The sequence below is a fragment of the Pelodiscus sinensis genome, chromosome 4, assembly GCF_049634645.1.
Source record: "Pelodiscus sinensis isolate JC-2024 chromosome 4, ASM4963464v1, whole genome shotgun sequence".
In the NCBI taxonomy this organism is placed as follows: domain Eukaryota; kingdom Metazoa; phylum Chordata; order Testudines; family Trionychidae; genus Pelodiscus; species Pelodiscus sinensis.
In genome coordinates, this window is record NC_134714.1 from 65,452,846 (window position 1) to 66,002,692 (window position 549,847).

Genomic DNA, 549,847 nt, shown 5'->3' on the forward strand with positions numbered 1-549,847 from the left:
AGCAGAGGGATGCAGCTGCCCCACAGCCAGATGCTCAGCTGCTGTGGGGCATGAGCAGTGGTATCCTTACTCCCTACAGCAGTGGTCACCAACCAGTAAATCAGGATCTACTGGTAGATCTTGGAAACTCTGACAGGTGATGCTGACTGGTTTGGCTGGGAGGCTATCAAGTGCCTGCACTTCAGCTGCTCCTGCCCAGAGCCCCCCCCTGGAGCCTCCTGTTTGCTGTGCAGAGCGGGGTAGCCAGAGCATGGGAGCACTGACGTTACTCTGCCCCCTGCCCTATGCCCCATCTCACAGAGGGAGGCGGGTGCAGCCTCAGCGGAGGTGGGGAGCAGGGATATTTGCCTTTGAGGTAGGTCCTGGACTGACTTAAATTCAAAACGGTCTCTTGTGCTTAAAAAGGCGGGAGCCCGCTGCCCTCCAGAGCCCAGAGCAGAGCCGGGCCGTGGCCGACAGAGGCATCAGGCCCCCCCAGAGGGAGAAGTTCAGATGGCGCCTCCCTTCGGGCACGAACCCGCTCGCGCCTCTGCCAATCCCGGCCTGCTCCCGCCCCCGCTCTACTGCCCGCCAATCTCCGCTCCGGCGGGCTTCGCTGTTGCGGAGTCTCCCTGTCGCCCCCCCCCCCCCCCCCCCGGCAGTTTCAGCCTCTCGCGCCCTCTCTCGCTTTTTTTTTGAGTCCTTCAGTTTCGCGTTTTGATCCGCCTGAGCCACCGTCGCCCCTGGAAGCCGCCTGGCTGGGGCTGCGTGTGTGAGCGCTGGGGCTGCAGCAGCCGGGCGCAGCCGATCCGCGCCGGTAGGGGCGGCCGCGGGAGCCAGCCTGGAACTCGCGAGCGGAAACAGCTGAGCGCGCAAGCCCTGGAGCCAGCCCGGGCTCGGGGCAGTGTCAGCCCCGTGACAGGCTGCGGGGCACCTACCGGCGGAGCCTCCTCCCCTCCCCGCTTTTCTCCTCCCGCACTCTTAAAAACCTCCCCGAAGTGGGGACAGATTCCTGCCTCTCGCTGCAGCCGGGGGCTGGCTCCCCTGCCCGTGACACCCGCAGCGGCAGTAGGACGCTGGCTTCGGATCTGGGGTCTCTTGCAGGGAAGGTTGGCTGGATGGACAGAGCCTCGGATAAATCCCTGCTAATCGCACTTCCTAGCTGCCCCCCCGCTCCGCGCCGCAGACACCGCTCCTCCTGCACCAAGGTAAAATAGCAATCGGTCCGGGCAGCCGCCTGCCGGAAAAGTTCTTTTTGGGGGGGGGGGGTGGTGTTTTGGTTTAACTAAAACAAATCTAATCCCCCCTCCCGTCTCCACAATCTGCTTGCTGCTAAACGAGTGGGCAATACTCTCTGAAAGGGCTCGGGATCTTGCTGACTGTAACATTCTTTCACCTCCTTCCCCCCGTTTCCCCCCCACCTTGTATGAAAGCAAGGAGGATATTTTGGTGCAAACTACTTCATTTAGAAACCTGACTTGATTTCTCTTCTCCCCAGTTCGGTGGCTTGGGTGAAGGTGTAGAAGGTTTGGCCTGAGAGAGCGATAATCCTTGCCAGCGGTCACAGTTCCTTGCTGATCTTCTTTATAAATAGGTGCGTGTAATATTGTATGACTTTATATTTAGATGACATACAGTATATTAAAAAGCAGAGCTAAATTTACAGGCACCTTAAAGAGACAGCAGTCTGTCTCTTGTTTACTCTTGGTACCTTAAGGTGACTTATATTTTGTATTTGTGTTTAGTTACTTAAACATTGACATTGTGCTTTGCACCTTATAAACCCACAGAACATGAAGTGGCCCTGATTGTGCAATTGTATATGTTTGCATGAACTCTTGCTGACAGTAATGGGCTGCTCCATGCAAGTTGCAGGGGCTGCTTGCCTGGACCCAGCTGGAGGATTAAAGTATCAGTGTTTAGAAGTTAAGTCCTGAAATTTCTCTGGTCAAGTGCATCAAAATTATGTCTCTCTAGATTTGTAAATGGCTAATAAAATGCAAAAATGTCATTTGCAACTTTAACCAAACTTATTTGCCACCATGAATGAATGATACCCCATTCAGACAGAACCATCTGCATGTTTTGTTAGTCTATAAAGTGCTACCAGACAATTTGCTGTTTTTTAAGTTTATCCTGCACAGACTAACTCAGCTACCCCCTGAAGCGAGAAAGACTTGTACGTTATCTGCTTTTCACTCTGTGTTCCTTAGCAATATGAACGTACAGTCAATTGGGAATGGCTTTTTTGACCCATGCATTCTTGTTTTTGTTTTTTAAGGATATAAGTGGTCTGCAAAGGAGAAATCGGAAAATATACTCCAACCCCTTGGCCCAGAAGCTCACGAGTTCTGGTGAAGCAGAGTGGGGCATCCCCAGAAAACCGAGTTAGTGAGAGACATGTGAAGGACTGTAAGGTGGCCCTGAGCTCCTGTGTGTGCTGTCTACAAAGCTGGGCTGATTCACTGACACTTGTTTTGGAGTGGAGTGATACTCCCCCTTCACCTAGCTATGATGTCTGTTGAAGGATCGACGATAACAAGCAGGATAAAAAACCTGCTTCGCTCTCCGTCCATTAAACTGAGAAGGAGCAAGCCGAGGAACAAGCGAGAGGACATCAGCAATAAGGTGAGAGAGTGAGGTTGTTTCCTAAGGGCCTGTCTGTGCTAAAAACATGACCTATTGGGACACCTGGCCTACAATGACCATATCCCCCTAGTGCAATTACAGCATAACTTTGTTTTATATTAAACAGGGTCTTAACTGTGTCTCTTAACCTCATGGAAACTCTGTATTTGCACAGATTGAATGTAACTGAGGTAGCAGCTGCAGAATAAGTTCTGATCAGAATGTTTCTTTGAGGAGAATGTTGAAAGGGTCCAGTAGTTCCTTGTGCCCTTTGTGGGCATTTGCTGGTCATACACAGAGAGCTGCCTGATCCCGCCTTGTTTCATAAGTATTATAAATCCACAAGGAATTGCTGTAGATGCCTCAGGACTGTATGTGATTGCGAATGGCAGGGGATAGTTTGTAAGATGGCAGATTGGAAAAGAGATGTCCATAAAATTATTCTCTACTCAGCAGTGGTGCATGTTCCAGAGAAGTGTGAGAGCCCTCGAACTAACTCTCCCTATTTTGTGTGGTTTTCATAACTAACAAAAGTGGCAAGAATAGTTTTCAGGAATGTTTTAGTTTATGAACAAAGGATGAAGGGGAAGGAATTTTTCCTCTTAACCCATCCTCCTCTTGGTGTCAGTGAAGCCAGGAGGCTTAATTCATGACAGAAACATTTCTTTGGATTTGACTGTTGCAGTAAAAAGAGGATGACAACTTAATTGCATGGTCAAACTCAAGAAGAAACCAGGCTGGGAGGTATTGTGAATTGGCTGGGGCAGGGGACTATGAGTCAAGGGACTGATGTTTATTTCTGACTCTGCCACTGATTGGTGCATGACCTTGGGCAAATCACTTAAGTTCCACATGCCTCAGCTTCTCTATCTATGAAATAAGGTCAATTATTCCTCTTCCTTGTGAAACATCACTAATGAATGTGGCATTTGTTGGATGAAAGGTGTCATCATATTGCTTGTTTAAAAGTTATAATTTAAAACATGTAGCCACGGAAGCAAAAAGGCAAGTGAAATAAATTAGTTTAAATGTTCTGTCTCTGTCATGTTTGCCCCAATGTGAAATCCTGCTTTTAAAACTGTGGCTCAGGATTGGGCTTTCTCTGGCTAGCTTCTGAATACCAATATGCCCAACTCTGTTTTAATACCTGTCTCTCCCCAGTCCCTATAGGATAAACAGAACTCTGCTTCCTCTACATTATTTGGGGGAGAGTTCTCTTTGTGTATAAGGTGTACGTGCTGCATTCAGTACAACTTGACTGCAGATGAGGAGTTTTTGGCTGGTCTGCATCCACTGCTAACCTTTCAAACCATAAAAAAGGACACGTATGCTGTATCACACCAGGAGCATTGGGTTCAGTTTCAGTAAACGGAAGAGGTATCCAGGCTCAGCTGAACACTGCTTGCACCTTTTCAGAGCTGGAAACAGCTGCTAGGTAAACCCCTGGCCTTGGCTCTTGTACCATTCTAGCCCTTTCCCCAAAGTGTGTCTTTCAGACGAGCTCCGTTGTATGCTTCTGAGCTGAGTACTGGGAAGTGCTTCTGCCCGTGCACGTGCGCTGCAGGTTGTCTGATCCCTGCAGGGAGTGACAGATTCATCCCACACCATTAAATTAGGTGTTTGTATTTTATTAACAAGTGCATCAATGCACTAGATCAGTGAGATACAGAGTAACAACTGTGTGAGGCCATAGGGGCTGCTTCTTATGGCATCTCCTCTCTCTCTGTCCTTATTCTGGGGAGAAGATGGGTGGAAGCAATTTGCTATCTTGAAATGCTACACATTAGTGCACTGGGAAAATGGCTTAGGTGTGCCTGCCCTCTGGTATCAGTACTCTGACTTTTTGCTCAGTCTTTAATCTCCTTTGCCTGACTTCAGTGGGATGCTACAACAGGCAAACAGGATGTGGCCTCTTATTGGAGGTCCAATAGGAAATGCTTTCCTGTGTATGTCACTGGGGATGCCTTCTCTTGTCACGTGTGTGCTCTTATGCCTTCTTGAGGTGACAAGCAGCTTCTAGCGCCATAAAGCTGTATGCGGCACCTTGCTTCTGCAGGGAGGCACCACTGTAAATCCACTGCCATTGAATGATGGTGGTAAACATGCAGTTCCTGAATGGATCCCTTGTTTGCTCACTCTCCAGGGAGTTCCTCTCGAGAACAGGAACGTTTGCTCCCAGGAGAGGGTGAACTCTCTGCACTTGTATGTTGGGCAGTCTGGAAATTGTCGGTATGCAAAGGCTTACCTGTCAGGTGATCATGTGCATTGTTGCAAAGCCCCAGACTGTGGTGGCATATGGCTGTAATTTGCCATTTCTTTCTGGTGAATGCTGTATGCGTATGTCAGAGCAGGAGAGACCACACTTTCTGCACTAGGTGTACTATTAGTTGTACTAGGGTGGGTGGGCGGAGGTCTGTCCCTCTTGGATAAGAGAGTGGAACCACTGAGCCTTGGCTACTACAAATTTTTGGGCACAATAAAAGAGTGAGGTCAAAGGCTAATAATGGGGAATCCGGAGGGGGATATGAAGCAGAGTCCCTGACAGCGCCCTCTGCTCCTCAAAGGCATCCAAGGAGTCAGTGGATGCTGCCCAGAGGGGAGCTGCCTGGAGACACAGATTGTCAAGGAAATGGAAACAGGCCCACAGTGACAGAGCACCCCTTTATCCAGCTTCCTCATACTACAGTGATGAATGGTGAGGAAGCCTCATGAGTGGGGTGGGGGGTTCAGGGATTGGGTGTGCATAGAGCAGGAGGTTCAGGGAACTGTGCAGCCAGCACCTCATAAGAAGTTCTTGAGAAGCTGTAAGAAGGGCTGCGACCTGGGTGCTGCAGAAGGGACCATTCCAGGGGAGTTCATGAACCTGCCATGAAAATGCTCATGGTCCCATGAAAGGGCCACCAACTAATATCTCTGACAGGCTGTGGTGTACGGGAAAAGTGAGACCCCTTCAGCTCCACATCTCTCTTCAAGCCCATGTCACTTCCAGCAGCTTGCTTTCAGATCGGTAAAAATGTGCAGCAAACAGAGCCACTTGGATTTGCCTGGGCTGTGATCTGCCTGACGAAGGAAGGCCAATGCCATCAGCTAAGGGTCGCTAGGAATGTGTGAGAGGCCTTTCAGGCTGGTGTGGGACCTTCTTTGTTGCCAAGGCTTTGGAAGATGATTAGAGGGTCTGAATAGGTCAGGGGAGGAGGAGAAGTGCTGTGCCATCTGGCTCCTGTGGCACAGGCATATAATCCTGTGCTGAAAGTGGGCTGGCTGTGAGAGGACTGCTCTGCTGGACAGTGTCTTGCTCTGAAAGGAGGAGTGGGAGCAAGCACAAATACACTGTTTGCAGGAGGGATGTGAACAACGTGCAGTGTGTTCAAGGGGAGATGCATAAAGAGGAAAAACTGGATTTGTGACCTTGTTTTGAATGCCTGAAAGATGTGTGTGTATGGGGTTTGTGGGGAGGGGGGATGTCTTGAAAGGTTGCATTCACTCTCCTTACATTATGCATTTGTCTGTGCTGGTTTTTGTGGACAATTCTATGAACAGCTAGTGAACTATTGGGATTATTAAATCATAAGTACTAAGTCAAGCAAAATCTGATCTGTTAGAAAAGAATGTTAATAAAACACAAGGAACTTGATAATTTTTAAAACTCAAGTGCCTGACAAACATGTGAGAGAGAATATTTCTTTGTTACATCTGTAGCTCCTCTGCCTTTTCTGTAAGGAGGAAGTTGTGGTACTCTGGTCTGCCAAGGAGGCTTCTCATAGAAACAGGGAACATTTGATATTTCTTATATGTCTATTTTTTTTAAAGTAGTTATAAACCAACAGAAAACTCTTACAAGCAGAGCTGGTTGAAAAACGGGATGCAGATTTTTTGCAAAACTGTAAACAAAAATAAAACAAAACAGCAGCATCAATAACAAATTCTGAAAACAAAATACCAAACCCTCATTTGTCCATCATGAAGTGTACCTTTTTTTTGACTCTCTCTACTTTTAAGCCCCTCCCCCCCCCCCAATTTTCCCCTTCCCCCCACAACTTCCATTTTAGGCCTCTTCGTTGAGTTCCTTTTTTGAGATTAAAAAGCACAGACCTAGGATATGTACCAATTCATCTCTACCCTGCAATGCTATTTCGGGACATCGGAGTATCCCGAAATAGCTCTCCCATGTCTTCACAGCAAACCCGTTATTTCAGGCTCGCTTTTCCAACATCCCTGTAAACGTCATTCCTCAAGGAGTAAGGGATGTTTCAGAATAGCGCTTTATTTTGAAATTTGGCGCTGTATAGATAGTGCCTAATGGTGAAATAAACTATTTTGAAATAGCATTGAAATAAATTATGCAATTTACGTAGCTCAAATTGCATATCTTATTTTGAGTTATGGTGCAATATAGACACCCCCTAGGTTATTGAATTTAGTGACTGCAAGTCTTTACTGGCCAGCCAACAGTAATCTGAAATAAGTGTGTAGGTTTTAGTCCAGGTTCTGGCGCAGGAGCATCCAAACTTACTGACCCTCTGAGCCAAATACAACAATCTTCAGAAGATGAAAAGCTGGGTCACCCCTTCCGGGGACCAGTGCTTGGAGCTTCAGCCCTGCTCCTGCATAGGCCCTGAGCTCCAGCTGGGGTAGGACTGAATCCCAATGGCCCCTCTCTTCTTGCACAGAAACTCCTATCTCACCATCCTGCAGTAAGGGAGAGATCCTGAACTCCCATCTCCGTGGCCTGGTAGGTGGAGAATTGGGTGGTATGGGGTGGAGCTTGTGAGACGCACTGTAAAGATAAAAAAGCTGTGTGGGGTTCGCAAACCACAGTTTGGCCACCTCTGTTTTAGTGGGGGGACGGCCACGAAACTTCCCCTGCTTTTGGCACCCTGATTAAAAGTTTCAGCTGACAGGCTGAGGATTGGGCCTGGTGGTTGAACTTGTACTTGGGTCCATGGGAGATTCCTGAGAGAACCGTTGGCAGGGCAGTGAGGGACCCTGTTGGTAGAACAGAGGAGTTCATACAGCTCTTGAAGGTTGTTAAAACAGCAGCACAGTCTGTCTCTATACTCTATCCTGAGACACAGCCTTGATCCTGCAGTATTTTAGAAGGGAAGTTGGGTGCTACGAAGAGACAGTGCAGGGTCAGGCACCTCTGGGATTTGAACCAAAGATCTCCTGTTTACGATGCAGACATATTAGCCAGCTTAGCCCTGAAGTTGCATGTTGGAGTTGGTCTCCAGCGACTCTGTGGGTGGCATTATGTCTTGCAAGAGACAATCTTGAACTCTTGTTCCTGGCAGGCATTGGGAGGGACTCCAAGCCTAAGTCTAGATGTAAAATTTAGATTGGCCTAAAGACATTGCTCAGGGACGTGAAAAATTCGCTCTAGTGCTGTAGTTAAGCTAACCTAACCTCTGATGTAATTGCAGTTCCCTTGATAGAGAGAGGGTATTCCTCTGTTGATCTAAGTATTGCTGCTTGGTGAACTGGGTTTCCTACAGTGACAGAAAAATCCCGGAGGTTAAAGTATGCCCGGAGGTTATGTTTCCAGTTCCTGAAAGGAGCTCTCTGCATTGCATTCTGTCACCATCTGTAGCTTCTCTTCCCTGCCATTGGCTGTGCAGATGCTTCAGGAATGTTGTATGGATGGAATGAAGTGGAGGCTTGGAAACTAGGTTCTAGTCTGTGCTTCAGGAAGGTGAGGGTGACGTTGCTGAAATCCTGGTCCAGATTGGCCAGGGAGGATGTGGGTGAGTCCAACTCTGGGACCCCTGCTTGTTGACTGCTTCCAAAAACAGTAATAGAACATATCCGGATTCTCAAGGGTTGCTTGCTCCAAAATTTAATTTTTGCATGTAGATGTCAGGGTGATGTGATATCTGTATCTAGAATGGAAGATCCACTGAACATAGACAGCTGCTTCTAAAGCCGGGGTCTCCTGGGAGAGTGGCATGTGGCAATTCTTTGTCGTTCTTTGCTAACTCTCATAATGGCACATCTGTAGCTCTCAAGTACTGTAGAAAGGTGAGTAGGGATCACTGCCCCCACCTCACAGATGCGGAAACTGGGATTTTGTGTCTTGCCTGTGGCCACAGAGCAGATCAACAGAAAAACAGGAATAGCCCCCAGGTTTCCTGACTTCCAGGCTGGGTCTTCATCTACAGGCCCTGCAGCCTCCTTTAGGTATTAAAACCCATATGCTCATTGTGTTAACATTTTTACACCCACGTTTCTTCTATCCTTCCCTCCCCTCTCCATGCAACCTGTTATGTCATCTTGGAATTCTCAGATGGTTGAAAGCCAAACACAACATATAAGGGGGAGAGCCAGGTTAATTAACAGTCATGTTTCTTTGCTAGGGAACTCTAGCACCAGTCGCTTTCTGTTCATAAAGCAAGGAAGATACAAGACGGGAGTACAGGCTTGCATATTGTTACAGATAGAATAAGCCTGATTCTAGAGATGCTGAGCATCTGCAACTCCCATTAACTTCAAGCGGAGTCGCAGGATCTCAGCGCTTTCAAATAGATTCTGCATGGATATGGAAAAGATGTCGTACTTTGGCTCTGGGAAAATAGCTATGTAGCTCTTCCTGCATGACAGTGATGGTGTTGCTAGGATATGGTTACTCTTCTGTAACTGGGCACATGCTCTCCATGTTGGCCTTTCCCTGCAATATTCTGCCTTTGCCCTGGGAGGTAGGTCAGTAGGGCCCTTGGGCCTCTTGCAAGGGGAAGGAAGAGATGGCATGTTAACATGTGAGGTGCAGAGAGTGTGAGTAACCTACACAAACAAGGCCATCTGCTCTGTGGGTTTTAATGGCTGCTATACACCCTGGGCACTCACATGCGTCTTGCTTGGCTGATCTCTTACAGCAGTTGCACCATGTATTGTGTATGATTGTCTAGCTCCCTTATGTTAGTCAAATGGCATCGGGAGAGAGTGTGGAACTTGGAAATATGCCCTTGCTTGTGAGACTTAGACAAATTCTGCTTCATGCCCATTACCCAGCTGCTGTGTTGGCTGTTGGACTGAATCGTAGTGCTCACCAGAGTAATTGATTGGAGCCAACCAGGCCTTAATTGTAGTTTCTGTGCTATGAAAATGAGCCTGGGATGTAAAATACAGCCCCTGACTTCCTCAGCTGGTGTCCAACTGGGACACGAACAACTTTCAAAGAGATCAGAACCTTCAGTTTTGCTAGAGACCTGCTCAGAAAGTGAGACTGTTCTGTTCAAGGCCAACTGTAGGAGAGGTGGCCTTGGTCACTCGCATTTGACACCCTTTGTCATACATGGCTGTTGGTCATAGTGTAGATGCAGCCCTGTTGTATCATGGAGCAGTGACTGCACTGGAGTAGAACGAGACTGCACTAGTTTTGGGCCAAGCTGTTTCTGGAGCCAGAGGTTGGGAGTTGAGCTAAGCGGCTATCTCACTTGAAACTGATTCTACAGCTGTTGAAATGTAGCCAGTGTTCTTGGTCTTTGGGGCAGGGTTGCCATGTGTTTTATAGTAATTAGCAGAATGACACCCTGATTGCACTACAGGTTGGACCTCCCGAGTTCGGGACCTGCCCGGTCCCAAGGGAGAGAGTTTGCCAGGCCAGGAGAGGTCAGTATTGTCCCCTCTGCCGATGGATTCTGTGCTCTCTCAGGATTCATGTTAGCCTCGGTCGGTGGAGTTCTCATCATTTAAAGTGAGAAGAACAGGCCATGTCTGGGGGTAGAACTCCATGAGCAGAGTGAGGTTCTGGCAATCGGTGCTTTGCATGACCACCAGGGCTTCACCGCTCTGTTGCTCTGGGGCCACTGGGCTTCCGGCTCCACTCCCCACTGCTGGGCTCCCAGGACTCTCTGGTCCAGCAGCATCTGTGTTCCTGCTGGATGGTCCTGCCATCCTCTTCACACTTTCATTGACCCTGATTCATCTACCTCCTATGTGGCTTCTGAAGTCCTCCAGTCTTTCTGCAAAGCACTGATCACTGAAACTCCCTCTGCTCATTGAGTTCTGTCCCCAGGCATTCAAAACGAGGAGAACTCGAGCAAGGCTGGCACGCATCCTGCTGCAGCGTGGCTTAGCAAATCTCCCACTGTTACACTAGCACTTGTGAGAACAGCAGTGGGATCATCTGGAGACAGGGCTCGGAAACGCCGTTACCTCCGTGCCGAACAAGGTTCCCTCTAAGCCCCGTGGCAGCACGGCCTGCAACTGAATGAGCTCTGCCCAGACAGGGGCTCCCTGCACAGAGCTGCCTGGCTGGGGGAGGGGTGCTTCTCCCTCAGCCACAGCAGCAATTCCTATTCGAGGACTTGCTCGGTAGCTTTGCAGGAAAACTGGAGGATGTTGGAAGCCACCTAGGAGGTAGGTAAATCAGACAGTAGATGACTGGCTCTGTCCTCAGCAGGGAGCTGCTGCTGTTGCTGAGGAAGAAGTGCCCCTCCCCCAGCCAGACAACTCTGTGTGCGGAGCCCGGAGACCCTGTCTGGGTGGGGCTCTTTAAGGAACTGTGAGGCTGTGCCACCAGGCAGCTTAGAGGGAACCATAGCCAAACCTTGCCTTAAGCACCTCTGGACAGTTTAAGAGCAGGGCTGTCAATTGCCCTACCTTAACGCCTGCGATTAACGCAGGACAGGATAAACACGTTAATACTTTAAAACGCATTAATCACAGGCTTTAATGCTGTGCTGCCCCGTTGATGTGCCACTGCAGCGCTTCAAAGGAGCAGCGCAAGCAGAGCTGTGGATCAGATGGAGCTGGACCCAGCTGATCCCCAACTCCTGAAGTGCTGCCCCTTTGAAATGCTATGGAGGTATTTCAACGGGGCAGCGCTGCATGGAGCCTGGGGTCAGCTGGAGACTCCAACTGATCCCAGGCTCCATGCAGTGCTGCCCTGTTGAAGCGTGTCTATAGCGTTTCAAAGAGGAAGCATGAACGATTAATTACAATTAAATTTTTTTAATCGTTTGACAGCCCTACTTAAGAGTAAAAATGCTGAAGGTCTGTCAACACACCTGCCATTGGTACAACTGGTGGAGCTTTGCTGTGCACCAGTGAGCGATTCCGCGCTCCCCCCCTCCTCCCAGTCCAGTGCTAGTGTAGACAAAGCTTCATTAATTGCATGCAATGGTGTAATAGCTCTCTTGGTCCCAGGATATTGGCAAGACAAGGTGGATGAGGTAAAGGTGTGGTGTTTTTTTTTTTTTTTTTTAATCAGACCACTTTCTGTTAATGAGAGAAGCGTTCTAGCTTACACAGCTCTCTAAAGCTTCATTAATATTATCCTTTGCATAACAGTACCACCCCAGGGACCCCAGCTGAGTTCAGGGCCCCATTTTGCTGAGACGTATGGATTGGACACATAGTAAAAGATGGTTCCTGTCTAAAAAGGTATGCTCTGAGTAGACAAGGCAGAATTGTGAGCCCCACTTGGACACCAAGATACTTTAAGGTCCATGGTCCTTTAGGAAGTCTGTGGCAGAACTGGGAATTAAATCCAGATTTCCAGACTCCAAATCTATTGCCTTAACCACCGTCCTTTCTCTTTGAGGTCACTGATGTTTAAAAAACCCAAATTCCCACCCTGATTTGCTGATATTAACCATTAGGGAGCCCTAAATGAGCTGACTCTCTTGAGCAATATTAAGTATATCAAGGAGCATATCAAGGAGAGGGGAGTGGCAGAAGTATTCCCAGGAACCGTGTTACTGTCAGCCTTGTAATTTTGCTGTGACCTCAGCAGAAAAGGGAAGTTTTAACAGGAAATGGTGGTGTGGACAGGGCTATAGACTGCTCTTGATGCAGCATTTCTAGGCTAGGAGCTCTAAAAATCCATCCCACATGTTCCTCAAAATGCTATGAGGCCAGCATGGTAGCAAACCAATATGAAATTTCTAGCTTAGTGGAGTTTGACATTTGGCATTCTAGCTGTAATAAAAGGTATGGCTTTTGCAAGCATGACAACTATTTTTATATTAAGAAAACAATGATCTTCCTAATCTCCCTGTAAGATTATTCTGAAACCTTCCCCCCCAAATTCTTTTCTGGCAGCAGAGGACTCGAGACATTTCTGCCAAGAAGCTTCTGCCCTCTGGAAGTAAGAGGCTGAAATTTGGGTTTATCATGGAAGTCTATTCACATTAACTAATATCGTGATAACCGGCACATGTGCGTGTTTTCAATTAAAGAACCACTTGTCAGAATGAGTTCAGTCTGAGACCAAACCATTTGCTGGAGCTCTGTGATGAATAAGAGGAACCTCTCCTTGAATTTGGTTTTGATTAGACACTGTGGTGAACAATACCTCCCAACCCTTCCAAAAACTCCTCTTCGCTCTGGGGCTGGAGGAGCAGAGGGCAGCCAGCTTTGCAAGTGGCTGTGCTAAAGTGCTGGCTTCCTAGATTTCCTGTGCAGAATAGTGTTAGCATTTCAGTGTTCCCTGAAGCCTTTGAAGTTGGCACTTGATGAAGATGAATAGGGGAAGGGGCCAACTGTCTCTAAAGTTTTGTTTATAGTAGGGATCATTTGGTAAAAATTTCCAATTGTGGACACAGCAGTGCATTTAACACCATCACCCAGCCTAATTAATTAACATGATGGAAAAACGCTAGTGGCCAGTGGCAGAGGCGCCTAGTTCCCAGGAGTGCTTGATTCCCTGCAACCCCCATGCCCTGCCCCTCCCCTGCCTCTTTCCTCCTGTTTCTCCCCCCCCCCCCCAACCCTTCTCCCTCACCTCTTCCTTTCTCCACTCTTCTCCCTTCTCCTCAGGGCCTCCCGCATGGAAAGTGGAAGGTGCTGGGAAGGACCCAGATATGTTGGGCCACAGGAGGGGGAAGAGCTGATCCACAGGGCTGTCAGTGGGTAGAGCCTTGCATGGACACACAATTTTGTATGCGCATCCCTGTCTGTATCCATAGAAATGAGCTGCGGATATCTGCATTTACATCCGCAGAGTTGCAGGGCTCTGCCGGTGAGTGCTGAGAACCCACTATGTTTTTTCCATGGGTGCTCCGGGGTTAGAACATCTGTAGTTGGCACCTGCCATCAGGAGAGACTTATCTGTCCCAGCATGCCTGGGGCTGCTACCTCCAGTGGCTCTGCCTCAGGAGCTTCAGCGGGTAGCCGAGTTAGTCTGTACAGAATAAACTTAAACTACAAATGGTTTGGTAGCACTTCATAGACTAATGAAACACGTAGATGGTATCATGGGCTTTTGTGGGCACAGCCCACTTCTTCAGATGACCGGAGTTTTTTTCTGCTTCAGGGTTAGCAGTGGTCTTTTAAGCCTGGATCCTGCAAGGCTTTACACATGTGTGACTTGATGCATTGTGAGTAATCCCATTAAAGTCAATGCAGCTACTTGCACTGCACAAAGTTAAGCATCATGCACGTGAGGTATTGCAGAGTCAGGACCTTAGATTTACAATCCCTTTCCCTGGAGCTTATAGCTGGCGTGGTCATCATGGAAGTGCTAAATAATAGTGGGCACGGTTCTTTGCAGAGGGAAAATCCTGGTGTTAGTCAGGCTTGCCTCCTTATTTGGTGGCAATGATTTGTTCTCAGTGTCAAGTTTTAAGCATGCTTTGGCCTGTATTTCAGCAGTAATTTTGGAAGGGGCCATGCGCTGTGGTATAGGCATGCAATGATGGTACCAAAGTGTATGGAGTATGAGGATGACACTAGAAGGGGCTGTCTTAGACCTTATCTATACTAGAAGGGGTTTGCCTGTATGGCTATGTCGGCAAACCCTCGTAGGAGAGAGAGAGTCTATACTGGCAAATGAGTGCCTTTGCCAATCTTGTGTGTACCAGTATGAAGTAAACTCTATTGGCAAAATGACTCCTTTGCTATTATAACACTGTCTATAAAAGCTATGTTTTTATGTTGTAGCATAGATCAGGCCTAGTACTTTTGCTGGCCTATCTTATCAGTTGTAGGGGTGTTTTGTTTTGTTTTTTTTTCTTTTCACTTCCAACCGAAATATCTCTGCAGGCAAAACTAGTAAGTGCAGGCCAGACTTTAGAAACAGACATAGTCCTGTATTTTTCATAGCCCTGTGTTATTTATTAAAATGAATGTGATCACGTAAGGGGGGAAGAGTTGGTATAGTTGTTTTTTGCAAGGATGGGTTATATAGGGATGGATGTTGGGTATTCCTTTAGGCCTCTTCTTTGCTACAGTTATAACAGTCAGGAGACCTAGTTACAATATGGTAGACTTATGGTCTGTTTGCTACATAATTTCAAAATTTTACTGTCAATGGGACCTAAACATGTCCCTGAAAACTGTAAGTCCACTCTTTGCCATTGTATCTAAACAGTTTTAAGAGGTCCCCAATATGTGTTGTAGGGGCCCTGTCTAAAGTGAGATTTAAACTACAGAGGAAAACAGCATAGTCCCATGAATTAGGAAGTTTGGGGTCCCCCCCCGATCTGCCATGGGCTTGTGCCCCCATGCCTCAGTTTCCCCACCGGTAAAACAGAGATGATCCATAACCATATCTTGCAAAGTCTTTTAGGTATGGATAAAATGCTATACCAACACGCTCAGTGTTTTGTTTGATACCCAAGTTCTAAACTGGTTTACACCTTGCCCCAGACAAAGTAATTTTAAATATTGTGTCATTGGTCAGCACAGATGAAGCCAAGCTGTTTTCAAATGGGCCATCAAGAACTGTGGTTGAGCATCAGTTGGGATCACTTATTTTTGAGCCTGTATTTGCCGGAAACCCAATTAGTTGGAACCATGTCTATACAGTTTATATCATGTTTATACAGTGTTCAGTGACATTTTCAAAAAATGGTTTGGAGCCCTGTATGGATGGGGCTGGAGACACTGTTACAGAAGTGACATGTCATCTTAGAATTGTTGGGAGTAAGGACAGAATCAAATGTTTTTAATAAAATATCTTGGCAAATATTTCATTCTTATAAGCGTGTGTAATTTGCCACTGGGGGCAGTTGTTCATAAAACCCTGAGCTTCTTTTGAGAAGTGGGAATCCATCTCTTTCCAGCACTTGGAAGATAATCTTCCTATCTGATAATCCACAGATTGTGCTGCTTGGCTCTGCAGTTAAGCTGCTGAGATGTATTTTATTTGCAGTCAGCGGTGCAAATTCCTGGCACTGTGGGGCAGGGAGCAGAGAAAGGGAGCAGAGAAAGGTAAAGACAGGGCACTCCAGTCAGGCCTGGAATGGTTTTCTGGAGCTTCTTTATAGCCACCAGCTAGACTTGGGTATGTTGTGAAATGTTCAAGAGACCATGTAAAGGTGTAGAGGCTTTGGTTTATTTGTGTACTGTAGCGGTATTGCTCTGGGGGTGTGAAAACACCCATCCCCTGAACACAGCAAATTACAGCATTATAAAGTGCCAGTGCTAACAGGCTTCTAGCGCTGCTAGTTATTCCCCTTCTACGGGTGGTTTATCTGGGTCGCAGGCAGAGTTCTCTTCCATTGCTGGTGCCTTGATGGCATTACCACAGCAGCACTTTAAACTTGCAAGTGGAGATGAAGCCTCAGTTTCAGCTCACTTTCAGCACTGGGGCTGAAGAGTTTTCCCTTTTGTCTATGTTGCAAAGTAAATAATTTTCCAAATTATGCGGGGAGACTGATTGCTGACACATACAGTGAGCAAACAGGTCCATTTGAAAGTGTAGTGTAGAGAACATAGTGTTTGAGACTGTTGTCAACTGGGCCTATACAAGGTTCTCAAAATGAGTGTCTGTACTGGGGAGCATAAATGTAAACACAACTGCCAGTGGAGTGGTTTGTCTGATTTACTGTTTTATTTTCCTTGACTACTTTGGATGAATGTGAAGTCTAGTCACTGACATCACATTGAAGAGCCATGCAGCCTATCCACATATAACATGTTAGCAATACTGTAATTCCTTCCATGCTACATACTTACTAAGCATGCTTACAAACTTAATTCCTGTCTACAGGGTAAGTCCAAATCCTAGTAGGAAACTACAGGTTGATCCGCTCTGGTCTGGCAACATCCGTGGTCTGGCATGATTTAGTTAGCGGGATGTCCACTTATCAGGGGTGTGGCCAAGTTTCCTGTGGTCCCATAAAGTTTGTTTACAGCCACCAGTCCTGTGTCTCAGTGATCAATGCTGTTATTTAGCTTTAATTTAATTTCTAAAAGCCCAGTAAGCAGTGGAAATGTTGGTAATACTGCTAGACAATATATACCTCGCTTGGGCTTGCACATTCTCTGGTTTGGCACCTGTCAGATCCTGAGGTTACTAGAATAGAGAGGTTCAACCTGTACTTTATTGTAACTGGGCACCCACCATGTTGGCATCTATGGGGCATATGGGACTATAGGGGACAGTACTAGTTTTGCAAGTGGTGATTGCAAATCTCCGTTCCCAGCTGGGGTTCAGATGTCCTCGGGTACAGCAAGTATTCCAGGTGCTTTCCTCCTTGCCATTGCCGCCTGTGTTTATAAATGGAATCCTATATATTCCCTGGATTTGGGGCATTATAATCTGTTGTTGTGGAGACCGTTGTACCTTGATCAGTCTGGGACTGTGTTGTCTAAGGGGGAGGCTCAGAGGGACCATGGGGCTGTAGTGTCTCAGTGGGGGAGGATCCAGGACTTTAAGGACATGTCTGTGCTGTATGCTTCTTTCAGTGGTGTCTGGTGTGCGTTCTATGCAGCCCCCCTGCATGGCTATAATTAGTATAGGAAGTATGGCACAGCTTAGGCATGTAAAGAGACACCTGAAAGCCTCTCCAGTCGCCTGAGCCAGGCCGTCCTGTCAACCCTGATTTTTAACAGTGCAGTGTCCTACTGCTGGAGCCGTTCCCTGGAAGAGACTCAGGCAGTGAGCAAAGGCTCTGGCAGCTCCCGGCTGCCGGCCCTTCCCTGCTGCAGGGAACAGTTCCAGCAGGGAGGAGGCTCTGGCAGGCTGGGAGTCTGAACCTTTCCCCACTGCCAAGTTACCTCTTCCAGAGCCTTTCACTGAACGAGGTAGCGCGACACGGCTGTGCGGACAGATTGCTCTTCCCTCCTGCGCGCCACGGAATGTGGCCGGGGGGTGAGGTTCTTCCACAGTGGAAGTGGGAGCCGTGCCGCCACGCTGAGCTACACAGCTGGGGGATGCATGCACATGGGTCTGGTGTATTGTCATGTGATGGCCAATTAACGTGGGAGGAGGGGAGAGAGAGGTGGGTGGGGGTTAATAAGTTTGTGAAATCTAGACTGGACATACCCCAAACTCTTGTCCCAGGACATACAAAGTTGTGGTTCCCCATCACTATCCAGTAATTCCAGGTAAAAAATGTTAGTGAAAACAAGCCCCTTATTGTGCCCCTCCTTCCTTTCCTTCCTTCCTTACTCTCCAGCACATTTAGGGAGCGTCTTGTGGGGAAAACTCTTCCTGAGAGCAGGTGGCCTAACTGAAGACTGGTTGGAGAGAGAGCATCATAAAAAGAATCCTACTGGGTCAGACCAGAGTTCCATCTAGTCCAGTATCCTGTTTTCTGACAGTGGCCAGTGCCAGGTAACCCAGAGGGAATGAACAGAACTGGTAATCACCCCTTGTTGTCCATTTCCAGCTTCTGGCAAACAGAGGCTAGGGGAATACCATCCCCGCCCATCCTGGCTAATAGTCACTGATGGACCTTGACTCCCTGCATACAGGTCTTGGCATCTATTAATATACACAATGTATTAAAACGGGTTGTATATACCTTACGTATTCTATTCAGAGTATATTTTAATTTTATTGCCCCAGGTTCTGTACTGAGTAGTGTGGGAATGAGAGAGGCAGTGAGCTCAATGTCATGCTAGACAATAGCTAGCTAATTACCTTAACCATTACAAAGATAGCTTCCCCACTTATCACTCCTGATTAGCCATTCATTGACTCATAAATAGCTATTCCCTTCCACCCTCTCCTTCACCCCACATTTTGTCATTTTAATAATGTGTTCACTTTTTTCATTGTATTCCTTTGGTATATATGGTCATGCCAGTTCTCTTCCAGAATATGATCTGAGGAAGTGGGTCTGGCCCACAAAAGCTCATCACCTAATAAACCATCTTGTTAGTCTTTAAAGTGCTACATAGTTTTTCCTTTTGTTTTATGCTAGACAATGTGATTAAAATACCTGTGCTGCTCTTGCTAACAAAGGCTAAAGTTGCAGCAAAAACCCTTCTCTTCCCCCCCCCCCATTGACTAGACAGCCAAATGACTCCCTCTGTTAGGTGAAATCTTCCCTTCTTTCCAAAGGCGAGAAGGAAGTCACAGGGGATTTGCAGTCAGGGAAGGCAGGGGACTCCCAAAGGAACGTGGGGTTGGAGGGATATTACTTGACCACAGAGAATTATGGGGCATCTCAATGGAAAGAGAAGAGTTGCTCACTGCAAGGAGACTTGTGGCTTTGCTTCTGTTACTGTTTCCAGAAGATTTAAAAGAACTAGGGAAATTCCCCAGTTCATGTCTCACTTACTCCCTAAAGGTCTGCTGGCAGCCATGGGAGAGGTGTGGTTTTTTTTTTCCCCCTCCTCTGTGCATGGCTTGTTCTGACACCCGGCCCCCCATCTGACTGGGAGCGCCCGACAGGCCTTAGCCAGCCACCCTCTCCGAGGCGAAAGTTGTGTAAACAGTGCTGTGAATCTCCAGGCAGAACAGAGCTGGCATTGCCGGCCCAGGCTGCAGGGAGAGGAGCGGTGGGCCTGGAGCTTGTTATTTGTGTAGCATTTGGGGTTATTTGTGCCTGGGAGCTCTCATGCTGGGGAGATGGCAGAACTGTAAATCATCAGCAATCAGTGTAAGCCTCAGAAGCGGTTGGAGCAGAAGAAAAGAGCTTAGGAGGAAAATCCATTATAAAATGTCAAAGTGGATGGTTCTCCTCCTTGCTGGGGAGCATGGATTTTCCTGAAAACAGGAGGGTGCTGCTCTCAGAATGAGTGCTCTGCCTCCTGGGAGCAGGAAAAATGCTTATTATGATCGCCTGGAAGAAGGGATTTATTTCTAGGTCTCTAGGTCTATCTGCGTGCCTGCCTGGGTTCAGTCCCACACCCTGTTCTTGAGTGTAAGTTAATTTAGATGCCTCTAATCCAGTTCCCCAGAAAGGAAACAGCTGCAAACAGCTGCCAAGCAGGATCCTGGATTGTATAGGATATTTAAACAGTGTTTCTGTTCCAGGCCTTGGGTGTATGATTGGACCAGAGAAACACTTATTTATTTCTAAACTCAGAGGAAATAGGTGTTCTCTCCTGGCCCTGTGTTGATTCCTTTTGTTCATTTGTTCTCTTGTATATTACAGTACACACAGAGATGTGCTCTCTTTCACTACCTTGCAGTGTGGCTTATAATATTGTTGCTTGTATGTAACGTGTGCAAACTAATTTTGGCTGGTGATTCTGATCCCAGTTTAAAAAAAAAAAAAAAAAAAAAAAAACCCTGAGATGCAAACTGTGGCCCTGGTCCTGCAAACACAGATGCATGTACTTAACTTGATGTATGTGAGCAGGCCTGTTCAAATAGATGGACATAAAGTTAAGTATGTGCATAAGTGTTTGCAAGATCAAGTTCTGTAGATGAGACTAGCTCATTTAACCCACTTTGAGTATGTCTGTGTATATGTATTATAAATATCTGTCCATCTAATTCTTCTTCATGACATCTTGACCGCTTCATCTGTACTCTGCCAACTGATCCATCTTGCCTGGGACTATTGCTAACAATCTTGAACAGTCACCATTTAAAAAAAAAAAAAAAAAAAAAAAAAAAAGCAAGCCTGATATCTCTACCCTTGCAAGGTTAGACATTCATACTCCGGGATAGGGGTAGGGATGTTAAATATCGGTTAATTGAATAGTCACGTAATCTCATGAATTCTTATCGGTTAGTTGACTATTCTGTACCAGAGGCAGTAGCGTGGGGTGCCAGGCAGGAGCTGGTCCGTGAGGGCAATCAGTTAAAAAAACATCTCCCCTCACAGTTCGGCTGCCTGTCACCCTGTGCTGCTGCCTCTGATAAAGAGACAGCAGCGCGAGGTGGCAGCAGCCCCTGAGTGGGGTCTGAGCTCCCAGACCCGACATGAGCTGGAACTGAGCTGGGCTGTGTGCCTGCTCAGTTCCTAATACACTTTAAATGCAGAGCCACAGCAGGGGTAGGTTCCGAGACTGAGTTGGGCTGCTGGCCAGCTTGCTTAAAAACTGTACTGGCGGGAGGGTGGGGGAAGGGAAATGTAGTCTCTAGCATTGACCTATAGGCTTTTGCTTATCTGTTAATTGACTAGACTGTTACATCACTAGGTAGGGGAGATGTCCTGAGAGTACATGGTGATGTGGTAAAAAGACTTTGTTGCCTTCTTTTGGGATGATCTGCCTAACTGTGCCTGTCATGCTACTTGCTTCTAGCCCTGGGAAGTCTAAGATCTCTGACCCTGAGCTTGCAGCATAGTATAGAAAAGATTATTTTAAGGTAATTTTTAGAGATTTTTAAAGTGTATTTGTTTTAACTGGCCCATCTGTCCATCCATCCTTCCATCTGTCCAGCTTCAGTGGGGGAAATGCTTTCATTCCTTAAAGCTCCTCTCCAGTGCCTCCAGAACCTGGTAATAGCCTTTGTCACCTTTTGTGGGTAAAGGGTATGAGACAGTCCCTATCTAAGGTGTTTTCTGTAACCTTGTACAGAAGTTTGACTTTTAACCTTTTGCACCTGTTTTCTCCAGACAGGTTTAAAGTGAGGACTAGCCTTGCCCAAAAACCCACAGGCCCAACATGGGTGCAAGTACACACACACTTTATATAGCAACTCTAGCATTGCTGTGCTTGGCTGATGAATATTGTGCACTAGTCTGGAGGGGAAGCTCACATTTAAATCTCTGGATGTGTGGCCTGATGCCATGATGAGAATCAGACCTGGAATGGTAAAATCAACACCCATTCAATTGGTGCCCGCTCTGGCACATATAACCCTCATCCAGTATGCAGAGAGAGTGAGATCCAAGTTGAACCATGAGTGAGTACAGTCAAACCATGGCTAGCTTGAACTTACCAATTCATGAGAGCCTCCAGCCCCTTTTGAAGACATATGTGAAATATCACAAGCCTGTCTGATATCTGGCTACAGCATCTTCTCTCCATTCTGAGACCTATTGGAAAGAATTGTGGGATAAGAATAATGTCCCACCTAAACATCTGATTGCCAGCCCCACAATAGCACTTCCAGGCTTCAGCCGACCCTGGAAACCATGATTGCCTTTTAACACATTTTGGAACGTTGTATGGCAGACGCCAATTGAAGACGGAGAGACAATGCAATGTGACTGTGGACATCAACCACAAACTATGGACCACATTGCAAAGCTATGCTTGCTTCAGTCCTTTCCCCGTGGCACCTCAGACATGGATCAGCCAGTGTGTAGCTTTGGAAGTGTCTCACTAATCTGGAGTTGGGCATTTGAACTCTGCTAATTATCGCTCTTGCCATACAAAAAAAGAAAACAACTTTCCTCTTCTCTGGAGCATGTAGAGTTACTCAGGTAAACTGGCTCTTAAGGCAGAGAGATGTGCAAAACAGTACTAATAAAATCTGGAAATAGTTTCCAGAACTCTTCTGAAATACATTTTATATGCAGAGCACGTTGTGATATAGTAAAAGGGCTTCCTTGGCTTCCTTTGGGATGAGCTGCTTAACTGTGCCGTTCGTGGCTACTTCAGGCCAGCAATGCCTGGCTTGCAGACAGTTGCCCTGGAATATGCTGGGCCGTCACAGAACTGGATGTCTGGAACTGGCTTCTCCAGCTGAACCTGGGGGAGTTAGTGGGAGCTTTGCCAGTGGCATCAGCAGGAACAGGCTTAGGTCTATCCTGAGTGCTTTTGAAAAGCCTCGAGTCTTATTTATCTTCTTAGTGGAAATGTATAGCTGTGGAGCTAAATCCTGGTTCCACTGAAATAATGGTAGTTTTGTCATTGACCTCAGTAGAATCAGAATTTGGCCCATAATTAGCTGTGTAAAGCTCCTGATTTCAATGTGCCAGAGTTTTAAGTGTGTAGAAAGACTTCAAACATTGTGCACTGCAAATCTGCCTCTGTATTGATCACACAACATGGCCATCTGAACTCAGAGCTCGGCTACACTGGCAAGTTACAGCGCTATAAAATGTCCGTGTAAAGAGGCTTACAGTGCTGGGAGCCGCACTCCCGGCACTGTTAGCCGCTCCCCTTGTGCAGGTGGCTTAGCTAGAGCAGGGGTGGCCAACCTGCAGCTCGCGAGCCGCATGCTCACTCACGGCCCGCGCCGTTCCGCTCACGGCGCCGAGTGTACTACGTCATATCCTGCATGTGCAGGCCGGGTCGCACACAGTCCCAGCCTCTGTGTGATAGCAGTCGGGTGCTGAGCACAGGCAGTGGCTCCGGGTGCAGTGGTGGCGGCGGCGCCAGCGGCGGCTCCAGGACCTGGGCATAAGGTTAGTGGGGGAGGAGGATTGGGTTGGGGAAGGGAGGTGTCTGGCTCTGGGGAAGGGGAGGGAGTTGGGGTTACGTACGGCGTGCCAGCTGCTCAGTGCATGAGCCCCAAGCCTGGAGGGAGACGTGGCTTTAGTGGCGGCTCCGGGACCTGAAAATTAAGTTAGAGTGGAGGGGAGGGGGATTGGTATAGAGGGGGGCCGAAGCCTGGCTTGGGTGGTGGAGGGGGAGAGGGATTGAGTTAGTAGGGTGTGTGCCTGGCTCTGGGGAAGGGGAGGGGGATTGGTTGGGGGTGGGTGCACCTGGCTCTGGGGAGGGGGATTCAGTTGTGTGTGTGGGGGGGTGGGGTGGGCGCGGGCGCGCTCCAGGCTGTGAGGAAGAGGAAGGGGATTGGGTTAGAGCAGAAGGAGTGCCTAGGGGAGGGGAAGAGCAGCCAGCGTGCTTCCTGAGACCTGGGATCCCCAGGTACTGGCCCCAGCTGTCCCCTCCTTCTGGCCAGACCCCCCCCACGAGTCCCCTATCCCAGCACCCTGTCCACTGCCCCCACCAGCACAGTTGGGGACACAGTGAGGCTGGGGGGGTTTTGGAGGGTTTTTTTTTTTTTTTTTTGCATCTCACTTGTGTGGCCCCAACTGACTTCTGTGTGGGTCAGTGACCCCTGACACAAAACAGGTTCCCCTCCCCTCTCATAAATAAAGACAATGCTGAAACATTTTGTGTTTGACATAATATTTTCTTTAAAAATTAAGCCTGGCCACCAAGCCCCCAATTGGGGCCAAGTCCCCATCTGGCTGCAGCATCATAACACTCCTGCACCCCTCCCAGACCCCAATCCTGAGCCTATCATATACTGGAACCCCCTGTCCTGAGCCTCTCACATCCCCAAACTCCTGCACCCCCACGTCCCCAGTTTCTGACACAACACTCCTGCACTGTCCACACACTGCAAATCTGTGTCCTGAGCCCATCATACTCCCAACCTCCCTGCCCTGAGCCCCTCATACACCCCAGCCCAAACTCCCGCACCCTCATAGCCACAAGCCTGCGGCTTGCTCAGCACCCCAACCTTCCACCTGAGCCCAATACTTTCCAGCCTGAAGCCCCCTTCCTGAGTCAGCATCCTCTTCTCTACTTCCTCCTGCATCCAAATTCCCTCCCAGAACTTGCACCTCTCACCCCTTCCCAGTGCTTTTTTTTGTGAGCCACAATAGCAGTGGAGACACCATGAAGAGCTGGGTCAAAGTTGTTGAGCCTCTCTCTTCTCTCCCCCCGCCCCCAAGAAAAAAAAAAGTCGTGCCCTGGGACGGATGTACCAGCACCTATTTTCCCCCAGTGTGGCTGCTTTTTTTTTTTTTTTTTTTTTTTTTTCCCTCTCTCTCTCAACAACTTTGCCCTGGCTCTTCACACTGTCTCCACTGCTATTGTGGCTCTTCGTCTGGAACAGGTTGGCCACCCCTGAGCTAGAGCATGGGGAGTGCACTCTCCCAGTGCTGGTGCCATGACCACACAGTCCTGTTAAAGCACTGCTTTAATTTTGGAAGTGTAGACAAAGCCTTAGTTCCAAGTGACAAGAGTTGGCTGTTATCTACCGTGTTGTGAAACCATTAGGTCTGGAATGGAAATCTGTCAGTGCTGGTCAGGCAGATGACTTAGTTAACTTCTTGGTCCAGGTCTTTGCTAAAAAGTTACGTTGAGCCAGCTTTGTTGCTCAGGGTATGAAAAATCCCCTTCTCAGTGATGTAGTCAAGGTGACCTAATCCCTGGTGCAGATAGTAGGAGGCTGACAGAATTCTTCTGTTGACCTAGCTACTGCTCCTTGGGGATGTGGAATAACAATAGTGATGGGAGAACCCCTCCTGTGGCTCTAGTGAGTGTCTACACTGAAGTGCTACAGCAGTTTAAGTGTAGATAGAGCCTTGGCATGTTTGTATTTTTAACACTGCTTGGAGCTCTGCAAGGATAGAATTCACACCAGTTGTGGAAGTGCAGAATAACAGCATTTATGTGATAATCTTTCCAGTCCCTGTGGTTGAAACATATGTACACCAGCATTGGGTTACTTCTGGCTGGAAATAAACCATAGCGTCTTTTTATATATTGTAGAACGGTTGCAAGTAAATTGTTGGTATAAATAGTTCTGGCTCCTTTACTTCTTTTTACTGGGATACATGGAGGGGGTGGAAGAGCTCCTACCTCAGGCTACGTCTACACTGGCCCCTTCTCCGGAAGAGGCATGCTAATTTAGAACTTTGGAATAGGGAAATCCGCGGGGGATTTAAATGTCCCCCGCGGGATTTAAATAAACATGGCCGCCGCTTTTTTTCCGGCTTGGATCTATTCCGGAGGATCGCGCCAGTCTAGACGCTTTTTTCCAGCTTTTCCCCAAGCCGGAAAAAAACGGCGGCCATGTTTATTTAAATCCCGCCGGGGATAGTTAAATCCCCTGCGGATTTCCCTATTCCAAAGTTCTAAATTAGCATGCCTCTTCCGGAGAAGGGGCCAGTGTAGACGTAGCCTCAGTGTATTTGGGATGGGGGTGGAGGGAATCAGAGAGGGGTTAGCTCACTTCCTTTGCTAGGTACATGAAGTCCTTTAAAGCCAAATCCTCTTGTTGTCTTGGGAAGAAGGGGGAGTGTTGCTTATGGCAACACAGTTCTTTAGAATGCCAGGCTGAGCTTCAGAGAGAGCAGTGTGAAGGGTAGGCCTTCTGGGGGCTAGAGCTTTCATTCCCTGTGGAGACGGGTGAAGGTTGCACAAACCCTTTTCCCCTAAGGAGGAAGGACTTTGTCAGGAATCCTGTGAGGCTCACTGTAGAGGTGTTTTTTTTTTTTTTTTTTTTTTTAAATCCCTCAACATGTGATCTGTGCTTTTCATGGCTATCCTGGGCTCTCTAATTCTAACCTTGCAGCTGTATTATTTTTGAATTCCTCACTGTAGTCTGAAGTGTTTTCCCACTGCAGCCAGATGAATCACTAGAGCATCCTTTGGAATATAGTCACTTATAGACCAGTGATTGGAGTGCTCATCTGAGATGTCGGAGAATCAAGTTCCAAATGGTCCCACAGAGAGTGTAGGGAAGGGCTGTGACAAGGGTGAGGCAAGCATCATAATCAGGGGTGCAAAGCCACAATAAGTATAAATAAATAGTAAGCTGCAAAAGTAAAGAGCACAATGTGTGCTAACCTGGGAGGGGGCTCATAATTAATATTTTGACTGGGGCACAAAAATACCTAGTTATAGCGCTGGTGTAGGAGATTATGGAATATGCACGACACAGGGTGATCTCTAAAATTGGGGTGGATGGCCGCCTAGTCTGTCATATTAAATTGATGCAGTAGAAACATCTACCTACACAGCCTTCAGCGTGACAGCCACCCTAGAAGATACGGGCTAAGCTTGCTGTCATATGTACCTGTGATCTCTTGTACTGAGTGTAACAGAGCGAAGCTCAAAGATAAGTATCTTGATGCCAAAGGTAATGCTGGAAATAGCCCCCAGAGAGACTGCAGCATAGAGGCAGTTAATGTGCAAAGAACAGCCCTAGTTGTACTTGTGGCACATGTTTACCTAAACCTCAAGATGCAGGAACTTGGCCACCTTTTGTCAAATTTGCCCACCTTTGTCGAACTTGCTAATGAATCTTTCCAAAATTCAGTCTAGCAAAGTGTTCCTCCCTGACACTGCTCCAACACTTGCTATAAATGCAATATATAATTTATGCTGATAAATAATAAGCCATATTCCAGCCTATAATTATTCCCTGGATAATCAGATGAACTACAGAATTTATGGAAGAGCTACCTTCACACCCTCTTTTTGTTCGTGAACCAGTAAGAATAAACCCAGTATCCCACCTTATACTGTTATCTAGGCATTAAGGTACAGTGGTGAGAATAGAACCTAGACAGAGGATCTCTATACAATGTGATTCTAGAACAGAGCTGGGCAAGATGTGGACAGAGGGCCAGATCTGACCCACCTGACACTTTGATCCAGCCCGCAGATTGCATCTGGCCGCTTTCTATTTATATCCTGCTGTCCGTGCCCTGAATTTCCAGACGGTGGCTCAGGCAGCAGGATCCTATATAAATGGCTCATGGCTGCCTGTTGTGGCACTACCCTGGCAGGGGCCAAAGGCATGAGCCCTTTAAATAGCAGCAGCAACCCCAGGCTGCTGCCAGGCAACATGGGAGCTGCGAGCCTTTTGCTGGGTTCTTTATTCAAAACCTCTAGCCCCAGACAATTCTAGCCCCAGACGAGTTCCCAGCCCCGCCCCTTCCATCCCAGGCCCTGACCCTTCCATCCCATGCCCCACCCCTTCCTGGATGGAGCTGGCCCATGACCACGAACCAAAGTACATTGTGGTCCCCCCTGAAAAATTATTGCCTACCCCTGTTCTACAAATTGTGAAATACACTATAAATAGATCACCAGAGAGATGGATAGGTACAGCTTCTTAAAGATCGAGAAGTTTTAACTACAACCGTTGATTAAATGTCACAACCTAGATTTACAGTGTGTCCTGTGAAAATCTTTGCCAGTTCTATTAGCCCTTATTTTAAATGGGCAAAACAGCCCTGAGACCAGTAGGAAAAGTATTTACAAATATGTATATTGACCAGAGCATACCTTCTGGAAATCCAGATTCCCTGACAAATGTCTCTGGGACATGTATATCTAAAATATTTACTATACAGGGCATCCCCGCTATAGGTTGCCCTTGTATACATCTGTTCTGCACTAAAGTCTTTGACGGTTGTGGAACTGATGTGTTAGAAGTCCTCTCGTTCCCTGCTCTTAAGTTGTGCAAAAAAAAAAAAAAAAATTGCGCAAATGGAAGTCGGACATGGGGGGGAAAAAATCCGTGCTTTAAGTTGTTTCTCTATAAGTCAAAGTTTTTTGGAACTTATCTTGGACTTATCATGAGGACAGGACAGCCTGTATAAGAAAATCATGGTTCAGGAATGTAAATTCCTTCTAGGATTGCATTTCCTGAATCTGCCTGTTTCTGCCTTCTCAGCAAAATAATTCTGCTGTGAATTAAAAACTGAAAGCAAAAATAATGATCAGCAAAGGAGAGATGAAAATTTGGGCATATGCCCATGTTTTTATTCTTTCAGATATCTAAAGAAGGCCTGAAAGTAATGAGATTTTTCCTCTCCTTAGAAATAAGAGGAATTAGATGTTTAAAAACGAAAACTTTTTTAAAAGTCTGAAAAAAAATTGCTTCCTCTTGGTCAGGTTTCACTTCCTTGGTAATTGTGCTTCATAATCCTGCTGTTTGTCTAGTCATCCAGAGCCTGGATTCCTGGGTAGACAAGACCTGTGTTAATGCTGTTAAAAATAATACACAAAGCAAACAAGTATAGCGAAGAGGAGGGAGCCTTTTCCAGACGACTTTAATACATCACTGAGATGGGTACTAGTACATTTTTTTCCTTTGTAGGTCACCTTTTAAGTCCGCATATAAAATGGCTTGTTTGAACTATTGTGCTTTTGATTTACTTACTCATTTTAATTAAAGAGAACAAACTAAAATACATTTGCAAGAAGTCATGGAAAATTAATCTAATGCAAAGCATGTGGGGTGAAGTAGAATAATCAAGCTATTGAGCAAGTTCAGAATGATAGTTCAGGATTGACTTGTGGTTCTCTCTCTCTCTAACATGTTCTCCCTTTGTTATGTATTCTCTGTTCGCATTTGCATATCTGTGGGTAGCTTAACAAGTTATTTATTTCTGCTGATTTGTAAGGAACCACTTGGAGATGATGGATTCATTTGCCTGGCAAAAATTTAGACTGTTCAGGAAGATCCAAACCAAATTGAGCATTCCGGATCGTTGTCTTATGAGTAATGGCTGCCCTTTACTTAGGGCAAGTTTAAACCTTTGAACAAAGGAGATGGCTATGTAGCATGTATTATAAACAGAGATTCACCCATGTGATTCTCGATTCAGCAGCTATGCCTGTGTACCTGCTAAGTTTCCAACTGTATTCTTCCCTGGTCTTGAAAATTATGTTCCTCAGCATGTCTGGAAGCATGTACATAATTCTTAGACGGGGCAATTAAACAAAACCTAAATTATCTGCTCCTGGATTTTAAAAAAATTGTATTTTTCACTAGTTCTTGGTATCTGATCTGAAGTCCCACTGAAGTCAGTGAGATGATTTCTAGACCCCTGAGCAGATACAAAATTTGTATCTGTATCCACATCTGTAGCTGCATAATGATGTCTGTTGGACAAGGGGGCATGGCCTGTCTGTGAGAGATGTGCTGTTTGGGGCCCAGTAAGTGATTTTTTTTTCTATGTGCCTGGTTTGGCCTGTAGAGATTTTGTGGAATTTTCTGTGCATTGCAGGGGAGCCCTTAGGCTAGAACAATCTGAGGCAGTGGCATATAGGGAGAATGGGACAGGTGGGTAGGCAATGGGTACCTTGCCTTGGAGGAGGGGGAAAGGGAGATGCTCCAGCCAGGGGCCCTGTAAAAACAGAAAACTCCATAAAAATCTGTGCCCTACACCCCCCACCCTTGCTCCCCTGCCGGGAATGGGGGTCAGGGCAGGGGCTTGCTTCTGCCCACCTGCCTGGTGCTCCATGGGAGTGGGGTCAGGGGCTTGCCCTCCCAGCAGGGGAGGCGGGTTGGGACGTGGAACTTACAAGCCCACAGCTTTGCTCCCTGTCAGGAATGCCAGGTGGTAGAGCAGGGCAAGCCCTGGCATTCTAACCCTGTTCCCTGTCCTCACAGGGAACGTCAGTAGGTGGAGCAGGGTTAGCCCCCGACCCCACTCCTCTGGCTCACTTGGAGCACTTGGTGGAGAGGGGCAAGCCATTGTGTCCTGGTGGGAGCATAGGCAGGGCTGGGGGGTGTTTCTCTCCAGATGAGGAACTTGGTAAGCACTACTGGGCATGGTGGTAAGGGACCAATGAAAGTTCAAGTCAGAGCTTGCTCCATGCTTTTTGATGATGTTTTCTGTATCTCTCTGGTTAATGCTTTTGTTGTAGCTCACAGTCTCCTTACCAGCTGACAGAGAGCTCTTTAGTGCTCAATGTGCACATTGATTGAAAGACAGGAAGAGCTCCTTAATTCTTGGACATACAAAGAGCACTTGATTATAAGGTCTCCTTGTAAGGAGCTTATTCGGGGGGGTAAAGGGCAGAAAATGAAGGAAGGGATTGTAGAGAGCTAGGCAAAATAGATGGAGGTAAAGCTGGTGAGGGCGGTACATGCCCAGGAATATCTCCGGAGGCTGAATGTAATACTAATTGGTGGTATTTGCCTAGGACATCTGGCCTACAGCCCAAACTCTGTAATAACCATTGACTGGGATTTTCAAATCAACAATGTTCTTGGGATCCTAAATGAATGGTGTGGGTTTTTTCCCCGAAAGTACCAAACACCTTTTAAAGTCAGTGGAAGCTGCTGAGCACTGTTGAAAACCATTTGTTTAAGTACCTTTGGTGTGGGCTTAAGTGCCTAACTTTCAGCACACAGGTTTGACAGGAATGATCCAGAGATGCCTGGGGCCTCTTCATCCCTCCTCTGAAAGATGCATGGGAAAAGGAGTGGAATTAAACTCTCTTCTATTTTCCTTTGATTTTTCTTGGAAGCACTATTCTTACACTTGTCCCTGGCCTGGCTTTTGGCTTAAGGCAAGGGAAGAAGTAGTGTATGTAAAACCTGGAAGGTCATTGTTCTGCTCTAACCTATACTGAGGCATTAGCTAGCATATTGTGTCCAATTCTAGGTGTCAGACTTTTAAGAAGGATGCAGAGAAAGTGAAGAGAGCCCAGGGGACAGCAACAAAAAGGAGAAGATTGGAAAACCTGTCCTATAAGGAAAGGTTTAAAAAAACCACAAACCTGGATGGCTACGTCTACACTGGCCCCTTTTCCGGAATGGGCATGTTTATTTCACCTATCGTAGTAGGGAAATCCGCGGGGGATTTAAATATCCCCCGCGGCATTTAAATAAAAATGTCCGCCGCTTTTTTCCGGCTTTTAAAAAAGCCGGAAAAGAGCGTCTACACTGGCCCCGATCCTCCGGAAAAAGCGCCCTTTTCCGGAGGCTCTTATTCCTACTTTGAAGGGCGCTTTTTCCGGAGGATCGGGGCCAGTGTAGACGCTCTTTTCCGGCTTTTTTAAAAGCCGGAAAAAAGCGGCGGACATTTTTATTTAAATGCCGCGGGGGATATTTAAATCCCCCGCGGATTTCCCTACTACGATAGGTGAAATTAACATGCCCCTTCCGGAAAAGGGGCCAGTGTAGACGTAGCCGATGTGTTTAGCTTTGACAAATGAAGCCTGAAAGGTGACCTGGTAACAATCTTCAAATATATTGAGGGCTGTTGTAAAGAGGATGGTGATCAGTCATTTTCCATGGCTGCTGATGGCAAGACAAGAAGTAACGGGCTTAATCTGCCGGAAGAGAGATTTAGGTTAGAGAGTAGGGAATAACCTGTAAGGGTGGTTAAACTCTGGAACAGACTTCCTAGGGAGGTGGTGGATAGAGCCTTGTGTGGATACAAAATTGGTATCCACCTCTGCAAAAACGATCTGCGGGGATCCACAAATTTGTAGGACTTTAGTGGTGGGAGCCCCAGTACTGGAGGTTTTTAAGAAGAGGTTGGACAAACACCCAGTCAGGAGTGGTGCAGGTTTACTTGGTCTTATTTCAAGGCAGGGGCTTGGGCTAGCTGACTTCTCAAGGTCCCTTCCAGCCCTATATTTCTGTGATTCTAAGTACTGGAGATGTGCAGCTTGGGCCAGTGGATGAAGCATCAGACGGGGACTCGATCGCTGGCCTGCTGGGTGACCTTGGGCAAGTCAGTGCAGCTTGTCTTATACATCTGCCCTCCCACCCTTACTCAGTTCTTCAGGCAGGGGCTGTTCTTTACTATGTTCAGTGCCTCATACCAGGACCTCAATGGGGAACATCTAGGTGCTACTATAATACAAACCGTAACTAATAATTGCGCACAGTCTTTATAGAAAGATTCAATATTACCTGGAAACAAACAAACCCCCTTCCCCACATCTGGTGCTATCCATGATATATACCATTCTCCACGGCATCTTTTATTGCCTCACCTGAATTCTGACCGTTGAGCCTTGGAATTTTTATTCCAGTTTTCCCAATCCTTGAGAAACTGTGAGCTGTGACCACACTTTGAGCTATGGCTTTAAAACTGTTAGTTTTGTGTGTATCGTTACATTAAGTTGCTTCTGGAGATGTTTTAAATGGATTATTTATAGCTCCCCATTTCTCTGCAAGACCTTTTCACTTGGCTTCGTGGCAACTAAAGCACCTTGCTTTCTAGGATAGACAATAGTTTCACTTAAACCCCAAATCCTCATCCCTCTCTAAAATAATTTGCATATACCACATGTGAGAGATGAGGAGGCATGCTGGTGAGGGGTGTGGGTTTGATTGCCATGAAGTTGGGATGGCTGCATTATTTAAGCCACATATGAGTTAAGCAGGATATCTGATCATCCCATTCGCTGCAGGTGTGTATGATCTCATTCTGCCTTGTCCTTGTGCCTGCAAAGTTCCAACAGCCAATTACATCTCACCAAAAATTGGCTCATGGCAAATAGTGTCCTAGTCCTTCCATGCCTAAAATAAATGGATGGAGGAGAAGGAGGAACGGTAAGGAAAGCTCAGTTTTGAATCTTAATCTGGCTCTCTTTTCCGGGCTGGGACTTGGTTCTCTTTCCCTGATTTCACTTTGGAGTATCTCGTCTCTTGGGCCTGTGCAATTTGTTTCTTATGGATGTGGGACGGACTGTTAGGTAGTGTACTGGGTCATTCGTAATGAAAGCTTTCTGAGGACTCTTTCCAAGGATGTCCTCATTGGTAATCTCTGTGTGTGTGGAGCTTGGTGTCTTGTTATGTACAGGCAGTCCCCGGGTTACATGGATCCGACTTACATCGGATCCCTACTTACAAACGGGGTGAGGCAACCCCACACTAGCTGCTTCCTCCCAGCAGACCAGGGAGACGCGAAGCTAGCGCCTCCCTCCCCCCCCCCCCCCCATCAGCAGACCAGGGAGACGCAGAGCGGCTTTTCTCAGCAGACACCTCAGCTTGAGAATAAAGGACTGAGGGAAGTGAGGTGTGGGAGAATAAAACTGAGCTCTGGAGAAATGTTTGGCTAGAGTTTCCCCTACAATATGTACCAGTTCCGACTTACATACAAATTCAACTTAAGAACAAACCTACAGTCCCTATCTTGTACGTAACCCGGGGACTGCCTGTAATTGAGCTGTAAATCTTGCCTCACCAAGGTGTCGTGAGGAATAGATGCCTGTAGTCTTTTCCCCTTTAGATGCCTGTGTTTTAAAATCTCTCATCACAAGTGAAATAGTTGCTTCTCATTATCGTTTGCAGTTGATGTCTGTCTGTCTCCATAGCTGACTTTAAACTAGTGTCCTTCTCTGTTTAGGAGTGGGCCTGGATCTGGGACAGGAGAAGGTGCCTTTGCAGAACTGTGTTGATAGGGCCTTGCGCAGCCTTTGCTCAAATTTTTCCTGGTTGTTTTCTGTGTTCCTCACTTTTTGTAATACTAAAGTTTGTGTGAAACAAAGGAGAATGACTATGAAAAGAGTCTTTCCTTCCTGTGAAGTGATGATTAACAATGATAAGTAATACCCTCTTACGCTTTCAAAGCCTTTTGTTCTTGAATGAATTCAAATCCCTTTATGAGTAACTGAAACATTGCCCTTGGGCATCATATTTACATCCATTTCATTCTCCAAAACCACTTTCTCTGCCCCTATTTCCCCTTTTCCCTGCCATATGACAAACAACCTAAAAGGAATGTTTTTTTTTTTTAATTGAGGAACTAAAATATTCCCTGACAACAAGGGTCTCTGAATAACTATGGGACACAAGCGCTCAAGAATGGTCTCCTTTGGACCCTGCCTAAAAGGGCTTGTCTACCCCTGATTAATTCTATGCGTAGACACATGCATTCCAGCATAAAGGAGCGTAACCCACTGAATAGGTGTTCTAGAATGCCCAGGTGTAGCTAGGCCCTTAGGTTGGTCAGTGTTGCTTTTTCAGCTTCAGCATGGACAATCCTGAATCTGGAGGCCAATATGAGGGACTGACAAATCCCGCAGGAGCTCGAGACTCAGGCCTGGGCCTGCAGTTAGGCAGACAAGGAGGAGAGGGGGCAGGAAACAATCTAGCTTTCTCAGGAGCATAAAGACTGCAGGCGTGAGGAAGGGCACTTATGTTTAAAGAGAAGTTAGACCTCTGGCATTAGTGTGGGGGTGAGAAGAAGGAAAAGATGGATATTTCAGCCTTGTGTTATGGAGAAACCAGGACCTGTGGGCAGTGATTTACTGGCAGCTACACCATGCTTCAGAAACCAGTAGGGATACCTCATGTATCCTCTTTCACAGAGCAGTGGGGGCACCAGCAGCTGCTTGCTGCTACCTGCTCTGAATGTCCTCTCTGGTTCCTAACATAGGCACTTTGAAAGGGCTTTCCCTGCCCCCACCCCTTCCCCAAGGGCTGACAGACTGTGTTTATGGGATTGTTTTACTCCAGGTGCCTCTTGGGGAAGGAAAGTGCAGATTCAGCAGCGGAGCCCTAGACAGCTGGAGCTGGCAGGTCAGGAATGTGATCCTGACAGCTGAAATGGGACTGAAACGGCTAACTCTGTACGTGCGGCGAGCAGGCCAGAGAGACTGGGAGAGCACATGTAGAAAGAAAATCCATAGAGAACTAACTTGCTCACGTTTCCTGCCTGGCTTTCCCCTTCCCTCTCTGTGCTGTTCTGTAGCCTGTATGCATTCTGTGTAATGTACGCCCACTCGCAGACGTTGCCTTGGCACCTGGCAGAGCCATTACATTGAGACTCTGTCAGCGCTTCTATTAGAAGCCCACCTCCATCTCCACCCCCACCCCCGGCTTTTTGTGCAGAATTTCTAATATAATGGCTTTGAGTACTGCAGCCCTTGTCGCGGGTGATTCCAAGGTACGCCAGCCATGTGATTACACTGTGGGAGAGTGTTCCTTGTGGCTTTAAAAACAAAAAGCCATTGTGGCTATTTTGGTAGCCAAACCAATTGACCTTGCAAACCACCATTGCTGATTTGCTGAAGTCAATCTCCTGGCTGCTTTGAATCTTACACAATAAGAATTCCTATTCTGTAAGGAAACAGAAAGTGGAGAGGGACTCAGGGCTTGGAAATGGGACAAGGAGCCCTTCATCTCATGAATGCTTCTGCCTCAAACAGAGCAGAGGTAGGAAGTGTCCAAAATTTTGCAACAGGTCAGCCAGGTGGCCTGTGTGAAACAAGTTTGATGTTTCCAGTGCTACTTCTAGAGGGTTAGTGTTCACAAAGAGGCCACGACGACAATGGCAGACGACTAAGGTTTGAACAGTTGTGGAGACTGGTTAACCCCAGAAAGGGCTGATGTATATTAGTAAAACCCATTGTGGGAGCCTGTCCTGATGTTCTACCTCCTCTGGGGTAGAGGGATTTCAGTATTCAACCTTTCAAGCCAGCAACACATTTTGCTAGCACTAGACTTTGAGAGGGGAAAAACAATTAAACTGTAGTTGGGGAAGAGGAGGTAGAAGGCAAAAGATCCTCTGACTTTGTAGAGTTAAGTGTGTTTAAAATGGCTCTAAGCTGAGGCTGTTAGACACTATCAAAAAAGGGGGCGACCCGGGGAGGAGGAAATCAAGTGGAGCGGTGTGGTTTTTGTTGTTTTTCAGTCTGATAACTTGGAAACAGCTCCCTCATTAAATTGCCCCCAAAACAAACAATGAGCCCTTGAGACCAAACCAGAAACCCCAAATCCCCAGAAGCAAACAGACAAACCTGGTCTGGGGCCAAACCATTGCACGTCAAGCTTCAGCCCAAAGAGAATATTTCACAGCTGTGCTGTAAGCCCCTGAAATGAAGGCTTTACAATGGAAATGCTGACAACCCCTTGAGCAGAACAGAGCACTGTAATTAGTGTTCCACGTTTAATGTGCCAAAGGAAGCACAGCAGAGGTAAATGGAATACCTCGAGCCTTTGTTGTTTTGCAGCAGCAACAGATCAGAGCATGTGTTCAGACAGTAGATCGGAGGCTGTGTGGTATGCACCGGTTCCTGATGGTTTCTCATACTTGTGCACTGTTTGGGATGCTGGCGAGAGAGCTGGTGGGTGGTCTAAGAGCTGGGCTAGCTTTAGGGTTTGGTGCTCGCCATTTGAATAAACCCTCTATAAAGACTCTTTCAACCCACTCCTGCCTGTGCGTCCTCACATGTTGATTGTCCATGCATCATCACATGTTGATGTTGGGGGTGGGATGACACAACATCATGTCATATTTCTGTGTCTCAAATAAATTCAGGACTGTAATAGTGCAGAAAGCAACAGAATCTGAGGGAACAGTCTTGTCAACTGGGGTTTTTGTGAAATCTAGCCATGATCTTTTGTAAGGGGGAAAGAAGTTCATTATGTATTGACTTTTCGGACAAAACAGTAACGTGTTATTGACAACCACTGCGCTGTTGGTGAAGATACTCTAGTCTTTCCAAAATGCAATGACTAAGTTCCCTCCCTGATTTCTTAACACTGGGCTTTCTGTGTCTGTCTCACAGGATCGTGTGGCTGTGCCCATGCATAACTGAGGTACTCATGAAATGCTAAGTGCATTATGTGAGCATGTGATTTATTGACAGTGAAGGATGATGTTGTTAGTTAATGAAATGGATTAAAACATTAATTGTATTATACCTCTTGGCCCACAGGAGGCTTTTAACTAAGAGCTTGTCTGGTCTTGGAAATGCAGTGAAATAGATACTCTGGAATGGAATCGCTATTCCAGAATAATTTGCAGAATAATTACTCTGGACCAGCTTTTTCAGTTAATCTACAGGTATCAGCAAGCCCTTAGTGCAGTTGTAATCCTTACCCATTGTTCAGCTTTGGTCTGCCCTCTAGTAAAGGCTGAGGTGTGTAACGGACTCTGTCATCATCCTCGGGAATGGCCTTCCTACTTTGCTGTCTCCTGTAAGCTGATGGTTAATGTTGCTTTCGGGAAATTTTTTGTGTGTGTGTGCTTTAGCCTTACTGAGGTGTTTGTGCTGACTTTACAGTGTTTTTCTCTTGGGAGCAGTTTTCAATTACCAGGGTGTTTGGACAGACCTCCCCATATATCCAGCTATTTATTTCTTCACGAGAGTCACTCTGCTCTTACGGAAGATGTGTAGCTCCCTGGGCAGGGCTGGCCCTACCATGAGGTGAACTGAGGCAGCTGCCAGACTGGGAGGGTGGGGGCCACTAGGTCTCAGAGTGTAGAAGATTGTGTCTGCTGCTGGTGCATATGTATTCTCTCTGCTCTAGATGCACAGAGATGGTGGAGTGCTGTGCTGGAGGAAGAAGAGCTCAAGAGACCTTTCAAAGTTTTGGCCCAAGCGAGGGGGCATAGGGGTGTCATTTATGCTCCCTGACTCAGGTGCCAAAATGTTATGGACCAGCCCTGTCCCTGGGCTTCTGAAGATGTGGATGGCATTGAGAGGCAGGAAATGGGCTACCCTGGTAGGCTAATAGTAGTGCAGTTTAGAGATCCACTTTGTTTGGGGGGGATGGAGTGAGGTAGGCAAAATAGCACTTTGACTCTTATTAGGGATGAAATAGTGTGGTCAATTAAGTGATAAGCAAAAGCTTATGGGTTCATGCTATAGACTACATACATTTCTTCCCCCTCCCCCCACCAGTAATTTTTTTTAGCAGGTTGGCTAGCAGCCTGACTTGGTCCTGGCTTGCGCGGAGTCCGGGACCTACCCCTGCTGTTGCTCTTCATTTAAAATGTATTAGGAGCCAGGTAGGCAGGCAACCCAGCTCAGTTCTGGCTCGCACTGGGTCCGGGAGCACAAACCCTCCTCTCTCCCCAGACAGGAGCCATTGCCACCCTGCACTGCTGCTTCTGTATCTGAGGCAGCAACATGGGGTGACAGGCAGCTGATACACGAGGGGAGCTGGTTCTTAAACTGGTTCACCTCACAGACCAGCTCCCATCTGGCACCCTGCGCTGTTGCCTCTGATACAGAGGCAGCAATGCGGGGTGGCAGAGGGCTCCTTGAGAGTGGGGCGGGAGTGGGGCTGAGCCTCAGCCCCAGGAACTATAGAATAGTGGAGTAACAGATAAGAATTCATGAGGTTAATGGACTATTAAATTAACTGTTATTTAACATCCCTAACTCCTACTCAGTTCTCTGCTTCTGGGTTGGGATGAGCGATGTGACAAGCATGCCGTGTTGCTGTAGAATTTCTATCCAGTCTGGAAGCAACATCAAGGGTCCAGCCTGCAGCTGAAACCATGCTAGCAGTGTCCCTTATTGGAGAGGGTTTCTGTGACCAATGTGGACAAGGGTTCTCTTTTTCCATGGTCAAGTCATGCTGTAGAGCCCTCCTGTTGGTTGGATTGCAGTGTGCTCCTAACACACCCTTGCGCCTCATAAGCCACAGGATGGCAAGAGAAGGAGTAGCATGGCTTGACTGATAGGGGTCTTGCGGGAGGGAGGAGAAAGGACCCTGCTCACAGTGGAGAGGAAATCTGTGCAGGAATCGCACTCTACGGTTCAGCCATCATATGGCTTGGTTTCTTTGTGTAGTGTGGTGAAGGAGAGCACTGTGAGGGGAGGGCTGCCCTCAGAGGCTGCAGCATTGGTTCTCCAACACCGGCTGATGCCCTGTATAGAAGCAAGAGCACATTTTGTGCCCCTCTACCTCTGACCATAGATGTGGCAGCGTACACATGCTCAGTGGGAGCCTGCTGGGAGAGTGGGGCGGCTGGGGTTACCTTTAACATTTAAAAAATTTTCCATTCCTCGAATGCAGCAACAATTGGCTGGTGTCTCAGCATCCCCAAACCAGTAAAGAGAGCCTTAGCCAGGGGTAAAAGCCTTCACTGGGAGCTATCAGCCGCACTTGTGTGATTGTTCTTCCTGTTCAGGGCCGCTGACCGGAGGCTTGTTCAACCAGTCTTTCTGAGAGGTTTGTCAGTAATTCAGCCAGGGAGGTGGTGTGGGCGGGGGAGGGAGAGGCGGAGGCGGGAAATGCTGGAGACTGCTTGGTTTAGTTGCACACCTGGGTGTCGTATTGCTGTGTTTGGCTGTCTTCTGGTGAGGGGAACTAAGAGAACTCTGACAGAAATGTAGCCTGTTAGTCTGGTGTAGCTGAAACAAAATACAGGACTATGTAGCACTTTAAAGACTAACAAGATGGTTTATTAGATGATGAGCTTTCGTGGGCCAGACCCATTTCCTCAGATCAAATAGTGGAAGACACTATTTGATCTGAGGAAGTGGGTCTGGCCCACGAAAGCTCATAATCTAATAAACAAAATACAGGACTATGTAGCACTTTAAAGACTAACAAGATTAAGAGAACTCTGGCTGCAGTGCCCTGAGAACACCAGCTTCAGGAGCACAGCGATGGGAGTTTCCTCTCCTGGATGGCCTGCCAGGGCAGTAGTAGGATCTTCCTCGCAATGGTGCGGTGTCAGCAATCAGGTGGCGACAGTGACGCTTGCCCCCTTTCCGCACCCCTTTGCCGGCCAGAGAATCTGTGTGAACGAACCAGCCACAGGGCCTGTGCGCTCAGAGTGAGAGTGGAGCCTGAAGCTCAGGAGTGGCAGACGGTAGGGATTTAAATCCTGTTGGTGTAATTAACCAGTTACGTGTTAGGTTTAGCGGGTTAACGGTCTGATTAAATGGAAGTGGGGGGGGCCTGTGTTCCACGGCAGGGCTGGAGCGGACCCTATGCTGTGGGCAGGGGCTGCTCCAGCTTGGCTGCTTCTGGCCCCGTGCAAGGCTGCTGACGCCCAGCCCACATGGGCTGGGAGCCGGCAACCCTGTGAGGCTGGAGCAGGCCGGAGCAGGCCTCCGCTCACAGCAGGCCTCTCCTGGATAACGGTTGACTCCTCACATCTCTAGCCAGCCACAGGCCTGCTGTGACCTTGTGCAAGCCACTGGGGCAAACTTTTTTCAAACTGACAATGGCACCTAAATCTGTATTTTGGCTCCTAAAAAAAGTGGGCTAATTTCAGACGTACTGAGCTCCTGCAATTCCCCAATGAAGTGAGAAGTGCTCAGTACATCTGACAACCTGGCCACTGTTTTAAGGTGCCTAAATGTGGAGGTGGGTGCGCAATTTTAGGCACCAGACTTGAAAAAACTGTACTCTTTGTCTCTCGAGCATGCGTGTAATCTACCCTGAACTCTATGAGAACGTTGCATGTGGCTAAATTCAATAACACTTACAAAGCACTTGGCATTTCCATCCAAGGATTGCAAAGTATTATTCATAGAACTCCACAATATGACATAATGACTGAAAGGGCCAGTGTTCTAAAATGTGGCCTCTTCCCTTTGTGGCTCTTGTTTGAGGGCAGATTATTGCAGACACAGCTATGCAACTAAGTCTTGTAATTATCTGCAGGTTCAGGAATCCACTACCTGATGGTGCCCACAAGGACTAACATGTCTAAATGACACGTGGGTGCAAAATGGGAGGTCATTCAAGGACTCTTGGGAAAATTATACCCTAATTCTGCAGTCCCCCCACCACACTCTTCTACCTTAGGTTCACCTTGTGCCCACCGTGATTGGGACTTGGAGACAGGTGACTGCAGGCTTCTTTTTGGCTGAGAGAGAGTGGAGTGCTGCAATAAATGAAGCTGAAAAAGGAAAGGTTACAGCTGAGTAAAATCTGGAAGGCCCTGCTTGTTAAACGAGTTCATAAATTCTTGCCATGTAAGTCATAGTCATGGCAGCAAACATCCTAGATGCAAAGGCATTGGATCTGAGCTGGGAGGTGAGATGTGAGCAGTCAGTTTTTAAAAAGCAGCTAATTATGGAGCCTTGAAAATCTGCACAATGCTTCACAGGACGCTCCTCTTGTAGCACTAGGTCTAAATGTAATGGTGAAAAGACCCACTGTCACACCCTCAGTTTTAGTTATGCTGTCATACAGCAAGGTGCAGAGCTGTGTGTATGATCAGCTGGAGGGGAGAAGATGCTCTCCAGCAGGAAAATAATGTTATGGGCACATGTAGACTGGGCGTTCCCTTTGTGTCTGGATCTTGCTGCAGGGCAAAAGGGACGTTGATTGCCTGCAAATATTTTCAAGCCTGACACATGTTACACAGCTGCCTGCAGCACTCCACGTGGAGGAGGAAGACCTGAAGAAGTGCAGTGTGATGCTAGAGGGCTGTGTGGGAGCGAGGGTTGGTGGAGATACAGGGCAGAGTGAGAGCTGATGGTGGCCAAACAGGCCCTTTAAGTACCCCTCTTTCCTTTTTTTTTCTTTTTTTTTTTCCTTCTTCCTTCAAAGCTGGGAGTGGGAAGAGTTTTCCAGCTCCGTGCTTCCCAGACTACGAAGCTGAACATAGTTTCTTGAAGAGGTGATCAACATACTGCTCCAAAACCTGGGAAAATTACCCATTGTTGACCATCTGTGTCTGCAGAACACAAGCATAGCCGTGGATGAATAGACTATAGGCTGCCTTTTTGGAAACCATGGTTAAAAGCAGCTTGGACTGCACCTGGTGCTATGTTGGATTGCACACTTGATGTCCGTTATTAATAATGGGTAATTTTCATAACGAGACAAAGCTGGAGTGTTGGCCGGATGGGATCACTTGAGAGAGATGTAAGTGGGTTTCCAGCCATCATCTCTGGGGCTGAGAATTGTTCTGCTCAGGGATCTTAATCCCTGTTAGTGGAGGGGCAGAGAGACGGGGATCTGAGCTTCAGTGCTGGATTCCTGTGTGTGGGAGTAATTACTTTCCAGTCAGAAATTTAAAATGCATTTTGCCATGTATTTTGAAGCAACTATAAGAAATCTGAATAAAGCACAGGCATCATTTTCTTTAAAAAATAGGAAAATGGAATTGGAGCAAAGCTATTTTCTTGCTTTGCTAGTGGATTTATAGATGCATTTTTAATAATGTGCTCTTATTCAGTAACCATATTTAGTTGCAGTTTTGTAAAAGCCACATTTCCAAAGAGAGACTCATTTTCCAAGAATGGGAACAGAATGGTTGTGGGGATTGGAATATGAAATATTCCATCTTTTGGTCACCCGCTTGAACACAGGGAAAGCTGTGAGTTATTGAACTGCTCCCTTTTGGTGGCCTGTGTGAAATGAGTCGGTGGGATGTCAGTCCAGTTCTTTGTGGAAGGTGTAGCTGTATCACAAATCCCACCATTACTGTTGGCACCCTCTCTAGCAACCAGAGCAGAGAACTCAAGGATAAAGAGACCAGTCTTCTCCACCATACAGGCAATTCCTTCAGTTCTGTGTGTTGGAAAACATTGGCACTGGACAACTTGCCCTACCTCTGTTGTTGAGCACCTTGTTGTCTGGATGAGCACAAGACTTTAGTCTCTTGGGAAGCTATTAATAATCATAGCAATCGTTGCAATAATAACTTTTTATGTGGCGCCCATGCCTGAAGGCTTCTGGATATTTAACAAAATATAACTCAAACCATGTTAATCAAAACCAGAAGACAACATGACCCAACAAAGTCAAGAATTGGCAGGGCTGGCGGTGCTGGGGAAAACACGTGAATGTAACATACAATAAATAAAACCATACTGCATGAACTGTAAATGAAAGAGAATGATTTTGTGCCTCAGTCAGGAGAAAGAACACCAGGCAGGACAGCAGGCTTAAGTTTAGTGGAAGGGTTTTCTACGCCAGGTCTGTACTACCGGAGAAAGTCAACCTAAGATACGCAATTCCAGCTACAAGAATAGCGTAGCTGGAGTTGATGTACCTAAGATCAAATTTCTGTGATGTTCCCCCTGTGGGAGGTTGATGGGAGAACCTCTTCCACTGACTTCCCTTACTCTTCGTGACCCAGTAGAGTACCGGTGTCAACAGGGGTGTGATCAGCGGTTGGTTTAGAGGGTCCTTACTAGAACTGCTAAATCAACCCTCGGGAGATTGATCACTCTCTGGACTGAGAAGGCCCAGTGTCACTTTGCCCTCACAAGCATGAGGGATGTAAGAGTTTAATCAATTAACTGATAAGCTGATGCTTATTGGTTCCAGTTACCAGTTAAATGCCCATGGGCTGTTGGTACTGGGAGCCTGAGGCATCTGGCACCTACCGCCTGCAGGGCCGGGAGCCCAAAGTGCTTGCTGCTCCCAGGTCCAGCACGGCAGGCAGCATTTAATTGTGTAACCAATTGAATTGTATTTGATTACATGGATAACATTTTAAAACTGTTACTCAGGAATACAGCAGAAAGGGATCTGGGGTCTTAGTGGACCACAAACTAAATACGAATCAACAGTGTGACACTATTGCAAAAAAAGCAAACGTGATTCTGGGCTGCATTAACAGGAGTGTTGTGAGCAAGACACGAGAAGTCATTCTTCCACTCTACTCTGCGCTGGTTAGGCCTCAGTTGGAGTATTGTGTCCAGTTCTGGGCACCGCATTTCAAGAAAGATTTAGAGAAGGTCCAGAGAAGAGCAACAAAAATGATTAAAGGTCTAGAGAACATGAGCTATGAGGGAAAACTGAAAGAATTTAACTTGTTTAGTTCAGAAAAGAGAAGACTGAGAGGAACATGATAGCAGTTTTCATGATAACAGTATCTAAAAAGGGCGTCACAAGGAGGAGGGAGAAAAAATGTTCTCCTTGGCCTCTGAGGATAGGACAAGAAGCAATGGGCTCAAGTTGCAGCAAGCGAGGTTTAGTTCGGAAGTTTTTCCTAATGTCCAACCTATGGGGTGGTTAAACACTGGAATAAATTACCTAGGGAGGTTGTGGAATCTCCATCATTGTAGATATGTAAGAGCAGGTTAGACAGACACCTGTCAGGGATGGTCTGATGGTGCTTGGTCCTGCTGTGAGGGCAGGGGATTGGGCTTGATGATCTCTTGAGGTCCCTTCCAGTTCTAGTATTCTATGATTCTAATCCCTAACAAGCATGAAATTCACTTTAAAACAGATTTCTATGAGGGAAACTGTATTTAAGATCTAATATGCCATATTTCTCAACTGAGTCGTCACCACCCCCTGAGGGAGGGTTACAAAATGCAATTGTAAAGGTTACGAAGTATTGAAAAGTTCATTACAATTCTAAAGTAAAGAATATCAAATTTTCAGATTAATTCTGGGCTGTCAAAACTTCCATAGTTTGGGAGGTTAAATGCAGTAATATCAGTCAAAGGAGTTATTATGTAGAATTATCATTGTTATCATGGATACACTTTTATAGAAAAATGTAAGAAAGGATCCTATGAATGTCTGACTTCAAATAAGGGGTCACCACTGTGAGAAAGTTGAGAAATACTTGTGTAACGGTTAGGATGCAGGAATGAGGCCCGGTTGGATCCTGGGTTCTATTCTGCATGACCCATTATGACTTGGGCAAGTTGCTGTGTGCCTCAGGCAAAAACAGACCCTTAGTGAATCCCCAAGTTTGAATACCTCCTCAGGAACTTCTCGAGTCAACACCATCTGGACTGGAGACCTTTGCCAGCTTTTGTTTTAGTCCCAGTGGGGACCTGGGAGTACAAAGGCATGTGGAAATAATTAGAGGATGTGGAATGGGGAGGGGCAGAAATGCGAAAGCTCTCTGCATGCTTCAGAACCCCAAAGAGGAGGTTCTGCAAAAGGAAAAGGCTTGGTGGTGGGTTCATAAAGTCTTCAAGTGACGATTTCCTGGTCTGTCTCTTTCCTTTCCAAAAGCCAATCTCCTCATCTGGAAAAAGCAGGTATTTCAAGCTACAACTTACAGAGTGGGATGTTTGCATTTCCAAACCCATTTATGCTAGCTACAAGTCTCCCTTGGCATCCCTACAAGTGGCAGTAGTCTTCCGCTAGATGTTGCCTGAGTGACTCTTGATGTTTTCTTCACTGCCCTCTGGGAACCACATTTCTGATTGCCAGTATGAACTAATCCGTTGGTACTCATGGACGAACCCATTTGTGAGTGCCGCTCATGACTCTTTCTGTTTTCCTTCTGCACTAGGTGACTTTGGAGAAAGTGTTAGGAATAACTGTGTCCGGAGGCAGAGGATTAGCTTGCGACCCCAGGACCGGCCTTGTCGCATATCCAGCAGGGTGAGTCACTGAGCACGTCATTAAAGGCCTTAGCTTAACCCTGGCTGATGCATACTGTATCTTTACATTGATGGATCAAATATGGTCTTTGATGGGGAGGCTGTTAATTGTCGCTAAGTAGTCTCCTAACACAGAAGGATGACTCCTCTCGGCAATGTTGGTTTAATATCTTGTTAGAGGGATTGCATTTTTGCTGTCATCTTTTAATGAGATTCTTTTCAGCTCTTGCTCTTCATGCTTTCAGCTAAATGTTAAAAGCCCTGTGTTTTTTAATTAGATTTTCTGGTGTGCTGAACATGCCCATTACCCAGAGGTACATTCAATTCTGATGGTGATGCTAAGAGAGGCAACTGTAGCACAGAATAACCCTCTTGCATGTGTTCTGTGGTGGCTGGCATTGTGCTCTTCGCCCAGATGTGGAGAGAGAAATCCAGTCTGACTATTCTGGTAGCTTCAGTACAAACATCCTATGGAATACACACACACACACCCTCCTTTCTCCTTATCGCCCCTCCCCCACCTTGTAGTATTACCCTGATAAGAAGGAGGTTGTCTCTCTCAGGAGCCTACAAATGCTACTTGCAAGATTGGTTACAGTAGGTTGCTCATAAGTAATGAGACATTTTCTTCTTCTGCACCAAGGGATTGTGCATTCTGCCTTCACATCTCCTGAGAAGCTGAGCTCAGATCCCCTGGGAAGCACATTACCCAAGAGCACTGGGCTGGCCTATTTTGTTTATGAATATTTTCCCAATAAAGCAGCTTTTATCTTGTCTTACTGGTCACAAGAGGCCCAGTCAATTTAAATGGAATATAAAGTTATTGTTGTTGAGGCTGAAGAATCCAGATTAAGTATTGACTCTTAGCACTAGTAATATTGATAATTTTGCAATGGAGTACTCTGGAGCAGAGCAATGACAGACAAAATCAGCAGAGGATATCCCTGAATGTTATGCCTTGGGAACGTAGAATACTTAGTATTTTCTAGTACGAGTGGTTCCTCTGCTATATAGGTTGACCCATTAGGGCAGAACAGTAGTTACCGAATCCCTGATTCCATTGAAATTTTAGCCCATCATTTGATAATCATCCCACACGTTTCTAATGCCTCTGATCTCTGTTCGCTAGAATTTGACATATAGTTGTAGATGAGCTGTGTTTTGCATAGCTAGTCTTCTATGGCAGGCAACTGTCTGTTTTGGCTTGCTGAGATAACAGTATCTAGAAACTTGAGCCTCAGAAATAGAAGAGCCACCTGAAGTAGAGTCATGAAAGCCAAATGAAGAAAACATTTCAAGGCGGGAACGGCAAACATTGCCAGATCCCAACAGCAGTACCAAGGAGGATGAAGCCTGAGATTTAGCCAGAAAGATGTGATTGGATACTTTGAGATCAATTTGTGTGTAGAGAAGATCATGTAAGTCAGGGGAGGGGACCGAGAGTGAAGCTGATGGAAGGAACTTGGAAAAGCCGTTGTAGATGCCATGTTGGAACATTCAAAAGGCAGTCAATGAAATTTGAGTCCTCTGTCTGTCACTGTTGCTTAAAGCAGTAGGTGGAGGAAGTGGACCTGACCCGAATTTTTCTCTTTTCTGTTCTTGCCTGCTCTCAAGAGTTTCCTGTTAGGCATTGGCAACTGCATATTTAAGCTTAGGGTATGGGTGTGTAGCAGTGTAATTTGTAGGACACAATATGTTTATAGTAGGAGTTCTGATTTTTATGTATGGGCCCCATCAAGAGCCAGATGTGCTGGGGAACTGGTCTCTGCTAGATAAGATGCGTGTGATGACCACTAGCCACTGTTTTGTCATGTACTGTCTGTCATTTATACCCTTTATGGCTGGGAGCCCTTGGGGGACTGGAATTCCAGTCTGTGTTTAGCACTCATTATCTGTTGTAAAACACCTTGTAAGCATATGCTGCTATATAAACAGGCAAAATAACTTTCATAGGGGCTTTTCTTGGGTGCAAGAGGCAGCCTGAGGGCATGCACAGCTGAATGCACCTAAATTGCCTGACTTCTAATGGTGTAAAGGCCATCTTGTGAGGCAGAAGTCCTGGGGTTGCTCTGGAACCTGTTTAAGTCTTGTAATGTGTGTTTCATTTATTTAAAAGAGCTCTTTTGTTTTTAAATTGTCTGCCGTTTGAGATCTGCATCCAAGTACAGATCTGTGTTCCTCATCCGAAAGCCCCCAGAACCCAGGCAAATGGATTCCATTGCATATTTCCCGCCCCCCCAATATTCCATATTTTACTTACACACGCAGAGGGAGAGGGAGAGAGGCGCACAAGCACAGATTTTTTTTTTTGGCTCTTCTACAGCTTAAAATAAACTAATTTTGTTACTAGTGATCTGCTGTGAGAAGCTCACGCTTGCCAAGAATCTGCCTTCTCTGTTCTATCAGATGTGTAAGGACACGTGGAGATTATTCTGGGTAATTAAAAAGTTATTCAGTTTCTTAGGCCTTTGCATAGGACTCCTTGTTCTTACTTGTTAATAGCACCATAGGTCCTCAGCAAGATGCTTAGGCCAGTTGTGTGTTTAGCAACGTGAATGGTTTATTTGCATCACTGTTTGCATGCAATAGCTTGGCTGTTTTGTGATGCTGATGTGATTTGGCACTGTCAAGACAATCATTTGTTCCTAGCTTGCCCTAGGGTTTGTTATAAGTTCAAAACACACCACGGGAATAGACTGCAGACCTAATTGGGACTGCGAGTTCAGTTTTTTGTTGTTACTTTCCATTCTTGTTCCCAGGGGATTTCTCCCTTCTGGGCCATTGGCAGAGAGCCTGGCATCACTATCTTGATCTTATTTTTGCTTGGTTGAATTTGCCAAATGGTGTTGCCTTTCAAATGGACATCGATTTCACTAGCTAGAGCCATGTATGAGGCAGCTGGCTTGCACCTCCAGCACGCATTCACCTGCGCTCCAAATATTCCAGTGGTGTACTCAGCACTGTACAAATGTGCTGATATATCCCAGGTCTGAGATGCAAATTCCCTGCTCTTCCAGTAAGGGACCAATTTTTATGTAGCAGCTTTGTACTTTCATTAGAGATCAGACTGGAAGCACCACACTAACTTCTGACCAAAACAGACTGCTGAGCCCTTGACCTTCCTCCTGACAGAAGAAGCTCAATCTGCCTCAACAGGTCTCCATATCAGTTGGTTGTGTTTAGTCCTGACATTTGCTCCCCTTCCTTTGCCTGACTGCCTCTTGGTCCTTCTCACTGTGGAATCAGAATTCTCGGCCTTTTGCCTTAATCCAGCCCAGATCCTACTGAGCCTTCTTAACTTATCACTGAGCCTTCTAGCCCCAAGTGCATAGCGCATGTGTTTTGCTTTCTTTCTGGTTTGGCTCTTGTTGGCTGGGATGCTTTCATTCCATTCCAGAGGTCTGTGTGTAGGGTCTAAATGCAATTAAAGCAGTCTTGCTTGGGGAGGCCCGAATAGATGGGGGATGTACTTTATCTGGTTTCTTGGAAGGTCTCTCCTATGCCACCCTGGTCTTGTGCTGACAAGAGTGTAAGAGAAATAAGCCCGCATTAGTTTAACTTGACTTACATCTGTGCGGTTTGTTGTATGGCAAGTGGCAGTGTGAGCTGAAAGGGGAAAACGTCTTGGATTTTTTTGGCAAGCGAGAACCTGTTTTTATGTCCCCTTTTTGGTTTGTCTTCTGACAGTTTCCTCTGCCCCTCTTTCGTTCTGGCTTCTCATTTTTGCAGTAGCTAGCAGTGGTTCGGTCTCCTGGAAACAAGAAAGGAAACAAAGCTAAGAAAATCCTCTGAGATTACTGATGGCTAGTGTAAAAAAAAATGTTTTGAAAGGGGGGAATATATCTGTCCGTTTGAATTCCAGGCCAGATGCTCTGAGGACTTGAGTCAGCTCTTTGGTGTTTGTTTTCAAAAGCTTGTGAGGCTGCGTGACCAAGTGACTCGTTTTACTTCTCCTTTTTTAAAATCCACTCTTAACCCCTCTTCTTGGCTCACAGTCGGTCATGAACCTCTGCTCCATTCAGACAACTCCGTTACCTGCTTCAGGGAACAGCTGAATTGTCAGCAAGCATGGACAGCGCTTTGGTAGACTTCTGTTTTGTCCAGGGTAGCCTGTGGTAGTGGGTAGTAAAGTGCTGTGCTGTTCCAATTGCTGAGCCCTTTAAACACACCATGTCCTGATAAGTAGGAAGCACTTCTATGATCTACTCAGCTCTATTAGCTTTGATTACCAATTGGCTGCTGCTGTGACAGAGATGCGGGGCATATGGGTTAATATAATACTCCAGCCATGGGCAACCTAAGTTAGTGAGTGGGCCACATGAATGGCCCTCCTTCATCTCAGTGGGTTGCAAGATTTTCGTAACCAAGGCTGTCTCCAGGGATAAGAGATGTGTCAATGGTACTATAGCAGCACTTTGATTGGATGCAGAAGGAGCATGTGGTTCTTACAGTCAATTTTGTGTGCGGTCAGCATGCACTTCCCTACATGAACCCTGGCTTTACATGTGTCATTTAAGCATTACAGGTAGGGAAAAAACGTACACAAACAGAAACCAGTGGAATCTGGCAACCCTGTAACAATAAACAAAATGTCTTGCAGACCACACACAGAACCCCAGTGGGCTGCAGGTTGCCCATCACTGCATTATACTGTCTCTTTGGGAGAAGTTGAGTTCAAAGCTGTAGTGGGTAACAGGTGTAAGGAGTTAGCTGGTCTCAACTTGAACATTTTCTCACATCTACCACCCTCCTCACACAAAAGAGTGAACCTCCCTCACCCCATGTGTCACTTGATATGTGCGTGGCAGCTTCTGCTCAAGAAAAGATGCAGGACTGGAACAGTGAATTACTACCAAGGTGCATTGAATTCATTATCTTGTGAGCTTTCACACAATTTGTCTTGGCTAATGCAGACACAGACCCGCAGCCTTTGAGATGCACGTACAATACTAAATTCACTAAACAAATGATCCAGAAACCTCATTCGGAAGCTGTGCAGATGCTGAATTGCCCATGTTTTTTGGCACCCAGTGTCGGGTGAGATGAAGGCAGCAGGGAGACCAATAGTTTGCCAGCAGAGGAAGGCAGGGAGAGTTTTTTGTTAGTTTACAGATACTCTGCAGGGATTAACGTGAAGTGTGGGGGGGGGGGGGGGAATAAATCTCGCCAACAGCACTGTTTGTTCTTCTCTGCTTGCACTGGCGGGACCCTCGCCAAACAGTGCTCCTGCCATTGGAAGCTTCTACCTGGTCTTGACTTACTGAGAATGTGACCTGTCTGTCTTTGCTGGTGAAAGCCAGGCAGGTGTAACCACCGGGCGTGGAAGATGCCTGTAGGTTAAGTCCTTCAGGAAGCAGGTAAGCTACAGGACGAGGTGGCTCTTCTGCATAGGGCTTCATTGAAAAGATGCACGTGAAGATGTCCAGGATGGAAGAAGCTAGCCAACTATAGATAACTATGGCAGCACCAGAGAAGGAAGAACCGGTTGTTCTGTGGGTAGGAGACTGGTTGCTGTCTGAAATGGTCATTAGACATTGATTCACACCACCTGCTCCCTGGTCACCTTTCCATCAAGGTTAAGAACCAGTATGTTGTACTGGCAATAGGAGGCACAGAGCAGACCCCAGTTCCTGTGAAAGAGGAGTCCCCTACCTGCAAGACTAGGAGACTAACAGCCACCATACCCAAAAGAAGGAAACCTAGGATAGTGGTGGGCCAGGGCTTCCTCTAAGGTGGAAAGAGACTTTCATCTGCTGACCTGACCTAATGTCCTGGGAAGTGTGTTGCCTAACTGGAGCCCATATCCATGGCATTTCAGAAATATTATTGAGGCTCATTTCTCCCTTTGCCTATTACCCCACAATTCTCATTCAGAGGGGCACTAATGACACTGCCAGGCATGATCCTGAGCATATCAGCAGTGACTGTAGGGCTGTGAAAGGGAGGCTGAAGGCATCAGAGGTTTTTACCTTATCCATCCTTTCAGCTGAGGGAAGGGACCCAAGCGGTGATGGACACATCCTGGAGATGAATGCCTGGCTGCACAAATGGCATTAACAATAAAACTTTTGTTTCCTCCGTAATGGGATGTGTTCTAGTAAGGAGGCATGCTGAGATGAGCTATGGTTCGTTTGAGTAGGAGAGGTGAAGCCTAACTTCAATTTCTGGAAAGATGCTAAAACAAATGAACAATCCGTATCAATCAGTTTGTAAGCATCTACAGTATAATAGGATTAGAAGAAATAGCCAACATGGATTTGTCAAGAACAAAGCATGCCAGACCAATTTAATTTCCTTCTTTCACAGGGTTATTGGCTTAGTGGATAAAGGGGAAGCAGTAGCTATGATATAGAGACGTGTTTTTAATAAGGCTTTTGACACAATCCCACATGACAATATCATAAGGAAACCAGAATTGTGTTCTAGATTAACTATAAGGTGGATGTACAACTGGTTGAAATACGATTCTGAGAGTAGTCATCAGTGATTCCTTGTTGAACTGGGAGGATAGGTCTAGTGGGGTATTGCAGGGGTCTGTCCTGGGTCCAACACTACTCCGTATTTTCCTTAATGACTTGGATAATGAAGTGAAGAGCGTGCTTATAAAATTTGTAGCCGACACAAAGCTGGGAAGAATTGCAAGCAGTTTGAAGAACAGTGTTAGAATTCAAAATGATCTTGATAAATTGTAGAATTGGTCTGAAATCACAATGGAAAAAATAATCCCAACTATACATGCAAAATTATGGGAACTAATTTGGCTACCATCACTCAAGAGAGAGATCTTGGAGTCATTGTGGATAGTTCTCTGAAAATATCCACGCAGTATTCAGCAGCAGTCAAAAAAGCAAACAAAATGTTGGGAATGATTAAAAAAGGGATGGAGAATAAGACAGAAAATATCTTATTGCTTCTACATAAAACCGTGGTATGGCCACATCTTAAATACTGCATATAGATATGGTTGCCTCATCTCAGAAAAGATACATTGGCATTGGAAAAGGTTCAGAAAAGGGCAACAAAAAAGATTAGGGGTTTGGAATGGGTCCCATATGAAGAGAGATTAAAAAGACTTGGACTTTTCATCTTAGAAAAAAGAAGAGACTACTAAGGGGGGATATGATAGAGGTCCATAAAATCATGACTGGAGTGGAAAAAGTGAATAAGGAAAAGTTATTTACTTATTCCCTCAATATAAGAACTAGGGGTCACCAAATGAAATTAAGAGGCAGCAGGTTTAAAATGAACAAAAGGAAGCTTTTCTTCACTCAGCGCACAGTCAACCTGTGGAACTCCTTGCCAGAGGATGTGGTGAAGACTAGGTCTTTAACAGGGTTCAAAAAAGAGTTAGATAGATTCATGGAGGTTAGAGATCCATCAATAGCTATTAGCCAGAATGGGTAGGAATGGTGTCCCTTGCGTCTGTTTGTCTGGAAATGGGTGACAGGGGGAGGGATCACGTGAGGATTATCTGTTGTCACTCCCTCTGGGGCATCTGGTATTAGCCACTGTCAGCAGACAGGATACTGGGCTAGATGGACTGTTGGTTTCACTCAGTATGGCCATTATGTTCTTAACAAAATGAAATTCACTAAAGGCAAGTACAAAATACTACACATAAGAAGGAAAAATCAAATGCAGAACTACAGATCAGAGACTAGCTGGGTAGCTAGCCAACCAGTGAAGAAGACCTAGTGATTATAGTAGATTACCAATCGACTATAAGACAGCAATGTGATGCAATTGCGATTAATAGAAGTGTTTTACACATGAAGTAGGAGGTAATTATCCTGCGCTAGTCGACATTGGGTGAGGCCTTAACTGAAATAGTATGTACAGTGCTGGGCATCACACTTCAGAAAAAAGATGTGGGCAAACTAGAAAGAGTCCAGAGAAGAGCAACAAAAATGTTTCAAGGTATAGAGAACCTGACCTATGAGGAAGGGTTAAAAAATGGCCAAGTTTACTCTTGAGAAAAGAATAAGCAGGGGGATTTGATAAGTCTTTCAATATGTTAAGGGCTGTTACAAAGAGGACAATGATCAGTTATTCTCTATGTCCACTGAAGATAGGACAAGAAGAAATGGGCTGGGTCTGCAGCAAGGGAGATTTATGTTAGATAGTAAGAAACCATTTCTGACCTATCAGGCTAATTAAGCATGAGAACAGTTTACCAAGAGAGGTTGTAGAATCCCATCCTTGGAGGCTTTTCAGAAGAGGTTAGGCAAACACTTCACATTTCTTGATCTTGCCTTTCTGTAGGGGGTCTGTCCCCTCTGGACCTACATTTCTATGATTCTATGATCACAGATGGGAAGGAAATAAATGAGCAAGTCAGGAAAATATTAATACATGTCTGCTGCTGCTTTTCAGCAAGAGCTATTTAGATAGGAGCAAAGCTTCTTTTGTCTCTGCTTTTTCACCTTGGATTATGTTGCATGACAATTACTCCTTGGAGGTGGGAGCTGTGTCCCATAGTTAGCAGTGGAATGCCACATGCCCTCTTGGGTCAAATTTCATTTTGTCACTGCTGCTCCAGGCACATTGGACTCTGATGGTGCAGGATTGTCTTGCTAGATAAACTCACATGCCAGACTGGGTTGTGCAAGGAGTGAGCGGGGCAAAATCTCTCTCACTCTGGCGTGGTGTGGATTACTCAGTGCAAGCCTTTTGAACTTGGATAACCCTCTTAAATCATGGCCGTCCAGGTTCTGCTTCCCACTAATCCAGGGACAAGTTATAACCCAACAGGAAGATGACAGCAATCTGTGTCACAGCTAAGAAGAGGGAAGGGTGAGCGAATCAGCCAAAGTCAGCATTTCTCCAGCCAGAAATCTGCTCCGCACGTGTGGAGCTGTCTCAGATGACTGAGTGGTAAATCCCCCTGGAAGCTGAAAGGGTGAATTTTTTTTTTTCCCAGAAGTGGTTGGTTATTGGTTTGCTCCCAAATTCTTCTTCCTGTTGCACATAGGCTCAGCCTTATAGGTCTATCTTTCCCAGCCATCCCCATCTGGAAACCCTTGGAATATTTTAACTGTGGTTTTCTCTGGTGTATAGATAATTGTACAACGAGCAGCACACAATAGAGAATCAGTCATACAGGGAAAAATGCCCTTTAACCAAACTGAAGGCAACTATTGCTTAACCTTGATGGGGACTCTGGCATTGCCAATACAGGAGTTTTTGGATGGAGTTCATAAAGGGGTTTGAAGATTGCGCTATCCTTTCTCTCTCCTCAGGGATATGTCAGGGAGATCAGATTAGGCATCTCTGTATTCCTGGACATATGTCTCCTTTCACCCAAATCAGCTAGTAATATGGGCAGACACACTGGACATATGCCATACCTCATAGCTATTTCTGACATCCCAATATCATTGTCTTCTCCCCAGTTTGCAAGTGTAATCTGGAAACTGACCAAACTATGAGGTGACCAGCCTTCCTGTTCCACTTCAGAATAGTTTCCCTCACCTGTGCTTGGTGCTGACATTAGATGACACACTGAGAGCAGCCTTGGAAATACCTTGGGCACTAACAAGAAGCCTGATTCTCTCTGGCTCTTCACCTTGGGTAGTCATTTACACATGTGCAAAATGCCACTGTTCTGACATGGGAGTATTTTGCTCTGGTGGAAATGACAGCACAAGTTGCATGGTAAGGGAGAATTGGATTCCACATCTCAGGTAGAATCGGGGCTGTTCTTGAAGCTGCTGGGATTCGCCTGACATATAGCCTGTGTGGGCTCGTCTACACTGGCCCCTTTTCCGGAAGGGGCATGTAAATTTCATGAGTCGTAGTAGGGAAATGCGCGGGGGATTTAAATATCCCCCGCGGCATTTAAATAAAAATGTCCGCCGCTTTTCCTACTTCAAAGTAGGAATAAGATCCTCCGGAAAAGGGCACTTTTTCCGGAGGATCGGGGCCAGTGTAGACGCTCTTTTCCGGCTTTTTTAAAAGCCGGAAAAAAGCGGCGGACATTTTTATTTAAATGCCGCGGGGGATATTTAAATCCCCCGCGCATTTCCCTACTACGACTCATGAAATTTACATGCCCCTTCCGGAAAAGGGGCCAGTGTAGACGTAGCCTGTGCGCTCAGCAGTTCTTCAGGGGCTGACATCTGCAGTTGTTCTGTGCCCTTGGCCTTAGGTTGTAAGATTCCATTCTGAGCAGAACATGGTGGCTTGTAAAGACCTGATAGAAACACATTCTAAGAGGCAACAACCCTGCCTTCAGGTAGTGCAGGGTACTCCAATCGCCGTAGAGGCAGCTTTCATCCTCTTCCCTTGGGTTAGACCCGCCTGCAGGGACTCTGGTCTGCTGTGAATTAATCTATTGCTTTGGGCGGTTACGCTCCGAGACATCATCTGGGGAGACTTCTCTGCCTGGCACCATGGAAGGGTCAGGCTGCTAGCTGAGGAGGCCCCTTTATTCAGACTATAAACGCACACATTTGGAAATAAAGAGTCATTTCTGCAACTGGGCTTGGGGCTCACCTCTTTGTTTTGTTTTCTGTGCCAAGAAGGAATAACACAAGGTTTCATAGTCTGATTCTGGCCAAGAAGATGAAGAAAAATTGCCAGATTCCCCCCCGGAAAAAAATATCTGTTGGAATGAATCTGGAACATTTGTTTTCCACCTCCTCGTTTCCCCTTCCCCACCCATTTTAGTTAGACAGCAGAGAGAGGGGAGTATATTTGTGCTGAAAGAAAAGGAACTCACAATAAGTTGCCTTGCTCTACTCTCCTTTACTCTTTCAATGTTCTCTCTCTATTGCTGCCCACTAGCCAAGTTTGACCCACCTGGGATACTAGAAGAGGTCTCTCTACTCTCAGTGATCTTTCCAGAGAAATAGTTAAGAATGTTGACATTTTAAATTACAATCATTAGACTTCTGAGTAGCGGCCTTGTGCTGAGGTGCACACCCCAGATAAGGTTAATGAGGGTTGCAGAGGCCAATTAGGTCACCTGAGGAGGAGAACCAGGGTTAACCGAGAGTGAAGCTCAACTTGGGTAGGGCAAGGGTCAAGGGCCAAGAGCAGAAAGAGGCTGCAGGGGAAGGGGCTGCAGTCACTACCTAAGGTGTGAGAGGTCATTAAGGACAGGAAGGACGTCCAGGGAGAGTGTAAGCCCTTAGCTCCTGTGCTGGAGTAAGGAGTCTAGCCTAAAGAGAAGGAGGGTCAAGCAGCCAAGTGGAATAGAGTTAGCTCTAGTAGTGAACCAGAAGCAGGAAAGAGAAGATAAGGGCTCCTGGAAACCACAGCGGGGATTGAGGACTTTAATTGCTGGTTATGGGGTCCCTAGGCTGGAAGCTGGTAGTGTGGGAGCCCTGAGTTCCTTTGCTAGTTCCTGAGATGATAGCACAGAGCCTGGGCTGAGGCTGAAAACCATCTGGAAATGGCTTTTGGACTGTTGTCCTGGTGATCATTGTGGTCCTGGGAGGGGAGGACTAAATGGGGACCTGGATGGAGGACAAGTGACTAGAAGAAAGGTTATTGCAGAGTGAGGAAGGAACAGGGAGGCACATGACACAGTGCTGCCTTCCCTGACCTAGATACAAGGATAGAGCCCTCAAAAGGATCAGGTTCAGTTCCACACTTCTCTGGGCTATTATTTCATCCTGTTTGCAGATTCAGACCAATGTCTCTGCCTGGGTTTATACTTAATTTCCATTTTTAGGCTTGTCTTCAGAGCCTGAGTTATACGATCTTTTTTTTTTTTAAATTGAAGCTTAGATTCTGTATCCTCATAAGGCACCTCTTCAGAAGGAAGTACTGCTTTGCTGACCCACTGTGAATTCGTCCACTTTAACCATCGTCTCATTCAGTGTAGAGTTTGAGGCAGATGGGTAAAAGAAGCAATGGTATTCACCCCTTAATGTTGCTGGAAGAACTCATCACGTTGACTGCCAGTGGGAAAATGCATTCCAGTCTTTAAAATCAGATTCTCAGCTTTTCCCATCAATCTCTGATTGTTGGGTGTCCATTTTTCATTTCTAAAGAGCTGCTTATTTTAAAAAAGTGTAGTTAATCCAAGCACCTGAGTGCCTTAAATTGATAAATTCTAAATTACAAAAGAATAGGGTATCATAATTGCAATGTAAAGGCCAGAACATTCTCCCCCCCCCCCCCCCCCCACGCTGCACAACCGGAAAAAGGAGGAGAAAAATCAAACCATTTAGTAAACTAAACAGGGACAGTAAGAGCTTGACCAAAGAGATTGTTCCTTGCACTGGACCCTACGGCTTATGGGACCTGGCTGCTGTCACACTGCTGGAGGGAGCATGTTCTAGGGGCATGAGCCCTTCACTGAGAGTTCACTGCCACTGCCTGTATTGAGACATTTACCCCCAGGACAAAAGAGTATGAGCGGTGGAATGGAACATGACTGCTGTGGTGAGCCAGAGACAAATCTCATGCCTTTTGGGGCATGTAGGAGTATACGCAGCTCTATCTTTAGGAGGTTTGGGGCCCAGTACAGCCCACCTCTGTCCTTGTCCCACCCGTTCCCCCAAGCCCTGCCCTGCTCCTGCCGCTTCTCATCCATGCTCCACCCCCTTTCACCACTGTTACTCCTCCTCCCCCAAACAATGTGACTCGAGATTACTGGGGAATCAGGCACCAGCAACAAGGGGTTCCCCCCATACTCATTGTGACATCATGAAGTGGAATGACCTGGCTCCAGCCCACTGTGCTGCCCTGAGCCCAGCTCCCAGCTGCATCCATCTACTTCCTGTTGCTGTGATGAAAGTGGGGCGACCCAGCTGGGAGAGTCTGGGGCTGGGAAGCTCTGCCTCATGCTGCTCCTGCCAACACTAATGAATGTGCGGTCCAGACTGACCACTGCTGCCGGTGTCATGCCCCCCAGTAATCCCCCAGGCTGTGCTGGACCCTGCAAGGTCCCCGAAAGTGTGGGTCCCGGTGCAGCTGCCGCGAACTGTTCAATGGAAAGAAGGGGACCTGGATGTACATCTTGAACTTCTATATGATGTGAAAAGCTAGTCACAGCAGAGCTTCCATTGCTGGTATTTGGAACTCACAGTGCCCCACCTCACTTGAGACAAGCTTCCGTATTCTGTGCTACCTGGGGTTTCTGGATCCTTTTCAAAGGTAGCATGCAGTAATCCAGCCTGAGGTTATAAAGGCGTGGTTCACTGAGGTGAGGTCTGCATTCAAGAGGGAGTGTTGTAGCCTGAGGCCAAACATAGATGGAAAAAGGCACTACATCCCATGGTTTCTATCTGAGAATCCAACAGTAGCAATAGTTCTATTGTGACTGCTTCCCCAAAACTGCCAAGTGTGTGGTACACTTGAATGGGCACCCCCCCCCACTCCCAGTGGAAGGCATGCTGCACCAGTATACTTCTCCCAGACGCTGCTTCTACTTGTTGACCTCACTTTTGTCATACTTGGAGGGAGTCTGTGCAAGTTCACTTCCATCCTCATTGTCATCTCTGTGAGGCACTACTAGAAATTCCCATATCTAGGTGCAACAACTTGGAGCATCCTTTGTGTACTAGGCAACAATATTAGGCTGCCAAAGAGGCCATGTCTATACCACACATGCACTTCAGTATAAGTACACTTGATTGTGGTGCCTGAGGGCACATTACACTTGAGTGCCGTTCTCTTCTTTCAGTTCAGCTAATTCCTATTGCTTTCATGGAAAATATAGATAAAACTATTCAGGGTGCAGTCAAAAGTTAGGAAATGCCAGATTTACAGTTTACTGTACAACATTTGTTTGCTCTCCAGGTGTAAGGAGGCAGGGGTCTGGAGGCAAAAAATGATATGTGATCATGTAAAGCAGAGATGGGCCACCTAGGCTAGCGAGTGGGCTGCATAAGTGGCCCTCCTTCATCTCAGTGGGCCACAAAATTGTTGCAACAAAGATGGTCTCTCAGGATAGGTCATTTTGCTAATTGCACTTGCATACTTAGAATTTGTGGAGTGCCCAATTGAACCATAGCAGCAATGTTCTATGCAATCGGCACGCACCTCACTTCACGTACCCTTGCTTTAAATGCTTGTCACTTTAGTAATACTTGTAGGAAAAAAACATGTGGATGGAAACTAGCAGAATCTTGTAACTCTGTGCGTGGGCAACAGTAAACAAACTGTCTCATTGGCTGCACACAGAATCCTGATGGGCCACATGCAGTCCTCGGGCCACAGGTTACCTCTGACTGTGTAAAGAGTGTCCCATAATATATACACATAAGGGGCCGAAATCCAGCTTGTACTGTCAACTTGAATTCTTCATTTCCTGAGTGCTTGACTTTGTACCTAAGCAATATTCTTTAAATGTTGGAAGGGGGGAGGGGTAGGGTAAAGAGTTGTATGTAATTTCTTACTTTTTTCCTTTAAAAAAAAAAAAACTAAAGGCATGTAACTAGTAAGTTCCTTCACCTCCACACCACATCATGCATCATTGTCTACAGCACAAGGGGTTGAACTATAGGTTAGCTGGTAACTCAGGAAAGCTCTTATTTCAGAGTGGCACGGGTTGCTGCTACCATGTTCTAAATCTGGGGGGCAGCAGTTGCATGGGGCCTGATGTTCTCTCTGTCATTCCCACCACTCATACCCCCGCTCTGGTTGTGCTGCTGGAAGGGTGGTTGGGAAGAGTCAAGTCTTGCTTCCGCTGTCCCCTATTCCTTGTTACAGCCCTTCTGGCAACAGTTAGACATTCCCAGTACAGTTGTTGGCAGTGTGAATCTGACACTTCAATGTTTGCGTTTAGTTATAATTTTGTTCTGCTGCCCAAATGTGCTGAGGAACACAAGTGAGAGGAAAGCAAAGGGGGATTTTTCAGTTTCTTGGGACAAAGAAAAGGCACTTCTCAAGCCTGAGGGCTTTTCTCTGACCGCATTTCAAAAACCTGCTGCAAACAGCAGAGGTGTAGAGCTTCTAAAAGAAACAAGTTACACAAATATCCTATAGTGGAAAGTAGCAGGCACCCCAAATATAGAGGTTACTAACTATTCCTTCATGAACTGCTGATATTGTTTTCACGCAGCATGTGGTAGTGTATATTACACCAATCAAAATGTCAGAACTTGCACAGCTTTTAGTGTAGTCTTTTTAATTATCACTTGGACTTAAGCTCCTGTTGCTACTATCTTACTGCATTTTTTCCCTCTAACTTGTCATTAAGTAACAGGGAGAGTGGCTGTCCACTCACAGCTGCTTCCAGTGATCGAAACTGATTAAGAAAATTTGGTGGGAAGTTCTGTTACTTTTAACCCACATAATTCATTACCTGAGGCTTTGACCCAATTAGCCAATGAATGAGCTAAATGGAATGTATGCCATTTCCCTTCCCCCACCACAACCTGTATTATTTTGCTATATTTGAGTATCTGTATAAATGGATGGCAGTGAAAGAGCAAAGCACAGCTGTTTTGTTTAATGAGGCTACTAGACTCTGGAGTGAAGCAGGGCAGGTAGGAAGCATTGGTAGATTTGGAAAGCTATTGCATGTCCATGTGCTTATCCTTCCTCTGGCTGGAAGAGCAGCATTTGCAAAGCTTGGAATCTCTCTGCTATTTTGAATCAAGAGGCTTTTTCTTATAAAGCAGATGATGCTCTGCAGTGCTCAGAGTTTTCTAGTTGCTTGTGTAAGGGAGGGTGCGCGGGGGTGGAATTGAGTAGGAATGTCTAAAACTGCTCGCTTACAGGTAGTGGCCCGTTTTCGCTCCTACCTGGGAAGAATTTGGCATCTTCTGTGTATTGATGCCTCCTAGCAACCAGTGCCTGGTGCGGCAACGTGACTTGCTTTTGAGCCAAATTTTAAGCTTGCATAAGACTGAAGAGGAAAAAAACTGGTTAAGCCTGGGATAAAACTTGGAGTTGCCAACTGCCTGAGCTGAGCTGCCGCCCTCCCTCTGAACCTCATGACAAGCCCGGTGTCTTCTTGCAACATTGACATAAATGGCAAGTTTTTAACTTGATGCATAAACCTCCAATCAAATATCCCCCTCACCAAGTGTGAACAACAGTTTCTCTCCTCTTGGAAGATCTGGCACTGCAGCTGGTAGTGGGTTTTCCCTTGCTGCCAGAGGGGATGTTTGTTTTGGGAAGCCCCTTTGCTAATAAAAGTGCTAAGAAGCTGTACATTTTATTTATACTTTATCTGTATGTGACAAATACATACACACTACAGGGCAAAAGCTGTTGTTTGTTTTTGCAGAACTGAGTTTGACACAGCCGAGGCCCCTTGCTTAATGCTTGAGCCCATAATACACAAAGCTGTTGCTGCATCCAGGCTGCTCTCTGATCCTCCCCTTCCTCACGAGCCATGGGCTGTTCTTGGCCAGTGGTTCTGTGGCTGTGTGCGCTTTCGAGGAAGCTGATCCTCTGATGCTCGGGCACAGCTGCTGCAGGAATAATGCTCACGGAGGCATTCGGGGGAAGGGCTGCTCTAATTTCTTTGCTGCAGTGGGGTTTTTATCATCTGCTTCGGCGTGCGGAATAAAGAGCAAAGCTTGGTTATTGGATCCTGGAGGGGTCTGCCAGCACACATTACTCTTCCAGGGAAGATTCTGAGAGGAAGGAGGGAGACTGATTCAGTAAGGGGGCTCTAAGCCAGTCCCCCTCCCCCAGCCATTTCCCTGTGTGGGTTAATTAGATTAAATTAGAGAGAGAATTCAATTGTACACTGCTTTGTAAGTCGTCTTGTGATTGATGCCTCTTTAATATTGGCTGCATCCCTTGGTAGTGGTAAAGCAGTTACGTCCTGAGGCACCTGCTTTGGGATCTCCCCTCCACCCCACCCTCCTTACTCTGGTTTGCATAGAAAGCAGTGTCCCAGGGCTGTAAAGTCACAATGCCCTGGCCATGCCTGCTAATGGAACAGGAGAGGCGTAGGCTTGCTGTTCAGTCAGGATATGTTTTTCTTTGGAATTTCGCTGCAGGGAAAACTTGTTTAGCTTGCAGGTCCGTGCAGAGCTAAGAAACCCGCCCTGTCCTGCCTTGTAAGAGCAGAGCAGCACTAACCTGCAATCCAAAGCCAGATGTACAAAATGGGAGTCTACTCCGTGCCTCCCTTCAGTGGGGCTGGCAGGACCTCTGTTTGGTTCCCTTTGAGGAAAGGTCACTCTGACTCCCAGGGAACTCGGAGTTTGGTTGCAGCCTGGTTGGTGACTAATCGGATTTTTCTACATGGATTTATTTGTAGCTTCTACCACTCTTGCCACTGTCTCCCCTCACCTGTATTAGTCTTTCCCTTTGCTTTTTCCCCATGCTTTCACCACATCCTCTCCCCTAGCTCTGCTCACTTTCTCCTCTCCTCAGGGGGCTGAACAAAGACCCCAACTACCTTACCCATTACAAAGATAGCTTCCCCAATTATCACCTCTAATACTATTAACTCACAGACATCTCCCCTTCCCCACCTCTAATATCATTAACTCACAGGCATTTACCTTCCTTCCCCCCCCCCCCCCCCGCATCCCCCCTCTGTTCTGTAATGTGATTTGTCCTTTTCATATGTGTTCATTTTTTTAAATTGTATCCTTTGGTATATATGGTTGTGACTATTTTCTTCCACTATTTGATCTGAGGAAGTGGGTCTGGCCTACGAAAGCTCATCATCTAATAAACCATCTTGTTAGTCTTTAAAGTGCTACATAGTCCTGTATTTTGTTTCACTTTCTCCTGCTTCTCCTGGGTGCTGCCCCCACTGGAGCCTCTTTCCCCCTGAAACTGTATTTTCGGCCCTTCTGCTAAGAACATAAATTCTGATGATCATCTGCTTGCTGCTTATATACCTGTGAAAGATTTGATGGGCCAAGGAGTCAACTGCTGTTCCAAGGTCCCTGAAGCTGGTATGGTGGTAGGTCTATAAAGGCTGAGGCTCATGTGTCTGTGTCTGGATGAAATCATCAGGGAATTGAGGCAGCAGATTTCCAAATGATTCGAAAGCACAATGCTCTATCCAACCCACAGCCCTTAGAATTTCTATAGGAACCCGCCTAGAATTTAAAGGGCAGGGTGTGGGAGTCTTGGCACAGAGCTCGTCGGGGCTTTGCTTTCAGTCACATCCTTGCTGTTTGTTTCTAGTGGAACTTTTGTCCTTTTCCACAGCATCTGCATTGGTATGGGTCTGCCCGAGTCTCCCTTTCTTACCCTCCCAAGTCTCACTCTTATAAGCTTGTTGCTCACCCTCCCAACACACTGAATGCCTGGGTGGTCCTCTTTGCCTTGAAGTCACTTGTCTTTTGGTTATCCGTCATTGTGGGTCCCAACAGCGCCCCTTTCATGCTGTGCAATGGCTCCCTGGGTAGGTATTCTGACATAGCACTGAAATCCCTCAAGTGGGGAGGGAGTAAGTGTTGCAGAAATGTGTTTTCAAAACTTGGTGCAAGTTTGATTGTTGGATGTTTCCTGTACCTGTGGGCGGGGCAGGGTGTGTGATTTTTATGTGTTCGTGTGTGTGGAGAGTCATTGTCCTGTGTCCTCTGGAATTATGCAGCCGTACACATTGCCACATAGTTCCCTATTTGAAATTTAAGTAACTCTTTAACATTTGACTGTCTTTCAGAGGTGGGGTATTTGCAGGCAGACCTGCTCCAAGCTCCACCGAGGAATCATTTCTGCAGGAGGTGGGGGCCTAGCACTGGGAGAACAAACAGCAGTTGGGCTACTGAAGAGAGAATAGGGAAGGGGTGTGAGGGTAGGTGCCCTGGTGGAGGCATTTGGATCAAAGCGATTAGGCAGCATAGAGCCATTACAATTAAAACCAGATGGTTTTCCATGCTGAAAACTGTGTGTGTATAAAGTTTTCAGCTTGGTGTGAATTGTGATGACTTTCAGCTGCTGAACTGGCTTAAATTTCACTACTTTCTCCAAGCTCCTTTCTCTTTCTTGCTGGTCCACACCACCACTGCTAATCCATGTCACACACAACCCAGCCTGGTCATCTGCCTTTTGGAAAAGGTGCCGACCTATCTTGGAGTTTTGGTAGAAAGCCTCCCCTTCACTAGTCTCATGTCAGATGAGTACAAAGCGCCATAGACCGTCCTTACAGGTGTCTGGACTCAACTTCTTCTCTGCATTTGTTCTGTGAAAAATGTGGAATCTGAGTCTATTTTCCCTTTTTTGTGCATGCATGCGTATGAATGTCCCAAGGCTAGGCGGAAACCTAGCTGTGGGCTTCAAGTCTGGGGAGACGACCTCTGCTCTGAGGTTTTTCACTGACTATCTATTCTGTCTGACTTTGAAACTTCAGCGGTGGATGGGGAAAGCATGACCGCTGGTATGGCCTCTGTTTCCACTTCGTGCCCTTAGGGGTTTTCACAGCTAGGCAGTTTAAAAGTGTTGTTTCATATTTGTAACACCTAATCCAGGCAAACTCAGTGACTGAGGTTATGGTATAACCCTCCCCCCTCACTTGGCTGCTCTTGGCATAATGAAACTCTCACAACCACTTGGCGTTATTGCTTTATAGCTCTGTTACCATGACAGCATTTTTTAATTATAGGAGTTGAAGGGAGACTCTTGCACATCTGAATATCCATTACCAGTCCCACCTGGCCCAGAGGTCAGATGCATAGCTGGATGGACTTACAGAGAGCCTGTGATGTATGCATTTCATTAGGGACTGCTTAGAGTTGCTAGTGCAAGCTGTTTGCAGTACACAGAGAGAAGGTTTATTGGTCCTACAAAACCTGGGAACTGTGCTACATATTCTTAACATCATCCTCTTATCTGTAGCTAGCTATTTACATACGCACATATTTAACCTCTCCAGTAATGGGGGCAATAGTAGTGTTGATGGTCATCTTGAAGAAAAGTGCAGCTTTCATTCTGCCTGAACTTTACAGGAACATCCAGGTGAATTGGCATTCCAGAAGGAAACTCTTGTTATTTTTCATGATTCCTTGATTCTGGCTTAAATCATTTGACCAATGAGGGTAAAGGGAGCAATTTCTATAGGGAGAGGCAGCTGAGTGCTATCCCATGAGCCAGCAGAACAAGGAACATTTAACCAGTGGAGGGAAGGGGTGAAGAGAGAGAAATCATGTAGAATATTTTTCCATTACCCCCGTATTGGAAATGTCTGAGCTCTCGGTGAGAGAGGATGAGTTATGCACATTCTGCAGAAGAAGGGAGGGTGGGAAGAGGAGAGACAGCCCTTGGCTTTGCAGGGGTTCTCCCTGCAAGGCCTGTAAATCATCTCTGCTCTGCCTTCCCCTTACAAAGTATGTGTTTTTCTTTCCTTTTTCAGAAAGCTTTGCATCTACCATTGAGTCTGGAAGTGCTGCTAAGAGTAGCTCTTTGTAATAGTAGGGCTGGTGAGGGAAGGGGTAAGCATAGTCAAGGAGGTTCCCCACAAGGCTAGCGGGGCAGTCATCTGAGGTGCTTAGAGGAAAAAGGAAGGAGGTTCCCAAAGCTGCTTCCAAAAATAAACGCTGTTTTATGTAAGCTTAAAAAGTGGCGTTTCCCACTGGGGCATATTTTCTGTATCTGGTCATGCATTGCCGAGGGTGCTAGGGAATGATTGGGCCTGCCACCTTCAGTTGGATGTATCTTGTGACCATACATAGTGACGTTCTGATGGAAACCCTTCTGCCGGATAGATCCAAGTTGTTGGGGCCAAAAATGGCTGATATGGGTGAATGTTCCCTTTCCAGGTACAAGTGGGGCAAACGACTTATTTTAAATCTTATCTTCTGCTGTGTCTCTGCTTGGTCATGAGGGGTGGTCTGCAGGCCAGCTGACTTCAGCAAGAGTGGATGGTGCTGCTGTGTGGTTGCACAGCTCTTCCCTGAGCGTTCTCAAAGAGAGTTGTAGGGCAGTTGTTCCTCTTCCCCAGTAGCCTCCTACTGTGGATTTCCACTGCTTTCCATCTTGGTTTCCCCTCTTGCCAGCGTGTGGTAGGTGGTGTTAGGAGAGTTTGTGAGAAGTGTTTGGGCTTTGGTGCTGTCAATGTGCTGAAGACTCACAGCTCTAGGTCTCTACCTCAGCTGCCTTAGTTCAGTGTCTAAGGGAGATTGGAGCATGGATGGGAGTGAGTTGCTAGACGTTCAGTCCAGACAAAGCTGAGATGAGGCTGTGACAGGTTCAGAGATGCAACCAGAAGATATGGTGAAGATGGAGCAGGACCTGCTCTCTGATGTTCTCTGCTGTGCCATCTAGACTTTTAAAACAATACATTCCCTCTGGGAGCCTTACTGCCCTTTCACACAATTCTCATGCTTAACAACATGTAATCTCCAATTCATGAGCTTAGCAACTTTTAAAATACAATGAATCCCTTTGTTTTGTGCCAGCCTTCTTATTTAGCTGTTTTTTTCCTGCTAATCTATTTTGGTCTCAGAAGTGTGCAGCATGAATTTAACTGTAGCCCTTCTGTGGTGCAACCATCTTGGTGGTAGGGATTTAACATCTCTAGTTTGGCACCCACGGGACCTGTCTATTATCAATGCTTCCACTGCTTACTGGCCTCTTAGAAGATGCTTAGGTGTAAATTAGAGCTAAATAACAGCACAGAACACTGAGAGCCAGGACTTGCGGCTATAAACAGATTTTATGGGACGAGGGAAACTTGGCCACACCCATGATAATATCCAGCTAACTTGCTGGACCACAGATGTTGCTGGACCAGAGAGTGCTGGACTAGAGAGGTTCAACCTGTATTCTCCGCCAGCAAATCTCCCCGCCACTAATATGATGCAATGAGCTCCAGGGCACCTTGTGCTTATGCTGTGACTCCCATGGCTTAATCTCTCCACAGATCTGCCCTTCCCCTCCAATTCCCTTTCACTGACATAGATGAATAGGTATTTCACATGTGATGTGCGTGCACATCCTCCCCACGACACAACCCATCACAGCTAACCCCCTCACAGCTTTGGCCGTGAATTAAAGAAACTTGTTGGCAGGGAATATTGCCACATGGAAAATTATCACGGGCTTTTACTGACACCATCTTAATCTGATCAAGATTCTCCTGACACAGAGCACAGGGTGGAAAATTTGGTTCTCATCAAGGCTTTGGGATGTGTTTTTGTGAAGGAGGAAACTATTATACTTTGTTGGGGCGGGGGAAGATGGGAGTGCTCTGAAGAGCAGTGAATGAGCAAGAAGTCATAGAAGTGAACAGTGAGAAATTAATGGGGCCACTTGTTCTCTTCATTTACTCTTGCAGGAGTGTGTGAGGGCAGGGGGATAATATTCAGAAAGAGGAGCCAGGAGGAGCTAGGGTTTGAATGGTGTCTGAATAGAGCTTGCTTTCTTCTCTGCCACTTTAGTTTTCAGTTCAGATTTGGCTTTGATTGGGAGGAAGGAACTTGTGCCATGGACTCTTCCTCTAGTCTTCTGTCCTGCGAAATAAAGCAAAGCAGAGTTGATGAATAGCTTTGGAAAGAAACTCCATAATTGTCTGATTTTTTTTTTTTTTTCAGACACCCTAAGCAGGGTGGGGGTGAGTAGGCAGGAAGGGAAGGAGGAAGAAAATGGATTTCTTGCAGAAATCTGCTTTGTATTAGTTTGGGGAATAATGGGAAGAATTGGGAAAAGGGGCAGCAGCAGAGACTAGAGAGATGGCTAGGGAACAGATGTGAGGATAACGAGAAGGAAATGAAATACGGAGGGAGACTGGGATTTGGGAAGAAGAAAAAGAAGTGTGACTGGTAGGAGCAGAGTAAGAAGAAATGTGTGTATGTTTATGGGGGGAGGAGATGGTATGCGTGTGTAGGGGAATGCTGGTGACTTGGTGAGTCAGATGCTGTGTGTAAATGAGATAGTGACGTCTGGTTCCTTTCCAGTCCACTCCTAAATTTAACCTGAGGAAACGGCTTCTTTGTTTTTTCCCTTTGCCAAAGCTGCCTGTTTCTTCTCTGGAGATTTCATGATAACCCTCTTTTGCACTGATCCCCAGTACACATAGAATGTGCACAATGCAAATAGGTCTGGAGAGTTTTTTGGCAGCACGTTGGCGATAAACAGCCTCAGCCTCTCCCACTTACACACCAGCAACTCCAAAGTGGCTCCCTGCCATCTCTGCTGGTGAAAGTCCAGCGGCTCTGGAAGAGACTTCCAAGAGGGCCTGTTGGTGATGGAGATGTATCAACTCTTCTGTGCCTCAAGAACCAATTACTACCTCACATGAGGGCTCCTTTGGAAAAAAACAAGGTGTCAAAATAACACCTTTTTTATTCCAAAGCACTTTTTGATTTCTTTGTTTTAAAGCCAAAGTTCATGGTTACATGTTGCTGCTAGGAATGGTAAGGCCCTAGCCCTAGAAATAAAATCGGTTCTTAGGAACCAGTCAGCAAAGAAGCTAGATACCCAGTTGGTTGGGGCACAACGTAGGCAGCAATAATGTTGCCACTCAGCAGTAAATAGTTTCATAAATGGTTCTGACATCAAACCAGTGTTCAAACTGGGAGGAGAAGGTGATGTAGTTAATCTGTGTAAATGCCACCCACAGTTGTCGAGTGGCTGAATACTTCTGCTAAAATGATCATCAGTGAGCTAGTTAATAATGTTGACCTTTTAAACAATCATCAGACAGTGGAGTAAGTCTTCCATTGCATGGAAACAGTGCATTTCAGATCTATTGTTTGTTTTCTCTGTGTCTGTGAGCTTTCAGAGGGACACATGTAGAAAGTCTTCCTCAGAAATATAATTGTTAGGGAATTTTTTTTTTAAATGTCAGAGAGAAATATCAGCAGAAACTGATAAGGGCACTAGAAAAAGTGATGGTTTGATAGACTTGACCCAACTGAAGTGGGGATGAAGTGTGGAAAATATCAACACTATTTTTCCATCCACTGGTAGCAGAATACTGAGCAAACAGAATCTTACAAAAATGAAACATGCTGAATGCTAGATGGAAGCTTGTTGTGAACTATTGACAAAGTGAAATTCATTAGGGCAAACTTGAATGATATATCTCAGGATTAATGATGACCAGGTCATCTTATGGTGGACCAGTGATCTGTCATCGTATAGCAATTTCTATTTTCCTGTATTGACTTGAGCAATGTATTTTATTAGTAGATTGCACAGTCACTGAGTACTTTATAGGCTCTCCACAAACCCTGCTTTGGGAAGCTGTTGAAGAACATAAGAACGGCCATACTGGATCAGACCAAAAGTCCATCTAGCCCAGTATCCTGTCTGCCGACAGTGGCCAATACCAGATGCCCCAGGCCCAGAGGGAGGGAACCAGAACAGGTAATCCTCACGTGATCCCTCCCCTGTCACCGGCAGACATTTGAACACGGTCTTCAGCAAAACTGCAACATGCTGTGCTCCTAGGGTTGGAGGGACTGCAGTGTGGAGACAGAGTGAGCCAGGTAGCAGAAACTAGGTAAATGTAGCCACAGTGGCCACTTTACTCATTATTCTTTTAACTGCAACTTTTACCCTTTTGAAAGGATGCAGCAATCCAGTGTAGAGGGGGGCTAGAGAAGTTCCTAAGGCTGCAGCAAGATTCAGAATGAGAGCCAGATGAGAATGCAGGACTTTCTGGCTCCCAGGCTTGTGTTTGTAACATGCATCACTGCCATATAATGAACTTCAGTTCATTTGCATTGTTGGTTAAAACAGCCTAAAAGTTGGGTGGAGTCTTTATAACAGTGTGACAGGACTGTCATGAAATACAGCGTTTGTGCAATTCAGCCCTCTGGCAGTGTAGCACAAGATATGCCGTGTTCCTTTCTAACTGGCCGTGGGGTATGTGTGGTGGGAGTATGTGCTCACATATTTTGATGGATACACTTAGGAGTTATTTTTAAAAAATCTGCTTGTGACTGCCTATTAGGTGTTAAAACCTTGTAGGAAGGTCAGGAACAATTTGGCTGACTGTCTAGCCGGCTGGCATGATGGCGGGACTCGTTAGCAGCTGCCTCAGCATAGGAGTTTGAGCCTCTCTGAGGGAAAAGAGTTAGAAGGAGCAGCCAGGAAGTTCTGCAGAGAGAATCTCTGGGAATAGCCTCCTCTGGAGGTCTAAGACTTAAGGTTGTTCGTAAATAACTACAGGCTCAGTTGCATAGGTTAAGAATAACAGCAAAATCCAGGATCCCACCCATTTACTGGTCTATTCTCGGAAATGCTTTATTTATTGATTTGCCTGCTTGGTTCTTAGATCATGCTGTGTTCTTGCATGTCTTTAATTTTTAGATTGTTTCTTAGAGAAAACGCAAAGGACTAGTATACACTTAGAATTTCATAGCTATACCTTCAGGGGGCATGAAAAATGCACCTAGCTGAGAAATGTAGGTATGCTGGCCTAATGCCTGGTGTAAAAAGTGCTAATCTTCCATCAAACTAGCTACCATGTCTCAGGGAGATGGATTACATGTGTGAGTGGGAGAACCCTTCCTGTTGGCATAGGTGGTGTCTACACTGACACCCTGTAGCCACTGTAGTAGCTTAGGTATGAACATACCCAAAGGTCCTGTTTTCAAGTAAATGTCCTTAGCCATATAACACAAAGGAACTTAATACCTTAAAACCTGCTGCATAGAAGTGATTCTACCTGGATATCACATTTACCTTCAATTCTCCATAATGTTCTCCAAAGCGTAATGGACCCAAAATTCTCCAGGGTATAATTCTGCGTTGCACAAGGGATGACTTTGGTCCATTAAGCCTATCTTGCTTCGTACAGTGGGATTTCTCTCTTGTTTTTCTGATTGGCTGGAAGCTGAGGATTAGGTGGATTTTCCCATCTGCTTATGTACTGTTTCATGGCTCATAATATGAGGGCTTAACTGTCCCTGAATTGTTAATGGGTCACAGACCACCTACTTTCTTTACATTCTGTGGAAATCAAAGCGAGTAGATCAGACTTGAAACTGGTGTGACTGGTCAGGTTAAATTAGATCCTTCTGTGCTTTTTACTCTTAATCACTTAAAACACTTTCACTGCTGGTTGCCCAGGTTACCTGTACCATTAGAACTGCCCCACTAATAGACCAGTGAATGTTGGTGCATGCCTGTATGATCAGAACAGCAGATGTATTTTACTTGGGCATGGCTAGAATGTGTAGAAGCCACACAGGCTACCTTTGGAGGAAAACATTGAGTGGCAACTTGCACTGGAAGGAACAGAGGAAGCTGATGATTTGCAAGCTTGGTTAGTTAGAGGTTAAAGCTTCAGTGAGCTATGGTGGCGTGTGTCTGCTTTGAGGCAGTGATGTTGATTGAGTACAACAGCATCAGGCAGCAGCCATGGGCCTGTGGTGTTGGAGTGTCTGCACCTTTTGATGGTGTCTATTCCATTTCATAACTTGCACTGCTCCTGGCATGCAGCCCTGTCAGACCAAGTGAGGGGAATTCAGAGGGGGAAGAAAGAAGTGCAGTTCTCGGGAGCTGCCCTGCCGCGTCACAAGTTCTTTAAAGGTGCTGTTAGCACAGTTCCATGCAGGGAATGAATTGTTCTCCAGTTGAGAAGGAGGATCATCTTATTGCTAAGAATTGTCATATTTCCTGGACAGTAGCAAGCCTTTTGATTCTGAGAGCCTGACTTTTCACTGGGTTGGTTCCTTTGCTCCTATGTTATGTGATGAGGCCCTGGCAGAGATGTGTTCATTTCTGTCCTGTGTTGAAAATGATCCTGAGGGTTTTTCACTGGTGGAGGGTGGGGAAGGGGAAAGAATGTATCCTGGACATACCCAGTCTTGTGTGGCAGCAGTTGTCAAGACACACTAAGGGTGAGACTCCTGGCTTTGTCAGTAATCTTAGGGGGAATTTCCCCTTTCCTGCTACTCCAGATTGGTGGACCTTAAGCTAGTGGTGGAGGTGATTATATATAATGTATATTGATTATCAAGGGGAGATGGTCACCACTGTTTGTTTCTAGATATCTCCTGCTGGCTGATTTCTTGACAGCCCTAGAGGAAGCTAATTATTTTTTCATTTGTCTTCCAAGCGAGTGGGCTCTTGCACCGTGCCTCTTGTTTTCTGGCTAACATTCTTTTGGTCCAAACTGAGGCCTTTTCTGTCTTGTCTGTGCTATTAGCAAGAGCCATGCCACACAATGATTATTCCTGTCTGGGGCCATGCTGAGCTAGTCCCAGTCATTGCCCTGACATTCAGGGCCTGGGTGGAGGTACAGGGACAAGAGGAGGGCAGAATCTGAACTGCTCATGTGCCCAGAATGTAGGATCACTTGTATCTGAGGAGAAGGGACAGAATCATGGGGCAGCCGCATTGACGTTCCTAACTGACCTTCCTTTCTTTCTGGCTTGTGAGTTGTAAGAGATTCAGAGCTTCTGGAAAGGTGATTATTTATGGCATTCCACAGCGGAATGATTTGTTATGATCCCCCAACCTCCCTTTGTGTTTTCCAGCTAGTTGGGTAGGGGTGGGACAGATGTGCCAGGCTGCCCTTTCTCCTTTTGCCAAGGACGAGGGGATAGAGCACATTGTGATACCCGGAGGCTGGTCTGTCAACGTCTTTTTTTTTTGTTTTGTCCTCTCCTTTTAGGTGTGTCGTTGTGCTCTTCAACCCTAGGAAAAATAAGCAACATCACATTGTAAACAGCTCCAGGTGAGTGAAGCTCAGAGATACGCAGACAGCTGGCCTTGTGTTAATGGAGAGTTGAATTTGGGAGTCCTTTTTCTGGCTCTAGTGAACTATAAGCGCTGCTGGGGAGTGGCGCCCAGTGCTCCCTGAGTCCTAAACTCCCCCAAGCAAGAGTCACTGGCATGGGACTACTGTCTGTGCCCTAGAGGAGAAGGTTTTATCCATGATCGCTAGGGAGAATCTCATAAATACTACATTCCGTGGAGGATGTTTTACTTGAACTCTGTTGGGCTTGAATTATTCTTTCCCTGAGGTGTAGCCCTAGTTTGGACCCGGACTGACTGACTTGTCTAGTTGGCAAGCAGGTGTCAGAGTTCCATACGCCCGTAGCTGTAGAACCCTTTCTGTGCTGCAGACCCAGTGAAAGAGTTTGAGCTGCAGGGAATGCAAGTGTTCAACCTGGGGAGAAACAAAGCTATTGGCAAGTTATTGCATGTGCTATGAACCTCTTCTCAGTCATCCCACCTTCCTGCCCCAGGGTGACCAGATGGCAAGTGTGACGCATGGGAACAGGATGGAGGATAGTAGGTCCTATATAAGACAAAGCCCCTAATATTGGGACAGTTTCAAAAATATGGAGACATCTGCTCACCTTCCCCACTCATGGTAGACCAAAGTGTAATTGGATACAGGCACCACTTCAGTATTCTCCTGTCTCTTTTTTAGGAAGACGATCACAGCTCTTGCTTTCTCCCCTGATGGAAAGTACTTGGTTACTGGAGAGGTAAGTGTTGAAAATTGTTTCAAACAGGGACATGTCTGCAGGCCATCCCATTGCAGACTGGGAAGAAGTGTGGCTGCTGTAGAGAGGAAAATGGGCTGTGTGTGAGGAGAAGTGTGGCGTGGGGCCTTAGGTTTCATTAAATCGTTTATCCTTTTTGGCAGGGTTTTTGCCCAAAGGATGTCCAAAGAGAGATCTTAACTGTGCCTCTATACTGCCTGTATATGGGGAAATGTGGTTTTGGCTCTTGCTCACTGATTTATCTGAGCATCATCCTAACTCGGTACTGGTTGTCTCCTTGAGCTCATATGGGAAGATTTTCCAAACGTTTCCTCTGCACAGATTGAGGCAAGTGAATCTCCTGGAAGAGACTCCTTGTGCCAAGGACAAGATGGAGATTAGCTGAGGATATTTGACTCCGCTACACCTATTGACATAGGGGAAAGAGCAAGGAAGGGATGGGGACAGGAAGTTTCTCGTGGCTGGATTGAGTTTAGGGTTGTATCCCATAGGATTTCAGGGAGTGAACCAAGATTGTTACAATGTAGTAAAGAGTGGGAGCTTGCAGAGTAGTGATAAAGGGGCCAGTGCTTACGGGTTTGGCAGTTCATGCATTGTTGTTGGCAGCAGGTGCTCAAAGAGAGAAGAGTGATGACTGTATTGTGGGGTCTGTGCTTTGTTAGAAGTGCAAGGTACATACTGTACATGTAATGAATTTGCAGTTGTTAGATGCTAGAAACACACACAAATGTCACCCTGTCCCCTTTGGATCATGCTCAGCTTGCTCTCGTCGTCTCTGACTACTTGTCATCCAACTCCAGTGTGTTGTAACTTACTGGTGAATGTGTGTCACCAGTCCCTCTCTTGTGCCCAGTTCTTGGAGGATATGAGTAGAACTAGGCAAATTGTTTTTGTCAAACTGAAAAATGCAGGGTTGAGTCAAATTTATCTAATGGTTTCAGAGCAAAAAAAGGGAAGAAAATTCTGAAAAAGTCAGAACATTTGATTCTTTGCTTCAAAACAACATTTCATTTTGAAATGAATCTATATTTAATTAAAAAAACTACAAAAGGGTAAAACACCCTATTGTGAAATATTTCATTTCAGCTTGAATTAAATATTTTAACTTGAAATGATTCCCCTCCCTCCGAGTTTTTTTCACTTCAGTAAGAAAATCTAATGCTTGCAGTTTTGGGTGGCCCTGACAAATATGGAGGATTTTTTTTTATTATCCCTTAAACTGAAAATCAGTTATTCACCCTGCACTAGTGTGTTACAGGCTCAGCGGGAGCATTCTGGCTCAAGCTCATGCTTTTAGCTCTTGATGTCCCTGGTTCAATATCCAGTGTGTTGACCAAGTTAGCCTGGTGAAGTTAGCCTGTTAGCTGGGCTGTGACAGACTTCTCTCTTATGGATCAGACACAAAGGAGGACCTGTAACAGACACTTACCAGTGGGGTTTATACCTACAGAGCAGAGCTGGCTCAAAATTATCCTCTTGGGTTTGTTTTTGGAACAAAATAATTTTTGTTTTGGTGGAAGTTTCATTTTTAAATGAAAATTTTCAAAATGAAAATTCAGACTTTTTTTTTTTTTTTGGAAATCCTTAAAAAAATTTGGTGGGTAAAACACCAATTTTACTCCTCGCTTCCCCCTACCCTTGAGGAGTGGAAGAGCATAATTAAAAATGTAAAGATTATTTTCCTACTGACATAACACACAGCTTTTTTATCGGAAACTTTTTGCTGAAGAACAACAGTAGAAATTGCATTAAAATGATACATTTTTATTTCATGAGTTGTTTTACAGTGTGTAATTTACCTTTTTGACACACCTTACAGCTATTTCTATGTGTCTTCTCAAAAACATTAATTTTGAGTGTTTGTCTTGTCCTGTAGCGCCACCTCCTGGTAGCAGCACTAAGTCTAAACCCCCCTGCTGCCCTGGAAGTTCTGCAGTTGCCTGGTGACAGGTGACTGAAGAGTGTTTAGCTTGTGAAGTCTAAATCTTGCAGAATAAGTGCACTGATTCTGCCTAATGACTCTAAATTGGTGCATGGCTGGGTTTTCTTGCGTGAGAACAGAGTCTCATCCCTCTGTATGTGTTAGCTCTGGTCTGAGTGTCTCAAATGCTGAGGAGATGGAGGCTTTCCATATAGGAATAAATTGCTTGTCCCGTGGGAGTTGATAGAGCTCACTGCTGGTAGCATCCGTTCAATTATTTAAAGTGTATTCAATTTGTTAAAGTCTCTGGGGGCTGAAGATCTAGAGGTTGGTTACTTACCTAGTGTGAGGGTTTTGCAGGGTAACTGTATTGACTTTTGTACCATCTTGACTGTAACCTTGAGGACAGAACTCTGTCAACTGGGTGAAAGCTGAGCTTGAATAAATTAAAATCTGACCACTGTGCTTTTCCAGGCCATTTGTACTGTAGGTAAAGCTGCAAAACAAGTCCATTAAATGTGTTCATGTTTCTGAGGCTTAGATTTTCAATCAAGCATGTCATCCCTGCACATAAGCAAGTGACTTGCTTCACCCTTACTGGAAAAGATAACCACTTTGCTTTGTTGCCATGGAGATCCTATCTTGCAAGCTACTTTTTGACAGGATGTGATATCCTGAGGAAGCTGTTGAGCAGGGTTTGCCTATTAATCATGTAGTTGGCAAGGACTTCTGCCTGTCTTGTACTTGCTCTTTCACTTTTAAATAACAAAATAAATGATTTTTCAGGAACACTAAGTCCAAGTCTACACTGGCACTTGACAGTGCTGTAACTTTTTGGCTTGGGATGTGAAAAACATTCCCCCTCACCTCCGAGCGCAGCAAGTTACAGTTCTGTAACATGCCAATGTGAACCGGTCTACGGCTGGTAGTTACTCCATTTGCAGAGGTGGTTTACACAGAGCACTAGGAAAGCTCTCTCCCAGTGCTCGTGGGGTGACCATACTTTCAGTTTGAAGTGCTGCCACAGCTGCACTTTAAACTTTTAAGTGTACACAGCTTTAGTGTTGGCAAAAGATGCTGCATTGACATCTGAAGAGACTGTTTATCCACAAAACAAAAGCAGCAAGAAGAGGAGTACGTTTCCCCCAAACACAGCTCTTCCTATGCACTTCAAATCTAGTGTGGAGTGGCTACCTTTGGAAAAGGGAAGACTGCTGATTTCCTGTGGTCTTCTGTAAAGAAATTGTGAACGAATGTGACAGTGTCAAGTTTTTGTGGTGTGAACACCTAGCTATTGGGACCTCTAAGTGTCACTATGAGTTACTAGTTTCCATTGCAGAAAACAGATGTGTGGAAAATATTGATTCACTCTCTTGTCTTGGGTTTTAATTTAATATTACCCCGTTCAGTTATCTACTTAAATCAGCAAATTCATTACACTTGTTGCAAACAAGCCAAAGAACATCCAAAGGTTGAGCTGTGCTCTAGTGCTGGATTGACTTCCAAGCTATGTGTGCTTGGGGAAAATGTGTGGGGATGTTGCATATTTGAATCCATCACAACTAGCCTTATCACTGCTCTTTGTCTCTGACTCACCCCTTCAGAGTGGGCACATGCCAGCCGTTCGCGTGTGGGACGTGGCTGAACGCACCCAGGTGGCGGAGCTCCAAGAACACAAATATGGCGTGGCCTGTGTGGCATTCTCCCCCAGCTCCAAGTACATTGTTTCAGTGGGGTACCAGCATGACATGATTGTCAACGTGTGGTCATGGAAGGTAAGTGTGCAAGAAGATCAGTTTAATGGTCGGAAAAGATACATTGTGCAAGGCCCAAGATGGTCAAGCCAGAAGGGACCTCTAGGTCATCACAGGCCATTAAACTTCACCCTGTTACTCTTGTGTTGAGCCCTGTGACTTGTTTGGCTCAAGCACGTCTTCCAGAATTCTTGCCCAAAGTTACAGGGGCAGTCAGTGACGGAGTCAGGAACTGAACCCAGATCTCCCAAGTCACAGGGCAACCAAAAGGCCATCGTTTCTCAGGCATGGGGTTATAGGAATGGCTGGTGTGATATCTCCATCCTCCAGTCTGGGAGAATGACCCAGAAGTTTGGTCAAGCTGAAGCAACCAACTGTTGTCTGAGGTGCTCCCCAGTTTCCAACTGGAGAGAGGCCACAGCAGCCGCCCAGGTGTTGAGGACAGAAAGAGCTCCAGCAGCATTTCCTGTTAGTTTATTTGGGGAGAAGTTGTACAACAGGCCCCTGAGTCTGGGGCTTGAGTTGCTGCTTGCTTTCTCCAGTCCCTGGTACCTCTGACAGCGCTCTGCTGCTGATCTCCAAGAAGCCTTTTGGAATGAGCATCTGAGCTAAGTGAGATGGCTTCTGAGCCAAGGGCTGAGTAGCTTGGAGTGCTGCTGGTGGAAAGAAGGGGGAAGTGGGGCTTATGGCTTTGTGAAAGAGGAATGGGGAATGGAACCATTGATCAGAGTGAGTGGCTGGCTGACCACTGAGTACTGCAGGAAATAGATCAAGAATTTAAATCCAAGAGAAGAGAGTGGCAAGATCTTTGAATCTCCTCTCTGCTGCTAACCCATGGAAGTAACATTCCTTCCCCATGCTGATGGAAAGGGAACCCCTGCAATCTAATCATTATGCTCAGAAAATACCCCTTTCTATTCCCCCCTTCCCTTGGTTATTTCATGTGCATGAAGAGAGGAATCACAGCAGGTGTGGGTGCTCTTGTCTCTTTTCCCCGAGGCTGACCAGAAGCAGCATGTTCACCTCTTGTTTTGCCCTGTGACTTCTGTCTGCCTGGGACATGGCAGCGATTGATGGTATTTTCCTGTTGAAAGTGCCTACTGCCCATTCCAAGTGCTATGCCCATTGCTGACCGAGGACTGGAAGACCTCCAGCCAGTGTTGGCCTGCGTGTGCTTTCAGCGTTTAGAATGGGAAGTCTGTTTTGTTCTGTGTGTCCTGGGACTATGAAATAGCCAAGGTGCAGATGACCGTTTTACTCTAGGCACAAATGACACAGGAACCATTATGTGGCTGAGACAATGTAGCAGCAGGTCTGAATGTAAAAGCATGATGTCCAAACTGCCAGAGCACCATAAGTAGTGGACAGAGCTGGCTCTGGGGTTGGAGCATAGGGCCCAGGGCATCCACCCTGCCTCTTCCTGTCCCTGCTTCACTCCTTTTCTTTCCCCTTGTGCCCCCTCCCTTGAGTTATGTGACTTAGGGGATTACAGGAAGGCCTGGCGTGGGGTAGCAGCAGGGGTTGGACCCCCTGCGTTCAGCACAGCAGTGGGAAGCAGAGCACCCCAGCCTGCGTCCCTCTGCTCCCCTGAGCCCTGCATCACTTGGGAGCGGAATGGGTGGGGCCTGGGCCAGGATGTCCACTTCCCGCTACCCTGGTGAAGTGGAGCACAGCAGGCTGAGAGATGGTGGCAGGGCGGAGAGAGCTGTTGGGTTGCTCTGGCTCCCGCCACCACAGAGAGTGTGAGGGGGGCTGTGCCCCAGCTGCCGCTCCATGCCAAGTACCCCCATTTAATTCCTGAGGCTGGTCTGATCCCTGTGGGTCCCATCCACTGGATGATTGAGGCAGCCATTGCGGGGGCCCCCAAAGTACGGGTCCTGGGGTAGCCACCCCAGACCATCCTATGGATGGGACAGCTCTGGTAGCAGAAGGTTTTTAGCTGGTGGTTCATCCTCCCATCCTGTGTTCAGACAGACTTTGAATCTGTGGCTGCCATGCATAACACCAGTAGCTGAAGTGAACCTTTTTATACAAAGGTATTGGGTAAGACACCTGAGCTACTGAAACAATTGTCTTTCCAGAAAAACATTGTGGTGGCAGCCAACAAGGTGTCCAGCAAAGTGACAGCAGTGTCATTTTCAGAGGATTGCAGTTACTTCGTCACAGCTGGCAACCGCCACATCAAGTTCTGGTACCTGGATGACAGCAAAACCTCCAAGGTAAGTGCTGGGGACAGAATAAGAAGCAGTGAGCGGGGGCTGTCTTGGATTCTCTCTCTCTCTCTCTAACAGGTTATTTCTTTTGGTAGGTGAATGCCACCGTCCCCTTGCTAGGGCGCTCCGGTTTGCTGGGGGAACTGAGGAACAATTTCTTCACAGATGTTGCCTGTGGACGGGGTAAAAAAGCAGACAGCACTTTCTGCATCACCTCTTCTGGCCTCCTGTGTGAATTCAATGAAAAGAGGCTGCTGGACAAGTGGGTAGAGCTGAGGGTGAGTTCTGGGTCTGCGCTCCATGGACTTCAGTGCCCACTGACATGCAGGGAGGAACGGGAGGGGTCATTAGAGACCACAAGCTATTGTTAACCGTGAGAGTTGCTGACCTGCGAGGAGTGCTGGCAACTTCTGCTGCTTTATGATTTCTAATGTTTTCCATTAAAGCATGGCACAGAGCAGCAGTGTGTGCTAGGGACACCAGAGCCTGGGGAGTTTTTTGCTTAAAGGCCAGTTGGAAAAGAGCTTTTTGTGTAGGAGATGCTCTAATTCCTGATAAACTTCTGCCCTTCATTGTGATGTGTCCTTGTGGCTGTGCAAAGGCTGGATATGGCTTCTTTTGGGAACCCATAAATGTCACTCCCGAGTTGTCCAGGGGGAGAGAAGGGCGTAGCAGCAGAGTGTGGGAGGCATTCAGGGGCAGAGCAAGCTGCCTCTGCAGTGCCATCCACGAAACAAAATTCTGCTCTTCCCCCTTCTGGTAGTGTATCCAGGCTAGCCTGTTGGTAAAGATTTTATATTCAATTAAAGGGAGAGAACACAAACTGTAAAAAAAAAAAAATGGATCCAGGGTATTCAAACCAGGGCAAAACCTTTCCATGTTTCCTCAAGTGAAACCTGTCTTCTCTTCTTCTCTTTCTTCTCTATAATCTGCCTTTTTCACTTCTGCTCAGAACACAGACAGCTTCACAGTAAGTGAGAATGAAGCGTTTGCTCTGACCTCACCTCATTTCTCTTTCATTTCCTGCCATTTGGACAAATCTCACCAGAGAGCAGAACAATTCCACATCTCTCACCTTTGCCCCCTCTGTACCAGGAAGCATGCTCATGCACTCATGTGGAGCTAGACCCAGTCAATGGTGCTGAACGTCTCCCCTCAGGAGTCCCCTACAGGGCCAGATTTCCAGCTGGTGTAGATCCATATAGCTCCTCTGAGGTCTGTTGAGCTGCATGTGTTTACATCAGCGAGCAGAGTGGGCCCTTGTCACGGTTTTCTGACTCACTGAGTGGACCCTGCAGCAGACCTTGGCTTGGGTGCACCTCAGCAAGAAAATCCAGCTATCAGGCTTTTCCTTAAACTGGCCTCATTTCATTTCACTTCACTTCGGTCCTTGCTGGTTTCAAGTGCATTGCGTGCTGTTATTTACATGGCAGTTTTGAGAGCGAGACCCACCCACTCATCCGGGTTGATTTTTGTCATCTTCTCAGACAACTGTGGCGAACTGCATCTCTGTGAACCACGACTACATCTTCTGTGGTTGCGCTGATGGTACGGTGCGGATTTTTAACCCTTTGAACCTGCACTTTGTCACTACGTTGCCGAAGCCACACTTCCTGGGAATGGACATTGCCAGCGTCACTGAAGCCAGGTACCGTAGGAAAGGGGGGAGTGTGGATGGGGAGAGCAAGTGCAATGATGTGTGATTTGTGACCCTGCCCTTGCCTTGCGCACCAAGCAGCCTTCTACTAGCAGCCTTCCTTCTTCACTATAAAGTGACACTGATAAGAGACACATAGGCCCTCCTGGGATGTTTGGCTCCATCTTGTAGCTTTCCACATCTCTCCATGGGCACTCAAACCTCCTGCCTGCTCCCTAGTCTTTCTTTCCTTGTCTTGTGCATTTTGCCTTCTCCTATCCCTAGTGCTCCCCCATCTCCCTGATAAAAGCAGTGTCACTTTCTGAAATGCAGATGTTGGCCTTCGAGTGGAGCCTTCCTAGATAGATTATTTGATGCATGGTTGTCACTCAATCTGTGGAGGCTGAAATTGGTGAGAGCCCTTCACTCCTCCCTGCTTGGGAATGCATGAGCACAAACAGATCTTCTGTTGCTCGCTTACAGCACTACCACGAAACACACATCAGCTGGGAAAGCATGCTGGGTGCAGATAAACACACCATGCATCTCAGTTGGCTTCTTTAATTCCCATATCTGCACAGAGTAACTGAATTTTCCCCCAGCCTCTCGCTAGTCTTGGTGTGCAAATGCTTCTTAGGAATGATGAGTGATCAGTTCAAATAATGACTTGATATCTGTTGCCCAAAGGTTAGATGGGAGCAAGCTGATAACTCAGGATTGGGACTGGGAATAGATTTCCTCCAGGTTTAAAAAGCTACATGTTTTGGTAGCATTGGATCAAGAAATCCAATGTACTGGCCCTTTACAAACAGCCTCTGTTAGTTTCATGTCAGTCTTCTGAAGCAGAGACAATTATCTGACTCCCGAGCAAGCGTTCGTTGGGCTGATCACAATCACAATAGTTGTTGGTTTTTTTATTTTATAAAGGAAATTGGAAAACACAGGAATCCTTATTATACCAGTGCATACCACAGCCTCTTGGTGGGATGCCATTCTCAAGCACTTAACGTTCTCACAGCCGCATTAGTAACTTGGCTTTCAATAGATTCTGGATTGTGCTCTTCTATTCTCCGGCTTTTCAAGATTGCACTGTGGTTTGCACTAGCAAAACTAGGGATTCTGCTTGTAAATTATCCCATTCTCTTTGGCTTTTCTCCTCCAAAGCCTTCAGCCCGTCCCTTTATAGGTTGATCTAGGTCCTCTAATTCTGTAGCTGTTGCTATCTAGAGATAACAGCACAGAAGGGGAGGACAAGCTAGCCTGGTTAGGCTATAGCCAGAAGTATATTCTCACCCTTTGTTCAAAGAAGTGGATTCCATTTTCCTGGGGCTGTAGTGGGAATGTAGAGGAAGATGTGGTATTAATCACAGCTGTGTGACCCACATCTACCCAGAGAAGGGATGTTTCCATAATCCATGCACTTTTCTTTTCCAGATGGATTAGGCATGTCAGCAGATGGCTGTCTAATGAGCTGCTTTGAACTGCAGTGGGAGGGGTTCTTTCTTATTGGCCATGTAGATGTTGGAATGCATTGTTCCCTTGTGGTGATGGTGTGTGCCTTTAATTGCAGTGTGTTTCTTGGCTCATCCACTCCCCCGTGGTGTGGGAGCAGATATGTTTCTGTATTTGGGGATATCTGTGAATGACTGAGCATTGCTCTAGGGAGCCCCACTTTATTTTAGGGTTATTGTTTGACGTGGATTTTTTTTTCCCTCACCCAGTTGTGCCATTTCCCCTCTGGCACAGTTGTGTTCTGTCTCGCAGGCTCTCAGTAATACTAGTTTCTGGCTGGTCCAGCAGGGACACACGTCTCTCTGTGTTGAGGTTCTTGACCCAATCATGCTTTGCAAGGGAAAGCTGACCCTTTCCCAGTGCTACGCTGTTCTTGCACTCCCATAGGGTCCTATGTTGTCTCTTCTGCCCAAGCATGCTGTTCTAGCAGACAGTGGGTGTTCGGACACCAGCTGCTTTCTGACTTGAGCTTTCAGCATCTTTTCTTATGGTGGCTCCCAAGAGCATTGTAAGGCTTTGCAGGGCATATTTTGGACCGACAGAATGATCATGTGGTTTGTCAAAGAACCTGGACTCTGTCAGTGACTCTTGATCATGGTTCAATCACTTCAATTTGTCTGTGCCTCACCTCTCCATGTGTAAAGGTAGGACAGAGTGTGCCCGCTTTGTAAAGATGTCTGCAGCCTCCCTACACCATGCAAACGGTCTTCCCAACAGCTCTAGGAGAGCAGTGTGAGCTGCATTTTACAGATGGGGAAGATGAGGAACAGATGGGGGAAGTGTCTTGCCCTAGGCCAGATAGCAATAGGGGTTGTTTTGAGAAGAAAACCTGGTTCACTGAACTCCCTTTCTGCTGCTCTAACCACAGCATGATTATTAGTGCATTTAAAGGGACCCTCCCGCCTTAAATCTGCTCTGGTTTTTAATGAGATCTAGGCTAGTGGAGCTTAATTGTATCCTCACCTGGGTTTTAGAACTGCAACTGAGCTGAGCCTTTAGTCCAGGTTTTGCAATGTTCACAATCTTTTTTTAAAAATAATTTTTCCTAACTTCAGGCCTGGAGAATTGAAGTGAGCCTGGTTTTCATGTGCCTTCCAGCCTGAGCTGGCAGAGCAAAGAGACATGTAAAAAATAACCAAACCACTGGCACCTTGTCTGAGTCAACCATCTGAGGTTCTCTCCTCTTTAGCTGGCACCGTAACCCTCTAACTCGAGTCCCACAACATTTCTCGAGTCGTAGAAATGTGAATACATAGTACTGGAAGGGACCTCCTGGGTCCTCAGATTCAGTCTTCTGCTGAAATCCGGACAAAGGACCCTGTTCATAAACTTACAAATCGCCATTTTAAAACTAGTGAGGTTGTTTGCCCCGCTCCTCCTATGGGAAGGCTTTTTCAGAACATTCCTGAAACAGGAAATCTCTCAGGTCCTATATGCTCTGATTGTTTTGCACAGCAGTGAGATGTACCAGGACTCCCCCATCTGGGATCTTCCTCTATTTAATTTCTGCTTTTATTTTTCCCTCCAGTAGCTGGAAGAGTAGAATACAAGTAGGAGTTCTTGCTGCCTACACTGCCACCTCTTACTCCCGCTGCATGTGCCTGAGATCTCTCACTGACAGCCACACCGTTCTCTCCCTTCCTTGCTCCCAGGTGTGAGCACGAGGAGTCCAAAGACCTGAGGGCTCCCGTGTCTTGTTTACTCCTCAGCATGCTGCACAGCGAGAGTCTGCATTGAGCTGTGAATGGAGTAGCTGGAGAGTGAAGTAACAGAAACCAAGCCTGGGCAGTCAGTCCTTCTGGCCCCTCCACCTTCAGAAGTGCAGGCCCATCTTGGGACTTTTATTTTGCAGTGTGGAAAGAGGCTGCTATACTGACATGATAGACCCATTCTCCACCCCATCCATAGTTTTCACCTCCCCAACTACTCGCTCTACCTCACACCAATGTATATGTCTTTCCCCGGGTAGCACCAAACTCTTCTGGCCTAGAGGTTTTTAGCTTCAAGTCCTGTGCCCACACACTCGCCTCAGTGCTACAGAAATTAACCAGACTGTTGTCTTTTCTCTGCACAGCCGTCTCTTCTCTGGTGTGGCGGATGCCAAGTATCCAGATACAATTGCCTTGACCTTTGACCCTACCAACCAGTGGCTATCATGCGTATACAATGACCACAGCCTGTATGTGTGGGATGTCAAGGACCCGAAGAAAGTGGGCAAGGTTTACTCAGCTTTATACCACTCCTCCTGCGTGTGGAGTGTTGAGGTAATGATGGGCTAGGAATGGTGCCCATGTACGGGGGCGAGGGGTCTGCCTGTATTTCCCAGTAAGGAAATATGTTGGGGGGGGGGGGAGGGTGTTGTGTGTGTGTGAAGGGGAGTAACTCCATGGAGTTACTTACATCATGCAAGTGCACAGGTCTCATGTCAGCTCAGAAATAGAGGGAAGAGGATATGAAAAAGGAACAGGCAGGGGCTTTTCCTCTGCATTGTTATGCATCTTACTTCTAACCTCTCCTCATGGATTGAATCTTTAGTAACTCCAGCCATATTCCAGGTATTAACTGCCTGAGTCCCCTCTTATGCGCTGTGTTTGAACTTGGTTAAGTGATGAGGGCTTCTGTCTCTTCCTCCCCCCGATTATGCTAGAAAAAACCCAGAGGGTCTTGTTCACACCAAGGTGTGTCCAGGTAACTCCACTCAGCATTTGTTTGTTTGAAATGAACCTGAAACTGTGATGTGCTGGCCAGTCTGCAAGTGAATTGATTCTAGGTAGGCTGAGTTCCTGCTGTCCTCTTTTACCTATTTGTTGCAAAGGGGTAGCTTTCTGGTTTGGCCATGTTTTGGAACTTGTAGCTGGTAACTAGAATACCAGTTTCACTTGTGGATTGTTTGCTGCGTGTGTCTAGGTGTATCCTGAAGTGAAGGATAGCAACCAGTCATGCCTGCCCCCAACCTCGTTCTTCACCTGCTCGTCTGACAACACCATCCGGCTCTGGAACACAGAGAGCTCCAACATCCACGGCACAGTTCTGCACCAGAACATCCTCAGCCATGTGAGTTCCCAGATGCTGCAGTGGCCTTTGGTTCCCTTTCCCATCTTACACAGCAGTGTACACATTAGACACAATGGGTCACACAAGGGGAGACGTGTGTCTGGGAAGTTACTCAGTCCTGGGGAAATGTAAGAGCAGACCAATTGCAAAGAAAAACATGGCATTTTGTAAGCATCTTAGGCGATGATATTCCTGAACAGATCAGTGTTTCCCCAACTCTCTTCTCTTTCAGAGCCTCTCATCTAAAGTGCTTCAAAAGGAAACGTAACTGTTTCTCTCTTTGCTCCCTTATCCGTAATGCCTCTAACTGCCAAGGCTGCTGAAAGGTGTCCTATGGATTTTGGGCCTTGGGATTCACAATCATTTGGCTCTTATTTCCTTGCTATATATAAGCAGGGATGTTAAAATATAGGAAACCCTCACCCTTCATGGTGGATGTGCTCCTGGCATCACTGTGAATGGCGAAATTCATGAATATTGGAGGACGTAGCTCCCGATCCCTGCAGTGGGCTCCCTGCAGCTCCCGACCTCACCACAGCGGCTGGCAGCAGGGGGACAGCCATGGGGCGATCCTCCCAGGCCAGGCTGGGAGATGCCCACACATACGTGGACTTGTGACTAGCTATTCTGCGAATCACCAGGGTTTCCTGTGGAAGAATCTCATGCAGCAGTACAATAGTTGGTTCCACTAACTTGCTTCTGTATCAGTTACATGATGGAAGGGAACTGCTACACCAACCAGTTCTCCTTTTCTGACCAATCTGCTCTCACATAAACTCCCGCTTGTGCAATAGAGATTCCCAATGATTTGGCTCATCTCACATTATCACTAAAGAACACCTGGAGCCGTTCCCACCTCATCCCACTCTAATACCGTCTAACCCTGAGGTGTCGATCTGTGGCGCAGGAAATGCTGCTTGCTTTGAGCACCGAGGCTGCTTGCTTTATCAAGCTTTCATAGAACAGTCAGAGTGTGATGTTGCTGTGCAGACTCCCCCCCCCCCCCCCCCCCCCCCACCATCTCTGCTCTCCCTTCCTCCACTCCTGCCCCCTCCATTGAGTGGCTTGCTGCTGTGGGTCTCAGTGTCTGTTACTGCCACTAAAAGGAATACATTGGCCATTGCTTGTGTTTCGTGAGGAATCTGCCTGCCAGTGCTTGGCTTTGATGTTAACTGGCCTTTTCTCTCCTTCCTGATGAAGGACCTGATGAAAATCATCTATGTGGATGGCAACACGCAGGCTCTGCTGGACACCGATTACAACTCTGGTGGGAACACAGACAAGGCTGACGCCCAGGCCTTGGATACAAAGGTGGGGATTCGCACACTTTGTGTGAGCCCCAATGGAGAGCACCTGGCCTCAGGCGACAGGATAGGCACTCTGAGGTAACTGGAGTTTCTAGAGGAGAGTTAGATGGGAGTCAGAGGGGGAATGGGCAAAAGGACTATTTTGTGTGTCTCATTGTGTGGTTCCACTTTCACCCTGGATCCATCTCTGTCCTGTTTCAGGATCCATGAGTTGCAGTCCTTAAGGGAAATGCTGAAGGTGGAAGCCCATGACTCGGAGATCCTCTGCCTGGAGTACTCTAAATCTGACACGGGTAAGATAGAGCAGAATCTTTATTCCCATTGATGATTTATGTGCATTCCTTATGTTGTACTGGCTTGCATATGTGTTGCCGAATGGCTCTGTGCTGACCATCGTGTGTAACAGCTCTCTGCTGGTGACCTGCTTCATTCGCTCACAGAGTAGAGGCCTGTAGCATTGCCTAAAAACCCTGAGTTTGAAGCTGACTTCCTCCTCTTGCTGTCACATGGACACCGGCAGACATGGATGATTGCTTCCCCTATCACGGTTGGAAACCTTGGGAACGTTTCCTTGTGCTTATCTGTTTACTTGCACTAATCTATGATGATCTTCTGTAACCTAATTAGAGGATGTTTAAAGCCCTGACCAAGGAGCAAATTACTTCTTAGTGAAGGTTTTACCCTCCCATAATATCATTGGTAGGGTTGAAGCTCTTGGCATCAGCCAGTCGGGACAGACTGATCCATGTATTGGATGCTGGGAAGGAGTACAGCCTGCAGCAGACTCTAGATGAGCACTCATCTTCCATCACAGCTGTGAAGTTTGCAGGTAGATACAATTAACTTTTTAAGCACTGGTGCAGATCAAGCTACTTTTCCCTCCCTTTCCATAGCTAGAAATTGTGCTCAAAGTCGAGAATCACCTTATCCTTTCCTTCATATTTCTCTGGAAAGTCATGTTTCCGAAGTACCTGTAAAAAAACAGACAAGCCCTAAAAAGCTCTCATCTCAGATGCTTACATCTCACCCCTGTTCTTCTGACTGAGGGAGTTCAAGCAAAGGCTCTCTTTGAAATGTAGCAATGCCAGTATTAATTGGCCTAGAGTCTAGGCCAATTAATACTGGCATTGCTACATTTCACTATAGGGCAGATGCTCCCTGTGCAGGAATGGAGTACCTCACATTGCTCAGCCCCTGCACATTGTACTTTCACAATGCTCCTAGTTGCTGATGGCTGGAGGAGTGGTGGGCAGAGGCTGGAAACGTGTGCTTGGGTCTCTCAGATGGCAGTGTAGTACAAGCACTAACCCAGGGGTGGGCAATAATTTTTAATGGGTGGGCCACTCCAAGATGTTAGTAAGTGGTCAGAGGCCTCACTTTTCTATGGAGGGGGTACAGCATCTGGAACTGAGGTTGGGTGCAGAAGGGAGCTCGGGGTAGGGGACTGGGGTGCTGGAGAGGGCGTGGGATCTGAAAGGGAGTCGGCGTGAAGGAAAGGGTTGTGACCTGGGGCAGGAGATTGGGGTCCAGGGTCCAGGAGTGGACTTCTTCCTGGGGGAGGGATATAGAAGAGGGTGTCAGGTCTGGGGGAGAGTTGTGACCTGAGGGAGGACGGGTGCAGAAGGTTTGGGTGGTGACTTCAGGCAGGGGTTTGGGGTACAAGCTTGGGAAGGAGTTATGAGTGTAGGAGAAGATTCTGGCCTGGGGAGGGGTGTAGGAGAGGGAGCAGAGTCTGGGAGGGACTTGCGACCAGGGGCAGGGGAGAGCCAGAGGGTTTAGGTGGTGACCTGCGCCAGGAGAGGTGGTGACCTGGGGCAGGGAGTTGAGGAATATGAGTTAGTGGGGTGCCAGCAGCAGGTTTCTGGCTGGGAGTCATTTACCTTAAGTATCGGGGGGGGGGGGGGGGGGAGAAAGCCTTGTTAGTCTGAATCTGCATAAACAACGAGAAGTCCTGTGGCACCTTATAGACTGACAGATTTATTAGAGCATAAGCTTTCGTGGGCAAAGACCCACTTTGTCAGATTTACCTTAAGTGGCTCCTGGGCAACAGCTTAACAGGGACCCTGAGGCAGGCTCCCTCCCTGCGTAGCCCCACACTGCTCAAAATGGCTGAAGGCTCCTTCCATAGGCCAGGTTCAGTCCTGGTGTATGTGCTGACTCTGAAGTTATGTCCATTTTCACCAGGACTGAATTTGGTCCCTTTAACTGAATTTGAAGATTTTAATTGTATTCGCTCAGACAGGGAAGCAAGTTCTAGTTTCCGCAATTGGTTTCTAAAGAGGTTATTTTTGGTCAGTGAAGGAATGTCTGCTCTGTGAAAGGCAGAACTGGGAGTAGCAATAAGAAAGACACCAGAAATTTGGATTACTCAGAGCAGCATATGCGCTCAGCAACAGCACAGAGCTACCTTTCCCACCCACATCCGCATGGAGTGCTGTGTGTCCAGAGAACAAGGCTGTTAACATGCTGTTGAATTGTTAAGCGATGCAGCAGAATCAAATGTCTACCCCACTGTGTGATGGATTTTCTGGCTGACTGAGGCCTCTGTGGCATTCATTTGGGCACCTTCTGGACTAGTGGTGGTGGTGGAGACCGTTCCTTCTCTAGGAAAGAGAGAGCTGCTGCTGTGTGCGCCATCCCACAGAGCTGATGTATAGGAGCAGGGGGCAGGCCTAGGCAAACAGGGCTGGGGTAGCTAGAACATCTCCTCCTCCATTGCTTGTTGGGTTCCTCTTGCTCATTTACTGACCTCTCTCTGGGTTTCTCTGTCTTCCAGCCAACGATGGGAAGGTGCGAATGATCAGCTGTGGAGCGGACAAGAGTGTCTATTTCCGCACTGCACAGAAGGTAACAATTACAGCCATTGGGTACTTTTCTGTAACTTCTGCGCCTAGGAGCTACTTCAAGGATTGGTGTGAGAGCAGTGTCTGTGTGGGAGCGTGGTGCTGTTCCCCTCAGGAAGTACACAGCTGCTCCAGTCCCAGCCTCTCCCACAGCAGGAGTCACTGTAGGGATTGGTTAGTGGACTGGCTCCCAACCGTTTCGAGGCTACAGACGCCTTTTCAATCTATTAAAATGTTATGCCGCCTCTCTCCCCTCCGCAAACAATATAGCTGTGCCTGCAGCTTGCACGTCCCTCAGCCCACACTGCTTCCCGCAGGGCGTCTCCCAGCCTGTTGGGGAATCAGTGCAGGCTCAAGGATGTGTTAGCTGCTGGCATGGAGCCTCTCAGCTAAGAGGGTCCATGCCGGCAGCCAGGAAGCAGCACAGGTTGAAGGACGTGCTGGTTGCAAGAGGCTCTGGGTGGCTCCACTACAGTACCACCACAGTCTGGTAACCACTGGGTTAGTGAGCCTGTAGCAAGGTTGACTCAGTGGCACCTCCTGCTGGTCTCCTGCCCTATTAACTCCTCCAGCCCTGGAGTGCCCCCTGTTGACTGGTGTGTCGCCCTCAGTTACCTGTCTTCTGTGCTTCTTCAGGTCCCGTGTCTGTCCGGTTCACAGTGCCCTTTCCAAGTAGTACTGCTTTACAGCAGTGCCTCTGCATTCTGGAGTCCTCTCCACCCAGGGAAACTAATTCCCTATAGCCACCTTGCCTCGGTGACCACTTCTAGTCATCATCTAGCTCCTCTCTCTCAGGCAAACTGCAGTCTGAAATGGCCACTCATCAGTGGCAAGAAGTATAGACTTGCCTTCTCCTGCTCTGGCTGCTTCCCTGCAGCCCTAGTACCACTCATGCTCCTGTATCAGGCCTGCAGTCTGGGAGTTGGGTCAGAGCTCCCCAGCTCTGCCTGTCTTTCCCTAGCATTGCTCTGTCTCATGTACCCTCTGTAGGTTACCAGACAGCCAGGTCCCTCCAGCTCCACAGTTGGAGCAAGAGTGAGCTCCTTCTGGCCCATGCAGCCTTTTATAGGGCCCAGCCTGGCCCTGATTGGCTAACTGTTCTCTGCCCTAATTGGCTAGAGTTACGCAAGCCTCCTCTGGCTTGTCTGTAACCCTCTCCCTGCTGAAGTGGGCTACAGCAGCATTACAAAGCCCTTTTATCTTCTCAGCAGAAATCACAGGGGTTGGTGCAGGAGCAATGGCTGTGGAAAGGAGTTCATTGCACCTCCAGTCGCTGTCTCTCCCAACAGGAGTGATGTGGTTTGCTTGTGCAGGCTACCTGCTTAGGGGGAGTCAGGCACATGTAAGCGTTTATTACTGCTTAGCTACTTGGCCGTCACTAATTTTTTCCCTCCTGTGCTCAGACAGGTGAGGGGGTCCGGTTTACCCGGACACACCATGTCGTTAGGAAGACCACTTTGTATGACATGGATGTGGACCCCAGCTGGAAATATGCTGCCATTGGCTGTCAAGATCGTAACATTAGGTTGGTTCACATGATGTTGGATATGGGTGAGCTCTCAGGAGTTGTGCAGTGTTGGGAGGTCTGGGTTGCACCACTCTTAAATGCTCTCCTGCCCCTAAATATAACCTGCTGTAATATAACAGGAGGTCTGGGGCACTGCTGTGAGGGGTGAACCAGGGCAAATTGCTTAGAATCAAGGCTACTTACAGCCCAAGACTGGGGGGTCCTTTTATATAAGGCACCAAACCAGTCAAAGTACACTTCAACTGCTACTCTGGCCAGCAAGAAGTTACACAAGCAATCCCCTTAGACACTCCAGTTTACCTGTGCCACAGCCAGCACCACACCTTACACAGGTGAGAGAGTATGAAAACCAATCTCGCCAACTCCAAACAGGTTCTACTGATCACCAAGGGTCAATTTACACCTTAGATCTTACCCAAAAGAGCACACTGTGCCAATCCTTTAGAATCTATATCTAAAGGTTTATTAATAAAAAGAAAGAAAAGGTTGAGACACGAATTGTTAAAGAAAGCATAGGATGTACATCAATCACCAAGTTCTTGATGTAGGCTCTTAGCAAAGATGTAACAGACTGCTAGCTTAGGATGCACTCCAGAGCCTTTTATGTTAGGGTAGGTCAACAAATCCTTCTGGGCCCTCTGTCCTTAGCAAAGGTGCTTTTGGAGTGGAGAGCAGGATTGAAGACAAAGATGGAGGAACCCCAAGGATCCTTTTATAATCTTGCCCATGCAGAGGGAAATCCATTGTGCTCCTGAGTGACAGCACCTCCCAAAATGAAATTGATCGCATAATCAACTAACCTGCCCATGTCCTTTTAGGCAAGCAGCCATGAGGTACCTGCTGGTCTGCAGGTTTGCAGCAGAAATTCCTCAGGTGTTTATTGGCAACACTGAAGAGCCATTGTCCATGTAGCATAGCTATTCACTGAGTAACCACTTCTCTCACTAGGTGGTTGATGCCTGTTGCTGTCTCCCAGACAGAAAACATTTAAAATACAAGTACAGAGCCAATATTCATAACTTTACATACAAAAATCATGCATGTATATGAGTAGCATAAATAGGATCAGCATAGCATAAGTGTTCATTAGACACTGCACTTGGCCCACTTTGCACAGAATTTGGGGCGAACACACAATAGCGGGTGCAACAATGACCTTCATTTTATGATCAAAATCCATTAACAGGACACCTGCCTCTTTGTGAATGGGCCACCACAGCTGAGACAGCCGAGTGGAGCTTGGTTAGTGGTACATAAGGACATCCATTGACTATACTAACCAAACTCCACTTGGCAGTCACTCAGAATATGTGGCCAATTAACATCCTTAAGTTCCATGACGTTCCTTTTCTTCTTTCTGATGGCCCCATCAGTTACCGAGAGCTAAACATACTCATCACCGTACCAGCTTGAAAATCAATAGAGAGTGTTTGTGCAAATGCAGGTCTTTCACTTGGTACTAAATGATGTAATCTTTGGGCCCCCATGCTACCTCCCAGGCTGTTTCTTTAACCACTTGGATGATTGTGAGCTTTATGAATTATGGCCAACATTGTTCTGCTCCCCTTGAAATGGCCACTTGTCCTCCGTCCTGTCACTCCGTTCCATACAGTGACTGTGCAAAGCGACCTACCATGGAGGGAAGGGAGGGAAGCTTGTGAGAAGCAGAGAACAGAGCAGGGATGTGATGTGTGGCTTGTGACCCCCTCAGGATTTTCAACATAAGCAGTGGGAAGCAGAAGAAGCTATACAAGGGATCCCAAGGTGAAGATGGCACCCTTATTAAAGTAAGACCTCCAGAATTTCAAGCATCATATTTTTTTCTCTCCCACTCCCTGCCTCTTCTATACACTTGTTCTCTCTCTCTCTCCGCTCTTTGGAATCCAGTACTTAGGGACATGAGATCCAGGATATTTTGGTGTGTGAACTTTTCCCTCTGAAGCACTAATGTGGACATTTATTAAGGACTTTCTTGCTCTTGGCTATCAAGTGCATATTACAAACTGCTTGTCCTGGGCACTGGACACTCAAGATGTTCATTTATTAATACTGTTGTGTCCAAGACAAATAGGCAGCAGCAGTTCCTTACCCCATGTGCATAAAACAATTAACTAATGTTAAAATCCAATTCAAAGACCTCTTCCAGAACCTATCCACACATATTAACCCTTATCATGACCCACCCGCAGTCTGGGTAAACACACGTGGACTAATTCAGGGTAAATGGGATACGCGAATACAAGTTTGTTTAATCTTTCTCATTGTATTGCAAGTGATGCACTGGGCCAAATTTTCTGCTGATCTAAACTGTCCAAGATCCACTGAAATCAATGAACCTGCATCAATATAGAGGAGAATTTGACCTATGTGCTGCTTGCAAGAATCAAGGGCATTTCCTCCTGTTGGCTTTGGAGGCACTTGCCAGCAGTGTCAAACTATGTACAAGGCAGTCTTTGGGGATTCTTGCCTTGGCTTGGTTTTCCTTATAGTTTCTTGTCCAATGATGGGAAACCTGCATGTGATTGCTTTCTCCCTGAGCTCCATTTGGGAAGAGCTGATTCCAGGCCTTTGGTTTATTTGCATTAAGATTATGTGCTGCAGCTACTGGCATTCAAGGTTTATGAGAAGTGTTTGTGTTGCCAAGGAAGAGATCCTCAGGCAAGTGAGAGATTTAGGAATAGATTGAACTCCTCAAGACTCATGCTAAAACACCCTGCTGTCCTGAAGGACTTGGAGCAACTCGAGATCCCAGTGCTGAATAGGCAGGTTCTGTGCATGCTGGTCTCTGCATCTCTGCTCGGGGGTACCGTGCCCACATCTTTCCTAGCGCTACGTCTTCCTGACAAATGGGATAGCTTGGGGATGTGTCCTGAGGAACAAAGCTGAGACCATTCTTGTGATCTATTTCAGATTTGAGCTTGTCTTGAAATGCGAAAGGCCAATTCACTTAGATCTCTTAATTCGCCTTAAGACAGCATGTCGCAGGCTGCTTTTTTATAGTCAATCTTTTTTCTTCTTTTTCTTTTCAAAGGATTATTTCTAGTGGGCTAGGCAAGTGAGCCATATGTGATTTAATGGGCACAGATGTATTGTTAACAAATGAGATGCAGGCATAGTCACCTTTTTCTGCTTTTGTTCAGATAGGTAGCTATGCTTTATTTGCAATTACTATATTTTGCCCTTCCTTACACACCAAGGCACTGAAAATGGAAAATGGCTGCTCTATCTTTTTAGGTGCTCAATTCTTTATTGCCCCAAACAATTAAATATTACTGATTTTTTTTTAAACTATCTAGCAGACAGTAGCTTCTACTGACATGGAGAGAGAGTGCAGTAGTACTGAGCACTAATAAGGAACAGCAGCATAAGTATTCTTTTCCATTTTCAGCCCACTCTATTTTTTAGAGACTCACTGTATAACTGTGCAATCACTCTTGGCTCTTGAATTCAAATTTGTTTGGAATCTGGGGTCATACATAGAACTGGAATTTAAAAAGAGAACCTCATGAAAAATACATAAACTAACTCGGAAAAAACAAAATTGTTACCTCTAGTTAAACAGCCAGAGCCTTTAGGGGTTTGGAGTGGGTCCCTTATGAAGAGAGGTTAAAACGACTGGGACTTTTCAGGTTAGAAAAGAGGAGACTGAGGGGGGGATACGATAGAGGCATATAAAATCATGAGTGGTGTGGAGAGTGCGAATAAATAAAAGTTATTTATTAGTTCCCATAATAGAAGAACTAGAGGACACCAAATGAAGTTAATGGGTAGCAGGTTTAAAACTAATAAAAGAAAGTCCTTCTTCACACAGCGTGTAGTCAACCTGTGGAACTCCTTGCCAGAGAAGGCTGTGAAGGCTAGGACTATAACAGAGTTTAAAGAGAAGCTAGATAATTTCATGGAGGTTAGGTCCATAAAAGGCCAGGGGATAGGAATGGTGTCCCTGGCCTCTGTCTGTCAGAGGCTGGAGAAGGATGGCAGGAGACAAATCACTTGATCATTGTCTTCGGTCCACCCTCTCTGGGGCACCTGGTGCTGGCCACTGTTGGCAGACAGGCTACTGGGCTAGATGGACCTTTGGTCTGACCCAGTGCGGCTGTTCTTATGTTCGCCTCGTATCAAGACTTCTGTATGCATACTTCTCTAAAGTTTGTCAAAGCATGCACATAGCAACAGCTCCAGAACAGAGGGTGCAGAGGGTAGGTAACACAGCGCATATAGAAGTGAAGCAATAGACATGTAGACAAATCATATGTGTTTTTTATTGCATTGCTTTGTATTGGGCAATGTGGGATTATGGAAACAGGAGGTTTCATGACATTTGCAGCTAGTACAAGATCTCAACAGCACTAAACTCATGCCTAATTTCTATATCGAAGTCTTGGATGATTTGGTATTTCATGTAATTTTTCCAGCTATAATTTCTGAGCCTGGGATAGACTTAAGCAGAACCAAGAGCAACTGAAAATAATGGATCCCAAATCAATAATTAAAGGGGTTATTGGTGGGGGCCTTCAGAGGCAATCAACGTTAGTCTTAGATTGAATTCGGGGTGGTGTGAAGGATTTTGGCATTTGGGAAGGCAGCTAGATGTAGTTCTTGGAAGAGTTTTGACAAGTAGTTTATGAGCTTGCCCTAAGGTCGCTGGATGGTTTGGCAGCTAAGTAGGGGCATGAATAAGAATAGGGTCATAGATGTGGGTAGATGCTAGAAAGGTCTTGAGAAAAGAAGACTGAGAGAAGACCTGATAAATTTTCAAATGTGTTAAGTGCTGTTAATAAGACAATAATGATCAGTTTTTCTCCATATGGATTGAAGGTAGGGAAGGAAGTAATAGACTTAATCTGTGAGATTTAGGTTAGATATTACGAGGAACTTTCTAACTCTAAGGATAGTTAAGAACTAGTTAAACTTGGGGTTGTAGAACCACTGTCATTGGAGGTTTTAAAGAACATGTTAGCAAGCATCTGCCAGGGATGGTCTTGTTTTACCTGACCTGCCTTATTTCAGGGAACTAGATGCGAACAACCAAGCAGAGACAGGCTGTTTATATGAAACTCAAACAAAAATTGCAAACTTTCAGTGTACAGTAACTGCCCTGATATTCTTTTGCAGGGTGACCTTAAACCGTAGTTTGAGTGGTGTGTGTGCCCCTCTTTCTAGCATTCTGGGCATTTCTTGTGCATCACTCTAAGGGTATGTCTACACTACCACCCTAGTTCGAACTAAGGTGGTTAATGTAGGCAACCAAAGTTGCAAATGAAGCCCGGGATTTGAATTTCCCGGGCTTCATTTGCATCTTGCCGGGCGCCGCCATTTTTAAAGCCCCGCTAGTTTGGACTCTGTGCCCACAACTACACACGGCACGGAGTAGGTAGTTCGGATTAGGCTTCCTATTCCGAACTACCGTTACTCCTCATGGAATGAGATGTACCAGTAGTTCGGAATAGGAAGCCTAATCCGAACTACCTACTCTGTGCCGCGTGTAGCCGCGTGCACGGAGTCCGAACTAGTGGGGCTTTAAAAATGGCGGCACCCAGCAAGATGCAAATGAAGCCCGGGAAATTCAAATCCCAGGCTTCATTTGCAACTTCGGTTGCCTACATTAACCACCCTAGTTCGAACTAGGGTGGTAGTATAGACGTTACCTTAAGGTACTTTCTCACCTGCCATTTCTTCCTCCTGTACTCAACCAGGTGCAGACTGATCCCTCCGGTCTCTACATTGCAACCAGCTGCTCTGACAAGAACCTCTCCATCTTTGATTTCTACTCTGGCGAGTGTGTGGCTACAATGTATGGTCACTCTGGTGAGTCACAAAAGTTTCAGGAAATGCCTTTTCAGCTGCTGGTCAAACTTTTCTGAATTTTGCATGAAACTTTTAATTGTTAATTCAATTTTCAATTAAAGAACAATCAAACAAAAAAACCCAAACAAACAAAACCAAAAACCCCATTTTGGAAATGTTGGGGTTCCTTTGACCAGCCATGGAGATGGCAGAAATTTTGATGATTCAAAAAATGGATTGAAATTACAACTTTTTTTTGTAAATTTTGACCTAGAGGGACCACCCAGCTGAATTTGGGTATCTCAGCTTCATGGAAACATGCTGGATCTAATCAGTGTTTGAGGACAGAATGGAGCTCAATAAATCTATTTTGCCAGTGATCTGTGCTGCACAATGGCATATTTTAAGAGACATTGTTCTTGTGTTTTGATTTATACAGAGATTGTAACTGGGATGAAGTTCAGTAATGACTGCAAACACCTGATCTCTGTCTCTGGTGACAGGTAAGCATGGGGTTTGATACAGTAATATTAACTCTCTCTCCTCTATTAGTAGAGTAACGGTCTGTGGTTTTGTGCCATCTCTTGCTGGCGCAAGCACAAAAGGTTAAGGGCATCGCAATATTATGATATCTGAAACAATTTCTGTGCTTCCTGGATCCCAAATAGGTGCTGCACAATCCAGGAAATCTTAGTGGGTGGAGCTGTGCTCTAGCTTCTGTTTGAAGTAAATGGCTCACGTAGGTAAGGTGCATGCAATAGTAGCTGCCCTGTACTCGAGTGCTGGGACTACGTCTTGCTAGCACCCCTTGGAGCACAATTTCACCTAACAGAGTAAGCAGTGGCAGGGAGGAGTCAGCCATGGCTTAGCTGCTCACCAGCCATCAGAGTATAAGCGGCAGTGGAGGGCAGTATTCTACATGGTGGGGAAGCAACTGTGCTCTGCTGAAACTCTGGGAGGCACCTTACTTCTGAGGCACTGATGCCTGTTGGAGCTTCTGCAAGGGACAGAGCAATTCTGCACCATCCTCTACTTTTGTCACTGGAGATATTTAAGAGCAGGTTAGACAGACACCTGTCAGGGATGATCTAGACAGTGCTTGGTCCTGCCGTGAGGACAGGAGACTAGACTTGATGACATCTTCCAGTTTTGGATTCTATGCACATGCCTAATAAATATAATCTGACAATTAGTGAGAGAAGCACTTTGGTATAAGATGCAAACTGTGTTCTTAAGTGGCTTAATTGTACCCAAGAATATCCAACAAAGTGGTGTCATTTACTTGGGGGAGATTCAGGTTCAGGCCTTGAATCCAAATCTGGTAAAGCAAGAACCTGAGTGTCTCCTATCCCAAGTGAGAGCGCCAACTACCAGAAATTCCATTAAGGACATGAGAAACTTTTCCAATGAAATGTTAGCTGAAACCAACATGTTTTTATGAGAAGTTTTGTCAACTTTTTTTTTCAACCAGCTCTGGTCACCCCTACAATGAAGTACCAAAATTTTCTATAGATTGTATTACCCTATTAGGGTCTATATGAGGCTGCACTCTAGGACAATTTGGAAACTGCAGGTTGTGTAGAATGGGGCTCTCCACTTAGCAGTTTCCAAATTGTCCTTTGGAAAAATGTTTCTGGCATCTTTTTTTCTTATTACATCTGTGATTCATAGACGGTGTTGGCTTCAGTTCATTTCCAGGTGCACCTTAATGTGTGTTGGGAACTTGTGTAAATTCTGGGAAAGCTTGAATCTAGATCCAAACTTCGCAGGCTGGGCTCCTCTTTACAAAGTTTATACTAGTTCAATATGCATAAGAAGCTGAGAGACATAATGCTGTCACTTAAAAATATGACCAACTTGTGCCTTTAGAGAAATCATAAAGCACCAGGGTTTGCAGTGGTGATGGCAAGCTCTTCTCAGTTGAGTTAACAAGAAAAGGGTTTAAAAAATAGTAATAGTTCAGCAGTTCAAAGCAAACTCCTTTGTAGCCTGGGAAGGTTGCAACCGCCACCTTGGAATATCAGCTTGCTGACATTTGAAGTGTGGAGGCGGGGGAAGGGGGCGAGGAGAAGTCTAAGAATCCTACTGAATCCTGTTTAGGGTGAAAAGGAGTGCAGCCCTTTAGAAATGACAGTTCTACAATTCAGTTCCCTGTTTCTACCTCACTATACTTAGACCCAGCCAGATTGGTGGGGAGCTAATTGGATGTGCCTTGCAGACAGGATGCTTCTAGTGCGAGCAGACCCCATACTTTGTGTGTCTTTAAAGGATTTTTTTTTTTTTAGCCCGTACTGCTGTCACCTCTAGGTGCTATATACAAACATTAACAAATGTGCAAAACCTTACCGATGGCCCCAACAGAGGAACTTCAAAAGCATCTCTTGTTAACAGAAAAGTCTCTTCAGTTCCAGAGAGCTGGGGTGGGGCAAGAGCTTTTCTATGTCTGACTCCAAAGTGCTAATCATTCTAGTAGACTCCATTTGGCACAGTCTTTTCCCTGTAGGCTGCTTCCCAAGAACAAAAAGGCCCTGGACTGAAAGGAAATGTGTTCACTCTTTCCCCACTTCCAGCTGTATCTTTATTTGGCGCCTAAGTTCGGAGATGACCATCAGCATGCGACAGCGACTAGCTGACATGAAGCAAAGAGGGAAGCAGGTGGAGAAATCGCCACCACATAAAACAGCTGGACTCGTCAGGTAAGAGGTGAAGGGTGCAGAGAGGAAAACAGGGCTTGGTGCTACTTTGTGTGGGACACTGAAAGGTGGACTTGGGCAACCTGCTGGAAGTTGTCATCAGGAGTATTTTTTCAGCTTCTTTTCTTGTTGGTTGTTGGCATTCCACTGGTTTCTTGTGCTTCTCGTTCTGAGTCTCTGCATTTTTTGGATTTAAAACCTGACTCTGATCAAATGACAATTTACATGCAGCATTGCTTCATTCTGTGTTGTAATCTGTACTGAATGTGACAGCTCTTTCATTATTGCTGAACATGGTGTCAAAAATCTACTTTTCAAAGCAATACTGAGACAGGTACATAACATCCAGTCAAGGAGAACTTGGGTAATTTTGAGCTCTGGATCTAGGTTAAAAACCCACTCAGTCAAAAACCAGAGGCTAGATTTATGCAAAGTATATACAGAAACATACTTGACATTTATATCCTTTTTGCAGTGTGTGTGAGAGAGATAAGGATATTAAAATGCGGTTATCAGACTAATCATATAGTCGCTGCAATTTGTCATCATATAGTCAATAGGACCATTCTGCAGAGCCACAGTGGGGGTAGCTCCAGGAGCCAGCTTGAGCTGCTGGGCTCTTAATATGTTTAAAATGCAGAGGCTCAGCAATCAGCAAGAGCCAGGACTGCTGGGTCCAGCAGCCCCGTCCGCAGCAGACACCTCTATCTACCACAAATGAACTGGTGCTGGAGCAGCCTCTCTTCCTGGTGGACAAGGTTGGCTGCCATGAAGAGAAGCTGCTCCGGCACCAGCCACTGTTCACAACTGGCCATGGATGGGCTGCTGCCGCTGAGGCCAGCCCTGACTGTTACAAACAGGGACTTGCTGGGACTCCTGCAGACAGGGGCTGCTTTGCAGCAGCCTTCCCTATTCTCCCCATCCTGGACTCTTATCAGAGGCAGCAGGAGGGTAGCAGGGGGCACCCCAGAGACAGTGCTGGGGGGAACCGGCTTTGAAGCCATGTACCCCCAGCACCGGCTTCTGTCCCCCCCCTCACAGAGGCAGCAAAGGGGGGGGACACAGGAAGCACGATGTGAGTGGGGACTGAAGCAGGCCCTTGCTCATGCTGGTTTCTACTGTGGCTGCTTCAGCCCTTGAAATGTACAAGAGCCCTCTGGGGCTCTTGTGCACTTCAAAGGCTGAAGCAGCTGCAGTGAGAACCAGCACAAGTGGGAGACTGCTTCAGTCCCCGCTCACGCCATTTCCCTGCTGTGCCTCTGCTTCCCCCAGCACCAGTTCTTGCTCCCTCCTCCCCAGCTGCCTCTCTCTGATAGAGACAGCAAGCGGGGGGGAGGTGGGGGGGAGAGAAGCAACTAGTCGTCACTACTCAACTATCTGATCAGCATAAGCTTATCGGATAGCTGACTAGTTGCAGAGAGAGGGCGAGAGAGAGAGAGAGGGCGAGAGAGGGAGAGAGAGAGGGAGCGTGAGAGTGAGAACGAGAGACAACGAGAGAGAGCAAGAGAGACAGAGCGAGAGCGAGAACGAGAGAGAACGAGAACGAACACACACTGGCAGGCCCTAAGGATCTGCTGTATTCATTGTTAACTTAGCCCCAGGAGTAGAGGCTTCAGAGAGTGTCACTTTAAAAAAAGATATAATGACAAAGGAATGTCTTTTCCTGCCTAGTCAGATTTTGGGGTTTTTTTGCTCTTACAATAAACAAAAGATGTCTAAAAATAACCCCCCCCTCCCAACTGGAAACTCTGGAATAGATCTAAATATAGCCAGGGATCCTCCTCTGAAAAAGAGTACTCAAGTACTGAGCACTTCAGTTTCAAACAGAACAAACTCAGCGGGGGAGGGGGCGGGTCTGTTTGGGCTTTTGGGCCTGCTGATCTGTGCAGTGTAAAGTATGTGGCTTGATGTGCTTATGTTAATTTGACAAAGGGAGTTGGAAGGAAATACCTGCAACCCTGAGCAGGCTCACTTGGTGTCAAAATGGGAATTGGATCCCTAAAGATTTGTGGGTTTTCTCATATTCCTCCTCAAATGACTGAGTTACAGTCTGGATGTAAAAGGGCCAAAGTGATGAGGGTTTTGCCAGACAGGTTGCTGGAAAGATTTGTAAGAACCTTCCCTTGCCTTTGGAAGCAGAATGTGCAGGTGAAACGTCTGTGTGCATAATTTCCCCGAGCATGGACTAAGGTTTCCCTTCCTTGAAGTATATGTATCCTGTCTGATTTGCCTGCAATAATGATTCTGGGATGCTTCAATACTGAACCATGAAGCAGCCTTTTCTAGCCAAAATGCTAGAGCTGTAAAGCAATGTGCTTTTTATAGCAGACTCTCCTTCATTCCAGCAGCTGCAGCTTTGCCTTATTGAGGCGCAGTCTGTGACTGACACTCCCAGTTTTATTTGGCATTAGGTGATACTTGTCTGTGTCACATTCTCTTGCTGGAGGCTTGAATGGGTGCCACACCAGCACAAGCAATTTGGAAAACTTGTTTGGTGACCTCTTTGCTAGTCTGGAACACTCTTGGTTAGTCAGCTTAAAGCTTGTTTTCAGTTTTGACCTGTCAGTGTGGTCGCTGGATATTGGTAGACTGTTCCAGAGCATTTTGGACTGCTGGTTGAATTGGAAGGGCATAGCCCATTGCTCTGGAAACCCCGTGTGGAGTAGAGGATCTGAAGGTCTTGAGTAAGCGTCCTTGTTTTATAGATATGTGATATCTCCTCTTGTTTTGCCTTCAGAATCTGTATATAAGTGGCTATATATAATTGGATTGTTTCTTGAGGTGTAAAGGTATTGTCTTATATGTGGTCTAGGTACAAGGTTCACAGAAGCATTAAGCTGCTCCACCCCCTGGGATATATTTTTTTATGGGACTTCTTTCAGAGCTGTATTGTTTATACTTACTGGAGGAAACAGAAGAGATGATCTACTTCCCCGGCTAGCTGGGCCAATGCCTCCATGTTCTGAGGGTGACACAAGATGGATGAGCAAAGTAAGAGGGCTTCAGAAAGTTGGGGAATTGAGAACACTGATTAGGCAATGGGGAGTTGACGTTTATAATCTAAAATAATGCTGGGGCTCTCTAGCTGCACAGGCAGAATGTGAACTGAGCCAGCTGGCTTCTGTTACTTGTTCTGCGCCCCACCTTCTGTAATAATGAATTACTTGAACCATTTCATTTTTGTGCTGCTGTTGTTTTCTCTAGTGCATGCACTATTCTGCTGGGTTCTGCTTCTGAAATTGCTGGGCTGTTCTCTCATTGAATATGAGTTGGTTGTTGATTGAGGGGGAAATGTAGCCTGAACTCATTTCATATTGCTGATGCATCATGGGGTGGCTGTGATATTTTTGTTTTTCAGATTAGGTGCTGCATAGAGGCTTTTAATATCTTTTTTGAGGGGGAGGGTTAGTGTTTGGAAAACATTTGGTCCCCATTATTTGGAAGAGAGGTTTTATACTGATCTCTCAGTGGAACATTTCAGGAATTATAGATTCATGTGTTAACAGTGTGTACTTTTCAATCCTCTTTTTGAAAGGGGATTTTATTGAAGATGTATCTTTAATAGCAGGAGATAAACTTGATTTAATTTTGGCTAGTGCCTCTAAAACCAGTGTAAAGAGTTTATTCTGTATGTGCTCTAGAGAAGCACTGTTTGTCCTTGGATTTATTCTAAATGGATGGCCCCTTATCAAATGTTTGATGAGGCAGTGATTCCATTCCAGGAAAGCTGGGTTTTTCCCATGGCTGAGAATGAGAGAGACTTTTGATGTAAAATCAAGATCAGGGCCTGATTCACTACAGGTTTATTCCAGTATAACTCCACTGAAATCAACACCATTGTGACAATTACAAAGGGGCATTCTTCCGACCCACAGACATTTAGAGAGAAGAAGTACAGAACTCCAGTATGTTCTGCATATGTTACCTCTTGGAGTGTTAGAACTGGATTAATACCTCCTTAAGGTTGGAGGGTACAATCAGTACGGCTTCAGTGTTGGAACACTTGCAAGCGTATCTGCTACAAGAACTGTCCCTGTTCTTAGATTCCCTCTCCCCATCCTATGTCCTAAATATGAATTAACTGCCAAACACAAAGTGGCATAGTAACAATGATGTATTAATTATATAGCACTATATGGCATGACATTTTGCAGATAAAGACCATGTCTCTGCCCTGGGGAGCTTATAGTTGAAGCCCCAGTCTTGTAACTGGCCATGAGTTGGTAAAAGACATTGCAGGGTGTCATTTCCAAAGCATCTAAATGATTTGGGGGCTTATGTCTCATTTTCAAAAGCACCTGAATATCAAGTCAGTGGCACTTATGTGCTTTTGTAAATGTTACCCAGAGGGACCAGGTGTGAGAGTATATTTGAAGAACACTTGGCTGCATAAAATGGGGCACAGGGAAGGGTGTCCAGGGAATAGTCTGTTGTGTTAATAAGGACTGGGACTTGGTCGTAGATCAGACACATCAAACCTGAGAGAGTGTTTGACAGCTTGTGTGCAGTTTGCACTGACCTCTCTCTTGGTTCTAAAATTTTGTTTACATCCCATTATTCAGTTATTCTGAAAAGGCTTCAGTATGTCTTTTCTTTCCCTACTAATTTTGTTACTCTCTATTTGACAAATGGATTATCTTTTGGTGTAGCTTTCTGTGTGTAAATTACATTCATTCTGGTTGATCTGCTAGTCCTTCCCCACTCAAACCAGCTACGGTATGCTCAAGAATCTCACAAAAGGTAGCTGTGACTTGCCACACAATCTAATTGATGAAAGCTGAAATATCTGACCCATAATGTTATTAAAAAGTCTGATGAACAAAAACCAAAACCAAACCCTTGATGAACCAAACAGAAAAACCACCACTGAACCGACCAGTGCATCAAAGGTCATATTGCCTCCTGTATATTTCAAAAATTGTGCATTGTGGTATAAACCATAGGATAGCTACTTGGGGCATATCTACACTGCAGCAGAGAGCAGGTCTTCAGCCCCTATAGACAGACTCCTGCTAGTGAGGCCTGAGCTAGCATGCTAAAACTAGCAATGTGGGGGTTCTGGCACAAGCTGGATCTCAGACTCTTAAGCCCATCTAAGCCCTTAGCTTTGAGAGCCCAAACTCCCTGCCTGAGACCCAAACCCCACATTGCTATTTATTGCTATCTACCCAGGCTGGGGGAGACAGACCCAATGTGAACATACACAAAAGACATTGTAATGCATGAGCCCTGGCAGCATTCCACTGCTCGAGCACAAAGCCCTGAGAAGGACAGAATGGAAATACATGAAGAAAGATGCTGAGACTGACCGGCACAGATGGAGAAATCATAGAAGGGTAATCTGCAGTTGGACCATTTTGCTGGGAAGAATGTATTAAGTAAACTTTCAGTTCTAGTCTGCATCCTGCTCCTAAATTATTTAAAGGCATAGGTATAATCCCTTTCCATCTTCTGATAAAATAGAAATTAAAGTGCCATCATAGTATAAAGGAGAAAATACTAAAACCTTCTGTACCCCTTATCCTATTTTAGTGCTGCCTTAAATCTGTAAATTGCAGGAGAATTTTGGTCCATAGCCAGATGTTTCTGTATTTGATAGATGAGTTATTTTTGTCCCCTGAATGTCCTGCACTTGCCACCCACCCACAGCCCGCTGTAAAGTTTGCCAATTTTACACGTGGCTTTCTTGCTCAAGGTCACAGCCTGGGTGCTGTGCTGACTGATCTGTCAAAGGCTCTTACTGTATATAATTGTGATTGGTTACTGTAGCTGATTTGGTTCAGCTCTAATTTGACTGAGTGGGGAAAATGTGTCTCGTGCTGGTAAGTCCTTTGTGAATGGAAATTTATGCTTGGAGTACCTCTGGGATCCATACCAGGAATGCCTCTCTTATCCATTTTGATTACACATCTACGCAAGGTATGTTTAATATCCTTCAGTGTGCCCCAAGGCTGACATGCAGCATGGTGATGTTCTGGTGCATGGGCTGGGCACGCAAGGTCATGGGGTAATAGGTTTGCATCCAGGAGTCAAACTGGTCTCTCTTGCAACAATATCCATCTGTTCTTCAACTGTCAAACTCCAGTCGAAAGGAACACCTTGTGGTGTTTATGTTGCATAGCACACGCCACCAGAGGAAATTGTTTCTCTCTGAAATAGGTCCTGATAGTCAGCCATTTAAGGTCAGGATTATCTACTACTGTTGAACATCGGTTTCAATTGGAAGATGAAACTACAGTTGTACTTTGCTCAGCTCTAGTGGGAAATGTTTGGAGAAACGGGTACACCTTGCTCATTGTGCTGTTGATTGGGTGTAAAGAGGGAATCCCATGTTGCCTTGGAGGGGTTCCTATGATGTACTGTATGTTCTTACTGAATTGTTCATTCCAGGCACGAATCCATCTCCGTCCTATCCCCGGTGCCCGTGCTTTCATCAGACAGCGACAAAGATGGTGAAGATGAAGGGAATGATGAAGACGAGTTAAATGGGCTGCAATCTTTCCAAATTCAATCCACCTGCAACACTGAGAGAGACTTGGGTATAAATGGGAAAGGTGAGGCACATGGAAGGATAAAAGGGGACAGGGACTTGAACATGGGCAGACTTGTGAGGCTGTATAAAGGCAAAGAAGGGACATGAGGGTAGGGACGGTAACAGGCAGGCAGAGACCTACCAAGAGAATTCTTCGGGGATGGAGGAGAGGGGAGATCAGCAACCTTACTTGCCTATGCAGAGCTGGAGAGAGGTGGATTCTGACTTCCTTAATGGAAATTTCTGTTGAGAATTTTTGACAAGTTCTTACTGATTCCAGTTGGCGAAAGAGGTTTTGAATCAGATGTATGGGGACAATTAGTCTAGTGACTCCTGGGGCTTCTGATTGCTCAATAAAAGAGCCACAGAGGCCAGTAGAAATCTAAAGAAACCAGTTCCAGGCTTCTCAGTGTGTCCGCGATAAGCGCGCTCAGTATTAGAGACAGGTATCACAAGTGGAATGACTGTAGCCAGAAGAAAAAGATTTTAGAGACAAGAAAAGGCGGTAAAATATCCTTACTGGCCAGGGTGCCAATTAGATGTCGTTTTTTCTCTTTTCAGACCCAGACCTTTCTCTCTCCAGAAGCCTCTCCCATTGGGAAATGAGGAGGGTGAGTCACTAATTCTTTAACATTTTTCTTCTGATCATGAGGAGGAGTATCTGTTGAGCCCAGAGACTATGACTCCTGGCTGATGGGAGGAATACTGCAATGAGAAATCTCCCAAGGCAGGAATCCCACTGCTCTGGCCGTTCTGGGAGGAAGTATGCAGTACTACCATGTGCTGATTGGGGCTAGAGGATAAGAATGGCCATACTGAGTCAAACCAATGGTCCATCTAGCCCAGTATTCAGTCTTCTGACAGCGGCCAATGCCAGGTGCTTCCGAGTGAATGAACAAAGAACAAGGCAGTTATCAAGTGATCTGTCCCCTGTCATTCAGTCCCAGCATCTGCCAGTCAGAGTCTTATGATTTGACAGATGATGATCATCATAAAAATTAACCTTGTGATAGATCTAACTGTACTATTCATCTAGTCAGTGCAGGGATAAGCTGAGAAAGAGAGTACTAAAATGTCAGAGGTACAGTTTTTTAAACGTTAAAAGGATCTGGATGGAAATTTTATCCCATGTAATAAACCCACCTCTTTATCCATTGTTACTACTGAGTGCAGCAGAGTATTCATAATGGTCCCTTCTCACCTTAAAGTCTATGAGTCTATGATCATCTAGTCTTACCCCCTGCACAGTGCAGGCCACAGAATCTCACCCACCCCTCCCAGAATAATCCTCTCACCTGTATCTCAGATATTGAAGCCTTCAAATACTTTGAAGACCCCAAGATGCAGAGAATCCTCTAGCTGTGATCTGTGCCCCATGCTACAGAGGAAGGCGAAAAACCTCCAGGGCCTCTGCCAATCTACCCTGGAGGAAAATTCCTTCCCAACCCCAAATATGGCGATCAGCTAAACCCTGAGCATGTGGGCAAGACTCAATAGCCAGACTCCCAGAAGGTTCTCTAGTAATTCCTATCATCCCTCCATTGACCTATTTCCCATTGATAATGAATGGTCAGTTAGTTACCAAGATCATGTTATCTCATCAAACCATCCTCTTCATAAACCCATCTAGTTTAATCTTGAAGCCAGATAGATCTTTTGCCCCCACTACTTCCCTTGGGAGGCTGTTCCAGAACCTCACTCCTCTAATGGTTAGAAACCTTCGTCTAATCTCAAGTCTAAACTTCCTACTAGCCAGCTTATATCCATTTGTTCTTGTGTCCACATTGGTTTTAAGCTTAAATAATTCCTCTCCCTCCCTGGTATTTATCCCTCTAATATATTTTAAAAGTGCAATCATGTCTCCCCTCAGCCTTCTTTTGGTTAAGGTAAACAAGCCAAGCTCCTTGAGTCTCCTTTCATAAGACAGGTTTTCCATTCTTCGGATCATCCTAGTGGCCCTTCTTTGTACCTGTTCCAGTTTGAATTCATCCTTCTTAAACATGGGAGACTAGAACTGCACACAGTATTCCAAATGGAGTCTCACCAATGCCTTGTATAATGGCACTAACACCTTCTTATCCCTACTGGAAATACCTCGCCTAATACATCCCAAGATCGTATTAGCCTTTTTCACGGCCATGTCACAATGGCAGCTCATAGTCATTCTATAATCAACCAGGACTCCGAGGTCCTTCTCCTCCTCCGTTACTTCCAACTGATGTGTCCCCAGCTTATAACTAAAATTCTTGTTATTAATCCCTAAATGCATAACCTTACACTTCTCACTATTAAATTTCATCCTATTGCTATCACTCCAATTTACAAGATCATCCAGATCTTCCTGTATGATATCCCGATCCTTTTCTGAATTGGCAATAGCTCCCAACTTTGTGTCATCCGCAAATTTTATTAGGACACTTCCACTTTTGGTGCCAAGATCAGCAATAAAAAGATTAAATAAAATTGGCCCCAAAACTGATCCCTGAGGAACTCCGCTAGTAACCTTCCTCCAACCTGACAGTTCACCTTTCAATATGACCTGCTGTAGTCTCCCCTTTAACCAGTTGCTTATCCACCTCTCAACTTTCATATTAATCCCTATCATTTCCAATTTAACCAATAATTCCCCATGTGGTACTGTATCAAATGCCTTACTAAAGTCTAGGTAGATTAGATCCACTGCATTTCCTTTATCTAAAAAAATCTGTTACCTTCTCAAAAAAGGAGATCAGGTTGGTTTGGCACCGATCTACCTTTTGTAAAACCATGTTGTAATTTGTCCCAATTGCCTTTAGCCTCAATGTCTCTAACTACTTTCTCCTTCATTGGTGTCTTGGTTTTTGGTAATAGCACAAGATCCAGCACTCATGCGATTTCACGCTGTTTTACACAAATACATCTAGTAGCTGTATTGGAGGGTCTTGTGGTTTCTTGGCATCTCACGCAGGCTGGATTCTCTTCCATCTATATTTAGGACACTTTAGAGCAATTTTTTCACCTCTGGCGTCATGCCTGTAGCTCTTTCACTTGGGCCCTGAATAATGATCCTCTATCATGATATGTCGCTTGAGGTTTAAATGAACCACTTTATCTTGACATGAAAACTTTGAATTGGTTTCTTTGGTTAATTGAATCTTGTTACAATGAGGCTGCATGTGGGTCATCTTCACATTATGAGACCCTTACAACTCGAGCCGTTCAGCTTCCTGTATGACTGAGCAGATATGGGGTGTGGGAAGATGTGCAGAAAACAATTTTGATTTGATCCTCAGTTTTCTTTTCTATTTCTACATAACTAGAATTTTAGCTCCGAAGACTTTTTATCTTTTTCTTTCATCTTCCTCCAGGCGAAAGAGGATGCAGAGATTCAGCGTTCAGAGACTGCAGTGAACAAGATGCCCCGGCAGCGGGGCCGCTGGTCCCAGCCAAGCAGCAACATAGAAATGACAGTTAAATCCATGCTTGACTTGCGCCAGCTGGAGTCTTTCTCAGTCTCTCGATCCCCCAGCCGAGACTCACTGTCCCAGACCAGCAATGGGGATGACAGAGAAGAGCATGCGGATCTCTCTCTGCACATTGGCAAGGTAGCAGTGGCTGTGGATTCAACATATGGCCAATGGGAAACCCAAAGCTTTCCACAAAAGACTTTCTGGAGCTCTTTCACCGCTGCTGGCCAATGGGTGTTGAGCCTAATACAGTATAAATGCCTGGTTGATTTTCTTGCACTTTATTTCACTTCAGTCTATTACTGGTAGCTAGGTGGCCTCTGTCTAGAACACATCTCACAGGGGCATTGAGCTGCGGTTTCTCAGTTCCAAGAATGGTTGCATTGCATGCCTTTGAGACCCACAGAGTTCTAGTGCAGCCTATGACTGAGTTTGTTTTTAACACAGTACTATGGCCTGTGAAGAGTATAGGTCTAGTAAACAATGAATTATCTTGCTCCAGAGACTGCTTGGATCAGGTGTGGGGTAACCTCCAGCATGTTGCCGCCTACAGTTCAAAAGGGTTAGCTGCTGGCGGGCCACAAGATGGTTTGTTTACCTGAGCGCAGGCATGGCCACCCACAGCTTCCAGGGGCTGCAGTTCACTGTTCCCAGCCCGTGTGAGCTGCGGGAAGTGGCTCAGGCCAGGCCACTGATTCCCACAGTTTCCATTGGTCCGGAAAGGCGAACCACAGCCACCAGAAGCTGCGAGCTGCCGCGCCTGCAGAAGCTCAGGTAAACAAACTGTCTGGCGGCCTGCCAGCAGTGAACCCTGACAAACCGCATGTGGCCTGTGGGGCTGGAGGTTTCCCACTTCTGGCTTAGATCAAGAGGGACCATTCTGTGCTGGTACGCAACTTCATTGGAGTTGCGCCTGCTTTATGTTGGTATGAGAGGAGAATCCGGTTCAGGGATAGCTGGTTGACCTAGCCAAATGGGGTGTATATGTTTGTGTGTCAGAGGGGGGATGGGACGGGGTTGATGGAAAAAGAGCTGTTTTCTAATGTCAGATTACCAGTTGTACCCCTTACTGTAGTGGGCACTATAGAATTCCCATGCTTTCCAGCTGACACAAAATACTAGTAACCTCTCCTATTTCCTTTTTTCTGCACTAGGTTGGAGACTCCCTAGCTCCTCAGGAGAGCCGGCCTTGCATCCGACCCCAAATGATTCGGCTTGTGTCCTGTGAAGAGGGTGTTTTTACTCAGGAACTGGAGCCATTTGAGAGTGAGGAATGTGTAATCTACCCTGATCAAGATGAGATCCACCCCACAGACACTAGCAGGTTAAAAAAAACAAACACTCTTTTCTGTGTGTGGCTAAGTCACAGCTGAATCCTTTTACTTGTCTGCAGCTCATGAGGTAACTTGGGTGAGGGGATTAATTGTCAGCTCAATGCTAGACATATTTAGTTAAGGACTTTACTAATGAACTCCTGATTCTAAAGGGAACTGAACCCAAGGTGCAGTAAGACATTCTCTGCTTGTGAACAAGTCATGCATGTCAGCAAACTCCTCCAATTTCTCCTTGAAATAAACAACTTGGAAGAACCTCCCTTTTTCCTTCCTCCCTTATGTGGGCTGATTTTAAGGAATGGAAAATCTCATGCTGGAAATCCTCCTGACAGTGGAGGTGTATTTGGCTGTGGAGTGACCACCCAAGGGCTGTGGTGGAAACCCTATCGTTTGTTCCAGTTTGAAACTAGACTACACAATGCTAATGAACATGCATGTGATGACTGTGCAGGACGCTGGATTGTGTGAGCTAAATGGAATGAGAGACCTTTTGTCTTCCGTTTTCTCTTCTTCCTTTCTAATTTAGACCATTCCACCTTGCTTTTTGTATCCCACCCCCATTCCTCCTATTTCCTTTTCTGAATAACACTCCCTCTCTTTCCACTTATAGCTATTTAATTCCCCTACCTGCATTCCAGTACAAAATAATGATTGTGAGTTTTAGATGAGCTCTCATGGAATAGTGCATGCCAACTTTTATGTAGCTGAAACTTTTAGCTCTCCTCCCCCCATTTCTCTTTATTTATGTTTTTAATTTTCTAGTAATAATATTTAGACAGAGCAAACCCATGTGCAGCCCTAGAAGGGCTGAGTGGTTGTGGCAGTGTTGGATACAGATTGGACATGTTACAAAGTGCACACAGCATGCAAGCTGTCAGGGCTAATCTCAGAACAGTTATGTTAGAGTAAATATCCATCATAGCGACTTTCATGTTCCATGTCAAATCTTAAAGAGCAGAGGCTCCACTTGTTTCTGAATTCAAAGTATCCCATGAAATGCAGCCATGTAATCTTCCCAGATCAGGCCAAAGGTCCCTATTGGCCTTCCTCGTTGTTGTGGAGCTGGCACAAGAGCAAGGATTTGAATCTTCTAATGCTGACTCCCATACAGTATTCACTGATGAAAATCAGTCTTGCTGGCCTCCGAATCTACTTTATTTCACAACACTGGGACCTTCAAGGAAACAAGACACAACAGGACACTGGCTTCACCCCCAATTATGGAAAAACTGACTATAAAATATCTATGAATAGGAATGTAGGAATGCTTTAATGAGGGGAAATACCTCGTTCTCCTTTACTGCTGGACACCCAACCACAACAGCAGAGTTAGTGCTTGAGAGACCGAGTATAGTCAGAGAGTGAAACACACCAGTTTGATTTCCCTGTCCAAGCCAAATGAAATGCAAAAATAAACTCTATAAATGGTAGAAGTAAATGTAACTTAATTTTTTAAAATTACTTTGATTATTTGTGTAAAAAAAAAAAAAAAAAAAAGGTATTGCTAACACAGGTAAGGACTCTAAAAATTACAATCTCTAACTGGACAGTGAATTTTTTCTAGTTTGTACTCTTCCTGTCTCTCTTGTAGTGAATTCCAGGTAAAAGCACTGCTCCATGGGAAGCTAGGTAGAAGTTACCACATCAACGGATGCCCTGATAAGCACAGCCCTGACAGTGCTTGCTCTGTAGATTATAGTAGCAGTCGCCTCTCCAGCCCAGATCACCCAAATGAAGGTGAGATGTGAATACATGTCATGAGTCCATTTTCACACCACACCGAATGCTGCAGTAACTTACGGGGATCATTTACTGCCAGGCTTAGTGGCAAATTGGACTCAAAGCCGTGATCTGTGGAGAGCTGGGTTGATGCCACTTTCCTGTTAAAGATCACCTGGGTATTACCATAATGCTTTAGGTACTTCTGAATATGCACTTCCCTAAGTGCTTTGTGAAGTGTTAGAGGGTGAAGTTAATTGCTACTCCCTAGTCCTTGTGGGCAGTGTTCCCTGTAAGCTGAGTGCCTGGGTGGACACCCAGTAGAAATTCAAATGCCATTCAGCTGATTAGCAGAGCACCCACAGTTGACAGGATGTGTTTCTACTGGCGGTGCACATGCGCATCTGCCTCTGTGCAAATAACATTTATTCTGCACACAGATGGAGAAACTAAAGGGAACACTGCTTGTGGGTTGTCCTGCCTATGCAATATTGTACACCTGGGAATTGTATCCTAATGGCAGTAGCACTGATTTGCTGTTGCTCTTTCTTTAGTCCCTAATGTGCCACTTTCCTGAGTAGCTTCTTCTAAAAATGATATTCAGATGTGGCCAGGCTGTAGGCATTTATTGTGACTGTATGTTATTTCCAACACCTTCCCAGATTCTGAGAGCACAGAGCCCCTCAGTGTGGATGGTGCCTCAGACCTGGAGGAACAGGCAGATGGGGAGGATGAGGAGGATGCAGGCACGAGCATGGTGGAGGGGGAGGTCCCCAAGACACCAGATCAGGAGAAGTTCCTCAAGCAGCATTTTGAGACTCTGGCCAACAGCAGTGAAAAAGGTATACCTGCAAATCCTGTGGAAGAACTTTCTCCTTGATGAGATTTGAATAGCTCCAGACTCATCTGCTTTATAAAACCAAGGAGATCCCAAAGGTTCTGTCTTGCTGTGGCTGACACTTTACAACTGCTGGACTTTGCCTGTTGTATGTGGTGGGGAAATGGTAGAGATGAAGCAAAGTAGAAAGAGGTAAAGAAAAGCGTGTCTTTTAACTCCCATAATGTGGAGACGAGAATGTGTATAAAGGATTGTGGCTACATAAAGGAGCCTTTGTTTCTTGGATTTACTTCAGTATTTCTCAGCCTGCGGGTTTTGGGGCTCAGGCTGTCAGCCCAAGCTGGCAAAGTTGGGGCTCAGCAGTTTTAGCCCCCTAACTTTTCACGTCTTTGTAGGGGTGGGGATTACAATTTTTAAGTCCAAATTTGCCAGCACAAAAAGGCTGAGAAATATTGGGTTAATGGAAGTGTTCTTGTTGACCTGATGAAGTGCTGTCTTTGGGATCTGTTTGACCCATGCTGTTATCCCATCTGTAGCTTAGCCATGTAAATGATTAAAGGTAAGTGTGTCTATCTTTACAGTAAGATGGGGTGGCCTCTAGTGGTGCGTATTTGCATAGCAAACATCATCAAAGAGATGAGAAGTGGAACAGTGGGAGAGAATGAGAGCATCATATTGGAAAAAAGAGGTGTTTAGATTGCGTCAGTCTGTTCTGGGATCAGAGTGCCCTGCTAATGATGATCACAATTGTAGCTAGCATTGTCTCTGCATGCTGTCTTTCTCCCACAATCGAAGAGTGAGGAAAATAATCTTTGGGGAAAGGAATTAGGGAAACCCTTATTTTTGAAATACAGTTTGAGGCTGGGGAATTGTGATGTTCTGATTAAAATAGAAAAGGGCATCAGGAGATAAAATTATTTCTCTGTATTTTATCATTTCAAGCAGTTCTTGCATCTCCTCTGAAATGGAGGAGCATCTGCTAGAATACATCTGAAGAAACCTCATTTGTCCTAATGGTTGCTTCTTGTTGTATAACTTGTACATTTCCATCTGAATTCATAGGTGGATCATGTAGGACTCTGGAGAAAACCGAAAATATCAGCATTTCTTCTCGCTTTCTTTCCCAGTCCCCGTCTCTCAGGTATATCTCTGCTTTTTTTAGTAGTATGAACAGATTTCTTCCTGGGCACAGGGTAAAGCATGCCAGCAGCCTTCTGGATATGACACACGTTGGCACAATGGGCTATTCAGATGGAGACCTGGCAGGCTGGCTGCAAAATGTCACCAATCAGATTGTCCATTCTGCATCTTCCTACCTGCTGTACATCAGCCTAAAGTGACAATGCTTCTTATCTAATTTGCTTTTTACCATTTATGCTCTGTTTTATTTTTTGCATTTCATTCAGCTTGGACAATGAAAAATTTTGCTTTGGTTCACCGTCAGTTCCTAATCATTTCTGGTTTCCATTCAGTATCTAGGTTATAAACACTGCAGGGGAATTTATTTCCCCTAAAATTAACCGTTTCCATTGAAATTAAAATGAAACAAACCACAAAAGAAACAGTTCAACTGATTGGTTTTATGGACTTTTTTTTTTTTTTTTTTTTAACAAACAGCATCTACTTTGAGTTCAAATTGACTTGTCAGCATCATTTTAAACTGAGCTGGATTCACCTTTAGCATTCAGAGATTGGCCACCTTATGGATTTTAGAGAAACCTCCTGGCATTGTTCAAGTGGCAGTGCTGGTTCCCCAATAGAGGTACTGTAGACTACATGCTACCATTTTTGCAACTGTGTCGAGACTCATGTACCTCTGCTCATCAAGGGTTAGTAACCATCTCCTGGCATTTTTCCACCATGGTTATGCTAGAGCTTCCAGTGTTACTAGCTTTAGGAGAACTGTAGTGGTGCCATAGCAGACTGAGTAGGGTAAGTTGCATACACTTGTGAATATATTATGGGGTTATCAGCCCAATTACCAATCCAGCCAGGTGGAGCTAGCTTTGATGTGTGTTCTACCACGATTGATCAATCTCCAGATGTGCTGGGGGATCCTCCATGGAGCACTCTAGTGGAAGGAGAGAGGGTTTTTGGTGTTGGCAGAGTGAGCTGGGAGGGACCATTCCTGACCCAGCCCGACCCATTCCTACCCTGGCAGAATCTCTCTCCTGGCTTCCCTTCCTGCAAAGTCCCTCCATGCAACACATGAGCCAGGGTCATTGGTGGCACTTAGTGCTCATCCTATGAGCCACGATAGGATGCTTTGAGACCAGCGCTGCCTTGGGCTAAAGTGGTGACACTACAGATTGGTTTGACATGTTACTCTCCATTTGCCAGGAACGTTGCCCTGAGAAGCTTGCTTTTAATAAATTTGTACTTCTTTTTCCAACTCTGTCTATTTATTTATTTGTGATTCATTAACTGTAGCCTTGAGAGTCCTGTTTCTGCTTTATTTCTGTAGGCGTTTGTCACGCTCCTTATCAAATCCGATACTGGATCAAAAATCTATTGGAGCTTCAGCCCAGTCAAAGCAGGTTTCTCCTGATCTGCTGAAAAATGGGAACAGCCATTGTAATGCTACCTTGGAGAATGACAACCTTCTGGATGGTGTAAATTCCTACCGGTGCATTTACACCCAAAGAAAACGGAAGTCGGCAGTAGAGACCAATAGGCTAACTGTGGGACCTGGAAGAGTTATTGAACCCTTTCCAGAGGCTACGGGGAATGCTGGGATGAGGAAGTGCCAGTCAGTTCATGACCTCCTTCACGATGGTAAGGAAACAGATGGGTGTGCCGTGTAACTACGGGTATGTCTATACTACAGCACTAATTCAAACTAACTTAGTTCGAATTAGCGCATCTAGACTTAAAAACTAGTTCGAATTAGCGTTTTGCTAATTCGAACTAGCGTGTCCACACTGAGTGGACCCTGAACCGAGGTTAAGGCTGGCCGGAAGCAGTGCCGGCAGGGCATCAGGTTAGGACTTAGAGCGTGGAGCTGCTGTCTCAGGCTAGCCGAGGGCTGTGCTTAAAGGGACCCGACCCCCACCCCGGACAGACAGTTCTCAGGGGTTCCCCACTTGCAAAGCAGTCCTGGCTTGGAGTGCCCTGAGTGCCCACACTCGGCACATCACAGCACTCGGACATCAGCCCGGCTGCACTTGCCGCAGGCTGCCACCCGGGGATGGGTCAATCGGGGAGCTGCAGGAGAGCTTCCACCCCGAGGAGCCCGCAGAGCCACCCCAGTCCTCTCCATTGGGGGCTCGTACCCCATTCCTCCCTCACCTCCTTCCACTTACCCTTCCCTAGCCCCCCTTCCTGATGTACAAAATAAAGGACACGTGTGTTCAAAAATAGAAACGCTCTTTATTGAACAAAACTCGGGGAGACTGGGAAAAGGAGGTTGGAGAGGGGAAGACAGAGTGGGAGAGGGGAGGGCAACTAAAATGATCAGGGGTTTGGAACAGGTCCCATATGAAGAGAGGCTAAAGAGACTGTGACTTCTCAGCTTAGAAAAGAGGAGACTGAGGGGGGATAGGATAGAGGTCTATAAAAGCAGGAGTGATGTGGAGAGGGTGCATAAAGAAAAGTTCTTCATTAGTTCCCATAATAGAAGGACTAGAGGACACCAAATGAAATGAATGGGTAGCAGGCTTCAAACTAGTAACAGAAAGTTGTTCTTCACAAAGCAAATAGTCAACCTGTGGAACTCCTTGCTGCAGGAGGCTGTGAAGGCTAGAACTAGAACAGAGTTTCAAGAGAAGTGAGATAAAGTCATGGAAGTTGGGTCCATGGAGTGGTATTAGCCAGGGGGTAGAAATGGTGTCCCTGGCCTCTGTTTGTGGAAGGCTGGAGATGGAAGGCACGAGAAAAATGGCTTGGTCATTGTTTCGGTCCATCCCCTCCAGGGTCCCTAGTCTTGGCCACTGTTGGTAGACAGGCTATTGGGCTAGATGGACCTTTGGTCTGACCCAGTACGGCCATTCTAAGCTCAGGGCTCAGGGTCGGGGGTCTCACTGGATCACCTTGATTTTCATGCAAACCTGCTCCTGGGTGGCCAGGCTGGCAGCTATCCTGCCCTAGACGGCCACTTTCCTGTGCCTAGTGCGGAGGTCATGCATGAGGTCCACGATGTCCACACTAGACCAGGCGGGTGCCCGCCTCTTGCGGACCTGTGCAGGCTCCCGGGAGCCGGCAGCCTGGTCCCAGGAAGAGGCAGAGGGCTGGGTGGCAGCGGGTGGCTAGCTCGAGCCGTGCCAGGTGCAGAGTCTGCTGGCTGGGTGCTGGCAGGCTTGCACCTGGCACGGGCACCGTAGCCAGCCCGTGCCCCTTTAAGGGCTCCGGGGCCGGGAGTGGGGCAGACGAGTTTCCCTGGTGGTGCCCTCCCCACCAGGGAAAGCTGGGGAGGGCTAGCCTCCCACTAGTTCGAATTAAGTGGCCCCACAGCCCTTAATTCGAACTGCTTAATTCGAACTAGGCGTTAGTCCTCCTGGAACGAGGTTTTCCTAGTTCGAATTAAGTGCTCCGCTAGTTCGAATTAAGTTCGAACTAGCGGTTTGTATGTGTAGCGCCTATCAAAGTTAATTCGAACTAATGTCTGTTAGTTTGAATTAACTTTATAGTGTAGACATACCCTACAAGAGTATATGGATGGGGGCAGGGGAACTGATTTTAAGTAGAGCTAGTTCTTGTGGTAGGTCAGCTATGGGCTCTGGGATCCTTAACTCTTTGCATGCCAAGAAATATATCCTTAATTACCCAACAGACTAGTTTGTGGCTCCCATCACCTGTTGGCTCTGGGTAGGAATTGCTGGCTCAGCAGGCCTTCTAAATGAGAGGGAGGACTACAGGGGTTGGTGAGGATAGAGTTCAACTTTCATGCTGACTCTGAAATACTGGAAGTGTAACCCCTCTCCAGCCAACCAGAAAGTCAGTGGTTGCCATCGTTGTGGCACTCTGTCAAAGGGAGGGAAGTGCACTATGGCAGTGAACCAGAAATCCTGAACTAATGACTCTGTGGATTGGCAAGCTGCAGTAGCAAAGGCAGGGCATCCTGAACTTGCTAATACTCTGTGTCCAGTGTCATGTGGGTCAGCATTCTTGGCCAAGTCCTTAGTCACCATCACGTGGCCGCCATTTTTGATAACCAGTGTCGTCTGACGGTCTCAGCGGGGAGGCCACAGATGGAATAAGCCATGAACAGAAAACTCCTCTCTGGCCTGAGGTAGTCACTGCAGGGCAGGATGGAGCACATTGGCTGGACAATATGTTGGCCCTTTCCCCAGCACTAAATTCACTATTTTTGTCAAAACCACATTGCTCTATGTGAATGAGAAAGCTGAGGAGAGATGAGAAATGAGGAGTTTCTCCTGCTTCCTTTGGTTTCCTCTCTCTCTTAAAAATCCTTATTTCTAAAATCTTCTAGCCTTAGGCCTTATGGGAGGGTCGTCATCTTAAAATAAGCAACCAGGCCTCTGGGGAGTGAAGGAGGGGCAGGATTTTGAGACCTATCAACATTAATACTGTTTCTGCTTAATTTTCACAGATAAGAGTCCAGGAACAATGTCCTCTACCAAGCAACGTCCTCAGACATTAGCGGTAGTTGAGAAGGATCCAAAACCTAATAATTGCAAGCAATTGTCTGCAAGCCTGCTGAAGATGGATGGGTCCAACTCCCTGGTGGTCAAAGATAGTAAGGTCACAAAACCAAAGTCCTACATGAATCCCACAACCAGCTTCATGGCCAAGATGTCACGCAGTATCTCTGTAGGGGAAAATCTATGCGTTGGTGACCTTGCTGAAACACTGACTGAGGAAAGGACCAGCTCCCAGGGGTCTGAGAAGATACAGTTAACTCCCCCCGCAGAGACTGAGAAGAATAAGTCACCTACAAAAGAAAATGTCCCAGGAAAGCAGGCCCTTCAGCAAGTTGTAAGCTGCTCATCACCCAAGCCCTTCCACAGCAAGTTGGCATCATCAAATCGGGCACACCTGATCCTTGACATCCCAAAACCATTGCCTGACAGACCCACGTTGGCTTCTTTCTCACCCACCACCAAATCCAAAACCCCACTCGAACCAGAGTCTCCTCAATCTCCTGCTGGGTTCTGCAAAAAGAAATCTTCTCTTCTTGAAGGGCGGGTCTTCAAGAGGGAGAGCCCAGCTGCTGTATCTGTTGGACCTGCTAAAGAGAGCCCTGTGGAGAATCCAGCACTGAGGACAGAACGCCAGGATGAGCAGGGGGTTACTAATCCAAAACTGAAAGAGTTTTCAGAGGGCTTGCATCCAAGATCTCCAGAAAGCACACTGCCCAAATGCAGAGAGAGATTTTCCAGCATTGGCTGTGTGGTAGATAGCCCGCTTGGACTTTGCCCACTAGACCCCATCAGGCCACGGTCTCCCACAACAGTGGCCACCTCGGCACAGGACTCAGGTGTGCATGGATACCCATCTCTAATCTTCTTCCCCCTTCTGTCTTCTGTCTTTGTGAAACGCTTCACGATTCCATCACATTTCTTTACGTCCAGCTTCTGGCCTGTCTCGTCTTGTCTGCACCTGTCTCGTTCCATAAGTCACCCCCTCAACGGTGAGACATTTCAGTCTAGCATCCTTTTTTCTGACTTGAATTTCTGTTTCTTGTCTTGTGTCTTACATTGTCTAGTTGGATACTAGCTGAATGTTCTGTGGATCTTGTAATATCCAGCTTTCCCTATAGATGCTGTAGGGCTTCCCAGCTTGTTGGTTTGGGGGTTGAAAAGGTGTGGGGTTCATATGCTGTAACTTTTGAATTATTTATAAATGGGAGAGAGAGTGCAAGCTGGAGGACTACTCCTCAGCCTGAGAGAGAACTAATGCCATGCCCAGTCTGTTTCTGGCCTTTACCTCAGGGCACAATCTTTTGGTTAAATAGAAAATTCATGGGTAACATTAAGGCAAAGCAATTTCCGTGCTTTTCATTTGCCTTGCTGTTACCCTCCAGAAAGTAAGGATGCTCTTCTCTTGAATCCATTGCTATGTTGTATGACAAGCAGTCTTTAACCCTTTCCTGGGTGTTTTAACAGGGGGACAGTGTACAGGGCATGGGACTGTTTGAAAGGTTAGACAAACTTTTAACCCATCTTCTTTCCCAATATTGTTCACCTAGTTGTGAAGGGAAATAAGACACCTTTTATAATCTTTTGCTTCTTGGGGTCCTTCAGTAATGCCGTCTTCCTCTCTATAGTGGTGAACGGTTAGGTTACAAACCCCAGGATTGTGACCTTTCTGATGGAAACAGTGGATTGTAAAAGGAAAGCTTCATTTCTTATACACATGCAGCCTGGCCATCAAATAAATATATATATATATATATATATATATTTTTATTTGATGGCCAGGCTGCATGTGTGTGTGTATATATATATATATAAATAAATAAATAAATAAAAAAGTGTGTGCACTAGAAGCTCGTAAAGAGAATTTTTTATCTAGATATGTGTGGGGCTTGGGTTGGTTTTTTTCATTTTGTTTCTGTTTTGGGTGTGTTTGTATATGTATGTGTGTTTTGTAGTGCCTAAATGCTCTGATTGAGATTGAAACCCATTGTTGTCCTGGGCACTTGTAAATAAGACACACGGTCCTTGGGCCTGAAGAGCTTAGTTTTAATATTGTACAATATTAAAATTTAGTTTTAATATTGTACAATATTATCAGAATCTGGGCTTTTCAAGAATTGGCACCCACTTGGAGCTATGGAATCTGATTCTACAACCATAAAGTCATAGACTAGTTGTTTGCACTGGGTGTGTTTGTTTTTCTTCTTGATTTGAGTGTCTCAGCAAAGTGACCACAAAACTCATGTGAAGTTCACAGGAAGTTTCAGCCCCAGGGCTGTAGGAGACATAGGTTTGCAACTAGAAATCCATCGCCACCATGAAAATAAATAAAAATAAAAGCAAAGGGGAAATGATAAAAGTCTCTTACAGCCACAGTTTTTTATTTATATGTAATATATAGCATGCCACTTTGAAAAAGGATGTGAGTATTACAGGGTGGAGTGACTTACTGGATAGGGAATTAGAGTTAGAGACCTGAAGTTTTTATCCTTGATTGACTCACTCTGTAACAGAGGAAATTACTTGACTTCTTTGGCCCTGTTTGTCCATCTATAAATAGAATCTATAGATAAAGGTATTTACCTGTGCAAAGCTCTGTGAGCTCTAGAGATAGAAAGCATTGTAGAAGTACTAAATGTTTTCATTAGTATGTTAACTAGCCTATGTGTTTCTGTAGAGAGGTATTATCTCTGCTTCTGAGACCTGGCAGCTGAAAATGCCCATTCATCCAGGAATTTTTACTTCATTTACAACCTCTCTTTATGCTGGTGGTTCTCAGAACTGGAGGACGGCATAAGTCAACATCATGGGAGAAATCCATAAATAATACTGAACAGATTAGTAATGATCAACAACAAGAAAACTGAAACCACTGTATTAAAACTGTTGGTGATTCGGGAGGCAAAGAATGCATAGATCTGAGTAATTCCCTGGGAGTATCAGCATATGTCACTGGCTCATCTGTTCTGTATTCCCCTTCAGCCTTTCAATAGGTGGCCTCTCTTGTTCAGAAATAAGTGTTCCAGTGCTCTCATAGCCACTTTTTATTTTCTAGGTAACTGAAGGAGCTTGAGTAGCAATGTCCAGCAGTGCCGAAGTAAGGCATAGGCTGGCTAAGCTACATCTTGAAGCCTCAAAACAAAAAAAACCTGACTCCGTTTCAAATGTTATCAAAATCAGCTGATAAATAAAGCAGATATAGGGAAAAGAAGATTGTCTCTAAATATAGATATTTCTGTTCAAATATGACAAAAAATATGCACATCTGGCTACCCAAATACCCAAACCCCTTATTGATTATTGATAGGCAGAAGGCAAGGGCTGGTGTGTGTGGGGGGGAAGATAACTGTACTTACAAAATTAGTATTTCTACTAGTAAGTCTGCTATCAGTTCCCTAAGGCAGAGTTTTGCTGATCAGCTGCTATGGGTAATATTCTGACTGTACCTTCATAACTTATTTAAATAAATAATCTGCTGATGAAATCAGGAGAAATGTGAGGTTGGAGACAACAGTGTCATGAAGCAATCCTGGCAAGCTCATACTCATGTGGGATTCGTCCTAGGAGTGTTGTCATATATAGTGCCCTTCTTGGCTGGTAATAGCTGGGAGGCTGCCATCTTTTGTTCACGGTTTGGCACTTGCCTACTCAGTCTATGGCTTGAACCATTCTGGGTAGCCTCTCCTTTAAAAGTTGATTCGAACACACATTTGACCTCTAAAATAAATATTAGCAACAGTGTTGAAGAAATGGTGATTCTATAGATGGATTTTTTTAACAAATTGAGTGGGGTGGGGGTCTAGGACATTGGTATATGTTTGTGGCTAAGTTCCTTTTATTTACGTTCTCTCTTCAGAACGCTCCATCAGCATTGAGCAGTGTAAACATGTTGTATCTGAGCTCCAGGACAGCATGCGCAAGGCCGTTCACCTTTACCGCTTGGTAAGTGACCTCGAACACTGATCTACCAGTCAACTTGTTTCTTGACCTCAAGATTGAAGAACACACACATATGCACTGAATGGATTGAGGTGTTCTAACTGTGGGTTAGTGGGTTGCCTTTGAGCTTGGGACTGGTAGTCAGGAATTTCTAGATTCTAATTTTGTCTTATCCAATGGCGTGCTGCATTGAGTTGGGCAAATAATTTAATATTTGTGCCTGATTGTCCCCTCAGTAAACTGAGGATAAACATTAACTCCTGCACAGGGGCAGGGAAGGGGTTAGTTAATATTTGAGACTTCAGAGACATAAAGCACGACTGAAATACTAAGTTTTATTGTCCTCTGACTTTTCTCATAAACCCATTGATGCCCAGGGGATGGGTTAGTAAATATGATAGACAGTGGGATCTGAGCTCAATTTGTGAGCATACATACACTCTCTACAACCACTTTAAGGCAGACCCTATTGACAATTTGGAGTAGTGTGTTGTGCCCTTGGTGTAAGACTATTTTATGGCTCACAATGGCCCTCAAGAGTTGCAAATACCTTCTTTATGTCTAAATTGTACATTTTTCTTCTAGGTATCAATGGACATGGAGTCTTCTACTGACAAAGATAAGATTGCTGGCCTTCTGACAGAAACATTCTCTGTGATGAAGAAAGAATTGGACTCCCTGAAGGAAGGAGAAGGGCTCCAAAGGGCCAAGAAGGTGCTAGTGAAGCCACAAGATGCAGTTGGGTCGCTGAGTGAAGGGAGTGATGCCGGCTTGTCTAGTCCTACGCGTTTTGGGGATGAACAGACTCTGGCTTTGCTGGAACAGTACTCAGAGTTGTTGTTACAAGCTGTGGAACGGCGCATGGACAAAAAACTGTAAAGGGGTGGCGGTCAGCAAAAACACGTAAACTGATAGCTACATAGAAAGAATCCCAAGAGGACCACCACAGTGGAAGCCTCAGACAAGTGCTGTTGCCACCCTGATCTATGGAGAGAGAGACCCTTTTAAACTGATCTCCTCAGCCCCATAGAACAGGCATACCCTAGTTTTTAGCAATGTGCTGGCCACAGTTTTAATAACTTTCCCCAGTGCTCTTCAGCTTCCAGTTTGTAAAGACAGCCTGGAAAGAAGAGTGCAGAGAAGTTGCTTGGAAGTCTCTCCATAGCCAGATGTTTGGCATCTCCCATAAGAACAAAAAATAAATTGTTTGCCCAAGAAGGTCTGAACTGAACAAAAGGCGCTTGGATGAAGCCAATCCCTCCTTCCCCCGGGCTTCATCAGAATCCAAAGGCAGACTTTAAATGTTCTATTTATTAATTTATTTTTAAAAAACTTTTGCTCTAATCTTTTCACAAATCTTTGGTGGCCATTTCCTTCCCTTCTCAAACACAACCATTTTTTTTTTCTCTTTTGCTGTATCCCAGCGAGACACAATCTCTGTATTATAATAACCCCCAAGAGCTGAGGCAGGCTGGAGTGGCTTTGCAATTACTAACTAGGTCTTTTCTGCTGCAGCCTGTCTTGCTGATCTTCCTTTTCCCAGACCTGGTTTGTTTCCTGCAGTAATCTTGCTTTTGTGAGGGGTACCTGGTTGGTTTTGCCCATTGTGTTCAAAGGCTGTTTGGGATATAATTTATCTCCACTGAGAGGGAGAATTTGGACCAAACTGTAGAAATTATATAACAAGAAAATAGTGGCGTTTTAAATGAGCGTTGGTGATTAATCTGTGTTCTAATACTTCAGATTGGGTTTTCATCAGACATTAAAAAGAAAAGGGTTGAAATAATGTTGGAGAAATGAAAATACAGACTCGAAGTTCCCTTTAGCCATATTCTGAGAGTGGAATTGGATACTGATCTCTTGATGTTAGTGAGACTGTGGTGAGGGGCATGGGTTGGCTGTTGAAAGCTTTTCTTGTGAGACGTTAAGTGGGAAGCATGACCTCCATCTCTCTGGGTGAAGCCCTTAATCCGTGTGGTCACCCATGCAACTGCTGCTCTCTCCCAATTTGATGCTTTCATTGTCCTGGTCAGGAAAGTCAGTAAATAGCTTCCAGTTGCTCTACAAGGAAAACAGATTTTCTTAATGTCCCCAAGGAGCAGAGAATAACTTACCTTTTCTAAAGGACTCAGAAAATGATCGCTCAGCAGAGCTGAGCTGCCAGCATTGGATACTATGGAATGTAATTATCATCCTTCCCCTACCCTTCTATGGGTCTCTTGATGAAGAAATAGAAAATCTTTCCCCTGTGAAATTCTATGTGCAATAGCCTTCTTGCCTTATAAGACGTCTCAAAGCTGGTAGTAATAGGGTTTATCGTCATGACTTACAAGTATCCAAAGTTGCTATTGGTCAGTATCAGAAAGCTAGTAAAATAGGATGTAATATAGGTGGATCCATATCAAAGCAAGTGGCTACCCAGAGAAGATATTTCATTTTCTTTCTCTGCCTTCAGTCTTCCTCTTAAAAACCAGAGAGAGCAGTATAGTCCGAGCATGTAAAACTCTAGTTCAGCAACCAAGCTTCAGTTAGTCTAGCATTGGATGTAAATGTTGGCTGCATCAGCAAAAGTCCTTTAAAGCTGGTAGCTGGTCTGAGGCAAGTTGTCCATCATTTTGGTCTTGTAGCTCTCTGGGATGGGGCTTTTCTTTGCTGCACTTCGGAATTAGGGACCTGCAGTGCAGTCTTTGCCCTAGGGCTAGTTGACCCATCTTTTCATGGCACTCCAGGACTGAAGGATCTACGGTGCAGCCTTTACAGGCCATCTGGTCGGGAGCCAGCTGGCCCATCTGTTTGCTGCATTCCAGGGCCGGGGACTAGAACCATGGTCTGGGCAGTGCTTAGGGCCATTTCTCTGCTTGCTGGCTGGCGATTGTTTGCTGAGCTACAGAACTGACAACTTGAGGTGCAGAAAGCCTGTTCAGAGCCATTCAGCTGGTTCTTTCCATCATGTGAATCTGTTCAAACATTTCAGGTGTCCTCTCTGACCTCTGGTTCAGAAGAGTTGTACTGTTCTTCAACGGTTAGACCTCAGATTGCGATCTTGCTAGTCCCCTCCCACTATTGCACTGTGCTGAATTGAATGGTGAGCTGGAATTCTGTGGTCAGCATCTATGGCAAATGGAAAGGAGCGGATTGCATAGGCGGAAAAAAATAAATGGGAGGGAGGGAGTAGAGATGCTCACAAATGGAATGTGAGAGCAATCTCTTGGTTCTCTGATGGGTATAGTCTGGGTCAGGCTGAATCTGGGTCATCCAGCTGTTATCTCTTCACTTTCAGACTGTGAAAACTTATGTTCCAGTCCACAGGAGATTTCTTCCTGGTACTGGGACACAGACACTCAGGAAAAATAGCAGTACCTTCAACCCACACAACTTCTGGTACAGGAAATAGTGGCTTGAGGGTTCTTTAAATTCCTTTCCTTGTAGATTTTGATTCCATTTTATTGTTATTTGTATTTAAAGTATGAAGTGGTGACATGGGATTGGAAAGGATGCCTGAGAAAGGGTGGCTGTAATGAAGAGACTATGCCCCAAAGCCATTCCTGTTAGATACAGTAATCCTGTCCATTGTGTATCTTGGACTGGTATATCTGAAAATCAACAGCTATCAGGATTCACAGTATTGTCAGATAGGACTCCCTTGGATAATTTCAAAGGGAGTGAGTTTAAAAAAAAACAAAGATTTTTGTGACTGCTGAATGTGGATATTCCTTGGATTGTGGGTGTAGGTGGGAAAAGAGCAAACAAGGGGCAAGTGTCTGATTAGAATTGTAGTGGGGCAGGCTCAAGCAAGTAGATTAGGAGGGGAATCTGTGGCGTGTGTGATTTTAAAATAATTAGGAAACAGTCAGAGCTTCCAGAAGAATAGTGTTGGAAATAGAAAATCTTGGCTTCAAGACGATAGGTTGCCAATAGAGGGCTTGAAGGAGCTATGAAAGATGTAGATCAGCAGAGGCAGGGCTTTAGGGAAGTAGAACCAGGACTGAGTTTAGTGGTGTGAATTAAAGAATAGATTTGGTAGTTGTTTTATTTAATGTCTTTTTATTAAGCCCCTTTTTTCCCACCTGCTCCCATCTAAACAGTTGTTTCCTAGAAGGTGTGGGAAGGCTAAGTGTCTAATCTCAACTGTTTACCTAAGGTTTAGCATTGAAAGGAGTTTGTGCAGCTAAAAACCTATAAATCAAGCTGATATCCCCAAGTTTAGTGGTGAGAAGAGGTGAAGGGAGAAAGTGTTGCAGAGAGAACTTGATTCCATTGATATATATGGCAATTTCCTTGTGATTTCCCATTGATAGCAGTAGGAAGTGTGCTGAAAAACTCCAGTTTTGAGAGCAAAGGGAGCATAAATGTCTGTAACAAGACAGCGTAGTTGGTGGCTGCAGGCTGCACAGCTTACATTTGACCTGCCTGTTCAGCAAATGTCTTCATTGTAGTTTATTCCATAGTCTGGGGCAGAACTCCTGAACGATGATTGGTAGCTGGGAAGTGAAGAGATTGTGGGAGGAGGCAGTATTGGAGCCCAGATCCCTTATTGGTTGTGCACGTGTGTGGACAGATGTAACATATTAAAGGAAATTGTTTAGCGAAATCTTGGAATTTGGACCTACCACTCTGTGCTCTTTGTGTAAACACCATCCCTTCTACCAGAACATTCTGAAATGACAATAGTTTTCTTCTCATCTTGGTGTAGCTTGTGTTACTGTTCCTGAGGGAGCCCTTAGAGCCATAAATGAAGACCCGTGAACACACTGGTGCAGTGGAAAGTACTTGAATCTGAAAAGAGAGACAACTCTTTGCATTTTAATCCCTCTAACGCCAATTCACATTTTTTGCCAAACATGGAAACGCACAGGTGGTGCTCTTACATGAGCCTGCATTTCTTTCATTTTTCTCTCTCAGGTAATCTCCTTCCTAAGGAATCTCCCAAGTAATGTTTGGAGAGGGTCTTTTAGCACTCTCCTCGCTCGGCTGATCTCATTGAATCTCTGAGGAAGCAGTACATTTCTCCAAAGGAGTTGAAACACATGAACTTTAAATTTTAAAGTACATTTTTAAAGAAAATCAGAAGTAGAGGTATTTAAATACTGTTGGTATACTCATGCATTTGTAAGTTTTTCCACTTGGAATGCAGTATCCATGATATTAAATGATAAAATCCTCATCTAGAAAAAGGAAAAAAACATATACACAGGACTTGCAGCCCTTGAGTGCTGTTGAGCAGATGGTTCCTTCTGTAGATATGACTAGAATGTCCAGAGTTTCGGATTGCTTGCTGTAAATAATATACAGGATTGGACTGCATATTCATGTGGGTAACCTGCTGTAATGCATGGACAGAGATGCATGGGGCAGCAACTATAGGAATAAGCCATGTCCACTCTGCATGTCTTAGTTATGCCATAGGCACCAGACAAACAAATCTTTACCCGTGTTTTACAACATTACCTTTTTTTCTCCACCATTTTAAAAATACAAAAACAAATAAAAATAAACCTTTATTTATGAACGTGTGTTTTTTATACTTTGACTTTAGGTAAAAACAAATCTTTAAAATGTTTTTTTTAATTATTTGGGGGGAAAAAGTGTTTTATGTTTGTGGGTTTTTTGTTTTTTTTGCACTGTGAGGCACCCTTCTGGGGGTGTTTTTAACTCTGTATTCATTTGTACTCTGTGTCTTAAACAGTTTCAATAAAAATGTGATCATTTGTTACAAAGCAGTCTTTCATAGAGTTTATGGCCAGAAGGGACCCAGATCATCATCTAGTCTGCTCTCCTGCATAATATAGGCAATAAAATTTCACCTTCTTATTCTCACTTCTAATCCATAATTTCTGATTTGAGCTGCAACTTTGTTTAGAGCATGGGTTCCCAAACTGGGGGGGCGTGAAGAAATTCCAGGGGGGGTCGTGAGGCAACTCAGCCCTCCCATCAACCCGCCCCCCCCCCCCCAAGTTTAGCTGCTATTTGTTTTTTGGCCCCAGTCAGTTCCTTTTTTTCCCCCTCAAGTTTTGCTGCTATGAGGGGGGGGGCGGGAGGCTGGCGTGAAGGTTTCTGAAAAATCAAAAAGGGGGCGTGATGCTGAAAAGTTTGGAAGCCACTGGTTTAGAGAGATGTCCTATATTGAATTAAAGATTTCAGCTGATGGTGAATCTGCCACCATCTTTAAGACTACTTCAATAGACTGAAGTGGCCTTAAGATATATCAGTGTGCAGCACATCTGGGACCAAAGTGTGATCTGACCTAATTCCATCCATTGGCAGGAGTTTATCCAAGCAACATTGAAAGGGAAGAAGTGCTTCCTGGGTGATGTAAATGAGAGCAGTGTTCTGACTAAACCCTGACTAATGGAAAGGACAAGCCTGGAATTTTGCCTTGTCAAAATCAGATAGCTTTTCCTTAATTATATATAATTATCATGAAGCCACAGTGTTGAAGCCTCTGCCACCATATCCCCTATCTAGATAACTATGCTGTAAGTTTGTGCACCTGAAGACTTGCCAGTCTGAGCCTATTTATAAGGCCCTATCAAATTCACAGGTCGTTTTGGTCAATTTCACAGCCATGGAGTCTTAAAATGGTCGATTTCAGGATTTTCCTCTGAAATGTCATGGTGTCGTAACTGTGGGGGTCCTGATCCAAAAGGGGATTGTAGGGGATCTCAGTGTTGTTGTAGGGTGGTTGCAGGATTGCCATATTCACTTCTGTGCTGCCTGTAGAACCCAGCTCTGAAGGCAGCAGCTGTGGCAGCTGGAGGAAGAGGCTCCCAGAGGTGGAGGTAGGTGCAATCTCCCCAGTGCTGCTGGGAAGGCCCCAAATGTGCTTCTAACTGCTAATCAGACTCAGGGCGAGTGATGGATTAACATATGGGGCTAAGGGGACTGTGCCCATGGGCCCAGGACAACTTTAAAATGGGTGTCAGTTCTGGTAGGAGTGATGGGGTAGAAGCCCCAAACCCCCACAGGTGCTAAATCCCTGAGTTCAGGGTGTTCTGAGTCCCAGCAGGGGCGCCCCTAGCCCAGTGCCATCCTTAGGCATGTGCAGCCTTAAAGGGCACCTAAAAATTTGGTGGCTCCAAATTTGTGTGCCTCTACACAGCCATGAGTGCTCGTATGACTACAGATAGCCCTGATCACCATCTGCTGCTTTCTATCCGGCCCAACCCAGGCTGCTCCCTTGCTGACCAGCAGTAGAGCTACCTTCTTCCTGCCCCCTCCCTCACACCTCACCCATGTGCTCCTCTCCCGGGTGGTGGAAAGGACCACTTGGCCTCTGTGGCTTCTCCTGCCAGCCACAGGGAAGTCCTAAGTGCTGTGTGTGAGAGTGAGAGTGAGAGCAAGCGAGCGCATGAAGGGCCTCAGGTATCTTGTGTAAATTGTAAGGATGGGCCTGCCCAAGCCCCAGTTGAAGCCACCAGGAGAAGGGGGTGAAAACTGGTGCTCAGTCAGGAGTGGTGTGGAGGAGGGGGGAGCGAAAGCTCCAGGACCTGGCAGCCCCCCCTGAATCCAGGCAGGAGTCACATGGGGTGGAAGATGAGTCCCAGCTGGAGCCCAGGTGCCCCCCAACTCCAGCAGGACCTGCTTGGAGGGGACCACAGCAGAGGGGAGAGGAGGGAAGGGTGAGGTAGTAGCAATCCTGAAGCTCAGGCATTCTGAGCTTGAGCAGGGATCACAAGGTAGGGAAGGAACAGAAGCCCAGAGCCCCAGCAGGAACTGAAGGGGAGGGCAGGGTAGGCAGCAGCAAATCAGAGCTCAGGTGTCCTAAACTAGGAGGGTGGGGGCAAGGGATGAGCAGAAGGCCCGGAAGACCTAGAGCCCCAACAGGAAATGTAGAGGAGAGGGAAGGGAAGGGGGCCCAGCTGCAGCAATGCCAGAACTCAAGTCCAGAGCCCAGGCAGGAGCCATGTTGGGGGAAGGCAGCCTAGAGCTGGGCAGAAGCTACAGGGACTGGAGCTGGGGTTGCCAGATGGTTTAACAAAAAATACCAAATACCTGCCCTGCCCCGCCCCCTGGAAAAAAATCCTGGGAAAAATTATCGACGGGGGTGGGGAGAAGGAAGGGGAGACCAAAGTTAAGCAAAAGTTGCACCACTCCCTCCAGTTTGGGGCCACACACTAACCCCCAATGCACCCACCCTGCCCCCAGAGCCAGGCCCCTCTAGAATCCCCCCATCCCAATGCACTCCCCCCTCCCCATGAGCCAGGCATCCCCAGCAACGGGAGCGCCCCGTGCCCTGCAAACCCAGGCACCGGAGGAACGGGAGGGCTGGGTAAGTTAATCTTATTTTTAAAGTTGCCACTCTGGCTGCCTTGGCCAGCTCCTGGGTGTCTCTGGTCACATGGGGCAGAGCAGCGTGCACTGCGCTCCCACCCAGCCCAGCACCCCCCTAGCATGGCACCCGGTAAGTGCCCCCTCCTGGCCCCCTTTGCTATGTCTCTGCTGCGCTCTTCAATCTCCTGCCCCTGCCAGATGCGGCAGGGGAAAATTGCCCCCACTGGGCTTCCCTCCGAGGGAACCAGGAAATACTGGACATTTCACATGTCTGGTATTTCCTGGGTTTTTTGTTTTTACTGGATGGAACCCACAAATACCAAACTGTCCGGGTGAATACTGGACACCTGGCAACCTTAACTGGCGCTGCAATAGGTGGCAGTCCCCCATGGGGTCTCCAGTGGAGCATCAGCCTGGAGTCATGATGGAAGCTGTGTACGGCAGCAGTAGCCCCCAGTCTGGGTGCCCTGAGCCTGTGCAAGAGCTTGAAGTCCAGCTCCAGAGATGCTGCAGCACAGAAATGAGCGATGGGAGAGGGGGTAACTTTCCCTGGGGCCCAGCAATTCAAGGGGCTTAGGGCTCTGGGTGCCACCACTGCTGCAGTAGTGGTGGTGATGCCCAGAGCCCTGGTCCCTTTAAATTGCTGCTAGAACATGCTGCAGAGCTCTGGGTGGCCTGCTCCAGAAGGGGGTGGGACCATGGTCTGGGCAGTGCTGAGGGCCAGCTGCCCTGGCCCTGCTCCTTCCAGGAGCACAGAGCCTCCCCACACCTTGCCCAGGGGCCCAGAGATTGCACTGGCTTTCTTGTCTGATCTCCCTCCGATAACAGCTGAGCAGGGGAAGGAAAAGTCCTCTCCAGCCTGGCTGATTTCTGGGAGATCAGATTTCATGGTGCAGGGCAAATTTCACAGTCTGAGACATGTTTTTCACAACCATGAAATTGGTAGCACCCTATCTATTTGGGATACATCTCTGAGGTATAAAAGCTGAAGGATGTAACAGACAACTTGTTCAAACCTAGCAAGAGACTTCATTCCTTTCCCACCCTTTCTTCTTCTTACAAGTTATAGATGACTACTCCAACAGGCCTGCACAGGCTCTTCTCTGTCTTGTGTGGATGGCGGGCGATAGGGCAGACCCACATTGCTGTGACACGTTCTGTTTCAGATTGCTGATGCAGTAGAGCTGGAGCACCCAGGTCCTGGCCTGGCAATCTGCAAACATTAAGAGATGGGTTTTAAAGGGTGAGGTGTTTTTTTAATTTACCATGTGCATCAGCTGTAAGAAGGGAGGCCAAGGCCCCTACAAATACTATGAACTCATGGGAAGGGCAGCAGGTGGCACAGTGTTTCCCCTTGGCACTAGGAGTGGGATAAGTGACCTGTTGTTTCTGTGTGCCTTTACCCAATGGGGTGATGGTTTTTAGCTACTAGCTCTAAGCCCCATGTGTATATTTAGCATCGAAGCAGAGCTGGGGTGACTGATTTTAGGACCACCCCTTGTATTCCTCATCAAGAAAAGGGGGTGTTGAGAGATGAGGGCAAAATCCGAATGAGGGGCCTGACCATGGGGCAGGGCCAGAAAGTGACAAGCCAGTGGGTTCACCATGTGGAGGTGGGACCTGGATAAACGTATAATAGAACAGAGCCAAGGACTTTGTTGGCAGAGTAGAGCAAACACTAATTAATCCTGGGCTGGTGTAACATTTAAAACTGTTGCAGATACTGACATCATTTTTTGCTGCCTGTCACAATTTGCAGCCTCTGCTTTTCCCCATCTGATAGTCCATTTGCTTCTTCCTTCCAGGTAGAATAAATATTAAATCAAAAGAATTAGCATTTGCTTAAGCTGGAAAAGGAAATGTTTGTTGTAAAGGAAGGCCCTGACTAGCAAGGAGAAAGAAGATCTTAAAAAAAAAAAGGCTACAAAGCTAGAAAAGAGTAGGGTGACACAATGTCCTGATTTTATAGGAATAGTCAAACTATCTGGGACTTTGTCTTATATAGGCACCTGTTACTCCCATCACAGACATTTTTCATACTTGCTGTCTGGTCACCCAAGAAGGAGTGGAGTAGGGATGGTTCTGGTTCAAAGAATTACTTAAAATGAACTAAGGGGAAGTTTCTAAAAAGAAAAGCCTTGAACAATAGAGTTGGCTGCAAATGGTTTAAAAAAAAAAAGACCAAGAGAATCCTAGAAGGAGCCAAATGTACTTTCCCATCTGTTGGGCAGCAAGGAAGGGAAGAGATCAGTGGTAACTCTTACCTGGATTAAACCTGGAAATAAGGTTGAACTGACTAATTGGCAATTACTTCACTTGTTTGATAAAGGGTACAAAAATAAACTCTTAAAGAGTTCATTGCTTATACTTGTTTGACCACACTGGAGCTAATGAATATGGGTCTGAGCACCCATGTGTTTAGGCCCTTTGAAAGTATATTGATCAAGTGTTACTGTTTGTAGGACAAGGGTTTGTGGCCTTTGGCATAAGACTTCTCAGGGTAATCTGCTTGGTGGGCTGCCAATTTATTTACATTGACAATCCACGGCATGCCCCCCCCCCCCACTCAGCACCCATAGGAGGGAATCAGGAACTGCAGCCACTGGGAACTGCAGGGGGAAAGGATGTCTGCGGATGGTCAATGTAAACTAAATGTCTTGTGGCCCTCCAGCAGATTACCTTAATGTGCTGTGTGCTGAAGATTGCTGACCTCTGATGCAGTAAATTGCGTCTTATTTAGGCATTTTAGTTACGTTTTATAAGAAGCATTTGGCTTTTTGACTCAATAAAGGAATTTCTGGTTAAACTGGTGTCATGGTAATACCCTCTATAAATAAATCCAACATCTTATTTTCTGCATCTCCTGATCCGGAGGAAGCAAAGCGATGGATTTAAATTTGTAAATAAATAAAGCAGTTTTTGTAATTCAGAAAGCATTCTAAGGAACTATTGTATATAAAACCCTGAATGAAGATATTTTTCTTTATTAGTCTCTTTCCCATGTAGATTAGGTCATAGAGTTTCTACAGGAAATAGACATTTCTTGTACTTGAAACACTCAAAGCAGCATAAGCAATTGTAAACAGTATTTGAAATAGATATTTAAAAGACTTTTGGGCAGAAAATCTATCATTGTTCCTTATGCCGACTTCTCTCCATCGTCACTGTTACACACATTGAACAAGTTTTCAACACAATTTGCATTTCTGTACTTTGGCATTTATTCAGGCCTTTCCCTAGTGCTTTGTCCTCCTTTTTCTTTTAACCTTCCTTACCCAGAGGTTTAAAAAAAAATCACCTTATTTAGCAGTGAGGAAAAGGCCTAAGGGATAGAATCACAAAGGGAATTAGGCATTGGGACACTCAGTAACACAGTGCCTGATTTTTAGGCACCTGAAAAACCACAGGGACATCATGTGATTCTGGGTACCTTGAACTGGGTACGGTACCTAACAAACCTTGAACTGGGTACCAAAGATCCTTATGCAATGAATAGAGATAAGAGAGGCACTTCAGAATGCAAGCCACAAAAGCCAACAGTTTAGGTGGGGAACCACTTAAGCCAGCTAACGGCAGATGCTGCCCAGAGGGGAGTGTGCTAAATGTGCATCCCCTCATGGAGGCTGGCACCTAAATCTCCACTGCAGATAGGTGCCTGCAATCCTTGAATGGGAAGGCCTCTCCTGAAGTCAGGCAGCTTAGGTGCCTCAGCTGTTCCTTGTGAGCTAAGGAGGTGCCTAACTCTACACAAAAAAGCCAGAGGAAAAGATGCTGCTGCTGCTGCACATAGCCTACCAGTCAGAGCACTCACCTGGGATGAGGGAAACAATTCTGAAAATCATTTCTCTTACTTTGCCTGACGGGGGAATTGCTAAGGACACTATCTCTATTTCTGGAGTTTAAAATGTTGTAACTACTTTTACATGACTCCCACAAAAATCAAGGACTGAAGAGACACTCAGCTGCAAATACCTCTAAATGAGATGGTCGGAGCAATGCTAGTCACACAATCAGTATCAGTGTAGTTCATGTAATATCTAAGGGTATGTCTACACTACCACCCTAGTTCGTACTAGGGTGGTAATGTAGGCAACCAGAGTTGCAAATGAAGCCCGGGATTTGAATTTCCTGGGCTTCATTTGCATAAAGCTGGGCGCCGCCATTTTTAAATGTCCGCTAGTGCGGACTCCGTGCCCGTGGCTACATGCGGCACGGACTAGGTAGTTCGGACTAGGCTTCCTAGTCCGAACTACCGTTACTCCTCGTTTCACTCTTTCAAGTAGGAATAAGAGATTCTCCGGGAAAGGGTTTATTTTCCGGAAAATCATGTCTAGACTGGCGCTTTTCTCCGGCTTATCTCCAAGCCGGAAAAAAGTGGCAGCCATGTTAATGCAAATGCTGCGGGGGATATTTAAATCCCCCGCGGATTTGCCTATTCCAAAGTGCTACATTAGCATCCCTTTTCCGGAAGGGATGCCAGTGTAGACACAGCCGTACACTATAATAAACACAATTATATTAAACAGGAGACAAATATAACAGAACAGGGTAAAACACTATTTTTAGGGTCACCGGTGCCCAGCAACTGTAAGATCACTGTCCCGTTGGTACGCGTACTTTGTTGGGGCCCTTGATGACTGTTGACCACAAAATACTTCTCTGCAGTGGTTTAGCAGTGGGGCTGCTCTCTTCTCACTGGGATCCTCTTCAGGCAGGAACCAGGCTGCTTCGGTCCCAGAATTTCCCTTCACCGTGAAGGGGTGCAGGGCTCAAGGTGCAGGCCACACAACTGCACCAAAATTCAAACTATAACCTCCTAGCCCAGCATTCAGACCCACACAGCAGGCAGCAGCCCTGAACTCACCACTAGAGCAGAGCTGACCATGTGGTGACTCCTTGGCGCGCGCCTTCCTCCGCCGCCTCCGAGGGCTCCGATACGACCGGCAGCTCTTTTTTATTCACCCGAGGGGCCTTCCGCGAGACCTCTCAGAGCTGCCGGAATTCTACCAGGACCTCCTCCAGACCTGGAAGCTGTTCTCGGCCTCCGAGGGAGCAGACCTCCTCGTGGAGCCCCTGCTCCACAATCCAGCCTTGTGTGTGCAGGTGGCGGAGTCTCCCTCGGTGTGCCGGAGGTTGACCCTGGCAGAAACCACCAGGGTCGGAGACCTCCTGGACTACGACAGGGGGGACTGGGTGGACCCCCGAGCGCTTGCTCGGCGCATGGGGCTCTCCACCCCTTGAACCCCCCTGCGCCTACTCCAGGAGGTGAAGGCGGCTTTGCCGTGGCCCGCTCTCGATTTCCTGCAGCGGTCCTTGCGAGAGGGTACGCCCCGCCCCTCCCTTCCTGCAAAGCCTCCGTCCCTTATTATTGGGCCCCTGTTCCGCGGGCCCCCCCGGCCTCCCCATCCCTGGACCCCCAGCCAGCTGCAAAAATTGCAGCCGGTCTGTTTCCGGACCGTGCCTAGAGAACAGCTGTACATGCTCGTGCTCCACACCCTGCATTTCCCCACCCTCGTGTCCCGCCCCGACTCCAAATGGCGGGACTATTTAAGACCTATAGAGGGTGGGAGACCCCGATGGGCCAGCGTATATTCCAATCTAATTCCGCGGCCCATCGGGGACATCAGTTGGCGGCTCCTTCACGGAACCGTGAGCACGGGCATGTACTTGGCGCGGTTTACCCCCATCCCAGACACCTGCCCCTTTTGCGGTGTAAGGGAGAACCTGGCGCACATTTATCTGGAATGCGCCAGGTTGCAGCCCCTATTCCGGCTCCTCCAGAACCTCTTATTGAGGTTCTGGCTGCACTTTTCCCCCCACCTTTTCATTTATGCACATCTTATCCGTGGCCCCACAAAGTCGCGAGACCTCCTCGTCAACCTGCTCCTGGCTCTAGCAAAGGTTGCCATCTTTAATACCAGGAGTAAGATGTTGGACGAGGGGGTTCTCTGTGACTGTGGGGCCTATTTCCGTTCCTTCCTTGTTTCACGAATCCGGGCAGAGTTCCTCTGGGCGGCGTCCACTGGCTCCCTCGATAGCTTTGAGGAGCAGTGGGCGCTGTCTGGGGTTCTCTGCTCGGTATCCCCATCCGGTTCCCTAGTTATAAACCTTTAGCCTGCACTCCCTGATCCTTTTTTCATTATTTGTCCCCCGAAATTAATTGGACATGGGTCCAGTGTCCCTCCCGTAAGGCTGGGGAGGGGCTTTTAGAAGCCTCCCATGGTTTTCCAAATAGACCCAGGGAGCTGGAAAGCCAACTCAGCCTGGCTGGGGAAGCCTCCCAGCAAACTCCACAAACTGGGAATCACCAGTGGAGACATAAAACCCAGCTGAGGGATCCTGCCTTCAGGTCCCTAGAGGCTAGTTCTCAGGGAGAACCCTGCATGCAGGCCTGGGGCTTACTAGCTCCCACACAGCCAGACCTCCCCTTGCCCTGGTTGGCTCCAGACTCCCCTCAACAATGGTCTCTCCTTCCCCCTGGAAGGGGCATCTCACGCCCTATGTGTTGCCGGGCAGACTCTAGCCCTGGTAGGGAGGGGGAGCCAAGGCAAACTCAGAGTACCTCTCCCTGAGCTGCCAGCAGACAAAGCCCTGGGAATCTAAGTAATCTCCTTGGGGGTTACACAGGTTTTAACTTATGGTGCATTCGTGCGTTTACGAGGGTGGCGGCTACGTTGGAGGCTAAGGTGTGTGCTCGGCCCCTGGTCTCTAAGTCGGGGTAGAATGTTGAGGGAGAGACAGAGGCTCCTGCCTTTTTTATGCAGGCCTCCATAGCCTTAAGGGCGTGACGGGGTTGCAGCTGGATCTAGTGGCTTTTTAAGGCCTGCTAGTTTTACCTGCTTTTCCTCCAGCAATGGGAAAACGTGACTAGTGGGGTGTGTGCAGAGGACGCAACCCAATGATGGGCCATCAAGGCGTACCTCCCACTTTTGATCCCCAGTGGCAATACTCAGGTGTCCCAGTATGCCATCACTTGTGTTGGTGATTTGGTGATATTGGGCATGGAAGAGTAAATCTTCCGGGGTTAAATTAGTTATGTCTTCCCACAGGCGTCCTGTTCGTGATGCTATGTCGCGAGAATCACTGGTCCGATGATGCATACCCAAGGGGGGAAGGACAGAACCAGGTGGACTGTTTTAGTAAATTCAAGATATTTATTTATAACAGTGATGAATTTATAATATTTATTCTAAGATTTTTAATAGACCATGTTAATAATGAATTTACAGTATTTATTATATTTATTCTACGATTCCTTGTTTAAACGTGTCAGAAATATAAGGATGGGAACGGCAAGGGGAATAGTCTGTATTCTAAAGATATCCAGCTACACTAATTAAATAACAGTGATAACTACAAAAATCTATGTGCTACCAACAACTACAACATTAAGCTTATACAACAAAGAAAATCAAATCATACATACCAACTTACACAGCACACGGAACATTTCAAAGATATCAGTTTGGTTGTGAAGGCCTTGGTTATGCCTGAGAGTTGGGGGAGGTGGCTAGTCGGTTGATCAGGCCGGCAGCGCTTTGGCGTATACGGGAATGCACACACACGGTGGTACGTGTGTTGCGAAGACCTCCTCGAGCAAACTGTGGGATGGGTATTTATCCCCAAATCTGCACATCGCTTTCCTGCGCTTGCATATTACCATATATGGCCCAATGGTCACCAAGTGGAGGGGTCTGTGTCCCAGGGGTTGGGCCAAAACTGTGCAGGTTTCATGGACTAGGTAAGCCCCGCAGTTCTCACGCTATTTTCCCCTTTTCACACCTTCCCTTTTTCTAAAGGCAATGGTATGCAGGGAGGGTGCGGCTGGTTTCTCCCAAGGAGTACTGCAGCCCACTATAGCAAAAGCAGCCTGGCCAAACTTTTTACTGGGGGGGGGGGGGGGGGCAGTTTTTTCTCTAACAATGTGCACGTGACAGTATGGGGAATTACTTACTGGAATAAGGATTTTTAATATGTTTTCAATTACAAACCAAAGGAAGTGGGATTCACATGTTACTGGAAAAGTCCAAAACAAGTACTGAATGGTATAGAAATATACAACAAGTTTAGGCAGATATGGAGTATTTATTTGGGCAAGGTTACAGCAAAAGTAAGACTCTAGGGCAGTGGTCGCCAACCTTTTAAAGCACGAGATCACTTTTTTAATTTAAGTGCAATCCAAGATCTACCTCAAATATAAATACCCTTGCCCTGCCTCCTTCCCTGAAGCCCTGCCCCTGCTCACTCCATTCTCCTTCTCTTGCCCATCCTCACTTGCTTTCATCAGGCTGGAGCAGATGGTTTGGGGCGCAGGCTCTGATCTTGGATTAAGGGATCTGAAGTGCAAGAGGGGCTCTGAGCGGCTCTTAGGGCAGGCAGTTAGGATGTAGGAGGGGGTTCTAGGTGCAGGCTCTGTAAGGGCGTTTGGTTGCAGCAGTGCTCAGGCTCTGTAAGGGCGTTTGGTTGCAGCAGTGCTCAGGGCTAGGGCAGGGGCTCAGGGTACAGAAGGGGATTCATGACTGGGGTAGGGTTTCGGGATATGGACTCCAGCTGGGCAAAGGCTCACCTCTGCCCTAGCTCTGGACCACTCCCTAAATCAGCCAGCAAACTCCATCCCAAGTCCTGTTATGTCCCCTCTCTGCTCTGTGGAAACAGGATACAGAGTGGGAGCAGGGGCATCTTGACATCAGCACCCCCTTCTCTCCCTCCCCTCCCCTGCCGTGCCCAGAAAGTAGGAGGTTTCCCAGGGGGAGGGGCAGCTCCAAGGCAAAGGGCAGGTGATAAACAGCAGTGGGGAGAGGGGCAGCTGAAGTACTAGCACTTGATAGCCTTTTGGCCAAACCAGTTAGGATCACTTGTCAGAGGCTCCAAGATCTACCAGTCGATCCCGATCTACTGGTTGGTGACCACTGCTCTAGAGTGCCCTACAGTCTCAGATACAAAAAGGCAAATTAAAACACAAAATGTATTTATTATTAATTGACTTTTTGATGCATAACTTGTGATTTTTGAATTCTTGAGTTTCTTAAGCTATTTTGGGATTGCGCACCTATATTAAATAAAAATTTGTCTTTGAGAAGCATTTCATACAAGATTGCCCTCAATGAGATTTTTAAAGGTATTTAAGTAACTAGCAGGATTTTCAACAGCATGCAAGAGCCTTCAACTTTTAAAAATCAGACCTATAGTGAATATTTGGGAACCAAGCTATATGTACAAGTGGTAACATGTGAAAAAGTATTAAGATGGTTGATAAGAGAGGCAAAGTAACAACTGACAAAGGTAATTCCTATTGGCGGATCAAAGGAAACTGATGAAGTTTTGACATCAACCAAGAAAAAGTCTGCCTCAACGTCCTAGGAGCCCAAAGAATAAATGTGTGTACAAGAAAATCCCCCAGAAACATGTATTCTGAGAATTAACAACTAATTTGCCAATGTAACCAGGAAGTGTTACACTGGAAACACTACGAGCTGTCATTGCTCAAGCAAGCTGTTAGCAAGCAACTATTATTTTCGCTCATTATTTGCTATAAAAAATAGCAGTTAATTAATACAACATCTCTCTTCACAATGTTAACAAAGGTAAATGAAGTGCTAAGAGCAATAAGTAAATTTAAAATGTAAATAAAACTGTCCACATAGCAGTGTTATTAAAGTGTGTCTCAACACTACAAGCAGGGCCACACGGAGGCATGGGTGTGCCGGGCAGCTGCCCGGGGTGCCTGATGGCAGCTGTAAGGGGTGCACAGTGTGCCCAGCTCCTGCAGTGCCAGTCGCCCCTATCCCCGTGGCGCCGGCCAGCAACGCCCTTCCCCCCACGGCCGTGGAGCCCTACACGGCCCGGCGCGCATGCCAGCAGCAACAGCCAGGCTGGACTGGGCCATGCTTGCACCGTGCGCCCTATGGACGGGCCCCCGGCTGTGCGTTAGCGGCCATAGCCGGGCCGCACATGCGTGTGCCCCAGGGGTGGGCCTGCGCACCCTAGGGGGGGCAGGCCTGCTCCCCATGGGCAGGCCCGCGCATGCACTGTGCGCCTGGGGCGCCATACCTCGGGCCAGCCCTAACTACAAGCTTTTATTTTGAAATAATGTCGAGCTGGAGGACTTCTTACTCAGACTCATGGTAACCTGAGGAATAAGGGAAGTCAAAGGAAGAGTGTTCCTTCTTCCACTTCTTGCTGTGTAGACAGAAAAAGCCAAATTAAGCTATTTCAACTTAAGCTACACAATTGACTGTAGCTCAAGTTGAGCAGCTTAATTCGACTTTTGCCCTGCTGTGTAGAGTGCCCTAAGTGAATCCACTGTCTGCAGAGGATTATAGGACAAGGCAGTTCAGTTCAGGCAATCAGAACAACAGGGCAGCTTTGTGCACTGGCTGGGCCTTATGAGGCTATATATGACCTGCTGTTCTAAGACGTTTATTTTCAACTAGCCAATTAGTCCGTCATAAGGTCTCTCCTCCACGTTGGTCTTCTCTCCTAAGCCTCCGGTCTCTCGCTCCATGTCTCTCTCTCTCTCTCTCCTCCTCCTCCTCCTGTCCCCTTCTCCCCCCCCCCACAGCTCTCCTACTACTGCCCCCTCCGTGCTGACTGGGGGTGTGTGGAGCCCAAACAGTCGCTTGGCCGCTTGCTCTCACGTGGCGGTTTGGCTGAGCAGTGCAGGAGTCAGTAGAGCACCACAGTGGGAGGCGAAGTGGGAGGGGCAGCCCCCCCCCTTCTCCTTCCACCGTGGCACTCGATTGACTTCTGCACCGCTCAGCCGGGCCGCCACAGGGGAGCAAGCGGCGCACGCGACCGTTTGGGCCCCGCACTCCCCATGCAGTATGGACCACCCGGAGGGAACAGCCAGCATGTCGGCATTCCAGACTCTCAGACACTGGGCTACTGTATATATGATGCTATAGCCCATGTGTGACTAGTATGGGGGGGGGTTTGAGGGGGGGGAAGCACTCGCAGGTAAAAGCTGCGGCTCAGGCCAAGGCACCGCCCTGGGGAGGGACGCAAAGAGGCAGCTCCCTCCCCAACCACACGCCGAGAACCAACGCGCCCGGGCGGCGTAACTTGGTCCCTTCCGGCCCCGCCCCCGCGCAAGTGCGCAGCCACATCCCGCCCCCGAGCACGTGCCAGCCCAAGTCCGGGCAGACCAGAGCGAGGGCAGCGGCTTCAGCAGATGCGACTGAGCACGTGCAGGAAACGCCAAGCGGCACGTTGCGTCAGTCCGGCTGGCCGGGCATGGCGGGGGCAGGTGGGGGAGGGGAGGCGTCGGCGCTGCGGGCGGTGCGAAGGTGCCTGGCGGCGTTCCCGGCAGAGGCCCGGGGTGAGCGCGAGTGAGCGAGGCCGAAGCCCCCGGCGGGGCTGCCCCCCCCTCTGGCGCGCGCTCCCGCAAAGTGGGGGAGGCGCGTGAGCGGGGTCGGCGCGGTGGGACCGCAGGGAGCCGGCTGGGGGGAGGGGTTTAGGGCCCAGCGCTTGGCAGCGCCTCGGACGAAGCCCGTTAGTGACGGACTCGGGGTGGGTGACCGCGGTGGTCCCGTGTGACCCCCCCCCCCCCCCGCTGTACGGGCACCCGCTGGCCTGGCAGTGAGCGTGTGAGCGCCAGTAACGAACCTCTCTGAGCCGCCCCCCAAGTCTGCAGCACAATCAGGGGCAGCTCAGCTTCACTTCCCTGCTGCTAGTCCGGTACTAACCGTAGCAGACGGGGAGTGGGGTTTGGGGGCCCTTCATAGAGAAGCAAAGTGGCGCAAAACCTGCTACAGGTCAGCACTAGAGAGCCAATGACTCTGTGTGGGAAACTTTGAAAAACATCGTGTTTGGTTTCAGAGGGGTAGCTGTGTTAGTCTGCTTCAGCGAAAATAGGGAGTCTCGTAGCCCCTGCTTTCCCTGATTTGCTGTGCATTTTAAAAAAGCATAGCTAAAAGTTTGTTTGACATAAGACCATGTATTATATATTTATTTGTGTAGACATTAATGACAGGACCCAATTTGGAAAATGGCTATAAAATCTCTAAATTTACATTTTGGTACTGTACCAAAATGAAAAATTGTCTAAGTAGATGTGCTGAATGTGAGGCTGTCTCTAGGTATCTTTGTTGTATGAGTCCAAGTACTGATGCGGTTTCCCTTCAGCCTAGCATGATCTTTTTTCTGTATCAGTGTTTCTTAAACTGTGTTCCAGGAACACCATGTACCATGAGGCAGTCAGAGGTGTGCTGCAGAGAACAACAGAGTTCAAAGTGGCCACCCATTCTTAAAGGGGCAGGTGATTATTTTCCTCAATTACTTTCCACCTGACTACCACCACCACCACCACCAAAAAAAATTCTTGGTGTTCCTCATAAAAAAAATTGTTTGATGTTCCTCAGTCTTAAAAAGTTTAAGAAACACTGGTCTGCATGAAGTATTGTCATGTGGGAAATGAATCACAATAGCTGATAGGCTGAAACAAGTTGTGGCCAGTTGTGTGGATTTGCATATGCTGAGCCTGACACTGAAGACCACCTTGTAGGTAGGGTTTTGGCACTTGGAGACTACAAATTCTAGTGTACAGCATGACCAGTGCTCAGCTAGAGCCACTGCATGTAGGGATGGTCCTAGCTACACTGGAGAAACTTTCTAACTTGTTTTGAAACTCATTAGAATCAGTATAGAGATGGTTTAAAATGGCATGAAATGGTTTCAAGACTTCTGTGAGATTCATTTGTCTTTATCTGGGCAGAATTGGGACTGACGGAATCTGTGCCATACATAGACAGCCTTCTGTCTCCACTGGAATTTTATCGGGAGTGGGTTTGTCCAAACAAGCCATGTATAATTCGGAATGCCTTCAGTCACTGGCCAGCTCTGAAGAAGTGGACGTTACCTTATCTCAGGTAGGAATCAGCTTTGAAATTAGGCAGTAGCTGAACTGAACCTTCAAGCCATCAGAAGAGAGTTTCTTTTTGGTTCTCTTTTAAAAAGAATATTATTATTATCAGGGCTCGACAAATAATACAATCTACTTGCCCGTGGCGAGTAGATTGCAACCCGGAAGAGCCAGGTTCGGGCGATCTGCACAACAGTGCGTTTGGCGAGTGGGGCTCGCCATGGTTCAGCGAGCCCTGATTATTATTATTATTTAATAATAAAAATACTGGCTCAAATGAACCTGCAATCTTAGGTGAAGACTTCTATTGGGCATGCCAGCTACAGAGTCAAAATTCAGATGTTACTTTCTTCCCCAAACTACTGTACTGTACTTAGTTCCATTAATGGCTAAGGGAGATTTAATTGTGTGTGCCAAAACGTGTGTGTGGCATAGGTATGTAAAGGGTTAACCGGTTACTCGGTAAGCGTTGCTTTACTGGCATGCTTACCGGGGTAACCAGTTACGAGGCGTCCGGTTGGGTCCACCAAGCTGCCGGTGGGGTGCTACCAGCCCAGCCAATTAAAAAGCCTCACTTTGTTTTTAAAAAATCAGCTGGGAGTGCACATGAAATTCAGTAATTTAAACTTTTATGTACAAGAGAGAGTATTTCTGGGTACACCCAAAGAGCAAATTGTGGATAAAAAAATGATCTAAAGAATATGTTTGTAGATTTCTCAACTAGCTCTGAACCTCAAATATATTTTGCAGGAAGGTAACAGGTGCCAAAATGGTGAGTGTGGCAGTGACACCAAATGGTTATGCCGATGCTGTTTATCAGGACCGTTTTGTCATGCCAGAGGAGAGGCACATGCTTTTCAGCAACTTTTTGGACATTATGGAGAAGAAAGTGACCTCGTCAAGTATATTCTATGTTCAGAAGCAGTGTTCAAACCTGACTGAGGAATTCCCTGAACTTTTAGGTGATGTGGAGCCTGAGATACCATGGATGAGTGAGGCACTTGGTAAACACCCTCTGTGATCAGTGAAGACTTTTATACCACTTTAAACTTATGTGATGTTTACATGCTAAATATTTGTTAGGTATATTTCCATATATTTATCTCAGAGCCGGAAGGGACCTTGAGAGGTCATTGAATCCAGTCCCCAGCTCTCACAACAGGACCAAGTACTATCCCTGACAGATTTACCCCAAATGGCCCCTTTAAGGCATGAACTCACAACCCTGGATTTAGCAGGCCAATCCTGTCTCCTGTTATATTTCTAATTGTAACAGGTTAGTGTAGGTTTGTCAACTCAGGAAGGAGAGGTTAGTAAGATAATTTAGCCTTGCCCTTTGGATTAGAGACTCCAAACAGCTTGCTTAGTGAATTCAAAGAGTGTGAAACTGCACCATTATACTAATATATGCTCCCTCCACAACTGGCTAAAATGTTGTCAGATTCCCAGGGTTATGTTTATAACCTCTCTCTCATAGGGCTGGAAGGGACCTTGAGAGGTCATTGAATCCAGTCCCCTGCCCTCGCAGCAGGACCAAGTACCGTCCCTGACAGATTTGCCCTAGATTCCTAAATGGCCCCCTCAAGGATTGAGCTCACAACCCTGGGTTTAGCAGGCCAGTGCTCAAACCACCGTGCTATCGAAGAGCTCTGTTTGTGCTGTTGCTCCCACTTGTGAGGCTAAACTGATAGCAAAAGGGGAATTTTTTTAAAGCTCATACAGTACCCTAGGGTACTGTGTAATATTTCCTTTCTGCCCCTTGTGACGTTGAAGGTGTTTCCTTATGATAGTAAAGGATTGTCCATTACAGTTAACTTTCCTGATAGAGCATGAGTCATTCCTTCAAAATGTCCTTTTTATTGTGTGTGTCCTGATTTCTTTGGGGTTATGGTACTAGGGATGTAAGAATGTCACAACTAACTGTTTAACCGATAAGTGGATCTTTATTGGTTAATGGTGTCGGTTTACTTAGCCTCCTGGGCAGATGGCTTCGCTGTGGCAGGGCAGTGAAACTGCTCCTCAGGAGCCTGGTGGCAAGGGCTGCCAGCTCCACTCCCGGGCTAAGATTTGTACTGCAGAGCCCGCAGAGTGGGTAACCGTGTAACTGTTGAGGTTTTTTTCCAGCGGTTATGTGGTTATCCCATTACATGATTTTTATCATCCCTATATGGCACATGAACTGCTAGTTTGTGATTTGAGCTATGTGTTGTGGACTCAAGTCTCCAGAAAATGGGAGCTCAGAGTCATAAGCATAGCCTTGCGGATGAATAATGCTCCATCGGTAAGTTGGATGGGTCACTGCAACAGCCTTCAGTCTAGAAGGAGCTCATAATTATTAGCTATCCGCAGTCAAGGCTGACATATTTACTGAGGTAGGTGGGGAATGTAAACAAACTGAGTTGGCAGAAAAATCTTTATCTGTGACTCTTTAAATGTAGCATTCATATTAATTTTCTGTTGAAAATTACTTCCTTTTCTTCCTCTTGCAGGAAAGAAGCCTGATGCTGTGAATTTCTGGCTTGGCGAGTCTACTGCTGTGACATCTTGTGCGTAGCATATGATGCTGTCATGTCTTGTATGTGCCCTCAATTCAGATTTTGATATGCTTGTTTTGATGGCTAAGGGGTAGGCCTCTTTGGGGAATCCTCCAGTTATACTTATAGATAACTTCTCCTTTAAATGACATTTACAGATGTAATGATCTTTCTTTCTACCCGCCTTGTCCCAGCACTTGGTTGTTGTATTTGTATGTGCATCCAGCTTATTGTTTCAGGTGGAATATTAAACATTTCTGCCCTGTAAATCTTGGACCTTGGCTTACAGTAAAGCAATCAATTTCAGTCTCATGCTTCATAGTTCAAGCTAATTGCTAATAGGGATTAGGAAGGATTCTCCCCCTCCTTAATACTTTGCACAATTAAAATAGTATGGGTATTTTTCTCTTCTTCTGAAGTTTATTAGCAACTTCCATACAGTACTTTGGAGATTGAACTTCTTAGATCACTGGTCTGAGGCGATATGGCAGCTCCTGTTTCTCTTTTTTTGCCATGACCGTCTCCTTTCTCTGTGATTTTTGAGATAAGAGCAGAGCAGAAATGGATAATTTAGCAGTGTAGTCATCCAGTTTGAAATATATTTACTCTCTGGAATCACAGATTCAGGTCCTGGAATGGTTGACTCAAGCCTTTATTTTTCTGAGGTAGATTGAGTACCGTACAATTTGCTCTATGGGTATTTTGGATGAGACTTTAAAAGCAGAGGTAATATCTGCTGCTTGGACACTGAACATCTCAGATCATGTTCCTAACAGTAGGCACTAATCAAAATTCCTGTCTGCCAGCAAACTGTTAATCAATGTGTTTCTGAGCAGGTTGGTTGCCAGGTTCCACCTCAGAAGTGACTGTTTTTCTATGGTGCTCACTATGGGTATGTCTAGACTGCATCCCTCTGTCGGCAGAGGGGTGCAGATTAGAGAGGTTGACATCGCAAATGAAGCGGGGATTTAAATATCCCATGCTTAAGTTGCATAAAAATGGCCACTGTTTTTGCCGACTCAGCACTTTGTCATCAAAAAGGGGCAGTCTAGAGGGGGATCTGTCGAGAAAGAAACCCTTTTTCAACAGATCCCTTATGCCTCCTGCAAGGAGGTTTACAGGATCTGTTAAAGTCTTTCTTTCTTGACAGATCCCCCTCTAGACTGCCCCTTTTTGATGACAAAGTGCTGAGTCGGCAAAAACGGTGGCCATTTTTATGCAAATTAAGCACGGGATATTTAAATCCCCGCTTCATTTGCAATGTCGACCTCTCTAATCTGCACCCCTCTGCTGACAGAGGGATGTAGTCTAGACATACCCTATATGTTGTAGATGAAGTGATTTGGAGTCCTTTTGACTGAAAAGTGATGCATGCATATGAAATATTATTTTATCGTTCTTTCTTTCCCTTACAACAAGAAGCAGCAGCCTAATACTACCAAGAAGAACTATTGCTTTCAGTTTGCTACAGTTTGTTATGTGGTGCTTTTTTCTTTTTTCTCAATTTTAGTACATAAAGATCACTATGAGAATTTGTACTGTGTGATTTCTGGTGAGAAACATTTTCTGCTGCACCCACCAAGTGATCGCCCCTTCATCCCCTACGGTACATGCTTTAGAGTGTGTGTATGTGTGGAGAAGAGAAGGGGCTAAAGTAATGGAAGGGAGAGAAAGGACGAGTGTTCTATTCATTTCTGCAGTGTTACATTTTGTACTATGAATAGAAATCTATACTACTCTACATAGCAAGTATTTAGTAATAGATTTATATTCCTGGGGCTGGATCCTCAGCTGATGTAAATTATCGTCTTTACTTGAGTTACTCTGATTTATACCAGCTGAGGATCTGGCCCCGGGTCTGTACTTGAAGTATGTGATTGGCTGGAATTCCTACAGCTTTAGAATGATTAAAATATCTGCAGTGAAGTGTGCAGTTTTCTCATGCCTATTAGTTCTTGATTCCTCCTGCTAATTCTCTTTCTGGAAAAAGCAGGGAAATGAAATACAAATATGTACATTAATTAAATATTTAAGTTACAAATGTAACTGCTGAAATCTAACACAATAAGGTTATTATAGTAACATTAACTTGGCCACATTACACACAGTTTTTATTTTTGATTTCTCTGTTTCACACATGCACAATAATATTTATATTTATATTAAATGTATACAATCTGACATACAAGATGGGCAATATGAACCTTCTCACAAACTTAATTTTTTTTTTTTTTTTTTTTTACTCTGATTTCTGAGCCATTACATTTGTAACCCTGATGTGAGACTGTCAGTTTGAGTGGGAGTGTATGTGTTTATTTTTATATATTACCATTTTATTTCTTACTTTGGTATTGTTTGAAACTTACATCATTTGATCTGCCTTTTGCAAAACCTGGGTAGAGTGAGCTCTCTAGGTAGAATGACCTAAGCAGAAAGGATGAAGAGTAGAATGCTAGGTAAGATAGAGGAGAAGTTGTGGACTTGGAAAGGAAAACGGGATGGTAACTGGAACAGAGGAGGCTAAAGAAAATGTAAAGGAGTGTAGTAAGGAAAGAGGAAAAAACAACTAATTTGAAGGAAGAAAGGACAGAGCCCAAGAAAAGGGAGGCATTGGTGAATGTTGTGGAGTAAGCAGAGTGCAGAGCTGGTAATAGGGAGGGCAGAAATTGGAAGACAGGGTCACAGAATGAACAAAGCGAAGAAAGACAACTGAAAATGGTGGTTGTGTGATGTCATCTTAATATTTGCATCTATCTGTGAAAGTGTGAAATACTGTGCCACTAAGACTCTGTATTTATTATGAAGATTAATGCTGTTTAATCTTTTCCATGCTTTATACTTGCAGAGCTCTACCTACCTGCAACCTATTGTATATCAGAAGATGGTTCATTTCAGGTTGTGGATGAGAAGGCTGCAGAAAAGGTACTTACATCTTTGTATTAAAGGAACACCATCAACTTATCAATCAGTGAATTTTTAAAAAATTAGTTAGGTCATTTCAGGTAATACACCACACCCTGTGTCCTCTTGCAAGTTTTAACTGCACGCTGGGAACCATTTAAAGCAATAGCTATTAAAAGAATAGCCTTTCAAAATAATGTTTTCTGTGTGCTGAACACAAACCGATTCATTACTAGTCTTTTTAAATAATATCAAATAAAGGAATTTACTCATTAAGAGTGAATTTCACTGCTCTGCATACACTGTTTATTGTCCCTCTGCATAGGGGTGAATTTCATCCTACAAAAATATCTTTTTGTGCCATAAAATGTAGTTATTGGTATAAGCAAAGCATATTTTCTTTGTACTAGTAATTATTATTTGGTCAGAATGACCAAGAACAGGCACCATACAAAATGTATACAGATATTATCCAAAGAGGGGGAAGATAAGGTGCTGGTGTAGGACTTGGAGGGTCCAGGTTAAGGATGTTAAGGAGGGGGTATTTGTCTTATAGTGTAGTTTTTACAATTTGTATCTCTCGATAAGAGGAGGTGCTCTTCAGGAGCCACTCGCTCTGCAGCTGGCACGAGCCAGAACTGAGCAGTTCTGGCTTGTGCTGGCTCCAGGACTGCTATGGCTCTGCATTTTAAATGTAGTAAGAGTCACCTGGCTCTTACTACATTTAAAATGCAGAGCTGCAGTGTGGGTGGCTCCTGGAGCCAATGTGAACTAAGACTGAGCAGTCCCGGTACGCGCTGGCTCTAAGACCACTGTGACCCTGCCTTTTAAATTTAGTAAGAGCTGCCTGGCACTTACTACATTTAAAAGGCAGAGCTGCAGCAGGGTGAGGGAAACTTGCTTTTAAGTCAACTCCTCCCAGCACCACTTCCTGTGGGGCGCCCCCATCCCCTTCTGCCTCTGATACGGAGGCAACAAGTGTGGGGGACATGCAATTAGTCGACTAATCAAAGACTCTTTTACATCCCTAGTCTGGGTCATTTTCCTGTTCCATCACAGATATCCTGGGTGACCTTGAGCAAGTCACTCAGCCTCTCTGCACCTCAGTTCCTCAGATATAAAATGAGGCTAATACTTCAGTAATAATACATGGAGGTGCTGTGAAGGTAAATATGTTAGAGTGGAAGGTACTTAGGTACTATGGTAATGCTGGCTATTAAGTACATGGAGCTTACAGTTCATTTTTAGATGACAAAAAAACAGGATAAGGAGCAATAAAGATTTCAGTTATAACATTTTGCAGTTTATTCTGAACTCATACATTTTTAAAGCCAAAAGGGACTACTGTGACCATGTAGTCTGACCACCTTCACCACAGACCTCCACCAACCCCATCCTGTAATAGAACTATAACCTCTGCCAGAGTTAGTGACATCATGATTTAAAGACTTCAAATGATAGAGAATCCACCATTTACTTTAGTTTAAACTGCCAAGTGACCCATTTCCTATGCTGCAGAGGAAGACACAACTGCCCCCCAGGATCATTGCCTATCTGAATTGGGGAAAAATTCCTTCCCAGCCCCAAACATGGTGATCACGTGAAGCCTGTGTGTGTCTGCGAGACCCACCTGCCAATCCTTGGGAAGAATTCTCTGTAATAACTTGAGTCTTCCCCATTTGGTACCCCTTTTTCAGCCACTGGGGATTTTTCCTCGTACTAATTGCAGATGGGCCACATGCCAATGTAGGCAGTCTAATCATACCATCCCTTCCATACATGTATTAAGCTCAGTCTTGAAGCCAGTTAGATATTTCCCCCCTTATTACTCTTTGTAAGGGTGTTCCAGAACATCACTACTGATGGTTATAAACTTTCGTTTAATTTCAAGCCTAAACTTGTTCATTACCAGTTCGTCTATTTGCTTTGATGTCCTCATCGGTTCTTAAATACCAAGAAGGTAGAGAAATTATCCTTGCAATGTAGAGATCAACCAGTCACCCCGTAGCTTTTGTTTGGTTCAGCTAAACAAGTCAAGGTCTTTGATTGTCCTCTCCATAATGTAGGTTTTCTGTCTCAGATTATTTTAGTAGTCATTCTTTGCACCTGTTTCAGTTTGAAATAATCTTTCCTATACATGGAAAACCAAAATTGTGCACACAATTCCAGATAGGGTCTTACTAGTGCCTTTTATAATAACAGTACCACATCCGTGTGTCTACTGGAAATAGCTTAACTAATTCATTTTAGGATTACATCAACCTTTTTTCATGGCTGCATCACACTGGTGGCTTATTATCATCTCACGATCAACCAATACACCTGGGTCTTTTTCCTCTGTCACTTCCAACCAATACACCCCAAGCTCATAAAAATTTGTTATGGTAGACTCTAAGCACATGATCTTGCATTTATGACTGTAGGTTGAACCTCTCTTGTCCAGCACACATGGGACCTGACTGGTGCCAAACCAGAGACATTGTTCTCCCACAGGATGCCAATATTGTCTAGTAGCATTACTAATGCTGCTTACTGGGCTGTTAGAAGACATTTAGAGATAAATTAAACTAAATAGCAGCACAGAACACTGAAAGCCAGGACTAGTGGCAATAAACAAACTTTATGGGACCACAGGAAATTTGACCATACCTGTAAGTGGACATCCAGCTAACTAAAATCATGCCAGACCCAGATGTTGCCAAACTAGAATGTGCTGGACTAGAGTGGTTCAGCCTATATTGAATTTCATTCCATTTGTGTTACATCCATTTTCAAGGTCCTCCAGGTCTTCTCATATGATATTAACTCAATTTTGTGATCTCCCTTTGGACAGACAGTTCACTTTTTACTATGGCCCATTCTTGTCTCCCCTTTAACCAGTTCCTTATCTGCCTTTTAGTTCTCATATTTATCTCTGTCTTTTAATCATTTAACTAATAATTTCCCATGTAGTGCTGTATCAAATGCCATACTGAAATCCACGTAGATTAGAGCTGCATTTTCTTTGTGTGAAAAACCAGTTATCTTCTCGAAGAGATCAGGTGGATCTGGATCAGGTGGATCTGGCATGATCTATCTTTTGTAAAACCATGATGTATTTTATCCCAATTACAGTTTATCTCTGTGTTTAACTGCTGTCTTTCGAATTTTGTTCCAGGACCTTGCATTCAATTTAGGTCAAACTAATAGGCCTATAGTTTTCCAGATCACTCTTTTTTTCCTTCCTTGAAAATAAGTCATATATTACCAATTTACTAGTCACAGATTACAACCCCCACACTTACAAAAAATGTTTTTCTGCGGGATGACAGAGTGATGTCATCATGTCACTATGAATGCCTCTTACCTACTCCCTCCCTTCCTCCTCCCCGCTGCCACACCGCGGCCTCCCTGCTCCCCAAGTTCTCAGGGGGGAGGAGAGGGGGTGGGAGTTAGGACTATGGCACAGCGGCCTTGCCTTGCCTGCGCCTCCCCTCTTCCTCCCCCCCCCCCCGGGTGGCTGGAGGGAGAGCGTGGGGCATGGCCCCCCCTCGCCCCCAGCGGCCTCAGGGAGAGAGATGAGGTTCGTCCAGCCTTGGGGCAACCCCATCTCAGCAGCCAGGGCGGGGGAGAGGAGGTTGCCATGCTTCGGCTTGGCCCTCTCCAATGGCTGGGGGAGAGCTGGGGCTACCTACCCCCAGAGAGAGGGGGGTTGGTGAGCATAGCAATCAGGGGGCACAGCCCCTTAGTATTAATTACAAATGCTTGTCATTGGGCTAGCAATTTCATACGCTAGTTCCTGTAATATTTTTGACTGGTAGTTATCTGAGTCCTTTGATTTGGTACTATTAAACTGATTTAGTTTAAATTCCACCTCAGATGTAATTTCTTCTTCCAAATACTTGTTTCTATTAGCTTCCCTACTCCTACCCCTAAGCTCTTTATTTCCCTTATAAAAACTGAGAGACAGTCTCTGTTTTGGTGTTGGGCTATTCCTAAATTATCTTTAGTCTCCATCCCATCCTCAGTGTTTAGAGGTCCTATTTCTTTCCTCAATATTGGCATAAGTGTATCACACAGCAATTTGTAGGTGAACCAAGCTCACACTATTATCTGCTTTTATGGGCCTTCATACTGCCTGCCAATAGGCTAACCATGTCTTGCTTAACTAATCACTTCTTCACAAGTACCTTCTTTCCCTCTGTCTGTTTTCTATCCCAGGTCCATTTCCTGCCATGTAACCTCTGTCACAGTCAATCAGATCCCTTTTCTTGTGCCCAAAACAGTGTCCCCAGAGTCTGTTGTTGGTGATAGAGCATTCCATTTACCAAGTATTATGTCTTATTGAAAGGAGCATTTTGTAATGTGGTAAGGTGGATTTTACAGGATTTACATCTATATATTTTCTGGTTTCAAAGTACATTTTATTTACAAGCTCAATAAGTGAATGTTTTTATTTATTCACTGTTTTCTGGGAGACCCTAAAATCTTCTCTCGTTAAATGCCACATGTTCTACACTCTTCCCCGGCAGGTGCCATGGATTCCGTTGGATCCTTTAAAACCAGATCTGGAACAATATCCAGAGTATGCCCAGGCAAGGCCTTTGCGGTGTACAGTGAAAGCTGGTGAAATGTTGTACCTCCCTTCTCTCTGGTTTCATCATGTTCAGCAGTCTCATGGATGTATTGCAGGTAAGAACAGCTGTTAAGGACAAACATATATTCCGTCTATGATTGCATAGTCCGTTTTCTCTTGCAAAACATGGTTGGGTAGCAGACTTTCACAAAGTCTTTTCTTCTTCATCCCTGGTAGAGCTTGCCATCTTGGCATGTGACTGTAGTGTTACATCCTTACACAGACTTTTCTGAGGATATCTTATATAGAATTGCTTAAGAATGTAGTGAAATGGGTGAAGAAGGTAGGAAAAATCAACTAGTCCTTGAGGCTACAGAAAGAGAGCCGTTACTCAGTCACCACCATCATACTTTGTTTTGTCAGAGCTAAGCAGGTTATGTGATTGGCTGCAAATTGGCTGTCTCCACATCACAGGCAAAGAACAGGAAACTTGGAAATGGCAAAGGTGCTTAACGACGTCTTTGTTTCAGTTTTTGTCAAGAAGATCAATTATGATGGGATGCCTAACATAGTGATGCTAGAGGAAATCGGGTATGTTTAAAAGTTAAAATAAAAAAAAGTTAAAAATTACTTAGAAAAGTTAGATGTCTGCAAATCACCAGGCCCTGATGAAATGCATCCTAGACTATTGAAGGACCTGATAGAGGATGTATCTGAGTCTTTAGCTATCATGTTTGAAAAGTCATGGAAGTCGGGAGAGATACCAGAAGACTGGTAAAGGGCAAGTATAGTACCTATCTATAGAAAGAGGAAATAATAACAACCCAAGAAACTACATTCCAGTCAGTTTGACTTCTGTGCTAGGGAAGATAATGGAACAAGTAATTAAGGAATTCATCTGCAAACATCTGGAAGATAAGAACGTGATAGGTAACAGCCAGCATGGATTTGTAAAGAACAAATCATGTCAAACCAATCTTGATAGTTTTCTTTGATAGGATAAAAAGCCTTGTGGATAAGGGAGAAGTGATGGATGTGGTATACTTAAACTTTAGTAAAGCATTTGAATAGGTCTCACATGACCTTCTTATCAATAAATTAGAGAAATAAAACCTAGATGGGGCTTCTATAAGGTGGGATCATAACTATCTGGATAACTGTTCTCAGAGAGTAGTTATTAACAGTTCACAGTCATGCTGGTATATCCAGTGGGGTTCAGCAGGGGTCTGCTTTGGGGCCAGTTCTGTTCAATGTCTTCAACGATTTAGATGATGTAATAGAGAATATGCTTATTAAGTTTGCATATGATACCAAGCTGGGAGGGGTTGCAAGTGCATTGGAGACTAGTGTCATAATTCAAAATGGTCTGGACAAACTAGAGAAATGGTCTGAGGTAAATCAGATGAAGCTTACTAAGGAAAAATGCAAAGTATTCCCCTTAGGAAGGAACAATTAGTTTCACACGTAGGGTGTGTCTAGACTAGATGGTTTTTTGTTGTTTTTTTTTAAAGTGGCCTTTATTTGAAAAAATTTCCCCTGCATCTAGACTGCTGCTGCGTTCTTTCGAAAGTAAATCGAAAGAACGCGGCAGCTTTTTTGACCACAGAAAACTTCATTTTACGAGGAATAATGTCTCTTTTGGAAAATGCTCTTTTGAAAAAAGGTGCTAAGTAATGCAAACTGCTTTTTCGAAGGAGAGCATCCAGACTGCCTGGGTGCTCTCTTTCGAAAAAACAGCTTGCTTTTTCGAAAGTACTGGTTGTATTCTAGACACTCTCTTTCAAAAGAGGCTTTTTCAAAAGTATCTTTCGGAAAAGCCTCTTTCGAAAGAGTCTTGCAGTCTAGACATAGCCTAACAGAATGGGAAGCGACTGTCTAGGAAGGAGTACTGCAGAAAGGGATCTAGCGGTCATAGTGGACCACAAGCTAAATATGAGTAAACAGTGTGACATTGTTGCAAAAAAAGCAAACATGATTCTGGGATGCATTAACAGGAGTGTTGTGAACAGGACAGGAGAAGTCATTCTTCCACTCTACTCTGATTAGGCCTCAGTTGGAGTATTGTGTCCGGGTCTGGGCATCACATTTCAAGAAAGATGTGGAAAAATTGGAGCAAGTCCAGAGAAGAGCAAAAATAAAATGATTAAAGGCTTAGAAAACATGAGCTATGAGGGAAGAGTGAAATAATTGGACTTGTTTAGTTTAGAAAAGAGAAGACAGAGCAAACATATTAGCAGTTTTCAAGTATCTAAAAGAGTGTTACAAGGAGCAGGAGGGAGAAAAATTGTTCTCCTGGCCTCTGATGATAGGACAAGAAGCAATGGGAGGTTTAAGTTGGACATTAGGGAAAAACTTCCTAACTATGAGGGTGGTTAAATACTAAAACAAATTGTGAGGTTGTGGAATCACCATCACTGGAGATACTTAGATGTTTATCCAACCTACACTTATCAGGGATCATCTAGACGGTGCTTGCCATGAGGGCAGGAGACTGGATTTGATGATCTCTTGAGGTCCCTTTCAGTTCTAGTATTCTATGATCCTATGAAACTGAGCAAAGACATTTGACTTTTAAGTGTTATCAGACCAGTAAAAATGAGTGTCTAATGCATAAAAGAAAACCATCAAAAAGGTTCATAGCATTATAGAACACTAGAGCTGGAAGGGATCTTGAGAGGTCATCAAATCCAGTTCCCTGCCATCAAATCCAGGACCAAGCACTGTCTAGAGCGTGAGTTTCCAAACTGAGGGGGGTGTGAAGAAATTCCAGGGGGGTGCGCGAGGCAACCAACTGCCCCCCCTCCCCACATCAAGTTTTGCTTGCTGCCCCGGTCAGTTCCCCCCCCTTTTTTTTTCCCAACAAGTTTTGCTTTGGGGGGGCGGTGGCGCAAGGGGTTTTCAAAAATTAAAAAGGGGCATGATGTCGAAAAGTTTGCGAACCACGGGTCTAGAGTTACTCGTCAAACCCTTTAACAAAAATCTCTTCCGCTCTCCACTCATAGGCTATCATATGTTGCTTTTTCTTGGAGAGCACTAGTCTTTCAAACTTTTCTCTTTTTACACACCTACACCATTAATGTCTGTATTATGAGGGTGCAAGGAAAGACTCATAGCTAGAGCAGCAACTCCGTCCATGCAGATCAAAAACAAGTAACTAATGAGTGTTGAATAACATCAACCCAGTTATGAGATCAAATGCAAAACACTGCTTGCAGATATTGGAGACATTTATTTTAGTACTTGCCGTAGCATGATAAAAAGAATGAAAATGAATGGGTAAGTCAGAATTTAAAATGCTGTCCAACTGATGACCAAATGATGGATTAATGCACCAAATGATGGATTAATGGGAAGAGAGGTTCAAATCTACAGTAAGTCATATATTAAAATGAATTTATATCCTTGGCAGATATTTTCTGTTTCTAAACATTTTGCAAATCTACTCGGAAGAATCCAAGGACTGGTATTCTGGGGTTATTGTGGGTTAGGGATGAGGTGCTTTGGCAGATATCTGTAACAGATGGTGACTCACTGCCTGTCCGCATTATGCTTGTCTCCAGTCAGAGCTGGGGTTCTTTTAAAGTTCATGCAGTCCTGAGAAATGTGTGCCTTTATTACCATCTAAAGCAGTATATGACTATGGCCATAAGGCATTTCTAATGCTAGACTATAACAAATTTCCTTTCTCTTGTCTCCTCAGTGAATTATTGGTATGACATGGAATATGACTTGAAATACAGCTATTATCAACTTCTAGATTCTCTCTCAAAAGCTGTGACATTGGTATAGCCAGACTGGGGACACAGTCATAAACCTTTCTCTCTGGTGTGGCTGAATTACATGCATCTGTTCCTGGAGTACAAATATGCTTGAGTCAGAAGAGCTAAACATTAAATTATCCTCAACAAATTATCTGTCAGATGGAGGATATTTGTCCTGCTTGCCTTTGGAGATGGTATCATGCAGATTTTAAGTGAAATTCCAATCCAGTGTCTGTCTTATTTGGCTGGACGACAGAATTTTGCAGTTTTAATGCTTAGCCTCACTTGCCCCAGGTTTTGGAAACATCAGAAATGTTAACCACGTGTGTTCCTATCCCTTTGAAAGACTCTTTAAAGAACATACAAAGCTTGGTCTACAGATCTGGGTTTGGTAACTGCCAAAATAATGAAGCAAAAGCAGCTCTGCTATAAACAATGTAATCATCAGTGCAAGACTCCAATTCATTATGAGATGACAATACTTTCTCAGTTTTAATTCATTGTGTTCAGTGACTGTGTATAATGCTTTTTATGAAGATTCAGAATACAAACTGAGCAATAAAATATCCGTGTTTTGCAAGCTTATTTATATGCTAGCTATGGGAACCTTCAACTGTTACTGGCCAGGGGAATGATCAGGAAATCATGATCTAATAGTGATTATTTTCTATATTAAAAACATATGTCTATATTTCATTGTGCAGATTGCCAATACAGGCAGTCCCCGGGTTACGTACAAGATAGGGACTGTAGGTTTGTTCTTAAGTTGAATCTGTATGTAAGTCGGAACTGGCTCCAGATTCAGCCGCTGCTGAAACTGATCAGTTTCAACAGTGGCTGAATCTGGACACCAGTTCTGACTTACATACAGATTCAACTTAAGAACCCCAGGTGTCCCCAAGTCAGCTGCTGCTGAAACTGATCAGCAGCTGATTCCAGGAAGCCCGGGGCAGAGCAACTCTGCCTCGGGCTTCCTGTAGTCAGCCGCTGTTCAGTTTCAGCAGCGGCTAACTTGGGGACGCCTGGGGCAGAGCAGCTCGGGTGCTGTTGGGTTGCTCCAGTAGCGCGGCCGCTCCTCGGCACTACTGGACCAACCCAGCAGCACCCCAGCTGCTCTGCCCCAGGCGTCCTGATTCAGCCACTGCTGAAACTGATCAGCAGCGGCTGAATCAGGACTCCTGGGGCAGAGCAGGTGGGGTGCTGCTGGGTTGGTCCAGTAGCGCCAAGGAGCAGTGCTGCGGGACCAACCGGCAGCGCCCCACCTGCTCTACCACAGGCCCCGGGCTTTGCTCCACGTCTCCCTGGTCTGCTGGGGGGAGCACTAGCTGCGTTCCCCCCCCCCCCCCCAGCAGACCAGGGAGACGCTGAGCAATGCGGTGGAGGACCCGGGGCCGGACCCGCGGCCGCCTCCAGATCAGCTTGCAGACCAGGGAGACGCTGAGCAAAGCCGCGGAGGACCCGGCCGGACCCGCGCGCTTCCAGCTGATCTGGAAGCGGCCCCGGGTCCTCCGCCACTTTGCTTCCTGGCTCCCCCAGCAGACCAGGGAGATGGGGAGCAGCTTTTCTCGCCCCGGAGGAGGCGGGCGGCGGGACCAGGTGTCCCGCTGCTCCAGTCCTCCGGGGCGAGAAAATCCCCGTTCGTAACTGTGGATCCGACATAAGTCGGATCCACGTAACTCGGGGACTGCCTGTAGTTGTGTAGAGTTTTTTGTAGTTATACCTTCCCACTTGCTTAGTGGCATTTTAAGGGTTGCTTTTCTGGGTTCTACAACTCTGTGGCTTGTGTTTTGGAGGTTAAACTAAATAATGGCTCCTTTGTGCTTAGAATGTATGAAACACATGGTCAGCGAATTTTGAGAGTCATGGACCGGATTCTACAGCTCTTACATGAATATTTTCACTGAACTCAATTGACTAGAGAACTGTAGGATTGGCAATGCTGCTAAATGTGGCAATGCTACTAAAAAATAGCTATTACAATAGCTTTTCTCAACAGCATTGTTGTTAATACACAGAATGCCAAACTTTATTTACAGGTTGAACCTCTCTAATTCAGCACCCTTGGAACCTGACTGGTGCCAAACCAGACAATTTGTTGAACCACAGGAGGTCATTATTGTCCAGAAGCATTGCCAACACTTCCACTGCTTCTGGGCTCTTAGAAGACATTTAGGGTTAAAGTACAGCTAACTAACAGTACGAAACACTGAGAGCCAGGACTGGTAGCTGTAAACAAGCTTTATGGGACCTTGCAAAATTTGGTCACACCCATGATAAGTGGACACCCGGCTAACTAAAATCATTCTGCACCATGCACCATGAATGTTGCCAAACCAAAGAGTGCTGGACTAGAGAGGTTCAACCTATATTATTACAAATCTTCAAAGATATATACACATATTGCTCTATCAGGCTTAGTGAAAGAAACTTGTATTCCTGTATTATCAGTCAGGAAAATGCATAGAAACTTTAGACCGGTGGTTTTCAAACTATAGGTCACAACCCCGTACTAGGCGGTGGACTGTCAGGCACTGGGTCTTATTGCTGCAGGGTGATCAGATGACCAGTGGAGGTGCTAAGGTAGCACCATATATTGCACTGCACCCTAAAAGTGGTCAGCAGCAGACCTGGCTCCTAGGGAGCAGTGGGGAGAGCATACAGGGCTCCATGCGCTGCTCCTGCCTTGAGCACTAGCTCTGTACTCCCATTGGCTGGGTACTTGCTGTTGTCTGCTTCTGAGGTGCAGCATGGTCTGCAGTGCCAGGAAGCCTGCTTTAGCATCCCTGCTTCACTGCTGACCAGGAGCTGCTAGAGGTAAGTCCCACCTGCCCCAGCCATGACGACCCTCCCCCCCGAAACCCAGAGCCCCCTCCTACATGCCAGAGCTCTCCTCCTGAGCCCCACCTCAGAGCACACACTCTTAGTCAAATTATTTTGGATCACGGGCATCAACAATTTTCTTCAACTGGATCACGAGAAAAAAAAATTGAAAACCGCTGCTTTAGACAGCGGTTGTCAGAAAAATCCTTTCAAAAGAAACAAATTAATTCTGTCCCTAAGCCTGATTTTTCACATAGCCCCAGTTCCTCAGTTACCGAAAACTAGAGTTGTATTCAAGACACAGAATTTAGATTCACAACTGAATTAGAATCTGATTGGGTTATTTGGATTCAGTGTGCCTTAATAGAGCCATGAATTTCCAAATTAATTCTGTGATCAGATATAAACTTCCCAAAGCCTGGAGAGAAGATCGGGTTTAGAACTGTTTTTATTGTTTGGCCCCATATATATGAAACACTGTCAGTTTCCAAATATTTCTTATTCATTCCAGCACTGTTGGGAGTTTCTTATATCTAAAATATTAAATCACGAGTCCTGGAATGAATGAATTAATAGTTCAGTACAGTCTCTTCAAACAAAAGCTTCCCAGCTTGGAGCTGTGCAGTCCTTTTCTGATATTTTGAACTACATCTCCCAGAAACCTTTGCAACAAAGCTTCCAAGTCTGTAGTTCCTATTGACTCTGGCACTTGCAGGGATTTCAACAACAGCCTTCTGACAATTCTTGCCACACAGGTAGCTGCATTAGGCTGAACTCCTCCAACACTCGATGGCTGTGAGTGTGAAGATCTTGCCTTCTCCGAAGTGTTTGTTTGATGATCCCATTCAGATTAAAGTGGAAGGTCTCTCACCGCTGCAGGAGGTCACCCTGAGAGCATCCCTGATTGATGAGAACAAGGAACTTTACCAATCCTTTGCCTACTACAGAGCTGAGAGCAATGGAGAACTGGACCTGACATGCTCCTCAGCGCTGGCTGGCAGCTACTCTGGGGTAGAACCCATGGGACTGCTGTGGTCACTGGAATCTAAAACACCCTTCAAACGGCTGGCAAAGAAGAATGTCCTAACCCCTTTTTACGTGCACGTGGAAGTGTTTGAGGGCCACAGTATCACCAGCCAGCTCCTGGGCAAATGCATTAATGAGCGGAAATTTTTGGGAGAGGGAGTGAAGAGGATTCCAGTCAGGGAAGGTCGGCTCAAGGCAACTCTCTTCTTGCCTCCTGGTGAGTTTTAACTTCCAATTAGTTTTCCAGTTGCTTATTAGATCATGTAAGGTGCACTATAGCCCTTGGATAAACTTATTGGATCTAGCACAAGGTTTCCTCTGCCCACAGAAAGGAGTCGATCCAGTTTTTGCATTAGGAGCACAAGTGTTAGTGTTGGCTGATACTCCCTGAGAAGAGTGGGAGTAAAATATGATGTACCAGCTACTTTCTTCTTGTTGCTGCTCCATTCAAAGCAAAGAGAGCAGATGCAGGCAGCATCAGGGGTGGAGTGAGGGCCCTGGGGCAGGAACAGTTGTGGTTTTTGTTTGTTTGTTTGTTTGTTTTTTAAAAACCCTTTGTACAGGCCTAATAATGGGTTCCTGACTTTTGACTGGGTTTTTAGGTGCTACTGTAATACAAATAATAGTATAGGAGAAGATTGTCCAATGGCGAAGACATTGGTCTAGGACTCAGGTGACCTAAATTCAATTCTTGGCTCTGCCACAGTCGTTCCTAGTGACCTGGGACAGGTCACTTAATCTTCTGCGCATAAACTCTCCATCTGTAAAATGGGGAACGAAAAGGATAAATTCATTATTGTATGTGGGATACATGTATACTATGGAAATGGGGTAGGAAGACACAGAAACAGGTGTGAGAGCCTAAAGGAGGATTAAATATCTTGTTTCATGGCTGTGAACAGAGACAGTGATGAGGCTGGGATGCTGAGGAAAGCTGTTGCTAAGTTGCAGTGATTATTTGCCCAAAACTGTGTTTAAAGAGCACTCAAAGTTAAGGATGTTAAAATGCGATTATTTGGCTAATCATATAGTCAATATAACTTGTATCGACTGTACGATTAGTCGATAAGCGCCTCTGCAGAGGCATAGCAGGGGTCGCTCCAGATGAGCCGACTCGAGCTGGGACTGAGCAGCTCTGGCTCATGCTGGCTCCAGAGCCACCGGTGCTGCAGCTCTGCATTTGAAATGTGGTAAGAGCCCCTGGGCAGAGGCACAGCGATCTGCTGATTCCTGGCTTGCGCTGAGTCCAACAGTCCCTGTTCGCAGAAGCCAGGACTGGCCACAGGCAAGGGCTGCTCAGGGCTGGCTGCTGGGAACAGGAGTTGCTTGGTGGCAACAGCCTCTGTTGGGGGTGGGGGGTGGCAGCTCCTTGCTGGAACTCCTGTGGACAGGGGCTGCTTCACAGTAGTGTCCCCTATCTTCCCCTGCTGCCTCTGATAGGCTTTTAAGCTGGCACCCCCCTGCACCAGCTCCTGTCCCCGCTTTGCTGCCTCTCATAGAAGCAGCAAAGTGGGGGGTTGCCACAGAGAGCATGGGGCAAGTGGGGACTGCTCAAATCCATGCTCACCCCATGCTTCCTGCGGCACTTCTGCTTTTGAAATGTACAAGAGCCTCGAAGGGCTCTTGTGCATTTCAAAAGCAGAAACGCCAGCAGTGGGAACTGGTGTGAGAGGGGACTGAGGCAGTCCCTGCTTGTGCTGTTTACCCTTGTGCCTCTGCCTCCCCTGTCCCTTGCAGAGATGGTGCTGGGAGGGACCGGCTTTATCGGTGCAGCCATTCTTGCACACTAGTGATTAATACTGCAGGGATGCACACACCACCACCTTGTGTGGATGTGCACATCTAAATACTGCTGCTAGCAGGCGCAAGAGATAGAAGGTGATGAATGCACACACAAGTGAATGCTTGTGCAAAGCTGGGCATGCACAAGAGGCGATTTAGGGTTTCGCTTTTGTCAGGCTGGTCCCATATGTCTTGGTGTGTCATGGAGATCTTTGCAGCCACTTTAGGATGTTGTGTCTTTAGAACCCTTTCCATGTGTGACCAGAGAGAAGTCAGGCAATGCTTTACATACGTATCTTGGGGCAGGGCTCGCCTTAGGGCTGGGTAATCTGGGACCATGCCCTGGGCGCCATAGCCAAAGGGTGAGGGGCAACCAGACATGGGTGTTGCTGGGCAAAGGAGGTGGGAGGTACTAGGCAGGGGGTCAGTGTGGCAGGACATGCTGGAGGAACAGGGTAGGGTTGGGGGCACAGCTGGGAGGAAAGTGCAGGGGTTGTGAGGAAGGGGACACTGCAAAAGTTAGGGTCACAATGCAGGGTTAGTGGTAAAGGGGGCATGGGATGGGGGTGCGGGGGTTGGGGAGCCCATGGATGCAGGAATGGTGGGAGCAAGGCTGTGTGGGAGTGAGACTGGGAGTTAGTAACTGGTGGGTGACACAGTGGGACACATCCAAACAAGTGCACATTACATCAATATTGGTGCACAAGACAAAACTCACTCTGCTCATAGATGGAAAATCTTAGAGGGAGCACTGGCTGGCACTATTCTGCTTTGGTGCTGCCAGTCTATTTTTCAAGCTAGACAAGTCCTTAAACGGGGAGGAGGTAGAGGTGTCTGTGTCTGAGAGAGAGAGAATATAGTTTAAAAGTCTATTGAGTGATTTTCTGTCAAGACCTATTGTATGACTTCATGCTGAGGTAATATTGTTGATAGGCAACTGTATGACTCCTCCACAGTGAATGAGCTCTCCTCCCTTTCAGGATCTGGTCCATTCCCAGGACTTATCGACTTATATGGATCTGGAGGAGGTCTTGTTGAGTACAGAGCGAGTCTCTTGGCTAGCAGGGGCTTTGTAACCCTGGCTGTTGCTTATTTAGCCTTCGAAGATATCCCAGCTATCCCAGACATCCTTGAACTGGACTATTTTGGAGAGGCTGTGGAGTTTCTGCAGAAGCAGCAGCAGGTATGAGACAATTACAGTGTTTTTCCAGCTGGTGGCTATATCATACTTTCCTATATTGAGATGTATATGCCCATAAGTACACTTAAGTTTCTGAGAGAAGTAGAAGGAGACAGTGCTATCTGAAAGACTGAGCCAGGAACATGATTTCTAATCCCAGTTTTGATACTAATTTGGTGTGTATATCACATCTCTGGCTCTCCGTTCCCCCAGCTGGAACAAGAATGATATTTCACAGGGAGCTGGGGAGCTTAATGAATGATTCACATAGCACTTTGTGATTCCTTGGAGGAAAGTCACTATAGTGGATGAGCAAAGTAGCATTTGTTATATAAAGTTACACATTGGAAAACACAGATGGAAGTTACAGGAATGCTAAGCTGCTTGCCACAGGACATGTTATAATTCTTTGTGTCTATTATTAAGGCTTAAACGACCTTGGAATGGAAAAAAATCAGTTCACTTACTGTGTTAAATTTTCCCTCAAGTTGGAATCTTGTACAATTGTGGCCCCAAATCGAGTTTTAGAAGCCAATAATAGAGCACTCTAATATAGACTCATAAGATTGCTTCTTAAAGCTTTAGTGTCAGAGAGAACCAAATTACAGAGTACACAGAGGCCATTGTAAACAACAGTGGTTGATGGGGATTGAATGAAGAGCAATGTGACATCATACTATACACAGAAAACTGTAAAGGAAAATAAAACACTCCTCAAGCTTTAAAATAAATATGACCTTGTTTTGCAGCATTGGTTATTTCCTACCAGTCATAGGGTTACCATGTTTCCCTATGCTGAATATAGGGTACCTGGTGAAATTACACAGATTCAAGCAAGTTCAATGGCAATCAATCGTACAAACATTCAAATTAACATCAAGTGTACTGAGTCCTTGTTAAAAATAAATAGTGCACAGGTGGATTCTTTCTTTTTACCTTCTTATATTTTAGGCTTTAAGAGTCAAATTGGGAGGGGTGATACACCTGCCCATATACATGCACTTTTCATAAGGTGGATTGGTGGGGGTGACTGACTGACCCAATACTTCCTGCCTGGCACTCTCCACCCTCCATGCCTGGCTGGGCCGCCAGGAAGAGCTGCCTTGTCTGGTAGTTGGTACAACATCTTCTTGGGGTATCACATGCACTCCTCCCAGATTTCTGCCAGGGTTCACACCAGAATGTGGCCAGAAGCAGCCTTTTGGCACTGCAGGAGAGAAGGAATGGGAACGGTTTCCACCTGTAGGGAAGGAGAAGGTAGGGAAAGGCTGATTTTGCAGATCACCTCTATGCTGGTGCACATAAAACACATTCTACTCAGAGGTGGAAAATATTTGAGGAAACACTGGTGCTAAGTCCCTGCCCTAGAGGCTGCTGTGGAGCCTGCAGGTTTGGGCTGTGAACAAGCTGGAAATTGCTGTCCCTTCCCCCAATGCCCTGCCACTCCAGAGGTTAGCAGAGGGTTTCTCCATGCAGCGCTGTGTGGGGTGTGGGCACATGCTGGGCTCAGCAACTGCCAGCACCCCTGGCCAGAGGCTCTTCAGCTTTTCCAGGGCTCCGGCCCAGCCAGAGGCAGTGGGGGAGGGAAGGAGCCTGCAGCCAGCCTGTTGGTGAGCTCAGTGCTCCAGTCAGGGCTGGTTCACTGTGCAGTGCTGGAAGCAGAACGGTCCCCACTGGGGGGCTTATGAAGGGCAGCAGGATGTGTGTGGGGTGGGAGAGGTTGAAGGGCCAAAGCAGGTGGAGGACAGCAAGAGGGGGAGCATGTAAAGGGGCTGATGGGTGAATAGCAGCGGTGACAGACACATAACTAAATGCTGCCTAGCATTTGCCTGTGCTCTCTGACTGCAGCCAGTGCCAGCTAGAAACATGACGGGGCAGGGCCCTACTGGCCAAAAGCTGGCCCACAGAAGGGGCTGTGCTGACATAACAGCGGGGGGACCAGTCAACCCCAAACACTGCATCTTCACCCCACAACCAACTTTGCCTGCCCACCCCACCAACACTCACTTGCGATGGGCAGATGGCTGGCAACCAGGGATCTGGCCAGTAGTAGGACCCGCCAGTACCGATGAGGGGGAAACAAAATATAGGACAGTTTACGCATTTAAAAAAAAAAGTTGGCGCACCTGCAGGAGGGATTAAATACTGGACTGTCTCTTTAAAAATGGAACATCTGGTCACCCTAAGCAGTCAGATACAGTGAAATGACCAAAGGACTTATTCATACCATCCTACTTGGCTGAGAGTAAATATCATACAGCTTTGTAAGTGTTCGGGCCCTTTACAAGACACAACATAGGGCTGAGAGTCCTATGCTGAAGAATGAGTACTTCAGAGGTATTGTCTTCAATGGGAGAACAGGATGTTCAGTACCTTGCAAAACAGCCTATACATAGTAAATCAAAAGACAAGACAACATTTGTGGTGGTAAAAGATCGCCTTACAAAAGGGCCTCCGCGGGCTGCCAAGCGGGCTGATCTGGCCCACGGAGGCCCTGCCGCTCCCTCGCCCCCAGCCCGATTGGGCCTCAGAGTGGGGGAGCGTGTGAAACTTCCTCCCTCCCTGTGAGGAGCATGCTGCATTTCAAAGTGCTATGCGCTCCTTGCAGGGTGGGAGGAGATGTCATACGCTCACCCACCCCCAAGCCCTGATTGGCCTGGGGGTGGGAGGAACGCGCAAAGTTCCTCCGCCCTCCCCCCCCATGCGAGGAGCAAACAGCACTTCAAAGTCCTGTATGCTTGTGCAGGGCAGGGGCAGGGCGAAGAAAGCTTTGCACAGCTCCTCCACACCCAGGCCATGATTGACCTGGGGGCAGAGGAGGAGCGCCTGAAGCCTCCTCCTGCCCTCCTCCCGCCCTGGGAGGAGCACGTGGCAAGGCACAGTGGGTGCCTAGTTGGAAGGGGGGTGCAAAGGGGCTCCCCCCCCCAGACCAATCATGGTCTGTGGGTGTCGTAGCCCAGAAGCATCCTGGCCCCGCTCCTTTCAGTTTAGGCTCTGCCCCTTCTGGGCAGCCCATGGGCACTTCAACAATTTTTGAAGTGGCCCCGGGCCAAAAGTTATTGCCCACCCCTGCCCTACAAGGTGGGCTACCCATTGGAAGACCAGAGGCCTCAGGTCAGCCAGCCCTGTTCGGAGGCAAAACTCCTTTAAGAAGAGGTGTATGGGCTTAGTAGAAGGGATTATCAGACTCTGCTGAGAAGGAGTCAGGGAAGGGCCTGATGAGAACCTGATTCCTTTAAAGGCTGGAAGAGATTGATCAAGGGGGGAGTTATAGGAAGCAAGTTGGTTGTTGGAGCAGGGGATTTCCCAGGCAGAGGGTCTATAGGAAGACTGGAGAAGGGCTGCCAGAAGTTGGAAGACTGGCAAGGAAGGCCCTGGGATGGGGAAAGGGAGCTTGTTGGGTTACATTGAACTGTTTTATTTTGAGATTTACTAAAGATAGATGGTGCAACAGACAAATGGTGCCCCAAAGAAAGAGCTTTAACAGTCTCTGGGCATGGCTGCACATCCCCTCCACATCGGTTCTCCTAGACTGAGATTGGCAATCTCAAAAGAGGCTGAGAAGTCAGCAGAGAGGAGATAAGCCTAGGAAGGATTCATGGAAGAAATGGGTTTCCAGAGGAGTTTTAAAGAGGGTGGATTCTTGGCGCATAGTGAAACAGCAGAAAGACAGTGAGAGGGAAGAGAAGGGCTTAGTCCAGGGAAGGGATAGAGAGGCGCATATGGAGATGGAATAAGAAGACATGGGATCAGAAAAAGGGGGGGCCTGAGGAATTTGAGGTCAGGATACCGGAAGCCAGTAAATAGACCAAGTTAGGATTGATGTGGTGAGAGCAGTGGGGAAAGAAAGAGGTGGTAAATTTTGGTTTGGTCTGGAGCAAGAGGAGATGAGATAAGTGAGAATGCTTTGGAGAGGAGATGGTTATAGTCATCTAGGGGAAAGATGGCACGTGATGATGATTTGGTCCATAATTGTGTTTCAGGTGAAAGATTCTGGGATCGGAGTTTTGGGCTTATCTAAAGGAGCAGATCTTGCCCTTTCTCTGGCCACATTTCTGCCAAGCATCAAAGCAGCTGTCAGCATTTCTGGATGTGGTGTTAATACCTACATCCCCCTGCGTGTTAATGGTTTCACCATTCCTCACCATCCGTATGACTTGGGGAGGATGAAGATTGACGATGAATCTGGAATGGCAGATTATTCAGAAATCCTGGATGATCCTAGGGACTCAGCCACTTGGTCCAGCCGTATTCCAGTAGAGAAATCTCCCGCCAAGTTCCTCTTCTTGTCAGCACAGAATGACAGAAGCTTGAAAAGCGAGCTCTACTGCCGAGACGTTGTTCACCACCTTCGGCAGTGTGGCCGAGATGTGGAGTTTTACTGCTATCCTGGGGCAGGGCACCTCCTGGAGCCACCGTATTTTCCTTTGTGCCAGGTTTCATATCACAGGCCACTTGGGATATGGATGCTGTGGGGAGGGCAGTGGAGGGAGCATGCCAAGGCACAGGAGGATGCATGGCAGCAGATACAGGTCTTTCTCCAGCAACACTTGCTGGACTCGGATGCCATCAAGAGTAAACTATAGGGGAGAGATTGCCCAGGCATCCTAGGAGTTACATGCCAACTCCCAGTGAGAGGCAATAGGAATTGGGTCCTGGCCTTGGTAGTATTTTGAAAATAGAACTCTGAAAAAATTAATCTTTGCTCTATTACGCTTCTATTCTCTTCCCAAACTGTGCACCTGCTCTCCTGTTTTCTTTCCTGCTGCTCTGCTGATTTCATATTCCCTTGGAGTGGAATGTTAGGGTCCTCTAGACCAATGTTTCTCAACCTTTTTTTTTTTTTAATAAAGTACCCCTTTAAAAAAAATTATAAGTACCCCCCAGTACCTACAGTTTTCAGACACATTTTTTTTCTACCATACCAACACATTTGTTTCAACAACTTAATCGTAGCCGCGCGGGCAATGAATTTTTTTGGTGTAAAAAGTACAAAAATAATAAAGCGCTGTAAAACTTAAAACAAAAATTCAGTTTTCTCCAAATTTCAGTTGTGTTGATGTATCCCTCCCCCCCCCGGACTTCTCTCTAGTACCCTGGAGGGTACTCGTACCACTGGTTGAGAGAAACTTCTCTAGACTGGGCTATATTGTAGACAGTGTGTGAATTGTCCTGTTATTGCTGTGGTACCAGAGGGTGGTCCCTGAGTTGAACAGAAGGGGTGAATCACCCCACATTGGTTTTGTGGTGTAGTATGCTTGCCATGTATCACCTACATCAGTGCTTTTGTAACACCCTGAAAATCTGCTTTATAACTGTGAATATCTGTAGATCATTTTTGCAGATGCAGATACCAATTTTGTATCTGAGCAGGGCTCTAGACCTAGGATATTGTGTGTCACTTTCTCCCGTTCCATGACCAGAAGAATCCCAGTGTTCTGGTGCCGGACAGCATGCCATTGTCTGAGAGCAAGCAAATGCCTCTGCGGTGGAGTTTGGGGGAGTTGCGCTCTTGTCTCTGTCTCAGAGATGATCAGACCACGAGGAATGAAGTGTGCAGAGGTTACACAGTGAATATCAACTTCTGATTTTGGTCCGATTCACTTGGTGTGGAAGCAGTAAATGTACTGCAGTGTCTGTCCGAGGTGGACGAAATACAGCCCTGGGGCTGCATCCAGCCCATCGTACTTCTGGATCTTGCATGTGGCCCACAGGGACCCTCAGGCAGGCTCCCGGCTTGCCACAGCCCAAGGCCATTCAAAGCAGCTGGCTGCTGGGGTTATGTGCCTCTAGATGCCACTTTCTCCTTGTGGGTGGGGGGAACTTCTCACACTGCCCCTGTCCCCAGCACAGTTATCACAGCTCCCACTGGCTGACCCACCTAGGGGCATGTGGCGCAGAGAGGCATATGGCCTCAGAAGTCAGCTGCTTTGAGGGGCCTAGGGCTGTGACAGGCAGGGAGCCTGTCTGAGGGTCCTGCTTGGCTGCTGGCAGTGAGCCACCTGAGTAAGCACCTCCTGGACAGAGTCTGCATCTGGCACCCCATCCCCTCCTGCACCCTAGTTACCTGCCCCAGGACACCACCTGAAGCCTCCCCATGCCCCAGGTCATAACTCTCTCAGACCCTGCACCCCCTTAAACCCTTCTTCCTGGCCAGAATCTGCTCCTACACTCATATTCCTTCCCCAACCCGGCACCCCTCTTTTCCTTCTGCTCCAGGTCACAACTCCCTCCTTCACCCAAATTCCCTCTCAGATCTGGCACCCTCACATGTACCCCAGTCCCCCCTCCTCCCCCGAGCTCCCTTCTGTACCCATCCTCCATCCCATACCCTCCCACAGAAAAGTGTGATTTTTGACCACTTATCAAAATCTTGGAGAGTCCCTCCATCATACGCCCACTCTGCTATATGGAAAACTGAGTATGGAATGACTTCACAGAATGAAATATTTCAATGTACTCATTCATGTAAATGGGCATACAACAAGCTACCCAAAAATTCAGTTTAAACACGGAACTGGATTGGTTTAGGTTTAAAGTAAAAAAGTTTATTAACAAGAAGATAGGATTTTAAGTGAACACAAGTATGAGATAAAAGTTAGAAATAGTTACAAGCAAATGAAAGTGAAAACACACATCTACAAGTCAAACTTCATCTAACAAGTTTTTCTTCAGGTCTTTGTTTAAGCTGGCCCTGCTCATGCACAGTCTTCCAGCAAGATGACTGACCTTTTCCTTGGCCAGGTTCTCTCCCAGAAGCCCAAGGTGCTGGACGTTTTGTCATCTTAGGTGCAAGAGAGAGAGCACTTGAGGTTCTCTGCACCTTTCTTTTATAGACCAGTGAACCTCCAAAGTAGATTAACATGAGATTTACCCTTCAACAAAACGTTAATTCAAGCAGTAAAGGGGGAGACTTGGAGGCTGTGGTGAAGGAGGCTCCATGCTTCCCTCTCCTCACCTGTATTTGCTGATGTGCAAATTTGCTTTGTCTCCTGCTGAATCCTCCTCTTGCTGTCTGGTGGATCCCATTTACTGCTTACACGTAAACTGAGGTAAATGCACATTCCTTTGTTTAGGACAGACCATCTTTTAACAACTTTTGCCTAGGCAGTGTGGGGCAGGGCCGATCACCAGGACACAGCCAAGCACAAGCACTCCCCCACCATGGAGGGAGCAGCTGCTTTGTGGGGGAGGGAGGCAAGCCCCTGCACGGAGAGAGCAGGGCAGGGATGGAGCCTTACCTGACAGCCTCAGGGTAGTAGGCGCAGGTCACAGAGAACAGTAAGTAAGGGCTGGAGGAGCAGAGGGTGGCTGCACGTCTGGCTAGAGAGAAATGTGCTTTTAAAGGGAAACTGCTGCTTTTCCAGACGCTGGCTGCGCTGCTGCCCACAGCTCCTCTTGAGTCCTCAGTGCTTGCACCATTCGCACCGCCTGGTGAGTGGGGGTTGGGTAGGCCGGAATGGGGGAATGGTGGGGGAGGCCCTGGCTTGGGTATGGATCTGGCTGCAGGAGCCTGCACAGAGCTTGAAGGTGCAGAGGGGAGGGAGGGATAAGAGGGGTGGTGGCCTGTCCAGGGAATGGGGCTGGCCATTGGAGCCCATACACAGCACCCAGCTGCATAGGGCACCAAGTTATTTGGGTAATTTTCATGCCTTGCCTAGGCAAAAATTGTTAAAAGTTGGTATATCCTAAGCCAAGGAATGTCCAGATTTCATGATGCCCTACCGTTCATGTTATGTGCATCGGGATTTTGAACGTGTGCTATCATCATCATATGGCGGAGGGAGTTTTCATACCTTTACATATAATGTTTCTATATGCATTTTACCACAATGTTGTTGGCCAGCAAGTTGTTAACATTCACATGATATCTCAATAAGGCATCTTTTGTACAAAGATCATTACAATGGTATATTGGGTGATGTATCACAGGTGATGCACCTCTTTTCCAACTGGGTAGAAAGCTTTGTGTTTCTGGCTCACCTAGAATTTCTTGCTTCTTCTTGGTCAGTGAGGAGGAAGAAACAGTAACAGGAAACTTGGAAATGGTAGAGATGCTTAATGACTTCTTTGTTTTGGTCTTCACCGAGACGTCTGAAGGAATGTCTAATGTAGTGAATGCTAGTGGGAAGGGGGTAGGTTTAGAAGATAAAATAAAAAAGAACAAGTTAAAAATCACCTAGAAAAGTTAGATGCTTGCAAGTCACCAGGGCCTGATGAAATGCATCCTAGAATACTCAAGGAACTGATAGAGGAAGTATCTGAGCCTCTAGCTATCATCTTTGGAAAATTATGGGAGACAGGAGAGATTCCAGAAGACTGGAAAAGGGCAAATATAGTACCCATTTATAAAAGGGAAATAAGAACAATCCAGGAAACTACAGACCAGTTAGTTTAACTTCTGTGCCAGGGAATATAATGGAGCAAGTAATTAAGGAAATCATCTGTAAATACTTGGAAGGTGGCAAGATGATAGGGAACAGCCAGCGTGGATTTGTAAAGAACAAATCATGTCAAACCAATCTGATAGCTTTCTTTGATAGGATAACGAGTCTTATGGATAAGGGAGAAGCAGTGGATGTGGTATACCTAGACTTTAGTAAGGTATTTGATACAGTCTCGCATGATATTCTTATCAATAAACTAGGCAAATACAACGTAGATGGGGCTACTATAAGGTGGGTGCATAACTGGCTGGATAACCATACTCAGAGAGTAGTTATTAATGATTCACAATCCTGCTGGAAAGGTATAACAAGTGGGGTTCCGCAGGGGTCTGTTTTGGGACTGGCTCTGTTCAATATCTTCATCAACGATTTAGATATTGGCATAGAAAGTAAGCTTATTAAGTTTGCAGATGATACCAAGCTGGGAGGGGTTGCGACTAATCTGGAGGATAGGGTCATAATTCAAAATGATCTGGACAAATTGGAGAAATGGTCTAAGGTAAACAGGATGAAGTTTAATAAAGACAAACGCAAAGTGCTCCACTTAGGAAGGAACAATCAGTTTCACACATACAGAATGGGAAGCGACTGTCTAGAAAGGAGTACGGCAGAAAGAGATCTAGGGGTTATAGTGGACTACAAGCTGAATATGAGTCAGCAGTATGATGCTCTTGCAAAAAAAAAGCAAACATGATTCTGGGTTGCATTAACAGGTGTGTTGTAAGCAAGACACGAGAAGTCATTCTTCCGCTCTACTCTGCGCTAGTTAGGCCTCAGTTGGAGTATTATGTCCAGTTCTGGGCACCGCATTTCAAGAAAGATATGGAGAAATTGGAGAGGGTCCAGAGAAGAACCTTTAGACCTGATTAAAGGTGAACAGCACGAGTTGTACTTCCCTGTATGTTCCATTATGTTGCTTCCTTTGGCATGCACAGTAACTCAAAAACTATCTAAACAAAAGATGGGGTTTGAGAGTTGGTTGCTATACTGATTCAGTAGCTCAAATGACTTATTTGCTTCTGCTGTGGAATCAGAAGGCCCATATTTACCTGTTAGATGCCTGTGATTGCTAAGCTGGCTGATAGCAGTAGTGACATTTAAATCACAGGCTTAACTGGCCAATTCTCTTACCACCTGCAACAAATAAGGTAAGAGGTCAGTCTAGCCATGATCTTGGATTTTTTTAATCAATTTTGTTTCAATTAACCCTATTTTTGAAATTTGGATTCAGAAGAAAAAAACAGAAACTGAGGGCAGGAGATAACATGTCTAAATCATTAAACGAAACACCATTTCAGCAAAGTATTTGTCATGGTATATGCACTTAAATGTTTTGCTGAACTACATCCAGAGCTGCAAAATATGCCTAGTTTTCTGCTGGAAAACATAAGGCATTTAGGGGTAATGCAGGCAAAAAAGGTGCGATTCTGTACCTCTTGAGATCTGTGATATAGCAATAGGACTTGATCTCAGGCTCCAGCGGTGGGACAATACAGGAAATTTTACTCAAAAACACCTAGAAAGTTGTTCTACAACTAAAGATAATTCACTTCAAACCCAGCAAAGTTGACACAGGGAATAAAACATTGAGTGAGTTAGATAAAATATGTCATGAAAGATTAGCCTATGTTCTAAAGTTCTTTGCACGACACTTTCATCAGTCATTCTTTTGTGTAGAAATATGTGGTACATATATATTAAAGAAATGGAAATGGTTTGTGACAAGTTTCTTAAAACTGAAAAAAGTTCTAAAGATTTAAGCTACTCTGAAGAAATTTGCTATATTTTATCTTAGGCAAAAAGCTGAGTATTTCACACTGCTGTTTTTGAGCAGAATAACTTATATAGCTGAACTGGAGTCAAGTGACAAGAGAGTTAATCAGTTTGGGGGCATCTAATTAAAATTACCTTTCTGCATTTTGATCCAGTCCTTGAATTCCAAAGACATAAACAAAACCCTGCAAAGAAATCAGACCTCTTTTAGGAAACTAGACTGGTACTCAAGTTCCTTTGTGGATGAGTGCTTCTATGGAATGTCTTGAGTCACAGAAAACCTAAATTTTGATAATAGATTATGAGCTTGAATGGTTGCTAGAGTGGACTTCATCCTCTATAGCCAGAACAGGCTAGTTTGAGATGATTTTAGAACATGATCTCAAAGCAATGGTACTGGTAACAAAGGGGCAAAAGTTGGGTATTGCTTGAAAAAACTGCAGGAACTACCTTGTGCTTTGCAAGGCCCCAGACAAGAGCTTATATGAAGGGGCATCACACCAAATACGTGAAATTTTCTCATTTTTTCCTCCGATAGGGGAAGTTAGGTTATGAGTTGTTGAGATTATAAAAATATATACTGAAGTTGTTTGTCAGTAGGATCCCAAATGGCTACTTGAGCAGAATTTAATGCTTGCCCTGAGTTACAGGGATATAGGTACAGCACAACTGTCTATTGAAAGCACAAAATAAAAATAGTCAAAATACAAGTAAAGCCTTATTAACCATAGGACATTCCTAAAGGCACAGAGGGAAGTGAGGCACCTAATGCCTACTGTAAACTTACAGGAGTTGGGCTCCTACCTCCCAATTGTGCCTTTGAAAATCTTAGTTTAATATTTTTCAACTATATAATAAGATATGAAATCATATTTTCAAATGTTTTTAAAAAACAGTAACCTAATGCTAATTCATTCTAAAATGCTCTAATTGTGTGAATTTCCCTCTTCCCATAGAAATTGAAATTTCAGGTAAGGCTGCTTAATTATTTTCCACACAGAAAACCTGTGATTTTGCTAATAGTTTTGTGATTAAAGTCTAAGTAGCTTTGGTTCCTATGGTTCATGAGTTCCATTATTCTTCTAGGGGAAGGTCTAAAAATATGGAAACAGGCAAAGACAGAGGAGGCTTGACTTTTTCAAAAGGTATGGATAAAGTTAGGAGGGAAATAGGAAATATGCAGATTACAAATGGAATTTGAGGTAGGTTCACATAAATGAAATTGCAAATGAACAAAGGCAGAAGATTAAAAAATGCTTTTATTAAACTGATGTTGGTTTGCACAACCCATATTGGATGTAACCACTTGATCTGATCATAGTTAGTCTGGTCCTCCATCCTGCTATTTGCATCATGTCTTAGATTATCAGATCTTGGGCAGGGACCAATTCTTTGCATTTGTACAGTAGCCAGAGTAATGAGACACGCAAGTGCTACTGTAATATAAATAATACACAAAAGGAGCTGAATTCTTAATATTTTTGTAATGGATAGTTTAGCTACTTCTGTTGTTAGGGGTTTAGAGGTGTGCATGTCAGTAGAAAAGTACAAATACCTCATATAATTAGATGTATATGTATCTAACGTTGTCATCTCTCCCCCTCCTCCAGTGTCTCCTTTAGTTATTGGGAAAAGCACTGCTGGCTCACAATTATATGCTCTTTCCCTTCTCAGTGAAGGGATTGTGCTTGTGCCTTCAGCAGGGAGAAGTGAAATCCTTGGATATCTTTTTGAGCCCATCCATTGGGAGGACTAGACACCCTTCTGAAATGTGACTTTCTGGTGGACACTTGCACCTTCGGAGAAGTAGCGTGTGTAATTTCAGTGGAAATTTCCTAGCAATTCTGCCACTTTAAGCACTCACACTGAGGACAGATATTCTCATTGTGCAATCATTTCTGGCACTGTTAAAAAAATCAGCATCATTTTAGAAATCTTTCTTAAGCAAGACCATTCTGGATCTATGAGGCATATGGAAATGAATTGGCACCACATGGGGATATACTGTCTGCAAAATGTTACTTTTCTCCATTCTTTCTACTCACTAGTTAGCTTGGGTTTATACGGCTACTATCATACTCCCCAAACAGACTGATTGGATCTTTTTCTTCAAAACCAAAGGCTCCATTTTCCAATACATTACTAGAGGGTTGTGGGTTTTTTTTAAAGCTGAGCTTCAGAGCAGGGCAAAGTCTGAACAATGAAACAGAAGATACTTAAATCCAAATGTGTTAACATTTCATGGAGAAAGCTGTAACTCTGCCCTTTCTGCAGATAAATCGCAAGTGTAGTACTTTTGAGCTTGAAAATGGGTCATTTTCTGTAGAATGGAATCTGAGCCAAAAAGTGCGAGACATCTTCAAAATAAGGGTGAGACTTTGAAATAAGGGCAAAGAAAACGACTGTGTTTCATGTACAAACCCCACTTCACAAACTCTAGTGAAAAAGCTAAGATTTGATGATAAGAAATTGCCTGTAAGAAACATTGCAAAAACTTGAGCCCTTCAGTGCATTTCAGGTTCCAGCTGCTGCTTTCATCCTCTGCTGGAGGATGAAGTAAGCCAGGCTCTGTCTGTTTTGGTCTCTTTCTCATGGTTTTACTCCAAGCCTCCCTCAGCTGACCATGGATGAAGGGGTGGTAGGTATAAGAGGCAAAGGAAGGCAATGCTTTCCTTGGGTCTTAGTGCTTAACCTCTCCTCTCTTCCTAGTCCTATTTTCACAATACCTGCTGCAGGCTCCTACAGCAAGCTGTTGCAGCCTGGTAAGAGTCTTCCCCTGGCCTATTAACATCACAATGAACCCCCAAAAGAGTCAGTAAGTGGTAATGAAGCCATTTGACAGGCATGTTGCAACCTGAATCTATAGACTGTTAACTTCTGAATTTACTGAGAAAAAACAGTTCTGCATTAAAAATAATGAGAAGTTTTATGGGAACTTAAGGGCTAATGAGCATATTTGGGCATATGCTTTGTGGGCCCAAATAAATGTGTTAGCCTTTAAGATGCCACAGGACTCCTCACTGTTCTTGCTGAAACAGACTAACATGGCTACTCCTCTGAAAGTTGTGCATTAGTGTCATATGTCTAGAGGACCTTAGTTTAAAATTTCTTTAAACACTTCATTAGTTTGTTGCTGACGATGATACAATCACACCGCTAAAAACTCCTTGGATAGATATTTAGATGCACAACCTGAGTATTCAGCTTTAGCCTTAAAATGCTTGAATCTTCAGACATAGAGTTTTTTAAACAAAATCTTCAAAAGGCCATCCTTATCTAAAATCCATATTTTAATTGTAATGATTATAGTACAAATACTTGCTTCCAAAGTCTTCCCTGTCCTTTATTTCCATTTCTGCTGCTCTAATCTTTCTTCTGTGTCTTTTCCCCATCCTTAAATTAAAGAGATGATCCCCTTTTCTCCCCGATGGCTGGAAAGATGTTTCCCTTTCTTTACTTCTGATTATTTGATGAATTAGTTTAAAGAGAACCCTCCACCAAAATCAGTACCCTATTAAGATATAAAATGTGGTGTTATGCCTAAAATCTTTGGAACCATATGGTGAAATTTTATAAACATGTCTTTTATGGATATTACACAAAATTAATTAGTGTTTTCTTTTTTCTAAAAGCAATGAACTTTATGAACTAAGCTGTTCTGACTGATTAATTTAAAATACTGTGTTTCAGTGCATTAAATATGTAGTAATGTGGAATGATTACTTTATGAAGGCTCAAGAGTATGTTGAATATATAAAATCATCTTAGAAGTAATGAGTAAAAAATGTAAAAAAGAGAAGAGCTGCATCATGTATTCTATAATATTTAACGTTGTATTCAGCAGGACAACTGGCTTGCCTTTATTACAAAGGTTTTGCAAATCTGACAAGCCCTTTGACATGTTCTAATCCACAAATTCAGTGCTTTTAAATAGGTGCCTTCTATGTGTCTGGTCCTCACAATCTGGCATGCTGTGGAAAACATGCTCCGTCCATTTTCTATAGAAAGACATTTAGAAGACTTTTTTTTAAAAAAAAGCCATTTGTTACATTTGGGTTCAGGGATTTGGCTGGAATGGGTGAGCATAGAGGGGGATGGAAGTGGAGAGAGAGATGGTGGAGAAGGGGCAGGGCCTGGGCAGAGCAGGGGGAATATAGACAGGGGAACTTGCCTCCCCAAGCAGCAGCTTCATCCACCACCTGCAGAACTGAACAAGAGAGAATGTGAGCTGGGGAAGCTGACTGCTAGGGTAACTTAGGAGTTTCCCTTACTTAGTATTCAGGGAGGTGGGGAAAGCATTGGAAGACATTTGGGGATAATGGAGAGAGCAGAAAATGGCAACATGGCTGCCTGGCCAGCATGGACTGTGTGATACATTCATTTATATTTCCAGTTACAAATGTTGTTTGCCTATTTCAGAGTCTTTTAAACTAGAACATGTGTTAAGAATGCTGCTTTACAGAGTAGTGCATAAGAAAGCCTTGTGACCTCAGCTGGCTTCTGGGTCCTAAGCCTTTTACAAGGCAGTGTTGTCTGCAGGAATGAATGCAAGGCTATGGACAATGGAGCCCTGGGATCCAAAGTCCTCTCCACTGCTAGATGACCTTGCCTTTCTGCCTCTGCCTCCTCAGTGGTAAAATGGGGATCACACTTACATTGCCGGGCTGTTGTGAGAATTAACTGAAAGTCTTTACAGTACTTTGAACACGTGAACTATTATAGAAATGCTGATTATTGCCAAAAGACCCTGCCTTGCCCCAGATGATAGCTCAGCTGCCAAGACATTTCCTTGTTATAAAAATATTTAAGGCCCCCATTGCCATACTATCTGCCAGACACATATGTGAACATCATTTGTTGAGGAAAGGTCAACATGGTTTCTGCAAAAGGAAATCATGCCTTACTAATAATCTACTAGGGTTTTTTGAGAGGGTCAACAAGCATGTGGACAAGTGGGATCCAGTGGATATAATGTACTTAGATTTCCAGAAAGCCTTTGACAAGGTCCTCACCAGAGGCTCTTAAGTAAAATAAATTGTCATGGGATAAGAGGGAAGGTCCTCTCATGGATTGATAACTGATTAAAAGACAGGAATAAATGGTCAGTTTTCAGAATGGAGAGAGCTAACTAGTGATGTCCCACAAGGGTTCATACTGGGACTAATCCTATTCAACCTATTTATAAATGGTCTGGAGAAAAGGGGTGACAAAATTTGCAGATGTTACTAAACTGCTCAAGATAGTTAAGGCCAAAGCAGACTGTGAAGAGCTTCAAAAAGATCTCACCAAACTAAGTGATTGGGCAACAAAATGGCACATGAAATTTAATGTTGATAAATGTAAAGTAATGCACGTTGGGAAAAATAATCCCAACTATACATACAAAGTAATGGGGACTAATTTAGCTATAACCACTCAGAGGCCGTGTCCACACTCAGGGGTTCTTTCGAAAAAAGTACCCTTTTTTCGAAAGAACTTCCCCTGCGTCCAGACTCAAGCCGCGTTCTTTCGAAATTAAATCGAAAGAACGCGGCTTTTCTTTCGACGGCGGTAAACCTCGTTTCACGAGGAAGAACGCCTTTTTCGAGGGAGATCCATCGAAAGAACGTGAGTCTGGACGGGGGGAGCCCTTTCTTTCGAAAGAATTGGCCTCCAGGAACAAGCCCTGGTGGACAATCTGGGCCATGGGTTGCACGTCTGTGGTTCCTGGCTGCAGCCATTCCTTAAAGGGACAGGCGCACCCTCACAGCCACTTGTTGCAGACAAGGAGCCAGAGCACACGGCGACCTTGCTGCAGCATGTCACAGCCCCAAGAGCGTCCTGGCCCTTCCTCCGAGCCTTCTGGGGACCCAGCCAAGGGCTCCAAGCGCCGGGCACCATCCTGGTCCGGCGCAGAGATCAAGAGCCTGCTGGAGCTGTGGGGAGAGGAGGAGGCCTTACAGGCCCTCAAAAGCCGGCGGCGAAACGCCGACATTTATGGCCGCATGGCTGAAGCCCTGGCCCAGAAGGGCCACTACCCCCGCACCCAGGACCAGGTGCGCTCCAAAGTGAAGGAGCTGCGGCAGGGCTACGCCAAAGCCAGGGAGGAGAGCTCCCGTTCTGGGGCAGCCCCCCACTACTGCCCCTACTACCCAGAGCTGGACCAGATCCTGGGTGGCAGTGCAGAAGCACGCACACCACGAAGGTTCGTGCAGTCCGGACTGGCAGACCCGGTGGTGGACGCTCCAGAGCGGGAGCTACAGCACTCTGGAGACGGGGACATGGGCCCAGAGGAGGAGGACACCGAGGAGACGGCGACCCTCACCCTGGAGCCAGTGACCCAGACCTCTGAGGCCTCCCAGGCGTCATCTGGCGCGGGAGAGGAAGCAGCAGGTGAGTACAGTGAGGTTGTGTCACACCCGGGGGGGGGGAGGTAGGTGGGTGGGTGCACAGTGGGTGATGCACAAGGGAAACCTGTCATGCTCAGGCTGATGCCCAGGTCACACACACACACACACACACACACACACACACACACACACACACACACACACACAGTGTGACCTTCAGAATGTGTGCTTCCCCTGTCTCAAGGGAGAGGGCTTTTGGACAGCTGTTGCACACATGACTGATTGTGATAGAAATGTAGCCGTGTCACTCTGATCTGAAGAAGTGGGTCTGGCCCTGGAAAGCTCATCCCCTAGTAAACCATCCTGTTAGTATTGTAAGTGCTACAGAGTCCAGTTTATAGGACTGATTGTGTCTTCTTCTTTTCCTCCACAGCCGGACCAGCCGTGGAAGAGGGCCGCAGCACCCCAGCCCCACCTCCATCTCCATCTCCACCTCGGAGACATGGGAGCCGCAGACACAGGCGTGTCTACGCCGACATCCTCCGGCAGCACGTCGAGGCTGTGCAGGAGCAGAATGCTATCCTGCTACGGAGGGCGGAGGCAGAGGAGCGGTGGCGTGATCGGCTCATGAATGAGCTGGTCCTGCAGCGCACGGTGCTGTACGCCACCCTGAGGGAGGTCAGCGGCTTGCCTGCTGCTGTGCCAGGTCCTGCTCCTCCAGCACCCCATGACCCCACCCCACCAAACCCCCCTTCCACAACAGCAGCCCTTTCCCCCCTTGGACCTCCCTCTCCCCCAGCCCCCCCAGCTCCCCAGCCCCTCTCTCCCCCTGGCCCTCCTCTCCCCCAGGCTTCCACGTCCCAAGAGCCCCCCAGCAGCCAGCCAACCGACAGGTACATCACCCGATCCCGTAGCCGGGGAGCACCCCAAACACGAGGCCCAGGCAGGAAAGGGAAATCTGCCAAGCCCCGTTCAACCTGATCCCCTTCCCCCCTCCAGGTTTCCAGTCCCCTTCCCCCCTCCAGGTTTCAATGACCCCCATCACCCCACTTATTAAGCACACACAAAGGGTTAAAGGAACTGTTTGTTTATTGTATATAGTTTGGCAACAACAAAAATGAAAAAAATTTTTGTTCTTTTGCCACATTGTTGGATAATATGTACAAAATTTTAAATAAGTAAAGAGAACATTTTATTTTGAAACACACCCTGGTGTAAGTGATGTGTCCAAACTGGGTCAGGAGATGGGTTGTGGAGGGAAGCTTCTATTGGGGGCCAGGGCCCAGTCCCCAGGCAGAAGCCCCTCAGTGCACTCAGTGGCCTCCACTGGAGAATTGCTCCCGGAGGGCCTCCCGGATGCCAACTGCAGACCGGTGAGCCTGGCGGATGGCAGCTGTCCGGGGCTGGGCAAAGAGCCTCTCCTGGCCATCAGCAGCTCTCCCCCACCCTGGTAGGAAGGCCTCCCCTTTCCTCTCCACGAGGTTATGGAGGACGCAACACGCGGCCACCACCTCGGGGATGTTGGTCTCCCCCATGTCGAGGCGTGTGAGCAAGCACCGGAATCTGCCCTTTAAACGTCCAAACGCACATTCCACCTGGTTGCGAGCCCGGTTAAGGCGAGCATTAAACTGCTCCTTGCTCACATCCAGGTGGCCGGTGTAGGGCTTCATCAGCCACGGCATCAGGGGATAGGCGGCATCGGCCACTATGCACACCGGCATGTGCACATCCCCAACCGCAAACTGGCGATGGGGGAAAAGTGTTCCTGCCTGAAGCCTCCGGTACAGGTACGAGTTTCTGAAGATGCGGGCATCGTGTGCCCGCCCTGACCACCCAACACAAATGTCTGAAAACTGTCCACGATGGTCGACCAGGGCCTGGAGGACCATAGAAAAGTAGCCCTTTCGATTGATGAATTGGGCTGCTCGATGGGGCGGTGCACGGATGGCAATGTGTGTCCCATCGAGCACTCCTCCGCAATTGGGGAAGCCGAGGGCAGCAAAGCCGGCCATGACGCTGTCCAGATCCGGTAGACAGATGAGCCTGTTGAGCAGCTCCGAATTGATGGCCCTCACCACCTGCAGAACGAGACAGACAACAAAGTGTTAGAAGGGGTGCCTTATGTCTTAGGAGGAGAACCCACCGCCCACCTTCCCTCTCAAACAGCCCAGGAATCCCCTCCTCAGAACCCCCCCCCCCACAATTCAGGGTGAGTGGAGGAGCTCCCTCCCACTCCCACTCCCACTCCACTTGGCCCTTCCTGACAGTCTCCCTTCCCCCCACCCCAAACTGTGACTGTCCCCAGACAATGACTTACCTCCATCAAGACGGCCCCGACAGTAGATCTCCCCACGCCAAATTGGTGTCCCACGGAGCGGTAGCTGTCGGGGGTTGCCAGCTTCCAGAGGGCAATGGCGACCCTCTTTTCCAGGGGGATGGCGGGCCGCAGGTGGGTGTCTTGCCGTTGCAGAGCAGGGGCGAGCCAGGTACAGAGCTCCTGGAAAGTGGTCTTTCTCATGCGGAAGTTCCGTAGCCAGTCTTGGTCATCCCAGATCTCCATCACGAGCCGGTCCCACCATTCAGAGCTGGTGTCAAACCTCCAAACACGCCTGTCCACGAAAAAGTTCGGAGGCAAGGGCAGTGTGGCTGCTGGACGGGGGAACCCCTCGTCCCTCTGGTCTGGGTCCAGCTCGGGAAGGAGCCTCATGATTGTCTCACGAAGATGCAGCAACAGCTGCAGTATGGTGGTGTGGGGCCATCGCCTGCCCAGGGGCAGCTCTGGCTCCATGCCACAAATAAGGGTCTGCAAGCAGAAAAACCTCAAAAGAAAAAAGCTGCTGGGGTGTCCCAGGAAGCTGAGCACTCCAAACAAGCACTGCAATGCCTTGCAAAATTCCTCAAGGGACAGCAAAGGCAGCTGCAGGAGCAGAGCAACGGGTGTTCAGGAGTGTCCCTCTCACCACGCGTCTCTGCAAAGGGCAGGCAGGCAGCACCCGGAAGGAAATGCTGCCCCCATGCCCTGGCAGAAGCAGTTCCGGGTGGCTTTCAATTTCGAAAGAGCGTCCGGCAGTCTGGACGCTCTTTTTCGAAATAGCGGATCGATCTTTCGATCCGCGCATTGTAGTCTAGACGCGCTCTTTCGAAAGAGCCTCTTTCGAAAGATGCTTTCGAAAGAGGCTCTTTCGAAAGAAGCCTGCAGTCTAGACACAGCCAGGGTATGTCTACACTACCCTCCTAGTTCGAACTAGGAGGGTAATGTATGCATACCGCACTTGCTAATGAAGCCCGGGATTTGAATTTCCCGGGCTTCATTAGCATAAGCGGGGAGCCGCCATTTTTAAATCCCCGCTGCTTCGAACCCCGTGTAGCGCGGCTACACGGGGCTCGAACTAGGTAGTTCGGACTAGGGTCCTATTCCGAACTACCGTTACTCCTCGTGAAACGAGGAGTACCGGTAGTTCGGAATAGGCACCCTAGTCCGAACTACCTAGTTCGAGCCCCGTGTAGCCGCGCTACACGGGGTTCGAAGCAGCGGGGATTTAAAAATGGCGGCTCCCCGCTTATGCTAATGAAGCCCGGGAAATTCAAATCCCGGGCTTCATTAGCAAGTGCGGTATGCATACATTACCCCGCTAGTTCGAACTAGCGGGGTAGTGTAGACATACCCCCAGAGAGATATTTTGGAATCATTGTGGATAGTTCTCTGAAAACATCCACTCAGTGTGCAGCAGCAATCAAAAAGGCAACCAGAATTTTAGGAATAATTAAAAAAGGTATAGAGAATAAGACAGAGAAGATCTTATTGCTGCTGTATAAATCCATGGTACACCCACATCTTGAGTACTGAATGTGGTTGCCTCATCTCAGAAAAGATATATTGGCATTGGGAAAAAGTTCTGAAAAGGGCAACAAAAATGATTAGGGGTTTGGAACTGGTGCCATATGAAGAGAGATTAAAAAGACTGGGACTTTTCATCTTAGAAAAGAGGAGACTAACGGGGGGATATGATAGAGGTTTGCAAAATGACAGGTATGGAGAAAGTGAATAAGGAAAAGTTATTTGTCTATGAGCACATGGTGAGGTATGAAAAACGCAGGTGTGTACGTTGGAAGGACACCTCAGATATTTGATAGGGCCATGGAGCACACAGAGATACACAAGATATATACAAACATATTCTGGCATGGGGAAGGGGTGAGGGAGAAGCACTCTATAGCAGAGTAAAACACATTGTGCCAGAAGATGGCAGTATAACCAAAGAAATGAGGATGCTACTGTAACAACCTTTATTGCATTCTTTATTTCACTGACTTCTAAAGTCTAAACTGTACATTTTCATTGTCAAAACGACAGACTTACTACTCAATAGCTGAATCAGCTGATGTTTGAAAACTATTATATAAAAGAGACAACTGATATAATATCACTTTTTAAACTACCTTCTGTAAATTACTCAGGCCAAATTTATCTGTGGTGTAGCTGTGAAATGAATGGCTGACCTTGGCCCACAAAGTAAAGCATAATGATATTTGTATAACTAATGTAAAAGTGAACATTTATGGAACTTTAAAACTTGCATACTGTGTCAAAGTCAAGAAATTGTGAGTTAGGAAAGCAGACTGAAACATCTTGTCCTTTTAATGTGTTTTTTCCCACCTCCTTACCTCTGCCCGTAGTATGTAGCTATGATTTATTATTTTTAAACATATATAGTAGATTTGAATAAATAAATAATTTTGCTATGAATAATTTATTGAACAAACTCTTTCTACTTGTGGAATATATCAGTGATATACCTGTATATCAACAATTTCCTATCTATATATCTATAATAATTTTCCTGCTAACATTACTCTACTAATCGTAAACAGTTCCTTGCTAGTATTTTATACTTTATACTGAGAATTTAAAGTGTTGCTTAGTAATGATTGACCACATCACTCATGGTATTTTAAATTTTTTCCCATGCCTGAATGACGTAAGTCTTACGGTGAACATGTCTAGCATGAATATTTACACATTGAAATACCCAGCTCCCTTTATTTGATTTTTCAAATCTGTGAGCTTGTATCCTTTAATCTGGGAGAGTAAATTTGATTACTCTGATGTCATTGGAATCACTGCAAACCAAACACAAGAAGGAAATGCATGACAGGAGTGGATTCACTTGAAAATATGAATGCATGTTTATGAAAAGGCTGTTTCTGGTATTTATATAGAGCTAATTTGTGTGATGCTATATATTTATATGGTCTTCTGTAAATATACTTTATCACTTTCCATGTGCAGATGTACTTACAAGGGACTTGATTATGTAACCTTTTACGTATTAAAAATTGCATAGGAATTTTTTGCACATGCAAAGAGAGCTCTCGCGACTGAATGGTACGACCAAAATTTTCATTGGCTGTGTTTGGTTTTGATCTATTATTAATCTAAGTATGCTGCCAAACAACCAACATACAGTATATCAATCTGAATAGTTAGCTAACACAAAAGGAATGTTAAAAGCTTTCTAGCCCCATTGTAACATTATTACTAGCACTAAGAAATTGGCCGCATTGTGTCATTGTGGTCTCTAAGATATCAAAACTGGCTGCTAAACCTTCAACACTCTTCACTTGTACAAAAAAATTGACCCCCTGGCATTACCTACACTGACGCTACAGTTAAGAGACTATAATAATCATTGAAGAAACTTTCTTTCTGAGCCTCCATTTTCAGGCACGTTATATTTTTCTGCAAAAAATTATACTTGGGAGTTGAATTTCTGTCGTTTGTTTTCAGCCCAAAGATGCTGGGTCTTTAGACATGGGCATATCTAAGCATGCTCAAATGTAGTAAGACAAATTAAAAACTGCGTAGAATGGCTCTGGACTCTTCCCGCAGCTTATCGAACTGTCCCTCCCCTCTAATCCTTTCACAGGGTTGCCAACTATCCAGGATTGGTTTGGAGTCTCCAGGAATTAAAGATTAATCTTTAATTAAAGATGATGTTGTGTGATGAAACCTTCAGAAATACATCCAACAAAAACTGGCAACCCTAGGCCCAGGTATTTGCCATGTCAATGCATTACAGCATTGAAATGGTGCACTGTCCTAGAGTAACAAGCCTTATAGTAGACTATGCTTAGGTTAGTGTAAGACCCCACTTAAGTTATAAATAATGGCTTCTGAGACTTACCAACTAGCAATGTGCAATGCTGTATTTTCATTATTGTTTTCATTTTCATTTTTTTAGCTTTGTGAAGTGCTGTGGTGTGCGGTGTGCAGCTAGTCCAGTATGAAGTTTGTTTACTTCATAAACATTGTGGTTTTTAAAATCTGCATATTTCTCAAAGTTATGCAGAGGAATCCCTACTACTGGGAGATTTGTCACTGACTTCAACAGGACTAAGATTCCACTTATAATTTTACTATCATGAAGTAGGTTGCATGTGTCTTACCTCCATTTCTATGATTAAGAATGAAAAGCCATTAGAGATGCTGTTTAGTTATTCTGCCTAAAAAGAGCAACTTTGTGTGCAACATTGGAGCAGAGATGGAAATGGGGTATTGCTGTGAACAGATGAAATGGATATTTATTCATGTACAATTTAGGTAGGTAGGGAAATGAATCAGACAAAAATGATATTTTAAGAAAGAGTTGTTTTGTCTTATTAACGAACAGCTTCTCCTGAAAGGAAGTAACTAGTTCTGGCCTGGAAGATGACGCAGTCACATCTTCTTTATTTGTGACCTGCCCTGTGTGTCTTTCTTGTTAGTATGAAAGGATATCATAACTGGATTAGCTCTACAATTATAATTATTATGCTAATTATACTGCCCACATACTGATGTGTTAACAATGAACAGGAAAGTCAGGAACTTGCTTACATAACCCATTATGAATTAAGACATTAATTGTGTCCCTCCCATGGAATAGCCTTGGTAATTGACTCAGGAAACTCCTGTAAGGTTCACCTTCTGCCATTTCCTCCAACTGTTGACTAAGGGAAGAAGGGCTTGGGAGCACATGGGAGAGGCAGGGGTTGTTTCCTGCTAACCTCCTGGATCCTAGGAGCCACAGGAAATTGGAGCCCAGATTTACTCAGTAGGACCCTGTACATGTCCTTTGTATTACAGCTCCTGAGCTTTGCTGTCATTGGCCATGCATTTCACGCAAACACCATATTGGAGTGAAGTGCGGGGGAGTACAAGTATGAAGCTTATGTTTATGATGCTTCTAGCAGCCTTACTTTAAGAGACTTGTAGCACCAGGAACAGCTAAGCTCTGGACCCAAAATCCTCCTCTCCCATCTATCTCATGGAAAACATTCATTGCCCACTACTGTTGGAACCAACCTCTGAACTGTTACTCAATGCAGGGTGTGAGAGTCAGTGGGTTGGGGGGTGAGGAGGAGGGTAGACTGATAGATTTTTAAGGTCAGAAGGACCCACTATTGATCATCATTCTAGTTGAACCTAGGTACACTATTGGGTTATATTGGAAAAAGCTATGCAAATTGCACTCCACAATTTGCATAGCTTTCTCCAATTGTTTTTCTGGAAGAGGCTTTTTCACCATCTGGGTGAAATGGCAGAAAAGCCTCCTCTTTCATAGGGGCTTTTTTCCTCATGAAAACAAGGTATACAGGGCTCTCCGAAAGCGTGTTTGCTCTGCTGCAAAAAAAAAAAAAAAAAAAAAAGGCGGAAGAGCAAATGTGTTCCCTGGACATGGTGGGGTTTTGGTATCCTGGAAAAACCCTGGAGTGTAGACGTAGCCCTATTGTATAAGTCAAGCAATAGAATTTCAGCTAGTGATTCTGATGTCAAGTGGGAGGGAAGTGGTTGGAGGAGGCTAAGGAAAAGGTCAAGGCCACAATGTGAAAGGAAGCCATGGAAGGGAGATAATACATAAAGGTCATCTTGGTGAACAAATCGACTCAGTTTTCAAGGACTAAAAATAGAAATGATTACTGGTTTTACCCCAGCAGCTAGAAACCTCAGCTGAGATCAGGGCCCCATGTTGGTAGTTGCATCACAAACACACAGTGAGGGACAGTCCTTGCCTCGAAGAATCTGTCTCTAAATAAATAAAACAAAAATCAGCCCCCACATTTTTTTAAAATAAACTAAAGCTAAGCCATGTTGTCTGAAGAAAGAACTTATGGGAGGTGGGTGAGTGGAGAATCATGTTGATAGCTTTTGTCTGTCTGTGGCCTGATGCTGCGAACACTTATGAGTGAGTAATAATTTTACTCATGTGAATTGCCTGAAAGATTTGAATTAGACTAGTTATCTGTGGAAAGCTGTTGTCTCTGTAAATATTTGAAAGATGGAAGCTTTAGATTTTAAGTTCCTTAGACCTATAAGATGGCTATAATATGCCTGGTGGTGCTCTTCAAATTTCAGCTAGGATTAATAATAAGCCATCAATTATTAGAGGAGAGGAGGATGCATCAGATTTGCTCCTCACCACCTGCCTCCAGCTCTAGATCCCCAAACCACACTCTGTTTCATCCCCCTGTATTGTTACTATGGCAGACTCAAAGGCAGCAGGTGATGCTGTGATGGCAGTATGTTTAGTTTCTTTACATGTAACCTTGGAACAACATTATTGGTGAAATCAAACTGCCCTGCTCCAGGAGCAAGGAAACCCAGCTTGTTTCTATAGTCACTAACCTCCTGCAATGGATACAATGTAGCATTCTTACATTGGTGCAATTTCTCCAGAGAGGCCACTGAAGCATTCATAGTAAATAGTAGAGCTGGCTGAAAATTTTCTGAAGGAAGACACTGAGTTGATAAAATCATAACTTTTTGTGGTAACAATTACATAATTACTTATATGGCATGATAATAAGTGTTTCAACCTGACAGAGACAAAACCTTTAGAATCAATGGACACAAATCAGATATTAGGAATGGCAACATACAAAAACCTGTAGGGGAACACTTCAATCTCCCTGGACACACAATTGCAGATCTAAAGGTAGCCATCCTGCAGCAAAAAAACTTCGGGACCGGACTTCAAAGAGAAACTGCTGAGCTACAGTTCATCTTCAAGTTTGACACAGTCAACTCAGGATTAAACAAAGACTGTGAATGGCTCACAGCTTCTCCTCTCTTAGAATTCACACCTCCAGATCAGCTACTGGAAGTGGGCCTCATCCTCCCTGATTGGATCCACCTCGTCATCTCCAGCCTGATTCTGGTCTGATACTTAAAACCTTTAGATGAGCTTACTCTGTGAGAGATTTCCACTTTTCAGTTTGGTTTGGGATGAGAGGAAAGTTTCAAATAATGGAATTTCCAAGTTTCAACCATCACTAATAGATAGGTCTGATGGGAGGCAGCATTCCACACTATAACCAATGGGGACATCTCTAATATGCTCTACGTCACCCAGTGTAGCAAAGGGAATTCAGATATTTTGTTCAACAATAGTTTTTTTTCTGCAATACAATATTGACACAGATTAGGCACAAAATGTGGCTAATGTGAGAAAGCAGGGAGGTTGCTGCTAATGGTTATGTTGTAAGGAAGGGGCTGTGGTAAAGGGGTTAAGGAAAAGGCTGGGAAGCCAGGATTTAAGTGTTTATTCCTCGTTCTCGTGCTTGAAATAGGTAGGTATAGCTATCAAGCTGCTTACCAACTGCTGGTTAAATGTGAGATCTTAAGCAAATCACTTTAATGTTGGTTTCACCAATTATGTGTATTTCACAAGAATGTAGAGAGGCTTTGCGCATCTCAGATGAAAGGCATGACAGAAATCCAATTAATGATTTATCACTGATCTATTGTGTGGTTGCACAGGCATTCCTGCACACAGCCATAATTGGAGCCCATCCTTTATATCATACATTTTGCTTTATGAGCACCCACATGGTACATTTTTTATTATGCAACTCATCTTTCAAGCATGGGGGATACTACGAGAGACTCGGCCTGTTTGCCAGTAAGCACATGGCACAATAGGGAGTAGCAACATAACCAGAGACAATGATGTGAGTTCAACTGCCCCATCCAGTGAGGTCCATGTGTACATACATGTTCAATGGTTCTGAAACAGTTTTCAGAATGGGGGTGCTGAGCTGTGCTCCCCCCTTATCCCTGTCCATGGCCCACTCCACCCCTGAAAGCTGGGGGCAGGAGCAGTGCCATGGCTCTGGGATAGGGGAGATGCAGACACGGGGGTAAGGCAGCCTGGACATGGGGCCAGGGGCCAGGACCCTGCACAAAAGATGGGGGTGCTGCAGCACCCTCTCCCAGCGCCTCTTTGTTCTGAATACAGTGATGCCATTTGTCCATCTGAATGCTGCTCTACACCTAAGAGACTCTTACACCTCTGAAAGAAGTCCAAACAAATGAATGAAGTATGTTGCTATAACAAATGACTGACTAAAACCAGCTTACTTTTCAATGCAAAATTCCCACTTGAAGTTGGTGGCTTCAGAATCAGAAAGAGAATTAGAAAATTAATATCTGCTTTAGTGAGAAGCATAGATCAATTGTTTGTCAGAACCGCTGGAGTGGTTTCAGAGATCCACTGACGAGGTTGGGCCAGTCTTCATACTATCTATGCAAGCCCTTAAAAAGCTACACGTTATATCACCAGACCATTCCCACTGATTGAATATATCTGGAGGTCAGGGACTGTTATCAAGCATGTTGCATGCTGTAGAATCCTTTTGTGGGCATAGCCCAGATGTAAGTGTATTTTTCCAATAACTGCTGTTTTTATTTCTAAAAACATATCAGGGTTTCATTGTTGTGCAACTTGTTGCCTGTTTGGAAAAAGGAGACTAATATTGTAACTAACAGCTGACTGATGGGAAGGTGAGGAGGAGGAAATACTTCTGCTACAACAGTCAAGTACTTCCCAGTTACACAGTTGTAACACATGCAAGAAGTCAGACTCTAATTTCAAGGAAATGCTGGCTGATGAATAGAGCTAGTCACAAATTTTATGAGGAAATAGTTTTTCCACCTGAATTTGCTGATTCCATTACAACTAGGTAGGTATGTACCCTGCTCCTTGGGTCCACAGGCTGCCTGCTTCTCCAGGATGCCAAACTTCTGGTTCCTTGCCCCGCAGGGTCCACCACAGCTCCCAGCCAGCATCTCTCCAGGCTTGTCCAAGTGGTGGGTGGGCAGGTTGGCCAGCTTGCTGGGTTATCTAATTCACTGGCTCCTTATATTGCCTGATGAGTGGGGGAGTTGGAGGCAAGTTGGGTGGGGAGCCAGTGGGGCACCCTGTTTTGATTCTTCTGAAATGAAATTCTTAAAAGGTATTTCGAGAAGCAGACAACTTTATTTTCAACTTTTTGTTCCTGTTCAGCGCGAACCATTTTCTTCCGTGCAATGGAAATCCCAGCTCCTGCTCAGCTCTGCTGATGAGTCATGAGGCAGCTTGCATAACAGTGCCTGGCTGACAATGACTCGTGGCACATATGTGAATGTGCAATAACCGATAGGGATCATCTTGACTCCTGCATCACAGCATATGAGTATATCAGCTGTTGGTATGTCTGTGAAGTTTGACATGCTCTCAATTACATTGTGAAAGCCTGTAAGGTACCAATGTATAAACACTATGTAGAAAACCCTATGGTTAATTTGCATTCTCCTTCTGTCTATGAGGGGCAGCTATGCTGGAGGGTGTGGGGGTGGGCATTGATTCCTGGAGGTGATCATGGGAGATGGCACCTTTGAAATCTAGAGTTCCATAAGATTGCCACTGACAGTGGCTGCTAGTAAGAGCCACCAAATCAGTACATCTATTCTCCAGTCTGGTTCTACAGTAACTGGGCCTAGGACACCAGGTTTGGGCTTCTGGACTCTCTGGCAAAGACAAGATTGTGAATGCTTTGTACTGCTGTTCTTCAGTTCCAAGCAGACTTATTGCATTGCTGGGCCTAGCTGGAATCTACTTTGCTCAATGGCCACCTTACATCTCGCCTCTGAGTTAAAGTGGATAAGCAAAACGGTCAACTTGGTTGTCTGAATATAGGCCCAAAAATTATTTGCTAGCAAGGTTTTCAGTGCTCAGGGTTCCCTTTTCCTTCAACTGCAGTTAAAGAATATACCAAGTTCTTGGATTTTGAGAAATAACATATAGAAAGGGTGATAGTTCTAGATGCCTCAGAACATTGTATGAATCAAGGAATGCAAGGGATTGTGAAGTCCTGGAACTGCATCCAAGAGAATTTATGAGCACTCTACCACAATATAAATTCTTAGAATGTCAATCATACTGTGGGTTTTATGAGTTTCTGGAGCATCTACAAGTAAATAACATACACTTAAGCATGATAAAAGACATTGGGAGACAGTACAGTAAACCCTTAAAGCCACATGGTTGAATTTTCATCTAGCTTTTTTGTAGTATCAATTAAAAAAATGTCACTGACTTGACTCTGTTGCCCTAGAACTGGCATGCTTGTCAATCAGGTGAATCTCCAGCAGCCCTTTCAGGGCAGTATGGCAGCTCTTCTGTGCCATGAGAATGTCACAAGTGGATTGGATGAAGTACCACAGATTTGGCCCAGTATTAATCTAGGGGGATAGACCTAGCCTTTCTCACCTCACATGTCAGTGCAACCTTCCAAGTCTTCTGAGCCCCAAGAATAATCCATTGGTACTTATTTATTCTGCACAAGTGAAGGCATGCCCAGTGGTTCTGGTATTGGCCTTCACCAGCCCACATTGAAGGACAGCTCTTCATATGCGTTTTCAGTAATGCGGAATCTATGGAGATTGTCACATAGGGTATGTCTACACTGCAACACTATTTTGAAATAACTAGCGCTATTCTGAAATAACTTAGTCCATGTCTATACAGCAGGCAGTTATTTCGAAATATGTTGAAATACTGTCAAGCTGGAGGATTTTTTTACTCTGACTCCCTGTAACCCTCGTTGTACGAAGAGTAATGGAAATCAGAAGAAGAGTGCTCTATTTCAAAGTAAGTGCTGTGTAGATGTTCCCTATTTCGAAATAAGATACACAACTGACGTAGCTCAATTTGCGTAGCTTATTTCGAGTTAAGCCTTGCAGTGTAGATGCATCCCTAGTTGTTTATTGCCTTGATGCATAGGCAGAATCTGGTACTTTGATTATGACCTACAGTTTACTACTGTTCATTCTCTTTACATAAAACTGTTAACTACACTGATGTTACAATTAGGGCTAGATTCTGTCATCCTTATTAAGGACTATTTGCAAAGTAGGTTACTCCTTGGTGTTAAAAGGGTGGTAGAATTGGACCCTTGATGCAAGAACAATTTGTTTCAAAAATTATTTTAAAAATATCAGAAAATTTCATTTCAGAATTTCAATATTTTTATTTTAGATTTTCTTTTTAGGATTTTAATTATATTTACATTATTTCATGATATCAGTAGTAGTAACATATCATGTGCACTACTACTACTGATGCCATAATATGACATAAAAAAAGCTGAAATACTCTTATTTATATTGAAAATTAAGAGCAGCTGCTATTTAGCTTGAAACTTTGTTTAGCTCGGAATGTCTCCTGTTTGTGTTGTAAAAGGGAATCAGTTTTATACTTTGTGTCAAATCATTACTGCTGCGTGTATGAAGGCCTTCAGCATTTCCTCTTAGGCTACGTCTATATTGTGGCCTTCTTCCGCAAAAGCTTATGCAAATGAAGCGCGGAGTAAAATATCGCTGTGCTTCATTTGCATAATTAATTAGCATCTGTTTTTGCGCAAGGGGCTTTTTGCGCAAACCTCCCCTGTTGCGCAACAGCCATTCTTCCTCATTTTTTCAGGAAGAACGGCTCTTGCGCAATAGGGAGTTTTTGCACAAAAAGGAGCCATCTTCACAGCTCCTTTTTGCTCAAAAGCCTCTTGCGCAAAAACGGATGCTAATTAATTATGCAAATGAGGTGCAGTGATATCCTACTCCGGGCTTCATTTGCATAAGCTTTTGCGGAAGAAGGCTGTAATATAGACGTAGCCTCAGGGTATGTCTAACTACATTTTTTGGGGGAGGGGAGGAACTGCCCTTTTTTCAAAAAAACTTCACCTGCATCCACACTGCAATCGAGTTCTTTTGAAATTAAACTGAAAGAAGGCAGGGTTTTTTTGACATTGCTAAACCTCAAATTATGAGGAAGAACGCCTTTTTTTGAAAGAGCTCTTTTGAAAAAAGGCATGTGTGGACGCAGAACAGAAACATTTTTTGAAAGAAAAGGTAGTTAAAAAAAAGCATAGGTGCCCTGGTGGCCATTCTGTGAATAGCAATCAGGGCTTTCTTTCGAGAGAGCGTCCATGCCGTCTGGACGCTCTCTTTTGAAAAAGCAGATTGCTTTTTTGATCCGGTTTTGAGGTGTGGACGCGCTCTTTCAAAAGAAGCTTGCAGTCCAGACGTACCCTTATAGTGCCGTCCAGCACAGCTTCGAGCCTTCTTTTTGCTGGAGCCTCCTTTAGATGAGTTGATGCCTCCACCATCTTCCCTCATAGCATTCCTTGGCATGTTTGCCAAGCTCTCTCTTATATTTCTGTCCAGTTTTCCTCTGTTCTGTCCTTTCTGTTTTTATTCTACTTTCTCCCTTCTCATCTTTGTTCTCACCAGTGTGTTCTCCCCTTCCTGCTTTCTTTCCTTTATATCAGGATGGCCACACTATGGCTCATGAGCCCCATGTGGCTCCTCTACAGTTAAAATGCTGCTCAGAGAGCCCCCTGCATCAATTCCTCCATTCGCCTCTTACCAGACTGTGTGAAGGGAGCTTGGGTCCCCTGCCTTGAAGCAGGGTGTTTGGGTAGGAGCTTCTGCCCAGCAAGAAGGGGGACTTGGTCCTTCAGCCCCTGGGAAATACCTGCCTGAGCGTGGGGCTTCAGCAGGAGCAGGGCTGAAACTCTAAGCCCCAGCAGGCACCAACTGTGGGTCAGAAGCCTTGAGCCCTGGCAGGCCGCTCCAGTTCTTGAACTTCTGAAGATTGTTGTATGCGGCTTGTAGAGTTAGTAAGTTTGGACACTTCCTACTTTATAGCCTCCTTTTAACTGTTCTTGACTCCCTCTTTCAGGTAGCTCCCTCTCCCCCTCCCCTATTAGTGGATGTCCAATGGTGGTTCTGGGCCACATGCACCTTCATGACTGAGCTTAATGGTGCACAGTTAAGACTAATTTGGCTGTTGGGCAGCTGCATGGGGCTTAGTACTGTACACAGGAACTCCTACAACAGCTGCTTTAGAGACTACCATGGGAGCAGTGAGGAAAGGCGAGTGCTTTCAAGGCACCATCCAGTGCTTTACCCTCAAGCACAGATTATGTGGCTGCTTTCCCCGCCCTCACTGGGTTTTTTTTTTCCTTTGTCCCACATGTACCTCTGAACTAGCCTGGTACCACCTCTTCTAGGGATCCCATCCGTCAACTTAGGGAAATCCTGTGATACTGGTGAACAGAGAGATTCAAAACTTAAATTAAAAAAGTCCCTAGTACAGAATGGGCTGAGCTGAGTTTTTGGGTGTTTAGAAGTTTCACCATAGACATCTGTGGGTGGGATTCAGGGATTTCTTCCCAGCCTCATTCTTCTGGGAAGGGCTGTGCTTTTTGGAAGTGTTTGAGAGAGACCATTATAGGTGGGCATGATCTGGCTAATGAGCAGGCAGTGGAGAGGTTAGGGGCAACCCCTCTGAACTTGGCAGTAGGCACTTACTGATTAACCAGGCTCATTGCTGCATCTTTCCCTTTGCCCAAGTACTGAGTGTGTTACTGGAGCACACGTCAGCAGACTGTTTTCTCTGCATATAGGTGTCGGGGTGGATCACGGGGAGTCTATAAATTATACCTGCCCTTCTGGGTGTATCAGTGTAAAGACAACAAGCTCAGTGTGCGCCTGGCAGCCAACAGCCCTGTTGCTCAAAAGTCAGTTTGGATTTTGCCATCACCACAGCAGCCTAATTTGCAATTAATGGCGAACACTGCGAGTAAGGTAAGGAAATTGCCAGTATCCTTTGTGACTGTCAGAAACCCTGCTGTTCTGAGGACTGGTCAGGTAACTTCCGAGCCCTCAGCCCACTCAAACTGGATACTGGGAGATGCAGATGTGAATGCCTGTAGTAAAATGAAGCATTTTTTAGTCCTGCCTTAGCTTCAGGGTAAGTTCTGATGAGGATTCAAGTGTCTTTCAGTACCTTCCCAATCTTCATGGAAGTTCTTCGCGTGTGAGCTTGTGGTCTCCACTAACGAGTGTCTGTCATTGGTGGGGGGAGGGGATAAGTCCTATGTTTTAACTAAAGAGAAACAGAATTGTTAACAGTCTGAATTATTTTCTTTCAGGAGTATTAAGAGAGCGTGACAGATACATAAGAAACAAGACTACAGCATAGTGAAGGCAGTACAGACAGTGAATTATTTCAAAGCCAATATCCCAGACTTTATACCTAATTTAACAAAAAAGAAAAAGGGGCATTCTGAAGTTTTAAATAAATTAAAAGGGACAGTGTTGTGTGCTGCAACTTGAGGAGAATCATTGATAATCATGTACTATGTATAGTATTCTCACACACACAAAATCCGTTAAGGTTGCAATACATATCAATGGCTTGAAAGTTTAACTTTCAGAATAATAGGTGAAAAACAATTCAAACATTACGGATACCTTTTGCCTCTCTGAAAGGGTGTGGACCGATTCATTTAGGGTACCTATAATTAAGTTTGAATCAGCTGCCTATTATACCAGTTAGTGCTTTTTATAAAAAGCATCTGAAGGAGCATCTGAATTTTTTAGCATCTTGAAGGGGCAATTATAGTTAGATACCAGGAAATAGTGGTTTAATTTTAAAGTTAGAGTTCTTTAGAAATCGTAAATACTTCATAACATCTAGAGAATTATCTCTACTGTTCTTATAGTCTAAATGCACTTCCATGGTTTATGTGGAAGTTCTGCTCATGGTTACTGTGCAAAGTGATGATATAATTATGATTTGCTATTCCCATCAGTGCATTTCTCTGGGTATTAGCTCTAGTAATGCTAGAGCTGGACAAAATTTTCTGATGGAACATTTTTTCTGTCAGAAAATGCTATTTTGTTGAGCTTAACGTTTTCTATGGACATGTGTTGATACCAATGACATTTCATTTAGAAAAAAAATAAGAGATTTGTTCTGATTCTGGATCAAAACAAATTTTGCAATCAGGCAATTTCCTGTGATAGGGAAATTCCTGTTCCCACTTAGCTGTAGCAATCACTTCTTGTTAGTTTTTATTTCTTAGGATGTTATGTCTCATTCTGAATTTGGCAAATAGCCTTTCACTGAAATGAACAGAACCAAAATCTCAGAATCAAAAAATAATGATGAATATGCTAAATGACTCCATGTGGTGTAAGTTTTATTGCTTATATCCTTTCCCTCTATCTAGTAGGGGAGAAAAATTGGAAGGAAGCAGTTGTGCCAAGCTAGAAACCACCGAATAGAGGTTCCCACCACTTGATAAGACCTATAGATATACCTGTTTTGCTTCCTGGAGGCTGATGAAAGGTCAAGAGAAAAATCTTCTTCACAGGGCGATGACGTTATACCACAGGGATGGCTTTGGCCCAAAGGGTTACTCAGCTTTTGATGAGATGAAGGTGAAATATGGCCTATGTTTCCATCTTGGTTTCCAGCATGTACACATTCGGACTTTATTTCCAGGTTTGATTGTAGAAGTTAGGCTCCCGACTGGACTTTGTGTGCTGTGAAATTAACTGTCATAGAAGAAACAACAAATAGTAGACACAATAGAGAGTCACTTAGATCTTGAAATCAAGAGTTTGATGTAGAAATTCCAGTCTATTTCCAAATGGTTTTTCCTTGTCCTATATCCAAGGAAGGTCTTAGCAGGCTCTTCACTGTTAATTGGTCGAACGAGCAAATCAATACTTCCCTATGGACAGAGAAGCTGTGGGGAAGTGGCCATTCACCTAAATTGCTGGTAGAGCTGACATTTGATATAAAATTTTTGGTTGTTTATTTTATCCTAAGTGTCCTGTTTTCCTTTGTTAAAATTCAAAGGTTTTGATTTTAGATGGCCTACTAGAGACAGTGTCTGTAGCAAAAGAGAGGATTGATTGCCATCTTTTTGGTGCTAGAAGGCATAAGAATGGCTGTTCTAGAAGCTGGGAAGCAGAACCAGCAAATAAATAGCACTGTATCCCAGATGTACGGGGGCAGCATGATGGAAGGCATGAAGCCATGAAGAGGAAAAGGAAACAAAGAGCCAGCCTGTCCTTGGGCTTTGTGGAGGAGGAAGGTGGATGGCTACAAGCAGGACATGGTACTTGCAGGCTTGTACAGCTTGTCCATTATCCAGCAGCACTCTGGGGAGCTTAGAGAGGGTACAATATAGCACAATAGGCGCAGTAAGGCCAGGGGACTGAAGGGAGAGAAGGTAGTGAGAGGATAAGTTGGACTAAATTCTGTTCTGTTCTGCAGTTTCATGCTCTACGTTGATCACTATAATACCTCAGCACCTTCTGTTAGTGTGGTAAGCAATATGACTAACATCTGTCATATGTTGTCTGTTCTCTCCTCCTTCTCCCAGAGGGAGAAGTGTGTGCAATGCAGTGTTTTGTTTTGGCAGAGGTGTTTTAAAGGTACCAATTGCTCTGCTCTTATTCTACAGAAGACAAGGTCAAAGAAATGTGCCTGGCACATAGAGTTGAAGGTGATAAAGTTTGTGATGGTCCTTAGTCCCTAGGGTAGTTCATTCTACAGCTTGGATTGGTCATTGAGAAAGCTGTCTTCTGCACAGATGAGCTTTGCTCTTATTGTGCCCAGGACTTTAGGATCTGGCAGCTTCAATGGATGCTCATAGGAAGATTCTCCTGGCCCGCTATAGAGTCTCACAAAGGCTACGAAGACTTTGTTTTGATTCTGCCTGTATCAGCCCCTGTTTTTCACTGTGAAGTGCTCAACCTTCTTCCCTTTTCTCTTCACCAAGTGCAGGGTGTCATAAACCCAGGAGATCTGTGTGGGAGATGGGAAGGAAGGAGATATTTGGGGACCATTGTGTTGACGGTTCAAGTCAGTGTAGAACGGTAATTCACCAAATCCCTGATTCTTCGTCCTGCAGGTAGAGACGAGTACCAGAACAGATTTTATGGTGGGGGAGATGAAAGTTCTTGAATAAAACCTAAAACATGATGCATGGTGGAAGCTGTGCATTTGGTTGCTATTATTAGTTCAAGCTGCTGCTGCATCTTCAGTGCCCTTGGTGGAATGCTGCTGTATTTTAGCAGGCTTTGAAATTTTTTGGAGTCTATGAGTCTTTGTGTTCAAATCAGGATTGCTGGTTTGTCTTATTGCCTGGGAATTGGTAGATATCTGACTTCTGCCTTAATGAGTTGGCTGGGTTATGATGCCTTCAGTCTTGTTATGTAGGGTGAAGATCATGCTCACAGTGGGACTGGCTGCATGTAATGGAGCAGAGCAGACCTGTCAACGTTCTAGAGAGGCAAGTGAGATGAGTTGAGGAGATTCTGTTCTGTATAGAGTCTTATATTGCCCTCATCACAATAGTATTGGAGTGCCTTCTAGTGCAGCATTAAGTTGTGTGAATACCTTTTGTCACACGTTGTTTGTTCTTGTGATGGGTTGAATCACACAAGTCCCCTTTAGAGTTGTCTCCCAATGTACTTAATCAAACCACTAAATGTCCACCGTCCTGCCCTCTGGGGCTTTCTGACACCCTGTGCTGCTAGGCCAGGAGCTCTGGTCTCCTCCAGCCAAAGCACAGAGTTGGGGTAACTATCCGCTTGCAGAGCAACACAGATACTGAACCAGTTCAGCTCTGGGAGAGCTTAGCTATAAGGCTTCAGCACCCAGGAGCACAGCCCCCCCCAAAAGAACAAAAACCCCAGATAAATCCGTCTTGCTCTGTAAAAGTTTTACACAGAAAAAGTTTGTAAGTCCATTCCCTTTATCAGTGAAAGAGAGATATGCACAGTGGTTGCTCTCCCCCAGGTAACAGTTATTTACACTGGGCTCTGTAATAAACAAAAATGTTTTAATAAAAACAGTCAGATCAAAGTAAGTTACTAAGTTAAAATAAACAAAAACATCAGCTCATTCTAATATACTAAGAAACTTGTTACATGCAAATTTTTACCCTAAACAATTGTTCTAAACATCTCTTTCACAAGTTAAGCAGCCTCCTCATTTGGTCCAATCCTTCCCCGTTTAATCTTAGATGTTTCCAAGAGGCATCTTAGGTGGTAAGTTGGGGGTGGGGAGTCTCCTGGCATCTGGTCCCCCTATTATTTGCCTCTCCCCCTTACATGACTGTTGTCTAAGGTGGGAATTTTTGTGCTCAGTTCAAATTTTTCTCACCTTGAGTGGAAAAGTACAAGAAGATTCAACATGGGTTTCAGCATCAGGTGTCTTGGCCACATGTCCTGGCATGATCAAGCACAATCCAGCCTTACAGGAAAAACAAAAGCCTTCATAGATCATTGACTTAATTACCAAGTCATTACGTTTCTGGAGCATCAGTAATGGCCTCATTAGCATATTTAGAATTATAAACAGTACCACACTTCATACTTCTAACTTCCCCTACAAAAATGATACATGCACCAAAATAGGATAAACAGATTCAGCAGATTGTAACATTAACATTGATGTTACATGAGGTATTTTGTCTAAAGCATCTTTGAGTTATGTATATTAATATTCCTAAGCCAATTTTCATAAAGCATGTCAGGGGGGTAGTGGCAATTCTCTTTCTTGTCTTTTCCCCAGGTGGTGAACTGTATGTACTCTGTAGTGCCAGGTTTGTTTAGGTAAAGTTCTGGGCTTGTTTGAGGAGATGGATTGAACAAACATGAATTTGGAACAGAAGGTGATGAGGTTTGTGATAGTTCTTGGCTCCTGCAGGAGTTTATTCCACAGTCTTGGGTCAGTCCTCAAGAAAATCTTGTCTTCTGCACAGATGAGCTTTATCCTTATTGTAAAGAGTTCCTTTGGGCCAGAGGAGTGGACTTGCTAGCTCTGGTCTTTATCCCTGAGTGGTAGGTGATCTTTAGATACATTGGTCCCAAGCCACTGAGCTCCTTGAAGAAAATGACAGACTTTGAATCGGACTTGATATCAACACAAGTAAATGATAAACCCCTCCTGCTAACTTATTTCTCAATCACTGTGGACATCACTATAATTCTCTTGGTCATTCAGGGTCCTAACCTGTGCATCATTTTTGACTCGGACTTTTTGGTAGCTCCTCTCATCTAAGCTATGTCTAGGCCTTTTGGGGGCATTTCTACATTAGGAAATTATTTCAAAATAACTTATTTTGAAATAATAACGCCCAAAATAACTATTTTTAAATAGCATATCTACACTACAGGGAATACTTGAAATTAGTCGGAGGCACACTCCCTTAATGTGGATGTGCTATCTCGAATTAGAGCCCCAGAGAAGCACTGAGGAGTAATTACTCTGAATGACACTGGGAAGTAGTTATTTTGAAATAGCAGTAGTGGAATGTCCACACTACCGCTATTTCAAACTAACTATTTGAAATAAGCATTATTCCTCATGGAAAGCAGGAGTTATTATTTTGAAATAACCAGCCTGTTGAAATAAAGGGCTTGGTAGTGTGGACACTCCGCTTGTTATTTCAAAATAACTCCCTAGTGTAGACCAATGCATAGATACTTGCTGTGTAACAACTCTGAGGCACCATTTTTCCTATCCATCCACACAGCTAAAACTCTTACCCAGTCTCTCAGCATCTCACATCTTGATTTTTGCATCATCCTTCTCTCTATCATTGACAAATGCACTCTTGTCCCATTCATATCCATTCAGAATGCAGGTGAAAGCTAATTTTGCTAGCCTATCACTTTCACCTTGTCACCCCTCTTTGGGCACGTCTAGACTACACCTCACTGTCAACAGAGAGATGTAGATTAGGCACGTCGAAATTGTTAATGAAGCGGGGATTTAAATATCCCGTGCTTCATTAGCATAAACATGGCTGCTGCTTTTTTTGAAAGTGAGATTTTTTGAAAAAAACGGCAGTCTAGATGCGGATCTTTCGAAAAATAAACCCTTTTTCAAAAGATCCTGTAAACCTCACAGTGGGAAATAATATAAATATCTATGTAAATAAGCTCTAAGGAGCTACCTGCTACCAGGGTTGGTATCATGTAAGGCCCAATTTTGGCTCAACTTGGGTTGATGGTGCACTGCTGCCAGCAGTTCTGCAGCATGGTCATGGTTGACAGCTGTCAGCACAGCTAAGAAACCTGAAGAAAGAGACAACACTGAACTGGTTGTAAATGCTTTGTTGTCAGGAGTGAGACCACGGCTCCTCCCAGCTCCTCTTCATCCATCCAAGACATGTACCCAATAGCCTGTATTACACTCTCTGGCATAATGTGTTGCTATTAGACTAGGATTCCTTCATTTTACATTTACTAGGAGGGGAGAGAACCATTTTAAAAACCAGTTTTCTGGGGGTATCCAGAGGCTGTTCCTTGGGGTGCCCCATGGTGGGGGGAGGTCGCACCCCTTGGGGGACAGCTCCTGTGTTACTCTAGCCCTCCAAAGGGATTCCCACCTAGAACCGGGCAACCACTGGCTCTGTCAGGTTATCCTTCCCCTTGTGGGCATCCCAATAAACCTCCACCCTTGGCCCAATCTGGCCAACAGCCAGGGTCCTCAGTTCAGCCATATAAACTATTCATTTCTTGGTTCCAAGGTTTACTACCTGGCTCGGTCGCCCGGGTGTTGCATTCCCGTCTCCGGGGTCGCTGGTCACCCAGTGAGCGGAGGTAGGGAGACCCGGGCCCTCCCTCGCCTCCGGGTCCCAGCCCAGTGCCCTAAAGGTAGGGCTACTACCTCCGCTTGGTTGACGGGGGCCAAGTTCCCAGAACCCATCAACCTCTCAGGACTCCTTACCCTACCCTGGGCCACTTCCTACCTGCGCTAGGCTTACCGCTCAGTGCCTCCTGATGGCAGCCACCTCCTCTCATTCAGTAGAGCTCACCTCGCTCAAGGGCTGCCGGCTCCATAAGTCTTCCAGCAATGGGGCAGGCTCTGGGGGAGAAAAGAGGCGGTCCCGGGACCTCCCACCATCGGAGGTTTCCCTGGGTCTCTGCTCTCAGGCATCGCGGGCGGGGCGGGGGCTGAACCACCCTGTCTCCTGCTCCAACCGGTGGCATTTCTCTGCCCGGCCATGCGTTACCTCCCTCCCTGCAGCTGCCCTCCTCTGCTCCCTTCCGCACCCAAGTCGCCAGCATTTAAACCTCCCAGTGCTTGCCAGGAGCATGCACAACAGCGCTGGGGGGGAGGGGCAGGCGGGTGCCGCGCTGCTCGCGCATCCATGGCCCGGGTGTGGGGCCGACATGCCCTGTCACATGGGGTAACAGTGATGGGGTAGTAATGCAACAAAACTTTCTAAGACAATCAATAGTTGCTAGTAGAAGAATAAAAGCACATAATAAAGACGCCTTTCCTGTCTTATTTGGAATATATTTAATGTAAAAACAACATGGAGTCCCATGGTACCTTAAAGGTTAACAAATTTATTTGGGCATAATCTTTGGTAGGCTGGAGCCCAATTTGTCAGATGCATCTGACCAAGTGGGTTCCAGCTCACAAAAGCTTATGCCCAAATACACTTGTTAGTCTTTAAGGTGCCACAGGACTCCTTGTTGTTTTTGCTAAAACAGACTAACACAGATACCCTTCTGAAATTTAATGTTATTTTATGCTTATGAAACTCATGTTTGGTTTCTCTGCAGATCAAAACCTCTCCCAATTGCCTCCTCTCTGTGAGAGTCATACGAGCCAGGAACATCACCTCAACTGACTTCTGTGAGTTCTGTTCTTCCTTCAGTACTCTCCAGGGCTCACTGACTGTGAGCAATGTATTTGAGAAGCAAATGCAGTATAATTGAAGAGGTAGCACGTGGATTATCTCCAGGGGCCATCAAATGCCTGATAGTTGGCGAGAAACCCTTTGCAGTCTGTTAATATGTTTGGGACAGTTTGTTTATGGTTTGTGCAGATGGGTAAATCAAGTCATAGCCTGGTATTTCACTGGCCAGTCTGGTGTGAAATGCAAAGGTCCCACATGCTTTAGAAGGATATTATAAGGTACCACAGACATTCAGAATCCCTAGATCATGCAGAGAATTCTGAGTGGCCTAAACCCCCTATCTTCTGGGATCTCTTCAGCCGCCAGATTCTCAGCCACACAACATGATATTGATTCTCCATTGACAGGAAAAGCAACCTTCAGAGCCAGTATTCTTGTGAATACCCTTCTTAATTGGCATTAGCACCCTAATTAGTATTCCCCCTCCCCAGGGCCTATTCTGACCCTCTTTGGAAGATGTACTGTGAGACCATCTCACTTCCCGCTTGCAGAGATTCTCCATAGTTGGTGAGAAACCCTTCTGAATATCTCAGTAAAGCCAGGCACTTTGAACCCTCATTTCTAGTTGCTCAGCCACCTTCTCCTGCACTTTCCCCTAATGGAAAGTATCCTTGACCTGCCCAGTTAAACCATCTCACTCTGAGATGTGATATGTGAGTCCTGAGACCCCTCACATCAGAAAGCTATGCAGAATCCTGGCCCGGTCCTGACTTCAAGACAGACCTAACACTGTATCTTTGAATGGCTCTTTGTGTCTTGAAATTTTTCAGACAGAGTTTTAAAACAAAGCCCCTGAACAGAAGGGCAGTTCAGTGAGTTTCCAGAATGATTCAAATAAGTGTGTATACATAATAAGATTATATGTATGCATAATAATAAAGATTTAAAAATAGCCTAGAGTTACTGAAGAGCTATAAATGGCCCTTGCCCTTTAGGACATAAGCTAACCTCTAATGGGTTAGAAATAAACTTTCTGTGTGCACAGGTTATTTGGTGATGGTGCACTGCAGGGTTTCTTGTAACTTCCTCTGAAGCATAAGGCAATAGCCAGTGTCAGAAGCAAATACTGGATGGAGAACAGCTCTGTGGCTTCCACCCATCTCTCTCTCTTCCCCCTTCTCTGGAATAGACAATTTCTCTTTTCTCCCCAAAGCCTTCTGGGTAATGTCATTCACCTTCTTTTCTAAGACTGAAACAAGTTTTAGGTATTTGATATAAAATGCTGGCATGTCATTTCTTTTTCTTCTTTAGTGACTGCATCTGATTGCTATGTGAGCTTGTGGCTGCCAACGGCTTCAAATAAAAAGGTCAAGACCAAAACTATCAAGAATGATGATGACCCTGTCTGGAATGAGACATTTTACTTCAGGATCCAGAATGAGGTCAAGGTAGTTAAGACAATAAGATTTCATTCTTCCAAAGAGGCCAAAGGCCTCACTTTAAATCCAGCTGATAAAACATGCTAGACAAATTAGGGAAATGCTCTTGAAACCAAACTCTAATGAGCTGACTTGTGCAGAGTAAAACAGCAGCAATCAGGTGATTTATTGAGAGTTTTGGTTACAGAGAAGCTGAAAGCATTGGTCTGTGAATTGGGTGACAGCAAAGGCAGATGAGAGAGAGCATTTTCCCCATCAGGATATAACAGATGATTAAAAAGACACTGACTGGATCATTATATGCTGTATATGTCTGGTTTCTTGGAATTCACTTAGTAATAGGATTCTGCATGGCTAAGCTCATGAAGAATCCACTGCCTCCTTTAGTCTTTCCTTCTCCCAGCTGAAAGAAACTGTAACAAGATTCCTATTTTTGGGGTGTCTCAATTAGGATATAGAATTCTTACCTGTCTTCCCATTTACTTCCAGAATATCCTAGAATTGACAGTCTATGATGATGATTCATTCACCAAGGAGGATGAACAATTCACTGTGCTGTTTGATGTTGCTAAAATCAGGCCTGGAGAGGTAGTCCATGAGGTATTCTCTTTGAACTCAGAGGTAAGGACTGACATTTCGGGAATGCTGAGCAGGATGTTGATGTTTCCTCTGCATCTCACAGTGACCTGGCTTTGGCTTTGCATGAGCAGATACCACTTTCCTGTTTCACTAGATGTTTATTAGCAGTGGCTAATCTCTTTTCATAGACTCAGGAAAAAAAATTATTCCCCGTTAGCAACCATCTTTGTGAGAGGCTAAAAACGCCAACAGCTTGTTATCATTTAGCTCTGTCCAATATAGTGCTATTATCGTATGTGCTCTGAATCAATAGCATTCTACCCTTTAGCTTAATTTTATTCTCACCATGGAATGTAACAAATGGTGGTGAAACACCTTTGCTAGGTTCTGTAAGTTTCCTTTCACTCAATTCTTATTTTTGCTGGCCAGCAGCAAAGGGAGGCATAAACTGATAACGCCCCCGATATTCCATCAAGGAAGCGGTGGATGAAATTGGTCCAGGAAGTGAAGCTAGAATATTTCTGCTCTGAATGGGATGGTACCATTGATTGATACTTATTGTCCCTTTTTCTTTTCAGAAACAAGAGTCTCTGGAAGTAGAATTCAAGATGGAGAAAATGTAAGTACAATTCCAAAGGTATAGGTCCTTGAGTGCAAAGTGTAGACCTGGCCAGGTGGTGGTAATAAATTTGCAACATAATATATATTGGAAATATATCTTCCTTTCCTTTCCTTTCCTTTCCTTTCCTTTCCTTTCCTTTCCTTTCCTTTCCTTTCCTTTTTGAAATGGAGATTTGAGATTACAGTTTTATTGTTTAACTTTGTTTTGTTTGTACCACACGTTGGCACCATTTGTCTGGTTTATACACTTGCTGCAGTGGAGTTTCGTAGGGGTCTGTTCTCAGTCTAATGCTGTTCAGTATATTTATCAGTGGTCTAGATGAAAATAAAATGATTGCTGATAAGATTTGCAGAGGACACACAAATAGGAATGGTAAATAACAGACTTTCTGGGCCCTCAGCAAGACGGGGATTGGTTCTGCACTTCCAGAAAGGCAGGGCCTTGAGCGGAAAAGTCTCAGAGCTACCCAGAGTACAATGTGCTGTTCTCCCCACCCAACTCCTTAGCCAGCCCTGAGAGCTGCCTGGAGCATGCTGCATGGCACTCCAGTGACAATTTAAAGGACCCAGGGCTGTAGCCATCACCACTGCGGCTGTAGTGAAGGTGGTGGCCATGCCCTTTTGAATCTCTGGGCCCTGGGGCAACTGTCCCCTTTGTGCCTCCTTCCCCCTGCTCATCAGCAGGCCTGGTAAATAATGATCAGGATAAGTTAGTTTATAGAAACCAATTTGCATTGCATGGTAAAGTGGACTCTTTTGAACAAGATGCATTTGAAGTATAATAGGTAGGCGAATATCAAACAGGGAGGTGGTGTTATGCATTAGTGACACCTTTGTTGGAATAACGTGTCAGTCCTCTTGACCCAATTGCAAAGACAATGTTGAAAAGAGCTAAAGAACAATTGGTGGTCTGGGAAACATGCCTTATAAGAAGAGACTGTAAAAACTATTTAGGTTTATCTGTGGGAAGGTTATGAGGTGACATAAGCATTTGTAACACATATCAAGATAGGGAGGAGATCTCTGATATTAGCTGGGGCTCTCTAATCTACAAGAAAAATTCATAATGAGAAAACTGAAGCTAGAAAATTTCAGACAATAAATAAGGCACAATGTTTTGACAAAGAGAGTAACTGACCATTGGAACAATTTCTCCCTCACACAAAAACTTTAAATTCAGACTATCTTTCCCCTTCAAGACGTTGTAGGCTTGCTGCAGGAATCATTAGGTGAAATACTATGACCTTTAAAAGTCTCAAAGGGGTAGCTGTGTTAGTCTGTAATTTTAAACACAACAGGTAGTCCTGTGGCACCTTGGTTTTTTTTCTCCAATCAAGATCATCTCATCCGAAGAAATAGGTTTTGCTCATTATATATATTTATTAGTCTCTAGGTGCCACAGCAGGGATGGAGCATAGCCTTTTAAGAACCTGCTCTGCACATGGCCATGGCCTGGGAGAGGGAAGTGCTTGTGGTCTCAGGACTTGGTTCCCTGGTTGGGAGGAAATGGCAGTGCTAGTATGCCCCTTGTGCAGGAGCTCAGTGAGGGCCCTGTGGTGCCAGGTGAGGGCAGTAGCAGTTTCAGAGCTGTGGTCTGATGGGGCCAAGGCACAGTCCCCCAGTATCCCTACCTGGCACCTGGTTTCTAGTACTGCCGTGGTTGCTGAAGCTTAGGGTATGTCTACACTTGCAGCCTATTTCAGAATAGGGCTGCAAATGTAGGCATTCGGAATTGCAAATCAAGCCTGGGATTTAAATATCCCGCGCTTGATTTGCATCTTCCCGGCCGGGCGCCATTTTTGAAATGTACAAGCCTGGAATAACTGCCCGTGTCTACACATGGCAGTGAAACGGGCGTTCAAAATAAAGCCCTATTTCGAACTACCTGTTATTCCTCCTGCAATGAGGTTTAACGGGTTGTTCGAAATAGGGCTTTATTTTGAACGCCTGTTTCACTGCTGCATGTAGACGCGGGCAGTTATTCCAGGCTTGTAAATTTCAAAAAAAAAAAGGCACCTGTATGGGAAGATGCAAATCAAACGCAGGATATTTAAATCCCAGGCTTGATTTGCAATTCCGAATGCCTACATTTGCAGCCCTATTCTGAAATACCCTGAGACACAACAAGGGAGGGAGGTGGGACCGGGCCTCTTCCTGGGAGTGCCCACCTGAGGGGCCTCAAGCCCTTTAAGCCCTAGATGGGCTACTGCTGCATGGGGTTGCCAGGTGTCTGGTATTTTTCCTCCTGTCCAGTAAAAACATTCAGAAAATACTGGACACCTAAGATGTCCAGTACCTTCTGATTTTTTTTCCCGGCCAGGAGGCGAAAATCCCGGGCTGTCCAGCTCAATATGGAGGCAGCCTGGCAACCCTAGTGCTTACCAGGTTCTGCAGGGGAGCTGTCCGGCAAGATGGTGGGTGGCTGCCGGCTGCCTCTTAGGGCCCAAAAGTCTCACCACATGTTTCTTAAAGGGCCTACACTTTTTTTCCCCCTTAACAACTCTCGGGGTCCTTTTTTGTTTGTTTGTTTGTTTGGTATTTTTTCTGAAACCATCTGGCAACCCTACTGCTGCGGCAGAGTTAACAACTGCTGGAACTAGGTTGTGATGCTCACACATACCTCTCTGTACATTCCTTCCCTCAGCTCTAGTCTTGGGCACAGTCCTCACTTAAATAAAAATGTAAGCTTACTCAAGGACAAAAATGTTGTGCTCAGTGTAGTCTGTAGTCCCTGTAGTATATATACACTAAAACATTTTAAAAAGAGAGGGAACATTGACCAGGGCACCAATCTAGGTGTTCTGCTCTGTTAAGGACCGTCTTTCTCTCAAGATGATGTTTTAACCTCCTGTTGCTAGTTTTTGTTTTAAAGTTTTGCTTAATCTGCTTAGTGAGTGCCCATATTTCTTTCCGTATGTTAGGGCTCTCAAAATATACTAGTGTTTTGCATTAATTTTTAAGCCATTTGTTCTTAAGTATACACTTATATGTGCTCATTTTAAAAAAATCCTTCAACTCAGTAAAACTGATTTTTTTTTTCATTCTGTTTTTCAGTCCCGGTCCTCCTGAGAAACTAGTAACTAACAATGTCCTTGTGGTAAGTTTAAATTTCACTTTTCCTTTGTTCCTTCTCTATGCATCTTCCCTTCATTTGTTTCTTTTCCCTGTGCCAGAAAATCCTTTCGGGACTTTATACAGAGCTCATAAGTCAAAATTGTAAGTAGTAGCATGGGTGTAAAATAAGAAAACAAAGCAATGTTCCTATCTGGTAAATTTTCAGCATTGCTTTCTCCATGCAGAAATGAAAAATTCAACACACCAAGTGTGAAATCCTGGCAAGTTGATGGGAAAAGTGTCATTGATTTAAATGAGTTTAGGATTTTTCTCCATATATAGTTTGTAAAAGCAGCGGTTCCCCAGATCAGCAGAATTTTCTAGGCAGTGTTTCTTTCTAGATCTTCCAGGAACTAGTTACCATGAACAGTTTTATTCTATTGATTTTGGGAGAGATTGTTTATGTCCCTGGGTGGCACCATTAGGCCAGGGAGGGTGCAAATATCCTTTCTTGCCCTAAGTCTACCCCTTCAAAGGGCAGCCACGAAGTGGCTGAGACATGCAGGTACTGTTTGTTGGCACTAGCCTTAAATGGAGTAGCGTGAAGGCAAGGCTGTTTCCTGTAGTAACCTGCATGGAACTTGGAGTGAGGAGCACAGGTTGCAGGTGGGAAGAGTTTGAACGTGGTGTCTGGAAGTCTATATATACGCACGTGGTTGGAATGCTAGCTGTAGTTGCAGCTGCTCTTAATAAACAGCCAGTTCAGTTTTGCAAACATGAAGTCCTTTTGTGTTATTACCAAAAGGTGGTATGTGAAACTTTTCCAATCCTTCTAGGCCATACCTCCCAGCAGTCTTGGATTTTGCATGGAATTTGCATTGACCCTCAAAGCCTCCTGTCTTGCTTGAAGCCACTTTTCCCCAGCCCCTCCATTTGAGTGGCTTTGTAACCCATTGCACTGGTTTGCGGTGCCCGTCAGGATTGGCCCATTTGATTCTCTGTTTCCATCTACAAGGAGTGGACAGGCCAAGCAGTAGAAGGAGCCATTGGCACCACACACTCCCCAGGAGCCTCCTTTTACAACTGCCAATCTTGAGTTGTCTCTTACAGGCATGTTTTCTTCTTTTTCTCTTCATTTCCTCAATAAGGAGAAAGATTTGCATCTTCTGGTCACAGATTTTCCAGCCATGCTGTATGATTGTGCATTTGTTAATGATTTAATATAAGCTGTCCCTGAAATGTCTGTTGATCAGGAGCAGTGGGAATTAACACACACACTCTGATTATGATACAAACTGCACAAGAACCCAACAGCTGTCTAGTCTTCATCCCTTCATTCTTAGTAGATTTCTTTATTACCCATTCTTTCACTGATTGTCACTCACAGTCACGGGAAGTTTGCTGCTTAGAAGTTCAGGTGGACAAGGAGGAGAATAAAAAATATTTAAAAGGTGAGTCTATTTCCTGGCCAGGGTAGCAGGCCACAACATCTGCCCCTTTATTAACCTGTTATTTCCAGCTGCAGGCATGGTAAGTGGCAATAAGGACTGTTTCTAAATAGTCTTTTAAATGACAATAAAATATGGGGCAGTGGAAGTCTCGGAGCTGCCTTTTTTCAGCATCGATCCTCTTTCAATGTTAAGTGTTAGCTGTAAGGGATAGAGTTACAAAGCTGACGTATGCCTTGGAGGGTGGGCAAAAGTGGGAGAGGACTCCCTCCCCCCCTTCGTCAACAGTGGGAAGGCCAATATGTCTCAAACTGCCTTTTATTGAATGAGAATACCTATTGCTGGCCATTTTTGGTTAACTGTGGCTTGTGAGAGCTGTCAATGCAGAAGCCAGCTAAAGGCTTGTGTGAAAGACTGCACAGAAGGAAGTGTGCTGACTTTGGTGGTGGTTGTACCTCAGTTGAGGGAAAGATTGGTGAGTCTGTTCTACAGCCTCACCTAAAGGCCATGCAGTAGAAAGTTCAATCCTGACCGTTCAGGTCTGTCAGCATGATAACTGGGTTTCATCTGGGATGAACTGCTGGGAGGTCTCTGAAGCTAGGAATGCACTTCATCAGACAAGAGACGTATGTAATCCAGAGCCAGTGCAGGACAGACTATTGAGTCTGCTCTACAGCTTTATCTATGGGGCAGTTGACTTTTGGTTCATGTGGTAGAGGCTCGTGCCTTTAACTCCAAAGGTCCAGGTTCAATTCCGCTTACTGGTGACACATGTCCATTGGCGTCACACGTGTATAAATCTATTTTCTCTAGAGAATAAAAATATTGTGCTTACGGTGGATGCATCATATGAAGGAACACAGAAAACCACTGTGAACTTGAATACTTTCCGCTTTCACTGCATAAAGAGTTGGGACCCAATACTAAAAGTCCAGCTGCAGGTAATATCCTCTCTTCATTGTCATTTATACAACTCTCCTACTCACAGAGAATCAGGGCTGCTAATTTGTTCAACAGATTAGAAATGTTTCCTGCCTCCAGATAAAACAGTTAAACTTTCCCCTTCCTTCCTCCAGTGTGTTTTGGAGAAGGAAGACCATTCAAATGACTCCTTAATAGTTCCCCTGAAATTACTTGCTATGGGAGAGAAAGTGAAAGTAGAGCTTCCTGTAGGAAAGGTGAGTCCTTGCTCATTTACCTTGATTTTACTGGAGAGGGCAAAGATACAGCTTGATTGAATGAACGAATAAAGGAAAATAACTATTAAACATTGTAGCAACTGGTGATCTGCTTCATCTATCAATAAACGGGTGGGGTGGACAGGAAGCTGGGATAAAGCTGTCAGGTTATGGAGGTTTTCTTTCTGCTATGCTATCTTGGAACATATGCTGTCTTTAGAGTAGCTGCATTTTGTTGAGCTGAACACTGATGGGATGTCCCTCTGTGAAGATGTTGAATGAGGTGGGTGTGCCCCAAACTAAGTTTCCTGAACAGCAGGAGTAGCAGTGCTCTCTGGCCAGCTGGATACTTTTAAATCTTATTCTAAAAATGTTTAGCTGATTTGATGTTTGTGTCACCCATTCTCCCTGCAGTGGGCTAGCTGATTGCTCCTCCTGCCCTACTCATTCTAATTAGACCAGGCAGAGAGCTAGAGGAGTGCCAATTTAATCATCGCCTCTTACTCTGCCAGCTAGGACTTTGCTCTCTTTTCCACACCTCATGGCAAGTGTGGGGTGAGGTTAGGGAGTGAAGAAATCAATCCCTGAGGAGCCTTTCTCCCATGGACAAGGGAAAATGAAAATCTGTCTTATTCCTTCTGGATCCCCTCTTTCCTAGAAGTCTCAGTGTCTCCCTCCCCCTCCTCCCCATCTTCAGCAAGCCCTGCATTCCCCTTTCTTACCATTAGCACCCTTTTGGGGGGATATCATGACTTCTCTTCCTTCTCCCTCTGTCTTATCTTCAGTGGGCTGCTTGGACCCCTTCCTCCAACATGTCTTGGTGTGAGGGGAAGCCATAGCACAGCTGCTCAAGCTGACTTGGGGCTCCACCAGTCCATTTGGTCATCGGCAGGGAGGTAGGTGGCTGGCCTTTCCCACTCATTCCACAGTGCATCCAGAAACAATGCTGTCAATGCCTCACTAGGCTGACCAGAACATGTATTGAGGGTAATAGGCTTATTTACTCCCCTTCTCCTACTACTCCCAAGGAAAACAAAGGAGGAAAGTGGGAAGTCACTCATCTCAGATGACACTGAGCTTGGGGTGTGAAAAGCCATCCCTCTCAGTAGGCCACCATCCCTCATTAATTGAAATTGTTCCTGTCTCTTTAACATTGCAATTCTTTGCTTTTAGGGTACAAAGTTGAAGCTGCAGCTCCAAGTAAATGATTGGTAAGAAATCCTCTTTCTCCGTAAACTTCTTATTGCTTCTTCGGACAGCTAATTTTAAAGCACATGAGAATGGAGACTCTTCTTGACTTAATCCTAAGTAACACATACACCAGTTCAAGAGATCACTATTGTAGAGCCCTCAGAGAGTAGAGTTCACAATACAGTACACATCCTTGAGGGAAATCACAACATGAATGAACATCCCATCTTCAGTGGGAAAAGAGAATTTCAAAAGTATGAAGCATCTAGTCGCCAAAGGCCCTAGAGTGAAAAATAAGAAAATGTAAATCCCTGGACTCAGGATGGAGCCTTCTTGAACATACCACAACTGAGTCAGAGAAACAGGAAAGCAAGAGGGAAAAAAAGCTGATAGGATTTGAATGACAACATTCAAGAGGCAAACAGCTGCTTTCCAAAAATGGAAATCAACCCCAAATGGAGCCAATAGAAAGAAGCAACAGAAAAAGTAAAATGCATAAAGAACATAGTGTAATACAATTGTATAGATGAGGGCTACTTAACTTTGGAAGCCCCAGGAGCCACAATGATACTCACAGCACATGTCGAGGGCTGCAACTTAAGTGTGGTTGCAGATACATGCAAATATATATGCAAATAGCTTCTTTCACACTGTCGGGCATAAATACAAAGATTAAGGCAAGACTATCCAACAAACACAGGCCCCATTTAAGTCAGTTCTGCTGGTATTAATAAAATTCAATATTTACCTGATTTCCACCCATATGACAGCACTTTTAATGAGCAATGACAATCCAGAAATTTATATTGACTACTTTTTGTTTTGGCTCCCATCCGTGGGCCGCATATTGAGCCCTGCATAAACCCAAACTGCACTGTGGTCTGCAAACAAACAAGCCATGGGCTGCATGCAGCCTGTGGGCTACACATTGAGTAGCCATGATATAGCTTAATGCTGCAGCTTCATATCTATGTTTGGTTCTAGTCACCATAACTCAGAAAAGATGCATAGTGGAACTAACAGGGGCATCGGCGACAAAGCTAATTAGAGGCATGAAGAGGAGATTCTTTCCAGTTTAGCTATCTTTCAGTGACTGAAATGCCACGTATGCTAGAGAATAAGCGGGTATTCAGGTTGGCTGTACCACAGTTGTGCTGAAACTCCATCTCAGTGGCCTTTCTAGTGAAAAATATAGAAACGTTACCAAGCAAAAGCATGAAGAGATCAATGCCAGTTGTTTGCTCCGAGGCTGTGGGTCTGATTTGTGTGTCTTTAAATCTGAATGGTGAATCTGGATTCTTCATAAAACTTAATTAACTAAAGCTGCTAAACTGTATGTTTAAATTTCAATAAACTGACCTGTGCTAGTGTGATTACATGTCATTATGTGTGTTCCAGCCCAGAACAACTAGATGTGCGTTTAGGGTATAATCTGTGTGCAGAGGAGCAAGATTTCTTGCAGAAAAGGAAGAAGGTAGTTGCAAGTGCCCTGGAAAAGATTCTTCAGTTGAAGAGAAATCTGCAAGAGCATGAGGTTTGTGAGTTAGTCAGAGCTGGGACTTGGGTGGGATTAGGAGAGGGGAACATGTATTTTAAATATGGAGAGTCTCAATCTTCTTCAGTACTTCTCTGTTGCAAGCAAATCCAACAGTTTCAATGGAGTTTGAACAGAGCCCCAAAGGGTCACATTTAAAGATGATTAAAGATATTGGAATTATGTACACTGAACAGTGTTAAAAATGCTGTCTCGTATTGCATGTGTGTAATAATACAGCTACAGGCAGTCCCCGGGTTACGTACAAGATAGGGACTGTAGGTTTGTTCTTAAGTTGAATCTGTATGTAAGTCGGAACTGGCATCAGCTGCTGCTGAAATTGATCAGTTTCAACAGCCGCTGAATCTGGACACCAGTTCCACTTACGTACAGATTCAAGGTAAGAACACCAGGCATCCCCAAGTCAGCTGCTGATGAAACTGATCAGCAGCTGATTCCAGGAAGCCCAGGGCAGAGCAACTCTGCCTCGGGCTTCCTGTAGTCAGCCGCTGGTCAGTTTCAGCAGTGGCTGACTTTGGGACGCCTGGGGCAGAGCAGCTCGGGTGCTGCTGGCTTGGTCCAGTAGCGCGGCCGCTCCTCGGAGCTACTGGACCAACCCAGCAGCACCCCAGCTGCTCTGCCCCAGACATCCTGATTCAGCCACTGCTGAAACTGATCAGCAGCTGAATCAGGACGCCTGGGGCAGAGCAGCTGGGGTGCTGCCGGGTTGGTCCAGTAGCGCCAAGGAGCGGTGCTGCGGGACCAACCGGCAGTGCCCCACCTGCTCTACCACAGGCCCCTGGCTTTGCTCCACATCTCCCTGGTCTGCTGGGGGGGCACTAGCTGCGTCGTCCCCCCCCCTCAGCAGACCAGGGAGACGCTGAACAAAGCAGCGGAGCACCCGGGGCCGGACCCGCGCCGCTTCCAGCTGATCTGGAAGCGGCGCGGGTCCGGCCGGGTGCTCCGCCACTCTGTTCAGCATCTCCCTGGTCTGCAGACCAGGGAGACACTGAACAAAGCGGCAGAACACCCGGGGCCGGACCCGCACCGCTTCCAGCTGATCTGGAAGCGGCTGCGGGTCCGGCCCCCGGTGCTCTGCCGCTTTGCTCCCGTCTCCCTGGTTTGCTGGCTCTGCCAGCAGACCAGAGAGACGAGGAACAGCTTTTCTCGCCCTGGAGAAGGCGGGCGGCGGGACCAGGCGTCCCGCTGCTCTAGTTCTCCGGGGCGAGAAATCCCCGTTCGTAACTGCGGATCCGACATAAGTCGGATCCGCGTAACTTGGGGACTGCCTGTATTAAAAAATGAGAGGTGTAGTCCAGCCAGGCACCCAGGCTCATAGAGAATGGGGTCACAAAACTCTGGGTATTCAACTCCCACAAGACATCCTGCCTGCGCTTCCGAATTGAAATTTTTCCGTTTTTTGATTTTTCAAAAAAAAAAATTCTTGTTCTTCCACAGTCTGCTTTGAACCAGGTTGTATTATGAATTTAACACTTCCCTTTCTATATGTGTTTTTATTAGAGGTAAGTAAAATAATTAAGAATAATTTTCATTTGATTTGAATTCGTCCCCCACCCTACCTCAATTTGTAGCTTACGGAATGCTATGGAGCAGATCATGATTTCCTTGAATCCTTTCATTACTTGAGCTTTTAAATTTTTTCTTGATGCTAAAGGACAAATCCTTATGTGGTAGGAATCATCACAGTGCTACTGAGTGTGAGGTGAGAAGAGGAACGAGACTTGGCAGGATTATTAAAAAATGTAAACGTTTTTAGGGTTCATTTGAGGCTAATAGAAACCATATATATACCTTTTGAGATTCACATCTCCTTCTTGTCAATGACAAAGATGGCTCCCCTGAGGACTGGCTAAACATTGGCTCTATTTAACCTCTCTCTAGCAGTACCCAATGGCACAGCTGAAGAGCTGGGGTTGGACTTTTCTGGGTAGACCCTTAGCTAAATGTAAAGGTTAATGTTTGTTTTTAACAGATACCAGTGATAGCTGTCATGGCAACAGGAGGCAGTGTCAGGGCAATGTCAGCAATGTATGGCCACCTCTTAGGTCTCCAGAAGCTGAATCTCTTGGACTGCGCTACATATCTCACTGGTACTTCTGGCTCAACATGGTGAGGACAGGAGAGGGTTTTGTTTTTGTTCTTACTGCTGTTCCACAATGGCGGTGACTGGGACGTTTCAATGCAAGTGACAAACGCATGTAGCTTGTTTAGATCAGCTGTTCTTAAATTATGAGTCACGACCTAATACTGGGTTGTTGAATATCAGGCAGAGGGTGTCGTTGCTGCAAGGGGATCAGGTGATCAGTGGGGGTGCAAAGGCAGGTTAACTGCCTATGCTGGCTCTGCAGACTTCACTGTGCTCCAGAAGCAGCCAGCAGCAGGCCTGGCTCCTAGGTGGGAAGAGAGGGGAGGGGGCTGAGCACACAGAGCTCCATGCACTTCCCTTGCCCTGAGCACTAGCGCCACGTTCCCATTGGCTGGGAACCTGCTGCTGGATGCTTCTGGGGCACAGCATGGTCTGCAGTGCCAGGAGCAACAGGAAATCTGCCTTAGCACCTCCACTGCACCACTGACTGGAAGCCGCTCAAGGTAAACCCCTCATGCCCCAGCCCTGACCGCCCCCCCAAAGCCAGAGCCCCCTCGTACACCGCAAAGCTCTCATCATCAACTCCACCCAGGAACCCACATTCTAGTCAAACTATGTTAGGTCATGGGCATCAACGATTTTCTACAGCTCTGTCATGAGAAAAAAAGTTTGAAAACCATTGGTTCAGATTCCTTGTATTCTTGAATGATCCTATCCCTTTGCTAAAACTCTGAGCTGGCTTTTAAAGCAATTTTAGTGTAGCACTGCTAAATCTCTCCAGGTTTATCTTCCTTTTCAGCTCCTCTCTTCTGAAAGAACAAATGATCAAAGACAGTTTTAGAGCCTATAAACACCGAGGTTCTACTGGCCCTTACACAGAGACAGTCTATGATCTTCCCACCACTTTTGTGTAGTCCCCATCTAAGTCCTGTATATAAACAAAGGTGTTGGTTAGTCTCACTCTTAATTTTTGCAGGGCAATCAGCATGTATTTGAAGATGCTTAGGAATGCCTGGCAGAGGAATACTTGCACTGTAAAATGAGTTTCAGATTATTTTAGATTTTTTGTTGTTAGAAATGCCACATTTCTTAAATCTGTAAGACCACTGTTTAAATATGTTCAAGGATCACTTTTTCACCTGCTCTGATTGTTAATGTTTATTACTCAATTAGTTACATCCAAGGGTTGCCAATTGAAGAACACTCAAAGGGCATCATCTTGAAAATTAATGGTGCAGTGTGTGGTTGTGTAATGTGTGCCATTCTGGAGGGAGGGGAGGCATCATTGTATAACAGATCTGGCTTCCAATCCTGTCTCTGCCGCTGACTTGCTGATAACGTTGGGGAAGTTACTTAGTACTAGAGCTGACCACAGGATGACACTTCTCTTGAGTAGCAAACTTTAAGGCCAGTGCCCTAACCAGGCTATAAGAAAGTACTCACTCAGTCTCACTGTTTCTTCCATTTCCCTCCTGGTTAAAACCAGTGACACTGTCTTCATGGAATATTTGTGCTTTGCTGTACCAGCATATGGTAGTGTAATTTTACTTTTGTCAAAAATGTTCCAACTAGATGTATTTAGGACAGGAATCCTGCTCCTGGGGAAGTGTGGAAACCCTGCCCTGGCTCCCATGGGGTAGGAGCACATGCTTAATAATGCTTTCTCCACTGGCAAAATAGCAATATTGTCCAGGAGGCACAATCCAAACCCTCAGATCTAAACACCTCCAGACTCTGAAGAAGATTGGATCTAGATCTGAACACTGTAGACCAAGAGCATCCATAAATAATTCTCACCTGCTTTAAAGAAGTGTCATGAGATTTAATTCTTCAAAGTTTTTAAAATGCCTCGGTGTCCTTGAGTGAAAGATACAAGATAAATGTAACATGTTTTTATTTTTTAGCCAATTTTTGTTTTGTTAACATCACCTCTTTTCTTCAGGACCATGACCAATTTGTACAAAAACACTGACTGGTCACAGAAAACTCTGGAAGGTCCAATCAATCTAGCAAAGAAACAGGTGATGAAATGTAAGACAAATGCTATTTCCATGGAGCATTTGAAGTATTATCACAAGCAGTTGATTGAGAGGGCAAAAGAAGGATACATTTCATCTTTTACAGAGCTGTGGTCACTTGTTCAGGAAGCGTTTTTACATGATGAGGTACGTAAAGTGCTTCCCGGAGCATGTATTAGCTATTCTCTAGCTAAGGAAAATGATTTCTTTGAGCCTTTAATTACAATGTGTGTATAGACAAACATATAATTTCCTAAAATACAACTATTAAAAAATATGGGTGGGTAAAATTCACCAAAGTGCCAAAGTCCTATATTTAAAGGTGATGTTTTTTTGACTCCTTGATTAGCCAGAGGCGACTAAACTCTCAGACCAGCAGAAGGCTGTGGACCAAGGTCAGAACCCCTTGCCTATCTATGCAATCCTCAATGTCAAAACGGAACAGATCGACACTTTTAAATTTAGAGGTCAGTGTTCTAAGATTTACTTTGTTTCTTAATTGAGTTCTATTGGTCAGAGAGGCTGAAGAAATTTTGAGAGGGGAAAAAAAATCCTCTACTGCTCAGCACCAGTTCTGGAAAGCTCTCCTTTTACTGGAATGGGGAAGGAATTTGCCCTTACCTTGGATCTGATGGGGACTTGTTAGTTTTGAAGAAGAGCAAAGATGATTTAGTGGATAGGGCACATGAATGTGGACAGGAAAGTTGAATGTAGACTCAGAAGAATGGAGTGTAGTTTCTAGCCCAGCTACACACTTTCTATGTAACCTGGGTCAAGTTACTTATTGCACCTTGCATCTTAGGCCATATTTCACTAGGGGGGACATCATCACAGCCACAATCAATCTTCTGGAGTTCCATTTAGCAGGTCTAGTAAAGTCCTGCTAAATTAAACTCAGAGGGTGCCCCTGTCGGCAGCCGGTATTCCTCCTCCTGCAAAGAATAAGGGAAGACGATGGGAGCATTTGCTCCTGGCCTCCCACTATGGGGACAGTAGGGAAACTTGAATTAAGGTACAGTACGTTGACTCCAGCTACATAATTAATGTAGCTGAAGTTGCACATCTTAATTCAACCTTCCCATTTAGTTTAGACCTGGCCTTAGTTCCCAATCTGTAAAACTGGGAGGCTACGTCTACACTGGCCCCTTCTTCGGAATAGCCATGCTAATTTAGAACTTTGGAATAGGGAAATGCGCGGGGGATTTAAATATCCCCCGCGGGATTTAAATAAACATGGCCGCCGCTTTTTTTCCGGCTTGGGGAAAAGCCGGAAAAGAGCGTCCAGACTGGCGCGATCCTCCGGAATAAAGCCCTATTCCGGAGGATCTCTTATTCCTACTTGAAAGGAAGCTGGAAAAAAAGCGGCGGCCATGTTTATTTAAATCCCGCGGGGGATATTTAAATCCCCCGCGCATTTCCCTATTCCAAAGTTCTAAATTAGCATGGCTATTCCGAAGAAGGGGCCAGTGTAGACACAGCCGGAGAGTATTTCCCTACTGCCATTTGATATTACTGCAAGGAGGTTCATATAAATATCTAAACAGATATGATGTCATTTAGAAGCCTGGATCTGGGGCCTTGGAGTCTAATGTTAGGACCACATATTTTGAAAATCTTGACCTTAACATTTCTGATAATTCTCAATATGCTCAGGACTGTGAGTCACCTTGTTGCGCTACCAGCTTGTTAATCACCAAAACAATTTATTGTGGGCCATGCCAGCCCTTTCTTAGCTTTGCAGATCAACAAAAGTTGTACCCCCTCCACTGAATACTCACACAAATACCAGGTCTGCTGTCCCCAAGAGAACCACATGCCTTGTGTAACATCATAGCACTGAGAGAGATTTATAGTGAAAACAATAGTTTTATCTTTTATTATCAAGGGTTAAGATTTAAGGCCTATTGAGTAAGGATAATGGAAACAGAAAGGTTTCATATAAAACAAAATTAGTACTTGTTTTCTAAACTAAACTTAACTGTAACTGGAGCTTCAGGGGGTAACCAAGTTAGTCTGTTACAGAAAAAACAACAAATGGTCTGGTAGCACTTTATAGACTAACGAAACATGTAGATGGTATCATGAGCTTTCATGGGCACAGCCCACTTCTTCAGATAACCGGAGTTATGAGTTGGGGATATGAAAACTCGAAATAACTGTTAGTCTAACAGCAGTCATATGTTACTTAAATGTTCCTTACAGTATTTCCAGTGAGGGCAGGTTGGGATCCCATTTTCACAAATGTCAGTGCAGTGCCTGATTACTTCCTGAAGTACAGGATCAAGTGGTCTCCTTTTGCCTTCTCCGTATATTCCCAAAGTTCATTGTCTGCCCCAAGTCAGAACTCCCTGCGGTTCTGATGTCTTGTTTCCCTGTTGACTTTCCATCTCTCTGTTGACTTCATATATAAATGGGAGTCTACTCACTGCGATGTGAGTCTACATTTGAACCAGGATAAATAGGAGGATATGTACCCTTTGACTGGAAAAAAAACCCCTTGTTTGTCAACCCTACCTTGATGCAGACTTTAGAAGCATGTTTTTGTAATGCGTTCATAACTTTTTATATAATAGCTATGCATACATTTGACAGAGGCAGGAAAGGGGGAGGGAGTGTGTGTAGTCGATAAGATTAACCAATAAGGCCAGACTTCTCAGTTAATTGTGTAGTGGACACCCCTACTAAATATCATGAAAGCACAGTATTGGGGCAGTGAGTTTGTCAAGCCTGTTGGAAGTTGCTATTACACAACAATGAATCTATTGCCATTTGGTACCAATAGGCCTCTATGTCAGATTAGCTAGATTCATTCAATCCTGGGGTTCCATGCAGGGCTTCATCAATGGGCCTTCCAGTTCTTATCTGGAGGGACAATGTTCACCTGAGATGAGAAACCAGCTCTCAAAGTTTAGTGAAGAGGGTAGTATGACTTATCATATACAAATTACAGTCACCAATGAGGAACAAACTTATTTGATGTGTGAATTCTTTATCCATCTGTGTAAGTCTCATTCTCTTTTCTTAGTCTTTTAGCATTATAATAAAAATCTTGTGTGTCAATCCTTCTGTAGAATGGGTGGAGTTCTCACCTTACGAGGTGGGATTCCAGAAATACGGAGCCTTCATTCGATCAGAAAATTTTGACAGTGAGTTCTTCATGGGAAGGTTGGTGAAGAAGCTCCCAGAATCTCGGATCTGCTTTCTGGAAGGTGATCTATTATTCATGGGAAATAGCCTAATGAAAACCCAAGAAAGAACATAGATGTGACACTGGCAAGCCAGTGGCCTATATATTGTAATCCTAGCCAACCAGCCTCTTTGGGCCAAATTTACCTAGATCCAATGGAGTCAAGTACTACCAACCTTGAAAGTTCAAGAATCATGATTTGGTCTCTGCAAAATAATGAGAGTTTAAAAGAATGATATTATGTTTTTGGTCCGTCTTTTGGGTTTTGAACTCGCTCTGCTCCCGTGCCCACACTGTGTGTGGCAGTTTAGTTGCTAACTCTTCCAAATACAGTCAGGTGTTTTGGCTCTTGCTAGCTGCCTGACAGTGCAGAGATTCCCGCTTCTCCTCAACCCCCACATTTCTAAATAATTAATTCTCTGCCCTGCTGCCCTCATCTACCCACTCCCTACTCTAGAAATGAATTATGTATTCCCCAGCAAAGGTGGATCAGATGGCCTGATTTTGTAGGGAAAGTCCCAAAATTGGGGCTTTGTCTTAAATAAGTGCCTATTACTAGCCATCTTCTGTCCTGATATTTCAAGCTTACTATCTGGTCACCCTATCTGCAACTCTCACTTCCATTCTACCCCACCAACCCCCTCACTTTTCCCATCCTCTAGATCACCAATTAATTATGCATTCCCACCCCCACATCACTTCTGTTCCTGCCATGTTCCCACAAGAAGTGGGAGCTCCTTGCACCGTCCATACACCCGCACAACAGCCATTCACAATCTGATCCCGGGCCTGTCAAATTGCCATCAAACAAATACATGCTGTAAATTATAAATGAAAGTAATAACATTTGATTAGATAACACCCTCTTGAGTCTTGGTGTCATGCAAGAGATGAGCGTGCTGCTGGGGCAAAGCAGACGTCTCTGGGTCCCATTTACATAGCCCCTGTAGGGTCTCTGAAGTGCTGTGGTAGCCACATTTCTTGAAACAGTCCCTGGAACCATGCTAGATGTTCTGTGATTGAGGCAAACTCCATATATGCTTCTTCTAAGGCCTTATTAACTCTCACACCTGGTGGAGCTCAATGCTATTCCTCAACTGCCCTCAACACCAGGCTGCTCCCAGAAGCCGAGACACACTTCCTCTGTGCCCTTTGCCTCCCAATTTCCATCTTCTCCACCACCAAATCTTTCCCTGTTGATGCTCTCCCTTAGCCCAATGGCCAGAGCAACAGAGGTTTGTTACTAATAATAGTCACTACATGGTCCTCTACTGGCCAAAGACCAGTTCACAGGAGGCTCTTTGGGTCATTCTGGTTCACCATGCCCATTTGTCAATGTTCTATACTCTCCCCTCCACTAATACACGTGGGCAGTAGATGGTCTCTTTTTTGGGCGGGGGGGGGGGGGGGGTGAAGTCTGTACTTTTGGTATTCTCCAGAACTAGGAGTACAGTGTCCACCAGCATTTGAGAAGGAGCTTTGCTTGGCTAAGCTCTGATGATCTTAGCAGCCAAAGTCTCGGATTTGCTCTTTTATTTAGGGCACTGTGTTACAGCATAATCAGTGCAGACTGGCTAATTATACTCAACGTGGGTTCCTCTTGTAAGTAAAAATGCATGACCTTTTTATCCAGATAAGATGACCACAGGTTAACTTGAGCTGATACAGTGTTTCTTTCATGTGATTGGACTTGCAGGTATTTGGACTAATATTTTTACTCGGAATTTGCTGGATAGCTTATATTGGTCCTCAAATCCAGATGAATTCTGGGATCGCTGGGCCAAAGACATGGTAGAGATGGGTAAGAGTTTTATAGTATGTTAAAATCAACATGTATTCTTGCTGTGACTGAGTGCATAGTTCCCATTAGCAAGGAGAGGATTTGGAGAAGATACATTTTTTGCTCATGAGACCCTCACCAATTTTCTAAACACCAGTGCATTACCTGTGTGCTTTCATTTCATTGTGGCTGCTAGCAGATCCCCCACTATGATTTTCACTTATATCCTATTTACTCGGATAGCATTGTGAAAGTATGTTAGTCTTCCCCTTGTGACAGAAATGGGTTCATTCTACACTGTGGGTTTGTTGACCCTGATTCCAGTGTATTAATCTTTTGTCTGCCACTTCCTCAGCTGACCAATATCAGGTTGCCATTGTTTCATGTTCAGTAAAGGCTCTGGCTCCATAGCACTAGCCTTGCTTTGTTTTTGTGTCTTTCAAACAACTGAAATGAAAACAATTGTTGAAATCAAATAGGACTGAGAACCATAAAGGGCTAGTATCATCCTAATAGCCAAAAAACAATGTATCGCTCACCTTTCCACTCACCAGTGACCCATCCAATCTCCGACTGTTGAATTAAGCCATATTTAAGTTCTAATTAAACTATTTTGATTCATTTTAATTTTGCTCTTGAACTGCTAGTTCACGTGAAGCCTGTGCAAATGTTGAGCCCACTGGTGATGTCAGGCTGTCAGCAGGGCTGTGAAGTAAGGATTTCATTTGAAAGATTAGAAGCTGGAAATTGTTCTTTAAATAAAAAATGATCAAATATGGTCAATCGTTTCATTAAAGAGTCTCTGTGTGTGTGTGAGAGAGAAAGTGAGGTGTGCAGACAAAGAAACAAGAAGAGCATTGAACCACAGAGCAGATAGAGAAAGTGGTTAGACCAAGAAAGGACAACTCCATATTCTATGTTAAAATGATCTCTTACTCTTTTTTTTTCTATCTCCCAGCTAGAAAAGATAATGCTTCTGATGACTCTTCTATTGCCATTGAGTCTCCAACTTCCACATCAGGGAAACTTTGTGAAATCTTTAATGACATGCTGACCACCCGTCCGCTCTTGGACAAGACTCATAACTTCCTGAGAGGCCTAGCATTTCACAAGGACTATTTCCAGCACAGAGGGTTTCTTGAATGGAAAGGTAATTGTAACTAAACCTTAGCTACACTTTTGGGCTACGTCTAGACTACATCCCTTTTTCGTAAAAGGGATGTAAATTAGACGTATCACAATTGCTAATGAAGCGAGGATTTAAATCTCCCCCACTTCATTAGCATAAAAATGGCTGCCGCTTTTTTTCCGCACGGAGCTTTGCCGGAGAAAAGCGCCATTCTAGACGCTGATCTTGCAGAAAATAAAGCCTTTTCCAAAAGATCCCTTATCCCTTATTTCAATCCCCGCTTCATTAGCAATTGCGATGCGTCTAATTTACATCCCTTTTACGAAAAAGGGATGTAGTCTAGACGTAGCCTTGAGGTATCCTCTCATGTCAAGGAATAAGACTAATGGCAATAACCATAGGCGTGCACAGCGCATTTCATTAGGGTCCGCACCCGAAGAATTTTTTAAAAATGTACTTTGACCCCCATTAGCCATGCCCCTGACCCCTGTTAACCACACCCCTGTCCCCCATTGGCCACACCCCAACTTCCATTGGCCACACCTCTAGAGGTAACCCTCTCGGGGCAAGATGGACACATGACCAGAAGTAAAAGGTGTCATGTGACTCCCCTCTAAGGACTTTTTCCATTATCCTCCTACCAATAGGAATTAGTTCGGCCCCCACCAAACCCCCCTTATGCAACTATCCTGCAGTTGCATTAACTCAATGTGTGTGACATTAACTCAGGGGCAGAGGCTGTGTGAAGTGTTCCCTCTAAGAGTTTCCTCCCATGAGCAGAATGAATTGTGTTGTGCACTAATACTGAGTTCATGTAGCCACTGTTATTAATAAATATCTTAGGGTATGTCTACACTACAACCCTAGTTCGAACTAGGGTGGTAATGTAGGCAACCAGAGTTGCAAATGAAGCCAGGGATTTGAATTTCCCGGGCTTCATTTGCCTAAAGCCGGGCGCCCCCATTTTTAAATGTCCGCTAGTGCGGACTCCGTGCCGCGCGGCTACACGCAGCACGGACTAGGTAGTTTGGACTAGGTTTCCTAGTCCGAACTACCGTTACTCCTCGTCAAGCCTAGTCCGAACTACCTAGTCCGTGCCGCGTGTAGCCGCGCGGCACGGAGTCCGCACTAGCGGACATTTAAAAATGGCGGCACCCAGCTTTATGCAAATGAAGCCCGGGAAATTCAAATCCCTGGCTTCATTTGCAACTCCGGTTGCCTACATTACCACCCTAGTTCGAACTAGGGTGGTAGTGTAGACATACCCTTATAAACCACTACCTTTTCCTTCTGCTGCCAAATCTCCCCTTGCTCCATCAGCTCCCCTTGTGCCTGCTGCCCCCCAACCCCTCACCCTCCTCTGCTCTCCTGACTCCTGCCCTTCTCACTGCCCTCAGCATTCCTGAGACCTGCTCCCCCTCCCCTAGCCCTTCTCTCCCCCCTGTGCCCATTCCTCCAGTAGCCCCACTCTGATCATGTGAGTTACTCCTCCTCATCCCCTCTCCTAACACCTCCCTCTACTCACCTGCCCTGCCTCTCTCCTTTGGTGCTGGTCCCTCCCCTGCAGGTGCCTGCCCTTCTGCTTCACCCCAAGAATCCCCTGGCACTTGCACCTTCTCTTACTCCTGCATCATTCTGGTGCTCTCCCTTCCCTCGCTGCCCCTACCTCCTTTGCCCTCTTTTCTCCTGATGCCCACCCCCTCGCCACCCTCTGCCCCCTTCCCCTCATACCTCTGTACCCTCACATGTCTTGCTCCATCCCTGCTTTCCTCATGCCCACCCCTTCTTTCAAGCCTTCTCCCAGCACCTCCCCCTCCACCTCAAGCCCCCAATGCCCTTCCCCTCTCCTTTCCCAGCATCACCTTGTCCCCCCCTCCCACTGACACCTCCCCTCCTGCCCTTTTCCTCATTGTCTCCACTTGGCCCCCCGACATTTGTCTCTCCACCACCCTGTTCCTTGGTGCTTTCCCCTTTCTTCTTCTCCTGACCTGCCCCCCTCCCCTCAGCCAGGCCGCTTCCTCTCCCACCCCTGCCTATTTTTCCCCTCTCCCGTTCCCTTTCCCTTTCCCTTTCCTTAGGCTAAGCCGGCTTCTGCCTTCCAGCTTGCCGGGCTGGAGTCAGAGCCAGCCCAAGCTACAGGTCGGCCGGGCCCTAGCCTGGGGTGCCTCACTTTAAGGAGCACCACGTGGTGCTGCCGGGCTGGGCAGGGCCAAGGATGAGGCCCTGGGTGAGGAAGGGGCGCTGCGCGGTGTGGCCAGGCTGGGCCGGGCGGGGGCACCCCTAGGTGCAGAAGGGGCACCGCGCGTTGCTGCTGGGCTTGGGCTGGGGTCAGGGCCGAGGCTGAGGACTCAGAGGCTGGGGCCGGGGCTGTGGCCGTGGCTGAGGCTGCGGCCTCAGGGGCAGAAGGAGCACCGCGCAGTGCTGTTGGGCTGCAGTTGGGGCTGCAGCCCCAGGGGCAGAAGGGGCACCGCGCGATGCTGCCGGGCCAGGGCCGAGGCTGGGGCTGGAACCCTGGCCCTGGGCGCAGAAGGGGTGCCACACGGTGCTACTGGGATGGGAGGGGCCGGGGACGGGGCTGGGGCCCCGGGTACAGAAGGTGCGCTGCGCGGTGCTGCTGGGCTGGGCGTGGGCGCCCCCAGCCACAGAAAGAGCACCAAGCGGTGCGGCCGGGCCGGGCGGGGCTCAGGGAGAAAAAATGGCTCGGGCTGGCATCTTTGGTCCGGCCCCAGCTGCTTCTGCCGCGCATGCGCGGTCTCTGCCCCAAAGTGCCCCGTAGATTGCCGTGGGGAAAGTGACGGGCTGTGGTACCCCGTCTCAAATCCCCCCCACCTCCAGCAGCTGGTAGGCAGCCTGACACCCTGTGCGCACGCCTATGGCAATAACAAAAACATAACAACATCATATTAGAGATGAGTGAATGAGTTGGCTGAAAAAATGAATCTGTCTATATATGCTGCCTGTGAGCCTGTGGAACCAGTCACTCTGGGATCTCATCTCTGGGATGAAGGCAAGAGGATGAGGTGGATTCCTGTGCAGCTTTAAGGTCCCTGCAGGTCCTTGCTCCTGCTTGTCCATCTTTGTCTGCCATTGTACCGTCAGCCCTGTTGGCAGGGGCAGACCCTTCTGTTCCTGTTGTCAGTTGGATTGCAGCAGAGCCCATGACGTATTATGTGTGTTCCAAATGTACTACACGGGAAAGGCTCTGTCCCAAACAGCTCACATCCTAAGAAAAGCAGCCACATGTGAAGAGCAGGGGGAGAGGGATAAAACATACAAATAAACAATATCAATGAACGTGATCAGCTGGTATATTTGTGAGGGCAGCCTTGTGGAAATGGTTCTTGAGGAGGAATTTGTGGCAGAAGAGCACAATAGCCTTAAAGATTAGTTTAGGGAAGGTGTTCCATGCATAAGGCGAGGCATGGAGGAAATCACACAGACTGTAGAGGGAAAAGTGAACAATTGGGTAGATATTGCAGCTTCTTTTGGGTACTTCAGTGAAGCCAAGAAAAGGCCATGTTTAAGAGCCCATCTTTAGCAAAGAGGCAGGAAAAGAGGTCATCTACTTCGGCAGGACTGATATAAGGGTTGACTTTCTGGGCTAAAAATACATGTAATTTTATTTCAGAGAGTTTTCTTCAGATAACACCTACCTGAAACCTGAGGTCTTGGTGTAGCGTGACACTTTTTTTTTTACCAGCCAGGTGGTGGTGGTAGTTGGGGAGAGACAGAAAGAGCTCATGAGTGGCCTCATTTTTGCTGTGGTAAATTTGTGAAATGAGAGCAGGGAATTTCACACAGTGAAATAATTAATGGCTCTATGTGAATCTCTTGGGGGATTCTAATGGGAAGGATTTATTTAGAATCTCTTTTAATTCGAATAGTTGAGGGAACTCTCCCAGTTAAGTATTTACTGTAATTCAGATTTTCAGTGAAGAGTAAGTACTGAACACTTTCTACACAGTGATATGCAGATCGGGTTTTGGGTGGGCGGAATTTTAAATTAATACTATACACACAACTAAAAGGAACCATAAACCCCTTCCTGTTTCAGCAAGTGATGGTTCCTCCTTAATTCAGGTTGCTCTACATTTGATATATGATATGTGGCTGCTGTTAGAAACACAAGAATGCAAGAAGAGGTAACTTGCAAATATTTGGATTTGAGAATTACACTAGACAGGGCACATTCTGATTTTAAATACAAGGCTCTCTTGTTCTGAGATTGCACACATCACGTGGGAGGGAATGTCTTCTGAACAACTTTTGGTTTTGCAAACAGAGCATGGAGAAGAGGTAGGAAAGCAAAACAGGAGAAAACCGCTCTAGATATGTTGATATGCCTTGAAGAGAAGCATTAAAAAAAACTAGTTGAGGGTCAGCTATAGAGGGAATGTGACATCAGGAAGCTATTATGGAAAAGCATGTCACAACAGTATTAAAATTACTGCAAGATACCTCCTGGGGCTCCCTACAGTTTTCACACTGCCCCTACTACTTAATACTCTCTTCACTTTTGTTTTCTTGTTCTTAGAAAATAGTCCATTTTCCCTCACGATGCACTGATTAAAATACAATTATCTTTCAGACTCCGTGCTGGACTCTTCCCCTTACAAACTAACTCCACGGGAGAAACAGCTCTGCTTAATAGATGTTGGCTATTTCGTTAACTCTAGTTGCCCACCGCTGTTCAAGCCAGAGAGGAATGTGGATATCATCATCTCACTGGATTACTCAATGGGTAATAGGTTCCAGGTGAGACAATTCAAATTCAAGATTCCTTCTAGCACCGATGGCATCTTTCCTACAAGGCTTGCCCACCATTTTTATTTTAACAGTACAATCATAATAGGATTTGGACTCAGTAGTCCAAATTCCACTATCACAGGGACCCAAATCAGGAGTAACTCGTGATGTCAGAAAATTAATACCCATGTAGATATTAATTGCAGTCACTGTAGTAAACAGTTGCTGAATTGGGCCCAGTATCTTTTGCCACCAAACTAAACAGTGGTAAGTTAATTTCAAGGAGATTACAAAGTTGCTATTTTAACCACCAAGAGAGTCTCTCATTATTTTCCCTTCCTGGAACAGCACACTAGTCAGAATGTCCAAAACACCAATAATATGCATAGAAAAGATATAATGTTCAAACAAAGTTTATTCCCTGTTTACATCAAGATCCTTAAGGACTGTGAGGAGAATTACCGACTTTTCTTTTCCATTTTGACAATGAGTGGCAACGTATATAGGGAATAGTCATTTCTGTGTTTGATTAATGCTGCTGATGCTTACTGTTACATACATAGCCCATTGGAAAATCCAGTCTGTCTACAGCACAGAAGCTCAGATTCTTAGTGTTCCTTGCAAGGAGTATATTCTTGCTCCCCGGACTATACTAGGTTCTAGTTGATATCTGGGTGCAATTAATGTTGTTATTGATTTAGATGGCTACTATAGATTGCCTTGTGTTTATTAGAGACATCCACCCTGACCTCAGGTTTTAACCCAGCAACTAAGATCACCTAGAGACGAATACATGTAGGTTGGAGGAAGCATATTTTCAGTGTGGGGGTTCTTTGATTCAGCAATTCACTGCCCATCATAGTCTGACACTCACTAAGGGCATAGCTGCACTAAAGGGGAAGGTCGACATAACATGTGCCACTCCCACTACGTTAATTATGTAGCTGGAATCATCATATCTTAAATCACTGTTCCCACAGCGGGAGGTCAACAGGAGAAAACACTCCTGTTGGTTGCCCTTACTTCTCGTGAGGCGCAGGTCTACTGGCGCTGATGGGGGCGCGCTCTCAGTTCAAATTAGCAGGTCTTCACTAGACTCACAAAATCAACCACGGCAGTGTTGATCTTCCACATAGTGTAGACATGGCCTAAATGTGTTGATTCTTAGGGTCTGCTGGAAGGGACTTTTGAATTACCTAGGATCTTTCATAGGAGGTTGTCTGAGGGAATTTGGGGCTGGCGGGAGAATTACTATTTTTGACAAAAAATTACCATAATTTGCTTATCTGGGGTAGTCTTATGAAGAGTAATGTTTTACTGAGTATTGTGAAGGCCCCTAGAAACAGATGGACAGGGGAATTTTACTCATGGGATAGATAAATAAATAAAGTATAAAATACACAGGGGAACATGCCAGTGCCTGAATCTCTCCAGCTACGATAACCATTCCCTCCATGGATGGATAGTAAAGATGAGCTTGAAACAAAACCTTGTTACTGAACAGCCCTCTGTGTATAATAAATTGAACAAAAGCCTTGGCGCAAACATTCCCTTATTTTTGGAAAAATCAGATGTGCCTTGTGTCTGACAGAATATCTTGCCACAAGCCCGTTTTATTACTCGGCGTGGGGTTTGTTTAAGTATGAATGTGATTTTTCAAAACACTCAGGCTGCGTCTAGAGTGGCATGATTTTCCGGAAATGCTTTTAATGGAAAAGTTTTCCGTTAAAAGCATTTTCGGAACAGAGCGTCTAGATTGGCACGGACGCTTTCCCACAAAAGCACTTTTTGCGGAAAAGCATCCGTGCCAATCTAGACACGCTTTTGCGCAAAAAAGCCCCGATCGCCATTTTTGCGATCGGGGCTTTTTTGCGGCAAACAAATCTGAGCTGTCTACACTGGCCCTCTTGCGCAAAAGCTTTGCGCAAAAGGGCCTTTTGCCTGAACGGGTGCAGAATAGTATTACTGCAAGAAGCACTGATTTCCTACAGTAGGAAGTCAGTGCTTTTGCGGAAATTCAAGCTGCCAGTGTAGACAGCGGGCAAGTTTTTCCAGAAAAGTGGCTGATTTTCTGGAAAAACTGGCCAGTCTAGACACAGCCTCAGAATTGGCCTAATTCTGCTCCCACTAAAATCCAGGGTAAGCCTACTATCAATTTCAATGGCAACAGAGTTAAACCAATACTGAAAACTCCAATCTTCTGCCTTTTAATAGCCTGAGGCTTTTGGTCAGGCATCTGTACTTGGTGCTTGTATCATTCAGTATTGTCTCTCATGTGGCTTCAGAGTCATTGTGTGATTTATTGTTACAGGAACGCCTGAGTGAAGTGGCTTTTGTGGGGGGGTTCTAATGCAATCTCATTCTGTGTTTAACCAGCAATTAGAAATCACATACAGATATTGTAAAACAATCGGCATCCCGTTCCCTAAAATTGAGCTGAGTGAGGAAGACAAGAAGAATCCCAAGGAATGTTACGTGTTTTCAGAAGCAGAGAACCCCAGAGCTCCCATAGTGCTCCACTTCCCATTGGTGAACAACACTTTCAGGGACTACAAGGAACCTGGTAAGTGCATTGTCAACAGGAAACAAACACTTTACTATACTTTGTGGCTGTGTCTAGACTGGCAAGTTTTTCCGCAAAATCATCTGCTTTTGCGGAAAAACTTGCCAGCTGTCTACACTGGCCGCTTGAATTTCTGGAAACGCACTGACGATCTCATGTAATATTGTCAGTGCTTTTGCAGAAATACTATGCTGCTCCCGTTCGGGCAAAAGTCTTTTTCCGAAAGACTTTTGCGCAAAAGGGACAGTGTAGACAGCACAGTACTGTTTTCCGCAAAAAAGCCCCGATCGCGAAAATGGCGATCGGGGCTTTTTTGCGGAAAACCACGTCTAGATTGGCCACGGATGCTTTTCTGCAAAAAGTGCTTTTGCGGAAAAGCATCCTGCCAATCTAGACGTGCTTTTCTGAAAATGCTTTTAACGGAAAAGTTTTCTGTTAAAAGCATTTTCGGAAAATCATGCCAGTGTAGACGTAGCCTGTGTGATCAGCCTTCTCACATCTGATTTCCCATTGGTCCTGTTCAGCTATATTATGCCCTCCCTTGATTGAGTCCCCGTTGTTTGACTGCACTCTCCAGTGACCAGATAACAGCAAAAGCCTTAACAGAGCCAAGTTTGAGCAGCCATGTGGAGACTGATGCAGCCTAGCAAACAGTGTCAGAATAAATGACGATCTGTGGCTTTTAAACTGCATCTTGGGTGAGAAGGGGTCTGTAGTGTGGGATGGGGCATGGGTGGCAGGTATGAGAGGCAAGGGGAGGCAATACCTTTCCTCAGTCGTAGTGCTCAGCTGCTCCCCTCTTTCTATTCTGACCATTCCTGAAGGCTCCCACAGCAAGCTGCTGCAGACTGGTGACTTTCACCAAAGTGGGCCTGTTAACTTAAAAGTGAGAAGCCTTCCAGCTTGCCAGACCTCTTAGCAGAGCGTTGACCCCATGAAACCATTTGACAGGCATGTGCCAACCCTAGTTACTGGCAAAAACAGGCGTGCATTTAAAAATTTGCTTTAAATAGTTCATTAGTTTGTTGCTGAACATTATAAAATTACATCTCTAAAAATCTTTGCATAGATTTTTCAATGCACAATCTGAGCATTCAGCTTTAGTTTTAAATACTTGGATCTTCAGAGATATAGATTTTTAAGATAAGGGTGATCGTTTGAATAATTTAACTGAGGTACACATTTTAATTTTACTTGCTGTAGTACTAAAACTTGCTTCCTAAATCTTCCTGTCCAGTGCAGGGGTAGAACTGCAGCCTGGGGCATGTGCCTCCCCAAGTATCAGCTTCATCCATTACCCACAATCCTCACTCTCTAGTCCAGTGGTTAGGATGCTTGCCTAGGCTGTAGAAGAGCCTGGTTCAAATCCCTAAGCTGCTAGTTCAGCAGGGCTTTGCATAGGGATTTCCTGCCCTCCCCTCCCTGTTTCTCATGAGGCTATTGTCTTTTTGGGGAGGGATTGCTCACCAGCGACTCTCCCTAGGAGGTGGAAGTCTCCAGTTCACACACCTCAAAAAAGATCAGGGGTGTGCCCTGGAGTCTGCTACAACCTGGGCCTGTTTCCTCATTGGGGCGGGGAGGAAGAGGAGTGTTTTACTGCCCAGCAGCAAATCCTCTCCTCTTTAATAAAAAAAAAAAAAAAAAAAAAAAAAAAGAGAGCAAGAAGGGCTGCACATGGCTCTTGATCAGCTACAGGGTCTCTGCTCTTACACCCCAGAGGGCCCTGCTGCCTGGCAAAGGAGGGATTTGATCCAAGGGTACTCACACCCAAGGCAAGCATCCTACCCCAAAACCACAGAGGCTGTGGCAGTGTATTCTGCCCCAGTTAATACATAGTTGAAGTGACACACACTTGAAGGTAATAGAGCACACCACTGCTCATTTCTCAACAAGCAGACAGGGGATTTGAGCCAGAACCTCATTACCTCTTGGGCAGGCACCTAAGGCCCAGGAACACAGAGGGAGGAGTCACAAGGCTTAGGTGGTCCAATTCTCACTCCATATTTCCTGAACATGGCCATCTGGCAACAGCAGAGGAGTCCCCACCTCCTAGGCCATTCATTTGCGATGTAGGAGATCAACATGTAGACCTCTTCTCAGGGAGCATGGAGGGGATTCAAACCAGCCCTTGAACTGTTCAAGGGACCAAACCCCTGGGCTCCAGGGAGACTCATGTAGTACTTGTGGCTCAAGGATTATTTAATGACAGTGGCTCATTCTCAAAAGGAAACAGTGAGGGAGCCAGTACATTGGAATAACCCCTAGCCCAGCTCTTAGGCCAGTAATGTGAGAAGCAGATCAACGAGCAAGAAGGGAATTGAACCCAACTTCATCCTTGTTGGGCACACACCTAACCCGTAAACTACTCATGGCAGTTTGGGTGGGGCTTTGGCCCAGTGAATATGTGCTGAAAGTGGAGCAGCTTCAGCAGAAAAGAGCAAGGGAGGCCCCAGCTCAGAATAGCTCCTAGCCCACCACTTTGGCCAGTCACTTGAGAAGTAAGAGCTGAAGGTTCAAGCATAAAGGGGGATTTGAACCAACACATGGTGAGCTCATACCAAGCTGCTTGCTAGTCTTGTGACGCCTATGAATGTGGCACAACTGCAGCAGACTAGGATGAGGCTGCAATCCCCACCTGAGGGAGACCACCTCGTAGTCCAGCAGCGGCACAGTCACTTCAGAGACAGCTGCTCAAATCCCTTCTCAGGAAGCTGAGAAAGGAGTTGAACCTGCATATCCCACACAACTGGGTAAGCACCCAGAACACAAGGCAATTAGACTGTGAGTCATTGCTACTAGCACTGGCACATCTTTAAGGCACTACACCTCCCGCAACAAGAGAATGCAGAGCCCTAGTCAAAGCTCTTCTCCACAGGAAGGGAGAAGAAACCTGAACCAGTTTCTGCCCCCTCCCAGGTACTGATCTCTGCTTGCACTCCCTGGCCAGGAACCACTTTGGTGCCAAAATAATTGCTCGGGTGGTACCTTTGACTGCCCCACCAAACAACTGAAGCAAGAGGAGGAAGGCAGCTGAGGGTTACCATGTAACCTTGAGCTTAGTGGTTAGGGAACCTTCAAATGTGGCTGCAGGGAAGTGGGGCCTGGCTCCCCTGTCAGCATGGGCAAGGCATTACCCAGGCAGGCTATGCTAGAATGCTATACACCATGTGGAGAAGTGAATAAGGACGTACTAGTCACCCCTTTATGTAAGACAAGCGTCTGAGTGATCAAGGACATGACTAGGCAGCAGACTTAAACCAGAGGCGGTACATCAGCCTGCAAGGCACAGGCAGCATGTGGCCCTCGTTGCTAGTTGAACCCACTTACAGCTTGGCCTTCAATCAAAAAGCAATTGCCTGGAGACTGGCTCCTCCAAGGGGCGATTAGGCTAGTCAGAGACACAGTCTTGTGCTCCAGGCATCCCTAAACCTTAGCCTGCCAGCGGCTGGGCATGGCCAACAGGCTGGATCACGTGATAATTGCCCTCTTCTGTCCATTGCCTTTGAGGCATCTAGCATCAGCCGTTGTTGGAAGATGGGCGACTAGGCTAAAAGAATAATTGGTCTGAACCAGTCTGGCCATTTGCTGCATGAGAAGGAAGTTGAAGAGGGCTCATGCTGCCCAGGTGACTGCCTTAATCATTGGGTCACAGGCAATAGTGATGCGGGCTCCTCCACTGTTACCCGTTACAGCTGTTCCACTTGAATTAACTAGCACTGGGGCGAGGTGGTGTCTGTGCTCCCTCTCTAGGCCAGTGGTGTGGGGGCTTCTCTGATGTGTTAGGCGAGCTGCTGGGGCAAATCCCCTTTCTGCTCCCTGAAAAGGCTGTGTGAGAAGAGGGATGTGCTGCAGTCCATGTACATGTGCCTGGGTTATACAGCTTGGTGATGGAGGCTGGAACCTCTTGAGTTTGCCTGTTGAAGCAGATACATGTTAGTTAACTATTATTTGGGCCGCAGCAGTGGTGCAGTTTGTAGTCCAGTGGTTAGACTGCTTAGTGATGCTGTGAATCCTCCCTCTGTCAGCCTTGAGAGAGGCTTTGGGGAGAGGGGGAGTCATATGTGGTTGTGCTGCATGTGCCCTCAGCCATGCAGGGCTTGCTTCCCCCTTGCCTGTGGAAGTTATTTAATTACATGTCGGTTAGGCCAAGAGCTGTTTCTGGATTGCTCTGTAGCCCACAAGTTTGGCTGTTGGTTTGGCGTGTAATAGGTGTGGGTTCAAGTCCACCCTACTGTCTGTGTCCTATTCTGTAATAGCTCTGGACTGGCTGCTCTGGTGTCTGTTGAAACTGTTCCTCTTGAGGTAAATGTGCTTTGGGCCAGGCTCACAGCTACCCTCACACTCTAGTCCTGCTGTCTTGTTTAAACAAGTGCAGGTATTCATGTGCATCTCAAACAGTAACCAAGGGAATCCTCTGAACTGTCATTCATGTTAAAATTCGACACTTGTCAACAAGGACTTAACAAGACTTTGAACTTTCTCACCCATTACCAAGACAGTTTCCCCAATTATCACCTGTAATACCATTAACTCACAAACATCCCACTCTCCCTACCTTTAATATCAGCAATTCACAGACACTTACCTTCCTTCCTCCCCCTTCCCACCCCCCCGCATCCCCCTTCTGTTCTGCAATGTGATTTGTCCTTTTCATATTTGTTCATTTTTTTTAATTGTATCCTTTGGTATATATGGTTGTGACTACTTTCTTCCACTATTTGATCTGAGGAAGTGGGTCTGGCCCACAAAAGCTCATCATCTAATAAACCATCTTGTTAGTCTTTAAAGTGCTACATTGTCCTGCATTTTGCTTCAGTAACCAAGGGGCATTTTTTATTTTTTATCAGTAATAGGGATGTATTATTGAGAACTGTCCTCTTGAGGTCTTAATGGGTCACTGCCAGCTGGCACTTTTTGGTCAGATAGCCTGCCTCAAAGATAAAGTCCTTGCACGTTGAGTCCTGAAGACTGGACGTACTTAGGGTCAGGAGGAGATGTTACCCAGCCGTGGACAGGTGGCAGCCTTGTTGTCATCCATGTTTAAATTGGCTGCACCAGATCAGTAATAACTTTACTGAAGCATTTGTGGAGCTTTTAAAAGCCAGACAATGCGCCCAGGGACATTCAGCACTATGGAGCCACACGGCCAAGACTCATAGAACTTCCCAGCAAGCTTGAGTTGTTAAGGCTCTCCTTGAGACTCAAGTAAAATCCCCCCTTTTCAGACAGTTTCAAATTTTCATCTGCTTTGGTTTGATAGTGGGGATTTCTTCTAACATGAAATGTAAAGTGTGTGTGTGTGTGTCTGTTTGTCTGCTTACTTCTTTCATTACTGAACAAGTATTGGCTCTAGCTCTGGCCTGTTTTGAAGGCTTGTATACAATGAGATCATAGAGGAGCATTTATACAGCGTTTTACCTTATTTAAGCTGAAAGTCTCTCCTTAGGTAGATGTTGTGAGGTTGGCAGACTAGTCGCCGGCGCATGCCAAGGTCTCCGTAGGACACTGCCAGACCCATACGTGGAATCTGTTTGGCGCATGTCTGAGTTAATACAGTATTGATAGAATAGCATGAGCGCCAGGCATTGTAGGCAGGGGGAGGCTGAGCAGCCTATTGTGGCCCCTCCCTCAGGCCAGTGCACTTCCCACAGGGAGTCACAGTTGGATCATTGCCTGCCCAGTGCTCTGGGGCCTGGAGCACTGGGGCTGTGGGTGCAGTGGTCACACTGCCCAGGAGCTGCAAGTGCTGAAGCTGCAGCATACCAGGGCTGTGGCCTTGCCTCCTTCCTGCCAACTGAGCATTGCAGGGGTCATGGGTTGCAGTGGGCTTGCTTTGGGCTCCTACAGGGGTTAGAGGGTAGAAGAAGGGAGCCCAAAGGGAGGGGCCGGCCTCCCATGGAATGAAGTAAGAGAATTTTTGGCTGACTTAGCTAGAATTTTTCCTGGATTCTGTGGGAAGAACATATTGGAGTAGCAGCTCTACCAATCTGCAGATGGACACATCTGCTCTGGGCCAGCTCTGCTCTCATCCCCACACTCCCCTGACTTAATCGGTGTCTAGCACTATCCTCAGCACTGCTCAGTCTCTCCACCAAAACTGTGCTTAAATCTCTCTAGCGATTTAGCAGCAGGCTGTTCCCTCAGGAGGTGCCTTTCCATTGAGGCCTTAAACACCAAAGAACATCTTAAAACTGGAAGGATTCCTTAGGTAACCAGTTTTCTAAACAGCTGTAGGATATCTGAGAAAAATAACAATGTTCTAACTGTGCCTGTGCAGACATTCCAATAGTAAATACTCATAACTTTCAAAATAATGAATTGATTTTGTTCAGACTTGGAGTGATTTGCCTTTCCCAGTGAGAATGCTGAAACCAGCCAAGCTTGAAGTTTCTACCTGCAGCCCTTGTGAGCTATCAAAGTGCAAAATTACAAATCAGAATAGGCAAAGAAAAAACCCTTCTAATAGTTAAATTGAGTCTGTTCAAGCTTTGCAGAAAAATTCATTTGCTCTGGGACAACCACATGGAAAATTTCTCCCAGAAGGAATGTTTGGAGAAAGTTATAAGCAACTAAAAAATAAGTGGTTGAGAAAAATTTCTCCAGACTTACTATAATGTTTACCATGGAACATTAATGTTAGTGTTAACCACAGGCTAAACAGACACACTGTGACTAAATCTGGTGTAAAAACTTTGCAGGTTCGTAATCAATGTACTGGTGAGAAAGCTGGAGCCAGAGAACACTTTACATTTAAGCAAAGCTGTTGAACACAGCATAGCAGGTCAAACAGAGGCTTTCACAGTTCACTTAATGAAAAACAGCTGAGAGTATGTGGAAGGAATGTCGGAGTTTAGCTTCTCAGTGCCCCAGGTCCAAACCTGTGAGTTATGAGTCATACCAATTTGCCTCCAAAGAACAATTTATTCATAGATCTGAGCTTCAAACTGACAGTTCAACTGTAAAAGAGTGCATTTGGGGAATGGGAGAGCTAGTGGTTTCAACTTTAAAGGTGGTAATTTTCATTTCTGGCTGAGTGGGAGACACTCCAGAGAGCTTTTTATTTAATCATTTGATTTTGGGTAGGTGGCCGGTTTTGCAAAGGTGGCCCTTTAAAATAAAAATGCTGCATTTGCATGCTCAAAGGAGGCAGTGGCATCTATAATCTAGATAACTGGCATTGAAAATGCGGCTCATGATGCTAGAGTATGAAAACATCCATTTGAGGCAAACTGTTAGCACATCACCAGGAATTTTACACAGTAGCATTCAGTATCTCTAGCCTGGAAATCAAACAGGAAAAACTGGCAATCCAAGTTACAGTAAAGTGTGGAAGTCAGTTGACATTTCATGAATATAGCATGTGTGTCAATTTCACATGGCGCCAATAGATATTGCAGATAATATCTCAAGTATGGCCTGCTTGAAGCACTAGCAGAGAGTGTAGAAAATTAAATTAATCTGGGCAGTTTGCTTTGAGGCTGCAAATAAATTTGATTCTCTTAAAAAAGGAAAGGAAGGAAGTGTAATTCCAAACTCAAAAGCATAAATATTTGATATTTGTTGTCCCGGGATGAAGTAAACAGGATTTCCTGATATTAAGTGCTAAATAAATAATGAAACTTACCAAAAACAATGGAATGTTGGATACTGGCATATCTAGTGTTAAGCTGGCGAATAGTTGGAGAAATGTAGTTTGCTATGCGGAAGACTTCCAACCCCCTTCTGCTCTTTGAGATGCAACTGGCTTGAACGCTGTTGGTTTATTCTTTTCTGCCTCCTGTGGCATTGCGTGGATTAATGCCAATGGCAGAATTTGACACACATGGCCTGAATTTCAGTGGTTTTGCACAGGGATTGGGTACAAGGGGCACTGAAGAATCAGGCTAGTAGTGCCCAAAATAGGCTTGTAAGTCTAATTCTGCACTCAGTGAGATGTCAAACTAGAGCATTGAAGTTAATGGAATTGCTCTGAGTACCACTACATGGGATGGTACACCACACCCAGTGAGTGGGTTATCCTGTCATAAATACAGACCACTCAGAGAGAGAGAGTGAAGGAATGAGTTTGCTCTACAGCCTTAGCTGGGAGGCATTTAGCTCAAGCAGTAAAGGTTCATGCACTGAGCTCCAGATGGCCCAAGTTTGGTTCCACGTGTCAGCTCTACAAGTGGGGATTGTCTGGGATTTCATTTGAGTTGACTCTGAAGCTGGGGATGTGCTTCCTCACCTAGGGGAAGTGTGTAACCCACACACCTTCTGAGTGTGGTTCACTGTCTCTTTTGGTAACACTTAAACAACTTACAGAGAGAAAGCTCCAGAGGTCCTAGGTTTGGTTCCACCTGTTGGTGTTACAGCAGCATAACTGAGCAGAGGGAACAAAACTGGCCCACTGCCTCCGATGTATTTTTGTCCCTGCTCTGCTTTGGACATTAGTTTGCCATCATTGGGTTTAAAGTCAGCATTTGAAATGTAGCTGCATTATCAAAAAACCCTGAAGTCAAAAACCTTCAACCCCTAGGTAGGATACCCACAGAGTTAGAGTCCCCAGTCAGACTGCTCCATTCATACTAGCCCTCATCTACTGACTGGCAGAACTTAGAAGTTGTTCACTGCTATTGCTATTGAGAAGGTTATGTGCACAAGACACACATTTTCCTGTCTCTCATATTCCAGTCAGCTCACTATGGTGCCTTTTCTCTTCCTTTGCAGGGGTGAAGCGCAGTCCCTCAGAGATGAAGGATGGTGATGTAAATTTGGACAACAGCGACTCACCCTATTATTTTACAAAGCTGATGTATTCTGCGGAAGACTTTGACAAACTGGTGAATCTGAGCAGCTACAACATCCTCAATAATAAAGACTTGATTCTACAGTCCATCCAGAGGGCTATGGCATGGAGGAGAACTAGCACGAGGGGAGGTTTACCCACGGGTTCTGACGTTGAATCTGCCTAGGCAGTATGTCCTCATCATCTATCAGCTGTAGATGGTCTGTCAATATCTTATCGGAGGCACTGCTGATTGCCTTATACACAGTATGAAGTGATGCTGCATCTCTGTGTTGCTTATCATGTCCATTTCAAAGATCTTAGTGTTCAAAAGTTGTATTAAAAAAATCCAGTTTTTTGGCATACCAGGCTCAGGCTGTGTTCTTACAAGCTATGAGAGTACAACCTGGTTAGTAGGACACCTCCCAGGAAATCCCAAGCACTGAAGGAAATAGTCTTGGCAGGGCAGTAAGTTACACTCTGGTTCAGTACTGGGAGAAAAGATGTCCCCACCCTGCTCACGGTGTTGGGGGCCATCTGATGGAGGTGCTGAATTTGGGATGATACATTGATAACCAGGCCCTTATGTCTACAACCGGTCAGGGCTTTTGTTTGTAGAGGTACTGAGCACCTAACATGTCCCTCCCCTCCCCCGAAGTTAAATAGACCCATCTTGGCTCAGTACCCAGACATCAGGTCATACAAGAGTCAAAGGAGTTGGAGTAGTCTGGCCAAATTCTAAGTGGAGAATTATATTCTACCTACATTGAATGGTTAAGTGGAGACATTATTCATTCCTTCCATTCCCTCAAACAAATGTGCACAGAAATGCTGTCACATTCTACCATCCAAGCTCGATACGTTTCAGGGATGAGTGAAATAAGCCTGAGAGAGTTAGTAAAATGATTTTGAGATCCTGCTGGTGGAAACATGTTCTAGTGTGAAGTGATTTTATTAACTTATTTGTGGGTGGTGCTTTTATTTAGCATTTTATGGGCCAAATTCAGCCCTGAAATAAGTGGCTGGAATGAAGGCATGTCTTCTTGGCCTAGTAAGAGTGACTCAGACATAAGCAGAGATGTTCTTATTCCTTTGTGAAAACTGAGCTTAAGGCAAAGTTAATATAGTTGAGGGTACGTCTAGACTACATGCCTCTGTCGCCAGAGGCATGTAGATTAGGCTACCCGACAGAGTAAAATGAAGCGGCGATTTAAATAATCGCCGCTTCATTTAAATTTACATGGCTGCCGCTTTGAGCCGACAAACAGCTGATCAGCTGTTTGTCGGCTCAGCGCGATAGTCTGGACGCTCCCCTGCCGACATCAAAGGGAGCTGTCGACAACCCAGGTATGCCTCCTGGGATGAGGCATACCTGGGTTGTCGACAGCTCCCTTTGATGTCGGCAGGGGAGCGTCCAGACTATCGCGCTGAGCCGACAAACAGCTGATCAGCTGTTTGTCGGCTCAAAGCGGCAGCCATGTAAATTTAAATGAAGCGGCGATTATTTAAATCGCCGCTTCATTTTACTCTGTCGGGTAGCCTAATCTACATGCCTCTGGCGACAGAGGCATGTAGTCTAGACGTACCCTGAGTGAACAGCTATGGCTTTTTATATAGGAAATGTGTCCTTTACAACACCATTGCTTATAACGTCATATGCAAAGTATTTTTAATAAGTGGGATGGAGATGTATTTAAAATTTAGCCAAAATAAAAAAGACAAAATTCTTCATACCGCTTTTGCAGTGGAATGTCCAGTCAAAAAGGGCTCTTGGTGGCTCAACCATCTAGGTCAGTAGAAGTATGGCTGGCAACACTGTGGGAGTACAGGCGTCATACTTGCTCACGTTCTGTTTCCAGAAATAGCTACCAGGTCCCTGCAGCCTCTAGGTGAAGTGCGGCGCTGTGTGCTATCCCTACCTCAAGTGCCAGCTCCACAGCTCCCATTGGCCAGGAACCGCAGCCAATGAGAGTTACAGGCATGGCATCTGGCCCTGTGGACATAAGGGTAGCATACAGAGCCTTCCTGGTTGCCCATGTATTGGGAGCTGCAGTAAGCACTGCTGGGACCTGAGGACCCAAATCCTCTCCCACACCCCACTCCCTGTTCCAGACCTGAGTCACCTCCTGCATCCGAAACCCCTTATCCCCACCACCACTTCAGAGCCTGCTCACCCCCACCTTCCAGCCAGGACCTTCACCCCTCCCAGCCCAGTGAATGTGAGTGAGGGTGGAGAGAAAATGAGCAACAGAAGGAGTGTGGAATGGTGCATCTCTGGAGAAGGGGCAGGGCAGGGGCTGCTCAGTTTTGTATGATTAGAAAGTTGGCGCCCTCTAGCTCTAGTCGCTGGGTGATTCCCCATTTCACAGTCTATTGTAGTGACCACCATAAAACACAATTTCATAACTTCACATACACTAATGCTAGCCTTACGTAGAATAATAGCTCTCAGCAGATTGTAACCTATCCCATGATATATTGCATGGCTTCATATGGAATATGACTATTATATATAAACAATGGCTATGGAGGTTACAGGCTGCGCCCCCAGGTATGCAGTGTCACTTTATGTATCTCTGCCAAGAGAGCAGAAAAAATAGCAACCTGGGCGAACTATTTTGGAGCCCCTGCTGTCTCACCCCGTCAGCCCTCGCCACTGTCCTGCCCCTTGCTGCCTTCCCATCCAGCCTCCGAAGACACCCACCACCACCAGGGCCCCCCCTGCCACTGCGCCCTCGTTATCCAGACCCACGCTGCTCCTTGCCACTTGGCTATGGTGCCCACCTTGACCATGGCACTTTGCCCACATCACTCACTTGAAGGGAGAGTGTGTGGCCAGCATTGTCCATGCTACATGCCCACCTTTGTCCAGGTAAACCAGTCTCACAATGTGTTTGCACAGCTGCCTTGCCCAGTGCAGGCTGCCTAATTTGGCTTCAGGGCCTTAGAGGTAATGAGTGTGGCACACCCACTTAGAGCTCCGCCTCGTCCTCCTCCCCACATGGATAAATGGACAGGGAGAGGTTAAGGAATAGCTACCTCCTGCCCGTGGCCATTTGCCGTACTTTTTATTTTAAACTACTGATTGGGAATAACGCTAGTACTCTACCAGCTGAATATATCTTTTGAAGTAAAAAACTGAATAAAATGCAGTGGCCTAGCAAAAAACCAAAAACTTCATTCATAAAGAAACATTGAACAGCATTTTGTGTTGTATACTGCTGCTACATACATTGGCTATCAGCAGGGTTCCTTCGAATCGTTTTCATCCATGTACGGATTTTTTCCATCCATGGGTGGAATAAACTTATGTGCACTGAGGTATATGTGAATGTGCACCTCCAGTAGGGGAAAAAACCCAAAACCTTGTTGTGGACGTCCTGCTAGTCAACTTGCTGGCATCTGAATCTCTCCTGAGCAGTCACACAAGCTCACAGGGAACACTGGCTACCAGTACTCTCTAAGGGTATGTCTACACTACAAAGTTAATTCGAACTAACAAACGTTAGTTCGAATTAACTTTGATAGGCACTACACATACAAACCGCTAGTTTGAACATAATTCGAACTAGCGATGCGCTTAATTCGAACTAGGTAAACCTCATTCCATGAGGACTAATGCCTAGTTCGAATTAAGTAGTTCGAATGAAGGGCTGTGTAGCCACTTAATTCGAACTAGTGGGAGGCTAGCCCTCCCCAGCTTTCCCTGGTGGCCACTCTGGGCACCACCAGGGAAACTCTTCTGCCCCCCCCTCCCAGCCCCGGAGCCCTTAAAGGGGCACGGGCTAGCTACGGTGCCCGTGCCAGGTGCAAGCCTGCCAGCACCCAGCCAGCAGACCCTGCACCTGGCATGGCTTGAGCCAGCCACCTGCTGCCACCCAGCCCTCCGCCTCTTCCTGGGACCAGGCTGGTGGCTCCCGGGAGCCTGCCCAGGTCTGCAAGAGGTGGGCGCCCGCCTGGTCTAGTGCAGACATAGTGGACCTCATCCACGACCTCCGCACTAGGCACAGGAAAGTGGCCGTCTAGGGCAGGATAGCTGCCAGCCTGGCTACCCAGGAGCAGGTTTGCATGAAAATCAAGGTGATCCAGTGAGACCCTGAGCCCTGAGCTTAGAATGGTTGTACTGGGTCAGACCAAAGGTCCATCTAGCCCAGTAGCCTGTCTGCCGACAGCGGCCAACACTAGGTATCCTGGAGGTGATGGACCGAAGACAATGACCAAGCCATTTGTCTCGTGCCATCCATCTCCAGCCTTCTACAAACAGAGGGCAGGGACACCATTCCTACCCCCTGGCTAATAGCACTCCATGGACCCAACCTCCATGACTTTATCTCACTTCTCTTGAAACTGTTCTAGTTCTAGCCGTCACAGCCTCCTGCAGCAAGGAGTTCCACAGGTTGACTATTTGCTTTGTGAAGAAGAACTTTCTGTTATTAGTTTGAAGCCTGCTACCCATTCATTTCATTTGGTGTCCTCTAGTCCTTCTATTATGGGAACTAATGAACTTTTCTTTATGCACCCTCTCCACGCCACTCATGCTTTTCTAGACCTCTGTCATATCCCCCCTCAGTCTCCTCTTTTCTAAGCTGAAAAGTCCCAGTCTCTTTATATGGGACCTGTTCCAAACCTCTGATCATTTTAGTTGCCCTCCCCTCTTCCACCCTTTCTCTTCCCCTCTCCCAGCTCCTTTTCCCAGTCTCCCCCAGTTTTGTTCAATAAAGAGAGTTTCTATTTTTGAATACACATGTCCTTTATTTGTACATCAGGAAGGGGGGCTAGGAAGGGGTAAGTGGAAGGAGGTGAGGGAGGAATGGGGTACAAGCCCCCGATGGGGAGGACTGGGCTGGCTCTGCGGGCTCCTCGGGGTGGAAGCTCTCCTGCAGCTCCCCGATTGACCCACCCCCGGGTGGCAGCCTGCGGCAAGTGAAGCCAGGATGATGGCCGAGTGCTGTGATGTGCCGAGTGTGGGCACTTAGGGCACTCCAAGCCAGGACTGCTTTGCAAGCGGGGAACCTCTGAGAACTGTCTGTCTGGGGTGGGGGTCGGGACCCTTTAAGCATAGCCCATGGCTAGCCTGAGACAGCAGCTCCACGCTCTAAGTCCTATTCTGATGCCCTGCCGGCACTGCTTCCGGCCAGCCTTAACCTTGGTTCAGGGTCCACTCAGTGTGGACATGCTAGTTCGAATTAGCAAAACGCTAATTCGAACTAGTTTTTAAGTCTAGATGCGCTAATTCGAATTAGCTTAGTTCGAATTAACTAATTCAAACTAAGTTAGTTCAAATTAGTGCTGTAGTGTAGACATACCCTAACATATTTCTTACAATACCTGATTTTAAGACTGGCCTGGAATGAAATTCTGCATCAGACTGGGCTTTGGAGTGGAAAAAAGGTGAAAAAATCTACTTCTACTTCAGACTCTTTTCCAGTGGAATAGTGGTGAAAGCACAAAACAGGATCCTGAATGAGCCTATTAAGAATTCAAATAATTGAAAGAGGCCATAATTTTACAACTGGGTGACTTTATTTAAATAAAAGCAGGAAAATATTTTGATGAAAACTTTATACTAGTGACTGAACAAAACATTCAAAATGAATCAATTAAAAAAATCTAAGGTTTCATTAGAACACATTTTGCAGTTAATAACAATTAAAGAAAGACAGAATTTCCATTAATTTTCTTTGCTAGATTGACCCAAGTTTTGTGTCTGTATTTTATTATTAAAACACACAGAAGCCTTTGGACCTGGGTACTGATGAATTAGCATATAGTTGCAGTAATGCTTTATCAGGTAACATTGACATTTCCTTACCATCTGCACCCTTTCATCTCATGGTGGTGGTCACCATATAAAAACCTAAGGGTATATCTATACAGCAGAGCTAAAGTCAAATTAAGCTGCGCAACTTCAGCTACGTCAATTGCGCAGCTAAAGTCAAAATAGCTTAACTCAGCTTTTGGTGCTGTCTACGCAGCAGGAAGTGGAAGGAAGAACACTCTTCCTTTGACTTCCCTTACTCTTTGTGAAATTAGGGTTACCATGAGTCCGAGTAAGAAGTCTTTCAGCTCGACATTATTTCAAATAAAGACTTGTAGTGTAGATGCACACTATGTTATTTCGGAATAATGTCAGTTATTCCAAAACAACGCTGCTGCGTAGACATAGCCTAAGATATTCCATTTTTATACATTATTTGCCTGTTGCAAGGGGATGAATACAGCTCCTCTTAATTAGCCCCAGAAATTGCCATCTAAACACAGTTCCTAAAATGTTTACTTTTACATGATTATTTGGCTTACAGCACACACAAGTGTACCTCGTTTTTAGGAAGGTCATTCATTTTAGTTTCACAGTTACTTATATTCCATTCAAATCTGGTGCCCCCTCTCCCTTTTATTGTTGAAATTATTTGCATAATAAATAAAGAATCCTGGAACTGAGGGTATAGAAGGAGCAGTAGACACTAAATTGAATCCCACGGGGTTCTGCAGTGCTAGAATAGTTTTGTCAGCTGCTGGGGAGCTCTGCAAGGACCCTACTACCCACAGCTGAAAGACTGATATTGGTAGAAAATATTCCTGTCTCTCTTTCCATAGTGACAGCTAAAAGTATTGCAGAAATGATGTTATTTCATGAAGTGATTCTGTGTTCTTATACTTCTGAACTGTGATTCCACGGAATGCTACTTACAACAATAATGGCAAGCTCTGTGCTTTTCAACTGTCACAACTGCACAAAAGGGCATCAGCAGCACCTTTCTTTTACAACTTAGAGGTAAAATAAGACATTGGGTGGCTACATAGTGCAGGGATGGGGGTGGGGGTGGGCGCACTAGCGTTTCCTCAGTGGAGATTTAGGATCCATCTGCAGCTTACATAATAAGTGGATATGAATTCAGTTGTATTTCATCTTGGTCCCTGGTAGACATTAGTCATCATGACACAATTTGCCACACCAGACAGTAGACAGAACTATTATTTCTTCACATTCATGAGCATCAGTCATTCAATTTCAACAACAGACTGCATTAGGCCTGGTAGAACCAGGTACATGGAGCCACCCAAGTTCAATTTGTTAAAACAGGGACAGTCCTGATTCTGTTCCTAATGCCTAAGTGTTCCGTTCCCCCGTACACATTTCACTTGCTCACTGTCCAGCTGCACTCCATGGCAATAAGGCGGTATGAGGGGAGAGGCTGTCTCATCCGGACGACAGAAGAGTGCAAGTGCCTATGTGCTGCTCTTACTTTTTGGTAAAAAACTTTTGAAAGACATTCTTATCTTTCTTGTGTTTCTCCTTCTTGCCCTCAGTCGCCCGATCTTCCTTCATCTGGGTCAGTGGTGTCACTAAGTTCTTGGTCTGCACATGTTGATCCTCAGCCTTGGCGCCTGGAAAAGAATCAGTGATGCAGTCATTTTCTTGGGCTAGGGGACATAGAAATATGGGCTGATCCTCAGATGTGTGTGTGTCAAGGAGATTCTTGCTAGGACTCCCTACAAAAAAGGCTAACCTCCGCCATTTCATAGCATTATCATCCACACATTAATACTCAACTGCCACAGGCATCCTTCCCCATTGTTGATTGATAGAAGCAATGGTGATGTAACATTGAATTCCAGAGGGCTGGTAAGCCCCTTCAGTGGCCTGTTATGGGAGGGGAGAAGATGCTAGCATGAAAGATCTACTACTACCCAAAACTCTAGTGTCTTCTTCATAATGCTTCACAGTACAAGATGCGAGAGGTTCTTGTGCCATTAGCCCAAGAAGTAGCATATTTAACTTTTATTTACAGTCCTGGAAAGGACAAAGCTTTCCTACTGCAGTGCCCTCTGGTAAAAAGAACTGATGTCTCATGATAAAGTTGTTGGCTTTGTATGCTATTGCTTTAGTATAACTGAGTGCATGGGAGAGCACACGGAAGAAAAGCTGATAATTTTTCTGTTTGATACACTTCGCAGCTGCAGAAATGTAAGAACTGTGAGCAAGCCCAACAAACAGTGCAATGAGACTACAAACGGACTTTGTGAAGACACTAGGTGTTGCCTTCAGCTTTCATCACTCCTCAAGGATTCACAATAGGGTTCCAAGTCGATCTAGGTTCCCACCAGAATGACGTGAATGTAGTACTGTATTACCCCAGCTTAGTGAACTCTCTCCGGAGAGATTTCAGGCACCTGGATTTTCTTTTTGAGCTTCTGCTCTCAGTGTTTACAATGGCAGTTTGATACGCCACTAAAAATGACTTAGGGGACAGTTGCTGTATTTAAGTGTTCTGTGTAATCTGCCCTAGAAAGCAGTAATAAGGAGCTAGGAATCAAAAAGCTAGTTTTAATATTTTGTAAACATAAAGGCTTAGGGGACACTCTGCAATGCTTGCTGATAGTGACAATTGCCTAAATCTAGCTGTAGGGATTATATGGCAAATTTTAACTTGAATCATAGAATACTAGGACTGGAAGGGACCTCGAGAGGTCATCTAGTCCAGTCCCCTGCCCTCATGGCAGGGCCCAGTACTGTCTAGACCATCCCTGATAGACATTTATCTAACCTACCCTTAACTAGGTTATCTCTGTAACAATTAGAGTCTAGATACTCCAGTGTGAGAACAGGTTTACCTCCCCAAAATAAGCAGTTAAATCAACTGGCTGCATGCAATGTTAATGTATGGTAAAAAAGAACAAGCACAGCCTTTTATGAAAGCTTGTAATGTTTTAAACAATCATTATGAGATACGTACACAGGTTATGGTTATGAATTTATGTATTTGTATATGTAGAAAACTACCCTGCAATTTCAGTGCCACTTCACATCAGGGCAATGAGTAGTCACACAGGAAGGAACTCCTCCCAAAGCGTCTACATGAAACCAGTTTGAAGTAACTAGCCATTTTACATCTTAGGTAGGGACACTGGAGGTCCATTAGAATTAATGGAAAAACATTGTGGCAATTAGAAACTTTAAAAAACCCCAGAAAGAAGGTAGTTTTTCCCTACTCTGAATACCTATAATGACTGAAGGGGAGGAAACAACAACCAACAACAACCTTGGAAGCCCTTTTAAAATGGAAAGGGTTTGAACCAAAGACCATCCAGAATTTGGTGGGCAGCCTTGAGGTGGGGGCTGTCTATAAATGCTGGATTCTGCCTATAGATTGAGAAACTGTTTTAAGGCAAAAAGTAACTCGCATTAGAAAAGCGATTTTATTTAATATGACCGTGTAGAGTATGAGGTTATTTCTTTATGTTTATTTTCTTTGTAACTTGTTCATATGTGTTTTCCCTTACCATTTCATCTTTGAATCCATGCATTTTCTATTAAATACATATTTTGTTTATTTTCACCTCAGGCAGGTCTCCAGTGGGTAAACCATAAATATCATGTGGGTTAATGTGAATTGGTTCTGGGGGGCTGGTTTCTCTGCTTTGGGAGTGACCAAACAGAGAGGAAGAGGCAAAGTGTCTGATAGTTGAGAACTCAGGGAGGATGTATTTGGGGAGTATCAGAACTAGAAGCGTTTTTGGTGTCACCCTTCAAAGAGTAACGAGCCTGGTAATTGGCTGGGGGAGACCTTATGCTTGTGGACTGGGCACTCATGTCAGTGAAGTGAACCATAGCTGCACAGCACAAACACCCCCAAGATTACAGGGCAGTTGATGACAGGCCCCCTTCCAGGTCTGGATAGTCCCCAAAGGTTACCACCTCTTCTTCCTGACTTTTGCTATATGAATTGAATCTACTCTTATTTAACCAGCAGAACTGTTTCTGATACAGACAAGACTATTTGCAGCTGGATGTTACTCATTCACAATTACATCCTGTTTTCTGTCCTGCTCATTTAGTGCCAGCAACAGGCCTCATTTCCTTCCCCACCTCTTTAATTACATTGCACTGTCCTGATCAGAGCTCCCATTATACGTCTGTAGAGTGTGTGTGTGTGTGTGTGTGTGTGTGTGTGTGTGTGTGTGTGTGTCTGTCTGTATTGGGGGTAATCAATGAAAGAGTCCATAGAAGGTAGAGAAGAGGCATCTGAAATGAGCTCTTTAATGACCATATGTGAGAGAGAGAGCACAACATCCGGAGATCAGCTATGTCATGCTGTTCACTTTCAGGGTTAATTCTGTAGTGAGGCATCTGGGAATATGCAAAACTGTTCCATGTTGTTCAGATGGGTTGCCCACAGTTCATACCTGACCACCCAATCCCATTCATTTATCAGAGAGAACTAGGCTTTCAGATGCCCGTTGAAAGGATAAATACCGAAAAAACCCCATATGTCGGTATTTCCACATCCAAACCAACATTGAAGAAGAAAAATATAGAATAAACTCTCCTCACATTTTCCTTATGGATTCCCTTCATTCACCAAACAGGTCAACACTATTTCTGGCATGAAAAAAAACCCTACCTTACAGTTAGCTAGCATCTTTACTCCAGAAGAATCCACAGCACTTCACTAACATCTCAGCTCTTACATTTAAAGTGGAAAGTAGCAGCTACTTTTAAAGAGTGTGCAGTAACACTACACAATCTTAATTTGGACCTCCTAATGAATATGAGTTGTGATGCAATATTTAATTATTCAATCACACACTCCCCCACAAATACAGAACCCCTGCCTCATTCGGTGCCTAGACTGGACGGTGCTCAGATAGTATACATCTATTCAATGATGAGAAAAAGACTCTAGGAGTGAAACCAAAACATAGGCAGACCTATAGCATATGATCAACTAAAATAGGCATCTGGGGGAAATGACAACATCAAAATGTATCTGTAAATTCCTAGAGAAAGTGAAAAAGCAGAAGGATCAGTGTAAGACATAACAGGGAAGGGTGTGGTGTGTACATTGTGTGATGCTGCCAACCTTTTCCTAATTCTACATTTTTAAACATGTTTTCTCAATCTCAGTGCAGGTCGAGCTTCTCTAGTTGGGTACTCTCTGGTCCAGCAACTCCATGGTATGGATTGATTTGAGTTAGCCAGATGTCCATTTATCATGGTTTGGCCAAGTTTCCCACCATCCCATAAAGTTTGTTTACAGCCACCAGTCCTGGCTCTCAGACTTTGTCTACACTACAAGTTTTTGTGGCAGAGAGTATGCTAACGATGGACTCATTAGCATGAGTCGCAATGTCATTAGCATAACTGGCTACACTGCTTCTTTTAGCGCAAAACCCCTTGTGCAAAAAGCATCCGCGGATAATATGCTAATGATGTCACAGCTCATGCTAATGAGTCTGTCATTAGCACACTCTCTGCCACAAAAACCTTGTAGTATAGACATAGCCTCAGTGTTCTGTATTGTTTGGGTATGTCTACACAGCAGTGTTAATCTCAAAATAAGCTATGCAACTTGAGCTATGCTAATTGTCTGTGAATTGTTGCTAATTGTTGTGAATTCAGGCACGTGTACACAGGACTTTTTTCAAAATAGAGCTCTCTTCCTCCAACTTCCCTTCCTCCTTGTACAATGAGGTTTATAGAAGTCGGAGTAAGGAGCCCATTATTTCCAATTTATTTCAAAATAATGGGCTTGCTGTGTAGACGCGCAATAAGTTATTTCGGAATAACATCCATCATTCTGAAATAATGTTGCTTTGTAGATGTACCCTTATTTAGCTCTAATTTACCCCTAAATGTATTTAGGGGAAGTGTTGGTAATGCTGCTAGGAAAATCAACCTCCTGTGGCTCAGCAAATTCTATGGTTCAGCACTGGTCAGGTCCCGAGGTTGCTGGACTAGAGAGGTTCAACCTGTATTGTGCTTCTCACAGAGATCAAGGCAGAACCTCTTATTACCCATGTTTGCAGGGTCCCGGGCAGAGGTGGAGGTTGATATCTTCATAATCTCAAGAGTGTCTTCCTCTGATTCTTTGGGAATGTTTTCCGCTTCTCTCTCTTGCCTGACATTGAAGGAAGGAGTTTTCCTGCCAACAGATAGCACCAAGAGAGACTCACTGATATGTCAGACATGAATTAAATCAGTAAGTAAGAATATTGGGGAAAAATCCAATCATGCAACCATTTCAAAAGCAAAATAGCCACCGGACACAATAGATGTATTATACATGCATATGCATATTAATATAGCCAGTCTGCAACACAGAATAGGAGCAACTTTGCAAAACGTACCTACCTGCTCACCTCTCATTAATTACTTTATTTGAAGGACAAATAAAATATCAGTAATTATTTTATCAACATTCATCCAATTGAATAATGGGGGTAAACAGATTTTGTGACTGGGCTCAAAATATTCTTGATAATTTTGCAAGTCTGATAGTAGTCACTAAGTTTGGGCCACGTCTTTTGGTTCCATTTATTGGAATGGGAACATCTGTGTTTGCAGTGCAATTGCAGCAGGTACTCATTGACAATTTATACAGTAAAACTCCGATAGTCTGGCATCCAACTGTTCAGCACTCCCGATACTCCGGCATCAAAATGCCAAGCGCTCCTGACCAGCTGATTAAAAAGCCTGCCGCTCAGCACACGTGCTGGCTGTAACCAGATGGAGCATAAGGTTGGGGGGGTGGGGGGAGTGGGATTGTGTTACAGTATGGAGAAGAGCGTTTTGCTTCAGTGAAGGCAAAAGGGGAAGGGAGAGGCAGGAGGACCAGGTTACAATACGGAGGAGACGCGAAGAGGAAAGGGGAGGGGAGAGGGAGGGAGATTGTGTCCTGGCCAGCTGTTAAGCCGTGCAGCTGTAGCGGATCTCCCGATTCTCCGGCAAATCTGATAATCCGGCACCACCTAGGTCCAAAAGGTGCCGGATTATCGGAAGTCTACTGTATAAAGAGAAGAAGGATGGTCTTGTGCTTCAGGCACTGCACTGGGACTTAGATCTTCCTTCACTTCCAAGCTCTGCAGTAGACTTCCTGTGTGACCTGAGGTAAAGTCACAATCTCTCTGTGTCTCAGTGCCTCACTAGTCAAAAAGAGGGGAATAATTCTTCCCAACCCCCAGAGGATTTTCAAGAATAGACTCCTAAAGACTGGTTGGGTTACTATTGTGATGGATGAAGGCAGACTCTGCAATTCTCTGTTAAAAGTTAGTAAAATCTCATGGTGTCTAGACTACATCCCTCATTCAACAGAGGGATGTAAATTAGGCTCTTCGAAATTGGAAATGAAGCCGGGATTTGAATTTCCAATGTTTCATTTGCATAATTGCATCATGGCGCTCTTTCAAAAAAGTGCTATTTTGAAAGTAAAACTGCAGTCTAGACATGGTTCTTTCGAAAAAGGCTTCTATGTTCGAAAGAACCATGTATAGACTGCGGTTTTACTGTTGAAATAGCACTTTTTCGAAAGAGCGCCATGATGCGATTAATTAAATGAAGCACGGGAAATTCAAATCCCAGCTTCATTTGCAATTTCGAAGTGCCTAATTTATATCCCTCTGTCAAAAGAGGGATGTAGTCTAGACGTACCCTCTGGCAATTACAATATTGCCGTTCTAACCACACTAACAGGCATGAGGCAGTGAGTTGCCTTGCAAAACGTAAGGAGTCAGAAGGGACAAACAAACTGTTCTTTTTGGTTTCCATGACACTGCATGTGCTATAGCATTCCAGGAGCCTATGGGTCCTTCCAATACAGTAGAGGCTGTTTTCACATCACAACTTGTGGGATTTCTGCATACTCCACGTGCAGCAGAAATGGATTTATACCTTGGGCCAGATTTTCTTTCATAGAAACATAAACAATATGTTCAAATGCTGCATTTGGATTCTCAGATTCACACTTGAATATGTAAAGCGACCATTGTGCTCTCATTTTAGTTCATCACTGCACGGGAGGATTTGGATGACTTTTTTAAGCACCATTATATGAAAATGGCCATAGACATTCTGTAAGTGTCAAACATGGACTGGAGCAGGGAAGTTATTGCATAATATAGTCCCAGGGGCTGTGTGCTACTGAAATACTGAAAACTGAGCTGGTCTTTTAAATACCATGCCTGTCTATCTGGCATCATCCTGTATTTGAACACTGCCTAACTACAGGCAAGAAGGAAATCAGACTCTCTCAGCAGTACACGGTCCCCACCTGGGTAGCAAGCTTCCGCTGGTTTGTCTTTTAGCAGGCTCTCCATCTGGGAAGCTCCAAGGTCCTGTCTCAGGGTTTTTGATATTTGGGGTGACTGGTTGCACCTCTACTTTAGGATCTTGCTTGTGGCCTGCAGAGTCAAAGAAAATACAAGAAACGTGTTTGAATCATAACGAGAGGCAGAGTCAGGGCTCATCTAGACTATGCTAAAGTGTCGAAAGAGGATATGCAAGTTCTGCGGGAATTTGCATATCTTCTTCCGATATCACTTTTGAAAGTGGAGCTTTTGAAAGCAAAAGTAGTCTGGACGTGTTTTTTCAGCCACCTCCTCCTCTTTTCTGAAAAGCCGCGTAAACCTCATTTTTTGAGGAAAAGCGTTTTTTTGAAAAAGGGGGGGGGGGGAGTTGCCGAAAAAAATGTGTCCAGGCTACTTTCATTTTCAAAAATGATATCGGAAGAAGATATGCAAATTCCTTTTGACACTTCAGTGTAGTCTAGACTTAGCCACACTTATTGCTACACCCACTGCATATTTCTCTGAGCTGCACGTATCACTACATACCTGCCCTTTTTCATGATGCCACAGAAGCCACCACTGCTTCATGAGGTTTTCAGAATAGGGGCTGGCCCCACAAGAGAGCAGCCAAGAGCCACGGCCCTGTCTACATGAAGGCTGGAAAAATTTAAGCCATTGAGCATTTCTACCCAGTGAGTAGCTTGACTCGACACATTACAACTGAGATGCTGCTTTTAGTGTCACTTTGGTGACTCTGTTGGAAGGTCCCCAAGGGTACCCTTATGCTGCAGTTAAAAACCCACAAATGGCCCATGATAGCTGGCTCAAACCAATAGGACTTGGACTAAGAGGCTGTTTAACTGCAATGTAGAGGTTCAGGTTTAGGCTTGGGCTGTGGCCTGGGCTCTTGGACCCTGCTGGGTGGGAGGGTCTCATAGTTCAGGCTGGAGCCTGAACCAAAATGTCTACACCACAATTAACAAGCCCTTAGCCTGAACCCCACAAGCACAAGTCAGCTGGCATGGGCCAGCCAAGGGTGTCCAGCTGCAGTGTAGACTCACCATTCATATTAGCTGTCAAGTGCTTCGGAGTGTGCCATTATCTACGGGTGGCACACGGGGATCCTAAAAATTTGTTTGCCAAAAATACGTGGAAAAAGAGGGAATTTGCAGCTTTTACAGAGAATCTTTAGTTTTTACATTTTGTGAAAAAAATAAAAACATATTAACTATGAACTAAATGTTACTGAAAGTACCAGCGTCATTTAATGTGCACAACCTCCCCTTCTTGGGGTTGACTTTTGAATGTGCTTTAAATGTACATAACTAAGCATACCCCAATGAACTGCTTCTGGTGTCTAGAGGTTACTCAGTAGTATTTCTGGGTTCATATTTCCAGGTTCATGTTTCCAGACATGAGGAATTGCAGTTATGAAAAGATGCCAAAAACTTTCAAAATCACTGCTAAGGACAGAGTTTGGCAAGAACAAATTTAAAACATTTAAAGGACAAGCTTCATATGAAGGGACAGCTTGAGATTTCAACATCCATTAGTTTCTCCCCCCTCCTGTTATCATCACTACTAAAATAAACAAGCAGTCCTTAAAAATGAATGATGACCTACCTATATCACTTCTAAATGCCCTTATCCATTCCTCCATCAGCTTCTGTGAAGGTGCTGCAAAGTAGTATTCTGCCCCATCAATCAACCTATGAAGAACAGGGATAGGAGAAAGGGCATTGAAATTAGTCGAAGCTTTTACATTATTGTGCAGTGGAGAGAGGCAGGAACAACAGTATCTGCAAATTCCTATATGGACAGCCCTCTTCAGCTTTTCCACACCACAACTTTTTTGGAGATAGGCTTGAACTAGTGTGACTGCAGGTAGCTGCAACATGGCAGAGCAGCCATATATGTTTCGCTTGCAGGTCTATGCATATGATTTACCGTAAACTAAAGGTGTTCTCTTTCCTGGCATAGTTAGTCAGCCTCTCACAGTTGGCACCGGCAACACTGATTGATGGGATTGTGGTTAAGTTCTGTAAGAGGAAGAGATTACAATGAATAGCCCTTTTAGGAGTCAGTCTCACCCACACTTTGACTGTGAACACATCCCGATATGATCATTCATGGTGTTTCTATCACTGTAACTTTGTCCCCTGGTAGAAAAGATCATACAATAACGAGCTGGTATTTCATTGTGATTTGAAGGCACTAATCAAACAATAATGCTCAATACAGCTCAGAAGCCCTTTTCTCAACTTCGTAGCTGAAACCTGCACCAATCAGGCTATAAGCTTTGACAAACTGATTCATGAAAGACTTAAACCCCCTTCTAATGAAAACCAAATGTGTCTAATATACTGTGTTTTCTTTTTAAAAGAAATTGGGATATTAGAATGGAAAAAGAGGGAATGAATCTTAAAGCATCTTTGGAGATTCAAGAAACAAATGACCTTGGACGCTTCCTTTTCATCAATGTAGAAGTCAAGTTTTTGTTTGTTGAGTTTCACATAATAGGTGTTCCAAGACCTTGACCTTGGCTACATGAAAGAAGACGAAAATAAAATGTAATCAGTAATGATATTCACAGTTATATCAGTAACATTTCGATATTGAGCTTCTAGCCATGCCTGAGACTGTGACCTCATCAGCTCTCATGAGCCAAGAATAGTCAGCTGAAGTTATTTCCAAGGAAAACCCTACATACCATAGGAATTGGTTTTAGTAATTTTCTATAAATGGATCCACATAAGTCAGTGCTGACATCTTTTTGAGGGGGTGCATGAGGTAAGAATTCACTAACATCGTTAATTTAATTTGAGGTTGTACCACTTAATAGGGTGCCACTAGATTATCTCTCACATAGGAAATAAAAACCAAGTGTGGATTTGCTTAACACAGGCTAAAAGTTTCCAATAATGAATTATTCCTTGGGAACAAATAGTGTAAGAGTCCTGTCTATGTCCAATGCCCACATAGCTGCTGATAGCAAACATTGAGGCTCTGGTAGATGGTGATTGAGAAAACCTGCATGGAAATTTCCCACCTGTGGTAAAAGTATCACAGTTATTTCACTGATGCCAGCTCTGACCTGGAATTGGAATTTTTGTTTCAGGGTAAAAGGGGAACTCAATTTTCGAGTCACCCCCAGACATGCTGAAACTATCCCACCAATTTACTACCCAACCATCAACCAGAAGAAATACCCTCCACTAATATGATCAGAAATTAATATCCAAGTTCATTAAATTAGAGGCTCTTTCTGCCATTGAACTTCACTTTTTTGGAATTGTGCCTGCATGTTCGCTTAGTCTCAAGTTCCACCAAGTGCTCTTCAATGGGAATTAACTCTGAGCTGGAAGATCCCCCTGAGAAGTGAATTCAGACATCTTGTTCATTCCAGCCTTGACCCAACACCCACTGAAGTCAATGGGAGTCCTTTCACTGGTTTTCACGGGAATTCATTCAGGCCCTCAGTTCTGAGAGACTCACCAGTGAAGATTCACTCCCCTCCCCCAAGTCAGGTTCTGTAGCTATTTGGTCATAATGCAAGGGATCATGGCTGAACGTGACGTGAGAGCATTAGATTCTACCTGCTTCCTTTCTGGAAGGCGCTGGTCCCTCTTTTCTAGTAACCCCTCCATGGTCTGTTGACTTACAGAAGCCTGAAATACACAAGGATGTTACATTTCTACTTTGAAGCAGTCTTTTAATGTGTCAAAACTGCAGAAGCAACAGCAAGATACATCCTGAGCAGGGGCCATTGCTTTCCCTTAGCCTTTGCTTTTCTATGCTCCTGAAAGCCCTCTGTAGATCGCATTCACAAATCTAGTGCCTGAATGAAGAAGTTCCAGGTCTACCCTGAACAATCTGCTCATATGATTAGCTTCCCACATTATACCAAAGATTTCTTTCCCAGTCTACATATCACTTTCTTGGATACTGTATTTTGTGGGGTAATATAATATGACTATATGGAAGAATCTTAGCAATTATATTTTATATAATGCTTAGATGTGACTCTGAATCAATCATTCTCAAAATATTTTACTCTGATTGCTGTCATCTAGCTCCTGCCTCATGGTCTCCCCAGGAATCTGATTCTGGCACTGTGTGGTAGAAGAGACTGCTGGAGAAAAATAACTGTTTTATAGTTTTGGATGCTAATTTGCACTATTTGTGCTATAATTTTTAAATAAAACATTTTCAATTAAATTACCATAGTATTTTACATTACATATGCAATACATTCTTTAAATATATTTCAGTAACACTTTATTATGCTGTTCTGAAATGTCTGGGGATCTATATCATGACCACTACCATTCCACCTTGTTAAACAAGCATAACATAACATAAACAGGAGTTCCTTGAAAACCCTCACATGGTCTCTCTTAATGTATACCTATATCCGCCAGTACTAGTCTGTCCAGTTATTATAGTTCATCAGTGTAATTTTACAATAAACTTCAATTAGTTAACCTATTTCTTTAAATAATCTGCATTGTCAATATCTTCTCGTATACGATTCCCTCCATTTTATTTAGCATTCCTGTTGCCTTAGTTTGCACTTGCTGCCTTCTATTATCACATTTCTGCATTCCAATAAGGTAACAAAACTAGGACACTGCATTCAAGATATAATCTCAGGATTTCCATGAATATTATGCTGCTGCTTAATGATTTACATGCTATAACCCTCTTAAAATAAATCAAGCCAACATCCCATTAGCTTTCTTTACTGCTGTTGCAAAAAATAATCCGTTAATTGTTATTTGGCAATTTGTGTTATAGCATCATCATTTAGCATCCAGAAATGCTAACTTGCACAGAGATGAGATAATAGAGTAAAAAGCAACCACAGTGTAATATAGGTTGTACAGGTAGCAACACCTATAGTTCCTGTTCCCAATATTTTTCATACAATTAATCTGTTTTAATGTGCTCATAACTTTGTTAAACTGTAATCATTCAGGCTGAGGTTTTTCATGCTGGGTGGCAGAAGCTTTTGGAAAAATAATAAAACCAGTTAAGCTAGTCTCAAAATTAGATATGTGAAAAACATATCGTTTCACTCATTATTTTAAAATAAAAATCTAAAAATAAGCATCAATATTATCCATCTACATGATATAACAAACTCTCAGATTCTGCCAATGACTATGCACAAAGGGGCTAGATTTAAGTTGCACACCCCACCTTTATTTGTTCTCTAAAGTTAATTGAAAATTGTCCAGTGAATCAGATTTTCAATGAAAAAAGCTGATTAGACAGAACTGATTTGGTCAATATTTTCTATGAAAGTTATTGAAATGAGTCGTTTCATTTTTTTTTTCATTTTGGGATGAAATGACATCAAGAAATCTCAAAATTTCCAATAGGATGGAAATTCCATTTTCTGTCAGCACTAGTTCTGGCATCTTTTAACTTCTGAAAGCTTAGTTTGCCACCTTAATAAAGTTCTTTAATGTAATAGCACATAGAAACTTTACCGTTAAAACTTGTTCTAACTGGCTGTATAATTAAATCAATATTCTTTTTGTGTGTCAGTATCCTTTAATCTTATATGTGTGTGCAGTCAAATCAGGTAGCTACATGCAAAATATAAAATACTCAAGGCATAAGATTATCTAGTTTGGCACTCACTATTTGTACAAGCAAATGAGAGGTTTAGAGGATGCAGCCAGGTAAATGTGTTTTCAAAAGCAAAAAAATCTGGTCCTATTTCTTAATATTTGCATTTTTTCAGTTAAGCTGGTCTACTTAGAATGCTTTTTGTTATTTATTAAAGTGAAGAGTGATATATGACGAGGAATATTTTCTGGGACATAAATTCAGCTAAAATATTACTGGACAAGATTTAACCAAACAATTTCATCATGGGGATTAGATATCATGCCAAGAACGTGAAAGAAATTTTCAGTCAAAATAGATGCATCTTGGCTTTTTTATGAGCAACATACCTCCCTTAGAGTAGAAGAGAGAGAAACACTTATTGCCATATTAGGTAACAGTAATGTCTATAGAAGTGAGGCATCTGAAAAGTTTCCAGAGATGGCAGGTAAACAACTACTTTACATCACTATCTTTCTGGATAATTAAGTATGTATATTGCACAGGCACATTGAGGCTATGTCTAGACTGCAAGCCTCTTTCGAAAGAGGCTCTTTCGAAAGAGAGCGTCTAGACTGCACGCGGAACTTTCGAAAAAGCAAGCCGCTTTTTTGAAAGAAAGCACCCAGTGAGTCTGGATGCTCTCTTTCTAAAAAGCCTGTTTGCTTTCAAGAACGCCTTCTTTCGAAAGAGCACTTTCGAAAGAAGGCGTTCTTCCTCATGGAATTAGGTTTACCACCGTCGAAAGAAAAGCCGCATTCTTTTGATTTAATTTCGAAAGAATGCGGCTGCAGTCTAGACGCAGGTGAAGTTTTTGCTACTTTTTTCGAAAAAACCCCTGAGTCTGGACACAGCCTAAGTGTTTCTTGCTGTTTGGATCTACTAGGGATATATGTGCATATGGTCAATCTTAGTAGTTTTCTCACACTCTGTAAGACAGAGGTCTGGGTTCTGCTTCAATAAGATGACTGTAATGGTTCTGAGAATGTTGATGAACTTACCAAAGGGTCCTTTTCAGATCTGTCAAGAGAGGAAGTGGATTGTGGTAAATGTGGAGAATCATCTAAGGAACTTTGGCTAGACCTAGGTGGAGTCTTCACAACTTTTATTTCTGGGTTAGAAATGAGGCAACTGCTCAGGTTTTTCTCATGGGGTGATAAGAGATCTTTGGAATAGGGTTCTAACAAGCTGCTGGCAGGCTGTCTGTTTACTGGACTGGGAGGAGGGATGTTGCTTCCTAGGGAAGTGACTTGCAGGCCCATCAGTTTTGGGGTAGGTGGAGTGTTAATCTCACTGAGCCTTTCCGCAGTTTTTGTTTTTTCATTGGTGCCAGGCAATATCTTTGGGTTTTCTGTGCTCCCAAATTGCTGGAATGCTTGTGTGGACTTTTGGACTGGAGAGACAATAGTTTCAAGGGGACCCCTCAAGGTGAGGCTGGGTGAAGAAGATAGAGGTGGCAGTGGTCTGGTTCTCTTTATCTCTATCAGCCTTGAGGAGGGCGTCCTTCTGTCTGAGGGCTTCCTTCTCAGAGATGGGACCCTCATGATTTTCCCTCTCTCCTTTTGCTCATTCTTCTCAGTATCAATCTGCTTCAGTAGCTTCATTTCCCTCTGCAAAATACAAGGGTTACATGTATATGATATGATCTGTAAGTGCACATGTAAATTGAACTGAGGATTACTTTCAGATGCATTTTCTATTGGTATTGGCCTTTATAAAAAGGTGTCTGACAGCACAGAGCCCACTTTCTTCTATGGATTCCCAGCCCTGGGAACTATAAACAGTTATCTGGAGTATTGCGTCCCTCCCACTATAGAAAGGACGTGGACTCATTGGAGAGGGTCCAGCGGAGGGCAACCAAAATGATTAGGGAGATGGAGCACGTGACCTACGAGAAGAGGCTGAGGGATTTGGGATTATTTAGTCTGCAGAAGAGAAGAGTGAGGGGGGATTTGATTGCAGCCTTCAACTTCCTGAAGGGAGGTTCCAAAGAGGCTGGAGAGAGGCTGTTCTCAGTAGTGACGGATGGCAGAACAAGGAGCAATGGTTTCAAGTTACTGTGCGGGAGGGGTCTAGGTTGGATATTAGGGAAAACTATTTCATTAGAAGGACGGTGAAGTACTGGAATGGATTACCTAAGGAGGTGGTGGAATCTCCATCCCTAGAGGTTTTTAAGTCTTGGCTTGACAAAGCCACGGCTGGGTTGATTTAGTTGGGATTGGTCCTACTTTGGGCAGAGGGCTGGACTTGATGACCTCCTGAGGTTTCTTCTAGTCCTGTGATTCTATGATTCTAGAACCTTGTAATCCAAACTATATTGTCATCATCTTCTTCTCAGAGGCTCTTCCTAAGATCTCAGCCTTCCTTGTTTCTCTCCTGCTCTCAGCAGAGAACCAACTCCCAGGTCTGCTCTTCCCAGTCTACCTAGTCCTTTCTAAATTACCTTCCCCTTTTATTTTCCCAGTGGGTCTTCTCTGAGGGTATGTCTAGACTACATGGCTCAGTTGACGGAGCCATGTAGATGAGTTTACTAGACATAGGAAAATGAAGCGGCGATTTAAATAATCGTCACTTCATTTACATAAAAATGGCCGCCGTTCTGTGCCGATCAGCTGTTTGGTGGCACAGTGGGGCAGTCTGGATGCGCCGCGGTCAACAAGGGAAGTCTTTGTCGACCGCTCTGGTAAAGCTCATTTCACAAGGCATACCAGAGTGGTCAACAAAGGCTTCCCTTGTCAATCGCGGCGCGTCCAAACTGCCTCGCTGTACCGCCAAACAGCTGATCGGCACAGCACGGCAGCCATTTTGATGTAAATGAAGCGGCATTTATTTAAATCACCGCTTCATTTTCCTATGTCTAGTAAAGTCATCTACATGGTCCCGTCGACGGAGCCATGTAGTCTAGACATACCCTGAGTGTCCCGATCCTTTATTATTAATCTCCACATCAGGAAGTAAGCTGAATTTAGCACAGGAGAAGCTGATCCCCAACCTCCTAAAATGGCCATCTCGCCACATCACAATCCCCTGCCTCATTTACTAATCCAATAGTCTTCCTCCCCCTCACCTTTGTCTTCCTGTTCAGCTGCCCAAACTTCTCCTCTTGGGCTGCAAGTATCTTTTCAAAGTCCTGGTGTTTCTTTAGCAGTTCCTCTACATCGGACACTGAATCCTGAGTGGAGAAAAATCAACAACAGAGACAGGAATCCAGTGAAGCAAAAATAACTGTTCCTGAAAAGACTATGATGGAGGTTTTTGAGGCAAACAAGTACATTTAGTGACACGGCTTCCTTTCACATTACTGGGAGTCTGTGGTCAAATCCACTAGCTGGCTTTGAAAATCTCAGCCTACACTTCTAAAAAGAGTGGTTTCTGAGCTAACTGTGGCACATGAAAATAAAGGCTCAGCTGATAAGACTTATTTCTCCCCAGCTGCTGGCTTTGTCAGCTATGGGAACTTCTGCTGGTACCCAGCAGTACAGCCACCGCTGGAATGCAGTATCTCTCACAGTGTGCTGATCTTCTGTAAGAGTCGCTATTCATTTAAAAATGCTGCAATTTGTGTGAAACTTCTCTCCCTCCTTGTCCTCTGAGCAATGGACCAAAGGCCCTGCAATATCGCTACCAGCCTAGCTTGCATAAGGCATCACGATTGCCACGTGGTATCCTGGCTGCTACAGTGTAGTCAGCGGTACCCATGTTAAATGCTGGGCTAAAAGTTTATGCTAAACACATGGTTTACACCCATTTTACCCCTTGCCCACAACCACTGCAGGGATCCCACAACTCATCCTCTTTTGCCCCTGCATTGGGTCCCCATACCCAAATGTGTGGCAGTGTCATTCCACTACTCAGCAACCATAATATTGTCATTAAGGAGGAAAAACCTGTTGAAGCTGATGCAAGAAAGGGATTTCTAGGGCAAGCTGAAAAAGCCACCTATGCCAACACCCCACTCTCAAAACAGGAATAGTCACTTCACTTCAAACCAGGCTCTCCTTCATACAATGGAGCATTTTTGCAGATCCCTGACTAGGCTAAGGAATGGGTAGGAATTCTTACAATTTTCTCTCCCACCAGTCACTACCCCACTGGTTACTTTTCCTGCCCGAGGCTAAGCCCTTTAAAAGGACGTAACACCTACCTTTTGAGAATCCCAAAGCTGCATCAGTCAGCCATTGATGTGTTGACTGGCTATGTCTATACTGCAGGCTTTTTGAGCAAGAATGGCTGTTCTTGCACAAAAACTTGCAGAGCGTCTACACTGCATGCGAGTTCTTGAGCAAGTAAATTTACAGTACAGCATCGGAAAATAGGGCTTCTTCTGGAAGAGTTATTCCTCTCCCCATGAGGAATAAGCCCACTTGAGCATGAGCTCTCTCACAAGAAGGCAGTGTAGACAGGCAACATGAATTTCTTGCGCAAGAAACCCCTATGGCTAAAATGGCCATCAGAGCTTTCTTGTGCAAGAGAGTGTCCACATTGCCAAAGGACGCTCTTGCACAAAAGCACATGGCAGTGTGGATGTGCTCTTGTGCAAGACCTCTTGAGCAAACAGTTCTTGCACAAGAAGCCTGCAGTGTAGACGTAGCCACTGTGATTAACTTAAGACACAATGTCTCAGGGTGGGGTTGCCTGAGATGGTACACAAATAGTCTGCCTGTACAAACAGACGTTTTATTCTGTCCTTACTCACCCCATAGCTGCGATCTGAGAGAAAGCTCTCCTTGGCATTCAGCCATGCCTCTGCTTGCTCCAGCTCTCGCCGTAGTAATTGGATCTCCCAGTTTTCCTCATACAGCTCTTTCCTCACTTCCCAGCTCTCCCTCACCTTCTGCATCAGCTCCGAAAGCTCCGACAGCTTTTCCTCAATCTAGAAACACAACATTTACAATGTAGGGAGATAAAAGAGCCAGTCAGGGTTTCATCTGACAGCCATCTAACTTATAAACTGATAATGTGACCCATCTTGGATCACCAGAGAACTTTGTGGTCCAACCTAATTTAGAAAGGAAGTTTGAGTCTGTCTTTTGCCTCCCAGAATTAATTATCTAACCACATACTAAATTCTATATCTGCATGTGTACTCCATGTACAGCAGAAACAGTACTTTGCTATATATTTTTCCATAGCTATACTTAACTCAGAGGTTGCAGTTTGTAACCTATAATACTGAACTAAGGATTAATTCCTCTGGCTATGGCATGACAACACTGATTTAACTTTTAATACTAATGGAAAACAGTCTAGGCCTGTCTGCAGCAAAGTTTGCAACAGAAATGGGATCTTCCATAAATTCCAAAGATTCTTTTAATTTCATGATCTCCAGATCAAATTACAATCTCAAGCCAAACTGATCATTGTAAAGGTCAAGTTCTGAAGTTACATAGGATCACAGGTTTTTTTTCAAAGTTATTTCTCACCCTTGTATGACTTCTGAAGAATGTCATGTTCTCTGAAGTGTTCACAGCATCACCCACTCAGTATTTGTTCTGCACTGTATTTACATTCTATCGTCTCCCATTTCTCGTGCATTTGGACAATAAGATTTAAGGGATGGTATTTGTGTGGCTCATATTCTCCATAGTATAGTGTCATATAGACCCACAGCACAGCATAAACCACCAAAAATATTTCAATCTAGGTATGGCTGTAATTTTACAGGTTAGCTTCAGAGTCAATTTTGAAGGAGACAGGAACAAATCTAAATGGGATTCCACTTATTCAGATCTCTGTGTAAACTTTGTCTTCATATTTAATATTAAAGACCCTAGTTTTCCTATCTAGCTGCTCCATTTTGAAGGGCAGAGATATGTAATAACCCCTGAAAGGCATGAGCTCTCTGAAGGCTCTGATGTGTAAGTACCCACCTGAACACTTACTGAATGTTCTTTATATGTGGTAGCATTTCTGGCAATGATGCCTCACTTAGACCTCAATAATATTGTAATCAAGGCATTTGCCCACTTAGTTTGTTTCCTTAGCTCACTCTAATGTTTTAAAATGTTTAACCCATCATTAGCGTACCTCCATGGACATGAAGTGTCCATTCTTCACCAGGTTGTTGCCTGTCCGCTGCATATCTTCGTATTTTAGCCACTGCTTCTCTATTTCACGCTTATACTCTTCATGTTGCTTGATCAGAAGCTCAGCGCCAAGAACATCATTTGCTATTTCCTCAGAGATCACCAGTGCATGCATCTCATTGGCCCAAATCCTATGGAAAGGAATCAGAAGGAGTCAGTGAACATTGGAAGCTGCTGAGGATAAAATGGAACCACTCACAAATACTCAGAGACATCTACAAGCTTATACATCCACACTGAGAGAGGCATAGATGAACAAGCCTTTATTTATATACTAGGATAAAAATGTAACTGTGTAACTGCTAAAAATCCTTGTGGTTATATGCGCTATAGGCTGGGAGTGGGACTGGCTGGGGACGCTGCCGGTTCTGCTCGCCAATGACAGGGGCTGCTCCGGTGGGCCCCAAGTGGCTGGAGCAGCCCGCTGCCCAGGGCAGGCAGGGAGCCGTTCCAATCCCTACTGGTTAACCAGCTAACTGATTAACTTTTTATATCCCTATTACATACTAGGGTCACACATATGCACAAACTCTGGTAGTTACCCCACATTCATATTCACAGTTATACACACTCAAGGGTCATACTCTAGCACAGAAACATACATTCAGATATACACTTGTCCCATCAATATTTACATTATATTTATAGGAAAAAACATGATACACATTCAAAAGAGAGAAGGGAATCATGCAACTACATGCACGGAGGAATATCTACTGGATACAGTCACAATGCTTTTATGCTGTGGGCATTTATATCCACACTTAAAAGTGTCACATCCTGCCATGCACAAGAGTAGTTAACAGACGTACAGGGAGTACAGCCATGAAATGGTATTCCCATACAGAATGAGGCAAAAGTGCAGATCTACATGAACACAATCTCAAGTGATATAAAACAAGGTAGCTCCATTCATCTCAGGGGAGCTGCAGAGGAGCTAACTCACAGGAGGATATCCTCACCTGCATAGTCTCAGTCGCACAATTCCTAAACCAAACCCACATTTCTATTCATGAGAAAATACTCATTGTACTTAAGAGAGCTGGTCAAACATTTTCTGATGAAACATTTTTCATGAAAAATGCCATTTCACTGAAATAGAAGCATTCTACAGGAACAGGTAGATGTTGAAAAACACTGCTTTAGAAAAAACCCACAATGCAGCATTTTGATTTATTTTAAATTTATTTTATAATATAAACAATAAGAACACCTAAAACTAAAATGAAATGTTTTGATTTCACCAACTCTAAGTTGCCCATTGATCCCCAAACAGAATTGTTCTCACTTCATGGGAAATTTCAAAATTCCATGTTTTGCAAAATAGAAATTCCAGAACCCACGCAGCTCTTTTATTTGTGCAGAAGGGTAACAACATGCACATTCAAGGAATATTATTTGTATTATACCTCTCCCTGCTCTTCCACAAAGTGCTTGAAATAGCTGTGTGAGGATGTCCTGTGAAAAGGCTGGGCTGACTCATATGTGTGAGCAATGGTGTCTGTCCTAGTCTCTCCTAGGGGGAGAGCACTGGCCTCTACTGTTGGGCTGGCATGCAGCACCCATCGAGCTGCCGCAGCATAACCCCACTGCCGAGCCAGCACACACATGCTTCCTCAACTGGGTTGCTGGGCTGCCCCTTCCCCATTACCGGAGACAAAGCCACGTGGCCCAAGCCCAAGCCCCAATTGCCCAGGAACAGTGCTCACCCCAGTCCTGGCCCCATGGCCAGAGGAGCAACCCATGTGGCCCAAGTCCTGGATTCAGCCAATGGAGGAGCTTGCCCAGCTCAGCCCCCATGTGCCTACCACCACCACTACCAGCAGCTCACCTGCTTCCACTGGCTCTCTGCTGTTTCCTCTGGCTCACTGCTGCAATGGAGTTGGGTGGGCAGAGAAGGGGGAGAGCACTGGCTGCTGGCACACAGTCCACTCTGCAGCCTCCCCACCTGCCCCCTGGAGCTGGTGATGTGGCAGTGCGCCAGCCATTAGGCTCAAGCGGCAGCGCAGGCTCCCCAGTGTGTGGGGGAAGAGAGGCATGCCATTGAAAATTGGTTCGTGTGCCACTTATGGCGCAAGTGCCATAGGTTGCTGACGCCTGATCTACATTGTCCAAAATTTGTCAAATCAGTAACACTCTGCTGAAATAGAGTGGCATGGTCCCAGGTCTTAGATACACACAATATATGACAGGCTCCAGAAACAACCCTATCAGTTTGAACCTAAGCATCTGTTCTTCTCTACAGTGGGGTCAGATCTGGCCACTGGAGCTGAAAAGGAGCTTTGCATTACAGTTATCATATGAGGGGAGCTATAAGCAAGTTGCAGAGAGACAGGGGCAGGGATGGTCTGTGACTGCTAATTTAGAAGACAGCACTGGAGAAAACAAAAATAACACTCCACTGACAAAGGTCCCTACACTTACATCAGCTCCCTGCAGTCATTGAAGTAGACCTGAATCTGTTCTGCCTGTCTCAGTCTCTCTTTCCTCTCCAGAGACTTCCTGTTCAGTTTCTCCCAGCATTCATCCACCTCTGTGAGTCTCTCCATTATGTTCTCGCTGGCCTGAGGGTAGAGCCGGCTGAGACGCCGAGCCTCCTTTTGGATCCGCTCCAGCTCTTTCACAATGGCTGCAAGGTCTCTCTGGAACACAGAAGCAATTGATCACAAGACCAAATTGAGAGCGTTAGGTTCTGTTTCAGCATGGACACTGCAAGGAAATAATACTGAAAGCAGATCTCAGACTGTTCTTGACCTTTTGGCTCCTTTCACCCAATTGATCTCTCAGGGTGAGAAATAACTTCATTGCTTTTCCTTCTGCCAGTTACCTTCTAGGATTCACATACATTCACCATTGAACAAGCTTGTTTAGAGCCATCATGAAGGACACTGCAGTAAGGCAAGTCTCTCACCTGTTGGGCCAGCAAAAAATACTCATCACCAATTTCTCACCCCACAAAAGAAACACCAATCCAGGAACCTATTCCTGGAACAATACCCGTTGCCAACTCTGTTCACATATCTAACCTAGTGACACCATCACAGGACCTAATCAGTTATACCATCAAAGACTCATTCACATGCATATCTGCTAAAGTGATATTTGCCATTGTGTGCCAACAATGCTCCTCTGACATGTACATTGGACAAACCGGACTGTCTCTACGCAAAGGAATAAATGGATACAAATCAGATGTTAAGAATGGCAACAGCCAAAAGCCTGTGGGGGAGCATTTTAACCTCCTTGGGCACATAGTTTTGATTTACAAGCTGCCATTCGCAGACAGAACATCGTCAAAAACAGACTGCAGAGAGAAACTGCTGAGCTGGAATTCATATGCAAATTTGATACCCTGAACCAAGGACTAAACAAACACAGGGAGTGGTTTTTGAATTACAATATGTAATTTCTCATTGAAGTACTCTCAACTTCTCACCACTGTTGAAGATGAGTCAAGTCTATTCTGATTTAATTAGTATGGATGTTACAATCCCCTCTCTGTATCCTTTTTTTCCTTCTGTCTTTTCTCTTCAGCATCTGAGGAAGCGAGCTGCAGTTCACAAAAGCGTATGCTCGAACACCCTCATAAATTAGTCTTTAAAGTGCCACCAGACTTCTTGTTGAATTTCTAATACAAATGATGAATTGGGGAGTGTTTGGGAAGAGTAAGTTGGTTTGTAAGGCAGACCAGTGATGCTGGGGCTGGCTTTGAAGAATGAGGGAAGGAATAGGGTGAGGATTAAAGAGAGAGAAAAAGACAAGAAAACGAGTGTGCAGCAATTCCCAGCAGAACACGTACTTTCCAAAATGTAGTATTTTATTTTTGTTTTGAGGAAGTCCTGCCTGTTCAGAACACCCCCCAATATTTCTTCCCTGTTACCACTGCAGCACCCCAGTGGGAGTTTTAGGAATCATCTGAATTCTCATGCTCTCTAGCTCCTTTGTTTTAACCTCTCGTTCATCTGTCCTAATCATTGTAGACACCTACTGCCAGCCGGCAGAGATGTCTGCTCCCAGTCCAGAGCCAGTCAACCTCATTTAAGTAGAAATATATGGAATTTGGATACAGCAAAATCTAGGCTCACCATTCTCCCTGAGGCTGAGAGTTATTTCCACAGGACTAATACTTCCTGTTGGCCATAGGAACCAGCAGTCACATCCTGGAATTCAACACAGGCCTTTTGAATGGCAACAAAATATCAGACTCTTTTCCAGCAATGAGCTGGCAGTCTCAGCAGAGTCCAGTCACTGGTATTAGTGTTAGAGACTCTGCATCCATTTCAAACTATGGCTTTAAAATTCCACTCCAAGTTCAAATAATTGTAGTTTTGAAGTCCGTTAGGAGAAGTGAAAAATACCGCAAATAGTAATAATATTGTTTCAGGCTGGTAGGCCTCTTGCATGTGGCACCATGGACATTGCAGTAATGGATCAAACACATTATTCATATGTGTAAACAGAGCAGCCCAACATATTAATAAGCCAGGCATATATCTCTTGGTTTTATTCATTTATATTTTCAAGGCTGTCTCACTTACCTCCACTCCTTCATGCTGGCCTAGGAGGGTTTGCACACCTGGCAGGTCATATCCATAATCGTCTATATCCACCACTGCCTCTTTCTCCTGCATCCACCCTTTTAGCTCATCCACATCATGGTCATACTTGTGAACCTGCAAAGCTGCTCTTAAATTCTGGGGAAAAAAAAGATAAAGATTCACTAGCAACAGCATCCTTAGAACACAACACTGCAGCACACCCGTTGTGCAAGGAGACACTCTGTTCCGATGCAAGGGAGCCTAAAGTGACACACTGATGTACAATATGGGGCTTCGGAGCTCTACAGAGGCACATGGTTAAAAATATCATAATGAAAATTTACATTTATTCCAAGATCAATAAACCATTTTTAAACAGATAAAGCTGATAAGATAAGCCATGTCATTTAAACCCACATGATTAACAAGGAAATTAATAGTTAAGGGCACATCATACATTTCACTTTGCGCACATACCAAAGACAAATACTTGGGTAAAGTCATGGGCCCTCTTCTTTGTGTTACCATATTGATCTGAAGCTTCAGGATGCTTAAGGAGGCAGAATATGTTGGTACTGGCCAGGAGATTGGACCTAAAACTCATTCTAACGAAAAGCGATAAAGGACTGACCATAGGTGATTAGATTTCAGTTTCACAGAATGGGCAAAAGGAGAGAGGGAAAGATGTTCTATATGTAATAACAGGTTACTATTAACCCATTTGCATGAAGTAGAATGCACAGGTCAGCAAAAGCTAAGGCAATATTTGAACCTGTATGCAACACCCTTTCTGCTGTTACAACAAATACTATCCGAGAACAGCAATGACACTGGCCTGATGAGTCAGAAAGGGAAGTCAGAACATTCAGGAGCTTCATGGCTCAAAGAGCATTTTCTTTCTGTACAGGTGTCCTACCTCTGTCCTTGTTTGGATGGCTTGGCATAGTCTCTCCCATGTATCATTGACCTGATGGGTCCTCTTCTGGATCTCTCCTATCTGGCTGTGGCACTCTTTCTCCAGGTGGGATGCAAATTCATTTATTGCGAACACCTTAGTATGTCCTAGAGGTTTCATCTCCTTTATAAAATCTTCAAACTTTGTCTCTAGTATCTGCAGAAAAAGGATGTGGGGGGAGGGGTGGAGGAGCAGAATTCAAATATGAAGAACCTCAAACCTGTGCTGGCCCCCATGAAGGAGGCAAAGGGAACCGATCACTTCTCTATTATGTCCTACAAAACTATCCCAGAATGTGTAAATCACTTAACAAGCCCTGATTTCCTCCTCTCATTCCCAGAAGAAAGTCCCTCCTACCATGAGGAATCAACATCTTATGTCACACAGAGAAGATCACCTACTTCCTTAATGGCCTGATACATCACCAAGAGCAAGAAGCCAACAACAGGAAAGGAAAAGAAACAATTCAGCCTCTTCCCACACCCACATGCAAAGGTTGTTGAACGTATACATTCAATGAACCAAATCCTGTGTGTTACAAATTACCCCCCTCTGTCTGTATCAGTCTCTTCAAAGGGGATTAGTGCTGGGATAAACAATTAGAAGTATGGATGCTCAGGGGGGCTGACAGACTTGCCAGGCCCATGGGCAAGGTGGGGGAAGGCCTGAATGTGTGCTCCTAGAAGGGGCAGGCCCACAGAGGGCAGGGACAGCACTGTCCAGAGTGCACCACCCCACACCATCCTCCCTCCCAGCACTCAGAGCTGGCCAGAGCATGCGGCACGTGCTCTAGCAGCAATTTAAAAGGCCAGGGAATCTGACAGCTGCAGCTGTCCCTCTCCCCCCCCCCCCCCCCCCCCCCCCCCCGCTCGTGTTCCATTGGAGGGCCTGTCCATGCTTGCTCTCAGGCTGTTACATGAGGGATGCTTCAATTTACAACCAGAACTCCAGATTTTGGCCCTTTCTAGCTAGTGCTAGGCCCCTTGATGAGTTATGCTAGTTTTCTACAGCTCTCTGCCACTGAGGAGAAGAGGAGGTAACAGCTTTCTGCTGCCCCAACTTTCTCCTCTGGTCAACACTGTCTTAGAGAACCTTACAAATATTAACCAGGCAGAAATTAGACCCAATGTTTGTAACAGAGAGAACCTGATTTTGCCTAATTTCTGTCTGTATATTGAGCTGCAGTGACTCTTGCTATATGTGTTGTAAAGCTAATACCTTCCTGCTTTGCCAGAAAGGAAGCTTTTTACCTCAGCTTCTTCCAAGTCTTGCCCATAGTCATCTGATTCCGCCACAGCTTGTCTGCTGGAAAGCCAGTCACCCACTAACTGGATCTCTCTCTCAAACTGGTACAATTGGTACTGTTCCTGCAGGCATCTCCTCTGGGTCTCGGTTTTCTGTAGCAGAGACTTGAAGTTTTCTAGGACAGCCTGGAGCTTCAGGAGCATGGTTGAACTGTAAAAAACAACAACCAGCAGCCACGTCACTGGTCAGAGTATTTAGCCAGTAAAATCAATTTCTGCTACTATCTTTGTACAGTGTCTCTGCTGCCCTCTAGGGCTACCAAAACAGAACCTGTAGCAACCCAAATACATGGAAAAGGAAGAATCTAGTAGTAGGGTGAATTATGCTAGTAGGGAGAAAACCAATAGGAAATTAAAATAAAATTTCAGAGAATGCTTCTTTCCCAGTTCCCCCCCCCAACAGAAAAACATTGGAAAGAGACAAGTAATGAATTATGAAGAAGACTGTTTTGCTTTCCCAGACATGCTGATCACAGATCCTGTAAACAAAAGGCTCTGGACGGGAAATGCTGGGAATAGCAGAATTGTCCCATCCATAGGACAATTTTGGGCACCTGCCCTGGTCCCCACCCTTCAGGGGGTTCCACGTTTAAGGGAGATATGGAAGCATGGGGTCAAAGGCAGCCTGATCAATTAGAAGGGGGCTTGGTGCCAGCAGAAGGGGTCAGGCCTGCCCCTGTACTCACTGGTGACTGAGGGAAACAGAGTGACCTGGCCCCAACCTGCTCTGCTGGTTCTCAGTGTTGCTCAGGAGAGAAAGCCTGGGGGAAGAGCTGGAGTGGAGGTTGGTGGAGGGCAGAGCAGAGCAGGATTATCCTGAGCCTCACACCCCTCTAGGGATGACCCTAGGGAGCAGGCAAGACCAGAGAAACTAGACAAAGGTCTATAATCTTTTGTTGCTTGTTATGTGGTTCTGTTGCATTCTCTAAATAAGAGGCAATCATGAAAAGGCACATTTTTGCTGAAGGGGAAAGGAAGAGGTTTAAAACGTCTCCTGCCAACAGTATTTCTGAGAGAGTCACTGAATGGTTAAGCAGGGCTGCTTTTTTCAGTTTGTACCTCTCTAGTGGGTTTCTCTTAGAAGTGCAATAGCAAGCTGGTTCCATTTTCCTACCTCTCTGGGTTGTCGCTGTTTATTAGTTTGGTGCCAGTCTCCTGAAGCTTCTCAATTCGGGGCTTGAATCCGTCCACATCTAGCTTGGTAGCCTCCAGTTTACGAAGTGACACCTGGGTGGATTCTTCATTCTTCCCGCAGTCAGATGTCTCCAGGATGAACGATCTCTCTGCCATCCAGGATTCTGCTTCCACAAGCTGTAGGAAATACAGGGGTAAACTGGACACTCAGCTGTCTGTGCACGAGAAAGAAACCTGGAGAGCACTAAAGATGATAGTGGACAGCGACTTAGATGGGATGTTGCAGGACAGTACAGTAGCTTTCACACTGAAAATTGAGACACTAAACTAAGAGTCAGCGCCGTTGGCACGTGGCTCATCAGGGAATCTGCTGGCAGGCCACATGACATTTTATTTACTTTGACCATTCGCGGGCACAGTCCCACCCACCCACCCCCTGCAGCTCCCATTGACTGTGGTTTGTCATGGAAGTAGCATAGGCCACATAGACATGCTGGCCATCAATTCCCACAGTTCACATTAGTTAGGAACAGCAACGGTAGCCTCTGGGAGCTGCAGGGGGCTGAGTCTGAGGACAGTCAATGTAAAGAAAACATCCCACAGCCTACCAGTGGCTGAGGCTAGCACTGTGGACATCTGACCTGTGGTGTTGCTCAACAATTGCTGAGAGCCAAGAAGGCTGGCAAAGACCTGCTTCATTCAGTATCTGCATTCAACCTGACTAACACTGCTTCGCATGAGCCTTCTGCCCAGCATAACAACCAGTTTTAACAACTCGTGTCAGAGCCTCTGACAGGCGCAGTTCCACACATGATCCTTTGGACAAGCGAGGACAGCAGGAGAGACTCGTGGCACTCTTGCTGGAATTCTGCAATTTTACTATGGCTCTAAATGTAGCAATTGCAGAATTCCAACAGGACTGCATGATGTAATATATGGGACTGATGTACCTTGAATAATTAATAAGTATTGTTTCCATCAGGGCCTTAAAAATTAGAAACCCTATCCAATTCTGTTAATCCCAAAATAGGGTCCACATATGAAGACCATAAGAAAATGGTTCATATCATGAGAGATGCTTTGTCTAACGACTCACTTATTATCCAAAGTCAGGCATTCCCCTCCCCAACTATTCAAACTAAAATGGCGAAATGAGGGTATTGGTATTCACCAAGGCAAGAATCTCTCATTAGTTGCATGGTTGTAAATGCCTTTCTCCTTCCCAAACTAGTTAACATATTTAAAGTTACCAAACAAGAGTTGTACTCTGCTTTCCTTTGCAAAATGGCCCATCCCCTGAGAAATGGGTGGGGAAACTGCCAGTTAAACAAACTAGAAACGTGGCTGCAAGAGTGAAGGTCAAATTGCACAAACTGTTACCATAAGAAATCCAACCATATGTTTCACTCCAAATTATAAACTATACATTGTTTCCTTTTAAATATAATATGCCATGAACAATCCGTCTTTCTCCCCAAATTAAAATCTGCACATCTGTTTGCCTGGTGAGTTAGATCTATATCCTTCTGTATGTGGAAAAGGCCTTTTGTTCTATTGTAAGTCTTAAATAAGATGAAATGCTTAGTATACTCAAAGAATACATAGAGCATGTCCTCCACATTTAGAAGGTTATGAAGATTGTTGGTTTTCATTGTAAATAATATTGCACTCTAGAAGTAACAGGAACTGTCTGGCACAAGGAAGGAGAAATATTGAACGACATTAACAAGGGGACATTAAGAGACATTAAGGGAAATCACTTAAAAGGAAGATCCTGATTGACAGTAGGGGGCAAATCTTAAAATCCTTGAAATGACTCAAACTTAAGAAGCCTCTGACAAGAAAAGGATGAAGGGAACTTGTTATACACCAATGCCGACTACTGGTTGCCAGTGGAAGCAGAAACTAAGAGCTGAAATCTGAGGACTCACTTGACATGACTGCAGTTAGACTGTCAAGTATCAGAGGGGTAGCCGTGTTAGTTGGAATCTACAAAAGTGGCGAGGAGTCCTGTGGCACCTTATAGACTAACCTTCAGTTAGTCTATAAGGTGCCACAGGACTCCTCGCCGCTTTTACAGTTAGACTGAGAGTCAGTAGGAATGAGAGTGTGACCCCCCTCCAATGAGTCCGTATATTAGGATGTGTAAAGAGAGGCCCCCATGCATTTTGGGGGTTGACTGAACCCAACAGAACAAGCAGCAGAATCCCAAATGCAAGTGACATTCCAATCTGACATGTGGAAGGACTCTCCCCCGTTATAGAGGAATTGGCGAGATTTCATCTCAAAGACTGTATTCCCCTTTCTGTTTGTAAACTTGACCTTTGTTGTCAGCGTGAGAGACTCAACGTGCAAACTTAGGAGCTAAAGTCATGTGCCTCTACAGCAGAAGCTAAAGGCCAACTTCTTCTCAGCGAAGGCTGTAGTGTAGACTTCACTCTCCCTTGTCAGTGGTCTCAGTGCCTCTGGGTTACATGTTCTTTAATAAAAATACCTGTAGGTTATCTTGCTGGGTCTACACTCTCGTGAGACCTCATGAAACCATATTTTAGATTCTAACTCCTTTATAAGTCCAAGCTAGAGAGATTTAAAACAATAACTCTAAGTAATTACTTTTAATATTCTAAACTTGTCCATTTTTGGACCAGTCCAGTCAAAGAGAAGTATCCATGCTCTCCAAACTGCCTTAAAGACAAGTGCATCCTGGGAAGTATGATACCCATTTTAGGTAATAAAGCATTGAAAATTGTTGGTGATAAGAAATCTGGTAATTTGCAGTGAACTTCAATAGAACTGTTGAGCCTCAACTCTAGTCAGTGATAACTGCTTTCAGGACTATCGTGTGTGTATAATGGACAGAATTGGTTGTGTGTACATTTGAGTGGTGAACTGTTGATTCTATTGTTATGTGGTTCTGGGAGTATTAATAAATGGGTAGTTGATTAAGAATAAGCAAATATCCTGATTTGAGACATGCAGTTCAAGCTGAAAGCTGACCTGAAAAGAACCCAGCATTAAACTAGTAAGCTAGTGCTCCCTGACCTCAATAAAAAGGACTTATTCTACGGGGTTCTATTATCTATTGGCAAATCTAGTTTGTCTGCATCCTGACAAATTCATAATTTTTGCACTTATAACGCATCTTACCTCACTGAGAAATTGATGGGTCTCATATGATTGCATGAGTCTTCTTCTCCTCTCTTGAGCCTCAGCTTTCAAGGTTTCTACCAAAGTGCCCAGCTTCTTCAAACGTTCCATGATCTCATGGGAGGCAAAGTGTCCGCCCCTCACCAGCTTCTGCCCAGTGCTGATCACTACTTTTGTAAGAGCATCATGGCTGCTAATCTCATTCTCCAGGTTCTGGAAAGCACAAATGAGAGCCCCAGAATGTAAGCAACTGAAACTGTTCTACTTACATGCTGCATTTAGGAGTCTGGTTTTCACATTTTACAAAAGGGGCCAAGGTTGCAAATTTAGATCCAGACCAGAAATCATTGAAAACCAAGGAGTATTTGGACCAAATGTTTTGTTGGGCCTGTGAAATAAAAAGAAAGAGAAAGAGAAAGAGAGAAAAGCTGCCAAGTTCAGTTCCTGATCCAAACTTTGTCAAGATTTTGAGGTAAAAGACCCTGAAGCACAAGTACTTGTTATCAGGAGCAACTACCTGAAATACCCACCTGAATCCATGGTCATGCCATACTTCATGGGTTAATTAATGAACTTCTAGGAAACTGCCCCAATTTTCCATCAGTTTAGCAGCTAATTGGTGTTTCTAGCTCTTCAGCAACATTCCAGGATACACAGCTTTACAAAAATGGCATTTATAAGAATCACAGGAACACACATCGATGATCAAGGTAAGGCGATAATGGCAGGAGATGCAAACTACTCAAACCAGCACCCAACACCCTCTTCCAATGTTTGTCAAACCAATTCAGTTCATTCCTATGCATGTACATTACTCCCCCTTCCCCAATGGTGTTCTTCCCTGTCTTACTGGTGTAATTTAGATCTTATTTAATTTGGGGCAGGGACTTGGTCTTCATACTTGTCTGTTAAGGGTACCATGCATTCTGTAGGTGTTAAAATGACAGCACCCTACATATGCAAAATATTTCCCAGCATTTTCCAGCCTGAGGAAATAGTATTGCTTAAGTGGTAATGACTGTGGAATTGAGTCGGAATGAGAGTTATACATCTGAGTTACACTAAATAGAAGAGATTCCTTCTGTAGCAAGGAGACATACTTTTAGCTCAACTGGCAGATCACGTGTCTGTGAATGATGGGGGCCCTGATTCGAAGCTTAACTTTTATTTCCTCTGAGTAATTTCATAGGCAGCCACTATGTTGCTGAAAAGTGACACCCTGTCTGACACCAGCAGAACAGAATCCAGTGTCAAACAGTTTGTACCGCGAATTAAAAATAAGGCAGCAATGTGAATAAGAGCTTCAACTATTTAATATTTAGGGACATATTTTCAAAGCTCTTTTATTTGCACCCACAGCAAATGAAAATGGTGGTGTGTACAAACCCTACATTTTTTACACGCACACACACACACACACGCACGATTGTTATAGATGCATGTTAATATACACTGCAGAGGCAGGTATCATATTTACTCTTCTGTGCTAGTAAAGGAGGGACTGAATTTTGAAAACTTGGCAGATCAAGACTAAAAATAAAACAGCAGTGTTCTTTAGGGGTGAAACTAATCTCACAGGAGAGCAGAGTGTGGCTCCTGATCGCTGACACAAGATCCTTGCCACTCCCCCACAGCCAATGTAAAAATGTCAAGTGGCCTGTAGTAACTAAAAGACTCAGAACTGGAAATATGAATTAAAAGCTCTGAGGGCCAATATCACTTTCACTGGAAGTACTGGAGAATTTTGCAGTTAAAGACAGCATCACCACAGTCCCTCCCACCCCCCAAACTCCTTCTCCTGGCTAAACCAATCCCAATTGCTCATTCCTTCAGGGACCTAACCTACCTTCTTACAATGTCAGTTGGTTCAGAATGTTTCTAAACAGGAGTCTAAATGCAAAAATAATGTAGCTCCAACTTTCCATCATGAACAAATGATCCTCCTGCACCAATTGCATGTTCTTAAAATGCTATAAATCTTCTATTTTGTGTGTTTTAACCGCTCCCTATTCAAAATAAAATCTACATCAAACATTAGGAAGGCAAAGATTATTCTCAATAGACCTGCGGCCTCCACAGCTAACTACAGTGATCCAGCTGCTGTTTCATTAGTATAGGAGATGACAAAATTCCAGGTTCTGCTGGTCTCTGATGACACATCTAAACATTGCAAAATCTTAGTAGTCAGCTTGAAAGCTGTTACTAAAATGATGGTAAGATAAAGATAATCATGTTTTACTTTGTCAAACAGTGCAGGAGGGGAATTTCCCTCACCTTACAGGCATCTGGAAGACTGATATACGCTGAATGCATTTGCTGAGTTTTTAAACACTTCTTTGGGACATTTGTTATAGATGCATGTTTCTTGGAAAAGCCATGCCAGCATACACAGCAGCTTGCAATACTAAATAGATTTTACAATATCCAGGATCAGAGCTCAATAACTTTCACAAAGGGATAGGGTGCTTAAAGGGCAATGCAGGGGTACTCTACCATGCCCTGGGTGAAGTCTTGTTCATTACTAAGGTGCAGAATTGCTCATTACAAAGCACCCTTCTGAGACAAGGGTCAGAATCATCCCTGGAAGAAGTGATGATTTTGCTGCACCCAGAGTGGTGATCAAGTGTTTCGCTGTAAGTGCACAGGCACCATCCCATGTTCTCCTGCTTGACTTACAGTGTGGATGGTTCCTGTGCTATTTTACCTGATGCTTTTCTTGTAAACTTTGGACAGTTGCTGGGGACTGGCCATAGTCCTTGGAGGAAGCCAAGGGGAGCTTCTCATGAACCCAGGCCAACTCATCATCAACATCCTGGAAAAACTGGTACTGCAGCTTGCTTGCTTCCAAACTCCCACGCCTCTCCTGCAGTGGCTCACTTAGGTGCTTGTACCTGCAGATTTAAAATGGAACCAGATTAACACAATAGAGAGATACTGAGCTAACACAAGCAGGAGAACTGGCTATAGAGGGAGGGAGGAAAAAGAGAGGAAGTGAGAAAAGAGAGAGGAGAAGGAGGTCAGAGAAAGGTAGAAGGGGGCAAAAAGAAACAAAATGGGCACTCACATACCTGCGCACCACCTGATTGACCCTCTCCTGTATCTCATCTGCAAGGAAATGCTTCTCTTTCTGGAATTCCTGGGCTGTGTCCACAAGTACTTGTAGCCGATTCCTATGGCTAGCAATATCTTCCTCCAGTTCCTCTTGTTTCTTCAGGAGACTATTTAAAACCAGCAGGTCACTGCTATTGTCTGGAGCCTTCAGCTCACTTTCCACTTCTCCCAGCCATTTTTCTATGTCCTCCACACTCCTCTGGAAGCACAGGGCCTGAGGGTAGGCAGGAAGCAAATGTCAGCAGCCATTTAGGGGGTAAAAAATGCCAGCTTCCTCACTTGGGATGGGGTGGATCATAGAGGATCACAAACTAAATATGAGTCAAGTATTTAGCACTAACAGGAGAAAAAAAGCAAAAATCATTCTGGGAAGTATAAGCAGAAGTGTTGCAAGCATGACATGAGCAGTGATTCTTCTGCTGTACTTCACACTGACTACGTCTCATGTGGAGTACTGTGTTCATTTCTGGGTGCCACATTTCAGGAAAGATGTGGACAAACTGAAGAAAGTCCAGAGAAGAGAAAAAAAAACAAAACAAAACAAAACATGACCTGTATGGGAATACTGAAAAAATCAGGTGTGTTTAGTTTGGAGAAGAGTAGACTGAAAGGTGATGTGGTAACAGTTTTCAAGTACATAAAAGGCTGTTACAAGAAGGAGGGAGATGAATTGCTCTCATTAACCTCTGAAGATAGAACTAGAAATGGGCTAAAATGGAAAAAAGGGTGGGTTAAGGTTTTATATAAGAAAAAACTTCCTAACTATCAGGCCTTGTCTATACTACCACAGGCCGTCGACCTGTTACGCAACTTCAGCTAAGTGAGTAACATAGGCGAAGTCAATGCACTTAGATCTGCTTTCTGTGGTATCGTCACAGTGGTTAGTCAACAGCGGATGCTCTCCTGCTGATTCAGCTTACTCCTCTTATTTTGGTGGAGTATCAGAGTCGATGAGAGAGTGCTCAGCAGTCAATTTATTGCATCTACTAGACATAATAAATTGACCCCAGTGATGGATTGATCACTGCCTGTTGATCTAGCCAATAGTGACATGTCCTCAGTACTGGAATAAATTGTCCAGCGAGGTTGTAGAGTCTCTGTCATTGCAGATTTTTAAGAGCAGGTTGGATAAACATCTGTCAGGGATGGGCTAGTGATCCTTAGTCCTTCACTGAATGCAAGGGATTTTCCTAGATGACCTCTTGAGGTCCCTTCCCATTCTATGATTCATGCCCAGGGCTGCTGGTGGATGTGATATTTTGGCACATATTGCTCAGCATCCTTTTCTGGAGCTCTGGCCCTAAACAAAAGCTTCCATTCAGCAACACCACAAGAGAATATAGAAGCAGTCCCAGACTTCTCTCCTTTAGAGTTCCCACCACTTTGTGCAAGATTCAGTGCAGCTTGTTATTTGCTATGGTGATTAACTCCTTAGCTCCAGTGGTTTGGTGCAACAGTGCATGTGAGGCAATAGGACATAGATGAGACTTAGCACTGCTGCCTTGCTCTGTCACTGGAAATGGCAGCAGAACCTGTCCCCAGCTTTACCTTGTAGGCATCCTGTAGTTTGGTCCTTTTTTCATTGCAGTTTTGCAGCAGTTCATCCCAGAGCTCTTTCATTTCTTGCAGCCTGGACTGAATGGCCTCAGGAACGTAATGTCCTTCTTGCAACATCTTCTCTCCTTCCTACAGCAAAGACCACAGACATCACCACCCTCTCTATTAGCCCACTGCTTCATAATGTGCCATCTGTTCTTCTAAGGCGTGTGCTTGATTATGGTTATCAACACCCACTTGGGAGTGTACGCACTTGGGAGTGAGAACCTGCTTCTATAATCTTTAGTAGTCCTTTACATAACACAGGAGGTTTGGTGGGGATAGAAGAAAACTATCTTAAGTCAACACTATTGCTGGGGATGGGATGGTAGCTGAGCTTGCCAGACTTCAGGTCTCTAGTGCTATTTGACATGCCAGCCACTTATTGCAGCAGGATGTCCGGGGGGTCAGGTACTGATTGACAAAAGCACACTACAGTCTCCTGGCAGAGGACCAATCTGAGGTGAAAGTACACAACAGACTGATATTGAATCTGATTTGCTGGCATGGCATTAGTAAATGCCCATTATCCAGTTCCTTTCTCATCAATGCCCGGGGGTGCTAAAAGCAGGCCCTCCTTGTGCACTGTATGATAAAATCAGAGTCTGTCTATTTCTATCATACTTCTCCAGTTTCAGATGCTTATAGATTAGATGGGGAAGGGGAGGAAGAACATCCAACACGCTGGCAACTTTGCAGGTATGTTCTCAGCCCATGAGCAAGTTTGTATTATATCCTTCTAAAGTTAAATCGAGACATTGTTTAGTTATGCAAATGGGAGAAGTGGGAGAGGAAGGAACCCATAACAGGTTTGCAGGTGCAGATTTTCCTCTACACAATAAGTCAAAAACTATCTTTATAAGATCATTTCAAATAATGTTTTAAAGGCACATGATCCAGGTGGTTCAGAGAAGACTACGGCTGCACCCTGCAGGGGTCTACAAACAGTTAATACTGCAATACTCAGGCACAAAGAGATAAACGTGGGTTGAAACCTCACTCTTAACTCTGAAGTGTATGTTGTAATGTAAAGCGTCTTGTACATGAATAGTGCAACAACAATTGCTGAACTGAGTTTAAGTTAAATAAACATACACGTAAGCATTCCAAGACTCTCCATCTAAAGGTTGTATGAGATACCTTGCCAAAGCTTAATATGTTCCATTTTTAGTGATAATTCCCCTTACATTTTTGGTGCCTCTTAAAACCCTGGATTTGACATGCTCCAGGCTGTTAAGACTAAATGTCAAAACCCACTTTACAAGTTGGTAAAATTGCTGCACCCATTTTGCAGATCATCAAGTGAGGCAACGCCAGGTAGAACTTAAGTTAATTTATCCTGGAGCTCACGAGTGCCCCATCTTGTTTAATATCCTTGTGATTCAAAGATTCTGTTTGGCCGAACTTTTCCTGCCACTCCCCACAACAGTCCCACGTCTCTTACAGCCTTGGTGCTGTCTATGCGATTTCTGTTGGCCATGATCTCTGCGTGGAAAGTCTGGTGTTTCTGTAGCTTGGTCTGCAGGTTGCTCGGGTCCTTCCAGCTCTCATCCAGAGCAATACTGTTCTTTTCATTTATCCAAGCTGCCACCTTGGATGTGGGGATGGTCAGGTGAGAGGACACAGAAGAAGACAAGATTTTTTTAAGCTACTCAGATCTCATTTTCTAGGATCCCCTTTAACATATCTAAATGTGGGGCTGGTTTATGTAGAGTAACAAAAATTCTCCCTTGAATTCTCCTCTGCATGCCTCCCCAATCTCCTCCTGTCTACCTGAAGGAGTTCCTCACTGTATCTCCAGCCACTAATATTCTGTCTAGCTCACATGACCCTAAACACAGTGGCATTATCCCTTTCCCACAGGGTGCGCACATGTGTGTAGGAAGGGACTGTCTCCATAGTTCTACTCACAAGTCTTTTGTGTCTCACAGGGAAAAAACTACTCCGTCCCTTTCCACTAACTCTCCAATGTGGAATGCACCCCCTTTAATATCTGCATTTCCTTCTGTGTGTCCAAAAGACATCACAGGCTATATTTATCTAGAGCCACAATGTGAACTCAATTTAAGAGGAATAAGGGATCTTTCAGAAAAGGCTTTATTTTCTGAAAGATCCCCGTCTAGACTGGTGCTTTTTTCCGGCAAAGCTCCGAGCCGGAAAAAAGCGGCAGCCATGTTTATGCAAATGAAGCGGGGGGGATTTAAATCCCCGCTTCATTTGCAATTGTGATGTGTCTAATTTGCATCCCTTTTATGGAAAAGGGATGCAGTCTAGACACAGTCCAAGGGTTTTCAGACTTTGGATGGCAGGTTTAAAAGGGCAAGCTTCTAGCTGGCTTCAAGATACTTCAATTCCTTGAGCCGCTACAGGTATGGGCTACATCAGTGTTCCTTCTGAGGTGGGCTGCAGCACAGCTTCACAGGTGATTAATCAGCCCTACCCAGTCAGAGGCTCAGGGCTCAGTGCACAGACCTAACTGAGTAGGACTGATTAATCACCTGTGAAGTTGTACTGCCCTGCGATTTAGAGGGAACACTGTCCATCCCAGTTCCTGTTGGCCCCAGATCACTGTTCCCAGCCAATGAGAGCTGCAGGAAGCGGTGTTCTAATTTGCACCACTTCCCACAGATCACATTGGCCAGGAACGGTGGTCTGCAGCCAATAGGAGCCATGATTGCCTGTACCTGCAGAGCAGAGGTGCAGGTAAACAAAGCAACTCAAGGCTAGCTAGTGGCTTTGCCCTTACAAGCTATAATCCAGAGTCTGAAAAACCTTGGTGGACTTAATTTTAGATGGAGAGGCAGGTGTGGCTTGAGGGCTGAAGAAGATGCCTTCTTTCTTTGCACCCATATCCTCCAGTCTCACGTGATACCATCATAGCTTAATTTCCTTGGTTCTTTCCTAGTAAAGAAAACTTCAGGGATTCATGCCCATGAAGCACTGCTAAACCACCAAATGTTTTAAGAAATCACCACAATATGAGTGAGATATAACTGTACCTCAAAAGAATTCTGCAGAAACCTCTGCAAAAGCCTAGATTCCTCCAGCACATGCCTGCGAGCCAGAGCCTTCTCCAGCAGTTTGTCTTTCCTGTGACAGAGAGAGACATGAGGACAAAGCTACAGCAGAGGGGACTAGTTGGCATAAGTGGTTAGCATTTTAGTTTGTCACTTTGAAAACTCATGTCTGCACTGTGACCTTAGGTTCCAGTGAATACCTAGTCATATAACCCAATTACCATATAATTCAGCATGTGTGGCAGACTTGCTGCCCAAGACTGGAATATCAGGGGTTCAGTCGTTAAGCACTATTAAAAGTTAAATATGCACAGCATAGGTACACACTATACCTGTTACCAGCTAGCACTACCAGTGAATGCCTCCACAGGCTGCCACATGATCAGCAAAATAATGTTAACATTGTGGCTGTATGCACATCACCTATAACATTTCTTGTTCCGGAAACTGGGGTCAGCCTTGGAAGTTTATCATATTAAAGCTACATTGTTCTTCAATGCAGCCTCTCCCATCATTACGAAAAACAGTAAGAAGTGTGACAAGTAACTGAGGCCTTAGGTAAATGCATACATGAGAGAACATGGTCACGACAGCCCTCTGGTTTCTTATTCATCAGGGGCTATGTCTATGCAGCATGGCATCCCTAATATCAGGCAGGGACATGGATTCAGTACAGATGCAGGGAGATGTGCATCTTCCTGAATCACCAAAACCTCTTCCTGAATCACCAAAACCTCTTCCTGCACCAACGAGGTGCTCCTTGAAAGACTCCCATGAAAATACTGACCTGCCTCAAGCCCCCTAAGCTTGCAAAATTTGGCAGGGCCTCAGCACAAAGTGCTATGTGGACTGAGTACAGATGAATGTCTATGATCCTGCTAAAAGATCTAAATAAAAAGGAGTAGAGCTGGAAGGGACTCATCTGGAAAGGCAGTGTAACAGTGACAGGGAAAGGGTGAGGCTTTACCCAATGTTCTCGCTAATTTTTCCACCCATGGGTAGAATAAATTTTGTAATGTGCACCAAAGCAAGTGTGGATGTGCACCACCAGTAGAAACACATGCTGCCAACTGTGGGTGCTCTGCTAATCAGCTGAGCAGCATTTGAATGTCTCCTGGGTGGCTGCCCAAGTGCTCAGCTTGCAGGGAACACTAGCTTTACCTCCTCAGAACAGCCTGACACTTGTTCGAGATGTTCTCCGAATCGTAATGCTGGTTCTGCCTCAGTTGCTGTGCATAGGAGGCCATCACATTGATCTTCTCCATCTGGGCTTCCAGAGCCTTTTCAAACTGCACGTGTTTCCGCTGCAGGCTCTCCACACTAGACACAGAATCCTGGATGGGATTCAGTGACAATGTCCCTCATTAGAAGGAAGATGCTCTCAGAGTCATACCAGTCACCACATTCAGGATACAGGAATTAAGCCGTCTTTACCCTTCCCTCACAAACTGCCTTGGAAATGTATTGGCCTTTACATTTGAGAACACAGTCCCCTGGCCTTCAATGGCTTTCTACCTACAACGTGGGGGCAGCAGTTCAGTGCTGAGCAATATTCTGTCTGCTTCAGTGCTGAGCAATATTCTGGATGCTTAGCTCCATACACTGCAATGCAAGGACAGAGCACTCAGAATTGCCTGGCACAAAGAGCAGATTGAGGTTTGGAGATACTGAGTTAGTAGGAGATATCTGCCCTAGTAGGAAGCCCCAGGAAGAAAGGCTATAATATTTTAGTGGATTTGAGCCCCATTTAGTCATACTTCAACCTTGCAAGAAATGACAAGCTGGGATCAGTTAATGAATAAATATATCAGAGAGATAGACTTGCACCAGATCACCAGCACCAACCTATGAACTTTGAGAAACCTCAGATCCAGATTTCAACTGGATGACTCAAGTCTAGTTTTATCAGAAGCATGGAAACTGAAGTCCCCTGAACTTTGTGATCCAAACTTCATGACTCAGATCTCTCTCTCTTGCAGAATCAGAGGTGTCAAAATGCCATAACTTTCATTAGACATGTTTCTCCCATTATTTATTTTCAGCCAGGACAGCACCAAAAAGCATTGGAAATCTCTTGAGGAAAGTTATCATCATGAAATTTCTAGCCCTGTTTTCAGATCACAATGCACCAGAGAAGCATCCAAATACCCAGGCATTTGTACTCTTTGGAGGTGTGTCATCAGTAAATACAGCAACATCGCTGAAAGGCAGAGAGGACTCAATAGGATATTTTCTGTGCTCTGATGTGCTGAAGATGAATGGGATATATATGGTGTCCTATGAATTCTTGGTATATTTCAAGGGATGGTACTGTACATGTGTATATCCACACAAAGCCCCCCAGAGGCAGACACCAACACTGGACATATTCCATGCTATTAACATGTTTTCTTGGGCCATATGTGACAGGTCACACAGGTGTAATTTGAGATCCCATCTCTAACAGGACTGGGTAGAATGTCTCATGACATGTGATGTTGAAAGCCTGATGTAGTGGGGAGCTTCGCACGAGGAAGAGCTAGAAGGGGATTTCCAAAAGCTCACAGAGTCAGTTACACCTCCCCTATCTTCTCCCAGACATCTCCCCGCTCCAATGGAGATGCTCTAATTATCCACCTCACTTACCCCTAAATCCTCATTGGCCAGGAAGGCCTCTTTGCTACTGAGCCAGCTCTCGTTCTGCTCCACATAGCCAAAGAATTTCTGTTTAAGAGAGAAAAAGAGCAATGGCAACCACGAGTCCAGTCTCTCACCCGTACAATAGGGATAATACTCATCTTATAAAAGTGTGGCTGGTGAATACTTACTGCTGTACAGGACCACTGTGAGGATTAATTAGCTAAAATAGACATAAGAGGTGTATGCAAACAGTGTCCATAAGTATACCAGGTTAAGTATTTACCCATTAATAACAGAACTTTCTTGCTAGCATATACAACGAATCAGACTCAGGGTACTGGATTTTCCCATGTACAACAAAAACATTTCTAGCATATATGCCAATGCTGTGGCTCAGAATCTCCCACCTTTATTCACAATGTATAGTACTGTACTTTGTGGGCAGTCCCAGTGCAGTAAGGTACTATGCAAATAGAGAAAAGGAATTCAAATCTAGTCCTAAGTAAATTGAATTCTACTCTAGTGAGTTTAGAGTTCAGCACACTCTTCGGGATCCTGTAATCTGATATTCACTTGACATGTCCAAATCCACACAAGCCTTTTTTTTATTAACCAACAGTCCGTCCCATAAACAACCAGCATGATTTAACACTTCTACATTTGTCACCCAGTTTTGCCATCTTACTTGAAGAATTTTACACATCTGACCTAAAAGCTGATTATTCTTTTGCTATGTTTGGCGTAAGTCATCCTTTTTTTCTGAGCCATATAGAAGAGTGGAAGCACTCAGACAGTGTGCTGATGAGCACCATAGAAAATCCCACGAGGAAATTAATCACTTTCTTCAGACCAGTGTTGGAATGATATGCAATCAATAGGGCTTAGGGCTACTCATTGAACAACAAGGAGAAACAAAATATTCTATAGCTGCTCATTCTTTGAGCACCAGCCATCTTGTGCATGGTGGGAAAAAATGGATGTGATCAAGTATTAAAACACTGTATCAAAGCATATGCACAAGGGGACTAAATAAAAGTTGTGCAAACAGCCTTAATTTTGGCATTTCTAGCTTGTGAGAGCTTGACTTTGCAATCTCAATAATGTTCTTATAATAGATTTTGATGTGTAATATATAAGTGAGGTTATCACATGAGTCTGTGTACATGTCCTTGCTGCCTGTGTGCCATTCCAAATGAAGTCTGACCCATTCTTTTTGAAATGCACCGAGAAAGGTTAATTGATGCTGCATTTTTGATCACTTACCTGTAAGTCCTTGGCCTGAGTGAGTTTTACATATTGCTCCTGCCATGCCTGGATCAGTTCAGATAAGGCTTGTTGCAATCTGGAGAGAGATTGGTGGATCTCAGGAGTTGCATAGTGACCAGAATTGGCAAGTTTCTGACCAAAGCTGTTGAGTGAGTTGAATCTTTCCATTCGGGTTTCAATCTCTGCCTAAGTATATTAGAAAGATTGATGTCAAAGATTTATGGAAAGTCAGCTATTCAGGATATAGGTCTTTAAGGGAAGGAAATGGACTGCATTTTAATCTTCCAACACTCATATTTGTATGGAAAATCATTCACCTTTGTGCTATGTCACTGAAACAGCAAGAGAAAGTCTAAACAAATACATGTGGAAAACAAATGCCCTTATTTCTCCAAGATGCACTGGTCCCCTGCAAGTCAAGACTATAATTTGTTTGGGAACATGATGGAAAATGTTTAGAATTAAGTGGCCATGGGTTTTTAAGTTGCCTAACATCATTCCTTCCTCTCAAAAAGAGTGGCCTGAGGTGGCAAACTGTACGTGGGATTTCTCTTCTCCTGTCAAATAGATCGACAGGAGGTTGTTTCATAACAGATACTGTGTAACCTTCTTTCTTGGTGTTGAAGTGAAACATGTTTAAACTGCTCTTCTAAAGTGAGAAAAAGGTAACAATATGTCTGTATAATGAATCCTTAAGGTGAAAATGTAATGTATTGTGAGTTCGATAAACTTAATGTGGAAATTGCAGCATAAACTTTTTGAAAATAAAAAAATAATTCAGTAAAATAAAATTGGGCACTCACTTTTTAGTAGTATGGACATGCAAAACATCAGACAGTTGATGAAATAGTAATCAACTGAAATTAACACTGCTGATTCTTAGATCCAGCTTTTCCTTCACTATTAAGCTTTGAGGACATAGCTTTTAGCTTTGTGTAAGTTAATACTTAACAGTCCATTTTATGGCTGGATATTTGGAATGTACAACAAAATATTTTGGGTGAGGCCTCTTTCTACTGCATTGTAAAATTATTAAGCTTATTCGATTTATTTCTGACTTGAAAGAAAATTGGCAGCACTCAACACTTGTATCCAAACACAGGAAAATATGAGGGGGTTGTTGTTAAATCCAGATTTAGACAATTAATTAGAATTATATTCTATTAATGCTAGGACCCACAGAACATGTGGACTTTTATTAATAATTTTTGTTAATGATTCTGGGAATTATGACTGTTAATAAAGGCAACAAAACTGCAAAGGATTTCTGAAAAGTGAGGGGGGAATCACATGATAAAAGGTGATGAAACAGCTAGGATGGGGAAGAGTTAGTTATTGTATGATATAGATCATTGTTTTGCAAAGTTAATTTAGCCATCCCACCCTTAGTAGGAAACCTGAAAAAAAAAAAAAAAAGTTAAGAAAGCAGAAAGGGGACTAGATGACTTAAGGAATTTGCACTGGGATAAGGAGTATTTTAGCTTGCCATGTTTAGGTAACAAAACGGGGCTAGCACAGTGGTAGGCAATAAAACGTCAGCAGTTCACCAGGATTAGCCCCTGGTGGGCTGCTGCTGCTATATTTATGGGCACCTCCGTGGGTATGGGTGATCGTAGCTCCCATTGGCCAGGAACGGAAAGCCACAGCCAATGTGATCCCCCTTACCTGTTGAGGTGCAGGTAAATACAGCAGTGCGGGGGCCCACCAGGGATTAACCCTGGTAGAGTAGATCTGGCCTGCAGGCTGGTATTTGCGCATCCCTGGACTAGCAGCAACTCTAAGTTACCACTTACCAGCCATTCGGTACCCTCTGTGAAATAAGCTAGTGGTCTCAATCCACTGCCTAATGTCTTCATCACAAAACATAGCTCATAACAACTGGTGTCAACTGACACCCTTGTTAGCAATCCCAACAGAGTGGTCAAGGACTGAATGGGCTGGAAGACTGAAGCACTTCTTTCTATCTAGAGGTAGACTCTTCAATTCGGTGTTAATGAACACTGACAGGACTGTTTAGAGAAACACAAATGGCCACATAGCCCATGCGGTATCTGTTCTGGGGATATACAGGTCCCTTCAGTCTCCAAAGATGATATTCTGGCATTTTCAGCCTTTTTTTCCAGTAAGAGTGAGGCCCATCCAGTGTGGGGAGTACGTCCATCATAGGGCGTTGTGACAGACTGCTGGCTAAGCTAGAGCTCTGCCACGGTAGCCTGACTAAAAAGACTTAAGGGAAACAGCTGAGCAAGCCCAGGTCTGAAGAGCTATTAGAACCAGCTGTGGGCCTCACAAGGCAGAGGAAGAAAGCCAGGAGGAGCAAGGAGCCAGGGTGTGGCTGAGTGTGCTCCCAGGAAGATAGAGGAGCTGGCTGAATTGACTGTAAGCCTTGTACATAGAAGATGGTGGGAACTAACAATAAAAGCATGGGTGACTGCACCAGAAGCGTCTCTGGCTGATTTGTGGACCAGAAGGGGTACGTCTAGATTACATGCCTCTGCCGACAGAGGCACATAAAACAGGCTACCCGACATAGTCAATGAAGGGGGGATTTAAATATCCCCGGCTTCATTAAAATAAAAATGGCTGCCGCACTGTGCCGGCTCAGCTGATTGTCAGCACAGCGCGCGAGTCAAGACGCAGATCAGTCGACAAGGGAAGCCTTTGTTGACCGCTCCCTTATGCCTTGTGAAACGAGGTTTACAGGAGCGGTCGACAAAGGCTTCCCCTGTTGACCGATCTGCGTCTTGACTTGCGTGCTGTGCCAAAGATCAGGTGAGCCGGCACAGCGTGGTGGCCATTTTTATTTTAATGAAGCTGGGGATATTTAAATCCCCGCTTCATTGACTATGTTGGGTAGCCTATTTTACATGCCTCTGTTGACAGAGACATGTAATCTAGACATGGCCAAGGTGTCCCAGATCAAGAGGCCTGAGTGGGGATTCCGCCACAGGCGTCCTGCTGTGAGTAATTCCAGTCACAGAACCCTGGGAAGATTCTCCAGGGGATTTAATTATACGTGATGATCATTACTTGCCTTTCTCTCGTGATGCTCTTCAATCATGCTGTCTGCCTCAGCTGGGCTCTTAGGAAGGCCCCCTGCTGCCATTAAGCCTCTGATTTTTTGAGTCCAATCTAGGAGCTCTTTCAGATCCAGGTTAAACTTCTGTAGCTGGTAGGAAGCTGCCAGCTTTTCCCTCCTGCCACATGAAGTACAATTACACATTCGGTAATACACAATCAGTCTACTTCCTTTCCCTGCACAGCCCCTACTCCTGCACCATTCTCTACAAGAGTGACTCTCAACCTTTCCAGACAACTGTATTTTAGAAGTCTGATTTGTGTTGTGGACCCCCAAGTTTCATCTCACATAAAAACTACCTGCCTACAAAATCAGACTTAAAAATACAAAAGTGTCATAGCACAAAAATGCTTACTTCCTCATTTTTAACCATATGATTCTAAAATAAATCAATTGGAATATAAATATTGTTCTTACAGTTCAGTGTAAAGTCTATAGAGCAGTTTATACAAGTCATTGTATAACATTTTAAATTGTATTGACTTTGGTAGTGGTTTTTATGTAGCCTGTTGTAAAATTAGGCAAATATCTATATGAGTGGATGTACCCTCTGAAAGACCTCTGAGTACCTGCAGGACTGCATGAAACCCTGGTTGTGATCCAAAGCTCCTGCTGGGAGAAGCTAAGGCTAAGGTAATTTGTAAACTACAAGTCAGCCAGCATTTCCAAACAACTCCTCACAGAATTGCTGTGAAGCTGAGTTCACAGTAGCTGTAAACTGCATTAGAATCACCATGATGACATTATTTTCTTGAGTGATTCCTCAGGAGAGGCCAGAACTGAAGCAACTTAAAATCCTTCACAGTCACTTCCTTAAAGTGATGATTCCTGCTCAGGGCCAGCCTTTGGATTTTTGGATGGACCTGCGAAACCATCTTTCATCCTCATCCAGATATAACTGCTGCACACAGTGATCTCACCAGGGCTCGTCAGAGGATTTGGGGGAATTTAGAGAGATTATTTTTGGGATAAACCACAGCTTTATTGGACTCATCTTACATAAAAAAATATATATGTGGAACTTCAATTCCATTAAATCAACCACATTCTGTCACAGAAGTAAAACCCAGCTGTCTGCACTTAGTGGCCTGTGGCAATTGGCTTCAGGGCCCAAAGGAGCAGCTCTATTTCTGCTGACAGTCAGATAGCAGCTGGATAGAAAGCTTTACCTTTGTTTGGCCTGCCCTTGGAGTCGTAGCCAGTTATCTTTCATCTCTCTTTGCTTTGTACTCAGTTTGTCATTTATGGATGGATTCCTCTTGCAAAGGCGGAAAGATTCGAACTCCAGTCCCTAAGGAAAGATTTATAATGGGCTACATTTACTCAAATTAGTTATTGTATTGGTTTCTATGAGCTAATCTTTCCATTCAATCACTCGAAGGAAAAGTCCAGGTTTTCAAACATGGGAGCCAAAATTGTGGCAACATATTATAACACAGGCAGTTGTTGTATGCAGACTCCACATTGTGTTTGCAAATAATCATCCAAATGCACAAAACAAGTGACTATAAATGCTATTTTGCACACACACTTCAACTGACACAAATGCTGTTTTTCCGTGTGTAGGTGAACATTTATTGGTACCACTTAGGCCCTGATGTTTGAACATTTCACCCTTAAGTAATAAGAATACTTTTTCCTTTTCTATATAGAGTATTATTGTAGTGGTATCAGTCTCAAGATATTAGAGAGACAAGGTGGGTGAGGTAATATCTTTTATAGGACCAACTTCTGTGGCTGAGATAGACAAGCTTCTCTGGTTTATTGGCCATTGGCATGAGGGTGACGAACACGGGAGTTCTTGCCTGTTCACACTGGTGACTTGAAGGTGAAATGATGGCAGCTACAAGGAGGCTAAAGATCTTTACAGTGTAGGGCATCGAGACAATAAAAACAAATGTTGATAGATAATTGGCTATAGATTATAGGTTTGAATGTTTTCCCAAAATGTTTTCAGGGCATCACTAATTGCCAAGAAGTAACATGGGGTGTTCCTATGGACTTGACAGGTACAGGTATATGATGTTACTGACATTGCCTTGACCATCAGCACAGGGTCAGAAGCTCATTTGTCTCTGCTTCAGGAAACTGCAGTCCCCAAACATCACTTTCAGTGTGGGTTTGTGGTTTACTGAATTGCTACTTAGTGAGGTTCTGCGACCATTATTTAACTCAGCCTGGCCAAATTGCCCAGGATTACCATCTGGATTCCCCTACCCTCCACCATGAAGATGAAATGAAATATATATATCTATAAATAGTGAAAAATTTAAAAGGAAGAACGTTACTTGCCCATCAAGAAAGCATATTTGTCTCTGGTAAATAATATTTTGCCAGGCTGCTTTAATCCATAAGGAAATGTGTGTGTGTGTTATATGGAAGGGAGGAGGAATCATCAGAAAAGATATTTATCCTATGTTAAATTTACTGCAGGATATACCTAATAGTATGTGAGGAACAGACAAATATATATGGTGTTCACAAATAATCAGCTTTTTTATAGTATTATAATTAACCAACAGGATATTATTCTATTAATTGATCACACATTATCTGCCTTTGCATGTTTTTTTTTCAAATAAAGTTGAAAGAAATTTGCGGTCTCCAAACAGCCATTTGAAATAAGTAATTATCCTGACATCTCCAGTTGGTAACCAAATTGGGAACACTAGCTTATGTGACCTGCACCACTATTTGGGGATCTTTACACAATTTATGAACTTATCTTTACCAGACTGCAAACTCCATTTTGAATGTGCAGCCTTTTGCCTTCTCTGTTGTCTACCTGCTTCAGTATTGGGCTGAAACTCTAAAGACTGGTGGCAGAAGAGAGTCATTGAACTTAAGTGCTCTTCCATTGACCGGGAACTGTTTTAAATCATAATGGCTCCCAATGAAGTTTTGTAGGGGAAAAGTTGCCTTGGTAACAAAGATACCTGGCAGAGGTCTCTGATCATCTGGGAAGCTTGTGAGGATATAAGAGATATAAACTAAGATGAGTTGATTTGTCTGGGTCTTTGGACATTCAGCTAAGGAAAAAAAAGCAACCCAGAATATAGGGGCCTACATGAAGCTGTGGGCCCTGCTTGCTTTCCTGGACCTAGTTAGTTCCCAGAATGAGTTAGGGAGGGGCACTGCAATTAGGATGTTTGTCTTGTTGTATATGTGCTATACTCTCTTGTGCTTTATATCATTAGGTAAAAGGGCAATTGAGTTAGACTTACAACTACTTATTAGCTTCTGAGAGATTCAAATGGTGAACCAGAAGACACATCATTTGGTGGGGTTTTGGAAGAGGATGTATTAAGTATAGAGGAATCTGAAGGGTTAGCCTGGTGCCAAAGGGGCAAAGCATTTTTCTGCTCTCAGAAAGAGGTGCCAGATAGGAGTGTGCCTAGAGACCTTAATATTGGGGCAGTGCCTGCATCCTATTTAGACCCTCGAAACTTAAAACATTCAAGGTTCCAAGAACCCAGAGCCTTGGATTTCTCTCTCAGCTGTATTGTGGGTGGCTGGCAGGGGGAAAAGACTGGATCTGTGTCAACCTGAACTACTGCCTGTGAAGTTGAAACGTTATCCCTTAGTCATGGAAAGGTCCATTTTACATGCTCATGAGTTGCTGAGAGTATTAAAATTTGAGATTTGGCCATTCTGCTTAGGGGCCTCTACTTGAAAACTGTGCCCATTGAGTTTTGCCAGTGTTTAGAGCAGAAATGGATCTGTGGTTTTGGTTCAGTCCATTGCTGTTATAGAAGCCAACTTGCAAGGATGTGATAGGGATCTGGATCCATACTTTCCACAAGTTTAGGGAAAGGCCAGTCCAGGATTGAGGTGTGGAATCATCTTCAGACAAAAGAAACATGATGTGCTAAAAACATACATCCCCGTCTGTCTCAGCTTTAGAACTTCAGAAAGGTATGTATACGACATGTTGGGATTGAGGGGAATACAAAGGAATTACAATCCTTCATTATAAAAAGGTCTGCTCTTAGGCCCTCTGAGTTTTCTATCTGCTACTTCCCCATCCCAATTAATTCAGCCACTCCGAAGGAGCTCATCAAGCTTTTTAGCACAAACAAAGGAAAAAAAATCAGAGCATTGTTCTTGCAGCCCCAATCTGTAACCTCCACTCTTCAACCTCTCACCTCCATTTTGGACTTGATGACACTGATTTCCCTCTCCATTTCCTCATGTCTTCGCATCAGGTTCGACACACTCTCCACATCTTTCCCATAGTCCAATGCTTGTATCACTGCACTCTTGGGGGAGAAAGAAGAAGAAAAATAACATCATCATATCTCAGCTCCTTCAAATATTTCCTTCCTCCTCTCTAAAAGCCATTTTAACCCTCTCTTAAATTCCAACAATGAAATCACAGTGACAGATCTCTGTGCCACTTATGGAGGTAGAAAAAGTGTTGATAACTCTTTGGCCAGTTCCAGCCCTGCTTAACTTGGTGTGTATCTTTATATATATAGCTTGTATATTTAACATAAAGGCAAGAAAGACTCTCTGTTTTGTTCCATCCCCCTTCTTCCCCCCCAGAAATCAGAATACTAATGGGCAAAACCTATAATGACAGGGCTTTCATGGGAAATTTATCATGCCTAAAATTGCAATGAAAGCGCATTTTGTGAAAACTGGAAGGGATTTTTTGACTTCTCAGAATTTTGCTAGAAGTGAAATTTTGGAGACTCAAGAAGAACTTGGAATTAATCAGAAAAACACTTATAGAAAATTTTACAACAATTTTTTTATCAAGTTTAACAAGCACTAATGTATGTGTGTCTGCTGATTAAAGTTATATAAGAATGATATAAAATCATGCATCTGAAATAACTTAGTTCTCATATAACATTTTGCTTAAATAGGTTCTAAAGCAAAAAGCAATTATGGGTATTATTATTCTCCATTGACAGATGGAGAAACTGAGCAAAGAGAGAGATTAAGTGACTCACCCAAAGTCATACAGAGGGACAGAAACATAGCAAGGAACGGAACACTGAATCTCTTGACTTAGTGTAGTATCTATCCACTACACCTTGCTATTTCCATTCTAAGGGATCTGTCCACCTCCTGAATGACTAAGCATGGAGCTAAAACATCCTGATTAAGTCATTTTTCAATATTAAATGAAAAAACATTTATTTTTTACCCTAATCTGCAATTTTTGACAATTACTATTACCAGAAGTCATTATATTTGACTGCATTTCAGTTTTGCTGCAGACTCTGGTTCATAGGAAACTCCAGGGACAGTGCAGCAGTATATTACTCTACCTGAGTTTGCTCTACGATTTACAGATTGGTTAGAGATTTGTCATTCCTGTTTCGCACAGAGGCTATTATAAAAGTTCACCTTTCAATGTTCATTCTCTCTCTAATAATTGGACTAGTGGGAATTCATCTACTTTTACCAGCTGCCTACTTATCTACAGGATCAAGTGATTCTTCAATTTACACCATCATGAGCAGCTCACCTTCTCACTAATTCTCTCTGTGATGTCATCAATTTCTCTGATTAATGCATGGATCTCCAGGGCTCCCTCCAGCTTCCTTCTGTATGCATTCAGGTTACCATAGAAACTGGTCCACCTTTTATTGAAAAGATAAATTTAGAGGAAAGAATGAATTTAGAACCTCCACAGGTGCAGCTAGATTGCATTCAAACAGGGGATTTCTGCTCTCCCTCTCCCACTGACTCCCCCTTCTCACAGTAGCACAGATGCATCTCATAGGTAAAGCATTAACCTGTAGGAAAGTGACTGTTCTAGGATTTTACGAGCCTAGGTAAGGGGCTCTCAGAGGAGGATAACAGGAAGTTCCCAGTATTGGAAGGGATTCTTGCATGGAACAAATCCAGACCCAACTGCCAGAAATCCATGCTGCTAATTCTCGATCTAGGCCTTGGGCTGTGAACCAGCAAGAGTGGAAGAAGTTGGCTAGGAACACAGGTTTTCAGGGGTTGGGATGGAACTAGTTTGGAGTCAGACTGGGTCAGATGAGGGACAAGTGATGTTGGCCGCAAACAGAAAGCAAGGAGAAAGTGAGAATCTATTGTGAGGAGAGAAAATCTGTGGTGGTATCAGCAGTTTGCAGAAGAACTAGAAAGCCTGATGTACGCCAATATTACACAAAGATAATTGGGTAAGATATTAATAGGAATGAGGGATGGAGTGTTCTGTTAAACACAGAGCTCAGGCTGGGTTTCCTGACTGTCTGTCGCCACTGCCTGTATCTTCAGGATTCTATTGCCCTGAGATTCCACCCTCACAGGAAGGGAGCAAGGTATCCTTTTAAAACTTCCCCAGGACTACCTGGTGATCCATTGGAAGTACTCTATGCTACCATGCATAGGAACATGCCCATTACTATGCCAGATGCTTTGGCAGTCTCTACAGGAAACTCTTATTGGCTGGAGGTGGAAGCCAGCATGTTGTACGTCATATTAGTAGAAGAGGATACTTAAAAGGAGAAAATTTGCGTATGTATATCCAGCCTTCGTTCAACCAAGCCCAACCCAGCTCAGCCGTCTTCTCCTTCCATAAAACCATTATGACTGCTTTAATTGACCTTTCCATTGTCCAGAACCTGGAATGTATACTCACTTTTCATTAAGCTGCTTCCGGCGCTGATACACTGTCTTCATCTCTCCCTTGTTCTGTCTCTCCAGTTTCATGGCTAGGGCATTGATAGTTTTGATGTGAGCATCATCTACTGTCATCTCCTAAGAAGCCAGAACAAGGAAATACCATTTGTGTGCCCAACATACCCATAGCTGTGCCAGCTACATAGAAGATCTCAGATCCAAATGCTATCCCCTGATATAGCACTCTGGTATCACTCTCAGACAGAGATGAAATTGTGGGAACCAGGAAGTACATTACTATGAAACCAACAATGGTCAAAGTTCCATACCAGGGCCTTAAGGGCTTCCTATCTAATCAGAGTGGAGACTGTCAAACAAATCACCACATTGTCAGATATAATCCTATCCTAAATTGTATAAATCTTTTATTCTTCTTGCTTCCCACATAGCATACTATGAAAATGGTAATATTGTATATGTGATGGATAGCAAGAGTGCTGGCCTTTTCTGAACATCCCAGCATTCAGCAATCAACCGTTTAAACTCAGGTGTCTAGGAGGAGTTGGCAGGGAACCAGGAAAGCCAATGGGGGAAGGTGTTAACATTTGAAATTAAAAAAACCGTGTTTGCTTTTTCTTCTTTTTGTGACTTTTAAGCCAGGAGTTGGGGGGAACAAGATTAATTGAATCAGGTAGAACTACCATGCCTACAAAGAATGCTGGGCATGGAAATGGACTGGACTCTGAAGCATGGATCTGTAGGTAGATAGGGAATGTCCATTTAGATGGGATCAGGATTTTGTTGTTGTTTGTTGTTGCTTGGTTAAATGTCTCTTTGCTAAGTCCACGTGCCTCCCCATACATTGTACTTTAAGCTGTATTCCAGGGATGGAATTTCTCTGTGTTTTTAAATTATTATTTTCTCAGTTGCTTTAAAACACCTAGCAACCAAGTATTCTTTATCAGTATATCTTCTTTGTTTTGTTAATAAAATCACCTTTTTAAGTCAATGATTTTATTCTTGTGCCCTGGAAGGTAATAGCAGGTTGGTGTATACAGTTGACTATCAGAGATTGCAGTTTGTTTTCTCTTTTTTTTTCTCCAAGCTCTCTTGTGGTAAAAGAGCTTGGGGTACCCCTCTGGAAGAAGTTTCCAAGTGCTTTCTTCTTGGATTCAAGAAGAAAAGGGATTTTTCTCACTTGGGTTGTGGCAGTTACCTCCCAAGGCCAGGAAATCTGTGATCTTGGGAAGCTTTTAAATAGAAGCCTACAAAGGCAAGGTATTTTAAGGTCTCTTGTGGTCCCCCACCTTCTGCACTCTGAGTGCCAGAGTGGGGAACATCCCTAACATGGTGGCAGTGCTGGTGGGATCATTTTGAACCACAGACCTCAGGATTTTAAAAGGACACTTTTTTTCCCCCTTTTCTTTTACTGTTACGAAGTTTTGGGTGTTTTTTTCTTTTGCTACCTGTGCTTAACCCTTTGGTTACTGAATGCTGGGATGTTCAGAAAAGGACAACACTCTTCCTATCCAACACAGTATATAACTCATTTTCTGAGCTTTGCCACATTAAAGGTTATTCTTCTGAAGCATGACCTGCAGCCAGTTCTGAACAGTACATGGCACTGAATGCAAAGTAGATGCATTCCAACACTCAAAAATATCAAATGTTGCCGTAAGTCCGGTAAATCACTAACTCAGATGGGAACCATTAATCATGGGTCTAGCAGAAGTACCTCGGCAGGATGCCAGCACTTGGATAATAGAAGTATTGATTCCATCTGCATTTTATAGATGCTACGTACATGCATATTTCTAAGTGTACTCTGCTGTGATACACAGCTGGAAAGTGAACACACTAAAAGCATTCTATATGGAATATAATCCATCTGATCCAGGAAAAACTATTCTAATGAATCAGAGCCCTGCAGTCTTCTCTGCTGGAGGATAGGAAATGACTCAAGAGCCAGAAACCCTCAGTGAACCCATATTCTACATTTCCATGCTGCTAATTCCCAGTCTGGCTATTGGGCTGAAAACCAGCAGAAGTGGGAGATACATAGGACCATTGCCCCTAGGCTGGTAAGTCACCATCCTAAACCCAGGTTTGCCTGGCAGTTAACCCTGTGAGACTGGCGAAGAATCATTTACTGGAAGGGTGCAAGAAATTACCCAATGCCCAGCTTCTCTCCACTTGTGCCACTGTGCTATGGCTGAGCACTGGTTCTGAGGGTGATCATTACAATGTGAACCTCTCAAAGAAGTGTATGGAACAGCATCGGAGAACTGGCTATGATGGCAATTTTTCTGCCGCCTAATGCAGAAACTAGCAAAATATATCATTTCCTGAGGCACGTGATCCACGTAAGAGCTACCTTGACCTTACCTTAACAGGGCTCAAAAAAGAACTAGATAAGTTCATGGAGCTTAAGTCCATCGATGGCTATTAGCCAGGATGGTGCCCACAGCCTCTATTTGCCAGAAGCTGGGAATGAATGATGGGATGGATCACTTCATGATTACCTGTTCTGTTCATTCCCTCAGGGATACCTGGCATTGGCTACTATCAGAAGACAGGATACCAGTGTCTACCAGGTAGTTGACTTAAATGGACCTTTGGTCTGACCCAGTGTGGCTGTTCTCATGTACCTTACTCCCAGAGCAACTTGAGGATGATATCATTCTCCCCTCCCCAAGTACACCACTCCTAACTCTTCCTTTTGGTTGCCACTTTCTATATCAATTCTTCCTTTACTGTCCTTTAGATGCTAGCTCTGCAGGTGAGGGCTAAAGGCCTAGTGCAGGTTTCTTCTGGACTTTTCTAGCCTTACTTCATTGATATCTGAAGTGTGACAGTTTTGGTACTCTGCCTACATACAACACAACTGCATTCTTACAGGGACTCCTAGAAATAGGAGGCACTGAAAAGAAAAGGCCAGGATTTCTTTCCAAGCCCCAGGTACCTCAGGACTCTCATTCTTAAATAGTATCAGTTTCTCCATCTGCTATTAGTGGGGAGAAAAGGAAGGTCTGAGAAGTTCTGACATAATTTGGCAGCAGTATAAGGAAGGATATGGGGAACATGGGCAGATACTGCTAAAGGAAACTCTCACAGACAGACCTAATATTTCCCCCTCCAGATATTAAACAGGGTTCCCGGCTATCATGTTAGCCACACAATGAAGGTATTCTTTCTTGATTGCACACTGAGACCTCTTTGCCTTTGCCTAAATTAGCACTCCAATTGGGATGTGCGAAAGCCGGCTGCAGTTTGTCTCCACGGTGTATAGCTCTGAGATCTCAACAAAGAAAGCTGAATCAGGCAGCAAGGGTGCAGTTGCTCTACAGCAGAACCTGTTTGTGAGTGTTCCAGATGGCTCTGTGCCCCACTTAGCACATCCACAGAGATGTGACCAACACAACAATAGTGACTCACCCCCAGAAAGGAAGATCTTAGAGAGCTCAGAAGAGAAAGCTGGACCAGGCAACTGTCATAGCACATTGCTTTTATCCAATATGCAAAGTGTGACTATATGTTATAATCATCATCAGTGAGAAGCAGGATGTGCAGCATAAACAAAAGACACAAAACCACACTTTATTTAGATAAAGAAATGTAAGAAACTTGGCAGTTTCAGATCAAGGAAGAAAATGTGGAAGAGGAAGCCACATGAGACCTTTTTTGGAGGTTCGGTTATGACAGGCTGGAACATGTTCTAGGTACAAATCAATCCAAATTGAATCTCACCTGAAACTACCAAGTTTTGCCTGTTTTGACGTGAAAGTGGAACACACTGAGTTTTGCATAGTTTCTATCCAAACCCATTTGAAGCTCACACCAAATCTAGCCTACGGTCACTCAAAAGAGTTTCGGATTTGCAATGCAAAATTTCAGATTTCACTGCCATCATTTGTACAGTGTTGTAGTGATGTCATCAGACATTTGATACAGTGGGGCAAGGAGAGCAAATAATGGCTATTGTAGCAGGTTTTGAACTGGCAAAGCCCCCTACACTTCCTTCTGCTCTTCCTTCCCCTAAGGAAAATTAAATGGTTTCAGTAGTTGTGATGTGCGGCTGTGCTGAAAAGCTAGTTTTTGGTTTGAACCATGCCAAGCATAGGGGACTAGGCATGAAAACTTCTCTTACCCCTGATGCTGCTCCATGGAACTCATTCAGCTTTTTCGTGAGCTGCACACAGTGTTCATAGTCATTCCCCACATCACCAATATTAATCATCACTTCCTGGGGAAAGGAAAAATAGTCAGGTGGATATTCAGCTAGCCACAGGACTCAGCTCAGGCCTAGTATGGCAAGTAGCCAGCATTTCCCATTATAAACCAAAAGTGATTTCACTCATCCTACAGCCACATGCTCTGGGAACAGAATATTGTTTGGGATGGAGTTTTGTACATCAGGGTCCAACATTGTTTAAAGTGGAAGTTTTCTGTGTCCCCGAATATCACATCCCATTCTTGGCTGCTTGCCCATGCACCGTGATTGCAGAAACTGACACCAGGAATAGAGATTGGATTCCCACAATCTGAAGGACATGTTTTGATAGCAAGATAAAGTAGTCCTCATTTTGAAGCCCCAAATATATCTATTTATTTTGTTTCCCCTAAAATGGATTTTAGAACTCATAAAAGTGAAATACTATCATAATGGGCTGAAGCATGGTGCTGCAGAGGATGGCGTTTTGCAAGTTTCTGTGACACCCCTATCAAAGTGCAATTTATAATGATCTACAGAACTCTTGGACCTTTCCTTTAGTCCTGGTCTCCAGCTCTGAAAATGCATCTTATTTAGTACCTGGACTTTTTGCTGGACTTAGGCTTCTACTAAGCAGAGATTGGCCAATGAAGTTAAATTTTGTATAGTTTTATGACATAGACAAATGGCCAGAGACTATGATGAGGTCACCACCTGTATCATTTACATCTCTTGTAATACTTGTGCAATGCACCATTTAGTACCAACTCCCCATTCTTAAGAGCATGTGCCCTACAAGTGAAGTATGACTACTGATGTCTGAGTAAAGAACCTACATGTGTCTTGTTGGACCAGGTGACTGTTTTTCATTCTTACAAGAAAATATGTCTCAGATTTAATTCACAATTTAGTGAATCTCAGATTTTAGGTGCTCCAATCTTCTTTAATATCTCTGTTTCAGAGAAGGTGTAAAAACAGAGTCCTGAAACTTTTGGTCACTATAAATCCCATGATACTTTTTTTTAATAATTAGGGAAGTTAACACTGGTATCCTGGCCAAATTTCAAGTCTGGCATGGATACATGCCAGAATGTTTTAACAGTTGCTGGGATGTTCCCTATATACAATCTGTAAAGCACTTTCAGGTTACCCAGGACAATAGACACTACGTAAATGTCTTGAAGGGTGATATCATCATCAAATGTTCATTACTAAAAGGCAGTTCTCTATGTTGCACCATGCATTTGCTTGCCCCGATTAAAGAATAGAATCCCTGTACCTTCTCCCTGATCCAGGCTTCCACTTGGTTTACTTTCTGCAGAAACTCCAGGAAGTCCCGAATGTCCTCCAGCTTCTTTCCATGGGCAGCAACAGCCCACTTCAACGTCTCCCAGTGCTCCTGCAGCAGACGGGTCCTACGACAGATCTCCCCTGATTTTGGGTGGCTCCGTGACACAAGGGCTTCCCCTTTCTTATTTTTCAGAAAGAAAGGGTTAGAAAGGAAGTTTACCCCTCAGGGAACAGTTACATAGTCTTTCTAGGAGGATCTCCCTCTCCCCACTTCCCTCTAACTCCCACCCCAACTACTATCCACTATTAGCCGGGGAATTCAGTGGCTCTGATCCCATCTAGGGAATACAGACAAAGAGAAGTCCCCTGGAAACCATACATGGTCAATTAATGGGACTCCCCACCATGAACGAAGGACATTTCAGTCACCCCTATGAAATATCAGCAAGGACCGACTCTGTGCCAGGGAATGCTTAATACTTACTTTAAGCATCTTCCCTCTCACCTTCTGCGGAATGAATCTGCAATAGAGAGCAGCAGAGTGTGAAAGTTACCTTGTTCACAGCTGTGATGATCTCCTCATTAGCCAGAATCTCAGCTTCAAAGACCTGATGTTTCTGCAGCAGCTTCATTTTGTCCTGCAGGTTGTTGAAGTCTCCGATGGAAGGGTCCTCCAACTTTTGCATGCGCTCATTGATCCAATCCTCTGCCTGCAACCAAGGGGAGCAGCAGAATTAACATGACACACAGAAGCTCTCTCTCTTAAGCTCAGAGCCTCCTCCCAAAGTACGTTGTCCTGTGAAATGGTGTGTGTCTAGAGGAGATAGATTTCCAATAACAGGTAATAATGAAAGCGACTTTCTGATTTATGAACTGTCCAGCTCAAAAGGAATGAAAATAATTCCATCAAGTGATAGGGAAAAAATACGGACGGTTGCTTGGATATTGTTGTTGTTGTATCTCGGATTATAAATGAGATTAGATGCAAATCTATGGTTAGGCTTGCTCATTCACACAGGCCTAACATGTTGGTCATGTTTGGGGCCTGAGAGGAACTCTACCTCAGGATTACTGCCAAGGATCTTTTGCCCTTCTCCTGGAACACTTGACAACGTTCTTTCAATACATGCTCCGATGAACAGATATGAGGTGTGCACATGATCAGGAGTTGCAGTCTTTCCCGTCTTCTTCTCTCCTTCCCTCAAACAGCTAATCTAGAAAACCTTATGAGCCGTTGAATTAATTCCTTTTAGTTGTATGTGGTGGGGCACACAGGATTCCCCTTTTGTTAATTCAGGCACTGCAGCCCTGTGGGGAGCTGCAAGATAATTACTGTTAACCTATTGGGGTTCTTGCAGCTCATTAGAGTCCACCCTGCATATAAAGGTGGAAGGAGGTGTGTTCTGGAAACGGGGTGTGAGATGGGTTGTGCCTCAAGGAAGTAAAACCAGGAGCAGCTAACTCTGGGAAGAAGGCAACTTGGGAGTTTATAAGCTGTCTGCTCACGGGCAGCTGGCGGGGAGAGAGGGGGGGGGGGGGGGGGAGAGAACGACGTAGTATTGTTTTGCAATTATCTTTATTGTCAGAACTCCAGAGAGCAGGAGGGTGGTCACATATTTTAGTTCATTCTTTGTTTGGAGCTGGATGAGAGGACTTAGATAGCTTCCATTGCATTAATGATAGCCAGCTGTTATAGTGACTACAGCACAGGGCTGAGAGTACGGTACAGAACCCAGGAATCCTATCTGTGCCACTGACCTGCCTTGTTACCTTGGTTAAGTCACTTAAGAGCTCCATGACTAAGTTTCCTCATCTGTAAAATGGGGATATTTATCTATTCCAAGATGTAAGGTTTAATTAATTAATATGAAGCCGTTAGAAATCTTCAGGTAAATGCAGCCTGTTAGAATAAAACAGGTAATAGGATCTACTGCCATTTTGCACAAGCTAAGGAAAATGCCACTTTTTAGTTCTTAGCTCAGAAAGACAGGTCTTCTTTCCATTATACTTTTGAGAACTGGAAACTTGACATGTACCGTGATCGTCCTCAAACCATGGACATACAATGAAATTCTGGCTGTACAAGGACAGACAAGGGATATCATTTTTGTGTGTCTGACATAGGGATGTAAAAAGGGTTAAAGAATACTAATCATATAACCAATTACAATTCAGTTGGCTACACAGTTAACCGCTGCCTTACATCCCTAGTCTGAAAACACATCATCATTTGCCTGCCTTTGGGGGACTGCTCTGGCTGTATATGGGACTCAGAAGCTGGGTGATTTTTTTCTTGTTAATTACCAGTTTGAATCCTCCTTTCAGCCACTGAAATTCTGTATGCAAAGACAGCCCTCCTCTGTTTTCTCCTCCCCTAAGCACATGGAGGCGTTCAAAAAAGAAACTTGGTCTCAAGTTTGTCCAGGACAGCAAACTGTCATCTGTAACTTTCATTACTAATGCTCTCCCTGCTCATAAGCTGGGGCCTTCTCCCATTACGCAGCCACACATTAACTCAAAGGACACTTAACGGTGTCTCTGCTTTTTAAAAGCAGAGTCTTATCTGAACACTGAGACTGGTGAGTGGCCAACAGATCTTTCTTGGTAACCCACCAGGGGGTGGCTTTCACACTTTCTAATATTAAACCCAGAGCATGAGGATGCTATCTTTGTCAGGGCCACTGCCACACTCTAGTGGCAGACAAGATACAGTTTTGTTAAGATACCATTTAAGAACCATTCCTGAAGCTTTCCTCCTATCATTGTTAGTGACTTAGACAGTCCCGAGGCTTAAGTAGAAAGGAGCAGGGAGCAGGATCTAGATTAGGGTGGGGAACCTCAGGCCTGGGGGCCACAGTGTACTTGGATCTGGCCCCCGTGGCTCAGTGGCTCCCTCAGTAAAGGGGGAGCTCGCGCTGGCACTCTAACCCACCCGCTGCCCCTCTGTGGGCCTGGCGCACACAAAATCTACAAGGCTGGGCCCCCCCTAGGTTCTGGTGTACGAGGGGAATGTGAGGCGGGCCTTCTCATTTTGCTTCTCGCTTGTGTGTGGCCCGAACTGATTTTTCTGTGAGTCAGCAGCCCCCGTCTCAAAAAAGTTTCCCCACCCCTGTTCTAGATAATGAGGAGGACATTTAGGGGACATAACAAAGCTGATCTATTTTCCCAGGATCTCTCCAGGAAGTGGGTTGGGATATGGGATGATGAGTGAAATCCTTGCTCCACTGAGCTCAGTGGCAAATATCCCATTGGGTCAGGGTTTCACCCAGTTTAGACAAATGGGAGCAGCCTGATTTCTGATGGGCTCCGGTTGTTTTGTTTTCAATTCTATACAGTATCTATTTAGAAGCATTTATTTGTGAATGCATCTGTGCTCAGGACTCAAAATGAGCATATCTGGCAACTAAATTACATTATTAAGCACAATACACAGCATTTATATAGCACTATAGGTACGGCACAGATATTAATGAATTAATCCTCCCAACACCTCTAGGAGGTAGGTGGATAGGTATCATCACTCTCTTTACAGGAAGTGAAACAGAGAGAAAGGTGAAGAGACTCGGCCAAGACTATATGATAAATGAATGGCAAGCCCAGCATCAAAATGCAGAACTTTCCAACTTTCATTCTTGTGACTATTCCTTCCCACTAAAGTAAATACATTCCTAATCAGCAGCTCCCCTTTTTTCTGGATCATTAAGGACGTGATGCACAATTTGTGGCAACACAATTCATCAGCATGGAAGCATTCTGAAGACCTTACTAACACAGGGTGTTCAGATAGCTACGATAGCAAAAACTACCCCACTATTGTACCCAGTGCATCAGAAGACTATGCCCCATTCTGTGATCCATATGTGTTTGCTCTCAGATTGCCATTCCTATCTAGAAATGAAACCACATACCCTGAAAATGCCCTGGCTGCTGCATTTTGCACCAGCTGACATGAAACAGTTCATATGACATCACGGTTCTGCTTTCTGTACGGTCTTTCCCATAAATACAGAATCCAATTCTCTGCCATGATATTCAAAGTTCTCCATGTGAGCAGCTGTAGTTATTGGAGAAATTGCCTCTCCCCCATGGCTATAACTGCTACATTGAGATGGAACAATGATTCTATCAAACCCCAGGGGATAGTTTGATAGACTGCAGAAGGCGGAGTGACTGCAGAAGGCGGAGCTGGGCCTAGACTATGGAACTTAATCTCATAAGAAATAAGAATAACTGCTGGTGGCGCACCCTGGGGAACCACAGGGTAAGATCCTGCTCTAAGATATACAGATGGGTCAGTCAGAAAAACAGGGAGAGCTTTTTTCCCTAGCTGAGGAGCAGAGAAGGATGACAGTGTAATGCTCTGGGGGTACTAAGGAGCAGATATGTCCCTGCACCAGCTTTGGACTGCATCCACAACTGGCACTGCTGGTGCCCCACCCAGGCAGCACACTTGTGGCCATCGGTCTCATTAATCTGGGATACACTGAAAGTAGCAGCCATGTGCAATTCACCATTCACTGCCCCAGCCCAACTCATGGACTGTCAGGAGTGTTTGTGGGGCAGGGGATGCATCAAGGCAGCATGCTCACGCCTGCCCAGGCCAGGGCTTGGCCTATTACCTATTGACAAATGCAAGGTCAGCATTTGGCTGATTTATAGGGTCTTGCTAGAACACATTTTATAAAGAAGATGGGCTGCGTCTCTTTGAAAACTTTTTTTTCCGACCCTGAAATCAAACACTGCCAAGAAAGAGGGACCTGCTGACCCACTGAACTGCTTCACTGAATCATTTTAGGAGAGGGGGACACCCACAGGCTGTTTATAGAAATGGAATTTTAAAAGCTGTTTGTTTTTAAACACACACACACACACACACACACACACACACACACACACACACACACACACAGACACCTTGTGTCTGTGATAAAAAAAATAAGGAGCTAGTTGTGGGCAGCAGTTTTCAAGCTGGCATTTGCTTTGGGTAGCAAGCTGGGCTTGAAATATGTCAGCTTAGCACAGAGCAGCATTTGGGCTGACAGAACACCTCTGCATTTTCTCTCTGCTCGGGGAAGTGTTTAAACGGAGGCCTCCACAGTAACAATGTGAGCAAATGCCTCTTTCAGCTCCCCTGTGTGTGTTGTTTGTGCCAGCATGATGGACACTGGCACATTTTTCAGGCACGCACATTGGGCTGCCCTTTGGAAATGTGACCTGGGACGCTTTCCCAACAGTGATGTCAGCATCAGGAACAACTCTATTACAAGGCTAAGTCCAGAACAGGAGAAACAAATAGAATCTGATTCATTTTACAGAGATGGGCCTAAAGCAGCAGAAGAGGGACTCTAACTTCTGACACTGGCATAAAATTCCTAAGTGACCTTTTACTGGTAGAGGGTAGGCCAATGCTGGGCTTCACTGTTCTCTCTCCTTCCCCACCTCTATCTTCCTTTGGAATGCCAATCCCTTCCCTTTAGGCCAGAGAGAAGGGAGCAAAGGGCACAGAAGACAATTATTCCACCTTTGCCATTTTTATCCTAGTGAAGAGTTCCCGTCTGTGTAAAGTGGCTGTAAATGGATTAGATAATACAACCCTGGAAACCATGCCAGAATCAGGGTGCAATAACAACCACCTTTATTAAAATAATTACCTCTTTGGATGTGTAGAGACACAGGTGTTGCTACACCTAGACAGACCTCTGATGCGGCTCGTCTCTTGGGCCTGGTCTATACTAGACCAGGCGGGGTGGCTTAAGGTACGCCATCCAGCTACGCAAAATGCTGAGCCACCACAGTGGCTACACTGCAGAAGGCTGACGGGAGCACACACTCCCATCCGCTTCCCTTACTTCTCACAGAATGGAGGAGTACTGGGCGCTGGTGGGGGCTGCCTCAGCATTCAATTTGGGGGTCTACACTAGACCAGCTAAATCGAATGCTAGAGATTGACCTCCAGAAGGTCGATCTTCTACACAGTGTAGACATGCCCTTGCAGTGTCCAGGACCAGATGTTTCTGAGGGATGTGACGCCCCTATCCTGCCATAAACCATCCTGACTGTAATTATAGTAAGAATTTTGGAGTAGAAACCAAAGTTATCCACAGTATTGTAGTGCCCCCTACGCTGCGCGGCAGCACAGCTTCACAGGTGATTAATCAGCCCTGCCCAGTTAGAGGCTCAGGGCTCCGTGCACAGAGCGGACTGACCGGTCTGGGCTGATTAATCATCCATGAAGCTGTGCTGCTGCGCAGTTTAGAGGGAACACTGGTTGTACAGGGAATAATTATGTAGCAAGCCTTATAAATAGAAACACATTGTACTTGGAGGCAGGCAAGCAAGCCAGCAGCACCAATTTGTACAGATCTCAGCAACAAGTTAAATGACGTGTTTACTTTCCAGTCTCTCTCCAGTCTCTTTTCTCATGTTGGCATCTGCTATTACATGGTGTCAGAAGACACTAAAAGTAAGAAAAAAGTAGAAGTAAATTGAAAAAAAAATGGACCAACTAAAGCCTCCAGGAAAGCTAGCATTTGAAGAAAATGGAGAAAGTGGAAGCAAGGATTTGAGCTGGACAGCATCACAAATGGCACAGACAAAACCAATAAATGGCCGCAAACAGCATTATTTCTTCAGGTAGCAGGTGAAGAAAACAGAGGAGCATTTCATATTTTTCAGTTCGGTGATGTAGCAGATAAAGAAACAAACCACAGCTCATACGGCATATGTAGATCTCAAAGAAATATGTCACAAATTTTTCCCTGGACGTTAGATGGATGGGAAAGTACAGACCAATATGTATCTGGCAGTACAACTGTGGAGAACTCTGTGAGTCACTCATTAAAGACTCCCTCATATAGTACTGCATCAGGTTCAGTGCAACTTAGGTTGTGGGAGATTAAATTACGGTAATCCTTGAAAGTGCTATGGACATATGACAAGCAGATGAAATGACTGCAAAACAATTGTGTGAACTGGAAAAAAACATATGTACATATTACAGTCTAAGTCCACCTTTACTAAGCACCCAGACACACAGTCATGGTCTGGAAGGGTGGCCTGCAACTAATAAAAGCCTGTGACCAAGAAAAGTGAAAAGAGCAATCAAAAAGGCAACTAAAGGTTATTTTAAACACACGGTATTAAGGAAGCCTACAGAAGATGTAGCAAATGCAATTGTTTTGCAAAAAAGCGCAACTCTAGAAGGGAAAAGTACCAGTACTCTTGCAGTAACTCGCGAGATCCATTCCTCAGTGTGCTAAGTACTTAGCCTTCCCAAGCATGAGCGGAATGGGGATTTGCTTATTAATGATCACAAAATGATGAGTTTTTAAAAACAATACTTGGGCACAGGCCAAAGTGATACATTTTAAGGGCCGAACGTCTCAACTCAAGTATTCAGCTGATATCCTACTCAGGGGGAAAAACTGCAGGTATGTAGTGAATGCAACTTGGACTGTGAGTATGGGCAAAAGAAAACATTTCTGGAATTTCAAGTGGTAGAATTTAACTCCAAATTGGGTTTACAGATAGCGTGAAGTTTAAACTTAGTGCAGTAATTCTATATGGTGAAGGAAGAACCAGAAGGTTAAAGAAATACATTTAAAGAATATTTAAAGATTTATCTGAAGGTTAAGGGTGCTTGCCAGGTAAGCATATAATAAAGATGAACTCGCAAGTACCACATGTAATTCATGTACTTTACAAAGTTTCAGTGGCATTAAGGGACAAAATAGAAGAAAAAATTGCTCTGCAGGGAACAGCTGAAATTATTAACGAAAGTGCAAGAACCTAAAAAATGTCAATTCTATACCATAATCACCACTGCTTGGATGCTAGGGATATGAATAAAGCAATGCAAATGGAACATTTTCAATTACCTAGAGTAGAAGAACTCATTAGCAAATTAGCAAAAGTTAGTTTTCACTGATCTTAGACGCCAGTAGTGGATTCTGGCAAACACATCTGGTTAACACAATTCTAGGGTGTTCACTCAACACACCATTTGGCAGGTACACATTCACCAGAATTCTTTTTGGCATCTGTTCAGTTCCTGAAATATTCCAAAGAATGATCCAACTGGCATTTGAAGATCTGGAAGGTCTTGAATGGTATATAGATGACATACTAGTCTGGGGAAAGGCTCAAGAGAATTCTAGAGCAATATTGTGAAAGGAATCTATGAAGGCATGTCTACACTAGGGAGTTATTTTGAAATAACAAGGCAAGCACCCATACTTCCAAGCCTATTATTTCAAAATAATGGGTTTGTTATTTTGAAATAATTCCTGCTTGTGAAGAGGAATAAGCTTATTTCAAAGTAGTTATTTTGGGAGTTATTATTTCAAAACAACTGATTTTGAAATAACCTGGTAGTGTAGCCATAGCTTGACTGACTAAAGAGCAAATGTAAACGGGCTCTGATGGAGATAACATATTTGTGAGCATTCCTTGACAACAGACAGTGTAGAACCTGACAATTCAAAAACTTCTACACTAATTAAAATGACCACATCAATCAACAAGGCTGAATTGCAAAGATTTCTTGTAATAGTTATTTACCTTGGGACATTTATTCTGCACATGTTAATTAATAACAATACCTTTAAGACAACTATTGGGAAAAGAAGTCAAGTTTGCCTGTATGCCAATGTATGAGGTGGCATAAGAGCACTTGAAAGAATTGTTTATAAGCATGTTGAAGTACTTTCATGTCCTAGACTGGTTGTAATGCCAGAGGATGTGAGTTCTACTGGATTAAATGCTATTGCTTCAAAAGGAAGCCACTGCTGCTTATTGCCTCTAAAACAATTATCTAACAGAACTATGACCAAATAGAAAAAGAATGCTGGCAATTAGTATCTGGCTTCACTCGATTTTATCAGTTTATCTATGGGAAAAATGCAGCCACAGAAAGAGACCACACAGCTCCTAAGGCCATTTTCAGAGAAACAGTGCAGTGATGGTTGCTAACACTCCTGATATATCAACTGAAAGTTGGATACAGACCAGGGAGAGTGTTAGCAACTGCCGATGCTTTATCTAGTGTGTCCACGTTGCACAGTGAAAGAGTCAGTTCAGAGGAAGCTGATGTTGCAGTACATCTCATGAGGTCTTACTTGCATATTTTAGAACAGAAGTAGAAGACATTTCAGACAGCTACTGCAAATTATGTCCTGAAAACTTTAAAACAGTTTCCCAAGGATGGCCAGACAAGGGAGCTGAAGTTTCAGAGGACAATTGTGCTTATTGATTGCAGAGAGAGGAACTAAGTAAACAATATGGACTTGTCTTTAGAAATGATAGAATGGTGGTTCTGGAATAGCTCAGAAAAGAGATCTCATCTTGTACTCAAAAGAGCCACGGAAGTGGAGTTATGTAAAAGGAGAACTTTGGATGCCATCTATTGGCCAGACATATGTGGTCAAACTGAGGATGCGGTATAATCTTAAAACACATGTTGAATCTTCAGAAACAAAGATCAAAAGGAACCACTGTTACCACATGAGATCCCAATAGACTGTGGCAGAAACTTGGCATGAATCTGTTTGAATTTCAGAGTACAGATTATTTTACTCTGGTTGATTATTATTTGAAATACTTCTAAGTTTGCTTGTTTCAGGACACCACCAGGGTCTCTGTCATAGGGTACTGCAAGCCTATATTTACAAGGTATGACATACCTTGATGAGCTCATTAGTGACAACAGACCACAATTTGGCTCTAGAGACTTTAAAACTTTTGCAAAGCAATGGGACTTTATTCACAAAATGTCATGCCTGTTATTCATACAATTGAATAGAATGGCTGAGACCGCAGTAAAAACTATGAATTAGATTCTTTAAAAAATCAAGTTGGGAAAACACAGATCCCTATTGGAATACCCATGAGATTTAGGATCACCTACTCAACTCCTTGAGTATTAAGATGTTTAAAGACAAGATTGCCAACTTCATCAAAGTTATTGCAACCCAGCCAAATGCAAGGACGTATACAAACTAACCTAAAATTGAGACAAGCAAAGCAGAAATATTGTTTTGGCTCATGTACAAAGCTATAATCATAGGAAAGCGAAGACATGGTTTGCATTAGTTTAAAACAGTGTTTCTTAAACTTTTTAAGACCAAGGGAACACCAAACAATAATTGTTTTTATGAGGAACACCAACGATTTTTTGTTGAGAAAGAAAAAAAAGGTGAGGGGAAAAAGGGTTGGGGGCAAAGTTATTGAGAAAAAAAGGGTTGGGGGGAAATAACTGAGAAAGGAAAGAAAAAAGGTCACCTGCCCCTTTAAGGGTGGCCATTTTGAATTCTGTTGTTCTCCGCTGCACACCTCCGACTGCCTTGTGGCACACTGGTGTGCCACGGAACACAGTTTAAGAAACACTGGTCTAAAAGGAGCATAGAAACATGCAAAGGTGATTGACCAACACACTGCTCCCAGATTTTACTGAGAAAGAGGAAAGGATGTCTATAGAAGATACAGAAAGGATCTGATGAACAGTAAGGCTTTGTACATTGGCAATTGAGTGACAGTGCATTTTTCATTTACAAGTGTTTAAAACCTCCCTTCCCAAAAGGCAAAAGCTTTGCGACAGCACTTTGTCGGGAGGAGTACTCTCCTGCTGACAATGGCTGCTGATGGGAGGTGGAAGCATTTTTTTTTACTTTTTTAGTGTCAACTTTCACCTCAGATACAAGCAACACCAGCTCAGTTTATTGAATGTACTGAGACTCACAGAATCAGTTCAAATACAGAAAAGACTCAAGATCATCTAATCTGAAAAGTGGGTTTTGCCCACGAAAGCTCATGATACTATATGTAGTCTAGCAGCACCTTAAAAACTAAAAAACCATGTAGATGGTATCATAAGCATACGTGGGACCAACCCATATATATTTTTGTTAGTCTCTAAAGTGCCACAGGACTACTCATTTTTAAAGTTACAGACTAACATAGCTACCCCTCTGAGTAAAGAAGTGGGGCACTGAGAATCCTGTTACTACGTCAAGACAAAGTGATAAGAAAACCTGTTAGAGACTAATTGTTCTAGATTCTTAAGGATTCAGATTAGAGTTATGGATGCTAAATTAAGTAGACACCGTTAAGTAAAAAATGTGGTGCAGTTACATTCTATGCATTTTTTAAAAGGCTGAAAATGTAATGATAATAGAAACTTTATGGGGAATGTTGTATGGAAGGAATCATTATGTAGTGAGCCTTAGCGGCAGAAGCATGTTGCTCTCACTTGGAGCTGCGCCGACAACCCAGCAACCTATCTGGACTGTTCTCTGCAACAAGTTAAGTGTTTATGGTTAATTAAGAAGTCTTGAGTTATCTTTCCTTATGTTAAAATGGCACGTTGGCAATAATTATCACACCGACCTCTGCTAGGTTCTGATAGAAGAGCATGAGAAGGAGCGCGGTCTGCAGTTTCTCCCGTCTACTCTGAGACAGATCTTTGATCCGACTCCGCCTCTCAAGTACAGAGTTCAGTTTGTGCTGGATCTGTATCCCCTCCAATCCACTATCCGTTTGTAGCCTCTTTGCCTGTTCCTGAAGAGCTGTCACCTGATAAGGAAAGAAAAATGGAATCATAGTGGTGTCCCTTAACATATGAAAGGATATGAGAGAACAGTTTCCTTTCTCTGGCTCCGTCTTAGCAGGCCTAAAAAAGATGTTACCTTCTGCTGGAAGGCTACAACACTTGGAAGAACTCAGAAAGGTAGCAAAAGCTAAAATAATATGGTATCGTAACACATCTGTTGCCACCTAGGATTTCCCATTTGCACTATGTTGCACTTCATGGCCACTTTAACTACACGGCTGCTACATGGGTTAAAGGAGAGTCTCAGTTAGTTGACAGCAGCATAGCAACTATAACACACAGCTGAACAGTTCTGCTTCAATCCCATAGAGGACAGATGATCACACACACGTGACATTTGATTATGCCATGGCATTCTGTGCTATCTAGTATATATTCTTGCTCTATAATTGTATTATTGAGGAAGGAATAGGAATATATACTATTATCAATACATAGTATAGAACTCATTCTAAATTTCCTCAAGTAAGTCTCAGCATTCTAGTCATTGGGTGATTTTCTTCTAAGTAATAAGACAGTACAGTCAGGGTAAAACCATGGACTTCTTATTGCTTTCCTTCTACTTCTCAGCCTTCTTATTTCACTAAACTTCATTAAGACTTTCCTTGCCACTGTTCTCTATCTGGCTTCAGCACATGAGCCCAGCTAACAAGTCTGTGATTTGCTCATAAGACAAGACTCCTTCTTTGTACTTGATACAGTATTCTTTGTTTTACCTTTTCATCCTGCGAGGTCAGAATCTTCTCAAAAGCATCATGTTTCCTGATCAGCCTTTCCACCTCATCTACCGAGTTTCCCAGATCACTGGTTTTCAAATAAATCTACAAACAAAAGATGAATTAGTTTCTAGCCACATTTACTATAAGTGAAAACTGGGTTGATCTGATGCATTCTAGCACCTTTGGGGAGGAGACATTAACACCAGAATTGACAGTGTGCTCCAAAAAGACCAGATATGAATCAATTAATGGAGGAAGGGGAGGCATTGCAGAAGAAAAACTCACCAGGAAAAAATGGTAGAGCTACACATTTCTGGGCAAAGTGGAGGTGTTGAGAGAAAGGCGTGAGGAAGCTTGCATATCACCTGCATAGTTCAAGCTAGTACTATCACTCATGGCTTCAGAGAGTATTGGAAGAACTGAGGATGATACATTAGTAGAGCTGAATGAAGAATAGGGAAATGTGAAGGATTGCACTTCCCTGCAATATGTTTGTCTCCAGTCAATGTTTTTTGCTCCAGACACTGCCTAGAGTGAGATAGCAGGGACAGCTTTTGGGGAATGATCTCTACATTAGTCATTTCAAAAATTCTTTGTATGTTTGCTAAATATGCCACATGCCTCTCCAGAGCACTGAGCTGTATTTCAATGTTATCCTGGATTTGGAGAAATCAATTGCACAGAGATGTCTCCTATACCTTCTGTAACGAATGCACTTCCCCCCCCCCCCCAATGAAAATAAACACACTTAATCAATGTGTTGATTGGTAGGGGTGGGAGGCACTCTCCTGCAGGAAACTTGTGACTTGCTGCATTTCCTTGGACTGAATTACTCTATAGTTCATTTTCCTTTTTACTAAGTGCAAAAAGCAGGACCAAAACTTTAATGGGTTAGATGGCTATGACAAGGCCTGGCCAGGCATTAGTGGCAAGCTTGGGGCTCACTGGGGTAGGTGCTGGACAAACATGGCTGCACAGACAGTTTCTAGTTTTGCAAAGAGGGAAAGGAAGTCTGAGACCCAGGTATAATTTAAAGGCATTAAGAAGAGGGGAGGAAAAAGAAGAGAATCGGAGAAACAACAGGAAGCTCCAAATCCCTGGAAGAAGCTCCATCAGGAATACTGGCAGATTGGCATTGCACAATATATATGTGCATGGAAGAAATGATGTTGGCCAGAAAGAATTTGCAAAAATTTGCAAGAGATTTCAATTCAGACCCATCTCAGTGTGTAATATATATCAGGTCAAAGATATTCTTACACAGCTACATTGGAAAACATATGGGGAAATCACTTATCTGGCCATAAGTATCAAATCTTCCTTTTCCTCCAAGTAGCTTCTAGAGGGGAGGCTTCCCTGACCTGCTTTACATACAGTGTCAGCCAGACCTCCTGCTGATGCCGGAAGCTCTGGATACAGCTGGATCAACTGACAAAAATCAAGTCCTGGGCTCACTTTCCAATTCATTTTTTGGAAGTGAACTTGAGATAAATAATTTGCATACACAAAGAGGTGTACAGGGAAGTATTTAGCTCAATCTTGATTTATTAGCTGGGCTGCATTAATCCACTGGCTGAGGACTATAGAGCACTGGCAGCCAGATGCAAGCCCCAATTAACACAGTGGAAGGAGACTTAGCAACTTTGCTGGGCCTTGAATGAAGCGGTCACAGATCAATGCACCAAATTCTGTACCGAAACAGAGAATTGGCACAAAAGCCTCCAGTATTGTAGGAGTGGTATCATTAGTGATGATATGGTTGGAAGAAAGCAACACTAACAGCGCTAAGCACCCTACGTAAGGAGTTTGTGAGTGATGAGAAATAAAAGCTATATGAGATTTTTTAAAATGAAAATGGCAGCACTTTGCCATCAAAACATTTGTTGCAACAGTCTGAAAGCAGAATGGAAACTGGCGCTTCGCCAGTTAATTTTTTTTTTTAGCAAACGGCAACTGTCTGTAATAGGTCCCTAAATTCCTATTTTCAACTGTATAGTTTTTGCCAGGTGACTAGACAGTGCCCCACAATGCATGGAAGGTGCCTAAGTGTTCTTTCAGGTTAGTTTAAGTGTTTGTATTCTGAATCACCTCTGTAAATGGAATTCAATTCTTAGGGACCAAACCCCCGCCCCCCCACAAAAGCCATTGTCTAGAACAGTTGCAATGAAGCAGCCTCCTTTTTAAAATGAAACTCTGCAAAGACTCTTAAAAAGCCACAGAATGGACCTAGCCCTTCTGCAGTTTAAAAATGGAACATACTACAAACAGCCAAGTTATTAAAAATGCAAAGTACTGAAACCAATTGAGATTTTCATTCTGTTTCAAATGGAGTTTCTCTATCCTGGAGTTAACTGTAAATGGATGTAACTATATTTTCATGATCTCAGTGTAGCCCACGTTATAGGTAAGAACAGTGCTAAACACAGAATTAGATAGGTCCATCATGTCAAAACAAATTCCTATTTTAGACCAAAAAGGCACAACATACACACTGACCTGGCAGCTCAGACCAGCTGTTTGAGAACAGGCAAATGGAACATTCTGGTTAGTAGTGTAACTATGTTGCCTGGACACAACCACCTCAAGTTCACCAGCTCATCATACAGGACCTGTTCGTGGCTGTTGCAGCTCAGAGAAAAGTTTGTGTTCCAAGAAATGTTATTTTTTCCCAGAACAAGAATTATTGCAACTCAGCACTTGGCTGAATCCTTCAGCCACTCACTTTCTGAGCTGCTTCTCCTCAAACTATGACCAGCTCCAAGTATTTGCCCACCACACCCCTCATCTTGGAACCAGTGCTGCAATGGTTCCACTCATGGACATTCAGAGGAAGGCTCTGTGATTGCTAAGTATGGCCAATGCCAGGAGTGGAAACTAACAGTTTTAGGCTCCTGAAAAGTCTTAAAGACGACAGAGAAGTTCTCTGCTAGCACAGGTGGGAGCAACTGCGGGGGTCAACTTGGTCGATAGTCTGATGAAAGTACACTAAACCCCAAAATTTAAGAGAGAAAAACAAGGTTGTATTTTTTCTTAGTAGAAGTAAATAAGGCACTTAATGCAATTCATATTTCACAATTATTTGTTTACTACACTGTATTGACTAGAAGGTACAATTACACTATGACACCTCTTTATTTTAAGTCAAGTAAGACAGACCATGTTTGTAAAAATATATACATATGTCTCACATACTAACATCACTCTGCTTTTGGCCTTATTCCTCACAAAGTACTTGAGGTGTGTTTATATTACCTATACTTATGGGTGCTCTTCCCCATTTTTCCATTTGTGTGTTGCTTTTTACATACATGAATATAAACACATGACATGATCCTTACTGACTGAAATACACATGGGAAGCACACAGAACTTAATCTCTATTCAGTTTCTAATATTTCTCTAATGCAAAAAAACAAAAATCCAGTAAGGGATAGATTTAAAAATAGAATCCTAACACTTTAACAATATCGACATTAAAATGCTTACTTATGTTACATTTTGCACAAAAACTTATCTGTGTCAACTCCTCCAGTCTTCATTAGCAAAGAGATTGTTCAGATATACAGAATTTATAGTGACAAAATTCCCTTCTTTCCTCCAGGAGAGGATGCTAAGATGCTCTCTTTCTCTATGCACTTAACTATACTAATTTTGCAGACCAAGGGGGTACTCATTAAAAAGTTAAAGCTAAAGGAATTATGCATTTAGAAATAAAGCACAATTTGACAACTTATCAAATAAAAATTGTGATACAGAAAAATATAAGAGAAAAGACTGAGGGTATCTATAGGTTCCCACAGTAACTGGCAAGGAGAAAGGACAATTCTTAGCTCAAAGGGTTTGATCTTGAAAGGTGCTGAGCATTTAAATACACCTATACAATTAAGCACATGAACAGTTCCATTGACAGTGGTGGTGGAACTGGTCACATATTTAAAATTACATATTTAAAATGCACGTTGCTGGGTCAGCAAAGAATTCTCAGCACTTTGCAGGATTGAGCCCAATTGCACCCATTAGAACAACAAAACAAAAGCAGCACAGACAAGTCTCTTCCACTAGATAAGACATCTTTAGGGGCGTACCAGGAGGTAAGCAGGGAGGAATGCACATTGCTTGGCTTAGAAAAGTCTGTTTGCAAATGTTCCTAGAATGGAATGGATATCTTTACCACTCTCCTCCCAGCTCCAAAGGAGGCAATGTTAACAGAGATAGATGGACTCCATGCACTTCTGCCGGCTCTTGGTGGCGCATTTGCAGTGCAGGCTGGTATGTTTGTTAAGAAGATGTCAGGAGCTACAGCTCCTACAGTGCATGCTTCCTGGGAAGACCTTGAACCAGACGCTGCCCAATGTTGTTGTGAAGAGAGCAATTCTGGACAGCAAACTGGATTCACTGATAGGGAGAGGCCAGCCCCAATCCCCATGGAGTGAAAGGGTGGGCTAGGTGCATCCAGATCATGCTGTTTGATAAAGATTGTGGGTGTTGGACTTTTTCTGAATTCTCTTACCACGTGGATAGGCACAGTAGTCCAAGGAGTTGCAAGTATCAGGGTTATTTTGGAGATCTTGTGGTGGGCTGGTGTTAGCCTATCACATTGAGTCTTCCTAAATGCTGGCTCAGATGAAGGGCGGTTCTGAAAGATAATCAGATCAGGATCTAAACCAGTGTTGGGGAGCTCACTTCCACCAACAGAACTTTCTCTTCTAGTCAGCACAGCTGGGGACAGCCATATTTCTCGGGAGACTGCTTGCTGGGGAAGGTCCGGGCACTCAGCAGAGGAAGTCACATGAAATCTTGTAATTTGAAGAGCTGGAGACTCAGATGAGGAAAAACCTTGCTTGAGCATCTGGGATCCCATTGGGAGACCAGCAGATGTACCAGACACCTTCTCCAGTGGTGGCACAAGGAGGCTGGAATGAGCATGGTTGCTCACTTGGGTATCAGTTCTAAAAGGCTTTATTGCCAAGCTGCAGGTTGAAATGTAGAGTTTCACTGAAGCATGGAGATCTGGGATTGGAACACTGCACTGACTGTAGCCACACTGGGGTGGGGCTGAACTACACGATGCCAGAGTTGCGTGTATCTTTTTGCCATCGAGCGGTGAAACATCTGGAATGGCAGACAGAACAATATCTAGACGCGATGTACAGTTTGGTGGATTTTTTGAGGAGGCAGCAGCAGAAGGCTTACAAGATGTGGGTGCAGACCAAATGCCAACATTCCCATATCCACTGCCCCTAGGGTCTCTGCGAAGATTGGGACATTTAGATGCCGCATCAGAACGATTAACGCATGAGTTATCTTTCCTGAAAACTTTCCTCCTATTTGTCTGAGCCAGGATGACATCTAACCTTGAACAGTGAACTCCAGAAGATACGTTGTGTGGTGACAAGGTGACATTTCTTGGAGTACTCTCTGCTGCTGATTGACCAGCTGGAAGATACCACGCTGAAGATGGCATCTTTTGGAAAGGCCGTCCCTGCACAGCTGATTCAAAAGTTGGTGGTGGGGTCATTCTACTAGAAGACAGCATCACTTCGACAGTGGAAACATAGATTGGTGGAGATGAAGTCTTGCAATGACGGTCTCCGCATGACATTCTGCAGCTCAGTCCTAAACGGTGCAAACCAAAGCAATAGCAACTTGCCTTTCCCCCTATTTTAAAAATAAACTCTTAATCCTTCTTCCTTTGGCACTGGAAATTTCCATTCTTCCTCGGATGTGAAGGAGTGAGAAGTTAATAAACATTCCTCGGCCAAAAAATAAAAAAGATAAACTAAAGTATCCACATTCAAAATAAAAAGCTCTATTCTTCCAACACTACAACCACCACTGCCACCTATCCCGTCTGCAAAACGATATGAGCATGTGATGGTCTGAAAGATAAATTATCAAGCATGAGTCTCTAGTCTCTGAGTGTTCTGACAGTGAGACTGCAGCCAGAGGCAGAGTGAGCCAAGAATGCTCGTCAGAGACAGACCTTGAATTTGCTGTTGTGTCGCCCCTGAAAAAAACCCCAAAGCAGCTAACCTAAGTAATGCATCTGTCGCCTTGAAAGGGCTGGGAGAGAGCAGCGTATATAAAGGTCTGCTTCTGTTAAAAAACAAAGCAAGATTTTTCATCTCTCTCAGACGCTGCCTGTCTGTACTCAGAATGGCAAGATCTCTGTTCACAGGTCTTAGAAGAATTTCCTATAACTGTTCCAAGCAATGGCACAACAAAATTCAGTAATAAAAAAAGATAGCTGTTTGACTAATTTCCTCCACATGTGTTCTATTTTCTTTAGCACAAAACAATCCTAGACTAAACCCTGCTGAAATCCTTCAAAGTTTTAAGTAACTTGGATGTAACCTAAGATGCTGGCACAAAGTCAAACCTGTCACACTGGCATGGAGAACGAATGAGAAAGCAGTTCTAGTTTAAAACACTATGCTGCTTACCTTTTTCCTTCCCTTATTCCTTGCTGCTGGCAGAGATTTTGTTTAAGGTATATGCAGCATGGTCTGCGTACATAAACAACCCAGAACAAGGGTCTGACTGAAGCAACTATGTTAAAGAGGCGCAAGCACATTCTCCAGACACGTGGCTACAAAAAGACACGGTAATGTCACCCACCCGTCCTCTACACACGCATGTGCATGCACGCACATGGTGCGTGTGTGCGCGCGCGCGCGCACACACACACACACACACACACACACACACACACACACACACACACACACACAGAGTCAGAAAGAAGGGACAAGGGTTTTGAAGTGTTTGCCTGCCTCAGGGATCCTTTTTAAACAGGTATTCAGTTTGGTCTGCAAATGACAAAGTTCTCCTTGTGGAAGTGATATTGGAAGTCCACAATTGAAGCCTCGGGGGGCAAAGGAAGGAATAACAGCATGTTAAGAAATTAGACAGACAACATGGCTACAACCACACTCATTAACAAATACCAGTTTAAAGTAGTGCTCTCCTTCATTCCTGCTCACGCCACCATGGAAGAGGACCTGTACGACTACTCTGCTGCATTTTAGTTTGGCATAGACATAGTAGTGCTCAGGCTGATGAAATAAATCCCCCAGCTGTTTTAATGGATATGCATATGATACAAAATTAATAAATACCAATGAGTTGCTTTATCAAACAAACTCTGGACCCAGAAGATGGATGGAACCAGCTGCAGAGGATTCCACCACATCTCATAATACTCTCTCTTTATTCATAAGCATGTCCAGAGTCAGAATCCGTGTGAAGAATTCCCATGTGGGGAGGTAAGAATGCTGACGTGAGAACCTCTTTGAGCAAAAAGGCAGTCCCTGTCACAAAGACTTTACAGTATAAGACAACTGACAACACACTGATACAGTCTTGATATAGGAGCCCTAGGCCACCATGAGACATAATTCTTTACAAATTCCACTCCTTGAGGGAAAGCTCTCTCATTGAAGAGTGCTTTATATTCCGAACTTAACATATTCAGGCTTGGGCTCCATTTTGTCTCTCCTGGCAAGGAGTTCCACAGTCAGGTCCTGTCATGGAGAACTGTTACGCAGCCTCAAAGCCTAACCCTACACCTCTCCAGCTTCATAATCCTTGCAGAGTGTAGAAGGAGGGCCATGGAGAATAAGGAGGTATCCATGGTAGCCAGGACCCATACCATTATCAGCTTCAAGAAGTGAAAACAGGACTTGGTGTAGAGGTTAAAAATGGACAGAGCACCAGTGAACTTTGCAAAACGCAGGTAAGATGTTTTTCTATCAGCATTTTTAACTTTTGAGGCATGCATACATACTAGACAAACTTCAGTCTTGCTGTGACATTTCTATTCAATATCAGATAAAGAGAGTTACAGCAGATGAATTTTCAGGTGAAAATAAACTTTCTGGCTTTTCAGTGAAAACAAACATTTCTCGCTACTGCAGCAAATTGCAAGTTCAGGAGTCCAATCTGACCCAGAGGCTTCGCACTAGCTTGAGAGTCTATTTTCTTTACCACATGTTTTAGCAAGTTCTATGTCTTCCCTTTCCCATCCGCATCACTTATGTGTTTCTTGGTCTGAAGTTTGAATCACCTGCTTTCTATCCATGAAGACAGCTCTTCCAGACAGTGTTCCATTTCAGGATATGTCTACATGACAAATTAGGGGTGTGATCCACAGCCTGTGGGAGCCAGCATGCGAGAAAAGGTAGTATGGCCACAGCAGCACAGACAGCAACAGAATGCACTAGCCAGCTCAAGTACATACCCATGGAGTTCAGGTGGGATTGTATTTGAGGCAGCTAGTTCATGCTGCCATTCTGTGCACTATACTACTATTTTTAGCTTTCTAGCTCAATGAGAGCTGGTGCAGGTATGTCTACATGAGGTGCAACTCACACCCGTAGCTTACAGTGTCACTGTAGTCTTAGTGAGGATAGAGGCTATATCAGTGAGAAGGGAAACATTCAATTGGCTATCATGCACAGATTGTTTCACACAAATCCATGGTATCTCATAATCTGACTAGTCTCATGTGGATGCTTTACTTGAGTTCAATAGGTACCTTTAAAAGGCACTTGTCAAAGCTGATTATGGCAATACATGACCAACCTTCCTATTTAAAACTAAAGGAGTGAATACACTCCATTGAATTCTTCTTTAGGACTAAACCTGAAACAAAGTACCAGAAACCCTACAATACCAAACCTGTGTAAATACACCAAGCCTGAAAAAATATGAGTGAATGTTTCACATTTAAGTTCCCAAGGGACTAGTATAAGAACGAAGGAGAAACAGATACTTTCAAAATTCTTCCTTCCACACCAAGAGAGTTATTTTAAATCACATAGGGCAGATTCTCTGCTGTGCTCAGTTTTTGCTGAATGCCAGGATAGGGGGGCAGTCAGTCAGTTATAGTGCACTGATTTTCTGCTTTAGCCCCTGCACAACTTATAGCACCCTTGCAACAATGTCTCCTACTTGTGCTGTAGCCACTCTGCCCCCGACCCTAAGATGTACTATAAGGAGGAATAGTAATAGAGATGTAGCCGTGTTAGTCTGGTCTTGCTGAAACAAAAGACAGGACTATGCAGCACTTTAAAGACTAACAAGATGGTTTATTAGGTGATGAGCATAGTCCTGTCTTTTGTTTTATAAGGAGGAAGACAGAAGCAAAGCAGCCAGCTTTCCTGGCTCTACTTTTGCTGGTGTCAGTTCTGTAAATAGGTATGCACAACAGAGAAACCAATATCACAACTGGCACCTTGGCAGTCTCCAGAGAAAGGTCAAGGACTGAACTGCCTGCTACAGTCCCCTGAATCAGGGGTCAGGTATGCTGGCAAGGCAGTCAGTGGAAGCTTGGACTGTGTTGTGCTTCACCTGTTCTGTGGATGGTGGACTGGACTCTCCTAGGCTGTTTATCCAGCAGTTTACAGAAACATCCAATTTACATGGATATGTAAGTAAAGATAAACTGAGCTATACCTGCTGGTATCTGCACCAATCTAACCACTGGAATTGGTGGATACTGACTCTTTCCATGTGAAACCAGTACCATCTTGTGTAATCCTTGCCCATGCAATCTGATTGAGAGCATGGAAAAGACCAGATTCTTATCAACAATCCTGTATGTGCCACCTTTGAGAAGATGTACACGTAGGCTACGTCTAGACTGCATTCCTTTGTCAACAGAGGGATGCAAATCAAGCACATCGAAATTGCTAATGAAGCCGGGATTTAAATATCTCGTGACTCATTAGCATGGCCACTGCTTTTTTCTGAAATGGAGTTTGTTCTAGACCAGCAATCTAGATGTGGATCTGTCGAAAATAAAGCCTTTTTCAACAGATCCTGTATTCCTCAGAAAAAGAAGTTTACAGGATCTGTCGAAAAAGGCTTTATTTTTGACAGATCTGCGTCTAGACTGCCGGGGTTTTTTTAGAAAAAACTCTTTTTAGAAAAAAAGCGGCAGTCATGTTTATGCTAATGAGGCACGGGATATTTAAATCCTAGCTTCATTAGCATTTTCGATGTGTCTAATCTACATCCCTCTGTCGACCGAGAAGTATAGTCTAGACACACCCATAAAAGAGGTGTAGTATGCTAGATCTGTCTTGCACTCCTGGGGGAAATGGTGGGTATTGCTTCTGATCTGACTGGAGTGGAGATTTGCTCTGCCACAAGACGTAATAACATGCAATACAATATTGTAGCTCTTAATGCATTTTCAGGGGGAATAAATGAGTGAACTGGTAATAAAGCGTCACTGAGACTGCCTTACACTCCCTTATGTTGGACTATCCATTCTCATCAAAATGGCTGCTTTTACCAATAGAATAAGAAACTCCAATTTCATCTGTAGCTCTTATTTTCAACTGCATTTCTCAATGTAGGCAGAGCGAGAAACGTTTCTGGGCAGCAGCTTGTACTTATGAAATGGGTATATTATATTTTCTTGTTGAGCACACATCTGTGTGCTGGCTAATCTCCATTTCACTCTTAAGAAAATACACCGAAGCCAGCATTTACCCTGAATAAAGTCTTTTCACAGTGCCTGAGCTTCCCCTGCTGATGTTATCCACATGGGATGTTGGCAGGGGTCCTTCAGCCCTTTCCTTGGCAGGAATTGAGGGTAGGTATTTTCCAACCTGTGTCATTTGTTAGCTGAGCAACAAATACACTTTTGTAGCCAGCAGAGCTGTGCCACATTTACTAAGAAACCTGAAACTACGTGAAACTCTCCTGGCTTCAGGTTTCAGCGCAAACTCAGAACTCAGCCCATGGCTGCCAAAAGGGTCACCTGTTGTTCTCACCACAAACACATTCACTACAACCACTAAGAAGCAGTGGCTTCAAGGCCCCGTACCCCAAAGGGTTAAATATTGTTGCATGGCTTGGCTCAGGGACACCCTGCCAATGCAGCTCCCAAATGCTGGTGGCTGAGGAGAACACGCACACTTTGTAGGGAAGCTGGCTGCTGCTCAGTTGCATCTGGGAAAGTTCCACTGACACCAAGGTATAAAGCATTTGCGCAGGTCCAAACCAAGTCTGAAACTGCTCTGCCGCACTGTCACCAATCTAAGAGACTTAACTAAGAATAAATGTCCTAAAATGACCTCTCAAAGAGAAGCTACCCAGAGATTCTACCTGCTTTAATTCGCTTCATCCCATCCATTGTGTTGGGCATGGCAGTTGCTGTTGAGAAAAACTCATGCCCTTGGCATATTTGTTGCATTCTAGCAACCTGTCAGTGTGAGAAGAGCCCCAGAGATTGCACTCACAGTGTTCATGATGGGGAACTTTAGGTATAATGCCTGGTACTGGAGATGAGTTTTTTAAAAGTTGCCACCAGGAAAAAGTTGGGAAGAAAAAAAGAATATGAGTGTATTTTATACTGGTAAGGAAATACATTTCAAGTGCTGACATTCTGCCTCAGTGTATCCTGTATGCATCAATGCTCCGGGTCTTCAAATAAACCCAGGTATTATTTTACTGTCTCATGAGTTTTAGGCTGGAAGCATTTCTTCAGAAACATAGGTTACTTACCTCCTGAGACATCAGAATCTTTTCCAAATGATCCTGATCCCGGTAGAACATTTGTTCTTGGTGTATCTTTTCCAACCATGCCTTCTTCTGCTCCCATTGATGGTACACATTATTCTTTTCTTCCGATAAAGCCTGCAACTTTTGCTGGATCTGGAGGTGACACACAAAGAAAAACCCATCTTAATTATTGGAGCCCATGGGACAAGGGGGAGGCAGGTAAGAGGAAAATAGAGCTGGGAGTGACCTCTTCAATGACACTTTGGCCAAAGTTATCAAACAGAGGAGAGCAGGAATAAATGCTAGCACTTTTATATAAGCACAAAGAGAAGCTGTGGGGTGTCCGATTTCTCATGTGGAGGAGTCTTGTGACAGTGTATGTCTGTATATATATGTAGGAACCCACGCCAAGCATAAAGCAATAGTAACTGTTTCTTAGGCTCCTTCTGCAGAACTTATTCTCTGGTATCCATGACTACCATAGCAGGCACAGAAAGTACCACTGAAAGTCTAGAAGACAGAGACTTGAATGAGTTGTCATCACCAGGGCGGTGTGCCATAAAGCAGGATGTAGGAACACAGGGCACATCAGTGTTGAAATACATGGCATTCCAATTGCCAAAACTATTGGTGTACACAGGCCTCCCATTATCAACATTAACTTCTTAATCTTTGAACTGTACTTACATGTTCAAGGCTGTTCACAGGCTGGGAATTGGTAAGATTATCAATTATGGTTATGGTAGGTGCACATTGCAATATTTAATAAGCACTCAGAGATAGGCTGGTCAGAGGAGAAAGCACAGAACATTTTATTAATTACAAGAACTCTGCTCAGGCTTCTGGAAACTTCAAAACCAGATGTGATGGTATATAAGTTGCGCTAAGCAAAGTTCAGAGGAGGTGTGGGGTTCTGTGTTTAAGAGTCATCTGACCTGGACACAACGGCTGTGTCTACACTGGGCCACTTATTCTGGAAAAGCAGCCGCTTTTCCGGAATAAGCTGTGAGCTGTCTACACTGTCCGCTTGCTTTTCTGGAAAAGCAATGATGATCTAATGTAAAATCATCATTGTTTTTCCGGAAAAACTATGCTGCTCCCGTTCGGGCAAAAGTTCTTTTCCGAAAAAACTGTTCCGGAATAGGGCCAGTCTAGACAGCACAGATTTCTTTTCTGCAAAAAAGCCCCAATCGTGAAAATGATGATCGGGGCTTTTTTGCATAAAAGCGCGTCTACATTGGCACGGACGCTTTTTCGGAAAAGCATCCTGCCAATGTAGACGCGCTTTTCCGGAAATACTTATAATGGAAAAACTGTTCCGTTTTAAGCATTTCCGGAAAAGGGTGCCAGTGTAGACGTAGCCAACTTGTGCTTCAATCCAGTCCTGTACATAAGCTGCTAGACCCTCACTAGCTACAAATCAATCATTCACAAGGAGCTGAACAACAGGTTGATGTCTTGCCTGGCTGCAGCACAACATGTTTTAGCTCTGAGCCATTATGATTTGTCTCTGTTTCTTGCTTGTTGTAAATGGATTTGGTTGAAGACTATCAAACCTCAAGCAGATCTGAGGACAATCACATTAGAGCTGTGATTTGTGCTATCCCTTTAGTTTTTAGCACTGTCCCTTGCCAGGTCTTTGCATACAAGGTTTTATTTTGAGACAATGTATTTTATTGCAGTGGTAGTTAATATTTTAACAAGTGTCTTATTACAACTTCAGTTATGAAGGTTTAGCAGAATTTCCCCTGGTACATAATGGGCTGAGGTTTCACTGAAGAGAATGTTAATTTTTTTATAAGATTGTGTGTATAAATGATTAAAATGTTTTGTTCTCCCACAATTGAATGGAGAGCAGGCAGTTTGCCTACATCCTTTCCAAAAGATATGCTAGGTCCGTGGTGTCCAACACGGTAGCCACTAGCCAAATGTGGCTATTTGGCTGATTGAGTGTGGCTAGTTGGCTTGAATAATGTGGCTATTTGGTTGTTGAGTGTGGCTAGTTCGCTGTAGCAGAACAGGTTGGACACCACAGTGTTTGAGTTCATTTTGTTGGTGATTATTGGGTTGTAAGAATGCAAGATATACTGGAATACTCTCCATCATGAGAAACAGATGGTTGCATGGACATTTTAGAGGATGCTTGGTCCTGGCATCCCAAAATTCTGCTTCCCATCTTCTGTATTTTGAGGTGTATCTATTTCAGCATCATTTAAGGGTTCATAAAGTTTGTGTCATTATTTTAGATTTTTGTATGTGTTTGAGTCTTTTTGGTTCATTCATCTGGTCTGGTGTAGTATGGAGGTACTGCCATAACTAGAAAGCAAGAACTTGTAAAAAATCCAATTTGGAAAGTAAGTAGCATTAAATAATTGCTTAAAAGATTCTAAACCTCTTAGTGATAGAAAACTGCACTTGAAAGGGAATCCTCTGATTCGACACTTTATGCCGGGGTCTTAACAAAGACTCTAGTTATCTTACCCATTACAAAGATAGCTTCCCCAATTATCACCTCTAATATCATTAGCTCACAGACATTTACCTCTCCTCCCGCCCCCCGCATCCCCCTTCTGTTCTGAAATTTGATTTGTCCTTTTCATGTGTTCATTTTTTTTTATTGTATCCTTTGGTATATATGGTTGTGACTATTTTCTTCCACTGTTTGATCTGAGGAAGTGGGTCTGGTGCACGAAAGCTCATCATCTAATAAACCAACTTGTTAATCTTTAAAGTGCTACATAGTCCTGTATTTTGTTTAAACCTCTTAGGTAACCCAAACTCAGTGTTGTCAAGTATTTGTATGATTCCTTCATGGCTCCAGATTCAGGTCTGAAGTAATCTGAAAGAACATTCATGTGTGTCCAAGGCAGATCTTATATTGAGTTAGGTGTGGATCGTGATGTGTGTTTGTGTGTGTGTTTATGTAACAAAGCCCAACTTGTGTCCAGAATGGTATCTGTGACTGTATGTGACACTTCTGCGTGTGACTGTGAACCCAAAAAGGCTATCAAATGGTTTCTGTTTACCTCTTTTGATGATATTTTCTCATCCTGCAGTAGCAACTGTCCTAGCTGTGCCACCCGATTGTATGTCTCCTCTCGAGCCTCGATTTCTGCCAACAGCTGCTGATGTTGGGTAAGCCTCAGACTGCTATTGGATATATCCCGGATTGTCTCCTTAGTCTTCATTTCCCTCATCATCTCTGCTGTCCAGGAGAAATAATCCCACACCTGTAACTCAAGAAAAAGTCCAGGGTCAGGTTAGTCTCAGGCTTAGGTTGTCAGACTGTTACCTCAGTGCTTAACTCTTCACTTCTCATAAGAGACAATGCAGCCATAGGGAACAAGGATAATATTCCATTAAGCCTTGTAATATTATTATGGATAAAGCCCACGAATCTGTACATATCCACTTTATAACCATGGGTATCCAGATCTGCAGATGTTGCGACAGATATCCATGGCTCATTTTTGTGAATACAGATATGGATGCAGATACAAATTTTGTATCCGTACAGGACTTTAATTGTGAACCTAAACAGGGGAGTATTATAAGCTCAGAGGAATATCCACTTAAAAAAAAAACCACAGATCTTTTGTCGTAACATCAGAACTACAACAACATTGTGTATTGTCCCATCAGCAATAACAAGATGATTTCTGTTGTCCTTTTATCTATGGGTACTTCTAAACTACATGGCTCCGTCGACGGAGCCATGTAGATTTGTTGTTTTGGCAAAGGTAAATGAAGCCGCGATTTAAATGATCGCGGCTTCATTTACATTTACATGGCTGCTGCGCTGAGCCGACAAACAGCTGATCAGCTGTTTGTCCGCTCAGCGCTCTAGTCTGGACGCTCCCCTGCCAACATCAAAGCCCTTTGTCGGCAGCCCCGGTAAACCTCATCCCACGAGGAATAACGGGGCTGCCGACAAAGGGCTTTGATGTCGGCAGGGGAGCGTCCAGACTAGCGCGCTAAGCGGACAAACAGCTGATCAGCTGTTTGTCGGCTCAGCGCGGCAGCCATGTAAATGTAAATGAAGCTGCGATCATTTAAATCGCGGCTTCATTTACCTTTGCCTATGTGTCTAATCTACGTGCCTCTGACGACAGAGGCATGTTGTCTAGACACAGCCTATGAAAATTTAGAGATTAAGAGATTAGCAAAAAAATATATAGTCTCCTTTGCCACCTGCACATTGATGTCAAATTGTGCCAGTTGCCCTACGCCACATCTACCCTCACATATTTCTGCATATTAACACACCTCTTGCACAGCATTTTCCCATCTACTAATACACACACTCACAGCTTTGAGCTCTTATACATTTAGCAAATGTACGCACAAACACCTGTCTGCACTCACATTCTATCACGTAAAGCTGTGTGCCAAACACACATGCTCATGCTCACATAACAAGTCAGATTTCTTTGTGCATTGAAAGACAGAACACAGAAGGCCAGAGTGCTCACATCTGCTTGAAACTGGTAAAGCTTGCAGGCCCGTTCCAAATGTTCCCTGCGCTGCTCCACTTTAGTCTTCAGGGATCCCCAGTTCTCCACTATTGCTTGCTGCTTCACTTGCAGGTCTGCCACCTGTCCCTCAGAACACCGGGCCAGCACGTCATCTGCAGCATCGACCAGCTCCTGCAGCTGCAGAGAGGAGAAAGTCATCAGACAGGCTAAGAAGGAAAAAGTCCCGGAGGGCCAGTTGGCATCACAGAACTGATATCAAGATATATATTAACTGCACAGGGCATTGGAATTCACATTACACACTTCAGAACAAAAGTTTGCTCCTGTGCCTGTTATAGTCACATGGAGTAACAGTGACCCCCAGTGCCTGCTGAGGTTCACCACTGCAGTGCACACTTCTCATTAGCTATTTCACAGCCACAGCTCCTCTTTTCACTATCCAGTGTGTAAAGACAGGAGTCTGTCTAGGACAGGGGTCACCAACCTTTTGAAGCACAAGATCACTTTTTGAATATAGGTGCAATCCAGACCCAAATACCCTGGCCCCGCCTCCTTCGTGCCCCTTATCCAAACCCCCATCCCCACTCACTCCATCCTCTCTCCCTTCCTCCCCCAACCTCTGTCACTTTCACTAGACTGTGGCAGAAAGTTGGGGTGCAGGCTCTGGTCTTGGGCTAAGGGATTTGGAGTGTGAGAGGGGCTCTGAGCTGAGCCTGGAGCAGGGAGTTGGGGTGCAGGAGAGGGTTCATGATGGGGGCAGGAGATTGGAGCTGGCTCCAGATGGCCATTGCTTACCTCAGGTGGCTCCTGGGTGGTGGTGCAGTGGGTCTAAGGCAGGCTCACCCCTACCCTGGCCCTGCACCACACCCACAAGCAGCCAGCAAACTCCCCCCATCCCAAGCCCTGTTATTCCCCTCACTCCCATTCTGTGGCAATAGGATACAGGATGGAAGAGGGGGCACCCTGACATCAACATCCCCCTCCCTTTCCTGTCTTGTACCGCAAACAGGAGGTTCCTGGCGGGGATGGGGCAGCCCCAAGGCAAAGGGCAGGAGATGCACAGCAGTCGGGGGGGGGGGCGGGGGGAGAGGAGGGCAGCTGAAGTGCTGCGCTTGACAGCCTCTTGGCCAAACCAGTCAGGATCCCCTGTCAGAGGCTCCAAGACCTACCAGTAGATCCCAATTGACTGGTTGGTGACCACTGGTCTAGGAAACATGAATCTGGATATCCCAGGAAAATATATGTCCCTATCTAGTTTCTTATAGGGGCAGTTTAGATTAGTCACAGATAGGTTTTCTGTGGATATGTCTTGCCTCAATTCCCCTTAAAGGTAACACACAGCTGATTAGGTTAATTCCAAGGGCTAGCTGTCAGACTGTTGCCCTTTCAATTGCATGCTGCTTTAGTAGTTTCAGGGTAACATACTGCCAGTCCTCTGACACAGCATTTATTAAACTAGGTTACCGAGAGGCAAACTGCATGAATTTCATTTTTACAGCCAGGGTCAAGCACGTCTCTTTGGACAAAAGAGGATTCTGTCTGAAAAACGGCGTTTTTCATGAGCTGGGCTTTTAAAAAGGTTTGTGCCACAAGCCCCAGCCTTGTATTCCCACTTAGCCCACCTCTCTCCACCCTCCTAACATCTGTCCCAGGGAACTCCTACGTCCTTTTCCTCTTCCACACCTCCTGTAAGCAGCTGATAAATCCTTTGAAGGGTACAGCAATGGAAAAAGCACCCCACTATTCATAGTGAAGAACAACGGGTTGCTTTTGACAGGAGTAGAAGCATGGTCTAAGCATCCATTTTGAACCAACTCTCTGACCCATTTCACAGTCAGCACTAATTATAAAGCCTCTCTTGTGCTTAATGTTTTCAACACCCACTTCATACCTATCACCGAGAGTCACAAGGCTTTAAAAGAAAGAGCAGACTTTGAGGGAGACCATTGGCCTTTGCCAGTCTCTGACAGACAAGTAATTGTAGAACATTGTTGCTGGAGCTGGTGGGACTTCTGGCCGTTGGCTGCACATTGAAGCATGAGAGTGAGAGATCTCACCTGCTGCTCATTCCCGAAGAGCTCATGTTCAAGGGCCGCATGTTTGCGTAGCTGGGACTGCACGCCACGCATGTCCTTAGCAATGTCATCAGGGATGCTCTTGGATTTCTCCTGGCAAGGAAGGAGTTAATGAGAGCTTTGTCAATGAACACCCCAAGGCAGAAACATTAAATCTTCACTTCTGAAAGCCTTAATCACATTACAGAGGAGCTTTCTTAGGCTGCAAGTAACAACTGCTCAATGAGGCTGCCCAAAGATATTACTCAAATCATATCAGAGCTGGCAGAATCTGGCCCTAAGACACATGGAATCTGAATGTAACCTACTGGCAGCGTGTTATAGCTCTTTCTAATGGATAATAGCCTACTACTGCTACGCTTCATGGAGCAACTTAAGCTGAAATTGTAGAGGACAAATGCACATGCTACTGAAGACCCATGCAGGTGATCATTAGAAGAGGAAGATGTCCTGCTGAAACAAATGGTATCTAGAGACATATACAGCAGCAGATAATTCATCGAGTACGCAGAGATCTACCCTTGACTGACCCTATTGATTTAAAAACAAAGAATTTGGAGAATCCTTTGAATTTGTTTGCTCAGCACTCTTTTCAACATGTACAGTGGTAATATTCTAGAAAAGACAGATAAACACAACAAGGCAGTAGGTCATAGAAAATCTTTTAGGCTGGTCCAATGGATGAGAAGTAGGACAGGTCTTCCCAACATATAAACCATCATTACAACTTCCATCCCTTGCCAGCAGTCTTAGCAAAGAGGCCAACGAATGAATGATCGTTACTATGCAATAACCTTCCTAAAGTAGTACATCCAGGTTACAGCTGAGGTCCATTAGCAGGGCACCCTATGGGAAACATTGCTTCTGGCAGGGCTGACCCTGACCTGTCAATAAACCCAGAGCTTGAGTCTGTAGAGCTTTCACTTGCACTTTTGTCACAAAAATATTAATGTTTATGTACCACTGACAGCCAGACCTGGGACCACTGGAGCTTAGTGCATGAGTCTCTACAACTTGAGCTATAAAGCCAGCTGGCGCTCAGATAAGGCAGTAGAGCAAACTCATTGTTCTTTCTCTCTGTAAGTGGTCTAAGAGCCACTACATGGGACAGTGAACCACACTGAGGTGGTGTGTGGGCTACATTTACAAATAAACAGTCCTCTGGGTATGTCTACACTACCACCCTAGTTCGAACTAGGGTGGTAATGTAGGCAACCGGAGTTGCAAATGAAGCCCGGGATTTGAATTTCCTGGGCTTCATTTGCATAAAGCCGGGCGCCGCCATTTTTAAATGTCCACTAGTGCGGGCTCCGTGTTCGGACTAGGAATCCTTTAAAAATGGCGGCACCCGGCTTTATGCAAATGAAGCCCGGGAAATTCAAATCCCGGGCTTCATTTGCAACTCCGGTTGCCTACATTACCACCCTAGTTCGAACTAGGGTGGTAGTGTAGACATACCCTCAGAGTGCCAGGTGGTATCTAGTAGGATAAGAGGATGGATTCTTCACTCACTAGTTCAAGACAGGAGTAATTCAATGTAAGTGGACAGTCCACCTCATAAAGAAGGAGAATCCTACGATTTTGTAATTTGGAAACCATCTTAGATTTCCTTCTCTGATTAATACTTAAGGAGATGATACCCTTTTGTAGCAAATACTCTCTCTAATGTATAGAGAGCCAATGTTGTAAAGGGAAGGAGCACAGTGAGGCAGTGAACAATGAGGCTTTTTTACTCTGGCTTCGTAGACTAGAAGTAGCATCACAGTATGTGCTGCAACATGAGGCAATTTACTCCAACTTCAGCCTCCTGCTTCTCACACCTAGTGACTTATACAGCTCCAGGAGCAGCTCCTGCCAGCAGATCAAGTAGAGGCTTTGAGGGATTCCATAGGAGTTTTTATCAGCGCTTCTGATCAGAGTAGTTTGTGAGGCATGGATCCTTTCAGCAGGGAAACTCAATAAGCCAAAGGTAGGAACGGTGGGTGTTCTAGAGACCCTTAAAGCACAAGACAAATTAAACACCCACTTCCTATGTTTTTTCACCAGGATCTTTACCTCAATGTGGGTGAGGGCATCTGTCAGGTCTTGGTGACTCTTGAGAATTGCCTCAGCATCCTTCAGTCGCTTGCCTCGTAACCTGGTTATTTCCAACAACTCTTCCCAGGAGTTCCTGCAAAGGACAATGGCGAGACAGGCTATGAAAGCGTATGTCTAGACTACATGCCTCTGCCAACAGAGGCATGTAAACTAGGCTACCCAACATAGTAAAAGAAGCCGGGATTTAAATATCCCTGGCATCATTAAAATAAACATGGCTGCCATGCTGTGCCAGCTCAGCTGATCGTGAGCACAGCGCATGAGTCAAGACATGGATTGGTCGACAAGGGAAGCCTTTGTTGACCGCTCTGTTATGCCTTGTGAAACAAGGTTTACAGGAAGGGTCAACAAAGGCTTCCCCTGTCGACTGATCCATGTCTTGACTGCCGCGCTGTGCCGACAATCAGCTGATCCGGCACAGCACGGTGGCCATTTTTATTTTAATGAAGCCAGGGATATTTAAATCCCCGCTTCATTAACTATGTCAGGTAGCCTATTTTACATGCCTCTGCCGACAGAGGCATGTAGTCTAGACATACCTTAAGGGTATGAAATGGGACAAACAAGATGAATAGGAGAAGCAAAATATTTAAAAGACCCCTGTTTAAGTCACTGACTCCAGTGATTCCCTTTCAGCAGTGAATGTTTCCCATCACTGAGTCAATCTTATAACAGTTCTTGTCAAGGTCAAATTGAAGCTATTCAATGCATGCCATCATGGGACCCAAAGGGAGTGGCAGCAGAAAGTCACCTACTCACTCAGTTGCACTGTATGGGTATGTCTACACTACCACCCTAGTTCGAATTAGGGTGGTAATGTAGGCAACTGGAGTTGCAAATGAAGCCCGGGAAATTCATTTGCATCTCGCCGGGCGCTGCCATTTTTAAATGTCCGCTAGTGCGGACTCCGTGCTGCGCAAGGAGTAACGGTAGTTTGGAATAGGAAGCCTAGTCCGAACTACCATTACTCCTTGCGCTGCACGGAGTCCGCACTAGCGGACATTTAAAAATGGCGGCGCCTGGCGAGATGCAAACGAAGCCCGGGAAATTCAAATCCCGGGCTTCATTTGCAACTCCGGTTGCCTACATTACCACCCTAGTTCGAACTAGGGTGGTAGTGTAGACATACCCAATTTTTGTGAGCAACTTATGCCACAGCAGGCTTTTGACATTTTATTTGTAATGTGTAATAACATGATTGAAACAGAATGGTTCAGGTGCTATTACATTTCTATGAGATTCAGATTTCTACTTCCTAGACTGGATTTTGGTTTTGGACTAGGGAAAGAGCATAATGCAGTTCTGGGCCTCTCAGACCCATCTCATGTGTGTATCCAAAAGGAGATTGACAATATGAAAAGCAGAGAAGGTGATTGAGGGATAAAATTAGAAGCATGATGAAGTTGGATGAGACTGTATAAAAGGAGGGCTGGTGTGCATGCCTGAAAGAAGGAACACGCACATGGAAAAAGCATTCATTTTTTAGAATGGTTAGAAAAATGAAATCTTTCTGTCTGAGTAGAGATGGAGAGCGGGGGAGAGGAGGAAAAAGGGTGGTGTTACTCTGCTTCAGTGCCAGCCACAATCTTGAAGCAGGTTGATGTTTCAAATAATCAGCTGAGAAACAGTGAATCAATGCTAACATTTAATAGTCTCTATCAGCCTAGAGTGTTAACATCACCAAGTTGAATGGGGCAACTCACACCTCTCAGCGATATTAACTCTAACTCTTAAATTCTGGAAGACAGCACTAGATCCTTTCGTGTTTGGAAGAATGTCTTCACTATCACTAGTAATAGAAAGGTAGCCCTGAATTCTCATTTACATTACAAATCTGAACTGTAATAATTATACATAGTTCTTTAATAGCACTTTTCTCGCTGGGTCTCAAAATGTTTTATAATGGAGGTCAGCATGACAACTGCCATTTTACAGACAAGGAAACTGAGGTACAGAACAAGGACATGACTTGTCCCAAATCACTCATCTGGCAGTGCCAGAGCTGGGAAGAGAACCTATGGCTGAGTCCCAGTCAAGTGCTCTATCCAGTGACCATGTCACTTGATCATAAAGACGCAGCTAACCTCCTAGCAGTCCAGTTAAGTAATTCCATTTAAAATAACACAGTAAGCTCACTGATACTGTGGTAAGGGACTGAGGTTCACTGCAAGAGCTGCCAAATTAAAAAGCTGACACTATGATTTATTTTTTTAAAGAACAAGACATGTTGGTTGTCCTGTGTTATGAAGTTACTACTGACATCGTTTCAGAACAAGCCATTTCTCCTTCCTGGTTCTCATGGTCACATAGTCATTATCTAATGAAGTCTGTGGGCATGTCTTCCACTTTCCTGGACTTCTTTTAGTTCCTACTTTGTTGGGGGGCAGGGTGCAAATGGGAAGAAGAGCCAGTGATTGTCTCTTACCGTAGCTCCTTCTGCTTCTGCCGGATTTCTCTGGATTCAGAATGTCCATGGTCCAGCAAAGTTTCTGCCAGCTGCTGGCAATCGACAACTCTCTTCGCAGCCATTTCTATCTGGTGCTGGAAGGTATCATATTTGGCACAAAGATGCTTTTGAAAGAGGAACAAAAATCAGGGCTCAGACTTCACTTGGGAAGCTAGTGTTCCACAAATCCACATGGATATCTGCTCTGCAGCCTACTGAATACAGCCTAATGGCAGGTGATTAGCTGGTGACCTTTAGGAGATGAAGCTTGACTGTGACTAAATAATTTTATTCCAAGAGGCAATAGCTAAAAAAATGCAAGAATGCTGCTAGCTCCTTGATGCAGGTAGGAAGCTGAGAGCATGAGGCAAATGATAGAAGCATCCAAAAATAAAAAAGAACTTGGACACCCGATCAAACTTATTGCAAACATACAATGAAAACAGAATTGACTTGCGTTCATATTATTAATTAATATATTCACAAGATATCAATATAAAAATACATTCAGTGCTAGATTTTCTGTCAGCTTCAGTCCAACCTCCGTATTTATGGACAGTTTTGCACAAGCTAAAGATTTTAAAATATGGGTGTATAAACGAAGGATCTGAAATAAATGGCATGACTTTCAAAAGTGCTGAGCAACTCACAGCTCCTACTGATTTCCATGGCTGATGAAAACTGATAATTAGATGTCTACCCATTAATATCTGTGACCAAATTCTAATTAGACACTACTTTAAATATCTGGTGATCAAAATATAGAGTGGACCTGAGTTACATTGCTTAACTCTGAGACTGGATCCAAATCTGAATTCCCCCAAGCATAGGTCTTTCCATATTTGGTATTTCAGTATGGCTCATTACAGAGAAAGGCCCAAGTCATGGGGCTCAGATTCAGTCCTGTAATCAGTTACAAAATTAACTCGGACATTTTTGTGGTAGGAGTAGGAACCATAGTTCTGATTCTGGCTCATCTCCCATTGAAAAATCATTCATTAATGTTCACTATGAGTTTTGAGAACCTTGGAAACCATAGGCTGTATGTTATGAAATAATGTGATGTAAATGAAATAATCTCGAGCTGACTGGCAGGGCTAGAAATTCCACCATGGTCAACTAGTACCAGTTAGTACTGTCCTCTTAATAGTAGTAATCTCTGAATGGTGAATATCATCCTTACGCGGAAGGTCTACACAAGACCTCTTTGGCACTTACATGGTACTAAGTTATAACAGCCTTTAATGCTACTGCTTCCATTTTTTCCCTTTGGAAATTTTTCTATTACAATAAAATTCAGTGATTGATCAAAGTCCATCCTTTATTCTCCAAACAGGGTTCAGCACAGTTATGTTATGGTGAATGAACCACCTGAGATGGGACAAAGCCCAGTCTCCATGGTCTATTCAATCCATGCACTAGCAACAACAGTGCCAACTGTGTTGGTGTTTTTTGTGATGTAGACACTTGTCTGCTAGGTACTGAATGAAGACCACGATAGACAGCCCACTCCTACTAAGGTCTGCCCTATTGAATCTAACTTAGTCAGCCACCCAAAATATCAGTGTTTCAGAAAACCAAGTCTCACACCAAATAGTTTTTGAACATTTATACAGAGAACCCTTCCTTTTGAAGTCTTCCCCTCAGGCTTGCTTCACAAATCTTAATTAAACCTTCTTCTCAGATCTATCTCATTTCTCTTTACCTCTCCCAAACTATTCCCAACTCCTTTTATTGGGAGCCAGCTGCTGCAGTAAATCAGCACTCACTTTGCTCTTTTTTAGCCAGCTCCTCTGTTCTCAGGATGGATATGTTAGTCAGCCCTGCCAGACTGGTACAGCCAATGGAACTATTTCATTTTAGCACTTTCCTTCCTCCTCTATTTCATTTTAGCACTTTCCTTCCTCCTCCTCCTCCTCTCTTCTACACCATCTCCCAAATAGTTACAGCAAGTTCTCACACTGCTTTCACAATTTTCACCAAAAATGTCATACTTTCCAGAGACAAAGTGGATAAGGCAGGTATAGGACCCATGAATCTTGAAAGGTGTGTTGTGGGGCATGTTGATCACTGGAATGTGTCTAATATATTTGGAATGCAATGGAAATGTGTCTAACATGTTTAATAGTGATAGAAATGTAGCTGTGTTGTTAGTCTTTAAAGTTCTACATAGTCCTGTTTTTTCCAAAATGTTTAGCATCTGTTGTTCTGGGACAATCTGGCCACACTTTGACCAAATATCTGATGGGATGCAGGCTGTGGGAAGCTTGCTTCTGATGATGACTATGACTTTGGAGAGGTTTGAGTGTTGCTGGAAGGCACAAGAGGGAGTTTGGGAAAGATTTTTTCAGGGCTGGTTCCTGTTGAGTATGGGTCATAATGACTTAGTGATACCCTGTATGGATTCCAACTGAGAATGACTGGTGTGCAGTCAGAAGTTTTTTTTTCCTTTATACACAGACACGTTCCTTATATTTTTACAAGTAAACTTTGCTTGTGTTTTGTACCATTAACTCACCAGGACATGCTCATAATTACTGCCATAATCATCAGAGCTGGCCACCTGCCTCTGTTGACTGATCCAGTCCTGCAAGTCCTCATACTCCCTCAGATACTCATGCAGACCAAGAGTCTCATCTAGCTTCTTCCCTCTGTTTAGAAAGGGCAAGAGGGAGAAAGTGGAATATAAATACCTATACAAGGCATAGAAGAAGGAAGGAAGAGAAGGAGGGGCTCTCTCCAGGAAAGAAAACTAGATTCAATCTGAGAGTTATCTCACAATAACTTCGAAGACTGAAATCTAGTTTGAAGGATGGTAGCCAGTAGCCTTGTCAGCCTCTCTACCATTCTCCAGGACTGACTAATTGAACTTTGTTCTGATACTAATGACAGCACAGGACAATTTCCTCCATTTTTTCCTAGTCGTTCAATGTTTCAACTTTTTGTGAGGAATCAGGCTGAAAACAATTGTTGGAGTATCAGAATTGCCTCCTCAAATTCCAACTTTCAACCAGCTTCTCTCATTGATAATCTTACAAACCTCCCAAGCTCTCTCAATGACATATCAGTGAGGCAAGAAATTCAACAATTCAGGTAGATATTTGCTTTTTCCTAGTAGTAAATTTGGACAATCTAGAAATCATAGGCATAACCCAACTCTCTTGGTTTTGAGCTTCTTGTCATTAATGGGGGAAAGGGAGCAGAAATTAATACTGACAAAAGCCCTCTTGTATTAAGAAATCATCAGACTGGAGGGAAGGTGTAATTCTAACATTACATCTGTCCATTTGGGTATCACACCAAGAAAACAATAGGCCCCACTTCCAGGAATACAATTCCTTTGTTCCACCTCTGAAGTTAGACTCCAACAAGTAGGCAGATGAGAAAGTGTGAGAGATAATCCAGCATTCAAAATCACTTTGCTCAAGGATAAAAACCAGGGAAGGTAAATTGTAAGGAATTTGCATATTCTACAGTAAAGAAGTCTTACTAGATAGCTCAAGTTCAACAAATGTACAGAGCCCCTTCTGTATTATAATTTGTGCTGCACAAGATACAAATATAGACAGTCCATTTTCTGGAGAACTCACAGTGAAACAGATAAAAGAAATAAGGGGCATGATCCAAAGCCCATTGAAATCAATAGAAAGACTCCACTGTCGGCAATGGCCTTTGAAAAAAAGCCAGGAGGCAGTAAGGGCCAGCCAGGGAGGTAGTAGAGAAGTATTTTTCAAGCCAATACCTTACTGTGGTCAGCTCCACTAATTCTCGGAGCTTAGAATGAACTTGTTCCTGTGGGGCATCAACCTCATCAAACTTTATGGAGCCGGGGAGAGGAAGAGTTTTGGCAACTGTTCCCAGTTCAAGCACCAAATTTTCGTAAACCTCCATTTCTTGTTCCAGTGCCTGAGAACAAGAAGAAAATAGCAGAGTAAGTTATCCAGCATCTACAGACTTTTAACCTGGGCAGCAGCCTCAGCCATATCCAAAGGATCAATCACAGATTTCCATAACAGTATATAGGTTTTCCCCTGACAGAAACATTCTTAGTTAATATTTTGCTAACTTTTTGGGAAAAATGCAATACCTAAACAAATAATCATAATTAGAGAGGCTTGCTACATGGCTGGAAAGAGAAAGCTATTCCTGGAATAATGACAATTCTATCTCTATTTTCAATCTGGAGCCAGGTAGGGTATCCTTTCTCGCTTTGTGATTAAACAGTTCACAGCAATACATAGTTGGTGCTTTGTCTTACAGAAATGAGACCCCAGATCCTTCAAATGTGTTTTCCAAGTCAAGCCTTTCCCAATGCAACAGTACATTAAATTTGAATCCAGACAGACAAATCAATCCTGAACTGCAGACATGACAACTTCAAGCAATTGAAAATACAATATAAAATCCTCTGGATGGTCAGCCTCCTTGCTGATCAGAGCAGTAGAAAACTTCAGACAGACTATTTGGCAGACCATGCCACCACTACAGAGATTTAAGCCAGCACTGCTTAAGAAGGAAACCTTCCCTGACACTAACTTTGGGAAAAAGCAAGTAAGGGAGAGAAAGAGAAATAAACTGATGTCTAAAGGTGCAGAGAAAATATTTTTCCATCCATAAACTCAAAAGAGATCCTTTTCATGCCCATGGGATGAATGACCCAGCCTCCTTTGGCATAAGAGACGTCACCCCTGTTCATTTTAAAACTTCTACCACCCTGGGGTTGAGCGTGCAAAGTTCTTTATGTGCCTATTAAAGAACAGATGGGTCTCCTGCATCTCTACCCCTTGCTTTCTAGCCTTTGCCCTGAACATCCTGCATCCTGAAAATACTTTCAGTTGAGAGACTGGATGAGAAGTCCCCAGCAGCCTGCATCAGTGCTCTTTAATCAGTCTGAGTTAGTGGTGTTAAACAATGTAGGATATTTCTTTTACTCCCCGGGGCCGTGTGCACTGCCTCTATGGCACTCCTAGGCACTGCTATTCCAAGGAATGACACACAAACACAAAGAAAACGTTTCTTTTACACCACTGCTTTATCTATAAGAGCCAGCTTTCTCCAAGACACACCATCTCCAAACCCTTTAAGTCAAGATCTTTCCTACTGTTCACCCCAAGCAGGCTTCTCTGACTCGCTAAGAGGAACCTCTCTCATCTGTGAACAGTCCATGCTGCATCCCTCAAGAATAATTATATGGGCAGTAATGCTCTGTTACCTTGTGTTTCTTGATGAGTTTCAGGGTTGCAGCCTCATCTTTCCCATAGTCTTTGCTGGTCACAGATGGAAGTTTTTCTGATACCCAAGTCTCCAGGTCTGAGGTATTCAGTAAAAACTATCAATTAAAAACAGTTATTTGCCTCAAAATATTAATGTTTTCCCTTCAGTCTGATAAATTCTAGCTGCAGATCGCACTATAACATCAACTGTTCCTTTGGGGTCAGTCTGAAGAAATCCAGTTCTGGATGACATCATGATCTTCATTGTTTCCACACATTCTAGACTGCAAGATTCTCAGACAATTGTGAGCGTCATTTGTGCTCAGTAATAGATGTAGGGGCACAGAGGGTTAGCTTTTAGCTTTCTAACGTGAGAAGATGCTCATTGAGGGCATGTCTATACAGCAGGGCTAAAGTAGAAATAAGCTACACAACTTGAGCTATGTCAATTGTGTAGTTTAAGTCAAAATAGGTTATTTTGGCTTTTGGCGCTATCTCCACAGCAGGAAGTCGAAGGAAGAACACCCTTCCTTCAACTTCCCTTACTCCTCATGAAATGAGGATTACCTGAGTCAGAGTAAGAAGTCCTTCGGCTCAACATTATTTTGACAGTATATTGAAATAACTGCTTGTAGTGTAGACACAGACTATGGTATTTCAGAACAACATTAGTTATTCTGAAATAACACTGCTGTGTAGATGTACCCTGAAATAGCAGATTAAACTACAGGGACTGGTATTGTTGCTGCCTGCTATATACTAGCAGAATATTGGACGCACTGTGGTATCAATTTATGTGCAGAAGGACAAAGCCAGAAATGGTGCACCTCCTTTTAACGGAGGTCTCTTCTGGGGTATTAAACCCTAGAATTAAATTTTGGGTACCCCAGCTCTTTCCCTTCACACCAGTATCCAATATTCCGTGCTTTCCCTTGACCTTTTCATTGCTGGTGGCTACTCTATAACATCAACCCTGTACTTAAATGCTCCCCTTTTTTGAGATCTAAGTGTTTTATAAATATTATAGGGTTTTATACCACTTAGGCAAAGTGTTATACCTCTTTCACTAATGGTGAAAATGAGATGCAGATGTGGCCAGATTAGCACTGGCAAGTGCCTGAAGTGTGCCAGCAAACTTTGTGCATACCCTCCTGTGCAAAAATTGTACATGCAAATTAGGTTGCTGCCCTGCTAATTACGCATTTATGTCAGACAAGCCAGAAGATATTCATGTGCAATTGTCAACAGGCTCATTTTAAACACTTGCCTTTGAAATTTTGGTCCATATTTTGTTAGGGTGAAATTTACTCTAGTTTAAGGCCCTTTGAACCACTTAAATCCCAGTTTGGGGCTATGCATGGGCTAGTAAGGGAACATGTGTACCCCATGTGCACCACTGGAGGAATCTATTATACATAGGGCCTGATCCAAATCCCAATGAAGTCAAAGGAATTCCCTCCAATGACTTTAGAGGGCTTGGGATAAGGCCCATAGACTGGAGAGGAGGGCAGAGATGATGATGAAAGAAGAGTAGACCAGGCAGGAACCGGAGGATTTGCAGTGGCATGAATCCAGCTGTCCTACCTCATTGAGTGAGTGGTGGAGTGTCTGATAGGAGACATTGCTACAGCTCTGGATCCTGACCCACTTCCCCAGCCCAGCCCACCACTCACATCACTCTGGTTTTATGTGGAAGAAGCACATTTCAGTCCTAATGGTATGACATCTTAAAACAGATTTGCTCTTGGTGTCAATCACTGCAGTCTCCTCTCAGCCTGAAAAAAAGTTGGTGATACTTTGTTTATCCCATACCTGCTGGAAGGCAACTGAGTGCTGCAGCTGCTTCAACCTCTCTTCACATGCCTTCTCTAGCTCCATCCAGCTGGTGCTGAGCTCCTGGCATTTCTCCTTTATTCTCTGAAATGCAGAGTGCTTGCACCCAATCATAGCCTCACCCTTCTCCAATACCCTCTGAACTTGCTGTTTGTGGGCATTCACTTCTGCCTGTAATTCCTAGAGGGCGGGAGGAAGGGAATACCAATAAGCCAGGGCAGGAAAGTATGCATGAAAGTGGAGCAAAGCTGTTAGATGTGAGAGATTATGGGATGCACAAAAGTACAAGATGCAGTGGGTCTCTATCAAGGGTGGGCAAATACCAACCTGCGACCCAGATCCAGTTTGCCCGGGCCCCCACCACTTTATATATATGCTTGATAGGAGGTACTGGCAAGCACAGCTCTCATTGGCCGCAGATTGCCCTTCCCAGCCAATGGAAGCTGCAGGAAGTGGTGTCCCAGTCTGGGCCAGGAGCAGCAATCTGTGGTAAGCAGGAGCTGCAGCCATGCAGATAAATATTGCAGCAATGGCCTGTCAGTGGCTAACCCTGGTGAACCGCTGCTGTGTTATTGCCCTCCCCTGATTCAGATGCTTGCTTAAGATGAGTTACTTCTGGGGCAACCTACCAAAATGCAACCTTCTGTTGTCAACAACAGAAGGACATGCACATCAGAGCCTAGTTTGTCAACATGATGCTGTCTGCCCAGGCTAGAAAGCAGCAAGGCTAACAGATATATGTGAAAGACAACTAAAACAGCCCAAATCAAAATTCCACAGAAATCTGATTCTGTTACACTGTCATTACACAGTTACCTTGCTGTCTTCAAAAGTTTTTATGTCAGGCATAACAGTACAGTGAAGTTTAAATATCTGTTTTATGTTGCACGGAGCCTGCCGTGTGCATGCATCTCACTCTAACTCCCTGATGAGAACCATTAATTAGATAGCTAAATACAAGAAAGCAAGGAATAGCAATAGTATTTCACTCAGGCAAAAGCAAAATCATTCATTATATTTAGTGTGTGATGCATCAGCCTAAGAATTTTTAATGGAAAACTAGTGACTATAATAGTGCGAGAAGAAAGATTTCTGCAGGAATGGGTAGATACTTCAGCTTCAGCAGAAATTCCAGGTTCATGCTGTAAATCTGGCATTACATGGCTGGATCATATGCATGTATCAAGCTATTGGAATTACTTAACTGGGACAGTGTCCAATATTTAGCTCTGGAGATTGCATGCTAGGGAGAGTTTAGCTTTATTTGCAGTTTTCTCTTTTTGCTTAGTGGGCTCATCTGTAACAGCATTTTGGGTTAGCAAATTGGGTGGCAAATGTAGCTACAGGTTTCTAGGTGTGGCGGCGGAGGGGGGGCAGTAGCGTGCCTGGTGTACTCTTTGCTCCCCCTCACACCTAGAGTAGGGGGTAACAGAACGGCGTTACCTTGTGTTTGTGTAGCAGGCTTTGTGCCATATCCAAGGACCTGCCACAGCTGGTGGAGTTGGCAATGAGCAGTCGTTCACTGATCCAATTCATCTCCATGTCGTAGTAATGGTAGAACTGGTACAGATCCACTGCTGCCTGCAGCAGCTGGTGCCTCTCATCAAGAGGCACCTGCAAAGACTGAAACCTGAGGATCAGATGTTAAAATGGAGTTATCCCCAAAGTCATCTGAAGGAATCGCCTGTGATCCTGCAGAATAGACTGTAACAGGCCAGACACTTTTCTATGCTACTAAATTTCCTTGGCTGGCATTCGACACAGAGTGCCTTCCTGACAAGGCTGCTTTAGGGACACATATCCCTATGTAATTTATGTGATATGGGAAGTGTACACTTTATACAGGAGAACAGGCAGTGCTATATTTATCAGCGTGCATTTGGTACACTTGCACAGGGCCCCCAACACGGGGGCGGGGGGAGGGTGGGCAGAGATCCTGACAACAGGGTTAAAAAACAACCAACCCACACACATATCCAGAAAAACAGCAACCGAGGGCCAGGAAAGGGACAGGGCATGGCAGCAGGAGGACTTGGCCCACATATTGTGGCAAAAGAATGGGTCAGAATGGGGAGTGAAGCCAGCCCTGTGGGACAGGAGTCACTGCTGAGGGACTTCAGGGTGGGCACAATTGCCTCTGCAGGGTCTCCCACCCCCATGGGGCAGTAGCCAGTCCATACCACCTGGGGACACCCACCCTACTATGGCAGGCCCCCCATTACCATTGTGCACAGAGCTCTAAAATTCTTTAATCCAGCCCTACAAACAGATTGAGGAAGCAGGAGTAGTTTAATATCCTCTCTAAACTTTCAATTCTGCACCATCTTAACCATTGTTGGGAAGAGAAGAAATTGAATTTACTTTTCAACATTGTTATTGCATTAAATTAGTCTGTGGGAGAGGAGGATGAGATTCATTTTTGGACAACTTGGTTCAAACCATCCTAATTAACAAGAAAAATGAGTTGTAATAGTCTGAACCTAGTTCCTATTAAATGCTGGACCACCTCACAGTTTAGCATAAAGTTGGTTGGATCAGCAAGGAAGCCAAGCACTGGAATGGCAGTTTTGCAGATCAGGATTGAGGGTCACTAGCAGAACCTGAGGCAGGGGAGCAGGCAGTTGTAGAGCTGAAGTGTGTTACCATAGTTTGGTGGCAGAAGCTTGTAGCAGAAAGAATGCCTGGCTGGCTGAGAGACAAGTCTTTTCCAGTGGTTAGAACAGGAAAGGAGGAATCAAGAACCAAAGTTTTGTTCCCGTCTCTGTGGCTAATTCTTTTCTCCCAACAACTGAGAGAACATCTGCTCACCTTTCCAGATATTTCTGTGTCTCATCCAGAATGTTCTGGGAATCAAAGTGATTGGTTGCCATTTTCTTGGCATGGGACACAATGGAATTCATTTTCTCAGCCAGCTCCCCCGTCTCCTTCTCCAGTTGACTGTGCTGCTTGAGCAGATCGCGACTGGAGCGCAGGTCATGACCTGTCTCAGCATCCCGAAGAACCTTCTCAATTTTTTCAATCTTCTCTTTTGCATCCTACAAGGAGCAGATGAACATGTGCTACCTCAGACCTAGCCATATGGGCTTTCTTCTACTTTTCTCTCCATTCAGTCCCTCTCACAAGCAGGTTCTTCTGCTTTCTACACTCTACTTTGCAAATTCTCTCTCGGTAGAATAAAAAAAAGGGTTCTCTAAAGCTGAAACACCTTTTTGGAACATTTTGAGGCATACGTTTTTTCACCTGGCTATCCCTTTCCCAGCCATTTGAACAGATTTCCCAAAATCCAACCCTTTAAATACTTTAGGTGACAAATGTTTTCAATATCTTAACACTCCAAGATCTATGACTGTTGAGTTCCCTTAAATGAGGATAGTGTACAGTTTCACAGCCAAGTGTCTTTCTCATTCCATTCTCCCTGGTGTGCTGAAGCCATGTAAAACTACCTGTGTTACAATTATTTCTTTGGTGCTGGAAAAAGCTAAAATTAAGTCTTCAGCAGGATGGCATCCTCAGCAGCTACTTTTCTTCTCAATTTTTGTGGTGAGCTTTCTGTGGCAACTGACAATATGGAGAGCACCAGGTCAGTCCAGGCCCTCCCCGCTGAAATCAACCACCTCCTGACCTGGAGCAATTCCATGAGCTGTTCTTGCTGTCCAGCCTGTCTCAGCTTGTCTCCTCGCTCTATCATCTTGTTGTACAATTTCTCCCACTTCTTCTTCAGCTCTGACATCTTATCCCGGATAGAATCTGCAGCATAGTGGTCCTCCTGAATCAGCTGATTTCCAACCTGGGAAAATACATTGTATTATTCAAACATCACAAAAAGTGGGCAAATTAATGCCAATCCTAACAACTTGGATATTTGTGTATGTTTCTTTCCAATTAATATCATGCAGCATGAAGTTTTCTGCTACACCGCACCTACCATACCGAAAGCTTCTGAGGTTAGAACAATTCACATTGCTGTGCCCCACCTGGAGTGACCATTACAGGAAAACCGATGAAGTAATAACTGAATTAGTGTGGCTATAATTCACCTGTGCCCCCTTACACCTTTACTTGAGATTTGCAAATGTAGTGTTAAAAAACAACCAAGATCATAGTTTAAGCAAAGATGTATCTGCGGTGTGACTGGCTTTGTTGGCTACTGTGTTGTTTTACAGGCTCTTACAATCAATAAAGGAAGTCCCTTTGCAAATAAAGTCAAACCTATCAAACGCTGGCCAACTACCCTCACCATGATCAGCTCTGCAAAGTGCTTCTTGTTTGCCATCATTTCCTTCTCAGCAGCCTCATGCCACTTCAGTTTGCGCAAGATATTTGTGGGGTCACGATAGGACTCATCCGATGCAATCTTGTACTTCTCTTCCATCCATATCAGCAGCTCAGCAACATCATGGTTGAACTCCTATAAGGGACAGTTAGAATTAAATGTATTTAACTCTGGATTAGGGATATTAATGTGTATTCATGTACATGGTTAACCGAGGAGTCTGGGTTCATTGGTTAACCCACGCTGATACATGCATCCCACGGAGCTGCCCCGCCCGCCTTCCACAGAGGCAGCAACACAGGAGACTAGGCGGGTGCTGGTGGTCAGGGGGAGCTAGCTCCAGCCTGCCCCTCTAAGTGTAAACATATAACCACTGAAAATTTCAGGAGTTATACCTTTACAAAGATAACTGTATTTTAACATCCCTACTCTAGATTGTAAACAGACTCAAGGACACCAGTTTGCAGTGGATTCTGAGAACTCCCTCAATAAATATTTGGTCCTTATTTTACCTAAATGTTGGGGAGCCCCATTTCTCTTAGGATAAAAGACAACTTGAATAATCAGCACGCTGCAGCCAGAATGCAATATCTGTTTTCCATCTTTGAACAATATTTTCTCCCTTCCCCTGCTTTCAGTAACCAATGAAGACTCAGATATCAGGAAGAAAATGGATTTATAAAAGAGGCTGACCCAGTATTAGGACCAGATTGCAGCATAGTGGTGGGAAGCCTACATTCCATTACTAACATTCAGTTTCATATGAAAAATACAGCGAGAAGCAATGTAGTAACAAAGCCTCCCAATTTAATATATCATAGTTAATTAAAATGAGACCAAAACCCCAAATGGTCCAGTTCTGCTCTTCATGGCAATGCATCACTGGAGTACTAATGATTAACACTAGTGTAAAGAAGAGCAGAAACAGGCCCAACAGTTTAGGGAGAACCTTTCATTCCACATCAAGAATCTGAACCAGAGGCACCCTCTGATTGGTTGACTATTAGCTCCTTTGACTATTAGCTGTTCTCCCCAGTTACAATTTACTGTGGGAGCCCCAACTTACAGTGATGTATTAACATATGAGCCAAGGCCCAGAGTGACATTCACTGGGACATTATGGAGTGATCAAGATTTCCAGGTGGTTTTTCGTTAGTTTTCATTTTTGTGTTAATTGAACTTACAGTATATGTCACTATGGCCTAGTAGATACTCTCTGATCACTCCAACAGTGTTAAATTAGTTTTTTGTATGTTTGCCAGTACTCTAGTCAGCCTACATGTGGGTCAACATTTCCTATTTCCCGCTCCTAGGTGAAGTGGGCTGTGGTTGGGAATAAGGAGAGTACTCAATGTTTTTAGCCGAGGCTCAAGGCAGCAGAGAGTGTTAACCAACTGCATCTCCGAGCTTCCCTCTGGTCAGCTCCAGTGCAATAGCCCTTCACCTGCAGTTGAAGAGATGCCAGCAGCTTGGCTTTCTTCTGTTCATTGCTCTGCCTCAGCTGTTCCCATCGGTTCCAGAACACAATCATTCTCTCCTCGATCCTGTAAAGCAAGGAGGACAAAGAGTTTTAATTCCTCTACCTGCAATGACAATGGGGCAAGGGCTCTGAGCCGTTTGGGTTTCCTTCGTCGTTCTTCATTGCTAGTTCTGATAACTTTTAGCTAGATTTTAATCTAGCCCAGTGTGGCTATTGCTAAGAGCAAAGAGGGTGAAAAGGCACGACTGTGCCAGATTTTCCAAGATTGAGAGGTTGTGGGGGAGGAAGAATGGCAGCTCCCCTGGCTAGCTAGTGCCTCTCACATGCAGATAGGTGGGAAAGGGATAGATGAGCTGAGGGTAGACAGAACTTGTGATTATTATTAAGAATACTGGTATTACATTAGCTGCCCAAATGTGCTGTAATGTTCATGTAAGATGATACAGTCCCTGGCAGTAGCATGTCACGGCAGTAACGGTGCCAGAGTATGAGACAGCCAGTGCCAGCAACTTAGAGCATAATCATGGCTTCTCAGTTCCCCCCAGCACACTCTTACCTTCATAGTTGTGCTCTCTAAACAGATAGGGTCCAATTATTGTTTACACTAAGGCCCCTTTACACTGCTCTAGCACTGTAAAGTAGCCATGAATTACACTGACTCCCACTTTAAGACCACAGTATAGCGCCAGATTGGTGTAAAAGGGCTAGATGAGAATTAGGCCCACAGCATGATGATTACAACAGTTTTTTCCTTTATGAAGTGCTTTGAAATCAATTGTATTCATACAGTATATTACTGACACTCTCAAATGCAAGGAGTATACCATTATGTGACAATATTAATGAGCTCTTCAATAAAGAGATCTTAGAACTATAAGAGGGACAATATTGGGTCTTATTGTCATATGTAGTATAAAATGCAAGGAGAAAAACTTAAGTATTGTTGTACCAAATGAGTGAATTGAAAGTCATTAGGACTTTCAGTTCATAACCGTACCTTTGTCATTAGAGCACAGAGAATGCATATCTTTGCAATATTGGCTTCATTCTCTCCACTTATGCTCTAAGTAAGCAGCATCATGGAAGGAAAGGAGAAAAATGATCCTTTCCCACCTGAATTAGAACACCACACTTGTGGACTGATGGAATTTAGTAAGAATGCCAACTCCCAGAGGATCTTCTGTTTCACTCTGATGGCACTTGATGGTTTGTAAAAGTTAAATGTCCTCAGAGGAGTCACTCTCTTGCCTTCTGCCTCTTTCATACCTAGACTACGAATGGCTCTAAACTCACATGCAAGTGGCAAAGTGCCTGTTCTCCACTAGCTTCTCCCCATGCTCATTCATCGCTTCAGTCCGTTGCTTCAACACCATTAACAGTTGTTCAAAATCCCCATGCCGCTTGAGAAGGGTGTGAACAGCATCCACGTGGTCCTGGATGCAAGGGGGTAAGGAAGAGAAAAAACTCAGTCAAATCTCACCCTTAAAACATGGCTCCCTCTGTGGCAGTAGTAGAATGTAGACTTTCCACATCATTGAGGACATTCAGCACTTTGAACAGGTGAGCAGCTGTGCGCCTTGTTTGATCCCTTCTCTCTCATGTTTTCTCCTTTCCTAAATGTCTATTTCCCCCCCTTTTTACTCACAGCAACATGGGGCCACCCTGATGTAAGCACTGTGTCTGGCTCAGGGAAGTATTATGGGGCTCCCACTTTCACAAACTCTTAAATAAGTTTTATATTGGGAAACTCTAACAGCTATTTTAGATCCATCTGTTTACCTGACATTTGTTTACCTCCAAATTTCAGCAAATCAGTCTCTGCACATTCTAACAGTATTAGTGACAACTTTATCATTCAATCTAAAGATAAGTCTCCAACTGGAGTTGATAGTACTCATTTCCTCTTTCCTAACCTCTCTCCACTGGAGGTGAGATCATTACATACATTTTCCCTGGATGACTGCTGGTGAGTATTCTAAGCCTACCCAACTAGAACACACCCTGGTTTGCTGCGGAACGTACCAGGTACTTCCTTGCTAGTATTTTACTGATTGCTCTAATATGTTACTGGATATAGCAGTGTACAAGAAGAAAGAAATGAACAGAAAGCATGGTGAAAAGGTTAGCTAGAGCATCCCACCCCAAACACACCAATTGGCTACAACTAAAGCATCTCGGTTTTGTGTCTTTTCTATCTAAGCTTGGGTAGAAATTCAGAGGTTTGAGACACAGGAGAGAGGTTGTCATTGACTCTCTGTTCTGACAGAGTCATTCTGGGTCAAGACTGTTCTGGATGGGGAGTGGGAGCAGGAGACAACAAGGGTTGGTCTGATACATACCCCAAGGTCATCTACACGTAGAAAAGCCTCATGGCTGGAGAGGGTTGCACTGATGCGATCAGCTTCTCTATTGAACTTCTGCAGTTCCAAGCCATCTTGGAGCTGCTTCTTCCGTTGCGCCCACATCTCCTCCAGCTCACTGCTTTCATGTGTAATCCTCTTCATGATCTGGTGCACATCTTGGGTCCTGTTGCTGGGCTGGCTATGCATTACCTTCTGCCCCAGCTCTTCTAACTGCATAAACCTGCTCAAAGTCACAAGGAAAAGGACAAGTTACTCTGGAAGGACACTTAAGAAACCACGTCCTCCTCCTCCTCCTCCTCGCATAGCTTCCCATTTCTCTGTCTCTCTGCTGCAGCAGCTGGTCTAGTCTTTACTTTCATTGTGGCAGAGCTGCCATTAATGGTTGCTTCCCCTGTTAAGTTCCTCTTTGCTGCCAGTCTGCGACGTGATGCTGGGGTTGCTTGTTCAGGGTTGTACAAGTGAGGTGGGCCAGTAATTTTCTCTGTTGGCTTGAGAGCCCGAGAGAAGAGGCAGCTAGCCTTTAAATGGGACAGGAAGAGCAGTAGTGTGTCTGGGTTTTTATAAAGGGTGAGATGGGGCTGATGGCCTGGAAATCTGGCATGCCTGGCTCACAAAACTGCGGGAGAGGAGAGGAACCACCCAGAGTGAGTGATTAGATTGATCTGACAGAAGTAACCTGGGAAGGAAAAGAGGTCTGAGGACTTTAAATAGAGAGCTTCCTTCCTTCCTGAGCATCAGGAGAGAGATAGAAGGCAGCTATTGCAGTTAGAAATTTGGTTTCAGTTGGTACGGGGAAATTAAGTGAGTTATGTGCACACACAGTTTTTATTTTCTTCACACTGAATTTTACATGGACTGAAATAAATCCTGAGCATCAAGGGTATGCCTAGACTGCACCCCTTTGTCGGCAGAGGGATGCAGATTAGGCAGGTCGACATTGCAAATGAGGCAGGGATTTAAATATCCCATGTCTAATTTGCATAAAAATGGCCACTGCGTTTTGCTGACTCCGCACTTTGTCGACAAAAAGGGGCAGCCTAGAGGGGGGATCTGTCAAGAAAGAAAGCCTTTTTCAATAGATCCCTTATGCCTCCTGCAAGGAGGTTGACAGGATCTGTTGAAAAAGGCTTTCTTTCTCGACAGATCCCCCTCTAGACTGCCGCTTTTTGCTGACAAAGTACTGAGTTGGCAAAATGCAGCGACCATTTGTATGCAAATTAGGTGTGAAATATTCAAATCCCTGCCTCATTTGCAATGTCGACCTGCCTAATCTGCATCCCTCTGCCGACAGAGGGATGCAGTCTAGACATATCCCAAGTTTGTGTGTCCAGATCTGTTCCCTGAGTATGCGCCAGACCTCTCTGGTGCTGCAGCTACAGGACCTCACCCTCCTCCTCATCCTGGAAGCAAACTCTACCTTTCCTTCTGAGTGCGAATTTCCTTCAGCAGATCCTGATGCTCCTTCAGCAACTGCTCTGCAGAAGCTACATCCATGCCCATCTCCTCACTGCCCAGCTTCTCTCTGATGCCATCTGCCCACAGCAGGAGTCTGCGGCTGTCCTGCAGGAAAGCCTGTTGACCTTGTGCCAACTCCAGCATCATCGCCTTCTCTTTCATCTGTGACTTGAGTATGACCAGCAGCTTCTCCATGTTCTCCACTTGCTGTGTGATGGCTCTGCTCTCTGTGGGGTTGGTGTCCTTAATCCTATGCCAGGAAACCAAACAACACCCAGGATTCAGTTTCAGAGACAACATTAGCCTGAGAGCTTGTTCCAGCTCTCAATAAAATCAATGGGATTGTGTCTTATATCACCTCTAATTATTAGACAATATTTTCATTCTATGACTAATTTCTGCAAAAGAAAACAAATTACCAGGTCTTTCCTGTTCCCAGATTCGAGAAAAAGCACAGTTGCACCCCATGCTCCTTTTCACATATCAAAACATGTAGGATGATCTGATTTCACCACTCATTGAAATGTTTCCTCTTTGTAGGTTTGAAGAGGGAATGGCTAACAGAATAGGGTAGGTGTGTGGCAATGGACTCATTGCCTAGAATACACACAGTGGGAACTGAGCTGATAATTCATAATACACCACATTCAATTGGATGTGCTGGGGAAGAAGAGCTCAGTGATTCAATATTACCCTAGTCAATGGAGACTTATTCTACTATAGAGATTCCATCTATGGATACGTTTGGAGTCAGTCACCCAGACAGTCATCCAACTCTACTCAGGACAGAAGCACTCACCCAAAGAAGAAAAGGAGCAGTGACAGGGAGAGCACGCTCACAGTAGAAACTGACCTAAGGGTAAGTCAAATCTACATATAAACTCTACACACTTTGCTTCAAATGGGCAAAAATATAGAAACAAATGGCTGATTCCTTACGATTTGGCCACACTCTTCAGGTATTCAATTTTCCTTTCCAGCACCAAGATCTCCCTGTCAAAGGCAGACAGCTTACGCTGGTCTACCTCCAGTACAGCAGGCATCTTTCCAGGTTCCCAATCTTTAAGATGGACCAGCTTATCTTGTAGTAGCCCTCTGGCACTCTGGCAGTTCTGGAGGAACATCCTCACATCAGCCACTCCAATCAGCTCAGAACCCTTTTCCTCCTTCAAAGCTTCCAGGCGCTCCCATCTAGAAATGGAAAAAAACAATTGCAACAGCTGTGTCTAGACACTAAAATCACAGTGCCTTTGCCTATGGAAGAAAAACAGTTTTCCAGTGGGTTTGTTGCACACACCTTTAAAAATCACATATGGCAAAATTCACTTCTGTGCTGAGGTGGGGGTGGGAAGAGATGCAAGCTCTATGCTCTCTTTACTACAATCTTCAAAATAAGATTGTGTTTACATTTAAAGGGAACCTAACTAATGCTTGGCTTCCACACGTGGATGAATTTCACCTGAAGGAGGTGTCTCTCTTCCCCACCCAATGCAAGTAGCTATTGCACTGTTGAGATTATGCAAATAAAATAAAATAATCAGTTGTGCCTGGAGATTTCTGATCATTGTAGGGATTGTATGTTGCTAAGAGTCCTTAGAAAAAAAGATATCAAAGGCATTTTACAAATGGAACAAGCTTTTTATATTTACCATTTTCAAACATGAATGTCTTAGCAGGGCATTGTAACTTCTGCCTCTGGGTGCTCAAATCAGCACTCAGTTGGGCAACACAGGTTGAACCAAACCAATAGCTCATAGCTTATTCCAAGTATATTTTACCTTTCATTATCTATTTATTTAGGGCCTCTGAGCCTGACCTTTGTATCCCAGCACAAGGAGTTGCATAGGGTGCAAGTAGATTTCCACCCTTTTTCCTTCCAGTGCAAAGGTCAGGCATCTCCTCTGCTGCATAAAGGGGAGTGTGCTATAGCACCTTAAGGTTGGTACAGAAGTCAGACTCCTCTTTTGGTCTGGAAAGGATAAGGACTTATGAGGAATTTTTCATCAGCTGTGTCTCTTGACAAAATGAGAGCATCCATGACCAGGCAATTGCTCTTATGATTTATATTTTCCCCCATATTGCCAGCCATTAATTGTTGGGACAATAATTTTCAAACAGGAACACCTATGCAGAAGGGTCCCATCCCCCACACAGACACTCAAATGAGCATTTCAGTATGTACAATAGGCATATATATGGCCAAGTGATGACTATTATTTGACCAAATGGTGATTAAGGTGTCCAGTGTGCAAGATGCTCTCACATGGAAAAGTGAGCTCCTTGCCTGCATGCCGAAAATGCTTGTTCTTTTCAATGACTGATTGCCAAGGGCAGCGAATAGCCTTTTCATTACAGTTGTCATAGTGCCATAAGCCCCACAGTCAGTCCATGTAGACTACCCTCTACTTATCATTATCCTAATTTTCGTAGAACATGGGGGCATATTAAGTGGTGATGCAAAGAATTCTAGTGGTATTAATTCCATCACTTCTTGGCATATTTTGATTTGGCTGAGTTATAAATAAAGGAGATTCTACAGTAAAAGCTTTCCCAGAGTTAAGTAACACAAACTGCAGTGACAAACTGTAATTTTCCATAGACAGTCCTCTCTCTTCACATCTAAGATCAGCAGTGTGTGCCAAAACGTATCAGAAAGGTATTTTCTCCAGGATAGTTTATGCAGGGCATGAAATGTCCTTGATGGGGTGATTCACCATTCTATCACGAGCATCTTTACCTCTTACTGATCTCTTTAATGTGGACTTGGATCTCATTCTGTTTGCTGGGACTGCTCTTCACAAACTTATCTGCTAGGCATTTGATCTCTCCCAGCTGGATTTTCCCAGCAGCCATTTCCACTAGAAAGCTCTAAAATAGGAAAAAATAGGTATAAAGTTTGGAGTGAAGAGCTAAAAATTCACCATCTCTGTGGAAATAGTGCTCCACAAGCTACTATATTCACTCATCTTCTATTTGTGTGTCTGCTATGCTTCAATGCCCAATTTATTTCTTTTTTCTCTCTTCATTCAGCTATCTCTTGTTAGAGTGCACTCCCCTACTGGGCTTTCCCTCTTAGCCTATTGATACGTAAACTTTTTCTTGTATAATATATATTCCATTATGCCCTACTGATATGTGGACAACTTATTCTGGTGTGAGTCTGAAGTTGTATAGTCATGCCTTAGTTTATACTGAAAAAACATTCCTAAATAGACAAATTACTACAGATTAAAATTCAATTAACAAAAGAAGTATGGAAGCAACTTCTCTGGAGTCCTCCTTTCTTCACATACATCCATTCTCCCATAATCAATCTGTTTCAGAAGGTATTTACACCGAGAGGAAATGAAGTACCTCATATTTCTGCTGTGTGACCTCCACATTGTCTGCTTCAGGCTGAAGGGTCCGGAAAATTTTTGCCTTATCTTCCATCCAAGATTGAAACTCTTCACAGGAGCTGTAGAAGCGGTACAACTGGATCATCTCCTCCAGACCTTTCTTTCTGTGCTGTAAAACCGATGGAAAATTAAATATTGTGGCACACAGGCCTTTTGCAGAAAGAGATCCCCATGGCTAAAGAACAAAGCATCCAGCTTAACATGCCAGTTTGGTGCCAGTTCTTCCTGCTAACACACAGTGAACACAAATCTGTATCTTGAGCCTGGAATACCTGTTCCTGGGGCAATAGGAATCGGGAGTATCAGAAAATTGATGCTCACAACATCTAACAAGAATAAAGTTTCATAGCTGCGAATGCTGGCTGATGGAAGACACAAGGCAACAATACAAAAGGAGCATAATCTCTTTAATCGTAGGCATGTGTGCAAGCACTGGTTGCAGGAAAAATAGGAATTGTAGGCTTTACATGACAGCTTTTTGGGTAGGGCCTCTTGGAGATTGAGGAAACAGAGGAATAAAGAGAAAAACGAATAGTCTTTCATGAATGCCTGTGTTAAAGTCTTTGCCACTGAAGCTCCAAGACTTGGGGTTAACCTCCCATGTTTGTCCAACCCAGGAGAGAATCTCCTGCTGTATTAGGCAAACTCTAGTGAAGCCAACAAGTTAGAGAAGGAAGCTATTAAAAATATAAATAAAAGAATTGGGAGGAAAATGTGATGATTATGGAAATAAATGGAAGGTTCTACAGACTAGATAATAGCTCAACCAAAATGCACTCAACACTTCAATACAATTTCTGAATGTTTTGAGTTTCACCCATGATTCTTTCCTTCTGTTAACATGATACTGGTAAAAATCAGAAAAGCATTACACAGAGTAGAATACAGCCACCAGTTTCTCCAGGGGCTACATAGTTCAGAATTGCAGTACATTGTCAGAGATGAGCAAGGGTAGTTAACAGAACACTTGCCCACACTTTGCATGGTGCAAGACTTCACTACTAATCTCCAAGATGGGCTACATAAGTACAAGGTATTGAAAGAGGTATAATACCTCAGCCATGGTCTGCAAGTTCTCATAAAGCAAGTTAATGTCTTTCTGGGTCCTCCAGATGGTCTCTGGAACAAAGTGAGGGTCTGAATCAGGTGGATTAGAAAATCCAGTTTCAGAGGCTCCCCACTGCATGTTGTGGTTTGATGGTAGTTTAGTGATCATCTGGTTTAGGCTGCTCTGGGCGTGACTCTTCACCATAGGCACTGACATCACCTGGTACAAGTAAAATAAAACAGAATCAGTCTGTCATGCTATGCATAATCGGAGCTCCAGACCTCAAAGATAAATTAAAGGACTACATTTTCAAAATGATCGGCCTGATTCAAAGCATTATATGTTGCAATTTGCAAATGCCTCTGCATGATGTACTGAACACATTGAATGGGGGAGTTAGAGCACCCCTGGAGATCAAGTGAGTTTAATAAGGCAAATCAAGAAGCCGTGGACTCAAATTGAAAATGGATTTCAGCCAGGATCATTACAGAAAAGCCTCAGGTGAGAAGATTAAAGTTAAGTATTAGAGCTTTAGAAAAGGAGGAAGAGAGGGAGTAGTTGGTATATAATGGGCATTTGGAAAGAGAGTTGGATTCGGTAGGAAGTAAAACAAGGTGGAGAGGAGCAGGAGATTTGTAAGACTTAGGAGAGAAGACTGGTATGGACGAGCCAGTCTTGGTGCTAAAGAACCAAAAACTGTATTTTAAGGACTTCATCAGTGACAGCCAGGGGACAGGGCCCCAACTCACATATAATTAAGAGAGCTGATTGAATCTAGGCTCCTCTAATTTGATAGGAAATCCCAACATTTCAAAAAACCTTGTTTTTATTCCAAATTGGAATAAGAAGTCATTTTGACCTGGAAAACCAAAATATTCAATTCCAAAAAGATTAAAATGGAACATCTTGGCCTTATCTAAATGCCTTTTTTCAATGAAGTTTTGTCAACATGGACACATTTTCATAAAATGTTTCAATTTCACCAAATTTCCAACCAACTCTAATAAATAAAAACAAAGGGGAAGGAGAGGGGCATAGCCTTGTATCCACTCACTGCAGATGGAGCCTGCTTTGCTACAGCATGGGCTTGTTGTTCCAGGCGCCTCATCTCCAAGCAGTAGGCTGTGATCTCCTTCTCCAATCGCAGGTGGCGGTGTAGCAAGGCTTCTGTGCTGGACTCATCTTTCCCATAATCCTTGCTGGCTACGAGGGGCAGTCGCTCCCGTAGCCATGACTCTGCTTCATCAATGTCAGCAAAGTACTGAAGGAAACACAACCGAGGAGAATGTTTAATTAAACAGCTCTAAGAGATACACATCCAACAGTCCCTCTCCTCTGGCAAATGGTCAACAGGGCAGTAATTGCATCAGACTTGGTAGTAATCAGGGTCACACTGTCACCTTGGCCTGGTCTCACCCATAAAGAAGCTAATTTACACATCAGATTCTTTTTCAGTTATTTAACTTGAGTACTTCTAACTGATAATGAAGGTCACTATATGTTCTTGACTAGCTATGTACCACTGCCCTCTACTGGCTTGCTTGCAGAAGAGATGAGTCTGATCTCAAATGCTAGAAGCCTGAATCTTTAAAAGTTGAAGGTCAAAGTTTCCCTCCCAGTGCTCCATGCATGCAGAATAGCTAACAGCATCAAAGTATATATATATATATCAATCATTATTGTAAGGAATAAGGAAAGCACAATCTGGAATATAGTGTTTGGGACACATTTTACAGCAGCTAAATGAAAACAATCAGCAGTGTCTTCCTGCAGAAGACCAGGACTTGTGAGAAACATGAAGTGAGAGAGCCTGGACTTTAATAAAATTATTAATATCATGTGAGCTGAAAGCTATTTTGTTTCACCCTAGAAAAGCTTATTATTTCCAGACCCTTTTTGCATTCCTAACTGAAACGCCAATCTGGTGACCCAAACAGAAATGGAAAGACTCCATGTTCTTTCTATTATAAAATGCAAGAACTGTAGCCTAGTTTTTACCTGTTTGATTAGAGCAGCTGTCTGTAGACGGATTTTACGATAGGCCACTTCATCTTCGAGCTGTTGCCACAGCTTCTGGAGGCTATCTGTCTGCATCTGGATATCCCTCTGGTTGGAGTGGTTCCTTTGACAAAGCTCCCAGCCTTGCTTCACCACATTGGAACAAATTGCCTTGTGGGAGTTACACTCAATTTCTAGTGCCTGTGAAATAAAGTGACATGATTATGAGTAGTGGAAACATAGGCCCAAGGAACTGACCTGCCCCAGGACCGACATGGGGTTTTCCCACTGCTAGACTCTTCTGTCAGCTACTATAAAATTAACATGCAAGAATTCTTATTTTCCACCATTTTGACCCTGCCCCTTTCTTCAGAGATAACAGTGTCCTTTGAACCCTATTACTTCTTTTTCATTCACCCAGGTATTATGCTATGGTTAGTCATTGAGATATTCCCCTTCCCTATTCCAGCAGCATGATGGTCTGTGCTTGTCATCAAGGGTGTGTCTAGATGTGGACTTTTGTCGACAAAACTATACCTGCGTCTACACTACCACCGAATTCTGTCGACATAATGTCGACAGAACTCGGCAGTTTTGTCGACGGTGGGAAGCCTCATTCTACGAGGAATAACGCCTTTTGTCAACAGAGTTCTGTCGACAGAAGGTGTTATTGCATCTACACTGTGCTTTGCATCTACACTCTCATGTCAACAAAGTGGCTTGCTTTGTCAACAGAACTGGCTGTAGTCTAGACGCTCTTTGTCAACAGAAGCTTTGTCAACAGTATCTGTCAACAAAGCCTCTGTGGACAAAAGCCTGTAGTCTAGACATACCCCTATTGGGTAGGCAGCCTTTCACTACCAGCACACACTTACCCTCTCTCACATACAACTCTAGAGATCTTATGGTTCATGGCCCTGCTCTCATGCCTTTACTGTTGACTTCCCAATTATAAAGAGCCACATGCAGGTAATTACTGTTTAAATTTTGTCACTGTCCTGTCACGTTTGTCACAGGGATTTCTCTACATCAACCAGATGCAACTTCATGAATCTGAGCTTTTCTCCCCAAACTATGTCCAATTCATAGGGAGAGCTGGCAGCAAGTTTCTGGGAGGCCCCAGAAATGTTATTCTAGGGTTTCCCATCCCTCCTTTCTTTATTACAGCTCAGATGCTTCCCCTTCATTTATGCCAAGCCTACTCTACTCATTCTTCCCACGTACCTCATTTGGGAAGAGGATGAACGGGTAAGAAATATTGCTTTCTCTCATCCACAAATGGGGCCTAATGGATAGCACACTGAGCATCACTCTGCTTGTCTTGCATATCCACAATCCCATATTAAACAAAGGGGCTACGTCTACACTGGCCCCTTTTCCGGAAGGGGCATGTAAATTTCACTAGTCGTCGTAGGGAAATCCGCGGGGGATTTAAATATCCCCCGCGGCATTTAAATAAAAATGTCCGCCGCTTTTTTCCGGCTTTTAAAAAAGCCGGAAAAGAGCATCTACACTGGCCCCGATCCTCCGGAAAAAGTGCCCTTCAAAGTAGGAATAAGACCCTCCGGAAAAGGGCACTTTTTCCGGAGGATCGGGGCCAGTGTAGACGCTCTTTTCCGGCTTTTTTAAAAGCCGGAAAAAAGCGGCGGACATTTTTATTTAAATGCCGCGGGGGATATTTAAATCCCCCGCGGATTTCCCTACGACGACTAGTGAAATTTACATGCCCCTTCCGGAAAAGGGGCCAGTGTAGACGTAGCCAGGGAGGGTAATACTAAGCTGCATGGTGTCTCAGGTCCCAAAAGCCTGCCAGCACCCTTAATTTGAGGATTAAATGCTATTGCAATTGGTTTAAATGAATGATGGAAGACAAGATTCAATATAAAGAACAGACACTGGTCTACAAAAGACTGTACCTTGTGCTTCTGAATGGAGGCATTAATCTGACTGAGGTCTCGTCCTAATGTCGCTGTCCTCACTAGCTGCCATTTTTCAGAGATCCATGACTCTTCTGCCTGACAATCACGGTAAAACTCAAAAAGCTTCAATGCTTCCTGTAGCTGGGATTGTCTAATACCAGATAAAAAGCAGCATAGCTCAGTCAGTAGTGAGTTTTCAGGTACAATGTAGAAACAGAGAATAGATTGATTAAAGGGCTTTAGGCCTGCAGAAAACTCAGAGATTGAATTCCCGTGGCACTTCTGAGTCATGGCTGAATGCAGAAACACTGGGAAGCCAAATTCCACTCTCAACCACGGAGATGGACAATGCATCGTACCAGGTCCAGATCACATAGACACAACCAGGACACTGAAGTTCCCACTTGATCTACAATAGCTGATGATTATTCTTAAGGTCAATGGGCTGTACTATCTCCTCATATGTTTGAGCACTCCTGCCAGCCCCAATCACTTTCATGCTAGTTTCAGTTTTGAAGCTTGAACAATGAAGTGAGCACAGCAGGGAGCTGTGTTTCGATCAGCTCCCTCTGTGATTATTTCCTCCTCTTCTGGACCCAAACAGAAGAGTCAGCATTAAACATTACTCAGTGGCTGAAAATGCACCTGCCTCTGTTATACCTGGAGAAATTATATATGTTGAGAAATTAGAAAGTCTAGATTCCCCCACCCCCTTGCCACCATTATTTCCATTTTGAAAGGACCCACCATTCTAATCAGAAAGAGTTGGGCCAGGAGGAGAGCCTTACCGGGATTTGCTGAGAACTGCAAGGTTTCGGTACAGCTGATGGAGCATCCGAACTTTGGCATGAAGCACCTCTGACTTGATTGCTTTGCCCTTGGTGACCTCTTCTGACCTCTGGGTGATGTACCTTATTTTGGCATCATAGGAAGAGAGCTGGAAGTCAACCAAATTGTGTTTCTGCAGCAAATCCACAACGTCCAAGAGCTGCTTTCCATAATCCTGAGACTTCACTAGTACCTGCAAACCAAAAGTGAGACATTATCAGCATTACGTTCTTATCCTCTCCCATGTGTGTGCAGCCAATGCCGTCCAGGGATCTCAAGGCTTGATCCACAAGCCACTGAAATCCATAGAAGGACTCCCATTGGCCCTGACTGGTGTTGGATTGGACTCTAAATGAGTAAATGGGTATGTGGTCTGAACTCAGAGGAAGCACTAACTGGCTGATTGGAAGGAAATTCACAGCCAGTCCTGGCCTTTCAATTCACTAGATATCACCCACAGTCCACTGCTTTTATCTGCCACACTGGATGTGAGGGAATCACTTTTCAGTGTTTGACATGCCCTTGTGTCTAGCATTTACCATGCCCACTGACTCAACTTCTATATTCCTGATTACAATGTGCTTGATTCCATTTCTCTCTGAAGAACTCTAGGGCCCTCCCCTTTTACAGTGCATTAGACTTGCATCATTTTCCTCTGACGACCATAGTTGGTTTTGGAAGCAAGTGTCCTGTTAGTGGAAATAATAACTGGTGAAAAATATTTTCTTTTCTGACCAAGAAGTAGGGCTCAGAATGCATTGCAAGTCACTGTCTCCAATTTCCAATTCACAATTTTACATAAACTGCTGGGTCCATAAACAAAATGGTTTTTATATTTCATGTTTAGCATAATCCATTGTATTTGCTTTCTTGCACAGTAGAGAGCAAGGCAAAACCATATATTTACAGTGGTTGCCATTACACCGTCAACAGTTACCAATCACCACACAATGGCGTCTTAAACACCAGCTATCTCCACTAAGTGACTTCGGTTTGAATTGTGGTGATTGGTTACTTCTACAAATCAGGACATTTTTTATTTAGATGCTTTAATATGGATTCAGCTGCTTACTTTTGAAAATTCTACCCATAATACACTCAATTCCCAGCACATTATAAACACTGCAACCATAACTGTCCCTGGAATAATGGGGTTTCTGCAATTACTTACATTGGCTGTCGTACAAAGTGTATGCACAGCCCACACACCGATGGAGAGGAGATAGGTACCTGCAGTTCTTTTAGTTCCTCTGTAATGGTATCAATTTCCCTCTGAAGGCCCTGAATTTCTTGCATTGCTCCCAGAGTGTGTTCCTGTATCCGGAGCTGATCCAGTAGATCCTGCCATTGTTGGGCTATGTCCTCTTGCCTGTAAAGAAGGGAGGAGAAAAAAGAATGATACATCCATGAGGATCTGATGCTTTGGAGAGCATGGGGAAAGACCCTGTTGACAAATGGGGCTTACAATTTGAGAGGAGTTAAATGAACACCAAGGGTTCCTATAGTCATAGCCAGTGTATGTGTCTAATGAAGCATACACTGGTCACATGGCTCGGCACACTAAATCCCTTCAATGAATATGGTCCTGTGGAAGATACCTTTTTGGTTAACATGTAAAATATGATTAACCTTGTTTAAGCATTACTGTGGACACATTTTCATAAATGATGTCCTATGACCCTTTTTTGTCTGAGGCAATAAATAGTTACGCAAAAAAGGGATGGTCGCTTAAATGTCTCAGATTAAATAAACATCCATTCAATTTATATCTCAAATTAAAACTAAACCTTCTGTGGAGTTTGGTTAAGTATTTTATTATTTTCAGAGATGGTTCCAGCTTTGGTTGAGTCTAAAAAATACAAGTACTGAAATACCACAGGAAAGATTGTATCTATTTCTATCCTCTCCCAAACTAGGAATTACTGATTATTTTAGAAGCCCTGATCTCATACAATTTATAGCCCAATTTGGGATCTAAAGAAGCCTGTAAAGATCTGTGGCTATCTGAACCACTCCAACCACACACCAAAAGATGTGTTGGGTTGGCTGAAAATATTCCACTGAAACTTTCTATAAATGGAAGGTTGATTTTCAACTAAACAAAAATTTCAGATTAAGTTTCAGCTTTCCATCCAAGATCAGGGCTTGTATTTTTATTGGCCAAATTGTATTCCCCAGTTTTTGAGATTCTTTTTTCAACACAAAGTTAAAATGTTAATGAAAATTAAACTTTTTGCTTTTTGCTTTATATTTTTTGTGGGGAAAAAATCTGTCCACCTCTACTTGTTCCTTCCTTTTCCACATCCACTTAATATCATAACTTGTTTAGTTTCTGGTACTGGCCATTCCTGCGATCATGACTCACTTCTTCAGGATCTGGCTCTTGTGATGATAGTTCTCGCGGGCGATGAGAGCCGCCATGTCAGCCAGTGCTCTGAAGCGCTGCTCCCTGGGCAGTACATCAGCCACAACAGCCTTGAGTTTCTTAGTGGCAGCCTCCACCTTCTCCACGCTCTCTGGCTGGAAGTCCTGCTTCCTGATCACCTTCCTCATGTCCTCCAAGTATGACTCACGCAGGGCTGCTTTCTTCAGGAACCTCTGGGCCAGCTGTTCCACGCTTTCCAGCCTCCTCATCTCCTGCTGCAGTGCTTCTCCCCGGCTGTGCTCTGCTTTCTCCAGGATGACCCAGTGCTTCTCCACATCTTGCAGGGTCCTGCCTTCCGGGGGCAGATATGGCCATTGGTTGTTGGCTCTCTGCTTGGTTCTGATCTGGAAGAAGTGGGCTTCAATCATGCCCCTCTCTTGGTACTTAGGGGGCTTCTCTACCGTGCGGTAGGTCTTGAAGTTGGCCATGAGCATCCGCATGTCCTGTATGGAGTTGGGAAAGTGGCGATCGTCCAACTCTATTACTTTCTGTTTAATCCATTTCAACAGCTCGGAGGTCATCTGCTCATATTGACACTTCAAGTCATCTATCTCCTTCAGCAAAAGCAGAATCTGAAACATAAGCATGGAAACATAAGGTGTTTAAGCAGCAAAAAGAAGCAAAGAGGAAGAAAACTATGTGGCATCATGCTCCTAAACTCAATTTAATCAGGATGCAAATGAGCTGCAGGTCGGTGGCCATCAGGACAAGGAAAGTGTTCTTTAACACAGCAGGTTGCCATGTCCATCCAGTTATGAAATCAGCATGGAGACAGTTAGCACAGGAGAGACAAGGAGAATTACTTCCCAGGCTATGTTCAATAAGAGTAGAATGATCATCCCCAAAACATGTTAAGCAAAGGGATATAAAGTGATTTCATGTACCAATATTAATTTTAGTTCCTTTTAAAAAACAAAAGAATCTTGAGGCTCATATAAGTTATAGACAATGCTAGCTACTTGCAAGAGGTAGACATTATGTTGTCAAGAACTATGCAAGCTTCCTCTTAGGACTCCAAAATAAGAATTCTATTTTCAGAATTTGTTTTTGTTCCACATTGGAACAAACCCAAGATCTTGCAATTTTTTTAGGGAAATAAAAGCAATGATGGAGAGGAAGTGAGAGAGATTTGTGCCCTAGGATAGCCAATAGGCCAGTGGCTAGGGACCCTCTCCTGGGATGTGAGAGACTAAGGTTCAACTCTGTGGTCTGCCTAATTTGTAGGAGGAGTTTGAACCTGGGTTTCTCTCAGTCTTGGCAAATGCCTTGGCTATTCTGAGGAGTCTGCCTTCCCCTCACCTCAAATTCCATTCTAGGCCTGAGAAACCTTCATCAAGAAAAATTCATCAACATAGATACTTTTCCACAAAAAGTTTCAGTGAGTCAGCCTTTTCCAATGAAACAACATTTTGATGGAAATATCGCAACCACTTCTCCTTTCTACCTCAGGTCAGCCCGAGACACCTTGTTCCTGAGCAGCAGCACTCTTGCCACTGACTCCTGAACTTGTGTTGAACAGACACTGAAAAATGTGCCACAATAAGCAATGCTTTTGGAGGATGGCAAATGTCAACTAGTAGAGACTCTGACACCGCAATGCTCATTTATTTGACTTGCCATGTTGCCTGCATTGGGACTCAGGTTTCCTGAAGTAAAAGGTTAGAGTAAAATCTGTAGTGAATCAGAGTGAGACTCAAATCTCTCTTATATACACCTCTTATTCCTTTTTCTTTGTGCTTTGTATTGTATTTCTTCCTCGTCACCCTGTGTGACTCCTACACCTGAAATGCCCCCAAGATACCTTGGCTAACATTGGCTGAAACCTATTGCATGATTGTTCAAATGCAGAATGACATTCTGTGTCTCTGTTGCTCTGTGTGGAGACTCAGCACCCATCTGTTCTGCTCTGCAGACACTTCAGTTAATAAAGAAGGTGTTGCAAGTGAACAAAGATCTAAGAGCTACATTCTAATCTGCTTTTGCCCATCACAAAGTGCACTTGGAAAAGAGTGGCTGTCCAAATGCTCGAAGAGGAGTGAAACAGCACCAACCTTTAGTGCAGGAAAAGCAGCCTGTGGCATCAGGGCTCCCTTCTGTATGTTCTGCCATCGCACCCAGTTCTGGCTGAAGGATCCTAATAAGTGCATAGTCACTGAAGCGTGTGGGGGAAGGGATATTTACCTCTCTCGATTGATTCCTGCTGCAACCCTGGTCACCCACTTAGCCCCTGCTCTCAGGCTGTCTTGACACATTGAGGCTTCCCTCCTCAATCCTATTAGTGAATTCAGAGCTGCCTATCTGAGGGAACTAAGGACATGAAGATATTATGGTGTGTTCATGTGTGTGTGTTTATTTGCGCATGCGTACAGAGATGGCAGAGAACCTCTAAGAAGAAACTAGGGGGAAAAAAGCTGAGGGGGGAGAGAATAATGGGAAACAAAAAGTAGGTAACTGCAAGGAGAAAAATAAACAATGAAAATAAAAAACACAAACAGGAAAATGCAGAAAATTAAAAAGTGGAGGAAGGTAGATTCACCCCAAAATCTTTTTCCAGAATATGAAGATGTGTCCTTTGAGTTCTTATGTGATTCATCTAAGTAGTGCCTATGACAACAGGGACTTTCAAAATGGCTACCCTAAATAAACACAGTGAGTAGACTTAAAAAGTTCCCTCCTTTCTGAGGCAGATTCCCATTTGCAGTGATAATCTATTTTATGTAAAGGAAGCAACTCTGAAGCCAGAAGAAACTCTGCAAATGTGACCTTTGCTCTGTAGATTATAACTGTGGAACTGGCTAATGTTAGGAATATAGTGGTGTGAGAGAGGAAATAAGATGGTCTAATGAAGAACCTGAAATATTTTTCCACGCCAGAGTCTAAAGTAGTGCCCAATCATTGTTTAATCAAGCTACAAGTCCTCCTCTCTTCTAACATCTCTGTTAAGAGTACAGTGCTGTTGTTGATATTCAGCTCAGGATCTCCTTCTCTTTATCCCAGATTAGCTAACAGCACAAACCCTCCACTGAGAAAGCTTTTTAATCTTGTCATAACAAGGAAAATCATGCTTTGGATTTTTGTCCCTGCCGTGCTGCAAAAATATCCCTGCCAGAGTACAACCATCTTTTAAAAATCAGATTTTCATCACCTCACATGCACACATAGAAAGGTGAATACTTTCTGGGTTCACTTTATATTTTTGGTTAAAAAGGAAGGGAATTTTGCAAACAGAAAAGTTATTGTTCCCAAAGAAAACAGTTGTAATTGCAACAACCACAGCATTTTGGCCAGAACCAGTGAAAAATACCAGTGGTTTTTCCATGAGAAATGTTTAAAAAACTTATTAATTTAATTTTTTAATAAAGAACTGAAATCAATTTGGTTTTTGTTTTTTTTAAATACGGTACTAGCATTTATTTGTTTTAGTCTTTTTTTATTTTGTGTTTTTTTTCCTTATTTTTTTTCCTTTTGTCCCCTCATCACTGGAAAAGAGGGGGGGGAAAGAAGAGAAAAGGGAAAAAACACAAATCAGATTGAAAACCTAATTTCTTCTGAAACATAATTTCAGAGACATTTTTCCAGATTTTTTTCTGTTTAGGAAAAAAGGCTATTTTCCATGATAAATTTTTGATAATTTTTTTTTGACCAGCACAAATTTCTGTATAACTATATTATTGTAGAGATTAAATGACTTCTCCATGTGCCTCACTGCTTACTAAGCACCTCACTTATCAATTACCAAATATGACTAAATAATGAAGTTAATTTTCATATAGATAGATCCCTTTAGAAAGGCTAGATTATAGCAGCAGATAAGTCATTGCCAAACAGAATTGTGTACACACTCACACCAGTTGTATTGTTGACAAGTGACTATGGAAGGCTCCATAGAATCAAGTCTCTGAAACCACTGCGCAAATGGCTTGAGTTAACATGACTGTGCAGTTCACCTGAGGTAAGGCTTTCCCCCAAACTGGTTGAACTTTATGCTACCAGCAAGAGGGCTCAGTTGAGAGAGCTGGAAGGCAATAGGAAAAGTGGTATGCACTGACTTTAAAGAGCCTTTTCTGGAAAGTCTGGTCCTGCTTCAGCCTTGAAAAGTAGTGGTAATAGAGTGACACATAGGTCATGATGGATCTCTCGTCCGGGTGAGGCACTGCCACATCCTCAGCATCCAGCAGCTTAGTGATCCCCAGGTGCCTCTGTGCCACACTGAAGGCATTGTTCAGGTTCCTGATGGGCTGCTCGCGCAGCAATGAGCTGTACTGGATGAGATCAGGTCTGGATGAGGAAACACACACACACACACAAAGGACATAAGAGAGGAGGGTTAGATTTCGAAACAACAAAACACCAATTAGTTACTATCAAGAAGAGTTATGCTTTCCACACATTACATAGCTACACAACATGCTGTATGTGCACATTATGTACTGCAGTGTAGCGCCTGGGACCTATCACTGCTCTTTTCATTATGGGCTGTACAGTAGCAACTATTCACACAGATTTTCCTTTGGCTTCAGGGGGCATGTGCTCAGCTTTCCTCCTGCCTCTTGTTGTCCCGGGCAGCTGAAACAATCACTCCCTAGGCAGGAATTTCAAATGTGGGAATCTTGTCCCTTTCTGAGGAGTTCTGAGGTTCTAAGTCTTCTTGCCAATATATGGAGCAGCACAGGTATCTGAGGGGAGAACTGTCCAAGGTGACAGTCCCCTTTTCTCCCTTTGTTCTTCTTCTCCCTGCTGATTTCCCTACCCCTCAAAAACGGCAGCAAGGGAAAGAGGGAAAGCCTGCTCCCCAAAGCTCTCTGACGGGCTGAAGTGCAAGCTGAGACCACAGAAAACTCCATTATTGATAGCATTTCAGAAAGTGCAGTTGAAACCAGAGAGAAAGGTGAAGCTCAAAGAAAGCAAATTCAATGTATGTTTCTCTAGTATTTTTCTTCATGCAGGTGTTTTGAACAGGAGAAGCCAAGTTTGGAGACATTGTTACCCACGCCTATCAGTGCTTGCCAGCATGGATCAGTGAAAGCACAATTCTCCAGCATGGCACTGGTAGTAAAATCACATTCCTGAAGACACGCAGCAGAATCTTTGCTCCTGCAGAGGACACAAACCAGCCGAGATGATGAGTCACCACTGAGTGGTCCCATGCCAGCATCTCCTCCGGCGCAGTTGTACCACTGCCAGGGTCCAGCCCTGGTCTCAGCCCTTCTATGCAGCTGCGTCTGTCTGAGATACGTACAGCAGCCCCACCAGAAGATAGGGCTGGGAGTGGTAAAGCCGCATCAGAGGAGGTGGCTGCACTAGGCCACCTGGCAGCCCCATGTTCTTCTCCTTTGGCCACTGCAGTTCCAAAGTCTCCAGAGGTCAGAGCCCTCCTCCCCTTCTCAAGTAATGAGAGATGAATCAGGGGCAGATGGGGATCCTGGGCTGATGGTGGCTGTAGGATGGGGAGGAGTCATGTGGAAAATTACGTGGGGAGATCTTGTGCCCCCTTTAGCTCATGACCCAACCATACCATAAGAAATGGATTCTACTTGCACCACTGATTCAGACCCCAGAAGTGATCATACTAGAGCAAGACACAGTGGCATCAGCTGTTATTGAAGCCTCCCCACATCACCTATTTACCTGTGAACGTGAATGAGAGCATTGAAAGCCAGGCCGTCAGACCAGCTTCTGGAGAAGTCCTTCACGCTCACATTGGAGTAGCTAGCAGTCTTATGCTGACACCAGATTAGCAGGGCTTCATTCGCAGACAGTACGTCAGCACGGACTCCAAATTCCTCCTGGGAGGAGGGCAAGGACGGTACATTCAGGATAGGCAATACATTCCTGCTCATAATAACAGCAGTCACACCATAGCTAAAGCTGCAACTCAGTTTCTTTTAAAAAATTGACTTATGTCCCTTCCTAAAATCCACAAAAATTCATATCAGTCTTAAAATTGGTAGGCAAGGTCAAAGGTCAAGGCTAAAAGCTTTTACCAAGTTGGAGCTGAACAAGGCTGTCCCTACATTATGACACCCTAAAATAGGTCTTCAGAAAGTTCAGAAAGTCTTTTTTGGTTCATTTTTTAACAAGCTAATGGAAAACAAGAGAGGCATACAGCTTAGTTTATTTGTCTCCTTAGCTATGATCTTGTATCCTGCACCAAAATTTAGATCTTTAATTTTAAAAGTTACTGGCTTTCGATTTGGCTACATCTCTAAGGAATCCAGCACTGGCCAATTTATCATAGACATTAAGTGATTCCTGGAGACTTTAAACAAGTCTTTAGCACTTTTCCTTGATCAGAAGGTAGCCCAATCAACAAGGGAAAATGTTTCTCCAAAAATGTGCTTTACAAGGCTTGCAGAAGAGTGAGGTGTATATGGGATTCAATAAATCTCCAGCTTCAGGGTACTTCAAGAATATTTTGGGTCATAAATGTATAAGGGAAACACCATGTTTGGCTGAAACAAGTCACACCATATCTTCAGCTGACATGACAGTGAAATTTATTAAAATAAGGAAGTAGATCTTCATCCTAATCCCAATAACTACTTCACCCCCAGAAATTAGTTTTTTATGTGATGTTGGTGTTGGTCTCTCTAATGAAGTATAAGAGAGACTCAAGTTTTGTGTGTGAGCAGAAGAGAATATGGAATTCAAAAGAAGCTCTTAATCCTTCTAGAATTATGGCTGATGGGGGTTTCCCCATGAACTCACTAAGTTTTTCTTCACTTTCCCCTTAATATTACATCAATAAATTGATGTGTATATGCACCATTGACCTTCATTGGGTGAAATCAGAACTGCTGAATAGTTCAGAAGTAGGGAGGGTCAAAGTTTGTAAAATAAAATCTTACATTAAAAATGGCTTCTTGATTAATGCCAACATTTTCATTACAATGTTTATAATGATTTGAAAAAGTCCACTTTTTAAATTAAACAATTTGAAAGAAAAAAAAGTTGTTCTGAATCAGTTCAAAAACAAAAAAAAAGGTCAAAATGATTCAAAACAAAATGGTGTGAGTTTTCATTTGGTTTCCCAAGAGGAAAAAAGGGAAGGGAAGAAGGGAACGAAAGGGAGAAAAGCAGAATTTTTTTATTTTATTTAATTCAAAGTGAAATGATTTTTCTTTTTAAAATTCTGTAATAAATAAAATGAAATAAACATTTTTGCTCTAATTTTTCTATGTTAAGTAATTCCCTTTTTAAAAAGGAGCTTTAGTCATAAGTCTCATGTTGCTATCAGTGAATGGAAATTCTAGTTTAGCTTAAGTATGAATCTGAGTCTCCCTGTTAATTCCCTTCTTTTATCATTCACGGGGAGAACACGACTGCCTGCAGTGCAGCCAACCTGCTCCTTACATTTGCAGCTCTGTATTAAGAGAATATTCATAAAGGGACCTCAGGCGTCAGTCACCTTCAAGACTCAAAAAGGATTTTTTTCCTTCAGTGCACAACTGAAATCTGAGTTCTTTTTCACCTTCTGGAATAGGCTTTTAAGAGAGCTTGTAGAATTCTCCTCACTGGTGGTTTTTAAGAACTGTTTGAACAAATCTGTTAGTCTTCTAAGGTTACTTAGTCCTGCCTAATGGTCTGAAACTGAATAGGAAGAGGGGAGGGAGCTGTGTGATTGCATTTAAAGGCATTGGGCAGATGATGCAAAAATCCTGAGGGAGTCTGTATGCACTTAGCCAGTGATGTCAACAATGAAGATCCTTTAGCAGCTATCAGCCAGTGCAGTAGAGAGCAGTGGTAAAAAGACACATTAGCTGAACACAAGAGCCATGTGGCTATCATTCCTTGTACTAGCAGAGAGAGTGTTACTGCTCCTCCAGCACCTCAACTAAGCCCTGTACTTTCAGTGGTGATGGAAAATGAGTCTGAATGTAACATCATATGATTGCAGGCGGCAGATGACCGGTATGCCAGTGGGTTGGATACATTAAACTTTTCAGCACATCAGAAAATAGCAAAACTGGAAATAAGTATATTTTTAACACTGAGGGTAAAAATTAGTCATTGGACTAGCTAAGCAAGGGATGTGGCATGTTCTCCCTCACTTGCGGTCTTTAAATCGAGATTGAATTTTTTTTAACCTCCACCCCAGTTCAACCACGACTTATAGATGCAAAATATTCAGGGTGAAATGTTATGGTGTGTGTGATCCAAGTGGTCAGAATAGATTATCATAATGATCCCTTCTAGCCTTGAGCTCTATGAAATCTCTGAAACAAATATAGGCAATCAGAAGAACAAAGACCTTGTTTTACCTTATCAAGTTTGATGGAAGAAATCTGGATCCGGAGGATAATGATCCAGATTAATCCTAGGATTAGAATTCGGTCCCCATCTACAATGTTCTCAGGCCCAATCACCTTTACTTGCACCTGCTAATAGACAAGCAATTCCTTTCAGCATAAAGCAATCGGTTTCCACCAGTTTGGAGAGGGCACTTGCATAATAAACAATATGTGCAAAAATATGTGTTCCCTCTTGGCTCTTATTCAGAAAGCAACAAAAACTGTACAATATTGGAAAAGGGTTGAATCCCTTTAAATAGTTTGCGAGCCTTTTATTGGCTCTGTCCTCTGTGTTTCAGATGCCACCCAGAACCCTGTCAAAGCAGCAGAATATTTATGTAGCTATAACTTCCATGCTGCATATAGTTAGTCAACATGGTTATTTGGATTTCCCTGTACCTATGTGCTACATCACATTTGTTTTGTAATAAATGAAAGGCACAAGATATTCCTTTAACAAGTAACAAGAGAGAACATGGATATCAAAAAGTTTCATGGTGGATAGCATCTGGCAGCTTGAGAAATTATGAGCAAACTAATGAAGGTGCAGTGACAGCAGCAGAACCACCCTCTTCTCTCACGTGAGAAGGAAACTCCTTATGAGAGAAGGTTAATATGAAACCAGGGAAAGAAGGTGAAAGGGACAGATTAAACAAACAGCTCATTATGTAGCATATAGGAAAAAGCAAGCAAGCAAATCCCCCTGTAAATTTAATTTTGAAGTTAGCTTGGAAAATATTCAGGTGAGTGTCAACTTCCACATCTCACCTTGGATTTGAGGAACATGATAGCTTTGCTATTGTTCTCCAGAAAATGTACCCTCATCTTGCCCCTATTTGGTTTAGGCAGTGATTCTCCAAAGAGCAGCTCCAGCAATCGTAAGAGGTAAATGCCATCCTTCAAGTCAGTGTAGATGTCTTCTATCACAATGTTCACCTGCAACGACAAAACACAGCAAATAGAAAGTTGGTCCCTCTGGCTCTGGAACTTGGCTGACAGATTTTCATTTTTTTAAAGCATGGTGTAAAGAACATTTAGATGCTGAAGTCACAAGATCTGCTCTGTAATATCTAGTTTCCCTTCTGCCTGTGAATTGACCTGTTACAAAGTTAATGGAAACTACACTGAGCAGGCTGGTGGAGCTGTATAGTACGATTTGGCAGTTTCTGAGCTGTTCGGTAGCTCCAGTTCTCTATGCTTGGCTACTGGATTAACAGCTCTTCTGTTAATCCAATGGCCAGTTCCATTTCCATTTTTCCCCACATAGTCTCAAGCAAGACCTGCAGGCTTTTCCTGAGTTTCACCTGAAGGCCACTTGATTTGGTTTTCTAGTGGGAGACTGTTTGGGAGCTTTTTGGGGTGGAGATGAAATATTCCCTTCTAATTCATATAATTAAAGCTAGGCCCGAAGTGGATTTGACATCTCCTTAGGCCTTCTGCTCCCCGCCCCCCCCAGCATGTTTTCTGAATTCCCACTTATATAACCCCCTGCCTTAGCATGTACAATACATGGAGCCAAAAGGTACTTTCCCTACATGTGGATATTTTTGTGTTAAGAGGCACATTCACACTCAGGCTAAAAGACTCACTTTTTCCAGAATTTTTCTTGCCATATTTGCTGATAATCAAATTTATCTGTAGTGGGGATGTTAAATATCGATTAACTAATTGAATAGTCGATGGGATTTCCATTGACTATTCGATTAGTCGATAAGGACTAGCGCACGTTCCTCCATTGAAATGTACAAGAGTCCCCAGAGGCTCCATGGCCCCAGGGTCCATGTGGGCACTCACACTTTGAAAGGTACAAGAGCCCCAGTGGGCTAAATTCCAGTTCAGAGTTATAATAGAACACTATTTCCAGCCTTAAGTAAAGCATCACAGTCAGAGCTTTAAGATGCACACACAAAAGCAGAAAAGGGCAACTAAAATGATTAGGGGTTTGGAACGGGTCCCATATGAGGAGAGGCTAAAGCAACTGGGACTTTTCAGTTTAGAAAAGAGGAGACTGAGGGGGGATATGCTAGAGGTATATAAAATCATGAGTGGTGTGGAGAGGGTGAATAAAGAAAAGTTATTCATTATTTCCCATAATATAAGGACTAGAGGACACCAAATGAAATTTATGGGTAGCAGGTTTAAAACTAATAAAAGAAAGTTCTTCACACAGCGCACAGTCAACCTGTGGAACTCCTTGCCAGAAGAGGCTGTGAAGGCTAGGACTATAACAGAGTTTTAAAGAGAGTTAGATAAATTCATGGAGGTTAGGTCCATAAAAGGCTATTAGTCAGGGGGTAAGGAATGGTGCCCCTGGCCTCTGTTTGTCTGGAGAAGGATGGCAGGAGACAAATTGCTTGATCATTGTCTTCGGTCCACCCCCTCTGGGGCACCTGGCACTGGCCACTGTTGACAGACAAGATACTGGGCTAGATGGACCTTTGGTCTGACCCAGTATGACCATTCTTATGTTCTTTTGTACCCTATTACCAAGGAGGTAACCCTATGCTTCAGCAATATGACATGTGTGTACTGTAACCTAATTATAACACGCATGGGGAATATCTTTTGGTCTCCATGTCATTAACCCATAAAAGTGGATCATTATTAGATGCCACCAAACATTCTAAGGTAATTTATTATGATGCTGAACTACTAATTTCTCAAGACAAACAGGATCATACTTTTAAGATGAAAAAAATAGCTTTTGGAATCAGAAATAGAACAGAATTACATGTGAAGAAAATAAAACCAAACAACAAGCAGGTTTAAAGATCAAATCCCGCCCTATTATATATGGGTTCAGCAGGCGCTTTTGCTGCAGAATGTCCGTTTAAAAAAAGTAAAAACCTCTTGGTTGTGTACTATGCCAGTTTTATTCATGAAGATAAAAATATTTTAAAAATGATATGAACCTTTCTGTATAGATCTGTGCTTTGCAGTATCATGCAGTAATAATCAAACAAATATTATTTAAAATAGTTTCATTCAGCATTTTTAATTTATGGGTCCAGAAACTGAAAGTACATTCCTGAGAAGACATGGATAAGCGTCCCATGAAACTTTGTACCTTATATGGCTTGAAAGTTCTCTCTCTCTTTTATGATGTTCTTTCACTCTTTTATGATGTGAGAATTGCGAGGGAAGCTTAAGACTGAAGTCAGCTTTTGACCTCAGAGGTATCTTTGACTTTACTGAAATAATACATATGAATATAGAGGGTGCTTTGATATCACCTTAATTTCTTCATTTGTTTGGGTAGCAGAACCAGGTTGAGTTTCATCATTCTCACACACTAATGTTTATTCAATCCCCTTGCTCTGCCCTAAAACCACCAAAACTTATAGATATCTGTCTTTGATGGGTCATCACTGCACATCTTGCAGATCATAGTGCTCACATTAGTCTAACACAGAGTGGAACCTAAGCTGCTCCACTGGTATTACCTCTGAGGTCCCCAGTCTGGTCAACTGGAACAATTGCCCCAAAATATATGGAAGCATTGCACAGAAACACACTTTTGTGAATGTCACAGATGCATTATTAACTGTACAATCAACTCCTATCTTTCTTTCACTTTAAATGAGTTCATATTAAGACTGCATTGGAGAGTCATAGTAAATGAGGCTGCACGAGCCCCAGATCAGTGGGATTAGATTGTATGGATTCTACAAATGAAGTTTTTTTCATGGGGGTTGCAATTCCTTTGTGGGGATAATAACTAGGCAATTCAGGACCTCACACAGAGAAGCTAATCAAAATAAGAAAATTCACACAAAGGTCAAGAGATTAAAGGAAGACAACTCAAGCTACAAGTCAGAACCCTGACTTCAGGGGAGACTGGGAACTTGAACCTTGAAAAAATCAGAAGGCTTGTTTTTTAGGTATGGTGAAAATATATGGCAGGAGTCTCTGTTGCTTTTATGATACATCCAATGACAGTAAATAAGGAGCAAAAGCAATGAAAAGGTAAGTCCAAAGGAGAAGGGACTACTTACATTGTTATTGTAGAAAACATTGTTTATCCAGTTGGTGAAGGTTTTCTTCTGCATGGACATACGCTGCTCTTGCAGCTGCTTGATGTGATCTTGTACATTTTCTTTATCCATGATAACCTAAGATGACAAACAGCAACTACAGTCATTCACTCCTTCTTCCTCCCAAGGTGCTGTCAATACTCCCTTCACCTTTTAAGCTTTCTTTTCTTGGACACAGCCCCTCCCTTCACTACACAAACTACACAAGCACATACACAACTCAGAGAATTTATACCAAACTGACCAATCATCTTTCACATTATCCTTTTTTATTCTCTTTCCAAGTCACTTGACCCCATTTGGTATATTGCAGTCTGCAAGCCAGCAGCGTCTTCCTAGAGTGTCCTGAGAACAGATGACCGGGAACTGAGGGTCAGTCTCTGCAGGCATTAGTGGCTGCCAACCCAGCCTTTAACACATTGCCTGAGAACCTATTCTAGTGTTATGGCTCCATTCTCAGTCACCTGCTTTCAGGACATTTGGTGGTATTGGTGTTGCCTTTCAGACCAGAGTATAGCTGATGGCATCAGGTGACTGTTTGGAGCCGGAATGAAAAATATGCCTGCCCCTTCTTTTGATGAGTCCCTCGTTGTCAATACATCCATCATTGTCAATGGAGTTCCCTGGCCAAAGGTACTATTTTGTAACAGACCCTCTGCCAGCTATATGAGGATGGTTTCCAAAAATCAAATAATATAAAAGCGGCAAGTTTGAGAACATTTAAGTGTCCAGAAATTCACTTTTTTAGGCTTCTAATTGTATTATCTTTAGAATTAGTATAGGAAGAAATGATGATGAATTACCTGGAAGCACAGCCTAGCTGTGAAACCACAAGGAATCTTGGTACCATGCAGTCAGAAGAGGAAATTACCGACAACTGGTATTGGATCACTGAAAAGAGAGAAGCAACTGGAACATAACTAGATTGACAAATCACAGGGGGAATGGGCACAAGAATTGTGCTTTAGAACTCCTTTTTTTCCTACTGTCTGGGCCTTGCAGACAGTTATCAATGAAGAGTGGAATATTGGCAGCATTGTAAAACCCACAAGTCAGCTTGTGGCATGGTATGGGAGGTTAGAGCAATGTTGAGGTGCATGCAGCAGTAGCCCATGGAAAGTCACTTACATGTTATTCTATGTTGGCTCTAACACATGAGACTAAGACTAGAGGCAGTTTGAGGAAGGGGTTAAAAGCAAAGCTTTGCTCCTGTCACCCATGAGCAAGGTTCTGTTATTCTGTCACCACTTGTTATCTGCTTTGCCACTGCTTTGCTTTTCCAAAATAGTCACTACAATACAATCTGAAATACCAAAATAAAAAAAATAGAGACAACATCCATGACATTTTCATAAATGTTATACAAAGCTGATTGGGATTTTTGTAAATTTGATTTAAAAAACAAAACAAAGCACGTTTTCCTTTCTTTTGACCAGTTCTAGTACCGAAGGTCTTTGCTGTCTGGACAATGTCTAACCAAAGAAGTGTCTTTCAATTAATTCTACTGTCCCAGGGCTGACCTACTGGATGTTCCCAGAAAAGCTGATGTCTCTTAGGGTGTGTCTAGACTACCTAGTTTTGTCGACAAAAGTGGACTTTTGTCGACAAAACTATACCAGCGTCTACACTACCGCTGAGTTCTGTCAACATAACGTCGACAGAACTCAGCAGTTTTGTTGACGCTGGTATACCTCATTTTACGAGGCATAACACCTTCTGTCGACAGAACTCTGTCTACAGAAGGTGTTATTGCCTGTAACATTGCGTCCAGACTACGGAGTTCTGTCGACAAAGCAGCTTGCTTTGTCGACAGAACTCAATGTGTCTGGACGCTCTTTGTCGACGGAAGTTTTGTCGACAGTATCTGTCGACAAAACTTCCGTCGACAAAACGGGGTAGTCTAGACGTACCCTCATCTTCCACACCCTTCTCCTGCATGGTCTTCAATCCCAAACCCGTATGACTTACACCAGGCCTACCATTGTGCAGCTATCCCAAATATAACTTAGTTGCCTTAGAATGCAGGATATATTTCCTGAAGGTGAAAATGGGGCACTGCATGAGGCTGGCCTATGCCCTGCCCCTCTTCCCTGTGTAATTCTGGCATTGCTATTTGCCCAAGCACTGTCTGCCCCCACATGTGAGGCTGGCACCAGTGGGTGTTTGTCCCATTTGCTTTTGCTAATTGAGCAAGTTTGCACGAGTAAACAAGAAAAGTGCTCACTTCTGTTAAAAAAAAAATTAGGACAGCTGAGACAGGGCTTAAAAAGGGACACCACCACCCCAAACAGGAAGTATGGTCACCCTAAAGTTGGAGAATGGAGAAACAGGTGAATGCAGGAAATTGTAATGAACCAGAGCCCTATTGCAAGGCCCAGAAAGGATTGAGAATCCCTCTCCTACTGCAAGATCAAGTGCAGTAAAAATTCAGGTATCTCCAGAACACATCTTTTTTCCTTGTCTTCCCCTGTATCTTATTCTACATGGTTAATACATTCTGTATAAAATAGTTTCACCTAAATGTCTTATTATATTCTTTATACAGTGTATTTTTCCTCATATCCTTCAGCTTTTGAAAGCTCTACCAATGAAGTGCAATCTCCCTGAAATATATTAAAGCTCCTTTATCATTTTCAAAACTTCCTTGAGATCACGTTGGAAGGCTCTTCTTTTTTTATGGACCATACTTAGATATTCACACTCCAATCACATAGTGATAGAAATGTAGCTGTGTTAGTCTGGTGTAGCTGAAGCAAAATACAGGACTATGTAGCACTTTAAAGACTAACAAGATGGTTTATTAGATGATGAGCTTTTGTGGGCCAGACCCACTTCCTCAGATCAAATAGTGGAAGATGCTATCATGTGCCGAAAGTGTCCGTCTGCTATGTACACTGGACAAACGTCTCAGACACTTCGCCAAAGGATCAATGCCCACAAAACAGATATTAGACAGGATCACAAAGAAAAAACAGTTTCTTGCCATTTCAGCCAGAAAGGACACTGTTTCAACGACTTAATTACCTGCATCCTGCTTCAAAAACCTTTTAAAACCGCACTTGAAAGGGAATCCTCTGAACTGTTATTCATACTAAAATTCGACACTTTACGTGGGGGTCTCAACAAAGACTCTAGTTATCTTACCCATTACAAAGATAGCTTCCTCAATTATCACCTCTAATAACATTAGCTCACAGACATTTACCTCTCCGTCCTCCCCACCCCCCGCATCCCCCTTCTGTTCTGATATTTGATTTGTCCTTTTCATATGTGTTCATTTTTTTAAATTGTATCCTTTGGTATATATGGTTGTGACTATTTTCTTCCACTATTTGATCTGAGGAAGTGGGTCTGGCCCACGAAAGCTCATCATCTAATAAACCATCTTGTTAGTCTTTAAAGTGCTACATAGTCCTGTATTTTGCTCCAATCACATAGTGCTTCAAAGAGGGTTCACACTGATTGAAAAAGTTTTTGTTCATGTTGCTGCCATGCTCTCCATTCCACTGACTAGTGAACAATTGCCCACACTTATTAAGACAGACAAAGCTGTAAAGGAGTTGGTTTTCAGATGAGGCTGAGCATATGGATCAGTTTTGTATTGTAGCACACACTCTTTCCCCCACACAAGTAGAGCTTCTCATTAAGACATATTTTAGGCTGAGATCTAGCTGCACTGGCAAAGAAGTGCACCACTAATAGAGCTTGACGACAGTGACATCTTTCTTTATTCCTCACAGAGAAAGAAAACCAAGGAACATTAATAGTCAGGACTTACCCAGGTTTGTAAAGATTCCACTTTCAAGTTCAGAAGTCCGTCATTCTGGAGAACAAATGTCAACTCCAACTCTGCTGTTCCTGCATTTGGTTCCTCCTGGGTACTCAGAGTAACCTTTGGCTGTCATAATAAAGGGAAGGTATTTTATAATCTGTGTGCAAACCCTTCTACTGACTGTAGAGGAAACAACCCATTAGCACAGTGAGGGCTGGGGGTGGGGGCAAAGGTTATCACAAAGTGCCTTGCTGTGATTGTTATGCTAACAAACAGGGAAGGGGGCAGCTCCAGTGCTGATATACTAAACTAAGAGGTACCTCAAGATGCAGGTGTTCTGGTACAGAAATCACAGCCCTCCATAGTTAAATAGATCTGATGAGCACAGGCTCCCCAGAAACCTATCTATGAGATCTCAGCTGGAATTTGAAATTGAAAGTTCCATAAAGAGTGCAGAGGTTCTAATTGTTCAAAAGTCATTTAAATGAGCTGACTCAAATGTGAAAGTGGAATTAGCATGCTGTAATTAGCAAGATACTGCTCTGAGGACGTTCACATTATTACATATTTACCTATCATCGGCAAGGCATTGCTATGGTGATTTGCTGTAAATAAGCACTTGTTTCTAGACTTCCCGTTGATAGACCAGATGATCTAATGTCAGTAAGCTTACAGCTCTGGAGCACCTCGGAAGTGACCGGGCAGCATTGTCACAAAGCACACTGGTCTTCGGGTACGTCTACGCTGCACGCTTATTTCAAAATAAGCTACTCTGAAATAAACTATCTGTGTCCACGAAAGCTCATGATACCATCTACATGTTTTGTTAGTCTTTAAGGTGCTACTAGACTATTTGTTGTTTTTTAAGTTTATCCTGTACAGACTAACTCGGCTACCCCCTGAACCTATTAGGTCAGTCCAGCATAAGAATAGCTCTATTAGGTTACTTAGCCTGGTATCCCATCTCTGATGGTGGCCTTGCCAGATGTTTCAGGGAATGCACAGAACAGGTAACTTTCACATGATTCATCTCCAGCCATCCAGTCATAGTTTCAGGCAATTGGGGGTTTATGAACATGTAGCTTGTGGAGTTTCATTTTTGACCAACTTGCTTAATCTCCATTAGTGGACCTATCCTCCACAGACCTAGCTAATTTGTCTTTGAACCTAGTTACAGTTTTGGCATTCACAACATCCCATGAAATGAGTTCCATAGGCTTACTGTGGCTATGTCTAGACTACAATGATTTATTGGAAAGGCCTGCTTCAAAGGCCTTTTAAGACTACACATGAAAGAGAATCCTCTGAACTGTCATTCATGCTTAAATTCTACACTTTACACTTAAGTTTGAATAAAGACTCTAATTATCTTACCCATTACAAAGATAGCTTCCCCAATTATCACCTCTAATATCATTAGCTCACAGACATTTACCTCCCCCCCACCCCCCTTCTGTTCTGAAATTTGATTTGTCCTTTTCATATGTGTTCATTTTTTTAATTGTATCCTTTGGTATATATGGTTGTGACAATTTTCTTCCACTATTTGATCTGAGGAAGTGGGTCTGGCCCACAAAAGCTCATCACCTAATAAACCATCTTGTTAGTCTTTAAAGTGCTACATAGTCCTGTTTTTCGTTTCAGCTACACCAGACTAACATGGCTACATTTCTATCATTATTGGGAAAAGGTACGCAAATTGCATAGCCCCATTTGCACGTTTGCAATTTGCATACCTTTTTCCGATAGCCTCTAATGAAAAAACTTTTTCAAAATTTGGCCCATCTACACTGGGCCAAATTTCAGAAAAACCTCCTCTTTTGGAAGAGCCCTTCTTTTTTGTTGAAGGAGGAAGACAGGGCTTCCAAAAAATCACGTTTGGTCTTCCTAAAAAAAAAAAAAAAAAAGAGGAAGAGCAGACACGTTCCCTGGATGTGGCAGAGTTTTTCCCGGAAAAACCCTGTACTGTGGACATAGCCTGAGAGTTGTATGAAGTACTTCCTTTGGTTTCTTTTAAATCTGCTACCTAGTCATTTTTCTGGGGACATGTTCATTTTCTCCACCTCATTCATGATTCTATGGGCCTCTATCATATCTCCCCCTTCACTATCTCTTTTCAAAGCTGAACAGACTTTTAAATCTCTCTTTATATGGAAGCTGTTCCATATTCCTAATAATTGTTGTTGCCCTTCTCTGAACCTTTTCTGATTCTAATATGACTTTTTTAGATGAGGCAACCAGAACTGCATTCAGTATTCAAGGTATGGGTGTACCATGAATTTATATACAGGGCGTCCCCACTATACGTCATCCTGGTATACATCAGTTCCACACTAATGTTGTTAATGCTTGTAGGAATTGATGCATTAGAAGTCCTCCCATCCCCCCTACCTCCCTCTTCCTCGGCCCCAAAACCAAAAAAACCCAACCCCAATTCATCCAAACAGAAGTCAGCTGTAGGGGGAAAAAAATCCCCACTTTATGTTGTTTTGCTATACTTCCATATTTTGGAAGGTATCTTGGACGTATAGCAGGGATGCCCTATAGTGGCGTTATCATGTTTACTGTTTTATATGTTTCCTAATGGTTCCAAATCTTATTAGCTTTTTTGACTGCCACTGCACACTGAACAGATATTATTAGGGTAATATTCATAGTGACTCCAACATCACTTTCTCCTTTGGTAACAACTAACAGAGACACCATCACTTTGTACTTATAGCTGAGATTATTTTTTCCAATGTGCATTATTTATTAACAATGAATTTATCTGCCCTTCTGGTGCTCAGTCAGCTAGTTTAGAGAGACCCCTTTGTAAATCTGCAGTTAGCTTTGTACTGAACTATCTTAAATATTATCTTGAATAATAGCAAATCACAGACGAAGGGTGAACTGGATCTTTATGTCCACACCTTTCTCTATGGGGAATCGATTTGAGATCCTAGTTTAATTGAAAATATTTTTTTTCTTAGTTCTGTGTCACAGTTCAGGAAACCTCCAGAGCATGACACATGAACCATAGAAAGGCAGGGATTTTTTATGATATGTATAATCACTTCCATAAAACGCGAGTTAATCATTAATGATAAAATATAAGGAACAAAGTTTCTGCTTTTATAGCTGAAGGTTAACACTATGGGCACTAGGGGCACTACAGATCTTGAATGTCTTAATTGACGCTGTTTAAAATCATTGGATTGGACAATGAGCAACAATGTTTATAGAAATATACACAGTAGTAATAAATAAAGCTATTTTAAACGCACATCATCACAGTAAGAGGAACTACACACACACACACACACACACGTCAACTCCTGAACAACATCTGAAGAAAGGGAGGCCTACGGTGATTCATATTTAAACTAATGAAGCAAATCTTATGGTAAATGTGGGATATGGCATGTATTGTTAAAGGAAATGGAATTTTGTTCATTTCATATACAAGTCACCCTTTAAAAATTAATCACCTCTATAAAGGTCTGCCAGGCCCAGCTGCTCCCATTGCAGAGAAATCAGGTTTTGCCTCTGACCACAGCAAATTGTGGGAGGAGGGAGTCATTTGTCTCCATGGGCCAAATCCTACTACGTTACTCCACTGTAAATCTGGAGTATTCCCAGAGAAGGCAGATGCGCATCTTGCATTGATCATTTCTGGTAGCAAGCAAATGATATTGCATTTTACAGTTCAGCAGCCATATAACTACAGTTGTAAAGTATGTAGGGTGCTATCCCAGGAGAAATAATAATAATTTCCTCTCAAAGTGGGCTTTTGGACCGTTTGAAGAAACAATCCTGATGAAGCGGTCAAACTTCAATAGCACTATATCACTCCAGGACATACTTGAATGAGTGAAGGAAATTTGTCTTTAGCCTTATGCCTCGCTCATATCAGAGGTTTATATTGTAGAATCATAGACATGAAGGGCTGGGACCTCAAGAAGTCCATCCTCCTACACTAGACAGGATCAAGTAAACCTAAACTATCCCTGACAGGTGTCCGTCCTACAAATGTTTATAGCTTTGCTCAAAAACCTTTGGTTAAGTAACCTAGACTGACAGAGTGCAAAAAGGGTACCTCTTTCTTCTAGCACTATGATGTGGCAGACTGGAATTTCTGGAGTAGATTCAAATAAATAAAAAAAAACATTTTTCACTTAAATAGATAAATGATCCATTAATTTTAATATGTTAATTATTTGTTAATGAAATTTCTGGTTTTTTCTAACTGACAAGGCTTTCAATACATTCCCAAAGTTAAGAAACAGGTTGGAAGTTTTGGCAGATGAGCTAGGGAAATGGATGTTTTGGAACCTGGAAAGGTAAGGAAAATTATTCGGGACTGTGGAGTAAGATTATTAGCTGAATATTTTCTGCTAAGTTACCATTTAAACTAAACTAATGTTAGATTTCAGGATTAATATTCCCATGAAAATTAATGAATTGCATTTCAAAGAAAGTTGTTTCAGCCTGTTTGTAGACACAGGAAGACATCATGACATTGATTTATACTCACTTCACATTTGGAAAATTATTTTCAACCACAAGAGCTAGAAATAGATTTTAAAAATATCAAACAAGTTAAAAGAGCACAGCTGCGGAGTAGGCACTGGATTCTGCAGCAAATTCTAGGTCCATGGAATAGGCAGAGCCTCACATTGGCTGTCTTCACAGCACCTGGAAGGCAGGCAATGTGACCAACAGTAAAACTCCAATAGTCCGGCATCTAATTGTACGACACTCCTAATAGTCCACCATCAAAACGGCAAGAGCCTAGTGAGTGAGCTTCGGCAAAAAACGAGTCACAAGGAAGCAGCGGCAGCAGCTGAACCAAGCGAAACCAGATGGGACCGAGTCAGTCTGCCACTGACATCGTATGACGCTGGACAGTGCTTGTGCTACAATAAAAAGGGTTAAAACACTTTATATACAGTATATACTGCATATATATATATATATATATATAACCATCCTAAAGTACCTTCTGATAGTCCCCCATATCCGATAATCCGACACCACCTAGGTCCCAAAAGTTCTGTATTATCGGAAGTCTACTGTATTTACAGAGAAGTGAACTGAGGAACAGAGATTAAGTGGCTTGTAATAGACTACTCCATAGCATAGAAGGAAGTAGTAATTCAGAGATATATGATCTAAATGAATAGACCAAACTTCCTCTAATTGATTTTTCCTCTCAGAAAAAGATTTAACCACCAAAAGAACAGGTATTTTGTAACTGTTTATTAAATCAGCAATTTTTAGCACAATCGCCTGAAAGTATTACAAAGCATATTCAAATACAGTGCCTATATATTAGAGTATCTATACAGAATTTGTTGTGCATGTAACCAAAGCAAAAACCTTAATGAACGTATATCCTTAATTACTTATCTGTAGACTCAAATATGCATCAATAATTTATTAAACATTCCCTTAAAATAACAGTGCCTTTGGCATGAACTTAAAATATTTAACAATAACACAAGAAGAGATGATGTAAAACAGAAAATGCATGTTCTCAGTGCTCAGGAAATTACACACACAAAACAAAAAATAGGCCCTCGAGCTCTTTGATTGAATTAAATGACAAATTAAACTGCAGAAGAGAGATGTATTTTTAAATGTTGTGGATCAGTTGCTGAAAGCAAGGGAATATTATTACAGTGCTTGCTTGAGATGGGCATATGAAGAACAGCTTCTATACTTGCCCCAGATCCAGCTGTTGTACACTGGCCCCTATCCACATTAGAGTTTGCAATTATTTCTAGTCATTTTTATTCACGGTCACATTTTTATAGGTTTTATAGTTAACATGGCTATAAACTGTCTCCTCTTCTCTTCCTGCTTAAGTCAAGAGCAAGACTTCCATTGACCTGTGTGAGAATAGAAGCAGAGGGTCTCAGAACAGCAGGGGAAAGATGGGAGCTGTAATCTCTATCCTGGTTTTAGCTCAGAGTTAGATACACATGCTAGCAAGAAGCAGTACTGGTCTCACAGAAACTATGCCTGATCTTAGTTCTGAACATTCTTGAGCAAATAATTTAAGCACTTTGAGGAATGAGGTCTAGGAATGCCTGCTACCCAGGCCTGGCCCATGTTTTTTTTTTAAATTGGTGGTTATGTCAGAAGTGTGGGTTTTTTACTGGCACAGCTATGCCAGCACAAGCTCTAGTGCAGAAGCAGTTATAGTGGCATAATAAAGCTTTTGTTGGTATGATTTATTTTGCTCAGGGAATGAGTATGAGGCATACAAGCAAAAACACTTCTGTCTGTTTAAGTTCTGTCTCCAGTAGGAGGGCTTGTTGGTGCACCTGTACCAGCAAACTCTTTCTAATATAGACAAGACCCCAATCCTGGGTCTTTCCTAAGCACAATAATAATAATAATGATGATGTCAAACTGAGTAGTGGTAGTGATATTATACTGTATTTCCCAGCAAATAATCAGAAAATACATTTCATTTAGGACTTGTCAACCAACAAAATGTGAACTCTGTTGTGATATCAATATAACACACTATCATTTCAATTAAGTACAAAAATATTGTTTCATTGGTATTGCTTTGGCAATTATTTTCTATGATAAATTCTTATATAAAACAAAAAAGTTGAAATGGAAAAGGTAAAATGAGATGTTTTGACCTTATCAAAATGAAGCATTTTGATTGTATCAGAACAAAATTTTGGCAAAAATCAACATGCTCATCTGGACATCTGACTAGCTCTATTCATTACACATGTTGAAAGTGCCATGAACCAGTAGCCTGCACACACTGGAATGGAAAAGAAGTTGTGCAGCCACCTTTTCACTAACAATAAAATGAGAAAGATAAAATGAATGACAAATTCACTTGAGCTATATCTAGACTGCATCCCTCTGTCGACAGAGGGATGCAAATGAAGCACATTTAAATTGCTAATGAAGCCGGGATTTAAATATCCTGTGCTTCATTAGCATAAACATGGCCACCGCTTTTTCTTGAAATGGAGTTTTTCGAAGAAAAAAAACAACAGCAGTATTCTGGACGCGGATCTGTCAAAAATAAACCCTTTTTCGACAGATCCTGTATTCTTCAAAAAATGATGTTTGCAGGAGCTGGCGAAAAAGGGTTTATTTTCGACAGATCCGTGTCCAAACTGCTGGTTTTCTTTTCAAAAAAATTCCATTTAGAAAAAAAAAAAGCAGTGGCTATGTTTATGCTAATGAACCGCGAGATATTTAAATCCCGGCTTCATTAGCAATTTCATTGTGCCTAATCTACATATCTCCGTTGACAGAGCGGTGTAGTATAGACACACCCTTAGGGTCAAATCCTGCTCTCCACTTCAGCAGATAGGGAAAGTCTAAAAGCAGTGGAACAATCGTTTCCATCGTGTCAGAAAGCAAGATGTGGAGTGTACACGTGGTGCTGATTTGCAGTCCAGGTCCACTAAGGATCCCAGTGTATCTCTATACAGAAAGGTTAGTAGTAAGGCAGGTGTAGAGATGGAGGACCAGCAGCTACACAGATCCTGTCCCTCCCTCCTATCTCCCACCCCCAACATTGTAGAATTCAGTAAAAATATTTTTTCCCATTTTCCCCCAGTCAATCTCGCTAGCCAAGATTCTCAGGGAAGGTGCTAGGATGTGCATTTGTCCCTGATTGCAGAGATCATACAAATTTAACACATGTGTATTAGTACAATTGCTTCTAAAGTCTCAATTTAAAACAATATTCTATCATTAAAATAAAATGATGTTATAATCTGCTGCATTAATTACATAGAGGACCAGTATCACTATTTGCACATAAGCCTTGTTATGTTTGACTCAGGGCTAGATTCAGCCCTGCTGTAAATGACTGAAATGAATGGAGATGCATAAAGACTGAATTTTGCCCTTAACTGGTTTTAGTTTTAGGGGGAATTTTAACCATGGTGGTGATCATGACTAAACTGTACTAAGGAAGGATGAGTAATTAAAAACAGAGTGTTCAAGAGTAATTAACTAAAGTAGGGTACCCTTGATACAAGGGCCCGAAAGCCTGGCTGGGTAAAGTAGCATCACTCTTCTGTCACTGTCTAAAATGGCTCCACTGATTCACACACAGCAGACTCCTGATAAAGATCTGGTGGCTTCTTCTCAAAGGACATCTTCACTTAGTGTCAAAAGTGGCTACCTGCCACATGCAGGGAACTGAGATAAATGGAAAAGGATGAAATGAAGCTCCTCTTCAGTGAGGGAAGTCTGGTTTCCATCTCATGTCCCCAAACACTGGAGTAACCCTAAACATGCTATCCTGTCATAGCTGAGATGAAAGAGGAGAGAGAGAAAGTGTTCAATGCGTGTAAGGGCATGATCGGCTCAAAGACGAAACAATGAAAAAAAGAAAAAGAAACAGAGAAGTAAAAACAAATAAAATAAAATCAAAATCCACCTCTGCTCCCCAAAAAACTGTTTCCTTGCAGGAGGATAAGTTAGCTTTTGGCCAACAAGCAGGGTAATTTTAAGAGGCCCAGAAATGCAAAGGTCCATCTATATAACAGCTTTGAGGAGATAAACAAGTTGCCTTGTTGACACAGAAGCAGCAGGGAATAAAATATAAGCTAAAAGGAACAGAAACCATTCCCCATGAAGGATAATTAAAATTATTTTCTCATACATGCTCTAGTAATTTTTAATATTGCTGATAATTAGCAGAGTCAACAAGACCTTACATGCTCAGTAGAGAGAGCTTTCAGACTGTTGTTGCTATAGTCAAGAAGAATGAACTTCCTTTCCAAAGACTAAGGCATCAGATGGATTCTGGAGTCAAGGATGTATGAGAGCTTTCATGCTGACAACAAATAACCTTATGGCCAAATTGACGCAGAGGTGGATTTGTCTCCAGTCAAATCAGCAGCTAGATTTCAACAACAAAAATATATTTCAATACTGTTGGATGAGTGGCTTTAAAAGTAGGTACTCAGTTACAATCATTGGTTATAAACACAGGCTAATGAAATAGTGTGTGTGTGGATTTAACATAAGGGTTGAAAATTAACACAAAACCACGAAGTACTACTTTTCAGTTTTATACAGACATACGAAGGGATTTGAGATGTTTGGTTCATTTAACAATAAATGCTAGCAGTATCAAACAAACAGCCAAGAGGATGCTACTGAAGAGATGATGGATAGCCTGCTCTCACTTATTACGCTTAGTAAAGGTAATATACCTAACAGTTGGTTACAAATAAGCATCTCTCCTTCATAGGCACCAATTTTCCCTCTATCTGGGGCATAACTGACTCCACCCACAGCTCCAAGTCTTGCCCCTACTGAACCTCTTCTCCTGCCTCTTCACACCTCTGCTCCACCCCTACCCCATCCCCATTCCATTCATTCTCCCAGGACACCGCCCAGCCTCCTTCCCCCATCCCTCTCAGAGCTTCCTGAACGTCACGATGTTTGCATCACTCCAGAATCCTAGGAGAGCAGGGGTTGGCCAGCGTGGCCATCAGTGGGTGAGAGGTGCAGGGGGAGCTTCGCTGCCAGGTGCTGCCAATTCTTCCCCATGGGTGCTCCAGCCTCAGAAGTCAGCATCTATGATCTCATTTGTGAATAAATTACTGTGTGTTATCTTAGGGGCTCCTAAATCAACTAAATAAAGAACCTTCTAATGTAATACTTACAATTAGCACACAGATATCAGAATGGACAAATATTTACTGGCATATATAATGTAAGACTTTACTTTGGTGATAAGCTAGAATTATGCATAAAGATGGATTACAATTTTTGTTTCCATTTGGTGAGGATTTTTTATATTGTGTACATCTTTAGCCTTCATATTACATGTTAGTTGTAGTGAAGATGGAAACATTTTTAAATTGCAGCAAAAAATAACAATAAGATTCTCAGCTACCAGACTGATCAAAAGTATTGAAAGATCTGAAGTAAGTGGCTAATTGAAGAGCTTGAATTTATTCAAACTTGAGAATATGTAGGGGAGAAATTTCTTAGAGCATTTAAATACTTAACACATGGAAATTTCTGAAAATTATACATGTAAGCAAGCGACAGTCACGAAATAGCCATTGTAGAACTGGAAGAATGCTGTACAACACATTACTGGAAGGTCAGATTCTGAGTACTCAAAGTTAGCAATGAACCATAAACGATTCTGAAAATTCTGTTATAATATCATTGCTATTCAGACATGATTAAATGAATTTGCTTACGTAGTCTCAGGAAATTGTCCCTCCCTCACCGAGCAGGTTAATCAGTCCCAGAAGATACTTCCAATCCATTTTACTTGGATTCAAGGAAAAAAAGTGCTAACAGCTACAGTACTTTTGATACCTATAGTATTTTATGTTAGATGTGGATTCCAAGGTGATTCTCATTCTCATACATATGACTAAACTAACTGTCAAGTTTGGTGCCAGGAAGAAATTGTTCTACCTCTCTGGGGTGAAAGCATATTAAAATAGATGGGGCTAGAGGGAATCACTTTCCTCTGGAACACTGAAAATAGAGGTGTGCAGTGCCCACATGATCAACTTTTTTTTGATTGTACAACTGGGAAGGATGGTGAGGTGAAGTGCTAGTGCACTTCTTTCCCTTCAAATGTTTCTTTAATAAATTAACAATGCTCTAAGGGGCCTACCCAACTTTTGTGAAAGAGTATCATTAATTTCAATGGAAGTTGGCTTGGCTCCTTAATGGCTTACTTTCTGTAGATGAGGCTACAGTAGGAGTAGAACATCTTTTCTACATTTGCCAGCTTTCTGTTAACAAAGAAAGAATTCAAAATTCTGCTGAAACAAAGAACATAAAACAAATAATTTGAAGTAAGTATACCCATATAATTGGTTGTAAACTTTGAGTGTAAATCCCAAGAGAATTTATCAAGCCAAACTGAATATGCACACTGACTATCCTGAAAAGAAATGTAATACAATACACCCTTCTCCCATGATTGAAAGCAATGCTTCTGTTTCTGCTAAAACACGTGACTTCCTTTGCTTCCAAGTAGCAGGACCATACAGTGTTACAGTTCACGAATATACACCGATGAAGCTACACAGAAATTTTGAAAATTCCCATCCCCAACACAGTGGGCGTCCAAATCTTTTTAGCTGATGATATTACATAGACGGAGTCAGCTACACATTCTTTTATGAAGCAAAAGAAAACATCTCTTCTGTTTACAATCGCACAACTGACAGATTTAAACAACTTCAAATATTGCAGATTCTAAAAATAATCTCTGGTAAAAATTCTTAACTTTCTGCTCATGTCCTGAGCATTCTTACAAAAGTTCTACCCATGCCCCTCTTCACTCAAACAGGTTATTATTAATAGTAACAGCAGAACATGAAGACAAGGCCCTTTGTATTTTTGCCTTTTCTAAAGCTAGGGATGCTGACACTCACAAAGGCACCTAAGGTATCTTTATTAAACAAAGCTATGATTTCTAGAAATGGGTAAGTTTGAAATTAGAGCTTTCTTCCATTTGCTAAACAGTTTGTGGAGTTTTGTATTTACTAAGCATTCATGCTTGGTAGATGATTTTAGGTGTGACAATTCTTTTCTGCTTTTTGGTGGTAAATGCAATCAGACATAAATAGGGTGATTTTAAAAGAAAGCTTGGCTCTCTTAACCATAAAAGGTATGGAATTAGTTACAAAAGGCACTTGTGATAAACCTGTCTTAGTGAAGGTCAGCTGGAGCTATTACATAAGTAACCCCTGTACTATGCTGCTGGGTCCAGCAACTTGTGTGAAATCTGATATGTGATTTAAAGATTTCCTCTAAATCTAATTTCAAGCCTTAGTGCTTCAACTCATTTATAAAAAGATTCAGAGGGCTTACAATTCCCTCCATTCCTCACTTAATCTGCTGCTGGAGTTTTTCATTCTGCCATCTGCAGAGGCTTCCTGTGTGAGGGTGGCACTAAATGAGGTGGTAGGATGCCAGGCAGTTCATACCCATCCAGTTTAATCTTGATGAGATGTTTTGCCAGTGCAAACTCCTCCTCATCCAACATGCCGTCATTATCACAATCTGCAAGCTTCCAGATTTTCCCCAGGACGCTGTTTGGCAGTTTGGAGTTCACCATTTCCTTCTTTGCATTGACCCCAGAGATTTTGCCGTTGATTGGTGACAGAGTGTAAAAGATCTCATCGTATACAGGTTTATCTTTGGCAACAACCCACTCATCTTCATCAACTCCTTCCCCAGCACCTTCCCCGTATCCATGGCCAAAGGGTCCTGTTGTGGTGCCATCAAAAGCTCCACCATGCACCATCTGTGTAGGCATGTTGCTCTCTTCCTGGCTCATCAGGCTCATTAGAGAAGCAATTCTATTGGCCAACATGTTATCCACAGCTTCAATCAGCTTTGGTTTCAGAGAATGAAATTTAGAGAAGTCACAGGTCTCCAGCTGTTCCTGTCAATAACAAAACACACACAACATTGACTAAACAAAACATTTGTCAAAGGTTTCACTGATAGAAGGTTTCAGAGCAGATTCTATTGAAGTCACTGTTTCACATTAGACGTCTGTCTGCAGAAGTAGAACATGAGGCAGTTCTCAGAGCAGAAACTCAAAATTAAACCCACTTGAAAGACAAACAAAATTTTATATTTCATATAGATACCCTCATACACTGATCAGCCTTAAATAAAAAATTGTAAGCATAATTTTCCAATGAATCACTATGATATCCTTTCTTATCAATAGGTCCCTACCAAATTCATGGCCATAGGATTTTTAAAATAGTAAAATTCAAGATTTCACTTTGGAATTTCAGAGTTTTGTAACTCTGTAGGAGAAGGTAGCACTACCTTCAGAGGATAACTGCTGGCTGGAAGTCCAGTTCTGAAGGCATAGCCAAAAGCAGCAACAGTGCAAAAGTAAGGATGGCATGATATAGTGTTGATACCTTTACTTCTGCACTGCTGCCTATAGAACTGGGCTCCCAGTCTGCAGCTGTCACTCTTCAGCTGCCCATCTCTGAAGACAGCAGTGCAGATGTATGTGTGGCATGATATGGTACGGCCGCCATTCTGCGCTGCTGCTCACAGAAAACTGCCTTCAGAGCTGCCGCATTCCAGCTGTCCAGCTCTGAAGGCAGCACAGAAGTAACGGTGGCAATACCACAACCGCCCCCTAAAATAACCTGGCAATCCCCCCTCACCCCCCCCCCCCCACACACACACTTTTCACAGTCTGTGATGTGTTTTCCACGGCCCTGAATTTGATAGAACCCTACCTATTAAATTGCATTTACAACACTTACTCAAGAATCAAATATTTTACAAACAACTGTCAGTTAATAGTTTTCCATTTAACATTATTCCTTTTAAGAAAATATTTAGATCTGAAAAATAATAAGGAATTATTTTAAAGGGAGAGAAAGTTTCATCAGTAAGGACTCAACCTTGCAAACACAAACACACTGAAAGGTTAAAATGTCAAAATATTTGCAGTGTCAGGGCTTGATTTTTTTAAGGAAAAAAAATAGCACTTAAGAAAAAAAAGTAGCACTTTCCCCAGTTATAAGGAGAACCTTCCTATAACCAGTCTTATCTTTCCTGCCACTCTCTCCCACCCCCAACTTCCACAACTCAAATAACTGATTTCACTTATAACAGGGATGTGAATGGTTAACTTTACTGGGTGATGCTTACCCATTATGGTTAACCAGAGAAGGCTGGGGCAGCCCTGGATACTCCAGCCTGGCAGATGCAGCCCCCTGTCACAGAAGACCTACCCTGGCCCACCCCCGCCTGCCCCTGTTTAATTGGTTATGTGATTAACAGGGGATTAACCAGTTAACATGTTTAACCAGTTAACTGATTAAATGGGCTTTCACATCCCTAATGTACATTTTCAAAAACTTTTCTTATCAGGTGAATTAAGAACTAAATGTCAAACCTAAGTTCACTGAACTTTCCTGTTTTTTGCTATATCTTTAATGTTCTAGCTGCTGTATCAGAGGCAGCAGCGTGGAATGCCAGGCGGGAGCTGGTCTGTGAGAGGAGCCAGTTTAAAAAACAGCTCCCCTCACACACCGGCTGCCTGTCGCTCCACGCTGCTGCCTGTGATATAGAGGCAGCAGTGCAGGGTGGCCGCAGCCACTGCCTGGGAGGAGGTCTGAGCTCCCAGCCCCGGTGTGAGTTGGAGCTGAGCAAGTTTGCCTGCCCGCCCAGTTCCTAAATACTCTTTAAATGCAGAACCGCAGCAGGCGTAGGAACTGAGCTGGGTTGTCTGCCTGCCTGGCTCCTATTACACTTTAAATGCAGAGCCACAGCAGGGGTAGGTCCCAGAGCTGGCACAAACCGGGACTGAGCCAGGCTGCTGGCCAGCCTGCTAAAAAATTTACTGGGGTGGGGTGGGGTGGGGTGGGGTGGGGCGGAGGAATGCGTGTAGTCTATAGCATTAACCTATAAGATTCTGCTTATTGGTTACTCAGTTAACTGACTACACTATTACATCCCTAAAATATACATAGGCAATTTTTATTATACCAACTGTCTCATGTATACATAATTAGTACATTTACCCTGCATTGCTTGGGTCCATAACTCAAGAATTTTTTTTTAAATAAAAGGAATATGTACATGCTTTATTTAAAATGATTGTATGGTGTTATTTTTAGGAAGTTCATTTTTATTTTGAATTTCTTAAAAAAAAGGGATTGTTAAATTTTTCCATTAATTTGTTTTAGTGTTTTTTTAGATGGGAATTCCATCATGTTTCTCCTCCTCCGCCGCCCCCTCATCCCTATATACTCTTAGCATTTGCTATTTTTTTTAAACAAAAAGGACTATTGTCAATTTGGTTTGCAATAAGTTTTTAAACATTATGCATTGATTTAACTGTGCCAAAACAGAAGACTACTCCATTCTCAGAAACAACTCTATTCCAGGTTCATCCTATTTTACTGGTTCATCTTGGTTCAGTCCCTTCAACATTCACTCAGTTATATCAATTTTGAAGACTGTACTTGATTTGGTGAGTCTGTCTCTTTTCTGTTTGGTTTTCTGGGAAGCAATCCCATTCCAGGGACATCCCATTTTCATGGCACAACCAAACATTTATATTTCTTTAAGTAATGACAAGAGGCAACTATACACTGAATTCGGTGGTCCTAGCTGTTAACGTTTAGGAAGATTTTTCAAACCTGAAGCAGCGGTTTAGCTGTGCCAAAATGGAGCATTACTCCAAATTTCTCCATTTTATGTCTTCTCTATAAGATTTATTGAATCCTTTATTTGCAGATTCATCCTATTTTTCTGACTCATCTTGGTACAGTCCGGGGTGAAAGTAACACATTTCTTACATGTTATGCTGTATCACAACCACTTCCCCCTGGGGGAAGCTCTAAGAACAGGAGGTTGGGAGGTGGGGTTGTGATACAACAGTACCTATAAGAAATTTAAGTGTGAGGTGGAGTGTGGGGAGTGGGGAAGTGTGGGGTTCAGGAGTCAGGACAGGGGCTTGGAAATGTGGGGGGCTCAGAGCAGGGAGCACAAGGTGTGGGGGTACAGGAGTCAAAGTTGGGGGATGAGGAGGGACTGAGGGCAGGGGTTCAGGAATCAGGTGGGCGCTAAAGGAGGGGCTCTGAGCAGGGGGCTGGTGTGTAGTAAGGTGCAGGAACCAAGGCTGAGGAGTGGCTAAGGGCAGAGGGTTGGTGTGTGAGCAGGGTTGCAGAAGTCAAGGTTGGAGGGTGAGGAGGGTCTCTGGGTAGGTGGTGTGTGTTGGTGAGTAGGGTCTCAGGGCAAGAGGAGTGGGAGATGAAGGGGCTGAGGGCAGAAGAGTTGGTATGCAGGGGGTGCAGGAGTCAGGCTTGGGAGGTGAGTTGGGGCTCAGGGCAGGGAGCTGGGTGTGCAAGGAGGTATGAAGGGGTAGGGGAGAGACACAAAGCCCCTCACTCAGATTCATATAAGGGCTGCTTGCTCTCGCTCCCTGACAGGACAGGGAAGAGCAAAGTGCACTGCTCATCTGCCCCTGCAGTCTCTAGTAGTCAGAGTGAGCTCTTTCCCCTCACTCCCTGACTGTGAGGAAGGAGAATAGCAGCAATGTCCCCATATGAATCTGGGGAGGCATAGATATGCACATCCAGGAGTGGGGTAGATTTCAATTTACAAATCTAAATTTCAACCTACAAACAATAGTTTTCCACTATAACTCTCCCCCCTAACCACCTGACAAACACTGATAAATTGCTCTGACACATCATGGATTCAGGCTTCCCTGCTCCACAAAACTCTGGAATCTAATGGTTCTGACCCAAATTTCTGAAAAAGTCTGTGCACATAAAATCAGTTATACACTTGGAAACTGGCAAGACCAGAAGACTCTTGGTTTCTTTTAAACGTATTTAGCTGGAATTCATTTACTATTACCTGCTACAAAGTCTGTACTGATGAGTTTAGTTTCAGGAAGCAGAGATTAAGATCACAACTCAGTCTGCTAGCTGTAACACAACTTTGCTGCCATCTGCTGCTGAGATTTAGGAAAATACAAGTCACTTCAAATACTAAGCCTGCCTCAAGTTTTCTACTTTATTTACCTGTTTCCTAATTCCATCATCAATGACTGCATAGCAAACAGGAAGCTGTACTCTCCTGCTTCTCTTTATATAAATCCTTCCTTAAAGTCTACCACCTCAAGGAGTCACCTCTCCCTTCTGATTAATTATTCCTACACTGTACAAAAAATCCTGGACTATATTTTGAGTTTTTCTTGTCTTTCTGCTTTTACAACTTGCTGGTTTCTAAGTTAACTCTAACCTCTTAGGAAAGTCTTGGACATCATCGTGGAGAGCTCAATACACATTTCTGCTCAATACACAATAGTAGTAAAAACAAAAGCGAACAAAAATAGAGTGTATAAAGGACAGGACAAAAAGCCATTTTGAAAATATTATGTTGCCATTACATAAATCAATGGTCCACACTTATTTGCAATACCATACTCAGTTCTGGTCACCTCATCTCAAACACAGAGATAGCAGAAATTGAGGAAATCTCAGACACACATGGTGAAAACAAATTAGAGGAAATGAAATATGAGCAGGTTCTGAAATGAACGGGACTGTGGGAGTCAAGAAGAAATACAAGAAATACAAGAATTAGACACAATACAGAATGGTATAAAGAAAGTAAATCAGGCACTCATATTTACATACTAACACAGGAGTGAGCAAAAGGGCCTCTGCAGGCCTGATCCGGACCACCAAGCAGGTTGATCCGGCCTGCAGACGCCCTGCCGCTCCCCTGTCCCCAGGCCAATTAGGACCTGGGGGTGAGGGGAAGAGCACCAAGTTTCCTGATTGGCCTTGGGGGTGGGGGAGTGTGCAAAGTTTCCTCTGTCCTGTTCCCGCCCTGCGAGGAGCGCATGGAGATTAGAAGTGCTACGTGCTCCTGGCAGGGCGGAGGGAAGCTTCGCACACTACTCCGTCCCCAAACCCTGACTGGCCTGGGGACAGAAGGGGAAGCATGCAAAGTCTCCTCCCACTACCAGGGGCATGGGTGCCTAGGCGGACCTCAGGTGGGGGGGGTCTGTGGGTGGGGAAGCAAGGAAGTATCCTGGCCCTGCCCCTTCCTCTTGAAGCCCTGCCTCTCCTGGTACAGCCCAGGGCCATTAAAAAAATTTCATATGTTCTATTACTATGAGTTTAGGTGAAACAAAAGACAGAATTATGTAGCACTTTAAAGACTAACAAGATGGTTTATTAGGTGATGAGCTTTCATGGGCCAGACCCACTTCCTCAGATCAAATTGTGGACCATATTGAGTTTAGGATTCTTTTTCCTTATTAATCCATTGTTTTCATTACTGTGATCTTAACTCACAATAATATAGTAAAAGACACAGCACTAAATTTTTAATCGTTATCAATTTCTGACAATTTGTTGACACTGCCTACAATTACAAACATTATGAGAGGCACTGTCATATTCCTACATTTACCAGGACTGTCAGAAGCCACTGTTTGATTGCCAGGGTATAAATTAACTTTGATTTGAGTTAATATACCTGCATTTTCTTGACCTCTGGGAAGTCCCCTGGTGAGATATGGTGCTCTCGTTGCAGTTGGATATAGATTTCAGGTAACCTGCTGATCAGTTCCCTCTTCTTGGCCTCTTTTCCAAATACAGATGGCATTTCCTTCCTTAGATGGCTTATAATGTAAGCATGAACCTAGAAGAAACAGATGAGAATTGATACATTATTTTGCAGAGTCAATAATCTATGACAGTATTCCTCCTGACTACAAAAAGAAATGTGAAAAATAAGTTGGACACTAACACATTTTAGGAACAATATGCATCAATTATGAGAAATACAATAAAATTGACAACCTGCTGAGGTGAAGATGCTCTTGAGATGTAGGCAAATTTCATGCAGCTCACAGTTTGTGTTTGCGGAAATGTGAGTTAGCTATCATTTGCTGGCTTGTCCCAAGCCTTGTGATAGTTTTTGTAAAATAAGTAAGTGTTTCTTAAATTTACACCAAACAATACTTAAAAAATGGAATGCAACTAATGAGCAGCATAGCATGAATCGGTCAGTGCCAACAATAAGAGTGAAACAAGGATAGAAGAATTAGGCCACGATCTTGCAACAATGTTCCCCCATGCCCCACTTTTAAGTTTAACTGAAACAACTCCATCTGCCTTGCCAAATAAATTATTTTAGGACGAGTGGAAAAAATGTCCCACAGCAATCTAATCAATGTCAAGAGATAGGATAATTTAAGTGGAGTAAGTAAATGAATAGGAATCTGTGTCATTACAGAAGAGGGAGTGCATGATTTCTATATTTAGGCAGCCACAAAAGGATGGCAGAGTGTGCCTCTTATGGTAATACCATTATTCTTTGACTGCCTTATAAAGCTCGAGAGGGGAAAGCAGAATTATTCCAACAAAAGGAAAGATATTTGTTTAGTATGAATCCTAAAACATATTGCTGCTTAGTAGGGATATTAACACATATACGTTTAAATGATTAACCGATATACCTGGGCTTATCAATTAATCCAAACGACTACCCTCCACCCCCTCGTATCAGAGGCAGCAGAGGGAGGAGGTGGGAGCCGGTGCCTGTGGGGAGACAGTTTTTATGCTGGCTCCCCTTATGTGCCAGTTCCTGCAGAACTGCCCCCATTCAGTGCCGGGGGCAGGCGGACTGGTTCCTCACAAGCACCAAATCCCATGCCATTGCCTGCCCCTCTCCCCCACCCACTGCTGCACAGGGGGTAGCAGACGGAGCAGCTCCTGACCAAGGGAGAGGGCGAGTTTCCGACAGACAGAGGCTGCTCCAGCATCTCACGAAGCAGCCTTTGTCTGCGGCATGTTCAGGCTACTGCTAGCCCACGCTGTGGCTTCTGAATCAGAGGCTGCAACACAGGGCAGCAGGTGGGAGCCAGTCTGTGTAGAGAGCCAATTTTTAAACTGGGGGAATAAAAGGGAAGTGGGAACGAAAGGCTGCAGAAAGCAGCTGTGAAGAAAAAATAGGCATGTGAATACCATAGTGATAAGCACAGTACAAATACCTACATAGATACTACAGAACATGTTTTACAGCATTCTATACAAATCTTAAAAGGTTCCCCGTGAAGAAAAGGAATATGTTTGTATCTTTCTTGCTTCTAGAAGAGACATGAAAAGATGCTCCTACCCCACACTCCCATACTTTTCAAAGGAAATTATTTCTGCCTTTTTTGTTCTGTTTATCCCCACAGTTTGCTTGCAGGGATGTACAAGTATGCTTACCGGCTAACCAGTTAACTAGAGGGCCAGCTGGTGGGAGCAGGCTCCCCCTTCTGCCTATGGTGGCCCAGTTGGTAGGTCTCCAGCAGTCTGATGGGGCCAGAGCAGCTCCCGCTGCCCACAGTCACAGCAAGTCAGGCAGAGCAGATCCCTCCCCATGGTCAGTGGTTAATCGGTTAAACAAATCGTTTTTATATCCCCATTTGCTTGTAGGGTTGCCAGATGGTTTAACCAAAAATACCAAACACTCCCCTCCCACCCTCCAAAAAAGAAAAAACACCGGGGAAAAAAATCTGTTGAGAAAAAGGGGGAGACCAAAGTTGTTAAGCAAAAAAAAAAAAAAAAAAAAAAAGACCCCAAGAGTTACTAAGAAACACAGCATGGCCCCCTTTAAGAAACGCTTTTGAGGCTTTTTGGCCCTAACAGGTTGCTGGTGGCCATCTACCATCTTGTCTTCCTGCTCCAGCCCAGACAGCTCCCCTGCAGAACCAGGTAAGCACACAGGATTTTCGCCTCCTGGCAGGGGGGAAAAAATTAGAAAATACCAGACATTTTAGGTGTCTGGCATTTTCTGAATTTTTTTTAACGGACAGGAGGCAAAAATACCGGACTGTACTGGACACCTGGCAACCTATTTGCTTGACAGTTTTATTGCCAGCTGAACTCCTAGAGATGATGCCACTTCAACTGCTAAGAAACTAAAATCTTGAACTTCTGAGAAGGGTTTTTAATCAGACTGTATAAAACTTGTGTGTTAGTTAATATCTATTTGGAATAGGTCCCATATGAAGAAAGGCTAAAGCGACTGCGACTTTTCAGTTTGGAAAAGAGGAGACTGAGGGGGGATATGATAGAGGTCTATAAAATCATGAGTGGTGTGGAGAGGGTGAATAAAGAAAAGTTATTCATTAGTTCCCATAACATAAGGACTAGATGACACCAAATTAAATTAATGGGTAGCAGGTTTAAAACTAGTAAGCAAAAGTTCTTCTTCACACAGCGCATAGTCAACCTGTGGAACTCCTTGCCAGAGGAGGCTGTGAAGGCTAGAACTATAACAGAGTTTAAAGAGAAGCTAGATAAATTCATAGAGGTTAGGTCCATAAAAGGCTATTAGCCAGGGGGTACGAATGGTGTCCCTGGCCTCTGTTTGTCAGAGGTTGGAGATGGATGGCACAAGACAAATCGCATGATCACTGTCTTCAGTCCACCCCCTCTGGGGCACTTGATGCTGGCAGACAGGTTACTGAGCTAGATGGACCTTTGGTCTGACCCAGTACGGCCATTCTTATGTTCTTATTTAATTCAAACTTTGGACAGACACTTGGGAGAAAGTACTTTATGCTTAAGATTCAGACAGCACTGCTCCTTTGTCTGAGAATTGAGACAGCTCCCAATTCTTTGACTCTCTGACTAAAACAGAAACAAGACTTGATATTCCTGAGTTCTAAGAATTAAAGTAACTCACCTTCTCTTTCTTTACACATTATAAATAATAAAAAATAGCAGTAAATGTTTTTCTTTTGGTAGGCCACTTTTGGCATAGCTGCTTTAGATGGAAGATTTACATCTATGTTTGTACTAATTAATTTTTTAAAAGCCTGGTTTTTGGTCCACATGACAAAAATATTACAGGAATGGGCCTAAAAGCAAACTGAAAACCAAACATGCCTGCATAGACCATTCTGTTTTGTTTTATGTTACCTTGCAATCACATAAAGAAAAAGTCACCTGTAAGATTGCACGGAATCCCTTCCTACCAAGATAGAGGAGACATACCTGACTGAATTAGCATAAAAGCCTAAACACGACCATTAATTTTTTGAAGTCTGACAAACAGAGAGAGCATTGTTTAGAAAATGCCTGCAATTCTATAAATGTATCAATACAGAGAACACCATGACTGTTACATTATCAAATTGGTGAGACCTATTTCTTATAGCATGGGGGAAGAGTTAGTGTATATTACTCACAATGTGTCTATTTCTATTATTTAAACTAGCATGCCATTACTGAGAAAGAGTCTGATACAAGGAATACTAATGCTGAAATACAAGACATCTCTAAGTACTTCACAGAGGAGAACTGCAAGAATCAGCTACATAATTACTAAGGGAGGGAGAATAAGAGTGAAGAATTGTAGAAATACTACTACTAGGGTTTTATTTGAAATATTTTTGCTCCTTTGGCTTCATTTTTATAATCTTAAATGTGATCAATTCACTATTCCATCAAGATCTAACGGAAGAATCATTATAATGGAGGTCTGTGGACAGCTAACTGTATTCCTCTAATTACCAACAGACCATGACAGATCAATGCTGTTCCTGCACATAAAAACAAACAAAAAATATTCATTTACACATGTTGCCATATGTTTGTGTTAAAATTTTTGTACAGATGGAGGAATGCAGAAAAACTTAAGATGACGCTTCCTTTATACAAATTCTAGATCAGTAGGTTCCCGAGGCCCTATGGGGAAGTAAGACTAGGATCTCTGTATCCTTCCAAGAATGTCGTAGGCAACCCCATCCTGTAAAAATAAACATATTATATAAAAATATAAACAATTTCAATTTGAATAGCAAGCCAGCCTCATGAGGGATGACGATGCAGGGCAGCCAAACCCGAAAGGATACTGAACTGCCGATTCCTCTTCTTTCAGCAAGAAAAATTTCCAGAATAGGCACCTGGAATGTGCGAACAATGTGGGAAGTAGGTAAGACAGCCCAGGTAGTAAGAGAAATGAACAAGTACAAGCTAAACATCATGGGAATTAGTGAGACAAGATGGGTACAGTCAGGTAAGGTACAAGTTTCATCAGGGGAAATAGTGCTCTACTCAGGCCATGAAGAGGAAAATGCACCACATACGGAGGGGGTTGCACTCTTGCTGTCACCAGAGGCACATAAAGCTCTTATACCATGGGAACCTGCAGGGCCAAGAAGTATCCTTGCAACATTCAGGACCATAAACAGGAAAATTAATATGCACATCTTTCAGTGTTATGCACCGACAAATGATAAAGAGGAATGAATAAAAGAAGAATTTTATAACAGACTACAGCATGTGCTTGACAAGACAAAACCAAAGACATCGTAGTCATGGGCAATTTTAATGCCAAAGTAGGAGATGATAACACAGGATATGAAGAGACTATGGGGAAGCATGGGCTAGGAGTTATGAATGAAAATGGAGCAATGTTTGCTAACTTTTGTGCAGTTAACCAACTTATTCTAGGAGGAAATGTTTTTCCACATAAGAACATCTATAAAACAACATGGATATCCCCCAATTATCAAACACAGAATCAGATCAACCACTTCTGCATTAATCAACAATTTAGATGATCCTTTCAGGATATTAAAGACAGGGCCGGTCCGAGCCATTTTGGCACCCCGGGCCCGGGTGCGCGGTGCTGCCCCCAGCGCATGCGCGGGCCTACCCAGGGTGCGCGGGCCTGCCCATCCCCGGGGCGCACGGCACATGCATGGGCCGGTTACGGCCACTGGCGCACAGCCCGGGGTCCACCCCCAGGGCGCATGGCGCATGCGCTGCCTAGCCCAGTCCGGCCAACGCTGCTGGCGCACGTGTCGGGCCATGCAGGGCCCCGTGGCTGTGGGGGGAAGGGCGCTGCTGGCCGGCACTGCAGGAGCCGGGCATGCAGCGCCTGATGGCAGCTATAAGGGACGCTGCGCATCTCTTACAGCTGCCATCAGGCGCCCCCCATCGGTTGGCACCCCGGGTAGCTGCCCACCTCGCCCACCCCTCAGTCCAGCTGTGGTTAAAGTATACAGAGGAGCTGATGTGGCCCCAGATCACCATCTACTGATGGCCAAATTGAAGCTAAAACTACGAAAGAACAGGACACCAAATTATAACGTAGGATTTTTAAAATATCAGGTAAAGAAAGAAATGTTCTGTATCATGCTTAACAATAAATATCAAGCACTGGAACATCTAGATAAAAATTTAAGCACTGACAGCCAGCGGCAACAAATAAAAGACAGTACATGTGAAGAAGTCTTAGGCAAAATAGAACATCAACACAGAGAGTGCATATCAGTGGAAACATTTAGGAGGATTGAAGAGAGGAGAGAGAACCAGAACTTTCAAAATTACAGCCCAAGAGAACTACACAAATGCCAACAAAGGGGTTAAAAAGAGCAGATAAGAAAAATTATATTGACAACCTGGCAAAAGACTATGAGGAAGCAGCAGTTACAAGAAACATGAAAGGTCTGAACGATTCAAACAAGAAACTCTCAGGAAAATATTTACAACATAACCGACCCATCAAGGAAAAAATGGGGAGAAAGATTGCAAATGTAGAAAATCAGATGGAAAGATGGGTAGAATATTTTAGCAAACTTCTAAACAGACCAGTTCCAAAAGATTCCCCAGAAATCCAGCCAGCTGAAGACGACCTTTTTGTCACTTGTAGCAAGCCAAGTAAAGAAGAGATAAAGGAAGCAATTTGACTTCTTAGAAGTGGGAAAGCTGCAGGTCCTGATGGAATACCAGTAGAAGCTATAAAGGTGGACACAGATAAATCAACAGAAATACTCCACAGTTTTATTGGTAATTTTTGGGAAAAGGAAGAATTACTGAGAAACTGGAGAGAAAGATATTTAGTAAAATTGCCAAAGAAAGGTGACCTACAAGAATGCACGAATTATACAGGAATCATTCTTTCATCAGTGCCAGGCAAAGTATTAAACAGGGTAATCCTAGAAAGACTCAAGAAAACTATAGATTCCAAGCTAAGAGATGAACAAGCAGGCTTTCATCAAAATAGATCTTGTATAGTTCAGATACCCACATTACACATAATTATTGAACAATGTTTAGAATGGAATTTTTCTTTGTATAACAACTTTGTGGACTATGAAAAAGCGTTTGACAGCTCGGATAGGGAAATGTTGTGGAAATTATTACAGCACTATGGGATCCATCAGAAGCTCATAAATCTCATAAAAAAGACCTATGAAGATATGAGCCGTACGGTCTTGCATGAGGGTCAACTTACAGAACCCTCAGAATAAAGTCTAGTGTTCGGCAAGGTTGTCTGCTATCCCCCTTCCTCTTTCTTTTGGCTGTTGATTGGATCATGAGAGAAACTACAGCTAATGAGAGGAATGGAATCCAGTGGACCCTGTTTATACAGCTTGATGACCTAGCTCTTCTGTCACATAAGCAACTTCAAATGCAAAATAACAGTGAAGCCGGACAAGATTTCACAGCAGATGGGACTGAAGATCCATGAGGGGGAAGACCAAGACCATGAAAGTGAATGCAGCAAATAACAGCAGTCCAATTGTCCTGAGAGGAACGACACTGGAGGAAGTTGATACCTTCACTTATTTAGGTAGCATTGTAAATAAAATGGGAGGTACTGACAAAGATATTAAGACCAGAATACAGAAGGCAAGAGGTTTTATTATTTTGAGGAACATATGGTATTCAAGAGAGATCAAGCTACAAACCAAAATAAGGATCTTCAGCACAAATGTAAAATCAGTACTTCTATATGGCTCAGAATCATGACAAACAACAAGGACAAACCTCAAAAGATTGCACATTTTTATTAATAAATGCTTGCATAAGATCATTGGCCTGAAGTGGTCTGACAAGGTTACAAACATTAGCTTATGGGAAAGAGAAGGGCAAGGCCCAGAAGAGAAGACATTTTGAGAAGATGGCGATAGATTGAACATACGCTGAGGAAGCCACCAACTAGCATTACTAGATAATCCCTATCCTGGAACCCACAGGGAAAAAGGGGAAGAGGAAGGCCAAAGAACAGCTGGAGAAGAGACCTGGATGTGAATGTGAGGAAAACGGGCAAAAGCTGGAGAGAATTACAAAAGGTGGCACAAGACAGAGAGGCTTGGAAAGAAACTGTTGATGGCCTATGCTCCCATAGGAGCCAAGGGCAAAGAAGAAGGAGGAAAGGAGAAATGGATAATGCACACTTCCAACATAATACGCATTTAAAACAGACCTCCAGGATTTTAAAAATGTATAAAGCATCAAGAAAACATACGGAACTATACATTTGAAATGAACAATTATTGCAAACCTGTACTTTTATTTCAACTGATTTCAGTTCCATAAATATCACGTTTTATAATAGAAGAATGTTTTCCATGTTCAAAATATTTTATAACTAAATACCCAATATAGCCTTGGATTGAGACATATTACACTACTGTTGCTTGTTCTGTGCACAAGTAGCTGACTTCTCTTTCTGTGATTGTTAGTTCAGTATAGGTTGGACCTCCCTCGTCCAGCACCCTTGGGACTTGACTGGTCCTGGATAAGGGATTTTTACAGAAGTCATTTCAGGTCCCCTGATACCTGCCCCTTTCCTGGCTCCCTCCCCCCTCCAGCCAGCTGAGCCACGCGCCGGCTCCTGGTGCCCACCCAGCTGAGCTGCGTGCTGGCTCCCTGTCCCCCGCTCATAGCCCAACTGACCCATGTGCTGGCTCCTGGGCCCACACCCCCAGGCAACATACCAGGACACACTGATCCTAGAACACCCATGGTCATGCTGGACCATGGATGTTGCCGGACCAGAAAATACGGATTTTAAAGGTGCAACATGTACATACAGTAAACACAAATTTCACTTAAAAATTCAACTTTATCCATTTTTATTTTGTATTTAAAAGGACTTCTGTTGCTTGAAAGTCATCGGCTTCTGATGCTTCTCAGTAATTTACCATGGAAGGTATGACAGGTTGGACCTCCCTGATCCAGAACCCTCGGCACCTGACCGGTCCCGAATGAGGGGATTTGCCAGACCAGGGGAGGACCCTCTCATCATAGCCCGTGTTGCCCTGCTGCACCTGGCTAGAGCTCCAGCCCAGCCTCACTGCTGTCTGCCTGGCCGGGGCTCCCCAGGCAGGAGCTCCACAGCTGGGGCTGGAGTGCTGGGGCTGCTGCTGCTGGCCAGAGCTTCGTGGCCGGGGTTGGAGCTCTACCAGATATGCTAAACTTTAGTACAGGCAGTCCCCGACTTACGCGGATCCGACTTATGTCAGATCCGCACTTACGAACGGGCCTTTTCTCGCCCCAGAGCTCACGGGCAGCGGGTCACCACCCGTGTCCTCCGGGGCGAGAAAAGCTTCTCCCGGTCTCCCTGGTCTGCTGGGGGGGGGGGGGGGTCTAGCGGCTTTGCTGGACCCCCCCCCCAGCAGACCAGGGGAACAGGAGCAAAGCCGCGGAGCATGCCCGCAGCAGGACAGCCTGGGCACGCTTGGGCTGTCCCGCCGCAGGTGCGCTCCACGGCTTTGCTCCTGTCCCCCTGGTCTGCTGGTGGGGGGGGGTGCAGCTAGTGCCCCCCCCCCCCCCCGCAGACCAGCCTTTTCTTGCCTACCCCTGGGGTAGAGCAGCTGGGGGCTGCCGGGTTGGTCCCGCAGCGCCGCTCCGGACCAACCCGGCAGCACCCCAGCTGCTCTGCCCCAGCCGTCCTGATTCAGCCGCTGTTGGTCAGTTTCAGCAGCGGCTGAATCAGGACGCCTGAGGCAGAGCAGCTGGGGTGCTGCTGGGTTGCTCCAGTAGCGCCGAGGAGCCGCGCTACTGGAGCAACCCAGCAGCACCCCAGCTGCTCTGCCCCAGGCATCCCCAAGTCAGCCGCTGCTGCAACTGACCAGCGGCTGACTACAGGAAGCCCGAGGCAGAGTTGCTCTGCCCCAGGCTTCCTGGAATCAGCCGCTGATCAGTTTCAGCAGCAGCTGACTTGGGGACGCCTGGGTTTCTTAAGTTGAATCTGTATGCAAGTCAGAACTGGCATCCAGATTCAGCCGCGGTTGAAACTGATCAGTTTCAGCAGCAGCTGACGCCAGTTCTGACTTACATACAGATTCAACTTAAGAACAAACCTACAGTCCCTATCTTGTACGTAACCCGGGCACTGCCTGTATACCTTTTGTGCTTTGGCAAATATCCCAGAGAATGTGCTTCCATGATGCTGATGCTTGTTAAAAAAATACAAAGTGTTAATTAAATTTGTGACAACTCCATGGAGGAGTATCACATATCTCTTGCTCTGTGTTCTACCCACATTCTGCCATGTATTTCACAGCAGATTTGACAATACATGAAGCAGGTACCAAGGAGAGATTTTTTTAATGATATTTACAGCACCAGACCCCAACGTTTAAGAATCTGAAGGGCCATCCAAAATTTCAGAGGGACGAGGTGTGGAGAATACTTTCAGCAGTCTTAAAAGAGCAACATTCCAATGTGGAAGCTACAGAACCTGCATTACCAAAAAAGAAAATCAACTTTCTGCTGGTGGCATCTGATTCAGATGATGAAAATAAACATGCATCGGACAACACTGTTTTGGATTGTTATCAAAGAATAACCATTTGCAGTATAGACACACGTTCTCTAGAATGGTGGTTGAAGCTTGAAGAAACATACAAATCTTTTAGTGCATCTGGCACTTAAATATTATGCAATGCTGGCTATAACAATGCCATGCAAGCAACTGGTATCACAAAAAAGAAGCAAGCAACATTATTTCCTGCAAATTTTCTGTCTGAGTGGACAAGAAGTAGGACCACGTGGACTTATAGGCTCTGAAGTTTTACATTCTTAATTTTTAATGCAGTTATTTTTCAAATAGAAGTCTACATTTGTATATTCAACTTTATATGACAAAATGATTGAACTACAGTACTTGCAATGGGGAAATTGAAAAATACTATTTCTTTTGTTCTTATAGTGCAAATACTGGTAATCAAAACAAAGCGAACACTGTACACTTCATATTCTGTTTTGTAATTTAAAAGATATTTGAAAAGGTGGAAAATATCCAAAATACTTATATAAATGGTAATCTATTGTTGTTTAACAGCATGACTAATCTTTTTTTTTTTTTAATTATGCGATTAATTAATTGCTTGACAGTCATAGTAATAAGAATGTTCACACAGGATGTTAGACTAACATAACTAGTTATTGGTTCAAATTCACCTTATCTAACACAGATTACAATTTACCCATACAGACAAGCCCCATCAGCTGAATGTGTGGCCCAGAAATTGTTAATAAATAGCAAATTTCTTCTTCAATAATTTCAAAGTTATTTGATTCTTCTTCCCTCCCATTTTTCAGTAAAAAAAACCTTTCAAATTATTTAGATGTTGAGATTTAGAAAAGGAAAGATGCTAATTATTCAACCTTCCTTAGGGCTTTGAAGACAAGCAGAATATCCAACTACTATTGCTAGTATTCTGTCTGGAATTTTAATACTATACAATAAAGGAAGTCTACTAAGGAAGAGAAGGAAATATTTAGAGGAAACCATTTAAAACATAGCAATTGAAGTTTCTCCCGGTTGGGCCTGGACAGGAAAGGGCAGCAGAAGCCAGTGTCATTAAGTGGGGATTTTGAAGATTTAGTGTAAGTAATAATACAGAAAGCTTTTAAAATGATAAACAAGCAATCTGTTGAGGATTCCAAGAACTTCACAAATAAGTTGTCAGTTTGAAGGAGAGAGGCCTAACAAAAATAAGTACACATTTTCAAAAGGCAATCTAAATAAAAATCAAATATTCCCTACCCTATATATAGGGACATAAATCAAGAAGGAAGAATTTACCTGATTAGCACATGCAAATACTATTTTACATGGTTTAAAGACAGAGGGCAATATTGGTAGGGAATCTGTACTGAAAGGACCTCTTAGAACTCAGTTCTTCCCTGGTCTGTCAGACTCGGATTTCTTCTGGAAACAAAGTGAAGCCCGTCTTTAGCCAAGTATGTGGGAGATGATGGGCTTGGAATACAGGTGGTTTAATCTGGGGATATTACTTTTATGGTTGGGTTGTTTCGCACAACAGTGATATATAGGCTAAGTAAATTACTGCTTTTAACATATGTGAAGTTTTTAAAGTGTATGTGTGTGCATGCACAAGTGTGAGTAGATGTGCTATAAAAAAAATCAAAATAAATTTTAATTAAGAAGTTACTTCCCAATGGCAATTGTGATCTTTGGTCCAGGAACCACAAGTGAGGTGAAGGTGATTCACTTGGCACTTTGATGAAGGGGAATCTTGTTTTGTTCGGTCATCATCTGCTCTGGCTAGGAGCTGTTGATGAGTTCAAGGGAGTACATACGAATAGCCCTAATGGTTCAGACCAATGGGTCCATTTAGTCCCGTGTTCTGTCTCTGAGGTTGGGCAGTGCCACATGTTTCTGGTCATTGGAAATTTAGGGACTCCCACAACATGGAATTGTGCCTCTCACCACTTTAACTAATGGCCATTGATGGACTTGTCCTCCATGAACCTAATTTTTTTTTATGAATAGTTATACTTTAGACTTTCATAAAATCCCATGATAATGAGTTCCACAGGTTGACTATGCACTGTGTGGAGAATTATTTCCTTTGTTTGGTTTTAAACCTGCTGCCTATAGATTTCATCTGATGACTCCTAGTTCTTGTATTCTGAGAAGGGGTAAATTACACTTCCTAGTCACTTTCTCCACATCATTCATGATTTTATAAAGCTCTACCATATCCTTAATTAGCCATCTTAGCAGTATGAAGTACTTCTTACTAGAAAGAGGAGGGTTCTTTTAAAGTCTCTTTTAAAAGATGGAAAAAGTAGCATCCTAAAACACATTACTTTTCCTTCTATGTGCTTCCAGAAGGTCTACTGATCAGCACATCACATTACTATCTATCTCCAACACAAAATGTAGTAAACTTTTCCTTTAACTGAATGGAGGGGGAAAGATGTGACAGGAGAGAGTAAGAATGATGAAACAAATGTAAAAGAGATTGGTCATTGAAAATAAAGTTGGTTCTTTTCCTATCTTACCTTTGCAAGTCTTGCCCTCTTAATGAGGTCATTGAGTTTCCGCACAGCTGCCTTCTGTGGGAGACTTTTAATGTCTTGGAAGAGATCCTGGGCTTCCACCTCAAAGAGCCTACGGTTCTCCGTATTTTGAAGAGGTTGGGACCAAAAAGAACCAATGTAGACTCGCAACACTTCTGGAGTGTTGATCACCTTTCCGAGGGACCACATGAGTGCACCATAGACCCTCATCAACTGCTGAGTGTCTACTTGATCAGCCTTGTTCAGCACCACTCTAATCTTGTCATCCTGGCCTCGGAATGATTTAATAGCTTCTGAAAATTCATCAGAAATATCCAGCTTATGGGCATCAAAGAGGAGGATGATGCGGTCAACCCGTTCAGCAAACCACTGGAGGACTTGGCAGAAGTCATAGCCTGAAGAGAGAGAATACACCATTGGAGATCACTACATTGATAACTCTTTATTAAGGATTGTTTAAAGGATCAACATGTAACTCAGTAGTAGCAGAGAGAGAAGATTTGAATTCTAAACTCAATTCTTAACCCTCATCTCAGTCTTTGGATTAGCAGCAGGCTGGGTACACCCTAGGAACAAAGGATTGCACTGTAACACTTTGTAGTCCATTAAGGAGTTCACATCACAATAATTTTACCCATTCCAAGGATGGCTTTAAGGGCAGAGTGGGTTACAGTGAAGAAAAATGAGTGGTGATCCTTAATGCTATCTGGGACACAGAACAAAAGGAAATTTAAAGCAAAAATATTTCAAAACTTCTTGCAGAGTTTACAACACTTGTTGATGGCCTGGCAATAATCCACCTCACTGTCATATGACAAACAGTACTTCAGAAATTCCTCCAGAAATGAAATACTCAATCTGCAGAAGGAGTTTGTGATGTGGCATTGGATTTGGCCTGACTGATTCGACTGATTCATCTTACTTGAGTGAGGAGTGGGTGAACTAGTAGCCAGTTTTCCATCCAGGTCCAGCCTCTAAAATGAAGGACAGTCAAATCCAAGGATAATGGTAAGGAAACCTGAACAGAATCTTGAATTCAGCATCCAGCTCACCATTAAACTCTGATTTTTTACCTTCAGATATTTCACGGTATTAAATGGTTCTCTTTCATTTACTTATGATCATAGTTATCCTCAAAGTATTAAATATCCCTTCTGCATAGATAAGCAAATGATCCTTATCTTTGTACTGTGTTGTTATCCCTTCTCTATATTATTAATTTCTTATCTCTATGAAGCAGGTAACACAAAAGGGAGAAATGGTATCCATTGCAAAAGTCATTTCATTCTTCCTGAAATAATACCTACTTAGCAGTGTTTCCTATAAGCTATGCACTTGTGCGACTACTCAGGAGAGACTCCAATGCTGTCCAACTGATTTGCAGAGTGCCAACAGTAAGATTTTTTGTTTCTGGTGGCGTACATTCTTACATCCCTCAGTGCACATACAATTTATTCCACACGTGGATGGATGAAAATGTTAGAGGGAACATTGCTAACATCCACAGCATGGCTGAAGATGTTGGCCATCTGTAAAAAACTTCAGTAAATAGTCACAAGAAAAATAAATGCACTGAATCATTAGCTGTGATGCTTCCAAAATGCCTGCTATGAGCAGTCAACCAGCCAATGCTTTCCAATAGGAAACTGGCTACAGGCAGAGTTTAGGCACTCAAAGATTTACATGGAAACATTTAAGTGCCAAATCTCTAAATGTATTTTAGAGTGTCTGTCTGTCTCTGTGAGTTCATATGTTCAAGAACGCCTCCGAAATGGTAACAGCTAGAGCCATCACATTAAGTATGCATCTTCCTCTTCTCCTAAAACATAAAACAAGGTCGGGTTTGGAGGTGCCAGGACAATCAGAAGCCCTGGGAAAAGGACAGTTTTCCATACCATGCAAAGGGAGTGCTGGAACGCACTCTGAGTGTGGCCACTGGGAGTAGCAAGCCTGCTGGTGAGAGCTATTTCCTGCAGAGTGTCCATTGGGGGCGGCCATACCACCCAGGGAATGGCCAACAGGGCTAGGGCTTTTCCATCTTAACTGCCCCCCCTGCTCCAGACCCTTTCCCCCACTTCCCAGTCCTTGGCCGCAGGCCCCAAGCAGGCTGAAGGGTGGAAAACAGGACTCAGGCGGGCTGGAGGGAATGGCCTGGGCTGGGGGAAGAGAACAGATGCTGGACGGCCTCAAAGAGTGGGACAGAACAGGCCATGGGCAGCCTGGGGAGGAGGGGGAGAAGTGGTCCTGGGCAGGGGTGCTGGGGGAGAAAGAACATGCCTTGGCCCCCAGCCTCCCACACCTTTCCCCCTACACATTCCTAAGGCCCTGCTTTGAAGGACCCGGGCAACGCCGAGTAAAGTCTGCTAGTTCTGCCATAAAGCACATAGCAGTTGCATCAGTGGGCAGAGTTTGTCCTTACGTCTGTTATTTAAATTATGACGTCCTTAAATTTGAAAAGTACCTAGTATAGGAAACCAAAAACTAGAAGCTCTAAAATCTTCCAAATGTTTGCCCTCTAATCTAATTCCATTAGAAATCTAGCACACTCATGCAAAAATAAGATATTAGAACTATGCTAAGAAACCTTTACTGAGCTCAAACCAGATGCTGTATTATATATATTACATGCTATATTTCATTACAATTAGTTGCATCTTTTCACTTACTCTAAATCAATTTTTTTTAGCAGAACCAGATGCAAAAGTTTAGGTATTTTTTAGAGTTGTAATTATTTCAAGGTGCAAAAGAAACAATTTTCTGCCTCCTTCCACTGTACACACTTTCTAAAACCCTTGGTGCCTTAAGTATCCACCTGAACCCCAGTGAAACCTAGGCTTTATCTACATGTCTACGTTTAAAACCTAGCCGCAGCAGCGCTTTGACATGGCAGTATGCTCCTGGCACCAATGCTGGGAGAGCATTCTCCCAGATCAGTAAGCAAGCTACCTCTATAAGGGGAGTAGCTAACAGTGCTGGGAGTTCGGGGTGGGGAGCGATTTTTTCACACTTCTAAACAAGAAAGTTACAGTGCAGTAAAGTGGCAGTGTAGACAATCCCTAATTTGCAACAGAGGAGTACAGTTGCTAACATCAAGGATTGGCCTCTGAGTGCTACACCAACAAAAAAGCAATTGTATCGTCAGAGATTGCTGGAAACATAGGATAAACTTATTTTACATCACAGGTGATTTGTGGTAGCATTCAGGAGGTGCACTGCTCCCTTATACTCCTCCTAAAACTTTAATTGATACAAGGGGTGTCCCCACACACCCTTCCCTGGGCCTCCTCTTACAGACATCAGTCACCACTGTTTTACATATACGTCATGGTTCAACAATATCAGGCAGCCAAGATTTTTTTTATACTATGTCTGCTTCCTCAGGGTATGTCTACACTACCCCGCTAGTTCGAACTAGCGGGGTAATGTATGCATACCGCACTTGCTAATGAAGCCCGGGATTTGAATTTCCCGGGCTTCATTAGCATAAGCGGGGAGCCGCCATTTTTAAATCCCCGCTGCTTCGAACCCCGTGTAGCGCGGCTACACGGGGCTCGAACTAGGTAGTTCGGACTAGGGTCCTATTCCGAACTACCGGTACTCCTCGTGAAACGAGGTGTACCGGTAGTTCGGAATAGGCACCCTAGTCCGAACTACCTAGTTCGAGCCCCGTGTAGCCGCGCTACACGGGGTTCGAAGCAGCGGGGATTTAAAAATGGCGGCTCCCCGCTTATGCTAATGAAGCCCGGGAAATTCAAATCCCGGGCTTCATTAGCAAGTGCGGTATGCATACATTACCCTCCTAGTTCGAACTAGGAGGGTAGTGTAGACATACCCTCATTTCATGTTAACTTAAGCAGTTAACTGTTGATGGTAATCCAGGAAGAGCTACTAAATGTGTTTTGTTGTCACTTAAATGGAAGCTACTCCAGTGCCCCACATCCTTCCTTCCTTTATACTTATTTTCTTTTCAGATTCTGTTGGCAACAAACACAACAGGTCTGAAATAGCTCAGCAAACATCACAACTTCTGGCATATGGCAAGATGCCCACAGTATACAACTCTTCCCCACCCCCGCTTCATATGGCTATGTATTTACATATTCTGCCTCAAATCTCCTGCAAATTTAATGAGAGACTAGATAGCATAAAAAGTTTATGGAATCTATGCTTGTTTATAATGGCAGGACAATTGTGTATTCAAATAAAACTAGCTCTGAAAAGTGCCCAGAACCTAATCTTGGAAAGTGGAATGTAAATTTTTCTCTCTTTTCAAAGTTCGCTTAATAGCTTCCATTTTAAATTACAGTTTCTACATTGGATTTTAATAAGTCAACAAGGGATTAATTTTACTTATTTCCAGTAATATAGTAAGACCTGTCAAGTCTTTCTTGCAATTATGTTTGCATATGTTTATAATAGATAAACCACTCAACAAATGCTTCATAGAAAAAGAATAAAATCTTTAACTCTATGTTCTTAAAGCAAAGAATAGATTTCCTTCTGTAGTGCACATACACACACAAAATATTACGATGGTGGAAGGTTGTTGCTCACCATGTTGTCAGAACACAACCAAATTTTTTTTTCAGGAATGTCACTGAATTAATCAGACTGCCAATGTGACTGTTAATACTTATGACAGTGGATAGAGATCTCAGACTAGCCATCAGATGGTATTAAATTTCACTTAGCAACCTGAACAAGTGCGATACTTTCCCATCTAAGTAATTAACTTATTGAGGGGAGGGGAATCTTGGTTTCACAAGGGAAAAAAGTTTAAAAAAGGAAAAGTAGGAAGAAACTGAAAAACAAAAAAAGTTGTTAAACTCCTAAATTTTGAAATAATGAGAAGAAAAGTGACTCTTCCAAAAAAAAAAAAAAAACCAGCACTATGGGTGGGGAGATTTCCTGTTACGGAATGTGTGCTACTAAACAGTCAGTCAGTCAACAATCAGCTCAGAAACAAAAGGAAATGGCAGTTCCTATAGAGGATGAACTGGCATCTAATTTTAGTTATAAGCAGTTGGTAAGATAAAATACCAGTAATATATTATCTAAGGTTTGGACTGAAGTGACAGAAATAAAGCATGATTAATTAGGTCTATATAGTCAGTAATCTATTATATAATTGAGAGTTTGTCTGCCTGTCTGTCCATTTGTTCAAGAATTATTCCCCAAACTGTTAAAGCTAGGACCACCAAATTCAGTGTATATAAGGGTATGTCTACTCTACCACCCTAGTTCGAACTAGGGTGGTTAATGTAGGCAACGGGAGTTGCAAATGAAGCCCGGGATTTGAATTTCCTGGGCTTCATTTGCATATTGCCGGGCGCCGCCATTTTTAAATGTCCGCTAGTTCGGACTCCGTGCCCGCGGCTAAACGCGGCACGAACTAGGTAGTTCGGATTAGACCTCCTATCAACTAATTGATGGAAATTCCATTGACTACTTGATTAATCAAAATTTAACATTCCTAATCAGCAGGGCTCGACAAATTATACAATCTACTCGCTCGTGGCGAATAGATTGTAACCCGGAAGAGCCGGGTTCTGCGATGGACAGCGCAGCTGGTGAGCGGGGCTCACCGTGGTTCGGCGAGCCCTGCTAATCAGCATGGGCAATGCTTACTCCTAAAGGTTTTAAAATACAACTTTTTTTTAAAACAAAGTCAGGAACAAGCATAAAGCATCTCTCAGTAGCTTTAATTCTCACACAACTAGCAAAACAAATAAACTTTCACTAACTTTCAGAAAGAAAAAATGTGAGGAGTCATGCCCTGAGTGACAAGAAGTTAATTTTCATTGCCCGAGGACAGTCTCCATAATCCACAAAGTGTACTCAGTTTGTTAATACATTTTAGATACAAATTCAAGAATACTCTTGAATCTTAGTACACAACTGAAAATTGTTTAACAAGTGTATATATAGTTTAATATCTGTTAAACTATTTTCCCAATAAGGTTTTTTTTTTAACCTTTCTCAATAAGAAGCAGTTCACAAAGTCCTTGAGCTGCACTGAGTCACAAGTCTGTTCTGCATAAAACCAAATATTTACCCACGTTTGACAATACCATACTCAAAACACACCCAACAGCAGCTGTATTTGAACTGATTGAGCAGTCATTATATCACACATTGCGGCATGTATCTGAACATTCAGTACTGCACCCTCCTGTTTCCCTCACCAGCTCCAAGTCCTTTCCTGGCTCCCAAAACCAGTCACCTTGTGCAACCAGTCCTACCCTATCTTCCCTCCACCCCCTGCTGCAGCACTCAAATCCTGCCTCTCCTCCCCCAGCTCTCAGTCTTCTTGCTCAGCAAGCCCCAGTTTCCCTCCCTCCCTCTAGTCCCTGTCCCTCTAGATGCCTTGTTGAAATCTACATTCTAATCAGATGGGTTCTTCTTCCAAGCTGCCTGGTGACCGACAGAAGAGTAATCAAGACTGCAAAGGAAAAATACTTTCTGTTGTCAGTGCCAGTGAATGATCCCCAGCCCACAGCAGCCATTACTGGTAAAGTCTGGCTTTGCCCTGTTGCCCTGGGCTGGAGGGAACATGTTCAATCACTCTGTGGGGATGATGCAAGTGCAGTATAGACAACTCCAGGAACTAAGAGAGGATGAATCTTGCTCAATCACTTTACTGGGATGGTGCACACTTAGTCTGGTCAGCACTAGAAGAGAAGCTTTAAGAGACATAAGCATGCTCAATGATCACAAAAATCTTCAGAAATTTGAGCTGCTAAAATCGGTAAGAGTCTACTGTGCACGTGCAAACTATCATTTGTTAAGGCCTTTAACTTGGCCAAATGTAGGTGGATTTCTCACTGGGGCAGCAAAAGGCACATCCCTGATACGAATCTAGCCTCCCTGCCAAATTTCAAGAGCCAGGTCCATAATGCTTCTTTTTTAAATTAAAATATTTTGTTGTATTTGAGCACAATAAAAAAACCACCCACTATGAATGGAACATTGATCTTAATCTCTACAACTAACCCAAAAACATTGATTGCAATCGACTTTATATCCTTTGTTTGGCACAAAGACCCCAAAAGAAATAATTCACACATAGGTCTCCTTCATAATAATTGAACTGCACCATTACCAAACCACTGGAGCAAGTCCTCAAGAGAGATTAGCAGAACCAGATTCACAATGCAGGAGACCAGGTCAGTAGAGATAACAGTTATTTTGACTGCTTCAACTCACCTCTACTGAGGCGCTGTTTCTCTCCGGAAAGAATTCCAGGACTATCAATGATGCTGATGCTCTTCAAAACTTCATTAGGTAACTGAGCACACATGAACCTGCAAGGAAGGAGGAAAAAGTTACTTAAAGCAGCTCTAGCTCTTGAGTAGATTGCCTGTATAAATGCCCCCACTCTGGAGTGCATATTCTCATAACAAACAGAACATGCAAAGCATGTTTGTAAAGCAGTGAACACTGGGGGTCTCAATATTGCTTACTACAGTAAACTTCCGATAATCCGGCATCTTTAGGACCTAGGGGGTGCCGGATTATCAGATTTGCCGGACTATCGGAAGGAGGGGCTATAAGGGGCCTGGGGCGGGGGGATGCCACCCCAGACCCCTCATAGCCCCCCCTTCCGATAGTACGGCTCTGCCCTAGGCATCCCTGATTCAGCCGCTGCTGGTCAGTTTCAGCAGCAGCTGAATCGGGGACTCCTGCAGCAGAGCAGCTGGGGTGCTGCCGGGTTGGTCCCGCAGCGCCACTCCTCAGCGCTACTGGACCAACCCGGAAGCCCCCCAGCTGCTCTGCCCCAGGTGTCCCCAAGTCAGCCGCAGCTGATACTGATCAGCGGCTGACTCCAGGAAGCACTGGTCAGTTTCAGCAGTGGCTGAATCAGGACGCCTGGGGCAGAGCAGCTGGGGGGCTGCCGGGTTGGTCCCACAGCGCCGAGGAGCGGCGCTACTGGACCAACCCAGCAGCACCCCAGCTGCTCTACCCCAGGTGTCCCCAAGTCAGCCGCTGCTGATACTTATCAACGGCTGACTCCAGGAAGCCCGAGGCAGAGCTGCTCTGCCCCGGGCTTCCTGGAGTCAGCCGCTGGTCAGTTTCAACAGTGGCTGAATCCAGATGCCTGGGACAGAGCAGCTGGGGCGCTGCTGGTTTGGTCTGGTAGCGCCAACCCTTGGTGCTGTGGGACCAACCCGGCAGCACCCCAGCTGCTCTGTGCCAGTTGTCCCCAAGTCAGCCGCTGCTGATACTGATCAACGGCTGACTCCAGGAAGCCGGAGGCAGAGTTGCTCTGCCTTGGGCTTCCTGGAATCAGCCGCTGGTCAGTTTCAGCAGCGGCTGAATTGGGGACAACTGGGGTGCTGCCGGGTTGGGTCCCACAGCCCCGAGGGGCAGCGCTACGGGACCTACCCGGCAGCACTCCAGCTGCTCTGCCCCCGGCTTCCCCGATTCAGCCACTGGTCAGTTTTAGCAGCGGCTGAATCAGGGAAGCGGGGGGCAGAGCAACTCCAATGGTCCGGCTGTCCGGAGCACTTCCGGGTTCCTAATGGTGCCAGACCATCAGGAGTGCCAGACCAACAGAGTTTTACTGTACAAATATTCAATCAAGAAATTTTTAAAAAGAATACATTTGGTGTTCATTTAATTTGCCTTTAGAGTTCTAGACTTCATTCACATTTTCTGGCTTTTTTTCTGCAGCATATTAGAGCCAGAAACTTTCATTTTAAAATTATCATATATTCTTACATAAACACTTCCCTTGAAGAGCTGAGGTTGTACTAAAAATACCAAGGATGGCAACAATGGGTCACACATTTGCCATGTCAAGAAACCAAATGCTTGGTGCAAAGTTACTGCATATAAACAACTATGGCTTCAGTTCCTTTCCACTTAGTAAAAATTCTAGAGATTCTAAAAATCTGAAGAAGGCAGGTTTTGACAGAAATATCAAATCTATAATAAACTGTCAAATCAAGAGAGTAGTGCAACTTAAACATACACATAGAACTCCAAGGACCAGCCTTATATACACCATTGTGATAGAAATTGCTCGGGCACGGTGCTTTTGACTTAGAAAAACATGTTTTAAGACCTTTGGATATTATATTATCTGCAGATTCATAACAGGCTTGGATGTAAAATATGAGCCACTTTGACACTTTTGAAGTGTTAGCTTTTCCGTTAGATTTACTATCTCTATTTGTCATGAATAGCATAAGGAGAATTAACTTAGCTATGCAGCTTTGGGGGTAGCCGTGTTAGTCTGTACAGAAAAAAAAACAACAAATGGTCTAGTAGCACTTTATAGACTAACAAAATATGTAGATGGCATCATGAGCTTTCGTGGGCATAGCCCACTTCTTCAGATGACTGGAGTCTAGAGAAAAATTGCTCTCTACTGTTCTGTATACAATTCATGGCTCTTTAACAAAACATAGTACAACCAAAGTCAAAATGTGTTTGCAGGCAGTCAACTGCAGACATTTCAAGTCCGGATGGAGAATATGTTCCTGCTCCTAAGAAAGAAGATCTTGAAGATCGATCCAGGAGAACTGGAAGGACTCAGTTAGAAGCTATCAACAAAAAACTCAAGCCTTGTCTTATTTTCTACGTGATCTCTGGTCACCTGAAGAAGTGGGCTGTGCCCACGAAAGCTCATGATATCATCTACAGTACTTATCTAAGCAGTAATTAAGAGTTCTATAACAACTGAATAGTGAAGCCTTTCCCCCTTTGGAAAAATGTATAATGTAGAGGAATAAAATATAGATAGATGATTTTTCCCCTTTGAAACAATTATCCTGTAAAGCTTTAGGCAGAAATGTAGCAAATTTGTAGGAACATCTTATCTTTCTGAACACTGTACGGTGAGTCAGCCAATAGGCCTTGGATCTCATTAACTCTCATGGCTGACATTAATGTAATCAAGTCTCAGAGGGGTATCCATGTTAGTCTGAAACTTTAAAAACAACAAGTAGTCTTGTGGAACCTTAGAGATTAAGTCTCTAAGGTGCCACAGGACTACTCATTATTGATGATATCAGTATTCTTCAGCAGAGAGCACAGTGACCATTCTCTCAAAATTCAAAAAGTAGTGCTCTGAACTTGGCAAATAGTAGATTCAAGTTCCAAGAAAACGCTGCTTCAGACAGCAGATGCTTGAAGAAGGAAAACCTCTGAACAGATATATAAGATGATATAGCCAAGTAATGAAATTTGTACCTAAAGACCAAACTAGCCTATGATAGTAAATAGTCTGGGATGGAGGCAGATGCTAAAACAATTTTCTTCTGAGCAGTCTAGAAAAAGATTGCTCTCTACTGTACTGTATACAATTCATGGCTCTTTAACAAAACATGCTACAACCAAAGTCAAAATGTGTTTGCAGGCAGTCAGTTGCAGAAATTTCAAGTCCAGATGGAGAATATGCTCCTGCTCCTAAGAAAGAAGATCTTGAAGCTTGATCCAGGAGAACTGGAAGGACTCAGTTAGAAGCTATCAAAAAAACTCAAGCCTTGTCTTATTTTCTAGGTGACCTTTGGAAGTAACGATATTTGGGAGAATACACAGAGAAACTCCTTGCTTGTGCCCATTAAAAGGCATCACTTAGGAAATCAATCTGTTGTATTTGCCATCACTTCTGATTCAGAAAGACACAATCACCTTGACTTTCCAATAGCACAAGTAAATATCTCAGCATCTCCTATAATTACAGTACTATAGACTACAAAAGAGTACTAAATATAGCAAATGCTACAAACAGTAAAGTAGTCTTATCTACTTAAATAAAGGTTTTAAAAGTTTATGCACTGCTTTTGAAAGGTCATTGAGAAGGCACTATTAAAAAGCAATGCTTTTCACTTCCAGCTACAGAGATAATAAAGGAAACAATGCACTAAAAAGCACAGAACTAGCCAGATTGAGGAAAAATACTACACAGGCACCAAAAGAAAAGAAAATACAAAAATGTAACTATACATTAGATGCAAGTGTTGAATATAGAATATAAACTGGATGATCAAGAGGACAAAAGGAGAACAATGGCCAATATATAAAAGGTGACCATATATTTTATTAGAACCTAGCAGGTGAGGCCCATCGTTGACCGGGCAAAGTAATTTTATAGGAAAGTTCAAGAAATGAAATATATGTAATAGAATTTGGACAGTGGAAGCATATGACTCAGAGGACCAGGCAGAGGAAAAGATGGGTCAGTGAAGGAAAACTAGAGCTCAAGAACAGGTATGTGGAGCTGGAAAATGAAGAAGGGGTACACCAGGTAGATAATAAAGATGGAAGGGTAAGGAAGAAGAGAAGAGTGGCTAGTCCCACAGATAAAGGGGAAGACTTAATGGAAACAACACCAATAATGAGCATTAGGATTACAAGGGAAAATAGGAATGGCAAGGACTTGCAGCCAGAGGAAGCTAGAGATAGACCAGAGAATTTCAATGTCACTAGGAAAAGGCAGGTCTATGTGACTGGGGACTCCTTATTGAGAAGAATAGATAGGCCTGTAACCAGAGCTGATCCAGAGAATAAAAGGGTGTGCTGTCTGCCAGGTGCTAAGATACGAGATGTGGAACTGAGGTTGAAGAGAATTATTAAGGGAGCAGGAAGGAATCCATTGATCATCCTTCATGTAGGAACAAATGATACGGCTAGATTCTCGCTGGAACGAATTAAGGGAGACTATGCCAGGCTGGGGAGGATGCTTAAGGAAATTGAGGCTCAGGTGAGCTTTAGTGGGATTCTGCCTGTTCCTAGAGAAGGACAACTAAGATGTGACAGGATTATGATGAGCAATAGATGGCTTAGGTAGTGGTGATATAAGGAGGGCTTTGGGATGTATGGTCACTGGGAGGCATTTATGGACAGAGGACTGTTCTCTAGAGATGGACTTCACCTAAGTAGGGAGGGAAATAGACTTCTAGGATGGAGGCTGGCTCAACTTATTAAGAGAGCTTTAAACTAGGAATTTGGGGGAGACGGTTGGGAGATGCCCAGGTAATCTCTACGCCAGATTTTAACACTGAGAGGGAGGAAAATGAAGTAAGAAAGGATATAGCTGGGGGTGGGAGAACGAACATGAGGAAGAGTGGGGTGGATACTAGTCTAATAGGTCATATTGGAGGTATAACGTCTGTGCCATATTGGGTAAAGAATGTGAATGAGTCCAAACAGCAAAAATTAAGATGTTTGTACAGCAATGCGAGGAGCCTAGGTAATAAAAAGGAGGAACTAAAGCTATTGGTCCAGGAAGTGAAACCAGATATAGGAATAACAGAAACATGGTGGAATACTAGGCATGACTGGAGTACAGGTATTGAAGGGTATGTGCTGTTTAGGAAAGACAGAAATAAGGGTAAAGGTGGTGGAGTCGCATTGTATATCAAAGATGAGGTAGATTGTAAAGAAATAAAAAGTGATGGAATGGAGAAGACAGAGTCCGTTTGGGCAAAAATCACATTGGGGAAGAAAACTAACAGATCCTCCCCTGGGATAGCGCTTGGGGTGTGTTATAGACCACCAGGATCCAATTTGGATATGGATAGAGACCTCTTTAATGTTTTTAATGAAGTAAATACTCATGGAAACTGTGTAATCATGGGAGATTTCAACTTTCCAGATATAGACTGGAGAACAAGTGCTAGTAATAATAATAGGGCTCAGATTTTCCTAGATGTGATAGCTGATGAATTCCTTCATCAAGTAGTTGCTGAACCAACAAGGGGGGATGCTATTTTAGATTTGGTTTTGGTGAAGTAGCGAAGACCTCATAGATGAAATGGTTGTAGGAGACAACCTTGGCTCAAGTGATCATGAGCTAATTCAGTTTAAATTAATGGAAGAATAAACAAAAATAAATCTGAGACTAGGGTTTTTTATTTCAAAAGGGCTAACTTTAGTAAATTAAGGAAATTAGTTAGGGAAGTTGATTGGACTAAAGAAATTATGGATCTTAAAGTGGAGGAGGCCTGGAATTATTTTAAGTTAAAGTTGCAGAAGCTGTCAGAAGCCTGTATCCCTAGAAAAGGGAAAAAATGTATAGGCGGGTGTGTTAGACCAAGGTGGATGAGCAAGCATCTCAGAGAGGTGATTAAGAAAAAGCAGAAAGCATATAAGGAGTGGAAAATGGGAGGGATCAGTAAAGAAAGCTACCTCATTGAGGTTAGAGCATGTAGGGATAAAGTGAGAAAGGCTAAAAGTCAGGTAGAGTTGGACCTTGCAAAGGGAATTAAAACCAATAGTAAAAGGTTTTATAGCCATATAAATAGGAAAAAAACAAAAGAAGAAGTAGGACTGCTAATTACTAAGGATGGAGTGGAGGTTAAGGATAATTTAGGAATGGCCTAATATTTGAACAAATACTTTGCTTCAGTCTTTAATGAGGCTAATGAAGAGCTTAGGGATAATGGTAAGTTAACAAATGGGACTAAAGATAAGGAGGTAGATATTACCATATCCGAGGTAAAAGCCAAACTTGAACAGCTTAATAGGAGTAAATCGGGGGGCCCAGATAATCTTCATCCAAGAATATTAAACGAACTGGCACATGAACTTGCAAGTCCATTAGCAAAAATTTTTAATAAATCTCTAAACTCAGGGGTTGTACCATTTGACTGGAGAATTGCTAATATAGTTCTGATTTTTAAGAAAGGGAAAAAAAGCGACCCGGGTAACTATAGGCCTGTTAGTTTGACATCTGTAGTATGTAAGATCCTGGAAAAAACGTTGAAGGAGAAAGTAGTTAGAGACATTGAGGCTAATGGCAATTGGGACAAATTACAACATGGTTTTACAAAAGGTAGATCGTGCCAAACCAACCTGATCTCCTTTTTTGAGAAAGTAACAGATTTTTTAGATAAAGGAAATGCAGTGGATCTGATCTACCTCGACTTTAGTAAGGCATTTGATACAGTACCACATGGGGAATTATTGGTTAAATTGGAAAAGATAGGGATTAATATGAAAGTTGAGAGGTGGATAAGCAACTGGTTAAAGGGGAGACTACAGCGAGTCATACTGAAAGGTGAACTGTCAGGTTGGAGGAAGGTTACTAGCGGAGTTCCTCAGGGATCAGTTTTGGGGCCAATTTTATTTAATCTTTTTATTGCTGATCTTGGCACCAAAAGTGCAAGTGTCCTAATAAAATTTGCGGATGACACAAAGTTGGGAGCTATTGCCAATTCAGAAAAGGATCGGGATATCATACAGGAAGATCTGGATGATGTAAATTGGAGTGATAGCAATAGGATGAAATTTAATAGTGAGAAGTGTAAGGTTATGCATTTAGGGATTAATAACAAGAATTTTAGTTATAAGCTGGGGACACATCAGTTGGAAGTAACGGAGGAGGAGAAGGACCTCGGAGTCCTGGTTGATTATAGAATGACTATGAGCCGCCATTGTGACATGGCCGTGAAAAAGGCTAATACGATCTTGGGATGTATTAGGCGAGGTATTTCCAGTAGGGATAAGGAGGTGTTAGTGCCATTATACAAGGCATTGGTGAGACCCCAGTTGGAATACTGTGTGCAGTTCTGGTCTCCCATGTTTAAGAAGGATGAATTCAAACTGGAACAGGTACAAAGAAGGGCCACTAGGATGATCCGAGGAATGGAAAACCTGTCTTATGAAAGGAGACTCAAGGAGCTTGGCTTGTTTACCTTAACCAAAAGAAGGCTGAGGGGAGACATGATTGCACTTTTAAAATATATTAGAGGGATAAATACCAGGGAGGGAGAGGAATTATTTAAGTTTAATACCAATGTGGACACAAGAACAAATGGATATAAGCTGGCTAGTAGGAAGTTTAGACTTGAGATTAGACGAAGGTTTCTAACCATTAGAGGAGTGAGGTTCTGGAACGGCCTTCCAAGGGAAGTAGTGGGGGCAAAAGATCTATCTGGTTTCAAGATTAAACTAGATGGGTTTATAAAGGGGATGGTTTGATGAGATAACATGATCTTGGTAACTAATTGACCATTCATTATCAATGGGAAATAGGTCAATGGAGGGAAGATAGGAGTTACTATAGAGAACTTTCTGGGTGTCTGGCTGATGAATCTTGCCCACATGCTCAGGGTTTAGCTGATCGCCATATTTGGGGTCGGGAAGGAATTTTCCTCCAGGGTAGATTGGCAGAGGCCCTGGAGGTTTTTCGCCTTCCTCTGTAGCATGGGGTCCAGATCACAGCTAGAGGATTCTCTGCATCTTGGTGTCTTCAAAGTATTTGAAGACTTCAATAGCTGAGATATAGGTGAGAGGATTATTCTAGGAGGGGTGGGTGAGATTTTGTGGCCTGCACTGTGCAGGGGGTCAGACTAGATGATCATAATGGTCCCTTCTGACCTTAAAGTCTATGAGTCTATGAGAATTTTTTATAAACATGCTTGCAAAAGGGAAGTAAAAGACCAGTTTTAAATTTGTAGGATTTCAACTTCTAACATTCATTTTATAGAATTACCACCATACATAGTACATTTGAAACAGAAACTCAAAGCTTTCATTACTCTTTCCATAACTAATTTGAATTATTTTGTGATTTGTAACAGTAAACATTTTTTGCACTAAAATAACAGTTGAATAGGTGGCCCAATTTTAATTTTGTTAGCAAATATTTTTATGAACACTAATCATAATAGTCATGATATTTTACCCGATGAAAAATATTTTTTTTTAACTTTTCACCCATCATATTCTGGCATAAAAAGTAGTGTATTCAGCTAATTTAAGTGGCAAAATTGTTTATGCAAAATCTGGTATCTGTAGGTAATTACAAATTATTACTTTAGTTTGCACAAATACACAAACTCTTCAAAATATATCATAGATACTGTAGAAACTGACATTTTTCTTAACCCATCTCATTTTTTCTATAGAAAGCCTGACAGCTTTTTAGTAGCAACAAGAAAATTCAGAATATATCTTGTGAGAAAGAAGACCCTTTATTTCAGCAGAACAATGCTACAGTGTTCAAATTTCTCCACAAGCCAAATTAAATATGAGTAGGGATACAGGAAAAACAAGAGCTACAGTTAGACGTGGAGATAGCACTGCAGATCACAAAAGAAGCATTAATAGGATATGGAAGAGTACAAGACAGAAAAGGGGTGAAAAATAGGAAAATTGAAGTTAGAAATGACTAAGTGCAATTCCTAGAATAGTCCATGGCCTTAAAGCAAAGTGGAGCCACATTACAAAAATATGTCCACAAAGAGAGTAGGTCAGCCTAATATTTCATATAAAAGTTGCAAACTATACAAGTAACTACTATATTGACATGATCGTTTTAAACAGCTTTTATGACAAATTTTAAGAAAAAGCTATGTTATACAGCTAAAACGTAATAAATCATAGTTCTGAGATAAGTATCACAGCACATTTGTTTCCTACACACTTGTTTCTGACACTTTTTTACTTAACTGTCCAGAAGCAAACAGACATGCACCAAAAAACAGATTTACAAAAGTTGTTTTAAAACACAGTATTGTGGTTCCACAAGCAATAAAAGTTTCATCCCAAACAGCACCATATATGAGATTTTCATTCCATATTTTCCACATCTGAAATTAAACATACAAGTACAAACAATGATATCAAATTGAGGCTGCTTCAGCAGAATGGAATCAACAAGACACCTTAAGTGTATTGCAGAAAGAATCACCTGGGTTACTTGCATGATTCCAGCACATGCCAACCATCTCAAGTGATAATAAATTAAGAAGGAGCAAAGAAGTGCCATGCTACAAAATTCAATTTACCAACATACACCATCTTCCATTTCATGCCATTCCTGATTTGAATATATTTCATTTGCATACATACATGGTAATCAGAAGTGAGCGAAATTTAGAATTATTTTGGGTTGCACCAATTTCAGAAAGTCTGCCTAAAAAGCAGTTTCAGTATCTGAAAGTGAAGATTGAGTTTTAATTGAAGACAGAAAGCTACATTCAATTTTACTGAATAATCCATATGCAAAATTACACTGAGAACATAAAGACTGCTAAAAAACCCTCCCACAAAAGTAAGGTTGCACTTACATCTTAAACTCTTTGGGTGTATACTGCATGCTACTTCTCATAAGCAGAATATTATCATACAATTTTTTCTGTAACCTTGTAGCAGTTTTCATTCTTGAGTACTTCAAGCATCAGCATTCAAGAAAATGCTAGCTAGGTGTTTTTTTTTTTTTTTTTTTTTTTTAAACAGGACATATAAGTAGTACCATTGCTAAACCTAAGAACTTATAATTTAGTTTTATACAGGTCAACTACTATCAAAAGCAACAAAAAGCAGGGAGGAATAAAAGCATAACAATTTCACCAGGTAGATTCATTATGTCCAATTCTTGATGGCACTGCTACGTTCTTTGTTTGCTAACTTCTCCATTCTCTTAATCACTATTTCCTCTCTTATGTTACATTTGACTTGTGTAAGCCTTGTGGAACATGCGTCTTTAAGAGGGAGCTGACTTTTTAAAAAAAAGAAAGGATGTGACGCTGTATGGAATATGCAGTACAATTTGTGATGTTATTGATACCAATACTATAAAACTACCAAGAATCTGACCAAATATGCTGTATAAGGGATCTCTGAAAATGTTACAATTTGCCCAAGTATGATCATCTTTTTTGTATCCCCTTTGTATTATGGATTATAGATATGTAGAGTATCTTTGTATTTGTGTGCTATGTTCCTAGGTGACATGCCCAGACAATTGTCATCAGCACTGCCTAGCCCAGGGCTAGGCAAAATATGGCCCGCGGGCCAGATCCAGACCACCAACCTGCCAGATCTAGCCTGCATCAAAGCAGATGCTTGAGCAGCCTTCCTGGCTGCTCCACCCCAGCACACTGCTCAGAGCAGCTGGATGTGGGGGCCATGTGTGTGTCTGATGCTGTGACAAGCCAGCAGGGGAGGAGAGGCTTTGCATTCTGCCCCACCCACAGCACAAACTCGCAGCTTCCATTGGCTTGAAATTGGCCAATGGGAGCTGCCTATTTGCAGGGCAGGCAGAACGCAAAGTTCCCTTTCTTCCAGCTCCAGGCTCGTGGTGCTCAGAGCAGCACATGGCCCCCACAGCCGGCCGCTCTGAACAGAGAGAAGGAGCAAGACAGAAAGGGAGACTGCATGAGGGTCCAACTGGGCTGCTGGCCAGGAAACACCTAGGTAAGCGCTTCCCAGACAGTCTGCCTCTGCCACCCTAACCCATCCCTCCCTCTAACCTTCAGTCCCTCCCTTCTGCTCCCCTGCTCCACATAATCCAAACCTTCTGCACTCCCACTGCTGCACCCATATCCTGAACTCCAAGCTCCTGCCCCAGGTCACAACCCAAACCCCTGGACCCCCTGCTGCACCCTGACTCCAGGTCACAACTCACTCCCAGACCTTGCACACCCTCCTACATCCCTCCATCATTTTAGAATCATCTCCTGCACCCATATTCATGCCCCAACCTGGACCCTGCATCTCCTGCTGCACCCCAATCACTTGCCCCAGGTCACAACCCCCCCTTCACCCAAACTCCTTCCTGCACATTCTCTCTTTAGTGGGGTCAGCTGAGGGATTTTTTAAAAAAAAGAGTAACATGATCAGAGTAACAGATGAATGATCATTTTTTGCAGGGACTTTGGACATACTGATGGCAAGCTTGTAAGTATTAGGGAGGTAAAGGCTGCTGGAAATTGCATTGTAGTAGAATATCTTGCACAACGACAACCAAAACAGTGCATGTGTTTTAATAATTTAGTCACCAACCATGTCCAATACAATAATTACTCATTTAACATGTGCCCACTTAACACATTTTCGCAATAGCACGATTTTGGGGGGGAACGTTTTTCGAACAACATGACCGTCCCCAAAATAACACGAAAATAATCAAATGGCAGACTACTTCGTGTGGTGGTATAAGTTGGTGAAAACAGTGGTAATATGCATGAGCGGATGAATACATGTAGTCACAGCACTCCTCCTCTCACTCACGTGTTTATCTTTGTGTTTTAACAAACCGTGGTGATTTGTGGTGCTAGATATCTTGTGTTGCTAGATATCTAATGTTGACATTGATGACTGAGCACCAACAAAAAATTGACTTTGCCACCACCACCTGAAACGCAACCCCCACCTTTTCCATTATTTTTAATGGGAAAATTGACCCTGTATAGCACATTTTCGCTTAGCATGAACATTTTCAGAAACACCTCTATAGAGTTAAATGAGGAATTACTGTACTTTTTTTTTCTAGCCAGCAACACAACTTTCCTTTGGTGCAACTCAGGGGCTGAGACAATTAACAGTTAACTAGGGTGTGATTTTGGAAAGAGTCTAGGTTGTCCTATTTAGGTCAACAAATGTTCACTACTGCTATGTGTCTTTTTAATCAGTAGTGTATTATATAAATACTGTTTGGTATACAGAATAATACCCAGCACTACACTATCTTGTGGAAGAAGAATAGAGGAACATGCAGTGGAGACCAGAGCTTTGATCACAATAGCGGGAGGGTATGTAACAAAAAATACATTTAAAAAAAAAGCTTCATAGCAGCTATGCAGGATGCTGCCATAGCAATTTACATAAATGTCAGTTTGCTAAGAAATGAAATCTGCCTGGCTTCAAGCAGTCATAAATAAAACAGCATGAGATAATACTGCCAGAATTTATCAGCAGATCAGGAAGCACTTGTGTTAGAAGGGAACCAGTTTAACCTAATTTGTCTTGCATATCCTGAAATCACCGAGTACGGCAGGAAAACAAAATAAGACTGGTTCCTGAAAGGCTTACTCAGTCCACTGAAGTCACTGAGTTTTAACTCAGCAAGGGCTGTGGGATTTGAACCGAAACAGAAATATACAGGCTAAGTGCTGCAGGCTGCAAAGCTTACAACCAGTTAAAGATCCCATAGTTATACAAAACAAATACATCACTCACACCTCAATACTACTCTGTTTTATCAAAACAGTTAAGAATTGTCTTAATCTATTCCACTTGTCAAAATTCATCACATGCAGCTTAGAAGTGCTCAGAAACTATGTGAAAATTTTCAATGTCATCCTTTCTAGGACTACTTTAAAATCTTCAGAAACCACTGCTCTAGAGCGATGTGTCAGGAACCATGGTAGCCAGAGGGCAGCACAAAAGTAACAATGTAAAAGAGCATGATGATGGATGCAGACCAAAACTACAACCAACCTGTACCCAAAAGAGCATAGCTGGTGTGAACACACACTTCCATTGGCACATACACTGGTGCTAATCTACAAGTTCCATTCTCTAATGTAGAGAAGACCCGCTGCCTGTAGAAACCTTTAAGCAGCTTTTTGTGAATTAATTTTCATAATGACACTTACAATTCCTGTAACTGAATATACACTAAATTTATATTTTTGTGTAAATCTGACCTTCATAATATTTGTTTATTGCATGCTATTTCCCTTCACAGTCAACTGTTACAATTTTATACATTTAGTTCCATGTTCAAAATTCACTATATATGTCAAGTCAATCTTTAGATATTAATTTATATAGCAATTCTCAATTGCTGGTCTCTGCTTCTGAATATATACCATTTGTATTGCTGGAAAGAAATATAGCAGAAAATGGTAATCATGGTAAATGACAGAGATGGTAAGATGGACGGAATTTTAAACTTTAAAGCAAAAGGCCAGTAACTAGCCTGCCCTTACCTGTTCAGAAAAGCATTTCCAAAGCGGCTGAGTTTACGGAATGGCTTCTTGGGGTCCACAACCAGTGCATTTCCAGGAGTACTGCCTTCTGCATCTCCATACATCACAGCAATGAAAGAATCTGTGGTAGGTTCTGGACCAATCCTCATACCTGGAAAATCCTGTTCTAATAGATACCTAGGGAAGGGGATTTCAAAAAGGAAAGGGAAGATGAGCAAGCACTGAAGTAAAAAAAATAATGCTGTTTTCTTTATAATCATATTAAAGAAACAAAATTAAAAAGACATATACCCCCTCAGTCCAATCACCATCAGGGATCAGCTTTTTATGCATTTCAATATTTTTCTTGGCTAGAAATAGGTATGAGAGTGTAAAGCTGGAATTGCAACCACTCCCAAAAGTCAGATAATGTCAAAATGATGAAAGTCAATCCTTCCCTGTAAATCCATAGATAAAAACATGCCTTCAACTATAAGATTCACTTTACCAGTTGGGGCTACTAAGTGACTCAAGCATGACTACGCCAAGTTGTAGTTAACTCAAGGTATGCTGCTGCACATAAGTGTTGCTAGCAAATAGAAAAATTCATATACAGTAAACTTCCGATAATCCGGCACCTTTAGGACCCAGGGGGTGCCGGATTATCAGATTTGCCGGACTATCGGAAGGAGGGGCTATAAGAGGCCTGGGGCGGGGGAGATGCCACCCCAGACCCCTCATAGCCCCCCCCTTCTGATAGTCCGGTTCTGCCCCAGGCATCCCTGATTCAGCCGCTGCTGGTCAGTTTCAGCAGCGGCTGAATCGGGGACGCCTGCAGCAGAGCAAATGGAGTGCTGCCGGGTTGGTCTGGTAGCGCCGACCCTTGGCGCGGTGAGACCAACCTGACAGCACCCCAGCTGTTCTGCCCCCAGGAGTCCCCAAGTCAGCCGCTGCTGATACTGATCAGCGGCTGACTCCAGGAAGCCCAAGGCAGATCTGCTCTGCCCCGGGCTTCCTGGAGTCAGCCGCTGGTCAGTTTCAACAGCAGCTGAATCCAGATGCCTAGGGAAGAGCAGCTGGGACACTGCTGGGTTGGTCTGGTAGCGCCAACCTTTGGCGCAGCGAGACCAACCTGGCAGCACCCCAGCTGCTCTGTCCCAGGTGTCCCCAACTCAGCCGCTGCTGAAACTGATCAGGGGCTGATTCCAGGAAGCCCGGGGCAGAGCAGCTCTGCCTCGGGCTTCCTGGAGTCAGCCGCTGGTCAGTTTCAGCAGTGGCTGAATGGGAACAGCTGGGGCACTGCCAGGTTGGGTCCCGCAGCCCCGAGGGGCAGCGCTACAGGACCAACCCGGCAGCGCCCCAGATGCTCTGCCCCCGGCTTCCCCAATTCAGCCACTGGTCAGTTTTAGCAGCGACTGAATTGGGGAAGCTGGGGGCAGAGCAGCTCCAATGGTCCGGCTGCCCGGAGCACTTCCGGGTTCCTGATGGTGCTGGACCATCAGGAGTACCGGACCATCAGATGCCGGACCATCGGAGTTTTACTGTATTAGGAAGTCTCATTTACTACATATGTATGTAATCTTGCAGGTGTACTGCTAACAGCAATTCCTACAGAGAGAGGGGTTTTTACAATAAGTGCATGGGTATGGTAATAAAAGCAATCATGTGAAAATGACACCAAGTTCCTAAACAGATCTGACTGGTAGCTGAATTCAGTTGTATTTGCTGACTGTAGTGAGTTACATAGGTAACTTTTTCTTCTGTTACACCTGTAGAGCCAACACAAGGGGGAGGAGGGGAGATTAATTTCAGTCTGAATTGTGTAACAGAATTGTTAATTAAGTTCCTGTTGCAGAACGAATTTCTGCTCTCAAGCACATATATGCACCTCAGTTGAAGACAATTTTTTCCTAGTACAACCCTTTACAATTGCCTAGCAGCATTATGATGGGTTTTCCACCTCCCTCTGAATCGCTAGGAATAGGCTACTGCCAAAGGAAGGACTGCCTCCTTCACAGGCCAGCTTAAGTGCTTGTTTTCAATGAAACTTAACCACATATTTAAAAGGATCATGAGTGCTGACTGTTATGTCTTAGGACAAGCTCCCACGCTTTTCTGATTGAGGAAGTGTTCCTGACGCAAGGCCAACATTAATTGCAAAAGAATCCCTATGCCCATTCAGTTATTAAGTAATATGTGCGTTTGCAGCACACACAGACTTACCCCATTTTCCAGATTCAGAGAAGCAAAGAACTACTACAATCAGCCCTGCTTAGTTTCAAGACAATTGTGCTCTAAATCCCTATTGACAACATCAACCAATAGAACTATCATAGAAGTAGCCCCTGAAGAGCGGCATGTAGGAAAACAACTAAGGATTAGTAGTTCAAGATTTTCCCTCAAAGAGAATCTGATTAATCAAGAATGACTAGGTATACAGTTTTCTCATAGTACTGGTACATTTAAAACCAACAGTGGCTAACTACAATTTAGGTTTATGGGTTGCCACTGTCAACAGCTTAAAATAATCAACATTTGTTATTCAGGGTTAGTGGTAGTACCATTGCCCTGACAGCAAACAGCAGAATGGTCTGCATTCAGTGGGTGGGGGCTCTGACAAAGCTGCTACTTTGGGGGTCGATACTTAGCAATGGTTTGGTAGGTTGTGTGAACATTTATGGAACAGCACTAATTTAACCCTACTTCAAGTCTTCTGTAGGGGTATGTCTAGACTACAGAGTTTTTTCAAAAAAAGTGGCCTTTTTTCAAAAAAACTTCCTCTGCGTCTAGACTGCTGCCGAGTTCCTTTGAAATTAAATTGAAAGAACACGGTGGGTTTTTTTTACCTCAGTAAGCCTCATTTTATGAGGAAGAACACCTTTTTTCAAAAGTGCTCTTTCGAAAAAAGGCATTCTTGAATGCAAACAAGGTTTTTTCAAAAGAGAGCATTCAGACTGCCTGGGTGCTCTCTTTCGAAAAGGTGGCTAGCTTTTTCGAAAGAAGTGGTTGCAATCTAGACGCTCTCTTTCAAAAGAGGCTTTTTTAAAAGATTCTTTCGAAAAAGCCTCTTTCGAAAGAGGCTTGTAGTCTAGACGTAGCCCAAGTGTATATAAATTCCATGGAGCATTTCCATTTGTTAAACAATTCCTGTTTCCCTCTGCCTTCAGTTCAACAGAACCCAAAGAACACAAGTCTTATAATACTAATACAAAAAAGTTAAATTCAAGAAACTAAATGTTATCCAAGGACTTCAAGCCATTCTTCACAAAGTATTCCTCTCACAATTGACCCGGTACTACACTTCTATATGCATGCTAGAAATACTAAAGATATGTAACACCTTGGTAAGACAAAATATGCATATCTGCAGACAGGAAAAGTAACTGGCAAAGTAGTTTAGTGACTGGCTCACAGTCATACAGCAAGTCTGTGACTCAGTCCAGAATAGAACCAAGTCTTGACTACCAGCTGCAAGTTTTAGCATGTTTCCTGTCAATGTACAAACACCAATCACACCCAGCCACATGAAAAGAGAGGTCAGTCTCACTAAGAGTGAAAAACTAGGTCTTTTTTTAACAATATATTATGTTAACACAGAAAAATACCCAGGTTTATAAGGTTAGTGACCTCATGGCCATGTTAGCAAAGATCAATAGAAGAGTTGGCCAAGAGGTCACAGGAAAACTATTTAAAAATAGCATGTGTGTGTCAGACAATTTCATGCCACACACGCATCCTGTGAATTTCACGTTTAGGTTCTATATGAGGTACAGTCTTCCTGCACTTGTAAGGAAAGGTCTTCCTAAGACCTCTAACCTGAGCTTGAAGCCAAACTGTGCGAAACTTTGTTTAAAAATTAGAGGTATCAAGGGTTAGACAGAGTTCGTAACATGATGGTCAGTCTTTAAAGTGCATCACTTCAACACAAGCTTTCTGCTTCTCAGCAACAGTAAGCAAGGATGCTGTAGCTAACAATTGTTATGACATGTGGACACACAATAGAAGGGTTTTTTTCCTCCCTGAGGGCCGCCCTGCTCAAAATAGCCAACATTCAAAAAAACTGCCTTTTGTTTTATGAACAGGGCTCTTTAGTCCAGGCAGAGGATGTTTGTTTCAGTGTGGGAACTCTGTTCTGAAAGAAAACTCATGACATTTGATGTCACTGAAAGATAAATTTCATCTTCACACAAATCCACAGAGATTAAAAAGTATCAGAAATCTTATCTTAACCATGATGGACACAGGGCTATTGTCAGTTCTTCCCTAAAATCTAGTTAAATATACAATATTCATATATCCTTTTGCAAACCCCAGATTTAATGTGCTCCCACATTCTCAAAGTGAAACTTTGATACAAATGTTTTAAAATCTGGCCTCAATGCTTGACACTGGCTATGGGAAACAAAAAAAATGTGCTATTGCATCATTTGGTTAATACTACATGTAATAACAAAGCTCAACTTGGCAGATTAAGAAGAGAAACAGCTTTAATCCTGAATTTTCTTGCCTTGATAAGTTTTTTTTAAAAGTCAAACCCTTCTCATTTTAAAATACATCTATTTAATAGTATAAAAATGCTTAAACTTCACATTGATATAAAAAATGAGTCTTGATAAAAGAAATTTTAGAGTAGGGTAGAAATTATTTGATCACTAAACAGACCAAAAAAATAAACACTATAGCTGACTACAAAAGCATAAGGGCTAGTTCCTGTTTGATATGAATTGTCCCTATTTCCCTCGACCTACAAAAAAATGAGTTTGTTTTTGTTTTACAAACTCTTGCCAAGAGGTACTGAATCAATAGTACTTCCTTCCCTCTTTATAATAACCATGACAAATTGAGGGAATAACAGAATAATTAAGGGAATGCTGTTACACAGATTAAACCTTAAATATCCTTGTTTTTAATAAGGAAAAAAGAGTGATAAATAAGAATGTTTACTGGATTTATTATTTGAATTAAAATACATTTTGTTTCAGTTTTTAAATTATGCATTCATTTAGACATTCCCTGATAGTGTCAGATGTTCAAACAATTCAGTACTGTACTACTGTACAATAACCACATGGGATAATAAAACTACATTGATCATTTGCGCTAAGAGCAAAAAAAATCAGCAGTATTTCAAGGGTGCAGCTGAAGTTTTATTAGAGACATGTAAAAATTTGTTCAAATTATTTCAAATCTGGTCAGCATTCCTTTATTTGATTTCATTCTGCATAGGGTTGGTGTTGAGGAGTTAGCGTTTACAGTTTGTGAGGAAAGGGGGAAAAATTAGCACCTGCAACCAGAATAATTTTACTTTTTTTCCCAATGTCTACACTATACTGACTGTAAACAATGCAAAAATTGAATTCTGGTTTTCTAAAAATCAAAACTTTTGAACATGAAAATAAGAACCCAATACTAAGACATAACAGTCAGCACTCATGATCCTTACCTACTTCCTTCATCCATTCAGCCCCTAATCCAGGAAAACACTTAACAATGTGCTTAATTTTAAACAAGAGACTTTAGTGGGACTACTCACAAACTTAATCTTGAGCGTTTTGCAGATTCAGTGGAAAAAACCGTACAGGGAGTATTTTTTAGGGGTAAAATGGTTTTCCATCTTTCAAATCCCAATTGTTCTTGAAGGAGCAGAGCATTAAATGTTGAAGCAAGAATGATATGGATTTATGACTTTGTGTATAAATTAAACTTTACTTATGAAAAGCCTGCTGGAAAAAAATATCAGCCAATATTTATTTATAATAAAGTATTTTCCCCTTCTCTCTGTCAAAGCTCTACACTCACAGCAGTTAACTACATAGCTTAACTCTCGTCCCTAAAATGTTTAGTAAAGAGGTTACACAAAAGAAGGTTGCACCAAAAATATATTTTTTTTAAAGTCCTGCAAAGAATAATGGAATGCTTAAACGTTCAAGTTATTCGCCAAAACTGTCCCTTGAATTCAAGAGCACAGAACATCTGAAGAGCCATAAAATATCTGTTCTCACCTAATTTGCCCTAAAATACATTGATTTGGAAATGTATTACATGGACTCAAAACCTATAAAGAAGATTTACACTTTTTTTTTGGTTACTTAATGTGCATACATAGCAATGTTTGGACAATAAACTTTTTTTTCCCAAAACATTCTTAAAATTAGGGATGCTTAAAAGCAAGTATTTGGGTAATCATGTAACCACAGAAAATGGCAGTGATTATACAATTATACACCCACAGCAAGGGGTGGCAGCCAGATGCCCAGGTTCCGGTACATGCCAAGAATCAGCTTTTAAGCTAGCTCCTAGAGCACACCAGCTGCCACTCCACGCTGCTGCTTCATAAACCAGCTCCCACCCTGCTCCCAGAGATCTGCAGGCTTTAATACAGAGCAGGGATGTGGCCTGTATCAGAGGCAATAGTGTGGGAAACAGATAGCTTCCCGGGAGCCAGTGCTTCCCCCCGCCACACTTTTGCCTCTGATAAGAGGCAGCAACACGGGGAGGGGGACCTTGCATGTAACTGATGAGTCCAGTCTCATAGGTTGACTGTTTACACGTGTACGCTACCACATCCAGAATACAGAGCCTGCAGTGTGGGGTGGCAGCTGGCTCCCCCAATGCAGGCTGGGACCTATGTGTAACCGTTCAGAGTGATTGCAGGTTTATTGGTTAACCAGGTAAATGGTTATCCTATTAAATCCCCTACTTAAAATAACTTTTCACTTCTCTTATGTGCAGCTACCCTTTAGGAGTCCAAAGCTGAATTTGGTTTCCCTTATCTGTACCCCTAATTCTGCAAATACTTATGCATGCATTTAATTTACTCATCCAAGAGTTAGTGGTATGCAGTATTCCCGCTAAGATTTTCCAACCATGAGCAGAGTGAGTTATGGGCGGGGGAAGAATTTTTTGTGCACAGCCAAAATGGGAACTATGGTGATATGGAAGCAATAATCACTAAACAACTCAAAATCAGTTTAAAGCTTCCAGAGGATAGTTTTAAAAAGAAAACTGACTTGCTATTTAACATTTAAAGACTGCTGAACTGTTCAGATAAGTTAACGTAATCATGGGTAAAAGCAGGGCTCGACAATTAGGGCAATCTACTCGCCCGTGGCGAGTAGATTTTAGCCCGGCACGGCATCGCAGCGCAGTCTGCACATGCGCGGCATGCCAACCCACGCGGCTGGTGAGCAGGGCTCGTCACCGCTTGTCAAGCCCTGGGTATAAGTATCTGCAGGAGCTGGGCCTACATTACAAGATTAAAAAGATATTTCATTATTGTAAGATGCAGATATCCATGGCTCATTTTTGTGAATATCGATGCAGATGTGGATACAAATTTTGTATTTAGAACTCTGCAAATCTGTCAATATCCACTTTATATCCATGGGTATTCACATCTGTGGATGTGGATGCAGATATCTGGGGATAATTTTTGCAGATGCAGATACAAATTTTGTATCCATGCAGGGCTCGAAATATGAAAAAGCCGTATTGTAGAATTTAAAGAAGTACCTTTGTGAACTTTGCAGTTATTAAAAGCAAATTAAAATTTGATCCTCGCCTTTATAATGTTCCTTGGACAATTTTAAGTTATTGTACTTGGGGAAAAGCAAATTTTCAGTGCAACTTACAAGGAATACAAAAACACTAGCAACTTTGTGAGGAGGAAATGCAGAAGTTTTTTCATGCCCTGTACATATTTGTGAGGTCATACCCTGTACATAATTGTAAAAGTAATTACCAAACATTTGTTTGAAGTAACAGGAGAAACATGAAAGACAGGAAAGGTAACAGGAAAAATGCTGAACCTATCCCACATGGTTTTTTAAAATGTAATTCCTAGAATGATTAATTGTAAATAGAACTACAGTATATCAACCTTTTTGTGAGCTGCACTATAAAATATCTTTAAGATGATTGTGATCCATAAGCCCTTCAAGGCTAAGTGGAAGAGAGGGCCCCTTACCTCCATACTGTAATTCACATGAGGCCTGACACACTGATTGCCCCCAACACATTATCGTCATGTTATATATCTTGAAGGAGTCAGGTAAGGTGTCATATGCATACCAGCACACACTGGTATTAAAAATCATTGGGAGATATATGTACAGAAATATATTTCATGTATGACATTATATACATAATTATATATGTTTGACCAACTTAGTTACAGGCACAAGACAATGGAAGTACATTTATATATAACCTAAACAAAGATATCAAGATAAATGTGCTAGAGAGAAGACCACTGAACCATCACAGCAGGGGACAGAATCTGCATCCCAAGAAGCCCTTCTGGTTCTTGAAGCAGAGAATGGACTTTGAAAAATAAAAGGAGTGTAAAAATATTTTAGCTCCCATCACTAGGGAACAGGACCTTGTGAGCATGTGACAGTTGCATTCTCTTGCCCTGGGGATGTCAGTAATGTGATGTGAGTAAGAAAACCACTTACGTAAAGATTGCTAATGTTAAATTTTAGTCACTAGAAAATGTGTTATACATTATTTTATTTGACTTCTACTTTAGTTAACTTAATGTACATGTGCTACCTCTCTGAGCAGTCTGAAATGATTAAATATACTAGCCACGGAAACAGAAATACAAAGGTCACTCCCAAATCTAGATCTTGCTTGTCAATGCAAAGCCAAAACTAATACTATAGCTAAACAGCTTTTAGGTTTTTTTTAGTAAGGTTATCAAACAATTAAAAAAATTAGTCAGAATTAATTGTGCTGTTAATAATTGATACCATTTATTTAAATATTTTGGATGTTTTTTACTTTTCAAATATACTGATTTCAATTACAAGAGAATACAAAGTGTATAGTACTCATTTTACATTATTTTATGATAAATATTTGCACTGTAAAAACAAAATATTATTTTCTATTCCCCTAATTCAAGTACTGTAGTGCAATCTCTATCATGGAAGTTAAGCTTACAAATGTAGAATTATGTACAAAAAAATAACTGCATTCAAAGATAAAACAATGTAAAACTTTTGGGCCCCACATGTCGTCTCTAACCTACTTTTTGTTTAGCCAATTACTCAAAAAACCTTGGTTATAATTTGTAGGAAATAATGCTATTCATGTCTTGTTAGGGATGCAAGAGTTTATCTGGTTAACCGATAAGCATCAGCTTATCGGATCCTGTTACCATTTAAACTCTGCTAGGGAGTATGGGCAGGCAGCTGACAGTCAGCAGGGCTGGCAGCAGCCGGCAGGGCCTGTTTAACTGTGTAATGGATGTAATTTCCATCAATTATACGGTTAATATTTTTAAATAGTTTTTAAATCCCTACTTCTTGTTTACAATGTCACTTGAAAGTGAGATCAGGTGTTTGCATGGTATTGTTGTGGCAGGCATCACAAGATATTTATATGCCAGATGCACTGAAGATTCATATATCCCTCCATGCTTCAACAACCATTCCAGAGGACAAGCATCCATGCTGATGATGGGTTCTGCTCAATAATGACCAATGCATGTTCATTTTTACCATCTGACTCTGATGCCACCAGCAGAAGTTTGATTTTCCTTTTTGGTGGTTTGGGTGCTGTAGCTTCCGCATTGGAGTGTTGCTCGCTGAAGACTTCTGAAAGCATGCTCCACACCCTGTCCCTCTCAGATTTTGAACAGCATTTCAGATTCTTTAACCTTCCATTTAGTGCTGTAGCTATTTTTAGAAATCTCACATTGATACCTTCTTTGGGTTTTGTCAACTCTTCAGCAAAAGTGTTCTGATTAGGCCTCAATTAGAGTATTGTGTCAAGTTCTGGGCACCACATTTCAAGAAAGATGTGAAAAAATTGGAGAAGGTCCAGAGAAGAGAAACAAAAATGATTAAAGTCTAGAAAACATGAGCTATGAGGGAAGGGCTTGTTTAGTTTGGAAAACAGAAGACAGAGAGAGAGAGCAGTTTTCAGTTATCTAAAAAGATGTCACAGGGAGGAGAGGGGGAAATTGTTCTCCTCGGCCTCTGATAAAAAAAAGCAATGGGCTTAAACTGCAGCAAGGAAGGTTTAGGTTGGACATTAGGAAAAAGTTCCTAACTGTCAAGGTGGTTAAACACTGGAATAAATTGCCTAGGGAGGTTGTGGAATTTCCATTATTGGAGATATTTAAGAGCAGGTTAGACAGACATGTATCAGGGATGATATAGATGGTGCTTGGTCCTGTCGTGAGGGCAGGGAACTGGACTTGATGATCTCTCAAGGTTCTTTCCAGTTCTAGTATTCTATGAAGTCTATGAAAATGAATATGTACTTGATCATCATCTGAGACTCCTGTAACATGAAATATATGGCAGAATGCAGGTAAAATATGAGACATACAAGTCTCCCCCAATGAGCTCAGTCAACACATTTAATTAACTTTTTTAATGAGCTTTCTTGGCATGTCCTCTCAAATTGTGGCAGAAGGATGAAAGGGTATACATTTATATAGCATTATAAAAGTGCCATGAGAATACGTTTTCATTTTCAGGTGACATTGTAAATAAAAAGTAGGCACCAGTATCTCCCATAAATGTAAACAAATCCATTTGTCTTAGCAAATGTCTGAACAAGAAGTAAGACTGAGTAGACTTGTAGGCTCTACAGCTTTATATTGTTTTGTTTTTGAGAGCAGTTACGTAACAAAATTCTATATTTGTGAGATACACTTTCACTTTAAGAGACAGCACTATAGTACTTGTATAAGGAACTGAAAAATACTATTTTTTATCATGTTTACAGTGCAAATTATATGACAAATATATAAAGTAAGCACTGTACATTGTGTATTCTGTGTTGTAACGAAAAAATCAATATACAATAAAAGCTGTGTTATCCGGCATACCCGGGGATTTGGGAGTACCAGTAATCTAAAAATTCCGGTTATCTGAGGGGGGAGGGTGGGAGCCATGCGGGGCCTATGGGGAGGCACGGGAGCTGTGCGAGGGCCAGGATGTGGCCTGCTGGGGGGCGGGAGAGAGGGTCACGAGCTGCGGGAGGATGGGATGTGTCTTGGTGAGGAGGCCAGGGGGCAGGAGGAGATGGAGAGGGTGGCCTGCCAGGGACAAGAGGCGGGGGCTGTGTGGGGGCTGGTCTGCCAGGGTGCCAGGAGCCGCGATGTTTGTTGCTTGCTTCCAGCTGCCATTTGCCCCTCCCCCCGGTATGTGCTGCATGTTTGTCTGAGGAGCGGCCCAACACTTAAGGGCCAGTTTCTTTCTTTTTCTTTTTTTGGCTTTTCCCGGTGTCAGAAATTTGCCGGTTTCTACAGTTTTCTGGATGCTTAAGTTCCAAATAGCGCAGATTTTACTGTATTTGAAAATGTAAAAAAAAATCCAAAAAATTTCATAAGTTTTAATTAGTGTTTAATTGCACTGTGAAACAATGGATCATAATTAACTTTTAATCACGATTAATTTTGAAGTAACCACATGAGTTAAATGATTAATCAACACCCCTGTTTTTTTACAACTGATTGCTGGTACAGTTATACATTATATAAACTCACAGTGTTCACTGAAAGAAACTAGAAAAATAATTCAGTACATGGAAAATAAGGCATATTCCTTCCCATCAGTATAAGAAAACATGAAATAACATCTCTAAACAGGAACGTAAAAACAAAACCACAGAGTGCTGAAAAAAATAAAAAATGTGCATTAAACTTAAATATCATATTTTGCATACTTTTAGAAAAACGTTACTCTACAATAAAGCAAGATTTAGACTGATAATCTGCACATCAACAGATTAAAAGGTCCTAACTCACTCATTACACCAGTGCTAGTAGCTCCATGACTTTAAGATAGAATAGGCAGTTAATACATGTTATGTTTTTATTTTCTTTTAAAAGTACTTTTAAAATATGTACTTGACATACTCCACATTTTGCAACCCTGCCTCCATCCAAGCAAACTTGTTCCACCTGTCCCCAGTGGAGCCGTTTTCACTTGCTCTTTCATAACAACACAAGCTGGGGGCTTGTTCTGACTCAGCCATCCAGGTTATAGTCTTAATTTTAGTGACAGGCCTTTCAATTCTCCTGGCATTTACTCAGAGACTTGTCACAGTTCAAGGAAAGTAGGAGTGTTGCAGTGTGAAAATGGAAGGTTTGTTCAGGTTGGACAGTGGTACTTACCAAAACCACATGAAAGGGTATTTTCTTATAGAAGTGCAGGGGGCAGATAGAAGATTAACAGGTAGGCAGAAGGGCCAAGGAGGTATTTACCAAGTGTGGAAATTATCATATGAAAATGGAGGTGCAGGCTCAGTAGAGATGTGGAACAGATACTGTATGAAAGTAAAGTGATAGAGGGGAGCACTACTATGGTGCTTGCAAGTGCAGGTAGTTACGGGATATTTCCTGTATGAAACTGTGTGCTTGCAGGAGGGCTAAGGGAGTATATATAACTAGATGCTCAAGCCTTTATGGTATGAAAGCTTAGGTATGGGGGCAACTACACATCTATTCGTAGGCCCTGGAAAGTACCCATGAGGAAGGAAAGAGAAACTTTAATCCTCAATGGGGTAATTTACACTATGAAGGGCTGTACCAAGGGGCCTCTACTGGGCTGAGGCAAGGAACAGTCACTTAAGTGGGCAGAGGGGTATTTATTAGATGAGGGCGGGGCAATGGGGGTATTTACCGGAGTCCGGGGGGGTGGATTTACTGGAGAAAGACGCGCAGGCAAGGGGGGGTATTAACCGGAGAGGGGGTAATTACCCGAGGAAGGGGGGTACTTACCGGATGAAGGTGGTCTTGCCCGTGCTGTACTGCCCCACCAGCAACACCATGGGCTTGTTGTCGAAGTCGGCCTCCTCCAGCGCGGGCGAGTGGAAGTCATGGAAGCGGTAATAGTCCTCGAGCGGGTGCAGCCGCCGCGCGTACAGCTCCTTCAGCCCCCCGGTCACCGTCTGCACCGGGTCACCTGCCCGCTCGCGCCCGCCCGCCTCCTTCCCCAGCCAGCTGAACATCCCGACCCCGCCGCCGCCCGCCCGCCCGCCCGCTCCAGGCAGCGCCGCACTGACTGACCGACCGACCGACCGACTGCCCGGCAGCTTGCAACGCCACGCCGGCCCGGGCCCTCCCTCCGTAGCACCGCCCTGGGGGCGGGAGAGCGCGGCCTGCCCTAGCCCAACCCTATCGCTCCCGGCAGGCCCTCTCTCCGCCCCGCTGGGGAAGCCGCCAGAGTAACCCTCGGCGTGGGGAGCCCGGACCTCGGCGTGTCCCCGTCAACACAGATCAAGTCTAGTCACACCCCCCATCTGATCCCCTGAGCACGAAACCACGCGGAACTCCATCATTCCCCCAACTGTACTGTCTGAATAGAGAGGCTGCACCAGCTCTGAGCCAGACACTGTTAAAACTGGCACCACACAAACATCCAACCCCTTCATCCTACTTTCTTCATCTCTACCTTCTACTAAATAGAAAAAAAGGGGCTGCTGACTCTAGCTATTGTAGAAATCCAGCCCCCAGTGCCTCACTCCTCAAAAGCAGGGTAAAGACACACATCCACAATCTAGAAATTGCTATCTCCTACCAGTTTTTAAACCCGAATCCCCAAATAAACTAAACATGTTGCCACACCTACATGCTCAGAAAAACTTACGGTTTCAGCACAGATCTAGTGCTAAAGTGTTATACATACCTGGGTCTCACTAGATCCAGCAAAGTTTTGGTCACAAACTATGTGTTCCTCCTAATCCACTATAAAAATCTGGTTCCTGATAACCTAGACTGGCAAAGTTTTGACCATTTTCCTCTTAAATTCTCAAAGGTTTATCTTCTCAATATAGCAGATGCAGTCATCCTTTATCTGAGAAGTCCATGCCTAATATAACGTTTCACTGAATTAACATCATTTTCCTTTCTAAAGTCAGCCAAATTTCATATCATATTGATATTATTGACATTTTGCAGTGGAGTTGGTCTAATAGATGTAAATTATGACATTAATAAGACATGGTCACTTAAAATTACACATGTATTTATCCCTTTTATCTGATAACTCTCAGTTCCAATGCACTATGGTTTTCAAAGCAGCCTAGTGGATTTAGACAAATTCCTTTGGTTTTGAAATACAATTTAAAAGAAGATGTGTGTCTAAATCGCCTAATTGCTTTAAAAATCCTATTGAATTGGACAGAAATTTATCAGGTAAAAGGAATAAATAAATAGCCTGGCAGCCTATCTAAAAAGATAAAACTTTGGGGCTACGTCTACACTGGCCCCTTTTCCGGAAGGGGCATGTAAATTTCACCAGTCGTCGTAGGGAAATCCGCGGGGGATTTAAATATCCCCCGCGGCATTTAAATAAAAATGTCCGCCGCTTTTTTCCGGCTTTTAAAAAAGCCGGAAAAGAGCGTCTAGACTGGCCCCGATCCTCCGGAAAAAGTGCCCTATTTCCTACAGGAATAAGACCCTCCGGAAAAGGGCACTTTTTCCGGAGGATCGGGGCCAGTCTAGACGCTCTTTTCCGGCTTTTTTAAAAGCCGGAAAAAAGCGGCGGACATTTTTATTTAAATGCCGCGGGGGATATTTAAATCCCCCGCGGATTTCCCTACGACGACTGGTGAAATTTACATGCCCCTTCCGGAAAAGGGGCCAGTGTAGACGTAGCCTGGGGGTAGATCTATGTGACTGACCAAGATCTTGCCAAAGCTACATCCATATTTGGTTTTACAGAGTATATCCTATATAGTGAAGGCTTATACAAAGTGATTGAGCTTCTCTGCAACGTCCTTCACCTCCTTAATTAGTGCTTGGTAGTCCAACATAGCTACAAACAAAAATTGGTTGGTACTTACTTTTCAAAATCCCTCTTAAACCTCCTATTTTCCATCTTGGAACATAAGAATGGCCATACTGAGTCAGACCAAAGGTCCATCAAGCCCAGTATCCTTTCACTGATAGTGGCCAACACCAGGGGCCAGAGGAAAGAAAAGAACAACTAATCATCAAGTGACCCATCATCTCCTGTCATTCTCAGCTTCTTGCTTATTGACTACCAGAGTTTACTTGTCACCCTGCAAGGCACCTTAATTTAGCATATGAAGTGGAAATCCATCAATTTCAGGAAGAAACTCATGCGAAAGCTCATCACCTAATAAACTATCATGTTAGTCTTTAAAGTGCTACATGACTGCTTTTTTGTTTTAGACAGAGACAGACATCTTCCTTTCCAAGTGCCAAGATGGACATCATACCCAATGGACTGAAGATGAAAAATCCATTACAATCAATATACTTCACAAACTATAGTGCTAGATTGTACCACACACCCTCAAAGAAACTGAAGAACCACCTAATTAGGAGATCAAGAATGTTCTCAAGCTGGAAACTCTCATAAAAAAAACCCACCTATTTTATCCAGGCATCTGACAAAGGGTTTTTTTTACTCACAAAACCACAAAAGCTTATGCCCAAATAAATCTGTGCCCCAGGACTCCTCATTGTTTTTGCAGATACAAACTAACATGACTGCCCTTGTGACAGAAATGTAGCCATGTTAGTCTGGTGTAGCTGAAACAAAAAACAGGACTATATAGCACTTTAAAGACTGACAAGATGGTTTATTAGGTGATGAGCTTTCGTGGGCCAGACCCACTTCCTCAGATCAAATAGTGGAAGAAAATTGTCACAACCATTTATATCACTGGTCCCCAACGTTTTGGGGCTGCCGGGCACCGCTCACACGCTGCGCGTCCGGGGGTGGGGCTGCTCACAGGCCACATGCCTGGGGGCGGAGCTAAGCATGCGCCATGTGCCCGGTGCTGGCACCAGCATGTGCTGCGCACCCGGGGCCAGGGCCGGCACCGGCATGTGCCAGGACCCCAGGCAGGGGCCACCCGGGGCCGGCACCGGTATGTGCTACGACCCCAGGCAGGGGCTGCTTAGGCGCCTTGTGCCCGGGGCCAGCACCGGCATGTGCCACACACCCAGGGCCAGGGCCAGCACTGGCATGTATTGCAACCCTGGGCAGGGGCCACCCATACGCCTGGGGCTGGTGCTTGCCACATGCCCGGGGGCGAGGCCAGCCCAGATTGCTCCACGGGCGTGCATAAATGGCCCGGCAGGCACCATGGCACCCGCGGGCACCACGTTGGGGACCACTGATATAGACCATATATATATGGTTGTGACAATTTTCTTCCACTATTTGATCTGAGGAAATGGGTCTGGCCCACAAAAGCTCATCGCCATCTTGCCTGAATGCATTAGAGTAGGGTTTAGGGGCCACTGACCCACAGAAAAACCAGATGGGGGGCTGCACACAAATGAGAGAGCAAAAAAAAAAACCCCAAACAAACAAACAACAACAACAAAATCCCTCACTGATGTGGTCCCTAACTGAGGGTACGACTAGACTACAGGCTTCTGTCGACAAAGAGCATCTAGACTACATTCAGTTCTGTCGACAAAGCAAGCTGCTTTGTCGACATGGCAGTGTAGACGCAAAGGACAGTTTAGATGCAATAATGCCTTCTGTCGACAGAACTCTGTCGACAAAAGGAGTTATTCCTCGTAAAATGAGGTTTACCAGCGTCGACAAAACTGCTGAGTTCTGTTGACGTTATGTCGACAGAACTCAGTGGTAGTGTAGATGCAGATTTAGTTTTGTTGACAAATGTCCACTTTTGTCGACAAAACCCTGTAGTCTAGACACACCCTGAGAAGGAGAAAGACACTCCCCACATTAAACCATCTTGTCAGTCTTTAAAGTGCTACATAGTCCTGTTTTTTGTTATGTCTACCCTTGTGAGACATTTTAAGCTCTCATCTTTTGGCTTTGGTAGGATTGAATTTCCTCTCCTCTCAATTCAAAGAATAGCTGTTGGGCTCAAATAACCTCTTGCTTTTTCCATTCTGATTTAGTTTGTTTTTCTGTTCCATATTTTGTCAAAGGCTATGCAAGCCATTTACAACTCTCTTATGGTGTGTTTAAGAAACTTCCATGCTGAGTCTAAATATTTTAAATTGCATCACTTTTGATTTAAGGTCTTCTTGACTGGCTTCCTCTTCTTTAAAAAAAAACATTTCTTAAGTTTTGTTTCCCCTTTCTTAAATTTGGTTTCATGTTTCTCATTTTTGATGACTGCTTCCTGAAGGTGTTGAATTTAAACACATTGTAGTCACTATTATTTCTTCCAGCCAATATCTGTGAATTACTTAAGAGCTCATTAAGATAGCAGATATAAAAATAACCTTATAGTGTGTCTATAGTGCAACAAACTAATAGAAGGCAACATATCATGGGAGAGGGCTATCAATTCTAAGGAACCTAAGGCTTGGGGGCCGGATGCATCCCCTGGCTTGCCTGGATCCAGTCCCTAAATCTCAGGATTCTGGAGCACACAAAAATCTACTAGTTTGGGCCCCCTTAGGCTGTGGTGTATGAGAGGAATGTGGGGAGTATCTTTCTCCTTCTAGGTCATGGACCACATCAGTGAGGGATTTTGTTGTTGGGGTTTTTTTTTTTTTTTTTTTTTTTGCTCTTTCATTTGTGTGCAGCCGCCCATCTGGTTTTTCTGTGGGTCAGTGGCCCCCAAATCCTGCTCTAATGCATTCAGGCTGCGTTGTGTTCCTCTTATCAGTTGATCCAACCCTAAAAAGATTCTTTCTGTGTATACACCTACACATAATCCTGGAAAAGTCAGTAATCACACATGTGGGAGAAAGAGTTTGCAGAATCATGTTATATATTTCTGATATCAGGAATAGCAATATCTTTTAACCATGCATAATATCAGTACATTTTCAAATAATTCTGAAATTCCAAGTTTTTATTATTTATGATACCTCTGCGTGGAGCCTTCAGGAGGTTCCATTTTTGTGTTTATTAAACTTCATTGACCTGCTTCTTAGTTAAGATTGCAACTGATTTCCAGTATAAAGCTTTATTTTGTTACCCCCCCCCCAAAACTCAGGGTAAATTTAGACTGCGTTGCTATTTCGGGATACTGTTCCATGTCTTTAAAAGCACCCGCTATTTTCCGAAATAGCAGGTGTGCTATTCTGGTGTCCCTGTAACCCTTGTTCTATGAGGGTTAAGGGATTTCTTGAAATAGTGCCTTATTTTGAAATGTGGCGCTGTCTACACAGTGCCACCTTTCAAAATAAGTTCTTTCAATTTAAGACTCTGAATAAGCTATGCAATTTGCACTATGCAAATTATGTAACTTATTCTGACAGTAGGGTGCTGTCTAGATGCACCCTCGGAGTTCCAGAGAGGAAAACTGTAAGCTGGTCTCTCATTCAAAAAATGTTACTCATGCATCTGCACAAGATCTGGGAAAGGGGCTCATCAAAGTGGCATAGTGAGGTGGGGCGGAGGAGGGCAGTTGCCCCTGGGCGCCGTGCTAGGGGGGCACCAATTTAGCCCCCCCTCCCGAGCTCCCCCTGTCATCCCTCGGCTTGCCTGCTTCTCCTCCACCAGCTACTGCTGGCTGTAGCCTCCTCTCTGACCCCAGCCCGACCCTCCTCCATCTCTGCCGGCGGATTAGTGCATGCTGGGCCCTGACCCCAAACTGGAGGGGGAGGGGAAGATATGGTACAATCTCCCCCCCTCCTCCAAGGGTCTGGCTCAGCTGTGCACCAGGTTTGGGGCCCTGCCACATGGCAGCAGCGGCGGGGGGAGGGGGAAGCAAATTTTGCCTTTGTGCCTGGGCGCATAACACCCTCACTAGGCCTTTGGCTTATCACTTCAAGTGAGCCCTTCATGGTGTCTAAAAAGCAACAGGAAGGTTAGGGAAACAGTTCTTCTTTTGGTTTTCTGCTCATCAAGCTTCCTGCCCAGCCACATTTCCCTTCCCTCTTTCCTGCACTCAGTAGAATTCTAGTCTTTCTCGGACTGTGAAGCCAAGAGGAAGAGTTGACACACATTTATTCCCTCCTTAGATAAAAGCCCTGATCCTGAGGACCAACAGGAATTTGTGGAGGACACTATTCCTTTTTGCAGATCATGGGAAGTCTGCAGCATCAGAACTTCTGTCCAAAGAAGAGTAGATTAACACTGGGGTGAGCAAGACTGCTTTTAGCAAACAGATCAGGGGCTATTCCCCATTTATAACAATCTCCTAATATCTGCTGGATTGGGCTTCCTCTCTTCTAGTCCTAGTAGAGTCTGTAGGAACAGGAAGTCGTTGCAAAAGAATTTAGGAGTGTTTCTTTAAAAAATTAAGGATTTTCCTACAGCCCAATACTGTGTTAAATTAAAATCAAGTTTGTAGTGATCTGAGTTTCAATAACAAGAGTTAAAAACTAAAGCTCTGATATGTTTCTTCAAAATTAATTTCACCTTAGGAAATTTATATGGAATTGTCTTAGTAGAGATGAGCCTAAATTGGAATCCCAAATTCAAAATATCCAAAACATTAGGAAAGGTCATATTCAGTTCTGATACTGAACTCTGATGCTTAAAACCAATGGTAGTAGACTCTTTGCTAGTTGTGAATACAGACTCAGTTATTTGCAGTAATTATTCTGCTAATAGAAAAAGGAGGTTGTTTAAAAAAAATCTCATTATTACTACTTAGAATCCAACACAATATTTTATTATGAAAAACTTTACTTCACATTTCTACATATTTATATAGAAATCCTAGTACATTATTTTATTTAAAAACTGATTCTGTTCTCTTTAAAGATTCTGGACTTCCAGTCCTGGTAGTGGAGTCCTCTTTTAAATGTCAGAATAGGTAGAGCACAAACAATGATAATGCAAGCTATTTCACATTTCCTTGCCAACCTGCCTGAACCTTGACTTGGAAAGGCCACTTCTAGAAGTGACAGCATAGGTCAGTCTCAACATCGATTCAGTCCTTGGCCCATCTGCAAAGTGTTAACAAGCGAAGCAAATTAATGAATTATGAAAGAGCTTTCCTGTTTATTTCCATTTCTGACAGGCAGATATTAATTTTTCCTGTTACAGACAGAGTGGCTTTTTTTAGCATTCTTTGGATTTCCATCACTTTCTGATTCAGTTCCTTTTTCTTCAATAATATCAACCAATGGATTTTTTTGTATTGTATTCCATAATGCTGGACAATCAATAGAATGCTGGGATCCTTCCCAACGATAGAAAAGATGGATATATCATCACAGAGGAGTATAAAGTTTGAGACTATTTCCTCTGTTGTTTTTTCCGTTCCACAGCTATACGCAAGGCCTGAAAAATCAAGTCTTTGTTATTCTGGACATTGTAGTAACTCAGTTTTGTCAGTTTGTCAAAATTTTCCTCTGAATATTTCAGGTTATTTACATTATATGGACCATTGACATCAGCAACATCAATTTCACCTTCTGCCATCTCTGAGGGACTGCGTTCCACACCTAGAGGGAAATAGCAATTAGGTTTATTATTGACATATTATTATGGTCCAATGTCGTATTGGCCATGTATACATAGTCACAGGCCAGACTTCTCCCCAGTGAAATCAGATAGCTGTTAATCATAAGGCCTCATGTGCTTTGTGACAAGCTACATCTAAACTCTGTACTAAGAGGCCTAAATTCCATGGCATTTTGACATGCTAGACTGGAAATTACATAGCAGCATAATTTAAGAAATGAGATTATTTTAATTTTTAAATACAAAAACAATTCATAAATTGGTATAGAACCCTCATATTGTTCATTTTGATATTAAATTCAATTTATTATATGATGTCCTCAGATTTTCCATTTACAATGTGGGACAGATTTTTGTACTAATAATGAATAACTGTATGGTAGAAAATGTCCTGGGAGAAGCAGGAGGTTTTAGCAGTTGGATAGGGAACAGCTTTGGTCACCAGTTTGAGAATCTGAAATAAGTTCATTAGGTAGACATATCTATTAAAAATGATCAGCAGTCAAGTTGTTAAAGTTGATATTTTAAACAGTCAGTTTAAGGTTTCAGAGTCAATAACCAATTGAAGTGAACTGAAATCATTCACAACTGTCAAAGTTATTTTCTCAGACTGTCATCACTACATTGTAGGCCTTGGGCTCTGGGACTATAAAATGACAGTGCAGACGCCCAAGCCCAAACATCTGTACTGAGTTTCATAGGCCAGCCACAGTGCAGACATACCCACAATCCATCATTGAGTTGTCTTTGGACTTAAGTGAGGAATCTAAAAGTAAAGTCTTTTACAGGCACCCAGTCAATATAGGTTTATTATAATGAAATTAAAAGGAGGAATACAGAGAATGGATAGCCTCATCATGTTGACTTTAATAAAATAATTGGCTGCTGCTAACTTACCGGGTGCTTTGTAGTTTCTGAAGGTGTCATTCACTAGTGGAAAGAGAAGCACTACAGGTGTTTCTGGGCCTTCTTTGTCTCCAACTAGGTAGCACTCCTTTGGATTTATTGCTTCTTCTTCATCTGGCACAATTTTGGGGAAAGGGATTCCCTGCTCTGAGAAGTACTTAGAGGCTTTTATCAAAGGCTGGATAATCACAGAGAGAAAAACAAAACCTCAGAAACCAATGACAAAATTAAGGCCACAATTTAGCTAAGAGATTGACTTCAGTTGGAATACTTATGGGCTATGTCTAGACTGGCCAGTTTTTCCAGAAAATCAGCCGCTTTTCCGGAAAAACTTGCCAGCTGTCTACACTGGCCACTTGAATTTCCGCAAAAGCACTGACTTCCTACCGTTTGGGCAAAAGTCCACTTTGCGCAAAACTTTTGTGCAAAACGGCCAGTGTAGACAGCTGGGATTTGTTTTCCGCAAAAAAGCCCCGATCGCGAAAATGGTGATCGGGGCTTTTTTGCACAAAAGCGTGTCTAGATTGGCCATGGACGCTTTTCCGCAAAAAGTGCTTTTGTGGAAAAGCGTCCGTGACAATCTAGACGCTCTGTTCCAAAAATGCTTTTAATGGAAAACTTTTCTGTTAAAAGCATTTCCGGAAAATCATGCCAGTCTAGACACAGCCCTGGAGTAAGTCACTAAACAACATGGCTGTGTCTAGACTGGCCAGTTTTTCCGGAAAATCAGCCACTTTTCCGGAAAAACTTGCCAGCTGTCTACACCGGCTGCTTGAATTTCCGCAAAAGCACTGACTTCCTACTGTAAGAAATCAATGCTTCTTGCGGAAATACTATTCTGCTCCCGTTCAGGCAAAAGTCCCTTTTGTGCAAAGCTTTTGCGCAAAAGGGTCAGTGTAGACAGCTCAGATTTGTTTTCCGCAAAAAAGCCCCGATCGTGAAAATGGTGATCGGGCCTTTTTTGCGCAAAAACGTGTCGAGATTGGCACGGACACTTTTCCGCAAAAAGTGCTTTTGCGGAAAAGCGTCCGTGCCAATCTAGACGCTGTGTTCCGAAAATGCCTTTAACGGAAAACTTTTCCGTTAAAAGCATTTCCGGAAAATCATGCCAATCTAGACACAGCCCATGAGTAAGGGTGATAGTGTATAACTCCCAGTTATCTTTAGTTCCCACATCCCCCTTCTTGCCAGAGTTATGCTTCCATGTCAGGAGCTGGTGAAGAGATCCCTATGTTTTGTTTGCATGTGAGTTTGTATACTACACTGGAGTCCCTCAGAGTGTGAGGAACCATGGGTTGGTATATTATTATGTGGACAAGTTAAGATTTTTGTGACAAAAGAACTGCATATTAAGAAACTAATTGTGCAAGCATTACTCATGGGGATGGGTGCTTACTCGCATGTATACTCCCATTGAAGCTCATCTTGGTAATGGTTACCCAATCAAGCTCTAAAAAGTCAACCATAGTATAACATTACATCAAATTGAAGTTATCTTTCTGTAGCAAACTTCCTGTTTTTAAAGCAAGATTTTGAAAAAACCAATGCATTTAACTACTTCTTCAGCCAGACCTACAGTTATTCAGCTGACAACATATTTTGGGTTTCTCTAAATGTCTAATCAGAGAAAAAAAAACACCAAATTATTTGGAAGTCCAGTACCCAAGATGAGACACACAAGTAATGGCATTTATATATCTGATCAGACATTCAAACTATCTTTGCATGTATTTGAATATCTGGCCATAAGATTCAAAAACTCAAATGATTACTGGTGTGCATAACTAAATGTGCAGTTTCCCACACATTAAAATGTGCGTGAAAGCATGTTTATTATGGTAGTGCACACCTATATCTGTGGTGGCACATGCAATTCTCAAGTATTTATAATTTCATTATTTCTAAATTGAATTTATTCAAAACTAGGCAAAGTACTCTCACCTCACTCCACTCCATCACACCCCCTCAAGAGTCAAGTTTAAAATCTTTCACATTGGGATAATCCCAAAACGGACAGAATGATTTTTGCCATACACACCCATAATACATGTGTTGACAAGTGATAGACATTTTTGCCCAGTCCAGAAATTTGTATACCATCTCTACCATAAATATTAAGGTACCTAGTTACCCAGTGGAATCCCAAGCCCTGCATTTGGCACTCAAATTTCCTGTACAATGAATGGGAGAGAAATACACACCTGAGAATAGGATCCACAAAAGCTAGTATGCTAGTCAAGGAAATGCCTAAACCAGCCAATAATGGATGATGATGAAAGGGGGCTGTTTTAAGACCCGCCCCTCTTGGGTTTTATGCATCTAAATTAATGCCAGAGCAAGGCACCTATCTCTACTTGGGATCCAAAGCTGTAAAACTTCTCCTGAAGTCAAACAATTAAGCCATTCCTTGTCAGAAAGGCTTCAAAAGATGCCTAATTCCCAGTGAAGATGCTGGAAGGAGCAGCAGCAGCTGCCACTCTTATAGCTGGGGCATTCACACAGAATGCGGGAGACCACAATTCAATTCCCCCCTCATCCTAATGTGGAAAAAAGTAGGAAGCCCGAAACCTATTAGGTGAGTGCCCTAGATCCTGGACTTAAGGATCAAGGGGAGACTGCCCCCGTCCCTTCCCCCTACTGTTTTGCAAGAAGTTGAGCATGCTTACAGAATGCCTACTGGTTTGGACCCCTCTCATGAGATTGGCATGGTAACCCATAGTTTCGCCTGGTTTGAGGATCCCACTGAGGCTTGGACATGAAATAGGCCTCCAAGCACCCAGCTGGGGCAGCAAGCAGTGCACATACCCAGTGGCATAAACTTAGACTTTGAGGAGATTTTTACAAAAACAATGCCGGTGTTTTAGGTGTTTGCAAGTTTAGATGGCATCAGAGCAGGGGTTTTGAGGATCTCAGTGGTGCCTAAATTTTTGAGTTAGGCACATAAAGTCAGTTATAGGGTTGCCAGGTGTCCGGTATTGACCCGGACAGTCCGGTATTTTCACCTCCTGTCGGGTAAAAAATTCAGAAAATACCGGACACCTAAAATGTCTGGTATTTTATGGGTTTTTTTCCCTGCCAGGAGGTGAAAATACCAGACACCTGGCAACCCTACAACACACTTGGCAACTGGGCCCAACCCCTGGCTTCCCCCCCTACCGTTGCCCCTTGGCCTCCCCGTCCCCGGGCCTCCTGATTACCTGGGTGTGCTTGATCAAGAAAACAAGATGGCTGCCAGCAAAAAGCCTAAGGACCTGAAGCAAAGGGAAGCAATGCCTTCCCTGGGTCTTACTGCTCAACTGCTCCCCTCTCGCACTTAAAGGGGCCATGCTGTTTTATTTTATTTTTGCTTAATAATTCTTGGGGTATTTTTTTGCTCAACAACTTTGGTCTTCCCCCCCTTTTTTCCCCTCAACAGAATTTTTTCCCCTGTGTTTTTTTTTGGGGGGGGAGGGAGGTATTCGGTATTTTTGGTTAAACCATCTGGCAACCCTCGTCAGTTAGACACCTAAGTCCTTTTGTGGATCTTGGCCTACGTAGTGACTTTTATTGTGAGCACACAGTAAAACAAGGATTCACATGACTGACCGTACACATTTATTCCTCTTAGAAACAACTTTCTCTGTAAGTATTTGGGAGTAGAGCATTAACAATTCTGACAGGTCAAGGGGGTATATTACTGAAGAAAAAGGCATATGTCTGACCATTATCTGTGATCCTGAACTGTAGTTGAAATGCAGGATGAGGTCCACTTTCCTCTCCGGCCTCATAAGCGGCGGGTAACTGGTTTCAAAGGCAAAAGCAGTATCTATCAGAGCGAGGTGATTTGCTGCTCCTGTCAGCTGGTTGGGGTGACAGTCAAGCTCACAGTCTGTCAGAAAAACACTTCTTGTCAAGAGTGTGCATCATTGCAAGGGTGGGTGTACTACTACACTGGCTCCAGTAAAGAGTTAGAGAAAGAGAATTCACCTCCCCTTTTGATTTCAGACAGTTTTATGCAACTGTAGCTCAATCTTTTTGTTCTTCACATCTATGTTTTCTCATTCTGTGTTTTGCATAACTGACCAGCAGCAACCATCTTTTTGGGGAGCATAAAACAATTCTTTCTGTCTGCTTTCTGCAGACAAGGCGGTTCTATGCTGGGACACAGAAAACCAGAGTTCAATTCCCCGCTCTATCACAGACTTCCTGTATGACCTTGCCAGGTCACTTGGCTTTTCTGTGTCTCAGTTCTTTCTATTAAAAATGAGGACAATAATACTTCCTTAGTGTCTGGGGATAAGGAGGTGTCCAGATGCTATGGGAGTGAGGTCACATAAGTACCAAAGATATATGTACGTTCGGAGCAACTACACGGTTTTCTTTTTCCTTTCACTGGTAGGTGAAATATTAGTGGATCAAGAAGAATTCCCTATATTTCTAATGGGAAATATACTGCCAGAGCCAGTAATATCTGACCTACCAGTAAAAAGGGCAAAAGACGACTTTTCAACTACAACTACTGCACATATACTTATCCACATTTGCATGAATTGTAATGAATTTCAAAACCACGTGAAATAGGAATTATGATGTATCTTTAACTGTCTTGTCTGCCTTCTGGCTACTATTCCATCCCCCTGAGACTTATTGTAACATTTAAAACCCTTAAGAAGCTTAAATCAGCCTCCAAAGAAATGTTCCTCCTCCCCTAAATGTGGATTTTTCCCCAAAATTATACTTGCCCAAAGCCCTAAGGGGCAAGATTCAGCCATGCACCAAGAAAAGCCTTTCTATATTTAAAAATGTCACAGCTTTAAAGTCCATTATCGAAAGCAAACCTAAAAAGAGGATCTTTATATCAATAGGTAAGGGAAATTACTAGCAGAAAACTGCATTTGTTTCAGGACTGTGAGCTATCTTACTTAAAAGTAAGTTTAACTTAAAAGTTTAACTTAAAAGTTGGCATGATGTGTTTAGGTATGGGAAGATTTGAATGTCCTTTCTAGAGCTGCAACATACATGGCATATACAGAATATATCCTAGTGTGCTGTAGTTTAAGGGTTTCCTAGGCATTTATTTTGGAGGCAGAGAATTCAGCCTCTTCAATGTTTTGACAATCTCTTGCACATGTGGGGCATATCTGGCATAATAAACAATAATAACATATCAATAGCCTGCATAATTTACACATGACTTTGTTACTTATGGGTAATGGACATATCCAAACTTAAATTAAAGTCTTCGTATCATACTATAAGACATCACATCACATCACCATGTTATTACTACCCAGGTTTTCTTAAAAGTAGCAGAACCATTTGAGTAGCTTCATTCACTACCACTAGGGACTACCGATAACCAAATTAAATTCCAGACCCCAGCCCAATCCTTAAAAATGTAGTTTCAAATAGGAAGTTATCACCATACCTTTCCATTTAGAAAACTCATTTTCCATGTAGTTATTGTGTAACTGGAAACCCTTTAAAAAATTGTGGATTTCTGAAATTGCTGGCCGCGACATAACAACATCTCGAAAAACTGTTGAAAGGCTATCTGGAGGGAAGAACACTCGAGTATTTAACTTGCTTGACCCTGTAAGTAGAACAGGTTCTTCCTCTGTAGAAAAAAATGATAAAAGTTTTGTATATCTGGATTCATTTGGGGGATACTTAATAATAGTAATAGTAATAAATGTTTGCCTTCATTTCAACTTCTCTCCTAACATTCAGACTCTCCACAAATCTAGTTGCTTATTTGTCTAACCTCTTCAAAGTCCACTCTGCTAAGAGCTTTGCCCATGTTATAATTCTCTCTAACCTGATATAATGTAACTTCCTTGGCCCAACCATATCCCAGCTAGCATTTTAAAATAATTTTCATCTCTTGGCACCTTTGCCAGGTTCCTTTTTCTTTCTCTCACATACATCTCTTTACTAACTTCCTATCACTCAAGCAAATTCAAGTTCTTTCTTTCTTCCTTTACACAACAAGTTGCAGTTTACAAATACAAAAGGACAAAATTAAAATGAATCATAATAATATTTGTTGCAGTGTTTTTCATTCTCCACTTCATCTGTTGTAAGGTTGCTATTTCTCACATTTTGGTCCCCATTCTGCAAGCCCTTACTATTTAGTGTAGTGCTTTCTATTGAGAATCATTTATTGACTTTAATGGAATGACCCACAATAACAAACACTATATTATTCATTAGTAAATGTCTGCAGAATTGGACTCTTGCATCATAAACTCATCGGGGGCAAGGACAGTATCTTTTATCTCTGGAAAACATCTTGCACATCTATGCTTTATTATTATTATTATTATTATTATTATTATTATTGCTATTTTAATGTATGTCCTACATCTCTGGGCACCCTAATGAATGTCAAGTAAAACTATGAGGAAACATATCCCAAAATTCCTGAGTTGGATCAAAAATAAAAACCACTCACAAGCAGCAAACACTAACAAAGGAAAGAAGAGTATATTAAATCTCACTTACAAAGACGCCGCCCATTTGGTATGGGTGGCTAGATAGAGAACATGGAAGAATGGTTGGCTCTGGAAGAATAAACCTCACCTCCTATACTTTCAAGAATATTTTTCTTAGAGTTTGCCCTCTTTTTTCATGGACCCATGTCAAGTGCATCACTTTTGCATCCCCTGGTAAATCTCATTGGTTCTGCTTCTCAATCAATCAATATTATTGCTGCACAGCAACATAAGAATTGACTTGCTACATCATTACTTGGACAATCAATCAATCAATAACCCTATGATGGACAGAAGGAGTGCTGGACAGCACTTGGTGACTAAAGGGTTAAACTCATGTAGCTAAGAGTGTTGGCAGGGGGCCAGAAGAACCAATGGGATACAGTGCTGAAATTTAAATCCTGCTGCCCTTTTTCTTTGTGTGAGTTCTAAGTTAAGGGCTGGAGTGAGCAAGATGCAGTAATCAGAATTATCATGTCTACAAGGAATATTGGGCATAGGAGTAAACTGGGCTTTGAAGTGCAGATCAGCACAGATCGTGAGAGAGAGAGGAATGTATGTTTAGTTGCAATCAGGGTATTTTTCTTTGTTTTGGTTGTTTGATTAAGCCTTTCTGTAAAATCCATGTGCTCTCCCCTCTCATTCACTATCTAACCTGTACCCAGAGATATTATGTTATCTGTGTTTTAATGTGTTTCTCTCAGTTGCTCTGTAACACCTAGCAACCAAGTATGCTTTATTAAGGGTATCTTTTCTTGGGAGGAAAAGGAGGGGAGAGAAGAGTTGTTAATAAAATCATCTTTTTAAGGTGATGATTTGATTCTTGTGTCCTGGAAGGTACTAGGTCTGTGTGCCTACCTAGCCTGAGAGGTCAGCTATCAAAGACACAGTTTGTTTTCTGTGTTTTCTTTTGTTTCTTTTTCCAAGTTCTTTTGTGGCAGAAGAGCTTGGGTTACCCCTGGGGTATGGGGTAGGAATTCAAGTGTTCCTTCCTGGGTTTTTTTTTCAGGGCTCCTTAACGTCACTTGATGATGGCAGTCTATCTTCCAGAGCTAGTGCATCTGAGATTCTGGGGAGGTGGTTTTTGTTTTTGTTTTTTTAAAGCAGAGGTAAGATATTTAAGGTCTTTTGCAGACTCCCAACTTCTGCACTCAGAGTGCCAGGGTGGGAAACAGCCCTGAAAAACCCTAAGGGAAAGTAAAGTAAAATATAATGTAAAAATAACTAACCAATGTCGATAACTCTATCTTGAGTCCATTTGTACCAGAACTCTTCTGACTCATAGGAAATATACCAGGCATCCATAAGATTCAAGGAAAATACACTACTCCAGATCCCTGTGATATGAAAGAAATTTGACAGAGAGTAACATGCATCTAACTAACTGTTAATAACTACTCTGTAAGAATGGTTATCCAGCCAGTTATCACCCACTTTGTAGTAGCGCTCATCTAATATATAAAGGAGAATGTTTGTAAGTTTGTGCGCTAATAACTTGGACACTATAAGAGCTACCACAACCAAACTTTGCATGGGATAACCTTTCATCCAGGAGAAGGTTTTAAGGTACTTTTGGACCCGATCGGGCCCAAGTTCAAGCTGTAAAAATAAAAAAGTAACCTGCCGTGTCTGCTACCTGAGGCTCCCAGCGTCATCCAGGACTCACCCCCTCCCACCCGCAAGGTTACATAAGTGACCTTCTTTCCCCCCCAACCATGCTGGCACGCACTGCCCTGACCCCCCCCCCCCACACACACACACAACGGCTCGGGCACCCGCCCTGCCCCCCACGGCACCTGCAGCCCCAGGCACAAACTGGGGCACCCCTCCCACATGTAACCTCCCCTCCACCCAGGGTCACACCTCCCCGCCCTCTGTGGATGACGCGGACCTATATGTTAATCCCTATAGAAATCAGTGCAACTTTTCTACCATTCAAAAAAAGATAATTGACTACTGTTTTTCTACATTTTTGTTCCTCCGGTTTCCCGAGCAACACTAGGTAACTCCAGTTAGTAATATTATAACTTAGTTTGATAAAGTTGTATACCCATTAATGTGCTATAGCCCTATAAAGTGCAGTGTTGTAAGCACTGATTTGTATCAGGTTTACAGCAGATCAGCATAGCTTGGTTTTGCTATACAGATTCTGCTCTCCTTTCCCCTACCTATTATTTATTTAGAGAAGTCTTCATTGTTGCTGGGCACTTTCAAAAAGAATATGCTCCCTGATTTGTAACCTCACAGTATAATCTTACTATAGAATCATAGAACTAGAAGGGGCCTAAGAGTCATCAAATTCAGTCCCCTACACTCATGGCAGCACTAAGTATTACCTAGATCACCCCCATAGGTGTTTGTCTAACCTGTTCTTAAAATCTCTGATGATGGAGATTTCATAGCCTCCCTAGGAAATAGTGCTTAACCACCCTACTAATTGTTGTTCATCTTTCAGCCCTATCTGATCTATTTCCAAGTTATTCCAAATCCAGATATTCCCAACATCGTTCAATAAACTCATCCGGGATATGCTCATGTAATATCAAAAATTTGTTATCCAAATAATGAAAATTTATAACTCCCCTCATTAGGGCTTAGGAAAACAGGGAGCTATTCCAACTCTGCCACTGGCCTACGTTTTATGAGGCATAAGAGATCTATCGGAAAAGGCTTTCTTTAGCGAAAGATCCCCCTCTAGACTGCCACTTTTCTCCGACATAGCTCCATGCCGAAAAAAAGTAGCGGCCGTTTTTATGCTAATGAAGCACGGGATATTTAAATCCCCGCTTCATTAGCAATTTCGCTCCGTCTAATTTACATCCCTTTTCCAAAAAAGGGATGTAGTCTGGACATACTCTTGGTGACTATTCTATGTTACATTACATTACATTTTTCCAGGACGATAAATCACCTTCCAAGAAGCAGATCCGGGATTCTGGGATCTTCTTCATCAGCCTACCCATGAAGAACTCACTTCCAAAATTCTCAGAGCGAATAAAGGCCCCATATTTAAGAAGTCCCACCTCATAGGGTGTGAACTCTATCCATTCTAAAGAAAGAGTCATAAGAGAAACCATTACTTCAGTAACCTGAATGTGGGTAAAGAAAAATATTGTTACCATTTGGATAAACTGAATTATTAATGGAATAAGATTTTGGTTTCAGTCTCTTCATGACAAACGGGTTGCTGAACTACAATACTTTCCAACTTGTCACTTTTATTCAATACGGTTCCAACAATGATTAGTATGGTGAGTGAATTCTCTTCTCATCCCCAGAAATATCTAGAAAACTCATGAGATTTTTGGTTCTTCCTGCTTTTGTGCAGGCTGGATAATCCTGTGATTATAATCTCTGTCATAATATTCTGCTTCTGATCCCAAGTAAAACTAGAAATAGAGAGACACACAAATGTAACAAATAAGAAATATAAGTCCATCTTTGAGTGGATTGAGAGGATTTTTTCATTAAATTAATCAGTTTGCCTAATCCTAAAATGAACCTTATGTGAACTAGAGAAGAATATTTTTCTAGAACATAATTATTACCTCTAAAATCTCGATTGCTCATTTTATCCTTCACATTGAGAGCAAGGTAGATGGGCAGGGGATTCTGACCATGACTTAGTGCTTGTTGCTGATCTGTGAGTTTATGGTGGTCTTCCTGTTTGGAAACAAGATACATAAATGAGGAAAATTTAAATTACATAGAGACCTATCACTTTATCAGGGCTTGGAATATTATAATTAAATGCCTATTAGATTCCAGCCATGTTCTCCTGTATGGGTTTGATTTTTCAATGTGCTGTATACTCTGGTCCTGATCCACCAAAGCATATAAGCATGTGCTTAAAGTTAAGCACATGAGTAGTCTAATTCACTTCTATGCTTAAAGTTGTTTAAAATCAATGTGTCACATTTTTGTATATTGGAAAATTCTAAGATTTCATCATTGAAAAATAGCATTTTTAACATTAGTTTATTTAAAAAATGGGCCCACATATATTTAAAAAAAATTCTCAGCTGAGCACATGCATGAGTCATTTAATCCAAAAAGGGTAAATGTCACAGAAATGCCACCATGACAGCACAGCTAACTGAGAATGAAGAGCCACCCGGTAATAACATGGTTTATTTGTAGTGTAGCAAGGATGTCTTTCCATTGCAGAGGGCAGGGTGTCTTGCACCATGCAGTACTGACCAAAAGAGGGCAATGCTGGCTGAGAAGAGCCTTATGTGTCAGAGTGGCTGCATAATTTTCTGATTCAGTACTTCCTTGAAGTGATTTCCCTGTGAAGGTGCCACTGTTCCCCAAACCCTAGTCTGGAACCACGAGGTAGGGTGGTATTGCTCACATTGCCTGCCTTCCTGTGGATTAAATTTAACTCCGGGAGTAAGGGGCTTTATAAAGACTGAGAAACAATACATCTGCCTGCATCAGTGATCATAAAAGTCTCCTACTGTGTTTTAATTGGAGGGGATTGAAATTTTGATTTTTTAAAATGCTCATGTGAAATAAGTAAATAATAGTTAATAGTAACTTGGGGAGAGGGTTGTATGTGTGTTTATTTCATATGTAGAAAAGTTTTGATGGAAATGGTTAAATGTGAAAAAGTTTTGTCATTCCATGAAATTTGTATTTTTTATTATTATTTATGTGAATTGGTACTTTCTGTTGCTAATTTTCACTGATCACCTCAGTCACACATTGATTATTTTTCAAAAATAGGGGAAATTATTTACAGTCCTCTAGACAGAATCAGGCCTACCTACTGTTGCTTTGCAGTGAGCCTCTCCTGGCAGAGAAGAGATTCATGCCTGCTAGGACACTTGCAGTGGCCTCTTTAGCATCATTTTCAGTATGGTAGCTGCTCTCCTTACCTATCTGCCCAGCCACTTCCACCCCCATACTATGCTTCATCCTCCATACACAATACCACCCACCAACCTGATGCAGGGTGAGATATAGAGAGAAGGGTTGATGGCTTTAGGAGAGCATTTATGAGGAGTGGAACTTCCTGAAAATTGCACATGTGCCAAGGGCAGGGCTGTATTTTGGAACCCCTTGAGCAAACAATTTTGAATTTCCTCCACATGCTTGATCCCAGCTCCACTTGTAGCATGCCCATTGTCAAGGCAATCTCAATATGCATATGGGTTTTTTAAGGCATTTTGAGTAACCTTCTCTTAAAACAGAATTTTGGATTTTCCAGAATTTCCATGGCGGTGAGGTTTCTTTCCTGTGTTTTGAGCAGGTCTCATTTTATTTTAATATATTCATGATGCAATCAAGAAATAAAACTTATTTGTGTGGGTAACTCCGCAGCCTTGTTGAGCGGGCATATCCCAATAGGGTTAACAGTTGATCCTCACTTCTACTGTCAGAAGATGAGCTACTTAGAGGAAGACTCTGAAAAGAGAAATAGTTCTATAGTACCCCATCATGGAACATGGCTTCAATAATGAGTCCCCAGAGATCTGTAAAACATATATTGTGCCCCTCTTGTTTTCGCTGGTGTAGCTCCTTTACATAGTATTTCAGACGATCCATGGAAAAACAAGCCAAAAACTTGTTTTTGATTACATGTTTCTGAATGTCACTCAATGATACTTCCAGATCCTTCTGAGACCAGTCAGGATCTTCATATAAATTTGACATTGTCCTGGGGAAAAGATTATAAGGAAAACATGAGGTTCAGAATTAGAACTCTGTGAAATGCTCAAGTTTTGACTTAGAGTGTTGAGCAATATTTCTTGATTTCAGACTAGGTAGGTTAGTTTACACCTTGATGTTTCTTCTGGGTTTGAATGAAACCAAACATCGCTGTGAAATATAAATAAAATTAACTGAAATCTCTAAATTTAAGTGAAATAGCTAAGTTTAATAAAATGTCCCTTAAGTGAGCCAAGACTTGTTTGACACTCTACCTAGGTTTGCCAAAAGATTATTGAATTTCAGCAAACAGCTTGGAAGCCTAATTCAAGATTTGATTGGTAAGCCACTCCAAAACTAGGTGACTTGCCCTTGGTTTTGAGTAAGTTAATTTGTTAGTGAAATAAAACAAAATAAAAAGTCAAACTAATACATATAAACAATTTTCAGTTGCAATTTTTTTTGTTGAAATTGACACATTCCTATGAATATTTTTGATATTGACAATATTTCATCAAAAATTTTCAAACCAACTGTAGCTCAAACCCTTTTGTTGGTGTGCATGTGTCAGTGTGTAGTCACCATATTTACACCTACAGGAATATTTTTAATTTTTTATAAAGAAGTCTAAGTAATTCCATAATTTTCAAATATACCAAAACAAAAAATATTTGCATCATAAACAATTATGGATTCCCTAATATACAAGTAGTAAGAATTAGATATTTTAAAACCATGTTACAATGAGCACATGCATAATTATTTGGAGACTAATAAACATTTCACCACTGTGGAGACTACTTATTATTTTCTTTGTTCCTCCTTACCATGTTGTGCCTGATAAACCAGTGATGTATGAAATACAGTCCAAGACATTCAACTTCTGGATACTCAACAGGTGAGCATACATTGCTGTCAATGCTCTCGTACCACCACCTGTTGTCATGATTGCCACCACTGGTACCTGTTTAATGAAAAAAAAATTGAATGCAAAATAATCATCTGGTTTATATTAAATTATATTAAATTCATGCCCTGATTAAATGGTAAAAAGAAAAGGTTAAGATCAGTTTGTAAGCAGAGACATGATCTGAATTAACCATGCTACATAGGAGTAACTGGAATTGCTCTGGGTTTTCTGTTGAGTACAACTGCCCAGCTGACCATGCTCCAGATTGTGCTCTTGCCTAGAGAAGACAGAAAGTATTGGACCTCCTGGGCCTGTTGAGACAAGAGGCTGTGCAGGCAAAGCTCCAAACTAGCCACAGAAACATCAATATCTGAGCAGACTGCTCAGGGGATGCAGGAGAAGGACTACAATAGCTGTGGCAGGCACACCAAAAGTGGAGGTCAACAATCATTCTGTTGTGCAACAGACCTACTGCTTTTACAAAGATCTGCAAGCCATACTCGGTAGAGACCTCACCATTACTTCCCACAGCACCATATATATCTCCAAGAAGGCTGAGTCACAGGCTGTGAACAAGAAGGCAGAAGAAATGATGGATGAGGAAGAAGAGGGAGAGTCTGAGGGAGTCCAGCTGCACAGCAAACCATGACCTATTTTTTAGTTCACCACAGTCCAACCAGTCAAGCATGGATGAGCTTAACGCAGGAGACAGAACCTCAAGTAAATGTGCAGATAAATTTTCAGTTACAGGGTAGAAACTCTCTTGGAGATACTCTGCATTCCACTGTCAAAACTCTCTAGGGAAGGCTACTTTGTTTCTTTCTCCAAGGTAGGACTCTCACACGCCACTCAGTGATAACTTCAGCACATACCACTGCAGCACAGACTCACAGCATACTGGCCCAGGCAGCTTTGGGAACCATCAGCAGTTGTGCGCTCTCTGCCTTTGTGCTCTCAGGAATAAGATGTCAGCTCAAATCATCACCGCATGCGGTACTTGATGCCAGTATTTAGTGACAGTGCCCATTCTACTAGATTAAGGTAACCAAGCAATTCCCTTCTCAGTTTCTCCGTCTTTGGCAGGCCATACTCTCCAGGCCCAGTGCTGTGACTGCCACTGTGCCCAAGTAATCCCAAACAGACGTGAGAACTTCTGTGATTAAAAATTTAGGGGAACAAGGGCAGCGAATTCAGCATCTTAAGTTTCACTTTCAATTATGAATAGACTGACAATGGTACCTCTGTGTGTTTTATCTACAGCTGGTGCCACTGCAGCCTTCAGGGCCTTTCTCCCCACACTTGTGGAACACGTGAGCCAGATAAAGAGGAGAAAGAAGAGGATTCGGGATGATGCATTTAGTGAGATCCTGCAAGCCAGTGCTGCTTTAGATTGTGAGCACATAGAGTAGACACTGAACATTGCAGACAGACTGGAGAAGGAATGAATGGAGAGGAGAAAGACCCAGGAATCGCAGAAGGAAAAGGACAGGGAGACACACCAGAACATAACAGGGCTTCTCAGGCAGCAACCACAGATGATGCAGGCATTGGTGGGCCAGGTAGTTCAACAATCCTGGGCTTGCCTCCTTCTGAAGGCCTGTGAGAACTCAATATCAGGACTTCCCTAGAGCCTGCCTCAATGTTCCATTTGGCACCAGGGGACTGTAAGGACAATCACAGGGCAAGTCTATGCTAGCCTGCTACATTGATGCATCTGTGCTGCTATAGTGCTTCTCGTGAAGACATGCTATGTCAACAAGAGAGCACTTTAACCAGTCAGTTCTTGTTTACTGGGCCAGAAGTGGTGCTTCACTATGTGCAATTGTGCCATAAATGCCACCAACAACTTGAATTGGTTCTCACTGTGTTCCACAGCAATTTGTCCTCCAAGAAATCCCCTCTAGCCAGGAGATGCTCAGCGTCCTCTCCTCCCAGACCTCACCCCCACTCCACCACTTCCCTGAAACCTATGCCCCACCTCTTTCCCAAGCGTGCCCCATCCCCACTTTTCCCCTTCTTTCCTGAAGCCTCCTGCATGCCATGAAACAGCTCTTTGTGGCAGGCAGGAGATGTTGGGAGGAAGAAGGAGGAGTCGATCAGAAGGACCACCAGTGGGCAAGAGGTGCTGGGGAGAGGTGGCAGAGAAGGGAGCTTGGCTGGAGGTGGGTGCTGAGCACCCACTATCTTTTCTCTGTGGGTGCTCCAGCCCCAGAGCACCCATGGGGCTAGTGCCTGCAAAGAAATCATCATATTCTCCACTTGTTCAGTTCTGCTTGCAGCTCTGCAAATACTGCAGGAACAAGTGCCCTGTGTGTGCAATGTTCGAGACAATAGTGCAGACTGCCAAGCTGTGTTGGCTCTATGCTTCTGTCAGAGATGGCAGCCAGCAAGAGTATGGTGTGGAGTTGTGGTATTTAAAAAACCATTGAATACAGATTATGGGATATAGACAGCTGCAAATGGGGAAGTTCACCCCATGCTCCCAATTACCCTGTGCAACTCTTGCATTGCCAAAACGTCCCCAAAGAAGTGTGCTTGATGGTGGTGAGTTGCACAGATACTAACCCATGGTGCACCATACTCTATATCAACACAAGTCCAACACAAGAATCCAAGTATGTTTGTGCACAAGCAATATACTAACTACAGTAGTAATGTGCCAATGTAACTAGAGTCAGCAGAAGTTTGCAGCATAGATATGGCCTGAGTTACAGAAGTTCTGAGTCCGTCTGCAATAGGCTGGCTGAGAGGAAGGCTTGTTCCGAGAAAGATTTAGCTGTTATTCTCAGAACATGGACCTAAACTGTGCTGGTATTTAATGTCTATTAAAGCATGGGCAGTTGGTGAGGGTAGGGCTGGGAGAGGAAAGGCCCCCCCCCCCCCACGCCTCCTCCCCTCTGCTGGAGCCCTATCACTCACAGAAGCCAAGTCACCTCCTTGCACCCCCCACAATGGGAAGGGGAGCAAGCGGGTATGTGGGCTCAGCCTTCCCAAAGAGAACATGCGGGGGAGGAGGGCAGGCAGCTCCATTCTCCATGGCCAGAAGCACGGGGAGGGTGGGCACTGGTGCAGCAACACCCTGTCCTTAGAACACCTGTGGTAGATATTCTGGTGGCAGAGTGTGGGTTGGGACCCAGCTGGTGGTTTGGGAAGGCAAAGCCTTCTGTTGCCTAGGCTACTGGCCACCCACGTATTAAAGCAACAATCTTTTGGAACTGAATATATAAGTAAAAGGATTTTATTAATGTTGTCTGTGGTCACTCATTTCCTTCCTAAAAGGGAAAATCATCCATTTCTTGAATGTAAAATTCCTGGCTGTCTAGAGATTGTGAGAAATAAAATGGGGAACAAGATGCCACATTTTTGGCACCCCCTTGACTGACATGCCCCTGTGAGAAGGGTGGGAAGAATTCTACCCCATGTACCTCATCATCCTGCAGGTCATCCTCTAGCTGGAGAACCTTTTTCAGAGCAGCAGCAACCACCTTTTTCCTTTTCTGCAGAAAATCCTGTTCTTCCACACACAGATCAAACCCTAAACGCACATCTAGGTCTTCCCAGCTAGAATACAGGCACAACTATTATACATTACAACTTATAATCTCAAAATGTACCATACAAATTCAATTATATACACTTCATAAACAGAAAATCCATTACTACAACTATGGACAAATTAATCTATTATATATTTGAGAGACTTTGTCTTTCTGTCTCTTCAAAAACTCCTCCTAAATGGTAAGAGCTAGGACCACCAAATTTGGTAAGCCACTTCCTCTTATCATAACTTAAAGCAAGATCAGGGTTTGGTTGTGCCAGGAAAATGGGATCTACCTGGAAGGAGATTGTTTCTCAGAAAACCAAACCGAAAAGAGACAGAACCCCCCAAGCAGGTGAAAGGAGCTGTCTGAGGGTGTGAACCTCCCTTCTGGGACTCCTCCAGCGCCAAGCTCCCCACTCCCAGGATGACCTTTAGGGAGGGTTGGGGTCTGAAACTCTACTCCTCACCCCCAATTGGTACAGGAACATTGCTGACAGTTTCTCTTCATCGTGGAGCAAGGGAAAAGTGCACAGTTTGCCTCATTCCTCACTCAGGCTGGGGAGCGCACGGGGCAGATGAACCTGGGCCTGCCCCAGCCAGGAGACATCCACCGCTCCCCCAGCTGTACCCACTAAAGCTGCAGCAGTGATGGAGGGGTGCTTCTCACCTGGCCCCAAGCTGCTCTGGTGATAGAGGGCTGAGGTAGTTCTGTCTCCCCATGACAGCCTGCATTCTGAACTCCCCCTTACAGCTCCACCTCAGAGCAATGATTTAGATGAAGCAGGTACACTTTCATTTTATTTTCCAAAAAAGCAACATTGAGTAAATATTCCAGTGAACTCTGAGACAAGAGAGACAGACATGTGCAGAGTCCTGTAAAATTTTATTCTGTTTCCAAAACAAAAGTGTCTGTCTGCTCTGAGTGACATTAGGATACTTTTTTATTATCCAAAATGTCTAAAGATAGTTGCTGCAAGTAACAATTGGAAACTTGTACCTCCAAGGGCAAAGTTAAAGATAGAGGGTCATATTTTCAAGAGGGCTTCTATATTGCATCTTCAAAATATTTAGAAACACCAATTTGCACCTGCAAGAGGGGTAACTCCATGGGCTTGCATGGGTCTGTGAATTTGGGTGAACTCTTATGTATAATGATCACAAGTTTTGGAAGCTGCTTTGAAAATATTGAAAAAAGGACAATAAGAGAAATATTTAAGTAACGGCCATCATTTGTCCATATTGTTTGTGTGTGTGCACTGCATACTGAGCCCCTCATCACAAATCCATCCCAGAGCAATGAGGGTATGTCTACACTACCCCGCTAGTTCGAACTAGCGGGGTAATGTATGCATACCGAACTTGCTAATGAAGCCCGGGATTTGAATTTCCCGGGCTTCATTAGCATAAAGCCGGCGCCGCCATTTTTAAAAGCCGGCTAGTGCGAACCCCGTGCCGCGCGGCTACACGCGGCACGGGCTAGATAGTTCGAACTACGTAGCCATTCTGAACTATCTGTACTCCTCGTTCCAGGAGTACAGATAGTTCGGAATGGCTACGTAGTTCGAACTATCTAGCCCGTGCCGCGTGTAGCCGCGCGGCACGGGGTTCGCACTAGCCGGCTTTTAAAAATGGCGGCGCCGGCTTTATGCTAATGAAGCCCGGGAAATTCAAATCCCGGGCTTCATTAGCAAGTTCGGTATGCATACATTACCCCGCTAGTTCGAACTAGCGGGGTAGTGTAGACATACCCTGATTTAATTGAAGCAGATACACTTTCATTGTATTTATATATATGAAATGTATACAAACACACATACACATAATGACAAATATAAAATGCAATATTTATGCAAGAGGATAAATCACAGCTGCTGTGAACACCAATATTTGAATTTTCTGAATTTTTTTTGTAGTTTAAATCTTAGCTACAATCAGAATTAACAGATTTATAATGTGTTACATTTCTTTGGTTTAAAAGTAACACAGGCAAGTATATATTTGTATTTACCTCTCTGACTAATCATTTAAATATGCACAAGTACATTTATTTCAATTTGTGGGTATCCTGTACCGACCAGATGCTCTGGTCTTGTATTTGTTTTCTGTGCACATGTTGATAGTGCTGTCCTACTTTCCCTGCGCATCAAAGATTAGGTAGAAACTGAAATTTTCCAAGTCTCTTTGGATACCTGTTTCCCATTTATTAGAGTGAGGATCAAGAACTGGACAAGAACAATTTCCAGAGATGTATAAATCGCTAAAATTATGATGTCAGAATGAAAGAGTCTTTTTAAGAATAACTGTAATACATTGAGGTCTAACAGACAATGACATCGATTTAAATATTAGAGCTTCAAGGGTAGGTGGCTTCAAGGGTAGGTAGGATTTTACATCCTGAGAATCTACACTGCAAATAACTGGGCAATGATGTGTTTTTTCCAAATGTTGCGTGTAGAGGACCAGACCCAGCTATTGGACCCAAGTGTGTTGACTAGCACCACTACTCTACTATGTACAGTTTTAATTGGATTTACATTTCATAAGTAATTTGACAGATTTATAAGTTATTTGATAACTCTTTTATCATCACACTGCTGTCTTAGGTCATGGCTATGTAAGGGATTTCACTGTACATAGTGGCATAAGGGTGTTCACTGGATTGCAGTGCTCAGAGGACAATGGATTGGCAGTAAGGATGAGGTCTCGTCTTCTAGCCCTTGATGCCAAGTAAAAGGCACAGAGTGGCAAGGCGCTCTAAGACCTCAGGTTTTAGCTGGTGGAGGATACATTAAGCATCCATAAGGCTTTCTTCCAAGGAACTCCTCACAAGCCCTGGCAACACAGAATCTCACCTTATATGTACGGATTTCAAAAATAGCTATTGATAACACTTCTCATGCCATATTTATTCTACAGGTCTCATTAAATGTTGACAGCACTGGGTGTATTTATTACATAGTCTTCATCTGAGATCAACACATGGCAAAAAGTTATGCTATAAGCACATCTTTCCCCAGGGGAAAAAAAAGAGTAGAAGTTTGCCACCATCCATCAGAATCCAAAGACCCGAGAAAGAAATACTTATGGTAGATTAATCTTACTTATAGTAGAGGTATCATACCAGTGTTTTGTCTTAAAGTGTAGGTCAAATTTTCTGTGCTGAAAATGAGAAATGTAAATATAATAAATGCTGAGGTATTTTTGCAGCCTTCCTTCCTCCCCTTGCTGACAATGCCATTCATGATCAAACTCTCACAAATCCCTGAACCATAGTAATTTGGGTAACATAAATATGGCCTCAAGAACATTTGTAGAAAGCGGTTCCTTGTTTTATCAGACAAATGCACCAATTTGCCAAGTTAAGACCTTATCTGTATCATCTATCACCTGCCTCATCACATTGTTGTATGATGGAGCAGGAAAAGCTCTGTTGCAAATTAGGGAATACACAAATGAATGGGAGATGGGCAGCAATGCAGCCTCAGGTGCCAGTGGAAAGGCCATTATTAAGCTCTGGACAGGCTGCCAGGAGTACCAGAAGCAAAAATGTGAAGCATCATGTTGGTGCTAGAGTACGGCCCAACTGAGGATTTGGCCTACCTGTTAGGGTTTAGGACAGAATGGTACCCACTGGGTTTTCAAATAACTTAGAATTGCTCTAGGACCTCTTGCTTGTTGAGTGTATGTAATACAAATAGTTAGTAATACAATAGTTTGTTTCTCTGGGAGGAACCAGAAAAAACAAACAACTTACCTCATCTATTACTTCTTGATCAAAGGGAAGTAAATTCAGTGGGACAGTCAGGGGGCCAGTTCTGTTTATTTCTGCTGTACATGACATACAAGCACACTGAAAAGAAACAAGGGTTTTTATTAAAAGAAGTACACTTTTGTTGCCCTCTCCCAAATAAAGGTAGATTTATGTTATCTGTAAGTCTCAGTAGGCAACAGTGTTAGTCTGTAACTTAAAATACAATCAGTACTCCCGGAGCACCTCATAGACTAACAAAAATATATACATAGTATCATGAGTGAAAGCTTATGATACTATACATATATTTGTTACTCTATAAGGGCTGGCCCGTAATAGGGGATAAATTCAAATTAAGGCTACGTCTAGACTACATGCCTCTGTCGCCAGAGGCATGTAGATTAGGCTTCCAGGCATAGGAAAATGAAGCGGCGATTTAAATAATCGCCGCTTCATTTAAATTTACATGGCTGCCGCGCTGAGCCAATCAGCTGTTTGTCGGCTCAGCACGGTAGTCTGGACGCGCGGGTGTCGACATCAAAGGCATTTGTCGACCACCCAGGTAAACCTCATTCCAGGAGGCATACCTGGGTGGTCGACAAATGCCTTTGATGTCGACACCCGCGCGTCCAGACTATCGCGCTGAGCCGACAAACAGCTGATCACCTGCTTGTCGGCTCAGCATGGCAGCCATGTAAATTTAAATGAAGCGGTGATTATTTAAATCTCCGCTTCATTTTCCTATGCCTGGTAGCCTAATCTACATGCCTCTGGCGACAGAGGCATGTAGTCTAGACGTAGCCTAATATATGCAACTTCAGCTATGTCAATTGCATAGCTTTGCACTGCAGGAAGTCAAAAGGAGCACACATTCCCTTCGGCTTCCCTTTCTCCTCATAGAAGCAGGACTACCGGCATCAACAGGAGCACCCTCTCAGTTCCAATTAACGTGTTTTCATTAGATACACTAAGTTGAACCCCAGAAGATTGACTGTGGTGGCTTCGATGTTATCTGTAGTGTAGACATGGCCTAAAGTGCTACCGGCGTACTCATTGTTGTCTATATTATTCTAATCAATGTTCAATTATAACGTACAAAGCTGGGAAGTGTCTTCATCTTCGGGACTGTAATATCCAGTTGTGGCTGGCTATACTTGGCGTAGTGGAACAGGACGGGATCTGTAAGATGACAGCTGGAGTCACAGCACAATGAAAGGCTATGGGTTCCTTCAAAGGATCCTTTCACTGTAAATGTCAGTTCATGCTCTAAGGAATGGAGAAAAAAAAAAGAAACCAAAACCTTTACCAAAGCCTATAAAATATACCCTCCTTTCTCTCCAGCCCCTCCCCCCCCCAAAAAAAAACCCTATCGAGATGGATTGGCACCAAAACCATTGTCCTTACAATGGACTGAACATGAAACCTAGATCTTAACACTCCTTAGCTTTGGGATGCCGTGAATTTACTCCCACAGCAAATGTACATGACTGTATCATAGCCCAAATGATGTAGGATGCATCTGCTCAGAAGGATTTGACCCCATGTGACTGAGCCCTGCTTGGGTGTCTACTGTTTGCCTCAACAAGAACACTTGTCAGTCCTTTGCCCTGGCCACTTTTCCCTTTTTGGTCCCATTTATGAAGCTCTCGCAACAGTTTCTCCTACGTAGATTCACTCTATTGACAATTGCCCCACTCCAGGAGCGTCAGTTCCAAATTCCCAGTCACCAGTACTGGCAGCTTCTGATGATGCGGAGAGGGGGGCCTGAGCCCGCCCACACTCACGGGCCCCAGCCCAGGGCCCTAAAGACAGGCACTCTTTCTGGTCCTGTCCGGCTGACGGGCTCCTTGGCGAAACGCGTCAGCCCACAGGCTTTAAACGGTTGCCCTGCCCTGGGCTGCTTCCTCTCCCCACTCTCACAGTCTCCCACCAAGAAACTTTGGTGGCAATGCTTCTGCCAAGTTGAAGTTCCCTTTGCTTCCCCGCAGCCACCGTCCTACCTTCCTCTCTCCTTTCCCTTCTCACTCCTCTCTCCCCAGGACCTCTCCCATCTGCTTTTTAAATCCCCCACTCCCCTGCTTCACCTGATGTCACATCTGGTGTGACCAGGTCACCACGTATTCCGTACTCCTCACCCCGCCCCTCCTTTTCTGCATGCCACGGCTCGCTTTCACCGTTGTCCTAGCAGAGTGAGGCTATTTTGCGGCGTGCCCACACTGTGTCACGTTGTGTGCCTCCATCCTCCTCCCCCCCTTTTCACACGATGCGGCTTGCATTTGCTGCTGCCCTCGCGGTGCGAGGCTGTTGCATGGTGCACGAGCACCGTGTGCAGGGCCAGTACCAGACTCCTCACCCTGCAAACAGGGCATCTGCCGAGGGGTTTGGAGTGCGGGGCAGCGATGCCCCGTCACACCCCACAATAGCCAAATAACTTGGTTTAGAAGAACAAACAGACCACATGAATCTCTCTTTGTCTGTTTTAGTCACTTCATAGATACTAGGCCAAATTGATGCCAGTGGTACAACCCCTTTGTGATACTCAATCAGCACAAAGAGGTGTAAAGAAGTTAATTAGTCCAGTCAGTAAGAAAATCAAACCGGGAAACTGGAGATTATTTTTGCATATGCCACTGGTGTACAGTAGGGGTCTTGTGTCCAATTCCCAGCCAGTGTATAAGTTGATGAGAGTCATAATTGCTGACATAAATTAGAGCAGCCCTGAGATTCATCTAACACGAGGAACCAAACCAGCCTCTTGAAGTTATATGTGTACAAAGGCATCGTAAAGCTACTTTACCATCATTACCTCAGCCCCTCACATGCACCAAGGCAAGAAGTAATGATGGACACAGATTTTATGTTGTAATTGTTCAAAGTAAATAAAAATAAAGGAATTTATATTAAGGAAAGTGATATTATGCCTATGTTATTCATCACAAAAATCAGGAAGTTTAGTTGTTTCTTTCCCACATGAAAGTTAACGCTGCTATTCCTGCACACACTATGGGTGTGTCAGAACTACAGAGTTTTTTCAAAAAAAGTGGCCTTTTTTTTTTAATGTCACCTGCTTCTAGACTGCTGCCGTGTTCTTTTGAAATTAAATTGAAAGAATGCGGCAGTTTTTTCGACTGTGGAAAACCTCATTTTACAAGGAATAACGCCTTTTTTCGAAAGTGCTCTTTCAAAAAAAGATGTTATTGAACAGAAACAGACTGCCTGGGTGCTCTCTTTCAGAAAAGAGGCTCTCTTTTTCAAAAATACTGGTTGCTGTCTAGATGCTCTTTCGAAAAAGCCTCTTTCAAAAGAGGCTTGTAGTCTAGACGTACCCTTGATGTACAAGAAAACTTCTCATTACATAGTGATGCTCACATAAAAATGGGCCTGTGACATATTATGTAATTTGCCAAATCATGTATATATCTTACAAAATTTAGGATAAGCAAATGGAGCATTTATTTTATGTATATTTGGTGTGATTATGCAATGAAAGCCTTGTTGCAGAGCACATGGGAAGGGGCTAGAGTTGAAGTTACTAGTGAAATCATAAATCTGAATTCCAAGAACCTGATTCCCAATTGTCGTGCACCTTGCATAATCATTACATCAGTGCAAAGTGTGTGCAAATGCTACCATTCAGATTTTGTTGCATTTTATATAGATTTTGCACTGGTGTAAATGACTGTACACTATGCAGGGCTAGGAGAGGTGTCAGGCTTAATGTTGCTTTAAGGCAGTGGGATTTTAACAATTATAGATGCTGTCAGTGTAATTCATAACATGAATAATGCATTTTTTAGTTGCTGTTATAAAGACTATAACTGCTAGTTAATGAACCAATGACCTCACTTGTAGAATGCATTTTCTTCTTCTTCTTCCACCTTCTCCTATCCACCTGAACTTCCAAGCAGGACATTTCACGAGACTGTAACAAACATGACCAATAAGATAATTACTAACAGAAAATATCACAGAGGGAGACTTACCTCTTCAGCCCATTATTTTCCTGTCAAAGTAGTAAAGATTGGGGGCACTGTGCTTGATCAGTGGGTCTAAGTGCTTTGCATTCTTTTCCAATTATTTCTCTGGCAGACTAAATAGTAACATTAACAGGCTCTTAAGAGAGTCCTATCTAATCCTCAGGTGAAAGATCTAATTCGGAGATGATACTAAACTGCTCAAGGTAGTTAAGACCAAAGCAGACCGTGAAGAGCTTCAAAAAGATCTCATCAAACTAAGTGATTGGGCAACAAAATGGCAAATGAAATTTCATGTTGATAAATGTAAAGTAATGCATATTTGAAAAAATAATCCCAACTATACATACAACATGATAGGGACTAATTTAGCTACAACTACTGTAGAGAGAGATCTTGGAATTATTGTGGATAGTTCTCTGAACAAATCCATTCAATGTGCAGTGGCAGTCAAAAAAGCAAACAGAATGCTAGGAATCATTAAAAAGGGGATAGAGAATAAAATAATTTCTTATTGCCTCCATATAAAACCATGGTTCACCAGCATCTTGAATACTGCGTACAGTCATCATTGCCTCATCTCAAAAAAGATTTATTGGCATTGGAAGAGGTTCAGAAAAGGGCAACAAAAAAGATTAGGGGTTTCGAATGGGTCCCGTATGAAGAGAGATTAAAAAGACTTAGACTTTTCATCTTAGAAAAGAGGAGACTAACGGGGGGGGGGGGAGGTCTATAAAATCATGACAAGCAAGCACAAAGAGAACACCATTTACCACTATTACTCCATTAGTGATGATGTTTTCAGGCAGATCCAGACTAGAAAACAAAACGAGAAGTACACATTTCACAACAGTATCATCTAAATACTACTTGAAACATTTTTTGGCTTCATCATCTTATTTTTTTTGAAGTCATAAAAAAGTGTGCTTCTTTTGACTGGAGGCCACACAGCTTACTCAGAAGCAGAGATGCTTCAATTTCAGTCAAACAGTTGGGAGGGGATTATGACAATATAATATTAATGACTATTGGTCACATCACCCCAAATGCCATGAACTAGCATGAGGTATCCCTGTCATTGGCATGCCTTTAATTAGTTCCAAGAAGCCAGCTCTGAGCACTGACAGGCAACTAACTAATACATTGTCATTAGGAAAAATTACAGACACACAAACTCTTAATAGAAAATGATATGGATATATTTGTGCTCTTCTCACCATTCTCTCTCTTTTCTTCTCTATTTTTCTATTAAAGATTTGTTAAAATGTATTCTGTTTTGGAAAAGAAATGAATCTGGGGATGAGGTGTGGCTATTAAAGAGACAGCAGGTGTATGAAACATTTTCACTAGTGATTGATTACTCTTGGAATTGCTTGCTGCATCCATTAATTTCTGATTTCATAATATTTGAGGTTTACTCACCTATTCTCTAGTGTGAACTCAGCCTCCAGCTCCTCTCTTCTCTTGAAATTAGAGAGAGAAATGAATGAATCATGCAAAAATCTTACCCAATAAGTGCAGCCCCATTAAGTGTACAAACTCTTCCCTTCCTGCCTCCTTTGCCCTAGTATTCAAGGACTTTGTGAAAAATGTAACCTTCAATTTTATGCTGCAAGTACTGTTGGTTAACTTCACTTTTTGGTCTCTAAACAATATTCTGCTTGACAATGTCTCTTCCCACCTTTTTGGGGGAGAAGCTCATTGCTTTGACCTTTCTGGCATTAAAAAGACGTTGATATTATTGAATGAAATAAGGGCATTCTCAGTTCTCCTAAGCAGTTGCTTGGACATTATATCTCTTTCTTTCCTGTCAACTGATCCTTTACTTCAGGCAGAGGCTAAAAATGTATCACTTAGAAAAATATTGTGAAACACACTTTTTAAACATAATCATGGAAATAAGGGATGATTAAATTTGGAAATTGTTTCTAACTGCCTCTTTGCCAAATATGGGATTTGGTGTCTATATTTAAATATTGAACTCACTCGGTATAATTATCAGATTCTATGGTGGCGGAGAGGTTCTTTACTACAACTGTCCAATACCTGCTTCAAGAGTCAAAATCACTATTAGTGCCACCACAGATGCCAGATCATTGGTAACAAGCTATGACATAGAATAATACTTTACTCCTTGTATAGCTCCTTCCATCAGAAGTTCTCCAAGTACTTAAGCTAAATTAGCTATTTAATCTTCATAATATGTCTATTCTTTTTGGAGAGCCATCGTCATGAACCCAATTTACATTGAAGAAACAGGTACAGAGAGATTGACATGCTGAAGGTCACGTAGCTAAACTACAGCAGAGCTTGGAACACAGTCTGGATTCTTTTTTCTCCACATCCCCTGTTTTAAAGACCAGACCAACTTTTGTTCTTCAGAACATCTCACTGGATATAACGAGATTTTCATCCTCAGAAATTCAACATTGATGATACTGTCAGCAATATCATCAAACCCTCTGACAGAGTATGTTGCTGCTCTGGGCAAGCCATTCAGTACAATATCAATGCAGTTTTCAAGAGACTTTTTTCTTTGGTAGGCTGAAAGAAGTTAATATGGAAAGATGCATGGAGAGAGACTAACACTCATGGAGATAAAAAAATAAATATAATACAAACAAACTTAGGAGGAAAATCCAGAAAAATGTATGCTTTCTGCCTAGCTCTGCTTGTGATTTCAGCTCTCACCTGTGGATTCAATTGGAACTTCATAAAAATTGTTTCTCCAAGTGGGACTTTAGCTACATCAAAGAGAACAGTGAGATGGCCCTCATCTTGGACAACATCTTCGTCAAACACTACCAGTTCTAGGACATTCTGGGAATAAAAATTAAGAATATATTTGTTAGAGAAACAAAATATTCTGTGTGCACATAGTACAGGGAGATAATGATGGAGAGGGGTGGGAGGAAATTAGCACAAAGACGGAGAGAGCGAGTGAGCGAGAGAGAGCACTGATGAGTAAGTGAATAATCACTCATCTTTACAGGAAATATATTCTTATACGATCAATGAAAGTTGTATCATATTAAGGAATTAAAGGAATTCTGTTTCAACTGTTTCCATTTGCCAATAACTTTCTGAAAAGTTCTCTATCTGGATGAAGAGATAATTGAATTTTAGATGTAGATAATCTCATTTTAACAACAGCTGTTGTAGTTCATCTACTATTGAGAGAATAAATGTTTCCATACAAAAGGAAGCAATTATGGTTCCTAGCAATTTTTTCAAGGATACGTTTTTTTTAGTTCTCTGATGGTTTCACTGATCCATATTCTGACAAATTCATAGCATAACAAGCTTTGTTCAATGAGACTCTCTTCTGATTGTGTAATGATTATATTTTATATTTCATGAGTTGAACTGATTGTAATTCTGCATTGTGTATCTCTCTGTTGCCAGAGTATCTACCCAGATATCTAATATTTAAAGGAGAATGTTTGTAAGTTTGTGTGCTAATAACTTGGACATTGTAAGAGCTACCGCAACCAAACTTTGCATGGGATAACCTTTCCTCCAGAAGAAGGTTTTAAGATACTGTGGGAGGGAAGAGAGGAGAGACAGATGCCTCTCCCCAGGGCTTCACAGAGCTTGGTAGTGCGGGGAGAAGCGGCTTTCTTGGGAGAAGTGGCGGGGACAGTCATTACTAAGGCTGGTGGACAAGGAGGCAGGGAGCAGGCTTGGGTGACGGCGGCAGGCGTGCGGCTCCCTTCCCCCTCTCTTCCCTCAGGCTTCTCACCTCAGTTATATCAACTGTCAACTTATAACTTATATTTCAACAATGTATACTGACTCTATTTTTTGGTAACTCACTTTTGGACTACTGCTTTTCTAAATTTTGTTCCTCCACTTTCCTGAGCAACGCCGGGTAACTCCAACTAGTTGAATATATGTCAGTGCAATTTACCATGTCCTGTTCTTGTGGTTGTCCGGAGAAAAGCAAGTTGTGTGTATAAATGCCAGGAGCAATAAAAGAATCAAGAGCTCTTCCTTTCATTTTTATGAGAACTGCATCAGTACACGCTTGAAGAATGAGTTTCCCCATGTGATCTTCAGGGCTCTATTGCACACTATGTAACATTTCTCCAGTACAGAGACCTCTTGCTGTTATTAGAACACTGAACTGAAATACAGGAAAACTGCATTCTATTCTAACAGCTCTGCTACAGGCCTGTTATGTGACCTGGGGCAAGTCACCCCACCTCCGTGTGTCTCAAGTTATGTCAGCATTGCAAGTAGATTGGGTAGACAGACTCACACTAGTTGATAATATAGAAATAATAAATAAGGCTATGTCTACACAGCAGCGTTATTTCAGAATAACTAATATTATTACGAAATAACAAAGAGTGCATCTACACAGCAAGCCCATTATTTTCAATTAATTTCATAATAACGGGCTTCTTAATCCAACTCCTGTAACCCTCATTTTATGAGGAGTAAGGGAGATAGAAGGAAGAGTATTCTTCCTTTGACTTCCTGCTGTGCAGATAGCACCAAAAGCCAAATTAAGCTATTTCAACCTAAGGTACGCAATTGACATAGCTCAAGTTGCGTAGCTTAATTTAACTTCTGCCCTGCAGTGTAGACGTGTCCTAAATATCCTTCAGGGGAATTGCATGAGTGAAATCTAACTAAGTCAGAATTTTCTAGCTTTCCAGCTTGTTACTGTAATTTTCAATAAACTCAATTAAATTAGTTCACAACTAAAAAATACATTGTGTTTGCAACTCAACTCTGGACTCTTATTCCAAACACTGGACTCAAACTCGAAACACATATTACCAGAGTTGTTGAAATGATTCTGAGAGGAATTGTTAGGGTACTTCTAACATCTGGTAATTGAAAGGCTGTTATATGCAGGCTACATAAAACCTAGTTCTGGCTTTGCCTAAAAGAGAAGGATCTGGCTAGAGATGAGACACAAGAACCAAGGAGTTGGTGTTTTTCTGCACCTTGACCTGACTCTGGATCCTGAAGTAGAAGGTTTCATTCCACACTGGATCGCTGCAGTTCTTGATAGTTTTGGTCCGGACCTTTTCAGCCGAAGCAGTCGGCAACCACAGGCTCACATACCAGTCAGACTGGCTCACTATTGGAGAAAAATACAGAATAATTGACACCATAGTTATTAACTACTATACATATACACACACACAAACACATGCATACTACAGGGCTGTGTCTAGACTGGCAAGTTTTTCCGCAAAATCACTTGATTTTGCGGAAAAGCTTGCCAGCTGACTACACTGGCCACTTGAATTTCCGGAAAAGCACTGACGATCTCCTGTAAAATCATCAGTGCTTTTCCGGAAATACTATGCTGCTCCCGTTCATGCAAAAGTCTTTTTCCGAAAGACTTTTGCGAGAAAGGGCCAGTGTAGACAGCATAGTATTGTTTTCCGCAAAAAAGCCCCGATTGCAAAAATGGCGATCGGGGCTTTTTTGCGGAAAACCGCATTTAGATTGGCCACGGACGCTTTTCCACAAAAAGTGCTTTTGTGGAAAAGCATCCTGCCAATCTAGACGTGCTTTTCCGAAAATGCTTTTAACGGAAAACTTTTCCGTTAAAAGCATTTTCGGAAATTCATGCCAGTCTAGACGTAGCCCAGATGTATATGCATGTATATATATTGGCATAAGCATTGGTGTAGACAGTGGTGTATCAACAGGAGATCTTCTCCCACCAACATAGCTATCACTCCTCATTGGAAGGGGATTAATTATGGTGACAGGAGAACCTTCTATTGGCACCGAGCAGCTACATCAAGACAGCAATTGAACATTGTTTATGTCTAGTGGCGAATTAGTCTCTGAGCCAATGGGGCCTGTGCCCAAGGATCTCAGCCAATTGGGGGCCCCAGAAAAATGGATGCTTCTGTGCCCCAACCTGCTTCACCTACTTAGAGCTCTTGCCAGGAAGCAGGATCCAAGTGTGGGGCTTGCCCACACTGCTCACACAGTGCTCCTGTCTGGGAATGGGGCATGGGGGCTTGCCTCATTCTGGCCACCCAGTGCTCTTGCCAGGATAATCAGGGGGTGGAGTGAGGTAAGCCTCTAAGCTCAGATCCCATTTCCCCAGGAACTGAGGTGGGGATTGGAAGCTGAAAAGCTGAGGAGAGCCCCTATACTTGCTCTGGCCCAGGGCCCACAAAAACTTTATCCTCCTCTGTTTATGCTCATCGCCTTTGGGTACATCAAGTCCTTTTGGCCTTGTAAAATTCCACCTCAAGTTCCCACTCAGTTGATTTGACAACACCAAACTGGGTAGCTATGGAGTAGCCAGCTTTCAGATGGCTATAGGCTCCTGCTTCTGAATCATCATGGATTCCCTAATGCACGTGTCCTGATACTAGGGACCCAGTCAAGCTGTCCACAAGTTCTGAAGCCATGGCTGGTCATCCCAAGTCCTCATGGTGATGTAAGCCCACCAGTCTGTGCTTGTGACTCTGTTCCAGAAGCTATCATCTACCCACATGGAATCTGTGGGTGTGGTAACAAGCAAGAGCAGTGTAGTCCCCTTACTAAAGGGGCCTCTGTTTTATTCTGAAAAGACCCTGTGTGCTACAATCCAGACTACAATTCCCATGAGCCCTTGGAAAAAAACAGGAAGGAAGGACTGCAGGAAGTAAGCCCCATGGTTGTATCAATTTCTGCAGTCCTCGAATATTGAGAGGGGGAAACTGGTAAGTTATTGGAATGAGCTCTTCTTCCTCTGACTGGGTTCTGCCCTTCATGATGTGGAAAAAGTACTGAGGTTCTCTGTACTATCTTTCATACCGGGCTGAAGACCTTTTGGGTAAGTTAGCTCCATCATGACCTGACTTTTGAAAGGATAAGTGTCACCCAAAACCAGAGGCGCCCAAAATCAATGCCCACTTTTGAAAATATAGGCCTTAATATGTCCATGCTTTAGTGTCCTCATCCAAACTTTGTACCTAACCTCCTTTGTAAAGAAAGCATTGAGAAGTGACTGGATGAAAGGCACAAACTGGCAGGTATTGGAATCGGTGATATAAAATAGTATAGCAGTTAATTTTCATTGTCTGAAGCATCATCATATTAATCAAATGCAATTTAACCTCTTTTATACAAAGTGTCCTATTTCTCAAAATCAAGTAATTCCATGATACAGCCATTGCTTCTGATTACATCCTCATAATGGTATCCATATCCCCTCCCCAAATCTATATGTTGATTCCTATTTTTGTATATGATCTTACTGGACAGGGCTGGCCTTACCATGAGGTGAACTGAGGTGGCCACCTCAGGTGTGCAAGACTGTGGGGGGCCTCCACTAGGACTCAGAGTGCAGAAGATTGTGTCTGCTGCTGGCTCATATGTATTCTCTCTGCTCTAGATGCACAGAGATGGTGGAGTGCCATAAGGGGAGTAGAACAGGAAGAAGGCAGAATTGAGATCTTTCAAAGTTTTGGCTCAAGCGATGGGGAGATGAGGGCGTCATTTGAGCTCCCTGCCTTAGGTGCCAAAATGTTGTGGGCCAGCCCTGTTATTGGTAGTGTTAAAATAAATGAGATTACATGTTTTCTGGACTTCCTTGAAAGAGGGAGACTTTCATGTAGTAATTAGCATAATTAATTACTACTATGTAATACTGGATCTTATTAAAATATCTTCTTGCATATTTTTTTATTTATTTGGCATGAATTCTGACTGGCCCAGATATGCATCTAGTAAGCATCTTGCTAGAACCACAGCCAATGTTGTCAGACTGGGATTTCACAGTGCATTAGGTATGTATGAGTCAGAGCTATCCTTTGGGTAACCTGATTTACGAAAGACAATAATAATTGTTGCATTGATAATAAGTAATCATATTTATTACAGCAGTGCCTAAAGGCCAACCAAAAATGGGTTTCCATTGTGTTAGACACTGTACAAATACCAAGTAATTGACTGTCTCTACACCAAGGTACTTACTCAACAGACATGATAGACATACGGTGGGGAAAAGGTAATAACACACAAGCAGAGTGAACAATATAATGAAGCAAAGGTCATGTTTATTCCACACTTTTTGGAGGAGGTAGAGGGGAGAATTAGAGGTATTTACTTAGGAGGGGATTAGCTAAATGGAAAGATGAAGAAAGGGAAGCTGAGGATGAGGAGAGGCAGGAGAAAAGAGGGTAAGAGGAGTAGGCATGGAGGGAGTGTGAGCACAATGGAGAGAGTGTTGGAGCAGAGGGCCAATCAGTACTGAGCAGAGAAAGGCAGAAAACTTTGTACAGTTTTCTGGAGTTTCTGACCAGCTCCTCATGCCCTTTTCTCCCAAGGCCACATGATAGAAGCCAGGGGAGGTGCCACCTGGATCCTAGTGCTCCCAGAATATGTTGGGGATATGTTTCTCCTCTGCACGATTCTGAATGTGGGGGGCAATATAGGTGTGCCCCTAGCTGGGTTCCATTTTACTCCCTCTGCTTTGACTGCTTCTGCTCCACTGACCACATATAGCTAATATAAGCCTCAAAGATCAAAGCCATATTTTAAACCATCTTCACTGAAAGGTCCCTTGATGGGGATGTAAAGGTCTTTCAGTGGAGAGGGAGCTCCACAGCATTCTCCTTTGGTACTGCAAAGAGGATATTCAACCAAGCCAGACAGCAATTTTGGGGGCATAATTCCCAGACAGAGCTCAGAGTCAATTTGGGGAGCTAATTAAATGTGTTGAGCCCAGAAGATATCCTGAGCCTCACTGAGGTAATGCCAAGCACAGGGTGGCAGCAGAGCTCAGGGTAGCACCTCAGACCCTACCATCTCAGAGAGGCACTGCTGAGTCCAGGGAGGTATCTGGGCCCCTCCAGATGGAAGACATGTCCAAGTAACTCATGCTAGAACTCCTTATTTAGAACATCTGGACATCTCAGATGAGCACAGCTTGGTTTGTGAACACAGATAGAAAGAGTAACATTACTTCCCTCCCCCACCGCTGCAATTTGATGTTGGGGTATTTCACAATTTAACTTCTACTGCATTTCTTTCTAAATTATCTGCTATTGCTATATGCAGATTTTGTACATGACTGAAGAGTTTTTCATTGTAATGCCAATATATTTCACTGAAGGAAGGTTGACTACATAGTAGTCTCAAATTAGTTTAGTGCTCACAGTTGGCCTTTGTGACCAAAAGCATCCTTGTATCCATACCCTACACACTATTGTAATAATACAAAATATGCCCTGTGCAGTAGAAAAAATTACTAACTCATTGGTCAATGATATCACAGTGTCATATATGTAGCATTATTATATATAAAATTATGAATTACCCCCTCTGATGTTAGCACACATTCAAAAGCCAGATAGCCCTGCCTATACACAGATTGTTAAATAGACCAAGAAAGGAATGTGTGTTTAGCTCAATTTATATATAAGTAGAGAGGGGCCTCAAAAGAGTAGTAGGGGAAGATGTCAGGAAACAGAACAATTTTCATTTCAGGAAACATTTATGGGGGGGAAAAGAGTGTGGAGTCTCCTTCACCCGCAGACTCTAGGTAAACCATCTTTAGTTCTTGAAAAACTTTACTTTGAAGGGTAACCCTGAGAAACATCCACTTCAAACATTCACTAGAATGTAAAAAAATGGGCTGAGAACCCCAAGTTCTCTCTTTCACCTAAAAAGATAAAGCCCAATGTTCTCTGGCAGCCAGGGCTACTGAACTTTGGAAGCTCTGGGGCCACAATGATACTCACAGCATATGCTGAGGGCCGCAACTTAAGTGTGGTTGCAGATACATGCAAATATATATGCAAATAGGTTCTTTCACACTGACGGGCTTGAGTACAAAGATTAAGGCAAGACTACACAACACGCAGGCCCCATTTAAGTCAGTTCTGCTGATATTAATAAAATTCAATAGTTACCCAATTTCCACCAATATGTCAGCACTTTTAATGAGGAATGGCAGTCCAGGAATTTAACTACTAAAACATGTATCAACAGAAGACCATTATATTGACTACTTTTTTGTTTTGGCTCCCACCTTCAGACTGCGTGTTGAGCCCCACATAAACCCAAACTGTACCGCGAGCTGCAAACGAACAGGCCATGGGCTGCATGGGGCCCACGGGTCACATGTTGAGTAGCCCTGCTATAAGCTGTGCACTTGTGCGGCCACTGAGGAGAGATTCAGATGCTGCTTAACAGATTAGCAGGACTTTGTTGGCTTATTTTTGTGTTTCTATTGGTGGTGCACACAAAAAAATTATTCCACACATGGATGGAAAAGATTAGAGGGAGCACTGATAAAGGCACAAGCACCTTTGGGACTGGTTTTATTTTTAATATGAAACAAGCCAGTGCCGTGTTTAAATTGAACCATTTGGTAATTGCAGTTAATACTGACTCTTTACAGAGGCATCAAACCTTAATATCGGAACTATCCAGGAGAAGGCTGGGCAGTGAAGAACACACATTTTTGGAAAAATCTGGGACTGGGAATGCATAGAGTTGCCCTGCAAGTAGAAGGTGGAAGTGGCCAAAGTGTGACTGGTGTGTTGCTGGCAGACAGCTAGGCTCAGAGTTACTGGTCAAAGGCTGCAGCTATACACATACATAAGGATGTGGTCTACATGCTGGTAGGATGGTTGTGAGTGACTCTGGTTGGGTTGGGATTGGGAGCTACAGCAGCAAAGCATTACGAGACACCTAGGGTTGCAGGGCAGATGGTGACACATCCCTCACTAGTCTGGCTTACATTCTGGAGTGCAACAGCATCCACTGAGGAAAAACACTGGTTGCTGTTGCTGGCAATATTTGCTCTATGTTAATTTGAAAGCAAAGACAGAGAATATTAATTTACAATGAGGATTCCCAGGTCTACAACAGAAGCTGGACATTTTTGACAAACTGCTCTGGCCAGGAATGGCCCACGGGCCCGGAGTTTGAGCCCCCTGGTCTATCTGTTCTCTCTTCTCTTGTACTTAGATTGTGAGCTCTGAGTTTGTACAGCTCCTGATACAATGGGATTCCTGACCATGACTGTGGATCCTAGTCACAGAGCATGGTGTGACTATCAGTATGGAGTATCAGTATAGAAATGCAGCAGCATTTGCTGATGCGATTGTTACTTCTATTTTATCTGCATGTAAAAACTCTTCTCAGAATAATTAAAATGGATTAATTAATATTTGTATAACACTAAAACATATTTCAGTCCTTGCACAACATAAACTAATTAAGCCTCAGCACCTCTTTGAATTATGTATTGAAATATTATTCTAATTTTTTTCAGATGGAATCTGATGATACCCCAGGAAATGGGCTGCTCAGGGCTACAGAGAGAGTCAGCAGGTTAGCTGGGACAAGACCTCAGATATGTCCTTGAGTACAGTTAATTATTCACACTACTAACTCATTCAGCTTCATTTTTAATTCTTGATGAACAGGTCTCATTAAAACACCTCACTGAAGTAGGTGTTACTTGTGTAATTCTCAAACTAATCTGGATTGCTGTTGTAGTTTCCCATTTGTGGGCCCTTCAGTCATGGGGCAAGGTTCTTTTCCAAGACATATTTGTGTGTCTGCCTCGTGTCATATCTTGTGATTTTTAGAAGCAATCTTTTACTGTAGCTAATATCAAAGCTCCCCTTTTGCCAGGCACTGTATAGACACTTGCAAGAGCTTACATTATAAATAGACATGACAAGAAAGTATTATTACCTACAATTTCCAGGGGGAACTGAAAAACAGAGAGATCAAATTACTTGTTAGGTCTTCTATGTTTTCCCAGGAAGTGGTGTGTATATAAGGGCCAGATACTCTCCGAAGAATCAGGCCTGTGTTAAATAGAACTATTTGAGGCAAAACTTTAAGAGATCTCTTGATTATCATGAGAAAATGATTTAAGTGAGTCCTGGGTCCTAAGCCCTACAACATGGCTTTTAATTCCAAGTGATCTTCTCAGAGATCATTCCTGTCCCACAAGAAAAAGAAGATTGAAGGTAGAAGATTTTGGAAGTGAACTGATGGCTAAGTGATGTACAGGCAGTCCCCGGGTTACGTACAAGATAGGGACTGTAGGTTTGTTCTTAAGTTGAATTTGTATGTAAGTCGGAACTGGTACATATTGTAGGGGAAACTCTAGCCAAACATTTCTCCAGAGCTCAGTTTTATTCCCCCACACCTCACTTCCCTCAGTCCTTTATTCTCAAGCTGAGGTGTCTGCTGAGAAAAGCCGCTCTGCGTCTCCCTGGTCTGCTCGGGGGGGAGGGCGGCGCTAGCTTTGCATCTCCCTGGTCTGCTGGGAGGCAGCAGCTAGTGCGGGGTTGCCTCACCCAGTTTGTAAGTAGGGATCCGATGTAAGTCAGATCCATGTAACCCGGGGACTGCCTGTACAGTGGAGGGATTTCTTTCATATTATTGGAATGTGGAAAACAATTATTGTAACCTATTCAGGAAAGATCCAGTGAGGGAGTAATACTCTGTCAAAAATGCATCACCTGTTCCTAAATGACTCATAACTAAGAAGAAAATTATCATGAATGTTTATGGATCAATGTTCTAACACATAAAACACAAGACCACCCAAACACAGTAGGGGACAGGATGACTGGCTACTCATACACTTATTTATAATGTGTAGGAGAAAAAAGCTGCATGATTGTGGGGGACTTTAATCTGAGTAACATATGCTGGAGATCTCACGCTGCCAGTACTAAAACATCTTTGGAATTTTTAAATATTACATAGATGACAATTTCCTAACTCAAGGAGTGTTGCTTCTAACACAGGGACATTTTATATTAGACCTCATCTTTACAGATAAAGAGGAGCTGATGATAGCAATAAAAATTAACCATAGCTTAGGTATAAGTGATTATGACTTGAACTCCAGATCAGCTGGGAGAAGGAATTTCAGGAGGAAAATGTTAACGATAATTGGTAATTGGTTAAGAATATTTTACTAGATGCCCAAAAAGCCACAATCCCATAGCCCTAGCACAATGGCGTTCCAGCTCCATTTCAGGGCTACTATCATACAAATACATACATAAAGTCTGATTATGAGTGTGACAATCTTCTGAATATGCATTATAGATATCTGTAGTAGTAAGTGTGTCTGGGCTATCATAAACTGCACATTTATTGTATTTGGGTAACAATACACTTATTTCTTCTCATGGAATTGGATCATGAGATAGTCAAAAAGTTTGGAAATAGTTTGGGTGCTTGGTTATGTCTTCATGAAACCTATGACCCATTTCACAACACACATATGGACAAATTAATTGCTGCTTTAGTCATTCTGCTGATTTTATTGAAGTCAGATTCATTCTTGAAATTAAGTAACATCACATAACCCTTATTGCTCAACTATATTCTGAATAATTCTAGAACTATGAGGTACCCCAAAGGAACAGTAAAGGTACTCACAAAAGTCTGTCTGCTGAAGATTTCTCATTCGTATGATTCTTACAGTGAGCAAGTAGCAAAGCGTTGCTTCCTTTGTAGAAAATGATACCTAAAATATGTGTGAATGTTATCATATGGAATGTTTTAATACGCCGTGATTTATAACAAATTGTTAAAAGGAGCCCAACTGCTATTCAGGAAGTCCATTTGAAGCAGTAAGTTGATCATAAAATAAGACTCACCAGAACCCCCCACAATGAAAACACTACCCTTAACTCAGTAATAGGTAGAACTTTGCTCACCCAATCTCCATCCCCCATATAAAGAAAAGATGACTCCCATCAGATTTCAAACTCTTCAGCTGCTCGAGCAAAATGTAGAGCAGAGAAGACAGACACAGGAAAGAAATAACCAGACATGGAATGTTAACCAGGCAACAATACAATTTTCACATATTATTCATCTGGATGGAAGCTGTCCCTTTTATGTAAAACAATCCAGCATAAGACAGTGATTCAATAACATTCTGTTTGGATTTGTAACAGAAACCACTGGTGTTTGGGAATCAAATTCAAGGCCCTTTTAGAGGCTTCTACTTTTTATGCAGTTTTTTTGATGGAAGGAGAATGAATTGAAAAAACTTTGGTTGTTTTCCTTAAAAAAATACAGTTTTAATTATGCAAGATCAAACTGCCACTAGTGGAGGAGACCACACAATTAGTTTCTCTCCTCGGGTATGTCTACACAGCAAAGTTATTTCAAAATAACAGCCGTTATTTTGAAATAACTTTACTAGTGTCTACACTAGTAAATTAGTGTACTTCAAAATTGCAAATGAAGCTGGGATTTGAATTGCCCATGCTTCATTTGCATATTCACATAATGGCGCTCTTTCGAAAAAGCTTTATTTCGAAAGTAAAACTGCAGTCTAAACGCTGTTCTTTCAAAAAGGGAAGGCTTTTTCGAAAGATCCTGTAAAACCTTCCCTTTTTTAAAGAACTGCATCTAGACCACGGTTTTATTTTCAAAATAGTGCTTTTTTGAAAGAGCACCGTTACGTAATTATGCAAATGAAGCACAGGAAATTCAAAGCCCGGCTTCATTTGCAATTTCGAAGTGCCTAATTTACATCCCTCTGTTGAAAGAGGGATGTAATCTAGACACAGCCTCAACCACCAGAAAAGGAGAGTCCCAAAGCCAAAGTCTTTCAAGATACATCTCCATGTCTCACAGCAGTGAGTCTCAGAGCTCAGGTCAACAGACTTGGGCTTGCAAGCTTGCTGTGTGGTGCTAAAACAGCAGTGTAGATGTTGCAGTTTGGGCTAGAGCTTGGGCTGTGATGTACACGGTCAGGGAGTGGGGCTGTGTACATCATCGCCTCTTCCCCTACCTCTCCCGCTGTGGCTCAGCTGAGCCGCCACGGAGGAAGGGGAAGGGGGCGGGGCGGTGACGTACACGGCCAGGGGGCGGTGCCCAGCCATTTACATGGCACCGCCATGGCGCTCAGCTGAGTTCTGCACTACTCAGCCGGGCCGCTGCGGGGGAGCCTAAACGGCCACTTGCTCCGCTTGCTCCTCCATGGCAGCCCGGTTGAGCGGTACAGAACTCAGCTGAGCGCCACGGTCTGAGGCGAAGGGGGGCAGGGCAGTGACATATATGGCCCTGTCCCCTGTCCACATACTTCACAAGGGTAGGGTAAAAAAAAAAACCAGACACCCTTGATCGGGACTGGCCGGGATAGGAGCGGGGCTGGCTGGGAGGAGGGGGTTGGGGGCGGGAAGCAGAGCTGGGGGAGGGGGAGTCAGAGGTAGCATAGCTGGCCAGAGGAAAATGGGGGAGGGGCAGCCGGTGGGAAGCAAAGCTGATCAAGGGTGGGGGTCGGAGGCCACGGGGCTGGCCAGCAGGAAGCAAAGCTGGTCGGGGGTGGGAGTCAGGGGCAGCGAGGCTGGTCGTGGGAAATCAGGAGGAGGAACTGGCTGGTGGAGGGTGGGGAGAGGGAATCGGCCAGCAGGGAGCCGGACTCACCTGGGCGTGTACATCCTCGAAGAAGACAGAGGAGAGAGAGTGAGAGGCAGGAGGGGGAGAAGAGAAAGAGAGAGACGGAGCGAAGAGAGAGACAGAGGCAGGAGAAGGAGGAGGAGAAGAGAAAGAAAGACGGAGAGAGAGGCAGAAGGCGGAGGAGAGATGAGACAGAGAGGGGGAGGCAGTAGGAGGAGGAGGGGGAGGAGAGAGAGAGACAGAGCGAGAGACTGGAGGCTCAGGAGAGAAGACCAATGTGGAGGAGAGACCTGAAAATCCCGCCTTATGACGGGCTAATTGGCTAGTATAACACATAGTCAGCAATAAGCAATCCAGAAATGGATAGAAATATTTGCATTGCTGTTTCTAATATATAATAAACACAAATGTAGATCTAGAACTGATTCCCAAGCAGTCCTGCCAGCACCAAATGCTTTCTTCCCACAGAAGCCTTTTATTGTGACGACTCTCTTTCCAGCAGAGGCTGAGGGAACATTTGTTTTGGACACTGAGGTTTATCACTGAAAAAACAAAGGCCCTTCAACAATTGAATTATGAATGAGACACTAGACCACATTCTCCTTTCATTTTGGTATAAATGAGTAAACTCGATTAAAGTCAATAGAGATGAGCTGGTGTAAAAAGTGATACGAATGAACCAAGAATCAAGCCCACTGTTTATGATAGTAAATAATATACAATGGGGAGTCCCCTAAATGAATCTCTTAACAAAGCTTATGAAATGAATATTTGTTACCTGTTACAAACCAAACACAGAGCAGTAGCACAAAATAATAATGGGTTTCAGACAGTGCTTAATTTATAATGAAAGAGGTGCTGAAGCGCAAGTAATTAATTGCTGGGGTGCAAGCCGTTATTCTATTCATAATTGATGCAGCAAGCCCAGAGGTGCCGGGACTATGAACTGACAAGCCTAGAAGGTGCTACGGCTCAACTCTGGCAAGCTCTACCACAAATTAAGCACGGAATTTAGATGATTAACAAAAGGAAATTTCAACATGGAACCTACTATCGCTAAACATTCAACACTCAGATAACTACTAAATTCAATCCAAATCTCCTGCCTCCACTTGCCCTCAAAAGTACATATACTTAGTTATTTTCCCAAAATGCTACCTATGTTATAGTACCTTATAGTCAGCATTCCTCTGTTCTGCACGTTGCTTCATCCCTTTAGTTTCTACATTTCCCAATGGGTCTGTTTTGCTATTTAAGTCCTGAGAGAAGAGAAAAAAGCAAAAAAGGGAAATTAGTAGCATCTGAAAACATTTTTCCATTTTCATATTATAAATTCATAATTACAGTGCCATATTTTAACTCCAAAATGTGGAGCTGTTGCTTATTCACTCCCAGTGGTGTACCACGCAGCAAGTCAGTCTACACTTCCTTTTTGTTTTTATTGACAAGACTCTGGGTAAAGTGAAAAAAATATGTAAGTGTCAACCATTTCTATAAGATATGGCAGGGATGCTAACTCCTCACAACTGTAAATATCAGAGGAACAGCAACACTGGCTGATGAGGCAGGATTTGATTCTCCATGCACTCGGGAGTGCTATTCTGAATCAGGATCTCAGAAAATCTGATTTGGTTGGTTTTTTTCTTACCTCATGGAAGCCAGCAAGTGATTCCATTGCGGTCTCTGCTGCTTTTAGGTCAGGCACTACCAGTACTACTTGAATACTAAGTTCCACACCTGGCAGTGACTCCTGAAACATATGCACAGACTTGAAAACAGCTGAAGTTGCTGACCAGGTGCTGTGTACATATTGGCAGAGTCCTACCCCTCTATGATGCTCTTAACAGAAAGAATCCCCACCCACATCCCTCAGAACAAGTCTGTTGCAAGAGCAGATTATTTTTTTGCAGCTACAGAGGTGGTTGAACAGAATAAACAGAGGCCAAAGGGTGTGCTTTTGGGCACTGCCCTCATGGATAGCAATGGGAAGCAACACACTACCCCTCTGAGGTTCAAATCCCACTTTTGCTCTCCCCGTGAAATGAGGACGGGGGGGGGGGGGGAATAAGTTGCTACAGCCATAAAGACAAGGCCTGATATGTGTCCTCAGCCCAGGACCTAGCCAGCTTGGCTTCAGGTCCCTACATATCACCTGCAGGGAGCACATTGCAATAACTTTTGCCAAAGCTGGGGGGGGGAGGAAGAGACAGAACTTCTGCATAATACCACAAACATCCCCTTGCCTCCCCACATTATAATCTACCTCCTATGCATCCACCACCAATAAGCCTGAAAATACTTCTCTCTCCTCAAGCATCCCCTCTTCCTCACACCTTCCCAAATTCCAGTTTCTCTTCCCTTTCCCTCCAAAAATAGCCAAGTCTCTCCAAGGCTTCTTCCAATCATATGCCCCCCATCCTAAATTACCCTCTCCACGTTTCCTTGGAAGGTCATGAGTTTGTGTCCCTTCTGGGGTCCTCCCTAAAGCCAGTTCTTCCAAGCCCCTCCCTCTGAGGGTGTTTCAAGGTCCCCCCCTTAGCTGTGACATTCCGCAAGATACCCTATGAGGCTGGATTCCACTTCAACTAGCAAGATCACCCCACAGCCAAAGTCCTTCTCTCATGTCCCCATCTTCAATTCCCAAACTTCTTTAATGACGAGGGAAGTAGGAACATTAGGAATGTGACACATAGGTGTTCACTTAGGGCACCTGAGGTTGTGACTTAGCCACCTAACCACTCACTGGCTGGGAGCTGCAGCAGTGTGGTTTTCACTACTCTGTCCTCAGCAGGGTTTTAGTGGGACTGTCCACTTAAGACTTAGCCCAGCAGTGAACTGTCGCATGGGGAGGTTAGCCTCCAGCCCCACTCCTCTCCCCCCTCCATCAGAGTTCCTACTGCTGGTCAAAGTCCCAATGCAAGGCCTCCCAAGCATCTCCAGCCCTGGTTGCCAGGGGGCGCCCCAGCCCCAGCATGCTGGGAAAGTGGTTTCAGCCATGGAGCCCCAAGCAACATAGCCACATGCTCCCCCAGTTGTGGAGCACCCTCAACCCAAAGCATTGGGCAGCCAGCCCAGAAAACTGGCTACCTTAGACCCAGCCCCAGTCTGGGTCATGGGGGAAGAGTGGGAAGCAGGACAGGACTTCAGGGCAGAGTGTGGGCAGCAGGGTCATGCCTGGTTCTTTGGGGAGGTTCAGCCTCCATTTCCCACCACCTATGTATACGTCATCCTGAAGGTACACATGCACCTCTTCACTTTCCTAATACCTGTTGGAAACTACAAAACATGAATTTCCTCATATCATAATCACAGCTTTGTCACATACCTCAAACTAAGCCATACATGTCCTTACATCCCAAATACAACCTTGACCAAGCTGGCCAGACTACTGCCTCCACCATGTAGTGCAGGCACAACTAACACACTGACTGCACCTGGGGAGTATGCAGATATTTCCCTTTGGCTACTGCTAATTTGAGTTAAATGGTAGGAAAGTTCCAAATGCACCATTTAAAAATACTTTTTGTCCTCTAATAGTGTTACATGGAATCCTATGGCTGAGTGAATGCATAGTAAATAGAGGCAAAGAGTTTGTATATTTCAGTACCTGTTAAGTCCATACAGTAAAGGTATGGGTATGGTTTATTGTGGCTTTGCTGAAGAGGGCAGAGTTAAGGTCACATGAGCAATCTTAACTTGGCATGTCCTGGTTTTCTGAAATTTGAGTCTTGCTCAGCTCAATATTCTGCAGGGGGTCAACATACCATCCTTAATTCTGTATTATTGTCAACTTTGCCTCTGAATTACCTAGATTTTTCTAAATAGGAAAAGATACATTATCAGCAGAGGTTAGTAGTACTATAATTGAGTCTGTTGTACATTTCATATTCCACAGTTTGCACAGAGAGCCAAATTAGCTTGGAGAGCAATCATAATGTCATAGTATACACTTTGCTCTCCCACAAACTTCTGCAACCTTGTGATCCATGATTCACCCAAAGTTTACAAGCTAGCTACCTGACAGTGCACATATTTCATATACCTTAGAGGTCAAGGAACCTGCATGGTCAGTTCCAAACCTTTGCACTATGTATTTTTGGAAACCCATATTAATTTGTTCCAAGATCCAGAAGGAGGCACTCCCTCATGAGTCAAATACAGATTTTTCTCAAACAATCAATCTAAGGCTTTCCTAACGCCTATCCCCATTGCCAAACTCCTGGGCAGCTGCAACCTTCTCCCTGTTTCTCCATTACATGCACAAAAAGATCTCTGTTTTCAGCTCACTGCCAAATACCACAAAAATGTTGGTAATAGCACCTGCTGTCTGTTCCACTAAGTTCACAATTAACCTCCTCATAAAATGATAGCAAATTTATGATAACACAGAAGCAACATGTTCAGTGAGTTACAATGTCAGCTGCTAAGTTCAGGGGCACAGTAACAGCTGTGCAGGTGGTCGATTATTAGCTTTTTATTGCCAAGCATTTTTCCATTCACAGTTACACAAAAATAACAATTGTCTTTTTCCTGTTACAACATAATATTGAGTAATCTTTAAAATGAGTCTTCTGCAATTATTTATTTCCAAAGTTACACCGATACTGAAAGGACAGCACATTCAAGAACATGGGCATTTTTGTTGTGTATTGCAAAAAACTGTGTCAACATTGCACAGGAAGAGCTTTATTAATGTGCAAACAAAAAGCTTACATTGACAACTGGCAATAAATAGCACAGTTCTTGTCATAAGGTTAGTAGAGATCACAAAATTTCATATAGAAAATGCCAATACATCAGCTTTGTTCATAACAATGACTTTGGCAATACATATAAGGTGAAAATTAAACTGTCATATTTCATTTTCTATCAGCATAAGGCTCTCGTGATGTGTTTCATGAGTTTATGGGAGGAAGGTGGAAGAGAAAAATAGTGTTGAGACACTTTTATGCCTCCATCCTAATGCCATCTTGGGTTCACCTTTTCACTCCCTAGCACAAGATGAAACAGCCTTAATGTTATTCTATTTTGCACTGGCTGTCATGGGCCCTAAGGCACATTTGCGTTGCTAGGTATTTCCGGGATATAAATATGTCTTTTTTTCTTCTCACTCCTCCTGGGGGATCTGAGTTTGACTCTAGAGGTGTTGCTGCACAAGTAGGAAGCATGGCAGCATCTGGTAATTAAGCTCATAGCAAATCTATTTACTTAATTTGCTTTCCTGTGCTTTATTTTTTCTCTCAGGCGCTTCGTGCTGCAGTTATGCATGCTTTCTAAATAAAATCCTGATGCTTCTGCTTGTGAAGTTCCCCAAACTTTGGATGGTTCTGCGGGCTATGTGAGTTAACAGGCAATTTTAAATTAACAGGTAATGTTAATTTTTTATGAAGGTTCTCAGAATTCCCATTGCTCTCCTCCCTCTCAGACATAACTTAGGAAAGGCTGGGGGCAGGATGTTTCCTTGAGATTGGAAGGAAGCCTACCCTTGTCCTACAAGTCTAGTGAATTTGTTTTCTCATTTTCACTCCAAGACTACAATGAATACAGTAATTTTGATGTTATTTAAAATATCTGCAAGTAGATGAGAGAGTTGGTCATTTCTAGGTTTGTAACAGTGACAGCTAAGGATAAGTAAAAAAATCAGTGCTAGGTTATATGATTTTCTCTGCACCCCACACTTCCCTGCAAATGCTTTCAGCTGTCATCCTGCCTTTCACAATTCTCATGCATCCCCCTTTATCTCCGCCTGTGTTCCACATTCCACTGTATCCTCTCAGTTTCCTCCTGTACCTCTTATTTCTTTATCTCCCTCTTCAGTCATTTCCTGTTCCCCATATCCCACTACAAATTCCATAGTCTCCCTCCTGCTGTAGCACATACAGAGGTGCTGACTTTCTAATTTCCCTCAGGGTGCTCGACCCCTGGCCCTGCCCCCACTCCACAGCTTCCGAAGGCTCCACCCTATCTTTTCCTGCCTCATTTGACCCCTCCTGAAGAGCTGATCATGAGAAGGCAGGAGGTGCTAGAGGGGAGAGTGGGATTGACAGGGCTGCTGGTAGGTGGTGAGCACCCACTATTTTTTCCCCATACATGCTCCAGAACATCCCTTATGGCAGCAGCCTCTGCCCATTGTTTTTCAGTCACGTCTCTCTTCATGTAGGCACATAGCTACAGGCATCAGAAGCCTGACAACACTGAACACATGACATTGTAGAAGGGAGTCGTATTGATGCTCAGTGAAAAAGCAAGAGTTTGAGTTTTCCTATGGCTTTGAGAGTGGTTCTCAGATGAGAACCTCCCTGTCACTGATGCAGCACCACAGAAGGATCAAGTGACTGCTGCTACTCAGACACAGGCAGAAGGAGCCAGTCACTTTTATTGTACTAATCCTTTCTGCTTGTTTCTCCTCCTGCGGGCAGCGCTCCAGAGCTCTTCTCCAAGGCAGGTGGTTTCCTCTATTGTAGTCCTGGAGAGAAAGCTAGGACATACTGGCCACAGGTGAAATAGAATACAAGAATTAGCAGTGTGATGCAGGAGAGGAAGTGACAAAGGTGTTCTACAGGATTTGGACATTTTTTTCTGTATGGTGTCACATATGGAGTGTTTAAAATGTTGAAACATAGGGCTGAGTGATGTGTTCAGCCATGTCTATTTCAAGGTGCTAACAGATACTGCCTGCTTCAGAATGATACGGTGACCCGTTGTGTAATATGCAAAGCTGTACATAACACATCATGAAGGTGGCGGCTAGCGAGCACAGGTTCCGCTATGAATAACCCTGCATTACCATCCCATTAGAGAACTTGTCTCCGTATCACAAATACTGACAGTTATTCATATATTGTATACTTACTGAACTGACCCTTCACAGACACTATGAATAAACGTGATTGTTCTGAGTGTGCCAAAACACTGCAGTCTGCTATTAATCTGGGCATGGGAGTTGAGAATAGGCAGATAGAAGGAGGTAGGCCTCACACCATAAACTTACACAGGGTGAAATTAACCCCGTGCTGAAGTCCAGCACAAGATCAATGCACCACCTTGGTCCCAAAAACAGAGCTGACTGAAAGTATTAATGTGGTGAGCTGGAGCAACCCTGCCACTATCCCTGCCAAGGGGAGCGGGTCGCGGGTGGGAGAAGCGCGAGCCCGGCACAAGCGGCGGTGAGCTGAATACCACCACCCGGCGTTAGGGCGGGGGTGGATTGGTGCACGGCTGTAGGAGGGCGGATGGGGAATGGGGGAGTGAGTGTGCTGCTGCCCTGCACAGCGCCACTTGGTGACGTCATCAGAGTGACGGGAGGTGGGGGAATGTGCGCGCGGCCACCCGGGCCACCCCGGGTGGCGTGACATCATCCTGTATGGCATCATGAGCACACCGGAAGGGGAGATGGGGGATAAAGGTGGGGCAGAAAGCCCAGAGAGGGGAGCCGGAGGGTGCGGGTAACCGGGCTCCAGGGTGTTAAGGGGGAGAAGTCCCTCCTCTTTCCCCACTTGGCGTATCACCAAGGATCAGGAAGGGCGTCGGCGGCAGAATGGAGTATGGCCCAGGGTGGGGTCGTGGAGCCCGTGAGAGGGTGCGTTTAGGGGGAAAGCCCCCACCTGTTACCACGGGGAGCTGGGTTCCTGGTGTTAGGGCCCTGGGCCGGGAGCGTGGGTGGGCCCGGACCCGCCCTCTGTCGCTGACAGGCAGCCTCAACAGGATGAACAACGGTGGATTTCGCATTACTCATAGACACACGGGAGTAAAATAAGAAGGGGGAATTACTACACAGGGCAACGGGGGTGGGACGAGCGTAGGGAACGACCAGGCATGGTACACGGACCATGACAATTAAACTATGACCATGCAATGAATGATTTTATCAAAGCAATTGAAAAGTCTCATAGGGTATGTCTACACTACAGCGTTATTTTGAAATATCTTATTTTGAAATAGTTATTTCAAAATATCTTATTTCGAAATAATGCATCTAGACACAAAATGCATTTCGAAATAGCATTTTACTATTTTGAAATAGCACGTCCACACTGATTGGATGCTGAATCTCATTTAAGGCCATCCGGAATCAGTTCTGACAGGGCATCAAGTCAGGAGTTAGCCTCAGGCAGCAGCCGCACAAGGTATCTGAGGCCTGTGCTTAAAGGGAACCACTCCCCCAGAACAGCCAGTTCTCAGGTTTCCCTGCTTGCTTGCCTACCTCGCTGAGGGACAACAAAGCATTTTTTTCTCTGGGTGCTCTGGTTGCCCTCACTCAGGATACCACAGCACTCTGCAGCATGGAGCTGGAGCCGCCCCTGGGCACTCTGGTGCTTCTCCTGGACGTGTTGCTGTGAGCCTGGCAGCATGTTCTGCAGGTAGTAACAGTCTCCCTGGTGTGCCCCACTGGGGGCTTGTGCCTCATTCCTCTCTCACGTCCTTCCACTTACCCCTCCCTAACCCCCCTTCCTTCTGTACAATGAAAGACATGAGTTCATTACAACAAAGTCTCTTTATTGAACAAAACTGGGGTGGGGAGGAGGAATGAAACTGAGGTGAGACTGGGGAAAGAAGGTGGGAGAGGAGAAGAGGGAGGATGGGAGAGGGGAGGGGTAAACCTGGGAGGAGGCAGGGGAAGGCAAGGGGAGGAAGGGGGAGGAGAAGCTCAGGGCTCAGGGTTGAGGGTCTCACCGGCCCAACTGTCTCCCAACACCATGGGTGCAGAGGCCTTGGTGTCCCTGGGGCTGTGGGGAGGGTGTGGAGGAAGAAGCGGGAGGGGGAGAAGAAGTGGGAGGAGGAGCGGTAGGTAGCTGGGGAAGCAGCAGGGGCTGGAGCAGCAGGAGGCAGCAAGCTCTGCACCAGTGTCTGCAGGTGCTCGCAGATGGCACGGTTCTGGGCAAGCTGCTCCCGCTGGAGCTGCAGGTCTTCCTGCCCCCAGTGGTTGAGGGTGCAGGGCTTGCAGTGCCCCCAGATGCTCCTGCTGGTACCCCTCGACTGCATGGATGGGCCTGCGGAGTTCTCGGGTGCGGGAGGATGTCCCGGGGGGTTTGGTGTGGTGCACCCTGCACTCGCAGCTGGTGTGGCTGTGGAGAAACAAGAGAAGTGGTCAGTTATCCTTGGGGACACAGTGGGTGAAGCCCAACCCCCCTCTGCAAGGCGAGAATGACAGGTCTCCTCACCATCAGAGCCAAAGTGCTTGCACAGAGGCCATGTTCGGGATGTCCTGCTATGCCAGGTAGTGGGAGCTGCCCTGGGACTGCACCCATGCCCCTGTGCTGTATATAGTGTAGGGGTGTGGGGGGGAGGAGGGGAGATGTCCCCTGCCTCTGTGTAGAGGGGGCTTGTGGAGGAAGGGTGTCCTGCTGTGTCCCACCCCGGGGTCAGGAGCATATCATGTCTCTTCACACATGCTTGTGACTAACAGGCCAAGGCCCCTGTGTGGCAGCCAGCTGGGGCCATGTGCCCAGGGGTGGCATGGTACATGCTCGCATGTGCACAAGTTGCTGCCTGATCCTTGGTCAGCAAGGCCTACGCACATGGTCCCTGGTCTCCCTCCCCCTGCCATAAAGGGACAGTGATGGCACTCACATGTTGTTGCCTCCCCGGATGACACCGGTGACAGGTCCGCTGGGACGGCTCAAGGGTCCTGGCTGTGTGGCATGCTCCCTTCGGGCTCCTGCAGTTCCTGGCCCTCCTCCTCCTCCTCCTCCTCCTCCTCTATGCGTTGGTCAGGGCCCTCTGCCCCAGGGTTGATGACCACCTGGGGGGCACAGACCATCCCGCCCCCCAGAATGTGGTCTAGGGCATGAAAATAGGGGCAGCTCTCTGTGTCTGCCCCAGTTTGGGAGCTGCCCCCTGTGGACCTGGCATAGGCCTGCCACAGTTCCTTAATTTTCATCTGAACCTACTCCTGGGTTCAGATATGGCCGTTGGTGGCCAGGCTAGCAGCCATCCTGCTGTAGATGGCCGCGTTCCTCCATCTAGTGTGGAGATCATGGACGTTGGAGGCATCCCCCCAAACCTCAATCAAGTCCATGATCTCCGCACTGGACCAGGAAGATGCCCACCTTCTCTGGCCCCTGGCAGGCTACTGGGAGCTGGGGGACTGGGCCCGGGGAGCGGTGGAGGGCTGCCTGGCACTGGCTGCCTGGCTCAGGCTGGGGCCACTGGGTCAGGGACAGTGAATACTGGCTCTGGGCTGGCAGGCCTGGACCTGGCACAGACACTGTGGCCAGACTCTACCCCTTTAAGGACTCTGGGGAGCAAGGGAGGAGAGGAGTTTTCCTGGTTGGGGCCAGAGTGTCCAGCAGGGCACCCTGGAAAGAGCTGGAGGCCCCCTATTTCAAAATAGCCCCTATTCCGCGTCTACACAGCACTTATTTCAAAATAGCAATTTCAAAATAGGCGCTATTCCTCGTGGAATGTGGTTTACCAAGTTCAAAATAAGCCCTCCTTACGCTTGTGTAGACACTAGTACAGTTATTTCAAAATAACGGCTGTTATTTTGAAATAACTTTGCTGTGTAGACATACCCATAGAGAAGTGTTCCAGAAATGCAGATTAAAAAAAAAAAAGCTTGTATGGAGCTCAAGTTGGACAAATATGTAGGCACATCGTAATTCATCTTGGCTGTAATCACCATTGTGCCTGAAGTCTCTTAATTTTCAAGGAGTTTGGCCTCTTAACTGAGGATTTACAGCAGCTCAACTGCTATACTAGAACTCGGAAATAAAAGTCAATTTTGACCCACCTCTCCCCTGGAAATTAATGCTTAAGAGAAATCTCAAAGGGTCAATATTTCTGGATCTCCATCACCAGTGCTGCAGAAAAATCAGAGCTCGAAGCTGCCACTAAACAAATTAATGCCAAATTGAAAAGGCTATGCCAACTAGCACTCACATGGTTTTAGTGCTTTGACTCCACACAGAAGAATAATGATAAAAAAAGATGTGTCTGATTATATGATTTTATATTCCACCTGCTGTGTTGCTTTACACAGCTAGGGAGTGTAGAAGAATAGGAAAGTGCATTCTGAATCAGTTAGCCTTTAAAATTACCATTAAATTCTATGAAATCCCAGACAATGGTCAAATCAGGACATAAGTTTATTTTAAATTAGAACTGTTGATTAAAAACATAAATAACAGATAATTACAAGGGCACCTCTGATACTTTGAAGACAGGCAGAACATTCAGTTTATATGTTAAAAAACAAATGAAAAGTGGATGTTAAAAGTAAACTTAACCAAAGCATGTTACAAGAACTAGGGGAAGAACAAAGGTACGTAGGAATTTAAGCCTCAGACAAACCTAAATCCCTGTTTTAGGCTCTACAACAATCTACAAAATCTGTATATGGCTGCTGCCTAACTCTGCAGGCACTGAGGGGGAGGTCTACAGCTATCTCGGAATTAAATAAGACTGTAACTTTAGTATCTAAGAGAGAGCAGTTCTTGTGTTCCCCTCCTCACAGGGACCGTAATTGTCCTTGAGCCTTCAATGGCTTGACTGGCAGAATTCCTAGTCCTCTTCCCTACAGTGCATCTTAGTGAAACATGTCACAGTCTGGCCCATGGGCAATAGTTCACTGACTAGTTGTTTCTAAACTAAAACAAGGCAGAACTAGTGTTATTTAAATATGAATTGAATCCAGCATATACACTGTAGTTTAGACACATTTTTAAACTCACTCTTTAGGTATTTAGAACATGCCCATCACCACAGCAGCTCTTTGTCTATGACTATCCATGTACTGTATTTCTACAAATTGCACTTTAGTCTCCTAAATTCATTTTGTAGCAATAAAATTCATTGGGGGAATGAGGAAGGCCACTCCATTGGGAGACCTTTGCTTATCGGGGACAGCTAGTTAATAGGGTCAAACTGGCCAATCTTCAGAAAAGCTGTGGTTCTCCATGTGCTAGAAGATAAAAGACACTTGCCATGGTGACTATTTTTTATGTTGCCTTTTACTTTCCAATGCTGTACGCAAGGCTTGAAGAATCAGGTGTTTGTTATTCAGGATGTTGTATTCAGTCAGTTTAATCAGCTGATCATAATCTTTCTCCTTGTATGTGACTGAATATGTAGAATAGGGGGAAAAGTGACTGGTAAGATCAACTTTGCCTTCCTCCATCTCTGAACTGCAGCGCTTCACCCCTAGGGAAAAAGTTCAACAGGACATTGCTGCAGTATGGGCTGATCTCTTCATGTACCACCAATAATTGCACAGAGAGGGAGTTTTCTCTGTAATGAGAGGCTCACCCGTTTGAATGTCTGGGCACGTTTTACAAGTGTTTCTGTTGCAATTCACTAATTTGATCCCTGGATCATGGGAATGTCAGTTGCCTGATCTATAGGGGTATGTCTACACTACAGAGTTAATTCGAACTAACAGGCTACACATACAAACCGCTAGTTCGAACTTAATTCGAACTAGCGGAGCGCTTAATTCGAACTAGGTAAACCTCATTCTACGAGGACTAATGCCTAGTTCGAATTAAGTAGTTCGAATTAAGGGTGGTGTAGCCACTTAATTCGAACTAGTGGGAGGCTGGCCCTCCCCAGCTTTCCCTGGTGGCCACTCTGGGCACCACCAGGGAAACTCTTCTGCCCCCCTCCCGGCCCCGGAGCCCTTAAAGGGGCAAGGGCTGGCTACGGTGCCCGTGTCAGATGCAAGCCTGCCAGCACCCAGCCAGCAGACCCTGCACCTGGCACGGCTCGAGCCAGCCACCCGCTGCCACCCAGCCCTCCGCCTCTTCCCAGGACCAGGCTGGCGGCTCCCGGGAGCCTGCCCAGGCCCGCAAGAGGCGGGCGCCCGCCTGCTCTAGTGCAGACATCGTGAACCTCATCCACGACCTCCGCACTAGGCACAGGAAAGTGGCCGTCTAGGGAAGGATAGCTGCCAGCCTGGCCACCCCGGAGCAGGTTTGCATGAAAATCAAGGTGGTCCACTGAGACCCCCGACCCTGAGCCCTGAGCTTAGAATGGCCGTACTGGGTCAGATCAAAGGTCCATCTAGCCCAGTAGTCTGTCTGTCAACAGCGGCCAACACTAGGTACCCTGGAGGGGATGGACCGAAGACAATGACCAAGCCATTTGTCTTGTGCCATCCATCTCCAGCCTTCCACAAACAGAGGCCAGGGACACCATTTCTACCACCTGGCTAATACCACTCCATGGACCCAACCTCCATGACTTTATCTCAATTCTCTTTAAATTCTGTTCTAGTTTTAGCCTTCACAGCCTCCTGCAGCAAGGAGTTCCACAGATTGACTATTTGCTTTGTGAAGAAGAACTTTCTGTTGTTAGTTTGAAGCCTGCTACCCATTCATTTCATTTGGTGTCCTCTAGTCCTTCTATTATGGGAACTAATGAAGAACTTTTCTTTATGCACCCTCTCCACACCACTCATGCTTTTATAGACCTCTATCATATCCCCCCTCAGTCTCCTCTTTTCTAAGCTGAAAAGTCCCAGTCTCTTTAGCCTCTCTTCATATGGGACCTGTTCCAAACCCCTGATCATTTTAGTTGCCCTCCCCTCTCCCACCCTCTCTCTTCCCCTCTCCCACCTCCTTTTCCCAGTCTCCCCGGGGTTTGTTCAATAAAGACAGTTTCTATTTTTGAACACACGTGTCCTTTATTTCGTACATCAGGAAGGGAGGTTAGGGAGGGGTAAGTGGAAGGAGGTGACGGAGGAATGGGGTACGAGCTCCCGATGGGGAGGACTGGGCTGGCTCTGCGGGCTCCTCGGGGAGGAAGCTCTCCTGAAGCCCCTTGATTGACCCCCCCTCCGGATGGCAGCCTGTGGCAAGTGCAGACAGGCTGATAGCCGAATGCTGTGATGTGCCGAGTGTGGGCACTCAGGGCACTCCAAGCCAGGACTGCTTTGCAAGCGGGGAACCCCTGAGAACTGTCTGTCCGGGGTGGGGGTCGGGTTCCTTTAAGCACAGCCCTCGGCTAGCCTGAGACAGCAGCTCCATGCTCTAAGTCCTAATCTGATGCCCTGCCGGCACTGCTTCCGGCCATCCTTAACCTCAGTTCAGGGTCCACTCGGTGTGGACATGCTAGTTCGAATTAGCAAAACGCTAATTCGAACTGGTTTTTAAGTCTAGATGCGCTAATTCGAATTAGCTTAGTTTGAATTAACTAATTCGAACTAAGTTAGTTTGAATTAGCGCTGTAGTGTAGACATACCCTAGGTGACTATCCCCCTATGAGTGTCTCTTGTCTGCTTATAACAGCCTTAGAAAAGTCATCTGGGAAACAGGCAGGAAAGGAAAATAACAACATGGCAAACGGTGGGATTTGGGGAAGGGGAATGGAACCAAAGGAAGAGTACAAGCCACAAAACATATTTAATAGGTGAAACAGTGACCCCATTCAATGGAATGGCTATTTCTACCTCCATGTCCATGAACAGGTTATTTACAAGGAAAGCAAAGCTCTCATAGCCATAAAGTCTCAGAGGTGTGACACTGGCCATTCTATACTTGGGACAGAGACCCAATATCACACACACGTGCATACACACACACAGGCACACAAACACACACAAAGTCTGTTAAAAGAAAAGGAAGCTTGTAATTATATTGGGGGTTTCTCCTTAAATGTATGCTTCCTTTGACTTTAGTTTAAAGATTTTGCATTTTTAATTACTACAGTTTTTACTTATATACAGCAAGATAACTAGGGATATGTAACAGATGAAGATTAATATGGAAATAAAACAGGTCTTATTCTTAATAGGAAATATGTAAAAGTGGTAAGTTAGGCATTGGAGAGGTTTGTTGCAGTGAAATGAGCAAGTGGAGAGGAATGAATTAAAGAATTAAATTCAGTCAGTTGACCAGCTAATCAGAATGGCCTTCACTGAATACTTGGCTACTGTTGATAACTTACCAGGTGCTTTGTAACTTTGGTAGGTGTCATTCACTAGTGGGAAAAATAGCAATATAGGAGCCCCTGCAGTCTCAGCATCTTCAAAGAGGTAGCACTCCTTTAAATTTTTCCTCTCTTCTTCACTCAGCACAACTTTTGGGAATGGGATTCCTTGTTCTGAGAAGTACTTATAGGACTGGTCCAGAGGCTAGATCAAAGACAATATGAAAACCCAAAGAACAGGCTGAGATCAGGATTTCCTGAAGCAAATATTAAATTGTACTACCGTAAAATCTCAAGTATAATGCACACTTTTTTCCCGTTTTTTTTTTTAGCATCAAAGGCGGGGTGCGCATTATTTATAGGAGGATTTTTTTTTTTAAGTTTTAAACTCACCCTCGGCAGGCACGAGCTGGGGGGGGGGGGGGGAGGGCGGTGTAGGGGAGACAGGATGGGACCGGCAGGCGTGAGCTCGGTGCGCGGACAGCTGGGTGAGGGACACTCCCCCAGCAGGCGCGAGCGCAGCACGTGGACAGCTGGATGGGGGACACTCCCCCAACAGGCGCGAGCGCAGCACGAGGACAGCTGGGTGGGGGACACTCCCCCGGCAGGCATGAGCTCGGCACGCCAGCAGCTGAGTAGGGGACACTCCTCTGGCAGGTGCAAGCTCAGTTTGTGTTTGCAGTTGTGCCTTGGAGTTGTGAGGAGCTTCCTAATCTGACTTTGTAGATTTATTGTGCTTTGGAGTTGCTTATATGGTGTTAGAAGAATTAGCAGGAGGAATATGCGGGCAAATAGGATACCGTAAAATCTCGAGTATAATGGGGGTGTGCATTATAGATAAGAGTTTAGTTTAGTCAAGAATTCTAACGTTTAAAAGGGAGGGGCGCATTATACATAGGTGCGCATTATACTCGAGATTTTACAGTAGGCTACTTAAGGGATAGCCCTGGCTTTCCCGTTAAGAAACATGCAATATATGAAAATCCATGGCCAGATTTTTAAATTTTTCTTAGGGCACTCAACAAAAAACACTCAGCAAATGATTGGATTAGAGAATGTGAATACAAGTTTAAGCTGCAGCATTAAGCTAAAACACTATGGTTCAGAGTACTTAACAATGGGCTTTTAATAGTTACAATACTGCAGAAGCTTAAGTGCTAAAAATTTACAGACAAGTAACTATTATTGGAAAAACTAAGAAAAAAAATCTGATTTTTCTCACCAGTATCTGTGATCCTGCACTATAATTTAAATGTAGGATGACATCCACTTTCCTCTCTGGCCTCAAAAGTGGAGGGCAGCTGGTATTGATGAAGAATCCAGTATCGACCAGGGATAGGCATTCTGCTGTTTCAGTCAGCTGATTAGGTGATGTGTCCAGCACAGTATCTAGAAGGAAAAGATGTCTTGTTATATGTGAAATCCCGTAAGAGTAGATCCTGATGCTCTAATGAACATACTGACCAAGAGAAAAGGGTATTCAGCCGCTTCCCACATCTCTAATTTCCTTAGACATTTGGTAATCTATTTACATCACTGTTGCTCACCCTTAAATTAGAACAACTATTTTCCATGATGTCAGAATCTATATGTTCATTTTATTCCTAACTTCTTCAAAGCGTACTAATCCACCCATTCTTCCTCTCACTTCTTTCTCTTTTTCTTTTGGATGCATTTATTTAAAAAAATATATATTAAGGCAAAGTTACAATATAACATTAACACTCTAAATTGCATATTACACATTCTGGATCAGGTTCACATACAAAGAACTTGGCTAAAGATTCTGGCTTGCTAGATTAGGAGCTCTTCTCCTATGAGTACACTAACTAAGGTGACCAAATTCCTAAATAGGATCTTCTTTTTGGCATTTCTCTTATGCACATACTTGGTGTTGTTAAGCAAAGGAATTCTTTTCCCAAGAATTCAGCCACACAGATAATACTAAGCAGTTTTATTAGCAATGCATTGGAGAGAGCGCAACAGCAGCTTCCAAAGAATTAGCAGGAACATAAGTATTTTTTTACATACGTCCTGCATATCATTATACCAGCTACAGCTAGTTTATCGGTTCTTTGTTCAAGAAGGAATGGATCTTTGCACAAGAATATGGAGCCAAAGTAAGGGGGGAGAAAAGGCTGGGGTGGACTGGTTCTGCAGATAAGGAGAGACAGAGCAAAGACAGCAAGATTCAACAAAACAGCTTCTTGTAAGCCTGTGAGAATCCAGGAGGGGAGTTGCAGTTTTAACAAATTCAGCGGAAGTTTTAACAAAGCTCAAGGTCTTATTGCAGCTGGGCTGTTATCATTGTCAGCCTTGGGGCTCAGCACAGGAAAACAAGGCTTTGTCCTAACAATGTGAAAGCTGTTCCATTACAAGATATATTTTACTATACCACAATGCCATAGGAGGGATCTCTTTTTTCCAATAATGTGCAATAGTTATATCTATGCACTACAGTTAAAAACCCACGGCTGGCCTGTGCCAGCTGCCACACTCACAGGACTCAAGCTGTGGGACTGTGAATTGAAGACTTCTGGGCTTGATATGGAGTCTGGCTCTGGGACCCCAATGGCCTCAGAGCCCTGAAGTCTACACTACAATTAAACAGCCCTGCACACAGAGCTGGCTTGGACCAGCCATAGGAGTCTAATTGCTAACCACAGAATTTAACTGCTAACCATTAACAAATAAATTAATTTGTCATTCTCTTTAAAATGCAGATAATTAACTGGAGCATTAGATAAGCAGGTCCGGGGATCTCTAGGAAGCTGGCATTTAGCCCATTTGATCAGCAATGGTGCACTCTTCTAATGATCAAGGATTCCTTTTGTCTACCCATTCAGGCCCAGATGCTCAAACTCTCACTGGAGTTAGGGGCCTTAAATTCTTTTGTGACTCTGGGCCTTAGTGTCTCTTCTGTGTTCATAAAGACCGTGAATGCTGTCTACACACTGAGAGCACCTATGGAGATTTAATCAAGTGGCTACAGCCCAAAGAGAAATGAGCTTGAGCCCCATCATATCCATGTCACTAAAGATTTTCAGCCCTATCAAGTTCAATTGGTTGCTCAAACAATTCTGTTTAAAAGTAGGCTCAAGGGTTGGCATGTAGGGAAGCAGGGTTTGGGAGGGGAGCGGCATTGTTTGTTTTCTTGTTAAATAAAATCCATTCATTCTCTCCCAAGCCTCCACACTATACTCCAGACTCCAAATTCCTTCAAAGGATGTTGCAGAAGGGCAAGTGCTATTACCTTTCCATCTACAAAATGTGTCATTCTGTAGGTAGTTGTTATGCAGCTGGAGGCCTTTTAGGAAACTGTGGTATTGGGCAACTGACACACGCTCTGTAATGGCACCACGAAGAGCACGGGAAAAGGGACCTGCTGAGGTGAATACTTGAGTCTTCTGTTCATGTGACTTCATAGGGAGGACAGGCTCTTCCTCTGCAAAAGAAGTAATAAAAGGGCTTGTTCGCCTACATAAATAGTTCTAAGAAGCCCCCAGAATAGCAATAAGCAGCAATTAAAATCTGCATGCCATTAGTTGAGTGTCCATGATGAAAATTCTCATGAGCACCTTAACAAAAGATAGATACACTTTTTTGTGATCTATCAAGACAAAATTTCTTAAAATGCCCCAGGGCTATCTTAAAAACAAATCCCCAAAATCCAATAAGCCATACAACGTCACACTGCCTACAAATCATAACACTGACAAACTATGTTGAACTGTATTTGCCAAAATTAAAACCCCCAGCAACTATTCATGTGGTGTTTTTTCAGTCACTAAATATCTGTAAACCAGGCTCATTATTCCTGACTATATTTACTCTCTTACATAGTCAATGATTATGTATAGTGATCTAAAGGTTAATCAGAAATTATTCCAGAATGGTAATCAGTAAAAATCTGGTCCACAGATTTTTAAAAATAAAATACTTCCAATTTATGTGAAGTATAATGATAAATAAATGTTACGGCAGAGCTATAAGGTAACTTACCGATATCATTTATTCTGTCACGGGTCCACCTGTGCCAAAAGTCCTCTGAAGTGTGAGACAAATTCCAGATATATAACAGATTCAGGGAAAATAAACTACTCCACATGCCTGTGTAAGGAGAAATATATCAGTATTGCCAACCCTTCGCATTTAAAAACGTAAGTCATGCCCTCTAAAAATCATAAAAGATTGGATTAAAATAATGAGATGGGTTTAAAAATATTGAGGTTTTATGTTTGTTTTCTGGGATTTTTAATCTTTAGGGCATTTTTGGTGCACATTTCCAAGCTTTGCTCTAATACTATGAGAGCTAAGAAATCTTTTTTTTTTAATTAAAGTTGTAATTCTTATGTACTCATATGATTCTAGACTTCAAGAAAAAAAACACACCAAATAACTCAACACTTGTAATAAAATGGTGAGAGTGGGCCATGCTAGAGATTTTATGAAGGCCTATATCAGGGCTATTCAACCTTGGAAGCCCCCGAGGCCACAATGATACTCACAGCACATGCCGAGGGCCACAACTTAAGCGTGCTTGCATATACATGCAAATATATATGCAAATATATGCAAATAGATTCTTTCACACTGATGGGCATGAATACAAAGATTAAGGCAAGACTACACAACACGCAGGTCCCATTTAAGTCAGTTCTGCTGATATTAATAAAATGCAGTAGTTACCCAATTTCCACCCATATGTTAGCACTTTTAATGAGCAATGACAGTCCAGGAATTTAACTACTAAATTATATATCAACAGAAGACCATTATATTGATTACTTTTTTGTTTTGGCTCACACCTGCAGGCTATGTGTTGAGCCCTGCATAAACCCAAATCACACCACGGGCCGCAAACCAACAGGCCACGGGCCACATGCAGCCCACGGGCTGCATGTTGAGTAGCCCTAGCCTATATGATCGAGTTTTGGGAGCATTTAATTGAAAACTGCCTTTTATCCTTCCACCTGAAATTGTTCCGTTACCTTTTATTTTTGTGGGCATCTGTTTTTGCACAATTCAAAATTTTTGCTGTTACTGTCTGACTTAGGGTCTTTAAGCTTTAAGGAGCAGATCGTGTCTGGCTTTGTGTGGGTGTGCGAGGGGAGGAGAAGGGTGCAAGGAATCTTCCTCTATTGTGTATGCCTTGAAAGGGGCCACAATAGCGTCTGTGCTCTGGGAAATTCAGGAATGCGGTCTTCTTATGTACGCTGCTCTCTCTGTAGACCAGGTATGATGCACCAAGGAAATGACTTTAACCATTTTAACACAGGGTGCAGCTTGCATTTACATACCTGAGAGCCTGAAAAAGAATTTGTGACTTCTGGGGCAAAATACTCCCCCTGCCCTCTCAGTAATTCCTTAAGCAGAGCAGTTCTTTACAGGTCTCTACCTTGAGTGAAACAATTTTGCCTAACACTAATTCATATAGTCTGTCACAGTAAAAGTTATAAGTCAAATCCAGCATAAGATGGAAGCCTTCCTGTATCTCTCCAGATCATCCATTCATTTCCTTCCGAAATCATCTTTCTTTTCTCTGTTGCTTACGAATCTTAATTTCTCTCTCCCTCTTTCTAGGAGTGTATTAACTCAAGAATTTTGAAATCCGGGAAGTACTGGTATATCAGATTCTCAAAAGGGTCAAGTGTTGTTATATTATTTTCTAGATATCACTGGTATGCTTGTGTTGCAGAGCATTATAGTTTCACTGACTGCATGAGGTTTAGTCACCTTTTGTCACGCTATTACAGACAAATATTCATCTGAGCTAAAATTCTAGATTAAGACCATATTCAAGAGATTAAATTGAACAAGCTTGGGCTATGTCTACACTGCAAGATCAAGATGCAGGGAGTCCCAGCTTACGTACACATTCTTGTGCTAGCACTCATCTGAGCTAATGCACTAAAAATGGGAGTGTAGCCATGAGTAGCAGCAACAGCACAAGTTTGTCACCCCCAAGTACAAACTTGCCTGAACCTCACAGGTACATATGCAAGGTGGTCGGTAGATATATTCAAACACATTTTTTAGTCTATCATCATATTTCCAGGACAATAAATCACCTTCCAAGTAGCAGATCCGGGATTCTGGGAGCCTTTTCATCAGCCGACCCATGAAGAATTCACTTCCAAAGTCTTCAGAGCGAATGAAAGCTCCATATTTCATGATTCCAACCTCATATGGGGTGAATTCCATCCATTCTGCAAACAGCCACAAACAAAAAGACAAAAACAAAAAACCTTTGAGAGCATTCACCTTGCTGAGGACAATGACTTATGCTGTGATCCAATGGATAAAGAGAGATATAAAAAGATTGAACCACTGAAAGTTTATTACAAGCATTTTTGAACCTGGACAGACTCCAGAAATGTAGAAACATCCCAAAAATTAAAGCCAGGGATTACAAAAAGCCAGCTGGAGTAAAATTATATAGCTCCATTAACTTCAGAGGAACTATGCTAATTTTGACCAGGTCATGACCTGGTCTTTACTTTAGAGGGAATTTGGATTAATCTATATGAGGTCTTACCCACAAAACTGAGCTGCTTCCTCAGTTTAAAAAGCGAGTACATCTCTGGAGTATCTTTACCTTTGAAATCCATAGTGCTATAGTCATCTTTGACATTGATTGCCACATAGATGGGCAATGGGTTCTGGCCCTGATCCACTGCCTGTCGCTGATCCGAGAGTTTATGGTAGTCTTTCTGTTTCAAAAGAAAAATGGCTAAATTGAGGGGTGGGGGGATAGACTGGCACAGTGTATCTATACTTGGAATACAGTAAAATCGTCACATTTCAGCCATGTTTCCCATTATATGACTGCATCGTGTGCAGGGATTAATGTGACTGGGATCTTCCATATTCTACAAAATTTTCATGAACTGCTTACAACCCTGTTGACTGCACGTTCTCGGTAACTATATGGTACATGTTGTGATGGCACTTTCAGACCAACATGATAGGGAGTGAATAAAAGAAGAGATGCCTAGGACATAAAGGGGTTCTGGCATGGTCTACAGCTATACACAGGATTGGAAATGCATAGGACAGGAATACAGCAATTGCATATGCTATAAAAGCAAATGGATAATAGCCCACTGTTTGTTGTTCTAACACTCTTCAAACTATAACTACAGCACTTAACTATTACATTTTCAAAATGTGATTTTTCCAATGCAAAGCATCCATAGCCTACTAGTGAAAACAGTAATTCCCCCCCGCCCCAGATGAATATTAAAAAGTGGTCCACGCTTACACACACACACAGAGCACTCTGAACGAGACTGAAAAAATATTATCCCAAATGGGTCAGATTCAGAAAGTTATAAATATCTGTTAACTGGAAGGGAGACGTGTTTCCTCATCCATAAAGTTAATATTATAAGTGCAATATTATTTATTATACTGTAATGATTTAATAAAACCATGCTTTGATATACTGTACCCCATCATGTAACAAATATTCAACAATGAGCCCCCACAGATCTATAGAAGATGTCCTATGTCCTTCTTCTTTCCGCTGTTGTAGCTGCCTGTTATAATACTTCATACGTTCCATGGAAAAAGAACCCAGCTTGCATTTGGTCACATGTTTTCGAGCTTCATTGATTTTTTCATCCAGATCCTTCTGTGACCAATTAGCATCTCTGTACAAATTTGCCATAGTCCTAGGAAATATATTGAAGGGGAAAAAACAAAAACAACCAGTAGCTTTTATAAGAGAAGGTGCAAAATTTAACATTTTCAATTTGAAGGGTTAATGTACACTTTGCAAAAGGTTCCATGTCCTAAATCGATTCTGCCTTCTACGTACCCCAAAAACATTCTTCTCCGCTGACACTAACTATAAATATTTCCCAGTCCAAAAGAGATTTTTCTAGCAAAGTTATAAATGGGTCAAAAAAAATGGGTCATAAATAGGTTTCAGACCACAACTCTGCTCTGAGAGGAGCTGTTACCAGTGGCTCCATAATATTTCTTTAGCATAGATTTTTGTATCACCCACACAGAGAACTCTCATCATGTCTTCCTTACCAGGTTGTACCAGACAAGCCAGTCAGGTATGTAGAACAATCTATGACATTTAACTTCTTGAGACCTGATAGACTGCCATACGTCGTTGTCAGTGATCTCATTCCACCACCAGTTGTCATGATTGCCACTACAGGAATCTATTCAACACAAAGACAGCAAGTTACTGCAAAGCACATGTCATATGAACACTAGATCAAATCCCGTTCCAAACCACCATGGTAGTCTCTCTTCTGACAAGATCAAAACTGAAATACACATATGCACACTCCCAAACACTGGGGAAGTTTAGGATCTGATTTGGACCCAACCTGAGTAGCTCAGGCATCTATTTGAAATAGGGAAGGGGAGGGCTTATTGTAATCTCATTTGCTTTTGTTCCTCTGAAAACGTTTTTGTTGCCAAGATGGGTTTTCATTCCCTAGAAAATGCCTCATATGACTGTCTCAATGCATAACTTCTAGCAGCCAAACTCCTACTACTTGCCTTCCCATTGCAGTGGTGTGTTTAAGTGGAGGTGGGGGTGTGAAAGATGGGAGTCTGACACATTATAAGAAACTTGCTCTAGGCAGAGGGGACTCATTAGCCATCCAGGCAGTCTATCTAGGAGAAGGGAAAACTCCAATTTCAAACCAAGAATGTCAGGTGTGGTCAGCCAGTTTGTGAAAGCTGTATCCTTCACATACGGTCCACAAGCTTTCATCTTCAAGGAGTATATCAGTACAAAGGATAGGGTGTGCCCAAGAAGTTACATGCAACTTCTTGTCTCATGGCTGTGGAAAATGGTCAAGTTACCACACTGTGGCCCATGTGGCTAAAAAGAGCAAGCTAAAGAGTTCTCTCTGACATCCCTGAATGTGGGAACAATGAAAAGGAAGCAAAATGAAGTAGCTGAGATGATAAAGTGAAGGAAAGTGCACATTGCCTGTATACAAGAGACAAAATGGAAGGGGTAAAATCCATGTACATAAAGAAGGGCTGTAAGAGGATGCTCAGTAGTGAAGAGGAACAGAGTAGGGACACTAGCAGCAGAAATATTACCGGATATGGGAGTGGACATCCAAAGGAAGAATGACCAGTTGATGAAAGTTAGAAAAGCACTGAACAGTGACCAAAACCTGTATGTTATATAGTGATATGTGCCACATTGAATCATGTAATAAGTCAAGTACCACATGTAAAGTACCTCATTTTCAGAGCAGATCTCAATAGATATGTAGGAGAACGCAGTGTGAACTATCAGAGGATAAAGCTTTGAGACCAGAAATGAAGCTAGTGAGGATATCTTAGAATTAACCAGAGCCCATGCCCTGATTGTTGTCAATATATTTTATAGAGCAGGAGAAGTATTTCTTTATATACAGGAGCCGTGTCAACAGGTCCCAGATTGATTATGCCCCAAGAAGGAGAAGAGAGCTAAAAAAAATCAGAAACTGTACAGTGATCCCAGAATAGCAGATTGCAGAGCAACACAGATTGCATATAACAGACTCCTTGTGAAAAAGGCAATTCAGGAATAAAAGATGAGCTATGGTGCAATGGATAAAGTGGTGGAGACCTGTGAATGGGGAAGTTAGTCTGAGATTTAAGGATGAGGTTCTACAGAGTTCAAGTAATAACTAAACCAGCCACAAAGATACCAATGAGAGTTGGAGAAAAATATCCCAGTGTAGTATAGAAAGATCACAAGTTGTATGCGGACAAATGAAAAAAGATGTGGTGGGGGGCCTAATGAAATGCATGAAGCAGTAAAGAAAAGGGAGGAAAATTCAAGTGATGGCAGAAAGCAAAAATGCTGGAAAGTTATGAGGAATTTAAGCTCGTAAAGGAAAAGCTGAAAAAAATGGTTGCAGAAGCTAGTGGTCAGGTACTTAAAGCTTCATATGTATAATTACCGAGCAAGGAAGGGCAAAAAGGAATATAGAGATTAGCTAAAATCAGACAAAGAAGCACTGAAGATTTAGGAGTTGTGAAGTGCATCAGACAAAATGGAAGAGTGCTGATGGAAGATAACAAAATCATTAGGAGATGTCAGTGGTTTTATGAGAAACTGCTCAATGGGGAGAACGTGAGGAAATCACTGAGGTAAGTATGTGCAAGCAACTCTACCTTAGAAGAGCTATCACTGTGTTAGTGAGTCAGACAGCACTAAAGAAGATGGCACATAGGAAGGCAGTGGGAACAGAGGGCGTGCCAACTGAGGAATTTAAATCATTGAGCCATGGGGGAGTGGTAAGGATGATTAAGGATAAGATTTTGTCAGGGATATTTTTAATAAAGGTCACAGACTGGTCACAGGCAATAATGAAAAGTTCACTGGCCTGTCCCTAACTTTTACTAAAAATGTCCCTGATAAAATGGGGAGCTTAGCCACGGGGTCCCCACATTGCCTGTAGAAGTTGGGCTGCTGTGGGGACCCCTACTACTTGTGGAGCTGAGAGCTCCTGGGTCCCCTGGTTTGGTACTCCAGCGTACCTCTACTTCACCTGCTCCAGCTACTAGCTGAAGGAGGTCCCATCGCCCACAGTGGCCAGGGGCTGAAGGGAGGGGGTCATGCTGCCCAAGCCAGGCAAGAGCTGCAGCCTTGCCATCTATGGTGGCCAGGAGCTCCACGAGGCATCCTTCACCCCATAAGCTGGGAACTGTGGGGGAAGAGAGGAGCCCGCTGCCTACTGTGCTGGGAGCTGAGGCCCCGCTGCCTGGGAGCAGCAGCTGGGAGCTGTGGGAGTCCCTTGCTGTACCCCTTGACTAGGAGCTGTGGGGTCCCCCACGTGCTGCAGGAGGCAGGGGAACCCTGCGTCTCCTGGCAGACAAGCCTGAATTCATGGAGATCTCCGGAAGTAATGGATTCCATGACTTCCACAATCTGTGTGGCTGTGTCTACACTGGCATGAATTTCCGGAAATGCTTAAAACAGAATAGTTTTCATTATAAGTATTTCCGGAAAAAGAGCATTTACATTGGCAGGCTGCTTTTCCGGAAAAGCCCTTTTTCAGGAAAAGCATCTGTGGCCAATGTAGATGCGCTTTTCCGGAAAAGAGCCCCGATCGTCATTTTCGCGATCGGGGCTTTTTTCCGGAAAAGACTACTGGGCTGTCTACACTGGCCCTTTTCCGGAACAGTGTTCCGGAATAAGGACTTATGCCCGAGCGGGAGCAGCGTAGCTTTTCCGGAATAGCGGCTGATTTTGTACAGTAGAGCGTCGTTGCTTTTCCGGAAATTCAAGGGCCAGTGTAGACAGCTCGCAGCTTATAAGTGGCCCAGTGTAGACACAGCCTGTGGGAAAAAATTATAGCCTTAACTGAAAATGATGAACTTCTTTAAATTAATCCTCCAAAAAAATACCAAGCTCATGGGAAGAGCATACTGGTCTCTATCTTCAAGCACAAAGAGGATGTGAAAGAAAGCAGCGATTACCAGTTGTAGTGGGGAGGGGCTTTCATTTCCTGAGCACATTCTGCAGCTGCTGCATGAAGACCTGCAAACTTTTTCCAATGCTGTCACCTCCTATAGGTTTGCTGAGATTCCATGGCTTGGTCCTCAGAGGGAGTCACAAAGCCCAAATTAACCCCTATGGGGATATTAAACTGTATGCTAAAGAAACAGGCTTTTTGTCCTTAGAGGGATATTCAGTCATGACTCTGGCCTCCTTTAAATGCAGCCCTTTGTTTGGGTCCTAGCTCACTCCTTTGTGGGATTTATGTTGCTTTGCTTGTGGCCAATAGAAGAATCAATAGCTTACTGGCCACTCAAAGCACACGCCCACAGATCCTCTGCCTCCATTGCTCCAGCCCAGATCCTGCCCAGCACCCCTGCCTTCCTGCCCTGCTCTTGCCTTCCCTGACTTCTGCCAGCCACCAGCTCTGATTCCTCACACTGACTCAGTCTTGACTCTGAGCTCTGACAGTCAGACACAGACTCTAGTTCTCATCTTTGGTCTTACTTCCTGATTTTGGACCTTCCTCAACCTCTGGGTCCTGCCCTCAGGCTACAACCTGTAGGCTTGACCACCTACAACTCAGATTCCTGACAGCCAGGTTCCAACCTGGACCCTAAAACAACAGATACACACTGCTCAATCTGAGTCATGAGAAGAATATTGATGCAGAAGTTAGGAATCACATCGAGAGTGCTTGGTTCAAATGGAGGTATTTGATAGAAATTCCATGATAAGAATATGCTAAGTAAAATATAGCACAAAATGTATAAGACACAATTAGATCAGCCATGATGTACATCTCAGACGGCTAGCCAATGAAGAACGTAAGGATGTCCATAGTAGATCAGACTAATAGTTCATCTAGCCCACTATTCAGCCTTCCAACAGTGACAGGTGTCAGATGTTCAGGAAGACATGAGATATGTAGGTGAAAGAACATAAGATATGGGAGTCATGAGTCAAAAACCATGAGGAAGATCAAGAAAAATGTAGTTCTGTAATCCAAAAGAGATCATGTTGGAAGACACACTCAATAAGAATGCTTCGAGATAAAGAACAGAACATCCAACCTTGAATAAGTGGGACAAGACGAAGGCAAAGAAGATGGTATTGATCGAGTATTATTGTTATTTGTTTCCAGCATACCTAAAACATACTATGTTTGGTACAAATACAAAAGGAGGTATAATTCTTTACCTGAAGAGAAAACAAACATACAGATACAGAAGAGAGGTAATGTGAATCAAATAGTAAGACAGGAAGAAAACCAAGTAAGGACAGTATCACAAAAGCTCAAGGAGGGAAAATGTCAAGGAGGAGATGATTATGAAAAGTGTCAAAAGCATTGGAGAGAACAATGACAGTGAGGATGGAGTAAACCCTGAGATTTTGGCATGATTAAAGGCCTTGACTGAAAGCAATTTCACTGGAGGACAGAAATTGATAACCAGACGGGATTGGATGTAAAATGAATCAGAAGGAAATTTAATTCAGGGCAATGAGAGTAACTAGTGCATACTGTCAGTTGTGAGGTGAAAGAGGAAAGGAGACTGAGCAGTCATTAGAAGTTACAGTGTGAGGGAAAGTAGCTAAAGCACAAAGACAAGTTAAGGAAGATAGGTAAGGAACAATAGGGCAAGGAAAGGTAGGAGTGAGGAGGAGAGAGAGTTGCTGAGAGGTACAGAATAGTCAAGAAAGGAAGAAGAGGATAGTAGGGGGTAATGGGGCAAGTAAGAGGAGGGAGGAAAGAGATCATAGAGGACTGTTTGATGAAATGAACAGGATCCTTCATAGAAACAAAGGAGGGAGCAGCATGGGGTAAACGAAACAAAAGCAGTACTCTTTGGCCAGGAATACGACATAACTCAAAAGGAGAGAACAAATGTGTATGGGAGTAAAACAGTGGGGCAATGATACTTCATCGCAGGCTTTTTGTGAGGTGGGAGCAGGAAAGCAGGAAGCAGATTTTCAGAATGAGCCATGACTGAAGTATATTGGGATGGACTTTGTGCATATTCAAGACAGTGTAAGGGAGGGATAAGACAACTGTATCTATTGATGGGTTGGATAAGAAAATTGGTATCAGAGAGAAACTTCTTAAAGTGAGCCTCTCCACACCAGTCAGAAGTTTTGATAATAGTAAATGTGTCAGATTAGGTATCCAGATGCTGAGTGTTTGAGCTGAGCGGATCTCAGGGATCCTGTGCTACATACCTCGTCATCCTGCAAGTCCTCTTCTAACTGGAGAACCTTTTTCAGAGCAGCAGCAACATATTTCTTCCTTTTACACAGGAAATCCTGCTCCTGTGTGCACAAGTCAAACCCTAAGCGCACATCTAGGTCTTCTGAGCTGGAACAGAGACCAGGAAAAACACAGGCTTAGATACTGCATGTTGTTACTGATAGCCAGTTTTTGAATTTACAGTGCAAACAAACAACCACTTTCAAAAAGAGTCAATCTGACAAGAAAGTCTTTGTCCTTACATGGACTCACTGATGTAACATGAGCAAGGGGAAAAAAACAAGAAAAAAAGGGGAAAATTAACACCTATAAGTAAATTCTGAAGGATGAACCTGCTATGTTTTAGATGTAATCTTGTGACTGTATTTAGAGTTCAATACTTTTTGGAGAGCTGTACTAAAATAAGCTTTGCTGACTATATCTTATCAACTTGCTAAACAGCATCAAGTCAGATTGTGGATTGTGCTGAGCAGGAAACCAAGAAAACAGGGCAAATACAGATTTCAAATTGCTAAGTATGCCACTATTTTTATTTCATATATGGGTCTCATTAAACTGATGAAAATATTGGGTACAGTATATGCCACGTTCTTTTTTTATATATATGACATTCCAGCTTTCAGTCTAAATTAATTAAAAATTGTCAGCACAAATTGTTGACATACAGTAAGCAGACTTTTTCTATAAACAGACAAGGAGAAAGCAGAATTCAGCTGACAAAATCATCAACATCCAAAGAAGATGGATCTCTTACCAGTCTGTAGCTTTCACATTCAAATCAAATTTTTTATCCTGAAAACCCAAGAATACAAATAACTTAAGTGCCATCACATTTTTAAGGTTTCCCCTCCCTTCAGCTTTATCTTATCTCTCTTCAGCAATGCAGACCTAACCCAGAGATTCTATGTATATGGATACAACATCACTAATTTATTCTCTGTAAAGATGCTCATCCTAAACAGATGAAGACCGTGGTAGTACTAGCCAGTGTTTGCCTCCTCCCATGTGGCTGTGTGGGATTTGCTGCCCATCAGAAAGCTGGTGCTACCCAAGTTCTGCAGCTAGTTAAAATAACCCCTCACTCCCAAACAGGAGGAATTAAGTGGCAGTGCCCCAAATCTTAGCACTGTGATTTATCATTAAGATCAGGATGGAGTGCCTACAGTGTCACTCACAAAAGTCTGAAGTGGCAAGCACTGGTTGAGAACTAGTGGAATAAATGGCAGTTCAAGGTGACTTGCTTGAATAACCATGAAAATCTTATTATAACTATTGGCTTTTGTAGATCTCAGGGTTTTTGTGAGTAGTAGTGTGTTTTCTTTTCAAAAGCTAAATTTTGGCTCTGAGCAACATCACTTAATTGTGGCCCTGTAATGAGGGTTTACATGAGCATAAAGCATATTGCTGATCACCATAAAACTGCAGAATCATAGAATAAATCAGGAGTTTCCAACTTCCCAGTCTTTTCAGGTAACTGCACCAGTATTCTGGGCTGAGGTCTCTGATTATATCAGCCATTCTCCTCCACCTTCCATTCACTGCAATGAATTTGGAATCGTGGAACTCCCAATCCCAGGTGCATGAATTCAAGATTGCATTGCAGAGCAAGTCTAAGCTCCACCATGGTTGTGTGGCTACCGCTGGTGCTGCAGGGTCACAGACAACATGCAAAGAGTTAATTGACCTCTGTGGGACAGAAAGAGAGCTGGCTCTAAAGATTCATGCAGAGGGAAAGGGGCACAGCCTTCAAAATCAAATTTCCCTAACCTTCTTCCTCCATAAGGATAACGCCAGAAAATCTCATTGAAGAAATTACCTTCATTCTTTCTCCTCCATTTACCCCTTTTTCAATATTTTTTCCAAGGTCTACACCATTATTGTTACACTGATGATAACCCAGATATGGATCAGTGTTTATTCCTAAGAGCTAACAGTAGGCACTCACCTCTGTTATTGTTACTTTCTCTCCTATGGGAAGTGAATTGAGAGCCACATATGGGGAGTCTGCCTTCGTATGATAGGAACAGGTACGCTAAAGAAATGCATACAAATTTTTTATTATAAGGAGTAAAGTGAAGATGGATTAATGTTGCTGTCTAATGCATCTGTTTCTTTAAAGTTACTACTAAGTTTATTAATTCCAATGATAACTTACAAAGGAGTAATATGGTTTCTCCTTTGGCAGAATAACATCTAGTGCTGGGTGCTTATTCTCAACATAGTGGAACTTAGTGAGACTTGAAGCTGAAATGATGGGATCAGAGGCCAGTGTAAGTTCTTGGGTCTCTTCATGGGACCCTTTCACTGTGAAGGAGATGTTTTTTCCTAAAGGAAGAAGACAAAGCGCATACAGAACTTACTATTATTAGACCGGAAATGTAGCATTGTAGGGGTATTTTAAAAGCCTTGTCATTAAACTAAATTGCTCTAGACTGAGTTTCAAGAGACCACTTATTAAGCAATATTATTTTATTAAAATATTTAGATAAATGGGAAGTTGGATAATCAATTTACCCTCAAGGCATTAGCAGAAATTAGGGTAAAATGAAGTTTCACCAGAAGTGGCTCGGATACATGAAGTTTTAGGAGTTTTGCTTCCATTTATTTGCTTCTATTTTATTCAAGACCAGCAAATCTTTAGCAATATACCACATGTGAGAGTCATGAATAGAAAACATCTGGGGCCGTTAATGAATGGAACAATTTATCTAGGTTTGTCTGTTGTATCTTTAGTTCCTTTATAAATAAAAGGTTTTTATTACTACACTTCTTGCAAGGGCTGTTATTTCCATAGCAATGAAACTGTTTGAGTGAGATGACCTTGTAGTTAGGATACTGGCTGGGACTTGGGCAGTCCTGTTGACAGCAGTTCCAGGCCCCAGGGCAGAATAATCGATGGGCCCACAAACATGCACAAGCCATGTCCATGTAGACATAGTCTTCCTGACATTAAGTAAGCATAGTTGCATCTATGCTTCCACATGGCCACCAGGTAGGGTTGTTAACTGTTTAATCACACAAACCCAAAGACCCTTGCACTGCCTCCCTGACCTACTGTTTTTGAGGTCTTGCCCGTGTCCTGACCCTTCTCACTCCATACAATCCTCACTCCCTCCATCACTGGCTCTCCACCACCCTCGTTCACTTTTACCAGACTGGGGAAGGGAGTTAGGGTGTGGGAATGGACTCTGGGAGGAAATCTGAGTGCAGAATGTGGACTCTGGGGGAGTTTGCATGTAAGGTGTAGGCTCTGTGCTAGAGCGGGGTGTTGGGGAGCAGGAGGAGGTGAGAAGGGTAGTTCTTACTTCAAGTGGCTCCCCAAAATGACTAGCACACCCTTCTGGCAGTGGCTGTTAGGCAAGAGGATCTGATGGTCTCCGCAGGTTGCTGCCTACAGGCGTTACCCCTGCAGTTCCCATTGGCTGCAGTTCCTGGTCAATGGGAGCTGTGGAGTTGGTGCTTAGGGTAGAAGCAGCACAGAGAGGTCCCTTGCTCTCTAGAGCAGCAGGACATGGTGGCCACTTCTGGTAGTGGCACAGAGTCACTTTTGTCCCTCCCCCTCATCAGCAGGTCTGGACTCAGGAAATCTCAGTTCAGGTCTCATCTCTGCCACAGAGATCTTGTGTGACTTTGGGTAAATCACTTAATCTCTCTGTGCCTCATTTCCTGAGCTGTGAAATGGGAATCACATTCTTTCCTCTGTCTATCATGTCTATTGAGACTGTAAACTCCTCCAATGCGGGCTATCTCTTACCACAGTCTTATACAGAGTAGGAGGGAAAGAGTTGGTTTTTTTTTTTAAAAAAATACCCTATTCACTAAAATAACACATTTTCACACCTTTAATGTGGGTTAGTTGGTCATGGTCAGCCCCAGAGCCAAAGGTATATAGATGTTTGATTTGAAAGGGAGTTAGGACCCAGATACCTGTGAGCAGCTTGGCCAAAGTGCTTAATGGGTTTTAAATATGTTAATTAAAATGGGTTAACTAACAGGCTTTTTAAACAAGTCTTTTCCCTAATTTAGACAGGGCCTGCATGTTTCTACAATGCCTCACACAACAGGGCACCATGGTGCTAACACAATATAAAAATGAACAAAACATTTTAGATTAAATCTGGAAAAAAGCCTCTAGAAGAAACATTAAAATGTAACATGCAGGAAGTTGTCATTGTTTTGCTAATATTTTTTCAAGAAATGCACAAAGGAAAGAAAATATAAAAACAACATTACTGCAATGCCATGCTTGAGATTTTAATCACAGAAAGGTCAGACAATTCTAGTTATAAAATCAATATTAATTCTATACACTTGAATATTTGCTCTAGATAGATTTCTCTCTCATTAAATTAATATCACACTGGACAATGTGATTCACTATTTGGAAAACAGTACAACACAATGTAATGTTAAGCAATTGTACTCTTTTCTATATGTTGTATTCTGAATTATTTCACTTAAGTTGTGTAATCATTTATGAAAAGCCTTTTGTAATTATCAACTCACATAAGGAAACAAAATTAATGCTGCTATCAGAATCATAACTTTAACCTTTGTGTGATTAAAATCTCAGCTTTAGTGTTATTTCAAAAGAGTTCACTAAACAGATATGTGTCATGCAGTCCACGTAACCAGTAACATAGATTATTCTTTTACAGTTGATGTAACAAAGTTGTGTCATGTGGAAATATTATATTCCATTTATTTATTTTAATGATTCATAGAATATCCAATCCCCATAGCAGAATCAACATTGGGTTACTTATAGCCAGTTAATTAAGCAAATCTCACGTGAATAAGGCTTCCTTTTCTTTCCCCTCTTCTCATCCACTTGAATTTCTAAACAGCAGACTTTGCGAGACTGCAACAGAGATTAGTAATAAAATAACTCATGGTGTAGAATAGCATGGCTTGAGGTTCTATTTCTCATCCCTGATGCATTGCTATTGAATGTTATGTAGGCAGTCTGCTCAGCCCCTAATAAAACCAAATGTTCCACAATGACCCTGCTATCCAATTATGAATGAAACTGAATAACTGTAGAGAGTCATATGTGCCATCAGCTGTAAGAACGGTAGTTGCGACTTACAACCGAGCTTCTCTGAAGAGTGTATGGAAAGCCAAAGAGCATTATCAGGATATGGAGAAGCAAAAAAGACTAATTCAGATGAAAAAATGAGAAAAAGCAACTAAGAGAACCAGTGTCCCTGGAAAGCAGAGCCTTTGAGGAATTGTTATTGTTATGAATGTTTAAGTGCTAGTAATTTGCAGGAATGGTTTAAGAAAAAAGACTATGGGAAAGCAAATTGTTCCTCCACCATTTCATACAGTGTCAGTGGATTGGACTGAATACCAATGTCTGTGGGGGAGCTCATAGCTTTACAGATATCAGTGTCTCCCACTGCAGGAAATAGGGTGAGAATGATGGCTAAAAGACAGCTTCCCACTACACCACTCCCAATTTTTGTCAGAAGGACTCATTCCACTATATTGTAGGACTGCTGACTTGACAGACCTCACAGCTGCTCCAGTCAGAGCTTTCCAAACATGACACACGGGCGGGGATGGTGTGAGTCCAATGACTAAGGAGGAAATCATATCTACATTTTCAGTCTCAGCCACTCTCTGCAGGAGTGTATGTTGTTCTTATGAGTGCAAAGCAACTCACAGTTTCTCAAGTCCCGCCTAGAATTGCCAAACCTCTGGGATTGTCCTGGAGTTTCCAGGAATTAAACATTAAACTTTAATTAAAGATTATGTCATGTGGTGAAACCTCCAAGAGTCTGACAATCAAAATTGGCAACCCTCATCCCACTTGCATTATGAGTACTCTAAAGGACAGGAAAGATAACGGAACATAAATGTTACCACTAGAACTCCATTAGTTACGATGGTTTCAGAGGGACCTGAACTAGGAAACAAAATGAAAAGTGCATGTTTAGTAATGGGTGCAGTATAATTCAATGAGACTTTTCTCCCAACTGTTAGCTTCCTTATCTTAGTTTTGTGCTACATTTTGGACATGTGCCTGAGCAAAGGAATAATTCTAGAAGACTCATGGTTCAAGTCTCCCATGGCAAAAGCACAACAGCTCGTGAGGTTCTAGTTGTCAAGTTCAGCTAACAAAGATTTCCTATCGGGCCAAGCTGAGGTTACAGGTGGCTTCATTTGGATAAAGTTTCCAAATTTAAAACCAGGATTTCACACAAAACATTGATGCATTTTTCAAAGATCCCATTACACCATTAACAGGACAGTATTGCCTCATTTATCTCAAAGACAAACTATCAAGCTGCTAATGCCAGATGCAGGGATGGACTGTCCTACTAATCATGTCTTAATGGGTATTTACAGGAAAAACTTAACTACCTTTTCAATAATTTATCCCCCTCTGTGAAATTCTTCTGCCAGTCCATGATTCACTGATGATTCTCCCAGAATGCACCATTCTTTGATATTATGCATACGATAAATCTCATTGTAAATTATGCTTATTGGTAGTAGTGTCAAAGAATAATGCATTCTGGGCCAATGAAATGGATTCATTCATTAGTCACTGAATTGTTGCTTCCGTCCCTTACAGATTCTATTGCATTTGGCTTTTACTTACATACTCTCCAGTCTGAATTCCACCTCCAGCTCCTCATTTCTCTGAAGAAAGAAAGATAATATGGTTATTATACCAAGGATTCTCAAACTGTGGCTCATGCACTACTAGTGATCTGTGGATCACTTTGTGGTGATCCATTGATACCTGCCAGTTCCCCTGGTGCTGGCTTCTTCTAGCTGCTTTTACATAAGCACTAAGACTCTTTATTGCTAAGAACCTAGATGTCTATAAAAGCAGCGGTTAACAAAGATGAGATATCAGCTTACCTATCTCTACTGTGGGCTGCTGTTATTTGGGGGAGCAGGCAGGAATGAGATGCTGTCTGGGATCACAGAGAGATGCTGTCTGCAGCCCATTAGTGGGAGAAAAGCTAGAGACTGTAAATAGAAGGAAGTCTTCTAGGATAAATCTACACTGCAGCTGGGAGGTGTGATTTACAGTGTGGGTAGACAGACTCACACTAGCTTGAACTGAGTTAGCTTGCTGAAAACAGCAGTGTGGGCATCACAGCATGGATTACCCACCCGAGGCCAAGCCTGTCTGACCGCCTAGGTCTGCACTTGAGTGGCCAACTTAAGCTGCCACCAGTGCTGCAACTTTCATGTGGCTATATTTATCACACTAGCTTCAGCTCAGCTAGTCAGAGCTTGTCTTTGCACCCTGAGACCACATCTCTTCACTGCAGTATAGATAAACCACTAGCGGGAGAGAAGGTTCTGGATTGCCGGGGAAGAGGGTAACTAGGAACTGAGGATGTGTCTGCACTTCAAACAAGGGGTGTGATTCCCAGTTTGAGGAGACACTCTCACTAGCTCTGAACTAGCATGTTAAAAATAGAGTGTAGATGTGGCCTGCAGCCAAGCCACTACCTACATATTCAGAGCAACTAGTCCTTCATGTAGGATGATCAATGGGAACTGAAAACAGAGGGCCTATGTTCCCTGAAGGGACTGTTCTTGAGGGGGCAACAGGATAAGAGCTAATGCTAGGAGTTAGGCTGAAAACAACTCAGCCTCATGGACAGAGCAGTCCAGAGTGTTTAATAAAGTTCTACTTGTTCAATTTAACCTGTATTCAGCTACGCTTGTTGCAAATGAGACACTGCTGCTGTAGGTTAGGTTTACCAACACTCCAGAATTAGCCTGGAGTATCCAAGAATTAAAGATTAATATTTAATTAAAGATATTGTCATGTGATTAAATCTCCAAGAATACATATAACCAAAACCGGAAGCCCTACCAAAGATACATTTTATTTTTAGTGAGCTAGATCAAACAGAGCTGGGAATCACATACTCACTCACCTGAAGTGTAAAAGTACACACACACCCCCAACAAACATGAAGGGGAGCAGTGGAAGAGGAGGAAAATGTCACCTGGCACTATGCCCAGGCCTGCTGAGTAGAAGGAAATCTGGCTTTAGGGCAGCATGGATGAGGATGGAGAAAAGGGAGGTCAGCTGTCAGGAGAGGGAGGGTTAGATGGGAATTGAGGAGATGAACAACTGAAGAGTGAAAGGATTCTGTGTGATTAATATAGTCTTTTATAAAGGACAATGCACTTATCGCATTAAAAATGTACCTAAGTTCTTTCTATTATTTCTGCATTATAAGCAATTGTAGCTCTCTCAGGCACATTTTGGATTACAAAAGGAATCATGACTGAGATATTGGAAGGCAAATGTGAGCTTCAAATAATCGCTCCAACAGACTTGGTTCATGATATGAAAAATGTTAAGAATCCCTGAACAACATGATAATGCTTCCGGTTCAGAACAGCTCTGTTGCGTGTATAAACTCAACCCCAATACCAAATGTGCTGCTGCAAAATCATCTTTAGTTTTTTGTAGCAGACGCAGCTTACTTCATCTTTTCAAGACTTAAAAAAAAAATAAAAGCGACAACCTATATGTGACTTTATTTTGCAATACAAAACCTGCTCTGACTCTTTGTGTTGGTGGGGGGATACATTATATAAATACTATATCCTGTGCTCCTGTTGCTTCGACCTCTCTGGGCACTGTGAAAAGTACACAAACGTTCTCCACATGAACAGACACAGGATATTCTCATCTCTCCTACCTAGCCAACACTCTTTACCGTAGCACTGGTAGTGCTTGAGCCAATGACATAGCTTGGACATAACATACCATGTAGATTCTAAGCTTTCCTGTTAATTGCCCCTTCACACCAGTTGTATATATGCCAATGTGTCACTTAAGGAACTTGTTTTAAAAAAAAGACATGGCTTTCCAGGCATGACTTTCAAATTTGCATTCTAAATAGGAATTTATACAGCTAATTCTCAATGTAAGTGATCAGTTGTGCAGTACAATTTAGACATCTTATTTAGTGTCACACTGTATAATTATAAGCTATGCATAAACGAGTACTAGACACGATCTACTATCAGTTGCAGGAGTCAGCACTACCACCACCTAATTGCTGGGTTGGTGCCAATAAGCTGTGACAGAGAACATGGAGTAATACCTGTTGGAGGGGAGAATAGTCTCCAGCCAGCTTTGGTGGCAAACTCATCCAAGAAACTGCTTTGCAGAGAGCCTCCCATTTTCACCAGCCCCCATTGTCCAAAAGTGCTGAGGCAAAACTCTTCAGTTTGCAACAGCAAAGAGGCCTTTCCAGGGATTAGAATGAGAGATTACTATCCTCTGTATGGGGGGCAATCCAATACACAGGAAGGAAAACCATAATATAATACAAATGGACAATTAGGCAGAAAACCCAGGAGAGCACATCCCTTTGACCTAGCCCTTCCCTTATTTCATACATCACCTGTGGATCAGACTTAAAGTACATGAGAACTCTTTCTCCAAGTGGAAGTTTAGCGACATCAAAGCGCACAGTGAAGAGGTGATCATCCTGGGTAACATCATCCTTATCGCAGACACTCAGCTCCAGCACGTTCTGGGAAGGGAGGTAAGTGATTTTAGAATTCTGCATTCTGGCTTTCAAAAGAGTCCAGGAAGCAGGAAATCCTGAGGAAAATCTGTATTTAGGTTGTGCAAGGAAAGGGGGAGAAGGAAAGAGAGTGGCTTCCCACAGCTCCCCTCGGCTGCAAAGGACGAAACGGAGCCAATGGGAGCTGTGAGACTCCGTGGCCGTGTTGCCAGTAAATAAACAAACTGGGGCAGCCAGTTAATATGTTTCTGAAAGTGGTTTTGCGGAGCACTTTCAGAAACACTGCTCTAGAGCACACGTACGAGGGAGCTCTCAGGGCCGTACCTTGACCTGGCTCTGAATCATGTAGCAGAAGGTTTCATTCCAGACTGGGTCTTTGCAGTTGCTGATGGTTTTAGTCTGGAACTTTTCAGCTGAAGCTGTCGGCAGCCACAGGGCTACATAGCAATCAGACTGGCTTACTGTATATTAAAAAGAAAAGCTTGCTAAATGACAATACAACAATTTATGCAGTGCTAATTGGCACTAGAGGAATGAACACACTGAATAAAAAAAGCTTTCATGTTTGTCCAATATAGCCAGCCCACTCCAGGTAATAGGGGCAGAGAAAAGAGGAGAAAATTAATTCTTTTTTGTATAACTGCAACCAGAGCCACAATAAGCATGTTTTTAAAATGTTTTCCATTCTATACAATTGACTTGTTATTTTCTTATTGAGCTTTTGATTACTTTTTTTTTTTGAAAAAGGATGAATATTTAAATAGCCCGGGAGGAAAAAAGCATAGCAATATCATGCCAATATATGCCTGGCCCTAACATAAGGGCACAGGATGGGCAAGAGCATAGCCTACATCAGGGTCAGACACAGTCGCAGTCCTTGCTTTCTGTAGAATGCAGTAACTGCTCTCTCAATTTCCCTCTGAGCCTGAGGAGGGGTGTGAGATAGGTTCAAGCAATTGCCTTGCTCACTCCTCTACTCTGGCACTTGGTGCTGGATCAGCACACATATATGCTACATCTTTTAAAAGGGTGTAGCAGTGAGTGGCCTCCCTCTGGGCACTGAGGAAGTCTAGAAAGCTGCCTTCTTCCCTGGAGGAGCACAGGTCCCCCTGGAGCAGAACAACTCAGCACCATTCCCAGTACAGAATCTCTAGATCAGTATAGTTACTCACAGGCATCTGTCCGAAGGAGATTCCTTGCCCTTATGACTCTTACAGTGAGCAAGTAACAAGGAGATCTTTCTGTCTGCAGAATAAACATACAAAAGGCAAGGGTGAACATTGAAATATGGGGTGTGCTGAGAAGATAGAAATGGTCAGGAGGGAGAAATACCTAACAGATAAGCAATGTGCTCAGGCAACCACTTTATGATAATAAAATAATCAACAAATCTATTTTACTACTAATCATCCAAGCCAGATTCTGGGATTAAAACAATGAGAGACACTGATTCATACAATTATGGAAGTTTGGTTTGGTTTCTAACTAAAGTCCAGATGTGCTAGACTGAATTATTCAGGAGCTGGAATTTTTTCATGTAATTTTTAGGTGAGAATAAGAAAAATTGCAGAGGTTTTTACAAATGGTACCGTTTTAATGCTTCGAGATCCAGCCGCCAGTGTTGCAGCACACGTGGCATGGGAGTCAGAGAAGTGGCTGCTACTCCCAGCCAAGCTCTTCGTAATGTATCAATGCCTCCTATGGGAAATATTTACTCCAGGGTCCTCACACTGCTGCTAATCTCAATTTCAGTCCTCTCTGCTTTGGAACCCCCCTCATGCTACTCACCATGGAATATTTATTCCTTTGAAGTGATTTCTTGTAATTGCATGATAGCACTGAGCTAAACTCTGTGCTTCCAGTGTACTGAGATTGATGAGACTCTTTTCTTGAATTCTGAACACTCTGGTATGCAGCGTCCTCTTATCATAACTTAAAGCAATGTAAGAGAGTGTGTGTGTGTGTGGGGGGGGGGGGAATGGGTCTGAAGCTTTTCCCTCCATGCATATTGGGATGCATGAAACCATAGAGACAGAATCACCAGGCAGGTGAAAGGGGCTGGCTAGGGGTGCACCCCTCCCCTGTCTGGAACTGCCCTGCGCATCAAACCCCCAAAGCCCTCAGGTGCCCTTTAGGGAAGGTAGTGGGAGGGCTGCGGCTTCTTCCTCCCCTCATTCATACAGTAACATTGCTGACTGTTCCCCATCTTCAGGGAGTGAGGGAAAACTGCAGTTTTCTGCATTCCTTATTTTGGCTGGGGAGCAAAAGGGCAGACAAATCGGTTCGGCCTCAGCCAGGGGATATGCACTCCTCCCCTGGCTGTGCTCACTGGAGCTGCAGTGGCCATGGAGAGGTGCTTCTCACCTGGCCCCAAGCTGTTGCAGTGAGAGAGCGCTGAGGTCGTTCTCTCTCTGGGGCAGCCTGCATACTGAAGCCCTCATCCCCACCCCCACCCAAGGGCAATGATTTAAATGAGGAAGAAGAAGAAATAATTGAGTTAAGGACCTGAGCAATGCTGGATAAATCTTCTAGTAGTTTAATAAATGCCATTATATTAGAGAAAAACATTTTTTTATTTCTGCTAACTTTCCCATGGGGTACGTCTACACTACAATGTTAATTCGAACTAACTTAGTTCGAATTAGTTAATTCGAACTAAGCTAATTCGAACTAATGGATCCAGACTAAAAAACTAGTTCGAATTAGCGTTTTGCTAATTCGAACTAGCATGTCCACATTAAGTGGACCCTGAACCAGGCTTAAGGATGGCCGGAAGCAGTGCCGGCAGGGCATCAGAGGAGGACTTAGAGCGTGGAGATGCTGTCTCAGGCTAGCCGAGGGCTGTGCTTAAAGGGTCCTGACCCCCACCCCGGACACACAGTTCTCAGGGGTGTCCCGCTTGCAAAGCAGTCTTGGCTTGGATTTCCCAGAGTACCCACACTGGGCACATCACAGCACTCGGCCATCAGACCGGCTGCACTTGCTGCAGGCTGCCATCTGGGGAGAGGGGGCAATTGGGGGGCTGCAGGAGAACTTCCACCCCCAGAAGCCCACAGAGCCAGCCCAGTCCTCCCCATCGGGGGCACGTACCCCATTCCTCCCTCACCTTCTTCCTCTTACCCTTCCCTAGCCCCTCTACTTGATGTACAAAATAAAGGACAACTGTGTTCAAAAATGGAATCTGTCTTTATTGAACAAAACTAGGGGAGACTGGGAAAAGGAGGTGGGAGAGGGGAAGAGAGAGGCTGGGAGAGAGGAGGGCAACTAAAATGATCAGGGATTTGGAACAGGTCCCATATGAAGAGAGGCTAAAGAGACTGGGACTTTTCAGCTTAGAAAAGAGGAGACGGAGGGGGAACAGGATAGAGGTCTCTAAAAGCAGGAGTTGGGTGGAGAGGGTGCATACAGAAAAGTTCTTCATTAGTTCCCATAAAGAAGGACTAGAGGACACCAAAGGAAAGGAATGGGTAGCAGGCTTCAAACTAGTAAGAGAAAGTTGTTCTTCACAAAGCAGATAGTTAACCTGTGGAACTCCTTGCTGCAGGAGGCTGTGAAGGCTACAACTAGAACAGAGTTGAAAGGGAAGTGAGATCAAGTCATGGAGGTTGGGTCCATGGAGTGGTATTAGCCAGGGGGTAGGAGTGGTGTCCCTGCCCGAGGTTTGTGGAAGGCTGGAGAGGGATGGCACGAGACAAATGGCTTGGTCACTATCTTCGGTCCATCCCCTCCAGGGTGCCTAGGGTTGGCCGCTGTCGGCAGACAGGCTACTGGGCTAGATGGACCTTTGGTCTGACCCAGTACGGCCATTGTAAGCTCAGGGCTCAGGGTTGGGGGTCTCAGTGGACCCCCTTGATTCTCTTGCACACCTGCTCCTGGGTGGCCAGGCTGGCAGCTATCCTTCCCTAGAGGTCCATGATGTCCGCACTAGCCCAGGCGGGTGCCCGCCTCTTGTGGTCCCGGGCAAGCTCCCGGGAGCCGCCAGCCTGGTCCTGGGAAGAGGCGGAGGGCTGGGTGGCAGAGGGTGGCTGGCTCGTGCCGTGCCAGGTGCAGGGTCTGCTGGCTGGGTGCTGGCAGATGCAAACTCTTGTGCCTACACTTGAACTATTCCAATTTGCACCTAAGGCAAAATGGATAATCAGCACAGACACATGAATACTATATATTCCTCAGAAGAGATCACCAACTCATGAGACTAGTCTGATCTACGTACCATGCCCAGGTCTAAAACCAGGGACCAACTAAAATACAAAGATTCCGAATGACACTAGCATCACCTTCTCAATACACTTCACCAACAAAGGAGAAGATTAGAGGCAGGGTGAAAACTGGAAAAAGCTGTTGTCTTAGATAAAGCTGGTACCCTGATTTCCTGTAGGGAGGATTTAATATAATGTTAATTCATACCTTGTGAAGCCTTATATTGGGATGACTTTCTATCTAGCAGAGGCCAGAAGTAATGTTGACCCATAAAACTAGGATTTGTACCACTTGAAAAACCAATGAGGCACTGCACAAGATTCACTGAAGGTGCAAATTGTCCCAGCTCCACTTATGTCAATTACCCCTCAAACCAGAAATAAATTTGTCTTCATCTGTCTATATATTTTAGAAATGTCTGTCTGTCTGTCTGTCTGTCCATCTGTGAATCTGTTTGTTCAAGAACTCCTCCTAAATGATAAGAACTAGGACCACCAAATTTGGGATGCAGCTTCCTTTTATCCTAGGTCAGGATTTGGTTGTTCCAGGAAAATGGGAAGTGCTGGGAATGGGACAATTTTCCAGGACATGGAAAGGGAGGAAGCTGCTGTTTAGAGGGACATAATACTGAGCGTGGTGACTGGGGGCAGAGAGTGCTGGTGAGAGCAATACTGCACAATGACCACTGTGGGCTCCTACCGCAAACCCTTCCCCCCCTCAGCTGTTGGCTGCAGCACCAGGGAGGGGAAAGAAGAAAGCCTGCCAGTGAAGAGACATGTAGGGGGAGAAAAATGCTTCTGCTGGCCAGAGGATGAGAAGGCCTCTTCTAGCCAGGAGGGGAGAGAAATCCTTGCCAGATGGGACACCCCCCCCCCCACACCCTGAGCCCCTCCTCAAACCTCCATCCTCACTCTCCCACCCACCCTGCCCTGATTCCTGCACTTCCCACACTGCCAACCCCCTGCCCCGAAGGACCCGGGCAATCCTGGGTAATTCTTCTAGCCTATAATAATACACATTTTACAGTAGAAAGTCCATTTAAATCAACCCCTTTTAATGTAACAGAAAGACACTAAAAGAAATTTTTCATGCACCAAAACTACAAAACTTTAATATGAACAAAGAACGATTTACATGTTAAACATCAACATGTTTCACCCATAAACAAGCCTGCTGACAGCAATTCCAGGCCCCAGGGCAGACCAATCAGAGGGCCTCCATGCAGAGACAAGCTGTGCCTGTGCAGACGTGATCCGCCTGACATTTGGGCGGTACTACACCTGCACTGGCTGGTGTCCAGCAAGCTGCCGGCTGCGCTGTTGGGCACATTCCTCTGGCATGGCCAGAGCTTCTATATGTCAGCTCAATGGGGTTGCCAACTGTCAACCACATAAACCCAAAGACCTTGCCCTACCCCCTGCCTCTTCACGGAGGCCATGCCTCTGGTTTGCCCTTCTCTGAGGCCCAGCCCTGCCCACTCCATCTCCCATCCCTCCATTGCTCACTCTCCCCCACCCTCGTTTACTTTCACCAACTTTGGGCGGAGGGCTGGGGTGTGGGAAGGGGTGATGGGTCAGGCTCTGGAAAGGTGTTTGGGTGCAGGAGGTGGGCTCAGGAAGGAGGGCAGGGTGTGGACTCTGGCCTGGGGCAAGAGGTGTGGGTTTCTAGGAGGGACTTTGGGTGTGGGAGGGGATGCAGGGTACACTGAGGCAGGGAGTTAGGGTGCAGGAGGGGATGAAGGGGCAGTGCTTACCTTGGGCGGCTTCTGATAGCAATTGGCACATCCCTCTGGCAGCAGCTGCTAGGTGGGCGATAAGGGGTCTCTGCCAGCCAATGTGGGTTGCAAAGTCACACTCAGGATGAGGGCAGCGCATGGAGAAACCCAGACAAGGGCCAGAAGGATACGCCAGCTGATTCTTTGAGTAGCGTGTAGTGAGGGCAGGCAGGAAGCTTGCCTGAGTCCTGCTGCACTGCTGGCAGTGGTAGTGGCTAGGGACCCCTGGGCAATTGCCTCTGGCCCTCCTCCATCAGTGGACCTTCCTTTTAAGCTGGGTTTGCTGAGCCATTATGGTGCTATTCAAATGATCAGTGAATAAATCTGTCCTCCCCTTCCTTCTGCCATCAGAAACCACCCTAACATGGTTTGATTTTGAAATTCTCTTGTATAGTACCTTGTGGTCAGCAGTCCCCTGCAGCATGCATGGATTCCTCTCCTTGGCTTCTCCCATTCCCAGTGGAGTACTCTTAGTGCTCGAGTTCTGCAGCCAGAGAGGAAAAGGGTGATACTCAAAAGCAACTTCTCACCCTGCAGTATCACTCACAATTATACATTTAGAACAGCAATAACAAAGGCTGAAAAGCCCAAATTGAGAGCTACAATATGAAACTGCTCATCTTGTACTATGTCATTGTGTACAGTACACCCTAATTACTTTAACTGGTACGAATGTAGGCACAAAAATCATATACCCTTTGTAGGAAACAGCAGAGGGTGAAGACTCCTCTCCGCTGTGGCTATAAAAGGAACAGTAAACCTGCTCCTGTAGACTCACCCGCCTTGCTTCCCACCTGAACCTCCACTGCCTCTTCCCTCCTTAGGGGCTAATCAGATCACATTTTAAGATAACAATTTAAAACAAGAAAAACATGAACCACACAAAAAGCCCCATGTGATCTGATCATTTTTTAAGTGACGCTCTCTCCCCAAAGTGCTTCCCCCTCTCCTTCCTCCGCTTCTGGCCTGTTGTCATTTCTCATTAAGACTAGAAGTGCCCTAAGGCAAGGACCTTCTCCCCAGATGATAAAAGCCACACATAACAATTAATATAATAAAAATTAATGACCAAGCAGAACAGCCAGCAACTGCTTTTGTGCTGTACACACCGTAATGGCTTGGAATTCCAAGCAATCTTAAAGCAACCAACCGGTTGAGAGAACTTTTTTTACCTGAGGTAAACTGGCACAGGATTCCATTGCGGTGTCTGTTACACACAAGTCCAACGCGACCAATGACATCTGAATACCATGTCCAACAGCTGGCAGCAATTCTTGAAGCATATTTATAGATTTTAAAGTAGCAGAAGCAGCAGAGCAGCTGTTTTATAAACTGACTCAGAGCCTCACCCCTCTCTGATGTCTCAAATCAAAAGAATCTTCTCTCGTTTCCTCACACTGAGAGTGAATCGTTTGAGTGACTGCAAAGAGGGATGATTTCCTTTGCAGATGGAGTATCAGGAGGACAAAAGATGCTGAAACCACAGAGCTCTATTCTTCCCAGTGATAGTGTTTTGGGTAATAAACAACTTTTTTTGGTCATTTATACTGTACTCTTTCCTCTCAAAGGGATCCCCAAAAAGTGCTTTGCAAACTGCATTTTGAGCACCACCAAAATGCAAGTATCTCTGGTTGTAGACAGTGATAACCAATTAGCAGACAAGAAAGTGCTGTTCTCTTGAATTGAACTGCTTAAAACTGTTATGAGTCTCCCCAAGACCCTTCACCTACATGGCTGTCATGCTTGTCTCTAGGGAGACAGGAAATATGGTGAATCAGGAAGGGCAGGTCTACTCTATAAAGTTAGTTCAGTATAACGACATCACTCAGGAGTGTGAAAAATCCACATCCCTGAACGATACAGTTATACCAACCTATCCCCCAGGGTAAACAGTCCTATGTCAGTGGGAGAGCGTTTCCCATCAACATAGCTACCGCCTCTCATGGAGGTGGATTAACTATGCCAATGGGAGAAGCTCTGCCATCAGCACAAGTAACGTCTTCACTGAAGTGCTACTGTAGTGCAGCAACGCTGCTGTAGCATTTTATGTGTAGATCTGCCTGAACTCTATATAGGGCATAGAGAAATGAGAGGGGCAGCTGGGTGTCCAGGAATAGTGGGGTATTTAGCACCTTCGCAAGACAGTGGGGGGAAAAAAGGAGTGTTTTTTGTTGTGAAAAAAATACTTAAGCTTGTCTCCTGAAAGAAGCAAAGTGGCTGGCTGCAAATAGAGTTATTGGAATGCTTTAATTTGATGGCTTGTGTTGACTGAAAATTGGAGCTGGGCAAATTCTTCATCCCAAACTTTTTTCCCATCGGAAAAAAATGCATATTAGGGTCAACTGAAGTATTTTGTTAATTTATATTGAATTCACTGAATTGGTTCAGTCAAAGAGAAAAATGTAGTATTTTGCATTGATGTTTTGAAGATGAAATATTTCCATTTTTTGACCGCGAGCATTTTTTTGCTTTGAATTTTACTTCAATTTAAGTTTTTCTAAAAGGGTGAAGAAAACCCAAAAAGGAAACAAAAAATTTCATTTAGGATCTACTAAATGTTTTAGTTGAACAGAAACAATATTTTTAAATTATTTTTTAGTTCAGCCACCAAATTAAAAAAAAATCAATTACTTGAACAACGTAACCTGTGCATCTGTCTTTACTGCTTGAATCACTGCTGTAATGATCAGGAGTTCAAAGGATAAGGTCAAGATGATGTCTGAATTACCTGGTTCAACAGCTTCATGATGAATTATTCTAACTGTTACAGACATAGTCTCTGGAAACAAGGACTTAAAATCTAAATCAGAGGCCAACTTCTTCAGAATATACCCTACCTACACAGTTGGGCAGTTTTTTCACTTGGGCCTGTTCATTCACTTGGCATCAGGGAGGAGCAGAAAGCTAGCAAATGACTTGTGACCATTCCAGATAATTATGCGACCTTTCCTACAGTCAGGGTGGGTTATTAATTTTTTTCAGTGGTGGCCCAGAACTTGAAGAGAATTCTATCACTTATGCAAAGATTTGAAATTCATCAGGGTTTGTTACTCTGTAAAAGAACAGAACTACTGGTTACTTGACAAATCAGCTACAACTGTGATTCCTGTATTGTCTTTCTGGCTTGTCTGGAGGGGAGCAGCAGGTTGTCCAAATGTAGAATTTCCAGGTATGAAAAACTGCGTACATATTGCCAGACTTATTGAAACATAGGTGTAGCTAGTATTACAAATAATTACATTAAAATCTGTTACATAAGCAGAGTCTTTCCCTGCCTGCTATAATCAGCACAATATGGTAATTCTTGCTATGAGCTACTTTATTTCAAAACACTGAAGAGCATTACACCTACCTGCTTGTGCAATTTCTCTGAATACAAGCTACAATAATATAGGGTTATGAAATGCACTTTTTATGTAGGTTGCAATCTGTAATCCCTCTTGCTGAGAAGTGGAGTGGGTGGACAGAAAACAGTTTTCCTGTCAGACTATTTTCACTTCAAATCAGTATGAAAAATTGAAATCTCAAAAATATACATAGAAGCCCCCCTTTTTTTCATTTTGGGTCAACTGACTATTTGACTTCAATCATTTAGAAATGTTTTTGATTGTGACCTTCTTCGGTCTAATTAGCTTAAATTTTTAAAGAAAAATTCTTCAACCAACAGATCTTAATTATACTTAAGGACATTTTGTGCTTTAAAGGAGCATTTGATGGGAACACTACTGTTATGGGGAAATTCTGCAGAATGGGAAGATTGCCTTAGCTCATGTTCTTGTATAAAACATTAACTACTGCTGCAAAAAAGCTCAGAACAAAATCCAATTTCTAGTGTTATGTATTATATTTGGTTACTATCGTTTTCCTTAAATTTTAGTTTGTTTAATAATGCATGTTGGCAACCTCCTAATGAATAGTTAGGGCCTGATTCTCTATTGTTCTGCATATTTGCAGTTATTATAGCAGGGCAAAATGGGTATAAATCAGTACTATTTTGAACTAGCAGCATTCTACATCCACTTGGCAATAATATAATTGACTCCTCAATGTGCAGGGAATTAGAAAACCAAGCCCTTAGGCTATGTCTAGGGTAAAATTGGTGGCCCTGTTTAATGAAAATTTACTCAGCAATCAATTAACTAACACATCTGCAAAAACTAGTCTTGATACTCTGCATGAATCTTCTAAGACACAAACCATTGTGATTTAGGCTACTATACACATGTTTGTGGAGCATCTGGACTAACATTTATAAATGTGTTAGTGACCTTGAATAAAATGGCAATCAATCAATTAACTGGTATTAAATCCCAATCAAGGCAAATCCCAAAGGGACATAACCTTCCTGGAGAGAGCCTCAATATTTAATTAGGTCCTCAAAATGGTTTGGCTGAACATTCTGATGCAGCTTGACTAAATTCCCATGGAAACAGAAAATGATGTCATGTATCTATCATTAATTAAAACACAGGTGTTTGTTCCATTATAGAGCTCTTCTATCAACCCAGGGACACTAAGTAGCCTGGTCAGATGCCACAAGCTTGCTTCATGAACTGAATCAAAGGCCTGATGGAAGTTTATTAAAAATGCTGCACAGAGCATATTAAATTCAACCATCTTCTCATCACCTCAATCACCTGCACCCCCTCCTGTACCCAATTCCCTGCCCTAGGTCACAATCCAACCCCCTTAACCCGAGTTCAGTACCCCAGGTCACAACCACCTCCTTCACCCAACCTCTATCTCAGACCCCACACCTCCTCCATTCATATCATGGAAGAGTGTGTCCCTCAACCACTTTCCAAATTCTTGGTGTAGCCTCCCATCAAAAGTTATTGCCCACCCTGTATTACAGACTGTGAAATCTTGTCTCCCGCTGTGGAAATCCGTATGTGTGTGTATGTGCTTCTACTCTATACTATAAAGAATTAATGTGGAAGACCAGCATTTCTCAAACTGGTTGTCTTGACCCAAAAGGGAGTTGCATGATAGTCACAAAGTTATTTTAGGAAGGGTCATGATAGTGCTACTCTTACTTGTGTGCTGTTGCAGACATCTACCTTTAAAATTTGGTGGCAAGAGAGAGGTGGCTTTTGGCCAGTTTCGCAGTGCTGAAGGCAGTGCTCTGACAGCAGCATCACAGAAGTAAGGGTGGTAATACCATATCATGCCACCCTTACCTCTGTGCTGCTGCTTTTAGAACTGGGCAGCTGGAGAATGGTGGCTGGTGATCAAGGGCCCAGCTATGCTGGCAGCAGCACAGAAGTAAGGGTGGCAATAACATTCCATGTCATCCTTTTTTCTACACTGCTGCTGGCTGCTCTGCTTTCAGAGCTGGGCTCCTGGCCAGCAGCCACTTCTTTCCAGATGCCCAGGTCTCAAGTCAGTACTGTCACATGCAGAAGTAAGGGTAGCAGTACTGCTACCCCCCTACAATAGGCGTATGACTCCCTTACACACACACACACACACACACACACACACACACACACACACACACCCTACGCCTTTTTAGGTAAGGACCCAAATTACAACATCATGAAATTTCAGGTGTAAATAACTGAAATCATTGGTTCTTTCCAGACTTGAGATGATGGACTGCAATCTGGCTTTCTCCTTGATTGACGGGAGGTGGATGACCAGAACTTCCTGCCACACTTCAAACTGGCCATGGGCAACAATTTGAGGACCAGCCATTCAATTAGCTAAAGTAGAATTCACTCTTTAGATCTAACCCTGTTTTGCCTGTAAGGGTTCAAACCATAGACGTACTCCATTCATGTGAAGAAGTGGGTTGTGCCCACAAAAGCTCGTGATACCATCTACATTTTTTGTGAGCCTCTACGGTGCTGCAAGACTATTTGTTGTTTTTTATGTTTTCCAGTTACAGACTAAAACGGCTACCCCTCTGAAACTTTAAAACCACAGACAATGAGTCCTAAGATACCCAGGAATGCTTAGGGAACCAGGAAGTGAGTTGGCAGGAAGTCGGGAGAGCCAATGAAAACAGACTATGGGCTTTTGAATTGGAAGCAGCAGCCCTTCCTGTTCCTATGTGCTAGGGCAGGGCCCCTGGAAGGAGTCAGGGAGCCAGACATGGAGAACTCAGGACATACATCCATGCCTAGGGATGGACTAAGTCTTGAAACTGCAATTAGGTTATTTTCTTTAGATTGGTGTTTGTTGTACATCTCTTTGCTGCTGTGTTGGGTTGTGTTACAGGCTCTGGCGGAGCCTCTTGCACAGGTTCAGCTGTTGCTGCAGGTGCAGGCTTTATGGGGCCCTCTACTGCTGCTTCTGCTGATGTTGTGGGCTCCGCTTCAGCTGCATGGTGTGTAGGCATTGGCTCCTCTGACACTGATGGGATTGCAAGCCCTGGATCTGGTGCTGGTGATGATCCTGGCACTGGTTGCTCCATTTTCAGTTCTTAGATGGTTTAAGCTATGTTCCAATGTCTGGATCTACTGCTCCCAATTCAAAAGCCCACACTCTGGTTTCATACTCTGGTTCTCCTGGTAACCTACAGCTGGGCTAAACAGGCCTCCAGCCTGTTCCAGAGTCTTCTACAAGAGCCCAGTCTCTGTCCCTGATAACCCATCTTACAGACCAAGATGGAGGTGGTGGAACTAAATCAGGGGTGGCCAACCCGCGGCTCTCGAGCTATATGGGCTCTTTGATTAAAGAAATGCAGCTCCTGCTGGTTCTGAGCTGCGCGCCCAGACTACTCATGGCCAACCACTCTGTGCTCGCATCCCAGCGCCTGCTCACAGCCAGCCGCTCTATGCATGCGCCCCAGCACCTGGAGGGAGAAGCACATGGCGGCAGCAGCTCCGGGACCCAGGCATTAGGTTGGGGGAAGGGGGGGGGGCTGTGCCTGGCTCTGGGGGAGGTGTGGGGCATTGGGTTAGAGTGGGAGGCTGAAGCACCTTAAACTCCAAGTCTTCATGTATGCAGAATAAGGCAGACAACACAGATGTCATATTTAAATTCCAGGGCAAAAAAAGAATCGGCATGTACCTGGTTTACACTGGGTTTCTTTAAAGAAAATTCAAAAGCTGCTGTTTGCCAGGCTGAAGCAATTATTCTGACATACAAGTCTCTCCCTTATTGTTTTTAAACCTCTCATATTTGCAGTCTGGGACCGACCTGATTTTTTAGAACTATAAAAAAGCCATAATCTTCATAAGTAAAAAAAAATGTGGAAACCATACCAGAGATCAACAAGCTGGAGTGAAACAGACACTTCAAATTGTGCTAATTTAACTCCCAATTCAGTTTAATTTTTAAAAAAACTCACAGGACATAATAGGGTAGTAGTGTTAAATTTAAAATATATGGTGGAGATGCTTTTTTTTTTCACGAGCGAATATTACTGTATTTTTAAAGGTTTTTTTCTATTTTAATTTGATGTTTGTTCTTTGTCAAGTTCTCTGACAGTCTATGGACTGGCCGTGAATTTTTTAAGTGACTAGAGACTTTTTTATTGGTTTTTGTACGAAATGTTCTGTAATGTTTTTATCACTATATTTGTGTACTATATCTACCTATCTTTCTATAGATAGATATATAAAAATAAATATATAATACTGTAAAAGGGTCCTACGTCAGCGAGTGGGGCACCGCTGACTCTCTAAAGTACCCACAAGTCCATGAGGCATGCCTCAGCTGAATGATAGTTTGTGAGGCTCCGTCCGGGGTCAGGGCGGGCGGACAGACACGGGATTAATAAAAATAGTCACCAGTTCACAGTTAAAGGCGCAGTCCTGGGTCAAGGCGACAAGTGTCTGTCAAAGCTCTGGTTGGGTCCCAGCCGTACAGGCGGTCGGGTCTCCTCATTCTGCACAGGGGGTAACCTGCCACCCTGAGGAATTGGTAGCGGGGGGCACACGGGCCCTTCCTACTCCACTGCGTCCCAACCCAGGGCCCTAACAGTGGCAAGGCAGCAGCCACCGGACCGGCGGGACTCCAGGCCATAACATGCCGTCCAGATTGGTGGGTCAGTGGGGGTCCGAGCCACAGTGCACTGCCCACCTGACCTCCATTTCTTCAGCCGTCCCAGGGTTGGCTGTCCCTGGTCCACTTTCCAACCCCCCCCCCCCCCCCCGTGGGCCTAACCAATTCTGGCGACAGGACGATGGATCCTCGGGCAACGGCGGGGCTGGCAGGGTATCCATGGGCTCTGGTTCAGGCAGGGCTCCTGGTGGGCCAGCCCAGTTGTTG

The 549,847-nt window shown here is 43.8% G+C and overlaps 9 protein-coding genes and 1 long non-coding RNA gene across 20 annotated transcripts; 5 read left to right on the top strand and 5 right to left on the bottom strand.

Annotated features, from left to right (window-relative positions):
- The first annotated feature begins 685 nt into the window (after nt 1-685).
- LOC102448110 (mitogen-activated protein kinase-binding protein 1) lies at nt 686-128,782 on the top strand. 4 transcript variants are annotated; one of them, XM_075927191.1, is made up of 32 exons: nt 687-1,187; nt 1,478-1,573; nt 2,261-2,607; nt 45,039-45,130; nt 72,572-72,634; nt 73,337-73,394; nt 76,938-77,108; nt 79,169-79,306; nt 79,396-79,578; nt 80,788-80,948; nt 84,523-84,712; nt 85,356-85,502; nt 86,703-86,887; nt 87,011-87,102; nt 87,513-87,638; nt 89,586-89,656; nt 91,056-91,177; nt 92,892-92,967; nt 96,877-96,988; nt 97,407-97,470; nt 99,538-99,663; nt 106,051-106,214; nt 106,754-106,803; nt 109,540-109,776; nt 110,793-110,962; nt 112,564-112,709; nt 113,354-113,533; nt 114,592-114,670; nt 115,994-116,304; nt 119,078-120,118; nt 122,983-123,068; nt 123,651-128,782. In XM_075927191.1, the coding sequence occupies exons 3-32, from the start codon at nt 2,491-2,493 to the stop codon at nt 123,942-123,944; spliced, it is 5,052 nt and encodes a 1,683-aa protein (XP_075783306.1). In that variant the 5' UTR covers nt 687-1,187; nt 1,478-1,573; nt 2,261-2,490; the 3' UTR covers nt 123,945-128,782. The 4 variants fall into 4 exon arrangements, with proteins under 4 accessions (XP_075783309.1, XP_075783306.1, XP_075783307.1 ...); XM_075927192.1 differs by having other exon boundaries at nt 119,078-119,965; XM_075927193.1 differs by lacking the exon at nt 45,039-45,130.
- A 13,712-nt stretch (nt 128,783-142,494) lies between these two features.
- JMJD7 (jumonji domain containing 7) lies at nt 142,495-158,531 on the top strand. 3 transcript variants are annotated; one of them, XM_075927196.1, is made up of 9 exons: nt 142,554-142,653; nt 143,509-143,592; nt 144,049-144,202; nt 144,946-145,199; nt 146,685-146,741; nt 148,240-148,335; nt 149,575-149,651; nt 154,142-154,301; nt 157,886-158,531. In XM_075927196.1, the coding sequence occupies exons 1-9, from the start codon at nt 142,569-142,571 to the stop codon at nt 157,972-157,974; spliced, it is 1,056 nt and encodes a 351-aa protein (XP_075783311.1). In that variant the 5' UTR covers nt 142,554-142,568; the 3' UTR covers nt 157,975-158,531. The 3 variants fall into 3 exon arrangements, with proteins under 3 accessions (XP_075783312.1, XP_075783313.1, XP_075783311.1); XM_075927197.1 differs by lacking the exon at nt 143,509-143,592 and having other exon boundaries at nt 142,495-142,653; XM_075927198.1 differs by lacking the exon at nt 143,509-143,592 and having other exon boundaries at nt 142,501-142,581.
- Nucleotides 158,532-159,666: 1,135 nt separating this feature from the next.
- Nucleotides 159,667-169,795, top strand: LOC102448354 (acyl-coenzyme A thioesterase 3-like). Its single transcript, XM_006130347.4, has 3 exons — nt 159,667-162,009; nt 164,555-164,757; nt 168,738-169,795. The coding sequence occupies exons 1-3, from the start codon at nt 161,556-161,558 to the stop codon at nt 169,338-169,340; spliced, it is 1,260 nt and encodes a 419-aa protein (XP_006130409.2). The 5' UTR covers nt 159,667-161,555; the 3' UTR covers nt 169,341-169,795.
- Nucleotides 169,796-179,162: 9,367 nt separating this feature from the next.
- Nucleotides 179,163-184,503, bottom strand: LOC142829313 (uncharacterized). Its single transcript, XM_075928782.1, has 3 exons — nt 183,621-184,503; nt 183,246-183,381; nt 179,163-179,173 (listed from the first exon to the last, which is right to left on the bottom strand). The coding sequence occupies exons 1-3, from the start codon at nt 184,089-184,091 to the stop codon at nt 179,163-179,165; spliced, it is 618 nt and encodes a 205-aa protein (XP_075784897.1). The 5' UTR covers nt 184,092-184,503.
- Nucleotides 184,504-197,058: 12,555 nt separating this feature from the next.
- On the top strand, nt 197,059-243,395 carry PLA2G4B (phospholipase A2 group IVB). Of its 2 annotated transcripts, XM_075927195.1 has the most exons (21): nt 197,059-197,249; nt 198,680-198,890; nt 205,050-205,122; nt 206,438-206,574; nt 207,055-207,186; nt 207,723-207,763; nt 210,820-210,862; nt 212,207-212,270; nt 213,081-213,208; nt 213,344-213,445; nt 214,619-214,656; nt 216,035-216,170; nt 218,164-218,300; nt 220,220-220,442; nt 220,645-220,762; nt 223,367-223,504; nt 225,179-225,283; nt 226,221-226,412; nt 230,980-231,146; nt 233,514-233,700; nt 242,410-243,395. In XM_075927195.1, exons 2-21 carry the CDS (start codon nt 198,792-198,794, stop codon nt 242,652-242,654), a joined length of 2,505 nt encoding a protein of 834 aa, XP_075783310.1. In that variant the 5' UTR covers nt 197,059-197,249; nt 198,680-198,791; the 3' UTR covers nt 242,655-243,395. The 2 variants fall into 2 exon arrangements, with proteins under 2 accessions (XP_075783310.1, XP_025044109.2); XM_025188324.2 differs by lacking the exon at nt 198,680-198,890 and having other exon boundaries at nt 197,061-197,249.
- A 4,590-nt stretch (nt 243,396-247,985) lies between these two features.
- On the bottom strand, nt 247,986-386,785 carry SPTBN5 (spectrin beta, non-erythrocytic 5). The gene is made up of 70 exons (XM_075927199.1): nt 385,358-386,785; nt 382,383-382,470; nt 381,541-381,657; nt 378,314-378,481; nt 377,516-377,635; nt 374,883-375,040; nt 373,304-373,532; nt 369,195-369,826; nt 368,060-368,198; nt 366,790-367,022; nt 365,999-366,152; nt 364,083-364,283; nt 363,139-363,345; nt 362,091-362,303; nt 360,993-361,145; nt 360,376-360,506; nt 358,578-358,829; nt 357,601-357,888; nt 356,160-356,403; nt 355,114-355,253; nt 353,785-353,884; nt 352,305-352,475; nt 351,690-351,854; nt 350,876-351,102; nt 349,511-349,697; nt 348,047-348,247; nt 346,234-346,350; nt 344,764-344,927; nt 343,540-343,672; nt 341,001-341,146; nt 338,534-338,648; nt 336,461-336,571; nt 334,401-334,580; nt 332,955-333,158; nt 329,932-330,081; nt 318,412-318,516; nt 317,473-317,658; nt 306,645-306,800; nt 306,080-306,271; nt 304,738-304,833; nt 300,610-300,728; nt 299,482-299,596; nt 298,148-298,261; nt 295,172-295,293; nt 293,954-294,120; nt 290,921-291,105; nt 289,664-289,741; nt 288,200-288,372; nt 287,021-287,111; nt 285,466-285,612; nt 283,974-284,111; nt 282,383-282,639; nt 282,019-282,205; nt 279,315-279,527; nt 276,148-276,344; nt 274,980-275,184; nt 273,691-273,885; nt 272,775-272,930; nt 270,661-270,878; nt 268,178-268,367; nt 266,847-267,023; nt 265,218-265,322; nt 263,152-263,760; nt 260,131-260,202; nt 258,991-259,077; nt 258,482-258,573; nt 258,158-258,243; nt 256,519-256,648; nt 254,267-254,394; nt 247,986-249,856 (listed from the first exon to the last, which is right to left on the bottom strand). Exons 3-70 carry the CDS (start codon nt 381,649-381,651, stop codon nt 249,711-249,713), a joined length of 11,778 nt encoding a protein of 3,925 aa, XP_075783314.1. The 5' UTR covers nt 381,652-381,657; nt 382,383-382,470; nt 385,358-386,785; the 3' UTR covers nt 247,986-249,710.
- A 3,792-nt stretch (nt 386,786-390,577) lies between these two features.
- Nucleotides 390,578-449,875, bottom strand: EHD4 (EH domain containing 4). Its single transcript, XM_075927200.1, has 6 exons — nt 449,356-449,875; nt 436,635-436,811; nt 423,169-423,266; nt 415,945-416,357; nt 403,367-403,531; nt 390,578-397,766 (listed from the first exon to the last, which is right to left on the bottom strand). The coding sequence occupies exons 1-6, from the start codon at nt 449,583-449,585 to the stop codon at nt 397,230-397,232; spliced, it is 1,620 nt and encodes a 539-aa protein (XP_075783315.1). The 5' UTR covers nt 449,586-449,875; the 3' UTR covers nt 390,578-397,229.
- A 6,275-nt stretch (nt 449,876-456,150) lies between these two features.
- Nucleotides 456,151-499,362, bottom strand: LOC102452248 (cytosolic phospholipase A2 epsilon). 3 transcript variants are annotated; one of them, XM_014577146.3, is made up of 21 exons: nt 499,192-499,361; nt 498,716-498,802; nt 495,567-495,654; nt 487,130-487,266; nt 484,863-484,991; nt 483,594-483,634; nt 482,945-482,987; nt 482,044-482,119; nt 479,294-479,463; nt 478,201-478,296; nt 477,568-477,605; nt 474,331-474,466; nt 470,823-470,959; nt 469,927-470,005; nt 467,892-468,006; nt 467,255-467,392; nt 465,573-465,680; nt 463,278-463,466; nt 461,572-461,738; nt 457,862-458,048; nt 456,152-456,945 (listed from the first exon to the last, which is right to left on the bottom strand). In XM_014577146.3, the coding sequence occupies exons 1-21, from the start codon at nt 499,300-499,302 to the stop codon at nt 456,737-456,739; spliced, it is 2,481 nt and encodes an 826-aa protein (XP_014432632.2). In that variant the 5' UTR covers nt 499,303-499,361; the 3' UTR covers nt 456,152-456,736. The 3 variants fall into 3 exon arrangements, with proteins under 3 accessions (XP_075783316.1, XP_014432632.2, XP_006130427.3); XM_006130365.4 differs by having other exon boundaries at nt 469,780-470,005; XM_075927201.1 differs by lacking the exon at nt 467,255-467,392 and having other exon boundaries at nt 456,151-456,945; nt 469,780-470,005; nt 499,192-499,362.
- Nucleotides 488,738-493,940, top strand: LOC142829133 (uncharacterized). Its single transcript, XR_012903451.1, has 3 exons — nt 488,738-488,973; nt 489,858-489,928; nt 493,426-493,940. It is a non-coding gene; the product is annotated as an uncharacterized LOC142829133 (long non-coding RNA).
- A 9,250-nt stretch (nt 499,363-508,612) lies between the features above and the next one.
- On the bottom strand, nt 508,613-542,985 carry LOC102448586 (cytosolic phospholipase A2 epsilon-like). 3 transcript variants are annotated; one of them, XM_006130348.4, is made up of 21 exons: nt 542,800-542,985; nt 542,025-542,111; nt 536,829-536,901; nt 535,981-536,117; nt 535,531-535,662; nt 532,740-532,780; nt 531,998-532,040; nt 530,921-530,990; nt 528,285-528,454; nt 528,075-528,161; nt 526,884-526,921; nt 526,102-526,237; nt 520,452-520,588; nt 519,862-520,084; nt 519,007-519,121; nt 518,480-518,617; nt 516,411-516,518; nt 515,662-515,853; nt 513,631-513,797; nt 512,427-512,613; nt 508,613-509,684 (listed from the first exon to the last, which is right to left on the bottom strand). In XM_006130348.4, exons 1-21 carry the CDS (start codon nt 542,908-542,910, stop codon nt 509,476-509,478), a joined length of 2,601 nt encoding a protein of 866 aa, XP_006130410.3. In that variant the 5' UTR covers nt 542,911-542,985; the 3' UTR covers nt 508,613-509,475. The 3 variants fall into 3 exon arrangements, with proteins under 3 accessions (XP_006130410.3, XP_075783318.1, XP_075783319.1); XM_075927203.1 differs by lacking the exon at nt 542,800-542,985 and adding an exon at nt 542,406-542,488; XM_075927204.1 differs by lacking the exons at nt 542,025-542,111; nt 542,800-542,985 and adding an exon at nt 541,607-541,999.
- Nucleotides 542,986-549,847: the final 6,862 nt, after the last annotated feature.

Excerpts from the sequence above, each read along its gene's own strand:
- LOC142829313 (XM_075928782.1), bottom strand. The coding sequence starts at position 184,091 with ATGGAGCCAGAGCTGCCCCTGGGCAGGCGATGGCCCCACACCACCATA. Across the intron at positions 183,382-183,620 it reads TCGGGGCCGTCTTGATGGAG|GTGGTGAGGGCCATCAATTC; the intron begins GTAAGTCATTGT and ends CTCGTTCTGCAG.
- LOC102452248 (XM_006130365.4), bottom strand. The coding sequence starts at position 499,302 with ATGTTTCAGGAGTCACTGCCAGGTGTGGAACTTAGTATTCAAGTAGTA. Across the intron at positions 498,803-499,191 it reads CACTTGCTGGCTTCCATGAG|GACTTAAATAGCAAAACAGA; the intron begins GTAAGAAAAAAA and ends CTCTTCTCTCAG. Across the intron at positions 482,988-483,593 it reads GAGTTCACACTAGAGAATAG|TCTGGATCTGCCTGAAAACA; the intron begins GTGAGTAAACCT and ends TTTGTTTTCTAG.
- PLA2G4B (XM_075927195.1), top strand. The coding sequence starts at position 198,792 with ATGAAAGGTCAAGAGAAAAATCTTCTTCACAGGGCGATGACGTTATAC. Across the intron at positions 210,863-212,206 it reads TAACTAACAATGTCCTTGTG|TCACGGGAAGTTTGCTGCTT; the intron begins GTAAGTTTAAAT and ends TGTCACTCACAG. Across the intron at positions 218,301-220,219 it reads GGTACTTCTGGCTCAACATG|GACCATGACCAATTTGTACA; the intron begins GTGAGGACAGGA and ends TCTTTTCTTCAG.
- SPTBN5 (XM_075927199.1), bottom strand. The coding sequence starts at position 381,651 with ATGGATAAAGAAAATGTACAAGATCACATCAAGCAGCTGCAAGAGCAG. Across the intron at positions 341,147-343,539 it reads GTAATTATGAGCATGTCCTG|CATCTTTGTGCCAAATATGA; the intron begins GTGAGTTAATGG and ends CTCTTTCAAAAG. Across the intron at positions 268,368-270,660 it reads AATGACTGCAGGGAGCTGAT|GATTTGGGCCAATGAGATGC; the intron begins GTAAGTGTAGGG and ends TCCTTTCCATAG.
- EHD4 (XM_075927200.1), bottom strand. The coding sequence starts at position 449,585 with ATGTTCAGCTGGCTGGGGAAGGAGGCGGGCGGGCGCGAGCGGGCAGGT. Across the intron at positions 436,812-449,355 it reads GGCAAGACCACCTTCATCCG|GTATCTATTAGAACAGGATT; the intron begins GTAAGTACCCCC and ends CCCCTTCCCTAG. Across the intron at positions 416,358-423,168 it reads GAAACAGCGCCTCAGTAGAG|GCTATGACTTCTGCCAAGTC; the intron begins GTGAGTTGAAGC and ends CTCTCTCTTCAG.
- LOC102448354 (XM_006130347.4), top strand. The coding sequence starts at position 161,556 with ATGGCTGTGAGTGTGAAGATCTTGCCTTCTCCGAAGTGTTTGTTTGAT. Across the intron at positions 162,010-164,554 it reads AACTCTCTTCTTGCCTCCTG|GATCTGGTCCATTCCCAGGA; the intron begins GTGAGTTTTAAC and ends CCTCCCTTTCAG. Across the intron at positions 164,758-168,737 it reads TTCTGCAGAAGCAGCAGCAG|GTGAAAGATTCTGGGATCGG; the intron begins GTATGAGACAAT and ends ATTGTGTTTCAG.
- LOC102448110 (XM_075927191.1), top strand. The coding sequence starts at position 2,491 with ATGATGTCTGTTGAAGGATCGACGATAACAAGCAGGATAAAAAACCTG. Across the intron at positions 87,103-87,512 it reads GTACTCTAAATCTGACACGG|GGTTGAAGCTCTTGGCATCA; the intron begins GTAAGATAGAGC and ends TATCATTGGTAG. Across the intron at positions 87,639-89,585 it reads CACAGCTGTGAAGTTTGCAG|CCAACGATGGGAAGGTGCGA; the intron begins GTAGATACAATT and ends TCTGTCTTCCAG.
- JMJD7 (XM_075927196.1), top strand. The coding sequence starts at position 142,569 with ATGGCGGGGGCAGGTGGGGGAGGGGAGGCGTCGGCGCTGCGGGCGGTG. Across the intron at positions 148,336-149,574 it reads TCGCCCCTTCATCCCCTACG|AGCTCTACCTACCTGCAACC; the intron begins GTACATGCTTTA and ends TTATACTTGCAG. Across the intron at positions 149,652-154,141 it reads ATGAGAAGGCTGCAGAAAAG|GTGCCATGGATTCCGTTGGA; the intron begins GTACTTACATCT and ends CTTCCCCGGCAG.
- LOC102448586 (XM_006130348.4), bottom strand. The coding sequence starts at position 542,910 with ATGCTTCAAGAATTGCTGCCAGCTGTTGGACATGGTATTCAGATGTCA. Across the intron at positions 536,902-542,024 it reads AGGGGACTGCTGACCACAAG|ACAGAAAGATCTCCTTGTTA; the intron begins GTACTATACAAG and ends TTTATTCTGCAG. Across the intron at positions 526,238-526,883 it reads AATGTGAAAGCTACAGACTG|CTCAGAAGACCTAGATGTGC; the intron begins GTAAGAGATCCA and ends TCTCTGTTCCAG.